The 574,582-nt window shown below is 49.3% G+C and overlaps 4 protein-coding genes, 2 long non-coding RNA genes and 1 other non-coding gene across 24 annotated transcripts in view; 4 read left to right on the top strand and 3 right to left on the bottom strand.

Moving 5' to 3' along the window:
• The window catches only part of ALDH1L2 (aldehyde dehydrogenase 1 family member L2), a 62,893-nt gene extending 14,301 nt beyond the window's left edge, over nucleotides 1-48,592 (top strand). Inside the window, exons 2-23 of the mRNA XM_002711446.6 lie at nucleotides 1,053-1,197; nucleotides 4,260-4,494; nucleotides 6,530-6,695; nucleotides 9,056-9,157; nucleotides 9,337-9,426; nucleotides 11,777-11,911; nucleotides 13,021-13,146; nucleotides 13,683-13,774; nucleotides 16,714-16,861; nucleotides 20,730-20,849; nucleotides 22,127-22,254; nucleotides 24,193-24,343; nucleotides 27,014-27,084; nucleotides 27,165-27,270; nucleotides 31,469-31,556; nucleotides 32,057-32,150; nucleotides 33,296-33,395; nucleotides 36,002-36,100; nucleotides 37,128-37,293; nucleotides 39,082-39,187; nucleotides 42,643-42,842; nucleotides 45,313-48,592. Coding sequence (XP_002711492.3) covers nucleotides 1,053-1,197; nucleotides 4,260-4,494; nucleotides 6,530-6,695; nucleotides 9,056-9,157; nucleotides 9,337-9,426; nucleotides 11,777-11,911; nucleotides 13,021-13,146; nucleotides 13,683-13,774; nucleotides 16,714-16,861; nucleotides 20,730-20,849; nucleotides 22,127-22,254; nucleotides 24,193-24,343; nucleotides 27,014-27,084; nucleotides 27,165-27,270; nucleotides 31,469-31,556; nucleotides 32,057-32,150; nucleotides 33,296-33,395; nucleotides 36,002-36,100; nucleotides 37,128-37,293; nucleotides 39,082-39,187; nucleotides 42,643-42,842; nucleotides 45,313-45,368 — 2,724 coding nt within the window. The 3' untranslated portion in view covers nucleotides 45,369-48,592. The remainder of the gene's footprint in view (nucleotides 1-1,052; nucleotides 1,198-4,259; nucleotides 4,495-6,529; nucleotides 6,696-9,055; nucleotides 9,158-9,336; nucleotides 9,427-11,776; nucleotides 11,912-13,020; nucleotides 13,147-13,682; nucleotides 13,775-16,713; nucleotides 16,862-20,729; nucleotides 20,850-22,126; nucleotides 22,255-24,192; nucleotides 24,344-27,013; nucleotides 27,085-27,164; nucleotides 27,271-31,468; nucleotides 31,557-32,056; nucleotides 32,151-33,295; nucleotides 33,396-36,001; nucleotides 36,101-37,127; nucleotides 37,294-39,081; nucleotides 39,188-42,642; nucleotides 42,843-45,312) is intronic.
• A 2,913-nt stretch (nucleotides 48,593-51,505) lies between these two features.
• NOPCHAP1 (NOP protein chaperone 1) lies at nucleotides 51,506-70,581 on the bottom strand. The gene is made up of 4 exons (XM_002711430.6): nucleotides 70,373-70,581; nucleotides 68,496-68,582; nucleotides 59,059-59,195; nucleotides 51,506-55,082 (listed from the first exon to the last, which is right to left on the bottom strand). The coding sequence occupies exons 1-4, from the start codon at nucleotides 70,485-70,487 to the stop codon at nucleotides 54,864-54,866; spliced, it is 558 nt and encodes a 185-aa protein (XP_002711476.2). The 5' UTR covers nucleotides 70,488-70,581; the 3' UTR covers nucleotides 51,506-54,863.
• LOC127491217 (small nucleolar RNA SNORA68) lies at nucleotides 65,885-66,015 on the bottom strand. Its single transcript, XR_007919807.1, has one exon. It is a non-coding gene; the product is annotated as a small nucleolar RNA SNORA68 (small nucleolar RNA).
• A 21,111-nt stretch (nucleotides 70,582-91,692) lies between the features above and the next one.
• SLC41A2 (solute carrier family 41 member 2) lies at nucleotides 91,693-239,056 on the top strand. Of its 13 annotated transcripts, none has more exons than XM_089308908.1 (12): nucleotides 91,693-91,709; nucleotides 128,603-128,669; nucleotides 132,044-132,765; nucleotides 138,823-138,930; nucleotides 147,399-147,470; nucleotides 151,193-151,337; nucleotides 155,167-155,313; nucleotides 176,713-176,860; nucleotides 182,357-182,436; nucleotides 205,934-206,065; nucleotides 208,618-208,766; nucleotides 235,890-239,056. In XM_089308908.1, exons 3-12 carry the CDS (start codon nucleotides 132,136-132,138, stop codon nucleotides 236,073-236,075), a joined length of 1,797 nt encoding a protein of 598 aa, XP_089165034.1. In that variant the 5' UTR covers nucleotides 91,693-91,709; nucleotides 128,603-128,669; nucleotides 132,044-132,135; the 3' UTR covers nucleotides 236,076-239,056. The 13 variants fall into 13 exon arrangements, with proteins under 13 accessions (XP_089165034.1, XP_089165036.1, XP_089165035.1 ...); XM_089308910.1 differs by lacking the exons at nucleotides 91,693-91,709; nucleotides 128,603-128,669 and adding exons at nucleotides 97,741-97,959; nucleotides 221,143-221,231; XM_089308909.1 differs by lacking the exons at nucleotides 91,693-91,709; nucleotides 128,603-128,669 and adding exons at nucleotides 97,741-97,959; nucleotides 221,139-221,231.
• Nucleotides 239,057-247,167: 8,111 nt separating this feature from the next.
• On the top strand, nucleotides 247,168-273,605 carry LOC149123603 (uncharacterized). 3 transcript variants are annotated; one of them, XR_016216996.1, is made up of 3 exons: nucleotides 247,168-247,499; nucleotides 254,172-254,265; nucleotides 273,337-273,605. It is a non-coding gene; the product is annotated as an uncharacterized LOC149123603 (long non-coding RNA). The 3 variants fall into 3 exon arrangements; XR_016216997.1 differs by having other exon boundaries at nucleotides 247,168-247,538; XR_016216995.1 differs by lacking the exon at nucleotides 273,337-273,605 and adding an exon at nucleotides 269,592-269,906.
• Nucleotides 273,606-289,389: 15,784 nt separating this feature from the next.
• Nucleotides 289,390-573,542, bottom strand: CHST11 (carbohydrate sulfotransferase 11). 4 transcript variants are annotated; one of them, XM_089308905.1, is made up of 3 exons: nucleotides 573,353-573,542; nucleotides 408,745-408,830; nucleotides 289,390-291,884 (listed from the first exon to the last, which is right to left on the bottom strand). In XM_089308905.1, the coding sequence occupies exons 1-3, from the start codon at nucleotides 573,399-573,401 to the stop codon at nucleotides 291,030-291,032; spliced, it is 990 nt and encodes a 329-aa protein (XP_089165031.1). In that variant the 5' UTR covers nucleotides 573,402-573,542; the 3' UTR covers nucleotides 289,390-291,029. The 4 variants fall into 4 exon arrangements, with proteins under 4 accessions (XP_089165031.1, XP_008255225.2, XP_069908895.1 ...); XM_008257003.5 differs by lacking the exon at nucleotides 573,353-573,542 and adding an exon at nucleotides 531,232-531,996; XM_070052794.2 differs by lacking the exon at nucleotides 573,353-573,542 and adding an exon at nucleotides 531,217-531,932.
• Nucleotides 503,448-510,077, top strand: LOC103348363 (uncharacterized). The gene is made up of 4 exons (XR_011380243.2): nucleotides 503,448-506,763; nucleotides 506,878-507,002; nucleotides 509,324-509,364; nucleotides 509,848-510,077. It is a non-coding gene; the product is annotated as an uncharacterized LOC103348363 (long non-coding RNA).
• Nucleotides 573,543-574,582: the final 1,040 nt, after the last annotated feature.

The following is a 574,582-nucleotide window of genomic DNA, read 5'->3' as shown; positions in this document are numbered from 1 at the left end:
CAGGACAGGCTAGTATATACAAGACTTTAACAACATTATGAAGTAGACATACTTACTCTGTAACCCAAACCCTGCACTGAACTCTTTGCATAGTAAGTCATTTATTTCAAACAAGACTGTATGAGGTTGATATTATTATTCCCATTTTACCAGTGAGGGAGAAAAGGCAAATAAAATTTGGTTACTTGCTTAAGGTCACATAACTAAGTGGTGCTGCTAGGTTTTTGGCCTGAGCTGATTTCTAGGGTCTGTTGTGTTCTCTGCCTCTATGTTTTAGTGAATGTTAGATCTTATTCTCTTTGGGTCCAATCCTTATGTCTATGGTGCAAATTCTGTTTCTATGTTGAAGTGATCTCATTCAGTGTTAAGATTCTATGACTTAACACTTTTTGCTTTATATCTGGCCTCATTTCACCCAAGGAATTGGTTGAGGAGTTTGTAAAATATATGCAATCTGGGGCTGGTGCTGTGGCGTGGCAGGTAAGGCTGCCACTTGCAGTGCCAGCATCCCATATGGGTGCCGGTTCAAGTCCCAGCTGCTCCACTTCCGATCCAACTCTGTGCTATGGCCTGGGAAAGCAGCAGGGATGCCTAAGTCCTTGGGGCCCTGCATCCACGTGAGAGATCTGGAAGAAGCTCCTGGCTCCTGGCTCCTGGCTTTGGATCGGCCCAGCTCCGGCTATTGCGGCTATCTGGGGAGTGAACCAGTGGATGGAAGATTTCTCTCTCTGCCTCTGCTTCTCTGTAACTCTGCCTTTCAAATAAATAAATAGATCTTTAAATACATATATATATATATGCAATCTCAATGATTTAAAATGAATAATCAAGGTAATTAAAGAAAAGGGAAAAGAAGCAATACTTAGGTGTGAAATTATTTTTACAAATATCTATAGGTAATGCAGTCTGGGTTCAGTAAATATCAATACAAATTCTATTTCATAGATATTTGAGTCTTCTGTAATCCTCATCTTGTATGATTGAAAAAATAATTTTCATTACCCATGTCTTCTATCCATGCTTACATCAGTCATCATCGAATTGTTTTGCAGATTTCTTTCAAAAACAAGCTGAAGTTGGCACTGATTGGCCAGAGCCTATTTGGACAGGAAGTCTACAACCATCTGCGCAAAGAAGGCCACCGAGTTGTGGGGGTGTTCACGGTTCCAGACAAGGATGGAAAAGCTGATCCACTGGGTGAGTGCCTCGTGGCTCAGCTGGCTCCGTCACTGCCAAGTCTGGGCTGGTCACCGGAGCAGGCACGGCCACTCTGCACACTCTGCACGCTCCTGCCATTTGCTGCTTTGGTGTTACAGATACTGGGCTTGCATGTCATAGTCCAAGGGAACTGCCCCAGTCTCTGCTATCAAAGCTGCATTCCAGCAAGCAGGAAGGGACAGATAGGAAGGGAGGGCAAGCGCTGTCTCAGGGGGCATGGTCCAGAAGTGTCATCTGTGAGCATTGCCTCTACTGCCATCCCCTTGTCAGAACATAGACACAGGCCAAATCTATTTTCCAGAGAGATTGAGAGATACAGATTTTACTTGGGGTGGTTTTGTGTTCAGCTAACCCAGGGAGCTAAACCATCCATGCTAAAAGATACAGAGGGTCAACTAGGAGTCTCTGCCTTGTTCATGGACTTGAGAAGAGTTGCAAGTATATGACTTTTACCCTTCATTTCAGAAAGAATCCTGGGAAACAAACTTCTCTACCGCCTGGGCCCAGGATCAGAACCCCCTTTCTGTTGGTCATGGCCATTTAGACTCATGATATAACTCCAGCAAAGGAAAAAGCCCTGATTAACAGAATAAGATAGGAGGTGGCCCAGTGCATGCTTAACATTGTACATTCGGAGTCACAGAATTAATTCTAACTCTGCCACTTACTAGCTGTGTGACCTTGAGCAATGCAGTTAATCTTGGTAAATTTCAAGTCTGTGGTACCTATATCACATGGCTGCTGCTGCGAGGATTAAATGAGATAATGTATACCAAGTGCTTAGCACTATGCCTGGTTCATAATAACCAGGTGGGAGTGACAGGAACTGATTATTCTTGTGGTCAGAGTCACCAACTAGGGCAACCAACAATAGCACTGGGACAGCCGCAGATCAAAACAGGAGACCAGTGCCCAGATCTTCAAATACCCAGTGTCTCAGTGGAGTAGGAGTTTTACAAGGAAGGCTTTGATGTCTCCCCGACTCCACCTCTCTCCTAAAACCTCCCATGGTTTTCTCCCACTGTGCCATTTATTGACCACCGTTTATCTTGCCATCTAACACATGGGTTCAGTTTTGGGGGCTTCGTGTGAACATTCACGTATGTGACCATCGTTGAGCTCATCCCTCCGCTTCTTCCAGAAGGACCTAACCTTGACAGCCAGAGTCCTTCAGGACTTGCTTAGCCTTCAGCATTTAGATTTTGTGCCAGCGGCATCATCTCCTCCTGAGTCAATGAATTTTGATGTTTGGATGTGGAGAAAAATGCCAGTAAATATCCTTAGTCAAGGCATCTGGAGATTGCCTAAAATTAATATGTGCAAGGAATCTCCAAAAAGTTCATGGAAAATGTGTATTATGCAAAAATTACATGGATCTCACTTTTTTGCATGAAAATAAACTTTTAATTCCATTGTTTATGAGCTTTTTGAGATACCCTCATATACTGTTATATATTAAGTTTAGATGCTATTATTAATATATAATACTGCATATTAACCTATAATACAGGGAGCATGCGTTTAGTCTAGCAGTTAGGACGCCTGTATCCCATACTGGAGCCCCAGGGTTTGATTCCAGGCTCCAGCTCCTGGCTCCAGTTTCCTGCTAATGCAGATGGTGATAGGCAGAGGTGATGGTTCAGTTAATTGGGTTTCTGCCTTCCAAGTAGGAGACCAGTATTGAATTCCCGACACCTGGCTGTGGCCTCCACTCAGCCGTGGCCATCGCAAGCATTTGGGGATAGGAGGCTAGGAGCTCCAACTTTCCATCTCTTCTTCTCTTCCCTCTCTCAAATAAATCAATAATTTTAAAACTATGCTATTTTAATACATGATTTATACACAAAATATATACTGTTAAACAATATATATACTTAAGATATAAGGTGCACAGTACAAATGATATTTTATTACAGAAAACATGGGCCTGTGCTGTTTCTCCTTTGGAAGCCCCTTCCATTTTCACGTGGGCTTAGAATGGAGCCTTTGAGCCGGCACTGCGGCTCACTAGGCTAATCCTCCGCCTTGCAGCGCCGGCACACCAGGTTCTAGTCCCGGTCGGGGCGCCGGATTCTGTCCCGGTTGCTCCTCTTCCAGGCCAGCTCTCTGCTGTGGCCCGGGAGTGCAGTGGAGGATGGCCCAAGTGCTTGGGCCCTGCACCCCATGGGAGACCAGGAGAAGCACCTGGCTCCTGCCATCGGATCAGCGCGGTGCGCTGGCCATAGTGGCCATTGGGAGGTGAACCAACGGCAAAGGAAGGCCTTTCTCTCTGTCTCTCTCTCACTGTCCACTCTGCCTGTCAAAAAATAAAATAAATAAATAAAAATAAAAAAAATTAAAAAAAAGAATGGAGTTTTTTGTTTGGGGAGGAGCAAAAACACCATACCCAGGCAGCAGAACTGGATCTGCTCCAGTCTGACGATTCCTTCCAGGGGAGCTGGAGGTGGATGCCCCATTTTTGATCTCTGACCTCCACTAACTTACTTGTTTGGTGAATTTAAAAGATTTCAGCTCAGCCTTTGCCTTTAGGGACCTGCCTGTAGGGTAGGGAGAATTTGTTCTGGTCCACAGTTTGCCCTGTGCAGGGAAGGGGGAGACTCAATAGCACTGGTTGTACACTCCAGTTGTACCAGAGGTGGAATATTTTTAATTTGGGGACAAAGTCCTGGCACTTGGCTCCAGATCTAAAAGAATGTTCTTTAAAGGGTTGTGTCAGCAATAAAGTCATCAGAAATGATATGAAAGTATTAAAGGATCTACAAAAAGAAAAGGAAAAGCTGCTGTTACAATCTCAAGCTGAATTCTAGCCACAAACCTTTCAGTTCAAATACATTTACACCTTAAATATACAGGTAAGCATCACATTAGAAAGATGGCCAGAGCACGACGCAATCACAACACATCAAATTCTGGCCTCAATCTAAACTGTTCCTTACCATGTTGTATTTATAAATGTTTCATAAAATATAAAATTATAATGCACAATATAACATTATAGCTAACTCTTTAAAAATGAAAATAATCTTCTTTTTGGTGCTTAGCTTTGGCTGCAGAGAAAGATGGGACCCCTGTGTTCAAGTTCCCTAGATGGAGAGTCAAGGGCAAGACCATCAAGGAGGTGGCAGAAGCCTACAGATCCGTGGGAGCTGAGCTAAACGTGCTTCCCTTCTGCACACAGTTCATCCCCATGGATGTAATTGATGGTCCAAAGCATGGCTCCATCATTTATCACCCGTCCATCCTGCCCAGGCACAGAGGAGCCTCTGCTATCAACTGGTGAGCTATTCTAATAACAGAGGGGGAGAGTCTTTTCCATCGCCCAAGTCTTTCTGGGTTGGTTGGTTTTGTTTCCACCTGAAGTATCGGGAGAGCAGGTGTGACTGGGTAGTTGTGAGTTCTGATTGATTGTTAGGAGTGCACACACTCCCCTGGGATTTGCACACACTGCATGAATCAGGACAGCATTTTCCAAGAATCATCTGTGGAGCACATTTCCATTGCTTCTGATCCGGTTGAGCAAGCCAGGGTGTTCTGGTCAGATAAGCTTGGAGTATGCTGGATTTCTGTAACACGGGACTTCTTTGAACTTCCATCAGGTGCTTTACCGTGAACTTCACAAGCTCTAAGAGGTAATATGAGCATACAGCATCCCCAAATTTACTTAACCACAGCGTGCTTTTTGCATAGAGCATCTCAGGGACATTTCAGGAAATGCTGAATTGCCTGAAATTCTCTTCCGCTTTGTCTGTCTTCCCCTATTCAACTGTAGGCTTCTGGAGGAAAGAGACTTTGTCTACCATTCTTATTGCTGTTTCAAGAGCAGTGCCTGGTACATCCCAGGTACCAGACACCAGCTTCTCTATGCTGTGGGGTGAGACGGCCATTTTCCACCCTTTCCACCTTCCTTCCTTTACCTGCACATCTTCCTTAGTGTGAAGCTACTGAATAGGTAGAAAGTCTACACTTGGTTGAAATGTGATGAAAAACTTTTCACTGGATGTAACATTTTGATTACATGAATTCATTTCTATTTTGCGCTTGTAAATTATACTGTGCTGGCTATCCTGGCTCTTAAACTTGCAATTTTTCTTATTTCACGTTATTTCTATATGCAGAATCATTGGGTCAATATGTATGAATATTTTCAAGGCTCTAGAGAATATAATACCAATTAATTCCTCTAGATTTTTCAAAAGAATCATTAATTGATCTAGATCTTGCTTGATTAGTAACTCAGAAAAGTAAAAGTGATTTAGATTGTGGTCATTGATGACTTTGTACTCTCTCTGTGTTTGTCTCCTCTCTGATATGTATTTATATGCATGTGTCCATATATTCAGCTTAATGTTTGTGTTTTAACCTCCTGTAGAACCTGGCTAAGCTTTTCTCCTCTGCTAAGCTGTACAGACCACAAAACACAAATGCTTGAATTAGTCAACCATCTTTTACTACAATTTCTATAGACAACCTTGAGCTAATTCTAAGTCTATATGAAGCTTAGACCTCATTATATAACCTAAATAAACAGTCTGCTTTCCACATTGCACTGAGCAGCATCTGTTTTACTTTTGATTTTTATTCTGCCTAATTCAAGGTCAAGTATGATGTAGGGTGGCAAATTATTGTACTTGATTCTGAAATAGAAAAGTTGACACCTAGGAGTTAATGAGTGGTAGTAAAGATGGATCCCATCCCTTTAAGATTCTCTACTGTCAACTTAAATAACAACGAGAAAAAGGTCCTCCAAAGAGCAAAGATATTTATTTGGGAATAGCAGAGTATTGCAATGAGAACATACATGCCATAGTAAAGTATGAGCACAGTCAAGGAGGCGAGGCAAGAGGAAGTATTCAAAGGCAAAGCAAGGAGGATTATTTTGCAAGAACAGTCCTTGGTAAGGATCAATGACAGGGGTGGCACTGGTTCACGCTGTGGGTAGACACATCCCTGTGGAGTGTTTTCATGAAGCTTGCCAAGGCCTTAGTGCAGGCTGTGGTCCTGCCAGTCTTCTGTGACGAGTTCCTGTCATCAGGCATGCATGCGTGACACCCTGCCTTCGCGTCCTCCGGACTTTATTTTGCTAGTTATGGCTTGACAAAAGCGACTGTATCTTGAGTCTGACAAGTTTCGTACTACAAGAAAGACCACAGGTCTGAGGATGTATCAACAGCAGTGCCACTGGGTGACTGCTCTGTATGAGCTCTGACCCGGGCCAGCTCAGTTGTTCATTTCTCAAAGTCACTTCATTCACCACCTACTTTTCCATGGTAAACACCACCCGCATTTGAAATTGAGTCGCTTCTTTTCGCAGGACTCTCATTATGGGAGATAAGAAGGCTGGGCTCTCTGTTTTCTGGGCTGATGACGGCTTAGACACAGGACCCATCCTCCTTCAGAGGTCGTGTGAAGTTCAGCCCAACGACACAGTGGACACACTTTATAATCGATTTCTTTTTCCTGAGGGAATCAAGGCCATGGTCAGTATGTTTATGCTATCAAGAAGAATCTAATGAGCCTTTAAGATTTTGGGAATATTTATCTTTTATGGAGAATTTGTCCATAAGAGTTTTCACTAAAAATACAGTATATTTAGAGTGGAAATCCAAACTTGAAAATTTCTTAGTATGTGAAGCTGACTTGCTCTTCTGAAAGCAGTGGTCGAATGGATGAAGTATCAGTTAAATCGCTCCATTGCTTTTGTCAACATTTGAATTGTCAATCTTGTTTATAATAACTAATTGTAAAGAAGAGCACAGATTCTTAAGAACTTTTGCTATGTAATTTGGACTTCGTATAAAAGTATTTTAAATTTATCCATGTAGCAGCATCAAAGTTGCTGTCGCTTTATTTATTCAGATGTACTTTGGGTGACAAACCCAAAGCATGTAACAAAATATCAACCTGTAAAAATATTGTCTAATTCAGCAGATAATTTTGATGTCACTTATGTTCTTTCCCAAGTTTGGTGTGGTAAAAGCAGCAAGATTATATAAAGGAGTAGCCAATTCATATTGGATGGAGGAGAGCAATGCTTCCTTTGTATCCTTTCATGACTAACAGTGTGGGGCTTTGGGGTCAGAGAGACTTAGGTTCAAGTTCATATTCTATCACTTATTTGTTGGATGACAGTAGACAAGTCACTTAGCCTCTTTAGCCTTGGTTCCCTCCTCTATAAAATGTAAATAATATTGATGGACTTGCAGTTGTGAAAACTAAATGACTTTATCTGTATAAAGCTTCTTGCACACAGTAGGTGCTCAGAGATGATCAGTTCAGCACTGTGTGTTCAGTGGCACTTGCACAAGCCCAGATTCTGTGCTTGACGGTATCTTAGAGCGAGGTCATAGAATGAACTGTAGATCTGGCTTTGTTCCCAGGTGGCTTCCTCCCTGTGTTCTTGGGTGGGTTGGTCAGCAGCTGTGAGTCCTCAGAGAGAAATCTGAGAGCTTGAGCTTCTGTAGGCCTCCCATGAAAGACAAGACAAACATAAATAGCAGGGAAGAGAACGCGGGACACATCCCAGACGTGATTGGGCTCATGGACAGATTTTTTTAAATTTTTTAAATTTTTTTATTTTTTAAATTATTTTTGACAGGCAGAGTGGACAGTGAGAGAGAGACAGAGAGAAAGGTCTTCCTTTGCCGTTGGTTCACCCTCCAATGGCCGCCGCGGCCGGCGCGCTGCGGCCGGTGCCCCGCGCTGATCCGATGGCAGGAGCCAGGAGCCAGGTGCTTTTCCTGGTCTTCCATGGGGTGCAGGGCCCAAGCACTTGGGCCATCCTCCACTGCACTCCCTGGCCACAGCAGAGAGCTGGCCTGGAAGAGGGGCAACCGGGACAGAATCCAGCGCCCCAACCGGGACTAGAACCCGGTGTGCCAGGGCCGCTAGGTGGAGGATTAGCCTAGTGAGCCGTGGCGCCGGCCGCATGGACAGATTTTAAGTTTTTCTTTTTTTTCTCTTTTTTATTTTTTGACAGGCAGAGTGGACAGTGAGAGAGAGACAGAGAGAAAGGTCTTCCTTTGCCATTGGTTCACCCTCCAATGGCCGCCGCGGCCAGCATGCTGCGGCCAGCACACCACGCTGATCCGATGGCAGGAGCCAGGAGCCAGGTGCTTTTCCTGGTCTCCCATGGGGTGCAGGGCCCAAGGACTTGGGCCATCCTCCACTGCACTCCCTGGCCACAGCAGAGAGCTGGCCTGGAAGAGGGGCAACCGGGACAGAATCCGGCGCCCCGACCGGGACTAGAACCCGGTGTGCCGGCGCTGCAAGGCGAAGGATTAGCCTAGTGAGCCGCGGCGCCAGCAGATTTTAAGTTTTTCTTCCAGCTATAGGATGCTAGAAAGCAAGTTGAATTAGTTAAGTACCATCATGCATACTTTTCATTATAATGAGGAAAATAATCCAACTATTTTATAACTGTATTTCCGAAGTGTCCATTGACTCAACAAGGGGAGGATAAAGTTTATTTAAACAAAGGAATCATTTTTAAAAGTGCCGGCTTGATACTGATAGGGAATAGACACAATGGGAATGGACACAAATCCTCTACCACTGTTTCTGTGACCTTGCTACTTGCTTAACTTTCCTCAGTCACAAGTCTCTCATCTACAAAATGGTAACAATAATATCCACATTACAGAACTCGTGGGATGTCTGTCGGCAAGAGGTATTTTAGCACACATTCTGCGCCTGCCATTTAAACAGACCTGAAGCAATGGTAGTTCTTCGATAGCCTCACGTGCATTAATACTGTTATGCGCAGCTTCAGACAGACTGTACCATTGTTAATTACTGGGCTGTGATGCAGGGGACTTTTTTTTTTTTTTTTTGGCTTCAGGTAGAAGCTGTCCAACTCATAGCAGATGGAAAAGCTCCTCGAATTCCCCAGCCGGAAGAAGGGGCCACGTATGAAGGTATCCAGAAAAAGGAAACCGCCGAGGTACCTAAGTCAACTCAATGACACATCTCGAAGCTTTGAGTAGTTCCCAATGCACTCGTTCCTGGCCAAAAGGCAGACCTCCAGGCCAACCCTCCCCGCCTCTGCCCCTGAAAGAGAGGAACTTTTATTGCTCTGAAACTCGGCATCAGGAGCTCAGCCTGTGCTTTGTGCTTTCCTAGATTTCTTGGGATCAGTCTGCGGAAGTCTTACATAACTGGATCCGAGGTCATGATAAAGTCCCTGGAGCCTGGACAGAGATCAATGGGCAGGTATGTCCTAGGGACCACTTTCCCCCCTCATACCACCCGAGTAAAAGGCTCTATGTAGGGGCTGGTGCTATGGCATAGTGGCTAAGCTCTGGCCTGCAGCACTAGCATCCCATAAGGGCACCTGTTTGAGTCCCGGCTGCTCCACTTCCAAGCCAGCTCCCTGCTAATGCACCCGGAAAGTAGCAGAGTTGGCCAAACCTTTCTTTATTTTTTAAAGGCTCTACAAAGATGTCTTGGCTTCTCCCGGTTCATCTCTCACTTAAGAGAGGGGTTTATGATCCCCTTGCCTTGATTCTGCCAGAATTGAGCTTTACTGTGAAACATTCTTAGGAGCCTGCAGTTCGATGGGGAAAGCGGAGAAGCGAGTTGATATGCAGAATGCCCTAAGTGCTGCCATCGAGGCCCAGACTCGAGTGAGCCAGGCAAGGCTACCTGGAGAAGCGCACTGCTTTGCTCACACTTTGAAAAGTATTAACCAAGTGCAGAGCAAACAAACAGGAGAAGCCCTGAGGAGAAGACTCCGGTACCCAGGCAGGGACTCCAGAAAAAAGAGTTAATGAAGCCAGACCCTCAGCTGTGGGGAAGGGCACAGGAGAGAGGAGACAGGGGAGGCGGGCAGCACCAGGGGCCTTGGATCCTGGCTCTCAGGGTTCACCTCTTCTGGGAGTTTCCTGATCTAACAGACCCAGCCCGGCAGGGTTTGGTGTACCTCCCTCCTCCGTGTTCCAATGGCACTCTGCCAACCTCTGTAGGGGTGTCAGTGCCCCCACACACACAACACAAACTCTGCACTCCTTAGGGGCCAGGCTTCCTGTTGTTGTATTGATCATCTCAGCACCTCAGCAGGATTCCTGGTGCATACCAGGTGCTGTGGGATCACTGAATGAGCAAGGATGTTTGGTGTAGGTAGCAGCGGGCATCTGAAGGCAGAGCGTGTCTATTAGAATTCTGGCTCTGAGGTCAGTGTCTGGCCTAGTGGTTAAGACACTGGGTAGGATGCCTGTGTCCCATCTTGGAGTACCTCGGTTCAGTACCTGGCTTCAGCTCCTGGCTCCAGCTTCTTGCTAATGCAGATGCTAGGAGGCAACGGCGATGGCTCAAGTGATTAAGTTCCTGCCATGTACATGGGAGACCTGGGGTGGGTTCCCGGCTCCCATCTTCAGCCCAGCCCAGGTCCAGCTGTTGCAAGCATTTGAGAGGGTGAACAAGTGGACAGGAGCTAGTTCTCTTTCTGCCTCATAGATAGATAGATAGATAGATAGATAGACAGACAGACAGACAGACAGACACAAAAATCTGGCTCTGCCAACATTAGCTATGTAGCCTCCCTTGGGCAAATTACTTAACTACTGGGACCCTTAGCTTTCTCAGGACTAATACTACTGCCTCCTGTATGGGTCATGGGTTATTGTAAAGATTAAGGGAGTCAATACATGCTAATTCACATAAGTACTAAGTACATACTTAGATGATGAACTCAAGAAGTATTAACTATCTTAGTGCTCAGTAAGTGATAACTAACAGTCACTGAATGGGAACAAGACACCAATCAGTGTCAGTTTCTCTGCATGCCAGTCTGGATCTGGCCCCTCACTTCTCATCACACTGTATTGTAATTGTCTGTTTGCCGCTGTGAGTCTCCCCTCACGGACACCTACCCTCAACACCTCCACACACCCCCATCCTGCCTTCAGGCTGTCAACGCCCAGAGCCTTTGATCTCATTCACCTTTGTCTTGCCAAGGACACATGTGAATTTATACTCATGTTGCCTAGCTGTGGTCATTTTGAAACTTTTCAATCACCTATTCACACACCATCTCTTGCTTTGTGCCCATGCTTGATAAGGTCTCACACTGGTGTATATCAGTCTTATCACAGATCATAATTTGAACGTCATCTGTTTCTTTTTTTTTTAAAGATTTGTTTATTTTACTTGAAAGAGTTACAAAGAAGCAGAGGCAGAGGGAGAGGGAAAGAGAGAGAGAGAGAGAGAGAGAGAGAGAGATGTCTTCCATCCGCTGGCTTACTCCCTAACCGCCCGCGGTTGGAGCTGGTCTGATCTGAAGCCAGGAGCCAGGAGCTTCTTCCAGGTCTCCTACACAGGTGCAGGGGCCCAAGGACTTGGGCCATCTTCCACTGCTTTCCCAGGACATAGCAGAGAGCTGGATTGGATGTAGAGCAGCCGGGACTTGAACTGGTGCTCATATGGGATGCTGGCACTGCAGGTGGTGGCTTTACCTGCCATGCCACAGCGCCAGGCCCCTAGCTGTTTCTACAGGGAGTAATGCACACCCCTGTGGACAGCTTGGCTTCCCAATCTGACTGTCTGGGTTTGATGTCTTTGTTAGATGGTCACCTTCTATGGCTCGTCATTACTGAATAGCTCTGTGCCTCCTGGAGAACCACTGGAAATTAAAGGTGCCAAGAAGCCTGGTCTTGTTACCAAAAACGGACTTGTTCTTTATGGTAACGATGGCAAAGCAGTGAGTGTTGCTTTTGATCACCTCTGAAACAACTGTTTGGGTTCCTCCATAACCTAAGCTCTTCAGGCGATTGCTTGCACTTGCTTATGTGGCTTTGGCTGGGATGTGGGGAAGCGCAGGAGATCTGTGCCTCCATTCTTTTCAGGGACTGAGCTGCCTCCAGGTGCCCTACGTGGACAAGACCCCTCAGGATAAGCCCCACAGAGCCACACGTACTGGTGTGCACAGGGCAGGAAGAGCTAGGAATCTACTCAGGGGACCAGGATGTGCATCCCTTCTTAGCACTCACGGGTCATGGGCAGGATGGCTCTCCCTCTGAGTCCTACTTTACCTGCCCGTAAAACAGAGAGGGAACCCACCTGTCTCCCTTCCCACTGCCAGAGCCTGAGGGGTGTGGGGAGGGGGGGCTCAAGCGAGTGGATGTGGCCCTCTTCAGGTGCACCCTGCCATGGCCTCACCAGGCAGGTGGCACCCACACTGCCTGGACTCAGTAGTGCTGGCTCTGGTCTCAGAGTGCTCTTGGACAGCTTCCCCACAAGGAGTGCAGAAGGGGATTTGCAGCAGGATAAACCAGTTGCTAAGACTGTAGGCTCTGGAGTCCAGCGAATGCCGGGTACTAATCTCAGCTTTGTTACTGAGCAAATTACTCAACCACATTGAGTCTCTGTTTCTGCATCGGCAAAATGGGAGTAATGATGGCATCTGGCATCTGCCTCCGTGAGGATGTATGACGCTAGAGAAGGTAGCCCAACCCACGCACACGCACTTCACTGTAAGTGCTCAGGTAATGGTGACAGCAGAATGCTAAGTAGTATCTGCTGTCATAGTGGGTTTTAATCCAAATACCTGCACCCAAAGGTCAGTCTTTCCAAGGCTTGCTCCCCATTTGACATGTGCCCCTACGCTTGACTGTCTCCTTTCTGCTGTCGTGATTAAAATGCCACTTTAGTCCTTTCGCATAATAGTGCATGTTTTTAAATGATATTTTTGTAATTTCCAAGCAAGCTTGTCCTTAAATCCCCACAAATATGCTTCCTTCTCCCACCACTTTCTCTCCTCACCACTTTCAACCGGTCCTAATTAACCCTTGTTTTGATGCTATTTTGTAGCTGATGGTAAGAAATCTGCAGTTTGAAGATGGGAAAATGATTCCTGCCTCTCAGTACTTTTCAGCGGGTGAGACGTCCGTGGTAGAACTCACAGCTGAAGAGGTGAAGGTGGCTGAGACCATCAAGGTGAACATGTGATGTCTTTAATATCACCCCGATCTCTAACCACGGGAGCATATTCATAGCCGGTACTCTCAGCCCTCAGCGTAGTGAGGTTGCAACTGTATTTCCTCCTTATTGTATTAATTGTGATAGGAAATCAACCTCAATATATATATATATATGCTCAAACAAGAGTGTATCTAAATTTATTTCTAATATAAGCAACCAAGGCAGTTCTAGGTTGGCATGGGGGGTGCGGACAGGAGTGGAGTCACATGGGAAGCAGGAGTCTGCTATCATCAAGGTCATTTCCATTCTGGACAGCGGAAAGAGCACAGAGAATTGCATGCAGGAGGTTTTGCCTAGGCCAACACTGGGGTGGTGAAGGTCAAGTCCACTCACGTTCGTGAGCCGCATCTGCTTTGACGCGATGCTGAGGACTGGATGACAGGACCGTGTGTACAGGATGGAGAGGAGACAGGCGGGGCAGAGAGCGAGCCAGCCTCCTCCACGCTGTTCTGTGAGACACTGCCCTCATCCCAGTTTCGCTTTTTGCGTAGCTCATCTGGGCCGGAATTCTGAGCAACGTCCCTGTTATTGAAGACTCAACGGACTTCTTTAAATCCGGGGCTCGCTCCATGGATGTTGTCAGGTAGAACCGCCACTACAGTGACTCTCAGGCCTGCACTAGGGATTTGGGTTTGGACTGTCAAACCCAGGACCTTTGTTCTCCATCACACCTGTCTCCTTGTCTCCTGCTCGCTGCTTTACTTCCTCTCCTTTTGTTTCCATGGTGAAATCCAGATATCTGGGATACTAATCCTTCTAATTGTTCGTTTCTTTTTAAAACTCGTCCTCACATTTCTTAGCTGACTCTCCTCCAATATGGAGAAGCTCTGGGTAGTCTGATTCAGAAAGATTCTGACATCGATTATCACACTTCCTCTCAAATCTTTTTTTTTTTATTAAGATGTATTTATTTACTTAAGAGGCAGAGTTACAGAGAGAGAGAGAGAGAGAGAGAGAGAAAGTCTTCTATTGGCTGGTTCACTCCTCAAATGGCCACAACAGCCAGAGCTGCACCCATCTGAAGCCAGGAGCCAGGAGCTTCTTCCTGGTCTCCCAAATGGGTGCAGGGGCCCAAGCACTTGGGCCATCCTCCACTGCTTTCCCAGGCTGTCAGCAGGTAGCTGGATCAGAAGTGGAGCAGCGAGGACTCAAACAGGCACCCATATGGAATGCCAGCGCCGCAGGCAGAGGATTATCCTACTATGCCACAACGCCAGCCCCAGTCCTCAAATTTTTTTTCTCCCAGTGTCCAAAATCACCCAGTGAGATGGATCTAGAATGAAGGTTGGCAGGCTACTTGCAGACGTAGGTAATCACCCTATAGTTAGAATGTGTCTACAGTGAATTACAGCAAGCTGCAAGGCTGGGTCCGGGAGTCTCCCCTGTGGCAAGGAGAGTGAACCTGCAGAGATCCTTTATCTTTACTGGGGGTGACGGGACAACTGGGAACTACCCAGGGGCTGTGCAGTCCTTTGATGATACTGCCAAGAATAGAAGCCAAGGAGTTTTTGACCCCAGGTCACACTAAGGTCATTCACTAATTAAATGAGGTAAAGAATGTTCCTCCTGGGACTGGCATGTGGCGCAACATGTTAAGCTGCCACCTGTGACACTGGCATCCCACATTAGCACTGGTTCCAGTCCCAGCTGCGCCACTTCTGATCCAGCTCCCTACTAATGCACCTGGGATGGCAGCAGATGATGGCCCGAGGACTTGAATCCCTGCCACCCACATGGGAGACCCCAGAAGAAGGTCCTGGCTCCTGGCTTCAGCCTGGCCCAGCTCTGGCTATTGTGGCCATTTGGGGAATGAACCAGTGGATAGAAGATATCTCTGTCTCTCTCTTTAACTCTACCTTTCAAATAAATAAGTAAATCATAAATAAAACAAAACAAAGAGAATGTTCCTCCTCTTAATGTAATCCTTCCTATCAGCAGAGCAATATTACTGATATTTATTTTATTTATCTCTGTGTATCATGTATTCACTCATTGATTTGACCTGATTTATTGAACAATTACTACCTATTGGGAACAGTTTGGCACTGAGGATACAGTTATGAATGAGACAGCGTCCCTTTATTTATTTGTGGGGCATTTATTTCAGTCATTGAAAACTGTCGTTCCAAGAGCGTGTAGTATTATCCAAAGCTGAGAGTTTTGCTTCCTCAAATTACAGATTTTTCAGCTATGATTCATGAGTTCCCAGAAACTTCAAATGAGCTTAACTAAAGCTTTCAGCTGTGTTATTAATACAGTTATTTGCTAGCAAGACACTCCTGCAGGAATTGTTCATTCCTGTGTGTCCGACTTAGCATTATCATCTAGTAGCATCATCTCCATAATATTCTCTGATATTATCTCTAGAACTAAGAGACCTCATCTCTTTTGAAGAATAAATGACTGAACAACAATTGGAATGAGCGTTCTATACTGCACCTGGGATGCCACTGCCATTCAAGAAATGTCAGCAGCTGTAACTTGAAAAAATAACAGGAAGGCTGGCGCCGCGGCTCACTAGGCTAATCCTCCGCCTTGCGGCGCCGGCACACCGGGTTCTAGTCCCGGTCGGGGCGCTGGATTCTGTCCTGGTTGCCCCTCTTCCAGGCCAGCTCTCTGCTGTGGCCAGGGAGTGCAGTGGAGGATGGCCCAAGTGCTTGGGCCCTGCACCCCATGGGAGACCAGGAGAAGCACCTGGCTCCTGGCTTCGGATCAGCGCGGTGCGCCAGCCGCGGTGCGCTGGCCGCGGCGGCCATTGGAGGGTGAACCAATGGCAAAGGAAGACCTTTCTCTCTGTCCTTCTCTCTCTCACTGTCCACTCTGCCTGTCAAAAAAAAAAAAAAAAAAAAAAAAAAAAACAGGGAAAATCAAGGATTGGAAAGGACTTAAAACATTATATTGACCCACTGCCTGATTCTAGCTAGAGCTATGTGAAGCACATAATATAGGCAGCGTCTGCTTTTCTTGTGCACAGTCCACAGGAAACAGTCTGCAGTATGACGTTCATTTCTCATGATCTTTACAGCTAGGGAACCGCCTTTAGTTACTATTCCTCGAGTGTAAAGGGGTCTTCAAAAAGTTCATGGAAAATGCATATTATGAAAAAAAACTAGGCATGCATTTCAAAGTGTTTTGCACCAAAATAAACTTCTCTTTTACTCCATTGCCATGAACTTGGTTTTATTCTATGAACTTGTTGAAGAGCTCTTGTACTGGAAAGGAACGTTGCTGACTTATGTGCTCCTTACTATCTTGCTGGTGACTAATTAACATGTTTTCCTGTTGATTTCTTTCCTTGTTAGTCATGGATGACGTTAAAAACAACCATCCTTCAAGACAGATTTTTAAAATATTCTTGCCCCCAGTCTTATCAACCTCTCCACTTACTATCACCGAGAACTCATAGGCTATATGTGGGCAGTGACACAAGTCTTACTTTGCAACAACCTGATGAATGCTAACCGTGCAGCCCCCTAAATGCTATGAAAACTGTAAGTAACGTGAGTTGGTTCTTGCCTTCAGGCTGGTGGAAGAGATCAGACAGAAGTGTGGCGGGCTTCAGTTACAGAATGAAGACGTCTACTTGGCCACCAGGTTTGAAGACTTCATCCAAAAGGTCGTGAGGAAGCTGAGAGGAGAGGACCAGGAGGCAGAGCTGGTGGTGGACTATGTGAGCCTTCCCTCCATGTGTCCGTTCACAGCATTCGCATCCAGACACGCCTGCAAATGCTGGGCTTTTACACTTTCAGCTTCACTGAGACCTAAGCCAGATACACAAATTAAAAATGTGCATTTCAATGGGGTTTTAAAAAGATTTCTTAATTTGTTTGGTTTTTGAGTGGCAGAGGGAAAGGGAGAGAGAAAAAGAGATATCCTGTGTCTGCTAGTTCATTCCCCAGATGGCCACCCAGCTGGGTCTGGGCCAGGCCAAAGCCAGGATCCAGGAACTACATCCAGGTCTCTCCAGAACTTGGGCCATCATCCACTGCCTTCCCAGGCACATTAGTGGGAAGCTGAATTGGAAGTGGAGCAGCCGGGACTTGAACTGGACTCCAATACTGAATGCTGGCATTGCAAGTGGCAACCTAACCTGCTGTGCCACAGCACTCACCCACAGTGATTTTTAGTATGGCCACCGAGCTGTGCAACCATCACCACTCTAATTTGAGACAATTTTCATCCCCCAGACAGAATCCTGTACCCACTGGCAGTCATTCTCTACTCCCTCACCCCCACCTCCTACTCCAGCCCCTGGAAACCACCAATCTCCTTTCTGCCTCTATGGGTCTCTCTATTCTAGCTATTTCCTATAAGTGGAATCAGAACACATGACATTTTGTGTTGAGCTTCTTTCACTTAGCATAATAGGTTCCAGATTCATCTGGGTTGTAGTGGCTGTCACCTCTCCATTCCTTTTTCTGGCCAAATAATATTCCACAGTTTCTTCGTCCAGGCATCTGTTGATTTATGAGTTGACACACAATTAGGTTCTTTCTACCTTTGGACTAGTAATACTGCTATGAAAATTCATGTGCACGTTTTTGTGTGAACATATGTTTTCATTCCTTCTGGGTACATGGCTAGGAGCAGAACTGATGAGTTATATGGGGACTATGTTTCACTTTTAAGTAAAAGCCAAACTGCTTTCCAGGGCAGTCACACCATTTTATAATCCTCCCAGTAATGTATGAAGGTCTCACTTCTCCACATCTTTGCCAGCACTTGCTGTGATTTGTCTTTTCTGTTAGCTGTCCTAGTGTGTGTGAAATAGTGTCTTGCTGCGGTCCTGGTTTGCATTTCCCTAATGAATAATGACATTGAGCAGCTTTTCACGGCTTATCAGCTGTTTGCATGTCTTCTTTGGAGAAGTGTCTGTTCAAATCCTTCGCCCATTTTTAAATTGGTCTTCTGTTTGCCACTTTACGGTTGACTTGTAAGAGTCCCTTGTAATTTTGGATACCAGGCCCTTATCAGGTATGTAATTTGCAAATGTCCTCTCTTATTCTGTGGACTTGCAATTCACTCTCTTGATAATGTCCTTTGAAACACAATTTATCTATTTTCTTTTGCCATTTGTACTTTCTATATGTCACGTCTCCTCCTTTACTGCCTTCTTTGTGCTAGTTATTGTCTGGGATGCCATCTTAATCCCTTATTATTTCTTTTACTATATTTTTAGTTATTTTCTTAGTGATCAGCTTAGGGATTACAATGAATAGTTTTGCTTAAAACACTCCAGTTCAGATTAATACCAACTTAGTACAGCTAGCATAGAAAACCTTTGCTGCAATATGGCTCTGTTCTATACCCCCCAATTTATGTCACTATTATCTATAAATTACTTCTTTATATATTACAACCCCACTAGTACAGTTTTGTAATTATTGCCTTAGGCAGTTATCTTTTATTTATTCATTTATTTAGTTTTAAAGCTTTATTTCAAAGGCAGAGTTACAGAGAGAAGGAGGGAAAGACACAGAGAGAGGTCTTCCATTCACCAGTTCACTCCCCAAATGGCCACAATGGCTAGGGCTGGGCCAGATCAGAGCCAGGAGCCAGAAGCCAGGAGCCAGGAGCTTCTTCCTGGTCTCCCACATGGGTGCAGAGGCCTGAGTTCTTGGACCATTTTCCTTTCCCAAGTGCTTAGTAGGGAGCTAGATTGGAAGTAGAGCAGCCAGGACTCGAACTGGTACCCATGTGGGATGCAAGCATTTCAAAAAGCAGCTTTTCCCACTGTGTCACAAGGCCAGTCCTCATTTATCCATTTTTAAAACTGTATTTATGGGGCCAGTGCTGTGGTGTAGTGGGTAAAGCTGCCACCTGAAGCGCCAGCATCCCATATAGGCACCGGTTCGAGTCCCAGCTGCTCCTCTTCTGATCCAGCTCTCTGCTATGGCCTGGGAAAGCAGAAGATGGCACAAGTCCTTGGGCCCCTGTACCCATGAGAAGTACCTGTACAATGGAAGAAGCTTTGGCTCCTGGCTTCGGATTGGTGCAGCTCCAGCTGTTACGGCCAACTGGGAAGTGAACCAGCAGATGGAAGACCTCTCTCTCTCTCTCTGCCTCTCCCTGCCCTGCCACCGTATAACTCTTTCAAGTAAATAAATAAATAAATCCTTTTTTAAAAAAGTGTATTTATTTCAGAAGCAGAGAGACATAGATAGACAGAGCTTCCATTAGCTAGTTTACTCCCCCAAATACCCCCAACAGCAAGAACTGGGCCAGGCTAACCCATGGTGTGGGAACTCAATCCAGGTTGCCCACGTGAGTGCCTGGGACCAAATCTGCATGGGCAGGAAGCTGGAGTCATGAGCTGGATCCAGGCATCAAACCCAGGTACTTCAGTGCGGGATACAGATAGTCTAACCAGCATCTGACCCGCTAGGCTAAACAACCATAACAGTTGTATTTTAATTAGGATAGAGGAATGAAAGAGTTCAAAATAGGAGTCTATTTTTTTTTTTTTTTTTTGGACAGGCAGAGTGGACAGTGAGAGAGAGACAGAGAGAAAGGTCTTCCTTTTGTCATTGGTTCACCCTCCAATGGACACCACGGCTGGCACGCCATGCTGATCCGAAGGCAGGAGCCAGGTGCTTCTCCTGGTCTCCCATGGGGTGCAGGGCCCAAGCACTTGGGCCATCCTCCACTGCACTCCCTAGCCACAGCAGAGAGCTGGCCTGGAAGAGGAGCAACCGGGACAGAATCCGGTGCCCCGACCAGGACTAGAACCCGGTGTGCCGGCGCCGCTAGGTGGAGGATTAGCCTAGTGAGCCGCGGCGCCGGCCAATAGGAGTCTATTTCTACCAACTTCCACATTTATTTAAGCGGTTAACTCCACCAGTCCTCTCTGTTTCTTTTGTGTGGATTTAAGCCACTGGCGAGTGTTCTTCCATTTCAGCCTGAAGGACTCCTTTTAGTAGTTTTTGTAGCCCAGGTGTGCTAGCAATGAATTTTTAAATTTTTGTTCATTTGGGAATAAATTTCTCCTTCATTTTTGAGAGACATTTTTGCTGTATGAAACAGTTTTCATGATCTTTATTTTATTGCTAAAAATTGGGCTTCATAGCAATTGACTAATCTAAATTCACTTGCTAAACAACGGTGGAGAGTACAATTTAGGCAACATGTATGTAACAGAGAGAAAGCGAAAATTGGGAGGAAACACTTAAAATGGCACTAATGTAATAGGAAACCTATTGGCATTTTCAGATTTAAATGCAATCAATGGCTGTGCTCCATCAGTGCTGTCACTAGATGGCGGTGTGTCCATTAGCTACAGGTCTTGTGTGTTGGCTTCATCCTACAGACTCTGAGCTCTGTATTTATAAAGTCCAACCTGGGGTTCTGCACATCACAGTTACTAACTTCTTGCCTCAGGGCCCAAGCAGAGCATCTTGGGCCTAGATCTTACCTGTGCTTGTATCTTCCACTGACTTAACTTCTCTCTCTGCGTTAGTAAGCTCTTTATTGCTATTTAATATCAAATCAATAAACCCAGAAACCCACTGATTCTGTTAACAGAATTCTCTCTTTCATAGGTTTCAAAGGAGGTCAATGAAATGACAGTAAAAATGCCATACCAGTGTTTTATAAATGGAGAGTTCACGGACGCCGACGATGGAAAGACGTATGACACTATCAACCCAACGGATGGATCTGTGAGTGATGACACAGTGTGTGGGGACAACGGGTCATGCAGTTGCACTTTATACACAGGTATAAAACAGGCAGTCTTAAGGAGTCTTAAGGAGCTACCTATTGTCTGTCTGTCCCTCTCTCTCTCTGCCACCACGCATTTCATACAAATGTACCTCATATGTATCTTTCAACTTATCTATTCCCTTGTTGCTATTAACTATAGAAATCTAGTTACAGACTGGCTATTTATGATGACTTTAATCAAACAGCTGTACCTGTACCTGTCACAGGCACCCCTGTGCATAGAGCTGTGTGTGGAAAAATTTGTACATTCTTTGAATAATCATGGTAAGGAATTCAGCTTCCTTAAGGCACCAGAAGAAACAGTGTTTCCAAATGCACCCTTCCATAATGTAGGCTGGCATGAAACGTCCCAGTGCCAGATGGCTCATTTTCAAGCTAGGATTGTTCCTTTTTCTTTTTTCTCTTTCTAAAAGATTTACTGATTTATTTGAAAGTCAGAGCAACAGAGAGAGAGAAGAGAGATATGTTTCATCCTCTGGTTCATTCTCCAAATGGCTGCAACAGCCAGGGCTGGGCCAGGCTAAAGCCAAGATCCAAAACCTCCATCCGGTTCCTCCATGTGAGTGGCAGGGGCCCATGCACTTTGGGCCATCATCTGCTGCTTTCCAGGTGCATTGGCAGGGAGCTGGTTCGGAAGCCAGGTAGCCAGGACTTAAATGGTGCTTCAGTTTGGGATGCAGGCATTGCAGGTGGTGTCTTAAACTGCCACACCACAATGCTGGCCCCTCTTTTTTCTCCTCTCCTTTTTTTTTTTTTTTTTAAGATTTATTTATTTTATTTGAAAGGCAAAGTTACAGAGAGGCAGAGGCAGAGAGAGAGAGAGAGAGAGCCTTTTATATACTCATTCACTCCCCCAAATGGCCACGACAACCAGAGCTGTGCCGATCCAAAGCCAGGGGCCAGGAGCTTCTTCCAGGTCTCCGACACAGGTGCAGGGGCCCAAGGACTTGGGCCATCTTCCACTGCTTTCCCAGGCCGTAACAGAGAGCTGGATCGGAAGAGGAGCATCGGGACTTGAACTGATGCCCACATGGTGTTACGCCACAGCACCAGCCCCTTTTCTTTACTCTTTTAATGGACGCATTAATTTTCCATCATAACATCCTTTGGATTTTATTAGCAGTACTCTATTTCTCCTAGTAATGTAATATTAACGCCAAGGACCACATGTATGTGTGTTTTACATAATCTGTTTTTATTTACCTTGTAATAGACAATATGCAAAGTCTCCTATGCATCTCTGGTGGATGTCGATAAGGCAGTAGCAGCCGCGAAAGAGGCTTTTGAAAACGGAGAATGGGGAAGAATGAACGCGAGAGAAAGGGGACGACTGATGTACAGGTGAGCGTGTTTTTTAGCTGAAAGTCAGAGAGACTTCTCACCTGCTAGTTCACTCCCCAAATGCCTACAGCAGGCAGGGGTGGACCAAGCTAACGCGAGAAGCTAGGAACTCAGTCTGGGTCTCCCACACGGATGTCAGGGACTCTACCACCGCATCTCAGGGTGTGTGTGTCAGCACAAAGCTGGACATGGGAGCAGGGACAGAACTTGAGCCCAGGCACTCTGATATGATATATGACATCTTAACCAGTGTACAAAATCCGTGCATACTTTTTAGAAAAGCAAGTCTACAACCTTTGGATATTGTCTAATATTGCCAAGATTTTTAAAAATTTCTACAAAACATTTTAGTATGCACCTGTGATGGACTGTGCCCGCTGTTGTTGGATCATGTAACATCCTGTATACATGAGCTCCTGATGTTTGTGTTATGGTTGGTATCAGCTGGAGTCCCCGTAGGAAAGAGGTTTGGTAAAGGACAATTTACAGAGATGCGGGTGAGGTCTCGGCTATCCAACAGAGGATCCTGAGGCACCCCCAGGTGTGGCCAGCGGCAGGGGAAGCTGTTCCTCCCCCAGGGTCTCGGGCAAGGAGCCAGGAGCTGTTACTGGAATCTAGCAAGATCTGCAGCTGTAGACGACCATGTGACAGTGGCCGCTGGTGCAGGGACACAGCAGCTCCTGGCCCACGGCCTATCAGGGAGCTGAATCCCCTGACCACTTTTTCCTCCAGTTCCCCGGCCTCCTGCAGGTGCCTCCTGGGGTCTGTCATTGGCCAAGCCTGTGAGGGAGCAAGGAGCCAGGTGAGGTAGACTATAAAGGTCACCTGCCAAGGCCACACAGCAGGATAGAGAATGGATAGAGAGGTGCGAACGGAGAACACCCACCACCCTGCTTTCAGCCAAGCCTCAGTCTTCTCCCCACCCCTCCTCCATGTTCAAATACATTAATGAAAAGGAAAAACAAGATTTCTTAGAGCAAAATTTGGAAGAAACACTGAGGGAGGGGGATTTCAAGCCTGAATCTAGGACACCTCAGAAAACTGTTAAAGTTAAGAAGGAAAACAAATGGAGGAGGGAAATACAAAAGATGAATTTTGACCATGTTATAGACTTTATACTTGTACTTATCTTCCCATAGAAAATGAACACCAAACAGAAATCAACTGTGGGGTTTGTCAGTCATTCCACAGGTATTCTTTGGTTAGTGCTGTCAGCTCTCCATGTCTACAGATTCTCACATCCATGGATCCAGCCAATATTAGACAGAAAACATTTTTTAAAAATGCAACTGTATTGAACATATACAGACTTTGTTTCTTGTCATTATTCCCTAAACAATACTTGTATAGTCCAACATCTACATAGCATTAGGTAATATAATAGCATTATATTAGCAATAGGTAATGTAAGTAATTTAGAGATGATTCAAAGTATAGGGGGGAATTATGTAGGTTTTATGCAAATATTATGTCATCTTTTGTAAGGGTCTTGAGTATCTAAGGATTTTGGCATTGCAAAGGGTCGTGGAACCCATCCCCCATGAGTACCAATGGACGCTGTATTTCTGTACCAACCAGAAATCCTCAAGTGTTCATACATTCTCAAGGGGTGTGGGTTGCCCCATAATATCTCCCTTTGCATTCATGAACTGTGCACCTGCCCGGTGTTTTCCATCATCGATCACCTTGGACTACCACAGCGCAGTCACTGTTCTACTTGTTACACCTAGACTCACACGTGGCAAGAGATACACGCTTCCAACACCTTCCGCTTTTCCTTTGTCACTCTGGAAGCAAACTACTTATGAAGTTCTTTGTTGGCTCTGCAGTAAGGACTGGCTCCTGATTCACTCATCTTTACCTCTGAGTTGTCCGTCCTGTGATGCTGCCTTCCACGGCTTCAACATTTCATGAATGCCTCTCTTTCGCCAACCGCAGACTCGCAGACTTACTGGAAGAGCATCAGGAAGAGCTGGCAACCATTGAAGCCCTCGATTCAGGCGCCGTCTACACCCTGGCTCTGAAGACTCACATTGGAATGTCTGTGCAAACATTCAGATACTTTGCTGGCTGGTGTGACAAAATTCAGGTACCCACCAATGTTATTTGTTTGAAAGGGGGAAAGGACGAACATTTATTAGCTGATGCCAGGCACAGTGTCTGATCTTCGCTTTATACAGGTTTCCTCACTCACGTGGCCTGCCTGTCTTAGCCCTTTTTGAGCTGCTATAACAGAACACCTGAGATTGGATAATTTATAGAAACAAGACTTTATTCTCTCCCAGTTCTGGAGGCTGAGAAATCCACGATCAGGGAGCTAGCAGGTTTGGTCCCTGGCTCCAAGACAGTGACCTGTAGCTGCACCCTCCAGAGAGGAGAAATGTGTCCTTGGATGAGAGCAGAGAAGAGTGACCGCGCTCCTGCGAGCCCTCTTGTATACAGCGTGAATCCATTCGTAAGGGCACAGCCCCACCACCTCCCCTTAGGCCCCATCTCCCAGCACTGCTGGGTGCACGGAGGGATGCATTCAGACCATCGCAGTGGTCACAACATCCCTGGGAAGGAAATGGGTGGACCCGACCCCCTGATTACAGGGAAGGGGAGAGAGGCTTGGGGAAATGAACGCCTTTCCTGTCACCCATAGCAAGGAAACCAGAAGACCAGGTTTGAACTCAAGATTTTCTGTATCTGAAGTCTAACAGTAAGCTGTGCACTTTAACAGCTCCTGTCCAGGAAGCCTCTGGACTGACTGACAGGTTCCTGGGATCACAGAGGGGTTCCAAATTCACAAGTCCACAGAGGCCAGGGAGTTCATGTAAATCATAGAAGTAGACTGAGTATAAAAATTTTTTTATAAAGACATGGGTGCAATAAAAATTCCATTTTCCTTTTACTCGAAGATAAAGAATAGCACCTGCGTATTGATAAATGTCGCTCCCCCTCTTCGTGGAGGAACGACACAGGACCCTGCGCTGTTCTTTCGTCTGCTCGGCCCTCCCCGGGTTTGCTGCTGGTTCTTCCCGGGTTGGCTACTATCCCTTCCACCTCCGTGGAAGGGCAGTTCCCCCTGGCCACATTCCCCACTTCCGCAGGGGAGCGGCACACCGCCGGCCGGCTCTCTCGGGGGCTGCACGGGTGTTCCTTCAGCTAGATGTTCCCCTTAGATGTTCCCGGTGCATGCCGTCTCTCTCCTCCTTTATAGTCCTCCTCCGCCAATCCCAACTCGGCTGCCCACACGCCGAGTACGCTGCTCTCCAATCAGGAGCAAGTCCTACAGTTTATTAGTTGAACTGGAGGCAGCTGTGCGGAAGCTGTTTACTTCTCTCCCAGCGCCATATTGTGGGAGAGCAGATGCATAGAATAAGTCTTAATTCCAGTAACTCAGTCCAGTCCGGATTGCTCCCCACAATAAATGGCAAGAACACTTGGCCTGACCACTGGGGATACAAGGGAAGAGTAAGGACTATGGCACACAGCAGAGTGCATGCTGCTCCTACCTGCATGATAGCTGCTGCAGTTTCAGTTATCACAACCAAATTCCCAGCAGGAAGATGGAGGAAGCGGGAAATGGAGAGAAGGGCTACCGGGCTTTAAGAGGTACTCCCTCTCCTGGGGCTGTGTGCCTGTGTTTCCCACAGGCCCTGTCCATCTGCTAAGGAGACTGGGACACATGATTTCTATCAGGGTGCATTGCTGCCACTGATCTTAATACAAAGTCAAGTGCGTCCAAGTGCCAAGCACCAGCTGATATGCTATCTCTAAGCTTTACTCTCTTCATCTGTAAAATGGTCACAATAATACATACCTCGCAAGTTAAGGGGATTGAAAACAAGTGTTTATAAATTACCGAATTAGACAAGTCTGCAACATGATGGGCCTTGCATATAAATGAGGTTTGTTTGTTGTTTTTTTTTTTTTTTTTTTTTTTATTGCTCAGGCACAAAGTCATGCATATGTGGGTATTTAGTAACGGTGGTTCAGGTCCAACCCTGACCCTGATTCTGAAATCCGAATATCTCCGAAACCCCAAAATTGACTTGTTTGATTGGCTCAAACTCATCTGGTGCCAAACCCTGACCTTGAATGAAAATGAATCTATTGATGATCTTTATTTCTTCCTGTCACTTATTTACCTCACTTCCACGAGGTCCAAAGGCAGGCAGGCAGGCAGGCAGGGCTAGTGGATGAGACAGATGCCAAGCCATCCCTAGCACTCTGTGACCTGTTCACTAAAGGCTGTCTCTTGGCCTCCTGACAACACTGAAGTGCCAGCCATCCCAGCAACCTTCTGAGCAGAAAGAAGGAAGAAGCAATCGGCGAGAAAGGAGGGGAGGGTAAAAGAGCGCTTGTCTGAGGCGAGTCACCCACTTACTGAGCATTCCTCTTGCGATGCCCTCTGCTTTCACCTGTCATCGACCACCCCTATCTGTTATAGACACTGGGAGTCACATTTTATCTGGGCATCTTGCTTATTAAGGTAGGGATTCTGCTCACAAGGACAGAGGAGAGAGTGGACATTAAGCAGGCAATTAACATTCTCTGCCACACCAACAAGTTGGGAATGGGTGGTGACTAAATGAGTATTGTGTTTGTTCTGGGAAAGAAGTCTTTTTTTTTTGGTCATGGATATGTTTTTTTAATAAATCAAACACATCTTTTTCTTATCAGCTAAGAAAAAACAAGAGCAGAAAATGGACTTTGAGGTTAAATTTCCTAGTCTAAATGAATAAAATCAGAATCAACGTTTTTTATTCTTTAGGGTTCTACAATTCCAATCAACCAGGCCCGTCCAAATCGCAATCTGACCTTCACCAAGAAGGAGCCACTTGGGTAAGACAACAAGGGGCTTCTGAGCGACTCACAGATTGTTCACTCGAGACCACCAAGGATGTCGATTTGTCCCCCTGCAGGGTCTGTGCCATTATCATCCCCTGGAACTACCCGCTGATGATGCTGGCATGGAAAAGTGCTGCGTGCCTGGCAGCAGGCAACACCTTGGTGCTCAAGCCGGCACAGGTACGATGCCACAGGGCCAGGTTTACAGTCACCTGCTCTCCTAGACACTTAAAACAGAGCCATGCCTTTATACGCAGAATAGCTGTAAGCAAAAATGGGTTGCAGCTTATGAGAGCTTTTCATGTACCACAGACAACTTCTCACCTTAGTACATGCTCATCCTTAATAACTACCTAGTGCTGTTTACCCTAGCCATTAAAATGCCACTTGGGATACCCACATCCCAAATTGGAGTGGTTGGGTTCAGGTCTCGGCACCACTCCACAATCCGGCTTCTTGGTGATGTACACCCTGGGAGGCAGCAGGTGATGGCTCAAATACTTGGGTTCCTACAGCCTACATGGGAGATCCAAATGGAGTTAGAGGCTCCAGCCCTGGATGTTGTGGACATTTGGAGAGTATACCAGAGAATAGGAGATCTCTCTCTCTCCCTTCAAATAAATAAAAAAAATTAAAATATAAAAAGTTTTAAATAATTTCATTAAAATATGTATACATTCGAAAATTTTGAAATGCATATGTCTTAAGAGAAGTAAATAGGCAAAAGCTGTCATTACGCCCCAGCCAATCAGTTTAATTCCCTAGAGGCAGCCAATATGATTAATGGTTTATTTATTAGTATCTTAGGTCTTCCAGAGAAAATAATCTGCATCTACAGTCACGTACATATAAGTAAGGGGGCTTCAAAAAGTTTTCTGGAAAATGAAATTAAAAGATGATTCAAGGGATAAGTGTTTGGCCTAGCAGTTGAAATGCTAGTTCAGACACCCATGTCCCATCTGGGATAGCCTGGGTTGGATGCTTGCCCCTGGCTCCTGATTCCAGCTGCCAGCTACTGCAGACCCTGAGAGACAGGCAGCAAGTGCTGACTCGAGTACTTGGGTCCCTAACACCCATTTGAGACAACTGGATTGAGATTCTGGCTCCCAGCTTTGGCCTGGTCCAGCCCTGGTCATTTTGGGTATTTGGAGAGAACCAGTAGATGGGAGCTCACTCGCGCTCTCTGCCTCTCAAATAAATAAATAAATGAAAATTTTCCATGACTATTTATAGTTATATATATTCATATTTAAACAAAAATCTACATATGAGTATATAGTTTTTAACCCATTAAAAACCCAGTGAGGAAGGAGAGGGAAACAACATGAATAAGTTCTAGAAATCTGCTGTACAAAGTTGTACCTATTATTAACAATATTATATTCTATGCTTAAAAATTTAAAAGAATAATATCATGATAAGTGTACTTACCACAATAAAATCAAATTTAAAAGCACACAGTAGAGTTCTATGCATACTTACCAAGGCAATTCTTATTTTAAAAATTTCCTTTTTATTTAACAGTATTCTATAGACAAACAATATCCTGTAATATTTCAGTTTCCAAGAACACATTTTATTTCATTAATCCATAATTAAGATCTGAATCTTCAGATTTTTCCACCTATTGTTAGTCTAAACTGCGCTGCAGTTCATAACCTTATAGACACGTCATCCTGCACATGTGCAAGCACATTTATGAGGTATGTTGCTAGTAGCAGGATCATTTAGCTAGAAGACACATGTGTTTGTGTCATAGACAGGGACAAGTCCTTCCAAGGAGTTGTGCTAACTCCCCAGCGCTGTCGAAGAGTGCTGGACAGCAGCCCCTCCGCAGCACCACCCATGAAATGGCAAGAGGCAGACCCAGAGGGGAGAGGAGGCAATTTCTAGCCAAGTGTCTTCAAACGAAAAGTCATGTTATCTGGGCTCTGTTGGTCAAGATTCTGTTTTGACTGACCCAGGCTGGAGCACAGTACTGGCACTGCTTCAAAATTTCACATTTGTTTCTGTGGTACAGCCAGGGTGAAGAGCCAGTAGCTGGTCCCCAGCAAGAGTGCTCAGCACTGAAGAATGTGAACAAGCCTAATGATGTCCAAATACCAGAAACTTTTACTGAGGGCACAGATCTGCGCCTGACACTGTGCAAATGAGGCTGGCTCTGTCTGTGACTGAAAAGTGATTGACAGCTTACTCATGGGTCATGCTAATTCTGAGAATTAGCAACCCAGAGTTGCCATCATTGTATTGGAATTATTGTTTTAATTTTATTGACAGTATTGTACAGTGATGGTATTTAATCATCCAGATGGGCATGAGGTATTCAAGCCGTGTGTGAACAGGACTGAATGTAGATGGTTCTTCCCCCCTTTTTAAAAAATATAATTAATTGAAAGAGAGACAGATAGACCTTTCACCCCCACAAAACCTACGATAGCCAGGGCAGGGCCAGACCAAAGTTGGAATCTGGGGACCTAATCCATGTCTCCCATGTGAGTATCAGGGACCCAACCATTTGAGCCATCATCTACTGCCTCCCAGGGTGAGCATTAGCAGGAAGCTGGTTTGAAAGCAGAGTCAGGACTTGAACTCAGGCACTCTGATATGGGATGTGGGTGTCTTAAGAGCTAGACCAAACACCCTGCCCTAGTGTGTGACATCTATGCAAATTCTTTGGTGGCCACTTATCCATTTTATGAAAGTTGGTTTGCTTAACTAACTATCTGAGGGTACTTCAAAAAGTTCATGGAAGGTAGAATAAAAAGATCAGGTTTTGTTTTTTTTTTTTTTGGTATTTTGATACAAAAAAAATTTTTAAACAAGAGTTCTTCCAAAAGTTCATGGAAAATGTGTGCTATGAAAAACTATGCATGAATTTCCAAATTTCTTTTCATCAACATAAACATTATTTAGTCCCATTTTTCCATGAACACTTCGCTCTCCCCTTACATTGAGTCTGTGACCCAATGTAACCACATTCCCTGGCAACGCTCTGAAAACAATTGAGCCTGTCAGGGCACCACTGCCACCCCCTAACCCCTGGGGAGCTCCAGTTCTGCGCTGGGACACGGCACAGACCCTGTGACCGAGCTTCAGACGGAGCGTGCCTTTGCCCACCACAGAACGGATGTGAGTTATGTACATACAATTTATTTCTAATCCAAAATGTCACTCAAAATACATAAATAGAAAGTCCACAATTCGCTCTTCACACCTCAGTGGACCTTGCACACTGCATTTATTTAGGGACCAAGCAGACTGACGAAGTACTAATTTAAGACTGAATTAGCATTGGTTTGTAGAGCATGAAAGTATGATTTCATTGTGCTTCTGAGACATGTGCTACTATAATAGACGTTCAAGTCAGCTCCACTGTATGCCCCTTTTTGTATAAGAAGGGGAAATAAGAAAATATGGTTTTGCTCGTTTGGACAAAATGAAATACCAAGAAGGGAAAAACCAGAGACTAATGAGGTTGATCATCTGTTATGGGAATGAGTATCTCAATTTTTATTCTAGGTTTTCACCCACAGAGATAAGAATTCTAAGCAGAGGCATTAGTAAGGTGCATACCTGAGGGCAGGATTTATGTAAGAGAGTGAGTGTGCACTCGTACAATAGTGGGCAACCCCACGTGGAGAGAGGCCAGAGACTTGCCTAGGAGAAGAGAGCATGGGAAGAGACCAGAGAAGGACCCATAAGCAAGGTCCAGAAACCAAAAATCAAAGGAGGCGTTCCCACATGTAACAGTCACCTCACTGCGGTGCCCTAGCTGAACATACAAGCGGATTGGAGTCTGGACGGGGGTTAGTGTGGGGGAGGTTTTCTGGGAGTTTCATGGCACCTCCACATGGCCATCACAGCGTCTCCACCTTCCTAGTCCTGGATGGACACAGGTGCATCATGGGAAAGTGGGCATACTGGATTGACAGGTAAGCGGTGGAGTTATAGTGCAAGGCTAGAGGCAGAAATGATTAGGAATATCTTCCAGCTCACCTATCTGTTTTACCTGCCTAGTCCCCCCATCACATCCACAGGACAATGGGGGACAGGTTGGAAAGAAAGGTGAGAGAATCATACTTGTGTATAGTCCTGAGTTTCCCATACTCAATGACCACAAAGAAATGTCCCTAACACCCATGTGTGTGTGTGGGGGGGGGGATGTTAACATCTGAGGAATTTGAAAGGATATAGAGAATTCTTTGTACTTTTTTTTTTTTTTTGCAAATTTGCTGTGAGTTTGAAATGAAAGTAAGTAAAATAAACATCGCTGAATACAATGTAAAATAAAAATGAGCTTTCCTACAGCCAACAAGAAAAGCGAGTGCAGGTCTAGGACAGAGTCTGAAGAAGGTAACTGCTGTCTGCTCCTGTTCAGGTCACGCCCTTGACCGCCTTGAAGTTCGCAGAGCTGTCCGTGAAAGCAGGCTTCCCGAAGGGGGTGATCAACATCATCCCGGGCTCAGGTATGCCCTCCACTGACCCACTTTGCTATACCCAGGAGCGGTCCAGGGGCCGCTGAGTGGCTGCTTTCCCAGGTGAGTGGGAATTCAGTGGAGTTGTGAATTACAACTACATTACAACTAAATACACACCACCAAACAGGATCAGTGTCCGTACCATGTGCTGACATCTACAGTTGGAACTGCCTGGCTGGGTGGGTGCACGGGGGGGAGGTCATGGGGAGGATGACACCAACATCGTCACACTGCCCTGAGGGGCTCCATCTCAATTTCCAAAAACTTTGAATGATAACAACCAAGCCTTACCCATTCCTGTGGGGGTGTGGGTGGCTAACACTGTATAGCGAACATTATTTTAGATTTTGATCAATTGGTAATTAATACAGAGAATGTCAAACTTAGATTTTAATGCAAGCTTAGGCATTGACTTCAGTGAGTTCAAACCCACGCTCCGCATGGGAACCTGAGTGATGCATAATCTGGGTTTTACTCCTGATTCCCAGGCGGTATAGCAGGACAGCGTCTTTCGGAGCATCCTGATATCCGTAAACTCGGCTTCACCGGCTCCACTCTGATTGGCAAGCAGATCATGAAGAGGTACTGATTTTGTTCTCTCAATCTGGGACCAATTCTGTTAAACCAGGCTTCTGTTTTCATTTAAATAAAGAACTTTTGGAGTGAGGGGGTGGGAGGGAGACACATCAAATTTAGACCAGAAACCTACTTAGTGCTGCCGTATTGAAATACTTGAATACAATAAAAGAGCCTCCAAAGGGCCGAAGCCCACAGGCAATAAAACCAGACTTAAGCTGAAATTCCCCATGCTACCAGCAGCTTTAACAGGTGAGCACCAAACAGTGTCTGCACTAAAGCCGTGTCCCCAAATTGTTGTGGAGCACCAGAACCTGAAAAGATAAATTGTCTTGTATATGACAAGTCTGGATTATTTATAAAATGATTCCCAAAAGGCAGAAATTTTAGTTTCTTTTTTAAAAATTGCCCACAGTCTGAATGTCCAAAAGAAGGCAACAGTTAAAGTATGCCAATAAATGGAGCACTGGTCGTGTTCATGGAGAATTTTTAATAAGAGTAAAAAATGTGCCGACAATGATACATGGAATGAAAAATAAGGTATAAAATTGTGCATATTGGATGACCCTGACTTTGTCAAACAAGGCGAGAGCAATGGTAGGATGTAGACCAGAAATAAGCCTATCAAAATGATAAGAACAATAGCCATTAAGCCAGAGAATAGAATTCTGTGATTTTTTTTTCTTAAGTCTACACTTTTGGGGGTTAACTTTTTAAAATGTTTTAAATAAGAATATTTAAGAAGAGGGAAATAAATAACGTATTTTTGAGAGTTTGTATTTTCCCCCAAATGTTCCAGCAGTCTGGTTAGAGGCTGAATTCCTTGCCAGGCCTTTGTGTCACCAAAATTCCTAAAGAATGTGAATGTAACTATGAGATGCTATCAGGATTTGACCACAGAAGTTTCCAGAATTTTATTACGGAAAATGCCCGATATGTACAAAACTCACAGAAAAGCGTAATGAGCTCCATGTGCTTGTCACCCAGCTGCAACAGTAAGCACCACTGTGCCCCGCATGCTTTGTCCTGGAGTGCGCTTCTTAAGGTTTCTGGGGCTCAGTGATGTTTTCCATGCCAAGCAGTTACTTTTGGTTAAAAAAGCAAGACAGACGGAGCCACTCAGTGCTCGTGTCCCATTTATTTTGCTCTAGCTGTGCTGTGAGCAACTTGAAGAAAGTGTCCCTTGAACTCGGCGGCAAATCTCCACTTATAATATTCAACGACTGTGAACTTGACAAGGCCGTGCGAATGGTGAGAGGGGGTCAGATCCAAGGGAATGGGCCAGGGGTCTCACGAAGACATCTGGCTCTGTGTAGTCTTAAGTGGAAAGCATCCTCTTGATGCTTACCTTTGGGCATACTCAGAGCACTAAATCTCTTAAAAATGACGCCTTTCTAAATTACCATATCAAAGTGTTTTTAAAACAGAATATAAGTCAGAGCCATATAGCTCAAGAGCTTTCTGGCGGGGTTTCGTGTCTCCCCCAACCTCTGCTCCCTAACACCTCACCCTGCCAGCTGGAACAGCTCTGCTTCTATCTGTTCCTACAAATCGCACTCTGGTGAGACTTTTAGACACGACACAGGGTTCCATATTAAAAGGTACTTGGCCCCATCAATCCCCTAGTTTTCACAACGTGGCTTTTGTAAGATATTACCATGGGGAAAGCTGAGTGGAAGGGACACAGGAACTCATTCCATTTTGGCAATACCTTGTGATTTTTAAACTACTTCAGAATATAAAAACGTATTTTGAAGTAAAAAAAATTTTTTTAAGATTTGTTTAATTTGAAAGGCAGAGTTACAGAGAGAGAAGAGCCACACACACACACACACACACATACACACACACACAGAGAGAGAGAGAGAGAGAGAGAGAGAGAGAGAGAGAGAGAGAGAGATCTTCTATCTGCTAGTTCACTCCCCAGATGGAGACCACGGCCATGGCTGGGCCAGACTGAAGCCAGGAGCCTGGAACTTCATCCAGGTCTCCCACATGGGTGGGAGGCCAACTACCTGGGTCATCCTCCACTGCTTCCCCTGGAGCATGAGTAGGGAGTTGGATGAGAAGTGGAGCAGCCAGGACTCAAGCAGTGTCCATATGTGTTGCCAGCATTGCAGGTGGAGCACTGCCAGCATTGCAGGTCCCCCTGCAGAGCAATGCTGGCCCTCTGAAGTAAGATTTAAATGGTAAAAAATAGCTACATTGGCCTTGTCTGCACTCTCCATTTCTGAGCCCTGGCTGTGTTAAGCTTTCTTGTGACAGTGGTGGATATTCAGATCGTTGTGGTTCTGTGCAGTCTTCAAGCCTGTGCTCAGAGCAGGATCTGTTCACCGGGCCACTTGCCTGAGACCCTAATGAATGCCCACAGGCAACCCCATTGTACAAGGACCCCAAAGAGAATGGAGTGGCCTGGGAGTGAAGCCATCCCAAGTACTCCCTTGGGAAGGGCTGGAGCACGGCCTATCTGGAGGTTTCAGTGACAGACAACAGCTGGGTGCACAGGAGCTGATATTAAGGGTCAAGACTCCTCTGGGTTTCTGAGAGAAATATTCCAGAACCTTCCAGAGAAAAGATTGAGGAAAAGAAAATAAAGGGAAGGAAGATTTTCTTATACTGTTGTGTAGTCTGTTGTATTCTTAAAAGCACCAACCTCAACGTTAGTCTTCACTAGTATCTCCCACTCATGACTACGTAACATGAATACAAAGGACTGGCTAAATATCACTAAGGGTGAAACACCTGTAAGCATGGAAAAAATCTCAGAGGACCATTCTATTCCCAAATGGCAAGTCTGGTATTAGCCACACCATCAGACTCTACAGGAGAGGATGGGAACACATTTCTGCAACTCATCATTTTAAGAACCTGAGTATAGGGGCTGGCATTGTGGCTAAGCGGGTAAAGCCAGCAACTGCAGTGCTGGCATCCCATGTGGGCACCGGTTTGAATCTTGGCTGCTGCACTTCCAATTCAGCTCCCTGCTGATGTGCCTGGGAAAGCAGCAGATGATGATCCAAGTGCTTGGGCCCCTGCACCCACGTGGGAGACCTGGAAGAAGCTCCTGGCTCCTGACTTTGGCCTGACCCAGTCCTTACCATTGTGGCCATTTGGGGAGTGAACCAGTGGATGCAAGAGCTCTCTGTTTCTCTCTGCCTCTCCTTCTCCATAAGTCTTTCAAATAAACACATCTTAAAAAAAAAAAAAAAAACCTGAATGTACAGTGTGTGTGTGTGTGTGTGTGTATTACCTAGTTAAGAGAAATTTCCTGGAAGTGAATTAGAAACTATTTAGAAAGGGAATACACACAAAACTATAAGTCTGAGTTTTCAAAACTTCTCATGTTTTGAGTGCTTTCATTTCAAAGATTTTTTTCAAAATTCTTCTTAAAAGATAGACTTCCCTCTTTAGGGGAGGCATGACAGGCTTTCTAAGCATTTGTAGATTATACAAACTGATGTAGAGGCCTTTTTTTTAAAAAAAAGCAAAAGTTAATATGCAAGTATTACATTTAAATGTATAGAATAATCAAGATTTTCTTACAACATAAAATTTGTTCTTGGTGGTAAATCCTTATTGTTACATGCATTTGTTAAAGTGCTCATGGACCAAAAGAGGAAAAGAGAAACAAACATCCCTAAAGATATGCTATGAGTATCTCCAACAAATAATAAAAGAAACAGAACTGATGATCTCCAAGTCTTTCTCATCACTAACAAGATCAAGGGCCTTGCCTATGCTTTCTTTATGTGGTCAGTTGCCTTCCAATAACACCTAATCCTCTGTGTATGTGCAATTCTGTGACAGCCTTGACTTCTCAGATAACCATAACCATCTTTTCTCCTCTGTTGCTGAAGGGCATGGGAGCAGTATTTTTCAACAAGGGCGAGAACTGTATTGCGGCTGGGCGGCTGTTTGTGGAAGAATCCATCCACGACGAATTTGTGACAAGAGTGGTGAGACATCTGCACACTCGCTCTAGGCGTTGACTAGAAATAGCTTCTGTTCTATTTTTTTAAAAGCTTCATTTATTTAAAAGGCAGGGGGAAGTGCCCCTATCCATTGATTTACTCCCCAAATATCTGTAAAAGCTTGCAGGAGCTAAGAACCCAAGCCAGGCTTTCCATTTGGGTGGCAGGAACCCAATTACTTGAGGCATCATCACAAAACCCCAGCATTAGCATTAGCAGGCAGCTGAAATGGGGGGGGACAAGGTAGACATCTAGCCCAAGTACACTGATGTGTGGCATGGGCATCCTAACCAGCATGTTAACTGCTAACCTATCCCATAAGCCTATTTTTAAATTATATTTCCCCCGTGAACTTTCTGAAGCACCCTCATATATGAAAACACCTGATAAAGTCCGCACCAGAGCAGTTAATTATCTAGGCATTGCAGTGAGTTTGTAGCATATGTGAGAGATACAGCTAGACTTATGCAAATCTCTAAATCGATTGAGAGACACAGCACTCGATCCTTACGAATCCCCGGTCTGCAGTTAACGTGACAGCACTATCACTTCCTCCACTAAAATAACTAAGAACCCCCCTAGCTTGACGACGGCTCTGTACATGTGAGAACGTTCACAGAGATTCTGTGACTAAAAGACACACTAGCATGCACCGCGTCATTAGGGAGGTAGTAGTACACACGAATGGTTACATTTGCAGAGCCAGCATCTAGCTCTTGTTCCTCCAGAGCCAATTTCTCACACTCCAGCCCACCGAAACAGCAAGGGTGGTCCTTCTTCCCGAGGGTAGATGCCAAGGAAATCAGACAAATAGGCATTTGAGTCACTTACCCTCTCCAGGCCTCAGTTTCTTCTTCTGTAACATGAAAATAATAGCTGCCTACCTGCAGTGTGCTGTGAAGTCTAGATGACAATACGTCTATAATCGCCTTAGCACGATACCCACCTAGTCCGGAGTATCCATTGTGATTATTAACAGTGAACTGTGTTTTGTGGACCGGGTAACACACAGGTGGAAGAAATTAAAAAGATGAAAATCGGTGATCCCCTGGACAGATCTACTGATCACGGGCCCCAGAATCATAAGGCCCACCTGGAAAAGCTGCTGCAGTATTGTGAGGCTGGAGTGAAAGAGGGGGCCACCCTGGTGTACGGAGGAAGACAAGTGCAAAGGCCAGGTAAGGTCACCTCCGTGGGGGCTGAGTTGGATGGGTGATCACACTTTTCACTGTGGCACCATCTGGCTGCAAAAGTCAACAGTGTCATTGATAACGTGTGCACGAGAATTAATTTCTGGGTCCTGCTTGGCTGCTTCTGCACTGGCACCGTGGTCCACCCCATGTTTGTGAGCCTTAGTTTCCGCCTATGTAAAATGAGATACCCTGTGTTCACCCTGCTTTACAAGGCTGTGGAAGTCAAAGCAGCAGCAGTGGTGACTGGCCCTGAACTGGCAGTGAACCAGTGTAATGAGTGTTATGCAGGTGGGTTCGATGCTTGGCACTTTGAGATTTAATCTTAGCCAGCCAGAGAGATGCCCTCCTGCTATCTAAAGCAGAATCTGTTACCAAAATGTGTGAACGGCCCCGTGTCATGACACTCGTGCAGAGAGCTCGTTTTTCAGAATGGGTATTTGCTGTAGCGGTTAGAAGGCTAGTTAACACATCCATGTCCCTGATCAGAGTGCCTGGCATTAACACCTGGTGCCAGCCCCTGACTCCAGCTTCCTGCTGATGCGGACCCTGGGAGGCAGCAGTGCTGACTCAGGTGACCGCATCCCTGTCACCCAGGTGGAAGACCTAGGTTGAGTTCCTGCCTCCCAGCTTCAGCCTGGCCAAGCACCGGGTTAATGTTATTAGGTGAAAGGTTGATAGGGACCTGGTGTTTGCAATGTACCAAAGTGTCACCCCTGAGGCTGTCCACTAGCCATGAACGGAAAACACAGCTTTGCAATGGAGGGGTCAGGCTGCCACTGCCTGAAACCTCTGGTCGAGTTGAGCATCTGTGACAGGGGGACAACTGGATACTGTGTGTCCCCTGATGGGATACACCATGGGATGTGCACTGTCACCTGGCAAGTGTTCTTGCCAACAAAGCCTAATCCAAATCTAATTGCACCTGTGAGCAGATGTTCCATGTATCAGAAATAGAGAGGGCAGAGAGGAAGGGAATGTTCTTATTCACTGGGCATGGAGTTTTGGTTTTACAAGCGGGAGAGTGTTCTGGAGATAGATCATGGCGAAGGTTGCACACATGCTTAATTATCCTGACTGTACATAAAAATGCTGAAGAGGGTAAATTTTGTATTTTCCCACAATTTAATATTCAGGTGGAGAGAGAGAGGAGAGAAACACATGATACCGAGAAACTCATATTATCCGAGGGAAGCAATGACAAATCTAAAATGTGGGATATTTCATGGGACCACTGGCCTGGTATCTTTAACAAGTCAATGGCATTAAAAATAGGGGGAAGACAAAAGGAGGAAATATCTTAGGTTAAAAGACACTCAAGAAATCTAACAGCCAAAGGCAACGTGCAGAATTTATTTGAATCCTAAATCAAACAAATCATCAGAAAAAAGGATTGTTCCAGATGAGAGAAACTGAAATATAAAGTATGAACAATGAGTGAGCATTAACTTTAGAGGTGTGATACTGCGTCGTAGTTATGTAAGAAAGTGTCCTTATTTTTTTAGACTTGTATTGAAATCCTTGAGAATGAAAATTACACCTGGATCTTACTTGATTAATGTTTATTTTACTATTTATTCTATTACCTATTTTAATGTATATTTGGAATCTTCATAAAAACATAAAAAATAAGAACTAACACCAAATAGAGAAATGAAGCTCTTTTTTGTTTTACTGAGACAGAGGGAAAGAAATTAGAAAGTAATTGAATTGAGATGTAATATGAATTGAAAATGGCCTAACCTATAGTAGAGATTCTTTTCTTCTTTCCAAAAGGCTTTTTTATGGAACCAACTGTGTTCACAGACGTGGAAGATCACATGTACCTTGCCAAAGAGGAGTCCTTTGGACCTATTATGGTCATTTCTAAATTCCAAAATGGGTACGTTCTTTGGATGCAATTTAACTTTATTTTTATTGGCTATATTTCCCCCCTCTGCCATTGTGCTACCTACAGAACATGAAATCAGTGAACGTTTAATTCTCTATCATAAAAACAATTAAGTAATTAGGAAAGTATGCTTTTCCTAACAACCATTGGAGATCATAAAGTACTTTGCCTGTAGCCTAAATTAACGGTGGATGTAATGGGATTTTATCTGATTAAATTTTAGTTTTCATAGAGTTGGCAGTGGAAATGTGTAGAACAAGGTAAATGACTGCAAAATAACAGAATGAGAGTTCACATTTACATCCCTGCTGATGGGAGCATCTGTGGAATTTTATGTCGCCCAAAACGATGCTGCTGTTATCAGGGACTGAGCCGGAGAAAGCCTGATCCTCAGCTTCTCATAGGAACGCTCGCCATCACCATAGAGTCAAAATGCTGGCTACTCTATGTTACACTTCCCACAGTGTGTGGCGTGTCAAGGAGAGCCACGCAGTAATGGAGCTCACAAAACAGCATGCAATACACGGCGTCTCTTGGTACAGACACAGTGATTCAGAATGACCTTAGGTTTGCTTCAGCCAATGAACAGTTGAAGAACAGAAACCAAATGCGGAGTTCTTTGACAGGCATACTCAGATTGTAAGAGACTTTGGGGGATGCTAGGTTGGAGTAGGAAGCCTTTGAAACACAGATCCAATTATACCTGCTGTCCCCTCTTGCCCACTATAAATTCCCCTGTATAGGATTGTCTTAGTGTGGAGCATGCAGACCTCGGAGGCTACATTTGGGGGACTTGAATGTGGCTAAGTCACAGTCCCTGCCCTCAAGAAGCTTACCTTCCAGTGGGGGAGACAGATATGGCGATGGGCAATTGGTCCACAGAGCACCAGAGGCTGGCAGGATGATGCAGGAGACGAGAATATGCCTTCTGCCCTCTCACCTGCGAGAGCAGCCTGGTTACTGAACCACTCTGTGCCTCAGTTTACTTTTAGAATCAGGTTAATAACAGTATAGTGTTTTAGGGGTCATTCTGAGAATAAAATAAGTCAAGTGTTTGCTTATCATAGTAAGCAAAAATATATATTATACACACACACACACACACACACTGCACTGAGAGGAATCTGTGCCCCCTGACTGTAGCTAATTTACACTGTTCCAGGCACTATTAGCTCAAGTGACCACTATGCTCACTGTCAATCCAGAAGTAGACCATGTACTACCAAGCTACAGCCTCTCAACAGTGTTCAGTGAGAAAGGGCGAGAAGCCACCTTTGTGCCACTAGTCCAGTCTATAAATAATCTGGGTCCACTCCAGATCAGAAAGGGTGAGCGTCTCAGCTCTCTCTGAGTTAGGTCCCAAATTGCATGGGCAAGTTTGAAATTGTGAATAGTCAAGATGACCTTTAAAAGACCCTTTGGGAGGCTCCATGTTGAAACCTGTGTGGTCTCTCGGTGAATTGAACAGAGCTGATTTTTGCCCTCCACTTTGGGAACATCCTGTTTCTTTGCTGGAGCAGCAGATGAAATAGCTGGCTTGCATTTCCCGGACATGTTGCATGCATTTTTTAAGCATGAAGAGCGGTTCAGAAAGGTGAGATACGCCATGACAGGCAGGTGGGCGCTGGACTCAAGAGAGAGAGGAACATGCTCATGTCTCTACTTGCTTGGCCATTTACACACTGTTGGCCCTACATATCCTCAGGTTCCACGTCTGTGGATCCAGCCAACTTCAGATGGAAAATATTGTTTTAATTGCATCTGTACTGAACACGTACAGATTGTCTTGTCATTATTCCCTAAACAATACAGTATGACTAATTTCACTTATAGCGTTTACATCATACTAGGCGTTGTAAGTAACCTGGAGATGATTTAAAGTGCATGGGAGTACTGTGTAGGTTACATACAAGTAGTGCACCATTTTCTTTAAGGGATTTGAGCATCCATGGACTTTGGTAACTGAAGGATGCTGGTCCCAGATCCAATCCCCTGAGGATACTGAGTGACAACTGTACACTGAGTCAAAAGGGAGGGAAGCTACCAGACTTATATAAGGGATCACTTTATTCTCCTTTGGTTGAATAAGCATATGTAACTGAAATCACTCTCATCGGATGATGTGACACTATAGGATAAAGTAATAGACATTATCCCTGTCCTGGGGGAGCTTCTGGCCTCCAGCTTAGGAAGGGTGAGCCATAACACACATGACACAGTGCCAAAGAGCCTACTCCACACACATGACACAGTGCCAAAGAGCCTACTACACACACATGACACAGGGCCAAAGAGCCTACTCTACACACATGACACAGTGCCAAAGAACCTACTCTACACACATGACACAAGGCCAAAGAGCCTACTCCACACACATGCCACAGTGCCAAAGAGCCTACTCCACACACAAGACACAGGGCCAAAGAGCCTACTCTATACACATGAAACAGTGCCAAAGAGCCTGCTCCACACACAAGACACAGGGCCAAAGAGCCTGCTCCACACACAAGACACAGGGCCAAAGAGCCTGCTCCACACACATGACACAGGGCCAAAGAGCCTACTCCACACACATGACACAGGGCCAAAGAGCCCAATCCACACACATGACACATGCCAAAGAGCCTACTCCATACACATGACACAGGGCCAAAGAGCCTGCTCCACACACATGACACAGTGCTAAAGAGCCTACTCCACACACAAGCCACAGTGCCAAAGAGCCTACTCTATACACATGACACAGTGCCAAAGAGCCTACTCCACACACATGACACAGGGCCAAAGAGCCTACTCCAGACACATGACACAGGGCCAAAGAGCCTGCTCCACAAAACCCTGCGCTGGGAGCGTTTCCTGGGTTCCAGGCTCTCTTAGCTCACTGCACCCTCACCACAAGCAGGCACTTCCCTTTATAATTATGTTCATGTTTCAATGGAAGAAACGAAGGCATGGAGAGATGAAGTCATGTGTCCCAGGTCACCCAGACAGCCTGCTGCAGAACCCTCTCCCTGGGCCCTACACTTGGGCAGTGTCCACTGCAGGACTGGCAGGTTCTGGAAAGCATTCAGGGGGCACTGAAGGAGCCTTGAACTGTGTATGCAAACGCTGGAGACGGCAGGAAACAGAGGATGTTTGAGAATCTAGAAGTGCAGCCCAAGGAGAGGGGTGAGGGTGGGAAGGCCATGAACAAGAACCCCTGGAGAAGATCAAAACGATGACTTGGGATCAGATTTCAAAAGGCGTTGCAATGTATATGACAAATATAATGCTAGAGTTGTCTGTTTATTGGGGCTTTCTTTCGAGGTGAGCCTGGGATATTTCATTTATAAAATTTTAAGCAGGTGGCAGTGATGTTTTCCTGTCTCTAGCACAGAGAGGATGAAAGGAGATTGGTTTCACTTTACATTGAGTGAAGTTTTATGTCTTCCAAAATCGCCTTGCAGGGACATCGACGGAGTGCTGCAGCGAGCCAACAACACCGAGTACGGCTTGGCCTCCGGGGTGTTCACAAGGGACATAAACAAAGCCATGTATGTGAGTGAGAAACTAGAAGCAGGAACTGTCTTTATCAACACGTACAACAAGACGGACGTGGCGGCCCCATTTGGGGGAGTTAAGCAATCTGGCTTTGGAAAAGACCTGGGTACGGCTCTGCTTTTTATCCTGCGCGGTCCTTTGTTGCCTGCCTCGTGTGTGGCATGCAGCATGTGTGTTCTGCTTGGAAGGGCGTTTCCTACATGGGAGTTACATCTGGAATGACAGGGCTATCGATTCTTTAAATGTGAAACGTTTTAATTGACTCCAACATAGAAAAGCAAATTGTGAGCAAATAAATGTGTTTCTCTGCAAAAACAAGATTCACGTAGAAAGGCAAAAGAGACGGATGATATATTTGAGCTAAAACCTGTTTGGGTTTTCACCAACATTCAGTGTGAACTGGGTTTAGTTTTTTTGAGAACCAAGAAAGAGAAATGAGTGGAGGGCAGTGACCATCACTTACATGAGTAAGCCCGTCTCTCACCTGCTGGTGGTCTTTTAGGATCGACCCTCCTGACTAACAACTCGGGATTTAGAGTTTGTGATGCCCCCAGGTGTAACTCACCATGAGCAGTGACCCTTACACCTCTAAGGCAGTAGCTGACTTTGAACACTAACTGCCACGGCGCTTCAAAAAGTTCACAGAAGGGGCTAGTGCTGTGGCACAGAAGGTAAAGCTGGCATCCTTTGTGGCCACCAGTTCGAGGCCTGGCTGTTCCACTTCCGATCCAGCTCCCTGCTAATGTGCCTGGGAAAGCAGTGGAAGACGGCCCAACTGCTTGGTCCCCTGCTACCCACATGGGAGACACGGAAGAAACTCCTGGCTCCTGACTTCAATCTGGCCCAGCCCTGGTGGTTGTGGCTGTTTGAGGAGTGAACCAGCAGATGGAAGATCTCTATCTCTCTTTCCTTCTCACTCTCTGTATCTCTACCTTTCAAATAAGTAAATAAATCTTTTAAAAAAAAAAGTTTGTGGAAAAAATGTGAGTAAAATATGTTTATTTTGGTACCAAAAATGTTTTAAAATGATGGATAGTTTTTTTGTAATATACTTTTCTGTGAACTTTAAAAAAGTTGTTTTTAAAAATGTTATTTGAAAGACAAAAGGAGGAAGAGAGACATCTTCCATCCACTGGTTCATTCCTCAAATGCCTACGACAGCCAAGGTTGGGCCAGGCCAAAGCCAGGAGACTGGAACTCAATCCGAGTCTCCCACAGTAGTGGCAGGGACCCAATGACTTACTGCTTCCTGGATACACATTAGCAGGAAGCTGGAATCAGGAGTGGAGCTGGGACTTGAACCCAGGGGCTCTGAAATGGAATGCAAGTGTCCCAAGGAACATCTTTGCCAGTGCACCAAATGTCCACCCCCACCATGAAATTTTTTTTAAGATTTATTTTATTTATTTGAAAGGCAGAGTGACAGGGAGAGAGATCTTGTATCCACTGTTTCACTTCCCAAATGACCCTAATGACCTGGGCTGGGCCAGGCTGAAGCCAGGAGCCATGGACTCTATCCAGGTCTCCCATGTGGGTGGCAGGGGCACAAGCACTTGGGCCATTTTCCACTGCCTTCCCAGGCACATTAGCAGAAAGCTGGATCAGAAGTGGAGTAGCTGGGATTGGTGTTGTAGCACAATAGATTAAGCTGCCACCTGCAATACCAGCATCCCATATGGGCACCAGTCTGTGTCCCAGCTGCTCCACTTCTGATTCAGCTCCCTGCTCTGCACCTGGGAAAGCAGCAGAGGATGGTTCAAGTCCTTGGGCCCCTGCATCCATGTGGGAGATCCAGATGAAGCTCATGGCTCTTAGCTTTGGCCTGGCCCAGCCCTGGCCATTGCTGCCATTTGAGGATTGAACCAGAGGATGGAAAATCTCTATCTCTCCCACTCTCTGTAACTCTGCCTTTCAAAAAAATAAACCTTAAAAAAAACAACAACACACACACACAAAAAAAAACAAGTGGAGTAGCTGGGACTCGAACCAGCACTCTGATATGGAATGCCAGAGTTGCAAGGCTGGGGGGGGGGGGGCTTCACCTGCTTACTGCTCCATAACATCAGCTCCCTTCTTATCTTTACAAGAAGATTAAACCATATGATCTCAAACTTTCTCTCTTATGCTCAATTCTGCTCCATTTAATATAATCTGAAGGATAGCATCTTGGTTACTTCTGTTCAAATGGACAAAGGATAAAGGTGGGGTTTTGTCATCAAGCAGAAAAGTAAAGGAGAAAGATTTTTGAAACTGACCAAAACATTCTCTGTTCTTTCAAAGAGCCAGTAGTTGGGCCAGACCCTTCTAGCTCAAAGGGTGGTCCTTGGACCACTGACATCAGCATTATTGGGGTATAATAGGAAGAAACACACACCTGAGGGCCATCCCCGGACACGCTGGAGCCAGAAGCTGCACTTTAACAAGGTGCTCAGGTGATGCATCTCGGCCCAAGAAGCGCTGGCCTAGGCCACCTTCCATTTACTCTGTGGCCTGTACCCCTACGCCTGTGCCCAGCAGTCTGGCGACGTCACATCCACCCGGGAACGCGGTTCCTCAACTGCTTTTCTCTGCCTTAGGTGAGGAAGCCCTAAATGAATACCTCAAAACCAAGACAGTGACACTGGAATATTAGAGCAATGCCACCCTCACCGGAGGACCCCCGGCAGACAGAACCACTTCTCCACAGTGCACTACAGTTCAGAAGACGCCTGGGTGTGCCGAGGAAGGAGGTGTCAACCACGAGCCACTACAGAGACACACGGGCCTTGACGTGGGTCAGGACCCATGTCCTGGCATTTACACGCAGGCCTGGGTATTTTCTAATATGCCTTTTATACCTTAAAATGACTTACAGTTGTTTGGATTTTCCCCATGTTGTACATCACACATATTTCTAACATACCAAGGTGCTTCCCCCCACCCCCATCTAATCTCTTTATGACTGTCCATCTTGAAATCATCAACACCACACAGTTGTAACACAAAAGCCATTTTGGAACCTTTGTATAAGGTGTACAGGTCTTAACCTCAGAACCATTCATACGGGCTATTCAGATTTCCTGTGATTTTACTTTGAAGGGACAGTGTGTCCTGTAAGGAATGTGAAGGTTTTTTTCTTTTTTTTTTTTTTCATATTTGGAAATAAGATACATCTCTGTGCCTTTGATGTTCTATTTTTGAAACCACTGTGATGGGTAAGGAACCCACAAACATTTCCTGAGAATCTACCAACTAGGTACGAGTTCTGAAGAGTACGCCAAATTTAAGGGCGTGATCTTTGGCTCCACGGTTTAAAGGGTAGTAAGTAACTCCTGAAGTGAACTGTACAGTGTGACAGTGTAGAGAGGCTGATCTTCTGGTTCATAGCGTAGCATCTCACCATCTGAGCGATGCTGGGTAACTCCCCTGTGTTCCTTAGACACAAACAGGGATAGCACCACCTCCCTCAGGATTCAACGCAGCAACGGAAGCAAAGCGTCTCAGGCTGTGCTTCGCAGTGTAAATAAATATTAAACTGTTTTCCTCCATCCCTCTTTTAAAAACGTATTGAGATAGGTTGGTAACCCAGCTGAGTTAACTGCTCACTGTCCTTTTCAGGGGTCATCAGTTACTACGCTGCTTCTCTCACCCGCCATCCTGACACGCTGCCTGACTCAGCAGTACTGAGAAATGCCGCGTAATGGCAGTGGCACAAGGTCAAGGCTGCTTTTCTCGCAGCAGCTTACTCGTCCCTGAAGGACACTGTTCCATTTTTATACCTCCTGGTTCTGCTGCTCACAGCTGGCTGATCTTGGGCAAGTGTATTATCTAGTGTCTCAGAGTCTAGGTGTGGTCTCTGTAAAACAGGGACAGGCATCCCTATCTCATTGGGTGTTGCAAGAATTTGATGAGATAAATATGCACACACAGGGTGTGGGGATCACAGTTGCGGCTAAGGAATAGGGACTGTTACAACCCATGCAGCACTCACATCATTTCCCTTTCAGACAGAGCAGGGAGGTGGGTAAATTATCACCATCCGAGGTGCCCAGAGAAAGGGGAGCTCCTGAATCATGGAGCAGTCAACCTATTTATTTCTCTTTCCAAGTAAATGTCAGTGCACATTCCTATTTCTCTGACTTTGAAGAAGGCCTTAGGGAAACTCCAAGGCCCAACAGGAGGGGATATAGGGAATCAATAAACAATGAGCAACAGCTGTAAATTCAGAGGCACGAGACCCTGCCAGAGGAGGAAACACCAGGTTTGGTCCCAGCATGGCCAGCAGAGCACAGTTTGCCGGGGTAAGCATTTTTCATCATGTATTTTTAAATTTACCATCAGAGCTTGGCACAGCTGAAATTCTAAACTGGAATAAATATTCACTGGACCAAAATGGCAGTTCACCTTTGAGCAAAATGACAAAGGCCTTATTCTAAGTGGTCACATTTAAATGAACCATTCAAATTGATTTCATTTGATTTAGAATATCACCTTGTCAGATTATTTTAGTGATAGAACGGCAGATAAAAACACACCTGCTCTTCTGGCCTGATTTTGTTTTACCCTCTAGGATTAATCTAAGTAGCCAGTGCTTTTAATCTTCTTTGGGCCATACACCTCTATCAGAACCTAAAAAGCTATGGACCCTCTCTAACTTCTACCCACAAATCCATGTGCAGGTACATAATTGTGCAAATATCCTCAAGGGAGCCACAGACCTCCCAAAGACTGTGCTTGACCTTCCTGTGTCCATAACAAGTTCTAGCAAGTTCTTACCAGCTGGAGTTTTTATATCTGACAGCTGATAAGAATCAAAGGTCCCATGAACTCATACAATCATCATGTGAATTTGAATGGGAATGCAATGATCCACAGCCTGCTGGGTTTAATCAACACACTGAGTAATTGTATCATTACTGTTCTTTCGGATCACTGATTGTTTTGCTAAGCTACAGGATAAAGCTGTGACTGATCATTGCCTGAACTAGGGGGAGTGTGGACGCTCTATACAGTTCTACTTTCCCTCTAGCTCACCACCTGCATGGCCTGTACTTGGTACTGAAATCAGCTGCCTTCCTAACTAGATACGAGCACCCCACCCTTAGGGCTAGCAATGTCAGTAATAATATTAACACAAGAGTAATCATTTATTGAGGGCCTCCTGAGTGCCCAGTGCCATGCTAAGCACTTTTAAAATGTGATCCTAATCGTCAAAATATGTGAAAAACCTGAGACATCGAGGCACCCTGCATCCAGCTCCCACCACTGCCAGGCCATCGTCATCATCTCTTACCCAGACTGTTGCAGACGCCCCCTGGGAAGGTCTTCCTCGTTCTTCCTCGGATTGTTCTGTCCGACTTGAAGGCACAGGGGGTTGTTCTGCCAAAAACCCTCGAAGCGCTCCTATTTCATCTAGAGTTGAGTCCATGTGTTCACTAGGGTTCCCCTTACCCGTCCTCCAAAAAATAAAGCTGTCGGTGGAAACCTGGGCCTAACGGAGATAAGGGATGGTGGGTAAGGCATGAGGCACGCTGGATGAGGGCAACTACTAGTATTATACAAATAATACCCAAGTGGATTTGTGAAATGATTAAATAATCACAAAAATTACAGAAAACATTATCTCTGCCCAGAAATAACTCAGATGATATGAGATTGTTCGACTTTTTCTATGAATATACTTTTTTTACAGAATTCTTGTAATATCATACATGATTTTGTTAACTGCTTTTTAAACTAACAATGGCATAAACTGTCTTATGTCTACAAACATACCTCTGCTCATTTTAGTGGCTTTAATTCAACTTGTTCTCTATTGCTGGATATTTAGATCTGCTTTTTGCTGTTTTAAATGTCACAATAAATCTTTTATGCAAACTTGTGACCAAAGCCATACTTATTTAATTAGGATAAATTCAAAGAGATAGAATTCCTGAGTCAAAGGCAACTCCACTAGGTTCCCCCCGTGTTTGCCACCATTGTGTACTATTCTTACACCATCGGCACATCTCATATGTGCTGCAAGCATATGATAGTCTTAACTCATTCATCTCTCACCAAAACCCTCTTAGGAGATAGTTATCCCCATCTTACAGATAGAGAAAAGAAACCGTGGTAAGTGCATGGGCTAGGATGTGATAGACCGTTTCAGAGCCCATGGCATAGTGACCTGGGGACCCACGATGGCCCCAGTGTGCTGACCAGCCTTGGAGCTCGCTGCTCCATTAGCCTTACATGGTAAGCCTCAGGAATTTGCTTACTATCTCTTTGCAGTCTTCCTGTCTGTGAAGCGGAGATAAACACAGTATCTCACAAGGCCAAGGTCTTTCCTAACAAGGAAATGCATTCTGCCTGAAAACAAGACCCCCAGCAACAGTACAGTATACAGGGTCATTGGATGCAGTGACTCAGTGATGTTCTCTGCTTCTCTCTGATGTGGGCAATGACTTTAACAACTTTGTAATCCAGGTTCTTGTCTTGCGCAGAGATGGAAATAAGTGGACACTGCTATTGTGTGCAAATAGGAACAGTTTATTTGGCAGTGAACGAATCAACGTACATTCACATGAGTGTTGGCCAAACTGCCCATAAACGAGAAAGAAAAAACTGGAAAGTGGCACCATAATCGGGAAGGTCCGTCCGAGTTGTGGGGAAGAGAGCACACAAATGGTTTGTTCAGTGCACTCAAGGGGGAAAGAACAGAAAACATAGCAGCACTAAGTGGACTCCATGGCGGAGAGCTCCCAAGAGCGGTGGTCTAAGCAGGGTCCATGGCAGAGAGGGAACTCTCCTGCCTTCTACTTTTCTGTAAGCAAGGGAGTGGTACTCCAATTAGATATGCAAATGGGGTGGGGACTTAGTGTACCCTGGTCCTGGATGAGACAGGTGTATCCTGGGAAGGCAGACATATCAAATCAACAGTTAAAGAAACAGCATCATTTTGCAGTTACCCAAGAGTTGCAGCTTGGGAGGTGCTGTGACACCAGCAACCCACATGGGTGCCAGTGAGTCCTGGCTGCTCTACTTCTGATCCAGCTCTCTGCTATGGCCTGGGAAAGCAGCAGAAGATGGCCCAAGTGCCCCTGCACCCATATGGGAGACCCAGAAGCAGCTCCTGGGTCCTGGCTTTGGTCTGACCCCTATCTGGCTATTGAGGCCATTTGAGGAGTGAACCAGTGGGGGGAAGATAGCTCTCTCTCTATAATTCTGCCTACTAATTAGTAAATCTTGCCTAAAGGTTAACTAGTTATAACTAGTTATGCCACCGTATCATCTCTGCACCCCTTGGTGAGCTGACTACCCTCAAACCTAACTCCATTTGTGGCCATGAGACAGGGGCTCAAGGAATCATATCCCATCATAAGATATTTTGTCCTTTCTTCCAAAAGCAAGGAATCTTCTTAAGAACTTTATAAGATTTTCTTTATTGATTTGAAAGGCAGAGGTACAGGGAGAGAGATCTTACACCTACTGGTTCACTCCCCAATGGCTACAACAGCCAAGTGAAGTGAGGAGCAAGAAACCCATCAGGGTCTCCCACATGATTGGCAGCGGTCAGGCACATTAGCAGGGAGCTGGATGGCAGCAGAGCAGCTGGGACTTGACCTGTACTCGGATATGGGATGCCTCCACAAGCGGTGGTTTAACCTGCTGCCCCACAGTGCTGGCCCCAAGGAATCACCTCTTCATTTTCCGGAATGACAGATACTTTTTTTAAAAAGATTATTTATTTGAAAGTCAGAGTTACAGAGAGAGGGGAGAGGCAGAGAGAGAGAGAGAGAGAGAGAGAGGTCTTCTACCCGATGGTTCACTCTCCAATTGGCTGCAATGGTTGGAGCTGCGCCAATCCCCAATCTGAAGCCAGGAGCCAGGCGCTTCTTCCGGTCTCCCACGTGGGTGCAGGGATCCCAAGGACTTGGGCCATCTTCCACTGCTTTCCCAGGCCATAGCAGAGAGCTGGATCGGAAGAGGAGCAGCCGGGATTAGAACCGTTATCCAATATGGGATGCCAATGCTTCAGGCCAGGGCGTTAACCTGCTGCGCCACAGCGCCGGCCCCCGACACTTTCCTTCCCCGAAGTCTTACAGCCTCCCCTCACACCTCACTGGGACGTTCACATCCCCGGCCCACTCCCAACCGTTAACTGGTAAGAGTCTTCCCTACCACATGGGAAATATCTACCAATCATCCATGAGGGTACTTCTGAAGTTTATGGAAGATGTGCATATTAAAAAAAAGAAACACGGGGCCGGCACTGTGGTAGTGGGTAAAATCTCTGGTGGCAGTGTCAGTATCCCATATGGGAACCAGTTTGATTCCTGGCTGCTCCACTTGCGATCCAGCTCCCTGTTAACACACCTGGGAAAGCAGTGGAAGATGGCCCAAGTCCTCGGGCGCCTGCACCAAAGTGGGAGACCCAGAAGAAGCTCCTGGCTCCTGGCTCCAGATTGGCCCAGCTCTGGCCATTGTGGCAATCTGAGGAGTGAACCGGCAGATGGAAGACCTCTCTCTCTGCCTCTATGTTCGGCAGATGGAAGACCTCTCTCTCTGCCTCTATGTAACTCTTTCAAATGAATAAATAAATCTTTAAAAAAAAGAAAAAGAAAAAGAAAAAAGCAGGGATTTCAAAAAAATTTTTTTGTACCAAAACACATTTAATTCCATTTTTCTGGGAACTTTTTGAAGTCTTCTTATATATCATGTCTTTTTTCTTCAGGATTCTGAAACAGAACTGTGTACTGATATTTAAGTTGAATGATTTTATTGACATAAAGAGAAGAAATAAAGCAATCAAATTCATGACCATTTATTGAATATTGCAACAGAAAGACACTACGCTAGGCACGGAGGGAAATACAATGAAAGTGGGACTTAGCCACTTCTCTTGCCTTCCCTACACAGCAGTGGGTACAGGCACAATGACACAAATATTCTGCAAGGTAGTTTCAAAGTAGGTACCACATTTGATGTGTAATGAAAATATTATGGAAGTAGATGGAGATTCATTCGGGATGAAATTTTTGCTTTGAAGACCATGACACCTAATTTCCCCCTCTACAGCTGTCACCAGTCATAGAAAGACGGCGCTCCATGTTAGAACAGGTTTCAAACGGCTGCCGCCAGCTCATCCCTAAGCATCAGTCTGCACGAGCCAGAAGACCGCCGAAATCAGTGGGGTTTACTTTCCAGACTGCAGGGCCAACTGCTGCCAAACTAGATAGCTTTGTACAAAAAATACAAAACTCGTCAAAAGTTTGTGTGAGTGGTGGTAACTGATCAACGTGAAACACTTAGAACTGTGACTAACACACACAGAGAGGACTCTGAAGGACTAGCTCTTGTCTCATCGATTATCAGTTCGGTAGGTAAAGGATTCAACCTTGATTTCACCTGCATTTCACTGATAAAAGGAGCTGAACTTTATTTTTTTTGTGAATTACTGTTCCATGTCCTATCACTTTTCACTACTGAATCAGGAATCATTTTTAATAATTTGTAAGTCCATTATATATTAATGATACTCATCCATATTTCAAATAATTTTCCCCTTTCCTTTTAAATTTCTTTCCACTCACTAGTTTTTAATATTTTTGTGAATATTCTTTTTTCCTTAGTGATTTTGAGCTTTCATGTTATGAATTAAAAAAAAAATTTCCCAACTATATTATTAAATATGAACCCATATTTTAGTACAGAATCTTCATAATTTAATTTTTTACATTTCAATCATTCATGATGTGTAGCTTTTCTTGACACATGGTGTGAAACTAGAATTCAATCTTGTCTGAAATAGTTAGCCAATTCTAACATAATGAGTAATTCACTCATTTTACGCTAGAAATAATCTTATATTACATTTTTATCATTTTTTCTCCCATATCTCTTAGAGCCTGAATTTAGTTGACCCCCTTAATTGGATGGGAAGTCTAATTGTGTTAAAATAGCCATAGCAAAAGAGAGTTGGGGCCGGCGCTGTGGCTCACTTGGTTAATCCTCCGCCTGCAGCACCAGCATCCCATATGGGCTCCAGATTCTAGTCCCAGTTGCCCCTCTTCCAGTCCAGCTCTCTGTTGTGGCCCGGGAGGGCAGTGGAGGATGGCCCAGGTGCTTGGGCCCTGCACCCGCATGGGAGACCTGGAGGAAGCACTTGGCTCCTGGCTTTAGATTGGCGTAGTTCCGGCCATAGCGGCCATTTGCGGGGTGAACCAACAGAGGGAAGACCTTTCTCTCTGTCTCTCTCTCTCATTAACTCTGTCAAATAAAAAAAAGAAAAAAAGAAAAAGAAATCCAAATCTTAAAAAAAAATTAGAGTTGGACATAAAAGTACCTATTTTTTGGTGGACTAGTCTCTTTCACTGATCAGTCACTCTCTTTCTACTGGGTATTTCAGTGGGAACTGTGAAGTTCCCACCTTCATATTCCCCTACTTGGAGCAGTATTCCATGGCCTAAAATGTTCTGCATACCCTCAAATACCCATTCATTCATTGCCATTATACAGTACATAGTGTGCCCCAGGAACCACGCTAAGTAATGAAACAGACAATCAACTCTTCACACAGTGTAGTGTAATATCCAGCACAGAACAGTCTTGGAATGTCGGTACACCACCAACTCATCCCAAGTGTGTTTGGCACTATAAAGTGTAGCACGCCCTCCCAGCTGAGAAGTCCTGTTTCCAGACCACCTGTTTCTTCAGACTTGTAGCGAGGCACTGAGGCACGGTCCAGAAAGCCGGCTCCAATTTCCAAAGAGAAAGATCGTGAAGGGCCTTGAGAGTTCGCTTCAGAGTTTTCACAACACACAGCGGCTAATGTGAGGAGTGGGAAAGAACAGGATTCCAAGGACACCAAAAACAGTGGGAGACAAAGTTCCTCCAGCTCTGCGGAATCAGAGACCGGCTGGAAATTCTCAGGTCTCTTTCCTGGGTAGAAGTCAGGCCCACAGCAGCTGAGATCTCAACTTTAATAAGATCAGTCGGGAGGAAGACAGACCGTGCTGGCCCAGGACCACTGTGACTGCTGGGGGGGGAAGCAGCAGCTGCCTTTCCCTGTACTGTGCCTTCTGCCCTCCCTGTGGGGTCTCTATTTTCTCTATCAAGAGCTGCCACACTGTGGGCAACTGGGTGGAACCGTTTTAATAGCTGAGCCAAAAAGCTTTATTTTATGGAAAGCAAACACAGAAAGCTACTTTTCCCCACCAGTAAACTCTCCGAGCATTGTGTCGCCCGCTGTGATGACACCACAGAGAGTCAGTTTTCCTGCTCAAACAAGAAAGGAATGTTTTTTTGAAAGGAAGATAGATATGTCTGAGGATGGCTAAATATAAGTCATTCTTTTATTTGTGAAAACATTTTTCCTCTTAAAAAAACTTCTCATTAAACTCATTTTGATAGTGACAAATAAATTAGACTTTATAATAACCTTAAAAAAACTAGGTTCTTTTATCCAAAAGGATAATTTCAAACAAAAACAAACTGGTGATTTGTTTTTTTACCTTAAAATAACTTTGGTATTTCTGAACTCCATGCTGAAGAACAAAGAGGCCAACAGATGCACTTGTCAGCACACACAGTTAAGCTTTCTAAACACAGTGTCTCTTTAGCACAGGATCAACAATCAGCTTACCACTGGAAGAAACCCAAATGCTATTATATTTCAACTCTTGCAGAGTCAGCTTTGAGTTCTCTGAGAAGCAAAATATACTTGGTATTACGTGTGTGACATCAAATACGCAGCAGGCCATCAGCCTGAGGCCGCCCCGTTCTTTGAGACCCTATGTGACACACCACAACTACTTCAGCACCTACACCTACTTCAGAACTACATTCTTCTAAGAGCTGGGTTTCAGACAAACAGCTGAGCTCTGGCCAATCACAGGCAGCCAACTGATGACATCATAACCAAATAAGGCAAGAACCTTGGGCTAACCAATCACGTTACGCCTGCACTTCACTTCCCTGGGCCGCGGGCCACGCTGCAGAAAGGAGTTCTCTGCCCATGAACTGTTCTTGGCGCAAACTCTGTCCACATGAATAAAACGCACAAGCACTGTAGATACCTGGAATCCAAACCAGCCGGCGACCCACGTTCTCGTTCACAGATGTTGCAGGCTTCTATCACCTGTGTCTTTTCCCATCATTTATTTCATTATTTCTTTTTTTTACTTGCTGGACTGTCCAAAACTTCAATCTTGCCTTTTCCACCTTCCGAATTAGGAAGCTTAATGTTATCTTCAGTGACTTCACGAGGCCCGCTGTCACCCTCGTCCTCGGAGGAGGAACTCTCCCCGGAACTGTCTCCCGAACTCGCTTCTGAACGGTCCTCTTCCTTTGCATCCAACGGATTCATCTCAAACAAGGCCACATCCTGCAAAAAGTGCCAGGAGAGAAGCCGTGTCAGGGAAGTTCCCTAAAAAGCTGTCACAAAACAACACTGGGAGAATCAACATTCAGCATAAATATTAATGTGTGAGGAGCAAGATGCTTTTTTTTTCCTAGCATTTGTTTATTTATTTGAAAGTCAAGGTTAGAGAAAGAAGGAGAAACAGACAAAGATCTTCCATCCGCTGCTTTATTCCCCAGATGGCCACAACGAACAGGGCTGGGCCAGGCCCAAGTCAGGAGCTTCACCCAGGTCTCCTACATGGATGGTGGAAGCCCAAACATGTAGGCTGTTTTCTGCTACTTTTCCCTGGCCATTAGCAAGGAGCTGGATTGGAAATGGAGCAGCCAGGACACAAACTAGTGCCCATACAGGATGCCAATGTCCGAGGGAAGGCTTAACCTGCCATGCCACAATGCTGGCCCCAAGACACTATTTTTAGAAATTTAATTGAAAGGCAAAGTGACAGAGGGAGATAGACCTTCCATCTGCTGATTCACTCCCGAAATGGCCTCAACAGCTGCGGCTGAGTCAGGCTGAAGCTGGGAGCCAGACACTCCATCTGGGTGTCCAGTGTGAGCGGCGGGGACTCAAATACCTGGGCCATCACTGGGTGCTTCCCAGGAGCAGACGTAGGGAGTGGGGCCAGAAGTGGCACCCTGATATGGGATGCCGGCGTCAGAGCGGCTGCGGAACCCACTGCGCCACAATGCTGGCTCCAGGGCCAGGAAGGTTTTTAATTCAACACCTTGATTCCGTGCTTTTCCTGCCAGGGTCTGTGACAACTAGCACTCACTGCAAGTCTAAAAACCAGTCTCCCACAGCATGACTTGATATCTCCTGAACACATTCAAATATTCAACAACATTCATCCAACCAATGCGAATGGGAGTCAGGCACCACGCTAAGTGCTCAGGACTCAACAACAAAATTAAAACAGGTCCCTTCCTGTCGTGAAATATGTTTCTGGACAAGGACCAGCAAATTCCAACCTGCAGGCCAAATTCCGCCCCCTGCCTGCTTTTGTTCAGGTCCTAAGCTAACAATGGCTTTTATTTTTAAGTGGGGGAGAGGGGGATAGGAATACTATTTTGTGAAACATGAAAGCTCATCAAATTCAAATTTCAAACTCCCCAAGCTGTGCGTATTCACTCATGTAGCATGGACGGCTGCACGCACGTCTCAGCAGCAGGGATGAGTAGCCACAACAGAGACAGCCCACACCCGACCTTGCACACCAAACGTCTGCTGGCCCCTGATCTGCAGGAGAGAGACAGACAAGGAGCAAATACATCCATGAGGGTACTTCAAAAGTTTGTGGAAAATAGAATTAAAAGAGAAGTTTATTTTGGTGCAAAAAAATGAAATCCATGCATAGTTTTTATTTTATTTTTTTTTATTTTTTATTTATTTATTTATTTATTTTTATTTATTTATTTTTTTTGACAGGCAGAGTGGACAGTGAGAGAGAGAGACAGAGAGAAAGGTCTTCCTTTGCCGTTGGTTCACCCTCCAATGGCCGCCCCGGCCGGCGCACTGAGGCCGGCGCACCGCGCTGATCCGATGGCAGGAGCCAGGAGCCAGGAGCCAGGTGCTTTTCCTGGTCTCCCATGGAGTGCAGGGCCCAAGCACCTGGGCCATCCTCCACTGCACTCCCTGGCCACAGCAGAGAGCTGGCCTGGAAGAGGGGCAACCGGGACAGAATCCAGCGCCCCGACCGGGACTAGAACCCGGTGTGCCGGCGCCGCTAGGCGGAGGATTAGCCTAGTGAGCCGCGGCGCCGGCCATAGTTTTTTTTATAATATGCATTTTCCATTAACTTTTTGAAGACCCTGTGTACGTATGGATTTCAAAAAAGTTTACACCCAAATAGGGGCAGGGGTTGTGACACAGGAGGTTAAGCTGCTGCTTTTAACATTGCATCCGTATCAGAGCACTGGTTCAAGTCCCAGTTCCTCTGTTTTCAATCCAGTTTCCTGCTAATGCACCTGGGAAGGCAGTGGATGATGGCCCAAGTACTTGGGTCCCTGCCATCCACCTAGAACAAGACAGAGCTCTGGGCTCCTGGCTTCGGGCTGGCCCAGCCCTGGCTGTTGCAGATGGAAGATCTTTCTCTGTCTCTCCTTCTCCTTGTCACTCCGCCTTTCAAATAAATCAACCAATCAAAGACAAAAAATTTTTTACACCAAAGTAAACTCGTCTTCTAATTCTGCTTTTCCACAAACTGAAATATCCCTGTAAAGCACAGTGTAGTGTGAGAAGTACAGAGAAAACAGAGCAGGGGAAGACCCTGGCAGGGCCAGGAGGGAAGGCCTCTTGATGAGGCCAAGGGAACAGAGAGTCTCGATCAGCAGCGAGGGCGAACGCGTTCAGCAACACCAGAAAGCAGGAGGGAAAACGGCCGCAGTCGGCGGGGACACTGGGAAGGAGGCAAGGCCAGGGCGAGCACGGAAAGCAGCATCGTGAGAGCCCTCGGAAGGGGTGATGAGTTCCAACTCATCATCATGTGACGGGAAGCCCCAGGCTGTGCACACAGGCTGTGAGAACAGGCGCCAGGGAGGAAGCGGACAACGCAGGAAGCCCCGTCAGGAAACTGTTGGAACAGTCCAAAGGAGAGACTGTAATCACTCGGGCCAAGGGACCCGGCCATGGAGCCTGTGCGCAGTGGTCGGATTTGGGACTTATTCTGCAGATAGAGCTGATGAATGAGCTTACTGACAATGATGTCGGCTCTGTCCATCCAGACACAAGTGTTAGAAAGGGATGCCCCGGGGCCAGCGCTGTGGCTCACGAGGCTAAGCCTCTGAGTGCGGTGCCGGCATCCCATATGGGCTCCAGTTCATGTCCTGCCTGCTCCTCTTCCGACCCAGCTCTCTGTTTATGGCCTAGGAAAGCAGTGGAGGATGGCCCAAGTCCTTGGGCCCCTGCACCCACATGGGAGCCCAGGGAGACACACCTGGCTCCTGGCTTTGGCCTGGCTCAACTCCTGCCATTTGGGGAGTGAACCAGCAGGCGGAAGACCTTTCTCTCTGTCTCTCCCTCTCTCTTTCTGTAACTCTGCCTCTCAAATAAATAAAATCTTAAAAAAAAAAAAAAAAAAAGGAATTCCAGTATAAAAAGAAGATATCAGTAGAAACTGAGTGACAATTTTAACCATGGTTTATTGTTCCCTTAGACACATTGTTTTTGCACAATGAATCAGACTATGATCATCTCTTTTCGTTAAAAAAAAAAATAACTAAATTCAGTTAGGACATTTAGTAAATCAGTGCTTCATGATAAGAAATATAGAGTGAGCACTTGGCCTCACCAGTGTCTGAGATGCCTGCATTCCATTTCAGGGTACCTGGGTTTGGATCCTGGCTCCAGTCCACCACCCCAGTTTTCTGCTAATACAAACCCTGGGAAGCAGCAGGTGATAACTTAAGTAGTTGGGTCTCTGCCACTCAAATGGGAGACCTGGAATGAGTTCCTGGCTCCAGCATGGTGCAGTCCTGGATGTTGTGGGTATTCAGGGAATGAACTAGCAGATGGAAGTCCTCTGTCCTGTCCCCCTTATCCCTCCTCACCCCTCTGCCCCTGAAGTTAAAATAATAACAACATGGGGCCAGCACTGTGGTGCAGAATGTTAGGCCTACAACATCAGCATCCCATAGGGGTGCTGGTTCCAGTCCCAGCTGCTCCACTTCCGATCCAGCTCCCTATTAATGCACCTGGGAAAGCAGCAGACGATGGCTCAAGTGCTTGGGCCCCTCCACCGAAGTGGGAGACCTGACCAGAGTTTCAGGTTCCCCGAGCCTGCATGGCCCAGCCCCAGACACTGTGGCCATTTGGGGAGTGAACTAGCAGATGGAGGATTTCAGACTCTAACAAAAAGAAAAACCAACACTTGGAAATAAAATGGAAAATCTCTCCCTTGTTTTTAGGAGACCTGTATGAGATGAAAATGACACATAATTACCATTTGTATAACTTTTCCCAGAGTCCCATCAATATTTTCAATGTTGAAACGACCAGGTGGTGCAGCTGCCATTTCTTTTCTTAGCTTTTCATTTGCCTGGGCCATCTGCGGGAGAAAGCTCTGGACTTGCTCCAACACTATGGGAAGAAAATACAATATAGCAATGCTTATGTTATTAAAATTTTTTTTTTTTTTTTTTGGACAGGCAGAGTTAGACAGAGAGAGAGAGAGACAGAGAGAAAGGTCTTCCTTCCGTTGGTTCACCCCCCAAATGGCCACTACGGCCAGTGCTGCGCCGATCTGAAGCCAGGAGCCAGATGCTTCCTCCTGGTCTCCCATGCAGGTGCAGGGCCCAAGCACTTGGGCCATCCTCCACTGCCCTCCCGGGCCACAGCAGAGAGCTAGACTGGAAGAGGAGCAACCGGGACAGAATCCGGCACCTCAACTGGGACTAGAACCTGGAGTGCTGGTGCTGCAGGTGGAGGATTAGCCAAGTGAGCCACGGCGCCGGCCATATGTTATTAAATTCTAAAATCCAGGATTCTCTGGAAAAGTTTTCAATTGAATAGTTAATAAAAATAATCAATCTTTCAAGTTTCTTCCATTTTGAAAATCTCCATCTTTGGGAGCAGCATTGTGGCAGGCACAATGAACCAGCAGATGGAAGACCTCCCTCCCTCCTTGTCTCTCTCTCCTTTCAAAGCAATAGGACTATAAAATTGTGTAATTATTTCCCCACTGTTCTTTTGTTTCTCATAAACTGCACACTCCTAGAAGGCTGGCAATCATGAAATATGTACAGAATCAGGAGGAAGCATGACTTAACAGATAAGTACACCAGCTCTGGGGCCTTCTGGTGAGAATGGAGCACTAACAAAATCCCAATTCCATTTTCCTACCGTTGAGTGACCACTGCTCAGTTAATGAAGTAGTGGCTGTTTCTGCCTGGCCCCATCTCTCCCCTTCTTCTGATAACATAACATGACTTCTCATTTTTTTAATTAAAAATAGAGATTTATTTATTTATTTGAAAGGCAGAGTTACAGAGAGAGAGAGACATCTTTCTATCTGCTAGTGCACTCCCCAGATGGCCGCAGCAGCCCAGGTCTGGGCCAGGAACTCCATCCGAGTCTCCCATGTGGAGTACTTGGGCCATCTCCCAGCACCTTCCCAGGTGCATCGACAGGAAGCTGCATTGGAAGCAGAGTGGCCTGAACTCTGCCAGGACTTGCACCGGCACCCAGATACAGGATGTAGGTATCATCACTATCAGCAGCTTAACCTGCCGCACAACACCGTGGGCCCCAGCAGCTGTTCTTTCTGATCAGTGACCGGGCACAGTCCTGGAGCTGCTGATAACCAGCCCACCTGCCAACCAGGAAAATCTTGATCTGCTCTAGATAAGCCAACACTGAGGAAAGCAGAGCTAGCAGGTCCAAGGCAGCAAACCTCTGAGGACATCTGAGCACCCGGATCCAGATCCTGAAATCACTGTCCCTGTGGGTTTTTCCCCAAATAAAATGCGATGACATAATTTGTTTCTGTATCATGCGATCCAAGCTGAATTTCAGTCATTTGCAGCTAAGAGAATCCCTACTATGACCCTTAATTTTACAACTGTATACCTCAGTTTATTCTTTTATAAAGAGGGCTGAGAACTGCCAAGCACTCTGCTAAGGACAAAGAAGTCAACAAACAAGTAATATTTAATTTCTCTCATAAAAGAGGCCCAGCACATAACTATGCCCACACTGGGCTCTTGCAACGTGTTGGGCCAGCATTGTGGCATAGCAGGTAAAGCTGCTGCCTGCAACACTGGCATCCTGTTTGCCAGTTTTATGTCCTGGCTGCTGCACTTCTAATCCAAGTCCCTGATAATGGCCTGGGAAAGGCAGCAGAATATGGCCCAAGTGCTTGGGCCCCTGCACCCACATATGGAGACCCAGAAGAAGCTCCTGGCTCTTGCTTCAACCTAGTCCAGCCCAGGCCGTTGTAGCCATCTGGGGAGTGAACCAGCAGATGGAAGATCTCTCTCTCTCTCTCTCTCTCTCCCTCTCACTGTAACTGATCTGCAAATAAATAAATAAATCTTAAAAAGAAGAATGTGAAGTCACTGCTATGGCCATGGAACAAATGACCAAATGTGCAGAGCCCTGGAGAAGAACAGGAAGTGATGGTCAAGGCCAACTAAACAGTCTTTGCTTGAAACAGAGCTGCTGGGAGGGAGGGCGCTGTGAGATCACGCACACAGGAACGCTCCACACCACGCCTGGGACACAATAGCGAGTAAATAAAAGTCAGCACTCATTGCCCTTAGGGTCCACGAGAAACTACTGTACATTTAAAACTATTACCACTGAGAGAGGATCTTGTGCGGTTTTTGTTTTTTTAAAATACCTTTCCCCCTGAGTGTTTTATTTGTACTTAATTATTTGAAAGGGTGTGGTTTATTCCCCAAGTGCCTGAAACAGCTGGCTCTGTGTCAGGCTGAAGCTGAGAGCTGAGATTCAATCCGGTCTCCTATGTAGATGGCAAGGACACGAGTACTGGCACTGTCACCTGCTGCCTCCCAGGAGGCGCATTAGCAGGAAGCTGGAACCAGGGGCAGAGTCGGGACATGAACCCAGACACTCGGCTACAGGTTAGGATGCAGGCGGCCTAAGGGGTTTCTTAACTGCTGCGCCCAACACCCTCCTCTGCTTTTTGGTTCTTAGCTAATGAATCAAGTGGAGAAAAACAAGTATCAATGTGTATGATTTGAAACATGATTCTCAGAAGGCAAATTTTTGTGTTATTCTAGAATATACACTATACCCTGAGGATAAGTTAGCTGTAGTTCTAAATCAAGTGAGAATCCAGCATAAAACAACAAAATTCAAAATGTTGGGGGTGGCATTGTGGCACAGCGGGAAAAGCCACCACCTAACACTCTGGCTGGACCCCAATATGGGTGCCAGGTCACATAATACGGGCGCTGGTTCATGTCCTGGCTACTCCACTTCCGATCCAGCTCCCTGCTAAGGGCCTGGGAAAGCAGCAGAAGACAGTTCAAGTTCATAGACTCCTGCCACCCATGTGAAAGATCCCGGTGGAGCTCTCAGCTTCAGCCTGGCCCAGACCTGGCTGTTGCAGACACCTGGGGAGTCAAACAGTGGTCGGAAGATCTGTCTCTCTCTCTGATTTTCAAATCATCCTTTAAAACCGTGCCGGCATCCCATACAGGTGACGGTTCAAGTCCTGGCTGCTCTACTTCTGATCAAGCTTGCCTCTAATGCACCTGGGAAGCAGCGGAAAATAGTCCAAGTCCTTGGGCCCCTGCACGCATGTGGGAGACCCAAAAGAAGCTCCTGGCTCCTGGCTTCAGATCGGCCCAGCTCCAGCTGTTGCAGCCATTTGGGGAGTGAACCAGCAGATGGAAGATCTCAATCTCTCTCTCTGTCTGTCAGTCTGCCTTTCAAATAAATAAATATTGAAAAAAAAAAAAAAATCCCAGAGGCCGGCACTATGGCATAGTGGGTACAGCTGCCGCTGCAGTTCTGGCATCCCATATGGGCACCGGTTTCAGCCCTGGCTGCTCCACTTCTGAACCAACTCTGCTATGTCCTGGGAAAGCAGTAGAAGATGGTCCAAGTCCTTGGGCCCCTGCACCCACGCGGGAGACCCGGAAGGAGCTCCTGGCTTCAGACTGGCACTGCTCTGGCCATTGCAGCCATCTGGGGAGTGAACCAGAGGATGGAAGACCTCTCTCTCTGCATCTGCCTTTGCCTCTCTGTAACTCTGTCTTTCAAATAAATGAATAAATATTTAAGAAAAATAAAAATCCCAAAGTCCAGTGTCCAATAAAAAATTACCAAACACACAAATAAACAGGAAAATATAATCCATAAGGAGTAGGAAAAAAATAGAAAAAGACCCAGAAATGACAAGATGACAGAATCAGCAATAAGAGTGTTAAAACATCTATTAAAAACAAGACTCGGCCAGCGCCACGGCTCAATAGGCTAATCCTCCGCCTGCGGCGCCAGCACACCGGTTCTAGTCCCAATCGGGGCACCGGATTCTGTCCTGGTTGCCCCTCTTCCAGGCCAGCTCTCTGCTGTGGCCCGGGAAGGCAGTGGAGGATGGCCCACGTGCTTGGGCCCTGCACCCACATGGGAGACCAGGAGAAGCACCTGGCTCCTGGCTTTGGATCAGCGTGGTGCGCCGGCCGTAGCGTGCCAGCAGCAGCAGCCATTGGAGGGTGAACCAACGGTAAAGGAAGACCTTTCTCTCTGTCTCTCTCTCACTGTCCACTCTGCCTGTCAAAAAAAAAAAAAAAAAAAAAAAAAAAGACTCGAGGGCAGCTTACAGTGTCAGCATCCCATATGGGCACCGCTTCGAATCCCGGCTGCTCCACTTCTGATCCAACTCTCTGCTGTGGCCTGGAAAAGCAGAAGATGGCCCAAGTCCTTGGGCTCCTACACCCGCATGGGAGACTTGGAAGAAGCTCCAGGCTCCTGGCTTCAGATCGGCACAGCTCTGGCTGTTGCAGCCATTTGTGGGGTGAACCAGGGGATGGAAGACCTCTCTCTCTCTCTCTGCCTGTCTCATTGTAGCTCTTCCTTTCAAATAAATAAATAAATCTCTTTTAAAAAAAGAAGACTCAAAAAAAAAAACACCACCAAAATTACCAGGGAACTGAAGGACATCATCACCTGGCAAAGATCAGGTTATCATCTAGAATCCCTACATGAAAGGTCAGAGGAGGGACAGAAAAAAATACCTGAAGAAAAAATGATTGACCATTTCCCAAATCTGATAAAAACCATAAACTCATGGATCCAGTTAATTCAACCAACACAAAGCTCAAGAATCACAAAGAAAAGTACAGGGAATATCACTGATGAGAACCAGTGATTAGGAAAAAATCTTAAAAGGAGCCAGAGAAGACAGTATTATATTTATAACACAGAATGACAACATACTTCTCATCAGAAACAATGCAAGGGGTAGGCACTTAGCCCAGCATTTGAGATGATGGGTATGGGGGGCCGGCACTGTGGCGTAGCAGGTTAAGCCTCCACCTGCAATGCCAACATCTCATATGGGTGCCAGTTGGAGACCTGACGGCTCCACTTCCAATCCAGCTCTCTGTTATGGCCTGGAAAAGCAGGAGAAGATGGCCCAAGTGCTCGGGCCCCTGCACCCACATGAGAGACTCGGAAAAAGGTTTGAGCTCCTTGCTTCAGCCTGGCCCAGCCCTGGCCACTGCAGCCATCTGGGGAGTGAACCAGCGGAGGGAAGATCTCTCTCTCTGTTTCCCCTTTCTTCCTAACTGCTTTTCAAATGAAATGTAACTCTAAAAAAAGAGAGAGAGAGAGAGAGAGAGAGAGAGAGAGAGAGAGATACGACAGAACATCATCCCATGTTGGAATACCTGGGTTCCATACTGGGCTCCAGCTCCTGTCTCCAGCTTCCTGCCAATGTAAACTCTGGGAAGCAGCACTGATGCTCTAGTAGTTGGGTTCCTGTCACCCCGTGGGAGACCTGGACTGAGTTCTTGGCTCCCGACTTAGTCCCAGTCCAGTCCCAGTTCTGGGCATTTGAGGAGCAAATCAGATGGGAATTCTCTGTGACTGCCTCTCCCTCTCTCTTTTTCTGATTCTCAAATAACTTTTTAAAAATGCAAGGGAAAGTACATCAATATCTTTAAAGTACTGAAAACGGGGCCAGCGTTGTGGTGTAGCAGGTGAAGTCACTGCCTGCAATGTTGGCGTCCCGTGTGGGTGCTGCTAAGTGTCCCAGCTCCTCCACTTCCACTCCAGCTCCCTGCTATGGCCTGGGAAAAGCAGTGGAAGATGGCCCAAGTGTTTGGGCCCCTGCCACCCACATGGGAGACCTGGAAGAAGCTCCTGACTTCACCCTGGCCCAGCCCTGTTGTTGTCATTTGGAAAGTGAATCAGCAGATGGAAGATTTCTCTTTCTCTATAACTCTTTCAAATGAATAAATAAATCCTTAAAAAATAATAAAGTATAGAAGAGGAGCAGATGTTTAGCTTGGTGGTTAAGACGCTGTTTAGGATACCCACATCCAACATCTGAATACCCGGATTCAGGCTTCAGCTCGGCTCCTGATTACATGCATCCTGGGAGGCAGCAGGTGATGGATCAAGTACTTGGGTCCCTGCCACCCACTTGGGGAACCCACATTGTGTACCAGGTTTCTGGCTCTGTCCTGGCCCAGCCCCAGCTGTCATGGGCATTTGGAGGATGAACCAGCGGATGGGAGATCTTTGTATTTCTGCCTTTCAATAAACAAATTTTAAAATTAAAAACAAAACCTAATATGGAAAACAATTTACTAAAATGTCAACCTAGACCTCAACGTTGAACAAAAAGCATCTTTCAAAACTGAAAGCAGGGGCCGGCGCTGTGGCGTAGCAGGTAAACCACCTCCTGCAGCGCTGGCATCCCACATGGGTGGCGGGTCAAGTCCCAGCTGCTCCACGTCTGATCCAACTCCCTGCTAATGCGTCTGGGAAAGCAGTAGAAGATGGCCACGTCCTTGGGCCCCTGTATCCATGTGGGAGACCCAGAGGAAGCTCTTAGCTCTTGACTTTGGATTGGCCCAACTCTGGCCACTGTGGCCATTTGGGGAGTGAACCAGTGGATGGAAGGCCTCTCTTTCACTCCACCTCTGCCTCTCTATAACTGCCTTTCAAACAAATGAATAAACCTAAAAAAAAAAAACCCTGAAAGCAAAATTCTTTCTCAGGCACACAAAGTCTGGTGAATTCATCATCACCAGCAGCATATTTGCAAGGGTCTTGCACCTCCACCCGCCATGGAGTATAGGACCTCCAGATTCACTTCCAGGGGCACAGCCACAGCCCCCAAAGGCGACGAGATCCGCTTGCTATGCGCACCTGTGTTTAAACCGCTGCTACAGCAACAGCGATTCTTGGGTTTAGGTGCGGGTGCACTGGTCTTTGATGCCTTACTAATATCAATAGATAACCTGGGGGCCAGTGTTGTGGAGTAGCAAGTTAAGCCACCACCTGTGACATCAGTAGCCCATATGGGTGCTAGTTTCTGTCCTGGCTGCTCCACTTCTAGTCCAGCTCCCTGCTAATGCACCTGGCAAAGCAGTGGAAAGCAGCCCAAGTGCTTGGGTCCCTGCCATCCATGTAGGAGATCTGGATGGAGTTCCAGGCTCCTGGCTTTGGCCTGGCTCAGCCCTAGCCATTGGGAAGTCAACCACGGGATGGAAGGTCTCTCTGTAACTCTGTCTTTCAAATAATAAACAAATCTCTTTTAAAAATAGCATATATACTTTGGAGAAGTTTGGCAATTTTTCCTTTATTAAAAAAATGACTTACAACTTACATATACCCAATAATTCCATTCCCAAAATAAAATCCCCATCTATACAACCTTATATCTGAATGGAGAGTCACTATGCATCATTTCAGCCATTGTAGACTTAGTGCACACTACGGTCAAGTTCTCATTTCAGAGTACCTGTGATTTCTTAGTTTATAGATGTGATCACCTCATTAAATTCTTGTCTATTCTTTTTGTAACATGAATAGTGAATTATGGCTGGTAATGACGGGTAAAGTTGACGCCTGCAGTGCTGGCATACCATACAGGCACCAGTTCAAGACCCGGCTGTTCCACTTCTGATCCAGCTCTCTGCTATGGCCTAGGAAAGCAGTAGAAGATGGCCCACGTCCTTGGACCCCTGCACCCACGTGGAAGACCCTGAAGCTCTTGGCTCCTGGCTTTGGATCAACCCAGCTCCATCCATTGTGGCCACCTGGGGAGTGAACCAGCAGATGGGAAACTCTCTCTCTCTCTGCCTCTGCTTCTCTGTAACTCTGCCTTCCAAATACATAAAACAAATAAATATTTAAAAAAAAAAGAGTAAATTATACAGGAATGCAGTACTACACGAATGTCATAAGAACAAAGTCTGAATGTGGAATACAGATTTGAGCATTCAGGACAATAATAATACAAATTAATGAAAAGAAATGTCTCTATTACATCACGTTACAAGTAACATTGATCATTTAAGTAATCGTGAACAATTCAATGGGATGTGGTATTTTTCCACATATGTATATTAAGTTTGAGTTATAGTAACTTATAAAAACTCTTGAGATTAACAATTATTATTTTTGATACAAAAATTCATCCGACAAGCAGTTTTTCATGAAAAAGCTACCATTTAAGAAAAAAAGATTTACTTATTTGTTTGAAAGGCAGATTTACAGAGAGGAGAGAGGGAGAGAGATCTTCTATTTGCTGGTTCACTCCCCAAATACCTGCAATGGCAAACGCTGGGCCAGGCTGAAGCCAGGAGCTTCACCCAGGTCTCCCATGTGGGTGATGGGAGCCCAAGTACTTGGGCCATCTTCTGCTGCTTTCCCAGGTGCATGAGCAGGGATTTGTATCAGAAATGGAGCAGCTGGGACTTGAACTGACATTCATATGGGATGCCAGCACTGAAAGCAAAGGTTTAACCTGCTGAGCCCAGCACTGGCCCCAAAATTAACACTAAATGCAGGAGAACAGTTAGAAATTCTATATTTGCTCACATCTTCGGTTTGCCCCTTCCAAAACTCATGCTGAAATTTAACCTCCTTTATGAGATGTTAAAAGGAAGGACTAGGTGGGACCTTGAAGAGGTGATCAGGGCCCTGTCCTCATGAATGGATTAATCTACTCACTGGATTAATGGACTAAAGAATTTAATCTGTATGAGAATCCCTGGCAAAGTCTCATTGTATTAAGGCCCAGAAGACCCTCACCAAATGCCAAGAGAATGCCAGCACCATACTCTTAGACTTCTAGAACTTGAGATAAAAAACCTCTTTTCTTTTTTTCCTTTTTTTTTTTTTTAAGATTTATTTATTTATTTGTGAGTCAGAGTTACAGAGAGAGAGAGGAGAGGCAGAGAGTCTTCCATCTGCTAGTTCACTCCCCAGTTGGCTGCAACAGCTGTAGCTGTGCCGATCCGAAGCCAAGAGCTTCTTCCGGGTCTCCCATACGGGTGTAGGGGCCCAAAGACTTGGGCCATCTTCCACTGCTTTCCCAGGCCGTAGCAGAGAGCTGGATCGGAAGGGGAGCAGCCAGGACTTTAACTGGTGCCCATATGGGATACCAACACTATAGGCGGTGGCTTTACCTACTGCGCCATAGCACCGGCCCCAAAAACCCTCTTTTCTTTATAACAAACCCAGTCTGTGGTAGTGTGCTAGTAGCAACAAAGAAATAGACTTAGACATGTACTGTAGACATGCACTAACTCTACAATGAAAACCCCAGTAATGCTCTCTCTGCTGGGCTCCCTGCGCTTTGATTCCCTGACACAAAGGCAGAGATTGCTGCATCAAGTAACAACCTAATTAAACAAAAATTAGATGCGAGTCTGAGAGGAAAGTGATACTTACAGGGACTCCTCTCTATCCGAACTGTCTGAAGAGTGGACGTCTTTCTGGAATTAGGCTTGGAGTTGATGAGCAATCTATCCCATATACCTGAAAAGACATATGATTAATTTATTCAGCATTTAAAAAAAAAGAAAAATTGGGAAGCCAGTGCTGTGGCATAGCGGGTAAAGCTGCCGCATCCCATATCGGCACCGGTTTGAGTCCTGGCTGCTCCACTTCCTATCCAGCTCCCTGCTAAAGCACCTGGGAAAGCACTGGAAGATGGCCCAAGTGCTTGCACCCCTGCACCCATGCGGGAGACCTGGATGAAGCTCCTGGCTCCTGATCGGCCCAGCTCTGGCCATTGCGGCTATTTGGGGAGTGAACCAGAGGATGGAAGACTTCTCTCTCTCTCTCTCTGCCTTTCCCTCTCTGTAACTCCGCTTTCAAATAAATAAATCTTTCAAATAAATAAATCTTTAAAAAAAAAAATGGGGGTCCGTGAGCAAGCCTTCCATGACCTGTCTTAACTCTTGACAGTTTACAAGATGCTAGTGTAGTTCTTCATGGACATTCACCTCCCCTTTCTTCAGCCTGCCTCATTCACTCTATACCACTGGTGCTGAGTAATAATCATGCTAAACTCCACGTTTTTGCACCAGAAACTTATCAGTAGACCAGTGCGGGACTGCAATGACAAAATGAGGAAGCAGCACTCGGAGTGTAATGGCTAAATAAAGCCAGAAATGGTAACTAGCTGGGTAACGTTGGGCAAACTACCTAACCTCTTTCAGTATTTGTTTCATTTGTAAAACATGTGTTGCCTATTACTTCCACTTTGGGAAGGATGTCCAACCTACCAAAGCAGCCCTTTGGGCAAATTCTGTCTCCCACTCTACCATTTCAGCACCTTCCTGGTTATTCTTCAAATCAGCCCGTCTCCAGGCCCGTTCCAGTGCCAAGAACAGGACTCTGAAAATTCAAGCTTGGTACACAATCCTGTTTATCTTCAAAGCACAGGTGGACAAACACCCTAGGATGCTAACTCCTTAAGGCCTAGCACTTGCATTAGCAGTAAGAGACTGCTCAGGTTCAGATCTCGGCCCGGCTGCTTTCTAGGCACCGGATCTCGGAAAAGCCGCTTCCGGGCAGGATATCTATCCTATGTTGCAGCTTTCTCATCTATAAAGCAGATAACAGAGCCACGCCTTCTACACAGGCTGTTGTGGGATTAAATGTGTTACTTCCTGGTGCACAGGCAGCACTACCTAAGCTTTGGCGGCCATTATTAATATAACTCGGTCACATGCTGAGGTCTGAGAAGCTCCTTCAAGCTAATACTTACTCAGAATACTCCCAGCATTCTCTTCTTCTTCCTCACAGTAATTCCCTAAGAGCTCCCACCTCTAGTTTCCAAATGTGAAAACCGAGGCTTGGAGAACTGCAGTAACGCTCCGGGAGCCCCTATCTGGAGTTGTGACCCAAACCCATGCTTTTTAATTCTGTATCTTGGTGCCAAAATCCTGTGCGGACTTCCCAGACTGCACCAGGGGGTGGTCTACGTGCGTGAGGAGGAGCAGCAGGAGGGCAGCGAACAGCTCCGACCCCGACGGCTGCCCCCAAGGGCCACTCTCGCCCTGAGCTGCCAGGCCAGGGCAGGTGCCCGGCTGCGGCGCGTGGCACAGACGGCGCGCACCACCTCGTGGAACATAAGAGCCTCGCGCTGGAGGAGCCCAGCCCCAGCCTCCGGTCCCTGGCTGCCTGCAGCCGTCTTCAGGGCTCCCCGAGAGGGTACCCGGGGTGCAGGGCCTGACAGGGAACCCCAGGTCCCCGGGCGGCGCGCCCTGGTCCCCGAGCGGCGCGCCCTCCGCCCCACGTGCGCGCCCCACGTCTGTCACCTCCGCGGCCGTCGCTCCCTGCGGTCAGCAGCTCCTTGGACACGGAGACTCCTGAGCAGTCCCGGGTGGACGACGAACAGCTCGGGTTGGCGGGGGACTCGCCTTGGACCTCCATGCCTGCGGCAAGCCTTGCACGGGGGCACTGCGAATCCCGGATGCAGGAAAGAGGCTCGGGTCAAGGGGCGGGGCCGGGACGGCTATTGGAGGAGACGGGGAGGTGGGCGGGGCGGGAGGCGGGGCGGGCGAGGGCGACGCCCGGCGCGCAGAGGCGGCGAGGAGTGTCCGCCCATCCTTTTCCGGTTCTTGGAGCCCAGTCCCTGGGAAAAGGAGAGGCCAGATTAAGCCAGTAATTCTGATGTGCACGACCCTGCCTCCTGCTTCATCCTTTCTTACGTTTGTTATTTAAGGTATGGCAGGAAAAAAAGTAACAAAAATCCCAGCATAACCGTCGTAAGTGTTCAGGTCACTGTATTCGTATCTTTGTGCAGGAGATCTCTAGAACATTTTTATCTTGCAAAACTGAAACTCTGCACCGATTGAAGGACGCCCCATTTATCCCTCCCCGGTCCCTGGTAACTACCATTCTCCTTTGTGTTTATATGAATTAAAAAAGAAAAATTTTTTTTGACAGAGTGGACCGTGAGAGAGAGAGACAGAGAGAAAAGTCTTCCTTTGCCGTTGGTTCACCCCTCAATGGCCTCTGGGGCCGGCGCACCGCGCTGATCCGAAGCCAGGAACCAGGTGCTTCTCCTGGTCTTCCATGCGGGTGCAGGGCCCAAGCACGTGGGCCATCCTCCACTGCACTCCCTGGCCACAGCAGAGAGCTGGCCTGGAAGAGGAGCAACCGGGACAGAATCTGGTGCCCCGACCGGGACTAGAACCCGGTGTGCCGGCGCCATAGGCAGAGGATAAGCCTGGTGAGCCGCGGCGCCGGCCTAAAAAATTTTTTTTTCATTAATTAATGAGAGAGACACAGCGGTCCCATCTGCTGGCTCAGGCCCCAGGTGCCTGCAGTCTCCCTCAGGTAGATCAAGTGCTGAAGCCAGGAGTGGAAGCAGCCCAATCACTTGGGCCATCCCTGATGCCTGCCTTCCAGTGCCCACATTAGCAAGAAGCTGGAATCAGAGGCATAGCCAGCTACTGATCCCAGGGACCGAGTACAGGGCCTGGGCCTCTTACCTGCATTTTATTTTTAAATGATTTATTATATTCATTTAAAAGGCAGAGTGGCAAAGAGAGAGAGAAGGGAAAAGACAGAAACAGATTTTCCATTCCCTGGTTCACTCCCCAGATGGCTGACACAGGAAAGACCCAGGAGCCTGGAACTCCATCTGGGTCTCCCACGTGGGTGGCAGGGACACCAGCCCTTGGGCCTTTCTCTGCTGCTTTTCCTGGGCCCGTTAGCAGGCAGGTGAGTTGGAAGAGGAGCAGCCAGCACTGGAGCCAGTGCTGTGGTGTGGGATGCTGAAGTCACAGGCAGCCACTTAGCCTGCATCTTTACCCCGAGCCAGACATCCATCCCTGGGTCTATGAATTTGACTGTTCAGCTACGTCATGTAAGTGGAATCATACAGCACTTCTCTTTCTGCGGTGGTTTATTACACTAGTGTCCTCTAGGTATTTGCGTGTTGTAGCGTGTGTCAGGATTCTCTTCTTTTTAAATGCTGAGTAATTTTCCGTTGTATGTATATACAATGTTTTCTTTATCCATTCATTCCTCAGTAAAGACTAGGGTCGCTTCCACTACTTCGTAGCTATTGTGAACACTGCCATGAATATAGATATATACATCTCTTTTAAGACCCTGTTTTTAATTATTTTGGTTATATAAGTATACCCAGAAGTGAAATTACTATATTACCATAGCTCTACCTTTGAACTTGGTGAAGAACCTCCATACTGTTTTCCATAGTGGTTACACCATTTTCCACTCACAACACTGTACTAGGGTTCCTATTCCTCTCTGTCCTTCCCAATGTACACTACCTTCCTTCCTTCCTTCTTTCTTTCTTTCTTCTTTCTTTCTTTCTTTCAGATTTATTTATTTATTTATTTGAAAGGCAGAATTACAGAAAGGCAGAGGCAGAGAGAGAGAGAGGTCTTCTTCCATCTGCTGCTTCACTCCCCACATGGCCACAAGAGCTGGGGCTGTGCCAGTCTAAGCCAGGAGATTCTTCCAGGTCTCCCACATGGGTACAGGGGCCCAAGGACTTGGGCCATCTTCTACTGCTTTCCCAGGCCATAGCAGAGAGTTGGGTTGGAAGTGGAGCAGCCGGGACTCGAACCAGCACCCATATGAGATGCCAGCACTGTAGGCGGCAGCTTTACCCACTACACCACAGCACTGGCCCCTGTTGTTTTTTTTTTTTTTTTTAAACAAAATATTTTTTTCTGTGGCACTGGCACCCTGGGTTCTAGTCCCGGTTGGGGCACCGGATTCTGTCCCGGTTACTCCTCTTCCAGTCCAGCTCTCTGCTGTGGCCCAGGAAGGCAGTGGAGGATGGCCCACGTGCTTGGGCCCTGCACCCACATGGGAGACCGGGAGGAGGCACCTGGCTCCTAGCTGGCTGCAACACGCTGGCCATAGCAGCCACTTGGGGGGTGAACCAACAGAAAAAGGAAGACCTTTCTCTCTGTCTCTCTCTCGCTGTCTAACTCTGCCTGTCCAAAAACAAACAAACAAAAACAAAAACAAACAAAAAAACCAAAAAAATTTTTTTAAAGATTTATTTTATTTATTTGAAATACAGAGTTACAGAGAGAGGTGGAGACAGAGAGTTCTTCCATCCGCTGGTTCACTCCCCAGATGGCCACAAAGGTAGGGGGCTGAGCCAATCTGAAGCCAGGAGCCAGGAGCTTCTTCCTGGTCTCCCACGTGGGTGCAGGGGCCCAAGGACTTGGGCCATCTTTTACTGCTTTCCCAGGTCATAGCAGAGAGCTGGATCAGAAGAGGAGCAGCCGGGACTAGAACCAGCGCCTGTATGGGATGCTGGTGATTCAGGCCAGGGCTTTAACCCATTGTACCACAGCACCAGCCCCAATACTTATTTGAAAGGCAGAGCTACAGAGGGAAAGATGAGAGACAGAGAATAAGATCTTGCATCGGCTTCTTTGCTTCCCAAATGGTTGCAATGGCCAGCACTGGGCCAGGACGAAACCACAGTCCAGGAGCTTCATCCGGGTCTCCCACATAATTGACATGGGGTAAGTATGTGGGCCATCCTCCACTGCTTACCCCATTGCATCAGCCCAGAGCTGGAACGCAAATTGGGTATCTGGGACTTGAACCTGCACTCTGATTGGATGCTGGCATTACAAGTTGCTTAACCTGCTGTCCCACGATGCCAGCCCCCCTCTTTGTTCTTTTAACAGCCTTTACTGACCAACACATTATGCCCAGACCCCTGTGCTTTGGGAAAAATGTAAGAAGCAGAAATCTTTTATTTTTATTTTTTTGACAGGCAGAGTGGACAGTGAGAGAGAGAGAGAGAGAGACACAGAGAAAGGTCTTCCTTTTGCCGTTGGTTCACTCTCCAATGGCCACTGCGGCTGGCATGCTGCGGCCGGCGCACCGCGCTGATCCGATGGCAGGAGCCAGGTGCTTCTCCTGGTCTCCCATGGGGTGCAGGGCCCAAGGACTTGGGCCATCCTCCACTGCACTCCCAGGCCACAGCAGAGAGCTGGCCTGGAAGAGGGGCAACTGGGACAGAATCCGGTGCCCCGACCAGGACTAGAACCCGGTGTGCCGGCGCCGCAGGCAGAGGATTAGCCTAGTGAGCCGCGGCGCCGGCCAGAAGCAGAAATCTTACACCACACTTTTCTGCTCGTTTCTGACAGAGCAGCACTCTGGGGTGAGCCAGGCGTGGATGACATCAAGTCTCTGACCACTCATGTAACTGCTGTGACTCGGGCAGAGCACTGTCTGAACCTGTTTCCTGCTCTGTGAAATCAGATCATAATAATTCAGAGTATTGTCCTAAAGACAAAAGAGGAAAAGTTGTAAAAGTATGTAATGATACTGGCAGTTGCATTGTTGTTATGAAAATAATTGCTTAACAATATTTTACAACCAACTTATAAAATTTAAGTCACATGGAATTTTGTGGGGAGGATGGGGGCTGGTGCTGAGGCTTAGTGGGTAAAGCACCACCTGCAGTGCCAGTGTCCCATGTGGGTGCGAGTTCAAGTCTGAGTGCAGCTCTGACAGTTGCAGTCATTTGGGGAGTGAATCAGCAGATGGAAGACCTCCCTCTCTCTCTCTCTCTCTTTCTCTCTCTCTCTGCCTCTCAGCTCTGTTGCGGCCATTTTGGAAGTGAACCAGTGGATGGAAGACTTCTCTCTCTTCCTCTGCCTCTCTGTAACTCTGCCTTTCAAATGAATAAATCTTGAAACAATCAAGAATTATGGGGGAAATGACTGTAAGTACTGAGGAGGAAAACAATGATCGAGGGGTTTCAAGAGCTGATTTCACTCTGTCCCTCCCTCCTAGTTAATGCAGCTCTGCTTGGAGACGGTTTAGGAGAGGAATAGTGCCTTTTTTAGTTTGTTCCAACACTGATCTTGGAGTAGGCACATAGCTAACGCTCAATCCATATTTGATTAGTGAATGAACAAAGTAAGAGAAGTTGAACAATTGCATAATTGTTAATTAACTGCTTCATTTGTTGGTCAGCCACTTCGGTAGACCTGCATGTCTACTTGTTCTAGTCCCTGGAAATGTCCTCAAGTTACTTTTGTGAATTGTTGATTGATTTATGAAGCACCACACAGACCCGCCCCAACCCAGTTTCTAAGAATAGCTTAAAAATTAAGATAGTCAAATCTTGCCAAGGTAGAGAAGAAGATGGCCAACAGAGGCTGGCATTATGGTGCAGCTGGTTGAGCTGCTGACTTTAATGCCCACCAGCATCTCATATAGGCACCTCTTCAAGTTCTAACTGCTCCATTTCTGATCCAGCTACCTGCTAATGTGCCTGGGAAAGCAGCAGAAGATGGCCCAAGTATCTGGGCCCCTGTCACCCATGTGGGAGCCCTGGATGGAATGCCAGGCTCCTGGCTTCAGCCTGGCCCAGCTCCAGCTGTTGCAGCCAGCTGGGGGAGTGAACCAGTGGATGGAAGATCTGTCGGTCTCTCTCTATATATATAATTCTGCCTTAGAAAGAGAGAGGAGAGAGAGAGAGAGAGAAAGTATTTACCAAGGAAGAAAGGAAGGAAGCAAGGAAAGTTTTTACCAAGATGCGCAGCAGTATTTAGTCTCCCTCCTAGCTGATGACGTTAATCAGAAAAAGTTTTGTGAAATACGAGAGTGCTATTAGTTTGGATGTTTAATGGTCCCCTATAAGCCCATGTGTTAAAAGTCCAGTGCCCAGGCCGGCGCCATGGTTCAATAGGCTAATCCTCCGCCTGCGGCGCCGGCACCCCAGGTTCTAGTCCTGGTCGGGGCACCGGATTCTGTCCTGGTTGCTCCTCTTCCAGTCCAGCTGGAAGCTGCACCTGCATGGGAGACCAGGAGAAGCACCTGGCTCCTGGCTCCAGATAAGCACAGGGCACCAGCTGCAGTGGCCATTGGAGGGTGAACCAATGGAATAAAGGAAGACATTTCTCGCTCTCTCTCGCTCTCTCTCTCTCTCACTGTCCACTCTGCCTGTCAAAAAAAAAAAAAAAAGCTGGCACCGCGGCTCACTAGGCTAATCCTCCGCCTTGTGGCGCCGGCATACCGGGTTCTAGTCCCGGTTGGGGCGCCGGATTCTGTCCCGGTTGCCCCTCTTCCAGGCCAGCTCTCTGCTGTGGCCTGGGAGTGCAGTGGAGGATGGCCCAAGTCCTTGGGCCCTGCACCCCATGGGAGACCAGGAGAAGCACCTGGAGCCTTCGGATTAGCGTGGTGCGCCAGCCGCAGTGCGCCAGCTGCGGCGGCCATTGGAGAGTGAACCAACGGCAAAGGAAGACCTTTCTCTCTGTCTCTCTCTCACTGTCCACTCTGCCTGTCAAAAAAAAAAAAAAAAAAAAAAAAAAAAAAAAAAAAAAAAAAAAAGTCCAGTGCCCAGAGTCTTCTGTAATGATACTCAGTGGGTGGAAACAATCCATTTCTGGGTTTTGAAGGTGAGGTCTTTGGGAAGTGATTGGATTGTGTTGTTAGAGGGGAGTCCCATGGTTAAATCCTGGTGCCCTGGTGAGAAAACACCTGGACATAAGACAGACATTAACACTTCTTGCCATATGATGCTCTGGGCTGCCTCACGTCTGTACCAACAAGAACACCATCTCAGGTGCAAACCATTGGCAGCCTGCTTGAACTTGGACTGTGAATCTCCAGAACCATGGGCCATTTGGACCATCATAAACCTCTTTACTGTTTAGAGGTATTTGACTCATGTATTACATTGTAGTAATAAAAGGTGACTAATTCAGAGGATAAATAGAAAGCATAATTTTCTCACTTTTAATCTTTTAAAAAGATAGTTGAATGTTTAAAGCAAAAAATATACATGGAATTTATAATACATGTAGAAAATTTAGAACAAAAATACCAAAACAGATGGAAGTAATAAATGAAAGTATTCTGTTTTAAGGGTCTTGTTGATAGACAGGAAACAGATGAGATCTGAGGTAGATAGCCAGGGACCAAGAGCTCAAGTGTCCCAAGTCTAATGGGCAGAAGGAAACTCAGCCTGAAGTCCAGAGGAGAACTCAAGCCTGGTGTACAGAAGGACATGCCTGGACAAAATGCCTCCACTACTCAAGAACAAGACAGAGAAACTATAAGCAAAATAGGATGTGGTTACAGCTAGGCCTGTCCAGCTCCAGATGGCAACTCTCCAGCAGCAAGGTCATTGGTGACTGGCAAGTTTGCCAAACCCTGTACAAACTTGCTCACAGCCCAGGAGACATAAACCCCGAGGCAACTTACCCATACAGGTCATCTCTTCTGCCGAGAGCGTTTGCTTTTTACTTCATAAGCCATTTTTCTTGCTCACCTTCCATTGTCGACACTCCTTATTCTTCTTAGTCATGGAACACTAACCTGAACAGCTAGAAGCACAGGCTCCAGTGTTTTCACAGGGTTTGAATGTAGATGGTGGTAAGTTAAAAATGTATATTGTAAGGGCAGGCATTGTGGGACAGCAGATTAAGCCACTGCTTGAGATGTCTACCTCCCACATTGGAGTGCCTGGTTCAAGTCCTGGCTACTCCATGACTGCTATCCAGCTTCCTACTAATATACCTGGGAGGCAGAGGATGATGGCTCAAGTACTTCAGTTCCTGCTACCCACATAAGAGACCTGGATGGAGTTCAGGGTTCCCGGCTTTGGCTTGGCCTAGCTGAGGCTATTGCAGACATATGGGGAGTGAACCAGCACATGGAAGATTCTCGCTCTCTCTCTGTCCCTCCATTTTACTACACATTTTTAAAATGCATATTGTAAATACTGAAGCAACTATTAAAAATTTAAAAGATGGATATCTGATCACCAATGATGAAGATAAAATGGAGTCATAAAATAAATTAATCCCAAAAGAAACATGATAAATGTTAAAGAGGGACAATGAATAGGTGATACAAACAGAAAAAAATAATAGCGTAGTAGATGTGAGCTATACCCATATCAGTAATTACATTAGATGTAAATTGGTGTCCTACTCCATTCAAGCTACTATAACAAAATGCCATATGCTAAGTAGCTAAAAAAAAGAGTAGAAATGTAGGGGCTGTCATTGTTATACAGTGGGCTAATCTCACTATATACTAGGATGGCTAAAATTTAAGACTAGAAATACCATGTTGGTGAGAATGGGAAGTATGAATGGTGTTCTCAACTGTGAGTGATTTTGCCCCCAAAAAACATTTGACAATACCTGGAGACATTTTTGATCATCACCACTAGAAGAGAGCTAATAAAATCTAATGGGATGCTACTAAGCCTTCTACAAAGACAAGACAGCCCTCAGAAGGAAGCATTAGCCGGGCTAACGTGTCACTAGTACTGAGGCTGAGATATCTTGGAAGAACTGGAACACTCCGTTTCTGGTGGGAAACCACCAGAATAGTATAGCAATTTAAGTAAAGAGATGAGCACTTTCTTATAAGCATACACTTACCCTGTGACGCAGCAACTTGAGGACAGCCTCCAGCCAGCCCCACCTCCGGTACCTATATCTTTTTGTAATCCCTTCCTCTTGAGTGTGGCTGAACCTGAACCTGTTGAATTGCTTATAATGAATAGACTATGGAAAAAGGAATGGGATGTTAACTTGTAATGTTAAGCTGCAAAGAGAATGTGAATTCTTCTTGCTCTGAAAGAGGCTAGCTGGTGCCTTGTGGTTACCCTATGGGGGAATTCTACATGGTAGGAACTGAGGTTAGCCTCCTCCCAATACCCAGGCAGGAGCTGGGGCTCTTGGTTCAATGCCCAAAGTAACTGAATCTCGCCAGTTCCTTGTTTGAGTTGCTAGCATGAGAGGGCTTGATAAAACCACAGCACCTACCAACAGTTTGACTGCAGCCTTTTGAGAGACTTGGAGCCAGAGGCATCAAATTAAGCCACGCCAGATTTCTGACCTAAGGAACTGTGAGGTAAGTATTGTTTTTAAGCCCAAAATTTTGAAGTTATTTGTTACAGTGTAGTAGAGAACTAAAACAATTCCAAAGAAATAGAAATAGATTTCTACACAAAGTGTTGTAGGTGAAAATGTTCATAGCAAGTTTATTTATAATAGCTAAGGGAAATAAGATAATTGTTTATCAGTTGGTAAATGAATAAACAAATTTTGGTGTTTCTGTATAGTGGAATACTATTTGGCAAATGAAAAATCCAAACTATTGATACCTGCAACAACAAAGATGAATTTATTTAAAAAATTTATTTATGTATATGAAAGGCAGAGTTACAGACAGAGTCTAGAGAGAGACAGAGAGAGATCATCCATCTGCAGATTCATTCCCTAAGTGGCCACAAGGGTCAGGGTTGGGCCAATCCCAAGCCAGGAGCCAACAGCTTCATCTAGATCTCCCACTTGGGATATCCTCTGCTGATTTTCTGGATCCATAGCAGGAATCCAGATAGGAAGTGGAGTAGCTGAGACTCAAACTGGCACCCACATGGAATGCAGGTATTGCCGGCCTCTGCTCCACAATGCCAGACCCAATCATATTAATTTTTGATGGTAGTAATAATATGGTTTTTGTAAAAACTACTATGTGAATATACAAGAGCAAGTAAATAATTCGGTATGGAAATCTCAGATTTTTTTATGTGAGGAAAAAAAATAAGTTCTCTGCTCTGCCCCCATAATCTTAAACTTGAACTGGTAATATGTGTGTAAGTCTCTTATTCCCTTTTTTTCTTTTTAATGGGGCAGATGTTTGGCAAAGCAGTTAAGACCCCACTTGGGATGCCCACATGCCATAACAGAGTGCCTGGTTCAAGTGCAGCTTCCTCTGCTGCTGATTGAGCTTCATGCTAAGTGCACCCTGGAAGGCAGCAGATGATGGCTCAAGTAGTCGGGTCCCTGCCATCCATGTAGAAGACCAGAGTTGAGTTCCAGATTTTTTTGGGTTGGCCCAGCCTGGCTATTTCAGGCATTTGGGGAGTAAACAAGAAGATAGAATATGATTTTTCTCTCTCCCTTTGAAATAAAAAATAAACATTTAAAATTACATATGTCATAGTTGCTTCCATTGGAAAGTCTAGGAGCCATGACATCCCTGCAGAACAAGTGTCTCTGACCCCTGACTAGGACCTCTAAATACCATTCCACTAAATGAAATGAGATTTTTAAATGAGTGGCTGATTGCAGATCTGCATTAAGAAACACAAACTTAAGATCCTTTGGGATGTCAGAAATCAAGGAAGCTCTCAAATATTATTGGGGTCAAGTGAAAAGGAATGCAGAGCTAACTCCAAGGGACTGCCACTAGCCAAAATTGGGACAACCAGAACGTCAAGAAAAAAAGTTTGTAATTGAGTAGACCAAATGAAACAAACACACAACTCCTTGATAATAATGAAAAAAAATGAAAAGAGCCTGAAATTTAAAAAAACTCTCATAAGTCACCTCTGCCAATTTTTAGAACCAAAACTTCCTGCTCTGAAAATTAATAAATGTCAAAACATGCATTTGCTCTGCTTTTATTGTAAAGAACTGTATCAAATAGCTGATGTTGGAAGTTCTTACAGAATTATTCTAAGTAACTGATTCTGACTGGACCACAGGGTGAGTGAATCATTTTGTAAGAAGGAAATAGTGAATCAAGGGAACCAACATCACTGGATGTTAAAATGACCACGGGAAATGTCGACTGGGAGTTGCACAATGAATAGACCAAGCTGATGTGATATTTCCAAAATTGCTTAAAGCTGGGATTGTGCCCCTGTTGTAAAGTTTAGGTAGTACACAGTGCCACCTACCAGTTTTCTTGCCAAGAGAAACACATGACAACCTTTAGTTCTGACCACCATTTTACAGGAACTATGAGGAATAGAGGGACAAGTGAAACTGATCCAGGTAGCAATCAGACAACTCTACAATGTGGGAAATCATGTAAGAAAAATGCTTTATTCTACTGGGAAATAATATAAAAAGGAAAATGAACTATTACAAATTTTAAGATACTTCCAAGGCATATCCATGTAAGAAACTTGTTAATTATATTATGGGGAAGCCCTCATCATAAGAGAACTGAAACTGCACTTGATAGCTGATGGGCTGTTTTTTGTTTTGTTTTTGTTTTTGACAGGCAGAGTTAGACAGCGAGAGAGAGACAGAGAGAAAGGTGTGGGGAGCAACTCGGACTAGACTAAGTTACTGGAATTAAGACTTATTCTATGCATCTGCTCTCCCACAATATGGCGCTGGGAGAGAAGAAAACAGCTTCTACACAGCTGCCTCCAGTTCAGCCAATAAACTGTAGGACTTGCTCCTGATTGGAGAAGAGCAGCGTACTCGGCGTGTGGGCAGCCGAGTTAGGATTGGCGGAGGAGGACTATAAAGGAGGTGAGAGACGGCATGCACCAGGAACATCTAAGAGGAACATCTAAGGGGAACATCTGAGGGAACACCTGTGCAGCCCCCGAGAAGAGCCGGCCGGCGGTGTGCCGCTCCCCTGCGGAAGTGGGGAATGTGGCAGGGGGAACCGCCCTTCCACGGAGGTGGAAGGGACAGTAGCCAACCCGGGAAGAACCAGCAGCAAACCCGGGGAGGGCCGAGCAGACAGAAGAACAACGCAGGGTTTAGTGTCATTCCTCCATGAAGAGGGGGAGCGACAAAAGGTCTTCCTTTTTCTGTTGGTTCACCCCCCAAGTGGGCGCTACGGATGGTGTGTTGTGGCCAGCCAGGAGCCAGGTGCTTCCTCCTGGTCTCCCATGCGGGTGTAGGGCCCAAGGACCTGGGCCATCCACCACTGCACTCCCGGGCCACAGCAGAGAGCTGGATTGGAAGAGGAGCAAATGGGGCAGAATCCGGCGCCCCAACTGGGACTAGAACCCGGGGTGCCAGCGCCGCAGGCGGAGGATTAGCCTAGTGAGCTGTGGCGCCAGCCTGATTGGCTATTTCTTGGAACTTTTTTCAGAAATTGGAAAAGGGGTGGGTGTTGTGGTGCAGCGGGTTAAGAAACCACTTGGGACCTGGGGAAGCTGGCATCCCATGATGGAGTTCCTGGGATGGAGTTCTGCCTCGGATTCCTGTCCAGCTTCCAGCTAATCCACCTGTCAGGCAGCAGATGACTGCTCAAGTACTTGAGTCCCTGCTGTTAATGAGGGGGACCTGGATGATGGAGTTCCAGGCTCCTGGCTTTGGCCTGTCCCAGCCCTGGCTGTTGGCAGCTATTTGGGGAGTCAACCAGCAGGTGGAAGATCTCTCTCTCTCTTTCTGCCTTTTAAATAAAAATGAATAACTTTTTTAACATTTATTTATTTTATTTGGAAGGCAGAGTTAGAGAGAAAGGGAGAGATAGAAAGAGATCTTCCATCCACTTGTTCACTCCCTAAATGGCTGAGACCAGGCGCCTGGAACTCCATCCAAGTTTTCCATGTGGGTACAGGGGCCCAAGCACTTGAGCCATCTTTTGATGCTTTCCCAGGTGCATTAGCAGGGAGCTGGATATGAAATGGAGCAGCTGGGACTTGAACCAGTGCTCATATGGGATGCTGGCATTCCAGGTAGCGGCTTTATCTGCTGTGTCGCAACGCTGCCTCCTAAATCAGTATTTTTTCTAAAAGAAATTGGCAATGAAGGAGATAGGTTTGGCATCTGAAAGTTGAAATGTAAAACAAACCAACTTGAGTCATAGGCTCAAGCTGAGATAAGGGGAATAGAATGATTCTAATTTTTTTTAACTCAACCAGGCCCCACCCCTGTAGCTGCAGGAGGGTGGGATTAATCCTCCCAGAAGGCACAGCTGTATGTTAGAGGGAAGGTGCAGAGGGAATGGGAGGCACCCACAATGTCTACCACAGTCAATAATATTTGTCATTTATAAGTGGAGATTTTTCTAAAAGCTTCATTCTTTGTCTTCAGGGAACTAACCAAGCTGATTATTTATGCTGGTAAATTTTCAGATTGCTATTACCTGCTCCCAGGCCCTTAGGAACAATTATCTACTTAATTTAATTACCTAATTTTGCAAATCAAAACTATTTTATCTCTAGAGACATGCATACTTATGATGAAAATTATAGTTTAATTATATTACCAAGTATTTATTTTGGTTAACTCATAATCCATTTTGATCCTGTGGATAAAAATCAAACATTTGTGTCAAAGAAATGCTTTGTTTTCTAGCAAAATAGAAATCTGGTTGGTGTTGGGGACAGGATATTATTTCTGGTAGACTTCAGTGGTCTCTAGAGCAGTCATCTCAAACCAGAGAAACTTTGTTTCTCTGCTTCCTTTGCTGGAATTTAAAATTATTGTTTTTCTAAGTGTTGAATTTTGTACTTAGTGCAAACATCATTTCATCTTCATTGTTATGCCTGTGGCATAGCACAAATAAAATCTGTGTTAAATTTTGCTTATATCAATGAATCAGAAATGATGACATAGTAATTTTTTTTGACAGGCAGAGTGGACAGTGAGATAGAGAGAAAGAGAGAAAGGTCTTCCTTTTCCATTGGTTCACCCCTCATTGGCCACTGGGGCTGGCGCGCTGTGGCCAGCGCACCGCGCTGATCTGAAGCCAGGAGGAGCCAGGTGCCTCCTCCTGGTCTCCCATGCGGGTGCAGGGCTCAAGGACTTGGGCCATCCTCCACTGCCTTCCCGGGCCACAGCAGAGAGCTGGACTGGAAAAGGAGCAACTGGGACAGAATCTGGCGCCCCAACAGGGACTAGAACCTGCTGTGCCGGTGCCGCAGGCAGAGGATTAGCCTATTGAGCCGCGGCGCCGGCCTACATAGTATTTTAATAAGGGGTAAAAATGTGCATACACGTGAGAGACATCTGGTCTGCGCTGCTCTGGAAAAATACCTTAAATGGGATAATTTATACACAAAACAAGTTTATTGCTCAGAGTTTTGAAGTCTGAGGTATCTACAACAAGACTTCACCAGATCTGGTGTCCGTGGAGTGCTCTCTCTCTGCTTCAAATATGGTGCCTTCTTGTTGAGTTTCTCCCAAGGCAGAAGGTGTGATTAAGATCCCTGAAGTCTCTTTTAAAATGAAGCCCTCTGGCTCTGTGGCACAGTGGGTTAATGCCCTGGCCTGAAGCGCCGTCATCCCATATGGGCACAGGTTCTAGTCCCAGCTGCTTCTCTTCGGATCCAGTTCTCTGCTATAGCTTGGGAAAGCAGTAGAAGATGGCCCAAGTCCTTGGGCCCCTGCACCTGCGTGGGAGACCTGGAAGAAGCTCTTGGCTCCTGGCTTCAGATCGCCGCAGCTCTGGCATTGCAGTCAGTTGGAGAGTGAACCATCAGATGGAAGACTTCTCTCCCTATCTCTACCTCTCTCTGTAACTCTGCCTGTCAAATAAATAAAATAAATCTTAAAAAAAAGGAGCCCTCATGACCTACTCACATTCCTAAGACCCTGTCTCTTAATACTATCACTGTGGGGCTAGGCTGCCACATGAGAATTTTCAGGACAGACATTCAGACTGTAGCAGGGGAAGCCATTTTCTTTGTGTAGTTCATTGATTTTTGATCAAAAGTATTTTTTGCATTTTATTTGAGTTTACTGATTTTCATTCCCTTTAAATTCTTCTATTGGGTCAACTTTCCAGGCTCTTACTGTACAAAATAGGTTATCTAGGACTGTGCTGTCAGTATCAAAAAATATTTAGGAGATATGAGTATAATTAGGCCAATGTCTGTGCATTCTGATGATACTGTTTTATGCAGTGGTTGGCATACAATCTGATACAAAGAATCAGACTTCATACAGGGTTCGATCATGGGAGAGGACTGGGAGGAAACACTAGTTTTTTGTTTTTTGGCTTTTTTATTTTTACATTAGCAAATGGTGTACAGTTTGTTCTGTTTCCTATTTCTCATCCCACGTGGCCTCTTTTTCTTCTGTCTCATGTTAAGAATCTTTTGCAAGTTTACCCTGATTACATCCTGTTGCAGGGTCTCCCACTTGTTGTCCAGGACAAAGAGAACTCAATTATTTTAAAACAAATACATTCATGCGGTCACAATAACTGTGTTCACTTTGAAGCTGCCCCAAACAGACCACCTACATACTGGCTACAGGTCCCTGTTTCCTTTAGCCAAGGATACACAGGGTGTCAGAAGGAGGGGATACAGAGAACTGGAGTACAAAGAGTACCACTTTGGATGTCTTCCTCTCTGGGTTGGTGAGAGTCTGCCCAAGGAGCTCACAATGTCTTTATTGCTCCATCTTGATTTTTGGTAACTTTTTAACTTTTATAAAATTTTGAATTTACAGCCAAATAGCAAATTGTACAAGGCACTACAAAAAGTTGGTGGAAAACAGAATTAAAAGATAAAATGTGGGGTTTTTTTGGCATGAAAAATTTTGAAATTCATACATTTGAGGAATCTTGGAAAAAGTTTATGGCAAATGATATTATAAAAAAAACTGCATAGATTTGAAAATTTGTCTAATGTTGCTCAGTTTAGGTCTGTCTGCCATTTTCTCATGATTTGATTCAGATTATACATTTTGAGCCAGTGTGATGTTAGGTCCTTGTAATGCAGTGCATCAGTAGACACATAAGGTGGATTTGTCTCACTGTGGATTTGTGATGTTAACTTTGCTCTGTTAAGGTGATATCCATGGGTTTCTGCACTGTGAAATTACTGCTGTGCTCTTTGTAATTAAGATGTATTTGCGGCTAGATACACAAACATACGCTCCTTTATTAAGCTTTCACTTTCTAACTTTTGTATCTAATGATTAATGATTTTCTCTTTCATTTACTCTTTATTTCTTGGTCTTTTACTGTGAAGTAGAACTTCCTCTTCTCCTATTTACTTATACATTGACTTATTTATATCTATTTTTTAAATTGTTTATTTACTTTCTTTGAAAGACAGGTACAGAGATAGAGAGAGCTCTCCCACCTGCTGGTTCACTCCCCAAATGCCTGAAACAGCCAAGGCTGGGCCAGGCCGAAGCTGGGAGCCAGGAACTCAACCTGGGTTGCCCAGATGTACAGCAGGGACTTGAGCTATCACCTGCCGCCTCCTACAGTACACATTAGCAGGAGGCTGGAATGGAGATCACAGCTGGGACCTAAACCCAGGCACTCTTATAGGGGATGCAGGTGTCCTGAATGGCATTTTTGTCACTGGGCAAAATGCCTGTCCCTAATTTCAATTTTGACTCATGAATTTTTATTGTATCTGTTTTAATCCATTACCATTATGATTTATTTTGACACTACAATTGCTCCAGTGCTCTCTTTCAACCTACAAATGTCCCCGTCATTCTTTGAGCATTACTTCATTTCTGGTGCAACAAGCTATTTCGGGTCCATTTTCTACTTTTCCTACCCCAGCCCCGGAATCAGTGTTTGCTTCAAGGTGCACCGGTTCCTTTTGGGGTGGAGAATGGTATTGAGAAAGTAAGATCTGCAAGCTTTGTGTGCACCTGCTACCAATGTGTCCTCCTCTCACAGTAGAAGGCAAGGACACACACATTTCTGCATGTACCGTCATTTATTTCTCTATCTACTTACTTCTCTATATTTTAAAACTTCAACACTGAGAAACCTGAAGTAGCATGCCAGCTTACATAGGTCATACAGCCAGTTACTAAATTATTTGTATTTTTGTGAGCTGGCTATAGCTTGAAATCAACAATAGAATATTTATACCAAGCAACTGGCACATATTACAAACCAAGATTTATTTCTCCCTATGTCGCTCCCCCTCTTCGTGGAGGAGCAACACTGAACCCTGCGCTGTTCTCTCGTCTGCTCGGCCCTCCCCGGGTTTGCTGCTGGTTCTTCCTGGGTTGGCTACTATCCCTTCCACCTCCGTGGAAGGGCAGTTCCCCCTGGCCACATTCCCCACTTCCGCAGGGGAGCGGCACACCGCCGGCCGGGTCTCTCGGGGGCTGCACGGGTTCCCTTAGATGTTCCCCATAGATGTTCCTGGTGCATGCCGTCTCTCTCCTCCTTTATAGTCCTCCTCCGCCAATCCTAACTCGGCTGCCCACACGCCGAGTACGCTGCTCTCCAATCAGGAGCAGGTCCTACAGTTTATTGGTTGAACTGGAGGCAGCTGTGCGGAAGCTGTTTACTTCTCTCCCAGCGCCATATTGTGGGAGAGCAGATGCATAGAATAAGTCTTAATTCCAGTAACAGTCTAGTCCGAGCTGCTCCCCACAGAGGAGAGCAGATGCATAGAATAAGTCTTAATTCCAGTAACTTAGTCTAGTCCGAGCTGCTCCCCACAGATCCCCCTTTCTTTTTATTTTTTTGGCGTTGATACGCGCCTGTCTTCGGTGTCCCGCAGCACACACTCTGCTCTACTTGCTAGAGTTGCCACAGGCTCTTACAAGTCCTATCCATCAGGCAAACCGAATCCGGGTCCTCTCTTCGCCATGTTGTGAGGAGGTTTTTAGGCGCTGATGCGTGCCTGTGTTCGGTGCCCTGCAGCGCATGCTTTGCTCTGCCTGCAGGGGCTTACAAGCTCTATCAGGCAAACCGAATCCAAGCCTTCTCATTGCCTTATTGTGGGGGAGACTTATTAGTGTTGGTTCGTGCCTATCTTCGGTGACCTGCAGCTCATACTCTGGTCGAGCTGCTTGCTGGCGCTTACCGCCTTAAATCAGGCAGACCGAATCCAAGCTTAATATTGTTGTATTGTGGGGAAGCCTTACTGATGTTAATTCGTGCCTGTCTTCGGTGACCTGCGGCGCATAAGCTGCTAGCTGCCCGCAGGTGCTCATCGCCTCACTTGATTAGGCAGACCGAATCCAAGCTCTCACATTGCAGTGTTGTAGGGAGGCCTTTTTATTTCTCTATTTCTCTGTCTCCGGGCATTCCTATTTCTCCCATTTTACTTCTATCTTCCAGCATTCCTATTTTTCTCACTTTACTTCTAAACTTCTGTTTCTCTTATCCCTGCGGCTTTCCGGCACCTCGCCCCGCCGGCGGGTTCCCGGCTCTGCGCCGCTTCAGCCCGCGCGCCTCTCTCATCTGGGCAGCTTCACGGCTCTGCGCGGCTTCCCGGCTTTGCGCGGCTCGGCTTCGCGCGCTCCGCGGTCTCCACGCTTAACCCTTTCGCGTCTGAACCACAGCCTCGCGCCAGCGCCCCGTGCTCTCTCTGCACGCGGCGGCTTCCGCGAATGTTTCCGCCACCACCGGCATTCAGTCCAAGTTCCCCGGACTAACCTGGCGAATTCTGGCGGCCCACGTCTCTGCCTCTGGTTCCAGATCTTCGCCTCTTGCTCCCCGGGGTGACTTGAAGAATTCCAAGATGGCTTGGCCTGCACTCGCGGCTTCATCCTCCCTAACATTTTTCTCTACCCGGTATGTTTCCCTAAGTTTTCTTCCAACAATATTCCTCCCTCATTTCTCCTGGCCTCTCCCCACAGTCCGTATCCAAGTCTAAGTTTCTTATAGGTTTCATTTTCACTTTCAACCTGCAGTCCGTATCTGAGTCTAAGTTTCTTCTTGCTTTCACTTTAAATCCTAACTTCTTTCCCACAGTCCGTATCCGAGTCCAAGCCTCCTCCAGGTTTCACTTTCGCTTTCAATCTCCTAGCTTCCCCGCCATAGTCCGCATCCGAGTCTATGAAAGCTTTCACTTTCGCTTTCAATCCTAACTTCTTTCCCACAGTCCATATCCGAGTCTATGCCTAGGCTTTCAATAGCTTCTTCCGGCACCTAGGCTCTTTGCTAGTCTCTCTCTCCGGTATTTTCCTACTTCTTCCCGTTTCTTCCCTCCTAAGTTTGCTATCCGTCCTAGGTTTCCTATCCGAGCTAGGTTTCCTATCCGAGTCACGGCACCATTATGTCGCTCCCCCTCTTCGTGGAGGAACGACACAGGATCCTGCCTAGGCTTCCTATCCGAGTCACGGCACCATTATGTCGCTCCCCGTCTTCGTGGAGGAACGACACAGGACCCTGCGCTGTTCTTTCGTCTGCTCGGCCCTCCCCGGGTTTACTGCTGGTTCTTCCCGGGTTGGCTACTATCCCTTCCACCTCCGTGGAAGGGCAGTTCCCCCTGGCCGCATTCCCCACTTCCGCAGGGGAGCGGCACACCGCCGGCCGGCTCTTCTCGGGGGCTGCACGGGTTCCCTTAGATGTTCCCCATAGATGTTCCTGGTGCATGCCGTCTCTCTCCTCCTTTATAGTCCTCCTCCGCCAATCCTAACTCGGCTGCCCACACGCCGAGTACGCTGCTCTCCAATCAGGAGCAGGTCCTACAGTTTATTGGTTGAACTGGAGGCAGCTGTGCGGAAGCTGTTTACTTCTCTCCCAGCGCCATATTGTGGGAGAGCAGATGCATAGAATAAGTCTTAATTCCAGTAACAGTCTAGTCCGAGCTGCTCCCCACAGAGGAGAGCAGATGCATAGAATAAGTCTTAATTCCAGTAACTTAGTCTAGTCCGAGCTGCTCCCCACACCCTAGAGAACAAGTTTAGCAGAATACCACTGGAAATACGCTCCCCATAGCCTCACTTTATTTATTCAGAATACTCAAAAATTGGTTTCAGAATTGGTCATGCATAACACTGTGAAAAGAAAATCTAGAGGTCAGTATTCATTAATAGTTTTTTTTTTTTTAATTGAAGCAGAGAGAGGAGAAAAAGAGAGAGTGAGAGAGAGCGATAGAGATCTCCCATTCACTGGCTGATTCCCCAAATGCTGGCCATGGTTGGGGCTGGGCCAGTGGCTGAGCATTCAATCCAGGTCTCCTACACTGTGAAAGGACCTTAATTACTTGAGACATCTGCACTGCCTCCCAGGCAGGAAGCTGGAGTCAGGAGCCAGAGTCAGGAATCTAACCCAGGCATCTGACATGAAACAGGCTGTCTCAACTGGTAGGCTAAAGGCTTGCTCCCCACAATTTTTTTCTTTACAATTTTTCTGCAGGTAAAATTTACTACAGGGAATTACACAGATCTTACACATACAGTTTGAAGAGTTTTGCATTTAAACCACATGCCTATTAAGATACAGAATATTTCCAATGCTTCAGAAAGAGTTCCCTCATGCTTCTTTCTAGTCGATCTCCCCCTACCTAAAAGCCATTACTTGTTCTTTCTTCTCTTCTTAGTCTTTTTCTTCCTCTTCTTCCCCAACCCCTATTTTGCTGTAATTTTTTTATTTGTTTGTTTGTTTGTTTTTGTTGCATCGTAGGTAAATGTTGCCTTTGCTAGAACTTCATCTGAATAGGATGACACAGCTGGTAAACATGATAATGCCCACCTCTACCGAGAGCTCGGTGTCCTAATCCCTGAAACTCAGGGTCTGTGAGTGTACGTGGCAAAGGAAATTAAGGTTGCAAGTGGAATGAGTGCTAATCAGGTGACGTCCTCCAGGCTGGGTCCTCCAGGCTGGGTGGGCCCAGCGTAATCACTAGGATCCTTCGAAGTAGAGGAGGGAGACAGGAGAGGGAGGGAAGAGCTGTGAGGACGGAAGCTGACTCAGAGGTGCTACATTCTTGTCTCTGAAGGTGGAGGAAGCGGCCGCTGGCCGAGGGCTAGGCTGCCTCCAGGAGCGCACCCTGCTGTCACTTTGATTTTTGTCCAGAGACTCTTGTGGAAAACTGCAAAATAACAAATTTATGTGATTCTACGTCACGAGAGTTATGGTAATTTGTTACAGAAAAAACTAGTATCTTTAGTTTTTTCCTGTCAGGACTCAGCATAACGTTGGTGATATTCGTCATTTTGTTGAGTGTATCCACAATCAGCTTCACTTCAGTGCTGAGTTCTGTCCTATTTGATGAAGCCACCCGTGTTAGTTTTTCCATTCCCCTGTAGAGCTGTCAGTTTCTTCCCAGTTTTGGACTACGATGATAGCATTATGGACAGTCTTCTACTAGTCTTTTTGTGGATAGATGCATATCCATTTAAACAAATGGTTGGGGCCAGCGCTATGGTGCAGCGGGTTAACACCCTGGCCTGAAGCGCCAGCATCCCATATGGGTGCTGGTTCAAGACCCAGCTGCTCCACTTCTGATTCAGCTCCCTCTTATGGCCTGGGAAAGCAACAGAAGATGGCCCAAGTCCTTGGGCCCCTGCACCCACGTGGGAGACCTGGAGGAAGCTCCTGGCTCCTACCTTCAGATGAGTACAGCTCTGGCCATTGCAGCCAATTGGGGAGTGAACCAGCGGATGGAAGACATCTCTCTCTCTCTCCCTCTCTTCTGTGTAACTCTGACTTTCAAATAAATAAACAAATCTTTTTTAAAAAAGAAAGCTGTTTATAGAAAAAAAATCCAACCAATCAGGCTAAGGAATCCAGAATAATGGAACATACTAAACACTAAAAATTAACTAATAATACTGCTAGCAGCACAATCAGAATGGAAAACCAAAATGCCAGTAGCGGCACCTCTAATCCTAAGGGAAGGTGAGTGTATACACATCCATTCATTCAATTCTGGAGGGAAATGATTGAGTATTCACTTTGGGCTACAGCAACAATTGTGCTAGTCTGAAACATAAAGAACCTGTTGGCAAACTAGCAGTAGATGCACAGATAAGTGAACCTTTATGATCAAGCACTTTAAAGTGCTGTGATCATGTTATTCAATGCCTGTTGTGAAAACTAGGAGCAGAGACCTGTAGGTGCACCTCGTGGGTGTGCACCTGGGAAGGTTTCTGGAAGGATGGAGTGTCCTATTTAAAGAGAACAGCAGGTTCAAAGCCTGGAGGCAGGAACTCGTGGGCACAGTTGAAGAATGACAAGGACGCATAAGAGGTAAGGACCATGACTTCAGCTTTCTCCGAGGTACATTCTAAAGCTATCAGGGTAGGGAACCCTTGCAGCAATACCATACAAATGTACGGAAAAGCAACCAATAGATGTCAGTCAGCAGTGCTCCAAAAGGATGCAAACGTCACACTGAAGCTCTTTCAATTACTCAAAAATTGCCCCCCCCCCCCATGTAATTCCTCTGTCTAGTCTTTCCTATCCCTCTTCCTAAAATTTCTCTTGGCATAACTATTCCTTTATTTTTTTAAAAGATTTATTTATTTATTTGAAAGGTAGAGTTACAGAGAGGCAGAGGCAGATGCAAAGAGGGAGAGAGGTCTTCCGTTCTCTGGTTTACTCCCTAGATGGCCACAATAGCTGGAGCTGTGCTGATCCAAAGCCAGGAGCCTGGAGCTTCTTCCAGGTCTCCCACACGGGTGCAGGGGCCCAAGGACTAGGTCCATCTTCTACTGCTTTCCCAGGCCATAAGAGAGAGCTGGATCAGAAGTGGAGCTGCTGGACTCAAACCAGTACCCATTTGGGGTGATGGCACTGCCGGCAGCAGCTTTACTCACTAGGTCACAGCGCCGGCCCCTGACTATTTCTTTAAATCTCCTCCTAGAGCTCTTCCCTGCCCCTTCCCTGCCTTGCTCCCTTACTCTGGAAAATGCTTCTGCTCTGTACAACTACAGCGCCTCCAGCATTCCCGGCTTTGCTTCAGCTCCTGCTGAACGGCTTGTCTGTCTCTCCTCCCTGATAGACAATGCAGTGGTAAAGCTAAGTTTATTATCTTACAGATGTAGAATCTGAAGCACATTGTTGGCTAAAGCCCCACTTCCTCATCTATAAAGTAGGTCTGTACCTGTCTCAGAGAGTAGTTTGAGGATTGAATGAATTCATGTAAACAAGGCACTTAGAAAAGTAAGGCCTTGGTGCAGGTGTTGTGGCACAACACGTTAAGCTTCTGTTTACAATGCTGGCATTGCATATGGGTGCCAGTTTGTATCTTGGCTGCCTCACTTCTGTCCAGCTCTCTGCTAATGCACCTGGAAAAGCAGAAAAAGATGGCTCAAGTGCTTGGGCCCCTGCCACATACATGGGAGACCGTGGCTCCTGGCTTCAGTCTGGTCCAGCCCTGGTCATTGCAGCCATCTGGGGAGTGACCCAGCTGATGAACAATCCCTCTATCTCTCCTTCTCTTTCTCTAACTCTATCTTTCAAATAAATAAATACATCTGAAAAAAAAAAAAAGAAAGAAAAGTTAGGCCCTACTAGGCACACCTGTCTCATGACTTTATTCTCATAGTGTTTTCCGTGACAGCCATGGCAACTCCAATCTCCTAGCTGTTGGAGCCAAAAATCTTGAAGGCATCCTGAACTCTCTCTCTCACATCCCACATTTACTCTGTTAGGAAAAGAGTTGCAGATCAGTGTCTCCTCACACAGGGCACCAAAATGTTAGGAAAAGAGGCAGTACGTGAATTTGTAGCCAAACCGAATTTATTCAGAGAAAATAAATCCGTAGAGGTGGGTGACCCAATTGCCCACATGCACATTGATGGAACACGTGGCAGAAGGCCCTGACCCCAAGGGGCTGGGCCTTTTTATATTTTAGGAGGGCTGGGGATGGGGGTGGGGTAGGGGGCAGCAGGCAGAGGGGAATTTCTGAACTGGTCTTTCAAGTGTTCAGAGCAACTGGTCTTTCAGGTGGCTGTGAGGGGTGGGGTATGAAGGCAATAGGGTGTGAGACCCAATTGAGTTTCAAGGGCAAGGAATACATTCCAGTGTTTATCTCTTTTGGACAATGAGGGAGAATGGCTGAGTCTTACGTCCTTGTTCCATCATACTCTACTCTCAAAGGTGTGATCCAGAGTCCAGCCCCTTTCTCACTGCTTCCTTGGGGATGAGCCTGGCCTTGGCCTCCATCCCTCTCACCTGCTTCTGCCCTTGTGTTGGGTAGTCAGTTCTCCAAGTGAGCTCACCCAAAACTACATCGGAGTGTGCTGCTTCTGCTCAGATCCTTTCAGTGGCTCCCATCTCGCTCAGAGTCAAAGCCACAGCCCTTAACAGGGGTCTGTTAGCCTCCTGCCCTGTCCCCAGCCACTTCTCTGACTGCATCTGCTACCATTCTCCCCTGATTTGCTTTGTTGCAGACACAACAGCAATTCTTAACTGTCCTTTCAATGCAACATACACACTTATGTCTCAGGACCTTTGTGCTTGCTGCATGTTCCCAGATATCAAAACTGCTCCCACTCCTTTCTGCTCAGCCCACCCAGGTCTCTCTGGATTACTGTACTGAACAGACCTTACTCTTCTCCAAACCTTTCCTACCCTTGCTCTGAACCTCATCATCTCTTTAATTCTGTTTTCTTTTCTGAGTAGTTATTGCCAGATGGCTCACATGGGCTGCACACTTTTGAATGATAGATTTTCTCTAATCCTTTTTCTTTGTGGACATTTTATATGATTGGTGGAGCCACTTTTTAGATAGTCCACACGATGGTTCTTGAACTTCATTGATTGTCAGAACTATCCACCAAGATTTTTAAAAATTATTTTTGTATTTTTGAGGAAAACAAAGACAGATATATAGAGAGAACTCCCCGTACCCCTGCTGGTTCACTCTCTAAATGCCTGCAATGCTAGAGCTGGAACAGGTAGAAGCTGGGAGCAAAGAACCTAATTTGGGTTTCCTATGTGGGTGACAGAAACTCAACTTCTTGAGCTATCACTTGCTGCTTCCCAGGGTCCACAATAGCAAGAAGAATCAGGAGCAGAACCAGGACTGGAACCCAGGTGTTCTAATATGGGGCATGCACATCCTAAACAGTGTTTTGTTGTTTTTTGGTTGTTTTTGTTTGTTTTTAAACTTATTTGAGAGGCAGAGTTACAGAGAGACAAATAGCCACAACGGCCGGAGCTGGGCTGATCTGGAGCCAGGAGCCAGGAGCTGCTTCTGGGTCTCCCACATGAATACAGGGGACCAAGCACTTGGGCCATCCTCCACTGCTTTCCAGGCCATAAGCAGAGAGTTGGATTGGAAGAGGAGCAGCCAGACAGGAACCAGCGCCCACATGGGATGCCGGCACTGTAGGCAGAGGCTTAATCGACTACACCACAGCGCTGGCTTCCCCCTAAGCAGTGTCTTAACTGCTGCACCCCACTGCCTCTCTTAAAATTTAGTTTTATTTTTATCTCAATCCAAGTCTCTACTTTGAGTTCCAGATTTATTTTCCAAATAAATTTGCAGAACTCATCTTGGATGATTATAGAAACATCAAACTCAAGATACCTAAAGTAACTCAAACTTGACCTCTTCCAACCTCCTCCTCCACCATCTCCATTTCTGGGAACAGCATAAACTCAGGCTAGCAAGGTAGGCGTTGTTTTGGACATTCTCGTCTCCTTCCATATGCAGTTGCTCAAGTCCTTACAGTTCTAACCTGATCTATTTCTTGTATCACAATTTTACTCCTCATCTTCGTTGCCTGCAAACTGGGCTTCTCATTCCGTCACTCCCTTCTCATTCATTCTCCACATTGCAGCAGGAATAATCTTTTACAAATACAGCTCTGATCATATCTGGATGGATTCCCTCCAACTCTTCAGCAGCTTCCTTTTGTCTTTAGGATAGAGTCCAAAGTCCTCAGCGTGGTCTTCAAGGGTCTGGAGCCCCAGTTTCAGAATGGCCACCTCGCTCAAACCACAGTGGCCTTCTTCGGAGGCCGTCACTGGCAAAGCTGCTTCCTGTCAAGGGCTTTCAACCCCAGGATTCTCACAGCTACATGCACTCCCCTCTCCACCTTCTTCTCTCTCTCTCTCTTTTTTTTTTTTTTTGTCTGACCTCCTCCTCCTTTTTCTTCAAGGCTCAGATTAAATGTCACTTCCTCAAGGAGATCTTGCTTACCCTCAGAGCAGACAAGTCCCTTTGTTCCAGACACTTTGATAGTTCCCAGGCTTTTCTCTACCAATCATCACAACAGAGATTACTCCACAGCCTCAATACCAAGCCACCTGCTTCATATTTTAAGGTGCCAGCTGTCAGGCAGACAGCAGTAATGTGATTGCTGTTTCCTGTACACACGAGGACCTAACTTTTCTTCACTCAGCTCCAGCTGGAGATATTTCCAGTGCTGAATTTTAATTGAGATTTGGAGTGTAACATATCTCAAAAATAGACTACAATGTGGTACAGAGAATGCAAATGTAAGAAGGTTGTTTGCCACATGCCGATCAATAAAACCAATGGACAGTCAAAACCATCAACTCAGAAAAAGCAAGGGCAGAGTTTTCTGCACCAGGAAAGGTTGGCCTCTCCTTGTACATGCTTGGGTTTAGAATTTTTTTTTTTTTAAGATTTATTTATTTATTTGAAAAAGCTACACACAGAGAGAGAGAGGGAGAACTTTCATCCACTGGTTTTCTCCCCAAAATGGCTGCAACTGCTGGGGCTGGGCCAGGAGCCAGGAGCCAGGAGCCAGGAGCCTCCTTGGGGCCTCCTGGATGGGTGGCAGGGGCCCAAGCACTTGGACCATCTTCTGCTGGATGGGAAATGAACTGAGGTCTCTGGTGCCAATATGGAATGTGGGCTTTACCTGCTATGCCACAACACCAGCCCCGGGTGCAGAAATCTTGAAAGACTGCATGACCCAGGGGAGAAACATCTATTGGAACTTCTGGCACTTTCAAGAGTAGTTAATTACTTTCTGGTGATGTGTGGTTTGAAAAAAACAACAGGAACAAAAACCAGCTGGAAATGCAGTTAAAGCAATGCTTTCTCATATCATAGGACAAAATTACAATGTAGATTAATGATCTTAATTAGCTTTATTTCTTTTCTAGAACCAGGCAATGCTTCATTCCATAAAATAGAATCCGTATTCCAATGAGCTGAGCACAGAAGGGTGGTTTTCTAAACAGAAAAAGGCTGAAGAAAACAGAGACAAAGAGTGGGGCTGGGTCATTTCAAAGTTAATTTTCTTGTAAGGCTGGGACAGGGAGACAAGACCTAGAAACATAACGAATTGGTTAACATCAGGTTACTCCAGGTTGCCTGTTTTGTGTAAGGTTTAAGGCAAGTTATCATGCCAATAGAAACTAGCAGGCTTAGGAAATTTGGCTGTTGTCTTCTGTAATCCTGGTTCCTCCAAAGGTCAGATAAACAGCTTAGTGTCAGTCTGGTGATGGAAAACTTTAGCATGATCGACTCCATTTCAGTTTTTAGCCTTGTATAGGAACTTAATGGAAATCGGCCTCTTTTAACTTATTTAACCTTCATGCTCCTTACATTTATATTTCTATAGGCATCAAAGACATCAGAATAGGTTGTTAAAAAAAACATTACTGCAGGTGTAGGCTGTTGGCCTAGCAGCGATGAGGCTGGTTAGGACACCCACGTCCCATATTTGACTTCATGGGTTCGGATCCTGGCTCTGCTTCTGATCAACTTCCTGCTAATGAGCCCCTTATAGGCACCACGTGATGACTCAAGTTCTGAGCTCCTGATTTCAGCCTGAATTAGCCCTGGCTGTTCTTGGCATTCGGAGAGTGAACCAGTGGATGGAAGATCTGTCTCCCCGCCTTTCAAATTAAAACACAGCCAAACAATAACCCCCCCAAACAAACAAAATCATATATTATATTATTATTTTAAAAGCATTATTGGCTAAGAATGATAGACACATCCTTCACCCGGAAGTAAAGGTTAAAGAGTAAAGTTATATTGCAAAGCAGAAGGAAAAAAAAGTGGGTTAGTGTATGCTGGTGTCCTTTAGCGCCTGAAAAACTGCTAGGCAACTCCCGGCGCGACTTGGAAGCTCTGAGGGAAAGTGTCACCGGCTATGCCAGTTTTCAAAAAATAACAGTCTCCCCTCAGAATAAGTGACTGAAGTCTGACAGGTCCGTTTTGCTCCCTGCAGTATCCCCGAGCGCATCCCATTACTTGAATCATGTACAATAGGTGCTCATTAAATAGCTGTTAAATAGAGGCGCTCTCACGGGCTCAGCTTTAACCCCAGGCTGCTCCGCCCGCCCCGGCCTGCGAGGGGCGGCGGCCGGCCGTGAACCTCACCGCCTACCGCTCCATCCCCTGCGCGCTCGGCGCGGCTCGCCGGAAACGCCTGTCCGGAGTCCCAGAGCCAGTCAGAGAAAAAGAAGCACAAACGCAGCCAAAGGCGGCCCCGAGTCTGAGAACAGAAACCAAGGGTCGTGGATCTCGGGGGGTTCATTCCTTGGAGCCGCCGCGGCTGTGGATGTGCGTGGGCTGCTGGGGGCGGGGGAAGGGTGGCAGCGGAAGGCGACGGCCCTTCTCTCCCGGGCGAGCTCCCCCTGAAAACCGGCCCTCCCTGTTGTCCAGACCGTCCCCGGCCGGCGTCCGTCAGGGCGAGGCCAAGGGTCTGGGAGGGGCGGCCGAGACCGCCCGGGTCGCCGCCCTGAGGGCCACATCAGCAGCCGTGCGCTTCCCCCTCGGGCGGCGGCGCGGCTGCGCCTGCGCGGGGCGACCGCACGGGGGCGGGGCGGCGGGGAGCTGGCGAGGTGGCGGGCGGCGGTCGCGGACGCCGGGGCTGGCTGTCAGCTCGGGGGTACCGCGGCGCGAGGAGGCGCTCGAAGGGGAAGGAGCAGCGGGCCGGGAGTCGTCGCTGGAGCCCGGGGATTAGGTGAATGCCGCTCCCCTCCCCGCCCCGGGCGCCTTGGTTTGGTCTGGGGAGACGGCGTCCGCTCCCCTCACACCGCCCGCCTCTGCTCCGGGGCAGGTGATGGTGGTGGTGGTGGTGGGGGAGGTGTCGGCTGTGGTCGCGGCGCGGGGCTCCGGCGCATCCCGGGTACTGGTGGGAGGAGGGACCGAGAGCCTGGCGCGGGAGGGTGGGGGCGGCCCGAGCCTCAGCCCCCGCCGGCGGGCAGTGCCCGAGCCCGGCCCGCGCCTCTGCCGCCGCACCTCGGGCAGGGCGCGGAGAGAGGCGTCGGCCCCGGAGCCAGGCCCGAGGGCGGGCTGCGGCCGAGGGGTGCGCTGGGAGGCGGGCCCCGATGGGGATGCTTCGAGGAGGCGCGGCCCTCCCCAGCGCCCCAGATCGCCTCGGCGCCGCATCTGTTGGTTTTCTCCGTGCCGGTGAGGCTTATCTCAATTAAATGGCTCCGGGGGCAGGATTCTAGATCGCATGTGCAATCTGTAGGAATCCGCACATAGACACATATGCGTGTGCATCACATACCTCTGTCTAGTGCATAGATGCCCATCGCTGTTGGCAAATGATCCGTTTTTTTTAAAAAATTTGAGATACCCATCACATACCGTAAAATTCGTGTGACTTTCAGGCTATTCACAAAAAGTTTCGCAGCTGTCAGCGCTATCCAGGACACTTAAAGACCTCCCAAAGAAACTTCATCCATCCGTAGTTACTCCGCGTTCCCCTTGGGCTCCACCCCCTGGCCACCCCAGACCTGCTTTGTTTCTGCGAGTTTGCCTGTGGAATTTTGCAGTGTCGTCACCTTGTGATTTTCTGTTGGTTATCGTTAATTATAGCCATCCTCGTGGGTGTGAAGTATCTCTGTGGTTTTGATTTGCATTTCCCTACTGACTAGGAGTGTTGAGTGTCTTTTCCTGTGCTCACTGGCCATTTGGATCTTCTTTTCTGGAGAAGTGTCTGGTTACATCCTTTGCCTCTATTTTAATTGGGTTATTGGACTTTTTTTGTTGTCAAATTGTCCATTTATAGAAAAAAAAATCTAGGTTTTGGAGACTGATATTGACTAAAAAATTCAACTGACCTGGTACCAAAGAATTTTGTGTTTCTACAGGTACTTGAGTAAAGGTTGAATTAATGGCACTTAAGTTTTAGAACATCCTACCTGTTAATTCCTGGGCATCTTACTGCCTCTTTCCATTTTCTGGTATCTTGTAAAAAATGTATTTGAGAGGGAGAGAGGGAGGAAAAGAGAGAAGAAAAAGAGAGAAACAGAGAAATCCCCTTTCTTTTGGCTCATTCCCTAAATGCCCACAACAGCTGGGATTGTGCTGAGCTTGGGCTGGCCTGACGCTGGGAGCCTCCCAAGATGCACAGTAGCAGGAAGCTGGAGTCAGGAACCCAGGGCTTTCCAGTACCATCTCAGTTAAGCTGGATGCGTTCCCCGTTTTCTGATATGTTCAGGGAAGCCACAGAAGCTACTTTCCTGACTAGAGTCAGGTGAGACCAGCCATGTTGGCATTTTCATGTACTCTATGCTTAGTTTGAAAAGTTCCAATTATCACTTTAATAGCAAATAATTTATTTAGTGGTTAGCTAGTCAAACTAATGATACATGGCAAGCACAACTTATGCAATTAAAATTTCATATGCTTCTTAGCAAGGTGGACTTATTTTCTGAATTTTGTATAGTTTTTATTAAAGTTGTCATGTGGGTGGTAGAAAATATTCCTGATGGTGCTGAAGAGCCACTTACAGCTGAATGAATGCTCCCTTGCTTGTTTCATGGTTAATTTCTGAGTGCACACAAATTTGCCACGAATACTTTCTAACAGGGCTGGCACTGTGGCATAGCATGTAAAGCTACCACCTGCAGTGCCAGCATCCTGTATGGGCGCTGGTTTGAGCCCTGGCTATTCCACTTTCCCAGGCTCTCTATTATGGCCTGGGAAAGCAGCAGAAGATGGTCTAAGTGTTTGGGTCCCTGCACCCACAAGGGAGACCCAGTAGAAGCTCCTGGCTCCTAGCTTTGGATAGGCTCAGCTCTGACCATTGCGGCCATTTGGGGAGTGAACCAGCAGGTGGAAGACCTTTCTCTCTGCTTCTCTATAAATCTGGCTTTCAAATTTAAAAAAAAAAAAAACCTTAAAAAAAAGACTTTCATAGCAAAAACCACTTAAAAGGACATGGCACTTCCTTCTGGAATCCAATCTCATTTCCCCACTGATCTAATTATGTTTAATTATGACTCGTTTAAAGAAGAAGATGCGATGGTGATGGAGCTTGTTGTAGCGTGTTAAGGATGACCTTACTCAGGAACATCACAGCAGGTATGGGGACCACGACAATGGATTTTTGCTGTGGAGGAGCGAGACCAGGCTTACCTCAGAATACAGCATGAGAAAATGGGAATTAATAGCCACAAGAGACAAATCAGGGATAAGGGGGTTGCAGTTCAACCAACCAAACAGGATTCCTGCTGAAAGATAGGCCAGAGTGATTAGACATCACCCCAGGGGTTGGTAAAGGATGAACCTGAATAGAGAAGGTGGAAGGTTCTAACTAAACTGACCTAGTGGGGTTCTTTGCTAAGGTGGATTTTACAAAGAAATACACTGATGGGTCTAGAAGGTTCAGAACACTGACTGGAGTTTGATCAAGCAAAGAATCTTTGTCACTTTCAAAAAGTATGCTTCCAAACTATATACAAACTTTATACAGAAGATACAATTAAAGATTTCCAAATGGAAATAATGGATGAGCAAGTGATTAAGAGCTTTATGAACTGCCTAATGCTTATAAAAGATGATGCAACTGTGGACATATTATTTAACTGTTTTATGCCTCACTGCCTTTATTAAAACAATGAGGCTGATGATTTCAGTATATAACCTAAATGTGTTTTTGCTTTGCTTTAGCTAATGAAATTATCAAACATTGAAAATAGACTATCCAACCCTAATATTGATTGCTAAATGACTTAATGCATATACAAATACCTGAGAGCTACAGATGATTTCTCAAGTTGGCTGCTTCTGCTCCCTGGAGTTTTTAGTACCACTTTTTGAGAAGGACTAAAAATTGGAGGCAGTGAAAATTGGGAATGATCCCTGGGAAATGATGACTTGTTTCCTTTATGGTACCTAACTTACTTAATTTATGGTAGACTTGTAGGGATCCCTTCATCTCTTTGAAACTACTGTTATTAGATTTAATTAGCTTAAAATATATATGCAAGTAAAATATGCAAATGTATACATGGGAAGGGCTAGAACTTTCAATCACTCTGTTTTACTTTTTTTAAAATTTATATTATTTGAAAGGTGGAGTTAGGTAGAAATAGAGAGAGAGAGAGAGAGAGAGAGAGAGATATCTTCATCTATTGGTTCATTCCCCAAATGGCCACAACGGCTGGAGCTGGGCCAATTTGAAGCCAGGATCTGGGAGCTTCTTCTGGGTCTCCCAATGTAGATGCAGGGGCCCAAGCAGTTGGGCCACCTTCTATGCTTTCTCAGGCTATAGCAGGGAGCTAGATAGGAAGTGGAGCAGCTGGGACTCGAACAGGCACCCATATAGGATGCCAGTGCTGCAGGAGGTGGCTTTACTTGCTAAGCCACTGCGCCGGCCCCAATCACGGTGTATGTTAATGTGAATGGATTTAATCAGATTGCTTCCTCTCTGATTAGCTGCATGAAGGAAATGAGAGTTTTGACTTGAGGGGTAGGACGAAATGTCTACGTAGGAAAAGTGAAAGGAAGCATCCTCTTTCAGTTCCTCTTCCCTTTTGCTCCACCATGTTACTCCATGCTGACTTCTCCTAGGACCCAGAAATGAGGTGATTGAAGCTTTTTAGAATGCTAATTATACCTCTTATCTCCACATTTCTAGTCAAAGTCAAATTTAAGAAGTCAGAGGATGATTAAAACACCCTTAAGGGGCCAGCGTTGTGTGGTGGGTTAAGCCTGCACTGGCGCTGCTGGCATCTCATGTTAAAGGGCCAGTGGCAGTTCTAGCTACTCTGCTTCCTATCCAGCCTCCTGCTGATGAGCCTGGGAAGGTGGTGGAAGATGGCCAAGTACTTGGGCCCCTGTTAACCCATCCAGAAGGAGTTCTAAATTGCTGGCTTTTTCTTGGTCCAAACCTGGCTGTTGTGGTCATTTGAGGGGTGAACTAATGGATGGAAGATGTCTGTGCCTCTTCACCTGCCATTTCCCGTCCCATTGCACTGCCTTTCAAATCTTAAAAAAAATTTTATTTATAAAAACAAGCTTCATATGTTTCATATATACAGTTTTTTTTTTTTTTTTTTTTTGACAGGCAGAGTGGACAGTGAGAGAGAAAGGTCTTCCTTTGCCATTGGTTCATCCTCCAATGGCCACTGCGGCGGGTGCACCGCGCTGATCCAGAGCCAGGAGCCAGGTACTTCTCCTGGTCTCCCATGCGGGTGCAGGGCCCAAGGACTTGGGCCATCCTCCACTGCACTCCCGGGCCACAGCAGAGAGCTGGCCTGGAAGAGGGGCAGGCAGGACAGAATCCGGTGCCCTGACCGGGACTAGAACCCAGTGTGCCGGCGCCACAAGGCGGAGGATTAGCCTATTGAGCGCGGCGCCGGCCCATATATACTGTTTTAAGAGCTTAATATTTCCTGTCGTACCCTCACTCCTTTTAATTTTTATAATGACATACTTTCAGTTTTCTTTATCATCACAAGCTTAACCCACCACTAAATGCAGAATTTTACAGGTAGTAAGTAGAATAACCACGGTTCCTCAAGAGTATGGACAAGGGCTATAACAATAATCAAATCTCAAAATGTCAGTTTTGCTCATATATATTACATTTTTAAAAAAAGATTTATTTATTCATTTGAAAGGCAGAGTTACAGAGATAGAGAGGGAGATCTTCCATCTACCACTTCACTCCCCAAATGGCTGCAATGGCTAGAGCTGGAGCAGTCCAAAGTCAGGAGCTTGTTCCAGGTCTTCCACAAGAGTGCAGGGGCCCAAGGACTTGGGCTATTTTCCACTGCTTTCCCAGGCCATTAGCAGAGAGCTGGATTGGAAGTGGAGCAGCTGGGGCTCGAACTGACACCCATATGGAATGCCAGTGTCATAGGTGGAAGCTTAACCTATGCCACAGCTCTGGCTCCCAGAAATAAAATTTTAAAATAAGAACCAAGTATGAGAAGGAAGAGACAAAGAGGAGAGAGAACAAACATTGTCATTATCAAGAATAATTGCTAAATATGGGTCGAATGTAAGCTTCACGTTTAAGAAAAACGTGGAGTAACTGGGACTTGAGCTGGCACCCACATGGGATGCCAGCAGCACACACAGTGGCTTTACCTGCCACGCTACAACGCAAACCCCATTACATTTTTTTTTTTTTGTACTCTGTATATTAGTTATCACAAATCAGGACAAACATACGATTTTTGTTTTTTTGGGACCTGCTTATTAAAAATTATTAAAGTAATAGTTGACTTTTATTTCTCGTGAAGCTAGATTGAACAATTCAGCTTAGACCCAGGCTTCTTCCGTTCCTGCTTATGCACCTGTGTGAATAAGACTGAAGCATCTAAAACACTGCGGTTCTTGGCAGGGAGGAGAGACCTGCCTGCCAGCAGGAGCTTCGCTCACAGGAGCTGTAAAAGACGACTTTCTCTTCTTGAGGGCTTGCAAGTCCATGAGTGATAGTGAGAGCTCAAGGGGTGAAACCAGTCTGGAATGTTGTTTTTTGGGAGTGGAGAGAAAAAAGTGTCTCTTTAATCCTGCTTTCTCCTGTTGAGAGCATTAAAGTTCTGTTGTCACTTCAGGGAGGAAAATAAACAGCCATCTTCTCGTCGGTTAAGTGTGTTGTGGATAACAGTGTTTCATAGGCTAGCCGAGGCACTTGAATCACCATTTATAACATGAACTGCCGCTTCTTGAAATTTTTCAGAGGGTGATTATTTCATTGTGTGACTAAGAATACAGATTTTGTGCATCTGTTTCCTGACTGGTTTTACTCTTCAAATATTTATTGAGTGTCTAATAAGTAACAAACACTGGGCTAGCTCTGGGGATTCAGTGGTGAACAAGAATGAGTTCTTGCTCTTACGGAGTTTATAACCTAGAAAGACAATTAGTACAAATGTAATATCTAAAATGTGTTAAGTATTGGAAGGTGTAGCAAGCTTTGGAGGAGGAAAAACTTTAAGAGGGCCAGGAAAGTAATGTTTAAGAGCTGAGATCATATGTAAAATAGAAAGAATGAGGGGAAGAAAGAATATTTGGGCAAAAAGAACATGTGGAAAGGCCAAGAAGTCAGAGTGTGTATTCCACAAAAGTAGTGTTTTACTAACTGCAGGAACCTACTATGGATTGTGAAATCAGTTTAGTAGGTTGTGACTAATATGTTTAAAAAAAGAAATAGAAAAGAATCTGTCATTAAGAAAAAGTCTGTCATGTAAGACTTACTAGATTGTGTGCGCAAGTGGGGGTGTTTATGCAGGATTTAGGTAACCTTATTAAAGAATTCGGATTTATCTAAGGAAATAAGAAGCTATTGAAAAATTTTACTCAGGGGGCTGGCGCTGTGGCTCACTTGGTTAATCCTCTGTCTGCCCTGCTGGCATCCCATATGGGTGCCAGGTTCTAGTCCGGGTTGCTCCTCTTCCAGTCCAGCTCTCTACTGTGGCCCGGGAGTGCAGTGGAAGATGGCCCAAGTGCTTGGGCCCCTGCACCCTCGTGGGAGACCAGGAGGAAGCACCTGGCTCCTGGCTTCAAATCGGCGCAGTGCCAGCCGTAGTGGCCATTTGCAAGGTGAACCAACGGAAGGAAGACCTTTCTCTTTGTCTTTCTCTCTCACTGTCTAACTCTGTCAAATAAAAATTTAATCAGAACATGATTAGATTCATGTTTTCTAATGAGCCAAGTCTTCCTCAACTCAAATGTAAACTTCAAATTCCTTGGCCTAGTGTCATTGGTTTTCTAAAATTTGGTTTCAGTGTGTTTCTTCTAAAGAATCTTCCACCATTTTGTTATCAGAACCTCCCATTTCATGAAGATTTCTTGTTTGCCTAAGTGCTTTTTGCATTAAGACCAAAAGGTCTGTGAGAACAGACATCACTTTTGTCTTTCCATATTGGATCTCTGGCGTCCAGCATAGTATACCTGGTACACAGTAGGGACTAAACATCTTGGTTGAGAGAGTCTAAGTACTTTTTTTGTCCTTTTTTTTTTTTTTTTTAAAGATTTATTTATTTTACTTGAAAGAGTTAACACAGAGAGAGAGAGGTCTTCCATCCGCTGATTTACTCCTCAGTTGGCCGCAGTGGCTGGAGCTGCACTGAAGCCAGGAGCCAGGAGCTTCTTCCAGGTCTCCCACGTGGGTGCAGGGGCCCAAAGACTTGGGCCATCTTCTGCTTTCCCAGGCTACAGCAGAGAGCTGGATTGAAAGTGGAGCAGCCGGGTCTCAAACTGGCACCCATTTGGGATGCCGGCACTGTAGGCAGTGGCCTTACCTGCTATGCCACAGTGCCGGCCCCAGAGTCTAAGCATGTTTAATGTTATAAGTGTTCCACAGTAGGATTTTAAGTCACTAAGTGGTGGCAATATATCAGGTATTTATTGATTGGGAAAGATCGGCTTTTTCTGGTTCTGTCTCATGCATTGGTTTTAGCTTGGAGTTTAGGGTCTTTGTTTACAATAGCTACATTTGTACTTTAACAAGAGATCCTGAAATTTTACCTATGGTGATGCATCAGACCTGTATGTAAAGGATTTGTGTCATGTGGATGTAAGGCTGTGCTCCCCCAGTAGTCACCAGCTGATTGGTCTGTCCAGTAGGTACCATGTTTTGGAGACCTTTCTCTATCCCTCTGTTTGTTCCATGACTGAGTACTCTGGCCAGAACTACTTGGTTTGATCCCTTTCACACCACCCTTTTTTAGCCAATCAGTTTTGTCCTAAGGTTTTATTTTGCAAATAGAAACTAAGATTGAGAGATTGTTTGTTTGCTAAGTCTGCTTAATGCCTTTTGTTTTGTTTTGGCAGAGCATGTATTTCACAGGCCAGTTTGTTTTCCTGAGCAACTCTAATTTCTTTGCATAAGAAGTGTGTTTGCTGACTTGGTGTTGTGTTTGGTAAAATAGTTACGCTTGTCCAGTATAGCTTATTTTTGGAGAAAAAGAGAAATATTACAAATGGAAGTGGCTTTGTTGTTTCTAGTACTACTTGGTTTTGGACAAAGAATGAGTACTAGAATTTTTTTTCTCAGTTGAAATTATATCAGTGACAGAACCACATTAATCTATTGAAAAGGTAATTGAACAGAAAGTACTATTATCTTACAGTAAAGTGGTATAGAGATAAGAAAAAACAGAGCTCTTAAGATTCCTCAGACAACATTTTGTAACTGCTGCTGTTGCTTTATATGTATGCCATAAAAAGACGTTTATAAAATAAATAAAGGGAATGTTGCACAGTTTAAGAAAAAAGAAAAAAACAGTACATTACTGGTTTTGGTGTTTCTTTGCTCAAGAAGTACTGGGCAATGACACAAATTGTTCACAGGTAAGGGCAATCCAGACATCATTTATATTTTGTTTGAACTTACTAAATAGGCATTCTCTGCGTACTCTCCAAGAGGCAGTTTTAGAAAGACAGTGGGGACAAAGGGAATAAATCAGGTTAAAGTCTATCAATCATATTAGCTTAATGAAGAGTCAACAGGAAATAGATTTTGCTCTTAAGTAAAAAACAGAATATCCAAATACCCCCAAAGAACTTACAATTAAGAACTTAATGATGTCAGTTTGTTGCCAAAAAATTATTCTGTCATAGTTCTATGACTTCACAGAATTAAATTGTGAAACCCAATCATGAAAGAAAGATTCTTTCAGTGTATGGTTCTGATAAGTGGCAAGAGAAGTTATGAAAGATTCATGAAAGGTAGAGAGATTTCAGTTCTGATTTAAATCTATCTTAGTATGTTTTTGAAATGTGGAACTTCTGCTAATTTGTTTTTTTTTAAAGTTAGATGTTATATCTTAAGCTAGAATGCCACAGTCAAATTTTGATGATACAGGATGGTTTTGTAAACATATTCACTGAATTTTATGTTTTTGTGTTCTATAGCCCAATTTTAAGGAGTGCATCATATAATTAAATTGAAAATGTTAATATATAAAAATTTATACAAATAAATCTAAATATGAGGAAATATTATGCACAGTTCATTTTTTTTAACGATTTATTTAGGGGGCCCATGCTGTGCTCCACTCCTCTTTCTGTTGCTCTACCTTTCAAATAAATCTGGGGCCAGCGCTGTGGCATAGCAGGTAGAGCTGCCACATGCAGTGCCAGCATCCCATATAGGCACCGGTTCAAGTCCTGGCTGCTCCATTTCCAATCCAGCTCTCTGCTATGTCCTGGGAAAGCAGTCGAAGATGGCCCAAGTGCTTGGGCCCCTGTACCAGGTGGGAGACCTGGAAGAAGCTCCTGGCTTTGGATTGGTCCATCTCCAGCCGTTGCAGCCATTTGGGGAGTGAACCAGTGAATGGATGACTTCTCTCTCTCCTCTCTCCCCCCACCCCTCACCCCTGTTTGCAACTCTGCCTTGAGTCCAATTTACTGAGTTCCAATTCGAGACATGAGAGGAGCTGGGAGGGGACACTGAAGAGTCTTGGTTCTGTAGTCCTTGTGCACATGGCTACAAGGATCCTAACAGAATGCCTGCAGGGCATCCTTATCATTAACTGACTAGTCAAAGTCATGAATTCAAGTTTTGGTTCTTTACCTTATTTACTTTGGATGCTTAACTTCCTTGAGACTTAGTTTGCTAAAATATAAAGAATACCTATCTCCTAGGTTTTTAAAAAATATTAAATAAGTACATACAAATACAGGCTATTTTCTTTCTTTCTTTCTTTTTTTTTTTTTGACAGAGTGGACAGTGAGAGAGAGAGACAGAGAGAAAGGTCTTCCTTTGCCGTTGGTTCACCCTCCAATGGCCGCCGCGGCTGGCGCACCGCGCTGATCCGATGGCAGGAGCCAGGTACTTCTCCTGGTCTCCCATGGGGTGCAGGGCCCAAGCACTTGGGCCATCCTCCAATGCACTCCCGGGCCATAGCAGAGAGCTGGCCTGGAAGAGGGGCAACCGGGACAGAACCTGGCGCTTCGACCGGGACTAGAACCCGGTGTGCCAGCACCTCAAGGTGGAGGATTAGCCTAGTGAGCTGCGGCGCCGGCTTTTTTTTTTTTTTTTTTTTTTAAACATATTGATTTGCGCCGGCGCCGTGACCTGCACCCTCATGGGAGAGCAGGATAAGTACCTGGCTCCTGGCTTCGATTGCACGATGTGTCGGCTGCAGCGTGCCGGCCGCTGCGGTCATTGGAGGGTGAACCAACGGCAAAAGGAAGACCTTTCTCTGTCTCTCTCTCTCTCTCTCTCTCACTGTCCACTCTACCTGTCAAAACAAACAAAAAAACATTGATTTGCAAGAGTGGCAGAGAGGGAGAAAGAAGGAGAGGGAAAGAAAGACGGACGGAAACAGAGTGAGATCTTTTGTTCTCTGATTCACTCTCAGAATGACTGCGAGAGCCAGGGCTGGGACAAGCCAAAGCCAGGAGTCAAGAACTCCATTCAGGTCTCCCACGTGGGTGACAGGGACCCAGCCATTTAGGCCATCGTCTGATGCCCTCCCAGGCACATTAGCAGGAAGCTGGATCAGAAGTGGAGTAGCCATGACTCCAATTGGCACTCCAGTATGGGATGCAGCATTGCAAGCTGTGATTTAACCTGCTTTGCCACAATGCCTGCCTCTGTTCTGTTGTGTGTGTGTGTGTGTTTTTTTTTTTTTTTTTTTTTTTTTTTTTTTTTTTTTTTTTGCTGTAAGTGGCATTGCAGATAAATTAAATGAGTGACCTTTCCTTTGGATTTAAGTTTTTAAATGTGTTGGAGGACTTACTATTTTTTAGACTGCAGTTCTTTGGAGCAGTGTTTTATTCAGTCTGAGAGTAGACTTCTGATAAGCTATCCTATTCCTGGTAAGGTGAGTATAAAAATGTAGGAAACTAATAGTATCACAGGAATATTCAGGTGAGAAATAAATCTTTAGCTGTAATTTTCCAATGCGTTATTTTGGGAATTAGTGAAAGATTATTACATCTATAATAATGAAAGGAAAGTTAATAGACAGTCTACAGTTCAAAGCCCATGTGCTATTTTTCATTATCTATAACTTTCCTCCATCTTTAAGAAAAAGTTAATTTTTATAGTAATTGTTTTAATTGTTTCAAAAAAATAGGAAACTATGTAGGCTTGAGTGCCTCTGAGCTCAGGAGGTTACCCAGTCTTGTGAATGGAACTTAGTGTTTAAAAGAGGGGTCTTTAGGAAGTGATTAGATTGGATCGTGATGGCGATGTGAGAGACCTCCCAGGCATAGATAAGTGCATTCTCTGTGTCTTGCCTTGTAATGGCATATGTCATCTAATGACTCTACCTGCAAGAACCCCCTCAGCAGAGCTGGATCAGTGGGGCCTGCCTGATCTTGGACTCTGAACTTCCAGAATTGTGAGCGAAAGTAAACCCCTTAAAAACATTTATTTGAAAGGCAGAGAGACAGAGAAATCTTCTTACCCACTAATTGACTCCCCAAATGCCAGAAACTTCTGGGACTAGGATGGACCTAGAGCCAGGAATGCAATCCAGGTCTCCCATGTAGTGGCAGGAACCCAATTATTTGAGCCCTCATCACTGCCTGTTAGTTCCTGCGTTGGCAGGAGTCTGGAGTCAGGAATTGAAACCAGGCAATCCAATTTTGGACTCAGATGTCTTAACTATTGGGTTAAACACTTGTTCCATAAACTTCTTTATAAACTTATCTCAGCTTGGATTCCATCTTTGTTGTTGTTGTTGTTGTTAAAGATTTATTTATTTATTTATTTGAAAGTCAGAGTTAAACACAAATAGGAGAGGCAGAGAGAGAGAAAGGGAGATATCTTCCATCCGATGGTTCACACCCCAATTGGCCTCAATGGCTAGAGCTTCACCAGTCCAAAGCCAGGAGCCAGGAGCTTTTTCTAGGTTTCCCATGTGGGTACAGGGGCCTAAGGACTTGGGCTATCTTCTGCTGCTTTCCCAGGCCATAGCAGAGAGCTGGATTGGAAGTGGAGCAGCCAGAACTCGAACTCATGCCCATATGGGATGCTGGCACTGCAGGTGGCGGCTTTACCCACTACGCCACAGCGCCAGCTACAGATTCCATCTTTTTAATGTTTCTTGAGTTCTGGTAGAATAGAGTTAGTTTTCTAGTGCAGAGTACCCTTAGAATATGATTTAAAATAGTTTAATTTGTAAATTGTAAAAAATGTTAATATGTCTTTCTAAAATTAAAAGGTATATGAAATCAAGATGTTTTAACTTAAAAATAATATTAGGGCTACTTCCTATCCTAACTTCTATTTTCTTTTGTCCTTTTAAAGCATTGTGATTCCCTGAAGACTCACACTGTGTGTGTGTGTACTATTTAGTGTGTGTGTATACACATACACACACACACACATATATATATATACAAACACACACACACTGGTTGGTATGCTGGACATTTAATGAAAAACAGGATTAGGTAAATTGTATGAAATATAAACATGAAATTCCTGTTGATTTTTTTTTAAATAGGAAATTAGAATAAAACAGGTCATCTGAAAATTATAAACCAGGGGATCTAATACAGCACAAATGTGAAATGTTTGGCCCATGAACCATATAAGGCCCATGAAATCATTTGGTCTGGTCCTGCCAAGGCAATCTCAGGTGGGAATTGAAATTCAGTAAATCTATAGCAATATAATTTTTATATTGATAATTTTGTATGGCCCACAGTGATATAAATATACAAATGGCCCTGGGCAGAAAAAAGGTTCCTCGCCTCTGCAATATAGCAGTTGTTTTTGTGATTGTATGATATAGTATATTCATTGGTAAGAGGAGAAACAGATGGAAAGTTAGGTTTTGAATCCTTCAAAAAATTTAATACTGATTAAATAATAAATATTAGCATATTTTTGAGTCTTAGTTCAGTGTTCTAAGTACTTTGTGTGTTTAAAGTCATTTAATCCTAACAATAGCGCAGGGAAGAATGTGCTTTTCATGAGTAAACTGAAATACAGAGGCATAGGTCTCACAGTTAGGGAAAGCCATAGTATTTACCCTAGCAGTTTGACTTTGGAGCCCAGGCTTATAACTATCATTATCATTATCATTAGTGTGTTGATGCTTCTTGATATTAAATTTTTGGAAGCAATTAGTTGAAGTGTGAAATTTGATGAATAAGTCACTTGAAATCTCACATAAAATGATTCAATGAAAATCATGTTACCGGCCTAGTTACCTTATGAAAACATAGCAAAATAGCTCAGTAAACTTTGTAAAATTTCTATGAATAGAATAGGCCTTTGCCGTAAAGATTTCACATGAATAAAACAAGTTTGAATAAGTAGCAAATATTCTTCTTTTAAAAATATGCCTTGAGAGATTCCAAGATGGTGGAATAGGGAGGGAGCTTACTGCTCAAGTCTAGGGGAAGATAGCTAAAAAAAAGTGTAGAGAGTGCAATTTTAGGAAAGAGTTAAGGGAGAAAACTGCAGAGGAAACCTCATGCAAATTAGAGGGAAACTAGATCACATGGAGGGTGTGGACACACACAACTTAGGACCCCAGCAGCTGAGAGCCTCAGCACCAGCTTTGGAGAGTGAGGTGAGACCAGATTACAACAGCCCAAGCCCCTGGCGATAAAGGTGTGGGAAGAGCCTGGCATGAGTCTGGCTTGGAGCCCTGTGGGAGACAGTGTACCTACCAACCTAGAGGGAAAAAAGGAGGACATGAGTCTCTCTCCCTGACCACCTGGCACTAGCTTCCTGTAACAGGTGGAAAGAGGGCAGGTGCCATTTTGGACATACGTAATAGCTGCGCCAGCTTGTGTCCATGTGCTCAGCAACCAGCCAAGAGGAGATGCCTGAATCTGGCAGGGAGAATTGACAGGGGGTTGGATACTCCTGACTGTGGGAGCGTTGTGTGCTGGGACTGTGAAAACACTGTGGCTGCTGTATGGGAGGGCACAGGGTATGTCTGGGTCTTTCGGCAGTCACTATGGGTGGCTCCATGTGCTCGGGACTCCCTTATTCCCTAATTGTCGCTCCCCCATTCGCGGAGGAACGAAACAGGACCCTGCGCTGCTCTTTTGTCTGCTTGGCCCTTCCCGGGTTTGCTGCTGGTCCTTCCCGGGTTGGCTGCCGACCCCTCCACCTCCGTGGAGGGGGCGGCACCCCCTGCCACTTTCCCCGCTTCCGCGGAGGAGCGGCACACCGCCGGCTGGCTCTCTCGGGGGCTGCTCAGGTGTTCCTTCAGATGTTCCTGGTGCATGTTGTCTCTCTCCTCCTTTATAGTCCTCTTCCACCAATCCCAACTCTGCTACCCACACGCCAAGCACGCTGCTCTCTTCCAATCAGGAGCAGGATCAGCTCCTGCAGCTCATCAGTCAAATTGGCGAGAGGTAGCTGCGTAGAAGTTTACTCCTCCCCAGCGCCATATTGTGGGAGAGCAGATGCATAGAATAAGTCTTAATTCCAGTAACTTAGTCTAGTCTCAGTTGCTCCCCACACCTAATGAGGGTCATTGCTGCAGGATTCATGCTTACACTGAGGACCACATGGGTCCTTTGTATGGTTCTTGTGGCAGCATGGATGAATATTGTACCCTCTGGTGCTAGTGCCCAGGCATTGGTCTCCTTGGAGGAGAGGGGGTGAACGTGAGGCTACACCAAAAGAGCTGATCAAACCTCCCCTTTGATTAAAAAAAAAAAAAAAATTTACCATGCCCAGATTGGGTGTCACCTTGGATACTCCCTTCACCCTGGAGTACTGAACAGAGCTCCCTGGCCACACTCAGCACATGTCTCTGGGTATTTACTGAAAGAGCAGACACTCCACTAAGCTACAGAGGGATAGTCCAAAGATAAAAGCCATCACAGGGAGAAAAAAAAATATCTCCACAAATGCTAAAAATAAACACAGCAATTCAAGAAACAAGAAGAAGACAACATGACACCCTCAAAAGAACACAACACTTTAGTACTAGAATGTGAAGATGAAGAGTTGATGAAATATCCAGAAATGGAATTCAAACAATTAATCGTAGGATTACTCAGAAGTAATTAGAAGCAAAGCTATGAATTAAGTCCATATATGCGGCCGGCGCCGCGGCTCAATAGGCTAATCCTCTGCCTGCAGCGCCGGCACACTGAATTCTAGTCCTGGTCGGGATGCCGGATTCTGTCCTGGTTGCCCCTCTTCCAGGCCAGCTCTCTGCTGTGGCCAGGGAGTGCAGAGGAGGATGGCCCAAGTGCTTGGGCCCTGCGCCTGCATGGGAGACCAGGAGAAGTACCTGGCTCCTGCCTTCGGATCAGCACGATGCACTGGCCGCAGCGTGCCAGCCGTGGCAGCCATTGGAGGGTTTACCAACGGCAAAAGGAAGACCTTTCTCTCTCTCTCACTGTCCACTCTGCCTGTCAAAAAAAAAAAAGTGGAGTAGCCAGATCTTGAAATGGTGCCCATATGGGATGCTGGCACTGCAGGCAGCGACTTTACCTGCTACACCACAGCACTGGCCCTGGTGGAAAGCCCTAACAACAGACTAGAAATGAGGCAGAATAGAGAATATCCAAGTTAGAAGACAAACCTCTGGAAATTTTACATTCAGACCAAAAGAAAAAAAAAGAAATTAGAAAACTAAACGCTGATGAAGATTTATAGGATACTATCAAACAACCCAATGTGTGGCTCTTAGGAGTTTCTGAAGGCATGGAAAGGAAGAATGGGTTATAAGGCCTTTTTACTGAAATAATTACAAAAAAGTCTCTAATTTGGAGAAAGGAACATGCAAGTAGAGGAAGCACATAGAACTCCTAATAGACATGATCAGAAAAGATCTTCACCATGACACATTGTAGTCAAACTCTCCACAATAAAACAAAAGATTCTAAAATATGGACAAGAGAAATGCCAAATTACTTTCAGAGGATCTCCAGTTAGACTCACAGTGCACTTCTGATCAGAAACCCTGCAGGATAGGAGGTATATTCCAAGTCTTAGAAGAAAATTGTCAGGGGCGGTGCTTTGGTGCAGTGGGTTAAAACCCTGGCCTGCAGCGCTGCCATCCCATATGGGTGCCAGTTCCAGTTCTGGCTGCTCTACTTGCAATCCAGCTCCCTGCTAATGTGCCTGTGAAAGCAGCGGAAGATGGCCCAACTCCTTGATCCCCTGCCCCGAAGTGGGAGATCCAGAAGAAGCTCCTGGCTCCTGACTTTGGATCAGCTCAGCTCCTGCTGTTGTGGCTACTTGAGGAGTGAACCAGCAGATGGAAGACATCTCTATGTAACTCTGTCTTTCAAATAAATAACATAAATCTTTGAAGAAAAAAAACTCTCAACCCAGAATACCATACCCTGCAAAGCTCTCATTTATGAATGAAGGTGAAATAAAGACCTTCCATAACAAACAGAAATCGAAATACTTTGTCACCACCCATCAAGCCTTACAAAAGATGCTTAAGGATATGCTACACACAGAAACATGGTTATGACTATGAAAGAAGTTGAAGGCAGAAAATCTCCCATTAAAATACAAAGGAAATCTAAAGTAAGCAATAGGGAAATTTATGGAAAAATTAGTCACCTTGAATGTAAATGGCCTCAACTCTCCAGTTAAAAGATACAGATTAAAAAACCCCATCTATTTGCTGCCTGCCAGCAGCACACTTCATCAATAAAGGTGCACACAGACTGAAAATGAAAGGATGGAAAAAGATATTCCATGCCAACAGAAACCAAAAAACAACTGGTGTAGCCATCCTGATATCAGACAAAATAGGCTTTAACACAACTGGTAAAAGAGACATAGAAAGGCACTATGTAATGATCAAGGGATCAATTCAACAGGAAGATATGACTGTTCTAAATGTATATGTACCTATGTATATGTATAATTACAGATCACCTGGCTATTTAATAGAAACGTTAATTGGTCTAAAGGGAGACATAGACTCCAATACAATAGTAATGGGGGACTTCAATACTCCACTTTCAGCAATGGACAGATCAACCAGACAGATAATCAGCAAGTACACAACAGAGCTAATTGACATTTTAGACCAAATGGACTTAAAAGATATTTACAGAACTTTTCATTCTACAGATGCAGAATACATTTTATTCACACCAGGGCATGGAAATTTCTCTAGGATAGACCACATACTAGGCAATAAAGCAATTCTCAGCAAATTCAAAAAAATTGAAATCACACTGTACATCTTCTCTGACCACAATGGAATGAAGCTAGAAATCAACAAGTCAAGAATCTCTAGAACATATGTAAAACTGAAAAACATACTTAGTGAAATAAGCCAATCCCAAAAGCACAAATACCATATGTTCTCTCTGATCTGTGGTAACTATTAGAGCACCTAAAAGGTAATCTTTAGAAGTGAAATTGACACTTTGAGTTGCAGTGACTTTGAACAGCTCTTTCTCAACTGTTGAGTTAGTTTTTTGTTCATACTATTTGTTGAACTCTTTACTTAGTATAGAGTTAATCATGTGTATAAAATTAATTGAAAATATATCTTTGTAAAAAATAATGGGAATAGGAGAGTGAGGAGGAAGAAGGGTGGGAGGGTGGGTACCTTGGAAAGAATCGCTATGTTCCTAAAGTTGTATTGATGAAATGCATGAAATTTCTATTCCTTAAATAAAAGGTTTCTGGGGAAAAACTAAATAAAAAGAGTAAGCTAGATTGGAAAAAAAAAAATGTGCCTGGCTGAGGCCAACATCATGGAACAGAGGGATAAGCCACTGATTGGGATGTTGGCATCTCATATTGAAGTGCTGGTTGTATTCCTAGCTGCTCTGCTTCTGACCCAGCTTCCTGCTAATGTGCCTGGGAGGGCAGAGTAATATAGTACAGGTACTTGGGCCTCTGCTGTCCATATGAGAGACCAAGATGGAATTCCTGACTCCTGGCCTTTACTTGACTGAGACCTGATAGTCGTGGCCATTTGAGATGTGAACCAGAGGATGAAGGAACTCTTTCTCTCTGATTCTGCCATTCAAATGAATGAATAAGTGAATACATAAATGCCTGACTGAAGTCTAAATTCAAGCATGATATTTTTTTTAAAAGATTTTATTTATTTGAGAAGTAGAGTAACAGACAGTGAGAGGGAGAAAACAGAAAGGTTTTCCGTCTGTTGGTTCACTCCCCAAATGGCCACAATGGCTGGAGCTGCGCCGATCTGAAGCCAGGAGCCAGGCGCTTCTTCCCAGTCTCCCATGTGGGTTCAGGGGCCAAAGCACTTGGGCCATCTTATACTACTTTCCCAGGCCACAGCAGAGAGCTGGATTGGAAGTGGAGCAGCCGGGACTAGAACCCCTATGGGATGCTGGCACCGCAGACCGAGGATTAACCTGCACCACAGTGCCGGCCCCAAGCATGAAATTTTGATTATGTATAAATTTATAACCTAAGGTTAAACTCATATTACTCCTTAGAACAAAAACCTGTTTCTCAGTCCCTGGGAACAGTGCTTAATGGGCAGTCTAGTCATTTATTGGAACATTAGTAAGAGAACTATGTAATATTTTTAATTTTCAAAAAAGTGAAATAATATTCATGGGATAATATCATACCTCATTGTGACTCTTGCACTTCATTTTGTTTGAGGTTACTTTTATTTTGAATTACACCTGATGAGTTATGGGAGAACCATACTCTGGATTTGGTTAGTAATCTGGTCCTGTCGTGGAGTTTAGTGGGTCAGATGTAGTTATTTATTGAAAAATTGGAAAAGAAGGGCGATTAGGGGTAGATGTGTGATGCACCAGATTCAGACACCTCTTGGGATGCTGACTTCCCATATCCTCCTTGCCTGGGTTTGAGTCTTGAGTCTGTTCTTTCTACTAATGCACGTTCCGGGAGGCGGCAGATGATGGCTCAACAGATGAGGGTAGTTGGGCTCCTGCCATGTGGAAGACCTCTAATAGAGTTCCTGCCTCTTGGTTTTCACCTGGCCCATACCTGGCTGTTCTGGGTGTGTGGGGAGTGAACCCGTGGATGGAAGATCTCTCTTTCTGCCTTTCAAATAAAAAGAAAAAAAATAGTTAAAAAGAGGGGTAGTTAGGACATTTTTATTAGCAGAGACTCCTGTATGGCAGCTAGCTGGGTATTTGGGTAGCTTTGAGTTGTGCTGATAGTGAGTGTGTGTGTGTTTGAATAAAAAAGTGCTCAGTTCTAACCAGTTAGATCATTGGTCCAGTTAGATGCCAAGCTAATTGAGTAACAAGATATGTGTACTTGTGATTTACCTCATCTGCATATGATCTCTTCTAGTGAGTTTGTGCATTTGAAGTGACTTATCGAAAGTATGGTTTGAGGAAGCTGGAAGATCTGGCTTCACCCTCCTGATGGTGGTCTCAATGTGAAGATGTCCCGGTGAGGGAGGGAGATGTTAGGTCTTTGCCTCAGGAAGACCTTGGTGTGAGAACAGCTCTATTGTATCACCCTATGGAAGGTCATGTACTTCATGGGACCAGCTCAGGAGGAGGAGTCAGCGTGTCCCTTCATTGTGGCCACAGGGGAAACAGAAGGCTGGATGAGTTGAAGTGTGCTGAGTAACACTTGAAATACGAGACCTATGAAGATTTTGGAACATTCTTGGTCTTAAAATGTGGAAGAAAAATGATAACTTTGCATGTGGCAGGAAATTTTTTCTTTGTATAAAAGCAGAAGTTTTGTTTTTCTTTGAAACTTTGGCACTTTTATCCCTTTTCTTTTTCTTTCTCACTCTGTCTTTATTTCTGCTGCTGCTTTTTTTTTTTTTTTTAATATCCATTTATTTGAGAGGCAGTGTTACAGAGAGGGAAAGAGAGAGAGAGGTCCCCCATCAACTAGATCACTCCCCAAATGGCTGCAAAGGCCGGAGCTGGCCTGATCTGAAGCCAGGAGCTAGGAGCTTCTTCTGGGTCTGCCACATGGATGTAGGGGCCCAAACATTTGGGTCATCTTCCACTGTGCTGCCAGGCCATTAGAGGGAGGTGGGTGGGAAGTGGAGCTACTGGAACTCGAACTGGTGCCCATATGGGATGCTGGTGCCCCAGGATACTATGCCAGTTTTCCGGCTCCTCATTTTTGTTTTCATAAAAATAATTTTTTTCCTTGAAACTTTGACTCAGTGATATTTACATTCTAAAGTCCTGGAAGCTTTTATGTAAAATTTTCAGTTTAATTATACAAAGAGTCAGTTGTATAAGTTGGTCTCAGAAATGGGTTTGTAGTTTTAGAATTGATTTTTTTTTAAGATTTTATTTATTTAGGGGCCGGTGCCATGGCTCATTTGGTTAATCTTAACTCTGCCTGTGGCGCTGGCATCCCATATGGGCACCGAGTTCTAGTCCTGGTTGCTCCTGCTCCTGCTCTCTGCTGTGGCCCGGGAAGGCAGTGGAGGATGGCCCAAGTGCTTGGGTCCTGCACCCCATGGGAGACCAGGAGGAAGCACCTGGCTCCTGGCTTTGGATTGGCGCAGTGCCAGTCATGGCAGCCATTTGGGGGTGAACCAATGGAAGGAAGACCTTTCTCTCTGTCTCTCTCTCTGTCTATAGCTCTACCTGTCCAAAAAAAATTATTTATTTATTTATTTAATTTGAAAGATGAGTTAGAGAGACAGAGAGCAAGCTTCCATTCACTGTGCTGATTCACTCCCCAAATGGCCACAACAGCTGGGGGAGGCTCCAGGCCAATGACAGGAGCCTGGAGCTTCTGCAGTGTCCCAGGCACTTGGACTATCTTCTGCTGTCTTTCCCGTATGCATTAGCAGGGAGCTGGATCAGAAGTGGAACAGCCAGGACTTGAATTGGAGCCCATATTTGATTGCAGGCAGCAGTTTATCCCACTGTACTGCAGCATTGGCCCCCAGAATTAATTTTTATAAGATTTATTTGAAAGACAGTGGTACAGTGAGAGAGAGAGAGAGAGAGAGAGAGAGAGAGAGGGAGGGAGGGGAGAAGGGAGAGGGGAGAGAGGAGAGATCAATTGATCTTATATCCTGGCTTACTCCCCAAATGGCTGCCATGGCTGAGGCTGGGCCAGGCGAAAAACAGGAACCAGCAGCTCCTTCCAGATCTCCCAAGTGGGTTCAGGGACCCAATCACTTGGGATGTCCTCTACAACTTTCCCAGGCACGTTAGCAGGGAGCTGGATTGGAAGTGAAGTAGACACAACTTGAACCAGTGCCATATGGGATGCCAGCACTGCAGGCACAGGCTTAATCTACCCTAAACGCTGGCCCGCAGAATTGAATTCTTAATATAAGGATGTGTTAAGCGTGAAGTATGAGTGTGTACTTTTTGTATGAGTTCTGAATAACAAAGTCTACTCATTGGAAATGCTGATGGCCGCAGTTACTTAGAGTCTAAATATACCTATTTCAGATTTATAAGCACCAGAGAAAAAGGTAAGGAAATGTGCTATTTCTGTCTTTTTTTTTTTTGGTACTCTATTTCATTACACAAAAGTTCCAAGGAAGCTTATAAAAGAACACCTACAAGAAGTATTGATTTCAAAAAATAGAAGAACAAAATTGGTACCCTAGAAAATAAAACTAGGAAGATAGCATTAGATAAATAAATGGATTATAAGGTTTGAATTTTAGATATAGCTATGCTTCTTCACTGCTAAAGTTAAAAAGTGGCTCCTTCTTTATTGAACAGAACCAAAAATACCAGTCTTCTGTAGCAAGGCTTTCTGTAGCTGTTCTTTCTAAAGAAATTTTCATGGACTTTGTATAGGGAAGGTGATGTTAAGTGATAAGGGGATGATGTTCCCTGAAGTTGTTTGCAGGAAATTGATCTTATATGTTATTTGCAAGAGAGTCATTAAGTTTTGGTAACTTTTTTGTTTTGTCTTTAAGGTACATACACAAAATGTTTAAGATAGAATAAGGTAAATATACGTTTTTTGTTATTTTCAAGTGACCTCTCACCTTCAGAAAGGTTCTCTGATTCAGCATGTTTGCTGTTCTACCATTCATTGATTTGTTTCTAACAGTAGTGCTGATATTTTTGTTCATTGTTTGCCTCCTATGTTATAGAAACTGTTGATGCATTGCTATCAGTTCAATCAGAATTCCCACTTAAATGAATGCATTATTTTCCACTTTTCATTTGGTTGTTTTCATAGGGGTTAGATAAAATCTATCTGGTGGTATTTGGTAGAATAAACTGTACTCTGTTTATGCAATCCACTCAGTTCTTTGGACACATACCATATTTATTCTGTCAGCATTTTCTCAGTAAGTAGTGTTGGTTTAAGTGGGTTATGTTTTAGTTGATCCATTGGCTTTTTTTTTTTTTTTTTAAGATTTATTTATTTATCTGAAAGGCAGTAACTGAGAAGTGGGGAGAGTGAGTTGGTTTCCAGGTCAGGCTAGGCCAAGGTCAGGAGCCTGAAACTCCATCTGGCTGTCCCAAGTGAGTGGCAGGGACACGAATTCTTGAGCCATCACTACTGCTTCCAGGGGGTACATTATCAGGAAGCTGACTTGAACCCAGTCTTTGGGACTCAGACTTGGCATTTTGATATGGGATGTGGGAGTCTCAAGTGGTGTGTGTTTTTTTTTTTTTTAATTTTAAAATAATCACAGATCATTAAAACTATAGTAGTATAACTTTTTTTTTTTTTGACAGGCGGAGTGGACAGTGAGAGAGAGAGACAGAGAGAAAGGTCTTCCTTTGCCCTTGGTTCACTCTCCAATGGCCGCCGCCGCTGGCGCGCTGTGGCCAGCGCACCGTGCTAATCCGATGGCAGGAGCCAGGTACTTATCCTGGTCTCCCATGGGGTGCAGGGCCCAAGGACTTGGGCCATCCTCCACTGCACTCCCTGGCCACAGCAGAGAGCTGGCCTGGAAGAGGGGCAACCAGGACAGAATCCAGCGCCCCGACCGGGACTAGAACCCGGTGTGCCAGCGCCGCAAGGTGGAGGATTAGCCTACTGAGCTGCAGTGCCGGCCACTTTTTTTTTTTTTTTTTTTTTTAAGATTTATTTATTTACATGGGAGGCAGAGTTAGAGAGAGGGAGAGGGAAAGAGTCTTGTATCTGCTGGTTTAGTCCCCAAATGGCTGCAACATCCTGAGCTGGGTCCACGTGAAGCCAGGAGCTTCTTCTGGGTCTCCCACGTGGGTTCAGGGGTCCAAGCACTTGGGCTATCTTCCGCTGTGTTACCAAGGCATTAGCAGAGAGCTGGATCGGAAGAGGAGCAGCCAGGACATGAACCAATTACACGAAATCAATTACTCTAGTTTAAAAAATTATTTGAAATAATAATTTGAAATACTTAAATTATAAATATACATGATTATAAATTATATATTATATAATAAATTATTATAAATTATAAATGTCAAATTATAAATTGAAGAATTATTTGATGTGGATTGAGGATTTATTATGCAGAAGATTTATTATCCTCTTATTCTTAGCATAGAAGAAATTGTTAGAAATGTTCAGCTGTCTTAGCAACGTATAGATACTTCAGGGTAAGAAAACTGGTGATGCTACTCTTATGTCAGGAGCAACCTTGGCAGTGAGTGAGTGTTCTGTAGAGCCAGCTTTTGTTTATTGGTAACTGAATCCTGTCCTTGTTGTCTCAAGCTCTTGTGTTTGTACAGAGGATTTTATAGTAATTCCATGTCTCAGACTTGCAGTTACTTGCCCTTTCCCTCTTCTTGTATTTTTCAAACTTGTCTAGAAAGTTTGATATCATTACTTATTACCTAAATAAATCTACTTGAGTTCATGAATTCAGTGTAAGTCAGTGGAGTCAAGATTTTTCTGAGGACTACCTCTGTATTTTAAGCCAAAAGAAGAAAGGGATACTTTCATTCTACTTTAGGGGTGAATCTTTTAGTCAGAGAGATCAGTCTGTGTGAGGTTGTGATAGGGTGTTTCAAAAACTTTATGAAAACCTTATGCATTTGCCATGAACTTTTTGAAGTACCCTGGCATTTGCTTTTTTAAGATTCATTTATTTATTTGAAAGGTAGGGTGAGAGAGAGTGAAAGAGACAGAGATATGTATACAGAGAGAGAGAGACATCTTCCATCTGCTGTTCACTCCTCAAATTCTGGGAGGTCAGGCTGAACCTCAGATCCAGGAACTCCATCCTGGTCTCCCTTGTGGGTTATTTGGACCATCATCTGCTACCTACCAGGAACATTAGCAGGAAGCTGAATCCCAAGCCCAGAGCAGCAACATCTAAAAAAAAAAAAAAAAAAAAAAGCGACATCTCTAATTAGGCATTCTGATATGGGATGTAGGAGTCCCAAGCAGTAACCTAACCTGCTGTATATGATGCCTGCCCTCTGGCATTTCTTAATATTTTAGTTCCCAAGGACTTCTGAACAATAAGATTACAGGATAAGGTATGTAAATTACTCTAATTCAGCTGTGATTTGTGCCAATTTGAGACTTATACTTTATGAAATTCATGGGGTGGTTGCTAGCTAAGCTCACCTTCATTCTGTAGTGTTGTTGCCATGAAATAGTTCCCTTCCCATGGTATGCTTCAGGAATCAAGCTAAATAGATCCATGTACTTTTTATTTATTCAAGTTTTGCATTCTTAACTGAATGATTTCCCAGCCAAACACTGATAGTACATGTGGAATTCTGGAAATTTCTTTTACATTGCCATATGGAGTTACAACTCCATACAACTCTTGTGGGCCAAATGATAAATATTAAATATCACAGGAAACATAAGATATCATCTCTGTTATGTGAGAATTGCCAGTGGAAGACTAAATGGATACTTTTAACCTTAAAAAGTTCTTTTTTTAAGTTGTAAGTGGTTGAAAAATTTCTGGGCTGGTGCAGCGGCTCAATAGGCTAATCCTCTGCCTGCAGCACCGGCACACTGGGTTCTAGTCCTGGTCGGGGCACCAGATTGTGTCCCAGTCGCTCCTCTTCCTGTCCAGCTCTCTGCTGTGGCCCAGGAGTGCAGTGGAGGATGGCCCAAGTGCTTAGGCCCTGCACCTGCATGGGAGACCAGGAGAAGCACCTGGCTCCTGGCTCTGGATCAGTGCGGTGCGCCGGCCTCAGTGGCCACTTGAGGAGTGAACCAATGGAAAAAGGAAGACCTTTCTGTCTCTCTCTCACTGTCCACTCTGCCTTTCAAAAAAAAAAAAAAAAAAATTCCTGATTGTGTTTGCATCATTTAGTTTTGACAGTTCTTTGCTCTCTGTATTCTTAATTCTAATAATTTTGGGTAGATTTCTTTGAAGTAGCATAATTTTACGATGGCCTTTTGAGTGAAGTGAAAAATTCCAGGGTATTAGAAATAGTGCATAGACAGTATAGAAGGGGGAAAGCTAAACAAAGGAGATTTGATTGGCATAAATGAAGTTCTGACTTTCTATTAAAATTAACAAGTCAGAACTTCATTTATGCCAATCAAATCTCCTTTGTTTAGCTTTCCCCCTTCTATACTGTCTATGCACTATTTCTAATACCCTGGAATTTTTCACTTCACTCAAAAGGCCATCGTAAAATTATGCTACTTCAAAGAAATCTACCCAAAATTATTAGAATTAAGAATACAGAGAGCAAAGAACTGTCAAAACTAAATGATGCAAACACAATCAGGAATTTTTAATCAGTGTGAATTAATATGGAACCCCAAATGAGCACTATAGGGGGAGCCTATATGAAATCAAAGGGGTAAAAATGATAAATGATTTTAGCAGTAGCTGGAAGATTAGTTCAAATGGAGAAAAGAGTTCTTCAGTATGATTCAGTAGTCAAGATCTGTGGGCCACATAAATGGGACAGTGGTGTTCCCTGGTGTTCTTTTTAAAATCTGTTTGACAGAGGCGTAGAGAGAAATTGGTCATATTTGCTAGTTCATTCCCCAAATGTCCACAACATACAGAACTGGGCGGGAGATGAATCTGGGAGCCGGTAACTCAGTCTAGGTCTCCTACATGGGTGGCAGGAACCCAAACGCTGTACCATCACTCCCCATCTGCCAGTGTCTGCGTTAGAGTGAGGGCCAGAACTGAGTATCAAACCCAGGTACTCTGATATGGTACATGGGCTTCTTTATTTTAGGCTTATTTATCGTATATTTATTTATTTGAAAGAGTGATGAGAGAAGAGATATATTCCATCCAGTGGTTCACTCTCTAAATGCCTGCAACAGCCAAGACTGTGCCAGGCTGAAGCCAGGAGACAGGAACTCCATCTGAGTCTTGCATGTGAGTGGCAGGGACCAAAGTACTTGGGACATCATCTTCTGTCTCACAGGGTGGGCGTTAATGGGAAGCTGGAATTAGAAGTGGAGGCGAGACATCATCCCAGGTACTCTGATATGGAAGATAGGCATCTTAAATGGTGACTTAACCCATTGTGCCACAGGACTTGGGCATCTTAATTGTTTTAATAGCTAAGCTGAATGCCTGTTCACTTCCCCTTTGTTCTGATGAATTTTCGTAGGGTTTGGCAATGGGATGATGACGGGATAGAAGAAATTGGTGTCAGAATGAACATGAGAAAACCAGAAAATTACTTTGGAATTGTGTGGGATATGAGCTGAGAAAGGTGGTCAGATGGTCAGTTCTTCAAGAAAAAGGATTTTTAGATAATAAATGGCAAAGCTAAGGAGGTCAGATGATGAAACTGATATATAAAAGGCTACTTACTGGGGCTTTTAAAAATATTTTTCCTTAAAATGGGAGGAGTTAGTTATTGAGGGAAATTGGTGAGGACTTTAGCTTATACAAGGTTGGGTCTTTAAATGAAAGTAGGGAAGAGAACTGAGCAGCCTTAGAGGCATCCTACTGTTTGGGTGCCGCAAAAAGCAAATTAAATAGGCATAATTCTTACATTTTTGAACCTGTTATGCAACTAAGCACTTATTGGGTATTCAAAGGAATGCACCAACATTTAAATAAAACAAAATAGTTTGTATAAAATCAGTCAAGTATAGTTTTATTTGATGTGATCTCTCTGATAGTACTGTGGTTTTTAGTGTATTTATATAAATATATAGTACTTAACCAGTTTTGAGATTTATGACTAAATGTAATAATTACTTATAATAGATTACATAACAACTTTTCTTGTTATGGGAAATGACCAAGTGTTAAACTCCCATTCAGTGTCTTTCTGAGTAGTTAGGCTTGACTTATGCTTGCTCACTTATAGCTCTGCTGGATTTTCCAAGTATTATTAATTTTCTTTAAAAAAAAAGATTTTATCTACTTATTAACTTGAAATACAGAGTGTCAGAGAGAGAGCGAGCGAGAGACAGCCAGAGATCTTTCATTTGCTGATTCATCCTCCAAATGACCACAGCAACCATATCTGGGCCAGGGCTAAGCCAGGAGTCAGGAACTCCATCCTGGTCTCCCATCTTCTGCTGCTTTCCCAGGTACATTAGCAGGAATCTGGATTGGACTCAAACAGCACTCTGAAATGGGAGGCAGGAGTCACAGGTGGCAGCTTAACCTGCCGCACCACAGCCCGGGCCCCTTCAGGCATTATTACTGAACCTTTGTGTTGGAATACAATGCCTCTCTGGTACTTTGAGCAGATTTTCTGTGAGGTTCTCATTTAGCAAACAAATATGCATATACTTCTTTTTCTTAAATTTTAAAAATAAGCATTTTTAGTATTAATGTTTTTTGTATCTAAAGTTGAATGCACAAAAAGTGTCCAGTATCAGTTTATTTTTTTGGTTAATAATTCCCTGACATGACTTTGTAGACCAGTGCTGAACTATGTGACAAAATTTTCACAGGGAATATGGAATTCTTCCATAAATCTAGATATGTACAATGGAAAGGCCGTCTTTTTTTTTTTTTTTTTTTTAAGATTTTTATTTATTTGAGAGGCAGAGTTACAGAGAGAGGGACAGAGAGGTCTTCTATCTGCTGGTTCACTCTCCAGATGGCTGCAATGGCTGGAGCTGAGCTGATCTCAAACCAGGAGCCAGGAGCTTCTTCCAGGTCTCCCATTTGGGTGCAGGGACTCAAGCACTTGGGCCGTCTTATACTGCTTTCCCAGGTCATAGCAGAGAGCTGGATTGGAAGAGAAGCAATCGACACTGGAACCAGTGCCCATGTGGGATGCTGGCACTGCAGGTGGAAGCTTAGCCCACTACACCACAGCACTGGTCCTGTCCTTTTTTGAAAGTATGAACCGATTTTTGTCCTTTCTTCATTTTTAGTTTTCAGATGTTTGATTATTTTGGAGGAAAGATAGTTTTTAACTTCATAAAATTTGGGAGAAAATTTTTTTGGTTTATGAGAGCCAAATATTTGGAAGTCACGCTTTTAAGATTTTTGGGGGCAGACATTTGGCTTTGCAGTTAAGACACTTGCCTTCCATGTTGGAGTTCCTGGGTTCAAGACCCCATTCCTCTCCTGATTCCAACTTTTTGCTAATACTCACCAGCCTGTGCAGCAGCAGATGGTGACTTAAGTGATTGAAACCTGGAACACTTGGATTGAGTTCCCAGTTCCCTGGTTCAGCCTGGCCCAGCTCTGCCAGTTGCAGGTAGTTGGGCAGTGAACCAGGGGATGGAAACTCTTCTGTCCTTCTGTCTATCCCTGTCTCTGTCTTAAGAAGATAAATAAAAATTTAGAAAAAGCCAAAATTTCTTCGACCATACACTGGAAGCTTTCAGGGCTGGGGAACTTTTTTTCTGCCAAGGGACATTGGCTATTTCCAAGATCATTCACAGGCCATACAAAATCATCAACTTAAAAATTAGCCTGCTATTGATTTATTGAATTTCTAGTTCTGCCTGCAGTTGCTTTAGTAGGGCCAGACCAAATGATTCTACCCTTGCTAAGTGCTTAATATATCAGAGAGACTCTCTTAAACTGAAATGGATAGGAATCTGTGATTCAATTTCCTTTTTAAAATATATACATTTTGGTTAGCTTTTGTTAGGTTATGGTGTGGTAATAAGCAGTTCCAATTTCCAATGGCTTTCATTGGTAAAGCTTTCTTATTTCTCATGCTTTATGCTGCAGTCCACAGGCAACTGTTGCAAAAAACACTAACAAAGAAGGAGGTACTTTCAATCTTCAAGCTTAAAAAGTATAACCAATCTTTTGAAGCCTCCATGTGCTTTTTCCACTTCCTCAAATGTGACCATGCCCTTGAAAATTTTTATTTATTTATTTATTTATTTATTTATTTATTTTGATAGGCAGAGTGGACAGTGAGAGACAGAGAGAAAGGTCTTCCTTTGCTGTTGGTTCACCCTCCAATGGCCGCCACAGCTGGCGCGCTGCGGCTGGCACACCGCGCTGATCCGATGGCAGGAGCCAGGTGCTTCTCCTGGTCTCCCATGGGGTGCAGGGCCCAAGCACTTGGGCCATCCTCCACTGCCTTCCCTGGCCACAGCAGAGAGCTGGCCTGGAAGAGGGGCAACCGGGACAGAATCCGGCACCCCGACCGGGACTAGAACCCTGTGTGCCAGTGCCGCAAGGCGGAGGATTAGCCTAGTGAGCCGCGGCGCCAGCCTAAAATTTTGATTTATCATAGTCTTTCTCATATATTGCATTGTTGAAAATGCCACAATTTATACTTTCTTATGGATTAATTTCAGTTTATTTTGTTAGTATGAAAAATGCTGTTAAGAACATTCCTTTTCTGGTATATAATGCAAGAGTTTCTTCCGGGTAGGTGCTTGGGGGGTGGAATTGCTGGCTCATGTCGGCTGTCTTCAACTTCAGTAGGACGTGCCAAATTATTTAACAAAGCCATTGACAGTTTACACTTGTACTTGTGGTGCTGTGTGTGTTAATGCTGCTTACATTCTTGTTTATGTTTGAAAGTCTAACTTGTCAAGTTTTTGGTCTGTTAGATGTAAATCAGATTTTCCTTTGAATATATTGGGAGATATTTCTTGCATGTTACTGAGTTCACAAATCATTTGGGATGACATTAAAGGTACAGATTTTGATTAAAAAAATCAGTGAGGACTGAGATCCTACATTTTTTAAAAAAGCTTTTAAATTTTTAAAATTTGTTTGAAAGGTAGAGTTAGGGAGGGAGGGAGAGAGAGAAAGAGACAGATTGATTGATGTTCTTATCCATTGATTTTCTCTCCAAGTGGCTGCAATAGCCAAGGTTCTGCCAGGCTGAAGCCAAGAACCTAGAGCTGCTTCTGGATCTCCCACGTGAGTACAGGGTCCCAAGCACTTGGGTCATCTCCCACTGCTTTCCCAGGACGTTAGCAGGGAGCTGGATTAGAAGTACAGCAGCTGGGACACAAACTGGTGCGCTTATGGGATGCTGGCTTCACAGATGGTGGCTTTACCCACTATACCACAATGCCAGCCCTTATCCTACATTTTTATTTGAAAGATTTATTTTATTTATTTGAAAGACAGAGTTACAGAGAGAGGTAGAGACAGAGAGAGAGGTCTTCCATTCACTGGTTCACTCTCCAGATGGTTGCAATGGCTGGAGCTGTGTTGATCCGAAGCCAGGAGCTAGGAGCTTCTTCCGGGTCTCCCACGTGGGTGCAAGGGCCCAAGGACTTGGGCCATCTTCTACTGCTTCCCCAGGCCATGGCAGAAAGCTGGATCAGAAGAGGAGCAGCTGAGACTAGAACCGGCACCCATATGGGATGCCGGTGCTTTAGGCCAGGGCTTTAACCTGCTGCGCCACAGCGCCAGCCCTTGATCCTACATTTTTAACAAGCTCTCAGATGATGCCAGTGCTATTGGACCAATACTTCACATAACAAGGATCTAAGGTACTAAGTCAGAATTGCCGTTGTGTTTGCCATGCTTATCATCTAAAGAGTCTTTGGAACAAAACTGTTAAATAATATTTAATGCAGCCAACTCAATCAATGTGTTTGAATCATGGCACATAAAGGTTTTTTATTTTTAAAGATTTATTTATTTGAGGGCCGGCGCCGTGGCTCACTAGGCTAATCCTCCACCTAGCGGCGCCGGCACACCGGGTTCTAGTCCCGGTTGGGGCACTGGATTCTGTCCCGGTTGCTCCTCTTCCAGGCCAGCTCTCTTCTGTGGCCCGGGAGTTCAGTGGAGGATGGCCCAAGTACTTGGGCCCTGCACCCCATGGGAGACCAGGAGAAGCACCTGGCTCCTGCCTTCGGATCAGCGCAGTGCGCCAGCTGCAGCGCGCCAGCCGTGGCAGCCATTGGAGGGTGAACCAATGACAAAGGAAGACCTTTCTCTCTGTCTCTCTCTCTCTCTCTGTCCACTCTGCCTGTCAAAAAAAAAATTATTTATTTGAAAGGCAGAGTTACAGCGGGAGAGGGAAAGAGAGAGCGAGAGAGAGAAGGGAAACAGAGAGAGAGAGAGAGAGAGAGAGAGGGAGAAGGAAAAGGAGAGACAGAGAGAGCTGCTCTCTGTTGGTTCACTTCTGAAATAGCTGGAAGGGCTGTGGCTGGGCCAGGCTGAAGCAGAAGCTTCTTCCAGGTCTCCCACATGAGTGGCAGGGATCCAAACACTTGGATCTTCCTCTGCTTGCTTTTCCTATGCCATTAACAGGGAGCTGGATCAGAAGTGGAGCAGCCAGGACATGAACCAGCACCTGTATGGGATTCTGGCATTGCAGGTGGTGGCTTGACCTGCTACACCACAACTCCGGGCCCCCAGTGCCAATTTCTTGATTTCCTGTACTCTTAGAAGTGTAAGACAGGCCTATACACTCCCGAGAAACACCTGAGGCCTCGAGACCCATTGTGATAGGTGGCTTTGAGAGTCTTTCCAGCTGTAGCAGCAGTAGTACAAATGGGCTCTGTATGTATACCTAGCATATGAGGATACTTCAGAAAGCACATGGGATCATGGAACTAAAGGATGAATTTATTTTGGTGCTCAAAATTTTTGATATCCATGCAGACTTTTGAATTTGTGTTTTCCATGAACTTCTTTTTCTTTTTCATTTTAGATTATTTATTTATTATTTGAGATTTATAGACAGAGGGAGAGACATTCTCTCCTGCCGGTTCACTCCCCAGATTGCTGCAACAGCTGGAGCTGGGCTGAACTGGAGCCAGGAACCAGGAGCTTCCTCTGGGCTTCCTATTCAGGTACAGGGGCCCAAGCACTTGAGCCACCTTCCACTGCTTTCCCAGGCCATAAGCAAAGAGCTAAATTGGAAGAGGAGCAGCCAGGACACGATCCAGTGCCCATGTGGGATACTGGCACTGCCTGGCTTGCTATGACACAGTGCTGGCCCCTTTCTGCTAACTTCTTGAGGATCCCCTGTGTTCATGGATTTCATTTTTTTCCACCAAAATAAGATTATTTAATTACATTTCCTGTGAATTTTTTGGAGTACTCTCATATGTCCTTTGCAGCTTCAGTGTCCATCACTGTCTGACTAGTTGCAGTGTGTCTGTGTCTCTTAGTTCCAAGTCTTTAGGGAAAATCTGTTTATGGGTCAGCCATTCAAGGTCCTTCCCTGGGGTTATGGCTCAGAGCAGATTTGAGAAGTGTGAATGGACAGAGTGCACTTTTAAATAAATGCAAGCTTTCTTTGGCTTGCGAAAGGCAGGACATGTATACATGTAATCTCTTTTCAGTTTGATGATTTCCTAAATAACAGAAGGAATTGTGTTCCTAAGTCTCTTATAATGGATTTCTGTGTGTGTGTGTGTGTGTGTGTGTGTCAGTGTCAGAGCTGCAAATACGAATATGACTTCAACCTAATTTTATACCTGAAATAAATGCCCCATACAGTATAAAGGACATCTGCAAGTTTGTTTTAACAAGTAAACAGCATCATTATCTCTTCATATTTTAATAGCAAAATATATCAAGTTGTAGATAAAGTGATAGGGCTTATTATTTAATGTTTTAAGTAAAACACTGTATACAAACGGGTGTTAAGGGTTGTAGCAATTTGATTCTGAGTCTTCTCTATAGGAGTGGAAACCATCACTTTTTGAAGTAAGTTTGTCCACTGCAGAACTTCAGAGGGAGTTGAAGACCTTGTGTAGATACTAGTTACATAAAGTATACAAAGATAAGAAATGCTTTTCATCAAAATGAGCCCACATAATAGCTTTGTAATCTATTTCTATACACAACAGCAATAGTATGGCACAAAGAAGCTATGTTTTAAGCCCATGAAGTACGGTATCAATACTGTAGGGTTGAAGAACTCATGTGTTTTCTACATCTAAATATGATAATCTAAACATTGAGATAGTTAATATTATTTATCTTAAAATTAAATTTTCATTTTTTATTTGAGAGGCAGAGAGGAAGAAAGAACCATAGAGAATTCTCATCTGCTAGTTCACTCCTCAGGTTCCCACAACAGCTAGGAATGAGCAAGGAGCTGGGAATTCCTTCCAGATCCCCCGCGTAGTGGCAGTGACCCAATCTCTTGAACCAGTCTCTGCTGTCTCTGGTAGTTTGTGTTGGTGGATGCTGGCATCACAAGCCAGAGCCAGAAATTGAACCCAGGTGCTCTGATATGGGACATGGTGTCTTAATTGGTATTTTAACCAATAAGTCAAATGCCTGTTTCAAATAATTTAATTTTTTAATTTTTTTCTTTCCAGATCCAGTCCCTTTGTGGAACTTCTGAACACCTTTTATTAGTGAAGGCATTTTCTACACAATGAAGCTAACAACTTAATTTAAACAAGTGTTTATGTGGTTCTGCTTCATCTGCTATGGTTCACGGCGCTTGAGATCTCAGGAGTACCGGATCTTTTGCAATGACAATATGACTAATAGTAAAGGAAGATCTCTTACTAATAAAACAAATGGTGGTTTAGGTAGTGGAGGAGGCTGTGTAGACTGGACTTTAAATTTAAACACAATTCAGTCTGATAAGTTTTTAAACTTACTGTTGAGTATGGTTCCAGTAATTTACCAGAAAAATCAAGAAGAGAGGCACAAAAAAGCAAATGGCATTTGGCAAGATGGACTATCAGTGGCAACACAGACTTTTAGCAATAGATCTGAGCAACACATGGAATACCACGGTTTCTCAGAACAGTCTTTTCACGGTAATAATGGACATATACCATCAGGTTGTAGCCAAAAGTATGATGACTATGCCAACTATAATTACTGTGATGGGAGAGAGACTTCAGAAACTACTGCCATGTTACAAGATGAGGATATATCTAGTGACGGGGATGAGGATGTCATTGTGGAAGCAAGCCCAAAATTACCGAGAGAGTCCAGTGGCATCATGGCATTGCAGATACTTGTGCCGTTTTTGCTGGCTGGCTTTGGAACAGTTTCAGCTGGCATGGTTTTGGATATAGTACAGGTGAGTTTTCTGCTTTCACTGGATTGTCTTTTTGTTACTGCATTTCTGTTTAAAATGTTGTATATAGGCTATTAATCCCAAATATTTATTTAGATTTTATTATTCCTTCATAAAGTGAGTGGCTGCTGACTCTGGTAGACAATCTTCTTTTTTTAGATGTGGTTCAAACTTGCCCCCCCCCCCCGAAGTTCTGATCATTCTGATCATAAAATAGTGCTTCTCTATAGATCCAAAAATAGGTCAGAGTATCATCCATTCTTCATCTATAAAACTCTCCTCTTCTCCAAACATTACTATCATTAAGAGGTTGTTATATATTGTAAACTTTCTTCTCTGCTTGTATATGAGTACATACATTAATGTGAATTATTTTCAAAAATGAAAATGAAATACTATTTTTGTGAAGCTAATTTTCATTGCTTGATAGTACATTCTGTACATCTTTCCAAATTGGTATATGAAGATTTTCTGTATTTTAAAATATTTCATCTTCCATTGTAGATGGAATTTTACTTATTCTTCATTGCAGATGTAAATTTATTTATTCTTCTATACTAGTGTGAAAATAATCCTTAGAAGTATATTTTTATACTAATATAAATATCTCCATAGGATAGATTTAAAAAGTGGTATCTTTGGGTATTAGACTATGTTTAAAATTTTATGGACACTTGTAAATTACCTTTCAAAAAGTTTGTAGTAATTTGTACCATACTACTGATATGTAAATACTGTTCTTTTTCTTTTTTTATTTAAATATTTACTTATTTATTTGAAAGGCAGAATTACAGAGAGGCAGAGGCAGAGATAGAGAGGTCTTCCATCTGCTGGTTCACGCCCCAAATGGCTGCAACGGCTGGAGCTGGGCCGATCTGAAGTCAGGAACCTGAAACTTCTTCTGGGTCTCCCGCGTGGGTGCAGAGAGAGGCCCAAGGACTTGGGCCATCTTCCGCTGCTTTCCCAGGTGTGTTAGAGAGCTGGATAGGAAGTGGAGCAGCCAGGACTCGAACTGGCGCCCATATGAGATGCTGGCACTGTAGGCAGCGGCTTTACCCACTACGACATAGCGTTGGGCCCAATGCTTTTATTTTTCTAAGATCCTAACAACATTTAGAAATTCTTTTTTTTTTTTTAAGTTTTATTTTCATTTATTTGAAAGGCAGAGTGATAGAAACGTGGAGACATAGACAGAGATCTTCCATCTGTTGCTTGACTCCTAAAATGGGCCACGATACCCGCAGCTGTGCCAGGCCAAAACCCGGAGCCTGGAATTATATCCAGATTTCCCATAAGGGTGGTAGTGGCCCTGGTACGTGAGCTATCTTCTGCTGCCTTCCCACCAGGGAGCTGTATTGGAAGTGTAGCAGCCAGGACTCAAACTGGTGTCTGTATGGGATGATGGCATCACAGGTGGTGCCCTGACCCACTGTGCTACAAGGCTGGCCCCCTAGAAATTCTTGACCTTTTTTATTTTTGCCAAATGACAACAAAATGTTATCATACTTTAATCAACGTTTTTCATTATTTTAAAAAATTTTATTTATGTTTATTTATTTGGAAGGCAGAGAGAGACAGAGAGAAATTGTCCGTCTGCTGGTTCACTCCCCAAATGCTTACAACAGCTAGGGCTGGACCAGATGAAAGCCAGCAGCCTAGAACTCAAGCTGAGACTCCCGTGTGGGTGGTAGGGACTACTATGTGAGCCATCTCCTGCTGCCTCCTAAGGTATGCATTAACCAGGAGCCAGAATCCGAAGCAGAGCTGGACTCAAATTCAAGCACTCTGATATGGGATGTGGGTGCCTCCAGTGGCATCCCAACTACTGCGCCAAACGTAAAATACTAAATGTTTAGTATCTTTTCTTATTTTTCCTGTGAATTCATCTGGTATCTTTTATCCATTTAAAAATTTATGTGCCACTTACTGATTTGTAGGAGTTCTGTATTATAGCCAGAGTACTACTCATTATATAATTATCTTTTTAAAGTAGTAAATTGCCAAAATGTAACATTCTGTTGTTGTCAGTTTTCATTTTTTAGTCAGAGAAAGGTTGGCTCTGGGAAAGTGCCAGATCCATCATCCTGTAATGTGCCTTTGTCTTGCATTGGTTGCTTCATGGAAGAATCTCAGATCGTTGTGACTGTAAGACACTATTCCACAGATAGCATGTTTTTCTAAATGGAAAATGTACATAAATTGAAACATTTTCCCACCATCAGTAGGAGAAATTATGTAAGTTATGTGGAATTTTAAAATAGATAACAATACCAGTACCAGTGGGGAATGAAACCTATCAACTTAAAATAATTATTGCAAGTCATCACAATGGTACCACAGCTGCTACAGCAAATAAGCTGATTATGGTTCATTTCTCTTTTTAAAAAATTATTTATTTATTTAATTTGAAAGGCAGAGAGGCATAGAGAGAAAGCAAAAGAGAGGGAGGGAGAGCAAGTCAGGGCAAGAGAGAGCTTTTATCCACTGGTTCACTCTCCAAATGTCCATAATAGGCAGCACTGGGCCAGGCCAAGGCCCTGGGCAAGGAACTTAATTCAGGTCTCCCATATAGATGGCAGGAACCCAATTACTTGAGACATCACCTGCTGCCTCCCAGCATCTTCCACTGCTTTCCCATGCCATAGCAGAGAGCTGGATTGGAAGTGGAGCAGCTGAAATTTGAACCAGCACCCATATGGGATGTCACCACTGCAGGCGGTGGCTTTACCTGATAAACCACAGCGCCGGTCCCTGATTATTTTATTTATAGATGTGTAGGAGTTATTGATATATTAATGTTACTTTTACCTAAGCATCTTTAAAAATTTCTTCATCATAACCAGATCTGTGAATATGGGCAATTTTATTTCATTTTCAATCTTTTTTTTAAAGATATATTTATTTATTTGAAAGAATTACAGAGAAAGGAGAGAGAGAGATCTTCATCTGCTGGTTCACTCCCCGAATGGCCACAATGGCCAGGGTTGGGGTAGGCCAAGGCCAGGGAGCTAGGAGCTTCATCTGGCTCTCCAGCGTGGCTGCAGGGCCCAAGTACTTTGCCAGGTGCAGTAGCAGGGAGCTGGCTTGGAAATGGAGCAGCCGGGTCACGAACCGGTGCCTATATGGGATGCCCCTTGTTGTTTTTCAATCTTACCTTTTTATCTATTTCAGAAAATGTAGTTTGTTTAACATTAAAATGTTAATATAATTAAGTATATGTATAGTAAAAAGGGAAAATAATACCAGTTTAATAAGACATTTGATAAAATTATATATAGATCTATGATTAAAAAATGAAAGTCTAGAACCAATGGCTAGAAAAGATATTCCCTAATCTGATAAATGGTCCTACCAAAAAATCTATAGCAAAGATCACACTAAGAAGTAAAATATAAAAATATTTCCTCCTGAAGTTGGGACTAAGACAAAGATATTCACTATCACCATATCTAATATTGTTCTAATAACTACAAGAGGCAAGAAAAAAATAAAATATGTAGACTTTGGCCGGCACCGCAGCTCAATAGGCTAATCTTCCGCCTGCGGCGCCAGCACACCAGGTTCTAGTCGTTGTCCGAGCGCCAGATTCTGTTCCAGTTGCCCCTCTTCCAGGCCAGCTCTCTGCTGTGGCCCAGGAGTACAGAGGAGGATGGCCCAAGTCTTTGGGCCCTGCACCCACATAGGAGACCAGGAGAAGCACCTGGCTCCTGGCTTCGGATCAGCGCGATGTGCTTGCCATTGGAGGGTGAATCAACAGCAAAGGAAGACCTTTCTCTCTGTCTCTCTCTCTCTCTCTCACTGTCCACTCTGCCTGTCAAAAAAAAAAAAATATATATATATATATATAGACTTTAAGCAGAAGGAAAAAATGTCATTATATGAAAATAAGATTTGTATATCTAGAAAATTCAAAATAACCTATAGGTAAATTATTTGGATTATATTATTTGAATTATATTTATTGGATTAATTTTTGGGTTATAGTGGTTTTTCCCCCCATAACCACCCTCCCACCCGCAAACCATCTCATCCCGTACTCCCTCTCCCATCCCATTCTTCATTAAGATTCATTTTTAATTATCTTCATATGCAGAAGATCAACTTAGTATATGTACTAAGTAAAGATTTCAACAGTTTGCACCCACATAGACACACAAAGTATTAAGTACTGTTTGAAGATTAGTTTTACCATTAATTCTCATAGAACAACACATTAAGGGCAGAGATCCTACTTGGGGAGCAAGTGCACAGTGACTCCTGCTGTTGATTTAACAGTTGGCACTCTTATTTATGACGTCAGTAATCACCCAAGGCTCACTGTCATGAGCTGCCAAGGCTATGGAAGCCTCTTGAGTCCACAAATTCCGACCTTATTTAGACAAGGCCATGGTCAAAGTGGAAGTTCTCTCCTCCCTTCAGAGAAGGGTACCTCCTTCTTTGATGGCCTGTTCTTTCCACTGGGATCTCACTCACAGAGATCTTTCATTTAGGTCATTTTTTGCCACAGTGTCTTGGCTTTCCATGCCTGAGAAACTCTCATGGGCTCTTCTGCCAGATCTGAATGCCTTAAGGGCTGATTCTGAGGCCAGAGTGCTGTTTAGGGCATTTGCCATTCTATGAGTCTGCTGTGTATCCCGTTTCCCATGTTGGATCATTCTCTCCTTTTTAATTCTATCAATTATTATTAGCAAACACTTGGTCTTATTTATGTGATCCCTTTGACACTTCATCCTATCTTTATGATCAGTTATGAACTTAAACTGATCACTTTAACTAGTTCAGATGGCATTGGTACCTGCCAACTTAATGGGATTTGGAGTCCCATGCACGTTTCTAGCTTTACCCTTAGGGGTAAGTCTGAGTGAGCATGTGCTGCACTGTACTTCTCCTCTGTCTCTTATTCCCACTCTTATTTTTAATAGGGATCAATTTTTAGTTGGATTTAAACTCCTAAGAATAATTGTGTTTTAATTAAAGAGTTAAACCAATGGTGTTAAGTAGAAAAAGAAAATACTAAGAAGAATAAATTAGTAAGCTGTTCCTTGACAGTCTGGTCAAGAGCTGATCAAGTCATTGTTTCTCATAGTGTCAGTTTCACTTCTGCAGGTTTCCTTTTAGGTTCTCAGTTAGTTGTCACAGATCCGGGAGAACACATGATATTTGTCCCTTTGGGACTGGCTTATTTTACTCAGCAGATTCCTCCATTTTGTTGCAAATGACTATATTTCATTTTTTTACCACTGTGTAGTATTCTATAGAGTACATATCCCATAATTTCTTTATCCAGTTTTTTGGCATAAAGTTAATATGCCTAGTCCATGAAGTCTTGCTGGGATAGTCACTTCTTAATAGCATTTGTAAAATTTCACTTAGTGTTATTAAATATTTGTAAGATCTTTACAATTTAGAAAGCATGTGAGTGTCTGTTTTCTTTTTTATGTTATTTCTCCAGAGGCTAGATAGGATGGATATAATCTTTATTTTAGGGATGAAGAAATTGAGATCACAGATGTGACTCATCGAGGATCACACAGGCAGTTAGTAACAAATCCAGGATTTGAATCACAAATCTTGTATCCAGTTGAGTGCTGTCCATTTTTTGACCTTGGGAAAAGTATTTAACCTCTCTGAATCTTTATTTTTATAATTTGTGAAATTAGATAATAGTGCTGTAATTATCCTGTGGAATTGTGTAATTGATGTTGGAACCAGGATTCAAATCCAGATGATCTACCCTTGAGTCTGTGTTTTTAACTGCTAGCTGTCCTATCTCTTGCCATTATAAAGGAATACAGTTTAAGAGCATAAGGATTGTGTAGCAAGCTAGATACAGAATTAGATGCAGTTACCTGTCAGGCATCACTGAGTCTTTTAAAGTAACTCAAAGCTTCAAAGCTCAGGAGGATGGGGTTAAGCTAAATGTTCTCTGATAAAATGACGTACATAGTCATTCAAAATGGAAATGCAAACTTGAAAAGATGGCTGGGATTATTAGTAATGTCTTTGCTTTAAAATATTTTTTTATTTAAAGTGTCAGAAAATTTTATCTTATTTTTACAGCACTGGGAGGTGTTCAAAAAAGTTACAGAAGTTTTCATTTTAGTTCCTGCGCTCCTTGGTCTCAAAGGGAACTTGGAAATGACATTGGCATCCAGATTATCCACTGCAGTAAGTTTTTTCCTACCTCACCGTGTGTATATGACCTGTACTGCTTCTCTCTTTTATGGAGAGCCTGTATCAGGAAAAGAGATTTTTCTTTGTCTATCAAGTAAAATTCTAGACCTCAGATCTGTGCTAAGTAGGTTATACCTGATATCATACCCTGGAAATTATTATGGATGTGTAATCTCAAGAAAAAGAAATTTGCCTCCTCTGATGCTAGGGTGTCCTAGCTATTATATTCTGTGCTTAAGACATGGAGTGAGTCAGTTACTGAGATTCTTTAAGGTTTGGTGGTTGGTCGATTGGTATTTCAATTTTTTATGATCATAGAAGTAATATATGCTTATTGTAAAAACTGAATTAAAGGGGAAAAAGTGTAAAGAGAAAAACTTACCACCACCCCTTGTCCTCTACCTAGATATAATCACTATTAATATTTTGGTATAGATCCTTCTATACCTGCGTATCCATGCTTACACTTGATTAGATATATCTCCCATATGGGTGGCAGGGACCCAATTTCATGTGCTCCCTCTCAGAGTACACATTAACAGGAAGCTAGAGTTGGAAGTAGAGCTGAGACTCAAACTTAGACACTCCATTGTGGGGCTGTGGCATCCCTAGTGGTATTTTTTTTTTTTTTTTTTTTTTTTTTTTTTTTGACAGGCAGAGTTAGAGAGAGAGAAAGGTCTTCCTTTTTCTGTTGGTTCACCCCCAAATGGCCGCTACTGCCAGCGCGCTGTGCCAATCCGAAGCCAGGAGCCAGGTGCTTCCTCTTGGTCTTCCATGCGGGTGCAGGGCCCAAGGACTTGGGCCATCCTCCACTGCACTCCCGGGCCACAGCAGACAGCTGGCCAGGAAGAGGAGCAACTGGGACAGAATCTGGCGCCCCAACTGGGACTAGAACCTGGTGTGCCGGTGCCACAGGCAGAGGATTAGCCTAGTGAGCCATGGCACTGGCTCCCTAGTGGTATCTTAATGACTGCACCAATTGACTACCCCTTTTTTACTTAAAACAAACTTGAAAGTTTGAAAGCTAACTTTTTCATTTATGTGCAGGACTTTTATAATTTCTTCTGATGCTTCTGTGTAGTATTTATTGTCAATTATAAAAGTAAGGGTAAAATATCATAGCTATAGAAGGCCATTCTGTGGTTACCTTAATCTTTTTGCTTTATTAAAGGGTCTTTTGTCATTTTTATGATTATTTGCAGGAGAATTAGTATAAATAAGATTATAGGATTTAAGGAAGGCCTTCAGAAAATATATAGAGAATGTTAAACATAAGGTATAGGAATTTAGCCTACTCAATCTGTTGAAGATCAGCTATCTTTAACGCTTGTTATTATATAAAAGTGGAGATTAAATGCTCATGGATAAAAAGATGTGTTGATAAAATAGTTTTCATATTTTAACAAGGAAATTAAATCATGATGAATCCAAATGACTTTATTTTGTCCTTTTGAGTCAAAACTTATCTCTAAACTGATTAGCTTGAAAAATTTCCCTTATCTTTTTTTTTTTTTTTTTTTTGACAGGCAGAGTGGATAGTGAGAGAGAGAGAGACAGAGAGAAAGGTCTTCCTTTTCCACTTGTTCACCCTCCAATGGCCACCACGGCTGGCGTGCTGCAGCCAGCGCACCACGCTGATCCGATGGCAGGAGCCAGGTGCTTCTCCTGGTCTCCCATGGGGTGCAGGGCCCAAGCACTTGGGCCATCCTCCACTGCCCTCCCGGGCCACAGCAGAGAGCTGGCCTGGAAGAGGGGCAACTGGGAAAGAATCCGGTGCCCCGACCGGGACCAGAACCTGATGTGCTGGCGCCGCTAGGTGGAGGATTAGCCTACTGAGCCGCGGCGCCGGCCTTTTTTTTTTTTTTTTCCCTTCTTATCTTTTTAATGATTTGGGAAAAAATTATAGTAAAAATATAGTAAAATCATTATAAAAATAAATTAACAGTAGTATATAATTAGAAAATAAGTACAGCGATTGTATAAATTGTTGAGTTAAAAGGTCTATGATCTAAGGTCTAAAATTTTTGAATGCTGATGTAAGAATAAAAACCGCTGTCCACAGTCCTAAAGATTTTATATCTATATATCAAATATTTATTTACTTATTTATTTGAAAGGCAGAATCACAGAGAGAGTGGAAGAGATAGAGATTTCCATCTGCTGGGTCACTCCCTAGATCACCACAGTGGCCAGGACTGGGCTAGGCTGGAGCTGCTGGGACTTGAACTGGTGCTCATATAGGATGCTGGCATCATAAGTTGCAACTTAACCTGCTGTGCCACAATGTCAACCCCAACATATATTTTTTGAAAAGCCTTTAATACTTTATTTGGAGTAACTGGCTTAGCACAATGTGAAGAGCACTTTTTATTTTTATTTAAAGATTTATTTTTTATTTATTTGCAAGGCAGAGTCACAGAGAGAGAACAAGAGACAGAGAGCTCTTCCATCTCCCAGTGGCTGCAGCGGCCGAGGCTGAGCAAGGTCAAAGCCAGGAATCTGGAGCTTCTTTGAGGTCTCCCACATGGGTGCAGGGGCCCAAGCACTTGGGCCATCTTCTGCTTCCCCAGGCACATTAGCAGGGAGCTGGGTCAGAAGTGGAGCATCTTGGTCTTGAACTGGTGCCTATATGGGATGCCGGTGTTGCAAGTGGAGGCTTAACTTGCTACACCACTACGCCAGTCTGATGAGTACTTTTCTACTTTAAACAGAACTAACTTCTGCTTCAAACTTTTCCAAGAACTTTTTTTTTTTTAAAGATTTTATTTATTTGAGAAGCCAGAGTTACAGACAGAAGAGAGAGAGAAAAGCCTTCCATTTGCTGGTTCACTCACCAGATGGCCACAGTGGCTGGAGCTGGGCCAATCTGAAGCCAGGAGCTTCTTCTGGGTCTCTCATGTGGGTGCAGCGGCCCAAACAGCTGGGCCATCTTTCACTGTTTTTCCCTAGGCACATTGGCAGGGAGCTGGATCAGAAGGGGGATTGCAGGGTCTCCAACAGGCACCCATATGGGATACTGGCACCACAGGACCTTCTGTGCCACAGTGCTGGCCCCTAAGGATCTTTCTTAAACTATAAATATCAATCTGTAGTCATAACTTTGTGGAATAGGACTATTTATATTTAATCCGAAACTGTTTCAGTCAAGTAAGTTTTAGCTTCCTACTGTTTTGCAGCTTTTTTGAGATGTAATTGAGTTACAGTAAACTACACACTTTTGAAGTTTATGGTTCAGTGAGTTTTAATATTTAATATATACCTGTAGATCTGTCATCACAGTCAAGACAGTGAATGTTCAGGAAGATATTAGTTTGTGTGTATTTTAGTATGCACATTTTATTATAAAGTCTTTGGATTATATAAAAGTAAATACCAGGATTTCTGATTCCAGTTAGTGCAGAATGAAGTATTTGGATGAACCTTCCTAAACATTCATAATTACAGTATTCAGAGGAGTTACTTGAAGGTGATGGAAAGTGAAAGGGAGAAAAAAAAAGAGTTTGCCCTAAAAAGACCATAACTACAATGGGTAAGAATTGAAGAGTTTGTGGTGATTTTGCCCATAGGAGTTCCCTAATCTCTGATCTCATGTGGCAGAGACCTTACAGTCTTGCCAGTCTGTGACAGAAGACATAGTTCAGAGCTGCCAGAACAGCTGGAAATTTAAGAATTTAGGGAAGAAATTCTAGAAGTAAAGAAGAGCTAAGACCTCCAATCTGAGTATAAGATTTGCTCAAACTAGGGACTTGGGCCATATTCTACTGCTTTCCCAGGCCACAGCAGAGAGCTGGATTGGAAGAGGAGCAGCTGGAACATGAACTGGTACCCATATGGGATACTGGCACTGCAGGCAGCAGTTTTACCCACTATACCATAGTGTCGGCCCCAAGAAGTTTTTAAGATACAGGAAGAAATGTGAAGTGGACCAACATTTAAAAAACTAATATATTGGCTAAGATTTGTATTTTGCTTGTTTTTTTTTTTTTTTCCTGAGTGTCTTGTATGACCTATTCATGGCTATAGTGTCATAAAGTAGTCTTCTTGGCTTCAGTTATCAGATGACAAGCTTGGACCTGACAAAGCAAGTGGAAATTTTGGGGGCTGTCCTTGAAGTAGAGTTCTGCAGAGAGAGTGAGCCCCCAAATCTGAGTATGAATGCTGCCAAATCTTTGGTTGGCTATGAAACTACAGAGATGTAGAAGAGTTCTCTAAAAGGCTAGACTAAATAAAGAGCAATCATTTGTAACCAAAAGAACCCAGCAGAGAGATGAGCTACTCTGTACTATGGGAGAGGAGAGACAAGAATCTATGCTTTGAGTCTAGGCAAGTCAGCTGCTGCCGATTAGAAGGAGAACCCACTACTCCTCACAAGAAGATAACAATATCCAGAGTCACTGTAATTGATTACACTGTTTTCTAGCCAAAAATTACTAGATATGAAAAGAAACTGAAAAATGTGATTCATATTCAAAAAAAGTATGATTCATACGCAGTCAATGAAAAACATATCCATGTGGGCTGATGTGAGACTTAACAGTCTTTCAAGGAAACTGGTATAATATATTCAAAGATCTAAAGCAGAGTATATTAGAATAATTAAATGTCTTAATGAGTGAACTAGTTGGTGTTTCTGTGAAATTATTGACCCATTTTTCTAGTACTTTAAGATATGTGTAGGGACCAATGCCATGGCATAGTAGGTTAAGTCCCCACCTGTGGCACTGACATCCCATATGGGCACTGATTTGTGTCCTGGCTGCTTCTCTTCCTATCCATCTCTCTGCTGATGGCCTGGGAAAGCAGCACAGGATGGCCCAAGTCCTTGGGCCCCTGTACTCGTGTACATGTACCAGAAGAAGCTCTTGGTACTTGGCTTCAGATTGGCCCAGCTCTGGCCGTTTGGGGAGTGAACCAGCAGATGAAAGATATATTCTCTCTCTCTCTCTCTCTCTCTCTCCCTCCCTCCCTCCCCCCACCCCTTCTCTCTGTCTGTAACTCTGCCTTTCAAATATATACATAAATCTTAAAAAAGATCTATAATTTAAAAAAATTTGGGGTACACAGAAGTCTTTATTAGATCATGGTCTATTGCATCACCTTCCATGTTCTTGATTTCTCTAGCTGAACACCATTACGTCAACTAATCAAATAAAGTAGGTCTAGCAAAGACCTTTAGACAGAACACTCAAACTTTCCCCTCTCCACCTCTGTGGGAAACAGGTGTTTCATGTTATCCCTAAACTAATAGATAACAGAATGGGTTAGTCCAATTCTTGGTACAATTTTTACAAGTTGGAAGCAATAAAATCAATTTTCCATGTTCTTACATACCACATTCATTCCCCAGTGCCTGCCTATAGCATAACTATTTTTCTTAACAGGTAGATTTGAGTCATTATTTATTTTTAGTTTACTTTTAATCTTTCTAAAATCTTTGCTTTATAAAGTTATTCATTAATATATTCTTTATTTTTTATATTACATATGGGTTTAGTTATTTTATACTAAAGTAATTGAAGATTCAGGAACTTCTAGATCTGTAAGGAACAGAGTATGATCTTTATCATTTTGTAACATGGAGTAATTGAATAAAGTTCTACTGTCAGTCTGGGATTGATCAGGGAAGCAGAACCATGGTGTATATTGTGGCAGTGAGTATTTAACAAAAGAAGTTGGACAAATTTGGGGGAGGTTGGAGAAGTGATCTGTGGTAGGAGAATCAGGGAGGTAGCCTGAAGCACTAGAGCAGGGGGAGAAAACCACATGTGTCCTGCAGCAAAGAGGTCTGCACTCCAGAACTAATGGCCTTTGCTTCATTTGGGCCTTCCAAATCTTAGGCAAGTTTCATTCACTGGCAGACTGTAGCCTAATGCTATAGCTAATGTTATATATGAGGAATTTACTTGCAGGCCTTAGAAAGTACTGCTGCTGATGGTATCAGGTGAATTTGTCACAGTTACATTGTGCCACTCCCACTTTTGTTGATCCTTTTCTACACCCTAATGTATAAATATTTACAGTGGCCATTATGCAGCCCTGGAGTCTTTATGTCTTATACTTTTTCATGTGATCATTTTAAATTGCTTCCTGTATGTATAGATACCTAAGAAGTCTTTTTATAAAATTTTTTAAGGTTTATTTATCTGAGAGAGAGAGAGAGAGAGAGAGAGAGAGAGAGAGAGAGAGAGAGAGACAAATCTTTCATTCACTGGTTCACTTCCCAAATGGTTCCAACAGCCAGGGCAGGGCCAGACCAAAGCTAGGAGCCTGGAACTCCATACGGGTCTCCCACGTGAGTGCAGGGGCCCAAACACTTGGGTAATTTTCCACTGCTTTCTCAGACACATTCACAGGGAGCTGGATTGAAAGTGGAGCAGACAGAATGCGAACTGAAGCCCATACGGGATGCGAGCATCATAGGCAGCAGCTAAACCCACTGAGCCATAACACCAGCCTTTTTTTTTTAAACACTATTTTATCTTATTTATTTCTTGAACTCCAAACCTGAGATTTATTTTTATTTAAGATTTATTTTACTTGTTTGAAAGGCAGAGTGACAGAAAGGGAGAGATAGAGATCTCCCATGCTCTGGTTCACTCCCCAAGTGGTCAAAATAACTGGGGTTGGGTCAGGCTGAAACCAGAAGCCTGGAACTCCATCTAGGTCACTCATGTAGGGGGCAGAGGCCCAAGCACTAGGGCCATTTTCTGCTGCTTTCCCAGGCTCATGAGTAGGGAGCTGAATCGGAAGCAGAACAGCCAGGACTCCAACAGATATTCCAGTATGGGATGCTGGTATCACAGGCTGTGGTTTAATCCACTGAGCCACGCTGCCAGCCACAAGGTTTATTCTTTAAACATTGCTTTTGTACCTTATAACTCACTTTAGCAAAGCCCCAGGTTGTCAGAGCTATAAACTTGAATTTCATAAATAATTTAGAGTCCAAGTCTTAGTAATATATAAATAAAGACTGCATGAATATCTATTCAGAGACACAGAGAAATCTCAGTATTGCATTTTCTGGATACTTTAAGTCTGAAGTCCAGAGTGAGATTAGAAAATAGTTTGTTTTCCAGATTGACAGGAAATGTTAGCACAGCACTTAATTTGTGAGGTTGAACCCAGTGAGAGTTTTCTGGTTTGTTAATGATTAAAATTAATGGTAATGAACAACTGTTATATGTATCTTCATCTGTTCACCTAGATTTTTTTTTTCTATTTGAAAATCTTCTATGACCAAGCATATGAATAGTTGAACCCAACTCAATATAGTATTTTTTAAGCCTATGATTAGTCATAGAAAAACTTGGCAGAGGAGCTGGCACTGTAGTATAGTTGGCTGAGCCTGCGCGTGCAGTGCCAACACCCCATATGGGCGCTGGTTAATGTCCCGGCTGCTCCACTTCTGATCCAGCTCTCTGCTATGGTCTGGGAAAGCAGTAGAAGATGGCCCAAGTGCTTGAACCCTGCACCTGCATGGGAGACTGGAAGAAACTCCTGGCTCCTGGCTTCAGATTGGCCCAGCTCTGGCCATTGCAGCCATTTGGGGAGTAAACCAGGGGATACAAGACCTCTTTCTCTGTCTCTCCCTCTCTCTGTCTGTAACTCTACCTCTCAAATAAATAAATCTTAAAAAGCTTGGCAGATTTTGATATACATTTTTTGAATCCTCAGTTGTTGAGAAATATGAGCATATATAACAATTGAGTATGTGAATGATATTTTAGAGATATTCTTCCATCTAGCAGACATATGTATAAATTTTAATACTCAAGTACATAATCAAAATTTATGAATTTATTTTTATTGGTAACCGTTTTAGTTATGACTCAAGTACAAATTATATGAATGATTTGTTTATATTTTTGAACAATGATTGTCCAAATTACACTGTTTTTACATGTGAGATTAACTGGGAAGCTTAAAATTATGTAATTATTTAGATTGGGCCTCAATACACAAAATTCAGCCTGTTAGGATGATACCTAATGATGTTAGTTATAAAACAGCATCTGTGAATAGGTGGATAATACTAACTGGTCTATTAATTCTTATAAGATGAATAACTGAGAAAATACACTTTTTCCAAAAGTCTCAGTCAAGCCAAATGTTAGATGCAAGGCCCTTAGTAAATTCAGAATTGATTTTCAAAGTTCCGTCTGAGTTCTTTCTCTGCCATGTGAAGACACAGTGAGAAGGTGGTTTATCTGTAAGCCAAGGAGAGGGCCCTTAGCAGACACCAAACCCTGCTGGAACTTAGTCTTGGACTTTTCAGCCTCTGGAACCATGACAAAATTTGTTTTTTAAGCCACACTTCCTCTCTTTCTCTCTCTCATACACACACACACACCAAAACTCAACACAAGGTCATCAGATTTATTAAAAAGTTAACTTGGGCTTTAAGACTTAAACAGAGCAGATGGCATTTATTCAGTAATATATGAAAATATCTACCCTAACAGGTAAATATTGGGAAGATGGATTCACCCATTGAAAAGTGGAATCTAATAATTGGCAACTTGGCTTTAAAGCAGGTAAGTAGTACACATATTTGTTTACAGATCTTGGGCTTATGGACCTTGGGTCCATAAGAATGATATAAATTGAGTACTCTGAAGTCTACCATTATTTCAGTATCTTGAAAAAGTGATGAAATGATACTCATGACCTCTGAAAGTTACTCTTTTTTTTTTTTTTTTGGACAGAGTTAGTGAGAGAGACAGACAGAGAGGTCTTCCTTTTTCCGTTGGTTCACTCCCCAAGTGGCCGCTGCGAGCTGGCATGTTGCGGACCGCACGCTGTGCCGATTGGAAGCCAGAAGCCAGGTGCTTCCTCCTGGTCTCCCATGCGGGTGCAGGGCCCAAGCACTTGGGCCATCCTCCACTGCCCTCCCGGGCCACAGCAGAGAGCTGGACTGGAAGAGGAGCAACCAGGACAGAATCCAGTGCCCCGAATGGGACTAGAACCCGATGTGCCGGCACCACAGGCGGAGGATTAGCCTAGTGAGCCGCGGCGCTGGCTGAAAGTTACTCTTAACTAGAAATTGATTGAGTTCTTCCAAATAGGAAAAATATAGAAAATATAAAAAAGCAAAACATTTTCTATCATAGATTTGTAATAAAGGCAGAATTTGTGTTAGTGTCTGTAAAAGTAAATATATGACACTTCATTGTTTGGGTGCTATTTTTCTCCTTTGATTTTTTTTATAAATATATCATCTGCCTAACTGAGCTTTTTCCTGTATATTTTGATCAGCCATTTGTCTGAGATTTCTTTAAATTTTTAATGTTATTAGTCTTAACATAAATGGATGCATTAAAGTACCCATTATGTATGTAGTAAGCCAGAGATTTTGTATAATCTATGGCTATTCCTAGTCTTAGGTGAGTATCTTTTCTTCCTTTCCCCCTACTCTTTCTGTCTTCAAGACAGAAGACTGCAGTTAACCTAGGCATTTTCTAGCTAGTATGAGATTAGGGGATGCACACTAATTTTAACGTTGAGCAGGATAAGAGTTGGAGGTGACTGGGGATTCACTGAATCTGGTTTTACCATATCTTTTTCTGCCTCATACCTTCAAGGATGTATGAAGAACAGGGAATCCAAGCCGCCCCTTGAGGACAGAACTGGTGCCAGCTAGTGAGGCAGCATTAGTTGGAGCCCAGTTAGTAGTAGAAAAAGGCAAGAAGAAAAGAAGGTAGAGGAGTATGGGTAAGGCTGAAGGAAGAGATTGTTCTCTCCCTGAGTCTTCCCTGCTGAAACTTGTGAGGCAGTAGATGAGTGTGGACAGGGGACAGAGCTAGGTTGACACAAGGCTTCTTTGCCGGGAGACTGGCTGTGAGGTTGGAGGTGGAGAGGGTGGAAAGGACAGAGGAGGCTCATGCTCTCACTTGCTGGAGGGGGTGTACTCTTTGGGGTATTAATTTGGGTCCCAAGCTGATTACCTGTCAAGGGTTTCTTCACTATTTTACAGAATAGCTGCTGGGGCCAGTGTATAATTTGTCAAATAAAGCAAAGTGCACAGTTCCATCTGAGGAACTGTTACCTTACCACAAGGGGTATGCCCTGCACCAGTATCTCCCATTAACCCCCCAGCCACTACTTGAACCCAGACTTTGCTTTCTCTTGGGTACCGTTATTTTTCAAGCAGTCATCTTTTTGTAGGTTTACAGAATAGGAGTTCCTCATCTCAGCTGTGTGCTTTTGTTTCCTTAGAAACACACACTCACACTGCGATACCTGCAGCAGTTCCCTAGCCTTGTGTTAGAGTGTCAAACCAGAAAAGACTTGGAATCACAGTATTAGAATTTATATTATTAATTTTACTACTTTAAGGTACTATTATTTTGTTATTTATTAACCAATATAAAAATGCTGAATTATTTTAACAACCACTACAGTTGCAGTGGTGCTTATAGCTTGAATCTGAGCTCTGAATCTGTGGGTGACATCAACAAGAGCTCTAATAAGTGGTTGAGAACTATGATTTAGCATATAGAACGAATGAATATGTGAATCTGGGTTATCTGGACTGTCTGTTTCTGTCTGTCCCTTTAATGTGCCATATGGCAAAGTCAAACTTATTCGGGAATTTTTCACTCAGAGCACTTGATTCCAGTTTGTGGATTGGCTTCTGTGAGTCTGTGAACACCAAGAAATTGTATTCAAAACATGAGTGCTTCTGTAGCCCTGGAGAACTGTATTCTGTAGAGTTTTCACCAGGTTGCCAAAGGGTCCACGTGGCGAACGCAGTGAAGAATCAGCAGAATAAATGATTCCCTTAGGGGTTCTTTTAGTTCTGACATTGTGTTCGTCTGATTCCTAGAGTTATTTGTAGTTTTTTGAGTGTTGCTTTGTGTTAGCACATGAGAAACGCTTTGAGATTTAAATTCATTACATAAATGTATAAAGCTTGTTAATATCACTGCCATCTTACAGATTAGAAACTGTAGGTTTTTTTCTTTCCTTTTTAAAAGTTTATTTATTTATTTTTTTATTTGAAAGAGAAAGAGAGAGAGATACAGAGGGAGGTCTTCTACCCACTGGTTCATTCCCCAAATGGCCCAGTGGTCGGGGCTGGGCCATACCAGGCCTAAGCTGGGAGCCAGGAGCTTCCTCCTCGTCTCCCATGTGGGTGCAGGGCCCAAGGACTTGAGACATCCTCTGCTGTTTTCACAGGCCGTTAGCAAGGAGTTGGATTGGAAGTGGAGCAGCCGGGACTGGAACTGGTGCCCATATAGAATGTGGGTGCTGCAGACAGTGGCTCAGCCTGCTATACCACAGTGCCTGTGTTGAAACTGAAAAATTTTTTAAAAAGATTTATTTATTTATTTGAAAGTCAGAGCTACACAGAGAAGGAGAGGCAGAGAGAGAGAGAGAGATATCTTCCATCTGATGGTTCACTCCCCAATTGGCTGAAGAGCTGGAGCTGCGCTGATCCGAAAGGCAGGAGCTAGGAGCTTCCTCCGGGTCTCCTATGCGGCTGCAGGGGCCCGCGCACTTGAGCCATCTTTTACTGCTTTCCCAGGCATAGTAGAGAGCTGGATCACAAGGTGAGCAGCTGGGTTTCGAACCGGCACCCATATAGGATGCTGGCGCTTCAGGCCAGGATGTTAACCTGCTGCACCACAGCACCAGCCCTGAAACTGAAAGTTTTTAAAACATTAATCACCATAGTGATTGCTTGTGAGGCTATTTTTGAAATATCTGTCTTTCCTGAGGACCAAGAACTCTATGAGAAGAGGGACTAAATCTGTTTCGATTGCTGTTGTAGTCCAATACTAAACATAACATCTTGTATGTGATAGAGTCTAAATAAGTGCTAGTTGAATGAATGGATCTAAATAACTTGCCATAGGATTAAGTGGTAGAACCTATCATTTGACTATAAAATCCAATCTCTTGTTCACACTGTTTTTGAATCAAATTGCAGATAAGTGGATTGGGTGCTTTTCAGGCTGAAGGTATTGTTTTCTTTGGTGTGGATCAGACCATTGAAACCATTTGGGGTGCTTATTAAAAACAGATTCCTTGATCCCATTTTATGCCTGTTGCCACCAGATCAGGTCAGTTGGAGAACCTACTGTCTTAGGAAATATTAAAAAAATATAGTAGCTTCTTTCAGAGGTAAAGCAGCTCACTTACCATATGCAGTATTTCTTCTGTGTTCTTGTATGCAATGTTTATATAAGCAAAAACCTTTCAAGTATGTTTTTTAAATTAATAATTCAGTTGGATTTTATAAAAAAAAATTTAGGTGCAGGCAACAGTCGTTGGTTTTCTAGCAGCTGTGGCCGCAATTATACTGGGCTGGATTCCAGAAGGAAAATACTACCTTGATCATTCCATACTTCTGTGCTCCAGCAGCGTGGCAACTGCCTTCATCGCATCTCTCCTGCAGGGTAAGTGGATTTGTAAATACCTATGGTCTTGTACTTTTAAGTGATTTGTTTCTTGAGATGATTTAAAAAAAAAATACTTATTCATTATGAAAAGAACAGAAAAAACTTACCCACAAACTTTAAAAATAACTGAATTATTTTGATGCTTTTAAAACTTATAAGCATTAGCATAGAACAGTCTTTCTGCAGTGGTCTCCTGACCTTAGGCTCTCTGGTATAGCTGCCAAATAAGATCAGGAAATAGCTTAGACATTCATTTCTGTGAGTTAAATTACTGGAAAAACTCCCTTTTGGAAATTACATAGGGGATTTCCTGGCTTGTCACTTGAGTTAACAACAAGTGTTCTAGGAATTCTGGGTTTTAAAGATAGTCCCTCAGTTAAAATTTGCTTAAGTCCAGATTTCAAAGAGATTCTTTACTTTTTCTGTAGCAATAAAAATACAATCTTAAGACAGCATATTGTTGGCTATAGAATTTTAAAGAGTCTAAATGTTTTAAAAATTAACTGCATTAGAGCTTTTCAGTTGGTGCTGCTTCTTCTTTATTTTAAAGATTTATTTATTTATTTGAAAGGCAGAGTTAGAGAGAAAGGGGAGATAAAGAGAGAGAAAGATATCTTCCATCCACTGGTTCACTCCCCAAATGGCTGCAATAGACAGAGCTGGACTGATCTGAAGCCAGGAGCCAGGAGCTTCTTCTACATCTCTTAGGTGGGTGCAGGGGCCCAAGCACTTGGGCCATTCTTGACTGCTTTCCCGGGCTATCAGCAGGGAGTTGGATCGGAAGTGGAGAGTGGAGCAGCCTAGACTTGAGCTGGTGCCCATATGGGATACTGATATTGCAGGCAGCGGCTCTACCTGCTATGCCACAGCTCCAGCCCTGGGTTATTCTTTATTGTATTTATTTATTAGTATGTGTTTTACAGTAGAGAATTAACTTAATATAGGATTGTACCGTAAAGGCTTGAAAGTCTAATGTTGGGTGATCATACACTGAAGCTGACTTTTTAAGATAGGTCCTGGGAATTCAGGGAGTCTTAATAAAATTAAGACTTCCAAAAATATTTTCAAGCATTTCATGTAAGTACTTAAATAGTATCAGGGGTAGTTTTTGTTTTTATATAAAATTATTAGATTTGAATGGCATTAACACTGCCTACACAAGAATGAAGTTAAGCTACTGAAAAATTATATTTCTGGTTAAAAAATAGTTTTAACATCAGCACTTTTTTCATTGGGTTCATTTGATTTTGTTTTCTTTCAGATTTTGTTTCATTTAGAAAATGTTAATATTTTACAGTTTAACAACTATTTGAAATGTCTAGTATTTTCAAAACTCAGAGTTTTAAAAAGCTCAGATTTAAAAACATTTATTTAAAGCTTCTTGCTTTAAATAATGCATATTCTAATTTTATGATAACTTGATACTATTATGCAAAGTAGATACTATCTGCCACATTTTGTAGGTTAGAATATTGACTAAGACAGGTAAGAGGATTGTCCAGTTTCAGCATCTTGTCAGCTTCAGAATGAGAATTAAAATCCAAGTTTCCCGACTCCCAGCTCCTTGTACTATACCATGATGTATGCAACACTTTTTTTTTCAAAGATTTATCTTATTTTTTGAACGGCATAATTAGAGGGAGAGATGGAAAGAGATCTTAAATCTGCTGGTTCATTCCCTAAATGGCTGCAACAGCCAGGGCTGGGCCAGACCAAAGCCAGAAACCTGAAACTCCATTTGAATCTCCCACGTGAATGCAGGGGCCTAAGGACTTGAGTCATCTTCCCCTGCCTTCCCAGGTGCATTAGCAGTGAGCTGGATCAGAAACAGAGCAGCTGGGACTTGAACAGGCACCCAGTATGGGATGCTAGTGTTGCAGGCAGTGGCTTAACCTGCTGTACCACAATGCCAACAGCCATCAAAACTTTTTTTTGTTTTTCTGTTGTAAAGATAGAGATGGCACTGTATCACAAGAGAACTTCCCATATAGATCTTCTTTTTTTTTTTTTTTTGGCAGGCAGAGTGGACAGTGAGAGAGAGAGACAGAGAGAAAGGTCTTCCTTTTGCCGTTGGTTCACCCTCCAATGGCCGCCGCGGAGTTGATCCGATGGCAGGAGCCAGGTGCTTCTCCTGGTCTCCCATAGGGTGCAGGGCCCAAGCACTTGGGCCATCCTCCACTGCCCTCCTGGGCCACAGCAGAGAGCTGTCCTGGAAGAGGGGCAACCGGGACAGAATCCGGCGCCCCGACCGGGACTAGAACCCGGTATGCCGGCGCCGCAAGGCAGAGGATTAGCCTAGTGAGCCGCGGTGCCGGCCATATAGATCTTTAAATGTGCTGATTTTGGAAAAAATATGCAGCAAATCACATCTTGTCTGATTGTTGAATAATACATTCCTAAAACTTTTCTGCTATTGCTATTTTTCCTTTTTACAATGATATATGTGAAAGTAAGTTCAGTGATTGAAAAAAACTGCAAAGTATAAGATATGAGGCATTGTTTGAGGACAAAAATTCTAGTTTTTAAAAATTTTTACTTGAGGTGGGCACTGTGAAATAGTGGGTAAAGCTGCCACTTGCAGTGCCAGTATACCACATGGGCACCAGTTCAAGTCCTAGCTGCTCTACTTCTGATCCGGCTCCCTGCTAATGTGCCCGGGAAAACAACAAAAGGTAGCCCAAGTACTTGGGTTCCTGCACCATGTGGGAGACCTGGAGGAAGCTCCTGGCTCCTGGCTTCGGCCTGGCCCAGTCCTGGCTGCTGCAGTCATTTAGGGAATGAACCAGTGGATGGAAGATATTTTCTCTCTATCTCACTCTGTGCCTCTGTGTCTGCCCCCTCCCCTGCCTCTGTTCTGCCTCTCTCAGTAACTCTGCCTTTCAAATAGATAAAGCTAAAAAAAAGAAAAGAAAAAAGTTTTGACTTCATGGGGCAGTATTAAAAGCACTGACTAGAGTCATACAAGCTATGCACTTACGCAAACATTTAAACCCTATCCCAGAACCTTGCTATCATTATCCATAAAATGAACATGCAGGAATAAAAAGTTATTTTTACTCTAAAAATTCCATACTGATATATAGTTAATACATAAATAAACTAAACATTTTAGATTTTCTCTGTCCTGCATTCCCTTAATGTGTTAGCATGGGAAAATCTATACAATTATGTTTTAATGTAAATGTTGATTTTTCTCCCATTTGTAGGATTCAATGGTAATTTAAGTGCAAGTACATAGTCACATTTTGCTCTGTTTTTGTCTGTTTATAGATAGAAGCTTTGGGTTAAAAGAGTATCTTCAACAAAGACTATTTCTTGTGTACTGGCTTTTAGTGTTCAAAATTTAATTACTTCCTGCTTCTTAGTATCTCAACACTTTAAATAATAAATGCAAGCATTTCTAGCTACCATATGTGAACAAATCTGTTTCTGTTGGTGATCTTCCTATACATGACTCAGCTTTCTTTAGTATTTTATACTTCATTTAGGTTTAAAGGTAAAATCTTTGGGTTTAATACACACAAATCTGATTAGATTTGAGACACCTATGTTACTAAATTTGAAATTTCAGATTTATTGTAACTTTTACAATACTTTTCAGATATCTAAAAACATCATTGAATTTTTCAAATCTCTTATGAGTCCTTTGGAATTTGGTGAAAACCATTTTGCCTGGGCATAAAATGTTTTGTTTGCTTTTGTCAACTCACTAAAACATTCTAACTAGAACTGATAGGCTGTTCGTCTGTCCTACATATTTTGGCATTTAGGGAATTGCTTTTCTTTAAATCATAGCACAAAAAGTAATGAACATTCTTTCTTCCAGGAATAATAATGGTTGGGGTTATCGTTGGTTCAAAGAAGACTGGTATCAATCCTGATAATGTTGCTACACCCATTGCAGCTAGTTTTGGTGACCTTATAACTCTGGCCATATTAGCTTGGATAAGTCAAGGCTTGTATTCCTGTCTTGGTAAGTTGACTTGAAACCAAATATAATGTCTTACTCAGAGTTTCTTTAAATAAATATTGTAGGGATGCCATGAATCATGGTGACCTTCATTTCATCTGTGTTAGCACTGTTGTTGAGCTGATTAGAATAACTGTTATTTGTTTTACACATACTATGTGTTATGGTTCTTAAATGTTTTTTCTCTTAGAGAATTTAAAACTATACAATCTCTAATTCTAATTGTATGCTACCCAAAATTACTTAACTAATTTGAGAGGATTGAATATAGATCTGTCTTATTCTAGGATTTCTGCCCTTGGTTCTAAAAGTGTAGCTAGCTGGAAGACCACCTATACTTTTCTGTTGTATATGTTGAACAGTTGTCCCAAAATGGAAGACTAGTGGTACTTGAGATTTACCAATGGGATGTTTTTCCTAACAGAAATCCACACCAGTAATTATCCTCCTGGCAATTAACAGAAAGAAAAAAAAACATGAAAATTAGTCTGAATGCTTTATGAAGTAGGAATCATCCTGTAAACATAATTCCTAATGAACAAGGCAGAGTATTTATAAAATCGGGTGAATTGTTTTAATGTGGACTTGCACCCAGGACTATTGTCCATGGTAAATTAATAAGATTTCTGAGCATTTGTTAAATGCTAAATATTGGTTGTGGTTTTTTTTTATTTTTTTAGATGCCAGAAAAAATTAGGAAATGAACAGAAAGCAACATTAATACAAGAAAAAAAATAGTTTATAAGGCAAGCCAGAGGCAAACATTTATTCACGTATCCTCATGTATTTTTCATGGGTTCTATACAGATTTGCTTCTTTAAACTAATTGGACTCTAGTTTTATTTTAAAATATACCACCAGATATATGTTCTCGAATGAAAGAAAGGGCTTTAACCTACCACAGGTGATGATTTTCTTTGACTTTTGGAGATATGAAAGGAAGCTTCATTTAATATATAAAATTACCTTAAATTATTTAATGAGTACGTAAAAATATTCAGTAAAACTTGAAGTAAATATTCAAGGAAAACGTTGTCATTTAGAAGACAAAGATGCATCCACTTGAAGTAATGTAAAGGCAATAGATGATCAGTGGCCTACACGTATGATCTTGTTCCCATAGGTGTTGACTTTTGTTGTGCAATATACAAGGAGGAATATATGTTCAGGTACACTCAGGGTGATGCTAAAGTCTCTTGTCTCCCACTCAAAAGATGCACGGAAAATGAGAATTATGCTATTAAAGGAATGACAAAATCTGCTCTGATTTATATTGTTGGGGTGACAAATTGGTCATTTTTTTTCTTCTCTGAATTATCGTACGATTTAGAAATAAATGCTGAAGTTGGGGGTTGAAATACTAACTTATGGCTGTTGTAAGAGAATGTGGCTTAATATTCTTTTCCTACTCTATGAGGGTATTAAACTTTCCCACCCACTCTTAGGCAGTTGGACAACTTGTAGTGTTCATCCCATGGGAAAGACCTGTATTGGAGAAGGGAGGCTGGTATCAGTAGATCTTTGGATCTTCAAAGAGAAAGCCAGTAAGGGCCTGAGTTAGGCATGCCCAATGCCCCTTTCTTTAGGCTTGCCAATTAGTTAAGTGTCTCCCACTTCAAAGAGGAGGTAAGAGGGGAGAAGAGTAGAAGAGGACGAAGGGTTTCTTTTCAAGATGACTAAGACAGAAATTCTATGGGACTACCCAGGAAAAGTTGAGAGTGAGAGTAAGGCTGGAGGATTGGCAGTAATTATGGGATGGTTTCCCCAATACTGCATACCTGAAAAAGAAAGGCATAGTGTTTGCAGGCTTGTATACTTAAAGTGCTACTAAGTAATTTATAACACATTTCTCAGCTATCAGGGTGTCTCATCCCTTGAAAAAAAAGTGGTGCAGCCGGGGCTGTGGTGTAGTGGGTGATAGTGGGTAAAGCCACCGTTTGTAGTGCTGGCATCCCATCTGGGCACCGGTTGGAGTCGATGCTCCACTTCAATCCAGCTCTTTGCTATGGCCTAGGAAAGCAGTGGAAGATGGCCCAAGTCTTTGGGCCCCTGCACCCATGTGGGAGACCCAGAGGCAGCTCCTGGCTCCTGGCTTCGGGTCTGCTCAGCTCTGGCTGTTGTGGCCATTTGGGGAGTGAGCTGGCGGATGGAAGATCTCTGTCTCTTTCTGCCTCTGCTTCTGCCTCTCTGTAGCTCTGCCTTTCAAATAAATAAATGAATCTTACAAAACAAAACAAAACAAAGTGGTGATAAAGATTCTTTTCTTGGCCAAACTTTAGTTAGACTGCTGAACTTTCTCCTAGGCTCATCTGTTCCCTTCCTTATAAAAACCAGTTTTAGCAAAGGAACCCTGCTGAGCCAGTTCAGTCCCAACAGCCCCTCCACCCCACCCCCACCTACCTGGTTACCTTTGATCTCTGATCAGCTTCTTCATCCTCTACCATCTCCTAGGTGATGTCTGATCACCTTGGCCTGTCTTGAGCAGGAATCCAAGCTGTTTTAATTACTGTTATGCTTTGAAATTAGGTATTGTGTTGCTTCCAGCTCTATTTTTCTTGCTTAGGATTGCTTTAGCTATTTTTTTTAATTCCCTATGAATTTTAGGATTGTTTTTCTAACCTTGTAAAGAATGCCATTGGTATTTTGATAGGGATTGCATTGAATCTGTAGATTGCTTTAGTTAGTATAGACATTTTGATGATATTGATTCTTCCAATCAGTGAGCAAAGAATATCTTTCCATTTTTTTCTGTCCTTGGTGATTTCTTTCATCAGTGTTTGATAATTTTCATTGTAGAGATTTTTCTTTAGTTAAACTTATTCCTAAATGTTTGCTTTTTTGTATGGCTATTGTGAATGGGCTTTCTGTCTTGATTTCTCTTTCTGTGAGTTCATCATTAGCATATCAAAAAGCTACTGTTTTTTTGTATGTTTATTTTATTACCTGTAACTTTATTGAATTGGTTTATCAATTCAACAGCTTTTTTGATGGACTGTTTAGGTTTTTCCATTTACTACATATATTATGTCATCTACAAACATGGATAATTTGATTTCCTCTTTTCCAATTTTGATATCCTTTATTTCTTTTGCCACCCTAATTGCTGTTGCTAAAACTTCCAGTACTTTATCAAGTGAATAAAGTGGTGAAAGTGGACATATTTGTCTTGTGCTAGATCTGAGGGGAAATGCTTTTGGTTTTTTTCTCCATTCAGTATGACACTGGCTGTTGGTTTATGATATATAGCCTTTATAATTTTGAGTAATGTTCCTTCCATACCTAATTTGTGGAGAGATTTTATCATGAAGGGGTGTTGAATTTTAGCAGATGCTTTCTCTGCATCTATTGAAATGACCATGTGGTTTTTCTTCTTCATTCCATTGATGTGATTTATGGTGTTTATAGATTTGTGAATGTTGAATCACTCTTGTATTTCTGGAGTAAATCGCACTTGATCGTGGTGAATGATCTTTTTGATGTGGTTTTGGATTTGACGTGCTACTGTTTTGTTGAGAATCTTTGCATCTGTGTTCATTAAGAATATAAGTCTGTAGTTTGTGTGTGTGTGTGTGTAATGTCTTTATCTGGTTTTGGTATCAAAGTAATGCTGGCCTCATAAAAACAGTTTGACAGAGTTCTATCCTATTCAATATTTTGGAATAGTTTGAAGAGTATTAGAGTTACTTCCTCTTTGAATGTTTTGTAGCATTCAATAGTAAAGCAACCAGGTTCTGAACTTTTCCTTGATGGAACACTTGTCATTACTGCTTCAATCTCATTGCTTGTTATGGGTATGTTTAGGTTGTCTATATCTTCTTGAACTGATCTTGGAAGGTTATATGAATCTAGGAATTTAACCATTTCTTTGAGGTTTTCCATTTTTTTGGCATATAGTTCTTCGTAGTAGTTTCTTATGATCCTTTGTATTTCAGTGGTATCAGTTGTAATGTTTCCTTTTTTCATCTCTAATTTTATTTGCTTGCATTTTTTCTTCTATTTTAATTTGTTAATTTGGCTAGAGGTTATGTATTTTGTTTATCTTCTCAAAAAACCAATACTTTGTTTTGTTGATGTTTTGTGTTACCTTTTAGTTTCAATTTCATTGATTTCTGCTCTAATCCTTATTATTTGTTGCCTCCTGCTGATTTCAGGTTTGATTTGTTCTTGTTTTTCTAAGTGTTCAAGATGCATCATTATATCTTTAAGACATTTCTCTTTTTTAAATATAAGCACTAAGCTATAAACTTCCCTCTTAATACTGCTTTTGGTGTATCACACAGGTTTTTTTTTTTTTTTAAAGATTCATTTATTTATTTTAAGAGCAGAGTTACAGAGAGGCAAAAGGAGGGAGGGAGAGAGGGAGAGTGAGAGAGAGGAAGAGAGAGGTCTTCCATCTGCAGGTTTGCTGCCCAGATGGCTGCAATGGCCAGAGAAACCAGGAGCCAGGAGCTTCCTCCTGGTCCCCTAAACAGGTACAGGGGTCCAAGGGCTCAGACCATCTTATACTGCTTTCCCAGGCCATAGCAGAGAGCTGGGTTGGAAGTGGAGAAGCTGGGACTCGAACCAGCGTTCATATGGAATACTGGCAGTGCAGGTGGCTGCTTTACCCCACAGGTTTTTATATGTTGTGTTTTCATTTTCATGTATTTCAAAAAAGTTTTTGATTTCCTTTTTAATTTCTTCAGTGGTCCTTTTTAATTTCTTCAGTGACATGCTGTTTAATTTCCAAGTATTGATGAATGTCCTATTCTTGTTGATTTTTCATTTTGTTCCTTTATCATCTGAGAAGATACATATTATGATTTCAGTCTTTTTAAATTTGTTGAGATTTGATTTGTGGGCTAATATGTGGTCTATCCTAGAAAACGATCCATGTGCTGGTGAGAGTAATGTGTATTCTGTAGCTCTTTGGTGAAATGGCCTATAACCGTTTGTTAGGTGCATTTGCTCTATAGTATGTTTCAGCTCTGATGCATCTGTATTGATTTTTTTGGTCTGGATAATCTGTTCATTGATGAGAGTGAGGTGTTCATGAAATAACACCTTGATAGCAGGGACTCCATTTTGGAGAACCTGAGACTCCATTCTGGTAAGATGCCCCCCCCCCCCCCCGAAATGCTGGTCTGAAACTATGATCTAAAACAGTTAGACAATAGCAGTCTACTACATTCACATTTGGCAGAGCATAGAAACCCCCTAGCATGATCGCTCAAGCTTGGAAGTGGATAGGTTGCACCTGGGTTAATGATAAAAATGTAATTTGTCTATGTCCTCCATATGATTAAAACTAATACCTGGATTAATGTCAGGATTATAATTAAGATTGTTAGGATTGTAACTGGTATTGTCAAGATTACGATTGATACCAGTTTCGCATAGGTTTTAGGTCAGCTTGACCCCGGTAACCATATATCCTGCCCCCCCCCCAATCCTAGCAACCATGTATTCCCCTCCCAATTTTGCGGTTTTTGCCTTTATAAACCCTGTTGCTTTGGGCTTCAGGGTCGAGAGTTCTTTAGGGCATGAGCCCACTCTCCACCGCCGGCAGTAAAGGAGCATCAGATTTTTTTTTTTTTTTTTTTTTTTTTTTTTTGACAGGCAGAGTGGACAGTGAGAGAGAGAGACAGAGAGAAAGGTCTTCCTTTGCCGTTGGTTCACCCTCCAATGGCCGCCGCGGCCGGCGCGCTGCGGCCGGCGCACCGCGCTGATCCGATGGCAGGAGCCAGGAGCCAGGTGCTTTTCCTGGTCTCCCATGGGGTGCAGGGCCCAAGCACCTGGGCCATCCTCCACTGCACTCCCTAGCCACAGCAGAGGGCTGGCCTGGAAGAGGGGCAACCGGGACAGAATCCGGCGCCCCGACCGGGACTAGAACCCGGTGTGCCGGCGCCGCTAGGCGGAGGATTAGCCTAGTGAGCCGCGGCGCCGGCCAAGGAGCATCAGATTTTTATCCATGTGTGGTGCTGCTTTGTTTATACTCGCTCAGGTAAAACATTCATGTCATGCACTGTTATTTTATTGGAGTCTGTCTCTCCCTTTAGGTCTAATAGTATTTTCTGTATGTATTTGGGTGGTCTTGTGTGCATATACATTTATGCTTGTTATGTCTTCTTGCTGAATGGAACCTTTTATGAAAATATAATGTCCTTCTTTATCTCTTTTTATAGTTTTTGATTTAAAGTCTGTTTTACCTGTTATCAAGATGGCTTTTGGTTTCCTTTTGCTTGGTATATCTTTTTCCAACCCTTCACTTTGAGTTTGTATGTATTTTTGTGAAGTGAGTTTCTTGTTGGTGGTATACAGGAGATCATGGTTTTTTATCCATTCAGCCAACCAAAGTCTTTTGGTAGGTGAATTTAATCCATTTACAGTCAAGGTTAGTATTGATAGGTAAGAACTAAGACCTGTCAGTTGATTGGGTACTGAGTCTACCTGCTCTGTTAATGAATTTGGTGATGTCATGTGTTTTCATGACGTTTACTTCTAGTGCAGACTGCGTTTCAGAATTTCTTGTAAGGCTGGTCTGGTGGTGGTGATTTCACTCTGTTTTTGCTTATCTGGAACAAATTTTATTTCTCCTTCAACTTTTAAGGATAGCTTTGTGGGATATGATATTCTTGGTTGGAATTTTTTTCTTTTAAGACTTTGAATATATCATCCCAGTCTCTTCTGGCTTATAGGGTTTCCGCTGAGAAGCCTTATGTTAATCTGATTGGTTTTCCCTTATATGTAACTTGACCCTTTTCACTTCGTATCTTTAGGATTCTCTGTTTGTCTTTAACTTTTTTTTTTTTTTTTATTTGACAGGTAGAGTTGTAGACAGTGAGAGAGAGAGACAAAGAGAAAGGTCTTCCTTCCGTTGGTTCACCCCCCTAAATGGCCGCTATGGCCGGCGCTGTGCCGATCCAAAGCCAGGAGCCAGGCGCTTCCTTCTGGTCTCCCACGCAGGTGCGGGGGCCCAAGCAATTGGGCCATCCTCCACTGCACTCCCGGGCCACAGCAGAGAGCTAGAGTGGAAGAGGAGCAACCGGGACTAGAACCCGGCGCCCATATGGGATGCTGGGGCCACAGGCGGAGGATTAATTAAGTGAGCCACGGCGCTGGCCCCTGCCTTTTACTTTTGACAACTTGATGATGCTATGCCTCAGAGAAGACTTTTCTTGGTTGAGTCTGCTTCAAGAAATTAGAGCTTCGTGTGTCTGGATGTCATATCTCTTTCAAGATCTGAGAAATTTTCAACTGTTATTTCATTTAGCAGGTTGTCAATGCCTTTTTCCTTCTCTTTTCTTTCAGGAATGCCTCTAATATGAATATTTGGTCGTTTAACCTATATTTTACATAGACTTTCTTCATTCTTTTTAATTATTTTCTCTTTATTTTTTGTCTGGGCTGTTTCAAAATTCTTGTCCTGGAGGTCAGAAATTCTTTCCTCCACTTGAACTATTCTGCTATTAAGGCTCTCAATTGTATTTTTTATTTCACTGATGGAAGATTTCATCTCCAAAATTTCTGTTTCTTATTGAATTCTCTCTCCTTAGTAATATTTTCATTCATGTCACTCATTGATTTCCTCATTTCTTTAATCTATTGGTATGTTCATTTTTTTAAAAAAAATTATTTATGTTTTTGAGAGGCAGAGTTACAGAGAGAGAGAGAGAGACAGAAAGAATGGTCTTCCATCCACTGGTTCACTCCCCAGATGGCTGCAACGGCTGGAGCTGGGCTGGTCATAAGCCATGAACTTCTTCTGGGTCTCCTGGGTGCAGGATCCCCAGCACTTGGGCCATCTTCCACTGCTTTCCCAGGCCATTAGCAGGGAATTGGATTGGAAGTGGAGCAGCTGGGACTGGAACCAGTGTCCATATGGAATGCCAGTGTCACAGGTGGAGGCTTAACTTATGCCACAGTATTCTCTTGCATCTCATTGAGTTTCCTTACAATCATTGTTCTGGTTTCAATATCTGTCATTTCATAGATTTTCTCTAGTTCAGGATTCAATTCTGGAGGAGTATTGTGTTCTCTTGGAGCCGTCATGCTACCTTGTTTCTTCATGTCTGCTGTGTCCCTGTGTTGACATCTGCCCATCTGGTATATTTGTCCCTTCTTCTTCACTTGATCTTCGCCAAAAGGCCGATAAGTGAAGTCCCTTCTTCTTTATGGAAGTAGGTTTTATTTGAACAGATTTATGGTTTAGCTGGAATACAAGGTATCACTTGGCTTGTTGCTTTGCCTTTGGTTCTGGGTGAGCTCAGCAGCATAGTCTTTGTGTGATTTCTTTCTTCTTTTTTTTGAATTTCTTTTGTCTTAATGTCTATAGGTGACACAGTGGCCTAGTCTGCTGCAGTTCATAGGGATAGAAGTGTGGCTTTGAGAGGAATAAGTGTTTCTTGGGTGTGTATCTTTGGCCCACAGGGAGTTCAGCGTCAGTCTCCCTGGTGAATGTGATAGCCAGGGCCTTGTCCTTGACACTGAGGGAGACAGGGGTGGCTGTCCCCTTGTCCTGCTGGCAAGCCTGAGTGATGCTGGGGCTGGTGGCCCCAACGGCTGTGGTTCTAGGACTGTGTGACGTTGAGGGACCCTTCCTCAGGTGGCCCCAATGGCAGTGGTTCTAGGACTGTGTGACGTTGAGGGACCCTTCCTCAGGTGGCCCCAATGGCAGTGGTTCTAGGACTGTGTGACATTGAGGGACCCTTCCTCAGGTCTTGCTAGGAGGGTCCAACTGGTGCTGTGGCTATGACATCAACTGCCCTATGCCTGGGACTAGGGGATATGAACTGGGCCTGTTCCAGTCCTGCAGGGTGACTACAAGGCATACAGGAGATTTTACTCTGGAGGGCACAAGTCCAGAGAGGTGGAATGCAGGTAGATTCTTCCTTATTTGCACCCCAGGTCTTCCAGTACCACTGAGAAATTTAAAATGAATTGTTACAGTCCTGGTGTTGCAGGGTTAGCGCAGTCATTATTCAGATATCCCAGGGTGGGGGTGGAAGTAGATTGTTTTTTTTTAAATGGGCTGCTTTTGGTGTTAGCTCCCAGAAGCTAAAGTGAGTCCCCTTGCTTACATAGAGATGTGAGCATAGGTCTGGTGCTGATTCCCCAGTTACAGGATGCAGGGGATCTGTCCTTTGCCCCACAAGTTGCCCTGACTGTGGTGCTGCGTGACTTTCTGCTGCAGAATATGGTGCTCTCTGGGCTTGGGGGAGAGGAAAGAAGCAAGTTGGCTTCCCTGCTCCAGCTCAGCAGTTGCTTAGACCCTAGTCAGGTCTCCCTCCAGGCTGAGGTAAAAGTAGGTGACTAGAATTTCCTCTCAGCTAAAACTCCAAGTGATGGAATGCATGGTGATTTAAGATGGAGGCTGACAACCAGCAACTAAACTGTCAGCATTTTGAGTGTGATATAGTGAATAGTTTAATTGGATCAATAAATAAAAAGGTAAAATGGAATGTTAGATCACTGACCATAATTTTGAAAAATAATATTGACTATTGCTTAGAATTTTTCTAGGTTTTTATATTATGAAAGTTGGCTCAAAGTAATTCAAAATGAATTCATTAAAATAGGATCTTTTATATTTGATCTGTATCATTTTTTCCTCTAAAGATATATTTAGTGACCAAGGGATATCACTACAGAATTATTCCATAATGCATGTAACAGTTATAGGTGAAGTGTCCTGTGTTTGGGTTGCTAAAGCATCTACCTTGTGAGCACTAGGGGGCCTCATAAGATCAGGAGAGAATGCCACATATTTTTCTTATGAATACAAAGATTAGGAATAGGCACATTTGAATTTCAAGACCCCATTCACCCTGCTGAGAAGCTTAGCTCTTGGAAACGAAGTTTAATTCCTGAACTATAGAAAATACTTAGTCTTTAGAGATAAAAAAGAAAAAAGATTTCATGGTACCTGTAAGGTTTGGTTCCAGAGGTCATGGCTCTCAAAAACCTAGGCATTAAGAAAAATCTGATGGGGGCTATTCATCAAGAGGATATAACAGTTGTAAATATGTCTGTACCCAATATCAGATCACCTAAAGCAATTATTAATAGATCTGAAAGGAGAAATAGATAACAATAGAATAGTAGTTGGGGACTAAAGTGCCTCACTTTCAATAACTGGTTGATCATCCAGACACAAAATCAATAAGAAAACATGGATGTTAAACTGCACTTTAGACTGAATGGCCTCACAGACATAAACAAACCTTCCTGTCCACAGCAGAATACACATTCTTCTCAAGATCACTTGTTGCGTTCTCCAGGAGAGTTCTTCTATTAAGCCACAAAACAAGTCTTTTTTTTTTTTTTTTTTTTTTTTTTTTTTTTTTTTTTTTTTTTGACAGGCAGAGTGGACAGTGAGAGAGAGAGACAGAGAGAGAAAGGTCTTCCTTTGCCGTTGGTTCACCCTCCAATGGCCGCCGCTGCAGCCGGCGCACCGCGCTGATCCGATGGCAGGAGCCAGGAGCCAGGTGCTTTTCCTGGTCTCCCATGGGGTGCAGGGCCCAAGCACCTGGGCCATCCTCCACTGCACTCCCTGGCCATAGCAGAGAGCTGGCCTGGAAGAGGGGCAACCGGGACAGAATCCGGCGCCCCAACCGGGACTAGAACCCGGTGTGCCGGCGCCGCAAGGTGGAGGATTAGCCTATTGAGCCACGGCGCCGGCTAAAACAAGTCTTAACAATGTAAGATTGAAATCATATCAAGTATCTTTTCTGACTGCATAGATGAAATTAGAAATCAATAACAGGGGGCCGGCGCTGTGGTGCAGTGGGTTAAAGCCCTGGCCTGAAGTGCTGGCATCCCATATGGGTGACAGTTCTAGGCGCGGTTGCTCCTCTTCAGGTCCAGCTCTCTGCTATGGCCTGGGAAAGCAGTCGAGGATGGCCCAAGTCCTTCGGTCCCTGCACCCACGTGGGAGACCCGGAAGAAGCTCCTGGCTCCTGGCTTCGGATCAGCGCAGCTGCAGCCGTTGCGGCCATTTGGGGAGTGAACCAATGGAAGGAAGACCTCTCTCTCTGTCTCTACCTCTCTCTGTAACTCTGTTTTTCAAATAATAAAAAAAAAAAATCTTTAAAAAAATGAAATCAATAACAGAAGAAAAAATGTAAAACTCACCAATATGTGGAAATTAAACAACTCAGTCCTGAACAACCAGTGGGTCAAAGAAGAAATCAAAAGGCAAACTAAATCTCAAGTTAGCAGGAGGAAGGAAGGAAATAATAAAGATCAGAGCAGAAGTAGAGAATAGAAAAACTACAGACTAAACCAACAAAGCTAAGAGGCTTCAAAATTTATGAATAAACAAATTTGACAGAACATTAGACTAGGAAAAAAGGGAGAATAGTCAAATATATAAAATGAGAAATGAAAGTAGATTACAATGGATGTCTCAGAAATAAAAAAGATCATAAGGGACTCTATGAAGTTATATGCCAACAAATTAGATAGCCTACAGGAAATGAATAAATTCCTAGAAATATGTTACTACCAAGATTGAATCAGGAAGAAATAGAAAATCTGAATAGGCCATTAATAGAGATTGATGTAGTAATTAAAATACCCAGTACCAGATGGATGAATTCTGCCAGTCAACAAATTAATACCAATACTTCTTAAACATTCCCCTCCCCCCCGAAAAAAAATAAAACTTGAGGGAATACTGCCTAAATCATTTTATGAGGCCAGAGTCACCCTGAGACCAAAGCCAGACAAATACATACAAGGAAATGAAGCTAGAATCTCTGATGAACGTAGCTGTAAGAGTCTTCAGTGAAATAATAGTAACTCATGTTTAACAATATATTAAAGATTATACTTTGAGACCAACTGGGATTTTTTTTTTTTTTTTTTTTTTTTTTTTTTTTTTTTTGACAGGCAGTGTGGACAGTGAGAGGGAGAGAGACAGAGAGAAAGGTCTTCCTTTGCCGTTGGTTCACCCTCCAATGGCCGCCGCAGCCGGCGCGCTTCGGCCGGCGCACCGCACTGATCCGATGGCAGGAGCCAGGTACTTATCCTGGTCTCCCATGGGGTGCAGGGCCCAAGCACTTGGGCCATCCTCCACTGAACTCCCGGGCCACAGCAGAGAGCTGGCCTGGAAGAGGGGCAACCAGGACAGAATCCGGCGCCCCGAACGGAACTAGAACCCTGTGTGCCTGTGCCGCAAGGCGGAGAATTAGCCTAGTGAACCGTGGCACCGGCCACCCTTGTGCTTTTTATTCCAGGAAAACTCACCAGTTTACCAATAGCAATATCTAGCTATGGATTCTTTGCTTTCTAATGTCATTGCCCTTCCCCCAGTCTAGCCTCTCCTTCCCATCAAGGCCAGTGAGAGGCCTTCTCATTTTTAAAAGCTGATTTTGTAGATTTTTCTAATCTTTTGTGATCTTTTCTCCTCTGAATTCCTATAGCATTTTTTAATGCTTCTCATATGATATTCTTTAATTTTGGCCAATCATTATAGCTTTTTGTGTAAATGTAGTACCAGAGTATAGCTCTCTTGAGGACAAAACTGTGGGGTGTTTTTTCCCCTTTATTTCTTTATTTTAAAAAATTTCTTTATAGCAATCTAGTACCATGGTGGGTGTTTAATAAATTACACTTTACCAAATGCTTTCTTCCTTCTGAAAGTGCTCTAATGAATGTCATGAGAAGTTATTCAGGAAGTGTTTTAGTATGCATAGAAAACCGAAGATAGGTAACCTTCTGAATGATTTTGACACAATGGTGATATAATAGATTATAATAACAAAAAAGTCCTTTTGATGAAGATGTAGTACTGAGAAAATAATTGCCTTGACAGAAGGTATCTAGAGATTCCATCACTACAGAAAAATTTAAAATGGCAACATACATCTAGAAAAGATCTATTTCAAATTGAAATAGAAGAGGAAATAAAAGGAGAGTGATGAAAGTTCTGGATTATGAGATTATGATTTGCTTTTGTGTGGCTTGCACAGAAAATACAAGGCGTTTATTCAGTCTTTTAGCAATCTTTAAGAAAAATCTTTAAATTACAATCCAGCATTGGGCCAGTAACTGAAATATCTGTATACAATGATTGTTGCCCGCCCTCCGTCCCTCCCTTTCTCTCTCCCTCCCTCCCTCCTTTCCTCCCTTCCTTCCTTTTTAAAGATTTATTTGAAAGGCAGAGTTACAGACAGTGAGAAGGAAAGACAGAGATAAAGGTCTTTGGCCCACTGGTTCACTCCAAGTGTCCACTATGGCTGGAGCTGAGCAGATCCGAAGCCAGAAACCAGGAGCTTCTTCCAGGTCTGCCATGCAGGTGCAGGGGCCCAAGCACTTGGGCCATCTTCTACTGCTTTCCCAGGCCACAGCAGAGAGCTGGTTTGGAAGTGGAGCAGCCAGGACTCGAACTGGCACCCATATGGGATGCTTGTGTTGCAGGCAGTGGCTTTGCCTTCTACACCACAGCGCCAGCTCCCATCCCTTTATTTCTTGTTTGCATAAATTTAAGAGGATTTTTTGTTTTAAAGATATTTGTTTACTTATTTGAAAGGTAGAGATACATAGAGGGAGAAACAGATCTTCCATATGCTGGTTCACCCTCCAAATAGCTCAACAGTCAGGGTTGGACCAAACTGAAGCCAGGAACCAGCACCTTCTCTGGGTCTCCCATGGGAGTGGGAGGGGCCCAAACACTTGGGCCATTTTTTACTGCTTTTCCCAGGCACATTGACAGGGGCCTGAACAAGAAGTGGAGCATCAGGGAATTGAACTGGCACCCATATGGGATGCCGATTTTGCAGGCTGCAGCTTAACCTGCTATGCCAGGGCACCAGCCCCTAAGAGGATTTTTAAAACCCCTTTTCAACTATTTATTACTAAAAGACTATTTAATTTTTGTATCTCTCTGATATTTATTGATTTGAAACAGTTATCTTTTTTTATGCAATGTTTGATAAGCAGAATGTTGATTGATTTCATATTCTTCAAGGTTAACTTTTTTTTTTTTTTTTTTTTTTTTTAACAGGCAGAGTGGACAGAGAGAGAGAGAAAGGTCTTCCTTTTGCCATTGGTTCACCCTCCAATGGCCGCTGTGGCCAGCGCACCACGCTGATTTGAATCCAGGAGCCAGGTGCTTCTCCTGGTTTCCCATGTGGGTGCAGGGCCCAAGCACTTGGGCCATCCTCCACTGCACTCCCGGGCCACAGCAGAGAGCTGGCTTGGAAGAGGGGCAACCGGGACAGAATCCGGCGCCCCGACCGGGACTAGAACCCAGTGTGCCAGCGCCACAGATGGAGGATTAGCCTGTTGAGCCGCAGCACCGGCCCAAGGTTAACTTTTAAAAGGTGAATTAGTTGAAGCTCTCAGAGCAGTAGGAATCAGCTTCAGGTTACTTCAGTCCTGTGGAGACCAACAGGATGCCACCTGGTTATTTACAGGGCATTCTAGAATATCACAGTCTTGACTGGTGATGTGTGTAGAATCTAAATTTGAGACATAGTTTAGAGTGATTTCTAGAATATTAGTTTCCTGAGAAGATTCTGATTGCTGTTAAAGGGCATTTAGAAAAGATTGTTTGTTGGGCTCACGCTGTGATGCAGTATGTTAATCCTCCGCCTGTGGCGCTGGCATGCCATATGGGCACCTGTTCTAGTCCCGGCTGCTCCTCTTCTGATCCAGCTCTCTGCTGTGGCCTGGGAAAGCAGTGGAAGATGGCCCAAAGTCTTGGGCCTCTGCACCCGCATGGGAGACCCATAGGAGGCTTCTGACTCCTGGCTTCAGATCGGCACAGCTCAGGCCTTTACAGCTATTTGGAGAGTGAACCAACGGACAGAAGACCTTTCTCTCTGACTCTCCCTCTCACTGTCTGTAACTCTCTCTCTCAAATAAATAAAAATCTTAAAAAAAAAAAAAGATGGTTTGCAACTTACTATGCCCATTGCTTTGTTGTTCACACAGAAACATCTAACATATAAAAATTGACACTCATAGCTGCTACATATTTCAGAAGAATTTGGAATGAGAATAATGAATGCTGTTAATAAAATGATATAGTAGTAGTTGGAAAATGCCACCAGGGATATAACAAAAGGTAAATGCTGTGTGAATTACAGGAGAGGGTAGTTTTGGGTGGCGGTTAAGTGGAACCAGAGCAATCTGAAACACTTTGGCTGTGTTCATCTTTTCTGTGGTTTGCCTGTGTCGTAGAATCAGTACTCATCTACATGGACATGTTTTAGGCTTAAAATTCCCAAAAGTGTTACACATACACACATACCTTCATCAGTTTTCTACTGCTGCTGCCATAAATTTCCACAAACCTTGTGTCTTAAAACAGAAGTTTATTTCCTTATAGTTCTGGAAGCCAGAGATCCAGCATGTTTTATGTAGGACTAACTTCAAGATCTGACAGGGGTGGTTCCTTCTGGTGCTTTCAGGGGATAGTCTGTCCCTTGCTTCTTCCATGTCCTAAGGTTGCCTGACCTGTAGCGGCATTCCTCTAGCATCTGTGTCTGTGGTCCTATTGCCTTCTGCTTTTCTGCAACCAAGGCTCCTCCCACCTCCCTCATACCTATCATTCTATTTAAGCCCAGCCAAGTTATCAAGGATAATAGGCCCATCTCTTAATCCTTGACTTAATCACAGCTGCAAAGCCCCTTTTGCCACATAAGGTAACATTTGTGGGTTCTAGGGTTTAAGATGGTGGATATCATTGTGAGCCATTATTCAGTCTACCATAATATGCAATATGTTATATCTAGATTTTAATCTAAAATACGATCTTGATCAGGAATTTAGTTATTTATTTTCATTTTATTTGAAAGGCAGAGAGAAACAGACAGGTCTTCTATTCCCTGGCTTACCCTCCAAATGCACACAACAGTTGAGGCTGCACCAGGCCAAAACCAGGAGCCCTGAACTCTTATCTGGGTCTCTCATGCAGGTGGCAGGGACTCAACTACTTGAGCCATCACCTGAAGCCTCCCAAGGTGCACATTGAGCAGGAAGCTGGAATCAGAAGCAGAGTAACCAGGCCTTGAACCAGGAATTCCTGTATGGGATGCAGGTGTCCCAAGTGGCTACTTAACCACTGTGTTACATGCCCACCCCTAACCAGGACCTTCTAAGTATTTAATATAGAAGAAAGACATTGTTTTATCTTTTAGCAGTAATGCAGAAATTCATGATTGTCTTTTTTTGTTGTTGCCTTTTAATTGACCATTTTCTGCTAATTTTGTCATTAATGGTTTTCTAAAAGTAATTCTTTAATTTTATAACATCTATAAAATACCGGTATATCCTAAAAAGAATATTTGTAACATCATTCATTTTTTCTGCATTTGTAATTTTCTTCTAGCCATCAGAATTGGATTATAAGCTAGCTAGGCACCGGGTGGGCAGGTCCTGTACAGTTATGCATATGGTCTATTTTAGTGGTAATTAGAATGTTTGATTTGGCAGAAAAATGAAATAGAATATATTAACAGTGAATTCTTTGGACATTTCAGTATCATCATGATTTTCTTGCCTTTTAATGTCTTAAAGATTTTTATTTGAAGGTGATGTTATACTTACAAAATTCTTGCAAAAATAAAAATAGTGGGGGCTGGTGCTGTGGCACAGCAGGTAAAGCTGCCACGTGTAGTACTGGCATCGCATATGGGCATCGGTTTGAGTTCTGGCTGCTCTACTTCCGATCCAACTCTCTGCTATGGCCTGGGAAAGCAGTAGAAGATGGCCCAAATCCTTGGGCCCTTGCACCTGTCTAGGAAACCTGAAGGAAGCTCTTGGCTCCTGGCTTCAGATCGGCCCAATTCTGGCCGCTGTGGCCATTTGGGGAGTGAACCAGTGGATGGAAGACACTCTATCTCTCCCTTTCTCCCTCTCCCCCTCTCTCTCTTTCCCTCTCTGTGTGTAACTCTGCTCTCAAATAAATACATCTTTAAAAAAAAGTTTTCCTTATAAAAAAGATAAAAATCGTGTAAAAAATACCAGCATCCCCTTTATCTACATTTACCTGTTAACATTTTACCCCATTTACTTTTTAAAAAAAAATTTTTTTTTTTTTTTGACAGAGTGGACAGTGAGAGAGAGAGACAGAGAGAAAGGTCTTCCTTTGCCGTTGGTTCACCCTCCAATGGCCGCCGCTGCAGCCGGCGCACGGCGCTGATCCGATGGCAGGAGCCAGGATCCAGGTGCTTTTCCTGGTCTCCCATGGGGTGCAGGGCCCAAGCACCTGGGCCATCCTCCACTGCACTCCCTGGCCACAGCAGAGAGCCGGCCTGGAAGAGGGGCAACCGGGACAGAATCCGGTGCCCCGACCGGGACTAGAACCCGGTGTGCCGGCGCCACAAGGCGGAGGATTAGCCTAGTGAGCCGTGGTGCCGGCCCCCATTTACTTTTTCTTTGTTCTCTTTTTATCTGTGCATGTCTGTCTGTTGTCTTTAGTGATGTGAACATTTTTGAAGTGTATAATCTGCCTCCTTTTTTTCCATTGTTAGAATTTTGCAAAATTCGCTATGTAATATACTGCATGGTTCATCTTTGTAAAGTGTCCAACTCAGTGGTTTTTGATATATTGATAAGATTATGCAACCATTACCATGCTCTGATTCCACAACATTTTTATCACCCTTCCAAAAAAACTTTGTACACTTTAGTAGTCTTTCATTCCACTTGTCTCAGCCCCTGGCAACCACGAACCTATTTTCTGTCTCTTTAGATTTGCCTATTCTGCATATCTCATATAAATAGAATTGTACAATATGCAACATTTTATGTCTGGCTTCTTTTACTCAGTATGATGCCTTCAAGATTCTTCCGGGCCGGCGCCGCGGCTCACTAGGCTAATCCTCCGCCTTGCGGCGCCGGCACTCCGGGTTCTAGTCCCGGTCGGGGCACCGGATTCTGTCCCGGTTGCCCCTCTTCCAGGACAGCTCTCTGCTGTGGCCAGGGAGTGCAGTGGAGGATGGCCCAAGTGCTTGGGCCCTGCACCCCATGGGAGACCAGGAGAAGCACCTGGCTTCTGGCTTCAGATCAGCAGGGTGCGCCGGCCACAGCGGCCATAGCGGCCATTAGGGGGTGAACCAATGGCAAAGGAAGACCTTTCTCTCTGTCTCTCTCTCACTGTCCACTCTGCCTGTCAAAAAAATTTTTTTTTCTGTTTGGTTGTGTAAAGAGATTGTCGACAACTTCCTTTGTTTTAGGAGGTAGGCATGCCTTATAACTGAGATATTATTTATCTAATGGTTTACGAGGAGAACAAAGAGAACTGGGAAGCTAGTCAAATGTTTCCCCATTTAAAAAAATCATGGAGAAAATGACAGTAAATGTAGCATTAGTCATATAACCTTAAGTGGAAGAAAATACAAAAATGGATTCTGTTAGCATAATTATTTTGAAGGTGTGATGGCAAATCCAGACAAAGCTGCAGGAATAAAATTTGTTTAGATAATATATTTATGTCTATCATAATTGTTTACTCCTACCTCATGGGGAAGAAATTAGAGTGTCTAGTTCAAATATCTTCAGTCATATGTAAGAATATTTTTTAAGTTTGTTTATTTATTTGGAAGGAAAAGCAAAGGAGAGAGAGAGAGTGAGAGAGATTGAGAGAGAGAGAAAAAGAAATCTTCCATCTGCTCGTTCACTACCCAAATGCCTGCTTGCAACAACCGGGGGTAGGCTAGGCCAACACTAGAAACCAAGAACTCTGTCCTGGTTTCCCAGGGTGTGCATCAGCAGAAAGATGTATCAGAAGCAGAGGCAGGGCTTGATCCCAGGCACTCTGATATGGGATGCAGACATTCCAAGCAGCAGCTTAATCTGTGCTACAACATCAACTCCCTTTAGCTGAAATATTAATAATAAAACTTCGATTAGCTAAAATATCACCAGAAATGTTTTAGGAGGATATAACTGTCTCAATAAGTGGTGTAAACTTATAATCACAAAAATTTAGAATTAAGTACAAAAATATTTAAGAATTAAACTTAGGAATTAATAGTTTTGGGTTTAAGAGTCAATTCATATTTATGTTACATACTTGGAATACAGCCCATTAGAGTAATATGTCAGTCTTCTAATCTCATTTAAAAATTTACAGTTAAGTAGTTGACTTATTCTTGTGATTATTAAATAGAAATTTATTTATTCTTGTATTGTTAAATAGAAACTTATTTATTCTTGTGATTGTTAAATATAAATCTTACTGAATTTATATACATTATATGAATGTTTATGCAAACTCATTAGTCACCATATTTATACATTTAACTTACTAAATTTCTAAAGACTACTTTAACTACTTGGAAACTTTTGTGAGATAAGTGAACTGTGTAAAGTAAACAGAATGTCTCAGGGTATTTAACTAAGTCTATAAAAGGGACCAAATAGTCCAGACTCTTAAAAATAATTTTTGGTTGGATGCTAGACGCTGTAAACGTGATGTTAAGTGCTTAATTGTTTTTTTCTTTACAGAATGTTGGATTTGTTCTTACAGGCAGTTTTTTGTAGATTAGCTTGGGTTTTATAAAACTGCTTTAAAGCTTCCTTGGGGCAGATCTAGTACAGACATTACTCTAGGGCTAGCCCTACTGCTACGATGTTCTCCGGTTTCTACTGAATGCTCTTACTGTTCAAAGAGGTTTCTCTGTAGGGGGTTAGATCTTGCTTGAATGACTTCCAGCCTTTTGTAAACTTGAGGGATTTTTCAGTTTACAATTCCTTGCTTTTTCTTGGCCTAGACTTGTGGAATTTACTCTCCGCATACACAGGTTAGCAGTCAGCTCTCAAGCTCTTTCTCTCATGGCTTCTTCTTTTCTAATATTCTGCCCTGTAAGTTCCTGCTGCTCCAGCCTGGAGAACTGCCAATTCTCCATCCCTGAGCAATGATCTCTGTGTGCCTTTTGTCAGAAACCTGGGGCTGCTCTAGCGCTTATCTCATTTATTTTTCTTTTCCCAGGAATCATGGTCTTGCAATCCCTGTTTTCTGATGTCTGAAAACAATCGAGATACATACACACATGCAAATCTTCTAGTTGTTTCTGAAAGCACATTTAAAATTTTGTTCCAGGACGATATACATAATTTCCACTAAGCAAGACAAATGGCAGAGACCAAAATCAATGAGGCATAGAAGTATACAAGTACTGTCTCTATAGGACAGCATAATGAAAATAGCAGTTTGGAACTGTAGTCAAGTTAGACAACCTGCCACAAAGAAGTTTAATAAAGTCCTGACAATCTGTTGTCCAGCTGTTTCCCAAATAGCAAGGCATTAATACTAATGGCAATGATGATGAAGACAGTGATAATTACAGCTATGTGCCAGGGTACTATTCTAGTTAACTTACATGTTTGCATATTAATTTTACATGAAATTTATACTATTATAAATATATTTCAAGAATAAAGAAATGGAAGCTTAATGAAGTAAAATTTCTTGTCCATGATAAGTTGTAACACTTATATAACACTAGGTAATGTATCCAAATTATAGTTGGTACAATGTTCTATATTCCATCTTTTTTTTTTTTTTTTTTTGACAGGCAGAGTTAGACAATGAGAGAGAGAGAAAGGTCTTCCTTCCATTGGTTCACTCCCCAGATGGCCGCTATGGCTGGTGTGCTGCGCCGATCTGAAGCCAGGAGCCAGGTGCTTCCTCCTGGTCTCCCATGCGTGTGCAGGGACCCAAGCACTTGGGCCATCCTCCACTGCCCTCCCAGGCCACAGCAGAGAGCTGGACTGGAAGAGGAGCAACCAGGACAGAATCCGGCACCCTGACCGGGACTAGAACCCGGTGTGCCGGCCTCTATATTCCATCTTAATGTATTAAAGATTCTAAGTAGTAGTTCCTTAGTGAAGAAATATGTGTAACTTTTTAAAGCCTAGTTTTTCACCTTTACTTTTGTGCTTGTACTTTATTATCAATCAGTGAGCCAATGTTCCAGGGAATGCCTGGACTGTAAGATCCATGTAACTTTATTGTTGATCCTGTTTGATTCTATTTGACTTTATAGTTCATGTTTTCTAACAACGCTGTCTCTTCCCTGTGTCCCAGTGTGTGTAAGCCTATTTTTTCTTAAAGTGAAAATGACAATATCTATTTTATGGATAATTAAGTCAGATGACAAATACAAAGCATTCAGCATAGTACTTCATAAAATAGTAGGAGACAAATCTTGTTATTTTACTGTTATTCGTGTTACTGCTATTCCAATGTAAGTCACCTTCTGTTTTAACAAATATTTGTTGAATTTATTAGTTTTTAGTCATCATATTTAATATTCTTACCTTATGTACTTCTCTAACCTTGTTTGAAATTTGCAGAAAAATATAGCATGTTTGCATATTTGATAGCATCATGTCTAAACTTTTATTCGTAATAATTTAGATTTGCTATATAGAGACAAAAATGTTGGTTTTTTTTTTTCATTTTAGAGAATTATTACTACATTTCTCCACTAGTTGGTGTGATTTTCTTAGCTCTAACTCCTCTATGGATTATAGTAGCTGCCAAACACCCAGCCACAAGGACAGTTCTGCACTCGGGCTGGGAGCCCGTCATAACTGCCATGGTTATAAGCAGGTTGGTATTAAAGTGTGTGTGTATTCTGTATGTATGTATGTGTATATTAAAAACAATGCAGTTGCCTGTTTTATTTCTCGGATTAGTCATTTTATATAGCCACTGTATTATTCACTGAGATAATAAGGGATGTAAGTGACCGGAGTTACTGAAATCACTGGAGGCAGAAACTTTTGAGATGCCCAGTCTCAAAGTCTTACCAGACTGATGAATAAAGTTTAGGTGTGCATGTGTGTGTTAACCTGACAACAAGGATATTTTGTATTTTTAATAAGTTGCTCAGATGAGCTTCAGAAAGCCTTATTAATGTATTGTATATCTACTCTCTGACTACTTCCATCTGTAGTACTCTCACAGATTTAAAGATGTATGCAAAAGATTTTGTGGCAAGCAACCTCTTCACAGTGGAGTTTTTAATAAAAAGAAGCATCTAAAGGTCTAGTGGTCAGGTATTGATAGAGTAAATCATGGTATAGTCACAAAATGGAATAATAGATATTAAAAATAACATTGTAGGAGCAGATGTTCGCCTAAGGGTTAAGATGCCCACCTCCTACATTGGAGTGCCTGGGTTCAGTGCATGGCTCTGGCTCCTGATTCCAGCTTCCTACCAGAGCAGACTCTAGGAGGCAGCAGGTAGGTGGCTCCAGTATTTGGGTTCTTGTCACCTATGTGAGAAGCCTACATTGCATTCTTGGCTCCTAGTTCTGGGCCTGACCAGCTCCAGCCATTGCAGTCATTTGGAAAGGGATGGGAGGATGGGAACCTCTCTGTCTCTCTATTCTGCTGCCTCTCAAGTAAATTTTTAAAAGTAATATTGTAGCATTTTTAGCTGTGGAAAGATGTTCATTATATATTTGATGAAAAGAGCAATCTAAAAAAGTGAATTTCTAGTGAAACATGGTAGATTCAGACACATTTACTTTTTTGCTCCCTGCAACTACTAAAATTATAGTACAATAATAAAATACTGTAAATCCACAAAGAGGAGGAGCAAAGAGGACAGCAGGTGAGGGATTTGGCAGAACCAGGGAGACAGGAATCATAAGGATTGTCATCAACTGAACCAATAGAATGAAAAAACTGATATCTAACCAAGCCAGCTGATCTGAGCCTCAGAAACCCAGAAGGGAAGAGGAATTAGAAGCAGTAAGTACTTCTGAAAGCTGAAGTTAAGAAGATTGGTTGAAAGTTTAGATACGGGGCAGTTCAATCCCAGAAGATCTTCTTCAGCTGGAGTGCCCTGGTGACTGCCCCCTCCCACTCAAGCAAAAGACAGCAATGGACTCTGAGGAGACCAAATTAGAGAGGTTCTAGAAGACTAAGTGAATGTCTACACTGCACACTGAACAGTGAGAATGCTGTCTCATTCCCTTTTCTCTGTTCATAGTGCATTCCTGCAGCAGTTGGGTTTATAACCCTAGGCAAAACAAACAACAAAAAACCCCCGATAATCGCTTTCTGGGGAAATTCATTGACACAACACAAAGAAACTGCTGATGCTAACCTGTGTGAGTCCTTTGGTGAAAGAACTGCAAGACCCCTTGATGGTTCTTCAATGAGGCCCACCTGCCACCAGACCCCGTGGCCACTTGTGTATGCTTTGCACCCTCTTAAAGAGGAGCAGACAAGAAAGGGTCTACAGATATCTCACATAAAGACACATTAAAAAATAGTGTTCAAAGAAAGGCAGACGACAAGAGACAAATGAGAAAGAGAAAATTATTGAAGAAAATAATCCAGAAAATCTCCCAAAACTAGATTGTCAGGAAGGGACTTGTAAAGGGACAGAAGTGGGGAGTGAAGTGTAAAAGCAACTAAATCCTCATCTGCCATCATAGCAAGTCATTAGATAAATGTCTACAATTAGAAATGAAGAAACGGCAGTGCAAAATGTTATTTAGCAATATAGAACTGAATGCCAAAAGAAGCTGCTGAAGTTGAAAAGAATTCCTAGTAAAGAGAAGGATCTAGGGTGGGGGTTAGTATTTTCACTTTTTCAGTAATGCCCATGTTTTATAAGAATAGCATTTAATAAAAGCAAAACTGCTGTTATGATTTTATCCAAATTTAATTTTTAAAATTTTTTTGTTTATTTGAGAAACGAACAGATAGACATATAGAGTCAGAGAAAGCTTTTGTCTGCCAGTCCTCTCTCTGTATGCCCACAACTGCTGGGCCTGGGCTAGGTGAAGCTGGGAGTCAAGAAGTCAATCCAGGTGTCCAGTGTGTATGTCAGGAGCCTGATTACTTGGACCATCGTCACTGGCTGCTGGTATCTGTATTAGCAGGAAGCTGGAACCAGAAGCCAGAGCCAAAGGTTGAACCCAGGTAGTCCTAACTAGTAAGCTAAGCGTCTGTCTCCCAGTTTTTTTGTTTGTTTGTTTGTTTTTTTTTTTTAAGATTTATTTTTATTTGAAAGGCAGAGTTATAGAGAGGCAGAGGCAGAGAGAGAGAGGTCTTACATCCGTTGGTTCACTGTCCAGGTGGCCACAGCAGCTGGAGCTGCGTTGATCCGCTGCCAGGAGCCAGAAGCCAGAAGCATGGTCTCCCATGCTGGTTCAGGGGCCCAAGGTCTTGGGCCATCTTCTACTGCTTTCCCAGGGCATAGTAGAGAGCTGGAGTGGAAGTGGAGCAGCTGGGACTCGAACCGGCGTGTATTTGGGATGCTGGCACTGCAGGCAGCAGCTTTACCTGCCATGTCACAGCACTGGCCTTTGTCCCCCAGTTTTTTTTTTTTTTTTAATGCACACATTAAAAATTATCTGAGGTGGGGCAAGGGAGATATTGGAAAAAGGATACAAAACTTCATTTAGGCAGGAGGAATAAGTTCTGGGGGTCTAGTGTACAACATCGTGGCTATGACTAATGTATTCTTGAAATTTCCTGAGAGAGTAGATTTTAACTGTTCTCACCACAAAAAAAAAAAAAAAAAAAAGGGAAGGGGTAAAGTATATCAGTAAAGTACATGATAAGTGACTCAATTTAGTTATTCCACAGTGTATACATATTTCAAAGCACCATGTTATTTGGGATACATATATACATTTTGGCCAATTTAAATTCATAAATAATATTTAAGAAAAGGATGTCAAGAGGCTATTTACCAGCAGTGTAACAGTGTAACTCTGAATAAGTAGGATTTATTTATTTTCTTTTTATTTGTATTTTCTAATTTTTTTCTGTAGTAAGTTTTACTACTTGGGTAACAAAAGTATTATAAAATATATGTTACATTCATAACATGACCTATACATTTTTACAGAGAGATTTATTCTTTGACTCCTAACTAGTTAGTTTTTTTTTAATTTTAATTTTTTATTTAGATAAGGTGAACAGATTTTGTATATTTCATATACAGTTTTTTTTAAAATTTATTTGAAAGGCAGAGTTACTGAGAGGCAGAGAGAGAGACTAGTTTGTTCTTTTTTTTTTTTTTGACAGGCAGAGTGGACAGTGAGAGAGAGACAGAGAGAATGGTCTTCCTTTGCCGTTGTTTCACACTCCAATGGCCGCTGTGGCCAGCGCGCTGTGGCCGGCACACCGCGCTGATCCAAAGCGAGGAGCCAGGTGCTTCTCCTGGTCTCCCATGCGGGTGCAGGGCCCAAGGACTTGGGCCATCCTCCACTGCACTCCCTGGCCACAGCAGAGAGCTGGACTGGAAGAGGGGCAGCCAGGACAGAATCCGGCACCCCTACTGGGACTAGAACCCGGTGTGCCGGCGCTGCAGGTGGAGGATTAGCCTATTGAGCCATGGCACCGGCCTACTTTGTTCTTGACATTTATATTTCTTCTTAAATTAGGGCTTAAACTATTAAAATATTGCTTTTTTAAAGATTTTTTTATTTAAAAGAGCAACAGAGAGACAAACATCTTCCTTCTGCTGGTTCACTCCCAAATGGCTGCAGAATGGCTACAACAGCCAGATCTGGGTTTCCCACATGGGTGACATGTGCTCAGTACTTGGGCCGTCATCTGCCTACCAACACACATCAGCAGGAAGCTGAATTCGAAGCAGAGCAGTCAGGACTTGAGCTGGCACTCTTATGTGACATGGTGAGCCACAACATTGGCCCCAAAGTATTAAAATATTTCTAAAGAGGACTAATTCTGTACTCTGTGTCGTTTAAATAGGAACTCTCACAGTTTAGGCATATTAAACTTTAATTCATTCATCTTACTGAAGAATTAAAATAATAAGTTTTAATAATGCCCTAATGTTAATTGTTAGGTAGTGATAAGATCATTTGATCTGATATTTTCACAATCAGCCCCATTCTGTGAAAGTATGCAGTTCATTTTGTTGTAGTGAACCGTTTTCTGGAAGATTTAGGCAACAGGATTCCATGGGCTGTTGGGCTGGCAAAGTTTGATAGTCCATAAACCAGGGGTAGGGTGCCTTTCTTCTGCCAAGGGCCATTTGGATATTTATAACATCATTTGCAGGCCATACAGAATTATCACCTTAAGAATTAGCCTACTATAGATGTATTGAATTTCAAGTCCCACCTATGGTTGACTTGGCAGGGTCAGTCCAAATGATATTGCAGACTTTATACGTTCCCCATTCCTGTACCCTGCAGCCAACAGACTGATGTTAACTAATGCATAATGGTCTTGGAAACATGAATGGGGGGGGACCTCCAAGTTTCATTGAGATGTTGAGAATGTATGGTTTGCCACTGCATGACTTTGTAATTTTTCTAGATTTCTGATTTTTTTTAGATTTATTTATTTATTTGAAAATCAGAGTTAGGAGAGACAGAGAGCTCTTCCATCTACTTGTTCACTCTCCAAAAGACTGCAATGGCCAGGACTGGGCCAGGCTAAAGCCAGGCGCCAGGAGCTTCCTCCAAGTTTCCCATGTGGGTGGCAGGGACCCTACGACTTGGGCCATCTTCCACTGCTTTCCCAGATGCATTAGCAGGGAGCTGGATTGGAAGTGGAGCAGCCAGGATAGGAACCAGTGCCCATATGGGATGCCAGCACTGCAGGCGGCAGCTTTACCCACTTTGCCACAGCACTGGCCCTGCTACAACTCACTTTAATTTGCTAGTGGTAAGACAAGACATATTGTAACTATATCTAGTTTTAGCTCAACAAAGTCGTCTCTTTAATACTTTTACTTCAAACATGAAAAGATACTCTTAAAATTTAGTTATCTTTTAAATTATGAGTGTTAGATGAAATGGTTTTTAAAATCCATAAACATAGAATGATATAAAATGACTGTCACTTCCTTGTCATTCTCAAACCTTAGAAATAGACGTGGTTGATAATTTATTATATGTCCTTCCAGACATTTTAATGGACTTAAATTGCACATTTATTTTCTTTTTATAAGGAGCATATATTTGAGATCAAAGTCCTGAAATTTGGGGCTATAGCTTATGCCATGTGTGATTTTCAATAAAGTCAGGATATCTATAAGTACAGAAAAACTTTAAGTACATTCTCTTTCCTTTTCTGTAAATTTTCTTATTTTATATCTTTCAGCATTGGAGGCCTTATTCTGGATACAACTGTATCTGACCCAAACTTGGTTGGCATTGTTGTTTACACGCCTGTCATTAATGGTAAGAATTAGGCATACTGTTTCATGATGGTAACAAATCTGTATATACTATGAGGAGCTACTAGAAGTCTCCAGGCTCAGATTTTCAGAGGTCTGTCTTTCCATCACATCCATTCTCCCTCCAGCCCTAAAATGTTGATCACAGTGGAAATTATACTCGGTGAGCTAAGTATGTAAAAAGAAAAAAAGGAATGGTTTCCTAATATTGTCATTAGATGTTAGTCTGAGAGTCAGGCATACCTGACTTTTAAGGTTGATGAGACAAAACAATGATGTTTTAGATCTGGAGTATCATTTATTTGAGGTTTATCTGCTACATTCTGTTGCTTTGTTTCTACTTTTATCACTATTCCTATTAAATTGTTAGATTTAAGCATTGCTTGAATCAGTTCAGTTCATTAAACTCTGCTATTCTGATCCCTTTAATTTTCTTATCTGTAAAATGAGAATTATAATACTTAAGTTCACAGGGGTATTTGTATGAATTACATTTAATAAGATAGTTTTAATCTACTCCTACTGATTTTGTGGTGGCTGTCATTAAACTGAGTTTAGAACAGCCTAGAACAATGTAATTTTAAAAAATACTTCTACCTGGGGAAAAGATGTCACAGGATATACTACACATTAATGTAAATTACTTTTTTGTGTTTATGTGAAAGAAAGTATGTTTTACAAAGGCAAGTTCTTTAAGATCTGATTTCATATCTGAAATTTCAACTGAAAAGTTTTGACTTTTGTATGCCTTTAGAATGTCTATGAACAAATTTTCCCAAAAAACCTCTCTCCCAATTTTCTTGGTCCTACCATTTTCCCATCACTCATCTTACAATCTTAGAACCATGTGATTCAACCTGACCCTTCATCCTCCCTGACTAGAAAATGAACAAATGTCTGTTTGTCCTTCTATGAAATTCACCTGTTTATTAATTATATAACAAGTCTCCCAATTGTAGTTAACAGACTAGTCTTTCTTAAACCATGTTTTTGTTTTTAAGATTTATTTATTTATTTGAAAGGCAGAGTTACAGACAGTGAGAGGGAGAGACAGAGAGAAAGGTCTTTTATCCGCTGGTTCACTCCCCAAATTGTTGTAACAGCCAGAGCTGCGCCAGACTAAAGCCAGGAGCCAGAAGCCAGGAGCTTCTTTCAGGTCTACCACATGGCTTGCAGGGGACCAGGGGACCAAGGATTTGGGCCATTTTCAGCTGCTTTCCCAGGCACATTAGCAGGGAGGTGGACCAGAAGTGGAGCAGCGGGGACTCAAACCAGCATTCATGTGGGATGCCAGCTTTGCAGGCAGCAGCTTTACCTGCTATGCTACAATGCCAGCCCCTTAAACCTTGTTTTTATTACATTGGTCCTAGGATGATGAGCTTAACAGTGGTTTCTTCCTGCCTATCAAATTACATTTGAATTCTTCTTCCCAACTTTCAAGGCCCTAGATGTGGTTGGATTAGGTGTTCTCTAAGGACCAGAATAACTTTCCATAATCTTTCTAAATGTATATATTTTGAAATATTTATTTATTTATTTATTTATTTGAAAGTCAGAAAGTCGGGGTTATACAGAGAGAGGCAGAGACAGAGAGATACCTTCCATCTGCTGGCTCACTCTCCAGATGGCCTCAATGGCAAGGGTTGGGCCAGGCCAAAGCCAGGAACCAAGAGCTTCATCCTTGTCTCTCTCAAGTCTTTTGTCCACCCCTACATGGGTGCAGTGGCCTAAGCACTTGGGCCATCCTCTGCTGCCTTTTTAGGCACATTAGCAGGGAGCTGGATCAGAAGTGGAACAATTGTGACTTGAGCTGGTGACCATATGGGATGTTGCTTCTGCATACAGCAGCTTAACCCACTGCGCAGGCTCTAAATATATTTTCATATTTTTAAACCAAGATTGTCTAATTTTCATTGTCTGAAATGATGTTACTTGTGCAAACTCTGTTCCATGAATAATGACAGATGAATTAATTAGCATAAGCATTATCCTATAATGACTGTTCTAACTGTATCAAATAACATTTTCATGAGAAACCTAACTGAAATCACAACCCTTATGTTAGCAAGACTTCGGTGAGTATTTTAGTTGTTGTACCTTCCATGTGAAGCAATTCTGGAATTTCACTGACGTGTTGTCTGGAGGTCTGTGCCATGGCATTGCATGATGGTAAAGACCTTTTTGTATCTCAATAAACCTTCTAGTTGGACATCACAAATTAAATTCCACTCTTTAAAATATGGTGAAGGAGTGGGTCTTTGACCTAGCAGTTAAGAAATCTGTGTCTCACAGCAGGGTACCTGGGTTCAACTCCTGACTGCTGCTCCAGCTCCTGAACCCAGCTTCCTGCTAGTGCATATCCTATGTCGGAGGCAGCAGTTATGACCTGAGTGATTCAGTTGCTCTTAACTTTGATGAGATTCCCATAGCTCCCAGCATTGGTCCAGACTGGGGCCCATTGTTGGCATTTGGGGAACAAACCAATGGATGAGAATGCTTGCTCTCTGTCTCTACCTCAAACTTAAAAAAAAAAAAAAAGGGATTATCTAATCAGTGCTTTTCAAATAAGCTAAAACTTTTGAGAATGGAATTTTATTTTAATTATACTGGGGAATATGCTATTTAAATGATGCTGGTTAATCACCATAATCATTTGCTATATAGTAAGTACCTATAATATGTTAGATAACTTGTAGGTCTTTTTTGTATATGTTACATATTTTATATATATATATATATAATATGTTATATAACATTTAATCCTCACACTAACATAAGTAATTTGCACAAGATCTTAAATCTAATAGATGATGAATCAGGATTTAAATCCAGATCTGCTTCATTTTTAAAAACTGTTTTTTTCCCCTCAAAATATGTGGCTACTAGTTTATCTTTTTTGTTAGATACATGTATACATAAACTGCTTAAAGTAAGGCATATCTGTAGTTTTTTGTAAAGGATTACTTTTAATTCTTACTAACATCTGTCGGACTAGTAACATTTTCAAAAATAACATTTTGTGGTAATGCTAGTTATTTGAACTCTTAATAAATATATAAGTTGAACACTGAGTTCAGTGGTCAGTTAAATGTGGCACCATGAGGTTAAATCAGTTTTCTCTCCATGGAATTTCTAAAGCCTGTGATGCTACCAGTTTGTGAATCCCTCCTTCTGGCGCTTCTGTTCCCTAGCTGCTGGGATTTCTGGATTTAAACCTTCTCTCAGACCCAAGTGTGTTTTTAAAGATTTATTTATTTATTTGAAAGGCAGAGTTAGAGAGGCAGAAACGCGGGGTTGGTGGGGGGGTGGGAGAGAGAGAGAGAGAGAATGAGAATATGAATGAATCTTCCGTCCGCTGGTTCACTCCCCAGATGGCCGCAACGGCCGGAGCTGAGCCGATCCGGAGCCGGGAGCCAGAAGCCTCCTCTGGCTTTCCCATGCACGTGCAGGGGCCCAAGCACCTGGGCTGCTTTCTACCACTTTTCTCAGGTCATGACAGAGAGCTAGATTGGAAGTAGAGCAGCTGGGACTCGAACCAGTGGGATTCTGGTACTGCAGGCGGTGGCTTTACACAAAGCCATAGTGCTGTCTCCATGGCTTATATATTTTTATCATGATCTTCTTTCAAACAGTTCTGTACTACAGCACACACAGGGTAAGAAACCCCCATTAGTCCTCTTAGATTACTACCCTTCTTTCTCATGTCTTTTTTCACACATTTTACTTTGCTATAGATCCTACAATGCATTATTGTTGTGCTTTAAACAGCCAGTCATTTTAAAAAGATGTTAAAAATGAGAAATTATATAAATCTACATTTCTAGTTCATTCTTCTTTCTTTTGTGTAGAGCCAGAGTTCCATCTGGTATTGTTTTTCTCTAAAGAAATTCTTTCCATGTTTCATGTAGGGCAGGCCTGCAATCAGAGTCTTTAGACGTGGTCTCGCCCACCGTGCTTCCCTTACCTTTCCCTACACCTTGATTCTTACCTCTCACAATACCTGTTTGTAACTTCTTTCACTCCTGGCACTAAAGACTGGCTGACTCTTGTCTAGTGTTGAGTATTCCCTGTGCCTGAGCTACTGTTCCACTGCAGTTCCTTATAATAGGATTCTTACTCCGGGAAGTCATTTTAACTTTCCCTGTGTCTGGTGTGTCTTCTTCTCGTTCATCTTTTCTCTTTTGCCTACACGTGTGCTCAAGTCTTTTGTCCAAAAGCACGTTTCCTGTGGTGGTTTGCCTTGTATTTCTCTTCTGCTCTTTACAACCCAGTCTTCCCAAGTGTAGTCTATACTTCTTCAATTCATTACAGTATCTTCCTTCCCTTTCACTCAACACAATTGCTTTTCGTAAAATCTCCAGGGATTTCCTTGTTACTTTGTACAATCTCTTGTTCTCAGTTTTCACTGCTTTCAGCTGTTTGATACTATGTAGTATGCACTTTGTACAGCTCTTCCAGTTTTCATCCATTCTCTGAAAATTCTTTTTCATTTTCATTCATTGATTCCTCCTTTTGCCTGCCTCGTAAGTGCCCGTATTGTTCATGACACTGTTCTTGATTATCTTCTACTATCAGTTTTGCCCTTCTTTTTGAGTGATGTTGTCTACTCCAAAGGTTTTCTTTTTTTTTTTTTTCTTTTTTTTTTTTTGACAGGCAGAGTGGACAGTGAGAGAGAGAGACAGAGAGAAAGGTCTTCCTTTGCCGTTGGTTCACCCTCCAATGGCTGCCGCGGCTGGCACACTGCACTGATCCAAAGGCAGGAGCCAGGTACTTATCCTGGTCTCCCATGGGGTGCAGGGCCCAAGCACTTGGGCCATCCTCCACTGCACTCCCTGGCCACAGCAGAGAGCTGGCCTGGAAGAGGGGCAACTGGGACAGAATCCGGCACCCCGACTGGGACTCGAACCCGGTGTGCCGGCGCCGCAAGGCGGAGGATTAGCCTAGTGTGCTGCGGCGCCGGCCTTTTTTTTTTTTTTTTTTTCCCAAAGGTTTTCAAAGTGTGGTCTCCAGACTAGAAATACCATCTGGGATCTTGTTAGAAGTGAAAATTCTTGGGCTTGGCGTTGTGGCATACTGAGTTAAGCCGCCCCCTGCAATGACAGCATCCCATATGAGCGCTGGTTCAAGTCCCAGCTGCTCCACTTCTGATCCAGGTCCCTGCTAATGTGCCTGAGAAAACAGCAGAAGATGGCCCAAGTGCTTGGGCCCCTGCACCCATGTGGTAGACCCGGAAAGAGTTCCTGGCTACTGGCTCCTGACTTCAGTGTGGCCCCTTCCCGGCTGTTGCAGCCATTTGAGCTATGAACCAACAGATGAAAGATTCTCTCACTCTCGCTCCCACTCTCTCTCTCTTTCAAATAAATAAGTCTTTAAAAAGGGAAGAAGAAGTGAAAATTCTTGAGCCTGAATTAGAGGCTCTGAGTTGGAACCCATCAGTTAGTTACATAATCCAGTTGTCCTAACGTATCTGTGAGATTGCTTCCAGGACCCTTTGTGGATACCGAAATCTGCACATGCCCAAGTCTCTTATTGAAAGTATAGTGTTTCTCTGTAACTTACATCTGTCCTTTATATACTTCAGATTAGCTGTAGATTATTTATAATGCCTCAGACAATATGAAGATTATGTAAACAGTTATTATGTATTGTTTAGAGAATAGTGACAAAAACTATAAAACTATCTGTTCAGTATAGGAGTACTTTTTTCCTTCCAGGTAGTTTTATTTTTATGAAAGATTTATTCATTTATTTGAAAGCTAGAGTTTTAAAGAGAGGGAGAGAGAGAGAGAGGGAGAGAGGGATCTTCCATCCACTTCCCAAATAGCTGCAACAGCAAGGCTGGGCCAGGCCAAATCCAGGAGCCTGGAACTCCATCTGGGTCTCCGAAGTGGGTGGCATGGCACCAAACAGTTTGGCTCTGTTCCACTGCTTTCCCAGGCACATTAGCAGGGACGTGGGTAAGTAGGATGAAGTATGCATTCAAAAGTTTGAGAACCACTTGTCTTTGCTGTATGGCTTTGGCTTTTTAAATCTCTGGTCTTGACACATGGAATTGAATATTTGCATGCTTGGAATTGAATATTTGCATGTCGAAGACCCAAAACTCCTATCTGAACCCATTTTCTTTCCCTAAATGTGCTCTTCCTCCTCTGTTTCCTGTGTCCATTAGTGGTATTATTTACCCAGAATCCTAAGCAAGACATCCCAAAGCCACATACTCCCTCTCCATTATAGTCTCTACTTTAACCTTCTCTTAAAATAACTTATGAATTAATCTCAACATTTTGCTCTATCATTCCTGTTTTTGTTCATTATCTACTCTGGGTAGATTTCTGTAAATTGCCTCCCTACCCCATTTTTTACCCTTTACCTCTTTGTCCTCCACATTGCATCAGTTATTTTCTGAACGAAGCTGTTATTTTCTGAACGATCCTGTCCTTTGCTAGCTTAAAGATCACAGTTAGCTTTTTGTTTCCTGATAGGTAAAGTGCAAATTATTAGGATCACAAACTCAGCCCAATCTGCTCTAAACTCTCCTTCTTCTAATCTCATTTCCCCATCAGTCCACTAATTTTGACGTTCTCATCTTGTTGAATTTTTCATGCTTTCTCAAATGCATCGTGCTGTTCTCTATCCCATGCATTTGCACCTACTGTTCGCTCTGCTGTCTTATTTCCTTTCTCTTACTTACAAAGCTTTGCTCATTTATCCAGACCCAATTAAAATGTCACCTCATCTGGAAAGTAGATACTTAGGCAGAATACTTTTAGCAATTTTATTATAATATGTATTGAGTTTTTATGATAATTTCCTTTTCTTTTGACTCTGAATAGTGCCTACCACATTTTAAGATTTCATAATCGTTGGATGAATAAATGCATGAGTTAAGGCACATACTTAGTTTAACTGCAAACTATATGTCATGGAGTCTGAGGAAATTATCTTGCTAAATAACATTACTTAGACCGTAAACAAAAATTTTCATATACTTTAGTGGGTACTGGTGAGATTCATTTAAGAAAGCAAAAATAGAAAATTGTTTTGTCCTGTTTGTATAAAAAATTGGCTATGATGCCAACATTTATTACTTTTTTTGATTTTGTGTAGCTAGAGAAATTAATATTAGTTACTCAGCATTTTCTCCTCTTTGGTGTGTCCTCATGGCCCTTTTGATAGGAGCAAATATTTATGTGGGAGCTCTTCAGATGTTAAAGGAGAAAGTTAGGGACAGGTGTTTGGCATAGACAGGTGTTTGGCATGAGATGCCACTGGGAGCACCCACATTGCCTGTCGGAGTACCTGGCTTCAGATCCAGGCTCCACCTCGGATTCCTGCTCTTGCTAATGCATACCTTGGGAGACTGCAGTAATGGCTCAAGTATTTGTATCCCTGACATCCATGTAAGAGAGCTGGATTAAATTCCAGGCTCCTGGTTTTAGTCCAGCCCCGCCCAGCCCCAGCTGTTGAGGGCATATGGGGAATAAAACAGTGAATGAAGGATAGATCTCTTTCTCTCTTCCTTTCAGATAAATAAAAGTAAATAATTATAATTTTTAAAGTACAATTGCAGCCGGCGCCGTGGCTCAATAGGCTAATCCTCCGCCTTGCGGTGCCGGCACACCGGGTTCTAGTCCATGTCGGGGTGCCGGATTCTGTCCCGATTGCCCCTCTTCCAGGCCAGCTCTCTGCTATGGCCTGGGAGTGCAGTGGAGGGTGGCCCAAGTGCTTGGGCCCTGCACCCCATGGGAGACCAGGATAAGTACCTGGCTTCTGGCTTCGGATCAGTGCGGTGCGCCGGCCGCAGCGCGCCGGCCGCGGCGGCCATTAGAGGGTGAACCAATGGCAAAGGAAGACCTTTCTCACTGTCTCTCTCTCTCACTGTCCACTCTGTCAAAAAAAATAAATAAATAAATAAAAATAAAGTACAATTGCTATGTGTCCATTAACATAATAATGTTTATAAAAAATGAGAGGGCTAAAGATCCAAGGAATAAATATTTTGTAAGCATAGGAAGGATAATTCAAGAGGGACCAATTATTCAGTGATTAGGAAATCATTTTATTGTTAACTTACTTGAGCAGCAGGCTAAATAAATGAGGATATAATCTTAGAATATTATTAATAATAAAATGAATGAATTACATAGGAGCAAGGATGAATCTTAGAAATTTAATGTATGGTAAATTATTCCATTTCAATAAAGTTCAAAAGCATATAAAATGAAATATTATTTAGGAATGCAAATATGAGATAATAACCCAGAGAAAAGTAAGGGAAAGGAAGAACACAATTAAGAAGGGGAAGGAATGATATGGGGTTGAGTAGGGGTACATAGGGTATTTCAGATGTCAAGGTAATATTGTATTCCTTTTCTTAAATAGAATAGTGGGTACATGAGTTTATTTTTGTGCAAAAAAAAAATGGAATCTATGCATACAAGGCTTCAAGATGTTTGTGGAAAATATGTTGTATAAAAAACCTGTGGGAGGCAGGTGTTGTGGTACATTGGGTTAAGGTGCTGCTCAGGATGCCCACATCCCATATTGGAGCATTGGTTCAAGTCCTTGCTGCTCTGCTTCCAGTCCAGCTCTCTGCTAATGTGCCTAGGAAGCAGCAGATGATGGCTCAAGCGCTTGAGACCCTGCCACCCATGTGAGAGACCCGAATGGAATTCCTAGGTCCTGGCTTCAGCCTGGTTCAGTCCTGACTGTTGGAGCCATTTGGGGAGTGAACTAGCAGATGGGAGATGTCACTTTCTGTCTCTTGCTCTGTTTGTCACTGTGCCTTTCAAATAATTTAGTTAAAAATGAAAAGAAATGCTTGAGTTCATAATATGTATTTTCCTATGAACTTTTTGAAAACACTTTATATACACGAATTTCAAAAATTTTTGCATCAAAATAAGCATATCTTTTTTAAGATTTATTTATTTATTTGAAAGAGTTACACAGAGAGAGAGGAGAGGCAGAGAGGCGGGGAGGGTCTTCAATCCGCTGGTTCACTCCACCAATTGGCCGCAACCGCTGGAGCTGCACCAATCTGAAGCCAGGGGCCAGGAGCTTCTTCCCGGTCTCCCACATGGGTGCAGGGCCCCAAGGACTTGGACCATCTTCTACTTCTTTCCCAGGCCATAGCAGAGAGCTGGATTGGAAGTGGCGCAGCCGGGTCCCGAACCGGTGCCCATATGGGATGCCGGTGCTTCAGGCCAGGATGTTAACCCACTGCGCCATGGTGCCGGCCCTGAAAATAAGCATATCTTTTAATTTTGCTTTTCCACCAACTTTTGGAAGTACCCTCATATTTTTGTATCTATTAAATACTTAGCAAAAGATAATTAAAATCGTTAAGGAGCACCTTTACATTTATTAAGTGATTGACAGTAGAAAAAAGAAAATTAGAAGTCCAGAGGACCCAGAGGTCCAAATGGGGAACCTTCTCCAGGAGAAGAGAGAGATGGGTGTGTGAATTGCAGGGGGCAGGAAGGACTGAGGGTGCAGAGACAGTGAGTAATGATGGAGCAGAGTGGCCTGGGGAAGAGAGGATGCCCATTACTTCACTGCCGTGACACACACAGCGACTCTCCAGGTGAAGAGGGGACCGCGCGCAGTGAGTAAAGACAAAGACGAGATTGTGGAAGAGCCGGGGGCCAGAGGTAGCCTGTCTCCGAGTGGAGAAGGGATGTTTCTTTGCCTCTCCGGGCATTCAGTTTTGGTGGACCAGCAAGTGTGTATCTGTTCACATCAGCAGTTTCCCCTATGTGGTGGTATGCATCAGGCTGTCGCTCATGGGGAGAAGCAGGAGCAGACCCTTGTCCCTTTGTTGAAACATAATGTCCAATGCCTCTGTGGTGTAAGCCTGCCCCAGGACCTGAGACACGAGGGGACTGTCCCCTGCCTCCTTGGCCTTCCGAGAAATGCAGACATGATGTTCTTATCTTTTTCCTCAAGAGAGAGATGAAGATGGCGCCCTGGTGGTCCCTGGCATTTCAGTGTAATAAGGAATCCTGAAGGAAGACAGGTGTAAATACAGGGATATGGGGTGGGGAGTAGAATCAAAATGATTGGCCATACAATTGACAGCCTCAGTTGTCCCAAGACAGTAGACAGATACATACCTCTAGGGCAGTGTTTCCCAATCTTCTTCATGTTGTGGTACGCACAAAAATGATACTGTTTGGGCCGGCGCCGTGGCTCACTAGGCTAATCCTCCGCCTAGCGGCGCCGGCACACCGGGTTCTAGTCCCGGTTGGGGCGCCGGATTCTGTCCCGGTTGCCCCTCTTCCAGGCCAGCTCTCTGCTATGGTCAGGGAGTGCAGTGGAGGATGGCCCAGGTGCTTGGGCCCTGCACCCCATGGGAGACCAGGAAAAGCACCTGGCTCCTGGCTCCTGCCATCGGATCAAGCGCGGTGCGCCGGCCGCAGCGCGCCGGCCGCGGCGGCCATTGGAGGGTGAACCAACGGCAAAGGAAGACCTTTCTCTCTGTCTCACTCTCTCACTGTCCACTCTGCCTGTCAAAAAAAAAAAAAAAAAGTAAAAAATGATAATGTTTGGATGACACACTAGAGACAAGAAGGCAGCTACTTGTCACCAAAGCCACCAGCCTGGTGCTGCAGCCATGCCAAGTGCTTAGATCAGTGTCTCGGCACTGCCGTAACCCATCTGAGCCTGACTGGCTGGGAAGTTCTGGTCCAGGTCAGTGTCTCTCAACCTTTTTCCTTTCTATTATCATCCACTGAAGGAGCCATTTTTTTCCTCTACCTTGCCCACCCATGAAACTGTGATACCACAAATATACTGCTTATGTATATAAATATGTGTTTTATATATAAAACAAGTATGATTTCCCTCCATAAAAACCAATTTTTGCCTCCATTAAGAATGTATGCTCCCAGGGTAAGAGAAGTAGAAAATTTGGAGACTGTCAGTCATTCACCAACTTAGCTACCATTGTATTTAGACGGAGTGGTGAAGGTGATGGGTCGGGGATTTGGGAGGTGAATGTGCCTGCCCTTCTTTAGAAGAAAGGGTCTTCGCTAGGAGAGCTTCCAGATTTCTCTGAAAAATATGGAAAAATAGAAGACAGGTCTGCCCTGTCCTTTTGTGCTTCTTGAGACTAAAAGAGTAATACTGCATATGAGTTCTGACAGGAGAATGGATGAAAATGAAGAGGTTTATGAAGGGGCTGAAATAGGTATGTAGTATTTATGGAACACCCCAGATCTGTTGTGCTATTGAGTATAAGGATTTACTTTTTTAAGAAAATGAGCTTTTATTTTGGGCTCCCTTGGGGATGTACAAAAGATAGAATTTGAAAGGCATTCTATGAATTGACTGCTAAATATTTACTGGAAACATGTATTTCTAAATTTAACAAAACACTTATTTAAATTTTAAATCACTCTGCAGATGAAGCTACTGTTAATTTCCTGTTATTATCAAACTTTGTATTATTGACTGAGTTATTCTAACTTGAGACACCTAAAATTAGGTCTTGTGGATACTGAGGAGTCTCACTCATTATTTAGTGTATTCACAAGCTCTTTTTTTACTCATGTTCTTAAGTTACGTGAGACTATCTTTAGATGTTCTTCACTTGCTTTAATGATACAATTAGTTTCTGAAGAATTTAAATAATTTAAAAGAAATGCTAATAGACCAGCTTTTGGTAGACACATCATGACAGCCAGAAAGGCTTTTTTGACATTAAAGAAAACTTTTCCAAGGTAAGAACTCTGTTATAGTTTAAAAACATAACTGCAGATGATGATGAGACCATGAGAGTTTCCAACTTTAATTAGTACCTTCACTAATTATGCTGTTTACTTTAAAATTGTATTCACCTTCTCTGGTGTCTTTTTAAAGTCTCAGTTCATTTTATTTTTAATTTGGAGCAATTGTAACGTCAGTTGTCTGTTTCCTGGATGGCAGTGTGAGGCAAATGGGGGTATATGGGAAAGAGGAAGGTGATCAGTTGATTATTTCTAAGAATTTATTTGTGTTATATATGTTAATCTGTTACATTGTAACAAATGATAAAAGTAACTTTATAAAATTCTGCCAACAAATTTGTTTTATGAAGTTTTTCTTAAAGATTTATTTTTATTTGTTTTGAAAGGCAGAGTTACTTAAAGATGGAGAGACAGAGATCTCCCATCTTCTGATTTACTCCCCAAATGGCTGCAAGAGCCAGGGTTGGGCCAGGCCAAAGCCAGGAGCCAGGAGCTTCTTCTGGGTCTCCCGAGTGGGTGCCAGGGCCCAAGCACTTGGGCCATCCTCTGCTGCTTTCCCAGGTGCATTAGCAGGGAGCTGGATTGGAAGTGGAGCAGCCATGTCTCCAACTGCTGCCCATAACAGACGCCGGCACTGTTATGGGTGAAACAACAGTGGAGATGATAGTATTACTTTGGTTCTTTGTCTCCAATGAAAGAAGAATTTTCAAGCAGACAAGTAGATTTAAAAGCAAGATTTATTAGAGTCAAAGACCTCCAGCTGGAGTGGCATGGAAGAGGGCTTCCAAGAGAGGAAAATACTCGAAGGGCCTCATGGCACTGGTGGTGTTAAACACAATTTTGAAGAAAAAAAGAAAAAAGAAAAAACTTGACAATCAGGCCAGACCTATCTGTCTCTTCACATGGGTTACCGGAAGAGACATCAATGATGAGGGAGGTGTGAACCTCCTTAGGGAAGGCACCCTGTAGATGTGCATTACCTAGCTGGCCTGGGAGGAGAGCTGGCCTGAAGAGAAGGTGGGTGGCATCTCCAAAAGGAAAACATTTTTAGTTAATTTACGGTTCTGCCTGCAACGTTGCTGACCCTACTTGGCCATCCCCTCAATAGCAGTGGTTATTTTGGAAGTTGGACTGAGTGAAGGGCTTTTCAGCTTAGAGCCAGTAAGACCTGCGGCTCTGACCTGGGAGTCCTTCAACAGTTCTGTTTCCAGTGACCTAACTCTTGGCTGCAGAGCTGTCAGGGCTCTTCATAAGTTGACTTCTGCTGAATTCCTGGCTTTCCACGTCGAAAATCAATGCAGTGAACTGGACTGTTAGGTCTCCTTAATTGTTTAAATAATTATTTAAAATATGGGTACCAAGTGATTTATTATCTTTCTTTTCTTTTTTTAAAGAAGAGAATATGTGAATTGAAGAGCAATACAGTTCCTGGACATTCTGTGACCTATAGTTAAGAAAAAATACCAAGTCAGAACCATTTGCATAAATGGTTTGTTATTAATAGTAATAATAGTTGACATTTGTTGAGCCTTTACTGTGTCCAGAAGCTGTGCTAAGTGTCCTTCATGTAGGCAGTATTTAATTTACTTCCCCCAGCATCCTTATGAGGTAGATGTGAAATGGTCCTCATTTTCAGATTAGGAGGGGTGAGAGCTTCAAGAGGTTAAGTATCACCGCAGGCTTCCTAAGTGGCTGCCAGTTTTCAAGTCCATGTGGTATGAGCCAGTCAGAATTCTGCTAAGAACAGAGCTCAGCCTTCATGTGCCTTAATTATTCCACCTCATCAATATAACTTTTAAGCACATTTTTAAAGACATTTATTTTCTTTTATAAAATTTTTCAGAACTCCATGCGATGTGCTTTTATGATGAACTGACTTTAAATTCAGCATTTGCTGTTAATGAATTTTTTACTTAGTAAATGATATGTGACGAGAAAATTGTGAAGCTACCTTTAAGATCAAGTCATTATAATTTTAGTTTTAAAAATATATTTAATTTGTTTTGCTTTTGGTGCATTGGCACAAAAATAGATAAATCTTTCTAACAGTGTGTGAGGGAGGGCAAGAACTCATGTTTCCTTGTTTCTCTACTTAAAATTTTTTCTGTGATTAAAAAATATTAAATTTTTATTCCTATAACAAATTAGCATTATCAGGATGAAGTAAATGCCAAAACTTTATTAGGTATCAGGTAATATATAAATCATGTAGACTGACAAAATCTCTTAACTTATGTTTCTGAGTGTGATACTTACTATACTTCAGATTAACTTACAGATGTGGCCAGTAGGGCTGGGTTTCTCCATATTAAGTTAGTTATTGCTGGTTTATAAAAATCAGATCCTAAGTTGTTAAGCGAAAAAGTCACCATCTAGCAACAATTAGATAAAGCCAAGGCAATCTCTGTTGTGGTGGAGGGAAAATCCGTTAGCTTCCAGGTGACTTGGATCAACAGTTGGGGGATGGTTGTGGGCAGAGGTTTGCTGCCTTCTGATTCTGTCTGATGCCGTTCAAGGTTTTGAGTTTGAGCACCTGGTTCAGACAGCCTGTTGGAATTTCTCTTTTCTTTAGTACAAAAATGTCCCTTTCTGCCAGAATAGTCACAGTAATTCAAATGGAATCCTGCGTTAAGTTTAAGATTTCCAGATCTTTTGATTGCATGCCTCTTTGAAAACTCATTCATCCAACTGGTGCATACAAACAGGCATTTCTCTGAATGTTTATCTGAGAGTGGAATTGCTAGATTATAGCTTATGCACATCAGCAATTTCATTACACAGTGCCGGTTTTCCAAAGGGATTATAACAGTTTATACTCTTGCTAGCTTTGTGATCGAATTCTCATTGCTCACCCTTATTATTGCCAGTTGAGGTTTTCATTCTAAACATGTTTGTCACCCTGATCAATATGAAATGATACTTACTGTGCTTTCATTCTCATTTCTGATACCAGTGAGGTTGAGAACCTCTTCCTATGTTTCCTAACAATTTGGATTCACCTCTTTTGTGAACTGAGTCTTTTGTCCTGTTTCCTGTTGATAGGAATTCCTTATATATTCTGGATGGTTGTCCTTTGACAGTTATCAAAAACACTGTGGAAAATGGAATTAAAAGATAAGCTTATTTTGGTGCAAAAAAAAATTTGAAATCCATGCATTTTTTTTTAATTTTTTTTTTTTTTTTTTTGACAGGCAGAGTGGACAGTGAGAGAGAGAGACAGAGAAAGGTCTTCCTTTGCCGTTGGTTCACCCTCCAATGGCTGCCACGGCCAGCACACTGCGGCCAGCGCACCGCGCTGATCCAAAGCCAGGAGCCAGGTGCTTTTCCTGGTCTCCCATGCAGGTGCAGGGCCCAAGCACTTGGGCCATCCTCCACTGTACTCCCTGGCCACAGCAGAGAGCTAGCCTGGAAGAGGGGCAACCGGGACAGAATCTGGCGCCCTGACCGGGACTAGAACCCGGTGTGCTGGCACCGCAAGGCAGAGGATTAGCCTAGTGAGCCACGGCGCCGGCTGAAATCCATGCATTTTAAAAATAATATGCATTGGCCAGCGCTGCAGCTCACTAGGCTAATCCTCTACCTGTGGCGCTGGCACCCTGGGTTCTAGTCCCGATTGGGGCACCAGTTCTGTCCCGGTTGCTCCTCTTCCAGTCCAGCTCTCTGCTGTGGCCCGGTAGTGCAGTGGAGGATGGCCCAAGTGCTTGGGCCCTGCACCCGCATGTGAGACCAGCAGGAAGCACCTGGCTCCTGGCTTCAGATCGGCACAGCGCGCCGGCCATAGCGGCCATTTGGGGGGTGAACCAACAGAAAGAAGGCCTTTCTCTCTCTCTTTCTCCAACTCTGCCTGTCAAATAATAATAATAATAATAATAATAATATGCATTTTCCATGACCTTTTTGAAGAACCCATATATATAATTTCAAAAATTTTTTTCTTTTTATTATCAGTATTTGTCACAGTTTGTAAACCACACCTAACTCTCCCATTTGTTTTTAATACAAATTACATTTTTTGGTTTTTATTTTTTAAAGATTTAGTTATTTGAAAGTCAGAGTTACACAGAGGAGAGGCAGAGAGAGAGATCTTCCATACGCTGGTTCACTCTCCAATTGGCCGAACCATTCAGAGTTGTGCCCATCTGAAGCCAAGAGCTTCTTCCAGGTCTCCCATGCAGGTGCAGGGGCCTAAGTACTTGGGCCATCTTCTGCTGCTTTCCCAGGTCATAGCAGAGAGCTGGATTGGAAGTAGAGCCGCCAGGACTTGAACAGGCGCGCCTACATGGGATGCTGGCACTGCAGGTGGCGGCTTTACCCGCTACACTGCAGCACCGATCCCTTTAATCCAAATTATGAATGGAAGTTTTAAATCTTACTGTAGTCAAATTTATCAACATTTTCCTTCTAGTTTGCAGTTTTTCTGTTTCATTAAAAAAAAAAATCCTTCCCTTCCCTACATCAGTTAGGATTCTCCAGAGAGACCAACTGATAGGAGGGAGGGAATGAGATAGATAGATGGATAGATATATATAGGTTATTAGCGAAATTGACTCATTATTATGGAGGCTAATAAGTCCCTTAATTGGCCACCTGAAACCTTCAGAACCAGGGAGGAAGTCAAATGGCTTTTCTGAATTCTTCTTAACCAAGGAACCCTATATGTGATCCTCATCTAAGGCTGAAGATTTTAGAATTCAGGAGGATCTCTGGGACAAGTCCCAGAGTTCAAAGATAGAAAAACCTGGAGTTCTGATATCCAAGGGCAGAGGAGTAGGCTCTCCTGGCTCCTAGAGAGAGAATTCACCTTTCCTCTGCCTTTTTATTCTGTCCAGATCCCTTGCCAACATACACCCATCTGCAGAAACAATCTCAGACACACCCAGAAACAATGCTTTACCACTTACCCAGGTATCCTTAATCCTGTTGAATTGATGATGAAGTCATCACATCATCCCTTTTCTGTTATCTGCTATCTAAAGCTTAATAATTCTGCCTTTATCATGGTATCTTTAATTCATCTGGAATTGATTTTTGTATTTGGTACAAGAGTAAGGATCAAATCTCATAATTGTGTCATATCAATAACTATCTTAAAACTGCATATTAAGAAGTCTAATGGTGGGCATTTGGTACAGCAGTTAAAACACCACTTGGGACACCTGCATCCCAAGTTTTGAGTCTGCTTCCGATCCAGCTTCTGCAAATGCTCACCCTGGCAGCTAGCAGAGGTGGCTCGGGATGTTGAGTACCTACCACCTCCATGGGAGAACCAGATTGAGTTCGGGACCCCTGACTTTGGCCTAGCCCAGCCCAGGCTCTTGTGGGCATTTGGGGAGTGAACCAGTGGATGGACAGTCTCTGTCCTGTTTCTCTCTGCCTTTCAAATAGATAATAATTTAATAGTTTGTAATACTATTTATTGATCTGCAGTGCCTCCTTTGTTGTATCTTAGGTTTTGTGTGTGGGAGGGGGTTGTGATTTTCAAATTAAAGAAATTCCTAGTTTGCCAAGAATTTATAATCATAGATGTTGAATTTTATCAATCTTTGTACACTTATTTATATAATTTTTTCCATTCATGTGTTAATGTGCTGAATTGCATATACTTATTTCCAAATATTAAATCAGCCTTGTATTCCTAAAATAAATCCAATTTTGTTGTAATGTATTACATATTTTATAGGTTGCTGGATTTCACTAGCTAATGGTTTGATTAGTATTTCTTAAAGTTGTTTATGAGATTTCTTTTTTCTGAAAAAGATTTATTTATTTATTTGAAAGGGAAAGGCAGAGAGAGAGAGAGAGAGAGAGGTCTTTCATCCACTGGTTCACCCCCCAGATGGCTGCAACAGCCAGAGCTGGGCCAATTTGAAGCCAGGATCCAGGAGCTTTTCCAGGTTTCCCACGCGGATGTGGGGGCCCAAGGATTTGGGCAATCTTCCATTGCATTCCCAGGCCATAGAAGAGAGCTGCTTCAGAAGTGGAGCAGCCGGGACTTGAACCAGCACCCATATGGGATGCCAACACTGCAGGTGGTGGCTTTACCTGCTACGCCATAGTGCTGGCCCCCATGATATTTCTACATTATCATTTAGAAAAAAGATTTAATTTATTTGGAAGTCAGAGCTACAGAGAGAGAGAGGGAGGGGAGGAGGAGAGGAGAGGAAAGAGAAAGAAGAGAGAGAGAGAGAGAGAGAGAGAGAGAGAGAGAGAGAGAATTTTGTATTGTTGATTCACTCTTGATGGCCACAACAGCCAGGTCTGAGCCAGGCCAAAGCCAAGAGCCAGAAGGTTCAACTGAATCTCCCATGTGGGTGGCTTGGGCCATCTTCTGCTGCTTTTGCTGATCTTTAGCAGGGAGTTGGATCAGAAGAAGTGGAGCAGCCAGGACACAAACTGGTGCCCATATGGGATGCTGGTGTCGAAGGCAGCAGCTTTACCCACTATACCACAACACTGACCCCTACATTATCCTTTTGAAGTCTGCATATTCTGTAATGATTTCTCTTTCATTCTTGACATTGGAATTACTGTCTTCTTGCTTTCTTGTTGATTTGTTCAGTGAACTAGTTTTTAGCTTATTTTCTGTTTTGTTTTGTTTTGTTTTCTATTTCACTGATTTGTACTTTTGTGCTTATTACTCATTTTTTGCTTTTTTTCATTTAATTTTTTTCTAGGTACCTAAGATGCAAACTTTAGATAATTAATATGAGACTTTTCTTCTTTTTCTTTTTTATTAAAGGTTTGCTTATTTTAAAGACAGAATAACAGAGGGGGCGGGAGAAGACAGAAAAAGAGACTTTTCATCCACTGGTTCACTCCCCCAAATAGCTACAAGGGACCCATCAGTGTCTCCCATGTGGGTGGCAGGGGCGCAAGTAACTGGGCCACTCCCACTGCTTTCCTAGGTGCATTAGCAGGGAGCTGGATGGGAAGCATAGCAACCAGGACTCGAACCAGCACTCCTATAGGGGATGCTGGCAGTCACAAGTGTGGCTTAGCCTGTGGCATCACAATGCCAGCCATTTTTCTTCTCTTTAATATGAGTATTTAATGCTGTGAATTTGTAAGTGCTGATTTATGTGCCTGCTACATATTTCAGTATTTTTTGTTTGCATTTTCACTAAGTTGAAAATATTTCCCAAATTCCCTTATGATTTTGCCTTTGACTTCTGAATTATTTAGAAATATATTGTCTATGTTCTATATATCTGGGGAAATTCCCAGATACCCACACATTTCTTTTCTGTTGTGGCCAGAAAGCATGCTTTGCATGTTTCAATCATTTCAAATTTATTGAGACTTGTTTATAGTCCATAAATGGTCTGTTTTTATGGATATTCCATGTGTACACTTCTGAAGTATATTCTATTTTTGGATGATGTGTTCTATAAATGTCACTTAAATTAATATTACTAATGTCTGTGTAATTATTGATATTTAAAGTCTATCAATTAATAACAGAGGTAAAGTCTGTAAGTTGTAAACACAGGCTTTTCTATTTTTCCTTGTTCAAGTTTTGCTTTATGTGGCTTGGAGATCCATTTTTAGGTATATCTACACTAAGTTTTAAATCTCTTTCTCATAAACTGACCTTCTTAAGCATTATTCAATGTTCATCTCTATCCCTGTGGATAATTTATTTATTTATTTGAAAGTCAGAGTTATGCAGCGAGAGGAGAGGCAGAGAGAGAGAGAGAGGTCTAGAGGCAGAGAGAGAGAGAGAGAGAGAGAGGTCTTCCATCCGATGGTTCACTCCCCAATTAGCCACAATGGCCGGAGCTGCGCCGATCTGAAGCCAGGAGCCGGGTCTTGAACCAGCGCCCATTTGCAATACCGGCGCTTCAGGCCAGGGTGTTAACCCACTGCACCACAGCGCCGGCCCCCCTGTGGATAGTTTTAATGCTTTGTTTCCTCTGATCCTGATAAGTGACTCTAACTTTCCTTTCATTAGCAATTTTTCCATATTTTCACTTTTAACTTATTTATGTTTCTGTCTTTTAATACATGCTGTACCCTTTTTGTATTAGATAGTTTTTACACATTAATCATAGTAATTTTGAAGTCCTTGTCAAATAGTTTCAGTGTTGGATCATCTGTGGGTCTGGTGCCATTGAGTTCTTAACTCCTCTGGTAGTCTATTTTCTTTATTCCTTTTACTGTCTTGAAAGTTCTTATCAAATGCTAGACATTGTATTTATAAAAAAAATTAGAGATTAAGATAAATCTTATTTACATCTAGAAATGGATAGTCCTTTTCTTCTACTAGGTCATTAGTGTGGAGAATTGATTCTGTCTAGTCAGTAGCTGAGCTAGTTTGTTTTCCTGATTGCCTTCAGTATACCACTGACTTCAAATTTCTTACTGATGGGCTTCTACCCTGTGCTAGTGTGAAGCCTTGAGTGCTGTATTCCTGCAGCGTGGGAAGCTTAGTTATCTGTGTTCTACTCTTCTTCCAGTAAGTTAGTTACTGATGCTTCTTACTCAGTGCAAGGCACAGGTTGACGTTTGGGATTCTCTTGCTTCATTCTTAGTCTTATATGGTCCCTTTGCACTTGTTCCTCAGGGATAGGGCTTTCTCAATGTTTCTATCCCTCTACCTATTGGCACCCAAACTAGTCAGATTGATGTTAAGCAGGAAATTTTTTTCAAAGATTTATTTATTATTTGAAAGGCAGAGTTACGCAGAGGCAGAGAGAGAGAGAGAGAGAGAGAAAGAGGTCTCGCATCCACTGGTTCATTCCCTAAATGGCTGCAATGACCAGTGCTGAGCTGATCTGAAGCCAAGAGTTTCTTCCTGGTTTCCCACGCTGGTGCAATGGTCCAAGAACTTGGGCCATCTTCTACTGCTTTCCCAGACCATAGAAAATAGCTGGATTGGAAGTAGAGCAACCGGGACAAGAATCGGCACCCATATGGGATGCTGGCACTGCAGGCAGCAGCTTTACCCACTACACCACAGTGCAGGCTCCAAGCAGGAAGGTTTTGATTCCACTCCTCCAGGAGCAGGCAGCTCTTGCTTCTCTTCTGCCTCTAGTTGTTGTCAGAGATGGCTGTTCACAGGTTCTTGTCTTTGTGCAGAAAAAGAATCCAATGTGAGACAGAGAGTAGTGGTAAACATGCTAGCCAAGTTTAATGAAGAGAAGTACACCTGATGGATCAGGTGGGCATCTCAGAGAATGAGAGCCCAGTCTGCATTCAGATGAGTATTTATGGGCATGATGTGGATCCCCCATTTCTTCACCCCTCCTCCCTCTTCTGGGAAATTGTGGGTGGGAGATTTCTGTATGTGGAATCCCTGAAAATCCTCCCAGGATCTTATCAGCCCCATGTTTATTGGACCTAACAGCCTCCTTGGTGCAGGGCAGGGGGATTCTTCTGAGATACCCCAAGGGAGAGGGCTGAAACCCCTCTACCAGGGTTCCTGTACAAGAGCAGTTACTTCAGGTGTAATTTCAGCTCTGTATTCCGGGCTTGTTTCCTCGTTCCGTTGCACATAAATTTATTTTCTTTAAAAATTCTGAGTTTCTTTGGTCCCTCTCACACACATAGGCTAATATCTACCTAACTACCTTAACCCAGTGTCAATAGATCTTGTCTGGGGCCAGCTTGCTCGAATGTTTCCTCTACCTCCCCAAGCAGCTTTTGTTTTGTATAGGGAGGGGTTATATAATATATGCCCATATTTGAAAATGGATGAAGTTACTTACCAGTGCCCCTGTGGTTGGCTGTCTCAAGGCTCCTGCCCTACTTCAGTCTATCTGATAAGCACCTAGTGGAAGCTAGTAGGCAGGTGACTGTGAACGCCACCTGTGTCTGGAACACCTAACTATTTCTAAATGTTTATGCTAGCTCACACTCAGCATTTTAGAATTTTAAGTTTTCAGTTGATTTTGTCCTACTTGATCTTATGCCTACTATTTGTTCCTTCCATACTCTGTGAATGGAGAAACACTTTTCAAGTGTTCTGTTTCACCTTGGAGGGGCTTGTTACCCTTTGGAATTCATTTCCTGTCTTGGCATCAACCCTCCACCTCAGTATATGGAAAGATAATCCAGGTTATAAAGGTGATATTTTTGAGTAATTTTTTTCAGTGCCTTATGCCGTGTTTTTAATAAGCTAAGAAGAAAAGCATTAGGTCTTGCCTATTTAAATAAATCTTATTTTCTCTCTCATTAAGATGATAAATATGAAACATTTTGTTACCTAGTTTTTAGATCTTAGTTGTGATAAATGATTTTTTAAACACTTTTTTTATTTGACAGACAGAATGAAACAGTGAGAGAGAGAGACAGAGAGAAAGGTCTTTCTTCCGTTGGTTCACTCCCCAAATGGTCACTACGGCTGGCGCTGCGCCGATCTGAAGCCAGGAGCCAGGTGCTTCTCCTGGTCTCCCATGTGGGTGCAGAGCCCAAGCACTTGGGCCATCCTCCACTGCCTTCCCGGGCCACAGCAGAGAGCTGGCCTGGAAGAGGAGCAGCCGGGACTAGAACCCAGCACCCATATGGGATGCCGGCACCACAGGCGGAGGATTAGCCAAGTGAGCCATGGCGCCAACCTCGTGATAAATGATTTTTATAAATGCTCTTTTAAAAAGCTTTATTTTGTTTATTTGTAAGTCAGAATTATGGGAGGGGGAGAGAGAGTGAGAGTGAGAGAGAGACAGAGACAGAGACAGAGAGAGAGAGGGATTCTTTCATAGATCTTCCATCTGTTAGTTTGCTCCCCAAATGAAGCCAGGAGTTTCTTCCAGGTCTCTCACGTGGATGCTAGGGCCCAAGCACTTCAGCCATTCTCTGCTGCTTTCCCAGGCCATTAGCAGGGAGCTGGATCAGAAATAGAGCAGCTGGGAACCAGTGCCCATATGGGATGCTGGCACTGTGGATGGTGGCTTAACCCCCTGCACCACAGCACCAGCCTGGCTGGTTTGCTTTCATATCAGACATTCATATTTGAAAAAATAATCTTTCATAGCAATGATTTTATATTTTTGGAATGCCTAACTTGTCGTGGGAACCAACCAAGTGAGGGTGGTGTCACAGGTGGTGAAACAATTTACAGAACAATCAGAGTGAGCAGAGTTAGATTTGTGAACTTTGCTGCAGGAGAGCTGAAGGCAGGCTGGACAGCCAGAGGCAGACTGCTGCAACACAGACTATAATCTGAGGGGTTTACTTGTAAGGACAGTCTCTTCTTAGGGTGAATTTTCTTGTGGTCCAAAGTGTTTTTCTGGGGAGGTCACTTACCTTTCTGAGTGGTGCTGGGGAGTTTGCCCTGCCCTTAGCTAGGGACTTTCCCAGTCCATCAAGTCCAGGATGACCCTCCACACACCTCAACTTTAAATAACTCAGCATTTCACAAGAACTTTGTTTGAATTTATGCAAGTTTGGGGCCGGCACCATGGAGCACTAGGCTAATCCTTCGCCTGCGGCACTAGCATCCCATATGGGCGCTGGTTCTAGTCCTGGTTGCTCCTCTTCCAGTCCAGCTCTCTGCTGTGGCCTGAGAAAGCAGTGGAGAATGGCCCGGGTGCTTGGGCCCCTGCACCCGCATGGGAGACCAGGAAGAAGCACCTGGCTCCTGGCTTCGGATCGGCACAGCTCCAGCCATTGCGACCATCTGGGAAGTGAACCAACGGAAGGAAGACCTTTCTCTCTGTCTCTCTCACTGTCTGCAATTCTACCTGTCAAATAAATAAATAAAAATATGAAAAAAAGAATTTATAGAAGTTTAAAACATGGGGATAACTGCTTTGATCTCTCCTTTCCTTTTAGGTATTGGTGGCAATTTGGTGGCCATTCAAGCTAGCAGGATTTCAACCTACCTCCATTTACATAGCATCCCAGGAGAACTGCCTGATGAACCCAAAGGCTGTTACTACCCATTTAGAACATTTTTTGGTCCAGGTATGTGCTTGTAGATTTTTGCATAGTTTTTTCAGAAATTATTACTCTCTCGAATTACAGGCAGGTGACTTTGCTGAATGCAAATTTTTTGTGTGTGAAAGTTGCACAACTTTCCTGTGTCTGAGAGCTGACTTCAGTGGACGGAAATTCTGAAGTTGGTCTTTGTCTATTTTTTTTTTATTCCTTTCCGTGGAATATCTTCTTTGTTTGTCAGGAAAACACACCAAAAAAAAACATTGCTAGGTGATTTATGGAGATTGATATGCTCTGTTTTCTGACAGTCTTTTTGGCTTTTCTAAATTTAAGCATTTGGTCTCAAACAGGATGAAAAAGGATAACCTTAGTTGCAGGAAACAGTATATTGTTGATGTGAGTCAGGCACTAGAAACTGAGACAACAATATAAAACCTCACAGTTCTTTTTTCCCTCGATGAAAATAAATGTGATTATTGACATTTGAATGAAGATCAGAAATGCCCAGCCTAACCAGTTAAGATACTACTTCAGATACCCCCATACCATATCAAAGGCACAGGAGCAGTCCCAGCTCCACTTCTGATTCCAGCTTCCTACTAATACGTACCCTAGGGGCAGCAGTGACGGCTCAAGTACTTGGGTCTCTGCCATCCCTGTGTGTCACCCAGAATGAGTTCCAGGCTCTTGGCTTCAGTCTGGTCCAGTCCTTGCTGTTAGAAGCATTTCAAGATTGAACCAGCAGATGGAAAAACTCTGTCTGTCTCTGTTTCTCCACCTTTCAAGTAAAATGAAAATTAAAAAAAAAAAAAATAAGGGTCCAGCATTATTGCAGAACACAGCAGCTGGGGTTGGGTCATGCTGAAGCCAGTAGCTTCCTCCAGGTCTCCTAGGTGGCTGCATGGGCCCAAGCACTTGGGCCATCTTCTGCTGCTTTTCCAGGCATATTAGCAGGGAGCTGGATTAGAAGTAGAACAGCTGGACTTGAACCAGCGCCCATATGGGATGCCAGTGTTGTAGGCAGCAGCTTAACCCACTAGGCCACAGCACCAGCCCCAACAAAAGACTTCTTAAATCTAGTAATTAGAACCTTGTAGGGTAATGTGCATAGTTCCCTCAATTCAGTGAATTCCTTTTGATAAAGGACAGGCAGGGTCACTTTGGCTAAGGGAGAGACTGAGTCCTGTCTTTACATTATGGGAGTTCAGTCTCAGTGTTGTACAGTGGATTAAGCCTGCGATTGTGATGTTGGCATCCCATAACAGAGTGCCAGTTCAAATTCTGGCTTTGTTTCCAGTCCAACTTCCTTCTGATGCACCTGGGAAGGCAGCAGATAATGACCCCTGCCACCCATGTGGGACACCAAGATGAAATTATTACTCCTAGCTTCAGCCTGGCCCAGCCCTTTGGGGAGTGAGCCAACAATGGAAGATATTCTCTCTCTCTCTCCCCCCCCTTCCCCTCTCCCTCCACCCCCCCCCACCGTCTCAACATACACACCCCTTCTGCTTCTATCTCTCCCTCTGCCTCGCTTCCTTTCTCCCACCCTCTGTATCTCTGTTGCTCTGCATTTCAAATAAATAAATAAATAAATCTTTTTTTTTAAATTTTTTTTTATTTGACAGGTAGAGTTATACACAGTGAGAGAGAGAGATACAGAGAAAGGTCTTCCTTCTGTTGATTCACTCCCCAAATGGCCACAACGAATGGAGCTGTGCCGATCTGAAGCCAGGAGCTTCCTCCAGGTCTCCCACACAGGTGCAGGGCCCAAGGACTTGGGCCGTCTTTCGCTGCTTTCTCAGGCCATGGCAGAGAGCTGGATCAGAGGTGGAGTAGCCGGGTCTCAAACTGGAGCCCAAATAGGATGCCAGCACTGCAGGTGGCAGCTTTACCCGCTGTGCCACAGTGCCTGCCCCAATAAATAAGTCTTTAAAATATTTTTAAAAAGAAACATCCCATGTGGGCGCTGGTTCTAGTCCCGGCTGCTCCTCTTCTGATCCAGCTCTGCTGTGGCCTTGGAGGGTGGTGGAGGATGGCCAGGGTGTTTGGGCCCCTGCACCTGCATGGGAGACCGGGAAGAAGCACCTGGCTCCTGGCTTCGGATCAGCGCAGCTCTGGCCGTTGCGGCCATTTGGGGAGTGAACCAGCAGAGGGAGGACCTTTCTCTCTGTCTTTCCCTCTGTCTATAGCTCTACCTCTCAAATAAGTAAATAAAATCTTAAAAAAAAAAAAAAAGAAAGAAATGTCCAGCCTAATAATATCAATGTTAAAACTTTAAAGGAATAAAGTTACAACATTTCAGAACTTTAAAACTTTGTATTTTCTCTTTTGTCTTACCTCTATTTTTATTAAAGATGTTAAACTTTGACCAGTATTCTTCATGGCCAGTTTTTTAAAACCAGCTATAATTAACAAATAATGGGAATTTCAAAGAATTAAGTGCATTGCAAGTAGTTGAAATTTTAACAAATGAATTTTGTGTGATTCTATATAGTAATTAGAAAATAATCCTCAAATTTCAATAACTGTGACTTATTACTAGCCAAAATATGATTTTGTTTTTACATTTTATATTACAGGAGTAAATAATAAGTCTGCCCAAGTTCTGCTGCTTTTAGTGATTCCTGGACATTTAATATTCCTCTACACTATTCATTTGATGAAAAGTGGTCATACGTCTTTAACTGTAATCTTCATAGTTGTATACTTATTTGCTGCTGTTTTACAGGTAAGAGTTAAAACCTCTTGAAATGTCTTTTATGATTAGACTGTTGTAAAAATATAATTATTTGTAAATCTAAATGCATATGACCTATTTTACTATTTCAAAAATCAACTGAATGCCTTTGTATTGATTTGACTTTGTTTCAAGATTTATTTATTAATTTGAAAGGCAGAGTTACAGAGAGAGGGAGAGACAGAGAGAGAGCTTCCATTTGCTGGCTCACTCCCCATATGACCACAGTGGCTAATGCTGGGACAGGCTGAAGCCAGGAGCCAGGAACTTCATCTGGGTCTACCATATGGGTGTAGGGACCCAAGGACTTGGGCCATCTTCCGCTGCTTTCCCAGGCAAATTAGCAGGGAGCTGGGTTAGAAGTAAAACAGCTGGGACTTGAACTGATGTGCATGTAGGATGCCAGTGCCGCAGGCAGCAGCTTAACCTGCTGTACCACACTACTGGCCCCTGTTTTGACTTTCTTAAAACAGAAAAGTTCAGGATAAAATTTTTTGTTTTGTTTTTGTTTTTAATATGAGAGGTAGAGAGAGAAGCCGAAGCTGGGCTGGACCAAAACTAGGAATTCAATCCAGGTCTCTCACATTGATGGCAGGAACCCAATTCCTTGAACTATCACCACTGCCTTCTAGGATCCGCGTTAGCTGTAGCCTGGAATCGGAAGCCAGAGCCAGGAGTTGAAATCAGATACCCTGATAAGGGATTGTGAAAGTTTTAACTGTGCCTTAACTGCTGGGCTAACCATCTACTCCAGGACTTTTCTTTTTCCCTTTTTTTAAAGATTTATTTATTTGAAAGGTAGAGTTGCAGAGAGAGAGAGAGGGAGGGAGAGACAGATCTTCCATCTACTAGTTCGCTCCCCAAACGCTCACAAGACAAGGGATGGCTCAGACCAGAGCCAGGAGCCAGGAGCTTCTTCTGGATTTCCCACATGACTGCAGGGGCTCAGCCCTTCGGGCCGTTTTCCATTGCTTTCCTAGGCACATTAGCAGGCAGCTGGATCAGATGTAGAGCAGCCGGGACTCAAACCATCACCCATATGAGATGCCAGCATTGCAGGCAGCAGCTTAGCCTCTACACCACAGTGCTGGCCCTAGAGGACTTTTTAAATACAGAACATTTGGATTTCCTAGTTCCTTGATTCCATATCTTCCCTTTTTTTATTTTCTTGTTTATATGAACATGCCTTCCAGTAGATTCCTGAGAAAGTTAGATTGTCTCAAACATTTCATGCTCTTATACTAGCAGACACAAACATACACAACATGTGCAAATGCACACACATTCACACACACACCCCTCTTTGAGGTTTAGTTAAAAGATCTTGACTTTTTCTGCTTGCTTGAATCAATCCAAAGATGGACAAAATAAAGAAATTTTTAAAGACAGAGTCCTTGACTATTAAGGCTATTAAGACTATTATTTACTTGATTTACTTTTTAAAGATTTATTTATTTATTTGAAAGAGTTATAAATAAATAAGTAGACCTTCCATCTGCTGGTTCACCCCTCAAGATGACCGCAACAGAGGAGCCAGGAGCTTCTTGCCAGTCTCTCTTGTGGGTGACAGAGGCCCAAGTACTTGAGCCATTATCCTCTGCTTTCCCAAGCAAGACCTCTCTCTGTCTCTCCCCCTCTTTGCACCAGTTTTCTTTGTTAAAGTCAGAGTTACAGGGAGAGGGAGGCAGAGAGAAAGGGAGAGAAAGAGAGAGATCTTCTATCTGCTGGTTCATTCCTCAGATGGCTGCAATGGTCAGGACTGGGCCAGGCTGAAGCCAGGAGCCAGGAGCTTCTTCCAGGTCTCCCACATGGGTATCAGGGACCTAAACACTTGGGCTCTGTTTCTTCTGCTGTTCTTCTCTGGCTTTTAGCAGGAAGCTGGATTAAAAGTGGAACAGTCAGGAATCGAACTGGTACTCCTATGGAATGCCAGCATTTCAAGCAGCAACTCTACCTACAATGCAGCCCTATTTGTCTTTCTAATAAATAAATAAATCTTAAAAAATACCCATTCATCAAAAAATGTATGGGCATCGGTTCAAGTCCCGGCTGCTCCTCTTCTGACTGAGCTCTCTGTTATGGCCTGGGAAAGCAGTAGAGGATGGCCCAAGTGCCTGGGCCCCTGCACCCGCATGGGAGACCCAGAAGAAGCTCCTGGCTCCTGGCTTTGAATCGGTGTAGCTCTGGCTGTTACAGCCATTTGTGGAGTAAACCAGCGGATTAGAAGATATTCTCCCATTCTCTTATTCTTTCCTTCTCCCTCTCCCTCCCTCCCTCTCCCTCTCCCTCTCCCTCCCTCTCCCTCTCCTTCCCTCCCTCCCTCCCTCCCTTTTAAATAAATAAATAAATCTTAAAAATAAAAAAACCTTGGTTTTAGTCCTAGCTGTTACTCAAATATTTCAGTCCATACCACTCTTCTCATTCCTAGTCTCTGTATTTTGATTAGCCATTGTAAAGTAAGATTTTCCACTGCATGTTTAATTTCAGCTAACTGTGGTATAGCAGAGGTTCTAATTAGTGTTCAATTTTCCCTGATGCAGTTTCCTGCGTCCTTGAAGATAGAGACCGTGCTCCTTTCTCTTTAGTGTTCCTCACAGGACAGGCTGTAGAGGCTGGTTTTTGAATTCTTGGTGTTTTACTCTCTTCCCAGGCTACTCTTCATTGAAAATTCTCCCCAATTCCCTGACCACCGAAATGAAGGAAATCTGTTGGAAAGGAACGTGATACTAGATTTATTGTAATGACGTATTAGCAGCCATTTACAGTATTTCTGCCTTTGCTCCGACGTCATCTCTTACTGGAAGCCTTTCTTGAATATCTAATTTGGTCTCAGTGGCCTTATTCTCTATTTCCCATCTTACTTTATGTATACTATTATCCTAGCCTTTTCCATATTAAATTGACTTAGTCTGATATGTGTCTGTTTCACCCATTCCAGAGAAAGGGTCTTTGTTTTACTTTTTTCATTTTTTAAAAAATTTATTTATTTATTTAAAAGAGTTACAGAGAGAAAGGGAGAGACAGAGAGATCTTCTTTCCTCTGGCTCACTCCCCAGATGGCTGCACTGGCCAAGGCTGAGCCAAGCCAAAGCCAAGAGCCAGGAGCTTCTTCTAGGTCTTCCTCATGGGCAGCGAAGCCCAAGCACTTGGGCCACTTTCCACTGCTTTTCCAAGGCCATTAGTAGGGAACTGGATCAGAAGTGGAACAGCTGGGACACGAACCAGTGCCCATATGGGATTCTGACGTCACAGGCAGCAGCTTTACTTGCTGTGCCACAATTCCAGTCCCTTTTTACTCATTTTTATATATCCAGCACATAGCCCCATCTCTAGTGGTCAGTTAATGTTTGTTAAACTAAATGACTACTGTCTTACCAGCTCTATCTTCTCCATCAGTGGTACCAGAAATTATTTAGGTACCAGAAGTTCCAGAATCCAGAACAGCTAAAAAAAATCTAAATGTTCTTCTCTTTGCTTTCAATAATCACCAATTTCTCTTTCACCAACTAGGTAATTTAAAATAAAATACAATGAAAAACAAAACAAAAACCTCACAAAATATAACAATGATCAGTTAAAATTCTAAGGTTTTACTTTAGAAATGACATGCCTTGATATCTGAAAGAGAATGGTCAGGGTAAAATTGATCATGAGTTGGTAATAGGTGAAGCTGCGTTATAGTACATGAAAATACATGGAGTTAATTAATGCCCTGTGCTTTTGAGTTTTTCTGTATACTTTTGAATTTTCCCATAATAATGAATCTTTGAAATTAAGATTTTAAATTCCAAATGTTGGGACCAGTGGTAACATTGTGTTAACAGCAGGTTAAGCTGCCGCCTCCAACAAAAACATCCAATGTGGGGTCCAGCATGCAGTTTTTTCATAATTTGCATTTTTCTTTTTTTTTTCTTTCTTTCAAACTTTTATTTAATGAATATAAATTTCCAAAGTACAGCTTATGGATTACAATGGCTTCCCCCCCATAACGTCCCTCCCACCCAGAACCCTCCCCTTTCCCACTCCCTCTCCCCTTCCATTTACATCAAGATTCATTTTCAACACACAGCAGACCCATAGAATGGCAGATGTCCTAAACAGCACTCTGGCCTCAGAATCAGCCCTTAAGGCATGCGGATCCGGCTGAAAAGCCCATGAGACTATTTCAGGCATGGAAAGCCAAGACACTCTGTGGGGGGGGGGGGGAGGGGAACCTAAATGAAAGATCTCTGCGAGTGAGATCCCAGTGGAAAGAATGGGTCATCAAAGAAGGAGGTACCTTTCTCTGAAGGGAGGAGAGAACTTCCACTTTGACCATCGCCTTGTCTAAATATGATCAGAGTCAGTGAACTCAGGGGGCTTCCATAGCCTTGGCAGCTCATGACAAGAGCCTAGGGTGATTACTGAGGCCATAAACAAGAGTGTCAATTTGTTAAGTCAGCAACAGGAGTCACTGTGCACTTACTCCTCATGTAGGATCTTTGTCCTTAGTGTGCTGTACATTGAGATTTAATGCTATAACTAGTACTCAAACAGTATTTTTCACTTTATGTTTCTGTGTGGGAGCAAACTGTTGAAATCTTTACTTAATGTATGCTAAACTGATCTTCTGTATATAAAGAGAATAATTTGCATTTTTTCAAGAGCTCTTTCAAGACCCTTCAGACTTTCTTCTACAAACTGAGAGAAGGTTGGGTTCTTTGTCTCTGAACAGTGATTTTCCTGCTTTCATGTGCTACTTATTCAGATGCTCCATTGACTACCCCAACGCCTATTAATTTATGAAGCAAAAAATTGGGCTATGGAATTTCAAGTTGTGATGGACCTTGCTGGCCTTCCTTGAGATTTAAAAAAGAAAGTCTTGCCATCTTCTTCACGGTTTTCTGTCTATTTGTTTGATTAACTCCCTGCAGTCTTTTTCAAAGAGGTAGTACCTTGACAGCATACTAAACCAAGCAGATACAAAAATAATAACTATCAGTCAGATAAACAACTCGGGAGGGTGTTGCGGAACAGGGCATTACGTTGCTGTTTGGGATACTTCACATTCCATATTGGAGTGCCAAGTTTAGTCTCAGCTGTTTGGCCTCTGATCCAGCTTCTTGCTGATGCATCTAGGGAGGCAGCAAGTGATGGCTCAAGTGTTTGGGTCCCTGTCACCATTTGGGAGACCTGGACAGAGTTCTGGGTCCCTAGTTTCAGCCTGACTCAGCCCTGGCTGTTGCAGGCATTTGAGGAGTGAATCAGCCAATAGGAAATCTCCCTCCCTCCCTCACTCCCTCCCTCCCTCCCTCCCTCCCTCCCTCCGTCCCTCCGCCTTTCCAGTAGATGAGAACAAAAATTTTTTAAAAATTTCTTGAGCAAAGAAATAACACTAGTACATCTTATTTCTCCCTTGTGTTACAAATACTAAATATGATTTATTTGAAAAGACAAAATTATAAGTTTGGATGACCTACATCCTACATCCTACATGCAACAAGATTGCCTTTAAGGGGCAAGTCCTTGGCCTTTTTTTTTTTTTTTTTGACAGGCAGAGTGGACAGTGAGAGAGAGAGACAGAGAGAAAGGTCTTCCTTTGCTGTTGGTTCACCCTCCAATGGCCGCCGCAGCCGGTGCGCTGCAGCCAGCGCACCGCGCTGATATGAAGCCAGGAGCCAGGTACTTATCCTGATCTCCCATGGGGTGCAGGACCCAAATACTTGGGCCATCCTCCACTGCACTTCCCTGTTGGCCTAACTTTGAAGCCCTTGATTAGGATGCCCTTGTCTCAAAGTACCTAGGTTGTATGCCACACTGGCTCCCAAATCCCAGCCTCCTCCTGATGCAGACCCTGGGGGGCACAGGTGGTATCTTAAGTAGTTGAGTCCTTGCCATTCACCTGAGAAACTTAGAGTAAATTCTAGTCTCACAGCTTGGCTCATTTCCGACTGTTGTCGTCATTTGGGGAGTGAACCAATGGATGGAGGTCTCTGTCTCTGTCACACATTTCTTCCTCTTGAAGGAAAAAAAAAGATTGCCCTTAAACAAACTGAAAGAGGAAAAGTAAATAAATAAAACTAATTAGATGGGTGATCTCAAACATGAATAAATCTGTTACCACTGAAGTCTCATTTCTATAATCCATTATTTCACTCATTTGATTAAAAAGAAAACTGCTTTTTGTTTTACTATTATAATTTTCCTTTTTATTCTGTGAAATATCTTTGTGGGAAAAGAAAAAATGAAACATCTTCTAGCTTTTATGCCTATTGAAGTCCAACAAAGTGTTTGTTAATATAATTGGTAAGCAATTAAAACTATTTCTAAATGAAATTTTAATTCCTTATTTTAGGCACTGATTGTTTAATACAGAAAATTAGATTATTAAGAACCCCACTAGGATTTTAAACCACACCAAATCCCTTGAGAAATTCATTGTGTAAGTTTGGTTTTAGAAAACATTTACCCCTGGCTATTATCTGTTTTTACAAGGGAGAGACAAAAATGTTACTTTTAAACAGTTCATCTGCCTATCACCTAAGTTTTTCCTTCTGAGGAGTTCCAGCTTCAGCATTTCCCTTCTTGAGGTTGAGTGATTTGAGTCACTTTTCCAATCGATAATCGAGTTTCACAAATAATATTAGGGGTGGGCATTTGGTACAACAGTTGAGACTCCACTTGGGACACTCACATCTCATATGAAGTGCCACTTCAAATTCCAGCCCCTCGTTAAGGCACACTCTGGGAGCAGCAGGTGACAACTCAAGTTCTGGTGTCACTGCCACCCACACAGGAGACCCAGATTGAGTTCCTGGCTCCTAACTTTTACCTAGCCTGGCCCTGGTCATTGCAGGCATTTGGGGAGTAAACAGGTAGATTGAAACACTCCCCCCCCCCTTTTAAATAAATATAAATAAATACTTTAATTTTTATGAATATAAAGAACAGATTCCATGTATTTCAGAGATACAGTTCTAAGAAGATAGCTATCCTTCCCTCCCTCTATCCCCTCTCTCTCTTTTTTTCCTTTAATTTTTTTGTTTGTTTTTGAAAGTAAAGTAGGATGGGCCGGCGCCGCGGCTCAATAGGCTAATCCTCTGCCTGCGGCACCGGCACCTGGGGTTCTAGTCCCGGTCAGGGCGCCGGATTCTGTCCCGGTTGCCCCTCTTCCAGTCCAGCTCTCTGCTGTGGCCTGGGAGTGCAGTGGTGGATGGCCCAAGTCCTTGGGCCCTGCACCTGCATGGGAGACCAGGAGAAGCACCTGGCTCCTGGCTTCAGATCAGTGCAGTGCGCCGGCCGCAGTGGCCATTGGAGGGTGAACCAACAGTAAAGGAAGACCTTTCTCTCTGTCTCTCTCACTGTCCACTCTGCCTGTCAAAATACATACATACATACATACATACATACATAAATAAAACCAAAAAAAGAATGAAAGTGATGTTATTAAGTTCTTTAAAAAAAAAAAAAAAAAGAAAGTAAAGTAGGATTTAGGTTGGAAACCTCCTACCACAGTGGCAAAGAGGGGGATTCTAAGAGAGGAAGACCCACAAGGCTGGTGATAATGAAGTTTTTAAGTACAATCTTGGGGACCAGACTGTAAATCAATGAGGACGTGGTAACAAACTCAACAAAAGAGCTGATTTACAATTCTCCACCCTGTCTGGCTTGTTTATGATTAAAAAAAAAAAAAAATCCCAAAGTCAGGGAAGGGGAGTAATCACCACTTTCTTGCTGTTTTCATGGTAAATTTTATTTTTTTAAAGATTTATTTATTTATTTATTTGAAAGAGTTACACAGAGAGGAGAGGCGGGGTGGGGTGGGGGGCTTCCATCTGATGGTTCACTCCCCAGTTGGCTGCAACGGCCGGAGCTGCACTGAGCCAGAGCCAGGAGCCAGGAGCTTGGGCCATTTTCTACTGCTTTCCCAGGCCATAGCAGAGAGCTAGCTGGGAAGTGGAGCAGCTGGGTCTCGAACCGGTGCCCAGGTGGGATGCCGGCACTTCAGGCCAGGGCATTAACCCGCTGTGCAACAGCGCTGGCCCCTCGTGGTAAATTTTAAATTTGGAGATTCCCAAGAGCAGGACACTTGATCTGCTAAAGATAAACCCTTTTCGGGGGAGCAGGCACATCGAAATTCCAAATTTCTACCAGGGGACCACCCTGACTCTCTATTACTCATTTAACTCACACTCCCACCTCCAGAAGATTGGAACCCCAACTTCTGTTAGGGGGAACTGGGCGATGACCGTTCTGGCTGCTTCATGCTGAAGAGGGGTGTCATTGGGGGAACAGAAGCAGGGTATTCTTCTGGAGGTCGATCTAAGGGTCCCCAGTAGAATGTGGGCTTCTTCAGAGGCGTTGTCTGAAGTACCGCATGGAGTCTGATGGCTTCTAGTCGCTTAGGCCTGAGTAACAAAAAGCATGCTGGACAGTTTAGTATACATGGTCTCAGCAGGAGCCAGAAAGAGGATAAATATTGGTCCTAGGAAGGGCAGTAACCAAGGTAGCCACTTCCAGTTTTCAAAGAAATTTCTCCAATTTCCAAAGAAACTTTCAGTCGACATATGTATTTTATTTACTTCCTCATGCAGCCTGTCAATCTCCCTTTGAACCAGGTTTATCAGCTGGATTAAAACAGCATATTCCTGGCAATTGCTCACATCTGATTTGGTTTTTTAGCAATAAATAATCAATGGCCACACAATTTTGTAAAACACTTTCTTAAACCTGACTCAGTCCATCATTAAGATATGTTAAGGCAGTAGCTGTGGCATTAGCTGTCTTTTCTAATATACGAGCCAGCTCATTGATCTCTTTATGTGCCCATGCAGCTAGTCCAGGAGTTGGTATAATGAAAATAGCTGCTCTCAGTGCCGCAGTTAAAGTGAACAGTGTTAAGGCGTCATCACAGTCTGAGGGTGATGATCGACTGGCACGTATAGAATGTACAGAGGCTCTCAGGAGAGATGAGAAGGGGTACTACTCGACCCACTGAGCAAAGGCAGGAATATGACTTAGGAATTGTGAACAGAGAAGTGTTACTACAGAGAAGACCCCAGCGCATTGGTGTAGTCACATCATTTGAATAGTCTACATGAGTTATAGAAGAGCAGTTACGCTTTCGAGTTAGATCACCAGAGATGCAGACACAGTCGTTATATATAGTAAATAGTAAGGCTTGTAGTTCGGTGGTGAGTCCTTAGCTCTAGGCAAAGAAGATAAGTTTTGCTTAGTTATCTTTGAAAAGTATTTAAGGGAGGTGCCTAGACCTAACAAATTCTGTTGTAATATATCCATAGTTGAGGCTCCTTGGTGCATACAAAAGGTTGTTTGGTTTAACAAGTTAGAAGCAAGATGAGCCCACAAGTTTCCAGTAGGTGTGAAAGAACCTGTTTTGATAAGGACAGTTTTAGGCTTGCCTGTCGTTAACTCACTGCCTTGGAAACTGGGGTGTTTTGGATGACTGTTCTGCTGTCATTAACCCTCCGGGTTGAGCGTGGGGTCCTTAATCATGACAGTGTCAGAGCTGGTTGGTGGGACAGTCAGGAAAAGGGGTGACTGTAGAGGAGTTTTCCTGAGTGGCATAGTGGAGACAGTTATGGAACGCAAGTAGTCAGCAGGAGCTGAGTTGAGTTGAATTGTAGTAACTAAGAAGTTACTTATCTTTAGGTGGGGTTTTCTTAAACTGCAGCCTGAGTCCTTGAGTGACTTCACAGGAAGAATTGTCTTCTTTGTCGGTGTTAAGCCCGAAGTCGTCTTCAGCTGTTGAGTCTGCTGGGCCTTCCAAAGTCCAGACTTTTACTTTGGTGTGATGGATCCAGGCCTCATGTCCGGAGACCTTACTGCAGAGGGAGTGGACAGAATAACAGTAAAAGGACCCTCCCAGGGAGAATGGCTGGGGAGGGCATTTATTAACACTAAGTTTCCAGGATTGAATTTAGGAATTCCTGTAGTCCTAGGCCTTTTTTCAGGTAATTGCTGAAGCGCCTGTTGGAATTTAGCCAGCTCAGTTACTAACTTAGTAAGGTTAATAGTTTCTTGGTCCATCACTAGGTCATTAGGAGAAAGGGTCTCCCATATAATTTCTCAAAAAGACTTATCTGAAGGAGTATTTCTAATGCACAATAAAGCTATAGGTAACAGATTTACCCAAGAGAGATGAGTCTCCTGAGATAACTTCCTCAGGTGTCTCTCCCACCTTTCCTAAGGACTGGGGTCTCCATGCACAATGGAGATGACGCTGGATGGCTAGAGCCTTGGAAACTCCTTGTGTGACTGCTGCCTTAAACGAAGGGCCATCGTCACTTTGTAAACTCTTTGGAAGTCCAGATCTTGGAATAATTTCTGGAAGGAGAATTTTAGTTACCTCTGTGGCCTTCTCAGTTCTGCAGGGAAATGCCTCAACCCAGCCAGTAAAAGTATCTACCCAAACTAGGAGGTATTGGGCATTCCCGGCCTTAGGCATATGAGTGAAGTCCAGTTGCCAATCCTCTCCTGGATAGGTTCTCTTCCTCTGTATTCCAGGAAGCGGGAGTTTTTCCTTTAATTTTTACAATGGCATACTTTCAATTTACTTTATAATCACAGGCTTAATGCACCACTAACCATAGTGTTCACCAAGTAAAATGTAGAAAGACCCTATCACCTTCGTCTGTGGACTACTGGGACAGCTAGTTTCTTAGGGAAGAAACCAGAACCATGGAATCTGGCATTCGTTCTCTACTATGAGTCTGATACCCAGCTCCATCTGTTGGAGTCATCTTCTAAATAAGAAAGTGTAGCCATATGGTGGCAACATGAACGTGATTAGAATCCCTGGAGATCCACCCAGTTGTTGAGCGAGTAATTAGCTTATCCTTAAGCAAGTTCTTACTGTCCTTGCATGTAAAATGAGGCCAGCGCTGCTTTCTCTTTGTATGGTAATAATATTTAAGTACTGGCACATAGTAGGCCCTTATTAAATGTGTTATATGTGGTTATGTCTTTTATTATTACTGTTATTATGCTAACTCAAATCCTGTTCCCAGATGACTTAGGAAAGGTAAGGAGCTAAGCTAGAGCTAGGGGTGTTTAACAGGTAGCCTGATCTCATCCACATTCTCTTCTTGTTCCTCTGAATTTTAATTACCAGATTATAGCTGGCAAGTGAAGATCACTTTATTCTGTGTGACAGTTCTGCCTCTGTCTTGTACGTTTCTGTCAGTTTGGGTTGACAGAGAAGTAGGAAGAAAATGATGAAGGAGATTTGAGAAGATGTGCTGTTCCTAGAGGAGGTTTTTTCTGTTGTAAAAATATCTACTTCAATTTTGGAAGTTAATTAGCATGGTTATCTTAAGGTAGGAAGTTGGAAAAGGTTAATTTTTGAGATGTCTTGTGATTATGTTTTTGTTAGACAATAGTATGGTTATGCTATTATTGCTTAGTTTATAGAGTCTTAATGTCAAGAAACTTTCCTAATCCTAAAATGTTCTATTTTAGATAGTTTTACAAGGGCTCTGTGCCAGTATTGCCAGAAGATGAAGTGATTGCTTTGTTGGAGGCATAGTGTGCCGGATCCCTGAGTAACAAGGCACTGGGAGAGCGAGCTCTCTGCAGTCTTGTCAGGTCTGGTGAAGGTGAAGCTAGAACCAGAGAAGCTGAATGCCTTTTCTCAAATGTCCTGCTTAGGGTGATACTGAGTGTGCTCTGGACCTTGCTGAGATTGCAGACCCGAGCTGGAGACATATTCACATCATCTGGACAAAAATCTTACACCATAGCTAGGTGAAGGTACCTAACTGAAAAGCATGGAAACCATTATTAAGGAAATTTGCCAGAAGAATGTGTTGGTTGATTGTGACCTCAGAACATTCCCTCCAAACAAATCCTCCAAAATGCTGACCCAAACAATTCTATAATTTAAATTTTTTTTGCAATTTTTAGAAATAAATATTTAGCATTGTGCCACTTTTTAATTTTAAAGCTAAGTGCTCATATTTGTTTTGCATAGCAAAGGTCATCTTAATTTTTTTTTATCATGTAGGGAACTGTATTAAGGCAAAAAGTTCCTAAAGATTTATACATTTATTAAAAGGGAAACTTAGAGGTGTTCATTTGGTCTAGTGGTCAAGACATCAGTTAAGCACCAGCATCTCCGACAGTGCTTACATTTCATACCCAGCTCCAGCTCCTCACTCCAGCTTCCAGCTAACTCAGACCCTGAGAGGCAGCAGTGGTGGCTCCAGTGATTGGGTTCCTGCCACACACACAGGAGATCTGGATTAGATTCCCCTCTCCAGGCCTCAGCCCCAGCCCAGCCTCAGCCATTGCAGACATTTGGGAGGTGAGCCAGTGGATAAGAGCTCTCTCTTTCTTCTGTCCTTGTCTCTCTGCCTCGGGAAGGAAGGGAGGAAGGGAAGAGGGAAGGAGGAAAACACCATTGAGAAGATCACCACTCAATATCTGAAACAAAAAAGTGGGCACTTGACCTAACAGGTAAGATGCCAGTTAAGACATCTGTATCCCCTATTAGAGGGCCTGGCTTTAAGTCCTAGTTCTGGCTCCCAATTCTAACTTCTGCTAATGCAGATCCTAGGAGACACCAGATGATGTCTCAAGTGGTTGGGCCCTTGCCACCCATGTGAGAGACCTGCATTGAGTTTCTAGCTCCAGCTTCAGCCTTGCCCAGCCCCAACTGTTGGGGGTACTTAGGGAATGAACTAAAGAAAGGGAGAGGTGTGTGTGTGTGTGTGTGTGTGTGTGTGAGAGAGAGAGAGAGAGAGAGAGTGTGTGTGAGGGGCAGGCATGTGTCTCTCAAATGACTACAGAGTTCAATTGACAGAGTTCAGTTTTTACTTAATATTATGAGAGAGCTCTACTGGGATGAGGTACTGAGTGAACTATTGATCTTACGTAGGACTTCAGAAAAGTGTGAGTTCAAGAATTGGCAGACATTCAAAAGCACTAGTGGATTGATATCATCTATAAAAGTATGGTTGCTTGGGTGTGACTGACCTTTAGGGGTGTGTTTATTGGGGATGGATTAGTTCTTAATTGACTACTTCAGAAACAAGGATTATCATTGATTGGTCAGCTTCTAAAACATGTGCAATGAGGCGGGTTGTTTACTGATTGAATGAATTTAAAATCAATCTGGTGGCTACTTGTTATTATGGACAAGGACAATTTGCCTTTTCCTACAAGTGAGAAGAATTTTTTATTATTATTCCCAATTCACCTTTGTTCTTCACTCAGCCACAGCTTCAGGAGAAATCATTAGGAATTGTTCAGACCTTTATCTGTGTTGTTGATTCTCCTTGAAGATGAGGTTTCATTCACAGAGATCCTCCTCCTCCTCCTCTTCCCTCCTCCTCCTTCTCCTCCTGCTCCTTCCTCCTCTTCCTCCTTCTCCTCCTCCTCCTTCCTCCTCTTCCTCCTTCTCCCCCCTCTTCCTCCTCCTCCTCCTTCCTCCTCTTCCTCCTTCCTCCTCCTCCTCCCTCCTCTCTCCTCTTCCTTCTCCCTCCTCTTCCTTCTCCCTCTTCCTCCTCCCTCCTCTTCCTCCTCCCTCCTCCTCCTCCCTCCTTCTTCCTCCTCTTCCTCCTTCTCCTCCTCCTTCTTCCTCCTCCCTCCTCCTCCTCCCTCCTCTTCCTTCTCCCTCTTCCTCCTCCCTCCTCTTCCTCCTCCCTCCTCTCTCCTCTTCCTCCTCCTCCCTCCTCCACCTCCTCCTCCCTCCTCCTCCTTCCTCCTCTTCCTCCTTCCTCCACCAGTTATTACTTCCCCAGAACTAATGAGATGTGTCCATCATGGGTATTGGGGAGTCATATCCTTCAGTTGACTCCAAAGAACAAGTAGCCTTGCATTGAAAAAACCGTAATTTCTGAAAATATAAAAGAGCTAGGACTTGCATAAAAGATATATCCAATAAAGACAGGAATTCCAAAGAGAATGTGACAGAGGACTTTGTTCTGATGGTCATAGGTGAAACTGTGCACTTTACATAGTCCTCTCTTTGTTCTGAGAATCCGGGTTAATAGTTGCTATGGATCATCTGCTTCCAGACAATCTCTGTAAACCCTCAGTTTAGGTTCTGTGATGAGTGTGAACTTTCAGCTAAGTCTCTCCCATTTTTCTAGAGGTTGATAGAGGATGTGACCAGTTCAGGCTTATCCATGGATTAAATTTCACTCTTATAGCTTTAGCACCTAGCCTCCTTCCTGGCACAGTAAATATTTTTAAAGTAAACATTCAGCTTTGTGTTACTCTTGGATTATTTTTGGTACTCATTATTAGTTATGTTTCTTCATTTGAATTCCGATCTCACTGAAAGCAGTGATTGTGTCTTACTCTTCTTTGAATGTGCCAGAAATCTTACTGGAGTTTTTCCTATGCTAGCTATAAATAAGTATTTGTTAAGTTAGATTCAAGCTGTTTGGAGTGTACTTTGGGTAATATGGCAAACACTTGATAAGGTTCCTAAAAGAAAGATCAATTGGAGAGATGGAAAGCAATTTGAAAATATTTATTTGAGAGGCAGACAGACATACAGATACAGAGAGGAATCTTCCATGTGCTGGTTAACTCACCAAATACCTGCAGTGACTGCACCTGGACCAGGCCAAAGCTGAGAGTCAGAAACTCAAATCCAGGTCTCCCTCCGTGGAGGCAGGGACCCAACTTCTCAAGCCATTGCCTGCCGCCTCCCCAGGTGTGTGCCAGTAGGAAGCTGGCATTGAGAGTACAATCAGCACTCAACACCAGGCTCCAGTGCGGGATGCAGGTGTCCCAGCTGGCATCTTAACCACTTGGGTCAGACACCCACCCTGAAACCACATCTTTACAAAGTAGAATTGCATGCTCAACAAGTATAAATAAAATAGTCTATAAATGGCTGTTTCTATACTATAACAATGTAGGTGTTTTAAGATCTTAGCCACTTAAATAGAATGCTAAGCTTAAAGTTATTTTGGAAAGTGAAGTTTCATGATGCAGTCATATACAGCAGGGTTAAAGAGTGATTTACAGTAGTTCCCAGCAACATATTCAGAGTGATACTGTGACTGTCACAGACATAATGCCAAGCAAAAGAAGTCAGATGTAAAAAGAGTACATTGTGTGTATTGTTACACACATTTAATGTTAAATTAAGTGCAGACATAGGCATGACAAGGTGTGGGGGAGATAAATGAAGTTTGGTAACTCACTTCTGGGATAACCTGAGATAAGGTAAAGAACAGTGGATAGGTTATGGCTGCTCATTTAAAAACTGGCTGGTAGCTGATCAGGCTCATTTATTTTTTCCCTATGTCATAAACCACTGCTCTTAAAAACTTTACTTAGGTATAGAATATAGCTAATATTTATAGTGGTTAATTACCAGACAATGTATATTTGTTTATATTATTTCATTAATCCCCTCATTAGGCCTCTGAAATGTATATCATCTGAGAAACTGAAAACCTAAAAATCTTGCCCAATGTCATACCAATGGTTAAGTGGTGAATAAAATTTGAACTTTGATTTGTATCATTCCAAAGCTTGTGTTCTATCTCATGATAGAATAAATAAAAGGATTGAGAACAGAACTTAACCTGATCAGTCCTATTATTTGTTAATGAAGGTGACATGAGGAAGTCCTACGTTAAGGTTGAGGTCTGCACACTTTCTCTGTATTAGGCTAGACAATAAACATTTTAGGTCTTGCAGTTCATATGATCTGTGTCACAAGTACTCACCTCTGCCACTACACTGCAAAAGTAGCCATATATGATATGTAAATAAGTGAGATTGAATCCCAACAAAAACTTTATGGAATTTACTTTCATGAAACTAAATTTTATATAATGCTCATATGTCATGAATAATATTCTTCATGTGACTTTTTTGTGACTTTTTTTTAATGTAAAAAAAAAAAAAAAAAGAAGAAGAAGAAAGTAAAACCATTCTTAGACTGTGACCATACAGGGCCAGATTCATTCATCAGGAAATCACTTGGTGACTCCTGGCTATAGGCTGTTACTGGGAAAGCTGAACACTGCTACCTGATGGACAAAGATGAAATCTTTAACTTGCAAAGACAATTTTAAAACTCATCATTAAGGGATAATATATATGCAGTAAAGTACACCCATGTCAAGAGTAGAGCTTGATGAGTTTTGACGTGTGTGTATACCCATATAGCAACGACCATAATCAACATACAGACCATTATCTTCACCTCCTAAGGATTCTCTCATGCTCCTCTGCAGGCAGTTCTCTTCCATCCCTGCCTCCAGGCAACCACTGGTCTGTTCTTTGTCACTATAAATTATCTTTTTTTTCTAGAATTTCATAAAAATGAATTAAGTATTATACTTTTTGTTGTCTCCCTCTTTTACTCAACATACTATCTTTAAAACTTTGTGACATTAACATGTTTAGCCATCTTCCACTGCTTTCCGAGGCACGTTAGCAGGGGCTGGGTCAGAAGTAAAGCAGCTAAGACACAAACTCGCGCTGGTATCGCAGATGGCAGCTTAAAAAGTTTTCATGAGATTCAGTTTATCAGTTTAAAAAAAAAGTGATCTGTGCTTTATGTATCCTATGTAATCTTTTTTTTTTTTTTTTTTTTTTTTTTTTTTTTTTTTTGACAGACAGAGTGGACAGTGAGAGAGAGAGACAGAGAGAAAGGTTTTCCTTTGCCATTGGTTTACCCTCCAATGGCTGCCACGGCCGGCACGCTGCGGCCAGCGCACTGTGCTGATCCGATGGCAGGAGCCAGGTACTTATCCTGGTCTCCCATGGGATGCAGGGCCCAAGCACCTGGGCCATCCTCCACTGCGCTCCCTGGCCACAGCAGAGAGCTGTCCTGGAAGAGGGGCAACCAGGACAGAATCCAGTGCCCCTACCGGGACTAGAACCCGGTGTGCCGGCGCTGCAAGGCGGAGGATTAGCCTAGTGAGCCGCGGCGCCAGCCTCCTATGAAATCTTTACTGTCCCTAGGCCATGAGAAGCTTCTCTTCTATTTTCCTTCAGAGATTTTCTATTTTATCTTTTATTTGGGTTGCTAACCATTTTGAGTAAATTTTTATGTGTAGCATGAGATAAGGATTGAGATTTATATTTCTCAGTTTAGATATCTAGTTGTTCCAGCACCATTTACTGGGAAGGTTGTCTTTTCCTCTCTTGAATTACCTTGGCATCTTTGTCAAAAATCAATTTACTATATATGTGTGGATCTATTTCTAGACTCTCTGCTGTTCCATTGATTTATATGTCTAAAACAACTGTTGTTTTGAGTTTTAACATGTTCTTGATTTTAGTTTCAACAAGAAATCATTTGTCATTCTTTTTAAATCACAAATTGCTCTTTTTTTTATGTGTTGGTTCACTTCTGAGTATTTTTATTTTTATAGGTGTAGATAGGTTGAATAACCAAATTGAATGTAGATGTTTTTGCCACTGCAATTCCTGAGAGATTAGGTTCTGTAATCTATTTTTTTTTTCCTTTTTTTTTTGCCACTCTCAACATCGAGTTCCTAGTGTGCTGGCATTTCAGCAGTAATTATGTCTACAGATCCCTGTGTGATGCTGAGTTGCAAACCTTCTGGAAGTCCAAGTTGATTATGTCTGGGCTTTCACACTTGTCAGTGCTCAAAGCTGCATTTTCCAAGATGTTAATTAGATTAATTAAGCATTTTTCTTGCTTTTGTAAGATTTTGAAAAAGATTATTTCTCAAATTTAATTAGTACTTTCGAAAGGCACCCAGTAAATACTTTTAAATGAATGAGAATTCTTTTTCCCCATGAAGTATTTTGCTGGGAATTTGCAGGGGGTTGGTATTAGAATCAGAGGTATCTTTGGGATCTGAGCAGAGAATAACAAAGAGCAACTAAGTTGTTCAGGGCCCAGCCTTTGCTCACTGCATCTTTCCCTAGTATTCTGTTGCTATAAGGCATGTTTCAGTAATTTTACTTAGCATGTAGTTGAAAATCAGCACACTAATTTTCTTGTAGCTGTGTGTGTGTGTGTGTGTGTGTATATATGGTTTATTCTTGTCATTTTAATTTTTTCTTGTGAGAAACTGAGACAACTTACTTAATTTGAGTATTTCCTTGATTTTTAGTTTGTCATTTCCTAATGTCATACGGTTCTCGGTATCACTGGTTCTTTGCATTATTCCATCAGAATGGCATGGCAGAGGTAGTGAATTCCCAGTTAAGAATGATTATATTGGGCCAGTGCCGTAGCTCAATAGGCTAATCCTCCGCCTGCGGCACTGGCACACCAGGTTCTAGTCCCGGTCGGGGCACCGGATTCTTTCCTGGTTGCCCCTCTTCCAGTCCAGCTCTCTGCTGTGGCCCGGGAGTGCAGTGGAGGATGGCCCAAGTGCTTGGGCCCTGCACCCCATGGGAGACCAGGAGAAGTACCTGGCTCCTGCCTTCAGATCAACACGGTATGCCAGCCACAGCAGCCATTGGAGGGTGAACCAACGGCAAAGGAAGACCTTTCTCTGTGTCTCTCTCTCTCACTGTCCACTCTGCCTGTCAAAAAATAAATAAATAAATAAATAAAGATTATATTGCTAAAGATTTTTAATTGTATATTAAATATCCACTAAATGATGATATAGAATATATATAGAATACTAATACAGTGAACCCCAGCACATGCATCCATCAGCATAAAATGTAACACTCCCCACTTTCTGCTTCCCATAGGGAATTTTTTAGCTTTTTAAGTTGTATTACCCTCATGTCTATGCTTTTCCTTATGATTTTACTGCATATATTTGGATGCCTGAATGTTTTCTTCTGACATATTTGACATGGAATTATATAGAATGTATGCTTAAAAGTGACTTTAGGGGCTGGCGTTGTGGCCTAGCAGTCAAGCTGCCGCCTGTGATGCCAGCAAACCATATGGACTCCGGCTCATGTTCTGGCTACTCTACTTCCAATCCAGCTCCCTGCTAATGGCCTGGGAAAAGCAGTGTACAAGTGTTTAGGCCCCTGCCACCCGTGTGGGAGAACCAGATGAAGTTCCTGACTCCTGGCTTCAGTTTGGCTCAGCCTTTGCTGTTGTGGCCATCTGGGGAGTGAACCAGAGAATGGAAGATCTCTGTCTGTCTGTCTGTGTCTCTCTCTCTCTCTCTGTAACCAACTTTCAAATAAATAAATAATTGTTAAAGTAGCTTTATTCTTTTGCTCAGCATTGTATTTAAGATTCATCCATATGTGTAACTGCTAGTCATCTATTTTATTGATGTATGTTATTCTGTTGTATGAATATTCTGCAATTCAGTTATCCATTCTTCTTTTAATAGACTTTAGGTTGTTTCTAGCTTTTTGTTATTAAAAATCAAGGCTATGAATATTATTCTATGTAGGCCTTCTGGAACACATTTAAAAATTTCTTCTTTAAAGATTTATTCATTTCAAAAGGCAGAGTTACAGAGACAGGAGGAGAAAGGGAGATATCTTCCATCCACTAGTTCACTCCCCAGATGGCCAAGCCTGGATCTCCTCAGCAGGAAGCTGGATTAGAAGTGGGGCAGCTAGGGGTCAGACTGGCGCTCTGCCACGGGATGCTGGCGTCGCAGGCAGCGGCTCACCCCGTTGTGCTGCAGCGCTGGCCAGTCCCAGTATAAGATCTTCTTTTGGACAGAAGGCCTTAAACTGTTTTTGTATGCCAGGCTACTTGGGGTTCCTCGTTGTTCATAGTTGATCTGTGTCTTCCCTTCTTTATCTTGAGGTGGCCAACATCTTACTTGCCTTTGCAGGGGAGCAGCTTTATTTTCAGTCACATTAACTTTGTATTTTATTATTATTTCCTTCTACCTTGGACTTAGAATTTTTCCTACCTTCTAAATGTGGATACATAGTTCATTTGTCTTCAGCCTTCTTTTCTACCATAAGGCTCTAAGTGCTACATTACCAACTTGCCACAATTTGGATATAAAAGATTTATTTATTGATAAGTTCTCAATATTTTATAATTTGCATTATGGTTTCTCTTTGACTTGTGACTTATTTAACTGTACTTTAAAATGTTCAGTTGTACAAGGGTTTTGTTTTACGGTGCCTGTCATTGATTTTGATTCATACTAGATTACAGAATGTGGGCTTTATAATATTAATCTTTTGAGATTTTATTAAGAATATCCTTAGGACCTAGTATATGCATATGTTTTAAAAATATTACCTTTTTATTTGGGAGAGAAATATGTTTTCCCATTGTTCACTTCTATATTCTCTCTCTCTCTATATATATACATATATATATTAGATTGTTAATTATGTATTCCAGATAATCTTTTTTTTTTCCTAATTTTATCCAGTTGATCTGTTTCTTCCTCAGAGAGACAGGTTAACATTCCCTGCTATGATCATTAATTTCTGCTTTCATGCTTCATCCTTCCTGTTATCTCTTCTCTCTTTCTAGACCCCCAGGTAGCTGTATTTGACCATTTCTTATGCCTTCCTCTGTTTCTGGCATGTTTTCTCTTTATAGCTTTGTGTCACTTTTTATTATTTCTCAAGATTAGTCTTTCATTTCCTTACTTTTGTCTTCAACTGTTAACTAATATGCTATTAATCTCTATTATTGAATTTTTAATTTCAGCAGTTAAAATTTTTATTTCTACAGATTTAAGTTGTTTCTATAACTCATTTTAATTGTTTTATATTTCTTCTGTTATTCATTACCCATCTTTTAATTCTTTAAAAGTATGACACAGACTTATTTTATAGGAGTATTCTATGCTGAATTTTTTCTGTGTCTGAAATACTTCTGGCTATAACTCTGCTATCTATTATAATTTTTCTTATTAATGTCTTATTTCCTGTATTATAAATATTGACTCTGAGCTCATATATTTTAAGAACATTGATACTTTTAATTTTTAAAATTTATTTATTTTGAAGTGACGTTTCACATATAACATGTTTTGATGTACATATACATTGTGAAATGACTAAAGCTAATTAGCATTTCTATTACTTCACAGTACTTATCTGTGTGTATGTGTGTGTGTTGAGAACATTTAAAATTTATTCTCTTGGGGCCGGCGCTGTGGTGCAGTGGGTTAATGCCCTGGCCTGTAGCGCCGGCATCCCATATGGGTGCCGGTTTGAGACCCGGCTGCTCCACTTCCTGTCCAGCGCTCTGCTATGGCCTGGGAAAGCAGTAGAAGATGGCCCAAGTCCTTGGGCCCCTGCATCCGTGTGGGAGACTGGGAGGAAGCTACTGGCTCCTGACTTCGGTTCGGTATAGCTCCGGCCATAGCAGCCATCTGGGGAGTGAACCATCAGATGGAAGACCTCTCTCTCTCTCTCTCTCTCTCTCTGTCTCTGTCTCTCTCTCTGCATCTCCTCTCTGTGTAACTCTGACTTTCAAATAAATAAATAAATCTTAAAAAAATGTATTCTCTTAACAGTTATCAAGTCTACAATACATTGTTATTCAGTTAGTCACCCTGTTCTGCGGATCTCCTGAACTTACTTCTGCCTTGAGTCCATTATCATTGTGGCCTTTATACATCCCACCTCCCACCACCAAACACCTCTGCTCCAGAGAGGATTTTTTATTTGCTTTTTCCAAGCACCCTGAGGCACTACCAGCCTGAGAACAATTTAAAATAAGTGCGCAGTTAGAGGTTGTTCAGACCACGTATGTGGTTTGATATTGGCCTGAGAGCTGTGTAGGGGCTTCTACCATGTAATACCACAGCCAGACACATTTCCCCCCTGACCCTTTGAGGTGCAGGTTTATTTCTTGTTCAGAGGTATACCTCTTTAACATATGTGAAGGAAAAAAAAAACCTTCTGGTGGACTCCCTGGAACAGCCTTGCTTTTGCCTCCTGTCTAGCACCTATGCCCTGCACTGCTGTCAGCACAGTGCGCCCTGGAGAAGGCAGAGGACACATAATGCCCAGTGGAGCTGCTGCCCAGACAACCTCTCACGCAGATGCACAGAGCTTGTAGATGCCTCTAGGGCCAAAGGCCGCCCTGCTGTTCTGCCTGCCCCAAGCAAGCCTGTTTGGCTTCTGGGGTTCTTCACTTTCTTGCCAGCTCAGTGATGCATTTAAAAAGATAATTTTTGTATTTTATTGAACATTTTAGGTTGTTTTAGGGGGTGGGTTCTTTGCAGTACTGCTAAAATTGGAAATTTGAGTGGGTTGTTTTGTTGTGCCTTTTTTTTTTCTTTTTCTTTTTGGTGGCCTGCTTGCTTGCTTGCTTGCTTGTTTGTTTGTGGTATCTACAAGTGGAAAACATTTTCTTCTCCTCTTTTGGTTGTTTTTTGTCTCTGCCCAGCAAGGGTAATATGATGCAGGGGGAAATAGCATGAGCTTTGGAGTTAAATCCACCTCAGTTTGACTGTGCCACTCAGTAGTTGTGTAGCTGGGCAAGTGGCTTACTCTTTCTGTGTCCAGTTTGCTTCTCTGAAAATCGAGATACCAATACCCAGTACCAAAGTACCCAGGAAGACAGAAGGACATCAGATGGTATTTTTCTTTTCTGCAGCCCATTCATTTTCCACTTTCCCCCACTGCCAACTTAAAGAAATAGTTCAGACCAAAGAAAAGATGCTTTTATCTGAACATCAGAAGTTGACTGATAATCCTAAATCATTCTTAAAAAACATTTAAATATTAGATTTTAACAAGTATGCTGCATTCCAGCCTGAAGACTAAACTAGGGAAGCATATTTTTATAGGGGATAAGAATGCAACCTTTGTAAAGGTAGGGGTTGGGAAGCACTAATTTGCTAATTTGGGGGTTTATTTGTATCCTGTTTCTAAGCATTCCTCTGCTAAAGAAATCATCTTTCTTCACTCAACACACAAGGCTGTTGTTGGCGATCAAGGCATCAAGGGGTGCTGATGCAGGGGAATGTTTACTCCTGCTCCAAGAAGCAGCTGGCCTTGGCAGTCAATGTCATCCAAATCAAATATAGATCCTTGTACTTTACATATTTATTTAAATTCCAAGAGGTACATTGAGAACATGCATAATTAGCCGGGGTTACAAAGTTGGCTTTTCAGAAGGCATATTTACCTAGAGAAGGTATGCATATTTCATAAAAAATAAACACCATGTGAAGAAACACTCTGCCTTTGGCTTGATTTTGATGTGTTTTCCCAGTGAAAAGCATGCATTCCTCCAGTGATCATTTAGTTTTAAAACAAAGCATGTTGCATTAATAACTATTTGATACTTATTAGTAAGTTATTACACACAGAGTTCTAAGGAAACACTGATATATTTTTTAATGTGCAAAAATAATTTTTAAGTAAATTGAAACTTGTTGGAACTTTGTCATCACAGTACCTCTAAAAAGAAATTGCACAAGAAGGGAACTTGATTCTCTGCTTACTGTATAAATAAATACAATGAAGATAAAAATGTGGGAGGGAGAGGGGCAGACACAAAGGGGAGCAATCCCTTTGTGCTTTGTGACGCCGAGCTAGAGTAATGTGAAGACAAATTCATTAATTCTGAAATGGAACCAAGGCCCAGAGAGGTGGAAAGTCATGTAGCTGTCTAGTGTTAGAAACCAGTGTTCACACCTCTATTCCAATAGCCTTTTTTAAAACAATTTTTAAAAATTTATTTATTTTATTTGAAAGGCAAAGTTTCAGAGAGGCAGAGTTAGAGATCTTCCATCCTCTGGTTCACTCCCCAAATGGCCTCAATGGCCAGAGCTGAGCCAATCTGAAGCCAAGAGCCAGGAGCTTCTTCTGGGTCTCCCACACAAGTACAGAGGCCCAAGTTTGGGCCATTTTCCACTGCTTTTCCAGGCCGTAGCAGGATCGAAAGTGGAGCAGCCAGAATTCAAACTGGTGCCCATATAGGATGCCAGCACTGCAGGTGGTGGCTTTACCCACTACACCACAGCACTGGCCCAAAGTCATAAATTCTGAGAAAGTGTAATAAATGATATATCAGTAATAATGGCTCTAGTATTTGTAGAATACTTACTGCAAAGTAGGCATTGGTTTAGCCCTTTATGTATGTTATTCCTTTTCATTTCTGTAACCAACCTGTGAAGTTCCTAGTAACTTATTTTTTACTTGTGGAGTTGAGGAAACTAGGACTTAGAAGCTTTCTCACTTACTGACAGTGACACGGTTACTCAGTGGTGGAGCCACTTCAGCAAAAAGCATGCTTCCAGTTTATCATGGGAAGTGTTTTCCTAGAAGCTAAGGGATCAGAGAGAGAGAAGACCTGGATCTCCCCTTCTGGGAATTTACATGTTAGATAGAAACTAACATTCAAGATGGACATGTTAGAAGAGTTCCTTTCAAATGTTTTTGACTACAATACTTAGTAAGAAATACATTTATACTGAAACATGTATACATGTATTTAAATATGTTAATTATAGATGAAACATGCTTTATTAAATCACTGCATAGTTTTCCATTGTATTTTTCTCCTGAGTTTTTGAAGACCCCTCATATGCATGGATTTTAAATTTCTTTGCACCAAAATAAACTTTTTTGATTCCATTTTCCATGACGCTTTTGGAAGTAATTATGTATATGCTGATACTTTCTATTCTAGATTGTTCTATTTTTATTTATATTTTAAGATTTATTTATTTATTGAAAGACAGAGAAAGGTCTTCCATCCTCTGGTTTACTCCCCAGATAGTTGGTGACAGGGAAGCACTCTTTTTTTTTTTTTTTTTTTTTTTTTTTTTTTTTTTTTTTTGACAGGCAGAGTGGACAGTGAGAGACAGAGAGAAAAGTCTTCCTTTGCCATTAGTTCACCCCCCAATGGCCGCTGTGGCTGGTGCACCGAGCTGATCCGAAGCCAGGAGCCAGGTGCTTCTCCTGGTCTCCCATGGGGTGCAGGGCCCAAGGACTTGAGCCATCCTCCACTGCACTCCCTGGCCACAGCAGAGAGATGGACAGGAAGAGGGGCAACCTGGACAGAATCCGGAGCCCCGACTGGGACTAGAACCCTGGTGCCAGCGCCACAGGTGGAGGATTAGCCTATTGAGCTGTGGCGCCGGCCAGAGAAGCACTCTTAACCACTATGCTGTACTTGTCAACTTGTCCGAAACTAATGAACATTAATGAATTCCATCTCAAATTCCTTTCATTGCTTCAGAGATTTAAATATTAGAGAATCCTCTTTTTATGATTTTAAAAAATTAATATAAAAATAGATTTCATGTATTTCATAGGTACAATTTTAAGAAGATAATCATACTTCCCTCCCTCCCTCAATCCTTTTTTCCTTTAATTTTTGCAATAACATGATTTCACTTTACCATGTAATCAGAGGCTTACTATAAATTTATCAAAGAAAAAAAGCATCTGTTCTAGAAATTGAAAGCCGCACAAGTTTTCATATTTTTGTTATTCTAAAAAATATTTATTTACACATAAAACCTTATTATTTGAAGAGCTTTAAAAATATTTTGACTCCTCCTGTGTGTCTGTGTCTGTATAGATCAGTCCCTTCTTTTTTTTATTTTTATTTTTTTATTTAGTAAATATAAATTTCCAAAGTATAGTTTATGGATTACAATGGCTCCCCCCCATAATTTCCCTCCCACTTGCACCCCTCCCATCTCCCTCTCCCTCTCCCATTCCATTCACATCAAGATTCAGTTTCAATTATCTTTATATACAGAAGATTGATTTAGTATATATTAAGTAAAAATTTCATCAGTTTGCACCCACACAGAAACCCAAAGTGTAAAATACTGTTTCAGTACTAGTTATAGCATTACTTCACATTGGACAACACATTAAGGACAGATCCCACATGAGAAGTAAGTACACAGTGACTCCTGTTGTTGACTTAACAATTTGACACCCTTGTTTATGGTGTCACTAATCTCCCTAGGCTCTAGTCATGAATTGCCAAGGCTATGGAAGCCTTTTGAGTTCGCTAACTTTGATCTTATTCCGACAGGGTCATAGTCAAAGTGGAAGTTCTCTCCTCCCTTCAGAGAAAGGTACCTCCTTCTTTGATGGTCCCGTTCTTTCCACTTGGATCTCACTTGCAGAGATCTTCCATTTAGGTCTCCTTTTTTTTTTTTTTTTTCCCCAGGGTGTCTTGGCTTTCCATGCCTAAAATACTCTCATGGGCTCTTCAGCCATATCTGAATGCCTTAAGGGCTGATTCTGAGGCCAGAGTGCTGTTTAGGACATCTGCCATTCTATGAGTCTGCTGTGTATCCCGCTTCCCATGATGGATCGTTCTCTCCCTTTTTGATTCCATCAGTTAGTATTAGCAGACACTAGTCTTGTTTGTGTGATCCCTTTGACTCTTAGACCTATCAGTGTGATCAATTGTGAACAATCAGTCCCTTCTAAATGCATTTACTGTCTGGTTACTGTCCTTACCATTGCTCTGAAACTATGCTCGACAAGCTACACTGGCCCTATGATCACTAAGTGAAGGATCAGTTCTCCATCTTTATTTCATCTGATAAACCTTCAGTGGGAGACTGTTAAATAATTCCTTAATTGTTATTCCTATCTTCATTTGTCATCTTCCTTCTTCACAGGTTTATCAAATAGAAAATAAACATAACATACAACAGTATGCTTGGAAACTGTGCAATGCTATTAAAACAGAAGGATTAGAAGATATATATGAAAAACTAAAGAAAAATTTTAAGAGTTACAAACATACGTGCTATTTTTTCTTGTGAAATGAAGATGTTCCTGTCAATTAGTATTCTTTTCAAGCATGGCTCTTGATTTAAACACATGCTGTTCCTTCCAGAAATCAATGGCTTAGGCTCATGGCCATGTTTTTAATATATCTTTTGAAGTTTTTATTATTTATTTGAGAGAGAGAGAGCACTCAAGGGCTCCCATCCACTAGTTCACTCCCCTAATGCCTGTATCACCTACACTGGACTGAGCCCAGTGCAGCAGCCAGGAGCTCAGTCCAAGTCTCCCACGTGGTGTGGCAGGAACCCAGCTCCTTGAGCCATCATCTGCTGCCTCCCAGGGTGTGCATTAGTAGGAAATTGGAATCAGGAGGAGAGCCAGTACTCAAATGCAGACACTTTGATAAGGGATGCAGGCATCCCAGGTGCATCGTAACTTTTAGGCCAGACGTCTGTGCTGCTCGCTGCTCGTGGCCGTGTTTAATGGACAAGGAATGTCCCTGTGACAGAAGTAATCTCTGGCATTCTCTTCTAGGTATTTACCTTGCTGTGGATTGCTGACTGGATGGTCCACCACTTCTGGAGGAAAGGAAAGGACCCGGATAGTTTCTCTATCCCTTACCTAACGGCGTTGGGTGATCTGCTTGGGACAGCTCTGTTGGCCTTAAGTTTTCATTTTCTTTGGCTCATTGGAGATCGAGATGGAGATGTTGGAGACTAATCAATCCTACAAACTGCTTCCAAATTACCAAGGAGGAAGACACAAGACAACCACTTCTGGCTCTCTTTCAAAACTCTTAAATCAGTAATTTGATTTTTGCCAGGGTAATCTTCAGTTGGCCCTGAGATTCAATTAAATGGCCTTAACTTTTTTTTTTTAAGGAATTTGTGTTGAAACCACAATGAATATTATTTGTGCTGCTTTTTGTAGAATAAATTATCATTTGACATAGACATAGATACATGTTCCAACTTTGAAATTAATTAAATATGAAAAAATTTGAATGTTTGACAATGAATAATTTTAAAACCACAGATACAGCAGAAATGTACTTTCTTATTGTCCAACTGGTAACGCAAGGTTAGAGGAAACTGTGCTCTAGCTCTTAGTGTAGCTGTTTCGTCTCACAGGTGTGTTACACTGTAAAGCAGACTGTCACATGAAAGGTGCCAGCCAAGGTTTTAGTATTTTTAAGTACGCTTACCTCTGTGCTCACCGAGGATAAATTCACCAACTACTTGTTCCTAAACTGACCAAAATAATTCTGCTGAGCACAAGGTAAACTCATTTTACCTGCGTCTAAAATTACCCTGTGCTAACGCTAACTCAATTTCAACTCTGCCAACTTCTTGGCAGGCTGCCCTTTAAACATAGAATGATCTTGAGAGATCATTAATGAAAGCAGTAAGCCATTTTAAATTATTGATTTGTTGAATAAAAAGTTGGTATTTTTCAAACAACCTGATAGTCAAAAGCAGAAGATACCCTAAGCTGCATTTGTAGAAATAAAATGATATGAGAAATTTTGTGTGTGTGAGAGAGAGGCCTTTGCTAAAAAATGAAATCTTGGATAGTAAAGATGGTAGCGCTGCTGGAACATCAGCATTATAGGGTGATTCTTAAACAGGTTTTATTTGTATGCTTTCATCATTTGGTCCAAAACTGTTGCTGCCAACCAGAATTTAGTATTTGTTACCTATGTTGTAATTAACAGTTCCTTCTTATTTACAAAAAACTGTTTAATCAAGTTTTAAGATTGAGAATGACTAAGTGATTTGTTTGTACTTTTAAGGAAGCCTGTCATTTACCCTTTTAAAAGAGAAGTTGGTGAGTTCCCTCGCTTATTGTTCATGGCTACACTTATCATCTGTTTGCATATGGGACACTAGCATATACACTGTTCCACTTCTCAGTTATTTTTCTAAAATTTGGCCCAATATGCTAAATAACCAACACTTTGGTTATTCAGTAGATAAGCATTTTCATATCACATATAGTTCATTTCTTAAAATGCGGTACAATCTCTAAAAACCATTAGATATTTAATAATTTAAAACTGAAAAGGGAAGAATAAAACATGCACATTAACTTTGATCATGGTTTCAGTTGTGTTAGTGTTATATAAACAGTAGGTTGTTCATAAATATATTGGAAGTATTCTTTCTAAGCTCTTCAAAGGGGCTGTAGTTTAGAGTTATATATTTTTGCTTATTTTTTAACTTTAATTATTCCATCATTCTGCCTGATAATTAAGCTTTAAGGCAGAGAACTGAACTAATTCTACAATTTCTCCTTTGGAGAGTTAAATGTCACATAGTGAACATTCTTATAAAAGAAAGAATGGTTACATTTAAGTTGATGAATACTTAGCTGCAAAGATTTTTTTAATTTTTTATGAAATCCATGAGTGAGGTCTTTGATTTTATTGTAAACCACTTATTTATATTTGGTCTGTGTGATTTACAATCATTTACATTTCCCAATGATTTCTGTTTTAACACCAAAAAAAAAAAAAGCAGAGCAAGTTACATCATTAAAGCATTAACCAATCAACAACTGGTAAAGTGCATATTCTGAAGCACATTCGGACACATTATGTCACTTAGTATTCCTGTCTATTTCACAGCGCAGAAAACTGAAACTCGGAGTCGTTACTTTTGTAATATGTATAGCTGCAAAGTGACTGTGTTGTGAAGTCCCTAAAGTCCAGTCTTCTGGGCCAGGCTTCTTGTTATATACATCTGTGATCCTCTAAGTACACAGAGAGAAACCAATTGGAGAAGCAGAGTTTTCTAAAAATCAAAGAGTATCACTATATCTTTCAGATTTCAGATTGAGAAACTTCTGTTAAATTTTTCTTCACAGTAAGGATAGCCAACCCTAAATTATTTGTACTCTAAGATCAAGGAAAACAAGAATATTTTATAAAATAGTTTCCATTTTTTACACATTAAATCTTTGGAATAAAGAATCATGCCTTGTTTCATAGAACATATCATTGTCACCGTTCTTTTCAGATCTTGCCATTTGCTATAAGTGATAACAAAACTAGTATTACAGTCCAAGTGTTGGCCTTTGTCTTTTGCTGTTCAACCTTGGTTAGAGCAACAAAAAGTCTGAAAGGTGTGTAAGGACAAAAGGGAAAATTAGTGACTGATTAGCTGAATTAACTATGAAAGCGATGTAGATTCCTTTTTAAAAAGTATTACCTTTTGAAAGCCTTCCCATATGCGTGTAACCAATAAGGTGACTTCTTTTTATTTGCCCACAAAAATAATTTATTATCAGTCTTATATGTAAATCTACAGTATTTATTTTTATACACCATAGAAACTCTTGTTTTCTGGACTTCTTCCTTTCACTAATTTATGAGACACTTCATTTACATATAGATAACCTTTTCAGGACATTTTTCACTGTTGCCCACCAGCCATTTTTTTTCTTTGGGAAATAAAGTTTCTTAGGGCCTGATAAAATGAAAAATTAAAGTAATGTAGCTTCTGGGAGACATCAAAAAGTTCCACACCATAGACTGTCAATGACATAGCCAAATAAATGAAATAGAGGTTTAAAAGTCTTTCAGTAATTGGGCTTTCTCGCCTTACCATGTATCTGTTGTATAGAACACCCATTTAAAGTGGGTGTCTACCACCTTTGAATTGTTGTAGACTCCAATAAGAATAAACTTTGAGAAATATTTACCCCAGCCTTGTCATGCTTGCTTCTTGATGAAACAGCCGGTGTCAAGCCTGTGTGGAATCTCCCAGCAGAGACGGGGCTGATCTATGATCTGTGTTTATGAAGTGGAATAAACTAGACTCCCATACCTGGACCTCCTCTCCATTGCTTTACTGCTCACTTCTCTCATTATCTGACTTAGAATCCTTCGTCCATCAGCACATCCATCTGCAACGGACTCCTTCATACGTGCCAGACAGAACACCAGCTCTGGCTGAGTACAGCACTCTGTCAATGCTGTGTCTACCTAACCGGCTAAATATGGCTCAGGGAGGCCAGCGCTGTGGTGTAGTTGGTAAAGCCACTGCCTGCAGTGCCAGCATCCCATATGGGTACTGGTTCGAGTCCCGGCTGCTCCACTTCTGATCCAGCTCTCTGCTATGACCTGGGGAAGCAGTAAAAGATGACCCAGGTTCTTGGGCCCCTGCACCTGCGTGGGAGACCTGGAGGAAGCTCCAGACTCCTGGCTTTGGATTGGCGCAGCTCCGGCCATTGCGGCCATTTGGGGGAGGTGAACCAACAGGTGGAAGGCCTCTCTGTCTCTGTAACTCTGCCTTTCATTCAAATAATCTTCTAAAAAATCATCTTTAAAAAGTATGGCTCGTGAAACAAACACAACTATGCTAGCAGAGCTTTAAATTACAACCTCACGACACAGTAGGATAACCTGTCGTTGAGATGCCCATATCTGACATCCAAGTGCCTGTTCCAGTCTCTGCTCTGATCCAGCTCCAGCTCCCTGCTAATGTGCCTGGGAAAGCAGCAGATGAGACAGCCCAAGCATGTTTGTCCCTGATACCCCCTTTTTTTTTTTTTTTTTTTGAAAGGCAGGGTGGACAGTGAGAGAGACAGAGAGAAAGGTCTTCCTTTGCCGTTGGTTCACCCTCTAATGGCTGCCGCGCTGATCCGAAGGCAGGAGCCAGGTGCTTATCCTGGTCTCCCATGGGGTGCAGGGCCCAAGGACTTGGGCCATCCTTCACTGCACTCCCGGGCCACAGCAGAGAGCTGGCCTGGAAGAGGGGCAAGAGGAACAGAATCCGGCACCCCGACCAGGACTAGAACCCGGTGTGCCTGCGCTGCAGGCGGAGGATTAGCCTAGTGAGCCGCGGCGCCGGTCCCCTGATACCCTTTTATGATACCTGGATAGAGTTCCGAGCTCCTAACTGCGGTCTGGCCCGCACCTGGCTGTTGCAGCCCTTTGCAGAGAAAACCAGCTGGTGGAAGATCTCTTGCTCTGTTTCTCCCTCTGTCTTCCGAGTAAATGCATCTTGGGGAGGGGGACATTTATAAATCAGGGGGTTTTTGAAAGATTTTATTTATTTGACAGAGTTACATACAGAGAGAGAGAAAGGTCTTCCTTCCATTGGTTCACTCCCCAAGTGGCCGCAACGGCTGGAGTTGTGCCGATCAGGAGCCAGGTGCCAGGTGCTTCTTCCTGGTTTCCCATGTGGGTGCAGGGGCCCAAGCACTTGGGCCATCTTCCACTACTTTCCCAGGCCACAGCGGAGTTGGATTAGAAGAGGAGCAGCCAAGGCTAGAACTGGTGTCCATATAGGATGCCAGCGCCAAAGGCAGAGGATTAACCTGTCCCACGGTGCTGTCCCCCTATAAATCACTTTTAAATTAAAGCCTCATAAAAGGACAGGGGCCCCACAAGGGAGATTTGTGTGGAGTCCCATATGTTATAAATAGGGGCTCCCTTGCATCCAACTTTTTGGATTTGCCCTGCAGATGCTCCTGAATGTATATGGGTACATCAGAAAGTTTGTGGGAAAATGAAATTAATAAGCTTATTTTGGTGCAAAAATTTGACATCCATGCATAGTTTTTTTTGTGATATAAATTTTCCATAAACTCTGGGATGACCCCTCATCATAATAAGGTTATAATAAAGGTCATTTATTACAGCTTGGCTTGTAATAGCAAAATATTAAAAAAAAAAAACAGGGTTCCTAGTGGAATTAGTTATAGTATATCCATGTGATGGAACACAGTGCAACTGGAAAACAGAACAAGATATCTTTACAAACTGACATGATGAGGTCTCTAAGATATATAGTAAGTGAAAAAAGTGAGGCATGAGTTAATGTACAAAATATTTCCTCCTTTTTGTACAAAGAATGAAAGAAGGATAAATACTTACAAGGAGTAGGCATTTGGACTAGCAGTTAAAATACTGGTTAGGATGCCCACGTCCTGTATCAGCATGCGTGGGTTCGATACCCATATATTTGGAGACTTCAGAAGTTTTATCTACAGATCATCATGATGACAGCTTCTCAAACTACCATCACACAGAGCCTCTATTTATCTCTAGTTCAGACACTAGATGAAGATAGCCTGTCTTTGAGATATATTTTCTGGCATTTCCAAAAGTGCTTTTGTGAATGCCATATTGGATGCCATGTCATTCCAAGTAAACCCTACACAGTTGTAAAAACCTTCTAGCCACTTTCCAACACATGGGGACTCCATTATATGCATCTGAATGATATCGGTACGTAATAGGACCCGGTACACAGACACCATCAGCCTGGTTCAGCAGAGAGCAGCATACTGATCACAAAAAGCACAGCTTTGAAACTGCACAGACCTGGCTTCTCGTCTCACATCTGCCCTTGCCCAGTGTGAAAACTGACTTTAAGAAAGTCAACTTGAGGATTGGTTCCTCCTCTATGAAAGAGTGGTGACTCTTACCTTATGGATCTCATGAAGATCAGGAATAAGATACACCTACATAAGGGCTAGATGGTAGTAATTTATTGGGAGAATATCTTTTCCAAAACATTTAAATGACATACCTGTATTAAATACTTTTCAGTATGGTGTATTCTAAAGACATGGGCAGGTGGAATGTACTTGACCGATAAGTACTCTTCTTCCCAAACCATTTATGTAAGATTCCAGTAATAGTCGTAAAACCAAGAATGACAGCATCTGAACTGTGAGAAAAGCAATTAGGTGGCCCCACAAGTAAGTTGGGCAGCCTGAGATGTCCATTGGCCTTCAAAGGGCCCCCTCTTCCAGGGCACAGGCATGACGTCCAGAGGCTAAGCACATTCTGTCCATGCTTCACTCCCATACGTGTGACTGAGATTATGTAGACAGTTAGCAGCACTGAGCCGAGAGGTGTGGTTTTAAATTGGGGAGATGTGTGCTGATGCAGCTGTACTCTGGGAAACTGAACTGCCAAATCTGTACGCACTGTTCTTGCAAGATGCATTTGTTTGATGGCAGGAAGGGAGGAAAATGCTATTAAGGAGAAAAGGAGGACTGGAGATGTGGCGTAGTGGATGAAGCCGTGCGGTGCCAGCATCCCATGTGGGTGCTAGCTGAAATCCTGGCTGCTCCACTTCCGATCCAGCTCCCTGCTGGTGTGCCTGGGAAGGCAGTGGAAGATGGCCCAAGTCCTTGGGCACCTGCCACCCATGTCAGGGACCCAGAGGAAGTTCCTGGCCTACAGGCACTCCAGACATTGTGAACCAGCGGATGGAGGCTTGCTCTCTCTGTAACTCTGCCTCACAAATAAATAAATCTTAAAAAAAAAGTTTCCCTCCATCCTACAGTGGCCCTATTGTGAACACAGGGCCTCTTGCGTCACTGCAGAAGGGAAAGAGGATAGGGAACTGTGCGTTTCTAGGGACCAAGTATGGAAATGGCCTCCATCACCTCTCCCTGTGGCCCAATTGAACTAACTGCAAGGGAAGCTGGGAAATGTGGTCTTCCCGTCTGCCCAAGAAGAGGAAAAGGAAGTGAAATAGGGTTGAACAGGAGCATTTGCTACCACGGAATTTATGACGCTGTATCTGGGTGTTCCAGGACCCAGAGGGCTGAAGGGCAGGAGACCGGCTATTTGGGAACATGAGAGAGAGAGAGAGAGAGACAGGCCCAGTCGCCCAGTCACCAATTCCAGCTCCTCAGGGCAGGAAACCTTGAGTCATCTTGGCTCTGTCATCTCTGTCTCCTCTTGAAAGGACAGTCTCTGAAAATGGGGCTCTGTTGCTGGACTATAAATAATAGATACAATACATTCACTGCAAAGTTTTTTTTTTTTTTTTAATTATTACTGTGTTTTGATTCTCCTGTACCTTAATGGCCCCTGCTAATAGCATTTCAGAAGTTGAATATTACAAAATGTGAGATGCCTGTTTATAGAGGGAATGGCTCGGGCTGGATGCTAATTGGATTTGGCATACTTTTATGATTTCCTATGGCTTCATTTCAAACAGACGGGTTTTACAGGGCCCTAATGCAAGTGGATCCGGGCCATCAGTGAAGTTAACAAGTTTTTTATTAAGGGCCATATGTGAGACTGCTCCTGCTCTCGACACGGAGGGGAGTTCAAAAGTGGAGAGCACACATTTTCAGCATTCACAAGATCAAAGATTTGTATATGAGAAAATTCCTATTAGTTACTGACAAGAGTACAAATTGCAAACAAAACTGGGTACGCATCTGGCCTGGCCTAGTGGTTAAGCTGGTTGGAATGCCATCTCTCTGGATTCCAGCTTCCTGCTAATGCACACCCTGGGAGGCAGCAGGCGATGGTTCAGGTGGGCGAGCCCCTGTCTTCCATGTGGGAGACCCAGACTGAGTTCTTTCCCGGCTTTGACCTGGCCCAGCGCCATCCACTGCAGGTATTTGAAGAACTGAACCAGCAGATAGGAGCTCTCTGTCTCTCAAACACATAAATACTTTTTAAAAAAAGCACAAAGCAATTAAATGTTCAACAATAGAGGAATGACTAAAAAAATTATGGTATATAATTTGCAAAATATCTGTAAAATTTATATCCTCACGTATAAACGTATATTTCCAAAAACATTTAATGACATGGCAGAAAGCCTCCGGATGGTAGATGAGTGAAAAAAAATCGGATATCCACAGTTGGCTCTCTCAGCGGGGGGCCCTCCACCATCTCCCGCCCAGAGATTAGAGACAAGCAAGGGAAATCACTCAGATTTATCAATTTTCCTGAGAAACCAACGCAATAAACCTGGGACCACAACTCGGGCACGCAAGAGTAACATCCCGGAAGGAAAGGAATCCTCGCCAAGGGCAGGTATGTACGTCCAGGTCTTATTCTGGGGGAAACAGCATCAGACCTCCGCTTTCTCCATCCCATTTTCATCTCACTCCCCCTAGGCCCGCCATTTCCTCTGCCTTCACCATCCCAGGGCCAGTGCCAGGCAGCCAAGCTGATGGTTGCCGCAGACAGGAAGTGAGACAGGGAGCTATAAGACTTCCCACAGTTCCTTGCTGTAGCCCCGTCCGCTAACTCCACCCCCTTACCCGCCAACCGGTACGCCCGCTTTCCCATGATGCACCCGAGTCTCCTCCCACGCCAGGGAGAGGAGGCCATAAGTACGGGGAACCCGAACTGCACGTGGAGGCTCCACGAGCGTCTGCCTCACGTGTACCAAGACCCGCTCACACCCCACCCTGCTGGTATAGCCACCTGGGGCGCCGCACCCCTGCCCCGTAAAGGGGGCCGTTGGCCAGGGGAGCGCGCTCCTCGTGGTTAGCTGCTTGTCCCCCTACCCGAGAGCGGCTCTCCGTGTGGGGCTGCCTGAACTCAGGCCTGAGTGGATACGTACTCTCCGTTTTAAATAAACCCTGCTCTCACGACTGCACTCTACTTAGGCCTCTGCTTTGCAGTCTTCCTGGGCAAACGCCTGAAATAAAAGCCGGAAACATTCCCGTGACATGGCAGCCATCCCCGCAGAGCAGGCCCACCGAGGGTATTCACTGTAGCCCCCTCTGCAGCTGGTGTCCAGGCCTGCCTGCCCAGGAAACCCCAGAGAGGTCTGGCCCACACGTTCCCCTTGCTCCTGCTTGCTGTGTCAGTCACCAGAGGCTCCCAAGGGGCTTCGCCTGCCCTGCCGGGTCCTGTGTCTAGGACCTATGGGTAAATGGGCAGCCTGCTGACCACGAGCAAGAATGGAAAACACATGTGTGGGTCATATGGAACTGTTTTCAAGATTGGAAGGAACTATAAAAATAATACTGATTTTACAAGGAGAGTTTAGATGATTTTCGTTTTATGCTTCTCTATTTCCCATTTTCTGTAATGATCAAGTATGATCATGTGGGTGGCAGGAGCCCAATTACTGGCACCGTCGTAGCTTCCCCAAGGGTCTACAGTAGCAGGAAACTGGGCACCGAGCCCAAGTTATCAGCTGTGGGGCATGGGTATTTTTTTTTAAGATTTATTTTATTTATTTGAAAGACAGTTACATAGAGAAGCAGAGAGAGCAAGGCCTTCCATCTGCTGGTTCACTCCCCAGATGGCCCCAACAGCCGGAGCTGCGCTGATCCGAAGCCAGGAGCTTCTTCTGGGTCTCCCATGTGGGTGCAGGGGGCCAAGGACCTAGGCCATCTTCTACTGCTTTCCCAGGCCACAGCAGAGAGCTGGATGGGAAGAGGAGCAGCCAGGACTAGAAGCGGCACCCATATGGGATGTGGGCGCTTCAGGTCTGGGCGTTAACCCGTTGTGCCACAGCACTGGCCTCAAGGCACATGGGTATCTTAGCTGCCAGTCTAAATGCCCACTTCATGGTCAACTGTTTAATGGGGAAAGACAAAGCGGGCTGACTTTGAGTGTGAATGCAAAGATTTTCTCAAGTATCTCGCATGAGGAAGAATTTTCGGCTTCTGGGTTGTTGATCTCCAGGCTGAATGTTAAGCCCCAACCGTGAACCTGGGCTAAGGAAAATGTGGCGAGAAGCCTGCAGGAATTTCAGACCGTTCTGTGTGGGTTAATGGATACAATTAACACCCAAATTAGACACCATCTGTCCGTAATTGAGAGCATTTAACATAGTTATTGACTAGCCAAGCCCTGGACTACGGGTTAGACAGCTTCACAATTCATCAGAGAATGTGATTAGCAAGGTTTTATGGGACTTCATTATTGGCCCCAGTTAGCAAGATTTCCGAGACGTGACCATCATGTTCGTGTTTGGAATGAAGTGGGTAAATGTGTGTTTTCAGATACAGATTTGGTTTACCGCATCCGACTCAACTTTCCTCCCTACTTCTCTCCAGCCTTCCCCGGCACATCCAATGGACTCCGCCCAAACAAGGTCCTTCTTGAAGCTCCCAAATCCCTCATTTCACCTGGACCCAAACCCCTGCTGGTGGCAGGAAGGCTGGTGGCATGGACTTGCAAGGTGTCCAGCACGTAACAAATCCGGAGCTCTGTTCCCTGGCCAGGGAAGTCGTGCATCAGAGGTTGGGAGGGCTTCTTTTATAGATACAGGGCGTGGGGGTTAAAGGTGGAGGCGGGTCTGATCCTCATTGGTTGACCTTTAGGCACCCCCGGGGACCTTGACAAGGACTCTCCATTCCCGGAAGTATAGGCCTTCCCTCCTTGTGGATCCCAAAGCTACCAAGACTGAGCCCATTTCTTCCTTACCTCCCACCTCCTTTTCAATTGACTCCTGTCAATCACTGGACAAAAAGTCATGTATTGGGAAAAGGGCATCAGAAGTAGGAAAGTCCATGGCAGGGAGATGGGTTGAGACAGAAGAGGTCTGGTTGTGTTGGAATATTTTCCAGCACTGGTTTTCAGCCCTAGCTGAGGAGAGAAGACCTGCCTCCTGGCTGCAACACCCAGAGATTCTGACTTTATTGCCTTTAGGTGGAAACCCCCTGCTTCCAAATGTTTTCAGAGCTCGCCAGGTGATTCTGCAGCTGGAGCAGGTTAAGAACAACTCGTTAGGAGCGGTGCTGCTGGAGCTTTGATGTGCATATGAGCCCCTGGGGCTTGGATTTCAAGGAGGATTCTACTTCATAGGCCTGGGGCAAGGCTTGAGATTTTGCATTTCTAGTAAATTCTCAGGCGGTAGGGTCACTGCTGGAGGGTGGATGCCACACGCTGTGTAGAAAGGCTAGCAAGGTGAATTTAGAAGAAGACAGACCAGAATCATCTTGGGTCTGAAAAGACTGAGATAAAGCCCAACTGCTGTTATCCTGGGCTTGCGTGTTGATGGTGAGGATGATGATGAGTCTACAGCCAGATAAATCTAATTCAAGCTTCCCCAGACAGCTGCAACCTGTGAGTACAGATCAGACCGCCTGTGTACCGCGTGTTCACAGTCATCACTCAGATGTCTCCTGCTTATTTCTCTGTTGCACATTTCACAGCAGCCCTAGCTGCTTCTCCTGAGGCCTGGCTCCAGAAAGAGCATTGTATGCCCTGGGGGTGGCCCCGGGGCTCGACCTCCCTCTGGGCTCCAGTCAAGTGGAGCTGGGGCAGGCAAAGAAGGAAAATCAAGTGCAGCTGTCTTGTGTCTCCAAATTGATAGCCTTGTGGAACCCATCCTTCTTGTTGGCTATTTAAGGCAGTGGACTTCGGGCTGGTGCGGCTCATGGAGTGATGGACAGCTGTCAGTCATCTCCATTGTAAGTGGAAGTCAGCGGCCCTCCCGTTTGGACTTCTGGGTATGAGTCCTTTCTCTGGGCCTCTGTGGTGTAACAATTATTTCTAGAAGTTTCTGTGCTGCTGCTGGGGGGTGGGGTCTCCTACTTCACTCCAGCAAGAAGCCTCTCAGGCCCTTCAGCTTGGAATCAGCTTTGTGCCTGCTCAGTCGGAGACACCACTTGGCAAGGGATGTTCTGCCCTGATGGCCACTCTCGGGCACTCTCTCGGGGCCCAGGACCTCAAGAGCAGGGCTGCGCTCCCGAGCCAAAGCCGTTTCCCGTCCTGCGTGGCCGGGAGAGATGGCAGCTCAGAGCCCTTTGCGCTGATGTGGCCCTGCCTGCTCCCTGCCCTGCCCTGCCCGAGTGGCCTCCAGGGGCGTCTGCGCCTGCTGGCACTCCCCTGCAGGCCCAGTGCCGGAGCTGGCGAAGAAGCCAATACTCGGTTTGTCTCGGAACAAGAGGAAGAATATAACCTGGCTTCAGCCTGAAAAATCTCCTGCAGTCGAGTTCCTTACCCAGAGAAGGCTAGAACTGGGGCCAAAGTGGCGAGTGCTTGTATAGTGTTACAGGGCAGTGGTCCCACATCTGACTTTGGGTGGGGAACTTGCCCCCCACCCTGCGCCTGTCTTTGATTATTCAAGATGTATCTAGAAATTTCAAAGAGTAAGGGGATGAAATCTTGCTCCCCGTTCCTATCCCGATTGCTCAGAGGTAACGCCTTTTGGTGCTCTCGGCCTCTAAAGTTTCATGGCTATCTCTCTCTCTCTCTCTCTTTTTTTTTTTTTTTACAGGCAGAGTGGATAGTAAGAGAGAGAGAGAGAGAGAGAGAGAAAGGTCTTCTTTTGCTGTTGGTTCACCCTCCAATGGCCACCACGGCCAGCGTGCTGCGGCTGGCACACCACGCTGATCCGAAGGCAGGAGCCAGGTACTTTTCCTGGTCTCCCATGGGGTGCAGGGCCCAAGCACTTGGGCCATCCTCCACTGCACTCCCTGGCCACAGCAGAGAGCTGGCCTGGAAGAGGGGCAACCGGGACTAGAACCCGGTGTGCCGGCGCCGCTAGGCGGAGGATTAGCCTACTGAGCCGCGGCGCCAGCCAATGGCTATCTCTTTAACTCCGAAGTTATCGTCTTAATGATACCTTCTCTCTAATATCTTCCAACTGTTTAACAACTGTTTAACATTGAGTTCACAAATACAGATCAAGTACATGAATGTAGACTTGGCCCATCTGACTGGCAGGTATCCTGGCATTATCTTATGTTCTGCTTTTTAATTAGCCCACTGTTCTGGTGTTCATGTCATTGTCATTGATTTATTTTTCCTTTTGCTGTGGTAGATTCTTAAGTTACTTTTTGGAAAAAGTATATACGAGTATTTGAGCCGGCGCCGCGGCTCACTAGGCTAATCCTCCGCCTTGCGGCGCCAGCACACCAGGTTCTAGTTCCCGTCGGGGCGCCAGATTCTGTCCTGGTTGCCCCTCCTCCGGGCCAGCTCTCTGCTGTGGCCCGGGAAGGCAGTGGAGGATGGCCCAGGACCAGGAGAAGCACCTGGCTCCTGGCTCCTGCCATCGGATCAGCGCGGTGTGCCGGCCGCAGCGCGCCGGCCGCGGTGGCCATTGGAGGGTGAACCAACGGCAAAGGAAGACCTTTCTCTCTGTCTCTCTCTCCCACTGTCCACTCTGTCTGTCAAAAAAAAAAAAGTATTTGAAAAAGTTGATGGAAGCATAGACTGAAGAGATAAGGTGATCTCGGTGCAAGTTTTGATAATCTACACCTGGTATGTTCATACTGAGCATTTCCATGGACTTCGTGAACATTCTGCATGTATGCAGGCTTTTGCAAGTCTGATTTTGCTTGTGTGAAAGTGTATTAGACTCTCCTCATAGGTGATCAATATTTTGGGGTAACTCTATATTCCTCCTTTCAGAATTTCAAAGGTTTTTGTAACTGCTTTGTAGAATTCAATGTCACTAGAAAAGTAAACAGTGGTTTGGGATTGCATCCTGCCACTCACTAGCTCTGTATCTGTGGGTAGGTTCCTCAGTGTTTCCATCTGACAAAATGGTTATCATGGTAGTAGGTAACCCATAGGACTACTTGGAGGTTTAAGTGAACCAATATATGCAAAGTGTTTGAAATGGCTACCTGCATAAAGGATTGGCTTTTTGTTACTGTTAGTATTCCTTTGAGAGAGAGACAGCTCCTATCTCCTGGTTTACTCCTCAGAGGTTCACCACAGTTGGGGCTGATCTGGTGCTGAAGCTGGGAGCCTGGAATTCATTCCTGGCCTCCCATATGGGTGCAGGGAGCCAATACCTGAGCCTTCACCACTATCTCCCAGGGTCTGCATCAGCAGGAAGCTGGAGTCTGGAAGTAGAGCTGGGAATCAAACTCGGGCATCTGGTGTAGGAAATGGACATCTTAACCTGCAGGCTAAATGCTCATCTCATATTAGCTATTTAACAAAAAATTGTAAGGTTTATTTGAAAAGCAGAGGTAGAGGTAGAAGGGGGTGGCGGGGTTGGAGGGAGATCATCTACCTGCTGGGTCACTCCCCAAATGCCTGCAACAGCTGGGGCTGGGCAAGGCCAAAGTCAGGAGCCTAGATCTCCATGTGAGTCTCTGCCGTTGGTGCCGGAAGCAGATCCCTTCACCCTCAGTGGGATTGGAAATGAGACCACAGCCCGAGACCCAGACCTCATGAAAGGTTTTAAGTCATAGACACTCACCTAAACTGGAGGATTGCAGACTACAGAAGCTCTGAGAAACAATGTTTGGGGTGTGTGTGTGTGTGTGTGTGTGTGTGTCTGCGTGTGCGCTTGCTGCTTTTTTTAATATTAAATAGTGCTGGCCCCTGTTCTGTGTGCGTGTGTGTTTATTAAATATTTGTTTGAAAGGCAGAGTTAGGCAGAGAGCGAGAGAGGTCTTCCATCCACTGGTTTGCTCCCATTTGCTCCCTAAATGGTTGCAATGGCCAGGGCAGGGCCAGGCTGAAGCCAGGAGCTTCCTCTGGGTCTCCCATGTGGGTACAGGGGCCCAAGGACCTGGGCTGTCTTCTGCTTTCCCAGGCCATAGCAGAGAGCTGGATCAGAAGAGGAGCAGCTGGGACTAGCACCTGCACCCATATGGGATGCTGTCACTGCAGGTGGCGGCTTAAACCACAACGCCATAGCACCGGCCCCTTTTTGGTATGTTTTGAAGCTACTGTTGTGTTACACAGAATAGATGGCAAATACATGTGTCAGAACTTTAACTTGTCTAGAACCAAACTCCAGATCTCCAGCACTGCCCCCAGTGTGCCCCTCTGGGAGTCTTCCCAGCTCAGTGAGCAACTACTCTGGCTGTCCACCTGCCAGGGCCAAAAACATGGAGCCACCTCTGACTTCTCTTATCACTGAGAGCTGAAGCACCCACACATCCTGTCGGCTCTATGGTCAAAATATTTCTGAAGTCTGACTGTGTCTCGCCACATTGCCACTGTCGCTCCCCGTCTTCGTGGAGGAACGACACAGGACCCTGCGCTGTTCTTTCGTCTGCTCGGCCCTCCCCGGGTTTGCTGCTGGTTCTTCCCGGGTTGGCTACTATCCCTTCCACCTCCGTGGAAGGGCAGTTCCCCCTGGCCACATTCCCCACTTCCGCAGGGGAGCGGCACACCGCCGGCCGGCTCTCTCGGGGGCTGCACAGGTGTTCCCCTTAGATGTTCCCCTTAGATGTTTCTGGTGCATGCCGTCTCTCTCCTCCTTTATAGTCCTCCTCTGCCAATCCCAACTCGGCTGCCCACACGCCGAGTACGCTGCTCTCCTCCAATCAGGAGCAAGTCCTACAGTTTATTGGTTGAACTGGAGGCAGCTGTGCAGAAGCTGTTTACTTCTCTCCCAGCGCCATATTGTGGGAGAGCAGATGCATAGAATAAGTCTTAATTCCAGTAACTCAGTCTAGTCCGGATTGCTCCCCACAGCCACCACCACCCTGAGCCAAACCACGCTCTCCTCTGGCGTGGGTCACTGCAATAGCCCGCTCGCCGTCCCCTGCCTCCCACTGTGGCCCCTCTCGAGTCTTTCCACATGCACCCAGAAGGATCTGCTGCAAGTCCGATCGTGTTGCTCCTTTGCCAAAAGTTCCCAGTGCCCTCCGGATTCCCTCGTGGCAGACTGTCCTTGTGATGACTGGGGAGGCCCTGCGGGACCTGGCTACATCGCCACCACCTCTTCCTTTGCTGTCTTCCCGAACTACGCCACACTCCTGCCCACTACCAACACCTGTGCCCGCCTCAGGGCCTATGCACTTGTTGTTCCACTGGAAGGCCTGGGCACGGTTGGCTATTGGGAGGGGGATTCACCCATTTCTCTCCTTGATGTACCCCTAACACCTTGAACGTCTTGAAGTAGGCATTGGATAAACACCATCAATGCTGGGAGACCGGCTTCTGCCCTCTGTAGCTAAAAGTCGAGACAGCCACAGAGGACTCGCTGTTGTCTCTGTTACTCTTTTTTTTTTTTTTCCATGTGCAGTAGCTGTTCCTTGGGTGCTATATGCTTTTGGGTTGGCCATTTCTATTTAGTTATGAAATACTGGGCTCATTCACTTAGGGAGCTGGCTTGAGTTTCTCTGTCGTCACTGACCTCTCCCTGAAGGAGAGGACTTAACTATAGTGTGGGTGGTGGTGGTGGTGGTGGTGGTGGTGGAGGTACATGTGGGGTTGGGGAGCTGCTGGGCATATCCCAGTGGCAGGCATCGCTAAAAGCTTCTGCTAAAATGTGTTGACGTTAAGACGAGGCGGCTGCAACAAGTGTCTCTTCCGAATGTGTTCATGGGCATGGAGTCCTCTTGTAAAAGACTGAGTTACCATTCGAGGAGCTGTGAATCCTTGATCAGTGTTTTAGAGGCCAGGGGCCAGCACTGTGGCACAGTAGGTTAAGCCGCTTCCAATATTGGAGGACTGGTTCGAGTCCCAGCTGTTCCACTGCCCATCCAGCTTCCTGTTTATGTGCCTAGGAAGAAAACCCAAGTGCTTGGTCCCCTTACCCCATGTGGGAGACCAAGACAGAATTCCTGGCTCCGGGCTTTGGCCCGGTCCAGTCCCAGGTGTCGCAGCCACTGGGGGAATGAACCAGGGGAAGGAAGATCTTTCTCCTGTCTCTTCCCCTCTGTCACCCTGCCTTTTAAATGAACAAATTCTCTCTCTCTCTCTCCCCCTCCCTCCCTCCCTCCCTCCCTCCTCCTCCTCCTCCCCTTTTTTTAAAAAAAAATTTGGAGGCCATTTCTCAGATTTCGGTGAAGGGACAAATCCCACCGTCACTGGTAGGAGGGAGGGAAGCTGATACTTGATGCTTTTCTAGGACGTCCATTGCCACCTGCTCTCTGTCCAGGCACCTGCTGCCTCAGCGGAGGGGAGGGGTCTGGAGAAGAGCCCCCTGTACACGGGCCGCAGGCTGGGCACCCCTCGTCCTCCTGAGACCCCCACCCCCTTCCATCCTGCTGGTATTCACAAGCACAGAGCGTGGAGTCTGCTCCCTTCCCTCTCCTCGGCAGTCCCACGACTGTCCTCGTTCCTTGCTCCGCCTCGCTTGGCTGGACCCGGCTAATAGACTCAATTCCTCAGTCTGTCATCTTTAACCCGAAGATGCCCTACTGTATTCTGGCTTTCATGACTTGCCTTCCCCATTATACGATAGTCTAGTTTTTCTACTTGCCTGCACTCTACTAGAGCTGTTGGTTCTTGGTATTTATGAAATTTGACAAGGATGAGCCTCTGGCACAGGTGTTTTTATTATGTGGATCACCCAGGAGTCCTCCCTTTATTTCTGAGAAAACTCCCCAGTATATTTATTTATTTATTATGTGATAATTTGTTGACTGGTTTATCTTCCTGGAATTCCTATAAGTTGAAAGTTTTCTCTCCTGGGAAGATCGACTCCTTTTGTTTTATGTCTCCGTTTTACAAATCCTCTCTGCGGTTTCTTCAAGTATATTCCCCATTCTGCAGTTGAATTCATTTTGATTGCACTGTGTGTAATTCCCAGTATCTCTCTAGTCTCCGTGTCTTCTTTGTTTGCGCCGCCTTGCTTTGTGTAACCGGTATCCTTTCTTGCCTTGTGCAAGATGCCAGCTCCACTTGTTTTTGTTTTCACCTCTATTTCCTCTGGATTGATTGACTTATTTTTCTCTGCTTTGTGCTCTTGGTGCTTTGGGATGGCTTTCCCAAATATTCGGAGATTGCTGGCTGTCTGCCCCCACTCCATAAGACCTAGCCACGGGCTCCCTTTGGTGATGAATGGGTTTCACTTTGGATATAAGTAGGGCAATTGGGTGTTTTTATGGTGGTCACTTCTCTGAGCAGCAACGATATGCAAATTGCAAGAGGCTTAGTCCCACACGAAGAGGCAAAGAGGATTCGTCTATCACGGGAGCGCAGGTGCGAGGCAGGAAGTAGCCCTGCTACTTCTAGGCAGGATTTCATCTTCGGTGTTGAGCTGTGCCCTCACCACGTACTAGGGCCTGAAGGGCACCTCTCAAACTCGCGCTGAAGCGTGTCGCTGGAGCAGTATTGCCTGTAAGAGGTAGTCCATGCCATTGGCCGTGACTCAGGCTATTAACGTGGGAGTGGTTCCTGATGTACAGAATGGGGTCATCCTGGCGTTTTCTCTCTCCCAGGCACTAGCTTGCCCTTCTGCCATGTTACGGGGCAGCGCGGAGACCTTCGCCGGACGCCAGCGCCGGGACCTGGGACTTGACGGTCTCCAGAACTGTAAGCCAAAGAAGCTTCCACGGTCTGTAAACTTCCTAGTCTGTGGTATTCTGGCGTGGCAGCAGAAAGTGGACTTGGATACCATATGCTGCTGTTTCTGTCTTTAAACTATGTGACCAACTTAAGGAAAAGAACAGTTGCTCATTAACTTGGGTATTGAATGTCTCAAATGCACGTGGTAGAAATGAATGGATAAGCAAAGCCTTAGGGGTTGCTTAGGGCCCTGCCTAGGACCCAATAATGTTGGCCAATCACCTGCTGACTGTGTGGCAGGCTCCTCCCAGAGCCTTAAGGGATCCTCTCCAGGTGAGGAAGCTTAGCACAAAGCAGGCTGAGGCCAAGGCCAAGTGCTTGCATGGAGGGGGCCAGTAGATGGGTCACGCGGGCTGGGTTGAGTGCTGCTCATTCTCAGTGAGGCTGAGCTCCTTGTTGGGTCCTCATTGCTGAAACTCGCCATGGAGATTAATGGCTCCCAGCTACACCACGGTCCCAAACCACCCTTGTCTTTTGTGCTACTTGTGCACCAGGTCTGTGTCGGCCCCGTCATGTTACTATTTCACTAACCTGAAGAGCCTTTTTTGGGGGAGGAAAAGGTGCCCTCTGAGATCAGTAGTGAACATGAGGCCCCTAGCCTTATTCTTTGCCTCTTTGAGTCAGTCTGCGTTGTATTTTCCCCACTGCCAAGATCATTCAATTGCAAATCGGCTTTCCTAATACTTTCTGGAAGTAAAAATAAGTGATGTCTTTCCCATGTGCGCATGTATTATTCACTGTCATCATAATAGCATTAACAATGGGTTAAAAAGTGTATTAGTCCTCCTTTCATTACATTAAAATACTTGAGAGGGGCCTCTTTAGGAGAGAGAAGGTCTATCCTGGCTTACTGTGGAGGTTTTGGGATCCGGCTGCCACACAGCCTGCTGTGAGGTGGAGGCGGGTTATGGAGGCTGCGGCAGCAGTGGTCACAACATGAGCCAGGAAGGGGAGAGAATGTAGGCTGAACTTGAACTGAAGTAGTCCAGTATCTCATGAGAACCACCCTCCAGGGCACTGGGTCAGTGCCCCAGTGACCGCCCCCAGCCCTGCCTCTCAGGTTAAGACTCCACCCCTTAATCAGCCATGACGACAGCGGAGCTCAAACAGCTGCAGGAGTTGTAGGGAGGTAAATCCTACTCTGTCCATAGCAAAGACAAAAACTGCTTTCAAAGTCTTAGAGTTTAGCAGAGGAAAAACAAATACTAGAAGTTGGGCAAATGCTCTGCTAGGATTATTGCCTAAAAAAAAATACTACTTAGAAGTGGAAAACAAACCAGTGGCTTCTGTGACCCTCGCAGGATCTGCCCAGAGCACCTAAATGACCTTCAGAATCAGAAATAGAACATAAAATCGCGAACACACCTCGTGCTTTGCTTTTATCACTTGCAATTCAGATTTGTAAATTCACAAATGGAAATGCAAAGTGACAGGCAGGTGTGAAAGGGAACTCAAAGGAACAGCTGCTTGCAGGAATAATATTGAAAACTTATGAAAGCTGTTAATAAATAAAAAGAAGTCCATATGTGTGTTTCGGAAACCCACAACACTTCTTTCCTGGCTGCTTCTCAGTCCCTGAGTGTAAATAGTGTATTTTTTAAAAAAATGAACCAAATCTGCCCAGATTGCTAGAGACCCTCAAGGAAGAACACGGGGTAAGATACGGGTTAGTGGAGAAGATCAAGTCGGAGATGGTGGCTGTTGAAAAGGAGACTAGAGCCCAGCGCTGAGGCTCACTAGGCTAATCCTCCACCTGCAGCGCCAGCACCCCGGGTTCTAGTCCCGGTCAGGGAGCCGGATTCTGTCCCGGTTGCCCCTCTTCCAGGCCAGCTCTCTGCTGTGGCCCGGGAGTGCAGTGGAGGATGGCCCAGGTGCTTGGGCCCTGCACCCCATGGGAGACCAGGAGGAAGCACTTTGGATTGGCTTTGGATCGGCGCAGCGTGCCAGCCATAGCGGCCACTTGGGGGGGTGAACCAATGGACGGAAGACCTTTCTCTCTCTCTCACCGTCTAACTGCCTATCCAAAAAAAAAAGGAGGCTAGAGCAAGCATGGAGGCTGGAACGAAGGCTCAGAGAGGATACTTGAAAACAGGCATGAAGAGTGCAATGAACAGAGAATCTGCATTTGTCCAGGAACTTGCTGAACACTTCACGCGTGAACCCAGGTAGAAAAGCAGGCCCAGTGCGAGAGCAGCTTGGGGAAGCCCTGGGAGTGTCCACGTTCTCTCCTGCAGACCAGGACAGGGAGGTTGAAGGCTCCAGGCTCCCTCTGTTTCCTTCTGCCACCACCACCATCACCAAGGACTTAAAGAAGCTCTGAGCATGTGGTCCGTGTGGTGTGTGTTTTTTTCCGACACACATATGCATGCAGAGCAACCCGCCATCCATTGGTCCACTCCCCCAAATGCCTGCATCAGCCAGCTCTGGGCCAATGCCAAGCCAGGAGCTAGGCGCTCAATCCAGGTGTCCCATGTAGTTGCAAGGAACCCACTCCTTGAGCCCTCGCCTAGTGTGTGGGCTCATCACATCTGTTTTTTTTGGTTGTGTTTTTTTGTTTTTATTTTTTGACAGGCAGAGTGGACAGAGAGACAGAGAAAGGTCTTCCTTTGCCATTGGTTCACCCTCCAATGGCTGCTGCGGCCGGCGCACCGCACTGATCCGAAGGCAGGAGCCAGGTGCTTCTCCTGGTCTCCCATGGGATGCAGGGCCCAAGCACTTGGGCCATCCTCCACTGCACTCCCGGGCCACAGCAGAGAGCTGGCCTGGAAGAGGGGCAACCGGGACAGAATCTGGCGCCCCGACCAGGACTAGAACCCAGTGTGCCGGCGCCGCAAGGCGGAAGATTAGCCTATTGAGCCATGGCGCCGGCCCACATCTCTGTTTTCTAGAGTGGATTATCTCTGTGGCCAAAATCTCAGCTGGTAGGGCAGCCTTTCGCTCAGCAGATGTAACCCTGTTCAGTGCGGCACAGAAAAAACGTCAATAAGCCGCAACCTACAATAACAACTACTGTAATAATGCATAGGGATGGAACTAAAATTTCACGAGTCCCCACAAGTAATAGACCAATTCCAGACCAGTCTCTGTGTAAAGGTGGTAGCCTCCAGGATAGACGCGCGGTGGCATTAAGCTTTAGGTTAAACTGAAGAGCACGTGAGAACTCCCCATCCCAAGGGCCCCTGATTCAGGCTGACAGGTTCACACTGCAGACAGAAACAGCTTGTAAGCAAGCATCACACTGGGGGCCCACGATGGGATGAGGGAGGCTGTGGCGACGGCTGCACCAGCTACCACAGTGACCAGTCCAAGGGACTTCTTAGTCCACTCCACCAGCTGCCTGACTACATCCTTGAAGGGTTGGTCCGAGGGTCTGGTCCTGTTACCGTGCATTCGAACAGGAAATCCAATCACCAGGGCTGCCCTCTTTAGGTGTCTTTATCGGCTGCTCGTTCTGGGAAAGACCTTGAGTTGGCTTGTCGGAGGGTCAGTTTTCGGAGACTGGGGTCCAGGGTTTGACATTTCGGGCCAGTATCCATATGGGCTGTGGAGTGATCTCTGGAAAGACACAAGCGAAACCTCTTCTCATTGTTATGTGGGAATCCGGCCCCTTCCATTGCTGGGTGGTAAGGTCCCTCCGTTGAATCAGGGGCAACTGGGTTGGGCCCATGAGGGGTCTCCAGTGTCTTACTGGGGCTGCTCTCCAGAGGATGAGACTTGTAAGAAATTTAAGGTGAAGAGAGCAAAGTTAATGTACTCATGGGGGGAATCACATGAACAGTGGCCCCTAGAATTGGGGGGCAGTGGGCCAAAAAGCGATGAGGAGTCAGAGCCCCATGGCAGGTACACAGAGGAAGTGGCCCTGGGTGGAAAGTGGCCCCAGGGAACTTGAGTGGCAGGGGGCAAGGGCATAGCAGCCATGCACGAGGAAGAGGAGGTGGTACTGCTGGCCAGGGCGGGGATTGTGGTTTGGGCTGGCCCAGCGGGATCTCAATTTGTTTATCCATGGGCAGGGAAGACAGGGGGATAAGGCTGGAGATAAGGGAGGGGACCATACACCAGAAGGAGGAGGCTCTCCCTGTTCCCAGGAGGAGGCACTGATCGCCAAGTTAATGGACTAAGGATGAGGGGGAGGGGAGGCCAAGATCGCCCCTCCCATTCGGTGCCCCATCAGGCCCGCAGCCTCTGAGTTCTTATCTTTGGTTTGGTGCGGAGGCTGCAAGTCAGAATCGTCGTTTGAATCAGGGGAGGGGGAGCCTGCCGATGAAACTCCGTAGATGTTTGTAGCATCTGAGGTCTGGCGGGTGGCATGGATGTCAGGAAAGTGGCAATAGGGGGAGCTAAGCATTGCAAGATGACAGTAACTAGGGTAAAACTGGAGGGGGACAGGTATGTTGGCGGGTGGCTTATAAAACCTTCTCTCAGACAAGTGGATCATAAATGTCTACTACCTCAAGCCATAACACATGCCTGCAGTGGGTTTTTCAGCTTCCTCCTGTTTGAGTTTAAGGCTACATGTTTCCAACAAAACCTATAAGAGCTGAGGCCTAGGGTCCTTACTCGAGGTCTGGCCTATAGTAAGGAGTGAAAGTAAGCAAGCAGCCAGGAAAGTGAAGGAAAAAGCTAGGAGGATAGAATCGCAGACAGACCAATTCGATGGGGGCAGTTGCAGGGGAGCAAAAGAAAATCCACATGGGAAGCCAGTGACCACGGTGGGGGCCCTTAAAGCAGGACGGAGATATTCTCTCACCTAGCAGAGGGAGGGATTAGGGGCCTGACCAGTGGGTGATACCTCCTCAACGAGCAGGGAGGGCCCCACCCTTGCCTAGCTTCGCGTTCAGGTCCGTTTGGGCACCAGCTGTGGGCTTGTCCTGTGATGCCCATACTGTTAGAATGGTGGGGCAATGGCATTCTTCAAGAAGCACCAGAGACAAATTTTGGTGAACATGTCCATTTATTTTAACAGTCAGGCACAAGCTTTTAAAGGGCTGGCAAAGAGGAGTAGCTAGTTCAGGATAACAACACTAATTCTATAGGGTAAAGCTGATATTGGCACCTCTACGCTTCTCTAATCAGCTTGAAGGTCATGTAGCCTAATAGCCTTCCAGGTGGTCTTTATGGGTCTGGGCCACACCAGGGAGCTGTTTACCTGGTTGACAATTACAAGGCCCTTCAACAGGAAATAGGGTGAGGGAAATGTGCCTGGGGCTCCTGCCACCTGCCAGCAGTCAGGTCAGGTCATGTGTGGCTCTTAGTGTGCCTGAGCCCTCAACCAAGGTCTTTCCTGGGAGGCGTGGTGTGCCATGCCCTCTTAACCTCGTGGGTGGGCTGGGCAGGCAGTTTCCTAGCCAGGCACAGGATCACCCATGCTGGTGGACTCCCAGAATGCACATTAGCAGAAAGCTGGATAGGAGAGCAGAGGCAGAACTGGAACCCACACTCTTTGATATGGGGTACAGACCTTTGAAGGGGTATCTTTTTGTAAGATTCATTTATTTCATTTGAAAGGCAGAGTTGAAGAGAGCAAGGGATCTTCCATCTACTGGTTCACTCCCCAAATGTCTACAATAGCCAGAGCTGGGCCAGACTGGAGCCAGGAGTTTTATCTGGGTGGATGCAGGGGTCTAAGTACTTGGGCTATCTTCTGCTATTTTCCCAGGCCATTATCAGAGCTGGATTGGAAGTGGAGCAGCTGGGCATCGAACCTGTGCCCGTGTAGGATGCTGGCATTGCAGGCAGAGGCTTAACCCACTATGCCACAGAGTCAGCCCTGAGCATGTGTCTTTTTCGGACTGGACTCCTGCATATGATTTTATTTGAACCCAGTGTTTGCTGGCTCAAGCAAAGTTTAAATGAAAGTTACTGAATTGGCACAAAGAGCCATTCAATAAGGTAGAAAGTGCACCTCTTCAGCAGCAAAAATTGAGAGCAAATCACGAAAGCAGGCGGTATGCTGCAAGAAAGATAGCTGTGCCCTGGGGGTCGTGGCAGGAAGTCGATGCAGTGAGTAGAACCAGCAGATCCCAGCTGTGTCTAGGGCTCCCGTGGGAAGGCCAGGGCTAGCAAACCACTGCAGATTAATTTCCTGACAAGAGCAGGAATCTCAGTTCTGTCACTGAGAGAATGACAGAAATACACAAGGAGCAGCACCTGAAGATGGCTTCAGCTCCATGTTTTAAACAGAATTAAAGGCAGACTCTCTTAAGGATTTAAGAAGGAACAGATACAAGAACAGAACAAAGTTGGAGTTAATTCCTGAAACTTCAGAGAATTTAAAAAGAAGACTTTGGAGAAAACTTATTACAAAGCTAAGAAAAGTGAGGTTGTCAGTATCCATCAAGCAGGGCTAACCAGGTTGACCTTTAACTTGACCTTTAGCCTAGGCTAGGCTGACCTTTGAACTACAATGTGGTGTGTCAGAAGTACTGAGATCATTTGTTAACTCTAAATCCCGTGGGTACAAGAACTTCCATGACAGGCAGTGCAGAGCTGAATTGCATGAAGGGTCTTGTGAAAGAGAAATTGTCAGTACATCCCCAGTGGGCATGGCTAACAAAGGAATATGAATGTCTATAAATCAGACTATAAAATATGAGCAGAGCTGGATACAAATGTGGTTCTTAAAGAGTTCAGATTTCTGAATTAATCATAACTTGGTCTCTATAGCTTTCATGGGATATTTATTTAACCCAGAAATGCTTTATTTAAGGTACAAAAACTTTTATGCATTTCATAAATGCAACTTTAGGAACATAGTGATTCTTCCCACTCACACTTTCACCCATCTTCCTCCTCCCTCTGTTATTCCCATTCCTATTTTTTACTAAGATATATTTTCAATTAACTTTTTACACATATGATTAACTCTGTCTTTAGTAAAGAGCTCAACAAATAGTGTGGGGGGAAAAACTGTTCTTCAACGGTTGAGACAAGGACTGTTCAAAGTCACTAATTCTCAAAGTGTCAATTTTGCTTCTACAGATTACCTTTTAGGTGCTCTGTTAATTATCACAAGTCAGGGAGAACATACAGCATTTGTCCTTTTGGGACTGGCTTATTTCACTAAGTATGATGTTTTCCAGCTTAATCCATTTTGTTGCAAATGACTGGATTTCATCTTTTTTTTAACCCCTGTGTAGTATTCCATGGTATACATAACCCATAACTTCTTTAGCCAGCCTTCAGTTAATGGGCATTTGGGTTGATTCCATGTCTTAGCTATTGTGAATTGAGCTATGATAAATATGGGGTGCAGATAACTTTTATTTACTGATTTCATTTCCCTTGGGTAAATGCCCAGGAGTGAGATGGCTGGGTCATATGGTAGGTCTATATTCAGATTCACCATACTGTTTTCCGAGGTGGCTTCACCAGTTTACATTCCCACCAACAGTGGATTAGGTTACCTTTTTCCTCACACCTTCACCAGCGTTTGTTTGTTGATTTCGGTCGCTCCCCCTCTTCGTGGAGGAACGACACTAAACCCTGCGTTGTTCTTTTGCCTGCTCGGCCCTTCCCGGGTTTGCTGCTGGTTCTTCCCGGGTTGGCTACCGACCCTTCCACCTCCGTGGAAGGGCGGTTCCCCCTAGCCACTTTCCCCACTTCCGCGGGGGAGCGGCACACCGCCGGCCGGCACTCTCGGGGACTGCACAGGTGTTCCTCTTAGATGTTCCTGGTGCATGTTGTCTCTCTCCTCCTTTATAGTCCTCTTCCACCAATCCCAACTCGGCTGCCCACACGCCGAGTACGCTGCTCTCCTCCAATCAGGAGCAGGTCCTACAGTTTATTGGTTGAACTGGAGGCAGCTGTGTAGAAGCTTACTCCTCCCCAGCGCCATATTGTGGGAGAGCAGATGCATAGAATAAGTCTTAATTCCAGTAACAGTCTAGTCCGAGTTGCTCCCCACAGATTTCTGTATGAGAGCAATTCTAACTGGCATAAGGTGAAACCTCATTAAGGTTTTGATTTGCATTTCCCTGATGGCTGGTGATCCTGAACATTTTTTTATGGGTTTGTTGGCCGTTTGGAGCCCCTCTTTTGAAAAATGTTGAAGTCCTTGGCGCATTTCTTCACTGGGTTCTTTTGTTGTTGTGGAGCTTCTTGATCTCTTTGTATATTCTGGTTATTAATCCTTTATCAGTTACATAGTTTGCAAATAATTTCTCCCAATTTGTTGGTTGCCTCTTTACTTTCCTGAGTGTTTCTTTTTCAGTACAAAAACTTCTCAATTTGATGTAATCCCAGTTGGTAATTTTGGCTTTGACTGCCTTTGCCTCTGAAGTCCTTCCCAAGAAGTCTTTGGCTGTGCCACCAATGTCTTACAGGGGTTCCCCAGTGTTCTCTAGTAATTTGATGGCGTTGGATCTTAGATTTAGATCTGTAATCCATGTAGAGTGGATTTTTGTGTAAGGTGAAAGGTAGGGATCTTGATTCATACTTCTGCATGTGGAAATCCAGTTTTCCCAGCACCAACTTTTTTTAAGAAAGCTTTTATTTAATGAACACAAATTTCATAGGTACAGCTTTAGGGATACAGTGGTTCTTCCCCCCATATCTGCCCTCTCACCCCAACTCCCATCCTACCTTCTATTCCCTCTCCCATCCCATTCTTCAGTAAGATTCATTTTTACTTAACTTTGTATACATAAGACCAAGTAACTAAGTAAAGATTTCAACAGTTTGCACCCACACAGACACACAAAATATAAACTACTGTTTGAACACAAGTTTTACAGTTAATTCTCATACTACAGCTCATTAAGGACATAGGTCCTACTTGGGGAGCAAGTGCACAAGGACTCCTATTGTTGATTTGACAACTGAGACTCTTATTTATGGCTTCAGTGATCACTTGAGGCTCTTATCATGAACTGCCAAGGCCCCAGCACCATTTGTTGAAGAGATTGACATTGCTCAGGGATTGGTTTTAGCTCCTTGGTCAAATATAAGTTGGTTGTAGATGTGTGGATTGATTTCTGGCATTTCTATTCTGTTCCATTAGTCTTTCCGTATATTTTTGTACCATGACTAGGCTGTTTGATTATAACTGCCCTGGAGTATGTCTTGAAATCTGGTATTGTGGTGCCTCCAGCTTTGTTTCTGCTGTACAAAATTGCTTGAGCTATTTGGGGTTTCATGTTTCCATATTAATTTCAGCATCATTTTTTCTAGATCTGAGAAGAATGTCCTTGGTATATTGATTGTATTGAATCTGTAAATTGCTTTTGGTAGTATAGAGATTTTGCTGATCTTTTTTCTTCCAATCCCTGAATATGGAACACTTTTTGATGTGTTTGTATCTTCTTCTATTTCTTTAATGCTTTGTAATTCTCATCATCGAGGTCTTTGACTTCCTTGGTTAAATTTATTCCAAGTTATTTGATTTTTTTTTTTTTTTGTAGCTATCATGCGTGGGATTGATCTTAGAAGTTCTTTCTCAGCCGTGGCATTGTCTGTGTATACAAATGCTGTTGATTTTGTGTATTGATTCTATATCCTGCCACTTTACCAAAATCTTCTATGAGTTCCAATAGTCTCTTAGTGGAGTCTTTTGGATCCCCTGTTTATAGAATAATAATATCTGCAAATAGGGATAGTTTGACTTCCTCCTTCCCTTTAATTTCTTTGTATCCTTTTGATTTCCTTTTCTTGCCTAATGGCTTTGGCTAAAACTTCCAGGACTATATTGAATAGCAATGATGAGAGTGGGCATCTTTGTCTGATTCCAGATCTCAGTGGGAATGCTTCCAGCTTTTTCCTATTCAGTACAACGCTGCCCTTGGGTTTGTCATAAATTGCCTTAATTGTATTGAGGAATGTTCCTTCTATACCCAATTTGCTTAGAGTTTTCCTCATGAAAGGGTGTTGTATTTTATCAAATTCTTTCTCTGCAACTATTGAGATAACCACATGGTTTTTGTTCTTTGCTTTGTTAATGTGATGTATCTCACTGATTTGCAAATGTTGAACCATCCGTGCATACCAGGGATAAATCCCACTTTGTCTAGGTGAATGATCTTTCTGATGCATTGTTGGATTTGATTGGATAGTATTTTGTTGATTTTTGCATCTGTGCTCATCAGGGAAGTTGGTCTGTAGTTCTTTCTCTGTTGTATCATTTTCAGGTTTAGGAATATAGGTGATGGTGGCTTTATAGAAAGAATTTTGGAGGATTCCCTCCCTTTAACTTGTTTTGAACTGCTTGAGAAGAATTGGAGTTAGTAGTTCTTTAAATTTCTGGAAGAATTCACCAGTAAAGCCATCCAGTCCTGGGTCTTTCTTGTTGGGAGGGTCTTTACTACTCATTCAATTTCTGTCTTGGTTATTGGTCTGTTTAGGTTTTCTATATGTTAATGGCTTAATTTAAGTAAATTGTATGTGTCCAGGAATCTAGCCCATTTCTTCTAGGTTTCCCAATTTGTTGGCATACAGCTCTTTGTAATAATTTCTGATGATCCTTTTTTATTTCTGTTGTTACATTTCCTTTTTTTTTTTTTTTTTTTACAGGCAGAGTGGTCTTCCTTTTGCCGTTGGTTCACCCTCCAATGGCTGCTGCCGGTGCGCTGCGGCTGGCGCACCACACTGATCCAAAGGCAGGAGCAGGGCCCAAGCACTTGGGCCATCCTCCACTGCACTCCCTGGCCACAGCAGAGAGCTGGCCTGGAAGAGGGGCAACCGGGACAGAATCCGGCTCCCTGACCGGGACTAGAATCCGGTGTGCCGGCGCCGCTAGGTGGAGGATTAGCCTATTGAGCCACAGCGCCGGCCACATTTCCTTTTTCATCTCTAATTTTATTGATTTGGGTCTTCTCTCTTTTTTGGTTAGCTGAGCCAAAGGTGTGTCAATTTTGTTTGTTTTTTCAAAAAGCCAGCTCTTCATTTTGTTGATCTTTTGTATAGTTTTTTTATTTCAATTTTATTTCTTCTTTAATTTTAATTTCTTTTATCCTACTAGTTTTGAGTTTTTTCTTTAAAGAAAGCTATGGGCTTTCCCAGCCCATAGCAGAGAGCTGGATCAGAAGTGGAGCAGCTGAGACTCAAACTGGTTCCCATATGGGATGCTGGCACTGCAGGCAGCAGCTTTACCTGCTATGCCACAGCACTAGCCCCTCCAATTTCTTGATGTAAGCACCAATTGCTATAAACTTTCCTCTTAACACTGCTTTTGTTGTACCCATAAGTTTTGATATGTTGTGTTGTCATTTTCATTTGTTTCCCAATTTTTTTTTTTTTTTTTTGACAGAGTTATAGACAGTGAGAGAGACAGAGAAAGGCCTTCCTTCCGTTGGTTCACCCTCCAAATTGCTGCTATGGCTGGCACTGCGCCAATCTGAAGCCAGCCAGGTGGTGCTTCTTGGTCTCCCATGCGGGTGCAGGGGCCCAAGCACCTAGGCCATCCTCCACTGCCCTCCCAGGCCACAGAAGAGAGCTGGACTGAAGAGGAGCCACCGGGACTATAACCTGGTACCCACATGGGATGCTGGCACTGCAGGAAGAGGATTTACCAAGTGAGCCGTGGCGCCAGCCCAAAATTTTTTGATTTCTCCAGTGACCCACTGCTCATTTAGGAGCATGTTGTTCAGTCTCCATGTGTTTGTGTATGTTCTAGAGATGCCTGAGTTGTCAATTTCCAGCTTCATTCCACTGTGGTCAGAGAAGATGCATGGTATGACTTCAGTTTTTTGGTATTTGCTGAGGCTTTCTTTATGGCCTAGCATGTGGTCAATTCTAGAGAAAGTTCCATGTACTGGTGTATTCTGTGACTGTAGGATAGAAAGTTCTGTAGATATGTGTTAGGTCCATTTGGTCTATAGCATTGATTAAATCTGGCTATTTCCTTGTTGATTTTCTGTCTGGTTGATCTGTCCATAGCTGAAATAGGAGTATTGAAGTCCTCCATTACTACTATATAGGAGTCTGTTTTCCCCCTTTAGATCCCTTAACATTTCTTTAAATAGCCAGGTGCCCTGTAATTAGGTGCATATATATTTATAATTGATCCATTAATCATTACATAGTGTCCTTCTTTGTTTCTTTTAACAGTTGTTGTGTTAAAGTCTATTTTGTCTGATTGTAGGATGGCTACACCAGTGCTTTTTTCATTTCTGCTAGGATGGAATATCTTTTCCTATCCTTTCACTTTCATTCTGCATGTGTCTTTGTTGGTGAGATGTGTTTCATGTAGGCAGCAAATAGATAGCTTTTGTTTTTTAATGCATTCAGCCTGTCTGTGTCTTCTAACTGGAGAATTGAGGCCATTTATATTCAAGGTGACTATTAATAAGTAATGATTTTGACTTGACATTTTTCCATAAATATTCCTGTTTACTTTGGATTTCCTTTGTACTTTTACTGGGAGATTTTCTACCTTTACCTTCTTTGATAATGATGAACGTGTTCCTGTGTATAGCACATTCTTAAGCATCTTTTGCAAGACTGGATGAGTGGTGACAAAATCTTTCCATTTCTCTTGGTTGTGGAAGGTCTTTAATTCACCTTCTCTCATAAATGAGCGCTTTGCAGGGTATAGTATTCTGGTTGACAGTTTTATTCTCTTAAGACTTGGAATATATCTCAGCATTTTCTCTTCGCCTGTAGAGTTTCTGATGAGAAGTCCACTGTAAGTCTAATTGGAGGTCCTCTCAAAGTAATCTGGCATTTCTCTCTTGCATATTTTAGAATCTGTTTTACTGTGGAAAGATTGACCTATGATGTTCTGTGGTGAAGATCTTTTCTGGTCATGTCTATTAGGAGTTCTATGTGCTTCCTGTACTTGGATGTCCCTTTCTTACTCCAAATTAGGGGAGTTTTTTGTAATTATTTCACTAAAAAGACCTTCTAACCCATTCTCTCTCTCTACAACTTCAGGACCTCCTACGACCTATATGTTGGGTCATTTGCTGGTATCTTGTGGATCTTCAACAATGTTTTTTAGTTTTCTAATTCTTGTTTTTGAGCTGACTGTAAAATTTCCAGAGAGTTGTCTTGTCTTGTAACTTGGATATTCTTTGTTTCACTGAGTCTGTTGTTAAGGCTTTCCACCACGTTCTTTATTCAATTGAATTCTTCATTTCCAAGATTTCATTTTGATTTCTCTTTAAGAGCTCAATTTCCTGGGAGAAATTCTTTCATGTCAGTACAGGTTTCATGGGTTTGTGGATTTACCTCTGATTACTTCTAAGAAATCCTATTATCAATTTTTTTGAATTCCATTTCTGATATTCCGTCAATCTCTTCATCTTGATATTCTAGTATTGAGGTGTTGTGTTCTTTTGGGAGTGTCATGTTGTCTTCCTTATTCTTATTTCTTGAATTGCTGTGTTTATTACTTGGCATATGTAGGGATACTTGTTGTTTGTTTTGTTTTGTTTTCCCCTGTGATGGCTTTTATCTTTGGACTATGCCTCTGTAGCTTAGTGGAGTCTCTGGTTTATCAGTGCATACCCAGAGGTGTGTGGTGGGTGTGGCCAGGGAGCTCTGTTCAGTGCTCCAGGGTGAAGGGAATGTCCAAGGTGACACCCAGGCTGGGCCTGGTAAAAATTTTTTTTTTTTTAAATCCGAGGGGAGGTTTTCTGCTGTGTTAGTCTCACAGTCACCTCTTCTCCTCCAAGGAGACTAATACCTAGACACCAGCCCCAGTGGGTTCAAGATTTTGCTGCCCCAAAAACCACACACAAGATCCATGCAGTCCTCAGTGGGAGCACAGATCCCACAACAGTGACCCTCACCAGGGAATAGGGGAGCCCCAAGTGTGTGGAGCTGCCTGCAGTGACTGCCCAAAGACCCAGCCACACCCTGCACCCTCTGTTACAGCCATAGTGTGTTCACAGTCCCAGCACACAAGCCTCCCACAGTCACCTGAGCTCCCAGCCTCCTGTCGGTTCTCCTTGCCAAACTCGGATGTCTCTGCTCTGCTGGTGGCTGGGCACGCAGACACGAGCTGCTACGGCTGTTACGTATGTCCAAAATGGAACCTGCCCTCTCCCAGCTTGTTACAGTACACCAGTGCAGGGTGGTCGGGAGAAATGGGCCCCCTTTTTTCATCCCCTACTTTGGCAGGTACACTGTCCCTCACAGGGTTCCAAGTCGGGCCCACACCAAGCTCTTCCCATAGTTTTATCGCCACTGGCTTGAGCTTGTTGCAGTCTGGTCTCGCCTCATTCTCCAAGGCTGGTGCTGAGGCTCTCAGCTGCTGGGGTCCTGCACTGTGCACGTCCACACCCTCCACATAGGTCCACAATGTCCCTCTAGTTTGTATAAAGTTTCCTCTGCTATTTACTCCGTAACTCTTCCTGGAGACTGCACTCTCTCCAATTTTTTTTTTTTTTTAAACTGTCTTCCCTTAGACCAGGGCAGTAAGCCCTCTCCCTATTCTGCCATCTTGGATCTCTCCTGATTTTATCTCAGATTTCCTCTTTGGAAAAAATTCCTGTTGAAGTCCTTTGCCCATTTCTCAACTGGCTTGTTTTGTGGTTATTGAATTTCTTGATCTCTTTGCCTGTTCTAGATATTAATCCTTCATCAGTTGTATAGTTTGCACATAACTCTTCACTTTGCTGAGTCTCGATTTTTAAAGGAGTCCGTCAACATGCCAGGCACTGTGCTAGACACCGGGAGTGTGCAACACGAGACGGACATGGGCTGGGCAACTGCAAGTCCAGGTAGACTGAGAGTGAGGATGAAGGCACATCAAGCTGTCAGAACTAAGTGGCTGTGCAAATCAGAAACCAAGCCACAGTAGCAATTGAAACTGCACTTAGAAGGAGGCAGAAAATACACATGTATCAAACATGAGTCAAAAAATGAAATTCTCTGGATAAAGAGCCAGAATTAAGTCCATATCAAATGGTCTGTTGCCTAAAGAGGCCTCCTTAAAATTGTGAAAGCCTATGCAGAACTAACACAGGGGATGAAGCTGTGTGAAGGCACACTGGGTAATGGCACAAGATGGAATGAGGGCCTATGATAAAGTAGCATGATTCGACTGTGACATCAAGGTTGATGAAAAGCTAGGCATTTAATTATCTAATGGGAAAATGTATGATTTTCCTAGAAATATAGGAAAATAATAAATTTGAGCCATCTTTTAGGTACCCATTACTCACAGTTTGAACTAACAAAAATAGTTATAAAGTCCAATGCTAGAAATCGGGAGAAATGTGTTCCTATTCCTAGTGGCACTGTTAGTGAGTTCTAGCTGCCTAGAGACAGTAAGGAAATATTGCAATGAGAACTGTAAAACTGTTCATATCCTGTGTTGTGGTGACTAAGTTCTTTTTTTTTTTTTTTTTTGACAGGCAGAGTGGACAGTGAGAGAGAGAGACAGAGAGAAAGGTCTTCCTTTGCCGTTGGTTCACCCTCCAATGGCCGCCGCGGCCGGCGCACTGGCTTATCTGATGGCAGGAGCCAGGAGCCAGGTGCTTTTCCTGGCCCATCCTCCACTGCACTCCCTGGCCACAGCAGAGGGCTGGCCTGGAAGAGGGGCAACCGGGACAGAATCCGGTGCCCCGACCGGGACTAGAACCCGGTGTGCCGGCGCTGCTAGGCGGAGGATTAGCCTAGTGAGCCGCGGCGCCGGCTGTGACTAAGTTCTAAGGAACTATCTTCTAAGAGAAAATAAAAACATTTTAAAAATAATACCCATGTTGGTGCTTTACATAATTTTTCTATAAGATAAATGATTAGAAAAAATTAAATTAGGTTAAAACACCACCAAATTCTTAGTGTCAAGGCTAATTAAGTCAAAGTATTGGTTTAACTATGGCTATTAAAATTGGAATATTTGTGCAAGATAGTTCAGAATAAATGTCCCATAATTAAAAAGAAAGGGAAAATGGACAAATAGAAGAAAGAATTATTTTTCAGACATTGGGAAACAGAAGATATCTGATTAAGAAGCAAAGTGGGGTGAGGAATACCACTGCCAAGACTTAATTTTTGGAGGGAATTCTCAGACTTCGACTCATGGACAGGAATTCTTTGCCATCTATCAGGTGAGACAGATGAGTTCTAGAAGACCAAGGTCGCTAAAGGGAGGTGCAGAATGGGGTACCTAAGAGAGTTACATTGGCAGGGTAGAATGGGGTGTCTGACTAGCTGGTACCAGCTGACAAGCTGGTAGATTTAAAGCCTACTACATCAGTAGTAAGAAAGAGCTTCAGAAATTTCCATAGAGGTCTTTGAGTCTTTGACTTCATAACAATGAGTGTACACATGGGATAAATTTCTCCACGACCAGACAAGAATAACATCTAAGGAAAGGACAATTACTGGGGTGCTATGGGGCCAGCATTGTGGTGCAGTGGGTTAAGCTGCCACTTGCAATGCCAGCATCCCATATCAGTGTGCCAGTTCAAGTCCCAACTGTTCCATTTCTGATCCGGCTCCCTGTTAAGGTGCCTGGGAAGGCAGTGGAAGATAGCCCATTTGGGCCCATGCCACCTTATGTGGAAGACCAGGATGGAGTCCCTGACTCCTGGCTCCAGCCTGACCCAGCTTTGATTATTAAGGCCATTTGGGTAGTGAACTAGTAGATGGAAAATATCTCTTTTTTTCTCTCTCTCATTGTATATGTCAAATATATCTTAAATAATTCCCAGAGATTACAAAATGCTTCTAGCTAATGGAAGACCTTACTGAACATCTGTAGCATGAATAGCATCCTCAGAAAAGTCACATCTTGCAAGTGGGGTCACATTAGCTCTAGAATTAAAGATGCTCTAGTCCTATATAAGTTTAAAAATGAACCTCATAAGGTCTAAGTCCAAATAACACAAATACCTGGCAGAAAGTGTCCAACTCCTAAAGCAATAAAATAAAATCCAACACTCAACTATGTAAAGTTAAATATCCAGAATAAAATTTAAAGTTGCTAGATGTTCAAAACAGCAAGAAAATGTACACTCAGGAGAAAACTCAGTTGATAAAAGCAGACCCTAAAATGACAGTGATGATAGATTAGTAGATAACATTAAAATCCATGCATGTTCTGTTAGAAAATATGATCGGATTTATTTATCTGAAAGGCAGAGTTACAGGGAGGGATAGACAGATCTTCTATCCACTCATTCACTCCCCAGATGGCTGCAACGGACAGCCAGTGCTGGGCCAGGCTGAAGCCAGGAACTTCATCCAGGTCTCCCTCATGGGTGTCAGGGACCCAAACACTTGGGCTATCTTCCACTGCTTGTCCCAGGCCATCAGCATGGAGCTATATCAGAAGTGGAGCAGCTGGGACAATCAGACATCTGTATGGGATGCCGGTGTTGCAGGCAGTGGCTTTATCTGCTTGGCCACAACACTGACCCCAATGGAATTCTTTTTTTTTTTTTTTAAAGAATTATTGTATTTATCTGAAAGAGTTACAGAGAGAGGTAAAGCCATAGAGAGAGAGAGAGAGAGGTCTTCCATTCCGGTGGTTCACTCCCCAAATGATTGCAATGGCCAGAGCTGAGCCGATCCGCAGTCAGGAGCTTCTTCTGGGTCTCCCATGCAGGTGCAGGGGCCCAAGGACTTGGGCCACCTTCCACTGCTTTCCCAGGCCATAGCAGAGAGCTGGATCAGAAGAGAAGCAGCCGGGACATGAACCGGCGCCACAGCACCAGCCCCAGCCAAACTAGATTTTAAAAGACCCAAAGTAGGCTGTGAATAAAGAAAACTAAACATAAAGACAGATATGTTAAATAATAGAAGACAAGAATCGTAATCCTAACACTGAGAAAAGAGCTGGAATAGCTATATTGGTATCATACAAGGTAAACATCAAAATAAGGTATATTGCTGGGGGAAAAGTGGAACATATTTATAGTGATAAAAGGGTTAATTAAGAAAGCATAACAAAGCTCAGCGTGTATGTACCTAAGGAAAAGTTTTTAAATGAAGCAAAGCTCAATATAACCTCAAGGAGAAATAAGTTAAATAGAAAATTTTGATGGATTTTGATGTTCTTAATTATATAACAAATAGAGAATAAATCAATAAAGACATTGAAGACTTGAATATTATCTGTCATCTTGACCCAATTGGCAGTTAAAGATCTGTCCACCCAGCAAGAGCAGAATATACACACTTTTAAAATGCGCAGGGAGGGGCCAGCATCGTGGAATATTGGGTTAAGCCGCTGCCTGTTATGCTGCTGTCCCATTTGGATGCTGGTTTGAGTCCCCGCTGCTCCACTTCTGAACCAGTTTCCTGCTAATGCACCTGGGAAGGCAGTGAAGATGGCCCAAGTCCTTGGGCCCCTGTAACCACATGGGAGACCCTGGTGAAGCTCCTAGCTTGGCCTGGCCCAACTCCTGCTATTGTGGCCATTTGGAGAGTGAACCAGTAGATGGATGATATGTCTCCCCCAGCCACCCCTCCCCCCACAGCCCATTTAACACTGCCTTTCAAATAGATATTTTTTTTAAAATGCACAGGGAATATACACCAACAAGTGCCTATAAATTCATGTTCTAAATTACAAAAGTAAACAGAGGTCCCATCATCTAGTCTACTCTCCAAATGCTTGTGATGGCTGGGGCTGGAAACTCGATCTAGGTCTTCCACATGGGAAGTGGGAAGCCAGTTATTTGAGCGATCACCTGCTGTGCCTTAGGTTCTGCATCGGCATGAAGCTGGAGTCGGGGGCTGGAGGTGGACATCGAACCCAGGCACCCTGATTTGGGATGCAGGTGACTCAACTGGCATTATAACTGCTAATCCAAATGCCAGCCCTGCTGTGGGCTGGGAAAGCAGTAAAAGATGGCCCAAGTCCTTGGGCCCCTGCACCCATGTGGGAGACCTGGAAGAAGCTCCTGGTTCTGGATCAGCCCAGCTCCAGCCATTGTGGCCATTTGAGGAGTGAACTAGCAAATGGAAGATATTCTCTCTCTCTCTCTCTCTCTCTCTCTCTCTCTCTCTCTCTCTCTCCTTCTCTCTCTCTCTCTCTCCCTCTCTCTCTCTCCCTCTCCTTCTCTCTTCCTCTCTCTGCTTCTCTCTGCCTCTCTGTAACTGTTTCAAATAAATAAATCTTTGAGTTTTTTTCTTTATTTTTTCTTTAAGAAAATCAAGATGGGGCTGGCATTGTGGCTGCAGTGCTGACATCCCATGTGGTCACTGGTTCGTGTCTCTGCTGCTCCACTTCCAATCCAGCTCCCTACTAATAACCGGGAAAAGTGGCAAGGATGGTCCAAGTGTTTGAGCCCCTACCACCCACATGGGGGACCTGGATGGAGCTCCTGGCTTCTGCCTGGCCCAGCGCTGGCCACCGTGGCCATTTGGGGAGTGAACCAGCAGATGGAAGGTCACTCTCCCTCTAACTCTCTCTTGCTCTGTAACTCTGACTTTTAAAATAAATGAATAAATATTTTAAAAAAAACATTAAAAAGAAAATCAGAAAGTACATTGAAATTAATGAGAATGGAAACACAACCAAAATGTCTGAGGTGCAGTTAAAGTAGTACTTAAAAGGAAAATTATAGATTTAAGTGCTTATCTCAGTAAACAAGGGATTCAAATGAATTATCTGAGGCTCCAGTGTAAACTAGGAAAAGAACAAATTAATCACAAGGCAAACAGAAGGAAGGAAGTAATAAAAATGAGAGCACGAATCAATGAAACTGAAGGCAGAAAACAGAGAAAATCAATGAAGCCAAAAGCTTATTTTTAGAAAGAATCAATAAAACTGATAAATCACCAGACAACAGAAGAAAAGAGGACACCAGAATCGGAAATGAAAAAGGGGTTAGAATTACATATCCAACCTGGATAAGAATTATGCCAAGAAGTTCAGCAACTTAGATGAAGTGGACATATATTCCTTAACAGATGCTGCCAATGTTCATTCGAGAAAACCTAGGTCACTTATGTAACCATAAGTTACATAAGTTTTTTTTTTTTTTAATTTATTTGACAGAACTAAATAGAGACAGAGAGAAAGGTCTCCCTTGCATTGGTTCACCCCCAAAATGGCCGCCACGGCCGGAGCTACACCAATACGAAGCCAGGAGCCAGGTGCTTCCTCCGGGTCTCCCATGCGGGTGCAGGGCCCAAGCACTTGTGCTATCCTCCACTGCCCTCCCAGGCCACAGCAGAGAGCTGGACTGGAAGAGGAGCAACCAGGACTAGAACCTGGCACCCACATGGGATGCTGGTGCTGCAGGCAGAGGATTAACCAAGTGAGCCACGGCACCGGCCCATTTAAGCACAATTTCACAGCGAAAATTCTGGGCTCGGATGGTGTCATAGAAGTTCTAGCAAGTATTTGAAGAAGAAATGGTATCGTGTCTGAACAAATGTTTGGAGGACATAGAGGAGGAAGGAGAACCTCCGAGGCGTGCTCTAGGCCAGCATTTCCCTGACACTGATGCCTTGTAACGCCTGAGACAAAGTCATTACAGGAAACCTCCTGGGTGGTATTCCCACGAACACAGGTGCAGAAATCCCTCCTCAAGCGTTAGGAAACCCGCCACCTCTGTCTGCTAAGGGCAGCTTCCAGGCACCTGCAGCTGGCCTCGGACCTTACAGTGAGACACTGCACGCTTTCCTCCTAACCCATGTCAGAGCTGGCATTGGAAGTCACGGCTGATGCAGTAAAGGACAAGTCACACCGGAGGAACCAGTACCTGATTTCAAAGCTTTAGAAAGGTGTTAGTAATGAGGACGGTGTGGGATTGGCATAACAATGGCCTGTAGACCAGTAGACTGGAAGCCTGGGACGATGCACACATGCATGACCACCTGTTTCCTGACAAAGGCACCAAGGTGAGAAAATGACAGCTGTGGGGCCAGCAGTGTGGCACAGTGGGTAAAACCGCAGGCAGCCCGTACAGTCATTGGTTCATGTCCCAGCTTCTCCACTTCCAATCCAGGTCCCTGCTAATAATGGCTTGGGAAAAACAGAGGAAGGTGGCCCAAGTGCTTGGGCCCCTGCACCCACATGGGAGACCCGGAGGAAGCTCCTAGCTTCGATGTGACTCAGTCCTGGCTGTTGCAGCCATCTGGGCAGTGGAACCAGTGGGTGGAAGATTTCTCTGTGCCTCTCCCTCGCTCTGCGACTCTTTCAAGTAAATAAATCTTTAAAAATGCAGCTCTTTGAATAACTGTTACTGGAATGACTGGATATCTACATGGTCTGACTCGCCCTGACTTTCTATCATATACAAAATGGACTGAAGGGTCAGAGATGCTTTTAAGAGTTCAGGTTGTACTTGACTCTCACTGGGATTAAACATGACAATAGGTCTGATCTGATTTCATCATCATTAAAAAAAAATCATCTATTATTTTTCACTTTATGTTTCTGTGTGGGAGCAAACTGTTGAAATCCTTACTTAAGGTATACTAAGCTGATCTTCTGTATATTAAGATAATCGAAAATGAATCTTGATGTGAATGGAAGGGGAGAGGGAGTGGGAAAGGGGAGGGTTGTGGGTGGGAGGGACGGTATGGGGGGGGAAGCCATTGTAACCCATGAGTCGTACTTTGGAAATTTATATTCGTTAAATAAAAGATAAAAAAAAGAAAAGAAAAAAAAAAAGAGTTCAGGTTGTAACGCTTGTATGAGAAAACACTGGGGAAGACCCTGGAGCCCTTAGATTGGGCAAAGATTTCTTACACAGGGCATGAAAACCCATTCATAGAATAGAAACCGATCAAATGGAGTCCATCAAAGTTAAAGCATTTGCTTTTTGAAAGACACTGTGTACACGAGAAAAAGACAAGTCACATAAACTGGGAGAAAATATTTGCAAAGCTCATTCCTGATAAGGGATTTTTACCTGGGATTTATAAAGATTTCTTATAGCCCAATAATAAAGTAAGCCAATTTTTAATATGGGCAAATGATTTTAAAAAATGCCTTTCTAAAGAAGATAAACCTCTCTAAACCTGTCTAATATTATCCCAAGTGATAAATACGTGGAAATGTGTATTTCATGTATACACAATAGAATTCACTGTTGTGTTTTTGTTTTTTTTTTTTTTTTAAATTTGAGAGGCAGTTATAGACATAGGGAAAGACAGGTCTTCTATCTGCTGATGTACTCCCCAAATGGCCACAATGGCCGAGGCTGGGCAGATTTGAAGCCAAGGATTTGGGCCATCTTCTCCTCTTTCCGAGGCACAACAGCAGGGATCTGGATCGGAAGTGGAGCAGCCAGGACACGAACCAGTGCCCATGTGGGATGCGGGTGCCGCAGGTGGAGGATTAACCTACTGTGTCACAGCACCGGCTCCGGGGATATTCTTAAATAAGGATTTTTTTCCTTACAGAGATAGTTTTAAGGAAAGCTTAAAGTCATGTCTGCTGGATACCATTGGTTCTGGTGGCAAGATTCCAAAATTTCTGACATTGGCCTTGGAGGGGAAGGATCCTGATGTCGGTACACATCCTGAATGTCACTTCAGAGTCAGACATTTCAGAGAGGGAGGGGCCTCGGCTCTCTGGCTGGGCAGTTGTAGCTCAGGCTGCTGCCTATAAGGAGAGTAAAGTCTCTTGTCGCACGGAACGGAGCAACGGGAGGACGCGCCGTTCTGTGAAGCACGCGTGCACATTTTCAAGGCGCGTGTGGCTTGGCCCGCTGAGGGTGCAGAGTTAACAATAGCACGGGGGAAGGGCACCTGCTGTCTGGCTCTGAGCCTCCACCTCTCCCTTGCGAAGCCAAGAGAATGTGCTCGCTTTTCACTCCCGCGACGTCGCTGGGGCTTTCTGCGTCTGCCGGGGAGGCTGGAGATGACGGACGCCTGCAGCGCAGGGTCCCTGGCTTCGGGCCAACTGCCGTCAGAACGCGCGGAGGCTTGTTTGGGAGAGTCCGCTCGCGCGTAGGCGTTGGCACGCGGTTGTGGGAGACCCACACAGAAGGCGGATGGCTGGCTTCCCTGCTCCCGTGCCCGCACAGTCCCTCCGTCTGAAAATCGGCATTGCCTGTGAAGGAGGGCCTGGCCTCTGTCGGAGCGCAGTAGAACTCCTGGAGCTTGGCTCAGGCCCGCAGAGCGCCGGGTCTGAACCTTGCTAGCTTCACCCTGACTTAACCTATCCGAGCCTGTTTCCCAAAATGTGAGACTGGGGTGATGCAAGTTCCCAAGTTTTATCTGAAACTCTTGGGTCAGATGTGTCTGAGAATTCAGAAGCTTGGGGGCTGGCATTGTGGCACAGCAGGTTAAGCCTCCCCTGAAATGCCGGCACCCCATATAGGCACCAGGGCTTCCAGCCCCAACTTCCACTTGTGATCCAGCTCCCTGCTAATGCACCAGGGAAAGCAGTGGAAGGTGGCCCAAGTGCTTGGGCTCCTGCACCCACGTGAAAGAGGAGTTCAGGCTTCTGGGGTCAGCTTGGCCCAGCCCTGGCCATTGTGATCATTTAGGGAGTAAACCCGCAGATGGAAGATCTGTCTCTTTTAGGCTCTCCCCACTCGCTCTCTTTTTTTAATTTGACGGATAGAGTTAGACAGAAAGGTCTTCCTTCTGCTGGTTCACCCCCAAATGGCCACCACGGCCGGCGCTGTGCCGATCCGAAGCCAGGAGCCAGGTGCTTCCTCCTGGTCTCCCATGGGGTGCAGGGCCCAAGCACTTGGGCCATCCTCCACTGCCTTCCCGGGCCACAACAGAGAGCTGGGCTGGAAGAAGAGCAACCAGGACTAAAACCCGGTGCCCACATGAGATGCCGGCACTGCAGGCAGAGGATTAACCAAGTGAGCCACGGCACTGGCCCTCCCCACTCTCTAACTCTGCCTTTAATAATCAAAGGAGTTCAGAATTTCGCATTGTGTAGTGTCCCAGTAGAGTATGGGCTGTTCTGTTAGAGACCACATGACCCTTTTCTGCAGGGGAATGCACCAGTTTCCACAGTAAGTGGGATAAATGAAGACTATAATTAGTCTCATGGTAGCCGAGGTCAGGTTTTGCTGCTGAGCTTGCTCGCTGCACATCTATGGAGGCAGGTTCTGGGTTTCTGGCTTCTCTGGACGTCAGAACCGCAGAACAAGGTGGGCTGTGGATCTACTCCATCCAGGCGTCTGCTGAGCCACGGAAGCAGTGGTGCAGACCCCCCGCCAGCCCTTCTGCAGTTTAAGAAGCTTCCCAGGCAATTTTCCAGCAAATTCACATTTGCGAGCACCGGTCCAGGGCACAGGAAACAGTTTTCTACAAATGAGAGCAATGATGAGCCTGTACCTCAGCAAATAGGGTAGAAAAAAGGCATCGCTTCCCTCGGGGTGGATGTCAGATGTCAGCCCCCATCTCGGCCCACATTTGTGTAGTGCACAACCTGTACCACCAGACCTGGTGGCCCTGGTCGTTGCACATCTCAGAGTTGCTGGAAGAATGAGCGATATGGCGAGACAACCTCCTCTCCCAAAACCGCGGCTTCGCCTCCGCCTCCTTCCCGTGCGCTGGACCGGTGCTCGCGAATGTGAATTTGCTGGAGAAACGCCTGGGCAGCCTCTTAAAATGCGGAGAGGCTGGCGCGGGGCCTGCAGCCCTGCTTACCTGGAGGTTACCTGTAGCCGCCATGCCGCTGGTGCATGGACCACGCTTGGAGTTGTGAGGTTCTAGGACCACGCACCCATCTCCCCAGGATGTCCCACCTGAGCCTTACCCCGTACCTCCCCCGGGAGCCCGACTCTGCTCCCGACTCCCTGTGCTCCACGCAGGGCCCCTGTCTCTTCCTTTTCCCAGCTGGGGAGGTGGCACTCATCCTCCCCGCCAGTCTCCCTCACCTGAGTATCCGTTCTATTGCTGGAAGCTGCAGCTTCTACCCTCTTAACGCTGCTCCAGTCCAGGGGCTGCCAGCCTTGGTCTTCGTGGCATTTGGAGCCAGGTGTGGGTCCTTGTCGTGGGCATCCGTCTGTCCTCTGGGGACAGTTTGGCCCTCCGCTCCCAACCACTGCAGCGGTCCCTCGCTTTCATTTCCCCAGCCTCTGACTCGGACCCCTGCTCTCCCAGGGGGCTTTGGGCGTTTTGTCTTTCTGTGTGCATCAGCTCTCCCATACCTCTCACCATCTCTGTGCTTGCCACTGAATTTTGAGTCCTAAGAGTTCCCACGTTCTTGGCATCACGCGTAGGGTCTGATGTAGGCTGGTGCTTAACCCGCGTGTGCATGGGTGGGTGGGTGAATGGATCTCCACAGCTGGTGTGGGGGGGGAGGGATGGGGGGCTCAGAGCTCTTGGCTTGCAGGAGATCCCCCCACCCCCATGCCCAGGTGAGGGGCCACCCAGCCCAGGGCTGCGAGCGGGGAGCCCTGGGCAGAGGGAGCACTGTAGACCCAGGCCGAGGGTCACCAAGGGGCTTGCTTTAGCCCTTCTCTCTTACCCTGGTGTTGTCTCTGCTGCTTGGAAAGGTCGCGCACCCCAGCTAAGTGGCCCCATCCCTCCTGCTGGCCCCAGGGCACACCGCGTGGCTCCACGGGGCTGCGGAGAAACTTGAAGGCTGGCCCAAGATTCGGGGATAGCCCGGCCATTTGGCGCTCTCACAGCCCCTCTGATAGCCTCGATGTGTACTTCGGAAAAAAAAAAAAAATTAGGCAGAGAGAGACAGACAGCAGACAGGGCTGGTTCACTCCCCAGATGTCTGCAATGGCTGGGGCTGGGCCAGGCTGAAGGCAGTCGGTGGGACGTCAGCCCAGGTCTCCGCCTTGCCCGAGCCATCACTGCTGCCTCCCAGGGACGCGTCAGCGGGAGGCTGCAGCCAGGATCAGAGCTGGGTGCTCTCCCATGGGCACCTATCCAGCACCCGAATCGCCCGGCTAAACACCTGCCCCAGACACCTCTGATTTGAGTTTCGCTTCTGCTGACTTTCACTGAAGCCCGGTCTTTGTAAACAGTTTGTCCAGGTTTGGTCGTCGTCGGTCCGGAGGTCTTTACAGGGATCCCCTGGTTTCCCGTGGCCATTTCAGCCTGAGCTTTTCCTGCGTCGCCTGCTGGTTCTGTTCTAGCTGCTCCTCCTGTCTTTCTGCTTTGCCCCTCTGGCTAAGATTTTGCCCTGTATGCACATCTCTTTGGGGCACCACCATGACCCAGGCTTGGACTTCTGATCCTCTCCTCTCTCGGGCTGCGGTGATGCCCAGCGGGCTGGAGAGCTGACTAGACGTGAGTGCAACTCCTGGCTCTGCCGCTAAGATGCGTAACTTGGGGCGAGTTCTGTTGTCAGACAGCCGGCCCGCCTAGGCGAGCCCGCGCTGCTACTGCTGTAGAAACATCGAGTTCGTCCTCCGAGAAAGAGAACGGTTACTGTGATTGCAGGCTTGCAGGGAGAAGGGGAACATACCATCGAGAGCCAAATCGATCTCCCCACTCAGAAAGGGGTTCAGGAATTTATAGTCGGGATAAACGGGGCGTAATTGGGCGATAGGTGATAGAAAGTGATGGATACGGCGGGGGTGGGGAGGCCTTTGGCAAACTGTATATTACATGTTCGGAGATGGTTGTGTAGGAGATTTGTCACTGAACTTGATAATGAACCATGAGCTAACTCTGGTCAGCCTCGTTGCATCTAGGCAGCCTGTAGTTATAAAGCTGGGTACAGCCCGTTCTGTCTGGTTTTATCAGGGACCCTAAAAAGACAACTCAGTTTGGCAGAGACACGTATTATGGGAGAACTGAGAAACCATGCAACATGCATGCCGATATGACTTTTCTGGACTGTTAGCATGTAAGGCAGCTACGGGAAGCTTGCTGGTAAGCAAAGGGTTGGCGGGTCCTTTGTTGCTCGGACTTTCGGTTTTTTTGTTTGATCAGCTGGATCATCTATAAAGTGGGTACAGGTATCTTCCTTGTTGTGATGAAGAGTAATCAAAACCATTTAACATACTGTGTGGCATATAATAAACCATATGATAATTTTTAAAGCTACTTTTTAAAGATTTCTTTAATTTGAAAGAGTTGGCTGGGGGAAGAGGTTGAGAGAGAGAGAGAGGTCTTCCATTTGCTGGTTCACTCCCTAAATGGCCACAACAGCCAGTGCTGGGCCAGGCTGAATTCAGAAGCTTCATCCGGGTCTCCCACATGGGTGGCAGGGGCCCACACACTTGAGCCAGCTCCCTCTGCTTTCCCCAGGCCATAATCAGGAAGCTGGATCCGAACAGCTGGGACATGAACCAGCACCCATATGGGATGCCAGTGTCAAGGGTGGCAGTGTTACCTGCTATACCACAATGCCAGTCTCAAAAGTTACTTTTTAACAAGTCTATTTGAGGCCGGCACCGCGGCTCACTAGGCTAATCCTCCGCCTTGCGGCGCCGGCACACTGGGTTCTAGTCCCGGACGGGGCGCCGGATTCTGTCCCGGTTGCCCCTCTTCCAGGCCAGCTCTCTGCTGTGGCCAGGGAGTGCAGTGGAGGATGGCCCAGGTGCTTGGGTCCTGCACCCCATGGGAGACCAGGATAAGTACCTGGTTCCTGCCATCAGATCAGCGCGGTGCGCTGGCCGCAGCACGCTGGCCGCGGCAGCCAATGGAGGGTGAACCAACGGCAAAGGAAGACCTTTCTCTCTGTCTCTCTCTCACTATCCACTCTGCTGTAAAAAAAAAAAAAAAAAAAAAAAAAAAAAGTCTATTTGAAAGGCAGAATGACACATAGAGATATAGAGAGAGCTTCTATCCTCTGGTTCATTCCTCATACGCCTACAAATAGTTAAAGTTGCGCCAGGCTGAGACAGGGAGCCAAGGACACCATCTGAGTCTCCCACGTGGGTGGCAGGAACCCAAGCCCTTGAGCAACCATTTGCTGCTTCCCAGAAGTGGAAGCAGGAGCTGATCCCAGGCCCTCCCGTGTTGGGTGTGGGCATCAGAAATGGTGGCTTAACCCACGGTACCCCAACATTTGCTACTTTAGTAGTCAACTTTCCTGGTGAAAATGCATGACTCGGAAAAGACCGTACTTAGAGCAAACTCTAAGCTTCCAAGCTGTTTCCATTGGGGTCCGTGCTCGGTGAGCGCAGAGGCTCCAGGGAAAGCCAGAGGCCCTTCCTCCCTCCTCTCTGAGCATTTGTGCTGGTTTGGTTCCGGCCTGAGCCTGTTGCTGGCTTGAGGGTCAGGTGGGGGCTCGAGGCTGGCCCCAGCCACAAAGTGCTCCCCTCCCTTAGTGGTGGACTTGTTGTCCAAACCAAGGTGAAGCCCAAAGCCCTTGCTCTTCCCCCTTCATGAGATTGTCTCTTTTTAAGATTTCATTTATTTGAGAGGTAGAGTTATAGAAGGAGAGACAGGTCTTCCAGCCGCTGGTTCACTCCCCAAGTGGCACAAGGGCCGAGCTGCGCCAATCCAAAGCCAGGAGCCAGGAGCTTCTTCCAAGTCTCCTGCTTGGGTGCAGGGACCCAAGCACTTGGGCAGCTTCTGCTTTTCCCAGCCATAGCAGAGAGCTGGATCAGAAAAGGAGCAGCCGGGACACAAACTGGCACCCACAGGGGATGCTGGCACCGCTGGTGGAGACACAGCCTACTACGCCTACCACAGCCTACTTAGCCTACTACAACACTGACCCCTCTCTGTTATTTTTAAAAACAGACATTGACCAAAAAATGCAGAAGAAAACAGACTGGTTTTCATGTGTCTCTTGCATATTGGATGTGTGGGTTTGTTAGGGAGCTGGAGTTTGTGTTCTGGTAAAAGTGTTGCAGGGGCCAGCGCTGTGACCCAGCAGGTTAAATCCCTGGTCTGTAGTGCCAGCATCCCATATGGGCGCTGGTTCTAGTCCCGGCTGCTCCAATTCCAATCCAGCTCTCTGATATGGCCTGGGAAGGCAGTAGAAGATGGCTCAAGTCTTTGGGCCCCTGCAGCTGTGTGGGAGACCCCGAGGGCGCTCCTGGCTCCTGGCTCCTGGCTTCAGATCAACTCGGCTCTGGCCATTGTGGCCGACTGGGGAGTGAACCAGTGGATGGAAGACCTCTCTCTCTCTCTCTCTCTCTCTCTCTCTCTCTGCCTTTCAAACAAATAAAATCTTAAAAAAAAAAAAAAAGTTGGAAAAGGGGAGCATACTCTGTTTTTGACCTTGAACCTGGCTGTGAGCCATTTCTTTGTTGTTGCTACTTCCACTTTCTAATGTTTCTTTCTCTGAAATTCTTCTCTCCCACCTTCATCTCATTCTGTCCTTCCACTCCCCTCCTGAGCAGGTGTACGTCTGTGGCGCTCTCTGCTTGGGTGACCCGCCTGTTCGCTATAAGGTGCCGGCAGCCCTGGGGGAGGATGCGGCTAGCTCACTGGACGCCGTCGAAGGCGTGAGTCGGGGTGGTGAGGCTGGGTGCTTGGCTCAGTGCTTGATGCTGCTTGGGGCGCCCCTTACCATGATCAGACTGCCTGGGTTCGAGTCCTGGCTTTGCTTCTGAATCCAGCTCCTTGCTAATGTGCACCCCAGGAGGCAGCAGATGATGATCATTCGAGTACTGGGGTCCCTGCCACCCATGGGGGAGACCTGGATTGTGTTCTGGGCTCCTGGCTTCCACCTGGCCCAGTCCCAGCCATGGCAGGTATTTGAGAAGTGAACGGGCGGATGAAAGATCTGTCTCTGCCTTGCAAATTAAAAAAAAAAAAAAAAAAAACAACCCTGGAAGGGCTCGGAGGTCACCTAATCTGGTGGTTCTCGAACTGTGTTCCTTTCAGGGCTGGGGGTCCCACGGAGGCCTGTGGAACTTCATGGGGAGAGGAGGGCCCGCTGGACGCACACCATTCGGTCCGGTCCCGGCGTTTCTGCCTCATCTGTCCGACATCCGAGCACTGAGCGCACAGAACATCTCTGAGGGCTCATTTCATAGCAAAACGGGAAACCGCAGGGGCCGAGGGGTGGAGCCCAGGGAGGAAGTGATTGGTCTTGGTTGCAGTCAGTGCCCCGGTGGACGGGCTGGGGCTGGGCCTCCCCACGGCCCTGAACTCAGCTCAGCGGCAGCAGCGGCGAACTCGGAGGCTCCCGTTTGCCCTGTTTCACAGAGGCAGAGAACAGAGGGGTGGGTTTGTAGGTTTTCGAGTTCTCGGAGGCTGTGTTGGGACTCGGCTGCCTGCTGCCTCTCCTGTAGCTGACCTCTCTACCTGTGGGTTGTCGTGATTTGGGGAAGAGGATTGTGACACGGGGACAAGGTGGCTTTTTGTCCCGTGCCAGTCTTGCTGGAATGTCCCTCTTTTGTATCATCCTGGCGCTGTCCGTCACCCGAGCCTCAGGATCTCTGATAAGCACTGTGGTGGACAAGGGCCAGGTCTGTAAGCCGTCCCAGGAGCCTGGGGCCGTGCCGGGGCCACAGTGTGGGTACCTGCTGTGGGACACTCAGCTCTGTGCTTCAGGGGGTGTCCCTGGAGCTCTGTCCACCACGTCCTGAGCTTCCCCGACTGGTGCCACAGCTGTACTCTCAGCCAATGACGTGGGTATCATGACTCTTCCAGAAAATATTTAAAATGACTTTAGGGGCCGACATAAAGTTGCCAACAGTTTAGATTTCCCAGTGTCAGGGACCATCCTTATAGTAAAAGAAACATTTTATTTATTTATTTATTTATTTGACAGAGTTAGAGACAGAGAGAAAGGTCTTCCTTCCATTGATTCACCCCCCAAATGGCTGCTATGGCCGGTGCTGCACTGATCTGAAGCCAGGAACCAGGTACTTCCTCCTGGTCTCCCATGTGGGTGCAGGGCCCAAGCACTTGGGCCATCCTCTACTGCTTTCCTGGGCCACAGCAGAGAGCTAGACTGGAAGAGGAGCAACCAGGACTAGAACCCGGCACCCATATGGGATGCTGGCACCGCAGGTGGAGGATTAACCAAGTGAGCCACGTGCCGGCCCCAAGAAACCTTTCCTAATACCAAAAACATAGGGAAGACACAACTTGAAGGCTGCTTTTCCCAAGATTGCCACTTGGGCATCTTACACAAGTGATTCGACCTGGTCGTGTTTTTGTTGACGTGGTGGTGGACTGGAAGTGGTCCCACCTTGACCTGGCCCTGGCGGTGCCCTGGGCCACAGGTGTGAAGGTTTCGTAGCATCCGAGGGCCCCTCTGAAGTCGTCAGAAGCGCCTGCTGCTTAGCTGGTCAGAAGAGTGCATTTCCGGCTCATCCCGAGGGAGCCGACGGAGAGCGGTCCTGCTCGGCCTCCCCTGACATTTACAAAGTGCCCAGTGAGCCAGCGCAGGGACGGGGCAGGGCTCCATCCACTCTCTGACGACAACGGCCGTGTGTTTTCTATTTGATGACTAAGCTCCCTGCTCTGGGCACTTCCCAGCCAGACGGGCCTGCAGCCAGGACAGTGATGACAGGAGTGGGTCAGAGCTTGGTTGCTGGGGGTGAAAATGGGCTGCTGAGTGGTCACACCAGAAACCAAACCAGGCCCAGCTGAGGAATGGGATCTGTTTCTCACCTGGATCATCAGGTGAGAACGTTGAATGAATCCACGGGAGAAGTTAGAATACAACGAAACCGGGGAGCGACTGTTTGATTGGCTCTTTGGAAAAGAACATCTTTTTTTTAAGGTTTTATTTATTTATCTGAGAGGTAGAGTTACAGTGAACTGGAGAAACAGAGAGAAAGGTCTTCCATCTGCTGGTTCACTCCCCAAATGGCTGCAACAGCTGGAGTTGGTGCTGATCTGAAGCCAGGAGCCAGGAACAACTTCTGGGTCTCCCACGCAGGCGCAGGGGCCCAGGGACTTAGGCCATCTTCTACTGCTTGCCCAGGCCATGGCGGAGAGCTGCATTGGAACTGGAGCAGCCGGGACTAGAACCGGCGCCCATATGGGATGCAGGCACTGCAGGTGGAGGATAAACCTACTGCGCACGGCACTGGCCCAAAAGCACCTCATCTTTGCCAACAGCTACAAGATGCCGGCTTTGCTTGGGGCATGGTTTGAGCTGTGGCTCCTCAAGGTCGCTGTGCTGGAGGCCTGGTCCCGATGTGGCCTGCTGGGAGGTGATGAGGTCACTAGGGCTGCTGTCCTTGCACAGGATGAATTTATTTCCCTCAGGAGTAGACAGGAAGAGCAAGCCAGGCCTGTATGTCTCGCTGCGCAAAGGGGGCCCTCAGCAGGACACTGGTGCCATGTCGTGTGGACCCTCCAGCAGTGGCTGTCAACCAGATAATCCTCCTTACTTACCAGCGTCTTGCCCCAGGCTTTCTGTTAGAGCAGCAGACGCAGCTAAGATAATGTCCTTCCATGGGGCTCAAAGTAGCTCAGTGGAGGCAACAGGAACGGATTTGGAATTGGAAGACTGGGGCTCCAGGGCAGGTCCATAATGTCCCAGCAGTAGGACTAGGGGCGGTCACTCAGAGCGCCATGTCATCGTTCCGTGCCCTAGACACGGGGTTCTGACAGCACGCTGGCCTGGGTTTGAACGCTGGCCCTGCCACCAAAGCCACTGAGCCTCTGGAAGTCTCCACTGCCTTACTTTCCCACGGGGGTCTGCCGAAGCGTTACTCCACAGAGTGTATAGAACAAATGGGGTGAAGAGAAGCCTCCATTCGTCCAGTGACAGGAAGCGTTTGGGTCTGTGGTGGCCTTTACCATGGCCGCGGGGGTCGGCAGGCTACCCGTCTCCGTCCTTTGATGCACATGAGCGGGGCCCCCCACATGCTAAGGAACACAGCCCCGCGACCCCTACAGTCTTCGGTCAATGAGCCACGAACAAAGCGTACACAGAAAGACACGTTCTTTTTTTCTTCAATTTAATTGAAGTTACTTAGAAAAATAATCAGGCTCGAATGGCTTCTCCTGGAAGGTTCACGCACATTTCACGCTTTTGTTGGCAACGTGGAATTCGGCTTTCTTTAACAGAACAGCAAGACACAGGGAGAGTTTCCACAACAGGCCCTCTAGTGCATACACATACATTAAAAAAAAAAAAAGTCACACCGCACAAAGATGTTAACCTGTAGGTGCATGTGCCGCACTGAGCATGCGCGTGAGAACCGTACGGACAGCTCTTTCTATACGTAACAGAGTAGCAGGCTGAGATTTGCCTGTTAATGGCCAAGGGTCAAGCTGCTTCTAGGAGGTTCTGTTATAGGGTCCGATTGGCTGTGGATGGGAAAAGGCTGGAGGAACTGCCTGTGGTGGGAACTTGGGGGATGTTGTGGTCAGTCCTGCTGACAGGTGGGAAAGGAGGGGACATGGTCACCAGGATTGCACAGGACGCGGCGGCTTGGACCGCGTGTGTGTAGGAGAGGGCTGGGCTGAGCAAGCAGAGGCGTGGCTGGGGGAGCGAGCGCAGGCCCTCTGCTTCTTGACAGATTAGCACAGACTTGTGCAATCGCTAGCTGGGCACAGGGCCTGACCCCACCAGTTAAGTGTGCTAGGCACTGGCCCACTTGGTTCTGGAGCTTTCTAGGAGCGTGGAGTCCATCTTTGTGGTGCCATGCTTTTGCTCCCCGGAGGACCGGTCTGACCGAAGTTTCTGACTCCCAGTGCGGTCCTGTGGCCCCCAGACCCTGAACGTGCAGGAGAGCGGGACTCACCTGGGGGCCTCCCAGAGTGCAGCCTAGCAGGCCGCCCTTTTCCCAGGCCGGCTGGGAGGGCGGGCACGGGGGGCGGGGTCTGGAGAAGCGGCAGGAATCGCACTCTGTGGCTAAGCATCTGAAATTTCCAACCAAAGGGACGGGGTAAGCAGGAATGTCCTTGTGTAACCCTCCCCTGAAGGTACCTGGTTTATAAAACGCAGCAAGCACCTTTGAAAAGTGGCTCGGAGGCGGGACACCTGCCTGCACTCCTCTCCAGCTAAGCACGCCCCAGAAAGCGTTTTTCAGACATTTTTCTTTGCACAAACACTGACTTTTGTCTCCCAGGCACGCTTTGCAAACAGACTTCTTTAGCCAAGGACACGGAAGCTTGTCTACATTCTGCAAAAGAAGTGAATCCGTTTTTTTTTCTTAAGTTTTATGCTATTAGAAATAAAGTGTGAACACAGAACAAAACACAAGGGGGAAGAGCCCCTCGTTTCAGAAGCACAGTGACGGGTTGTCCCCCGAGGGACCATCTTCCTCACTTGAGGGGGAAGTGGAATGAAAAGCCACTTGCAGACGAGGCGGAGAGCCCGCACAACAGATCAGAAACAAACTCGGGGCAGCGCCGGGAATTTCCATTTCACAGCCCAGAAAAGCACACGGTGCACAATTCCAGAGTCGGACTCTGTTCATGAGCTCACCTGTTCCCGCCGAGCAACCCCGAGGCTGGAGGAGTGGGGAGCCGCTCTGTGGCCACCTGCACACGCCCCGCCCTCCTGTGCCTGCGGCCCGGAGACTTCGTTCCACTTGGAGCGAGGGAGTGGGTGCCGTCTGTGGCGGTATTGAGGGTGAGAACGATTGCACTTAAGTAGGAGTTGAATTTGTTTCAGAAAGTACCTCTGCTGCTCTAAAGCAGATGGAGACTCTGGGACTGCTTTGTTGTGGGGATTTTTTTTTTTTTTTTTTTGAGGGGAGTAGGGGCAGTTTTTATCCTCCAACATGCTAAATCGACCTGCCCCAAGGGGGTTCTGGGCGACCTGAGCTCCGTGAGAAGCTCTGCCAGAGCGCTCCCGGCCGTGTGCGATCAGGAACCACGACCGACCCCGCGAGGCTCCGGGGAATCGGGTCACTAGTACAGCACACATTCAAGGCTCGGCAAATCCAGCAGGAAGGAAGCGGACTGTTCCGCAAAGGTATCTGGCCACAGGACCCTCGGGTTGCATCGCGCCTTCTCGGGACCTCCAGGAACCCGTGCGTGGAGATGCTGGGTAACTCTCTCCTTAGAAGCCCTGGCTCGGAGAACAGCGGCCCTGGCCGGAGTAAGGTCCCGATCTGCAATTCTAGGCACAGCCCAGGGCTGTCACTCGGCTTGGGGAGACACCTCGCACAGATCTCCATGAAGAGGATGGCTGCTGTACCCTTCGTGAAGGGGACAGGGCTTGGAAAAGGCGTCGCCCACCCTCTCTGCCCACATCTTGATCCCATTAAATAATTTCCTAGGTGAGACGCGACTGCTTTTGCTCCTTGAGCTTGCTGGGAGCTTTACGATACAATTTTAATAGCTTCTGTGAATAAATTATTCATTTCTTGTTTAGAATAGTCTCCCCCCTTCACTAGATACTGCATTAAAAACAAAACAGAAAGCAAAACGTACCCACACCCCACCCCACCCGCCCCTATTATTACAGCTATTATTATTATTATCTTATTATTATATACAGGATCTGCTACCAACTCTTTGACCAGCTGTAAGAGGGACATGGCTCAAACTTCACCCGAGAAACATCAGAGATGGCTAGACGCGAGAAGTGTGTGAAGAGGGTCATTAGCAAGGAGCAGGCACTGGGCGTTCCCAGCCTTCCAGAGGCAAGCGGGTGTAGGTTAGGATCGAGGTGTCCTTGCTGCTCGCGCCTGGCGGTCACCAAGGAGCCAATGGTCTCTTAGCCTCCGGAGGACGTGCGAGGTGTACAAATAATCCCCCTCGGACCTCCGTGAGGGATGGAAACCCTGGACCATTGCAATCCCCGTGTATGCATTTCACTTTTTTCCACACAAGCAGAAGACAAGCCTTCTACACGGGCTACGTGGATGCGGGTATGGGATCAGAGATGAGGCACTTGATCAGCATTTTCCTTCCCTCACCCAGGGCAGACAGAACGAATCAATCCCAGCACTCTGGCGTGCCGTGCCTGAAGAATCTGTTGTGGAGCTTAAAGGCAGCCACTCCCACTAAACCGGAGCAGGCATGTGATAGGAATGATTTTTGCCCTCTCTTGGGTTGGGCAGTGAGTTTGGATCACTCACCATGTTCAGTGCCCGACCCAAGTGTGTGGGTTTCAGATTGGGGCCATCAAAAAAAAAAAAAAAAAAAAAGAATTTGCAAGGGTCCTGGACTTGCTGGGGTTGCTCATGAGTAGTCCAAACCTCGCGGGAAGTGCATGACTCCCAGGGGTCTGCTCATTATTGAGCTGAAAGTTCTGTGTCCACAGAAAGTTTCTTGAGGCCAAGACTGCTGGGTGTGCGCTATGCTCTATCTGCACGGCCTGGGATATACTAGACACTCAATAAATATTTGTCAATTATAAAGCAACAGCCACTTCGCCTTCACCACAACTGGCCCTGCCAGTTAAAAGTTTTTGTTAAAAAAAAAAAAAAAACACCTATTTTATCAGATTGCTAATCTGAAAAAAAAATTGCTATACTCGCCTCTCTCCTTGGTTGTGGGTGTTGTTTTGTTTTTAGTGCAAGGGGCTTTAGGGCCAACTGCAGTTGGTTTGGACTGAGTCCCTGGCACAGATCACAGATGCCTCTATTTTTTTTTTTAAGTGCGACAGCAACCTGTTCATCTCAGGAAGCACGTCCAGCACAATGGCACCTGTGCACGGCACAGTGGCTGCTGGCGTGTGACTCCCGAGAGCGGTTAGTGAGACGTTCCCGCCCTCCACTGTGCTGTAGCGAGCAAAGCTTGCGATGGGCTGCTTCTGGAAAGATGTTAGGAGTCTGCTGCCACACAAAGAAATCTATACGGAGACCATGTTTAAATAACTATAAATAATATTAATTAGAACTTAGGGAATGCACAATTCACGGAATTCACCAGAACACAAGGCAACCTCTGCGACAGCGTTGCAGTGTTCACGTCTACAACAAGGGGGCGCTGTCCTGCTCCCCCTGCGGAGACCACTGTCCTCCCTACGAACGAGTTTAAATAATTCTCACTGTGCTGCTCGCAGCATCACCCCCCCCCAAAGAAATATTAATTTACAAAATAACCCAGGATCCATAGACTTCTTTTGACAAATAAAAATCTTAAATTAAAAAAACCCCGATGCTCTCCCCTCTCCCCGCCCCGGGTCACTCCAACTTCAGGTAGCTTGGCACTGAGTAATTGAACATTAAAAAGTCAAGTTTGTAGACCTCGTAGAGCTGCGTTTGGTGCTCTGAGCTGATGTTCTGGAAGAATTCTGTGGTCATCTCATCAGTAGTTCTCGTGGACTTGGCGTAGGTGGGGAACTTGAGGTAGCTGCCCACGCCCGCCAGCTGCAGCACGTAGTTGGAGTCCTCTTCCAGTGTCTCGTACTTGCCCACGAGGTCGTAGTGGATGTGGCAGGGGTGGCAGAGGGAGTAGACGGTCTGCCAGTGCTCGTTGAAGGGCTCCTCCCGCTGGGTGTGCGGGTCGATGAGATAGGCCACGAACTCCTCGAACTTGACGTCGTCGCCTTTGCGCAGGGCCTCCTGGGTGGCGTTCTTGCGTTGGCGCTTGATGATCTTGGTGCCGTACCGCTTGTGGAAGGAGGTGTTGTACTTCTGCGTGAACTTGTTGCGGTAGGCGGACACCAGCCTCTCGAAGGGCTCCCGCACAAACAGGAACTTCAGGTAGCTTTTCAAGCGGTGGTTGATCTCCGGGATGCTGTACTGGTTCAGCGTCTTGAGGTTGGCGGCCACGTGGGCCTCGCTGGCGGGGATCTCCATGGGGTCGCTGTACTTGCCCCGCCCGGTGAGCACCATCATGAGCCGCTTCCAGTTGGTGCACGCCACCTTGGGCACGTAGCAGTAGATGAGCTCGTGGTCTTCGTCCACCACCAGGTGCTTCAGGTCGTTGGGGGTCAGCACCCGCCGCTTGCGGCTCAGGGCGCGGTTGGCCCGGCACGTGTCTGTCACTTGGTCTCGCCTCATCTGATGCAGCATGGCGGTGTTGGAGAGCTCCAGCTGCAGAGAGGACACAAGAGGCATGAGAAGTCAACGCACGCCCAGGACGTGGCTGCTCACTGATCGTGACCCAGACCTCCCGCTGTGGCACCGTAGGGGGACCAGACCTAAGCTCCCAGCCCAGGAAGCGCCAGGCCAGAGGAGGGGCGGCCCCCAGAGAGGCGGAAGGGAAACGCTTGGATAAAAGCGTCTCCCTGCAGGCCACTCGCTCCTGGTCTGAGCCAGTGCCCCTGCCGCAGGCCACGTGACACCAGGGGACGTCCTACTGTTGGCCTACTGGCTGCTCCTCCTCCTTCCTGCTCTCCAGAGGGCAGAGTTTGTGTTCACCGCGGACAGTTATAAAGAAGCGGGGATGCAGGGCTACGGAATGGCGGCTCAGGGGCTACTGAGGCCGTGGCGTCTCGCTGGCCTCCCTGCCCTGAGACCGTAGTCCCCATTCACACACTTGGCTCTCGAGGTGCCCCGGGGCCCAGCCCCAGCCTTCTCCTTCCTCCTCGCCCCTTCCTGACTGAAGGCCCCTGCTGAGAAAACCAATGGCTGACGCGTGCCTCTTTGCCCCAAGCATTCCTTGGCCTGGGCCCATGTGGGGTTCTCACTCCTTCCCCTTTGCTGGGACAAGGCTGGCAACCCTTCAAGGCCCAAAGCGCGCTCGTGGCACCCGAATGGAGGAATCATTCCCTCCTCTGAGCACCCACAGCACATAGAATCCTTCCTGGCCTAACTCCCCAGTTCACCTCGCACTTTGTTTTCTCCAGGCCTGTGGCTGCTTGCTTCACAGGGACTCAATGCCATTGCCTTGTCCAGGATAGAGCATGCAGGGGAATCGGTGAGACCCCTGCTCCTCACCTCCCAGACAGCCAAGTCAGCAGAGCCCAGGGCTTGGAGGTGACCCAAGAAGCTGGCCTTGCACTCCCTACTCTGAACAGTCTACACAATTCACCCTAAGTCATGTGTGCACAGGGCAACGGGCATGCACCTTATGTCAGGAATGCCGATGAGTGTACTGGGGACCGGAGGATGTCTCGGTGGCATCACACCCTGCACTACGGCTCTGTGTCCGCCTCCTCTCGGGGTCCCTAGGATGACGATAATGGTGGTGGTGACCATGGCAACAGCCAACAGTGACTAAGGAGCTACTGTGTATGAAACAGCTTCAGGATGATTTAAATATGTTATGGGGGGGGCATTTGGTGGGGTAAGACCACCTTGGACCCCCACGTCCCATGTCGAAGTACCTGGGTTCTAAGTGCCGGCTCCACTTCTAATTCTGGCTTCTTGCTAATGCATACCCTGGGAGGCAGTAGCTTAAGTGCCTGGGTCCCTGCTATCTACGTGAGAGACCACAATTGGATTCCCAGATCCTGGCTTCAGGGTGGGCATTTGGGGAATGAACCGGCAGATAGAAGATCTCTCTCTTTCCTTTTTTTAAAGATTTATTTATTTATTTGAGAAAGTCAGAGTTACACAGAGAAAGGAGGAGAGACAGAGACAGAGAGGTCCTCCATCTGCTGGTTCACTCCACAATTGGCTGCAATGGCCAGAGCTATGCTGATCTGAAGCCAGGAGCCTCCTCTGGGTCTCCCACGTGGGTGCAGGGGCCCAAGGACTTGGGCCATCTTCCACTGCTTTCCCAGGCCACAGCAGAGAGCTGGATCAGAAGCGGAGCAGCCGGGACTTGAACCCGCGCCCATATAGGATGCCGATGCTTCAGGCCAGGGCGTTAACCTGCTGCGCCACGGCGCCAGCCCCTCTCTCTTTCAAATTAAGACCAGACACAGGATGTCTAGTGTGCCCAGCAGTACTCTGACCTGGATCCCATCACCACCAGAAAATTCTTCACATTCAAGGGAAGACGTGACCTGAGACAGAATGCTGAAACTTTGAAAGGTCTCAAACTGTTAAGTGTGTAGCAAGGTGACGCCTCTGCTACTGTGGCCTCAAAAACACTGGGTAGAAATCCGAGGAGTTGTTATGCACCACTGGAGTGCGCTGCCCTTGAACTTCGACACTGACAGTCTGCCCACAGAAGCAGGGTCCATTTCTCCAGCCCAGGGCTGGCTTTGATCCGCTCAGACGAGCAGAATGTGATGGGAATGATGCGTGAGTGCTGGATCCCGTACGAAGGGTAGGGCAGTCCTTGCGCCGCTCTCTTGGAAGGCTGTCCCGAGACAGTCACGCCACGAAAAAGCTCCGTCCAACCTCAGTGAGGATGAGGCGGCTGGGGGCATCCCGGCCAGCATCAACGGCCAGCTGTGCTGTGTGTAATCCCAGGTGCGAGACCAGCAGAGTGGCCCAACTGCCCACCCACAGAGCTGTGGAAACAACTCGCTGTTGCTGTTTTCAGCCGCTAGGTTTTGGGGTGGAGGCTGTTACCCAGCAATAAATAACAGAAGCAGGAGGGCTGGACAGGGCAGTAAGGACACTGCCCCGAGACTGTCGGCTGGAGGCGCAGAAGGGCGTCTACTTGGTCGGACTGAGCTGGCCCAGGAAACGTTCCCACACCGGGACTAGCTGGCCAATTCCTGCCCTCCAGCTACTCCCAGGCGCGTCACCACCATGAGTCAGCCTGTCCTCGCCCGTCCAGGACAGTGCACTAATCACGTCTGGGCAGAGAGGCCGGGCTGCTGAGCCCGGGGACCCAGCGTCTGCGCCACCTGCAGCCTTGGTCTCCGGGCCTCAATGGAGATCGCCGCTCCCAGGCATCAGGCTGGCGTGAGGATGACCACAAACGGCCTTCCCTTCCCCCTTGAAGCTTGCCCGTCTTGTCTGCAGCAGGAGGGATGTCGTTTTGCTGCTTGCTAGGGTCCTGGCTGCCTCCTAATTCTTTCTAGGGTGCCCATGCATTCTGTTCTGAGGCCCACGGAGAAGCTCCCAGAATGCTCTTCCTCACCGTCTCAGCCCTTGCGAAGCTCTAGCTACCAAGGCTCCGTGCCCAGTGGCCGTGGGCACTCCCTCAACCCCAGGCTCTAGCGAGGAATACGGCAAGCACCATGGAAGGCAAGCTGCAGAGTGTCCTATGTCCCCTCACACGTGTATCCAGCATACAATATCTAATGCTGCGTGAGCGCTCGCAGTGTGCTGGGTTCCGCTATAGGCGCCACCCATCGAGTGTGCAATCAACAACTCAAGGTATTGTTCTCATCCCCTTGTTAAGGCCAAGGATCTGCCAGTGGCATCAACACACGAATCACGACATTGAGAAGGATCTCGCTCATTCTCTCATGGAGCTCCTACCAGCATCTGTTCCCCTGGGCCGGCTCTCCCACCTTGTCGATGGAAATGGGCGGAGACTGACTGACTGCCAAAATCAAGTCTTCCCTCGCCCTGGATCTCCTGCTTCCACGCTGCCCTGGCGTCAGGTGTTCTTGTGGGTTACAAGCACCAGGAGAGGGCATCTCCAGTGCTTGCCAAGATGCCACACAGTCCACAGAAGTCTAGGAATACTCGTGGGATGAATGAATGAATCTATTTAGGGAAATCTATTTAGATTTAGGGTGCTATTTACCTAGGAAGGTCTGTGTAGCTCTAGAAACCTCTCAATTACTCACAGATATCAGACAGGTCTTTCATAGGGCTGTATCGGGGTGAACAGTGTCCCCCCTAAATTGGTGTCCACCAGAACTTCAGATGCACCTGCGGAAACACTGTTTCCCAGTGGGGTGACAATTAGTTATGGCGAGGTCATCCTGGGTTAGGATGGGCTCTGAATCCAGTGGCTCACGTCCTTACAAAAGAAAGCAAAGACAGGGAGAATGCCAGCCAAGGACAGTGTTGGGGGCTGGAATGTTGAGTCTACAAACCGAGGAATCCGGAGATGGCTGGTAACCACCAGAAGCTTTGAGGAGGCGACAAGGAAGGAGCCTTTCCTAGGGTCTTCAGCGAGAACACACGCTGATGCCAGAGTAGCTCCCAGAAAGGTGGGAGAACAAGTCTCTAGTTTTTAAAGTTTGCTCTAACAGCCACAGGCAACTAATGCAGGAGTCGAACATTCAGTCACGCGGAGCAAGTCAACATGAAATACAGCCGAGTAAGAAGACGGCGTTACATGGGAAAATGCGGAAAGGACACGAGGGCACTAGTAAATAAAGGTGAGGTTTGAAATTGGAAAGACCTGGCCTTGATCTTGAACGAAAGCCTTGATCTGCTGAGCTTCAGCGTGGGTGGAGAAAGTGCGGTTTGGCAGTGAGGAAGATCAGACCTAGCACAGGATTGGGAGCAGGCAAGGCACCCAGTGGGAGGTGCAAGTGCATGCATTCGTTCCTGAAAGAGAACAACGCGAATCCACAAAAGGCCGGGCCCTGCAGGACACACAAGTCACCAGTTCTGCAGTGGTATAGCAGGTCGGTCCTGGGCCATGGGATTCGCTGAGTATTTATTTCGAATAGGAAAACTCTGACCTTTGCAATCCCTGACTTCTTTGCAGATCTATTCATCATCTTAAGAGGCACATTCATGGGCCTCTTGGGCCATTGAGCAATGCCATTAGGAAAAACTGTCCTAAAGGGAAGGACTAGGAAGGCAGAGGACCTCTCATTTTGGCCACCAAGGACAATTTTGAAGGCCATAAATTGCTAAGGTGAGCAGAGAACAAAGGGCCCTCCTTCCCCCCACCACCCAGAGCTACCTTTAGTGGGAGACAATTTGGAGTCCCTGGGGAGGAGGCGTGTCAGTTAATATGTCATTCAGGGCCACAAGGCAGGAGATTGGAGACGCTACCATGTGTCGTTTCATGCAGGGCTTTGTGAGGTGGTATTTGAGATTCGCTTCCCCCTGCACAGCAGTTTGGGAAGCCTGTGGTGCACCTGCCACAGGGAGGCGCGGTTACCCTCAGGGGGACTTTGGGACACTGTGCCAGAGGACGCTGGCCAAATCTGAGCCGTGGCCAGGCCTTTCTCAGAGGAGAAAGCTCACTTGGGCCTCTCCCACTGCATTTTTAAAACCTGCATGGTGATTTTTATTTGTAAGGCAGAGAGACCGAAATCTCCACTGTGCTGGTTCACTCCCTAGGTGCCTGCAACAGCGGGGTTTAGTCCAGGCTGAAGCCAGGAGCTCCATCTGGGTCTGCCATGGGGGCAGCAGGAAACCAGGAGCCATGGCTGGCTGCCTCCCAGGGTGCGCTCTGGCAGGAACCTGGACCTGAGGGCAGCGCTGGGCCTCAAACCCAGGCATGGGTTCAGATAGCGGCTTAGCTGCTGCGCAATCGCCTGCCCTTTAATTTATCACCTTTAATTTTAAAATAACTTGATATTGGTGTAAAGGATTAAGAGCACAGCGCTACGGAAATGGGCTCAGGTATAAGCTGGGTGTACAACTGCAAGAGCTGAACGAACACAAATATTCCCGTGAACAATGCTTTCGTGAGCGTGCGCGAAGCCACTTTACAGGAAGGGAAGCCCCTGTCCCCCGGAACCCAGGCACTCCGCTACGGCACGTGGACACCCCGAGCGGGGTCGCGACCCTTGCTCTTTTCACTTCTCATTGGTACAAGGCAATAAGAATGGCTCAACATGGTAGCGGCGAGACCATCCACGGGCACCACGATTTCATGAGCGGGAGCAGTAACCCAGGCGTGATTTGGCTTGTGAAATCTGGATTAAGGGGAGCCCTGGAGAGGTCAGAGGGGAGAGGAGAATTCCTTGCCAAGATGGGGGAAAAATGCAGGGGCTGGGGGAGGGTACTGCTGGGGCTGTTCCAGAAATCTCCGTCAGGCCAACAGCACGTTAGAAACTGATCAGAACAGTGACTTCTAACTTAAAGCCACCTTGGTTTTGTCCCTTCTACACCCAGCCCAGGTCTATGACCAGGGCTCAGAGGAGCTGTGTAGCTGTCCCAACTCAAGCAACTAATGCATTTGCATTCTGATGGCTGTTTTTAAATTGCATTAACGTGTTCTTGGAGTTCACTCATTTAGGAGGAACACTTCTCTTCCATGGCACTGAAAGAGAAGATGGGTTTCCCCAGCCAAGTGATTTGATCTGAGCTGTGAGAGCCATCTCTTCCCTTTCCCTCCTTTCTCAAGGGAACTGGAGAGACCACCACAAAAAATCTAAAAGTGAAATAGGAAAGAAGTGGACTATGGGGGCTGGGATAAAGAATGCCAGTTGGTTGAGAGCTTCCTAGCAGCGAGGACAAAAGGGGAAAATGCGAATCCGTCTCCTGGATCGGAAGTGGAGCTGCGAGGCTCACTGGCACCTGCATAGGAGGTGGCTGACCCTCCTCCTGTTCTTAGCAGACATCCATCAGGCTGGGGTAGGACCTGCCCCGAAGTCCTCATGTGTCCCTTACCACCTCTTCAAAGACCCGATCTCTCAGCGGAGGCTCTGAGGGCTGGGGCGGGGCCCAGAGTTCAGCCCCGCCCCTGCTGGTCCAGGGACCACATTGGGAGAAGCAAGCACAGCTTTTTCCTGGGCGGAAAGGACTGTAATCTAGCATCTTTCACCGATTCACAGCTACTCCTAATTACAGAACACAGAACCCAGGTCCGCCATCTGCTGCCAGGAGCCTCCGCCTCCGCCCCCGCCGCCCTGCACCTCCCTTTGATCTCCCCAAAGTATAAATTAGGTCGGAGGAGAGGGCCGATTCTGGAAAACCGTGAGCCTGGCTCTGGGCTGGCCCCCCATTTGCATTGTGATGGCTATTTTTAATTTGGACATTTTAAAAAGGCAACTGTAATTAGCTTAAGTACCAAATTTAGGCACTGTTTGAAGAAGTCTGTAAGATTTTTACTACGTTTCATCTTAAAAGGAAGTTGAGTTGCTCTCCCTTAAAGGAAAAGGGCTTAATGTGTAGGGTTTTAACCTCCCGCGAGGGACAGCAGCCGCCCCCTCGTGGAAGCAATGCAGCGAGATGGAAACCCAGGGCACAAGGGGCGTCGGCACCTAGGAGCTGTCGGCTTGGGCCCAGCCTCAGTTTCCCCACTTGAAAATCCACCTGCCATCCTTCGTGCACTGTCGAAGAGGGCGGGGATGGGAATTCCTAAGCCCTCAGGGAAAAGGGCCAGGCACTAGGAGTAGCGGGAGAAGCCACCTCCAGCGAGAGCGGCTAGAGTGGTTAGACCAGCAACGATCACCGAGCCTGCACCGTGTGCCCACCGCCAACCCTCCCACTCCAGGAGGAAGCTGTGGTCAGGACGCCTGACTGCCAACCGAGGCAGCTGTAGCCCGGAGACAATACATAACTGGCTACAGACCAGGGAGCTGGGAGCTGGGCCGAGCTCCGAGACCCTGCCCTGGGCGGCCTCCTGGGGTCTGCAGGCCACCAGCTCCAGAACAACCCTGGCAGCTCCCTGGGACCGCAAGGGGGCTTTAAATACCCCTGAGGCCTGGGGCCACCCCAGGGACCGGCCGTCATTGCTCTGGGGTGGCCGGCTCACCTGGGAGTGAGCTACACTCAGAAACGGAAGCCTGCCCTTGGCAGTGACCTGTGTGCGCCCTTAGGCAGGTTCAATTTTCCTGCCCTCCAGGTTGACAGGGGACTACCCACGCGTTAGGGCCTGGCGTGCCTCTGACGGTTCTCAGGCCTCTCTGGGCGCACGCAGTCTTAGCGAACCGCACACGATGCTTAAACTTTCTTGTGTTTAGAGAAGCAAGGAGAACGGGCGGCCCTTCAAGCAACCGTCTGGTCTGATGGCTGCAAAACCGAAAGGCTTCGGGCAAGAAGGGAGTCTGTGTTGAACACTGCCGGTGAGACTGGTTTCCTGGGATTCTAGAGTCGTCACCTGGGAAGCACCTGCTGGGCTGCAAGGAGCAAGGTGCAAGCAGAACAGGTGCCCTGGATGGGAAGCGTTCTGAGCCTCTGTACACAGCCCCTGGGGCGAAGGCCACTGTGCGTGGGCAAGGAAAGCCCAGGGGCTGGCGCTGTGGCACAGCAGGTCCAGCCGCCGACATCCCCTATGGGCGCTGGCTGGAGTCCCGGCTGCTCTATTTCTGATCCAGCTCCCTGCTAATGCGCCTGGGAAAGCCGCAGAGGGTGGCTCAAATATTTAATCCCCCTGCCACCCACGTGGGAGACCTTGATGGAGTTTCAGGCGCCTGGTTTTGGCCCAGCCGTGGCTGAATACACGCGTGAATGAATGACGCCGGGATGGGCGGGGCTGTAGTGGTCCCAAGATGGCTGATGCAGCTGCAGGGGAGCCCCCGCCCCGGCCCCCTCCCCCGCTGCACATCCACCCAGAAGCGGGGGTCGAGAGATGAGCAGCTGGAGCCCATGGCCTCCGGGAGAAAACGGGCCCCGGGCGGCTGCAGCAGCCGTGGGTGAGGTGCGGACACTCTCACTTTCCTCCCGTCTGGTGAGGCCAGGAAACAGCAGCAGGAGAACCAAGTCACGCTTGGGACGCGGCTGCCAAGCGCTGCCTGGGAAGGGCCCCCTTTCAGCCGGGCCAGGTGCAGCGGGAAGAGCCTTATTTACATCTCAGGCCAGCTGCGTGGGCTTCCGGAAGCCCGGGCAGCGTGCAGGACGGGTGCGGGAGCAGCAGCAGGGCCGCTGCCCAGCTGGACCGGCTAGCCGTGAATGGTGGCCCGGAGAGGGGACAATGGGGAGGAAGGGACTCGGCTCCCACCCTGCTTGGGTGACTGGGAACCAGAAGTGAGAGGGGCAGGCAGACGTGCACCTGCCGGCCGATGCCTGGGCCCTCGGAAGCCGCTACTGGGAGGAGGGAGTGAGGGTAGCGTGTGCCTCTCTCCCGGCCAAGGCAGCTCGTGACCCCCGGCTCCTGGACGGGCCTCGCAGGGGTGCTGCTCTTGGAGATGGGCAGTTAAGACCCTGCAGCTTCTCCCCCTGGCCTCTCCCTCCTCAAGCCCATTGGCTTCACTGCTTCGGGTCTTAGTGTCCCGTTCTGTAAAATGGGGACAGTGGTGGCATCTGGCCCTTAGGGATTGAACATGGCTTCACAAGGGGAGCGCCCTGAGGCAGTCCTGATTGTCCTGATTGTCTCTGGCGTGGTCAAGGTCTTGGAGTAGCCTCGTGCTCCGCCCTCTGCTGCCTCCCAGCCCCTCTCAATCTTCAGTGGGGTGTGAGAGCACTTCACAGAGTTCCTGCAAGTTCATTTTGGTGCCAAAATTTTTTCTTTGAAATGTATATTATAAACTGTGCATGGCCATGACATTTTTGCAGCAAAATCAACCTCTTTCAATTCCACTTCACCCCTGTATAGGAATCACAGCGGGTGGTGGCCAGCTGTGGGTTCTCAGGTCACCACCTAAGAAATGAGGACTTGGTAGTGGGTCTGGTGGGCCCCGTGGTGGTCCCGCCAGGCCAGTTCTGAGACTGGTGGTCCCTGTTCACTTTGAGGGCCGACTGGGGGGGGGGGTGTCACCTTTGCATGAGCAGGCACTACAGTTAATGCCAGCCACGCACGTGATCCCCCCACCCACCCCGGGGCTCCCATCTCTGCGGGTTGTGTGATTGCTGGTGCAGGGACAGATGGGCTTCTACCAAGAGGATGGACCGAGCCAGCTCGGCAGACGGGGCTCCCCTACAGCTGTCACCAAGGAGCCATCCCCACCACCGTCACCCTGGCCCCCAGCTGTTCCATCCAGGTGATAGTTCTCTCCCCTTATTTCCCGCATCCGGGGCTGCTGGGACCCCCGTTGAGGGATCTTGCACTCCTTGATGCTAGCAACAGGTGACTAGCTTTGGGCAGGGACCTCACTGCCTTCCCAGTGCTGAGATTCTTTGCTGTCTGTCATGTCGCTCCCGCCTCCCGTATCTAGGATCGCCCTACGGCAGTCCTCACGAAAGTGGAACGGGAGGGAGGGCCACCATCAGCCCGACGGGGACAGCACATCCGAATTCCTCAACTGTTTCCTGAGAAGCTTAAGCCACAAGTGGGGTCACCCAGCCACACAGGAAGTCACACAGGTCCACACTTTGAGCAGCACACAGTAGCCTGGGGCCCAGGGATGCATAACGCCGTCAGTCAAGGTCAGGGCAGCAGCGGGGTGCCCATTTGGACAACTTCACTGCCGAGAGTCCTTGGGATACTGGGCTTCCGAGTTGAAGACCTTGGCCACCGTCCAGCACCACGCTCTGGTTTCCAGATGACCAGACGGAGGCCCAGAGAGGGGAATGCCCCCGCCCGTGCCCAGGAAGCCGCAGAGTGAAGCCCGGAACCCAGGTCCTCGGTCTTTCTTCGTGGCTGTCACTGCTCTGTACTGCGGCTAAAGGAAGGTTCTGGTCCCATCCCCCGTGGCCTCTCCGAGGGGCAGGGCTGGACGCTGGGACAGAGCGTGGGCTCCGCCAGCCCCAGGATGTGGCGCTCACCCAGCTGGTGGGGCGGGAGAAACGCCCCTGCCACTTCCACCAACCAAGGGGACTCGTGACCAGTGGGAATTCTGAAACCAAACAGCAAGTGGCCCCTCACTGTCCAGGGTAGGACCCCCAGGCTGGAACTCATGCACTGTCCCCCTCCCCCACCCGCCATGAAGCAGGAACTGGGCACAGTCTGGGCCCGACAGTGACCCCGCTTGGGTCAGTGGAAGAAATGAATCGGATTTCGGGGTAGAACTTTTAGAGAAAATTCGCATCTCTCTGGTCCCCCAGATGCAGCACAGAAACTGAGTCGTTGCTCCGAAGGCAGGGAGGCGGCCCTGCCCCAGGATGCCTGCGATCCTGCACCTGACACGCACGCACGTCTCACTGAGTCTGGGCGGTGCCCTTGACCGCCCGGTCATTGCCACCTTCCTCAGTTTTCTCAGCTGGAAGGCACGGCCCGTGCGCTGCTGTGAGGCTTAAAGGCACAGACACTGTCAGGAACCTGGTATGTCCCCTGGTCCACATCATGCAGGGGCTAACCCAGGCATTCATGGACTAATGGACGGAGCTGCTGGCGGTAAGGCCTGAGGCTTTCTCCTGAAGCCTCAATGGCCACTTCTGTAAAATGGGCCTAACAGGACAGGTGCCTCAATGGTAGCTGATTCAATGCCAGGAAGGGGTTATGCATGCCTCTGCGTGCAGTGCTCAGGAAACAGAGTTCATGGCAATGGGGTGGAGGAGGTGGGGAAGCAGGCAGCCTGGCAGTGCCGCGCCCTCGCTGAGAGTGTTAACACGATCACCAGTCCTGCTCAGCAGGTGTAGCTGCACACAGCGGAGGCCCGGGCCACCCTGGGAGGGTAGGGAGTGATTTCTCAGGACAGGAGCTGGCTAAAAAGGGGATGAATGCAGAGGTGGGGTTGGGGGGGGGTGCAGGCTGGGACGGGCTGGGTGTCTGTCCCCACACAGACACGGGGTCTGCAGAGACAGGAACGGGCCTGCCCACTGAGGCGGCCGGGTGAGCTCCCGGGCCGGGAGGCTGCGGCACACCCCCACCGGGCCTTCCAGGAAGGAAGCTCTGCAGACATAATTACACTGGCCCAGCCAGGAGAGGCGCGGGGCATCTTTTTATATCCTCTAAGTGGCATCCTCTGAGCCACAGCAGTGACGGAGATCCAGAAAAGTGAGTGGGGTCAGGGCCTGGGAGTCTGGGGTGGGGGGCAGGCGCAATCTACTTCCTGTGGTGACAGAAGCCTCTGGGGAGGCCACTCGGCTCCAGGGAACAAAGGCACCTGGGGACGGGCCACCGCAGCCCTCCCTGGGGAGACAGCCCCCCCCCCCCCCCCCCCAGTTCATCTTTCATTTCCCTCTGCCCAGCACAAGCTCCGGCCAGGTCCTCAGAACAAAACCACCTGGCGGGGAATTCCATTTCTGTCTTCTTTTGAGAAAACAATAAGTAGTCTCTCATATGTCTACTGGACTGCCTTGGGGAAGATACTGGGCAGAAGAGTCATTGTGAGGTCTGGAGTGAACTAGAATGATCTAGAAGATTCTAGATCAACTGGTGATTAACAAGTCTCAGGTGACCAGACATCAGAAACCAGAAAGTCACCTGTAGGCACCTGTGATGTGCTAGGCGTCCTGCTGGATAGCCCACATCTCAGTGAACCCTGAAGCATTCTCGCCATTTTACAGATTAGTAAACTGAGGCTCCGAGAACCTAACCACCACTGGGAACAGCTCGGAGCACACAGGCTGGTCCACAGCCCACATCTACCCTGCAGAGGTCAGCATGCCTTCACGGTGCATGCAAGACCCTGGACAATGACGAACAAACTCGGCTCTTAGGAGATCTCTCATTAACTTCCCATCCTGACATTGCCACGGAGCTGTAAAAACTCCCCACTCCCTTAGGACAGCCCATAAAGATAGAGCGTGGCTCCGCCTTCCCATCCCCTGAAGTTATGATTTGTTCCTCCCGGGGACTGCGGCAAGGACCCTGCCTGCCGCACAGCGAGGTGATCGCCCTGCTTCCAACAGGTGGGATCTGCAGGTGGCTCCCACACGACTTCTCACACACCTGCAGCACTGCGGGGGGACCCGAAGGGACCCAGAGACCCTCGTGTCTCCTGGGCACCTTCATGGAGCTGGGCATTGGAGCAGCGTCTCCCAGGGGCCCTGCTTGCCAGCTCCGGGCAAAGCCAAAGTGCCCAGGGCTGCTGAGATGCCCTGGATGTGAGCTCACCCCAGGGCTCCGCCACAGCTCGGTCAGCCTGGGCTGCTCCTCGAACCGGGCAGAATCCTGACAGCAGGGCTTTCCCTCTGAATTTTCTAGGACCGTCTAAGCAGAAACATCTGGAAACACACGGGGCTGATCTGGACATCGCAGGGGGCGTCTCCAGCTCAGCCTCGCCAGGCATTCGGTACCTGAGCTTCTGAGCCATTGGCCTCTGCCCTACAGGGCCCTCCCTTCACCCCTTCTTTCTGTCTCTCCTCCTCCTCCCCCTTCCCAGAGACTGAAATTAGCACTGGAAGCTCAGTGGAAGAAGGACCGCCAGACATTCAGGCAGGGTCAGACATTCAGAACTGGAGGGGCCGGCACTGTGGCACAGCAGGTTAAACCACTGCTTGCAATGCCGACACCCCATATCAGAGTGCCAATTGGAGTCCTGGCTGCTCCACTTCTAATCCAGCTTCCTGTCAGTGCACCTGGGAAAGCAGCAGAGGCAAGCCCACGTTCTTGGGACCCTGCGCCTATGTGGAAGACCTGGATAAAGCTCCTGCACCCTGGTTTTGGCTTGGCACAGCCCCAGCTGTTGTGACAATTGGGGTCATGAACCAGTGGATGGAAGATTCTCTATTTCTCCTTTTTCAATTAAATAACTTTTAAAAATAGCACAACTTAAATAAATTTTTAAAAAAAGTCAGAGTATTGCAACCCAGCCCATTTTCCATGACCATATTCAGAACCTGGTAGGGAGGAACGGTTGCTTGGGTTCAAATCCAGTCTGCTTGCTGCATGACCTTGGATAAATTGATCTCTGTGTGCCCCAGTTTCTGCACCCATAAAATAGGCCCAGGGTGAGATTTAAGTGACCCCAGCAGGGGCCTACACGGGGCCTGGCTTTGCTGGCGCTTCAGGAGGGACCTCCCTCCCGGCCAAAGCAGACGAGCCTCTTTCTGGTGACAGAGAGGCCAGGCTGTCCTTAAGCAGATCTCCAGCTACCTGGGGACACATTTTTAACAATCGAAATGCACAGGTGTGGAGTCCCCCTGCCCTGCCATCAGCTGGACCTGGCACCCCTTCCGGCCTGCTCAGAGTTGCTGGCACAGGCTGCAGAGCGAGCTGGTGGCGGAGGGGAGGGGGGCACGAGCCTGCGTTCTGGGGCAGCCCCTATGGCATCCATCACTCAGTGGCTTTGCAAACCCTCCTCCTCCTACCTTCCAGCCTCCAATGCAGAGTTCCCCTCCTTGGGGACAGCGCAAGGAAGCCTGGTGACAGCCAACCCATCTCCCTGGGTCTGCATTCCGTCATTGTCACTGCCATTCGCTTAGCTGTGTGACCCTGGGCAAGTTACTTTACCTCTACCTCTCTGTGCCTCACCTTCCTTGCAGAAGGACACCCAAAACACAGTGCGAGAGTTAGCTGCTGCGCCCACCCAGTAACCTTGGCTCAAGGGTCCAGTGCTGTTCACCAGGCAGGCTCAGGAGTGTGGGGCTGGACACAGGGGACCCTGCTGGACTTGAAAGTGCCCCAGAATCAGGCACGGTCCTTCCTTGACACCCACTGTTCCAAGGCCACCCCACTGCCCGCAGACTTAGCACCTTCCACTGGGGGTCTTAGATCTCACTGCCCATCTGGTCTCTGTGTACAAGTAGATTGTACAAGTGAAAAATCAAAGTCTAGCTTCACGCCCTCACAGGCTTTGCACAAGCTAATTCTCGTCCTGCACCGTTCTCTAGTGAAAGCGTGCGACACTGCGGAGGCAAGAGGCATGGGCGGATTCCCAGCTGTGACCGGGACTGGTCACTCAGCCCTCCATCCCCACCCCACCCCATCCCACCATCTCCCATGCCCACTACACAACAGGGCACAGACGACACCTGTCAAGTCCAGAGCCTACGGTGGCTGCCCGCCTCCTGAGGCCTGTAGCAGTAGATAACTGCTCAGGAAACAAACACACGGTTCTAGAAGAGAGGGAGGACTGAAGTCGCCACCTGCGAGGTGAGGAGGCGTCTAAGGTGTCACGAGAGGATGGTGACCACTTGGACACAGCAAACGTCCTGGTGCCGTGGGTGCTCAGGTTTCGGTCCGGCCACTCTGACAAGAGGGACTTCTGGACTGGTGCTCTCTGTGGCTAAACACCAAAGGGTGCTTCTTAGCTGGTGCTGTGTGTGGCTCCCTCCTGCCAGCCCCCCACCCCCGATGCCCGGAGAAGAGGTAAGACATGGAGGAGACTCCGAGATAGGTATGAAGGTCTGTTTCAAGGGTGATGACAAGTAATTAAAAATTTTTAAGTTATGGGGGCCAGCGCTGTGGCGTAACAGGTAAAGTTACTGCCTGCAATGCTGGCATCCCATATGGGCACCAGTTTCTGTCCCAGCTGTTCCACTTCCAATCCAGCTCCCTGCTGGTGGCCTGGGAAAAGCAGTGGAAGATGGCCCAAGTGTTTGGACTCCTGACACCCACACAAGAGACCAGAATGAAGCATCAGGCTTCGGCCTGGCCCAGCCCTGGTGATTGCGACCATCTGGGGAGTGAGAGAGCAAACAGAAGCATTCTCTTTCTCTCTCTCTCTCCCCACTCCTCTCTCTCCCTCCTCCTCTCTCTCTGTGACTCTTTCAAATAAGTAAATCTTTAAAATTATTTTTATTGATGTGAACGGCAAGGAGAGAGAGATGGAGGGGGAGGAGGAAGGGAAGGGAAGGGGGCAGTGGGTAGGGAGAGATCTCCTATCAGCTGGTTCACTCCCCAAATGCCCACAGCACCTGAGGCTGAGCCAGGATCAAACGAGGAGCGGGGAACTCAGTCTGGGTCTCCCACACTGGCAGCAGCAACCCAACTTCTTGGAGCCACCACCTGCTGCCTCCCAGGGTCCACAGTGGCAGGAAGCTGACGTTGGGAGCGAAGCTGGGACAGGAATCCAGCACTCGGATGTGGAACACAGGTGTCCCCAGGGGCATCTTAGCCCCTGCACCATGCGCCCTCCCCCTGCCTTCTTACAAGTAAGTGAAATTCCAAGAGTTTGCTTCCAGGCCACCTCCTACTATCCCTGGGGGCAGAACTGAAAATGGAGTCCTGCGGGGGGCCTGCCCCGCCGCCCTGGGGTGACATCATTGGGCGCGTGTGGGAGAAGCGCCGCTGGTGCACCGTGTACTGCACAGGAGCCAGAGAGACCAGCTCCGGGCACAGCCTGGTCCACACCAACAGAACGCACTGACCCCTGTGAGGCCCGGCCACCCCAGGCCACGGCCGTGACCCACCGCCCTGCTTCGGGAGGCTGGGTGCAGGAGGAGACACCCGGACAAAACTCAGTGCGCGCTCCTCTGGAGGCTCCATGGCGCTCACTGCCTGAAAACCCAGGCGGCTGCCAGTCTCCAGGGCCATCGGAGCCCAGGGCAGGCTCCATGGCTGCCTCCCAGGGCGGCTGCCTCGGCGCTCAGAAGAGGAGTGTATGCGTGCATTCGCTCAGTGGCACATCGTGGAACCCTTAGACACGAGTGGACAAGGGGAGGGAAACAGCGGTGAGGAAGCCTTTGGCTGGTGTCAGAACCCAGAACTCTCTCCACCCTGAGAGGTGAGAGGTGGACACGAACGTCCCCAAGGGACAGATGAGGCTCAGACAGGTGGAACCCTGGACCTCGAAGCTCAGGGCTGGCAAGGGTTGACCCACAGCCTGTCTGCTCTCTTGTCATAAAACGCGGCCTCGGAGCACACAGCTCGAGAACCCACTTCCAGGACAAGGGGCGGAGGCTCCGGTGTTTCCCCCTCCTCTCTCCCCTTCTGGTCTGTTTTCACCCCACTTGCAGGCCAAGTGGGGCTCCCTCCCTGCGGTCCCAGCAGCCGCACACGCTGTGGGTGGGCATCCGACCGCCTGGTTAAGACACTCGCATCCCGTGTCCCAGTACCTGGGATTGATACCCGGCTCCAGCTCCAGACTCCAGCTTCCTGCTCATGTAGACTCTGGGAGGCAGCCGTGATGGCTCAAGTAATTTGGTCCCTACCACCTATACTGAGTGACCTAGACTGAGGTCCTGGCTCCTGGCTTTGGCCTCGTCCAGTCTTGGCCTTTGTGGGCATTTGGGGAGTGTAGCAGCACATGGAAGTGAGCTGTCTGTCTGTCCGTCCGTGTGTCTCTGCCTCTCATATACGTGATGGGCAATCTTGGGCTTCAGTTTGCGTGTGCACTGGAGCTCTGTCTAGTTGCTGGGGGAGTGGCACTGTTTGGGAGGGGGGTACTTGTTTTCCTGGGTGGGGGCAGGTGCGTCTGGTGACAGATGGGCCCACCCAGCACCGCTCCCAGCCTGCAATGCAGGTCCCGGTCTGTTTGTACTCTTTGGCTTGGAATGCGGCTGGAGCTAGCCAATGTCACAGCACCCACATAAACAGGATGAAAAGAAGTGGGCCGCAGGGACGGCCTCAGGAAGACAGCTCGTAAGTGGGGAGCTCACGGCCACGGTCAGGATGCGAACAGCTGCTGCGGGCCAGTGTGGAAGATGCAGCTCCTGGCGCCGCCATTGACCTTGAGGCAGCTGCAGAGGGGCTGCTGAGCCATGAACTACCCCCCAGCTGGGAGCAGGGGCCTGGGGATCAGGCGCATCCGGCAGCTGCGACCCAGGGGCCGGGAGAGCTGTTCTGGGGGCAACTGCCGCATGTTCCCTCTGCTCCCCAGGGGCCTGGATTCAACTGTCAGCTTCCAGGGACGCGTGGAGGGCGAGGGCCCCCGGCCGCTCCCCTGCCCGTTGCTCTCCAAAGCGGAGGAAAAGTGAGGATGCTGCGTCTTGGACTTGGGACTTCATGGAACCTCATCCCTCTGCCTGGAATGTCTGCTGTTTCTTTCTGTTCCACACCCACGTGTCCCCTTCCCTGGGCCAGCTCCCCGCAGGTGCCTCCCGCATCCCGATGTCCTGCTCTTTTTCCACCATGACCCTGGGAAGCTGTTTCACACCTGTCCGGGCCCTACCCCAAACCGCTCCGCCGTGCCTAGGATGCCAAAGCACTCAGTAAGCGGTTGCTGAGTGAGTGACAGTCAGCAGCTAGGCTAGTAGCCCTGGAACCCTGGTACGTGCCGAGCCCTGCACGGAGGGCGGTGCGTGGCTTAGCTCAGGGACAAGCGCTATGACAGCCCTCTGCGGCAGACACCCCTCTTCTCCCCGGTGAACAGGAGAGGCCATGGGGACACGGAGGTTAAGGAACAGGTCTCGGACCACGCTGGCAGAGCATGGCAGACAGCCCAGCCGGCGGCTCCGGGCGAATGAGCGCACGAGGGAGCTGCAAGGGACGCGGAGAGCAGCTGCCAGTCGGAGGCTGGCTGGCTTGGCTGGCTGGCGCTGTCTGCTCTCCGAGGGCTGGGGCCCCTGTCTGGTGCAGCGGGGCAGGGGAGGGCGCCCACTTGCACAGTTGCTCTCAGGCTACTTAGAGCCCCCTGGCCTGGGGCCAGGTAGAGACCGGGGATCAGAGGCTACCAAAAAGATCCATCCCCTGGCCCCAAGCCCAGCAGCCAAAGGCCACGACCAGGGAGGGAGGCCACCAGGGGGCTGCCCCCATCCGGATGCCCAAAAGACTGGTCTTGCTGTGCAGATAGATCACTCTTCCCCTGTGCAGACAGGCCACGCAAACTGGCCCTGGAGCCCCTGTGGACCCCCATTCAGCCGCCTGCACGCCAGTTCCCTCTCATTTCTCATGCCTTCAGCAGGGTTCAAGGTGTGAGCAGACTGTAAGCAAGACCCCGTGCCACACTGGCCACTCACTGGACCCACGGCGACCTCCCACCCCGCGCTGGTATTAAACACTGGGTCACTAACTCTGACGAACACAACAAGGCACGCGCTTGTTCAAATCACAGCCTCCCGTTCCCAAGGACCCCACACACACCTGTGGCCTGGGAATCTACATTTTAACAAAGCCTTTGGTGAACTGTCTGTGACCCTCAGCGCCTCATTCTTGACAGCAGCGACTCTGACACGCGTGCTCGTCCACACACACTGCACACGGGGGCCCTGTGTGCCGCTCCCGGACCTTCACGGTGACTCACAAGGGCCTTCCACATCACAGAAGTGGAGGCTGCATGTCCTGGCTCCAGGCGGTGGGCACATGGGACAGGAGGCAGGTGCACACACCCCGGAGTACCAGTCAGTTGCCCTGTTGTTGGGTGCCCCACCGTCTGTGTCTGGTGTCTCAGCCCTTTTTTGGGTCTATTTCTTTTTTCTGGCTTGCTATCATTCTTAAAACACTTTCAGAGGCTAACCGTAATAATAAGAGGTAAACAAAATAAGAGGCAAATAAAAAATCCCCCAAACTCCCATTAGGCAGAGATCATTACGGTTCCAGTCGTGGTGTATTTCCCCAGCTGCTTTCTTGGGTTTTAATTGGTATTGGGCTGTTTTTGTGAGCTACATCTCCCCCACCCAGCCATTGGCCAGGAACATGGCTTCCGCTGGTCCCCTTCTGCCCTCTGCCAACTGTCAGAGCAGGTTGGAACCTGCAGGGAGGGAGGGAGGGAACGAGGGAACAAGTCCCCCACCCCCACCCCCACTGCGGGGCATGCAGGGGGGCTCAGCGCCAGCAGGGCACCGAGGTCAGGACTTCAGGGGAGCACACTGCTTTCCTGGGGTGACCACAGGGACCAGAGCACACGGGCACCGCGAGGAATCTGCCATCAGCATTGCTGGGGACTGGGAAACCCATCGCCACCTTGGCAGGGCGCGTGGCTCGGGTCCGAGGCTCTCTCCCCAGCTGCCGACTCTGGCTTCTTATTAAAATAATGGCTTAATTTGGGTGAAAGGCAGAGAGAGAGAGTGAGAGAGAGCAAGTGAACTAGATACCTCCCCCAAATGCACACAATGGCCAGGGGCTGGGCCAAGCCGAAGCCAAGAGCCAGGAACTCCCTCTGGGTCTAGTACTCCCATGGGTGACAGGGACCAACTACTTGAGCCTTCAGCTGCTGCGTCCCAGAGTGGACATCAGCAGGAAGCTGGAGTGGCCAGTGGAGCAGTGGAGGCAGGACTTCAACCCAGGCACTCCCATATGGGCTGTGGGAGTCCCAGCTTTGCCTTAACCACTGGGCCAGCCACCGCCTCTGCTCCCCTTCCCCGTGGAGGGGGAGCCTCTTAGGAGAATAAAGTCCCAGCCAGCCACGCAAACTGACCTCAGTACTTCTTTTTTTTTAAAGAGGAATTTGGAGTTGAAGGCAGTTTGGTCATTCCAGATGTTTCTGAGAGGGTCTGGGTGTGCTGAGGGCACGCTGACACGCACACGGCTGAGCTGAGCCACTCTGTCCTTTTGTCTGCAATCCATCAGGGTTCCTGGGGTGGGGGTTGTTTTTGTGCAGTTGCAGCTTTGGGGAAGTTTTAAGGCCAAGCCTGCAGACATTTGCAAATGGGTTCCTGTAGAGGATTCTGAATAGCCGCTGATTACACTGGCTAATTGCTTCCCCAGGAGCCACTAGCCTCACCCATCGCAGAGGAGTCGGGATGCTGTCTGGATCCCTATCTGCCTCTCTGGTGCCTGGCTGAGTCCTAACTCACCTGTCAAGCCCTGGCTACATGTCACTCCGGGGTGGGGTGGGCTGGGCTGGGCTGGGGGAACCCTCCCGAGCAGGTCAGGGTCCCTCTGGTCCACCTTCCCAGCACTCTGCGTGGCATTTCTTGTCCTTCTACCAGTCTGTCAGCACAGTCAGGGAACTTGGTGCTGTTCTCAGAGCTGTTCCCGGCCTGCAGAGCACTGCCTTACACAGAGCAGGTGCTCCCTGAAGATGCACTAAACGACGGAAAGAGAGTGGACAATGAGACGTTCCCCACTTGGAGATTCTGGTCTAAACTCGATTAACTCAGGGCTTCAACAACGCTGAGGACAGTCTTCAGTGTTGGGTGGTGGACTGCTCGGTCCACTCCATCACCACCCAAGGCATCACCCCCAGATGGGGTGGATCTGCCTTCGTCCCGAGCCGTGCTGTCTGCTCTTGGCTAGGTCAATGCATCCCATGCTCCTCCAAGCGCTGCATGGGATGAGCCAGGAGCAAGGGTTGACCTTGAAGGGTCTCTATGAAGGACGTCAACAGGTACACACAGCACACAGTTTGAATGAGTAAGACCTCAGGAACCCCCAGGGGCTGGGGAGGTCCTAATGTGATCTCTCATTGCCATGACCACACACCGTGGGTGGGTCGGGGTGGGCCAATCAATGCCTGTCTTCTTCCTCGAGAGCCACCTGTCCACAGTGACACTGGGGACCTCAGGCAGCTTGGGGACCAGAGAAAAGCGCCAAGTGGGCGCCATCATCCTCACTAATTCTAGCAGCCCTGTGACAGGTCTCAGACTTGTCCCTAGGAGACTGCCTACTCCACACACATCCCACTCTTTTGGGGCCCTGTTCTATGCCAGGCAGATACTGGGACTGTTCAGAACCCTGCTAACGGGTTTGTTAGCCTGTGTCTTCCAGGCACAGATGCCACCATAGCTAAGCCCAGGGGAGATGCTGGTGTCAAAGAGAATCTTCAGGAATTACACTCCCACGTCTCACCCTGCAGTAGGCTGACGTCACACTTGTGCCCCTCCTACCCCAGCACACCCCAGTCCAGCCCATTACGCCCGCAGGCCACGCTGGCCCTTTCCAGAAAGCCCCACAGTGGAGCAGGGTCGCTGATCCCCTTCGTGGATGGGGAGGGAGACGGGAAGGCGCTGCCTGCTGCCTGCTCTGTTTTCCAGCTCCCAGCGGCCACCCTCGCCGGGACTTTCCTCCCTGTTTTATGGAAAGGTCTATCTGTAGTGTGCGGCTCCAGGTACCAATTCCAGGCCTCTGGTTTATACAGCAACCTATTGATGCCAAGCCCTCTGGTGTTCCTTGGTTTTCCACCGGCACATGCACAGGGACAGAACGAGGGTCTGTTCCAAGCTTGGACCCTGCACCCGGTGGGAGGTGCCCAGCACGTTCTTCAGCGGCCAGCACAGCCCACCCAAACCCTGGCCCAGCAGAACACAAAAGAGGGTAAAAGCTACCTCTGAACTCTGAAGCTGGACCTCGGCGAAGGAGTGGCGCCTCTGATTTTTTTGGTAAGGATTCTAGAGGAGACGCTCAGAAGCCCTAACGCACGCAGTGCCTGGCCCGCCGGGCAGGAACAAGGCCCAGCTGCTGCCCATCCCACCCTCCGTTGCCAGCAGCCTTACTCAGAATGCCTCTGCCCCAGGCACTGCCCTGGCCAGTCCCAGCTCACTGGCTTTAGGGATGGACATTGCGCGATGGCTGACTTCAGGGCTCCCCGTACTCTGTCAGCAGTGATGAGATAATCACCGCACTGCTCCCGTTGTCCTTGGAAGCCATGCAGACCGCCCCGCCCCGCCCCACCGGCGTCTGGTGATGGGAGCCTGCCCCCAGATCATCCATCCAGGGAGACGCGAGACCCTGCCCTTCCCCTGCAACCTCGAGAATCAACCCCTGGGCTGCAGGGGAGGAGGAGGCCCAGGGCTGGAAGTTCTGCCCTGCCACCCACTAGCTGAGCAGGCGACTCCAGCGTTCCGAGTCCCGACAAGACGGGGAAGGGACTCCTTCTTGGGGTTGTGAGCACTGGGTGAGGACGCACACGGGCAAACGGTACACTTCTGTGTGTGAAAGGAGATTTACATCTATTCAATCCAATCAGCAGGTGCAGATACTGAAACCCAGAGAGGTGAATGGACTCAGTGCAGGTTCCGTAGCCGCTAAGTGAGGCTGAGATGAAGCGCGCTGGGAAGAGCTTGTCAAAGGCGCAGCGTGGCCTCCAGGGGCTTGAGCTGTGTGGGTGGCAGGTGTCACCCGAGCTCTGGAGGGAGCTTATCCACGTGGCGGCCTCAGCAAGGTCCTGGCTACCTCTGACAACACCGCACTGCCAAGGCCATTGAGCCAAGCTCCCCAGAGAGCCAAAGGATGCAGAGACGGCTGCTGGGGCGGGGCGGGGTGGGGCTTGCTAAGACTCCAGACACCAAGTTACAAGAGACCAGGGCACAGGAAGGCAGAGGCACCAGGCCGTATCCCCCAGGCCCTTCCTCATCCGTAGACAGAATCGATGATATATGGGAAATAAAACTCACACGGAGCCTGTGAGCACCCTGGGAAGGCACGAGACTTTCCCACTTAACACACTGCACGTGTGCTGTTTTATAAGCCAGGCCACTTCATTTGAGGACTGCCGTCAATGGCAAGCTGGGAACTATGAACAGTAAAGACCAAGGTTAGGACAACTATGAACAGTAACGACCAAGGTTAGGACAACTATGAACAGTAACGACCAAGGTTAGGACAACTATGAACAGTAACGACCAAGGTTAGGACAACTATGAACAGTAATGACCAAGGTTAGGACAACTATGAACAGTAACGACCAAAGGGCAGCACACTTAGCTTGAGCTTCCCGGGAGCCAAGACACAAAAGGAAACAGGATGGGCCACGAAATCTTCCCCTCTGATGAGGCTGAAAACGCGTGGGTTTTAGAGTTGAGCCCTGGAGGGGAGCTTGGGCTGTGTCACTCGCACACCCTGTGGCCCTGGGCAACACTGTAAACTTTCGTTTCCTTGTTAAGTAGTCTCAGTAATACCTCTGAATATGGCAGGAATCAAATGATGTGTATGTGGTGGTGCTCTGAAAATCACAAAATACCTTACCCAAATCTGACGTATTTGTAGAATCTCCAGCAGACCTTCAAGGGAAGAAAAGTTACTTTTCCTAAGCTAGTTGTGTTTTCTCTTTTTAAGTCTCAAGTTCTTTCTCATCCTCTCTCTCTCTCTGTAACTCTGCCTTTCAAATAAATAGCTCTTTTTAAAAAAGTTAAAAAGAGATCTTCCATCTGCTGGTTCACGTCCCAAATGCCTACAACAGCCAGGGCTGGGCCAAGCCAAAGTTAGGGGCCAGGAGCTCCCTCATGGGTGGCAGGGACCCAAGTACACGGGCCATCCTCTGCTGCCTCCCAGAGCGCGGGTTAGCAGGAAGCTGGCCTGAAAGCCGAGGAGCTGGCACTTCTCCGACAGGGTGGCTCCAGTGTGGGATGCTGGCAGCCCAGGTGGCACCTTAACCCGATCTGCCACAACGCCTGCCCTGGGTTGTGCTCTCTCTGATGTCGTCCTGCAAGCATTTATCAAGCAGTCCTCCGACAGGGGGCGCTGAGTAGCACCAGCACAGCCGTTCATGACCACCAATTATCTCTTGGGCCCAGAGCTGCACTTGTTTGAGTTCAAATGAGTTGAGCGACATGGTTGAACTCACTTCACCGCATGGGAGTTCTAGGCTGTGAGTGCTACTAGGATTCCTGTTTTACAGAAGGGGAAACTGAGGCACACAGGGACAAGCACCCATGATGGTCAGAGGGACAGGGTGAGCCAGCGGTGGACACTGGACAAGACAGGGAGCATGGGAGGTTGGGGGGGGGGAGATGGAGGGAAGCAGAGACCGAAGGGCCCAGAGCAGGGAGCCAGAGCCCCCCTCAGTCCCGGGTACCCCCTGGCAGGGGGCTGGAAGGAGCAGCCAGGCCCCAGCCTCCCGTCTGCCCTTCCAACAAGCCCCCTCTGGTGTAGCAGGACAGGTGCGTTTCTGCTCTGTGTGAGCAAACACCTTCCAAAGCCAGGAGCGGACAGATGATAAAACTCGGGAAGCCAGAGCAGCCAAGGACCCCTACCCCCCCACAGTTCTCCTGCCGCGACACCCACAGTTCTCCGTTTCCTGTTTGTGCACGCTCGTTTTGTCCTGTTCAAATTAGGTTTCTTCTCACTGAGTTCCTTCCAAGTCATTTCTTTCTCTTTGGAATGAATAGTAAATCACAAAGCGAGCCGGAGACCGCCCGGGCGTTCATTGCCCTCTAAGGCCAGGCGGCTGTGGACTTGGTCAAGGTCTTGGCTGTGGGCCTGGGGGCCCCCACGTGGCCTGAGATGAGTGGGAATGGGTGTGAGATGGCTCTGGTCCCAGGAGGCACCCCGGGGAGCCTCACCCAGCAAACCCGCACTCCTTCATGGGGACCCTGGTGCTGACCTGCGGGGGAGAAGGCTCCTGGGGACACAGCCAAGGGCAACACGCTTCCCAGAAATGCGGAAGCAATGTTTGGAGTCCTCCCCAAACGTGGCTGAAGAGCTTGTCCTTGTCCCAGCTTCTGACGTCCTGAGTCCTGGTGCCACTGGGCTGGGGACAAGCAGCCTCACCCTCCTTAGTCCCACTGCCTGCTCCTGAAGAAGAGGGAGTCTCCTTCCCACTGCCTGTGACTGCTGGTGGTAATGCCAGCTCACACGCGCTGGGCAGCCCAGGAGGGGAGCTAATCCCATACACATTGTTTTTATTTATTTGAGAGGCAGGGAGAGAGAGAGGGAGAGAGACAGAATTCCATTCACTCCCATTTACTCCCAAATGGCCTGCAAGGGCTGGGGCTGGAGCCAGAAGCCAAAAGCAGTCCTAGACTGCTCTGGCTTCCCGAGTTCTATCATCTGTCCACTTCTGGCTTTGGAAGGTGTTGGCTCACACAGAGCAGAAATGCACCTGTCCTGCTACACCAGAGGGGGCTTGTTGGAAGGGCAGATGGGAGGCTGGGGCCTGGCTGCTCTTCCCAGCCCCCTGCCACTGACTGCAGCCATCACCATTGCTTCCCAGGGGCTGTGTCAGCAGGAAGCTGGAGTCGGGAGCGGTGCTCTAACATGGGACGTGGTGTCTTTTTTTATTTTTATTTTTTATTTATTTGAGGCAGAGTTACAAAAAGAGGGGGAGAGAAGTCTTCCATCTGCTGGTTCACTTCCCAGATGGCCGCAACAGCCAGAGCTGGGCTGATCCTGAAGAACCTTAAAAATCAAACCAAGATGGAGTGACCTAAGCCAATACCATTAAAAACAAGAAGTTACCTTTGCCCCAAATAAAATTAAAGTTTAAAAATTATAGCCCTAAGCTCTTTCCCCCAAAGCTGAAATTAGGTGCAGCTATAAAAATAAGGGACCCTATGCTTAGCTAGCTGCGACACTTGTGCCTGGCTGTGCTAAGACCTAACCCAGTTTGTATGCCTCCTAATACTCAAATAACGGTGTGGGAAGCGGGACACCGCTCTCCCTCCAAGGGAACGAAGGGAGCTAGACGTCGTCCCCCTCAGGGTGAACAAGATGGCGCTGGCAGGGAAAGGAACTACTAAAGAAGTAAACAACAAAATGGCGACAAGGTGCATGCCTCCCATGTGACCCCGTAGCTGATGGGATAGAAGACGCATGCCCTTCACATGATCAGCTCACGGATTGGACTGCTGTGTGCATGGACTCTATAGTGCTTTTGATTGGTTGCTGCGGGTATATAAACCGTGCGGCTTTGTGCTGGGGGCGCTCTCTGGACTCCCGAGTTCAGGAGGCCCGTCTGCGCAGACGCTGAATAAATCCTCTTGCTTTTGCATCAGCTGGTCTGGACTCTGAGTCTTTGGGGTGTGCCTCTCGATGTGTTAGCATCCTCACTCCGAGGGTCTAACAGATGCGAAGCCAGGAGCTTCTTTTGGGTCTCCCACATGGGTGCAGGGGCCTAGGCACTTGGGCCATCCTCTGCTGCTTTCCCAGGCCATGTAGGGAGCTGGACTGGAAGTGGAGCAGCCGGGACTCGAACCAGTGCCTGTAGGGGAGGCTGATGTTGCAGGTGGAGGCTTAGCCTCCTGCGTCACAGCGCCGGCCCAGGACATGTTGTCCTAATCAGCATCTTTACTGCTGGGCCAGATGCCTGCCCTATCAAGTATTGTCTAAAGAACGAACGAGGACTTCAGAGGTTCCCAGCACAAGGTGATGACACGCGGGGAAGGAGACAGAAAGGGAATTCCCCTGGGTTGACCCTCACGCACTGTGGACAGGTACAGCGTCCTCACACCGAACCCCACAAACACGTGCAGTTAATACGGCCATCACAGCCCTTGTGAAGGTCAAAGGGCACACCGTGGGCCTTCCAGACCTGGGAGCGCGTGCCGCGCGCTGGGCCCCTGTCCTGCCCACCTGCCTCGGGAGGCCGGACGCTCCGTGCTTGTGGATCGGAAGAGCCCACCTACTCCATGTACAGAGAGCATCATGTTCACCAGACCCCGGAGTCCACCGCCCCACCTGGAGCTGAGCCTCAGGGGCAGTGGGGGTCTGAGGAAGGGACGCTTTCAGCACCGATGGCGGGGGGGGGGGACCAGCCCCTCAACCTTTTCCATTTCTCCCCCAGGCAACGAGCGCAAGGCAAAGGCAGCCAAGGGCTGGACTTGTGGAGAAGGCAGTTTGCACCCAGCGCTGCATGGAACTCTGGGAGGAAGTGGAGCCCAAACATCACCCATGGGTGCTGGGATATGGTCCCAGCAACTCCGCCCTGGGCACCCTCTGAAGCCAGCTCCGTTCTCTGTGCCACACCTCAGCCGTATCCACCTAAAATAACCAAGGTGTCCCAGCTCACAGGGGGTGTTTACAGCTCAGAAACTGCTGACGCGACCAGCAGGCATCAGCCCTGGAGTAGGGCTGAGCTAGAACAGCAGTTCTTAGAATTGAAAAAGAACGGTGGATACACTGCTAGGCTGTGTCTGCAGTCAGGGGCTCCGATTAACGGCAGGAAGTCTGGATTCCCGGGCTGCAGCCAGCGCTGTGTGTGTGCACGTGGGCATTGTGCGTGTGCGTGCATGAGAGCGAGCGAGCGAGTGAGCCGGGGAGAGTGGATGATGGATCTGACCACACAGAATGATGACTTCCGGGACTTGCGCTCTCAGGTGGTCCCCTGGGAGGCAGCTGACAGGAAGGGGCGGGGCTTCACGCTGCAAACCAGCATGCACTTCACCACTCAACCCTGTTACCCAGAAAGCTGATGTTACCACCAAGGGCTGGGGAGTCTGCAAGTCTCAGCCCCAGCCCAGCGAGTGTGGATTCAAGCTGGGGAGGTGGGAGCTGCAGGCCTGGAGGACAGCATGGGTGGCAGGGTCCAACATCCGGGCCTCCCTGGTCAGGAACCATGGCTGCTAAGTCTGAGTCCACACCCAGCGAGGGAGGGCAGGGAGGGGAAGCTGGGCTTATGGCTGTGCCTCCCTCTGCACCCTGGCCCCTGGATGCTGCTCGTCCAAGTCAGAACGCCCGGGGGGTTCAGGCACCTCCTGCAGCTGCTGTTGAAGCCTTCAGTGACTTCAGCTCTTTCTCGAGGGCCTGGCCTGTCTTGTTTAATGCAGACGTGACTGTAACGAGGGCTGTGTCTGTTCCACTCTCATCCACAGCATGGAAATTTTCCATTAAGGAGTTCCTGGGAGCCTGGCCGCGCTGTTTCCAGCATGGTGTCTGCCTGCTTGCTGCAATCTTCAGGCTGGCCGGCGAAATGGAAGTCCTGGTGGCAGCCGGAGACGGCGTCCAATTCTAGGGCTACAGCAGCAGTGACTGCTTTTCTCTACAGGGGATCAGGGGGCTGAGCACAGCCCCCACTCCTGAAGGCTGCAGAGGGGCTGGGGGTGTCATGAGAACAGTCAGTTCTAAGAAACTCATTCTTGGGGCTGGCACTGTGGTACAGCAGGTTAAGCCCCTGCCTGTGAAGCCAGTAGCCCATACAAGTGCCAGTCTGACTCCTGGCTGCTCCACTTCCAATTCAGTTCCCTGCTAACGCACCTGGAAAAGCAGCCGAAGCTGGCCCAAGTGCTTGGGCTCCTCCCACCCATATCAGAGACCCAGAAGGAGCTCCTGGCTCCTGGCTTCGGCCTGGCCCAGCCTTGGCTGTTGTGGCCTTTTGGGGAGTGAAAAGTAGATGGCAGATTTCTCCTGCTGAGTCCACGTGAGCCTGTGGCTCTGGCCGTGCACTCTTCCAGGCTCTGCTGGGAGACCCCACAGCCGGGCCCGAGCTGAGCTGGGCCTGCTCATGGCCGGCAGGCCTTCAGCGACTGCTCGTTCTCAGCGAGCACCGGGCTGTCCGTCCAGAGGCTGACCCACTAGTGCTGGGTGTGGGGTAAGCCCATTGAGAATTCCCAAGGCACTGCTCATTCAGGCAGAGGAGGCACAGAACACAGGAGCTCATTTATTCCAGCAGCAGCCTGCCAGCTCAGGGCCCATTCATCCCAGCAACCTTCCCCTGGGGTGGGCAGCGAGCGGCCAGGCTTCCTGTTAGCGGGAGGGAGGGGGGTGGTGCACACGGAGCTGGGAGGCAGCACTCCTTGGCCACAGGCGACCCCAGGCCCGGATCAGCCCCTCCCCGTGCACCTTGCTGGCTGAACTAGAGCGTACTCTTGGATCCTGCATACCCACATCTACACAGTGAGGTGTAACAACAGTGCCTGCCTGATGCAGCCTTGGGGGGATTATGGGAGACAACATAAAGTGTTCCGATGCGTGGCGGCACCTAAGAACCACGTGATGGTGTCACTCAGCATCTCAATCCCACACCGTGACTCTGAGAGCAGCGGCTACTAACTGGACTGCGGCTGCACTGTGACTCCTGGCAAGTCAGGAGTTCGCACCCGGGTCAGGCGTGGGCTCTCCCCGCAGCTCTACCTCGAGGGCAGCTGCCCGAGCCTGCAGGGGGTCTGGCCCTCCAAGGAGTACTCCACAAAGGAGGCGTGCCCATTTTACAGATGAAACCAAAGTACAAACAGTTCACATGATCTGCCCCAAGTCACAGAGCTGGGAGAATCAGATTTAACCCAAATAATCTTTATAACCGCTACGCTGTCTCTAAAACACACCCCATGCAAGGCTGCCTACTACACGAGGGTACTTCAAAAGGAATTAACAACGCAAGTTCATCTTGGTGCAAAAGCAGTGCTGAAATCCTTGCAGAGTTTCTTCAGAGTCTGCATTCTGGGGCACCCATTGTGGTACATGCTTTGAATTCTATCTGCATGAATTCTGGGAAGGGCCCTCACTGCCACAGCCCCTGTGGTGCTTCTCACTGCCACATGTTCACTGTGAACAGGAGCCTCCGCACGCCACGCCGGGGTCAACGTCAAGTCCAACGTCATCATCATCGTCACCACCACACACCCCGCTCCTCACGTTTATCAAACTCCTGGGATGTTTTAAAGCCCTTTCCCATCCACCAGCCCTTCCAACCTTCACCCCAGCCAAGACGGACAGCAAGGGAGGCAGGGAGAAGGAGCCCTTGTGGGCAGGCAGGTGGTGGAACTGCCCAAGACACCTGGGCTATCTGACAGGGGCGAGGCTGGCTTGGAGCTCGGAGTTGCAACTTCCCAGGCTGGGAACTTCCTCCAGTCTGCTGCCTCCTTCCTCGGCATGTGTGGGAGAGGCAGCACTCCCCCAGAAGGGGGTACCTCGTGATGGGAACTTGATGAGCCCCCTCCCCCAGCGCGTGTCTCCCCGGGGCTCCATCTTCATGTTCCTTGACCTTTAAAATACATATAAACACCCACGGGGCATGCGAAACCCACAACACTGGCCCAGGAAATGATCAAATTGCAGCGTTTTAAGCCGAGATTGTGTGGGCAGAGTGTGGAGCTGCCCACGAAGCAACGAAGTGGCACGTGGCAGGTGGGGGAGGCTGCCCACGCTGTTGCCAACTTGGAAGTAGTTCTCTGTGCCCACCTCCCTGCAAAGCACAGCACCCCAAGCTTGCGAAAGACAGGCTGGCAGAGAGGCAGGTAACCTGTCCCCGCTCCCTGGCTGGGCTCGTCAGGCAGCCTGTGCCCACCCTTGGGAGCTGGCCTCCAACAGAGCATCATGGGGGGGTCAGGAGAGGTGACTTCAAATCAGAAAATGAATATCCTGGTGCTATGCAGATCTCAGGAGTCAGCCACATGGTGGTGGTGGTGGGGGGGGGGGTGCCGTGGCCTCCTCCACCCCGGGTTCCCTTGGGAGGAGGTCCAGAGCCAGGTGTCAGCACCTGTCACACACCCTTCACCTGCCTTAGAAACCCTGCGAGAATGTGGGTGCAGATCTCTGCTGCAGAGCTGGGTTAACTACCCCTACGTGCATAAGCTGTTCCTCCTGGGCTCAGCAGTTATGCCTGAAATACTCAGAGACAAAGCCAGGTAAATAGGCCCATTCCTGTCTAACCCTGCCTGGGAGGGGTCCATCCACAAGCAGACTCATAGGAGGGCACTCCAAAGAGTTCATGGGAAACAGAATTAAAAGATAAATTCAGGGGCAGGTGTTTGGGAGAGGGATTAAGATACCACTTGGGATGTTCACATCCCATACTAAAGCGCCTGGGTTCAAATCCCAGCTCTGCACTCAAATCCAGCTTCCTGCTAGTGTGCACCCCGGGAGGCAGTAGGTAATGGCTCAAGTAGTTGGGTCCCAGGTACCCATATGGGAGAGCTGCATGGTTTCTAGGCTCCTGGCTTAGGCCAGGCCCAGTGCCAGTTATGGTGGGCTTTGGGGGAATAAACCAGCAGATGGGAGAATTCTCTCTCTCTCTCTCTCTCTCTCTCTCTCTGCCTGTCAAGTAAGTAAATAACAGATAAGCTTAGTTTGGTGCAAAAACATTTTGAGGGGCTGGCGTTGCGGCACAGTGGGCTAAGCTGCCACTTGTGGAACTAGCAGCTCCTATCAGAGCCCTGGTTGGCATCCCAGCTGCTCCATTTCCAGTCCAGCTCCCTACTAATGCACCTGGGAAAGCAGCAGAGGATGGCCCAGATGCTTGGGCCCCTGCCACCCACATGGGAGACTTGGAAGAAGCTCCTGGCTCCTGGCTCTGGCCTGGCCCAGAAACTAGTTAGTAACAGTCATTCATCCTGCTCAGAGTTCTCTCTCTCTCTCTATTGCTCGCTCTTTTCTTTTAAAGATTTATTTGTTTACTTTAAAGCAGAGTTACACAGAGAGAGAAGGAGAGGCAGAGAGAGAGAGAGAGAGAGAGAGAGAGAGGAAGGGAGACAGAGAGAGGACTTCCACCTGCTGGTTCACTCCCCAGTTGGCCGCAACAGCCAGAGCTGCACTGATCCGAAGCCAGGAGCCAGAAGCTTCTTCCAGGTCTCCCATGCAGGTGCAGGGGCCCAAGGAGCTGGGCCATCTTCTACTGCTATCCCAGGCCATAGCAGAGAGCTGGATGGGAAGTGGAGCAGCTGGGACTCAAACCAGCTCCCATATGTAGGATGCTGGCACTGCAGACAGTGGCTTTATCTGCTACGCCATAGCACTGGCCGCTCTATCACTCTTTCAAATAAAATAAATCCTTTTAAGTTTTGAGAGCCATGCACAGTACCCCCATTTTCCATGAATTTTTTGAAGACCTCACATACATCTGGATCTCAAAAATTTTGCTCCCAAAAGTTTTCTTTTAATTCATTCCTGTTTCCACGAACTTCTGGGTGCCTCGTAGGGTACCTTGCCTTCAACCCCCACCGTCTCCCCTTGGCTATGATGTGAGAGAATCAGGCCAGGTCGAATCCCTTGGGCAGAGAAGGTGCAGCTGGGTCCTCAGACACTTGCTGGGATTCCGAGGGGACTGGCGGGGGTGGGGTTGTTGGGGGGCAGGAAGCAAGCACAGCCCTGCCTGGGGGCTCCCAGGACCGGCTCACAAGGCACCATCTGTCCTCTGCTGCCACCGCAGCCCCTCAGGAGCACACGGCGTGCCCCCATCCTCCCCAGCTATTCATGGCGAGCCGCACGAGCCAGGGGCTGCCCCTGCGGTGGTCTCTTGAGTCATTTTGTTATTTTTCTTGGGGGGAGGGGTCCTGGCAGGGGGAGGTGGTGAGGGGGAAGGGTTCCCGGGCACAGAACAACAGGACACTGTCCCCTAAGAGAACAAGCCCCTTCCCCCAGGCACGGAAGGGAAGTTTTTAAGTGGCCAGGGTCAGGGCCAGGGAGGACGCCCAGCCGGAGTGACACCGGGAGACACGGCCTCCATTCACCCAGCCCCGGAGAAAAGGGTGCTTATGCCGGTGAGCCGAGAGGGGAAGTTGTGGAATGACGTCGCCGTAAGAATTTACACGTGGTGTCGGAGGGCCTGTGGCAGGCTGGACTGCTCCTGGCTGGTGGTTTTGGGGGTTCACAGCTGCTCAGTGCAGAGGAACCCAGCCTCTTCCCACTATACATAGGTGCTTGGCCTTTGGAACCAGACAGACCCAGACTTTGACCTTGGCTCCACTACCTTCTAGCTGTGTGACCTTGGGCAAGGCACTGCACCTCTCCAGCTGCTGCCCCTCATCTGTAAGGAGCAGCAGTGGGAAGCAGCGGGGCTGCCGTGAGGAGCTTTCTTCTAGGGCTCCAGGAAATGCACATGAAAATGAGCCACGGATTCCTCTGTCTGCAACCGCCGCATGGCAAGGGGGCGGGCGGACCCCGACTCCCATTTAGCCCTCTCTGCCGCCCCTGGCCCTGGGGCAGCTGTGCTGCTCAGGCTGCGGTCTCCTGGGGACTGTCACAGTGCCGGCCCAGGGGTTAAGACTCTGGCTGGGATGCCTGCATCTCCCACTGGGGTACTTGGGTTTGAGTCCCATCTCTGACTCCTGACTCCAGCTTCCCGCTAATGGAAGGCAGTGGCAATGGCTCAAAGAAGCTTAAGTCTCGGGGTGCTGTGGCGCAGTGGGTTAATGTCCTGGCCTGAAGTGCTGGCATCCCACGTGGGTGCCGGTTCTAGTCCCGGCTGCTCCACTTCCTATCCAGCTCTCTGCTATGGCCTGTGAAAGCAGTGAAGGATGGCCCAAGTCCTTGGGCCCCTGCACTCGTGCAGGAGACCTGGAAGAAGCTCCTGGCTCCTGGCTTCGGATCGGTGCAGCTCCAGCCATTGTGGCCATCTGGGGAGTGAACCAGCGGATGGAAGACCTCTCTCTCTGTCTCTCCCTCTTTCTGTAACTCTTTCAAATAAATAAAATAAATCATAAAAAAAAAGTAGCTTGAGTCTCTGCCACCTTCAGTGAGAGACCCGGATTGAGTTCCAGGTTTCTGGCTTCAGTCCTGCGCGGTCTCTGCCATTGTGGGTATCTGGGGAGTGAACCAGTGGATGGATGGGAGTGTACACATTCTCTCTCTCTAAAAAAATGAAAGAAAATTCACAAACAATACAAGTCACCCTCCCCACCTCATAGAAAACAAATGATGCTGTCTGTGTAAGATGTTCATCCGATGCCTTGTACATAGCAGGTGCCCAAGAAACGTGAGCCCTGGAGGTGAGCCTCCCACCCGGACACCCCACTTCTGACTCCTCCTGGGCCCACTTTACCTTGCCCTCACCCACTCAACACACTGCCGGCGACACTGGGCTTTTGCTAAGAAAACTCCTCTCCCACCTACCGCCGGTGCCCGTCACCCCACCCCTCCCACCGCGCTAATTCTCTGTGGTCACAGAAAGTACTGGGTGGACCAGGCCAGAGCTTCAGGGAAGCTTTTTCTGTCTGTGGTGGCCTCTGATTTTCCCTTGTTGAAACCAGACAGCACAAGCTTGTAAAATCTCCACGCCGGAGGGGGCGCCGAGAACCGAGTGATGCAACGTTCACCCAGGCCCTGTGTCTTATTTCCTTTCAAAAAGTCTTTTTTTTTTTTTTTAATTAAAGTTTCCCAACCACCCTTCAGCGTGACGGAGTTTAGCCGTACCCTCTGCCTGGCCCTCGGAGGTCCTTTTGGATTCACCCCTGCAGGCACAGCTTCAATAATGTCACTGCTTCCGGGACCAAGAGTCTAGAACAAAGCTTTCACGTCCCACTGCTGCCATCCCTCAATTTGGATTCAATTATGAATTGGCTGACATTGTGCTTGGGTCTCTCCCAAGATTAATTGGGAAATTAACATTAAGGGCATTTAAAAAAAAAAAAAAAACAGAAGAAGAAAAGTCTGGCTGTGGATTGGGGGCGGAGGGAAGGGAGAGCTGTTCTAGTGCGATTCCTTCCGTTTCCACGCGACATCTCTGCCAGGGCTTCGGGACAAATGTGCCAGGGACGACATGAAAGCCCCAGTGTAGTGTCCTGTCCTGTTCTTCCTACTTTTTCAGGGTGCGTGCTCTGTACGTGGATACAGATCACCTATTCAGAGGGCGTCTCAGGAGGCAGCAAAGGGCCGGGGCTGTCCAGGACAGCAGGTGCATCAGTAGGAAAGGTCATTGTGCGTCTAGGAGCAGGGGGCACTGTGGCAAGAGGGACATTTCAAAAGCACGTGTGGGGCCTCTCAGGAAGCATCCTCCATGGACAAGCTCACGATGGCCTGGAGACAGCTTCACTGACCAAGACGGGACGTGCCACGTCAGCCAGGGAGAAGGAGAATGCACGACCCCACCCAAACACCAAATGCTTGATGACTGCAACCAGATGTGAATGCGTAGGTCCCCAGCTGTGGGTGCCATGCGAAGGAGGTACCAGGCTTTACAAGGAGGTGCTGACAGCTGCGTTACCCAACTTTTTACTGGTACCGTGATCCCGCCCAACTCTGTCCACACCAGGCACAAAAGCATCAGGCTGCAGGAGAATGGGGAAGCGAATGCAGAGAAGTTTGCAGGAGAGAGCTGTTGAAGTGCCACCAGCCCTGACAGCCAGGGGAGAAGGCGGGGAGAGTCCCTTCTTCCCTTTGTATGAGTGCACAGGGGCTTTGCCACCACTGAAGAATTCAACAGGAGGGGACTTCAAAAAGGTGCGTGAAAGAGGGAATTCAAAGATGAGTTTGGTGCAAAGAGATTTTGAAATCAATGCATAGGTTTCTGAAAATGCATGGTTTCCACGAATGTTCTGAAGATCTCTCACACGCATGGCTCCCCTGGATTGCAGAGTGAGGGGGGTGGACGTGGGAGGAGAGGTCAAGGTCAAGGCAGAGGAAGAGAGAAGAAATGGACCTGGCCACTCCCCGACTGCAGCACCCAGCCAGCTGAGAGGGCCACAGGGGCTTAACCTGCCATGAGACTCTTGCTAACAGCTTTCTTAAGCCGCAGCCCACCTACCACACTCTGCCCCCATTTCAAGTAAACTATTCAACAGTGCTCCATTTGTAAGACTTCCAAAAGAAACCGGCACCCAGCACCCCCTCGGCTGTCACTCTTTGTCCACCTCCCCACCCCCGGCTCTAAGCAGCTGTCCATCTACTTCCCGCCTTTTGGCACTTGCCTGTTCTGCACACATCGCGGGAACGGAATCCTAACCACGTAGTCCTCGGTGACCGGCTTCTAAATGAGAGAAGACTTAGACCTGAGCTGGGCAACTTCCTGCCCATCAGTACTGCAGCAGGTCACAGGGAAGTGGCAAGGATTAAACAGATGAAGCCAATGAGCCAATCCCTTCATTACAGAAAGCTCCATCAAGGCCCCTGGCTCTGCCCAGAGCTGGCGCACGCTCTGCCGCGGTGGCCACTGTTACCTGGATAACGCCCGTGCCTCCACCTGCTTCATTTGCGCTCCTGTCCCCAAAGCCACCTGCCAGTGCCTGGCACAGTGCACAGCTCCAGTGAACATGAACTTGCTGGCTGCTGAGGAGAGGCAGAGGAGGAGAGAGGCCGGGAGCCTGTGGTGGGTATGGGGTGAGTCTGTAGGCAGAGCCATACAAGACCTTGCACCAGAGCCTCACGTGGCTGGGGAAGCTGACCCAACATAGCGGGAGCAGGAGGAGACCCCTCTGGGAATCTACAGGCACCGAGGCAAAGGGACAGTGCTAAATGGGCCTAGAGAGGCGGCCAGCCTGTGGTGCAGTGGGTAAGCCACCACCTATGACACCAGCATCCCAAACGCGTCCCAGCTGCTCCGCTTCTGATCCAGCTCCTTGCTAACGGCCTGGGAAAGCCGTGGAAGATGGGCTGCGTGCTTGGATGCCTGCACCCTACAGAGACCGGAAGAAGCTCCTGACTCCTGGCTTCAGTCTGGCCCAGCCCCTGCTGTTGCGGCCATTTGGGGAGTGACCCAGTAGATAGAAGACCCCTCTCCCTCCTCTCCCTCCTCTCCCTCCTCTCCCTCTCTCTAACTCAGCCTTTCATATAAATAAGTTGAAACAAGTATAAAATAAGGCCCTAGAGAGCGGTCTTTTGGGACGCATCCTCGCTGGGAGGGAGGCCTGGCCTGGTCACGGGTGGTCCTAGAGATGGCGAGGACAGCATGGGGTGGGCTGGAGGGGTCATGAGGGGAAGACGCAGCCGTGGGGGGCGGAGCAGGGACACCCACGGAGCACCGCCCAGGCTGCAGCCACCGTGCCTGCACTCCTCACGCACAGCCTCGGTTCCCCGACACAGGGGACGAGAGCGCCCATTTCAGGAGGTGTCCGGCCAGAAAGCTGCCCAGCAGCGCACCGTGAGGAGGCACAAGCAGCTCCCAGCTCGTCCCCGGGCGGCAGGCGTGACCTGGGCCAGCCCCACCTCTCAGGCGGGGAATCAGGCTCTGGGGCTGGCCATCCCCTGTGGACTTCCTCACCCTCAACACCCAGTGACTGGCGTGAGCTGACGGGCTGTGCTCTGCGTCTCCCACCAGTGCGCGCATCTGGACACAGCTGGGAGTCCAAGTGGGGATGGAGGCTGACGGTGCACGAACGGAATGTGGTTGTGCTTGTGTGCGTGTGTGTACACACACTTGTGAGCACGGATCACATGTGTGGACAGCGCATACCTGTGTGCGTGTGACTGAGTGTGTATCTGAGCGGGGGTGTGTGTGTGCGTGTCGGGGTGCAGGAGGGTCCGTGCACGCCTGCTTGAGCATGTATGCTGCGTGTGGGTGAGTGTGCAAATGGTCCACGCGTGGCAGTGCAGCCTTACAAGGTGGGGTCCTTGTCGAGCGGAGAGCTGCTTGTGTGTTGCATGAACAGAAAACAGAGGGATCTTTCCGCACGCCCTGCTTCTGGGCTGCGGGCCGCAGGCTTTCTGTGGCCGGGTTCACAGCTGCCGGGGAAGAACGCGCCCTTTTCAAGCTCGAGGCCACGGAAACAGAATTTATCATGAGTTTCCAGTGTTTTGACTAGTCCAGACTGAGAAACAAAGCATATCCTTGCACGCACATACGCATCTCTTAAAACAACACTTGGCGTCACCAGGCGTCATGTGCTCCGGCTCTTTTACACTATCACTTTTTTTGGGAATGCTAGCTATGAGTCATTCAACTGACGTCACAGTCCCCAAGTGGGACATCACCTGCGGGGTGAAAAACCTCAGCCAGGAGGACTTTGGCCCCAACTCTACCTGTCAGAATCTCACCCGTTCACTGAGCCAACCACTGCTCTGGGTTCCCAGGAAAAGAATTCCTGCCCCTGCAGAAACATGAACCACAAATCTAAACACTCTCATGTCACACAACTTGGGGGCGGCAATGGGCTGGTCAGGGAGGACTTCCTGGAGGAGGTGACAGCTGCACTGAGTCCTGAATGATGAGGAGGAGTTGGCCATGGCAAGAGGCCAGCTTCTAACTCAAAAAGGAGGCAATGGATTGATGCCCGCCTCCTTCCTCGCCTTCCTCTCCTCCCCACTTCCAACTCCGTTTTGGCCCAAGTTCCCCAGAGGAACACTGGGCAGCTCCGTGGCAGCACGCTGGGACACTGCACAGTGGCCTTGGGTCTGACTGATTCTGTTACCAAGGCAAACGCCTCGCAGACATGGCCCATCTAGAGGAGGGTCTCGGGGGCTCAGGCTCAGGCCGGGCAGACGCAGCAGGAGGAGAAGAAATCCCAAGTCAGGAGACCCAAGGCGACGAGGGGGCCTCGGCCTTGCAGGTGGGTGCATGGCTGGGCCCTGCCTCTCCAGGGCCGTGACGTGCGCGTTCCTGGAGCCTGGCTGGCTCCCTGGCATGGAGGGGTCAGGGCCAGCAGCAGAGCGAGCCTTCCCTGCCCACACACGTCACACTGCAGCCCCTCGTTCCTCGCTGGCTGCTGATTCAATGCACTCATTTTCATTTTATTGGAAAGGCAGAGAGAAAGAGGCGGACAGAGACCTTCCATCCACGGCTTCGCTCCTCAAGGCCCTTAACAGCCACGGCCGAGCCAGGCCACAGTCAGGAGCCCAGACTCACTCTGGGTCTCCCACGTGGGTGGCAGGGACCCAGCTCCTTGAGCCACGTCCTGCTGCCTACCAGGGTGGGCATCGGCGGAAGCTGGAATTAGGAGCAGAGCTGGGACTTGAACCACACTCTATGTGGGCCCCCAAGTGGCCTGTTCCCCACTGTGCCACACGCCCCCTTGCTGTATCTGTTGATTGTCTGGTTCCCCATCCAGGGTGCGAGGCCTCCAATAGGCAGGGATCTGTGTTTTGTTTCCCATCTAAATATACACTTGGTGCTCAATAAATGCCTGATGTTGGGTAACAGGTTCCATTCACAGAGCTCACAGCACGTGCTGAGCCCTGCACATATGGGACCCCGAGGTCTCCCCGCTCACCCTGCCGGGTGGTCATTATCATTGCCATCTTGGAGATAAGACAGAGGCACAAACAGGCGAAGTCCTCAGCGAGTCAGCGACACACGTGGAGCGGAAGTTGGGGTCTCCCTAACTCGGAAGCCCCCAGGCCACATGGCATCCACTCACAGAGCTGAAACTCTGTCCAGCCAGTGGACCCCTACTCAGGGCCTTCCAGAAGTCAGCTCCGTGGGCCCAGAGCCCAACTCTGGGGTGTGATAGCACAGCGGGCCAACCTCTCCCAGGGAAGGGCAGCTCCATGCTGGGGTCTCACCCCCCAGACATCTCCTCACTTCCTGTTTCTCAGCACACCAAGGCACACAGGACCCAGGGACATCTATGCCATGAAACACCCTAGGCTGAGTCCACCAAGGTGACACTGGGTGTGCACCTGCCACGTGTCGCAGGAGAAGTCCCTGGGCCGAGGGTCCAGTGATGTGGGACATGACAACTCACTCTTCTCTCCCTCCAGTCACACGGCAGAGGTCGAACTACCCAGGCATCGGGGACCTGGGATCCAGGATGCCAACAGAGGGTCTGGCTTGGGGACAGCAGCTGCTGCGAATTAGGGGACGCTCTCAGCTGAGAGCAGATTAACCAGGGTTTTCTGCCCTGGAAGGAGACCCATGACTTCGGTCACAGCCTCTGCCCTCAGACTCTCTGGCCCGGAGCCTCCAGGCGGGAGGCAGAGAGAGAGAGGACGGAGGCAGTGAGGGGCTGGCGGCTGGGTGCCGATCCTCGCCCTGGCCGGTGGCAATCCCCAGGATGCTTGCACAGAAGCCGCGAGTGCCCAGGGAGAGGGTGGGGGAGCCCGACGCCTGGAGGTTTCCCTGCAGCGGGTGCCGCCTCCACCCCACAGCACCCTCTTCCTCCCCCACCCTCAGCCCCTCACCTCCTCCAGGGGGCCTCAGCCTGGGCCATCCTGGATCTCGCTGTGCAGCCAGTAAGGGTTGGCCCAGCCGAGGGGTGGTCCCCAGGCCGGGGAGGTGCGGGGCTCTCATCTCCTCACTCTGTAAAGTGCTTCAGGCCCACGCCATGTGAGTGTGCGCTGGCTTGCTCCAACCGGCACCCAAGTTCCCACTGGTGTCAGGCACCAGCCCAGGCCCCGACAGGCATCCTGTTCCCCAAACCCGAGGAGCGGCTGCGGGCCACGCATTGCTTTCAATGCCGCTTGCGGGCGTCAGCTGAGCGCCAAGGTGGCGAGAACCAGGGACAGGCTCACCCCCCACACAGAGTCAGCCCTCAGTCTCCTGGGGCTCTGCATCCGCAGGCCTGGACACTGAATACTCGGGGTTGGGGGGAAGAATCCCACCTGGACCCAACATGCCCAGGTCTTTTCTTGACATTATTCCCTGAACAGCACGGCGTAACCGTGGCTTACGCAGCACTTGTAGCAGGTGCTGTGAGTAATCTAGAGGTGACTGAAAGTACACAGGGGGATGTGCGCGGGTTATGGGCAGACGCTGCACCATTTTATGTAAGGGGCAGGAGCATCTGGGACGTTGGAGCCCTCAGGATCCTGGAACGATCCCCCGTGGATACCGGGGGTCAACGGTCCGCTCCTGCGCGAGGCACTGTTCCTGCTGCAGGGGACACAGCAGGGGTCAAAGTCCTGGTCCTGCTCCGTGTACGTGAATGTGAGGGTAAGCTCACAAGCAGAGAGGCTTTTCTGGTCATCAGCCCCCCAGAGGGTGGGGCTGGGCTTCGGGCCAGCAGGTCTGGGGTGACCACCCACCTGCTGTCCCTCCAGGCTGCCTTCCTGGGAGCCCACGGCCTTCCCAGGAGGTGGCGTCCAGCCGCTGCTCACGTACTAGGAGCCTCAGACCGAGTCCATGCAGGGCACCAGGCGCGCATTAGAGCTGTGTGGTGCCCAACCTGCTGGAGTCCATTACCGACTCGCTGGCCCGCGAGCTGCCCTGGGCGTGCTGTGGAAGCCACAGCATCTGAGTCGGCACCCAGCAGGTGCCCAGCTAACATCTCCCAGGTGCTCAGGTGCTGACAAGCAAAGAGGCTTTTCTGGTCATTAGCCCCCCAGGTGCTGGGACCAGGGGGAGGGGCGGGAATCTGGGAAGGAGCCGAGGGAACAGGGCAGGGCAGGGGAGTCGTCCCACCAAGGGGACAAAGTGCTGCCTGTTCCCTCCTGGAGCTTCCAAGGGACCCTGAGGGCCATCAGGGCCGGTTCTCTGCCATCCATTGCACAGGCGTGTGGATCCCCGCTGAGACTCAGAGCACAGGCAAATCTCGACAGCTGGGGGCTGGCGCCACGGCCTAGCAGGTTCAAGCTGCAGCCTGCAGTGCTGGCATCCCAGACTGGCGCCCATTCAAGACCCAGCTGCCCTACTTCTGATCCAGCTCTCTGCTAACAAACCTGGGAAAGCAGCAGAGGATGGCCCAAGTGCTTGGGCCCCTGCTCCCATACGAGACCTGCAGGGAACTCCAGGCTCCTGGCTTTGGCCTGGCCCAGTCCAAGTCGTTGTGGTCATGTGGGTAGTGAACCAGTGGACGCAAGGTCTCTTGCTGTATAACTGCTTTTCAAATAAATAAATAAATACATCCTTTTTTTTTTAATCTTGATAGCTGTGTGATGACCTTGGGTTAAGTGACTTGCCCCTGCCTCAGTTTCCACATCTGCAAATCTGCCATGGAACCTTCTAGAACTGTTGAGAGGATCGAGTGAGACAGCAGCGTGCCCTGGTCACTATGCTAGCTCTAGGGACAGCGCCACTTCCCGCCCCTGCTGAGTGACACTGAGCGATGGACTCAGATCCCTTCCCCAGTCCACTCAGGCTATCAGGACAGAAGGCCACTGGTTTCTCCACTCACAGTACAGTTGTGAAACTGAGGCCCAGGAGACTGGAACAGCTTGTCCAAGTCCCTCAACAGGTGAGAGGAAGAAGCCGTGTGTTACTGATGACCTCACTCATCCATCTGCCCATTCAACAGACAGCCGAATGAGCATCAAGGATCTGAAAGGCACTGGGAGAGGGACACCACATTCTCAGTGGTTCAGCCAAGGCTGACACTGTCCCATATACGCAGGACATCTGTCCCAGGACCCCCGCAGGTACTGAAATCTGAGCAGCCCAGTCCCTTCTTAGCGTGGCGTAATATTTCCACAGATGCTACGCACAAGTACTCTTTAGATGACTGATACTGCCCACGACAACGTAAATGCCATGTAAATACTTGTATTGTACAAGGAATCACGACAAGACCGAACATGTTCACTACAGATGCAACTGTTTCCTGATTATTTTTGATCTGTAATTGGATGAATCCATGGATATGGAACCCACAGATGTGGAGCTCTGATTATTCTCTAAAATATTCTAATAGCCACAATCAAAAGCTAACAAAGGGGCAGGTGTCTCGCCAGGTGGTTAAGACATTGCAATATCACTTTGGAGGGCCTGGGTTTGATGCCTGGCTCCAGCTCCTGACTCCAGCTTCCTGCTTCCTGCTAACGCTGACCCTGAGAGGCAGAGTGCAGACTCAAGTAAGTGGGTTCCTACCACCTGTGTGGGAGAGCGGGATGCGGTTCCCGGCTCCTGGCTTTGGTCAGGCCTGGGTGTGGCCACTGCAGGCATTTGGGGAGCAAACCCGCAGATGGGAGTACTCACTGGTTCTGTCCTGTTTTTCTATCACTCTCTTTGTCTCTCTGCCTCTCAAATAAATAATTTCTGAAAATAAAAATAAATGGGCGGAATTAATTCCAATAATTTAAGTAACCAACTCAATATGTCCAATACGATCTGCAACATGTAATCAGTATTTAACAAATATTAATGGATCAGAGATTTGACAGTTGTACCAGGCCACTGATGAATATTTTATACTTACAGTGCATCTCAATCCAGCCTAGTGCACTTTGAGCACTTAATAATGGCATGTGACTCAGTGGCTACCACCCTGCACAGCAGAGAACCAGTAGCGAGGGTATGTATTCGAATCCTGAACCCGCATTTCCAGGCCTCACCCAGAGATTTGACTCATTAGCTCCAGGTGAGGCCTGGGAATCCGTATTTTAAGTGCGTGCTCACTGTGGAGCCACTGAGCTCAGAACACACCTCATTCACAGCCGGCAGACGGCGCGAGGGCACTCTTCCCTGCTTCCTCCTGACTAGGCAGGGCCAGATCCTGGTAAGCAAAGTCTGCACGAGTGACAGCAGTCCATCCCGCTCTGCTGAATGGCTCCTGAGTAAATGGCTTCTAAATATAACAGACCTCAGGAGTTGTTTTGGGGGCAAAAGAATGGTTTTAAATCCATGCATTTTCCAAAAACTTTTTGAAAGTAAACTCAAGAGTTTGCACGCACACAGCACTTGCTTCAGTGAACTGATAAGACTGATTAATCACAGGCAATGCTCACTTGCACATGCTATGCTAAGCCCTCGGAAAAGCCAATTTCTTAAGAGTAAACAACCGGGCCGGCGCCGTGGCTCAATAGGCTAATCCTCCACCTAGCGGCGCCGGCACACCGGGTTCTAGTCCTGGTCGGGGCGCCGGATTCTGTCCCGGTTGCTCCTCTTCCAGTCCAGCTCTCTGCTATGGCCCGGGAGTGCAGTGGGCACTGTTCCTGCTGCAGGGGACACAGCAGGGGTCAGACAAAGTCCTGGGTCCCTGCACTCCATGGGAGACCAGGAGAAGCACCTGGCTCCTGCCTTCAGATCAGCGCGGTGCGCCGGCCGCAGCACGCTGCCCGCGGCGGCCATTGGAGGGTGAACCAACGGCAAAAAGGAAGACCTTTCTCTCTGTCTCTCTCTCTCTCACTGTCCACTCTGACTGTAAAAAAAAAAAAAAAAAAAAAAAAGAGTAAACAACCCTCCCATCCCCAACCTGCTCCACAGGACTACCTAGACAGATGACAGACAGGTAGCACCGCCCGTGCTGAAGCGACATGTGTGCAGGAGTGAAGGAGCTTGGGGATGCTCTCCTGGAAGCTTTAATTAAACACCTTTTGTATGCCACACAAATCCTCAGCCCCAAGACGGCGGCGATGAGTAGAGCCCGGGGAGGGTTGGCATCACAGCTGGTGAGACAGGAACGGCGTGCGAAGCCCCACGGAAGCACAGAAAGGAAAAGTTGGCCCTGGCCAGCAGCCAGGGAAAACTCAGATCAAGACGGAGTTGAGCCTCGAGTGACAACCAAGTGCTTCCCAAGCAGGGACAGGAACGCCGGCCGAGGGTGCAGCAGCGCTGTCACCGGAGGCTTGGACGACTGTGGCCAAGGAGACCGATGTGCAGGGTGGAGAACGTGGAGAGGGGGCTGGGAGCACGGGGGGCCTGGCAGGCGTGGCCGGGGCATCTGGACTGCGTCCTGCAGGGAACCAGGGCCACCGCTGTCCCTTTGGGGAGCCTCAGTCAGGGACAGATGCATAAATGGCTGGAGCGGTGAATGCTTGAAACGAGTGGCTGTGTTCACTAAAGCCCATGGATTCCAGGGGGCCGGGAGCAGAGAGCACACAGGCAAGGGGCGGGCGACGAGGCCCGGATCCAGAGTTGACAGCAGGTGGGAGACAGGCGTGGGAGTTTCTAAAGGACCCTGAGTAGGAACATCAGATGCACCTGCTGTTGGGAGCGGCCCTTCACTTGGCTAAGGCTATGGCGGGTGAGGCGGGGAAGAGGCTCCCGCAGCCAGATTCCCCAAGAGCCCTGGGGAAGGAAGGTGTGCAGCTCCTGCATTTACAAAGACTTCCTGGCCATGGTGGGCAGGGGCATGCACCTCTGTGCCAGTTCCTCACTTGTACTTTTGTCAATGGAGAGGCTGTTCAGTTGGGAAGAAACACAAAACATAGGTGTGTTGGTCAGGGTTCTCCAGAGAAACAGAACCAAGAGGAGGGAGACAGAGATATGCAGATGTGTGTGGGGTTGGGGGAGAGGGAGACAGGCAGAGACGAGGGGAGAGCTATTAGGGACATTGGCTCACGCAGCGATGGGGGCTGGGCAATCCCATGGCTGAGGGCAAGTGAGAATAGGCAGGCCAGTGTCCCACTCAGGCCGGGTCCCACGTCCCAGGGCAGGAGGAGACGATGCCCCAGATGGAGCAGACAGGCTCTGCCCTTGCCCCTCCGCCATCTCTTGGTTCTATCTGGGCTTTCAAGGGAGGGGCGGCGCACCACATAGCTGGGGGTGGACCTCCCTCGTTCAATCCATGGACTCTAAGGCTCACCCTCCCAGACATGCCCAGAAAGAACATTTCACCAAACATCTGGGCAGCCTGTAGCCCAGTCAGGTTGTCACACAAAATGAGCCACCACGGGGCTGACTTTGTGGCACAGCAGGTTAAACTACCACCTGTGACACTGGCATCTCATATCAGCGTCCTGGTTTGAGCTGCCTGCTCCCCTTCCAATCTGGCCCCCTGCTAATGCACCTGGGGAGGTGTTGGGACATGGCCCAAGCACCTGGTTCCTGCCACACACACACGGGAGACCTGGATGGAGCTCCTGGCTCCTGGCTTCAGCAATGGCCCAGCCCTGGCTGTTGTGGCCATTTGGGGAGTGAGTCAGTAGATGGACGATCTCTCTCTCTCTCTCTCTCTCTCTCTCTCTCTCTCTCTCTCTCTGTATCTCTCCCTCTCTGTTTCTCTCCCTCTCTCTCTGTCACTCTGCATTTTGAATGAGAAAATAAATCAATCCTTAAAAAAAATCAACCATCCTCATACATCACTGGGGAGTGGCTGGGAGGCGCAGGGAACAGGAGCCCTCGTCACTTCTGGAGTCGCACACTGTGGGGAAACTTCTGTGCATTTACAAGGGCACATGTTCCAGAATGTTCCAATCAATGTTACTCCAGGAACTAGGAGCAGGCTCTGTGTCTGTCTCCGGGGAGAGGACACACGACGCACGGTACGGTCACAGGATAGAATTAACACCGACGACGGGGAGGGGGGGGGGAGTGAAGAGTGACACACTCCCTGTCACAGCACCTGTATGGACCTGCGCGACACGCGGAGCTGCAGCAAGTGCCCTGGGAAAAGGGAATTAAAAGCTGACGTGCGTTTATTTTGCACGCGTGTTTGGAAGCCCTTGCATATACTGTGCATGGTGACAGATACAGGAAGTAAAAGGCTCAGAGCAAGGCTGGCATGGACACCGCAATTCACTGTAGGGAGTGTGTGTGTGGGGGGGGTGAAGGGCACCGTGGCGGGGATTTCTTCCGGGTGAGGGTTTGTTTCTATGACACGTGCAGACCCATGAAGTATGACCCCACATAGCGGCACCCCTATAAACTGTTAGGCTTGCAAGTTTGGGGTGGTGAGCAAAAGAGTATGGGATCCTTTGCTGTGCTTTCCATTAGCTTCCAAAATCCCCCAGATAGAAATAAAAGAAAAACAGGGAGGTGGCGGCAGCCATCCCCCAAGGGCACCCGAGTGGCCGCAGGAGCCGGCAGATGGCTGCTGCCACACCTCCCGGCGGCCCTGGCTCCAAGGTGGCCCTGCCTCGGCTCCCAAGGGCTGCTGTTTCCTGCGCTTCCCTTTCCCAGCCCTGCCCCCGACCCCCCCACGGTGGGGGAGGGTCACACCGCTTCTTCTTACAGAGTCCTCTTTATACGGGCGCCTCCAATACCGCCATTCATCTGTTGGCCCCTCCTGGCCGCCCCACTGCTCGCGGCAGGCCAGGAGCGGGACTTCACTGCCAGCGTCAAGTCCAAGTTACCTCCGTCCACGGCCAGGCGAGCCCAGCACCAGAAGGGAGGCTTGTGTCAGGGGAGGCTGGGGCTGCTTCCGGGTAATGGCTGGCAAGGAGCCCCGCGGTGACCGAATAAAAACCCCATGGAATTGGGAGGTGGGAGGACCCGAGAGAGGGAGAGCCAGTAAGCCGGATCTCATCACCGGCTTGGAAGTAAGGTTATCATGTCTGTCTGTCTGTCCGTCTGTCTGTGGGCTCTCTTCTTGCAGCTGGGAGCTGGGCCTTAGGCGTTTGTGTGTCTCTGCGGCTCTGCACAGAGTAGGTGCTCAGGAAATGCTTGTTCAAGGCTACACGCACACTGAGAACTGTTTTCATTCTCCCAATGGGGCAGGGCGGCATGGTGGTTAAGGACCACAGACTCTGGAACCAAGCTGTCTCTGTTGGTGGAGCAGAAGCAAAACCTCTCTCTGCCTCAGCACCCTCAGTGCACAGGGTGTTGACGGGCCTGGGACGAGGCCCTGAGCACCACAGCTGGCCTGTAAGAAGCTCTTGCTGAACGTGGGCACTTCTGGACAGCCAATGACGGCATGTCCATTTTGCAGATGGGAAAGCTGAGGCTCAAAGAAGCTCTGTCACTTGTTCAAAGCCATGCATGCTCCTGTACATGATGTCAGGGTTGGAAGGCAGTGAACTAGCCTCAGGGAACTCCGCGATGTCCCTGGCCACTGCCATATCTCAAGAGCTGACTCAGGCACCCACTTCCTGGTTCTTCTCTGGCTGCTGTGTTTTCCACGCAGCACAGGGTCCAGTGGGAACCCCTCAGCCCTTGGAAGCTGCTGACTCCTGCTGCAGGGCCAAGGCCCAGAGCGTGACTCAGGCCCAGGCAACTCTAATCCCCACATCAAAGCCGAGGGCAACGAGCTGCTTTGGCTGAGTGCACAGAAAGTCCTGACGCCAGAAGAAGACAGAACAACCCCAGCAGGCTTTGATCATCCCCCTCGCGAGCGGCCCCCATGACAGCTCGGCCTTTTGTGCCAGGACTTGAAAGAGCTTCAGTCACGTCCTCACCAGCGCTCCCACACTTGACTGATCACTTCCTTTATCTATGATTTAGCTATTCGCTTTGTTTTTTTTTTTTTTTTAAGATTTACTTATTTATTTGAAAGAGTTGCAGAGAGAGAAGGAAGACAGACCCAGAGAGAAAGAGAGTGAGAGAGAGCTCTTCCAACTGCTGGTTCACTCCCCATATGGCAGCAATGGTCAAGGTTGGGCCAGAGTGGAGCCAGGAGCCAGGAGCTTCATCCAGGTCTCCCACATGGGTGCAGGGGCCCAAGGATTTGGGCCATCCTCCACTGCTTTCCCTGGCACATTAGCTGGGAGCTGGATCAGAAGTGGAGTAGCCGGGACTTGAACTGGCACCCATGTGGGATGCTGTCATCACAGGTGGTGGCTTTATCTGTTGTGTGTGACAACGCCAGCCTTATTTACTTTGTTTAAAAAAAATTACTTATTTGAGAGCCAGACAGATGTAGAGAGAGTTTTCAGCTGCCGGTTCACTCCCCAGATGCCGGCTGGGGCTGGGGCTGGGGCTGGGCCAGGCTGAAGTCAGGGGTGGGAATTCTGAGTCTCCCACATAAGTGGCAGAGACTCAGGTCCTTGAGCCACCACCTGCAGCCTCCCAGAGCGTCTTTGCTGAAAGATGGAATCAGGAGTGGAGGTGGGACGGCGGCGGTTAAGACACCACGAGGGATACCTATGTCCCTTTCTGAAGTGCCTGGGCTCTGTTCCCAATTCCAGCTTCCTGCCAACGCGCAGCCGCGGAGACATCTGGTAATGCCTCGGGTACCTGAGCCCTCCCTGGTGTGGGAGATGTAGATTGAGTTCCTAGCTCCTGGCTTCGGTCCGGCCCTGTCCCAGCTCTTGTGGGCTCAGCCAGTGGATGGAAGATCTCCTTCTCTGTCTCAGTGTCTCTCTTTCAAATAATAAACATGAAAATAAGTACATAAAAATCGAAAAGCCAAACCAATGACGGCACTTAAAAAAAATAGGATAGTTTTAGCAAAAGGCAAAGGGAAATAAAAACACAATGAATTCACGTTCAAGTTCAAACCCTCAAGGACTCTGCATGCCACAGATTCTCAAATGCAATTCTTCCCTCACCTCTTCTCTAACAGGAGCCTATTAACCGGATTCGCACCTTATTTATAGGTGCTGTGTTATTTTAATGAAAACGAAATCTCTTTCTTGCTCTTTCTTCTCAAGCCATTCTCCGCCCAATTGATTTCCTGTGGCTCCACGGGAATAATTTATTTTTAAATCTTCACCCTTGTCACAAGAGCTGCAGCACACCTGACGGGGAAATGGCAGTGGCTATTAGACAAATTAAAAATCCTCTGGAGAGAACGCCATTCCAACGCTCCCAGCTTTCCACGAGGACTTGACCCAGTTTTGACCTAAAGAATGATTTTTGCACAGTGCTCTTAAATAAAATATATGCGCTGGTGCCCTGTGGAAGACTGCGTCCAGAGGGCGGGGTGAGAGAGGGGGGAATGGGAGAGACAGCCGGGGAGAGGGCATGGGGGAAGAGCAGGTGGGAGCAGAGCTGGCGCTGGGTGGAGCAGGAACTCGGTTTCTCTCCAGAGCTCAGCAGGCGGAGTGTGTGTTGGGCTCCCTCCTTCTACAATGGTTTCCATGGTCTCCCAGCAGAGCCCTCACCTCTCCCTGTGCTAAAGGCTACGTGTCCTCCCCACCTGGTCTCTAACTATGGGTAAGGAGCCAGGATGCCTGCGGTGCCCCTGTGAGTCAGCCCCTCACGCAGGGGCTGGCACAGAGAAGCAGCAAAGAAGTTACTATTATGAATCACGTAGCCTAGGAAGTGCTCAGTAGAAGGCTGTTGAATGAATGCATGCAAGAGAGCCCCCAAACGGGGCTCGCTCGCCTTGCATTAGCGCCGCAGATGCTGGGCAGTAAGTCGTGCCCTGGCCTGCACAGGGCATCACGCACACAAACGAGAGCCTCGGGGCCAGCCTGACACAGGGAGCCCTGGTGGAGAAGGCTTCTACTGCAGCTGTATCAGATGGGAGCAGGTTCACCGTGGGCGGCAGCAGGTGCATGGCCCTGAGCCTGGGTACACAGGGATTTTGACTGAAGCCAAGATTTATTTTGGTGTTAAAATTTCTTTTTCTGATCCTTGTTCACTATAGAGAACTTGGGGGTAAAGGAGGAAAGTTACAAAATAATAAAGTTCCAACACAAAAGTCTCCAACACCGTGTGGTTAGTGCTATGGCATAGCAGGTAAAGCCAATGCCTGCGGCACTGGCATCCTATATGGGTGCTGGTTTGAGTCCTGGCTGCTCCACTTCTGATCCAGCTCCCTACTAATGCACCTGGGAGGGAAGTGGAGGATGGCCCAAGTGTTTGGGCCCCTGCACCCACATGGGAGACCCAGAAGCAGCTCCTGGCTCCTGGCTTCGGATCAGCCCAGCTCCAGCCGTTGAGGTTGTTTGGGGAGTGAACCAGAGGACAGAAGTCTTCTCTCTCTCTAACTCTGCCTTTCCCCAAAGGGAGAACTGATAACATGTATTTTCTTCTAGAAATATTCTTCTATGCATGTATGTACACACCAAGAACTGTGTCACACAACACTACACTAAAAGGCCTGCTATTTTTATTTAGCAATGGCTTGTTCACATTTTCTCATGTCTATAATTTTTACTCTACAGCATCATCTTAAGGGCTCTGTACATTTTTCTTATATGGCTGGGACCAAATATACATCACCAGGCCCCTATTTTTGGCTGTTGCACCATTTTTTTTTGTTGTTATTATAAACAACACTTGATTGAACATCCTCAAGAATCTTCAACATTCTGTTTTGGCGCATTCGTCTGAAGGTTATCTTCCGGATATTTTAAAAGCATTTGAACATATCTTGCAGGTTAAAGTTCAACATGAATGTATGCTTCTAGCCAAAAGCAAGCAGTGTCTATACAGACGGATTCCCGACAGGTTGCCGCTGTTCCTACAGCAGCCCGGTTCAGGACGCAGACGCCGGGGCTCAGCAGCTTTGGTGTCTGTGCCCACATCTCCCTTTGCTTTTATGGGTTCACAGACCAGTGGGGGAGCTCCCTCCCTTCTCCTGGCCTCAGTTTCCCATCTGTAAGTGGACACCTCCTAGGGTTGTTGTGAGGACTCTACTCACCAACAAGCAAAGCACTCGTGATCAAGCAGCTAGGAATGCATTCGCTCCCTCTTTTCTAAGAGCACACTAATCAGCCGCAGTCAAACCCACCAGCTTTCTCTGTCTGGAGGCTTTGCAGCTCACTGTGAAATGGGAAGACAGGGCCAGTGGCTTCCCCTGCTCTCCCTCTGCTGGCACAGCCAGGGTTCTTAGACCCCAGTGTGCAGTCACAGCAGCCAGGGCATCTGGGAGTTTTCTGAGACTGACAAGGCCCATCTGACACCACGCGGGGAAGGGACGCGCAGAAAACACGGCCACAGGGTAGCCGTGGTTGAGTGTGAACGCTCCCCCTGCACACAGGGACTGAGGGCGGGTGACACAGGGGTAGCCGCCCAGCTCCAGAACAGCACGGCACGCAGTCTGGTCCGGCCACCCACCAGCCACCCAGGCCACCCACCGGCCACCCACCATGGCTCATGCGGCAGAAGCTGCGTTTGAATGATCTCCCCAGGGAATGGTGCTGGCGTTACTGAAATCGGAAGTTGTGAAAGTAAACTTTTCTCTGAGGCTCTCTGGAATGTGCTCATTCCGGGCAGAAAGGGTCAGTTCCTTAAAGGGAGTCTTGAGACCACCTGACCTTGACACTGACCTTCTCCTGTCAGCCTGCAGCACCTGTGCACCTGCCGGAAGTTGTCTGATCACCATCCTAGGATCAGGTCTCTGCCCAACACTTCCCAGCTGTGAGTCTGGGTAAGTCCCTTAGCTCTCGGGTCTCTGTTTCTCCATCTGTCAGAGGGGGATTGTCCCCTGGGAAAGTGCAAGGAGAGAATCCAAGCCTGGCACTTGCGCAGTGTGGCACAAGACGCACTTGATATACGAGCCATGGTTATTAATCGCGACTGCTGCTAAGCTGGCTAGCGTTTATACATTTCCTCAGCGCCTCTGATGCGCAAGGTGCTTTTGAGAATTCAGTCAACAACCAAGGGCTTGACCTCTCACATGAGAAGGCCAGGTACAAAGCGCTTGGATGCCAGAAGAACAATAACAATAGGAAAGTGTCCCAGACGGGCTGGTGACCGCCCAGTGCAACTCCTGCATCCTAGGCTCTATGACAACCACACATAGTCTCAGGCAGTGCCAGAAGGGGGCACTGTGTTAACTGCGGCATCCACACAGTGGGAGGCTTAGAGAGTTGGGACCTATACAGTTCTCAAACCAACCCCTCCAGAGGGAGGGAAAGTGACTCAAAACCGCAAACCTGAAAACAAAACCAAGGCTTTCTTTGCATATGGCAGTACCTACAGTTGCAAGCCTTGTCCCAAAATCCCAACGTTTTAAATAAAGAGCCCTCTGGAGGAAATGACATCTACTAACTCTGCATGGACCTGGTAACAGAATCAAGATTCCCATTCTTTGTTACAGGCATCATCAAGCGACCACCTACTCAGTGGGATCTTCTGCACCTGAGTGAGTGGGGACCTGCAGACAGGCAGCCACACCCATCGGACAGAATGGGTGGACAGCTGTCTGTCTAACTTTTAGGAAAAGTCAGGTCAACCCAATGAATCTCTACAGAGAAAGGCTTTGGAATTTCTGGAACCATCAGAGAACACGAGAGCACTTGCCTGAGGAGCCCCCCCAGACAGCACAGGAGTAAAGGCATCAAACACTTCATGTCTCAGCAAGTAAACAGGCAAGGGCACAAGTTCAGCACCAGCAGTGCCCGGGGCTGTTATGCCGACCCAACTTGCTCCACACGGAAGTCCAGGCACACTCTCAGATCGCACACAAATTCTTCATCAGCTCAGCCATCACAACAGTGCTGCCTCGGAGCACTTACTCGGCGAGTGGTCCAAAACCCAGCCCACCGCCTGGCACGCACGCGTCCTGCCATTTAATCCTCACAGCACAGTAGTGCTGTGAGTGAGAGCTCACCTAGGTGCTGGACACAGAGCTCAGCCAAGCCAGCAGACTTGCCTGAGATCACACAGCTACCAAGACCTGGAATCCCGGGACACCAGCCCAAGCATTGTGTCTTAATGATGGATGGCTAAATACAGCGAAAAGGTGCTCAAAATCCATCACTGTATAACAAATCAAGACTTAATTTAAAGCAACTAAACAACCTGAGACAAGCATATGTATTAAAAGTCATAAAACAAGTTTGGGGTTGTTACATCAAGCAACGTGACTTGCTAATATATAAACGTCAAGGCATAGCAAAGTAGAATTTCAAGGCGAGTTGACTAAAAAGCGTGCAGGCACATCACAGCTCAGCCCTCTCTGGAGGCTATGTAGTAACATGTTTCTAGACCTTACCCCTAAAGCTTCTGCAGCAATAAGACAAATGAGGGTTTGCAGATTTATTTCAACATAAATTAATGCTAACCATCTGGATGGATAAGATAACCAAATAGCCATAAAATCTTGGCAGCCGCTGGCGGAAGAAAAATTGCTTGGGAGCCAAGAGGGGGAAAATCCACGCAGTTTGTTGGAGGAATTCCAAAGTGATCGCAGAGTTGAAGATTTTTGACTCACTCTCGCACTTTAATGCTAATATATTCGCAGCACGGGGGAAGACAGGCAGTCTTTGAGGGGAGGAGGTGACACAGACAATAACTCCTTATAATAGCAGAGCACCTTGACTCAATAAAGGCTTCTGGCTTTGGGGTTGAACTTTCCAATAGCCTTGCAGCTAGGGAGGAGCAGCGGAATGATTCCCTTGGTAGAGATGACAGAACTGGGATGGGAGAGGCTACCCAGCTCTGCCATGAGAGACCAGTGCTATTTTTACTACCACATGTAGATGTCTGTCGATCGATCAATTGATCGATCGATCCATCCATCCATCCACCCGCCCACCCACCACCACCTACCCACCCCCTTATCTATCCATCTACCACCCATCCACCATCTGTTCATCCACTCACTTGCTCATGTGTCTGTCCATCCGTCAGCATTTCATATCAATTCCTATTTACTCTGAAATAAAGGAAAGACAGGGCAGGCCTTTGGCTCAGTCGGTAAGTCACCCCTTACAACGTGCAGCTCCCGTGTTGGAGTGTCTGGTTCGACTCCTGCCTCCTCTCTCTCTGATCAGGTTCCTGCTAACGCCCACCCTGGGAGGCAGCAGATGATGGCTCACGTACTTGAGTCTCTGTCACCCATGTGGGAGATCCAGAATGTGCTCTGGGGCCCTGGGCTTCATCCAGGTCCAGCCCTGGCTGTTGCAGACATTTGGGAATTGAACCAGAGGACAGAAGATCTCTCTTCTTGTCTGTCTCTCTGCCTTTCAAATGGAATGAATGTAAATACAGTTTTTGAAAACCCTCATTAAAAAGAAGAAAGGGAGGAAAAGCAACCCTTTGAGAAGGAGCCACACCCATGGCATAGTACAGCCTGGCCCTCCTGCTGGCTCCTTGCTCATTTCCCCTCCTGGCCCCTCCTCTGCCCAGCACATGCGCACACAGTGGAGGGTTAGCCAGCATGGGGAGGTTCTTTCACCTCTCTGCCCTTCTCATCTGCCAGACTGGTGGGACTGACTCCAGTCTCTCCAGCTTGGCTTAGCTGGGTAACAAACACTGGGCCCCCAGAGGAATACCCAGTAGTGGCGGATTTTCCCACGGGTGTGAATGCACGCATTCATTCACTCATGTGCAGAGTCCTCTCCCCAGCAAAGAGCTCACAGGCATCCACTAACTGCCCGGCAGTGTGTCCAAGGAGTATAACAGCGAACAAGACTCCAACATCCAACAGTGGCTTTGCCCCTGGGGGTGGCAGCCTGGTGTGGGCAGGTCAAGGATGGGTCCCACTGCTGTTGGAAGGTCTGGGATGGCTGGGGTGGGGGGCTCACATTTCCCCATCTCCTGAGGAAGTCAGTCCATGCCACATCATTAGGGCTGGGCTGGTGCCAGAGCAGGAAGGAGCTGGGAACTCAATCCAGTCTCACACAAAGCAGGCAGGGACCCCATGACTTCAGCCATCACCACTGTCTCCCAGGGTCCGCGCTGGCAGGAAGCTGGGAGCTGAACCCAGGCACTCGGTATGGGATGCGGATGCCTTCACTGTTTGGCTGAGCACCTGCTCCACGTGATGTCTTTTAGTGACTGCCACCATTTAGGGGGCACCTGGCCCGGCCTGGCTCCCTCATGGGAGGCAACAGTGCATGCACAACAGACGGGTGAAAGACAGGGCAGAGGAAATGCTTCCAGGCTGAGTAAGCAGCCCCTCGCCCTCGGTATTAGACCTTCTCACCTCGATTCATCCTCACAGCCACCTCTGGAAGCAGCTGTTACTGTCCCTGTGCTCACCGAGGCTCAGAGACGTGATGGGACTCGCCTAAGCTCACACAGCCATCGAGTGGCGAGATGGAGATTCAAACACGCTTTCATCCACCCCGCGCATCTATGCCCTCTGCAGCTGAACGCTCCACTGCCAAGAGCAACAGAGCGCTGGGGCAGCTGGGGCCAGCTGGTCACGCACCTGCACCACGCAAAGACACGGCGTGCAGCTTGCCCTGAAGGCTGCGGAGACGCTGATGTCAGAGTCAGTGTGGGTGGGCACCAGCCAGAGAAAGGGGGTTTCTGAGAGCGACTGGCTTTATGGAATGGAGAGAAACCAAAAGACAGCTGTCGTTTGCTTCCCGCAAGCAGCAGGTGCAGGGACCGGGCCACGGGCCCTCTGATGGAGGCGCCATACTCCCACCCAGCAGTCAAAGGTCGTGGTGTTTCCTGGGAAAACACACTTATTTCTGTGGCCTAGCCAGCTCCACAGGTTGAGCCCTGCCCCTTTGGCCAGCTACGCTTCCCACCCTATCCCACCCATTGTCTGGGCCTCCTCAAGCCGGCAGGCCTTTGCACTCGCTCTGCTGCCCCATGGCCTTTGCACTCGCTCCTCCCGCTGCCTGAAGATGTCCCCCACCTGCCCCACAGCTGCTCCGCTCCTCTCATTGGCATCTCAGCACCTCGCTCAACTTCACGGCTCCGGGTTCCAGCCGCAGCGAGGCCTGTCCGGAGCAGCCGCCCGCTCCCCAGCGCTTGCTCTGCTTCCTCGCTGCATCCGCTTGCTACCTGGTATTGTCTCCTCTCTCTGCTTGGCACCGCCTGTCTTCCTCCAGCCAGAACGCATCCTCCTTGAGACGGGGGGACCAGATGGCCTCGTGTGCTGCTGTGTTCCCGGGCCTAGCATGACAGCTGGCACACAGCAGGAGCCCCACCCAGGCCTGGCGAGTGAAGGAACACGATGGAGGTTCAAGCCACTCAAAGGAAAGCAGGGCCAGAATTCCTGAAGGAATAAACAGGAGAATTCCAGAGGGAATAAACAGGCGTTCACGTAAGCGAGCCCTTGCAGCCTGCTGGATGGCGTGCTACAGACTTTACACACACTTAGCACTAGCGTCTCAGAGCAAGGCTTTGAGAGGGTGAATGTGATTGGGCCCATCCTGCGGGAGAGGAAACTGAGGCACAGCACACCAACTCGCCCACATGCATGGCTCAGGATGAGTGTGATCCCGGAGCCGGTGTTTCTTCCAACGCGGCACCGGCTGAGGTCCTCACGTGGCATCCGGCACCCAGCACAGCATTCAGCTCCTCACGGCGCTTCACTGTTACTCATTCATTCACTCATTCATTCATTCTCTATGTATTTATTACGGTCCTGCTTAATTCCTGGGATCCCGTGGGCTTCAAGAGTGTTCATGCGTCCTCCCTGTGCGATAGAGCTAAGACAAAGGAGAGCAGGAGATAAAGGAGGGGGAGTTGGGGCTGTGTAGTGTGTACAGCTCTGCCCGAGCCCCCTCCGCACTTCAGCGCTTCCCGCTCTCCCGCCAAGGGGATTCCAACAGAGGCGGCAGCACACCACGCCTGTGAGAGTCCCTTAATTAGATTCATTTCAGTGGTGAATTACAGCTTCCTAAATAATGATGACTATCGTCGTCTGTTTCTGGTTTAGCTCTACAGAGTTTCTTTATAGACTTTCATTTGGCCACGAAATCTCAATAGAAATAACTCAGAGTGATCACCGCCCAAGCACATGTGAGTGGCAGAGAGAGAGCTGTCCTAGGTTTATCTGAGTAGGCAACAGATGGCAGGGAACACTTGGCTACAGAGTTACCGCCTGCCTGTCTTCAGAAAGAGGCCGAGTGTTTCACATGCTACTTCTCAGGTTACTGTGTCTCCATGCGGGCTACAGGCCTGGGCTTGTCCAGTTGCACATGAATGGCTTCATTGTTACCGACCTCCCCCAAACCAAGGCTCAGAGAGGGTGCAGGACTTGCTCAGGCTACACAGAGCCTGGGTTTGAAATAACATCCTGTTTGTTGCACACACAGGTGAGATGTCCCAGGCATCATAACCCGGATACAGGATTGTAAAAACCAATGAGTGGGTTAAGCTGCCACCTGCAGTGCCAGCATCTCATATGGGCACTAGTTCAAGTCCCTGCTACTGTGCCTGGGAAGGCAGTGGAGGATGGCTCAAGTCCTCGGGCCCCTGCACTCACATGGGAGACTAGGAGGAAGCTCCTGGCTCCTGGTTTCCACTCAGCCTAGCCCTGGCTATTGTGGTTATTTGGGGAGTGAACCAGCAGATGGAAGATCTTTCTTTCTCTGTAGCTCTGCTTTTTAAATAAATAAATCTTGAAAAAAAGAAAAAGGAAACAATGAGAGAGAAGTCTGCGCTTATCTCAAGCCTGGGGCCCAACAGCAGGTTTCACTCTGTTGCAAGGCTCCCCAGGGCTCTGTTGGCAGGCAGTGCCACTCATCCTGCCACTCATCCTGCGCATTCTGTAAGACACGGATGGGAGCCTGGCTCCTAGAAACTGCTGCAGACTTCTTTTTGTGTTTGAAAGGCAGAATGAGAGAAAGAGAGAAATCTTCCATCCATTAGTTCACTCCCCAAATGGCTACAACGGCTGGGGCTGGGCCAGAGTGAAGCCAGGAGCTTCTTCCGGGTCTCCCACATGGTGCAGGGCCCAGGGACTGGGGCCATCTTCCACTGCTTTCTCAGGTCATAGCAGAGAGCTAGATTGGAAGTGGAGCAGATGGCAGCCACACTGGCCTTTGTGGCAGACATCTGAAGAGGGACAGCCCTGGGTGGTGGTTCTGAGCATGGCTGGACTCCGAAGTGCCAGTGTTCGAATCCCGGCTGCACCACTTGCAGAGCAGCTGGCACCATCAAGCAGTGGCTGAGACTTCAGCAATCCTGTTTATTATCCCTGAGCAGACCTCGCCAGGACCTGTCCCTTAGAATACAAGGACTCAACGTGGAGTTGCTGGCATGATCCATGACACAGGGGATGTGCTAGAGGGGTGGCTACTGTTACACAAAGATCAGCCATTGTAGGATTCACAACCTGCCCACTGCCAGTGGGGCAGGCCACAGTGGCACAGTGGGCTAGGCTGCTGCCTGCAATGCTGGCATTCCATATAAGAGCACCGGCTGGAGCCCTGGCTGCTCTACTTCTGATCCAGCTCCCTGCTAATGTGCCTGGGAAAGCAGCAGAAGATGGCCCAAGTAACTTGGGTCACTGTACCCACATGGGAGACCAGGATGGAGTTCCAGGCTCCTGGCTTTGATCTGGCCTAGTCTTGGCTGCTAGGCACATGAGCTCTCTCTCTCCCTCTCTCTCTGTAACACTGCCTTCCAAATATATAAATAAACAAACCTTTTTTTTTTTTTTTTTAAATGTATTTATTTTATTTAAAAGGCAGAGTTACAGAGAGAGGGTCTTCCATCTGCTGGTTCACTCCTCAGATGGCTGCAATGGCTGGAGCTGTGCTGATCCAAAGATAGGAGGAGCCAGGAGCTTCTTCCAGGTCTCCCATATGGGTGCAGGGGCCCAAGGACCTGGACATCTTCTACTGCTTTCCCAAGCCATAGCAGAGAGCTGGATCGGAAGTGGAGCAGCCAGGACTCAAACCAGTGCCCATATGGGATGCTGGTACTGCAGGTGGCGGCTTTACCCACTTTGCCACAGTGCTGGCCCCAATTGCCACCCTGACCTTTCAGCAGCCTTTTCAAGGGGTAGTTGTACAGACTCAGAGAGGTTAAGGAACTTGTCTGAGGTCACACAGCAGTAAATTCCAAGCTATTTGCACTAAACTGAGAAGTGAAGACATAAATGGCCTGCACACTGTGAGAATATACTGAGTGTTAGATGGATTATAAGGACAGTCTTATAGTCTGGGGTAGGTTCACATGTCAATTATGATGTCATGATGATAATCCCCCAAAGGACAGCCCACACTGAGGCTGGCACTGTGGCATAACAGGTAAAGCTCTGCCTGTGCCATCAGCATCCCATATGGGTGCTGGTTTGAGTCCCGGCTCCTCCACTTCCTATCCAGCTCCACTTCCTATCCAGCCTGGGAAAAGCAGCAGAAATGGTCCAAGTACTTGCGCCCATGCCACCCACGTGGGAGACCTGGATGAAGCGCCTGGCTCCAGCCTGGCCCAGTGCTGGCCACTGTGGCCATGCGGGGAGTAAACCAGCAGATGGAAGATTCTCTCTCTCTCTCTCTCTCTCTTTCTCTCTCTCCCCCTATATCTCTTTCAAAATAAATTTTGTTTAAAGGGATGGTCTCCATTTAGAGGGTGCCTGCCACATGCCAGACATCATGGGAAGTGCAGTACATGGAGGAGCCTGTATGATCCACATAACAAGCTTATGTGTAGGGACTGAGTTTTAGTGTTCCCACTTGACAGGTGAAGAAACTGACACCAAACAAAGCTGAGTTTGTTCAAGTCAATCAGCTAGAAGTAGCTGTAAACGTGCCAGGCCCACAGGAGAAAACCCCTTCAAGTTAGCGCTCATCCACAGAACTCAGCAGGCACGGACAGCTACGACAGGCTGCCTGCTGGCCCCTGCAAAGAACAGTCCATGCCCAGATTCTCAGATCTCCTATCTGGGAGAAGGGCTTTGCCGATGTGATTAAGGATCCCGGTGAGGAGACTGTGTGGGTCGCAGAGGCGGGCCCTAGGTCAGTGCCAAGGGTCCTGACAAGAGACAGGAAAGGAGAAGCAGCAGAAAGCATTGCAGCCCCACCCCAGAGAGCCAGCAGCCCCCAGCCGCTGGGAGAGGCTGAGACTCCCCCCCACCCCATTGCCAAGTGCCTGCAGAGGGAGTGTGCACAGCCCCGCCCATGCCTTAACCTTGGCCTTCCCATTTGTGGGAATTTGTTATGGCAGCCTCGGGAAAGTCACAGGATGGTGGAGACATGGCTGAGTGTGTGGATTTCAGGCCGGGAGGTCCGAGTGGCACTGCTGGAGGACATGGGGCTGTCACCCAGAGGAACATAAAAGCCAGGGGAGGTTTAGAGGGAGACTCACGGCCGGAAGAACAAGCCCATTTCTCAACCAGAACGGCTGTCCTGCAGAGCCCGCAAGCTGCCCGCCAAGGAGCCATATTCCTGCCGAGGTCTCCCTGAAGCGCCTGCAGCCAGCCCGGCTCACATGTGCCGCTGTGGCGGGAGCTCGCAGCAGCACCTGCTGGTGGAGCTCAGGGCTGGGGGTTCCCTTCATGGTTTCATTCCTGCCCGCATCCTGGCAGAGGGTGGCAGGGGGCAGAAAGCCATGGCCCTTGCAATTCTGGAGCCGCCAGCCCCCTCCTGCCCCCTCTCTGCATGGACGCCTGCAGCAAGACAGCGGCACAGCCGGGACCCTGAGTAGAGCCGAAAGTGTCACTCTCGCCAGCTGTTCCTCCGGGTGCCAGCCTTGGAGACTGTTCCACGGCCCCCGCCTCGTGCAGTGGGCCAGACAGGGCTCAGAAAGCCCAGCGACACCACACCTCCAGAAAAATGTATTTCTCCAGCATTTCAGTTGGGGGTGGAAAGCCAGCCGCTAAACTGCCTCAACACACCGGGTGTGAGAGCAGAAGTCCCAGCGCGCCCTCCTCCGGGGCTAACAGGTAGCCCTAATAGGTAGCCCACGGCCATGACCAGTGAAAAGACACGCTGGCCAGCACTGCCCCAGGCCTCCTGCCACATCCACCCCAGTTACAGAGGGCAAAGGGGTGGGTCCCTTCCCACGTGGCTGGCTTCAGTGTCCCACGGCCGCCTGCCTGCAAGGTGACACGGGGCGTGCCACTTGCCTGCTGAGAGAGACTCCTCAATTTAGGTAACACGGAGAAAGAAAAAGGGAAGTGGGTACCAGGAGGAAGAGAGGGGGAGAGAGAGGAAGAGGGGGTAGAAAAATTAAGTATGGGTGAAATCTCTGAAAACCAGGCCATCTGCTACGGGCTGTCTTTCTGTCCGGACAGGAATCCTGCACGAGCCCCGTGCCCTCCCCTATGTTACAGCTGCGCCCCAATACTGCAGATGACGCTGTCCTGGCTTGTTTGCCCTGTGGGGGGAGCTGCTGAGACACAACCTATGGATTGCAGCCCAGGGTACACGGGCTCTTTGGGATCAAAGAGTGGTGACCCGGATTAATGCTGACCATCCACGGCCAGGCATTTGATGCACTTGAACTGGCTCCCCTGATAGAATGTTCTTCTTCTTCTTTTAGATTTATTTATTTGAAAGGCAGAGTTGCAGAGAGAGGGAGACAGACACAGGGATAGGGAGAGAGAGATCTTCCAAACACTGGTTCACTCCCCAAATGCCTGCAGCAGCCAGGGCTAGGTCAAGTCAAAGTCGGAGCCAGCAGCCATACTTGGGTCTCCCACGTGGGTGGCAGGGGACCAAGTACTTGGGCCATCATGCAGCAAGGAACTGGATCGGAAGCAGAGTAGCCAGGACTCGAACAGGCGCTCATATGGGATAGCGGCATCACCAGCAGCGGCTTAATCCACTGTGGTGCAAGCCGGCCCCTCAATGAAACAGGAGTCACGCTGCTGACAGGAGAGTTCGGAACGGGCCATCCTGCACTGTTCTGCACCTTCCAACCTCGTGCCAACCTTCTCCACCCGCGGTCTTGGGGCCTTCTCCTTTTAACCATCATTCCCTGAAGCTGGGGCAAGGAAAGCAGTTTTGGCTTTCTGGGTAATCCACACATGGGAAATTAGTCAATGCAAAGGTGCAAGCAGGAACGGGAAGCTTGGGGCATTTGTGTGTATGCGTGTGTGTGAGTGTGTGTTTGTGTGTATGACTGTATTGTGTATGAGTATGTATGTGCATGTGAGTGTGTGTGTGTGTGTGTGTATGAATTCGTGTGTTATATGAAGGGTGCTGAGCAGGGGTGGGGTGGGGAGAGAAGGAAGCGGTTCACAGAGGGGCTTGAATGGAACAGAAGGATTGCTCTGCCTCCGGACCATGGCCATGTCTAGGCTGACGTTGCTCGTAGCATCCGAGAGGTGGGGAAGCCCTGTGGTCTGAAGCCTGGCTCTCATGCTGGCCCACAAAGTTCCCCTAGGATGGCAAGAAGGCAACAGAGCACAGGCTTTCTAGAAGGTTCCATCCAGAATGCACCTGGCTGGGGCAGGCTCTTCTTCCGACCCCAGTCCAGGAAGACCTGCAAGCTGCATGGAGAGCCAGATTCTTCCAGCCCTCTGGGCAAGCTTCTGCTGTGGCCAGCTTTAGGACTCGAGAGAGGGGAAGGGAATTGAGATTTATTAATTAGCAATTGTGGAGCGAGGACTTCCTCTGTGGCAGGCTCTAGCGTTTTATATGCATTCACCGGGACCCCTGGCTTGCCTTGGAGGGAGTCGTATCTTGCCCATCTTACAGGTGAGCTGATAAGGAAACAGACGCTCAGGCTGCAGAATGAGGAAGTGCGGAGTGGGACCGGCAGCGAGGTGGTCTGGCCGCCAGAGCAGGTGAGAGTGCCCCAGCTGCTATCACACCCACCTTACAGATGGGAAAAAAGTCCCAGAGGAGCTGCCATGCATTGTGCCCAGGGTCACACAGCTAACTGGCAAGGTGTGGCTAGACCTGCAGGCAGCCTGGCTCCAAAGCCCGGCGTAGCAACACAGCAAACACAGCCTGGGCCTGCAACGGGCAGGGGCGCCGCCTGAACCAAGAATGAGTGAATAAGCACCACCGGAAGAAGCCACCCAGGTCTGCAGGCTGACTTCACAGCCGGGCCTCGAGGGCAGTCGGGGGACCCAGAAGCATCCTTTTGGCGGGGCAAGGGGGTGTGGGGGGATCATTTGCACCATTTCTGAAAGCTGGAGGGAGAACGGATTCAAAACAAGCAAAGCTCTCCAAATAGCGATAAATACCTTAAATTACCCAGCCAGTTTCAAAGCCCGCAGGCTGCTCTTTTTCCCAGCGCCCAGACAGGCTCCTGATTGTGGCTGTTGAGAATGGAACATTCAGGAGGGTGTGCAGGGAGGGGAGCCAGGGATGGGGGGGGGGGGGGGGGAGCCAGGGGCTGCCCAGGCGCAGTAACCAGCTGGCCGGCAGGAGACACAGCGGACGATTGTGTGAGCCTCGCTGGCTGGCGGGGGGCGGCGAGGGCCCACTTGGGGTCCGGGGGCTGTGACCCCTGTCTGTGGCCATGGCTGACAGGGCTGCCCCCGGGGGACGCCTGCCTGCACTGCTGGGGCTCTGCGCACCTACGAAAAAACAGCTGCATGCTGGGGCTGCAGGAAGTTCATGGAACACGAAATTTAAATGTTTATTTCGGTGCAATAAATTTGGAAATCTGTGTATAGATTTTTCAACACACGCATTTTCTGCAAACTTGAAGACCTCTTATGTATGTGGATTTCAAAAACATTTTTTTGCACCAAAATAAACTTATCTTTTAACTCCATTTTCCATGAACTTTCTGAAAGTCTCCGTGTATTAACTCCAGAGTGTACTGAGCGAGAGCTAAGTCCCCAGTGTCTACTTCCCTCTGAAAAGCAAGGGTTAAGCGTTTCTCCCTAAGCACCTAAGCGGGCTGCCGCCATCAGACCAGCATGAATTAGTGCTGTCTACACCAGGGGACCGTCAATGAAGCAGGAGGCAAAAGGCAAGACAGCTGGGAATACCCAGAATGCCTCTGGCCTTCCACACAACACAGCTAAGCGAGCTCCGGCCCCAGAGGAGATGCCCACCACTAGCAGAGAACACGTCTGTTCCCCCACCCATGCGGCCAGGTCCAGGGTTGAAATACCTGTGGTCTCTGAGCAACTACATAAATGCGCCACCTACGTAAACTGCGGGGAATGCATTTTTCTACTACCTAAGGTTGTCAGGAAGATGCCACGGCTGGTCTCACGCATAAAGTGAGTCTCACTCCCTGGACTTCCTCTGTGCCAGGGATGGCAGGGGTACTTTAAAAAGTTTGCATAAACAGAATTAGAACTTGCCATACATTGCAATATTTGTTGCAAAAATTTTTGAAATCCATGCATAGCTTTTTCACAATATATATCTTCCATAAGATTTTTTAATAAAAAAAGATGTATTTATTTATTGAGATAGCACATGCATATGTGCAAGCTTCCATGGACTCTCCAATGGCTGCAACAGCCATGGCTGAGCCAACTTGAAGCCCGGAGCCGGGAACTCCATCAGCATCTCCCACTTGGGTGGCAGGAACCACGCACTTGGGCCATCTTCTGCTGCTTTTCCAGGTGCGTTAGCAGGGAGCTGGATTGGAAGTGGAGCAGCCAGGTCTCCAACTTGCACTTTGATATGGGATGCCAGCATTGCAGGTGGTGGCTTAACCCACGGAGCCAAACGCCTGCCCCTTCCATAGAAGCCCTCCCTTCATATGCATGGATTCCACGTTTTTGCAACAAAATAAACTGATCATTTGACCCTACTTTTCCAAGAACTTCCTGAAATGTCCTCAAATCCAAGACCTGAGGCGGATGATCTCATTTAATGCCTGTATGACACCATGAGGAGTGTTAGTAAATACTGTCCCCACTTTCTGGTCGAGGGAACTGGCCTCCAGGGAGGCTGAGTCGTCGGCTCGGGGTGCACAGCCAGGGCCCCCCGGCAGGGGCGGGGGTGCTGGGATTGGCTCCAGCCTCCATGGGCGGGCTCTCCTGGCTCCACTGCCCCCGAAGGCTCCAGGCATTCAGTCCTTCTGGAATGCCTAGCTGGGCATGCAGACCACCTCGGGGTGGGGGTTGGGGGTCCAACAACCAGGAGCCCTGAGCCCCCAGCTCCAGGTGCCGTGGACACACAGCGGCAATGACCAGCCTCACTGGAGCGCTCCGGCGTGGCTCAGCAGCCAACATACAGCTCCTCATTCCATCCCCACAACCCTCAGGGTAGGGCCGGCGACGGCCCGGCTTCACAGACAAGCACACAGAGACCCAGAGGCACTTGCGATGCTGAAGCTCCTCTGCCTCCAGCCCCTGCTTCTGCTGCAGACACGGATGAAGAGGTACTGGGGTCCTTTGTCCCAGACTGCCCTGTGTCCCTCCGGCCATTCCCGGTGCAGGGCACAACTCTGTCCCTGGCTGAGATGCAGGGAAGGGCTGGGATTGTCAAGAGCACGTGGTACTACTGCATGATGTCTCTCTGGGGCTAATCAGTGTCCCAGCAAACCTCGTGGCAGACACAGCCTTAGTGTACAACCTGCAAACTGGAGGAGCCGGGAGAGACGGGGCTCACGGTCAGCGGGCTGAGGCCGATGGCGCCCCCATCTTACTATAAAAACAGCAGCACGGAGGGGACTCCTGCGGGTCCCCTCGGCACCGAGACACTGTCAACTTCTTGGGCAAGAACCTGGAAGACTGAATATTTGCAGTCAGTAGCTGCAGCCAAACGACTGTTAAAAACATACACTCTGTTGGACCAACTCCCTCCAACTGAATTTTTTGTGGAAACGCTGGGGCCACGTACCTCTCAAAGTATACACCTGTCATTTAACATGAGTTCTGTAAACGAAAATGGCTAAAGTGTCTTCAAAAAGTTCATGGAAAACGTGCCCTAGGAAAAAGCTATGCTTGAGTTTCCAGAACCTTGTGAACCAAAATAAACAGATAATTCCTTTGTTTTCCAAGAATTGCTCCCATATGTTCACTGAGGAACTGTCAGAGCAACTAGAATGTTCCATTCAGTAAGCATCTTTAAGGCGCCTCCCATGTGCCAGCTCCCATGTCAGACTCTGGCAGGTGCGGGCTGAAAGGACACAGCACTGGCAGCTACGCTGGGCGCAGCTGTGGGGAACACAACAGGGCAGCAACCTGCGTGTTCTTGGCTCTGCAGAGAGAACCAGCACCCACGGCACTGGAGAGCTGTGCGCACTTCTGCACTCTGCTGACTGGGCCTGACCCCAACCTGCCGCCACCCGCTGGACTCTCACTGGACTGGGATCTCCCCTCTTCTCCCTTCCCTCCTTTTGTAATCAAGAAACATTTGTTGGCCATCTATTGTGTTCCGGAGCAAAATCTGTATTTCAGGCATGTTGAGCCTTGAATACTAAATTTGAATATCAATGTAGAAGGCCACCCAAATTATTTCATCCCGGTTCATTCTTCTAGAATTCAACAAGCAGACAGATGCAAATGAGTTGCAAAAAAATGCAGAGTCCCTAAACAACAGAAGGAAATTGGATTGTCTTATCTTAATAAAATCTTGTTTTGGCAAGGCAGAAGGTAAGGTGGAGGGGGTTGCAAAAATCTGTTCATGTTTCACCAAAAAAAAAAAAAAAAAAATCCCCCATCTTGGTTCCGCATTTTGGAAAACAAACAACTACAAGTCTTCTGTTATTAAATTTCTCTGTTCTTGCTTCTACCCAGAGTCTACCCAGAGTTGTTTTGGAAAGTTGGAGGGAAACCGCTCAGGTGATTTCCAGGAAGAGACAACCTCTACGTGCCACAGTCTCAGAATATTCAGCCTATGTTGAATGTTATTTTTGATGTGCTTGAGAAGCAGACAGACAAGGGGAGAAAGCTCCTGTCCCTCGGTTCACTCCCCGAATGCCCACCACGGCTGGCACGGGGTTGAAGCCAAGAGCCCAGAACTCTTCTCCCATGTGGCTGGCAGGGACCCCCTTGCTTGAGCCATCACTTGCTGCTCCCAGAAGCCGGAGTCCAGAATGAAGCGAGGCCCGGGATGTGGGCCACGGGCTTCTCAACTGCCAGGCTAACTGCCCACTCCCTGCAGCTTACTTCCCCCCTCTCCAAACTGAACTTGCCGTCAGCAGCAGTTTGGGTCTGCCTCGGGGTTGGGGGTGATTCAGTACATTTTGGTATCTTTGAAAAAGTACACACAGTCTAATTCCAGAAGTTGATGAATGGGCCCATGTTGGTGCCACAGAAATGTTCCCTGGAAATGGCTGCTGCAAGTTCACAACCAGCGCTGCTGAACCTTCAGGACGTCACTACGGCTCCTTGGAGAGGTTGTTTCCTCATAAACCCACGGCAGGCTCAAGGAGGCACAATGACGCCACACACAGCGACTGCCCGTCCCTGGGAACAGCACAGCGGGGGCTGTCCAAGGAGGAGAGGGCGCTTGCACCTGGAACGTTTCACAGGGACCGTGGCCGTGGCCGTGGCCAGCATCGTCCTACCCTCAGCCATTGCCCAGCTGTGCTCTGTGTTACAGGGACTTGCAAAAATAAATGTTACAAAGCCACACTTCTCTAGGACACACAGAGGGAGGGCAGGGCTGTTTAAACCCCAACAGAGACAGCCTTGCTATCTCTTTGAATAATAATAAAGGATGTTTTGTCACCATCCTTATATACCATATATATATAAGATCCAAAATTAATCGCTTTTTTGCTTTTATTTTTTAAAAGGATTTATTTATGCATATGAAAGGGGGAGAGAGAGAGAGAGAGTGAATATCTTCTATCTGCTGGTTTACTCCCCAAAAGATCATAACAGAGGGGAATGGATCAGACCAAAGCCAGGAGCTCCTTCTGGGTCACCCACATGGGAACAGGGGCCCAAGCACTTGGGCCATCTTCTGCTGCTTTCCCAGGCCATCAGCAGGAAGCTGGATGGGAAGTGGAGCCACCAGAACACGGACCGGTACTTACATGGGATGCCAGCGTTGCAGGTGGTGACTCAATTCTTTATGCCATGAGGCTGGCCCTGAGGAATAGCTTTTTCAAATGGAGGCTGTGACTTCATCCTCAACCCCAGTGTTCAGTTCACCTCGTGGTCTCACTGAACATTAGGTGAAGGCGACAGTCAGCATTTAGAGAGGTACAGGGGAGAGGTGATACGGAGCTCCTAACCTGGAGACGCCTCCAACTGTAAAGGGGGAGTTACTGCCAGGTCGCAGGCTGGGAGGGATCAGCGAGTTAGCAATAAGACGCAGGTAACCATCACACGTCCAGGGTCATTGGTAGCTGTGAGTGGAGACTGGCAAGCCTGGTGGGCAGGAACCTACAGCAGGTACCTCTGCCTCGTTATCACCAAAAGAACACCTGGAACAGCCCACTTAGTCCACATGCTGGGGGATGGAAGACAATGGATGGATGGAAGGACGGACTATGGGTAGACAGAAGATGGATGGATGGATGAAGGAAAGGAAGGGAACAAGAATAACACAGTTACCCTGAGGAACCTGTTAGGAACACTACCTGAAAGGGGAGGGCATCAATGGCTATTGTGTCAGTGCCCTTGAAATGACATTGAAGCAATCCCCTCCAGAAATGCACAGGTGTAGCCAATGACACCGACTGCAAAGGCAGGATGCACCTGGGCCAACCGCCCCCAGCGGCTCCGTCTGCACAAGCCCCGATCACCACTCCACGCAGGGCAGCGGAACGCGAGGGAGAGAGAGTGATCACAAACAACACGCGAATCACAGCTTAGCAAACAAAATACAGGCTACGTGCTCCGGATTGTTAAAACACCAAAATCTACATCTGAGAAAAGTCTGGAGGGATACTGATCAAAATGTCAACCATGATCATCTCTGGCTGCTGGGTTTGCTGGTGATTTCTAGTCTGTTTGTTTCACTTTTATGTGTCTCTTCTATGTTGGGTAATAAACAAGTATCTCTTTCATACTAGGAAAAAACATTATGCCAGAGGAGAGAAAGCACAGGCAGCCTTCTGAGTTCACATCTGTGGATTCCTCCAACGGTGGATCGGAAATAGATGGGGAAAAATTCCATCTGTACTGAAAATGTACGGACTCACTCGCTTCTCATTACCCCCTGCACAAGCGCCCAACAGCTACTCACCGGCATCTCAATAGTGCGAGGTATCAGAAGACCTCTAGAGAGGGTTGAAAGCATAGGAGAGGAGGTGTGGGGGTGACGGTGACGGTCAGAGTGGGACCTTTTACAGGAGGAACTGTGCGTCCTCGGGTGTGGGTACGGAGGGCACCTGGCACCAATGCCCCAGGCACACAGGGCGACGGCCGCGACAGAACAAACCACCGCAATCAGCCTTAGCAAACTCACAACCGCGACAGAGACGCCCAAGTGGAGCAAGCGCGATGCTGGGGAGCCCCACCCCCGCCCGCACAGGAGCGTACATGTGTTTGTTGAGGGGCCATGGCTGCCTCGTGACAACTTGTAGATAGAGGTTCCTCGGCCTCTCCGTGAACACAGACTCAGCCAAGAATGCAAGGCTGGGCCAGGAGTCGGAAAGAAGCCTCATCACACTGCCCTAACCTGGGTCAGCCCAGGAGACCGTAGCTGGCACCCTCCAGGGTCCTGGGCCAGTCCCGTGGGCACCCCCCGCCGTGCCTGCTTTTCCCCAGGCATTGGGCAGGAGCAGCTGAACCACTCCTGAGCCGGCTGCACGCACAATGCCCTGGCTTGTGCTCTCCCAGTGGAGTCCCCGATCAGCCCTTCCTCGGATGTTGTTAAATCTGCATCTGGGGACCCCTAAACATTCAAAGAAGCAGCTATAAAAATATTAGTAAACCAATTAAAAGCTCAACTGGCAATAAACTCAACTTGCATTACACCTAACACACAAACACAGACCCTCGTCCTCGGAAATTAAGTAAACATTCCATATGAGCCGCTTCTCAAAGGGCTTTTTCTTCTCCATAGAGCCCCCGGGCCGGCGCCCTGGAGAGCCGGGGGTCGCTCACACCCGGGATGGGAGAAATCTCAGTGGGTGAGCCGCAGAGCACGCGTGATTAACAGGCGGGAAATGGCCTTGGGAGGCACCGTGTCCCTGGAGAGAGTCTCCTTTGAATCATGACCGAGCATCGCCTGTTCACGGAGACCATGCAGCTCCGGTCACTCAACTGTAAGGACGGGGCCCCTGCACCCAAAGGCATGTGGCCGCGGACAAGCTGCTTGCATTTCATGATTCAAGCCCCAGGACGTGGGTGCGGCTGCGATGATTCGGCAGTTTTTAAGAGGAGGACCTGGGGCTCAGAGCGGCCTGCTCAAGGGCGCAAGGCTAAAGGGACGACAGACGGTGGACTCCACGCCCATTTCCTCAGCTCTCTGATCGGCTTCGGCCACGGCACCATGCACGAGGGACCGAGCCGCACTGCTGCACGCCTGGCATCTTGCTAGCAACGCGGAAGCTTGGCTGTCGTTCATTCTGCGCTCGGCGGAGTTTGCAGCCGCGGGAGAAACGACTTCCAGCCCTCCCGTGCCTCCCCCCATGCGGAGCTCGCTGAGTCACCCTGAACGCGAAGCGAGGCTCAGGAAGCTTAATTAAAAGGAACACCTCCTTTCTGCCAAGACTCCATGTTCTCATCCTGATACAAATAGAAGGAGCAGGTGGCTTCCGAACACGCAAGGAAGTACAAACACTCGTAATCTCCGATTCTCGATTAATTTATCCGACTTCCGTGCTGGCGGTGGAGGGAACTCTGCGCTGGTACTGTTCAACTTGGGGGCAAAAATCGCTTCTGTGCAGGAAACCCTGCCCCCTCGGTCTCGGGGTCTCGGGTGTCCTGGGCGAGGACAGGAGGCTGCCGGGTCCCAGGAGAGATGCGGAGGACACACTCAAGGCAGTAGGGCAGGGACACTCCAGCTTCCTATCCTAAAGGCTGACCGGCTCCCAGAGCCTGGGGCTGCTCAGTACGTATGGTCTTGTCGAGACCCGGCGCCATGCTGGACAGGACCTCCTCCGCCCATTTCACAGATGAGGAAGCTGAGTCAGTGCGCAGCACGCGTGACTTGAACAGAGCTAAGAATTGGCGTGGAGGGGAAACCAAGGCTCATAGAAACTCTGCCCCATCCCCCTGTGCCCAGAACGAATGGGCCATCTAGGAGTGGAGGTGAGGAGAGAGCGGGGTGGGCAGGAGGGGGCGTGGTCACCCTCAGGGGCTATCACCTGCACACCCCTGCACGCTGAGCCCTTAGGGTGTCGCAGAAGGATGAGAACCACCCCCCTGCAGTATAAATGCACCCGACTGGGCCAGAGACCACGCCCCCTCCCAGTGCCGGCACTGCCCATGGGAACCCGCCGCTGAGATGGTCCACCCAGCGCTGCCAAGTCTGGGGTAGATCAGGGCGGCAGGCGGAGCTGCACTCGGAGGAGGGTCGGCCGCACGCCCCCTAGGCGAGCTGGGGTTGGGGTTTTCTCCGGGCAGAAGGGGACGTGGAGCGGTGTCACACAGCTCCGTGCAGGTGGCCAGGGCCAGAGCGGCCTCGACCAGGGTGGAAATTTCCTCCCAGCCTCGCTCTCGGCTCTGTGTACCCAGGTCTCTTCCAGGCGCCTCCTGCGGCCTGTGAAATGAGCTGTCAGGGCCTGTGCACAAAGCTGGTTTCTCTCACACACTGGACAGAAAAGAGACTTCCACAGCCACGCTTTGCCTGGGGGTTAAGAGTGAGGCTACCCTCAAATGGGGCGGTGGCCCGGCCATGAAACCCCACCATTCAGCCCGAGCTCCACCTGTGCCAAGCCCACAGGTAATGGCAAAGCCACAGACAGGGACGCGGTGAGCGCCGACCCCAGGCGGCAGAGCTCACCCTGAGCCTTGGGGCCCGAGGACTCTGTTCCGGTGCCGGCTTGGCCCCGGCAGAGGGTTCCAGGGCTGAGAACAGAGCGTCTGTGTGGTCAGGGCGGCCTCCGCAGCCATTCCTTGAGCATTTACTGTAAGGCCGGGGCTGAGCTAGGAGCTGGGATACAGCAGTGGGCAAAACAGATGTGGTCTGTTGATGAATCACGCGAGCCACACGTGTCATCTCACGCTCTCAGGTGGAGACGTGGAAAAAGGCAAAAAGATGAAATGAGTTTTGATGACACATAATTGATTTAACCCGATCTATCTAAAACATGGTTGTGTCGACAGGCAATCAATATAAAATGATTCATGTGACCACTTACATTCTTTGTTGTTGTTGTTGTTGACTAAACCTTCAAAATCTGCTATGTACGGAACCCGTGCAATGCATCTCAATCCAGCCCAGCCATATTTCAAGGGCTCAGGGTTCCTGGGACGGCACAGCTCTGGGCTGTGAGGCCGGAGGTTGAGGAGATGGAAGGCTCTTCGAGGTTCTTAGAGGGGCACTGGGAAACAATGGTACCACCTATAATATTTAGTAAGTAGATCAGACACTCAGCAAGTCTCCCACAACAACCCTGAGAGACGGTCATTTCTGTATCGCAGATGAAGAAAATGCACAGAGAGGTCGCATCACCTGTCCAGAGGCACACAGCTTCTGAGCGGTGACACACAGGGGTGGAACCCAGAGCCTGTGCTCTCACCCACTGCAGCACCCCAAGTCCTGGGCAGGGGGCCAGTGAGACCCATTCCTCATCAGCACCGTCGGGATCCTTTGAATTTTTAAATTTATTCTAAATTTATTTATTTATTTATTTTAATTTGAAAGACACAGAGAGAGAGATGAAGAGATGGAGAGATGGAGAGATGGAGAGAGAGAGAGGGAGGGGGGAAGCAGCTGGGGCCCACACCTTGACCTTGGCCTCTGACCCCCAGCACTGCAAGAAAGCAAGTGCCTGTTGGTTAAGCCCCCTGGTCAGGGCAGGCCCAGTGGATAAGGAACCACCCAGACACGCATCCTTCCTTGTCTCTGCGGCCGATGGGGGCACAGTGGGCGGAGGGGACCTGAAAGCCACAGCCTGGCCCCCGTCCACAGAGCATGCCTGGAAAAATCCGTCTCCCAGGCCAGCTTGCTGTAGCGGGTCTGTCGCCGTGGAAAAGTACTCGGGAGGGTGGGCCGTGTCCCTGCACACTGCCCGCTCTGTTCCCCCGCCCCCACTACCTTCAAAATCCCCTCTGTCAATTGCAGGGAAATAAAGCGTGTCTTTATTTGGGCCCAGCCTCCCCTGGACACCTCACTGCAGCCCGAGCCAAGACCGGCACAGTTGCTTATTGAGCACGGCTTTCCACGTGGTCCCCACTCACTGCACCGGAGCCCGAGGGACCCTCCAAGTTCAAGCACGTTGGAGGCCTGAGGGTGAAAGTGGCGGGGCTGCTCAGGTAGCCTGCACCAATGTTACCTGCACGCGCGCGCGCACACACAAACACACGCATGTGCAGGTGCCCTGGGAACCACACAAGGAGCATCCGTCTCCAATCCCAGCAGCTGGAGACAAGCACTGCTCGTTTTCAAGCTGTGAGATGCATCGTGCACCATTTTCCACGTGGCCGCTCCCAGGAGGGACATGGGATGCAGGCGGGCCTGCAGAGGGTCCCCAGGGGTCCGTCCCCCCCCGCAGTGGAAGAAAGAAGGGCCCGTGCCTCCCAGGTCAGTTCCCCATTCCTGAAAGCTGCTGTGTGAGAGGCGGTGTCAGTGGCTCATCCACCGTGCCCCCCACCCCGGAGAGTCAGCTACGCCTGGCTGAACACGGTCGGCCCTCCCTCCCCCCAACAATGTTGCCTCAACCGTGGTCTGAAAGCATGAAATGAAGAATTCCAGAAATAAGCAACATGTACGTTTTGAAGTGTGCACCTGTCTTGCACGGTCTCGCCATGTCCTGCCTGGGGTGTGAGTGCCCCCGTTGTCCAGCGTGTTCAAGCTGTATGCGCTACTGGCCCGTTACTTAGTAGCCGTCTTGGGGATTGAATCGACCATTGGAGAATCGAAGCGCTCATGTCCCAGAAACCCTGGCCCTACTTAACAATGGCCTCAAGTTCAATCTTCTACTGTAATACATTGCTGTAGTTGTTCTCTTTGATTATTAGTTCATCTCTCGGTCATGTACAGGGACTCGGCTCCCGGAGCCATCACCCCCTGCGGCTTCCCAGGAAGCTGGGGTCAAGAACAGAGGCGGGGCGGGGCGGGGCGGGGGGTGAAGCCAGGTGCTCAGGTGGGGGCCCGTGCGTCCCAAGCGGCATCTTAACCACCCTGCCCACTGCTCGCTCCGTGCACTTTCTGAGGGTCCCTCACGCGGGGCCAGCACTACCTGACATTTCGGGCACCCACTGGGGGTCTTCGAACATGGATACGGGAGGACTACAGCTGAGACCACGGGTGGCAGCTACAGACGTGAATGCACGGTCACGCGGGGTCAAGGATGCAAAACCTTGAGCTGATTCTTTTCGCCTCTCTCCCAGCAATGAGGGAGACCTACACACAATGGACCCAAGCTGCTTTCTAACCAGGGAATGTGGCTCCCCCATACGCTTATGCAACTGGAAAACAAATTGTTATGACCACACGGGCCGTGCTGACAGCCCCGAGACCCGGAGCGGAGCCTGGGCTGTACTGCTTCCATGCGTTCTGTCAACAACTCGCTTTCCTTGGGCCACACCTGCTCTGTCCATTTAATAACAACGAATGGAGAGCAGCTTCGATTAGGCAGTGTCTCTCCCAGCTCAGTGTCCCTCCGCGAAGAACGTCACGGAGGAACATGGCAGGTCCCAGCTGGAGGCAGGGACTGGGGCTGGCACCTCTGACACCTTCAGCAGGTGGCAGGGATCCACGAACGCCTGCTGGACCAGGACAAAGACAAGAGAAACCACAAACCTGGTCCTTACTGGTTAAAGATGTATTTATTTATCTGAGAGGCAGAGTTAACAGAAAGAAGGGGAGAGAGAGGAGAGAGGAGGGGGGGGAGAGGGGGAGAGAGGGGGGGAGAGGGGGAGAGGAGGAGAGAGAGGGGGAGAGAGAGGGGGAGAGGGGGAGAGGGGGAGAGGGAGGGAGAGGGAGAGAGGGGGAGAGAGAGACAGAGAGGAGAGGGACAGAGAGGAGAGAGAGGAGAAAGATCTTCCATCTGCTGGTCCACTCCCCAGATGGCCACCTGGCCAGGGCTGGGCTGGGCTGGGCTGGGCTGAAGCCAGCATGGGAGCCGCTTGTACATTAGTTAGACCACCCAGATCATGCCTGAGACCGAGGGTGACTTAGGGTCCAGCTTCCACAGAGGCCAAGAAACAGTCACCACCACGTGCACCCTGACCTCCATGGCATCCACGGGGGCTGTGTGGCAGAGCATGCAAGGTGTGGACACAGATCCACACGGAGTCACGGTGGCTGCCTGAGCTGGTGCTGTGGCATGGGGCAGGGGCACTGCTTTAGTCTGAAGACAGATCCAGGACCTCAGGCCCAGGCCAGCACTCTGTCTTGAACAAGGGACAAGAGAGGAACAGGGAGAAAAGAGGGCTATTGGGTAGAGAATGAGAGCAGGGGCTGAACTTGCATTTAACTTCAGAGGAGGGCCATAAGAGGAGTGCTAATTACCTATCTGACATCTAACATCTCCTCTGTTCTTCACCAAAGAGAACCTCATTTGACTGAGGGGACACTAACTGTTTCAGTATCTCTACCGGTGGCCAACTGGCAGTTCAGTGCCAAGGGCTACAGTCAGAACACTTCTGTCATTTGCCCAGAACTATTTGCTTTCTAGGTCTATGTACTTTCCCTTTTGTCTGGCATTCCTTTCTCCTCTCCGTTGCCTGGAATTCAGGCGTGATGGCTGATGCAACAGCAGCAACTCTGCAACCACAAAGGGAAAACTAAGACACCCGCGGGTTTCAGCTCTGTCATTTTGGAGCTGCGGACACGAGAGCAACTCCAGGTCTGCACTTCCCCTGACGAGAGAGGAAAGAGCCTCTGAGTCACCCCCGCCACTGTGGAGCACGGAGGGACCTGCAGGGTCCTCACACTGAACGTGCCCTGCCTGACCACACAGGGGCAGCCTCTCCTTTGTCCTCTGGAGCTAAGCCAACCTATGTGTTTCTCAGGTTCAAAGTGATTCCGGGTCCACTCCTTGTATTGACGCATCCTTGGCCGCTACGTGGGACACTGTTCCTCCATGAAGCCAAGCTTCTGGCGCATTCTGTCTGAGCAACAGAGTGATGCAGGCAGCCTAGCCTTTGCTGGCAAACCCAGATCATGACAAGCAAGGAGGCGGCTGGCCCTGCCCCCACACCCACTCCCTGGCTCTGAAGCCTGTCCTGTGGCCCCCCCTCTGAGCCCCAGGCCTGGGACTAAGAGCAAATCCTGGGGGACCCCCGGGGCATGCGAGCAGAAGGATCTATCCCTAGCCAGCCTGTGGGGGCTGCCGGGGCTGGGCGGCCCCCACCCTGGCATCTCTTTCAATCAATCTGAGGAAGAAGGAAGAGAAACGCTGTGGAACGGAGACTCCCCGACCCTGGCCCGGGCTTGGGAGGTCAGGGGCTTCTGACCCTCCTCCCGGGGGGGGGGGGTGCAGCCAGAAGCTGCAGGGAGCCCGCCCCTACCAGCAGGTCCTGGAGCTCCAGGAAGGGTTAGAGGCAGGCAGACCTGACACCATGCTGAGCCGGCAGCCGGAGGAGGGGAGACAGGAGAGCGACTGCCTGTCCCTTCCCACTGGACACGGCGCCAAGCGCTCCACCCCTCCTACATTCAGCCCCGGGACATGGCTGCTCTGATCCCTCCATCTTGGGGGGTAGGGAAGGGACTGGGTGCAGCCCCCCAGCCGCCCCCCCCCCCGGCTGCTCCTCCGTCTGTCCCTCTGTGCAGCGCCCCGCCATCCTCACTGGACCAGCCTCACCTCACGGGGGGCGCGCACTCGGCTGCCTCCCAGAGTCCGTGGGCCCTGCAGTGGGAGCCGAGCAGCCCCTCTCACTCCCAGGCCTGCGCCTCGTCACAGAGCTCCACGGGGAGCAGTCTCTGGAGAGGGCGCTGGCTCCCCGGAGTGCCCGGATGAGCCCAGATGGCCCCGAACACTGGGTTGATTTGTCCAGGATTCCAGGGCCTGCGGGCGGCTGGGGAGGCCTCCCTCCTCCTGGACACCCCCACCCACGCCGGCCGCATCCTTAACCAGCTCTCTTCCCCGAAGGCAGCGCCCGGTCTGCCAGCTCCCCTGTGCGCTCCATGAATACCTCTGCGGTGATGGCCACCAGCCCGGCACCTCCTGCCTCACCCCCGCAAGGCAGTCGGCGGCACAGAGGGGTGCCCGGCACTGTGGGGAGGTGGGTTAAGCTGACACCTGCAGCGCTGGCCTCCCATAGGGGCGCCAGTTCCAGTCCCGGTCGCTCCACTTCCGATCCAGCTCCCTGCTAACGCGCCTGGGAAAGCAGCGGAAGATGGCCCAAGCGCTTGGGCCCCTGCACCCACTTGGCCTCTCTTTGGGTCTCCTTCTCTCTGTAACTCTGTCTTTCAAATAAATCCATCTTTACAAGACAAAGGCACGGAGGGCGCCCAGCACAGAGCCAGAGTCTGGCCCCTGCTGCACACTCCAGGGCCTCTGGCTCCTCCCTGGGGACAGTGACAGTGACAGCTCCTGCTTCCTAGGGTTGTCACCGTGACGGAGGGCAGGGCCGGGCGTGTGGCGGCAGGCGGCAGGGGCTGCTGGGGTAGCGACCCAGGGTTTGCTCCCCCTCAGTGTGGAAGGCTGTGATCTCTCCTCATAGGGACTGCGACCCCCACACGTTGTGGCACGGGGAGAGTGGGACGCCGACACAGTGTCTACCGCATCACGGTCCTCGGCAAAGACCAGCGGAAGAAGAGCAAAGGCACAGACGCAACCCAGATGTGTCTGCAGGTGCAAGAATCGACGGGGACAAGGACCCAGCCTCAGGAGGAAGGCGTCTCTGAGAGGCACAGCCACGTGGATGGTACGGGCGAAGTGGAATCTCGTCACCACTGTCCGATTGCCCGGACACATCACGATGTAGCTAAAGTCATCCCACCCAGAGAGAGAGAAAGTCGGGGGGTGGGGGTACCGGTGCTGGAGGGAGGGGCCGGGAGCTGAGGCTTGTGCGGCGCAGAGTTCAGGGTCGCAGGAAGCAGAAGTGCCGGGATGAGCCACCGAGCCGTGAGCTGAGAAGCGCGTAAGTGGTAGCCCTGCTAGTCGTGCTTGTGAGTTTTTATAAAGCAGCAGCGCGCTGAGAAGGAACGGGGGCCCTCAGGCCCACAGCAGTGTGGACTAAGAGGAAGAGAGGGCCCGATCCGCCGGCGGCCCCTCCTCCCTGGCCAGCCGGGGCTCGTCCTGAGCGGTCTCTGGCCCTGTGGGGTCTGCTTCTGCATGGCGAGCCCACACAGGACCAACCCCGAGAAGACACCTCTGTTAGCAGCTTCCTTTCCAGCGGGAGCTGCGCCAGCCCTGTCCCCGGCGTGGGGACACAGCAGCCCTTCCTGGCTGGTTCTGCCAGCACGCGCAGGTCCTGGCCTCAGGAGAGGGCGGTCACCCCCGCATGGCGAGGCGAGAGTCCCGCAACGTGTGCCGAACCACCCAGAGGGCGAGCTCTGCTGTGCGGAGGCTGTGCCGGGCCACGCACACACATCGGTGACCATTTGCTGGCCAACTGGAACTATCCCCCCTGGGGTGCCCAGTCCTCCTCTCGCACCTCCTGGGACTCCTGCAGCCCGGGCCGGCCGCTGCCTGCTGCTTTCCTCTGTGTAATTAGATCAATTATCCTGCGCCGACAATCACTGTCATTGCCCAGTGCCATTTTCAGTTTATTTGGCACTTCTTCATCTCGCCTAAATCAAACCACAACTTTGATTGCACTGCAAATGTAAATGACTGTTAAACAACACTAAAAAGCCCCTCCACGTTGTTCAGGAATTTCTGAGACATGGGCAGTGAAGGGGGAGGAGGGAGCGGACAGTGGACTGGGGGCCGTGTGGTACGTACGGTCCCAGGGGCTGCCTCCTTTACCTCCTACAAGTCTGCTCAGCAGGTGTCAGCCCATTCTACAGATAAAGAAACTGAGGCCCACAAAAAATCACTTCTTTGTCTAAGGGCATCCTCACAGCCAAATCCAGGACTCAGTGGCCTTGCCTGGCGGGGAGGGATATTAACTGGACAAGGTAAGGGCTCTGAGTAAAGGGTACCCCTCCCCAAACACCCTTACAAAGAAAGATTGTGGAAGCAACACCCACAAGGACAGGAAATGAGTCAGGTTAGCAAGAGCTGGGGTTGGGAGGAATCCAGGGGCAGCAGGAAAACAAGTGATCTCTTGAATTAGGAGCAAAGAGCGACAAAAACAAGAAAAGGAGAAATAAGGATGTCAGGCTGGGGGTCACAGGCTGCAGTTTTGTTTCCTTGGAACCTTCTAGAATGGCCTTAGGGCAGGGTCACTTTGGGGCAGTTGACTCTGGGAAAAAGGAAGAGGGTCCAGGGGTCAATGCTGCGAATCCCACCAGACCCTCCAAGGAAGGCAGAGGCTGGGTCGCAGGTCTCTGGGCTTCTCCCACCCCCCAGTCCGTTGTGGACTGGTTCTAGGTTCTAGGTACCAGTTTCAGGCGTTCGTCTTCTCAAACAACGTGGAGGGTGGGCTGGGGGAACTGCTGAGGGGCGTGAGTACGTGCTGGTGACATCATCCGCAACCCTGCAGCCTCTGTTCCAGCCCGAGCAGGTCAGGGGAAGCTATTTCAAGGAGAACCCTCGGGTGATTTTCATGCCAAATTGCCAATCAGGTCTCTTACACCTACACCGGCATTAGTTTTTAAATGCGGATAAGCAATCAGCAAGCTTTGGATGAATTTAGAAGTGAGTTGGATGGGGGTGTGTGTGTCTGACTTTGAACCAGGATGTGGTTCAGCAACTGGGCCTCCAGACAGGGGGGCCTGGAACATCCAGGATGTCAAAGGCCGGAGCGGTCACTTGAAAATGGAACTAAGCATCAGGCATGGTTTAAAAATGACTCAAAAGTAGGACCGCTAAGCTCTGGCTCCCTGATCTAAAATGCCTGGGGCCAGAATAGTTTGGGATTCCAGAATTTGGAGGATTTGCATAATGAGATATCCTTGGCGGGGGGGTGGGGGGTATGGGACCCAAGCCTAAACATGGCACCGATCTGTTTGGTAGACGCCCTCTACACAGAGTCTGAAGGTCGTACGTCTTTCTCCCGTGTCTATGTTTTGACTGTCGCACGAGGTCCACTGTGGAATTTTCCACTCAGGGAACCTCATGGGCACAGAGAAGGTTTCGGGTTTGGAGCATCTGTGACGCCTGGATTAGGGATGCTGAGCCGGTACGGCATTACATCGTTCCACGCCTGAAAGCAGGACAATGATTAACGTGACTTGGCTGCGATCGCAGGATCCAGGACGCAAGCCCTGACCGCCAGTCTCTTCAGGCCCCATCCTTAGCTACCTAAGGCTCCAGCGGGGCTCGCAGTGACAGAAGGGAGTGCCCTCTGCAGGCAGAGCTCACCGGGCCCCGCTGTGCTGCCCACACTTCAGGCTCAGGTGAAATGCCAGGGTGTGTGGGACTGCTCTTTGCAGGGGTGCCTGGTCCCCTCTTTTCTGCCCCAGACACTTCATGAACATGCGGTTGCCCCGCCCCCAGCAGTGCACCTGTGTCTGCAAAGTGACTCAGCAGTGTTTGGGTGACCTTTCTAGAAACTTCTCCCATGCACATCTCAGTGGGATGAATTTGGCAGGCACCTGCACGTGGCTGGGACCATCACAGCAGCCTGAGCTCTGAGCATAAATGGAGGAGGAGAAGAAATGCACAACCGACCCGCCCAGACCCTCCAGATTCTGGCTGCAGCTCAGGGCGAATATAGCGAGACCACATTGGGGCCAAGGTCTCCCCAGGACCCCGGGGATCTTGGCTGCTGCAGCCCCTCCTCCACCCCATGTGACTCCTTCCCCAGCATGAAGGCACCGAGGGCACTCTTCCACTGTGGGAAGAAGCCAAAGGGAGTGGACAGAAATCAGAGAACAGCCTCAACTTTCTACCCTGAGCCCAGCAGTGAAGACGGAGTGGGTCATCGTCGTCATTGTGAAATGCCGGGTGCAGAGTCACATCATCATGTCGCAACTCTCCCCCCACCTGCCCTCTGATACATCGTCACACTCAGCCATGCCCAGCACCCACTCTGTGGAGGGGGGAGAACTTTCTTTCAAAACCAAGCCACTGACGGGGTGCTCGGGGCTGCCAGGACACTGTCCACGGCGGCCTGTGCACAGCAGTGCACACGGGTCTGGGAGGTGACCTCTGTCCAGGGAGCCGGCCCAGCTCAGCGCCACCGCTCAGCCCTGCAGCCCGGCAGGGGCTCTTCCCTGCCTCCTCCCCTCCTCCCCTCCTTTGCATGCGTGCAGACAAAGCTCCTAATTTGCCAAACCCACTATAATCCAACTCCTGGGCAACTGCGCAGATGGATTGGCGAGTGAGAAATTTGATTCATTCTTTCTTTTCGTAAAAAAAACAAAAAAAAAACAAAAAAAAAACAAAAAAAAAAAACGCTCTGTTGCCGGAGGAGCCACGGAAGGCCTGTGTCAGAGACTCCAGCAGCGAGAGAGAAGCGGTGCACGTTCAGTCTAATCCTAGCTCTGCTCCTAACTTTGCAACCTCGGGCTAGACGCCGAGTCGTTCCCAGCTCATTTTCCCTTGCCTGTAAGACGCGTAACAACACGTGCCTAACAGATCGGCTATAGAAATTAGAAAGAGCCTGTGTCAAAAGCCCTGTAATGGAAGACGCTGCCCTGTACATGGAAAACACTTAACACGTGACAGCGACTGTTGCTGCTGTGATCAGTACGAATCCTGAAAGTCCCGGCCGCTGCAGCCGGACCTCCGCTCAAAAGCATTGCTCTGGGCCCCGCTGAGGTCGCAGACACGGCGGGGCTGAACGGCCACTGAGCCTCTGTCCTGCCGGTCTCCCCAGGAGGCTGGGTGGCAGGGACATCATCATCCAGGCTCTGTGCTGGCTGACTTGTCTCAGCCAGGGACTGGCAGGAAGGGACAGGAGGAGGGGGAGAGAGACTGATGGGGCCGGGGCCCATTTTTTCTGCTTTCCCTGCAGGTCAGGCAGCTCTGACACCTGGTGATGGTTCATCTCTGCTGCTGCTAGCCCTGGGGGAACTCGGATCTTGTAGGTTTTCCAGTCCCTGCTTGCATTTCTGAAAACTGGATCCTCCGTGCAGACCCTGGGCTGAATTCCGTCTCCTGCCTGATTCTGCTAAGCCGCTGAATTGGAGAGGGCCGTCTATGAAGGCGCGGCAGGCCCGGGGCTGGCCCGATGGGGTGGGGAGGGAAGGCCGGCACCGGGGCCTCCAGGAATGCTTGTTTCCTCTAACAGCAGGCCCAGCTGTGACTAGGGCATCGGGTAAGGGGCGACTGCCACAGATCCAGGATGGCACCCAAGCCCGCCTTCCAGGTGGCCCCAAACAATGTTCACCTCCTTGTATTCACACCCTGTGCAGTCCCCTCTGTGATGGACAGAGCGCTGCCCAGGTGACAGGGTGTGGCCTCTGTGCCTCTGGAGGCGAGGCCATGGAGAGGACCCAGGATCTACCAGGCTCCCTCAGACAGTTCTCACGGGGGGAAGCCGGCCACTATGCCAGCCGTCCAGTGGGAGAGTGTGACCTTGACCACTGTGGAAGTGGATGCTCGCGCTCCCAGCCAGACTCAGGGCTCCGGCCCAGTCACATCAGAGGCAGGAACTGTCCATCAAAGCCCTGTGAATTTCTGAGCCACAGAAACGCTGAGAGATGATGCTTAGGGTTGTTTTAAGCCACCAAGGTTAGGGCAGGATCTGCTGTATCGGTAACTAACACAGCAAGAGAGACATCACACTGTACGTAAACATCTTACATTTGCAGCAATATTTAGCAAAGTCAAAAATGCTCACAAAGGCCTGCGCCGTGGCTCACTAGGCTAATCCTCTGCCTTGCGGCGCCAGCACACCAGGTTCTAGTTCCAGTTGGGGCGCCGGATTCTGTCCTGGTTGCCCCTCTTCCAGGCCAGCTCTCTGCTGTGGCCCAGTAGTGCAGTGGAGGATGGCCCAAGTGCTTGGGCCCTGCACCCCATGGGAGACCAGGAGAAGTACCTGGCTCCTGCCATTGGATCGGCGTGGTGCGCCGGCCGCAGCGCGCTGGCCGCGGCGGCCACTGGAGGGTGAACCAACGGCAAAAGGAAGACCTTTCTCTCTGTCTCTCTCTCTGTCCACTCTGCCTGTCAAAAAAAAAAAAAAAATGCTCACAAGCTACTAAATGAACAAGGTACGAGATGGGATTGCGTTTCTAAAAGCATGCGCATTTTTTATATACGCATTCAAAAAAGACAGCAAGAAGACCAATTTTGATGTTTACAATAATTACCTTTGGGTAGAGGCATTAAAGACCGGCTAATTTTCTTTCAGTCTTTCAGTGTTTCGCAAAATGATTATCTTTTATCATGTGAAAACAGTGTACTTAAAACACAGCTTTCCTGGTATTTTTAATATGGAAATTTATTTTGGATACAGTGAAAACGGTCAGCTCCGGTGTTCAAGAGGAGCCTGGTGACTTCCCCGGGGAACACACCCAGGCAGCGACCACCTCTGCAGGCTGCTCCCCGGCTCCTGTCCGGACCGCATCCTGCTTCCTCCCCAATGGTCTAGCTGGCTTCACAGCTGGGAAACAGCTGTGTCTGGCTTCTTCCAGACTCAGGGAACCCTGGGGGTGGGGGGGGGACCTGCAGCATCCTGACGATGGGCTCTTTATCCAGGTTCTTCTGAATCCTCCCTGTGCTGACGAGCACACCTGCCCGTGCGGCAGCCAGCGCAGTGGCGGGCAGCCCTCATCGTTGGAAACCTCTCGGGGAGAACAACTGGGCCCCCTCCATTTCACAGACACAGCACGAGGGACTGATCTGCAAGGCCCTGCCAGCAGGCACTTGGCTTTGTTCACTGCTCTACCCTTAGCCCCCAGTAAGGGACCTAGCACACAGCGGGCATTCAAGAAACCGTCGTTGAATGAATGACCGACTAGATGGCTGGATGAGTGAGCAAACAGCAGTCACCAGGTGCTTCATGCCCTGGGGATTCGGCGTTGAGTCTGACACATCCAGTCCTGGCCTTCCCTGAGCCTGGGGCCTGAGCAGGCTGGGGCAAGGGCGTGGAAGAAATCACTGCTTCATCCCAGGACGATGGAGACAGACACCAAGGCACCCAGAACCCCGGCCAGGGAGGCTGGGCAGCCGCGGTTCAATGTGTCCTACAAAGCTTCACGCGTTGCAAACCCAATCCCCAGATAATGGCATCTGGACTGAGGCCTTTGGGAGGTGATTAAATTGGCAAGAGGCCGAGGCGGTGGGGTCTCCCAGTCCTGACGCAGCACAAGGCCCTCACCATACACCTGCCGAGTTCTTTTGGCTTCCCAACCTCCAGGATGGGGAGCCAAATAAACTATTCCTTGTGAGTTAGCTGGTCTCAGGGGTCTTGTAGAAGCAGCACACAGACTAAGACAGAGGGAAAGTCTCCTGGAGGACATGACATTTGAGACAAGGAGGAGGTGGCCAAGGAAAGAGAAGAGGAGGGGGGTGGGCAAGGCCCTGGGAGGTGCACAGGGTGGGCACAAGTGGAGAGAGGAGGGGGAATGAGGTGGACAGGGCAGATGCAGTGGGCACCCAGGGCCTTGGACAGTGTTGAGGCATGAGAACCAGAAATATGGTCATCCATGGTAGGGGATGACACACGCGGCATCACCTTGCACCAGTCGACAGGGGGCGGTTGGCTGCCCTGGCCACATCCTGCACCGGAGACACGGCTAGGGAGCAGGAGGCTGTGGTGGGGGCACAATGCTGGGGAGGATGGGGCCACCACCCAAGGACCATGCCTGCTGGAGCCACCGTGCCTGCCAGCCCAGCCACGGCGGGCAGGCCACCTGCTGGGAGCCACGCCCAACTGGGCTCTGTGAACTCAGCTGGTCGGTGCTGTTGGGTTTTCTCCTTTGGGTTTGTTTATCCTTTCATTTCCTAGTTTAATTTCCTTTTAATAAAGCTCTAATCTTGTCTTGGCTCACCTAATGGGAAAAGGGATTAGTCCCCGGCACAGCCAGGAGGCGGGTGGACGGAAGGGCTCCTGGCCCTGGAAGCCTGGGGCCTGGCCAGGTGGGGAGCACCCCCAGAACTCCGCAGACAGACAGCAAACTCAGGAGGGGCCAACATAAAGACAAGTGTGGTGCCCACCCACCCTGCGGCTCCAACACAAGCATCTTGGCCCCAGTAGGCATGGGGAGACTGAGCCCTTGTCCCGGCCAGGTCCTCTGGCTCCGTGTTGGGCAAGTTCTTTAACCTCAGCTTCCTTACCTGTGCAACGTGGATGAGAATCAAGATCCGCCTCAGGGGCTAGCACTGGCTCATCGGGTTAAGCCGTGGCCTGCAACGCCAGCATCCCGTGTTGTGCTGGTTCGAGCCCCGGCTGCTCCACTTCCCATCCAGCTCCCTGCTAATGCACCTGGGAAAGCAGCAGAAGATGGCCCGAGTGCTTGGGCCCCTGCCACTCACATGGGAGAACTAGATAAAGCTCCTGGCTCCTGGCTTTGGCCTGGCTCAGCCCTAGCTGATGTGGCCACTTGCCTTTCAAATAAATTAGTAAACCTTTAGAAAAAATTTTAAAATTAAAAAAAGGTTGGCTTCCAAGGATGACCACAAGGATCAGGCACACAGTGGGCATCCTTCAACCACAGTCACCGTTGTTATTCATCTAAAAGTGCGACCAGACAGCTCCCTGGGTCTCCCATGCAGATGAGCCCCAGGCCCACTCCAGCCCCCAGGCACAGCCTTAGCATCACCTCCTGCCAGCTCCACCCAGGCCCAGCTCTCCAACCATAGTGCCTGTTCAAGGGACAGACAGGAGACAAGTGTCCACATGCTCTTCCCCCACCGCCCCACCGCCACAAAGAACCAGCCCGGCGGGAGCCAAGGCCACAAGTCCTGGCTACACACAGCGGACCCTGGAGCCGGAGCCCAACCCGGGCCCTCCTCCACCCAAAGCAAATCCCCGGCACACCGGCGGGGCAGGGCACCCCGGCAGCACCAGCCAGCTGCCTAGGGTCCAGGTGTGCTTTTCTGGCAAGTACAAGTCCCACTGCCTGCCTTTCAAGGAGAGGCCCAGCTACATGTCGGACATGGTAGGCATGAAGCAGAGTCTGGCCTTGATGGAGGACGGAGCCAAGGAGGCAGTGCCGACCGCGGAGAGACCGTGGTGGGGACGTGGCAGCATGCCACTGTGAGGGGCAGAGTCAACAGGTGACAAGAGACAAATGCAGCAGGTGCATGAAATGTGTGTGTGTCCGTCCAAAGTGGGGGGAGTCTAGAAACTCTGATGGATGGATACTCAGAGGGTGTACTCTGGCCAGGTGGCAGGCAAGGTCACAGGACACATGTCCCAGCAGCCTCAGAGTGGCAGCAGGGGCTGTGACGGGCGAGCGCAAGCCCCTCTAAGAGGCAGGTCTCCGTTCCAGCAGGGATCCCAGGAAGGGGTCCCTTTCTCTGCAAAGAGAAAAATGTGACCACCTGTTTACGAGATGGCAATTGGGAACGTTTTTGCCTCGGCTTCCTTGGAGCTGGCAAACACCGCGGAGAGACCCAGAGCAGACCCTCAGGCACAATCCACGTCTGCACTCCTGACCTAGAACGAGCTCTTCCAGACACAGGAATGTCCCAGAGTCCTTGACAGCAGCAGCGGAAAAGTAGTGAAAGCTTTTCCTGCACGTGTGATTGCAAATTCCCCGGACACTGTTTCCCAAACTGAAGGTCCCGCAGCGTGTGGGTTCCTAACCCACACAGCTCTACCCTGCAACCGATCACCCCCCACGTGGCACACGTGGCCCTACAACGGCGTGAGAGGTGAGCTCCCAGCCTTGGGCCTGGGTAACACGAGGCATGACTCCATTCCACCGGTCAGGGCTCCTTCTGGACAAGGTGGATAGGAAGCACCAACATCTTAATTAAAAAGCAAAGTTCTGCTTTACTAACTTTTAAGGTGATCAGTGTTCACAGCAAAACACTCTAATCCCCACAGGTAAAAGGTCGTCAAGGTTCCAGCCACCGAGACTCAGGCGTGAGGCTCTCTTATATCTTCTCAGACACGCAGGTCTTCATTCTGCCTCCACGAGGACACGTAGACAGCTGGTCCTCGGTGGCCACGGAGGATTTGTTTGCAGACTCCGACACTACAATCTGCAGACGCCCAAATCCCTTAGACAAGAGTGCACACTGCTTGCACAGAACCCACACACGACCTCCAGTATGCTGAAAATCCTCTCCCCACTGCTTCTAACACCCAAGACAATGCAGGTGCTATGGAAATAGTCGTTACACCACGTTGTTTAGGAAATAATAACTAGAAAAATGTATGAACATGTTCAGTACAGGCATAGCTTACAAAATATTTTTGGGGGGGACTGGCTTTGTGGCGCAGTGAGCCAAGCTGCTGCCTGCGACACCGGCATCTCACGTCGGAGTGTTGGTGCGAGTCCCGGTGCTCTGCTTCCAATCCAGCTCCTTGCTAATGCACCCGAGAAGGCAGTAGAGGATGACCAAGTCCTCGGGCTCCTGCCACCCATGTGGGAGACCCAGTTGGAGCTCCAGGCTCCTGGCTTCTGCCTGGGCCAGCCCCAGCCGAACTAGAGTGGATGGAAGATCTCTTCCTGTCTCACCCTAACAATTTGCCTTTCAAGTAAATAAATAAATCTTTAAAAAAATTATTGACCCAAGGATACTGAATCTGTTGACATGGAGGGCTGGCGGTGTCCGGCGGGCTGCTCTGTAACCTGGTCTCATGACGCCCTGGGAGCACGTGTTCCTGTCAAAGACCAGCACTTCCACTGCTCTCCCAAGGCTGTGCAGGATTGCACGGAATGTATGTTATTTCATCTGTATACATGGCAGCTGGATCGGCCTCTATCCCCACCCCATGGACACCACTGAGCTGGACAGTTACGTTCCCAGGCGGGCTTCTTAGCAGCCACACGTGAGACAGTGGCACCAGTCAATCCCTCCAGGGCGGGAGACTGCCCTGGGCAGTGCAGGAGGTTTGGCCACATCCCTGGTCTACCTGCAGGACACCAGTAGCGGCTCTCCAACACTGACAACTGAAAGTCCCCACAAAATCCGCCTAGCTGAGCCCCACTGCTGTAGGACAAACTCTTGGAAAGGCAGCCGCAGGCCCTGGCCAGCCCCGGGGAGCGCCCAGCCTCCTCCTCCTCACTTCTGCTGTTACGGAGAGGAGTAGGGTCAGCACAGTTTTGTTTCTGATGAAAGTCATAGACTTCTTGTAGACATTTTAGGCTAACAGGAAAACTGAGCAGAAAGTATGGAAACTTGCTGGATACCCACACGCCCCTCGTTCCCAGTGTCCCCTGGCATTCACATCTGGCATTAACACGCGGGGTCATCACTGTGCCATTTTTAGCCATTCCAACAGATACAGAGTGGAACCCTGTCATTGTTTTAATTTGTGCCTCCCTAATGACACCCAACGTGAAGCACTCGTCCGTATGCTTATAGGCCACGTGTGCATCTCATGTGTCTGTTCCTACCTGCCCCCACTTTTAACTGGGTTCTCTTATTGATCTGGGTCCACTCTGTATAGTGTCATGTATCCACCATCACAAGACCCCACAGAACAGGTGTGCTGACCTAGAAGGCCCTCCCCCACACCCTGGAACCCTGGCAACCACAGTTCTGTTCACGGTCCCCATAGACAGTCACTGCCTTTTCTAGAATGTTCTAGCACTGGAAATCACATGTCCCTGTGATTGACTTGGCAATCTATGATGCCCTGGCAAACTGACTTCCTTCACTTAGCACATACCTGAAAGTTTTCTCCAGGGCCTTTGCGTGGCTCATCAGCTCATTTCTTTTTAATTGCAAGATAACATTCCACCGTATGGACGTGCCACGGCATCCGTTACCTATCTCTTCACCTAAAGGATACCTTGGTTACTTCCAAGTCTTGGCAGCGACACGAAAGTGCTACGTTCACATGCAGATTTTTGTGTGTACACATTCGTAGCTCATTTGTGTGAACCCTAAGGAGCACAACAGTGGGATTGTATGGTGAGAGTACAGTTAACTTTGTAAAACACTGCCAACCTGTCTTGCAAAACGGACACCCCATTCGGCATTCCCCACAGCCTCGTGCAGGAGCTCCTGCTGCTGCACACCCTGTGGTATGATCAAGAACCGGCCATGTGCGTGTCTCACTGGAACAGAGACTGCTCATATCGCTTACTGATTTTCACCGGGTTGTTTGCTAATTGTTGAATTTTCAGGGTCCTCTGTATATTCTGGATACCAGCCTTCCATTCAAAGCACATATTTTGCAAATATTTTCTCCGGGTCCGGGGCACATGTCTTTTAAGGAGTAGAAATGTTTAATCTAATAAGTCCAGATTATCCATTATTCCTTTCGTGGATCGTCTCCTCCGGGTTGAGTCGCCACAGTCACCACTGGCTCTTCTCCAGTGCTATCTTCTTGGGGGTTGGAGAGTTTGCATTTTACTTTTGGGTCCAGGATCGGTTCTGAGTCACTTGGTGTCAAAGATGTAAGGTTCGCGTGTCCACACTTGTCTTTGAACTTCCCCTTTAACAAAACGACCAACGGGCTGGGAACAACCACTCCCAAGTTGACATTTGCTGTGGCCTTGGCTCTGCTTTTCTAAACCATGTTGTTTGAGAGTCGGAAACTGATTTTTTTTTTTTTTTTTGCTATTTAAGCTTGTCTTTATCCATTTATTGAGGCATACTCCATATACAATACATTTCACCCATTTTAAGTATTTGCTTTGATGACTTTTAGTAATGTCAGGTAAACTGTGTTAATAACCATAGCCACTACATCCTAGTTCAAAATTTTTCACTTACTCAAAAGAAGAGTGACAGAGTCAGAGACGGAGAAAGATCTTCCATGCCTGCTTCACTTCCATCTGAATTCAGGATTTTTCTTCCATGCCATCCCCCTACCCCCCTACCCCTGCAAATCATTGCCCTGCTCAGAGCCAGGCAGGAAATGATCTGTTACCACTGACAGCTTTGCCTTTCCCAGAACTTCATAGAACACAATTATCTTGTTTGTAGTCAGTTGAGTCTGGCTTTCTTCACTTAACCTAATCATGTGAGATTTGCCCTTCTCCTCCCATGTAGCAATAGTTCGGCTTTTTTAATTGCTGAGAAGTAGTCTACAAGGGTATTCTCAACATTCATGGGAAAATGGGATCCAAAAAAAGTTTAGTTTGGTGCAAAAAATTCTTTAAATCCGTGCATAGTTCTTTATGATACACACTTTTCATGAACTTATTGAAGATACTTCATAGACATGGATTCCAACAATTTTTTTTTGCACCAAAATAAACTTAGCTTTGGATTCCATTTTCTGTGAGCATTCCAAAGTATACTCATACTGTATGGATATATCACCTTTTAGCCATCCACTTACAATTTTGTGGACATTTGGGGCCTTTATAAATAATGCTATAAACATTCATGTACAACCTGCGTGCTGTGATGAACTGTTTTAAAGCATTTTGCCCTGTTAACCATTAACATGCAATAGACACGCATGACCTGTTATTCTTCAAACCACGTGAATCACACCAAAAAATGCCAGCAGGGTAAGAAGCTCCGGACCTGTGTTTCAACGTGCACTGGTCAGAAGTTACACCACACGCTCTAGACTCCAGGGCAGCATCACATTCTAACAGAAGTCGCAGACAGACACACGCAACGCTGAGAACCCCAGGCCCCGGAAGCCTCCGAGGCACTGAGTGACAAGACCAGAAAATGCACTTCGCACTGACATTTCCAAGCTTCTCACTCCAAAGCGACATTTCCAGAAAAGACATTCTCGGCTCGTGCGCCGGAAGAAACGCCACGTGCACAGCGTTCTGGGTCTGTGCCTTCTGCTGGCATTTGGGATTTGTTACGCCCAAAGCCACTGCTCTCTGAAGACGGCCCGTGCCTTTGGGAAAACTTCAGCTGCGAGAGGAGCTGTGGGGCCCGGACCCCTCCAGATGAAGAAACTCTCGCCACGGATGCGGCTCCTGTGGTCACCAGAATTCCCACCAAGGCAGCTGAGGATGAGAACTTGACACAAACACCCCACGTCCTTTCCTCTGCCTAGAGACACAGCTCAGAGAGGGGATTAAGGGAAGAATGCAAGCCCGGTCTTTTTTGTAACCCTAACCCCAATCCCTGAACACCCCTGGCCCCGCCCACCTCCCCAAACCCCACATTTATCAAGAGAGTGGCAGGTGCAGGCCATCCAGCTGGGGGCTGACGGTGCTTCTGCAGTACACCTCCATCTGACAGGGGGCAGTAGTTACGGCTGGGGCCTGTGGCTGACCCTGGCTCCACACCTGCCCCCAGGAGCAGCACAAGGTGGTCTTCCCTCCCCCCACCCCCTTCAACAGCCAGTAGGAAAACATGGTGCAACCAGCCCTCGGCATCCACAGATCTTAGCAACCGTGGTGACAATATTTAGGAAGCAAACGGCATCTGTACTGACATGTGCTGACCCCCACCCCCCACCCCGTCATTATTCCTTAACCAATAGCATAACCACTATTTACACGGCGTGGGTACCGTCTCGGGAGTTAGAGGCAACACAGGTGATTCAACGCACCTGGGAGGATGTGGGTAGCTCATGTACAAGTCTTGGTATCCGTGGATACGGAGGGACAGCCACACAGGACAACTGTGCGCACAAGTTTCCAGCTCCTCTCCTCCTCCTTTTTCTCCTCCCCTCTCACCTTCCCCACCCCACACCCCAGGTTAGAACCCCCCAGAGTGATTTCACAGCCCACTAACAGGTCCCACCCCACAGCTGCCCGCAGGCACCTGCTGAGGGTGTGCCAGATGTCGTACGGAGGAGCCGGTGGCGGACTCTGCAAGGAATCCCTGTCCTTGTGCAGTTTCCTGTCTGGCAGGGCCCATGTCCAGATAAATGGTGAGAGCTTGGGATCGGCCCCCTGATTGGAGGGAGTGGCAGCTGGGAGGCCCTGACAGCTTGCTGAGCCCTGCTGACCGGGAGCCAGGCAGACCAAGTGCGCGCACAGGACTGCAAGAGCTGACGGCCACAAGGAACAGCAGGTGCTAAATCTCCAAAGTGAGAAATGCAAGTTAGAGGGCAAGGCAGCACGTGGGGGTGCGCTGGGGAGGGTGCTGCGCTCCGAGAGCCGAGCAGAGAGCAGGCAGACCTACGCAGGCCTGGTTAGAGAGATTTTGAATTTTATTCTACATGCAATGGAAAGGAAGCCATAGAAAGGTCTAACAGGGATTTTAATTGATATAGTTTGGGCATTTTGTAGGAAGGGGTTCTTATTTTTTTTTTTAAGATTTATTTATTTATTTGAAAATCAGAGTCACACAGAGAGAGAAGGAGAGGCAGGGGGGAGGGGGACTTCCCCCTGCTGGTTCACTCCCCAACAGGCCACAATGGCCGGAGCTGTGTCAATCCAAAGCCAGGAGCTGGGAGCTCCCCTGGGTCCCCCACACTGGTGCAGGGGCCCAAGGACTGGGGCCATCTTCTACTGCTCTCCCAGGCCATAGCAGAGAGCTGGACAGGAAGCGGAGCAGCTGGGTCTTGAACCGGTGCCCACACGGGATGCCGGCACTGCAGGCAGTGACTATACCCGCTATGCCACAGCACCGGCCCCAGGAAGGGGTTCTTTTAAAACCGAGACTTTGGAGAGTAAGTTTAGTCACCAAGTCCTTAGTCTTAGAGAAAATTCGAGTGCCTCTTATAAAAACAAGCCCCAAGGTCATTCATTCCAGGACAGCTGAGCAAAACTAATAGTTTAAAAAAAAAAAAGGAAAAATAAGAGGGTTACTAAGCATTGGAGTAATCCCTTCTATTATGAGCCTACTATGTACTGACCCCACTCTACACAGTCTGATTCTCACAACTCCAGGGTCTGGACACATTATGGTTCCATTTTACAGAGAAGGAGACTGAGGCACCAAGAGATTAAGTCACTGGCCAAAGACGACACAACTGGCAAGCAACAGAACCAAGATTCAAGGCCAGCTTCTTCAGGACCACAGAATGCCACCAGGCAAACAAACCACACAAGAACCAGGGGCCGGAGACGGACGGAGGAGGCTCCTTCTTGCCCACCAGCCCCAAACGGTGTCATAGGGATGGAGGGGGCCAGTGACTGGGGGGAGCACCTGGCTTGTAGAGGCTGGCAGAGCGTGGGGAGCAAACACAGAGACCCCACGGGGAACAGGCCAGGACGTCTCTCCAGCCCAGCCTTCTCTCCCCACCCTCTGCTGCCTCAGCTGGAAAGCAAAATGTGGCCCGTGATGCTTCACTGAGCCAGAGGGTGGCCCAGTCTGGCCAAAGTAGAACATGGTAGGGGTGGACAGAGATGGGGTAGGTCCCTAGGGAACACTGAGCAATGGAGGAAGAGGATGGGGAGGCCGAGGTGTCCCCACCCCCATGCATGAGCTACACACAAGCAGAGATGGGGGTGGGGTCATGGCAGGTGGTGGGTGGGGGGAACCCCGGGGGGTTCACATCTGGGGCTCAGGAAATTCCAGAGGGGCGTGGAGCTGGAAAGCTGTGCCCAGGGGAAACGGAGCCCTTGAGATGTGGCTGGGGTCTGCAGGGCTCAGATCATGCACGGCCAGCTTCCAGAACCCGCTAGAAGCCTGACCCAAAATCAAAACGCAAAGCAAGGCAAAGGGAAGGCGAGCGCTGTTCTCTCGTGGTCTCTGCCCCTTCCACCACTGCAACTGAATGAACACGCGTTGGGTCTACAGAGGTCGGGAAGAACAGGGGCTCCTTTTAATTGCTTAATGGGAGGCAGTGAAGAAATCCTGAGTTATTGTCCCAAATGCGATCCACGTCACGGGAGAGCTACGAGGCAGCGTCCTGTCGGCGCTCGGCTCGGCTCCACCGCCAGCGCCTCAGAAAGGAAGCAGGGCAGCCCCCCCTCCTGTTCCTGGCAAGGCCCGGTGGCTTTTGCGGCATCTATGACCTCATTCCCCCAGCCCACGAGCGCCTGCTGTGAGGAAGGAGGGATGGCCTCCACCTGGCCCAGCGGATGACACGGAGTCTCCGGGCCCCCAGCACCCCGGCCGTTTGGCCACCTCCTTCCCCGCACTGCCTCCAGGGAGGGGCACGGCCAGCCGCCCCCACTTCCCAGAGTTGAAGGATTGGTGCCAACCATTGCTTCAGTGTTCTGGGAAGCCAGGGGGGGTGTCTGCAGGCTCCCCCTGGGGAGCAGCAAGAAAGCCTGGGAGCCTCCCCCAGAGCCCGGTCCCCAGCCGAGGGAGTGTGGGACGCAGGATCGTCCGACATGACTCAGACGTGCTTGCAACAGGAGCTAACTTCATCTGCACCGAGCCACAGGCTGGACGCAGGGGCCCCGCCTGAGTGCACCAGGGCACCAATGACACGGAGGGGGGGCGGTTCCAAGCGGTTCCCCTCTTCCCCGAACATCAAGCCTGGCAGCTTGCCAACTGCTGAAATGCTACATTTAGAGACTCTTTGATGTGAAGCTCTAGGGCTCCTAACACCCAGTGGCAAATTCTTGAAAGATCAGATGCTGTTCTCATTTCATTATCTGACAGGCCGGGGTGGGGGGTGGGGCGGGAATGAGAATGAGAATGAGAGAGAATGAATCTTCCAACCATTGGTTCACTCTCCAAATGACCGCCATCTCCAAGGCTGGGCCAGGCCAAGTCCAGGAGCCAGGAACTTCATCCGGGTCTCCCATGTCAGTGGCAGGGGCATCCTTCCTGGGCTATCTTCCACTGCTTTCCAATGCATGTCAGCAGGGAAGTGGATTGGAAGCAGAGCAGCCAGAACTTGAACCAGTGCGCCTATGGGATGCCGGTGCTGGCCCCTGGGTTCCTTCTCTTTGACCTGGCACTTGCTGGACCCTCTTCAGCTCAGCACTTCTCATGCACACAATCCTACCTGAGCTGGCTGGAAGTGTCTTTGTGAACCAGGTGGGAGCACGGACTGGGTCACTTCACAGTCCAACCTTCTGCACTGGGCACACAGCAGGCACCTGCCAAGCAAAGTCCCTGCTTTGCTCCACGGCTCTGCTCAGGCGGGCCGTCGCTCTCTCATGCCTTCTCCTACCCCATCAACCCCAATGCCACCCGTCCATCACTAGGGGACAGGAGAGGGAACCCTGGCTCACAACCCAGGAGCCCACACTTGCCCGGCAGCATTGCCCTCGCGCCCTGCACACCGTGGGCGCCGCTGGGGGAGCCGCTCTGCTCCAGGGTCTGCTGTGGGATGTGACGATCCACGCTTTCATCCGTCTGTCTTGCTGAAGACGCAACACTGGTGCTTTATTCACTCTAGGATGCGTCCCCTTGGCGCTGCGCCTCGGCAGCTGTCTCAAGTCAGGCTCATCAGAGCAGCGTGCAAGGCAGGAATTCACATGCCAGGGACTTGGGAAGGAGAGCTCCCATGAAAGCCGGGTAGCAGGCGGGGCCAGCTCCGGAGCTGTGTGTGTGTGACCCACGTAGCTGCCCCTGGCCCCGCCAGCAGCAGGTTTTTGAGCAGGGTTTAGTGCGCTCTCATCCCTGTGTACAAATGCTTTATCCTTTTAAACAAGGGTCCCTGCAAGTGTTGCAGCCAGTCCTGGGAGAGACGGGCAGGTGAGGATGCCCAGCAAGGGTGGGACTGCAGGTTTCACATGCCAGTCTGAAACCGGATCCCACAGGGAGCGCGGCTTCCCTCCTCTGAATTTGCCCTGACAGGAGGCAAGGGGGCAGTGCTGAGGACCTCCAAGGGAGTGGCGAGTTCCAAAGCTCTCTCCACCTCTGAGCTTGGGAGGTGGCAATACCAGCAGCCCAATGGGCAGCCTCAGAAGCAAGTGGCAGGTGCACCCATTAGAAGCAGAGCATGTAGGTGGTGGGGGGTGGGAGCCCAGAGCCCCAGAAGGGACATGAAGGGGTCTGGGCCGGGTGCCAAGACAGTCCGCTACTGCTGTCAATAAAAGCACTTGAGTTGAATGATCAGATGCAAACTACGCGATCCAAGAAAGAATGAATGACTTGCTGAACAGAATGTCAATGAAGCAAGTGCCTTGTGAGACAGGCACCACGTCACGTCTGTCTCCCTGCCAGCTGCCATTCACGGGTGAGCCCCGTGCCCAGCTTCCCACGCGTGCTGAGCAGCGTCCCTGAGTGATCAATTCTCACCATTCCCCAGCCTGACGCGTGCACCACGCGGCGAATTCCCACCCACACGGGGCTCCTTCCAGACGCACGGAGCAGACTGGTTCGCGTTATTGTGGGGTGATCTCATGCTGGGGGTCAGGGAGAGAGCCTGTCCTCAGTCAGACGTAAACCAGGGGGCATAACTGGTGACACCAGATGCCCCAATAGCCAGTGCTGCTCATTGCTTCCCAGATGGGATGCGAACCCCGACTCAGATTCCTGATTCGAGGCCGTGGAGACAAGAACGTCGTTCTTTGCCTGGAGATGTTTTAATGAGGGACTGAAACAGGAGCAGGTGCACCTGCTGAAATGTAATTTGCGTCCACAGGGGGACAAGGCTTTCCGTGTGCTGTCCTGCTTCTCACCCAGTGGAGGGGAAGCTGTTGGTTTCCTTTCCAAAGGGCCCATTTCTGAAGCCCGCCGACACTTTCCGGTCTCTGCTCTCTGCATCAGCCAGGTTCTCAGACTGCATTTTCCAGCCAGTTTTGGGGCTAGATTTCTAAGTCTCAGTCCCCCCGGCCTGGCTGGGGGTTATCATCTGGATGGTTTACATGGCTAAGCTTTATGGAGTGCTCCTCACATGCCAGGAATTGTTTAAAGCACTTTCTATAAGCCAGTTCATTTAATCTTCATTACAAACCCTATGCTGTGGGTACGACTCTGACTCCTAGCCTGAAGATGAGGTATTAGGGGCACAGAGAGGTGAAGCAACTTCCCCCAGTTCACACCGCTAGTGTGCATGGCTGAATTCTCCCACGGTCCCTGTGACTCCCGCCCCTGGGAACACGAGGGGATGTCATGTCTGCAAGGACACTGTGATCCATGGCGAGGACAAAGGGACTTCACACACACACCCAAGATTCTCAGCTGACTGTGTGTCCACCAGAAGGCAGGTGTGTCGGCCAGACCTGAGCCACTCAAGTAACGAGCACCTCACAGCGCCTGGAAGATGGAGTTGCTGTGAGCTCTGCAAGGTAGAAGGAATGTGCTCCTAGCTCCAGGATTGCAGCCTGGTGAGACCCTGAGCACAGGAGCCCCTAAGCCACTCCCAGACTCCTGCTCAGGGAATTGGGGGATAAAAGAAGTGCATTGTTGGAGACGGCTAAGTCTGCATAATTTGTTACATAGCAAAAGCAGTGCACACACAGCAAGATAGAGCTCTTTATCCCTGTGCGATTTGCTTTTAGAAGATTTACTTATTCACTCATCCTCATTTGATTTGAAAGGTAGAGCAAAACAGACACGGATTTTCCACCCGCTGGTTCACTCCCCAGATACCTGCTAATGACCGGGGCTAGGCCAGGCTGAAGCCAGGAGCCCAGAACTCAATCCAGGTCTCCCATGTGGATGGCAGGGACCCAAATATTTCAGCCATCACCTGCTGGTGTGCATTAGCAGGAAGTTCGATAGGAAGTGGAGTAGCTGGGACTTGAACCAGGCACTCTGATACGGGATGTGGGAGTCCCAAGCAGCTGCTTAATCACTGCCTGCCCCTTAACCATTAAGAAGATGGGGGCAGGGCCAGCGCTGTGGCATAACAGGTAAAGCCGCCACCTGCAGTGCTGGCATCCCATATGGACACCGGTTCCAGTCCTGGCTGCTCCACTTCTTTTTTTTTTTTTTTTATAGACTTTTTTTTTTTTTTTTTTTTGACAGGCAGAGTGGACAGTGAGAGAGAGAGACAGAGAGAAAGGTCTTCCTTTGCTGTTGGTTAACCCTCCAATGGCTGCCGCGGCCGGCGCACCGCGCTGATCCGATGGCAGGAGCCAGGTACTTCTCCTGGTCTCCCATGGGGTGCAGGGCCCAAGTACTTGGGCCATCCTCCACTGCACTCCCTGGCCACAGCAGAGAGCTGGCCTGGAAGAGGGGCAACCGGGACAGAATCTGGCGCCCCGACCGAGACTAGAACCCGGGGTGCCGGTGCCGCAAGGCAGAGGATTAGCCTAGTGAGCCGTGGCACTGGCCTTGCTCCACTTCTGATCCAGCTCCCTGTTATGGCCTGGGAAAGCAGTGGAAGATGGCCCAATTCCTTGGGCCCTGCACCCACGCGGGAGACCTGGAGGAAGCTCCTGGCTTCTGGCTTCAGATTGACGAAGCTCTTGCCATTGCGGCCAACTGGAGAGTGAACCAGCGGATGGAAAATCCTCTCTCTTTCTCTGCCTCTCTTCCTCTCTCTGTGTAACTCTGACTTTCAAATAAATAAACAAATAAAAAACAAAGAAGATGGAGGAAACTGGTTGAAGATTCAGCTCCTAGGAACCTGTGATGCTTCGATCCTCAGCCCTCTTTATCCATCCATGCGGCTCCCCATTGTTTTAGGCACTGCGTTAGTCACGAGGCAGGCAGAGAGGCTGCTCGCATGGACCTTAACATCTAATGGGGACGACTGCACTGAACAAATGGCCAGGAGTCATACAATCCCTGTGACAAGCTAAGGACCACAAAGATGATACAGGGCCAGGGCCCAGTGCCGCAGTATAGTGGGTAAAGCTGCCACCTGCAATGCTGGTGTCCCACACAGCAACGGTTTAAGTCCTGGCTGCTCCATTCCCCATCCAGCTCCCTGATAATGGCCTGGGAAAAGTGGCAGATGATGGCCCATGGGGGAGACCTGGAGGAAGCTTCTGGCTCCTGGCTTCAGCCTGCCCAGGCCCAGCAGTTGTAGCCCTCTAGGGGCCCTCTCTTTCTCCCTCTCTTTCTCTCTCTCTTTCTGTAACTCTGACTTTCAAATAAATAAATAAATATTAAAGAAAAAAAAAAAAGAAATAAGGGCTTTAGAAGAACATGCAACAGGCCCTGAGGATCCTAGCCTGAGGCTGAGCATCAGCCAAGCTGAGTTGAGGCAGGAAGAACAGCACGTGCAAAGGCCCAGGGGCCGGATAACACAAGTACAGCAGAGAAGCAAGACCAAGACCCACGGGGCTGGAACAGAAACAGGGGCCCAAGAAGAGGCTGGGGTGGGGCAGGGTCCAGCCCTAATGGAACGATGCTGCCCGCTGCAGTAGAGCCTCTTGCATCAGAATTCAACGTCACATTACCCTGGACAACGGAAACACATTTCACTGAGCATCCGTGGCCCGAAGTCAAGATTCCTGCTTCCTGAGAAGGAAACTGGAAAAGCGTCCAACTTCAACAAGACTTGATAGGCTCATGTTGTGCCTGACAGCTGAAAATAGAAGTCTTTTGCCCTTTTTCTTTTCTGGAATGTAAAAGAAACCAAACCTTTAAAGAGACAGCGTGGGCATGTCTGGTCAGCGGGCCCACCCAACAGCATGCATTGAGCCCCAGCTAAATCCCCTAAAGGAAACACAGGAAGAACAGGAAGCAGGATGACCACTGTCTCCTGGCTTCAGGAATGCTGGGGCTCTGAGCTACCTCACTCGAGTGCCCATGGCTCTAAGAGCCCCAGCAGGTGGAGACCCAGAGCCCTGTGCCGGGCAGCAGGGAAGGGCATGAGAAGGCTGGAGGATACCTCTTGTGCTGTCATGTCACAGCTGTGTGACTGCTCTCTCTGACCCTTGGTGTCATCAGCCATCCAATGGAGTTCCTCCCTTACAGGGTGATGACTGGGTTGTGTGCTTGGCACTGGAATAGTGCCCGGCACAGAATTCTGTGTCCAGGAAATACTAACAATGATCACCACCAGTACTGCTGCTGCCACTGCCATCACCACCAGGAACGCCACCACTGACTGCTAGTGCCATCGTCACCATCGTCCCAAGCACTGAACTTTATTTACGTGGGGAAGGCACTTTGGGCATCAGCTCTGGTCTTCTGCAGCCCTGCCTGGAATTAATGATGCATTAAAAACCCAGAAAGAGAGAGAAGCAGCATCGCCTGCCCTCTAAATACTTGGACAGCCCCATTCTTGTTGGCCTTGGCTGTGGCCAAGGACAACCCTTCACGTTCCAAGGCTAGGGAGCACTTATGTTCTCCATCTCACTGGTGCTCGGCATCATAACCTCCCGACTGCAGTTTATGTCCCAATAGGTCTGACTCCAGAGAGAGGACACGCAGATCGGCTGGTGAGCGCATTCCAGTCCATGCGGCATCTTCTTTATTTAAAAAAATCAACATACATGTGGCCCAGCAGCAATCACACTCCTTGGTACTTCCCCAAAGGGGCTAAAAACTGTGTCCACACAGAAACCTGCACGCCAATGCCAACAGCAGCTCGATTCAGAGTGGCCTGAACTTGGACGCAACCAAGATGTCCAGCAGTAGATGAGTGGCTGTGGAAACTGTGGCCCACGCAGACAACAAATGTCACTAAGCTCCAGGAAGAAATAGGCTACCAAGCCATGAAAAGACGTGGAGAGAACAGCAATGCACATCACGCAGTAAGAGCAGCTGACATAGAAGGCTACACAGTGGATGATTCCAACTCTATGACCTCCTGGGAAAGGCACAACTCAACAGATCAGCAGTCACCATGGGTTAGAGGGGCAATGAGGGAGGAAGAGGTGGAGCATGGGGGTCCTTGGGGCAGGGAAACCACTCTGCATGTGATGCTATCGTCTTGGTGGATGTATGTCCCACAGGCTCCACAGCACTGAGAGCAAACCCAGTACAGACCATGGAGTCCAGGTGCCTAGGATGGGCTGATGTAGACTCGTCAGCTCTAACAAAGGGGCCACTCTGGTGAGGGATGCTGATGACAAGGGAGTCTGCACATGTGTGGAGCAGGGGAATGATGGGAAATCTCTGTACTTTCTGCTCCATTTTGCCAGAAATCTAAAACCACTCTCAAAAGTTAAAGTTGGGCCGGGTGCTTGATGTAGCAGTTAAGATGCTACATGGGATGCCCGTGTCCCATACTGGAGCGCCCACATTTGAGTCCCATCTCCAAATTCCAGTATCCTGCTCACGAGCACCTTGGGAGTTGGTAGAAGATGGCTCAAGCACTTGGGTTCCAGCCACCCCCACGGGACAGTCAGATGGAGTTTCTACCCCCTGACTGGCCCAGCCCTAGCTGTAGCAGCCATATGAGCAGTGAACCAGTGGATATGGGATCTTTCTTTGTCTCTGTGTTTCCCTGCCCTTTTAATTAAAAAAAAAATGAAATTTTTGTAATAAATAAAAGTCTATTAAACAACAAATCACATGGGGAAAAAACAGGTCATTCCCCCAGGACTCTCCAAGGAAGGACTTGCCTTTGCATCCACAGATATATTTAGATCACCCTCTGGGGCCACCCAAACCAAGATGGCAATTAAGAAAAGCATAAAGCATTGTATGTGCTTCCCGAACATACAGAAGTCCTTAACACACATTATTTCATTTGCACTGCCCCAATCCTATAAAGCATTACAGTTCTCCTTGCTCCGGGATTCGGTGAATGGTGCTTTTAAGGTTCACATGAATAGACAAAAGTTCTGGTCTTTTAAAAAGAAGTTGTTAGTGACATAATTGTAAGAGGGAGTGTTGGTTAGAATGAATTGTACAGAAGGTTTTATGAGGTTTTAAAAAAGCTTTTCTTATTAAATCACCATAAAACCTCACCAAAATAGCTCAAACTAACTTGGGGGAAGGCCAGTCATAATTAGCAGGAAACCTGAAATTTTTTTTTTAAATGTACTTTTAATACTTGGAGTCCACAGAGCTAAATGAATCCATGGCTTACAGAGAAGCCAAGTGTCTGACAAACCAACAAGCCTGGTGTATCAGGCTGGAGACCTGAGGGCGGTGAGGCAGCTCCACTGTGGGAGCTCGGAGGAGATCACGGGGAGGGGACAGGGTCACCCCCAGCCACCTCCCAGCTCAGCCAACCTCCGTGTTCCTAACAAGGAGCCCTCTCCTGGCTGGGCCCCAGAGTCCTCCTTCATGGTGAACCTGGAGGAGCTGTTACATAGTCTCAAAGACGGGGCCTCCCAGAGTCCTCCTTCACGGTGAACCTGGAGGAGCTGTTACATAGTCTCAAGGACCGGGTTCGGTGAATGAGATTTCACTGTCTTCCAGGCAGAGGTGGAGAGGAGGAGGCAGACAGGAAGACAAATGGGACTGAGCAGCTCTCATTCGGACACAGAGACGCAGGTTCACATGCTGGGGTCCAACTCCCAGAGCAGGGGCCCTGTGCAGCCCCCCGGCAGATGGTCCCGGTTTCTGCTTCTACTCAGGAGAAAGCACTCACGGGCTGCCTGGCTGTCTAACAGGGAAGAGAACAAGGATGGCCTCTGGGTCCTCACAGAGCAGAGTCGGGGGCGGGCATCTGGCCCCGCAGTTAGGATGCCGGTTAGGACACTCGTGTCCCGAGTCGGAGTGTCTGGGTTGGAGTCCCACTTCCGCCCCTGCTCCAGCTCCCTGCTAATGCAGACTCTGGGAGGCAGCTGTGATGGATCAAGTGACTGGGCTCCTGCCACCCACCTGGGAGACCCGGATGGAGAGTGTCCACCTCCTGGCTTCAGCTTGACCCAGTCCAGACTGTTGTGGGCATTTGGGGAGTGAACTGGCAATACCTCTGTTTCTCAAAAAAAAAAAAAAAAAAAAAAAGGAGCACAGAATCGGACGCTGACACATGGAAGGAAGCATGTTGCTGGAAGTCTCTTGTTTTCCAGGACGCCAGGACATGTCTCTCAGCCCTAGAAAAGGGTCAGGTCTAATCACTACAAAAGCGAAGTGGATTCTTTACATAGTGACAGGGACTGAGGTGTGACCCCCCAAATTCACCTGTTGAAGCCCTACTCTCTAATGTGTATTTGGAGAGGGGGCTTTTAAGGAGGGTAATTAAGGATTAAGGATAAAGGGGGTCATATGAGTGGGGTCCTAACCTGGTAAGATCGATGTCCTTAGAAGGGGTGGACGAGACACCAGGAGTGCACCTGCACCCTGGAGAGGCCAAGAGAAGACACAGCAAAATGATGGCTACCCACAGGCCAGGAGACGAGGCCTCAGCAGCAGCCAACCCTGCTGGGACCCTGGTCTTGGACTCACAGCCTCCAGAACCGGGAGTACATCAGCACCTGTTGTTGAAGCCACCTGGTGTGTGGTATCTCACGTGGCATTGGCAGTCCGAGTCCACGCTCCCAGGGAGATGCATCAGTGATCTTAGTCACCAGTGAGCGCCAGCGTCAGGCTCGGTGTGAACCGTTTCAAGCATCTTATTCTACTCGATTCTCAATGAGCCACACGAGATGGGTATGACTGGTAATCCTAACTTCATCCACCTGGCAAGCATTGCTCTTTCATCCCTTCGTTCAACAAACACATGCCAAGTACCACACTTAACCACTTCTCACAGAGCAAACCACCTTGATCCCAAGAAGGCCTAGTAAGGGTACCAAGTGCACCATCTGCATGGACTGTGCGACCATACCCACTCAGTCTACAGATTCAGGGCGTGTGTCCCCCCCCAGCCTAGTCTCCCATCCCGCACCGACCATCCAACACCTACTGTTTCAAACCACCTCTCTTCTCTTTCTTCTTCTGCCAATCATGTGCTGACCCCTTTTGAAACTGCCAGACTGAGGGCTGCGTGTAATTGCTCTGACCATTCCCCTGGTGTCCGGGGCCTGAGCGGATCGCAACTTAATGAGATGCATGATTGCTCTGCTCCACGCTGCCACCCACCAGCCCTGCTGTGACGCGCAGCTCGGCAACTCATTCCCCACCCGTCTTCCCTGGATGAAGGCTCCAGGTTTCACTGCTGTGGCCCGGGGACGCCGAGAACGGGCGCTGTGTTTGTCTGGGGTCCCATTCATCACAGTCACGCTGCGGCTTGGCCACTCTCAGAGTGGAGATCAGCGTGGACTAAACCTGGGGCACTGCCGCCTGGGAATATCCCGTGGCAGTGGGGGAAGCTTAGGGGAGGCTGGCGCGTTTCTCATGTCCCCAGATAACACGAAGGTAACTGAAACGCAATCACCCTTTCCTGATCTCGTAATATAAACGCAGCCAGCGGAGCGGGCCAGTCAGTGCCCCGTAGCTTGGCCTACACACACAGGCGTGCCAGCTTTATCTACGCCGGGTGGCCTGGCCCACAATGGTGCATCAGCCACGGAACACTTACACCCCGATGACGCACAGCAGTCCGCACCTAGCTCTCGGGGGCTCACGTCCCCTTGAGGGGAGGCATTGTTGTTCCACTTGAAAAGGCAAAGGACCTGACTCCCAGGAGCCCTCATGATTTGCCCAAGAGCACCAGGTGCGCTGGGACTTGAACTCAGGACTTCCGGCCCCGCACTGTCTGCAGAAGCGACCACCTGTGGACAACACCCAGCCACCCCCGTTCGCTGACCTGCTGTCCTTGGCTGCTTGCATTCCGCAAGAGCAGAGCTGAGCAGTTGGATGAGAAACCAAGAGACCCACTTTATAGAGAGCCGGCGCTGGCTCCCGTCTGGAGATGACTGCACTACACCTGGCGCAGCCCTGTAGAATGTTCCAGCAGGGTGAGTGGCTTTGGGGGTGCTCTGCCCCTCCGTGTGCGCAGCCATGGACTAGACACTGCACTAGGAGTCCTGTAACCCTTGGCGATGGTTGTGGCTCCTGCTGTGTGCCCAGCAGCGGGCAGGCCTTGTGCTGCTACTCCTCATTAAGTCCTTACGACAGATCCACGTGGCAGGCTCTGTGCTCACCCTTCACGTGGACAGGCGAGGAAACAGAGGCACAGAGAGGGTAAGGAACTTTCCCAGGGTCACCCAGCCAGTGACCGGCAGAGCTGCCTGCTCTGTGCCTCTCTGGCCTCACCTGTGGTTCATGGAGAGCTTGCCTTTGGGGGTCATCTAATCTTTGCGCTTCCTTCTCTTTGCATCTGTGAAACAAGGGGACCACAGCAACCCTGCAGACCCTCACCGAGCTGTGAGTTTTAGTGGAGCTGGCCTGCCTGGAGGAACTTGCAGTACACTGTATAATCATGAGAAAATCGTGACAAGTGGGGCACCAGGAACTCCAAATATTTACTCAGCCTTTTTTTTTTTTTTAATGTACCCACTGAATGCAAAGGTGTTTCGTCCCACCTCCCGCCCACAGGAACCCATCTACAAACTGTGAGCTCACGTAAATTTCAGGCAGCCAGCGTGGCTGTCAGCAATGTTGCAGATCTAAGGGCGCCGGCTCACTCCCGGAGCTGTGGGCCCAGGGTGAGCGAGTGGCCACCTGCACTGCTGTCATACATCAGCGGCCTTCTGGGACGGGGGGGGGGCCCGGTGTCAGGACCCCAGCAAGCAGCGAACTCGGCAGATACGCCCGTCTCTTAGATAAGATGGGCTGCGTGTCTGTAGTCAGGTCCTACTGCAGCTCTAACTAATCACCACCAACCCAGAGGCCGGAGACAACACACGTGTGTCCTCTCTTACAGTCCTGGAGCCATGGCGCCCACAGGGCCGTATTCCTTCCAGAGGCCCTCATGGAACCACGCTGGGCCTTTCCCGGCACCTAGTGGCCACTGGCCTCTCTTGGCTCAGGGCGCCTTCCTTACATCCCTCCAAGTCTTGCTTCCACCCTCAGGTCTCTTTGGCTCTGATCCAACTACCTCTTTCTTATCCCCTTTACTGCAGGTTAATTTCCCCTCTTCCAGCTCGTACATTCATCCCTGCGGCAGGCTGGCCCCAAGGGTAACACATCCAAGCTCCAGGGATCAGGTCACAGGCGTGGCTTTGGGAAGCCCACTGCAGCTTGGGAGGCCCAGAACTCAGGCCTGGAGTTCTGAGTGACCCTGGGGCAGGGGCAAGGGCAGGGGCAGGGGCTGGGGCAAGGGCGCCCCCGAGAGGGAGAAGGGATGTTTGCAGCCCGTTCCTCCAGCCGGGTCCAACAGCTGCACCACCCGCGTTCGCCTGTGAGGCTGGCTTGGCTGTTATTCCCCAGACGGACCTGTCCCTGGGCCTCCGAGAGGGTGCTGGCCACTGTGGGCCTTGGCACTCCCCAGGATCCCATTCTGCTTGGAAACCAGGCTGTCTTCCAAGATTTGCACGGGATTTGGCCCATGGCATTGAGCAAGTTAAATCCAACAAGGGGACTGATAAAGACAAGCTGACTTCTTAGGCTCAAGAAAGACTGCGCCCTGCATGCTAATCGGTTAACAAATAGCAGCAATTGGCCACGGGCTGTTTTTGCCAAGGCCTTATCTTAACAAGATACTTATCACCGCTTCCCTTCTGATTGAGTTACACCGCAATATCCCAGGAAGGAGACTCAATTATCAACCGCAATTGAGTCGCATTCTCCTGGCTCTTGGCTTTTATTTGAAGATGATCTAGGCCTGAATTCCACTATAAATATCATTTTTCTTCCAGGAAAAAGAAAATCATGATGTCACACCCTGGTCTCTGCCGAGACAAATAGTGAACAAATCAGTCAGCAAAACAATATCGCCGTGACACTTGCTCATGACAAAGACACTCACCTATGGGTAATATGGCTAAATAAATAAACAGGGAATTTCAGTTCGGCTCGATGTTCCTCATGGGGAAAACGATGAGAAGGTGCACGTTATTGTAGTGAGCACTCGGGATCTCCATTCTGAAGGCAGCAATACATCAGCCCACTTCCTGGTACCCCCCCCCCCCCCCGCCATGACCGTGCTTAATTGGACATCACCTGCTTCTGAACCTCCCAGCAGCTGCCAGTTCCTCAGAGCGGTCACACTTTTCTTCCCAGACACCGGCTCACTTAGAACGGAGGCCGGGAGCCCAAAGTGAGAGGAGAGAGACCCGCGTGTGGCAGGCCAGACACCCTCAGGGGAACGCATCACTGACACAGCCCTTCCAGCGCCTTCTTCCCAAGTGCCAGTCCGGCAGGCAGCTCCCCTGCTCCAGTGGCACCATCCACGGGGTGCAGGTGCTCAGCGAATGACAACTGCAGGGTCAGGAAGTGGTGGGATTTGTCTGCATGGATTAGCAGCTGGGTCTAGTTCACGGACTTTCAGGGTGCTCTTGACAGTGGAAAGCAGAAAGTTCCATGTGCAAAAACCACAGCTGACCGGCATGATTCTATTGCAGCCTTTACCCTTCCTGCTACAGGGGGTGGTGCTGGAGGGTGAGTTAACCCTTTCCCAGCTCCAGCTGGTGGTCTCCAGGAGGCCGTGGGACCAGGACTTAACCAAGAGAAGCCCATTGCGTCTCCTCCTCGGCATTCTGCGAATTGCCTTTCTTTCATTCGAATGCGAGCTGGGAGCCCTACTCTGAAAGATAAGGCCTCTCTTTAACAGGTGCAAGGGCATCAGGCTGGATGGCGCTCTGTCCCCCAAAGGATCTCAGTCTCCACTTGTTCATTCGCTTTGTACTCTGAGTAACAGTAGCAACAGTGAGACAGCCTCCCCCTGGGCCAGGCTCTGTCCTAAGCTCTTCATGCACCTGATTCTCTGTATCCTCACGAGCACCGAGGTAGGTGCCATTATCTTCATTGTGCAAGTGAGGAGACAGGAGCTAAGATGCTCGCCCAGGTCACACAGCTGGCAGGTGGTGGCCCTGGGATTCCAGCCCGCATGCCTGGTTCCAGGGCCAGCGCTCTGGACCACTTCCAGCCTGTGTGGTCCTCAGATAATCCTCTTTATCTTCAAACAAGGAGATGGGACAGGGGGCCAGGACTCAGGCAATCACCGAGCTCACCGAGTTCTCCCGAGCCAAGCTCCGCACTGGCAGGGAGTCTGTTACAGCCGTGTGTATCCTGTAAGGAATGGGCTGGAGACAGAATGTCCGGCCAGCCAGCTTTCGCCAGTACTTGGAATGCCCGCCAGAACAGCCCACTGGCTATGTAGTGGCATGAGGTCCCTGGGTTGAGACGAAGAGAAGGAAGCAGGGACCTGGAGTCTGCCTAGGTGCGACCCCGGTGGCACGCTGCATGGCCACCCCCCCTTCCAGGGCTGCCCAGCGCCCGCCAAGGCTGCGGCCAGCCCAGCCTGGGTCTCCCTGATGCTCAGGTGGACAATGAACAGCAGAAGATGGGCAGGCGCTACTGGCTGGTCTAGAAGGCAGGAGCCACAGAAGACCTAGGATCTCACGCGTGTTGCTCGCATGGATAGGGACGCTCACCACTCCCGGGAGGCACACACAGAGCCTCAGCGCCCAGCACTCACTGCTGCCTCCCCCGCCAGTTTCTCACTGGTTCCTCTGGGTGCCTCCTTGTCTGTGTCTTCGCTGAGTCAGGGTGACAAGGCTCTCCTCGAACACGCATGCACACACACACACACCCGTGTGCCCAGTCTGGGTTAACGGTCCGCCTCCACATTCTTCCAACACGGCCTGCTGAACTCTCGTAAGGTGCTATTTTACAACAGTCAAGTTTTACGCCCCAGCTGTGCTATCAGAATAGGAACGAACAGAAGGCCACGACGTTTCAGCTTTTCTTCTTGCCAGGGTGACCGAGTTCTCACGGACACACACGATGCGTGTTTACGGTGTGTGGCACGGTGTTTTGATGTATGTATACATTTTGGGGCGGAAGCCATCATCAAGCTAATACACAGATCCCTCTTGCCACTGCTTTCCCACGGTGACCGCTGGCGTGGTGGAGGGGAGAAGATTTACTCTACCTTGTTAGCAATCTTCGAGTACCCAGTACGTCTGTACCACGGTAGCGACCAGCTATACGTTAGCTGGGCAGAAAGCAGCCATTCATCTCCGAGCTGAAACCGTACCCTGTGGCCCGCGGCGCCCCTCCTCCCCCTCCCCCCTGGTAATCGCCTCTCTCCTGACTTTCTTTCGAATTCCACAAGTGAGAGCACGCACAGATGACTCTGCCTCTGACTTACCCCGCTTAGCCTAACGGTGTCACAGAGGGCAGGATGTCCCCCTGCTTATGGCAGGGTGATATTTGATGCTACACAGGCACAGCATCTAGCACCACCTCTCATTTTCCTTATCCATTTGTCTGTGGCTGGACCCTGACGCCGATCCCCTGGCCTGGCTGCAGTGACAACACGGCCACCTCTTTTCTGCAACATGGCTCTCGTTCCCGTTGGCTACCCTCACCTCTACCCAGAGGGGGCTTTGCTGCATCAAATGGTTGCTCTATTTTCAATTCTTCAAGGAAACTCCATAGAGTGTCCCTAACGGCTGGGCCATCGACAGCGTGCAAAGGCCCGCTTTTGCCACATTCTTCCATCATGTGTCATCTTTGTCATCCTTCCTCTGTTTAACCAGAGAGACTCCTTTGCCTTGGGAGCCCCAGCATCTAACGGGGTGCTGTGCACACAGCAGGGGTTATGGGTGGAACTGTGTTTCCCCTCAAAGCACATCCGTTCACAGGCCAGCCTGGCACAGTGCATGTCACCTTAAATCGAGGGTGGGGCACCTTTTTTTCTGTCAAGGGCCACTTGGATGTTTCCAGCATCATTCATGGGCCATACACAACGATGCACCTAGAAATCAGCCGGCCTGAGAGTCATGGCATTTCGAGTCCCACCTGCGGTTGCCTTGGCAAGGCTGGGCCGAATGATTTTGCCTTAGGGGGTCACTGCAGGTGTCCCTAAGATGTGCACCCCAATTCCAGCATGACCACTGTCCCCAGGGAAAGGGGAAGCTAGGGCACAGAGCAGGCCGCATGAGGATGAAGGCAGGGTCGGGCTGATGGCCCCGTGCCCAGGCACGTCAAGGACAAAAGCAAGCACCAGAGTCTTCCCCTGGCCTCCCAAGGCAGGGCCGTGCGGGCACCCCGACCTCGGGCTGCCAGGCGCCATTAGTGAGACGATGACTTCCACTGCTCAGCTGCGGCCCCGCGGGACTTGGCCCCGGCAGCCTCAGCAAACGTATGCAGTAGTTGTGTGACAAGCGAGGGGCTGCCGGGAGTCGGGGGCAGGGGGAACTCGGTGCTTTTGCTTGGTCAGTGTACTTCTTCCTTCTGAACTTGGCTGCCTCTGCATCCCTGGGGACCAAAGCCCTGGCTCCCTCCACACACTGGTCTCTTGAGGGGGACAGGAGGTTTACTCATTCCACTCATTCAAAGCCCATCACTTCCTGGTGGTCCAAGTCCTTGGGCCCCTGCCACCCACGTAGGAGACCTGGTTCCTGGGAGATGAAGCTCCTGGCTCTTGGCTTCAGACAGAGCTCCGGCCACTGTGGCCATTTGGGGAGTGAACCAGAGGATGGAAGACCCCTCCCTCTCCCTCTCCCTCTCTCTCTCCCTCTCTCTTCCTGAAACTCTGCCTTTCAAATCAGCATTGATGGAGCCGCTTACCATATTTTCCAATTTCATCCTTAATGGTGGAACTGCTGATATTTTATTCACGTTTTACAGACAAGGTCTCCAGCACAGGCAATGTCGCTGCCACTCGCCCGGGAGCTCACAATGGCCAGCGTGGAGCCGGCACAGAAACCCTGCCGTCCACCAGCCCCACAGACTCAGCCACCAGGGACTCCCGTCAGTGTCTTTCCCACATGGACTGGGACCAAACCAGGGCTCTGTCTCAGCCCCAGCCCTCTGACGAGGTTCCAATCCACTCAGCTGAGGAGCTGCTCGAAGTTGTGTAATTTACAGAAAAATCAAATTATGCCGAGACCGCTTGTAATTGAGGGTAATTCAGGAACTAACTTCGGGGGAAAACAGCAGCTTGTGCAGCTGTGTTGCCATTTGGAAACTGCCGAGGTCATTTTGTCACTCGGATGCCCTTCTGCAGCTGAAACGCGTCGGACGCTACACACACAGAGGCACAGAAGCACCCCGGCAGGGCAGGGCGCTCAGCAGCCACATTTCAGGGCATGGGATCACACTGGGCTCGTGCAACTGCCCACAAAGCAAGCGGGAGTTAAATGAAGGCCGGGGGAGAGATGGGTGGTGTCACCAGGCAGGGCTTACGTAAGAACCAGGACCGAGGCACTCACCTGGGTATCGGGTGTATACCAGACACAACCGCAGAAGATGCTGGAAACATACAGGCTGTCTCAGCCCATTGCTGGGACACACACATGCACCATTACTCACACACACACACACACACACACACACTCTCAAAGGCACTGGTGGTGGCCTTCTCCAATCAACGCACAGTCTGCCAGACTCAACGCCATCCATCAGAACTGGTCGGAAGCCCTGGTGCCGAGTGGCCAGTAGCTTCCGGGCAAGTGGAAATCCTCTGTCTTATTATTATTCAACAAATTTCCACGTGCACGTCTGCAGATTGTCTGAGCCTGCCGTGTAGGGGCCCTGCAAGGCCCAGGTGCCCTGAGAAAAGTCATAGGTTCCCTAACTCCGTCCAGACAGCCGACAGCTGCTAATTAACACCAGCTCTGAACTTGGCGTTGTCTTCAGTGCATTCTACATACACATGACGTCGAATCTCGCAAAAACCTGCACAAGCAGTATCATGTTGTCATTTTATAGGTAATAAACCCGAGGCTTAGGGAACGTACAGAGCCATCCTCGGTCACACAGAGCGGCTGGGATTACCGCCAATCCCCTTCCCTGAGTCAAGTCGCATAGGCTTTGAGTGGCCCTATCTGTCCTCCCAGGCTTGACTGCGAATCCGATCCAGGTAACTTCACTGGGTTGAGAATAATGGAGCCACTCCCCATGCCGAAAGAGGCAGCCCACTGCCCGTGGTTTTTGCAACAGGCCTTGCCAGTCTATTGTAATTTGCGATTAATAATGAAGCATTCGCCTAAGTGCCGTGTGGGAGATCAGGTTCATGCAATGTTTCATCCTGGCCAGCCAGCTGCTGGTCAGCCAGGTGGACAGTGAGGAATATCTTTGTGTAAGGAGTCGGTCTAAAACTAAATCCACCAAGCCCTCCGTGGCTGGTACACAGCTGTTGGGTCAAAGCAAGATAATGAGGTGGCCTTGTCATCGACCAGGTGGTTGGTAATGAAGGGATGAATTGCCTGGTGCGGGGAGGGTAGGAAGCCTGCTCTTCCTTGCCCTCCCCGGTGGCCATGACCATGAAGCAGGGCTTGTCCCCAGCAGCCACGGGAAAGGCAGAGAGCCCTGTCCCCCTGTCACCAGGGGGTGACAGCCCAGCAGCTGAGCCGCACCCAGGGCTGGCTCCTATGTGGCACACGACCTCCTGTGAGCAGGGCCACGCTCCTGCTGTTCCTCCCTTCTGCAGTGCTGTTCCGTCAGGTGAAGTCGTCTGTGTCTGCTAAGCCCTGAAGCAAATGCATCTCTTCTCAAAGGGTTAATGACTCACTCCTGATTCTCCCACAACTTGGCACAGAGCTTCGAAGTGTGGGGCCGGCACTGTGGCGTAGGAGGTAAAGCTGCTGCCTGCAGTGCCGGCATCCCATATGGGTGCCGGTTCTAGTCCCAGATGCTCCACTTCCGATCCAGCTCTCTGCTACAGCCTGGGAAAGCAGTAGAAGATGGCCCAAGTCCCTGCACCCGCATGGGAGACCCTGAAGTTCCTGGCTCCTGGCTTCGGATCAGCCCAGCTCTGGCCATTACAGCCATTTGGGGAGTGAACCAGCAGATGAAAGACCTCTCTCTCACTGCCTCTGCCGCTCTATAATTTTGCCTTTCAATTAAATGAATAAATCTTAAAAAAAAAAAAAGCTGCTAGGTGCTTCCCCCACACCTTTTTGCCCTGTTTATTTTGTAAATGTCTGTAGAACAAACAAACTTTTTGGAAGCTTTGCAGGAAAAGTTATTTAGATTGCACCTAGAAGAAGCTTCTGTCCCCCCGGACTACTACAAACCTTTATCAGGCTCAAATATTCGACTGACTCAATGACCACAACTTCCGGATTTCACCCAGAGGAGTTTTGGGGTGGTTCCTGCTTAGGCTGGCACCAGCCAGGAAATAAAGGCCTGAGCCACACACAAGAGTGCTTCAAAGAGTTCATGGAAAATGGAGTTAAAAAGTAAGTTCAGTTTGATGCAAAAAAAAAAAAAAAAGAAAGAAAGAAAGAAAAGAAATCCGTGCATACTCTATCAGGTTCGGTAAGCAAAACACAAAGCCGCAATTGGTTACTGGATTTCTACTGTGCTTTCCACATCGTCCCTTGAGCCTTGGCCTTGCCTTTGAATTTTACAACTGGTCCTTAGCCCACACCAGGCTTCAGCCGGAGCCACTGGGAAAGACAATCTGCAGGAAGCATTTTTCTCCCTGGGAACGATAAGGTGCTTGGCTCCTACTGTTTGGCCAGGTTGGAAAGGCCGACTCTACCATTTAGGAGCTGTGCGACCTCAGCCAACTGCTCAACACCCCTGAGCCTCAGTTAACTCATCTGAAAAATGGGTTTATCAGAAACCTTCCTCTTAGGGTTGCTGCGGAGTCCATGATAGATTTGGGAAGTGCTGAGAGGAGGCAGAGACGCGCGTTATACATTTAATGAACAATATTTTCTCTTCCTTCCTTTCTCTGTCCCTCCCTCTTTCTTTCCTGCCCCTTTCCCACCTCTCTCTCCTTGCTCCTGGAGCCCACCTGATGGAGAAATAAATTTAATGCAGCGCACTGAGGATCAGAACAACAAGGGACCATCAGACGACAGAGACGTCAGAGTGGCCTCAGAGATCTTGCTGCTACCAGGAGCCCAGAAGCCCCCCAGCCCCGACATTGGCTTTATTTACTTTCCCCGCTCAGTTCACCTAGAATACAACAGATCCCTGAAGACTACTAGTCCTCAGAGAGCCCTGGGCACCTGGATCGGTGGCACCCTGTGCAAACCGCCTAGGCTCAGCACTTCCAAATTCCCGGTCAGCCCTGGCCTGTGCGCCCCTGCCCTTCGACGGTAATCACAGAGCAAGTGCAAATGCTAAAGAAAGAAGCAGGCAGGGCAGGGCTGAGCCACACGAGCAATGCTAGGAAGATTTCGGGGAACCTACGAGAGGACCAGGAGGCGGGCGAGGCAAAAGGACAAGCTGTCTCGCCCGCGCTGGCATTCAGGGGCAATTATGCCCTATTAATGGCTGCCGGCGTAGCTCTGCCCCGTGCATCTGAACTGAGCCGGGGCGGCCCACAGATATGCAGTTGGCAACTCCTGAACTTTCTGTGACTTGACGCCAGCTGACGTGATGGGCAATTACGTTTTATTTTGGGGCCAGGGAGACAGCATAACATCAGGAAAATTATAAGACATCAGAGTGCAGTTTTTCTAAGAATATCAACCACACACATTTTTTTTTCTTTTTTTGAAGCCAATTGTTGTTTTAATGGTAAAGGGTTTGCAGGGCACTAAAATAAGGAAACTCGGACACTAAAATCGCATTGTAGCCAGTTTTCCCCAGAGAGCCTTAAGCTTTTGTCCAGTGAAAATCTGGGTTTTATTATTGTTTTTGGAGCAGGAATGGGGTTATTCTTGCCAAGTGAACTTTGCCGGTAACACAGAGTACAGCACGGAGGTAAAGAAACTTGGATTTGAACTTTGTCCCGGAGCCGAATCTTGACTGTTTCTTTTAGGTATGTGCACTTGGATAAGTTGTAGAGTGACTGGCCTCAGTTCTCCCATCTGTGAAGTGGGGATGTAATACCTAGCTCGGGGCTTACTACAAGGATTCCATGAGATGCTTGTGAACATCTGGACAGTATCTGGCCCACAGGACAACACACAGGAACGAGAATGGTGCTTTCTTGCCATAATGTGGGTTTGGCATCATCTGAAACAAACAGTTCCTGTTCTCCCAACCATGTATCACACTCAGATAGCCAGTCAGTATAGAAAACGGAAAACAGCACCTCCAGGGGCCGTTGGGTTTCTAGAGATTAGGGTTTGCGCCACCTGCCTCGGTGACAACATCGCTCCGGTCTCAGCGACACAGCCAGATGGACACACGAGACGCCGCAATGGACCCCAAGCAGGAGCCAACCCATGTCAACAGCAGCACCCACTCCCTGTGCCCCAGCCCAGCGCGGCCCAGCTCCCCAGGACGCCTTCTCGGAAAAGTGCCACTTACTGCACTCGCGTGGGAACGGAACATAATTGCAGCGTGTAAAGGAAACCAGCCTAAGAAAAGACATCCCGAGACAGCACCCCGGGAAGCGGGCTGATCTGCCTGTGGGGACGCTGCCCTGGTTGCTGGCTAGCAGGCCAGACAACGTGTCGGAGGCGTCCTTGGAGGACGGTGGTGACTCACCCCCCCACACATGTCCTCCGGGACGACTTCCAGAGCGGCCTCTCCAGCCCTAGCTTCCCCCCCTTTCTCCAAGTCCAAGGCTATTGCTAAATGAGCCTCTCACTAAGACAATATCCACACCACCAGAGGGAGAGGTGACCTCCACCCAGCAGGGAGTTACAAATGGACCCTGCCCTGTGGAACCGTGAGCTGACAGGCCTGCCTCCCCAGGAAGGCTAAACCCATCCCTCATCCCCTTCTGGGACCCAGGGGCAGCACTGAGCTGCATGCAGTAGGCACTCAGCCCAGCACACGAACTGAAGGAAGGAACGAGTGAACGAAGGAACGAACAGAACGGGGCACATTAGCTCGTGCAGCAGGGAGGTACTGCTCACAGGGCAGTGTCACGAGCGATGCCAGTCTCAGAGGGGTTAAGTGACATGCCTGGGGCCACACAGCTGGAAACAATGACACCAGGCTCTGAACCGAGGCCTCGGAGGTCAAGGCACCCGAAGCTGAACCATACATATGACAACTCCTACTTATCTACCCAACACATCAGCTCCCAGCACACCCAGGGGACTTCTAGTTGGCCAGACTAAGGCCAACAGAGGACTGATCAGCGTAGCCCAGGCTGCACACAGGTCAAGGCAACACAGAAACTTGAACCTGGGCTCTCCTTTCACTCAGTGGGCCAGCTCCTGCACTGGGTGCTGGGGACAAAACGGTGAAGAGAGCGACGTAGTCCACGGACTTTCTCTCTGGAGGGGTGGGTACATCAGAACTCGCTCTCCCACGATGCCCTGGGTTGCTCACAGAATGGCATCGGGGGAGAGCAGCAGCCCCCCAGTAGCTTCGTGTTGAAAGAGAAAGTAAGTCAGGAACAGGGGACGCCAACGAGCAGATGGGAAGGGCTGGCAACTGAGGAGCCTGCGTGGTTTTCAACATGGTTTCCCAGCCATCCCAGCCACGGCCACAGCCTGGTTCTGCTTCGTGCCGGGGCAGTACACGGGCTGGGAGACTTCACCCACCACGGTCAGACTGTTTGGGCTGCACAGGAAACCCAGATGCCACATGCCACAGAACCCAGGAAAGGCAGCCTCGGGCGACACTGAGTTTGCAATCAGCGGGCTCTGGCCTCGCCACACCGCCAGTTCCAGAGTCGGGTGAGTCCATCTGATCAGGCCACTGGGATGCTCAGACGCTGGAGACCCTGTGGCAACTGCCCCTTCAGAAGCGCAGGTTGCAGCAAGCTCAGGCTTTGAGGTCAAAGCATTACCCTGCTCCACCAAGCGCCTTGGTCTTCAGAAAAGCGACATTAAGAATCTGATGCAAAATAAAGCCCAGAGGCCACAGCCAGAGCAGGCCAGTACCCTCCCCAACCCCACTTTTCTTAGCAGCACCTGCAGGTCACTCGAAGCTGTCGCCGTTGGTTGGGTCACTCACCAGCACTCAGCTGCAAGTGCTAATCAACGCTGCTACAGAAGGACCAGCCCTGGGGTCTCCACATCAAGACCCACACACACTGAGGCCATTGCCATGGCAACCAGGCCTCCTACCTTGGTTCCATGGAGGGTGCTTCTCCTTGGTGGGAGCTTGCTTTTTTTTTTTTTTTTGCTTAAAGAGGAGCTCTTTTCATAACCAAGAGCACAGAGGTCACGCTTGCTGCCTTGTTAAACTAATGAGTCAGACTGACAGTGACAGTCACTTAGCCAAAAGTCCCCGCACACAGGGAGTTTTACCAAACTACTGCAGTGACGTGGCATGTCGCTGGGCTCTCATAACTGGATGGGGGTGCTGGGTGGTGACTTCACCCAGACAAGAGCCTTCGGTGCGGGTGGGGGTAGGTAGGTGGCACAGCCCAGCTGGCCCTGCAAGGTCAGAGTCCCATGGCTGGGACATGGGACTGCACACATAGGACTTGGGTCTGAACACTCGGTCCAACATGAAACCCAGGCATTTCTCTGATTCTAAACATCTCTTGCTAGAATTTCAGAGATGTTATACAGGTTGCATCCCCCTTATCCAAAGGGCTTGGGACCAGAAGTGCTTTGGATTTATTTACTTGTTTAAGATTCTGGAACATTTGCAGACCCATGAAGAGATGCCTCGGGGATGGGACCCAACTCCAATCACCAAATTCATTCACATTTCTCAAATCCATCAATGGACACCTGAAGGGTAACTCTGGCCAGTAGCTTCAGCACGTCTATGTTTTGACCGCAGCCTGTCACTCGGGAGCAGCCATGGAATGTTCCAGTTGTGGGGTCATGTCAGCGCTCAAACAGTCACGGATTCTGGGAGCATGTTGGAGTTGAGATTTATATTAGGGATGCTCCACCCACACAGAAGAAGGGAGGCAAAGAAAGCCAACACCGTAGTTTCCAAGCGCAAAGAACCGGACGGGGGCTTACCTGGCTCGGGTTGTAGAGTTCCTGCAGGGGACTGCGGGAGCCCTTCCGGCAGCAAATGTCCATGCCGAAGGCGTTCCGCCGCATGACTGAGGAAAGAAAGCGGAGGCTCATCAGACAGGAGTAACGGGCTCGTGGGTGCGACAAAGAATGGGCACTGAGCAGGCACGAGGAAGCAGGCAAGGACAGAAGACAGGAACCGCCAGGCCCACCGCTGCCCCTCGGTCAGGAGCATGGCCGCTGGGGACGGGCCTGGGGCGCCTAGCACATCCCTGGTCTCTGCTCTCCATCCCAGTTTCCTGCGAATGCACCCTGGGAGGCAGCAAGTACCAGGGTCCCTGCCACCCACACGGGAGACCTGGATGGCGTTCTCAGCTCCCCCCAGCTAGGGCCGTTTCGGGCACTTGGGGGAGTGAACCAGTAGATAAAAGATCTCTCTCTGTCTCTCTGTTTCTTGGCCTTGAGAGGCCATATAGCAGACTGTGGCATTTAGGCATCATCTAACCCAGGATAGAAACCATATTAAAACAGCTTCCCAGTAAGTCTTCAGAAAACAAGGCAGGCAGCTACAGCTTATCCAAACGAAAGCACTGACCCAAGACCCCGTGAACGCGGCTCCAGAAGCGCCGGTTGCAGCAAGCTCAGGCTCATGAGCTATTTTTCAGAGTCTGCAGGCTTCAGCTGCAACAGCCGGTGGCCTCTGACCCCCGGTCCCCATGTCCCCCATCTCCCGGGAGGAGTGCCTCCTCCAGCCTCTGGTAAGCTAGGCTACTTCAAACCGTCAGCTTGAGACGGGCAGAGTGGCCGTGGTGGGGGACAGAGAGGATGCAGGCACTGAAAGGGGGGTAACCAAGGGAACTCCTCGGGACCCTCCGGCTCCGAGCCGCCAAGAACTGGTTTTAATGCCCACGGGCTCTTTTCCCCTTCCTCTGATCCACAGAACACCCTCCAGGCATGCGCCCTGGCCCAGCGCCCCCTTACACGGTCACAGGCTGCCTACTCCCTGGTTAAAGTGGGGGAGGGGCAGCGCGGAGGGGAGGTTGGGGAAACAGGGACTTTCTTCTCCAACAGGAGGCAGCTTTCTCATAGAGGGACATAGAGAGAGGCAAGAGGGGGATGGGGGACGGAGCCTTTCCCAAGCACAAGGGTGGTCTCGCTCCCTGTCTCCCTCCCTCCTTCTCTCTCCACCCTATCGGAACGATTGAGTGACAGAGGGAGAGAAACAGAGAGGGGAAGACAGAGAAGGGAGGAGAAAGAAAGTTCTCCCATCCACGAGTTTGTTCCCTAAATGGCTGTGACAGCCAGGTCTGCACCGGGCTGAAACCAGAAGCTCCACCCTGGTCTCCCCGCTGGGTGCAAGTTGGCAGGAGGCTGGATAGGAAGTGGAGCAGCGGGGGTGCCGGCGCCAGGAGCCGCAGCAGGCACAGCAGGCAGGTCCCGGGGTGGGGGGCAGTTCCTCCCGGGGGAAGCTTGGCCGTGCCACAGTCTGTGTGACCTTGGGTACATGACCTAACCCCTGTGGGCCTCTGTGTCTCCACCTGTGAGCTGGGAACGGGAAGGGTGTCTAACTCTGCCGGGGTGGCCAAGAGGATCCGATGAGTTGCCCCTGTGTGCAGACTGCTGAAAACACGCCAAGCAAACAGCCAGGGTCTAAAAGCGCAGTTAGGAACTCATGCAGCAAACCGGATTTCCACACAGCCTGAGGACGAGAGCGGCTTGCCCTCCTCGCGGGAAGCTAGGAGCTTCTGTATCTAGGAGCTATCACAGGAGCGGAGAAGGAGTCTGCAGACGGCCCAAGGCCAGGCCCGCAGAGTGGCAAAGTCCAGGCGCTCCAGCAAAGGTCAGTTCAAGGTCAACAAAGTGAGGAGAGGCCCCTGGGTGAGCATCGATGATCCCTGGGAGGTCTCGGGTGCATCAGCTCCTGCCCAGGCACCTGCCACTCTGGGCCACCCCGAAACCCCATAAATCATCAGCCCTCGGGGAAACTCAAGGTCATGGCTTCTCTCTCCTTTTCCTTGACCTTCCAGGCAAAACTTTCCGTAACAGGCTCGGTGTTGCCGTGGTGGGAAGGTGGCCACAGGCAGCACAGCCATGGCTGACTGCCAAGAAAACTTCATTTAAGGCCGGGGAAGTTGGAACGTCATAAAATTTTCACGTGTCGGGAAACAGTCTTCTGATTTTTTTCCCCCAACTGCTTAACAAAAATAGGCCATGGGCTGGATCCAGCCCCTAGGCTGGTGTTTGCCAACCCCCTGGCCTAGAGAAATGCCCTAAGCCTTCTGGGGTCAGCGACACACAAGCTCCTTGCATGCCGCCCATGGCCGGCAGCCTGCCCTTGGCGGAGGCACCTGTGGGGGACGCCAGCGCTCAGGAGCCATGAGCCCCAATGAGGCTGCACACAGCAACAGTGGCTCTTTGTTCCTCCTCCCTCTGCCCCGAGAAGAGGGGGAAAAACAAAATCATGTTGTGTTTTTCTTTAATTTATTACTTCATTTTTCATTTCCACCAAGGAGAAGGTAGACCATCCAAACGCACGCGGGTTGCCCTTGGTGCACAGCGACATAGCAGTGCTCCGGAGGAGAAAAGACAGCCAGAAAACCTGTGAAATTATGTGCACACCGTGCAAGATTGAATTCGCCCCGGCGGCAGCCAGGCTCACCAGGGCCTCCGGCTGCGGCACCGCCCTGGCCAAAACCGACCGAGGAATCCACTATAAGTCTGCTTTTATGGGGAGGGGGCAGTATTATTTAATTGGTTTATTTTTCTAATACAGGCCTTGAAATGACTCTGACCATGTGGGGTCTGCAACGTGGGTCCTCCGTCGGCAGCTGCCAGCCCCCAGCGCTTCGTCCAGCCCTGCCCGTGACTTCACAGGGCACTGCTGTGTGAACCAGCGTTGTCCCCAACCCCCAACCGGGCCACACAAAAGCCAAAGGGACTTTGTGTGCTCCTTATGGCAATGACTACAACCCCTCCCCCACCCCTGGTTGTATGTGGGCTGCTCGCTGGGTGTGTGGTGGGGGCAGGCCGGGGGGGGGGGGTGGTAATCGTTCCCAGTGGGAAGCAATGACCTGCATTGGGCGGACAACCTTGCCGAGCCTCCCTTAGCTTGAGTCCCTCAATTAAGGTCAAGGCCAAGGCTCAAACCTGGCAGGCACTGCCCAATCCGTGGGCTGAGGGCCCCACCTCCCCTCTCAGAGGCAGACAGGGAACCCCGAGCCACAGCAGAGCTGGGCACCTCGCTCAGGTCTCAGGACCGGTAGGAGGTGGCGGCAGGATGCTGACCTGGCAGCCCATGGTGTGGGGCAGCATGCTGGACCCACGATCTGAGCATCATGGACACCTGACCCAGACCTGCTGCTGGCCCACTTCTAGGACAGGTGGTCCCAGACATAGTCCTGTGTTACAAGTTTCATCAAAGTGATGTCATGGTCAAATTTTTATCACCCACCAACGAAGGCCAGTGCATTGCCAGACACTGGAAGTAGGGGAGCCAAGACCCTCTCCATCTTTCTTTCTTTCATTCATTCATTCATTTATTTATTTTTGACAGGCAGAGTTAGACAGTGAGAGAGAGAGACAGAGAGAAAGGTCTTCCTTCTGTTGGTTTACCCCCACAAATGGCCGCTACAGCGGCGCTGCGCCGATCCGAAGCCAGGAGCCAGATACTTCCTCCTGGTCTCTCATGAGGGTGCAGGGCCCAAGTACTTGGGCCATCCTCCACTGCCTTCCTGGGCCACAGCCACTGGAAGAGGAGCAACCGGGACAGAACTGGTGCCCCAACGGGGACTAGAACCTGGGGTACCGGCGCCGCAGGCGGAGGATTAGCCTACTGAGCCGTGGCGCCGGCAGAGACCCTCCCCATCATATCCAGGTCACTGTGGTGCTTGTCACACAGGAGGTGCTCTCCAAGGCCGATGAGTGACCTAGGATCTAACACTTGGCTCCAAGGGCAGGAGACAAGTGGTTTCTTGCTGTGAGTGTGTGCAGGAAACGCTGGTAGCACCAGGCAGGGTTTACTTTTTCGCTTTGAAAATGAAAGGGCTGATGATCAAAGGCACTCAGAACGGAACCCCTGAGGGCACTCACCACGGAGCTTTCCACTTCTCCAACCACCCCCGGATTTTCTACCACGGCTTTTATTTAGTTATGACACTTATTTTCTTCTTTCTAAAGGGAAATCAGTGGAACTAAAGACAGTTGTTTAAGAATCTAATTGGCTCAACTTACTGTGCAAGAGTACTTTCAAAAGCTCACGGAAAATGGAATTAAAAGATTAGGTGCAAAAAAAAAAAAAAACCATGTGTAGTTTTTTTTTCCCCAACACGCATTTTTCCATTAACTTTTTGAAGATCTCCACCTCCATATGCACAGATTTCCAAATTTTTTGGCACCAAAATAAACTCATCTTTTAATTCCATCTTTCCTGAAACTTCTGAGGGACTCTTGGACGTGGCAACAGTTCTGCAAATTCCAAGACACATCAAGGAAGCTGACCCGGAAGTGAAGCTCCTGGTGCTGGGTGCACCGCGGTGAACACGGGGTTTTTGGGTGGGTGTTCTGCTCGCAGCAGCAGCAGCGGGGAGCCGACAACAGGAGGGTGGCTCCCGAGGGAATCAAGCTCCTGTCAACCAAGGCTCCCTGAACCCCTGCCAGCACTGTGGGAACCATGGGAAGGGAGCTGCTGCATTGCTAATGCAGGTTGGCTGTTGAGAGTGAAACTGAAATGCTTTGGGGGCCTGCAGCAGGAACTGGCCTCTCGTGCATTCCATGAAACCAACTGCACTTGAAATTCTGAGCGATTACAGCCCAACCCCTCCATGGACAGGAGTACTCAGAGCGGACACCTCTGCCCCCAGTCCCCAGCGCATAGCTGGCAGCAGTTAGGGCTGGAAGTCAAGTCTTCAAAAAGACAGTTGCCGCGAATAACCGCCCGGAGAATTACCGCTCATAAAGAATTTACCCTGTGCCTGCTGCCAGGCTCCGGCTCGTGCTAAGCCCCTTTTCTCACACTGTTCTGTTTAGCCCTCATGAATCCCCTGTAAGTTAACATTCTGACAACAATACGCTCACTCCCACTTCACAGGGGTGACAACTGACGCCCAGAAAGGTTAAGTCACTTGCCCAAAACCACACAGCCAGCAAATGGCAGAGCAAGAAGCAAGTTCAAAGCCAAGTTTGTCTCTCAGAACCGGTGCTCTTCGCCCCTCTACCGTGCTGTCTCAGAAGGCGGAGGAAGATGCTGTGTGCGTCTACCTGCCACCACGCATGCATGGCCACTTCCTTCAGCAGCTGGGCAAAGCACTTCTGCACTAAGTCACCCACATCCCACTGCATGTCCGCCCCTCCCACTGCCACAGCAGCCCTTATGTCCATGTGACTGCGGGCCCCTCCCAAATCCCCCCATAGGCAAGCAGCCTGGATGCCAATCTTCGTCTACTCCGTGCCCTGAGGCTGCAGAGACCTTGTTCCCCAAAGGTACAGATTCAGGTCGGTGCCCTAGCGCCACGTGGCCCTGCCTACCTACCCAAACAGTGTGGTCTCTGATACGACCTTATCTTGGGAGAGAAGGGCGAGCGATGCCCGACTCGCTCAGAGAGGGGAGACATTCCTGCACCGATGGACGATGCCACTCTACAACAGTGGCCCCACGACGCTCTGCAAGGACACAGGTCACATCTCCCCTGGCAGTCCAGCCCCACGCCACTCTGCATACCCAGTGCCTAACTCAGTGCCTGGCACATAGTAGGTGTTCAATAAAATGGATGAAACTAAAACAACAGGTCACGTGATCTGGGGACTTAACCAAAGATATCTACACCATTAAAGGGTATAAAGTCAGGCTACATACTGATAGTGAAAGATGAAAGAGTAGAAACCAGTGTGTTTTTTCTTAACAAACTCTTCTCCAAGTGCTAATTCTTCCTCCAAATGGCTTAATTGGCCCTGAGAGTCAAAGTAGTGGAAACAAATGAAAACCTAAGAGAGAGATAGCACAGTATGCCCTTGGGGTCCCATGCCATGCTTTCTGTAATAAACATGGACTTTGCAACTGTCCTCTTCCTCATGACCACTCTGGGGGTGGGCATCTTGCCCATTTTAAAGACAAGGAGACTGAGGACCAGGGAGGCTGAAGAATGCACTTGATGACCACGCCCTGCCCATCTGCCCTTCCTCCTCCGAAACCAAACACGGTGCATCTCACGGAGATCTAGGACTGGACAGGGCTGAGGGAAAAGGCAATCCTGCATGCTGACCCCACTCACCGGGACCACCGGGTACCCCAAAATCACTCAGCACACGTGTATCAGCAGCTGACTTCCAGGAGCCCCCAAAACTACAAGGTACGAGTAGGGTGCAGCCCAAGCGCCAGCCAATGCCACCGTCAGACTCCAGTGCTCCCGCTCCTCCTCCTCCCTGTGCACAGCCCTCCAGAGCCATTTCCACCTCCAGCTCGCATTTTTAGAGATTCTGTGAGCAAATCCACCTAAGAAGAATAACGGATTTCAGGTTTTATTTGATTTGGGAATAAGCTGGACCCTTACGATGGCCAACTCCTACATCATTCTCCCCTACCACCGTGAGCTCCTCAGAGCAAGAGCGCTTTCCTGATGTCTAGCCCGCATGGGAGCCTGCACAGCTGATGTGAACTCAAGTTTTGGTAGCTGAAGGTCAAGGGTATAAATCTAAGCACGAGGTGAAAGTGCTTGGAGTGACCTGGGAGAAGAAAAGACTCCATTTTATCCAAGAGCTGCATGTTGTACCGACCCAGATGCCTTCCTGGGCCATGTGGGACCATGTGTGTGTGTGTAGGGGGGGAGGGGGGTTCTCCTACCCAGCATGCAAGAGAACAGCATGGCCATGGACACATGCACCTGCCAAGGTAAGACCTGGGCTCCCAGTGGGCTCACCAAACAGCCCCTGCCCAGGTGCCAGCCAGCAGTCAGCCTGACAGGTCAGTGCACAATGAGGCCTGACTCAGACACGAAGGGCCTCTAAGGGGTCACCTGGCCCAAGGCCTCCGATGCCAGCAAGGGGAACAGGTGTATATGGCTGGGGGAAAGTGTCCTTGGACCTGGTTCGAGATGACAGCTTTAGGGGTTGAGGACTCTGGGAGGGGACTCGGTCATAGGGGAGAGCCTTCACAAATGTGGCTGGTGGCCCGAAAGACCCCTCCCCACCCTGCCATGGGTGGGCATGGCAAGAAGGCACGGTCTGTGCACAGGCAGTGGGCCCTCGCCAGCCCTTCCCGGCCTGCTGACCTGCGAGAATAAAGTCCTGTGTTCAGAAGCTACTGAGGTCATGGTATCGGTTACAGCCACGTGAACAGGCTGGGATGCAAGACTCCAGCCCTATCTTCCTGGCTAGCGGGGTTCACTGTTCACACACTGAGGGAGCATGGACACAGGAGGTGGGGGTGCCAGCCCAGTGCGGCCCAGGACCACTCACAGGCGAGGAGATGCGGGGATCTGCGCCGCAGGTCACCCGGCCGGCTACCCGCAGGGCTACTGCTGGCACGAGGTCTCCCGGTGCTTCCTCCCTCCCTTTCCACCCTCCTTACTTCTAACTGTGCAGCAAAACCAATGCAAAGCTTCCCTAAGGCAGTTCTTAGCCTTACTATGTGTGCTGAATGAGATTTTCGGGTCTATCTTTTATATGTGGATTTATTTGCTTTCATCTACTTGAAAGGCAGAGAGAGAGAGAGAGAGACCGAGTCCATCCACTGGTTCACTCCCCAAACACCCGCAGCAGCCAGGGCTGGGCCAGGCTGAATCAGGAGCCAGGAGCTCCACCTGGGTCTCCCACCCGGATGACAGGGATACGAGGACTTGGGCCATCGTCTGCTGCCTTCCCAGGATGCACTAGCGAGAAGTTGGATCTGAAGTAGAGGCGCCAGACCTCGAAGCGACCTCTGATAGGGGATGCGGGCGTCCCAGCCCACAGCTGAGCCTACTCCACCACATCACCTCCCTCCTCTCTGGCTTTTAAAAAATCTGAGTCATGATTCATTAACCCATCTGACAGCACGCCAACAGGTCGTGACGCAGGGCTCGGGAGGCCTGGACTCAGCTGCCCTGCGCCCTGGCAGAGTTAAGGCAGCGGTGAGAGTGGCTGCTCCGGGCAAGTCAGGCTCTCTGCAAACCGAGCACCTTAAACGTGAACATGAAGAACGGCCGGGGGGGGGGGGGGGTGTCTTGGCTTCCGCTCCTAATATCTCCCTCCCACAACGCTCGCCGCGTAGTAGATGCCTCCACTCGGCCCCAGCTGTGTAGACCAAATACCCAGCAGTCACCTTGCTTGCTCCACCTCACCTTCTGCACACCCCCCCCCCCCCATCAGCACATCTCCTCCCTTCCCCACGATCACCTCCCTCCTGGGCCATGAGCAAAACCTCTTAACTGGTCTCCTGCAGCCACCTGGTTCCCCCACTCTCAATATCCTCTACCAGGGACTAAAGTAATCTACAAATGTGAGCCACATTACAGCACAGCCCCTGCCCCACAGGCTACCACCGTGCTAGAAACAGATCCAAAGTCCTCTGCAGGGCCTCCTGCCCGCTCTTCTCCCCTCTCAGCCGAAGTAGCCATTGCTGGTTCTCAGGAATATCAGGCATGTGTCTCAGTGCCTTTGCACCTGCTCTGTCCAGAGCTGTGACCGCCTCTCCTCTGCTGTGGTCTCTGACCACATTATGAGTTCTCCAGAGAGGGCATCCCTGATTCAATCACAGTGTGAGTGTGAGTGTGTGCACGTGCGCCTCTCTCCCTCTCTCTCTCTGTGTCCCTCCCTTGCTTTGACTTACTCTCCTGGGAGGCACTGAGCACCTGCTGACTGTGAACATGAAATGTCTTACTGGCCGCCGTCACCAGCGCCGTGAGACAGGAAGCTTCATGAGAAGAGGAACGAGGGTGCCTTGCCCACAGCACCTGAACGAGGGCCTGACCCCGGGCCTCCATGATGAACACATGAGTGAGTGAGTGAATTACAGCACCTTTCCCCAGGGACAGGAAACCAGACCACGTGTGCCACTCAGCTGCCCCAGGCCCAGGTCGTCTAAACTTCTGGATGGTAGGGGTCATTCTAAGCACGTATGGAAATGAAACACAGATTCCCAGCCCCTGTAAATCAGACCCTCCCGGGGAGGCACCCAGGGAGCTGCGAGCTTCGGGAGGGCCCCTGGGGGATCCTGTCTCAGGGACCAGCCAGGTGCGGGGAGCAGGGGGCACACAGGGAGCGAGGCCCCGGGAGGGAGGGGGGAGGGAGGGAGGCCAGGGTTGGCAGGGGCAGCAGGTGAGGCCATTTCCTTATTTGTACCCCGCCTCACCCACACAGGGCTCTGGGGCCAGACTGAGACAGCGTTCGTTGAAACGGAACCCTTGGACAAAACTTCAAGGCAGGGAGTAATGTGGCTGGGGTTTGCTTTGTTCTTTTTCCAATCGTGGTGAAATACGCATCGCGTAAAACTGCCACGTTCCGTTCCAGGCTCCCGACTTCGACCTGGCCCAGTCCCAGCTGTTGCAGGCATTTTCAGTGACCCAGCAGGTAAGAGCGCTCACTCTCTGCCTCTCCAATCAATCCATCAAAAGAAAAAAGGACCCTTCTAACCATCGTGGGGTTAAGGGACACTGACATGCTGCACAACCATCACCACCCAACTTTGTCCTCACCGCCCATGTGACCCACCCTTCCCTGCACCCGTGACAGCCACTCCTCTTACTTCCTCTGACCTGACTCAGGGGCCCTAAGACACCCCCGACCCCCACAATCCACTCCAAGTGGCAGCTCACGCTCTGTGCTTTGGGGACTGGACTCACTCAGCGTTCACACAGGCTGCAGGATGTCCGGGAGACTCACTCTTTCCTAAGGCGGCGTTGGAGCCCCTGTGGGTACACCACACTTTGCTCACGCACGTCCAGCCACGGACAGAGGGCTGCTTCCCGCTCCTGGCCACGCTCCGTGACTAACGCTGCCATGGACGCGGGTGAGCAGACAGCTGCCAGGTTTTACGGGGACGCAGAAGGCCATCCGGAGGTTGCCAGGTGAGAGACTTGTCTGGCAGTGGCCTGCAGCGCAGCTGTCACGCGCAGATCCTTGGAAGCGTGGCCTCAGGGTCCGACGCCACGGGGACAGAGACTCGGGCCGCTCTCCCTGCGTGGGGTCTGAAGAGCTGTGGGCCCGACAGACGGGGAGGAAGGAGCTGAATGAAGTGCGACTCGGGGTGGAGTCTGCCCTGCCAATCACGCAGGCAGGGACTTGGGGGTGGCCCGAGGGCTCAGCGGTGAGGCTGTCTTCAGGCCACTGTACCCCACAAAGCGGCCAGGACGCTGACGCTGCTCCCTCCGAAACCCAGAGTGCACAGGCACAGAAAACGTCCCAGACGGGCTAATCTACGGAGCCAGACCGCAGGACGGTGGCTGCGCGAGGCCAGAGGGCGGGAATGGGCATGCGCAGAAACAGACACGGGGCTTCTTTCAGGGGCGAGGAAAACGCTCCAGAACTAGGTGGTGGCCACGTGTGGGCAACTCCGCCAGCCCGCGAAAACTCACCGCCTGGCTGCGTCTTACACAGAAAATGATTTCTCTGCGAGCCTAGTAGTAGAAAATAAGTACAGAAATGTTTCAAGAATAAAACCCATGTTAATCTTACCAAGATTTTTAGCCTGAGTAGGGGATCTCTCTGGCAATACCAATATGAAGGCTTTAATGGAACAACTTACTGGATGTGAGATTTAAGATTGCGATTTGCTGTGTTTGCACAGAATATTAGAACACTTAAGAAACCTCAACGTGCGGCCGGCGCCGCGGTTCTCTAAGCTAATCCTCCGCCTTGCGGTGCCGGCACCCTGGGTTCGAGTCCCGGTCGGGGCGCCGGATTCTGTCCCGGTTGCCCCTCTTCCAGGCCAGCTCTCTGCTGTGGCCAGGGAGTGCAGTGGAGGATGGCCCAAATGCTTGGGCCCTGCACCCCATGGGAGACCAGGATAAGTACCTGGCTCCTGCCATCGGATCAGCGCGGTGCACCGGCCACGGCGGCCATTGGAGGGTGAACCAACGGCAAAGGAAGACCTTCCTCTCTGTCTCTCTCTCTCACTGTCCACTCTGCCTGTCAAAAAAAAAAAGAAAAAAAAAAACTCAACATGTACCATATTTCTATGTTGGAGATATTACATTTATATTATTCTAACTACTTGCTTGCTCATTAACTAGGCAATGTAAGTACTCAAAATGAACATGAAATATTAAATTTTAAGGGCAATTTTAAATTATAAAAAGACTAAAGAGCCAAATCATAATCAAAGGCCACCCTAAACATAACTGCTCTAATTTATTAGGTTTGGGGCCAGTGTTGTGGCACAGCTGGTCAGCTGCTACCTGCAACGCAGGCACCCCTCATTGGAGCACTGGGTTCAAGTCTCAGCCAGGGAGCCAGCCAGCTCCCTGCTAATGCACTCAGGAAAGCAGCAAATCATGGCCCCGTACCGGGTTCCTGCCCACTACATGGGAGACCTTGGGGGAGTTCAGACTCCTGGCTCTGGCCTGGTCCAGCCCTGGCTGTTAAAGCCATTTGTGGAGTGACCCAGTGGGGTGAATCTCTCTTGCTCTCACTCTTTCCCTCTCTCTGTTGCTCTGCCTTCCAAATAAAATAAATCTTTTTGGGGAAAAAAAAAAGAATTGGGTTTATGAATAGAAGAGTAAGACCCTTAACTTAAAGGGAGCTATGGATTTGCGCTTTTAATTTTTGCTTTTAGAAGCCTTTTCTGTATGTAATCGGCACCCTCAACAACCTGAAAAAAATTCACAGTAACAAAGAACAGGAACTGGCACCTTGGTGCTGGTCACAGCGGGAGGAATGCGAACTTCTGGGGTGAAGGAGGGCCAGGCCCATACCCCAAACCCCAGCATAAATTCTGTCTCTGAAAGCCCCCAGGGTGAGACCATTTTACTGCGGAGAAACTGAAGGACCTGCGGAAAACACACGGTCCGAGGCAGCGCAGCAGGCAGCTCACCTAGCAAGGGCAGCCCCTGATTCTAACTGGTGTCTTAGGTTCCTTGGGAGATGTCTTAGATTCCCTGGGAGACTAATTCTCCACCACACACACCTGAAGCCAGCGGCGGCAAGCAGTGCACAGCACAGAGCGCGCCCGCACTCGCCCCTCCGCGCCCGCTCCCCTGCCAGCGGCCTGGCGGAGCGCTGATAAACTCATTCTGCAGCGCTGCAGACAGTGCGCCAACAAACTTTCTTCCCTGTGTCTGGTGCTCCAAGCTTCACTTAATGACTTGGACACATGGACGTGGGCCCCTGGGGTTCCCCCACGCTGCAGAGAGGCTGAGAGCCAGACAGAGCACAGAGCCGGCCAGCTTTAGGAAAGCGACTCCTGCAGGGCGGGGCATTAACCCCCAACCTTCCCCCTCCCCAGGGTGCTGCGAGCTGCTCATCTCCACGCAGGCCTGGGTTGGTCTCTTGCCCTCTGTCAAGGTCAAAGGGACTGTGGTCCATCTTTGTCTCTCCCAAGGCCACGTGGGCAAAGCTGAGCCTGCTTTCTTTCCCTTTCCTGCACCCCCGACCTGGAAAGCAGCAAGGGGGTCTTGGCTGAGACCCAGGTGGGCTGGGTTGAATGGTGTCGCTACTTTCCCTGCACTGAGGTGTGGATGTGGCTTGTCCCCCAAAGGTGTACCCGCTGCAGGTGTGGTCCCTGGTGAGGTGGGACCTTTAAGAGGTGGGGCAAAGGGGAAGTTAGGAGGTCCCAGGGGTGTTGTCTCAGTGGAATAGGTCCAGTTTCATGGGACTGAATACGTTCCAAAAAGAGCTCTTGTGTTGTTACTGGTAAAAATTAATTAATTAATTAATTTGAAAGGCAAAGTGACAGAGAGCGAGAGAGCGATCTTCCATCCACTGGTTCACTCTCCAAATGGCCACAATGGCCTTGGTTGAGCCAACCTGAAGGCAGGAGACTCCATTTGCGTCTCCCTCGTGGGTACAGCGGCCCAAGCACTTGGGCCTTCCCCTGATGCTTTCCCAAGCACATTAGCAGGGAGCTGGATTGGAAGTGGAGCATGCAGGATGCTGGCATCGCAGGCAGAGCCTTAACCCACTACGCCACAGCACCAACCCCAGTTTTCAAAGCTTTTTAGACCTAAACTAAGCTTACTTAATAATAATTCCATCCTGCACAAACTACTCTTCCTATTTAAGAATGACCTCACAACGCTGGATCCAAATCAGCTCCAGGTCTTAAAGATGCCACTGAAATGCAAGGACTTTTTCAACGAAGAGTTGGAATCCCTCCCTCCGCTCCCTAAGAAACGCATTTCTGCAGCCCCACACATGGATATCTTCCTGAGGGACCTTCGGGAAAAAAAATCTTTGGAAAAAGCATGGGAGCCTGCTTCATGTCCATGGCCATCACGGGGGGGGCAGGAGGTAAAGGCAGGGCCTGGGGGAGATCCAGAAATCGGAGACAGGCAGAGGGCAGAGAACACAGACGCACCGTGGGCAGTGGCACAGGGCTCCCAGTGTCGCTTTCCTGGAAATGTGGTCGGAGGGACAAGGCCATTGCGACTGCCTTCCGTTCCACATGACCGCGCTCCCAGCCCCTCCCACCCCATTCCCTTCCTGGGAACCCAACAGGCAGTGCTGCACCCACTCTGTGTGGCCTCTCAAGGACCCACAGAGGGATGCAAAGGAGCCTAAAGAAATGTCAGCATCCTGAAACTTTTTCTCCCCTTTCAAATGAAACAAGAAAAAAGCATTGTGACACCACGGAGAGACCGAGCCCCATCTTTCTGCAGAAAGCAAGCAAATCCGTGCACAAGATTCCTGTTGCCGAGATGAGCAGAGAGGTAGGGCTCCCAGCATGCTCCGCACACGTCTGGGCTATGCTTAGTTATTCAGACTCTGTCAAAGCTGGCCGGGCAGGCACTGTTTGCCCAGGCAAATTAAAAAGCTGTGCAACAGTAGGGAGGTGTTTGCAAATGGCTGTGGCTACAAGAGGATGTGGGAGCCAGGCGCCTGTCTGTAGCCAGGGGAAGTAGGCAGGTGCGTCAGCAAGACTTGTGGCTCGGGCCAGAAGTGACTCAAGGTGGCCAGGGCCAGGTACAAGCTGCGCAGGCTGTGCGTTCTGACGGCCATGCCGAACGCTCGGCACGTTAGAAAACGTTACTGCATTTCGCTGTGACTTCCCCCCATTTCACCGTTGCACCCACCCTCCAGCCCCAGATGTGTCATCAGTCCCGTTTCATGGATGAGGAAGCAAGTCGAGAGGGGCTCTTGCCAGCACAGCCAGCCAACGGCCAATTGTCTGGCCTGATAGCACAGGGATGTGAGAACTGTGCCCCTTGGCACTGCCTACAGCGAAGAGGAGGCAGAGCGAGGGGCACGAAGCACCCGGAGGGCAGCACTCACAGCCCCAGGTGCAGCCCGGAGAGACAGTCATGATGCGACAGCAGGGATTTTGGGGCTCGGCGTCACCTGGCACAGGTAATGGGGGAGGGGCAGTGCAGCTGTCTGATGCTGCCGGGTCAAAATGTTGACACCAGAGTGTTCAAATGCACACACACACACGCACACACACACCCCAATAACAGCATTACCGGGGGGCACAGCAAGGCAGTTAGGGCTAAGTCCTATGGCGTCAGAACCCCTGCTTCAGAACTCTGTCAACAAGCGGAGTTACCCGCTGCTAGCTGCCTTTTGTTTTTACGATTTATTCATTTATTTGAAGAGGAGTTAGAGAGAGAGGGAGAGACTCAGAGAGAGATCATCCACCCACTGGTTCACTCCTCATATGGCTGCAATGGCCAGGGCTGGGCCAGGCAGAAGCCAAGAGCCAGGAGCTTCCTCTGGGTCTCCCACATGGGTGCAGGGGCCCAAGCACCTGGGACCATCTTCCACTGCTTCCCCAGGTGCATTAGCAGGGAGCTGTTGGAAGCGGAGCTGCTGGGACCTGACGTGGCACCCGTATGGGATGCTGGCGTTGCAGGTGAAGGCTTGACCTGCTACACCACAACACTGGCCACTTCTGCTAACTTCTTAACCCTTCTGTGTCCTAGCTTTGTCACCAACAAGATGGGAACCATGGGTGCTTGCCTCGTAAGGGTATGAAGAGGACGACAGGAGACAGAAGCACTGAAGTCGTGATGTATCTCACAACTGCCGCCTTACACTGATCGCGACTGTGAGCACCATCACCCCTGATGCCCCCGCAGATCCCTAGGCCTCCCCCACCCCTCACAGCCCGGATGAGCTGGGACACCGGCCTCCTTCCTTCCCCCTCTCCTTCAATTTGCTGCAAGTTTTCTAAGCCAAGACAAATATTCCCAAGTTCAAAAGGCAAAGTATCACAGCATCAAAATGCCCCAGTCCCTCTGAGAGGCACCCCAGAGACAGGGCTCACCCCAGTGCCGATGGGGAGGCACCCCAGAGGCAGGGCTCACCCCAGTGCCGATGGGGAGGCACCCCAGAGACAGGGCTCACCCCGTGCCGATGGGGAGGCACCCCAGAGGCAGGGCTCACCCCGGTGCCGATGGGGAGGCACCCCAGAGACAGGCTCACCCCGGTGCCGATGGGGAGGCACCCCAGAGACAGGGCTCACCCCGGTGCTGATGGGGAGGCACCCCAGAGACAGGGCTCACCCCGGTGCCGATGGGCAGGACACGGGCCTCTGAGATAGCCTACACCCAAGCCATCCACCACAAGGCCAAGGACCCTGCGTGGACGTTGGAATGGCGGGGGAGGGGCGGGCCAAGGCAGAGGTCTGTGCACTATCTAGAATGATCTCCAGCATGACACCCTCCTCCAAATAACTGTCCCTAATCAGCTGCTGAGGCCAGAAATCCCGGGCAGTGCTCCTTTAAATTTATACATATGTGTGTGTGTGTATGTGTGTGTGTATATATATATATATATATATATATAGTTATAGTTATAGTTATTTATATATTCATTTATTTGCAAGGCAGAATGGTAGAGAAACACAGAGAAAGACAGATCTTCCATCTTGGCTCACTCCCTAAATGCCTACAACAGACCAGGCTGGGCCAGGCTGAAGCCAAGAACTCCACCTAAGCCAGCCACGTGGGCGGCAGGGGCCCAGTGTCTGAGCTGCCTCCCAGGGTGTGCATCAGCAGGAAGCTGGATCAGCAGCAAAGGCAGAGGCAGGACTCGATCCCAGGCACCCTGACACTGCATGCTGGCATCCCAAGCGGCCACTTAACCTGCTGCACCACAACACGTGTGTAGTATTCCGACAGCATTTCTTTGAGTTGATGGTTTGTAGTAATGCCCCGATGTTTAACCACAAAATCAAATAACAACCTGCTATCTTAGAATCTGAAAAACCACATCAAGACACATGGAGATACCATTTTCTCTCTTATCAAGCTTTTCTCCCATAAAACGGTGTTAAACAGTTGACATTGTGCTGCTCAAATCACATGCAGACAACACGTGCCAGGCATAAAGAGTACTAAAATCCCAACAGATGGGCCGGCGCCGTGGCTCACTTGGTTAATCCTCCGCCTGCGGCGCGGGCATCCCATATGGGCACCAGGTTCTAGTCCCGGTTGCTCCTCTTCCAGTCCAGCTCTCTGCTGTGGCCTGGGAAGGCAGTGGAGTATGGCCTAAGTGCTTGGGCCCCTGCACCTGCATGGGAGACCAGGAAGAAGTGCCTGGCTCCTGGCTTTGGATCGGCGTAGCGCCGGCTGTAGCGGCCATTTGGGGAAGTGAACCAATGGAAGGAAGACCTTTCTCTCTGTCTCTCCCTCTGTCTGTAACTCTGCCTCTCAAATAAATAAATAAATAAAATCTTAAAAAAAATCCCAACAGATACTACTTCCTGTTTCTACAACTGAATACTGCAGCCTGGGCGGCATAGGGGTTTATTTAGCTCACGGTTCTGCAGCCTGGGAAGTTCAAGAGCGAGGTGCTAGCGTTGCTCAGCATCCGGTGAGGGCCGTCTTGCCACATCATCACATGGCCTGGGCGTCTCATGGGGAGACAGAGCAGTGCACTAGTTCAAGGCTAACTTGAGCTCCTTACAAAGCCACTGGTAGGAGCATAGGGCCCCACCCTCGTCATCTCATCTAATCCCGACTTCCTCCCAGAGGCCCCAAGTACCATTAACATAAAATTCGGGGCTTCAGTCTCAACACAACTACAGAAGCCCACCAGGAATGACCTCCAGTGGACCGGCCACCTGAGAAGCTGGAAGACAATGCTGCTGTAGAAGCTGAAGGAGCCAAGGAGCGAGGCGGCAGGGAGCACAGGACTTTAAGGGGCTCCACCCAGAAAATGCTAATGCGAGAAGTGGTTCCTGGATGTCCAAGATCAAGGGTGCAGAACAATCAGGATGGACCAGGCAGGCCACAGGAGAAGGTGGTAAAGGCACTTGAATCAGCGCCTTTCACTTCCTTCTATCTCAGTAAACATCAACATTCAGGACTTTGCTTGCTTTATGCAATTGGGGGCAGGGGAGAACCAAACATGAAGTTACTGGCTCTGCAAGTTAAATGAAGACAACAGTAAGAAGTGTGTTGTGGTGCAGAGGGTCACGCTACAGCCTGGATGCTGGCATCCCGTAGCGGAGCGCCATATAGAGTCCCAGCTATTCCCTTCTGATCCAGCTCCCTGCTAATGCACCTGCAAAAGCGGATGATGATGGCCCGAGCACTTGGCCCCCAGCCGCCCTTGTGAGAGACCTGACGGGAGTTCTGGGCTCCTGGCTTCAGCCCCGGTCAGCCCAGGTCATGGCAGCTATCAGGGGAGTGAAACGTGGATGGAAGATCGATCAATCTCTCTCTCTCTCTCTCTCTCTCTCTCTCTCTCTCTGCCTTAGGAAGGAAGGAAAGAAGAGAGGGAGAGAAGGGAGACTGAGAAGGGGGAACAGAACCTCTAAAAACAAGGGGAAAGTCCCCCCTTTCCATCTGAAGCAGAGCGCCTCAGAGGACTAAGGACATCCTAGGAACAAATTATAAGGAGCAGGGGAGAGAAGAACTAGGAAGCTCTGAGCCAGGGGCACAACTCTTGTCCAAGGTTGAAGGCTCTGCTTGCTAGTTTTCCACATTCTCTGTGTCTAATTAACCTAATTAAACCTCCTTTTTTTTTTTTTTTTTTAATGCCCCACATTTTATTACACCAGCCTGGGCATACCGTGAATATTTTTGGCCTTCCTGTGGCCAATGTTTGGTTTCAATTTCCTTTTATACTCTGGCTTAACAGGCCAGCATTGTGACGCAGTAGCTTAAGCCACTGCCTGCGAGCGCTCCCATATGAGCACTGGCTTGAGTCCCAGATGCTCCACTTCCGAGCAAGCTCCCCGCTAATGCACCTGGGAAAGCAACGGAAGACGCCAAAGTGCTTGAGCACCTGCCACCCACGTGGGAGACGGGGATGGAGTTCCAGGCTCCTAGCTCAGGCCTGGCCCAGCACCGGCTATTGTGGCCACCTGGGGAGCGAACCAGTGGATGGAAGATCTCTAACTCTCCCTTTAATTCTGCCTTTCACCTTTCAAATAAACAAACAAATCTTTAAACACATGCGTGCGCGCACACACACATACACACACGCACACGCACACAGAGGCTTCACCCTGGGCTATTCCTTCTTGTTAACAGAGAAGATGAAAGCTATTTTATGCCCCTGAATCGATGATGGAGGAGAAATAGGCACCAATGGCTCCTGGCTTCCGTCCTCTGATGGAATAACCGAAGGGGCTGGAAAGCAGAAAGCGGACGACTTTACTGACATCCCAGGCCCTTCTCCCTGAGTCCGTCAGAAGGAAAGGAGGCCCCTCCGGGCTGATGTGTCTTCAGGCAGACCCAAGGGCCCCGCGTACCCCTCATGATCAGAGCAGGGGGCAGCGGTGAGGGAGCCTGGTGGTGGGGCAGCAGCAGGTGACCAAGACATCACGCTTGCCGGCAGGACCCTCCAACAGCTCCCTTGTATCTGCAACGGTGGGCAGCCTCGGGTTAGTCACATGGCCTTGCCTGTCGGGGCACCGCCTGTGGGGGCGGGGAGCCAGGAAGCAGAGTAAGGGCTGGGAGTCTTGGGGTGTAGCTGAGGGCGGTGCATCCGCACGCTGGTGGCTGGGAGTGACTCATCCTGACTTGGTGAGACCACCCTCCCTCGCCACGGCAGGGTAAGAACCAGTGCCAGTTTAACTGTCTGTCTTCCACTCACCTTTTTTTTTTTTTTTAAGACTTATTTATTTATTAGAAGGGCAGAACCACAGAGAGAGGAGGAGAGACAGAAAGAGAGAGATCAATCCTCCATCTGCTGGTTCACTCCCCAAATGCCTGCAACTGCCAAGGATGGGCCAGGCCAAAGCCAGGAGCCAGGCGCTCCATCCAGGTCTCCCACGTGGTAGCAGGGGCCCAAGTACTTGGGCCATCTTCCAGTGCCTTCCCAGTGGAGCAGCTGATACTTGAACCACGTGGGCTGTTGGGTTGCAGGCAGCAGCTTAGCCTGCTTGCCCCAAGGCCATTTCCTTCCACTCTTACTTCATTGCCCCCGATTTCAGCCAGGAGCTTTGTCCAGGTCTCTCACATGAGTGCAGGGGCCTAAGCACCTGGGCCATCGTCTGCTGCCTTCCCAGGCGCATTAGTAGGGCTCTAGATCAGAAGTGGAACAGTCAGGACTCAAACTGGTACCCATGTGGGATGCAGATGTTGCAGGTGATGGCTTTACCCGCTCCGCCACAGCGCTGGCCCCCACTGCCTCTGATTTTACAGAGGAGAAACCCAAGGTCAGAGAGATGAAGTGATACACCCAAGGTCACAAGCTGGCATCATCAAGCTATGGATAGGAAAATGGGGGGCTTAGAAACGCCCAGTGACTCTGTGGCCAGGGCAAGAGCTAAGCGAGGGGGGCGGAGACAGAACGAGGCACACTGGACGCACATCTGGTTTTACTCCTCTAGAGCAGTGGCCTCGGGTGTGGAAGTTTGGAAACAGAGAGACTGCACCCTGACCAAAAGGTCCCCCGGGCATGCACGGGAACCTGGGATGAAGCAGGAGGCCGGCCCAGCTCCCGCCGGGCGTGGACAGTGGGCAGTGCCTCTATGCTCCCAGGATACCAAGGGGATGAGATTAAGCCCCTCAGTACCAGGGTAGCTCCAAAAGTTTATGGAAAATGGAATTCAAAGATAAGAGGTTTTTTTAGTGCAAAATACGTTGAAATCCACGCCGTTTTTTTTTTTTTAATATAACGTGCATTTCCCATGAACTTCTTGAGGACCCCTCACGGGTACCTGAATGCCACCTACCCACTGCCTCACATTTCTCTTTGTATCTCCTACTTTGAGGAGGGCTAGGCATAAAATAGGGCCCCCACGAACATCTAATACTTAATGAACCCAGTTCTGCAGTGTAGACAAGCGCACACTGCAGGTGGCTGAGGGGTTTACTCAGGGACGTGTGCATCTGGCTCTCCTGGGGGTGGGGGTGGGGGTGGGGGTGGGGAGAGGTTTCTCTGCAACAACCCCACCAGCTCCTCCTCACCACCTCCAGAATTCCTACCGCAGGCTGTTCCGCAGGACCTTCCCACAGCTCCCACGCCAGTGACTCCAGACCAGGAGCACAGTGACTAAATCCCATCAGGATTCGGGAAAAGGGGGAACCCCGCCAGCAGGCAGGTGACTCACTCTCCCCCTTCTCAGTGCCCACGCTGTCGTCCCGGACAGCGAGCCGACGTGCCCAGGGCTGTCGTCAGGACAGTAGCGGGGGGTCCACCGATGTGGCCAGGGGGGTGAAGATGGTGGGAAAGAGACTCAGAGCGAGCTGCTCAGACACAAGGACGGAGTCTACCCAGACCCAGGGAAGACGCAAAACACCCGAGTGAATCTGAAAAGAGCATTTGATTCAGGGGAACTTATCTCTGGGCTGATATATTCCAGGGCAGCAGACTGATGGGGCTCAGAGTTCAAGGACGAGGTAGGTCGGATGCCAGCAAAGTGAGGGTCAGGGACAGGGCGACCCCCTAGGGGTCTCCGTCCTCACCTGTGAGTGAGGCAGGCTGGCTTAGATGAGATGCTTTCCAGCTGCAAGTTCAGTGCTTCTGTAACTCTCAGTCCACCTGCAGACCTAATGTCCTCCCCTCCACCTCTGGGAGGCTCACCAAAATTCCACTGGCCACACACTCCACAACGGGCCAGGCCAGCGTCTGTGGGCTTCCCCCATGTGCGGTAGCCACAGAAATAAACCCAGCAGCACCGAGACCTGTCACGGGGACGGCTACGTGTGCGACGTCAGCAGTGTGAAACGTCTACGAGCATCACCACCGCTCTTGTTGACACGTGGTTAAAAAAAAATAACAGAGACGCCTGTTAACACAAAAAAGCCCACTTGTTCAGTTCTCGGGCAGGCGGTCCTGAGTCGGCCGTGTCTGAACCTCCAGCCGAGCTCACCACAGTGCGCTGCCCCAACCCAACACGCGTGGGCTTCCCACAGAGATCTCGGCTCTGCCCAGGGAGACCAGGGGAGCAGGGGACCCGCGCTCGCCATGGGCCACACAGTGAGCTCATCGTCCTCCTTTACTGAGAAGCAGAAATGCAGCCTGGCTCTGCAAAAGCTCAGGGGAGGGGCCGGCGCTGTGGCGCAGCGGGTTAATGCCCTGGTCTGAGGAACCGGCATCCCATATGGGCACTGATTCGTGTCCCGGCTGCTCCTCTTCTGATCCAGCTTGCTGCTGTGGCCTGGGAAAGCAGTGGAAGATGGCCGAAGCCCTTGGGCCCCTGCACCTGCATGAGAGACCCGGAGGAAGCTCCTGGCTCCTGGTTTCAGATTGGCGAAGCTCCGGCCATTGCGGCCAACTGGGGAGTGAACCAGCGGATGGAAGACCTCTCTCTGTCTCTCCCTCTCTCTGTGTAACTCTGACTTTCAAATAAATAAATAAATCTTAAAAAAAAAAAAAGTCAGGAGTGGCAGTGCTTGTGTAGTGTGTGACAACTCACCCTGTCACCCCAAAAACCCCACCCTTCCACTGTCATAGGAAAGCAGTTATTAAGTGCCTAATGTATGCACAGCCCTTCCTTCCTAGAATGTCCCAAAAGGAGCCCCCAAGATTGGGCTGTGCATTCAACAATGTAAATGCACTTAAAGCCAAGGAACTGTACAATGGTGACAGTGGTCAATTTTATGTTATGAATATTTTACTATGATTTGAATTTTTCTAAGATTTATTGATTTGAAATGCAAAGCAATAGAGAGTAACAGAGATCAATCTTCCATCTGCTGGTTCACTCGCCAAAGGGTCCCAACAGCTAGGGCTGTGCCAGGCCAAAGGAAGAAGCCTAAAACTGCACCAAGTCTCCCACGTGGGTGGCTGGGGCCCAGGCACTTGAGCCATCTTACGCTTCCCTCCCAGGTGCATTAGCAGGCAGCTGGATCAGAAGTGGAGCAGCCAGGACTTGAACTGGCACTTAGACCCGAGTTGTAAGTGGTGGATTAGCCCTCTGCACCACACCAGCCCAATTTTTTTAAATACAAAACAAACAAACAAAAACCAGACACATGCAGTCTGCAGCTTATTTCCAATCATTCCCCAGAGCCTGGGTGATGACAACAACCCGTCCTCCAACCATGCACTGAACCAGAGAGTGAATTCTCAGCCATTTCCACCTCTCCTGAGCTCTGAGCACAGAGGCCTCAGCCAGCCACTCTCCAACCTCGGCCGCCCCTCAGGGCAGCCCGCGTGAGATGGATGCAGATTCCCAGGCCACAGGAATCAAGACCCTAAGTCACCAGCCCCACCTCCAAACCCTGGCATCTTCCCCTTTGGAAAGTGTCCCAGGCTGGGGCAGGCGCTCGTACAACAGGTGAACACAGCACCTGGATGGCCCGCATCCCTCATCAGTGCCTCGATTCAAGTCCCAGCTCTGCTTCCAAACCCAGCTTCCTGCTCATGCACACCTGCAGAGGCAGCGGGCGAGGGCTCAAGTACTTGGGCACCTGCCACCCACACGGGAGACCTGGATGGAGTCCAGGATCCTGGATTTAGCCTGGCCCAGCCTTGGCTGTTGCAGCCCTGTGGGGAATGACCCAGTAGATGGAAGATTTGTCTGTCTGCCTTTCAAATAAACTTAAAAAAATTTAAAAGTGTCCCTGGTGATTTTTTGGGATTTGGGATGTATCAGAAGGCAGGAAGGTGGGGGAGAGGAGGTGCTGTGGTATAGCAGGTTAAGCTGCCACTTGTTACACCAGTATCCCACATGCGTACCGGTCATGTCCCAGCTGCTCCACTTCTGACCCAGCTCCCTGCTAATGCACCTGGGAAGGCAGTGGAAGATGGGCCAAGTACTTGGGCCCCTGCACCCACATGAGAGACCTGGAAGAAGCTCCTGGTTCCCAGCTTCAGCCTGGCTTAGCCCTGGCCGTTGCGGCCATCTGAGGAGTGAATCAGTGGATGGAAGCGCTCGCGCTCGTTCGCTGTGTGTGTGTGTCCTTTTTTCTCTGTAGCTCTTTCAAATAAATAATTTTTTTAAAAAAGGCCTGGGAACTGTGCACCAAACAGGAGTGGTGGACAAACTGGATGCGGTCCTGGGTGGGCCAAGGAGACCGAGCAGGAAGCCCGTGGCTCCTTCCCAATGCCAAGGAGGCCCTCGGCTGAGCCCTGGCACACAGAAGAGCAGGTGCTGACACGGGTGTGTGCGACTCCACGCCCGTTCCCACCCTCCTGACCACCAGCCGTCACCGGGACACACGGATGCTGGGCCCAGCTCTCCTCCACGTGCTTCTCCTCCCTGGCCTCACTCGTCCCCCTCGGCAGAATGGGCCTGATCACACCTCACCTGCTGTGCCAGAGTTTGCAGCCCTCACCCTCACAATCACGAGCCCTTCGCCGCCCCAGGCCTCAGTTTCCCCATCTTCAAAGTGGGAATAAAAACAGTACTTGGCATGCAGAGTTCTCCTGAGGCCCAGACGAGGTCAGGCAAGGACAGCTGTCAAGGTCAGCAGCCGTGCACAGTGAGCTGGAGAGCCGTGTGCTACCATCGAGTTCCGCGGGCACCACGTGGACAGAGTCAGCAGGATGCCAACGCGAAAGACGACAGCTGTCACGCCTCCGTCGTACAGACGCCGCCCCCTGCGCGCATGCTGTCCACCCCACGGCTCCCAGTATGGCCCTTGGGCTCTGAGGACAATGGTGAATTTTAAAGAAGCCAACCTTTTTATTTCTGATGTGTTTCTGCAGCCCCCAGCCAGGGGGCCGAGGGGTGCCCCAGCAACACGACTGGGCACTGCTGAAGGAGGGAAGGGCAGGACGGGCCCTCGGGGTCGAGGGGGAGGAGGGGTGTGGCCTCCCTCCGACGGGAGCCCACTGGGGTCAGTCATGTAGAGGGCAGGTGTTCAGGATGCACTCTGCCTGCCCCATACAACGCCCCCTTTGGACCGCACAGAATTCAGAACACACCCAGGAACGTCCTCCGTGGGTCTGAGAATAAATTTGGCACTGCTTGGACAAGAGGTGATTCAGCCAAGGGGTTGGTTAGGAGCTGGAAAGTTCTAGAAGCACAAGCTGTCCCTTCCTGCTGTGTGGTCCTCAGCAAGCTGTGACCCTCTCTGATCAAACCCTCCCCAGGGCATTGCGTGAGACTGAAAGCGCAAGTGTGAGAGCACTTGAAATGGAGCACGTGGCAGGTCCAGTAAATGTTGCCATTGACAAAAACAAGACCCCTGTGTCCACCCCTTGCGGCTCTGGATTCATGACTTCCCGGAAGGCAGGAGCCCCGCGGATTCACTGCTATGTCCCTACACTCAATGCCAGGCCCATCCGCCTTGCAGACAGGAGCTGGTTTCTCGTGGAAGCCGTCCCCTGCTCATAACCAGTGAGCATGATTCCCCGATCGAGAGAGTCCACAGGTGGGGCAGAGAGAAGGCGCGTGGCTCGGGGCTGGTGCCCAGGTGGGAAGAGCGTGCTGGGCACGCGGAGGGTTCACAGATGGGGAACCCCCAGCTGCCCACATCCTGCCCGTGGGAAGGGCAGCTGTGAAATGCTGAGAATGAGTCAGCTTTCTCTTGCACAACCAGCAGCACAAGGAAGACAGCGATGGAGAGAGGAATACACAGGGGTAGGTGCAGGGAAGGCACCTGCGCCCGGCTCTGGGGAACCCTCACCCTCTGTGAGCGGTCCCTGGCTTCATTCAGATCTTCCCAAGTGGGCTGGACCACGGCCTCGTTTCCAGAGGCTCACTTCACACGCCGGCATCCCTGGAGAGGTCACCACGCAGGCGTGTGGGGTCTACGGGCTGTGAGGACAGGCGGGACTCTGCGCAATCTGACTATAGCAGAACAGAATGAGGAGTGCGGCTGCTCCAATGGCCAAGGGCTGTGCCTGCAGCACGGGGACCTGCTTTCAGCCACGCCCTTCTCCTCCAGCTGTTCATGCAAGATCATGAACTGGGCGTAGACGCTGGGGGGAGCGGTGAGCACACCACTTGGGATGCCTGCATCCCACAGTGGAGTGTCGGGGTTCGAGTCCTGACTTCGCTTCTGATTCCAGCTTCCTGCTAATGTGCATGGTAGGAGTTAGCAGATGATAGCTCAAGTAGCTGGGGCCCTGCCACTCACATGGGAGATCCAGACCGAATTCCCAGCTTTGACCTGGCCCAGCCCCAGCCATTGTGGGCACTTGGGGAGTGAACCAGCAGGTGGAAGATCTGTTCTGTGAGTCTCTTTGACTGTCAAGTGAATAAATCTGTTATATATTATTTAAATTCAGATTATGAGGAAGAATCAAGAGGGCTGCCCTGAGAAAGCCAAGAGTCGGGGGCTCCCAACACCCCAATACCACCTGCACCAGTCACTTTCAAGGCCATGGCCTATCCTTCAAAAGGGTGGACAGGTGGAAGAGGTGCAACTTGGGAATGTGGGAGGCATCTCCAAGAATCTGATTCTGTAGAATCTGAATCCAAATCCGCAGCCTAGAACCCCCCTACCGCATAATGTCCCTATGCAGGTAAAACCACTCTGCTTGCAATCAATCCAGCGCGTCAGCTGGGACCAACAGCCTACAGCAGGCTCAGCCACAGAGCTCCACGCTAGGAAGATTACAAAAGGGAAGTGAACATCCTGTGTCTTCCTCGGTGTTTCAAGGTGACTGCTCAGAAGGGAAAGCTGCAAACACAGCAGACTCTGGTCTGGAACCAAACCCACGACAACTCCTGATGGTTGCTTCTTTCTTTTCTTTTCTTTTCTTTTCTTTTCTTTTCTTTTCTTTCTTTCTTTTTTTTTTTTTTTTTACAGGCAGAGTGGACAGTGAGAGAGAGACAGAGAGAAAGATCTGCCTTTACCGTTGGTTCACCCTCCAATGGCCACCGTGGCCGGCACATCGCACAGATCCGAAGCGAGGAGCCAGGTGCTTCTCCTGGTCTCCCATGGGGTGCAGAGCCCAAGCACTTGGGCCATCCTCCACTGCCCTCCTGGGCCACAGCAGAGAGCTGGCCTGGAAGAGGGGCAACCAGGACAGAATCCGGTGCCCTGATCGGGACTAGAACCCGGTGTGCCGGCGCCGCAAGGCAGAGGATTAGCCTAGTGAGCCGCGGCACTGGCCGATGGTTGCTCCTTTCAACCAATTCAGCAGGTATTTGCCACGTGCCTTGCTTTATTCAGAATGTAAGTTTCTGGAAAGCAACAGAATCTCATCAGTGGCGCTGTAGTCACCAATACGGCGACTCTCAGGGCCCGGTCTGCCTGGAACGTTTTCTGCCAGAATAACCAGATCGAGAAGTCTCTCGACTTCCGTCTCCTCAGCCAGGAGTTTTACTGACGTGCTCGTAACCTGGAGTCTGACTACTGGGTGACAGTCCCAGCTCTGCCACGTGCCGACTCCAGGACCCTGGATTGCAAACCTCCCCGGGCCTCACTTTCCCTGTCTGTCAAATGGGGATGATGATCGTAAGATTCACCTCTCTGGCTTGTCCTGGGATTAATGAGCTGTTCTACGAGTACGCTAAGAGCAGCAGCTGGCACACAGCAAGTCGCTCAGTAAGGCACTTCCTGCCCATCTGACGGAATCTGGAAGGGATTTTTTTTTTTTTTTTTTTTTTTTTTTTTTTTTTTTTTGTGAGAACCTGAAAGTGTCCCAGCTTCTCAGGCATCCTCAATCTCAGATTCATCCTGTCTGTTCCAGGTGCTGACCGAGGCAGCTCAATTTCCCAAAGGCCCTTGCAGCCTTAGCTTGGCGGGAGGAAGCGGTTGTGATATTTCATCAGTGTGAGCACTCAGGGTCATCAGTAGATTTTGCAAATTGGACCTGATGGATGGAGAGGCTCAGAGGTAAAAATGTGGGTGAAACAAGATCACACGCGTGAACTTCAAAGAGCCTCCTCCTGCCGTTAACTCCAACATCCCCCGACAGGCCAAAGTGCAAAACGCGCGGATGGGAATGTCACAGATGTGTGTGTGGGTACGTGTGTATGCGTGCATGTGCATGTACGTGTGTGCGGGTACATGGATTACATGTGCGCACGTACATGTCTGCATGTATGTGCACTGGGTGTGCATGCATGTGTGTACATACATGTGTGTATACATACATGTGTGTGCGTGTAGGTGTTGTGCTCATACGTGTGTATGTGTGAAGGTACTTCAAAAACCTCACTGGAAAATGGAATTAAGAGATAAGTTTATCTTGGTACAATAAAATTTAAAATCGACGGATAGAGGGGTCTTCAGAAAGTTCAAGGAAACACATATTAGGAAAAACCATGCATGGATTTTAAAATGTGTATATCTATTCACATGCAAATACAGATAAACCTGCCTAACAAGAAGATCTGCCTGCAGCTGGGTGCTTATGGCTCTGGGTCTCAACTTCTATAGCTATAAAGGCAAAAATATCTTCAGATTCAGGTACTACGGAGATAAGATTCTAAGGCTCTGTGCTGGTTCCTCACAAAGAAAGGTGCAGGGATCCATTAACAATGTCTGCTGTGGTAACAGCAAGGACACAGGAGAAATGAGTGTCTGCTGGTATCAGACTCAACTCAAAAACCCTCAGGATGGTTCTAAGACCCTGCGCAATCCTCTGAGTCCCCCGTAGCTGGTAATCTAGCATCTCTAAAGGCCGATTAGTTCAAATCTCTGAGCATTGCGTTACAAAGGAGTCAAAGGAATCCCTCTGCTGCCAATAGAGGGAAAACGCTGGAACCCACTCTCCCAGACTCCCTGCAGACACGTGCCTCGGGCCCACGGGGGGAGGCAGGGAGCCTCTCCTCCAGTACCTGCAGCAATTTCCCAGCGTGAGAAACCAGCATCTCAGTGCGGCTGTCAAGCCACAAGAACAACACCTGGGAGAGTCTAAAATTACTTCCGTTATGAGCAGCTTTCATTTTACAGGCAAACCCCTCCGCGCAACTTACGGAGAGAGAAAGAGAACAGAGAGTTTCACAGAAGTGACAGGAATGCCTCCTACAGTGCTGGAGACGGGGCTTAGGGGAGGGAACAGGCAAAGTAGCAGCTTATGGTGCCTCCGTGATGCCTCAAAACCTCTCTGGAGGAATAGTCCAGGTTCCCATTGCAGCAGGGACACTGAGGCTTTGGAATGGCTTCCGAGCTACTGTTTTATCCCTGCTGGACATCTGGCAGTGGGCTGGGCTGCGGCAGGGCCAGACTATCCAGAATGTCAACTGGCCTGCAGCAGGGATGCCCACTGCCCGCTCCCTCTGTGCCCAGAGCCCCTGCAGCCCTGGTCTGGGTGTTTCTACCCCAACTACTCACAAGCATCTCCCCTCCCCTCTGGCACGCACAGCCAAGTTCACGCTTCTGCGGCTGCTCAGCAAAGCTCGGCAGGCCATGTTCCTTCTTTCCTGAGACATCCAGAAACTCGTCCCGTCTCAAGGGACTGCTGGGAAGGACAAAACGTGCCGACTGCGAAGCGCTCTAGGCAGCCAGGGCTGCTCAGCACTGTGCTGGTGACGCAGGAGCCGGCCCACTCCGCCGGGGCTTCCAGTCCTCGTGCAAGCGCTCTGTCCCTCCAGCCCCACACGCTCCTCAAATACCCTTGACAAAGAGTCTTGCTGCTGAGCCACAGGCTAACACCCGAGAAGCTACTACCCAACGTGCACAAGCCTTGGGAAACATGCAGGCTACAGAAGAGGTCTCTGGGGTCCCTCGGGGAGGGAGTTTGGAAATGTCCACAGCTGTTTTTGCTACCTGGAAGCCCTAACATCCCCCACCACTGGAGTCACCCATGGGCCCAAAGGGCAAATACCTTAGTGGGAGAGGAGTAACACGTGGACAAATGATCACTGACTTTCATCTCGGACAATCCCATCCCTAGGCAGACACGGGAAGAAAATACAGATCTGATGGGTAGGAAACCAGGTCCCAAATCAGGGGCGACAGGGAACACATCCAGTGATGGCAATCAGACTTCCCGTGCAGCCACCGTACCCCGGGCACTGTGGGTATGCACTGTCTCACTTACATAAATGATAATATCATGATACTAAGAAGGCGAGGGGTGGAGAGGCCAGGTGACTCACTGAAGGCAAGCCACTGTGGATTCACTCCTTCAGTATGCATCTATCCTGTGCGGTGTGGGTAGGGGGGCACCAGCACTGTCCCAGCACAGGAGCATGGAGTGGCGGAGCTGGGACTGCACATGGGCCTGTGGACTGCAGGGTCTGGGTGGCAAACAGGAAGCGTTTGCTGAACTGCGAAGACTCAGAGGAGCCCCCCACAGGGACCCCCCTCAGCCTGTGGGGTCTATGGGCTGTGAGGACAGGCGGGACTCTGCGTAATCTGACTATAGCAGAACAAAATGAGGAGTGTGGCCACTCCAATGACCAAGGGCTGTGCCTGCAGCATGGGGACCTGCCTCAGCATGTCCCTAAGGCTTCAGGAAGGAGGGACCTGGAGGGCAGGGGCCCCATGGGCGTCCTGGAGGGCAGGGGCCGAGTCTACCTTCACGGGGACACCTCCTGAGGGTCTCCATAGAGCAGCCCCCAAACAACCTCCCCAAGATTCTAGCCACCCCCTAGCCATGCCAGGTCCTCCAAATCACTCACACACAGGGTGACCGGGAGTCACAACGGAATACCCTACGAGACACACTCAGCTCGTGACACAGTCCTGAGCCGGGCGAGGGGCTCCCAGGGTCACTGCTAACTCTCGGCCCAACACAAGCGCTGCAGAGCCCACCTCACATGTGCCGGAAACCCCAAGAGCAAATACACACAGCCACTTCCACCAAACCCAGAACCGAAACACCACTCCCCACCACGTCTTGCCAGGCAGAAAGTAACCCACTCCGTGGCTACAGCCAACCACAGGTAGACTCGGGGAAGCAGAGGCTGTTGCGATGCTTGGAGAACCCACACCAGGAGCAATGGGACAGTCCAGGGGAACAGGGAAGTCTCCAAGCTCGTGGTGCGGCCCCGAAACAGAAAGACGAGCACGCAAGCAAGGCCGCGCCCTCCCTAGGAGCACACAGCGCCACGGTGGGGGGGGGGGGGGGGACGCAAGCGGCGCAGCAGGCGAGGCCGCTGCTTGGATGCCTGGATCTCGTACCCGAGCACCTGGTTCAGGTCCCCGCTCTCTGCTTCTGACCCAGCTCCCTACTAACGCACCTGCGAGGGGACAGATGATGGTCTGAATGCCGGGCTCCCTGCCGCCCATGGGGGAACACGGGTGGGATTTCTGGCTCCTGGCTTCGGCCTGACCTAGCTCCGGCTGCTGCAGGTGTTCGGGGAGTGAACCAGCACAAAGAAGATCTCTTCCTCCCACCCCACTCTCTCTTTCTGTCTCGTTCTCCTTCTGTCACTCTGCCTTTCAAATAAATGAATAGTTTATTTTTTAAAAAGTATTTAAAATAGTTTTTAAAATATATTTAAAATAGATTAAAAATCTTTTAAGTATTGGGGCAGGCGCTGTGGCGTGGCAGGTGGAACTGCCGCCTGTAGTGCTGGCATCCCATGTGGGCCCTGGTTGGGGTCCGGGTTGCTCTACTTCTTATCTGGCCTCTGCTAAGGCCTGGGGTGGGTGGGGGCTGGCAGCAGTAGAGGATGGCCCAAGTCCTAGGGCCCTTGTACCCTTGAGGGAGACCCAGAGGAAGCTCCTGACACCTGGCTTCAGATCAGCCCAGCTCCACCCATTGTGGCCATTTGGGGAGTGAACCAGTGGAAGGAAGACCTCTCTCTCTCTCTCTGCCTCTGTCTCTAACTCTGCCTTACAAATAAATAAATAAATAAAAAATAAATAAATAAAATGCAGATAAATTTAAAAATTAAAGTAAATAAATAACCTTTAAAAAAAGAAAAGGACTAATTAGAAGAGACAGCAGCCATTCATTTGAGTGCATACTTGCTGCTGCACTTGGTCTGAGCACGGTCTATTGCTATCAACTCATTTAAACCTCACAACAACCTTCTACAAAGTGGGTGCCATTACAATCATGCCCATTTTACAGATGAGGAAACTGAGGCACTAAAATGTTAAGCAAATGTAATATTCAAAGATGCCTCTCTACCCATTCTAGGCTTCATGAAAGGTGCCAAGAGGCAGACAAATGTTCCGTTGCTGTGAGCTGTCACCAGCTGGAGGTGTGAGAGCTGACAAAGCAGTGTCCCTCGTCATGCTCAGATGGGACAGACAGTGACCCAGCCCTGATGCAGTCTGGCCACAGGACCTGGGCATGCCAGGGTCCTCTGGTCCTCCGTGAGATAAGGACTGAACTAAACCATGTGAAAGCCTGGAGCGACCCCAGGACACAGCTGCTTTCACTGGATGGCGACTGTGACATCACTGACAAGTCCGTGCTGAATCTGCACACATGAAGCCCGACCGATGTACCCAGCACAAGGACGGCGTGGTCACCGGGGCCTCCAGCTCAGGGCCGAGGAAGCCCCGGCAGGCCCAGCCGCACCTGGCCCTGCCTCCGTCCTATCAGAGAGACTCACGTGCAGGGGAAACAGAGCCGCAGGGGACCCCCGAGGGCTGTGGTGAGTCTAAACCCCATGGGGGCTGTCCTGGCCCTGCCCGCCCCACCTCCCTGGGTCCTGGGGGCCTCCCACACCAGCATGGGCAGCCCCCATCCCCAAGCCGGTTTCTGCTAACAGAGCCCATTCTGTGCAGGTGACAACACTGCTGGGGATAGTAAACACCCACCGGTGCACTGGCACGGAGCACAGGGGCCATCACGGAGCAAGCGTTCAAGTTCCACAGCCACAGCAGGAAAGCCCAGGACATGCGACCAATTAGACTCCAGCAGAGCAAAAACACGGAGTCCCGTTCAAGCCGCGCGCGAATCATCTTCCTCTTGAGGTGCTGCAATAGCTGTTATGTTGCTTGGGGCAGATTCTTCCTCTAGAACAGGGCCTTTCCTTCATTCATAGTCTAGGGGCCGAGTCGGGCACCTGTGCAGCGTTCATTTTCCCAGAGAGCCCCAAGCTTTGAAGGTGTTTCCCAAAACTCAGCGGTGGAAAACCTGAACCCCCAACTCATGTGTTAATGGTATTTGGAGGCGGGGTCTCTGGGAGGCGCTTAGGACTAGTGGAGGCCACAAGGGCGGGACTCCCAGGACAGCATAAGTGGCTTTGTAAGGAGAAGGTCTGCAGCCACGCCACCCTGAACGCGCCCCGTCCGTCTGATCTCGGAAGCAGGAGAGCCAGTGCACCTGCTCTGTCTCGCCCCGGGATGCCCTCGCCAATGCCACGCTCTTGTATTCCCAGCCTTCAGGACTGAGAGCTAGATGCACTTCTACCCTTCAGAAATTGCCCCATCTAGGGACTTCGTTATAGCAACAGAAAAGCAGACAAAAACAGAGAGAAAAGTAATATGAACCAAGACCATCCCACCTTCTACAAGTGACACAGTGGCATGCGGGGGGGGGGAACAAGGTCTCTCTGAGGAGGTGACAATGCTGCTGAGACAGGAGTCAAAAGGAGGAGGCAGCCAAGCAGTCAGAGGAAGCACACCGGGGTCGGGAGCGTGAGGCCCCGCAGCAGGACCCCGCTCACACCCAAGCGGCCTGGTGCTTGGGCCTGTGTCCCCGGATATGGTCCCTGGACCAGAAGCACGGGCATCAGCCAGGAGCTCGGCAGAAGCGCAGACCCTCAGCCCACCCCAGCCCCGCCAACTCAGGAGCTGCATCTCAGCCAGCCTGCTTGGGGGTCTCCATGCACAAGAAAGTTCGAGAAACTCAGGTCTACTCAAAACTGCTGGATGGATGGATGAATGAATGAATGCTCTGCACATCAGGTTTCCAAAGCGCCCAGACAGCCTCCCCTGGTCACAGCAGGGAAGGTGTCAGCCCGACAGCCCATAAAGCAGGCTGACTGACAGCTGTCAGCAGCACCGAAAAGGAGACCAGCAGCCACTTCAGGATCGCCTCTCCCCCCAGCTGCCCCCCAAGTCTTTCTCAACCCTTGCTGCCTCCCTCAGCCTCCCTTGAAGCATTAGGTTCAATTACCAGTCCCCAAGTGGCCATCAAACCCACACAGCTCAGCTAAAAACTCCCTTCACACTCGCTAGGTCTCCTCGCCTTTTAATCACTTCAAGGAATCTGACAGCTGTGATTGGCAAAATATGTAAATCTACAGAGGGTGCCCACTTAAGTCGCATTGGCACGGCACTAGCCAGAAAGAAGGCTGGCTATATCATTTCTTCTTGAGATCCAGAAGTGATGGAAATTGAGAGGTTCCAGCAACGTGAATGGGGCTTTCACAGCCTGAAGCAGCGCTACTTCTTTAAATCCATAACCAATACATGAATCCAAACCCAGGAAGACACAGGACACACATTGGAAACCAGCCCACCTGCCTGGGCTTCCGCTGTCAGCCCTTGGAGGCCTTAACCCCTGGCAGGTGGGCGTACCAGGCACCAGCCTGATGCCACATCTCTTCAGGGTGTTCGTGGGAAAACAGGGCCATGGAACGTGATATTGTGTGCTAATTTTTCCGGCTGCAAGTCTGCCAGGGAAATCACAACCCTCGTAAAATTGGAAACTGCTTGGCTGCCTTCATGGAGCCGTCTCCAGTCTGGGAGGACGTGCTGGTGAATCCCAGCCCACACGTCAAGATGGTGGAGTAGGTGGCCTTTGAAATAAGGCCAGAGCCGGAAAATTGCGATGAAATGAGCGGTACTGTGTCCCACGTGGGCCCATCAGCACTCACCTTACTCTTCCCTTCATCCAGGCTATTAGGAAAACGAAAGAAGTACCACAAGCAAGGCTTCAGCCAAGTCCAAGGGGCGACCTTGAACTTGAGCCAGCTAACACAAAAGACGCCGACAGCCCGGAGTGGGAAGTCCCAGGGCTGCATCATGCAGGCGCCATAGACTTCACAAAAAGTGAGTTTATTTGGTGCCAAACAATTGTGAGATCCACAGATAGTTTTATCACAGTGTAATTTCTACGAACGTTTGGAAGACGGCGCAAACATCCGATTGCTTCACCCTTCACCTAGGCCCTCACCACCAATGGGATAAGAGGAGTTTCAGTGTCTGCGTGTGTGTGCTCCCCGCCTGGACTCCAGGTGTGTAACAAACACACTCGCTTCTGCCCTGCTTTACGATCTACGTCGGCAAGCAGATGGTTTGTACTCGAAGGCCTCTCAGAGCCGAGGCTGGAACACGGTGGTGCCAGGCCCAGACCCTTCCCCCTTACCTGCTTCTGCAAATCGTTTTATGGGACAACAGGCACGCCCAGCTGTCTGCTTACTGTCTGTAGATGTATTCGCAACCACGCAGCTGAGAAACCGTGACAGAGACCAGGCCTAAGAAGTCCACCACGCTTATGACCCGGCCCTTAAAGTAAAATCTACCCACCCCGTCTTAGCAGAACAGGGCAATGTCCACAGCATTTTTTAAGCATTTTTCATTCTGCTTAAAGGAAACACAAGGGGCCCGCATCCACGGTGCAGCAGGGTAAGCCAGTGCCTGCCACGCCGGCATCCCACGTGGGTGTTGGCTCCAGTCCTGGCTGCAACACTTCCATATCCAGCTCCCTGCTAATACGCCTGGGAAAGCAGTGGGTGATGGGCCAAGTGCTTGGGTCTCTGTACCCACATGCGAGACCCAGATGGAGTTCCAGGCTCCTGGCTTTGGTCTGGCCCAGCCCTGGCTGCTGCAGCCACCTAGGGAGTGAACCAGCAGAAGGAAGATCTCTCGCATTTTCTGTCTCTCCTCTCTACAACTCTGCCTTTCAAATAAGTAAGTAAACCTTTTTTATTTTTTAAAGGATGACTGATTACCCAGCTCCGGATCACTAACTTGAAATAATCTGCTTTTATAACACAGCAGGTTAGACCCTGTGGGAAATGCCCACTGACCCAGAGAAAACACCATAAAACAACCAAGAACCAAAGAACCCCCAGTCCGTGGTCTGCAGGTTCTGGACGGGAAAGCCCATAACAGCTGTGCCCTCCAAGACACGTTCCCCAGGGCACCAACTTAGGGTGGCCGCCATGATGTCCCCCCATTTGGTTTCAAAAACAGTCCAGGGATCAGAAATGGACTGTGCCTCCCCATGTACACTTTGCAGGCTGCTCACTGTCCACGGAAGGAATAAAGGGCCTCTCTCAGCCTCAGAGGCTTCTGCTCCCCGCTAGCCGAAACGCACCCCCGTCTCACAGCGTGCTCCAGGGCCTTGTTCCTAGCTCCAACCACTGCCAAAGCTCAGCCTCATCCATCACGTGGGGGCCGCTGGCAGAATCATTCATCTCCCTCCCCTGCCTTTGTTTTCCCCTCTCCGGGCCTCTGATATGGTAGAGCCCATAAATCACGCACCATCTTTCTCTTTTTTAACAGCAACAGACACCAGGCCACAGCATCTGCAAACATTTTGAAACGGACGCTTGAGTTCGGTGCTTGCCCACTTCCCCTGCAACAACGGCCCCGATTCTGGCATCTTCTCCTCTTCTATACTTCCACCTCCCACAAAACAGCGATAACGCTGGGCTTTCCAGGACCTCTGACGTGAGCGACAGGCCCAGTGGGAGGCGGCTGGGAGGAGGCTGAGCTGTAAGCAAAGACTCGTGCACTGGGCATCCCGCGACCGCAGCCTCCCCCTCCTTCCTCGACCCTTGCAGGACTGCATGGCTCAACTTGATTGTGGTCCATCTGCGCATGGGGGGCTCTTGTCCTCACCCTAGGAGCTTTATCACAGCCCCAATTTGACAAATTGCCTGTACTTCCCTCCTTCTCCCGCATTGATCACTGTGGCTGGTGCCATGGTTTGGAGATTCCTCTGGGTGTCCCCCCAAAGTCCCACAGGTGAAAGGCTTGGTCCCCACCATCTGGTTAATGGTACCAGGAGGGTGGAAACTTGATCCAGGCATGAGGGGCCTTTGGGAAGTGATTGGATTGGACTAGGCTCTTGGGGTGGGGCCAGGATTGCATGACAGCGGCTTTATAAGGAGAGACACAGACAGACACTTGGCTCTTGCCATGGAACGTTCTTTGTTGTCTCAGCACTCTACCGATGTCGTCACCAGACATAGAACCAACGGTGCCGCCCAAACTTGGACTGTGAACCTCCAAAACCGTGAGCCGAAATAAATCCCCGAACTGCAGAAGCAGCTGGTCGTGGGTATTTCACTGTAGTAATGAAAGGCTGCCTAATTCAGCTGGTATCTGCTTGGTTTGGAAAACCAACCGTTCTACCTGAAGACCCACGTCTGCAGTGGTATTCACAGACATGAAAGAAGGTAGAGAGAAGCTGTAATTTTGATGATGATAGGGCTAACTGGCTTTGCTGAAAAGGCAGTTTTTAGTCTAAAAAAATGAATCCTTTCCACTCAGAAAGTCTTGCCTTTTTTGATTCTCTTCCTTGCCCTGGCAGCAGCCCATAGGTTTGGCTGCCCAATGCCCGTCTGTGTTCAGGCAGTCAAGGGACCCGGCTCTAAGGAGTGACCCATGAATGGTCTGAAGGAGCTACGGCCCCATCACTCCCCTTGTGCAAACTTTCCTGGCCTCTCTTGCAGCTCGGAGAGACCGTGTAACCCAGCTCTGGTCATGACGTGCAAGGAGACAACCGGGAAGCACTTGGATTCCATTCTGGAATTGAACCAGCCTGCAGTAAAGTTCAAGTATTACTGCTGTCATCCTTAGAACTATTGGGAACTTTAATGGAATGCTCTCTTCTCTTTTCTCCCTCTCCCTGTTTTCCTCTGGCCCACCAGTGGTGGGCTGGAGCTAGCTTAGACCAGTTCACAAGAGCTCTGTGGGCATCATCTTCTCAACACTGGGTTTAGTGACCTCACACTGGGAGCACAGAGTCAGCCGTGAAATATTTACACCGTATAAACCGGCAACTGCTGCAAATCAGAATTGTTCCCTACACAGCTAAATGTTGAGCACTGACCAGCACAGCACTTCAGGCTGCCTCCTGCCTTCCTTCCCCTCTTCCAACCACCTAGCTTCCCATCCTGAACCACTGAGTGTACCCACGGTGTGCACTGCACTGGGTTAGGATCTCCTTGACAGCCCAAGAGTGAGTAAGACACAGCTCTGCCTTCAATGAGTTTACAAGCGTACTTGTAAAAGGCTGTAGAAAATGGAATGAAAGGTAAGTTTCCTTTGGTGCAAAAGTAACAATGATTTAAATTCATGCATTCAAGGGCTATTCCGAAAGCTCGATAAATGGTCTGGGCATTTAGCTCTAGGGTTAAGACATCAGCTGGGACACTGGCATCCCACAGCAGAGAGTCTGGGTTCAGGTCCCAGTTCTGCTCCCAATCCCAGCTCCTGCTGATGTGTACCCCGGGAGGCAGCAGGTGTTGGCTCACATACTCGGGTCCCTGCCACTTGGGAGACCTGGATTGAGCTCTAGGCTTCTGGCTTCAGCCTGGCCCGGCCCCTAGTGCTGCAGGCATTTGGAGAGTGAGCCAGTGGACTGCGAGCTTGTTTGCTCACTCTCTTTTTTCTGCCTCTCAAATAAACAAATGTTTAAAAGTTCATGAAAAAAAAAGTGTGTTATAAAAAAAAAAAAACTATACAAGGATTTCAAAAATTTTTGCACCAAAATAAACTTATCTTTTAATTCCATTTTCTACGATCTTTTGGAAGTTCCCTAGTATAATCTAACAACAAATCTGTACCAATGAGCGTACTTTTTATTGTAAGTAACAGAAAACCCAACGGTCGGTGGTTCACGTAAGAAAGTCTTAGGAAAGAGGTTACCAAAGATCCCAGCAGCCCCACCCTTTACCCTGACAGTGTTCCTCCTCCATGATCTTTGCTCCTCTGCACAAGAGAGCTGCTGTAGCTCCAGGGATCGAGACCACACTCCCATGCAGGAAGCAGAGGCAAAGGTGTTTGGCTCAGGGAGAAAAACTGCTGAATCCTCCTAACAAACTCATGAGACAGACACTGTAACTATTCTCCTTTTATTGATACAGAAATTGAAGCCCCCAGAAGGGATTACATAAATGAGCTCAAGGCCCAGGCAGGGCTGGAGCAGCCAGATTATAAAGCCAGGCTTTGTGAGACCAGAGCCTGGGTTCCACGTCCAACACACCCTGACCCGTAGTCAGCCCTGGAAGCAAAGCCATGCAACTGACTGCCTGGTTGGAGCATCTCCCATCATCCTATAGCTTCGCACGCGTGCCCTTTGCAGTCTAAGATGATTTCTCGCTCCCTTGTTCATCTGCCTCGACTCTGCTCCCCCCACTCATAGCCACAGGCCTGATATTAGCTGCTGGTATTTCTTCACGGGGATGGGAATGACTGCCATGCACCCACTTCGGCTCTGAGACCGTCCAACCTGAACGGAAAATCTTACTGCTCCTGGCGCCGGCAGGCCTGCCTTTGGCTCCTTCCTGTTCTAATTACCCACTTGAAAACCTGAAGACTTGGGCTCCGATCCACCTGGCAATCAGACCATCTCCTTGGCCCATCTGCCTGTAACTGCACACCTCCCTGTCGGCAGCTGCATTCCTTCTACGAGGCCCACTGCTTGGGAAAATCTTACCATCTGTCCCCTTCCTGGTGACTCTGCCATTACAGAAAATCCCGACCTCACGGGCACCCCACCACAGCTAGTAGCCCCGCAAGGTCCAGCTAGAGAGGGGCAGCAGCATTTGTTAGAGTGGCCGGAACACCTGAGTGCACTATTATCAATGCTATCATTGATAATAATATCAAAGACATTTTTAAATAGACAGAGTGAGTTTTCTGCGTGGTTGGTCAGAATCGCAAAGCCTTCTCTGCAGAGGAAGTCATTTGATTTGGATATCCAAGCACCAGGAAACTAGTCCTTTGGAGAACTCCCTTCCAAAGCATACCCTGGGGCTGTATTCGTCAAGGCAAGCTTGGGCTCCCGCTCTGAGCAAGCGCCAGCCACCAAAGGGAACACGCACGGCAGGTCCTAGCATCACTTCTCTTTCAACTTCTGGTTTTGTTCAGGAGAGGAGGGAGGTGACTGGGCCAAAGCAGCTGTTGGGATCCCCCACTCAGCAGCACACACGCCGGAGCCGTCCCCACCCTGGAAGACAGGATCACCAGGTGCTGCCCACGCTCCATCCCGAGACGTTGGGTTTGTCTCTCTCTCCAGTTCCCTTTCCCATCTGTATTGAAGCAAACCCCAGAGCTTTCTAAGAGGACTCACAGCCGGGTTGCTCAGTGTATCCCTGTCACAGCAACGAAGAAAAACTTGGGTAGGAGAGTTCTACCTCCTACCAGCACCTGTCCGTCAGAAGCAGCAAGAAACAAACCTCGGCTAAGCTGCTTAAGCTGTGGCTCCTCCTCTGCTATGGGCCAGCTATTTTGATCTCCCCAAAATGCCTATGTTGAAATCTCCAATGGGAGGGCTTTAGGAGGTGGGGCCTATGGGAGGTCACGAAGGTGGCATCATCATAAACGCGATCAGTGCCCTTATAGAGAGACCCCAGAGCAGGCTAGAGCTGTGGTTAGCGAGTTAAGCTACCACCTGGAGCACTGGCAGCCCGCATGGGTGCCGGTTCAAGTCTCGGCTGCTCCATTTCCATGCAGCTCCCTGCTAATGTGCCTGGGAAAGCAGCAGAAAATGGCTCAAGTGCTTGGGCCCCTGCACCCACGTGGGAGACCCAGAAGAAGCTCCTGGCTCCTGGCTCCTGGCTTTGGTCTGGCCCAGCTCTGGCCATTGCAGTCACTTGGGGAGTGAACTAGCAGTAGAAGACCTCTCTCTCTCTCTCTCTGTAACTCCCTCTTTGAAATAAAATCTTTAAAAAGAGACAGACACACCCCAGAGAGCTTTCGAGCTCTCCACCATGTGAAGGTACAACAAAGCAGGCAGCCACTTGCAACCCGGAAGAGAGCCCTCACCAAAACCCAGTCCACGGCACCCTGACCGCAGACTTCCAGCCCCGGAACTGTGATTAATGAATTCCTACTGCTCATAAGCCGCCTTGCCTGGGGTTTTCATAACAGCAGCCTCAACTGGTGAAGACATCATCTCTATGAACCTGGTACAAAGGGTAAGGTCACACGTCTCAATGTCCATTTGTCCTGTTTAAGCCCATTCATTCACCTGGACAGGCTCCACAAAGGAATGCTGCACGGGTCGATGAAGGCCCAGGGCACCGCCCAGCTCACCACTGACAGCTCAGAGCTCCGACTTCTGCAACAGCAAAGTTTCTCCCGCCGCCCCTCCCACGGGGCACAGCCCTGCAAACACCCTGAACTTGGGCTCACTGCTTTCCGAGAAACTACCACGGACAAGCGAGTCTGCCACTCCCCCCTCTGCAACCACAAGGTTCCCTCCAGAATTCCTATTGGTAGGCATTAATCAGCTCCCCACAGACACATCCTCGCTGGAGTGCAGAGGAAGCGACAGGAAGAAGAGCAGGGATGATCAGAGCTTGCACGCGATGCGCCAGTTCCTGGGGCAGCTGGGAGGGAGGGAGGGAGACGCAGGAGGGGCAAGGCAGCACTGTGCGACTTCCGTCACTGTCACCGTGCGTCACGACGACATACAGAGTTCATCGGGCAGGACCCAACCAAGTGTGTTAACCTCCTTGCACGGAGTCAATTTCAAGGGCAGGGAAGAAAGGATGGAGGGACTATTACATCCTTCATTAGAAAAAATACACATATATGGATTCACTTGATTTGAAAGGCAGAGAGAAAGAGAAAGAGCTCCCGTCTACTGATTCACTCTCCCTGTGATGGCCTGCGATAGCCTGGGCCAGGCCACGCCGAAACCACAAGTGGGGAAGCCACCCTGGGTCTTCCACACCAGCAGCGGGGACCTTCCTACCTGAGCCGAAACCTGCGGCCTCCCAGAGGGCACAGCGGCAGGACGCTGGAATCCGCAGCAGAGGCAGAACTCAAACTCAAACCCCGGCAGTTGAAACTGGATGGGCAGCCCAACCGACATCTTGACCATGACCATGACCCATACACCAAACGCTTACCCCCAGGGCATTTTACTTAAATGAAAAAGGCTAAGAAGATAGGACCTGTGCCCTCCCCAGCCAGAAACAAACGGAAACCCAACACACAGCCAAAAAATGCCAATCCTGCTGTATAAAACCTAGAAATGTGGGCACACCACGTGTCACCCCCTTGACCCATGAGGGCCGCTGATTCAAGATCACTCAGGGTGGAGGAAGGCAGGCCTCAGGCTGCCGTTCCCTGTTCCTGTCTCTCATCGTGCACGTCCCTCTGCCACTCTTTGCAAGAATCACCACAGCTAGTGCAAGACGTGAAGGCTGTTAGGAAAATGGTGCAGTTTTATCTATGGCGCGATCTACACCCTGATTTACATCCTAGGCTCTAGCCCCCCACCCCCAACCACCAGTGTCAAGATCCACCCCCATCCTAATGGGATTCACTGCTCCTGCTTCCCTGCCTGCCCTCCAGCAAAGTTTTAAAAGGACCTGTTCCTGAACACGTGGCTCTCTTGGCTTCTCTCTTCTCTCTCTAGCCTCCTCTTCTCCTCTCTCACTCCCCTCTCTCCTCTCCTCTTTCTCTCTTATTCTCCCTCTTTGCCCCTTCCCTCTGGTCTGCTGGGTTTTCCCCAATAAACCCTTTCCCTTACTCTGGTGTTTGGTGTGTTTTGTGATGGCCTAACAAAAGCAAAATGTAAAAGTCTGGAAATTGGGGCCAGCGCTGTGGCGTAGCAGGTAAAGCTGCTGCCTGCAGTGCCAGCATCCCATATAGACACCAGTTCGAGACTCGGCTGCTCCATTTCCCATCCAGCTCTCTGCTCTGGCCTGGGAAAGCAGTGGAACATGGCCCAAAAGTCCTTGGGCTCCTGAACCCACGTGGGAGACCCAGAAGAAGCTCCTGGCTCCTGGCATCGGATCGGCGCAGCTCCAGCCATTGCAGCCAACTGGGGAGTGAAGCAGCGGATGGAAGCTCGCGTGCTCGCGCTCTCTGCCTCTCCTCTCTCCGTGTGTAACTCTTTCAAATAAATAAAATAAATCTTTTTAAAAAAAAGTCTGGAAATTGATCATTCTTAGCTAAAAAGAGAGACTCTCCCTAAATCCAAGGTGCTACCTCTATTCTCTTTTGGCCTCTTAAGAAAAAAAAAAAATTAACACACAGGCCACCTGGACAGCAGGCTTTACTGAAGAATTTCATTTATGAGTCTGAGTCCCATCTTTAGATAACTGCTACAGCCTACGAGGCACCTGAAGTCTTCTGTCCAGGTTCTCGCGCATCACCCCGTCGTGGCTGACAACTCAGTGTGAGACACAGCCCCCCTGAGCACCAACACCTACCCTGTCCTGGCTCTCTAGTCCTTTCCACATTGTAGCACCTCCATCTTTGTTTCTTATTTAAGATTTTATTCCTTTATTTGGAAGGCAGAGTTACGGGGTGGGGGGAGGGAGGGAGAGAGAGATCTTCCATCCATGGGTTCATTCCCCAAATGGCTACAACAGCCAGGGCTGGGCCAGGCTGAAGCCAGGAGCCTGGAGCTTCTTCTGGGTCTCCCACGTGGGTGCAGGGGCCCAAGCACTTGGCACGCCCTCTGCTGCTTTCCCAGGAGCATTAGCAGGAATGCTGCATTGGACGTGGCTATGGGATGCCAGCATTGCAGGCAGTGGCTTAACCTGCTATGCCACAGTGCTGGACCCCTCTATCTTTTTTTTTTTTTTCTGAACATCTTATATCCCCACAGCACAGACATTCCTCTTTCAGGAGATAATTCCCATTTTACACATTTTTAGTCCCCAAACATTCACCATCTTTCACCCAAGTGCCCCTACTTTTATGTCAGGAAATGCAGCAGCTGATCTGCAATGTACGCCCAAAAGGCCTGGTACATTACAATGCATTATCTTATCAAAGCCTCCCCCAGAGGCATTGATATTATTATTACCACTCTTATTTTACAGACACAGAGACAGAGAAGTCAGGTCACTTGGCCAAGGTCACGCAGCAGGCGGGCGCCAGAGCCAGGAATAAATGCAGGGTTATCGCGCTCCAAAGCGGGGCCTCTGTGCTGTTACAACACAAAGTGATAGTGGGGAGTTATCAACGACTTGTGGGGAGCAGGGAAGAACCGTTAGTGAAGATACAGATAACTCCGGTTGCTTTCAAAATTCTTCTGCCCAGCTGTGCAATGTGCTAGCCGTGCAACCTTGGGCAGCTCGTCCCAAGGGCAACAACAGCGGCCGAGTGATAGGGTTGCTGCCTGGACCAAATGAGCCCGAGTGCGTTAGGCACAGGCGCCATGTCCAACGTGCGAGAAGCACTAGGTCAAGGGGAGCTTTCGTTTCATACTGCTTGAACTTCCTGGGCCTCCACAGCACAAAAATCAACACTTCTCAGTACGGATGCTAAATGTGCCCCAGCGATGAATGGCCTACTCCTGGATTGGGAGGGCAGGCACCGGCAGTGGGGGGAGCGGACCCCAGTGGCCAATTGCCCTACACTGTTGACACAGCTCTCCATGGTTCTTCCCAGCAGATTTTAATCTGATGCAAGACACATACTGAGCTGGACACAGGTATGGGCAAAGTGCGAAGAAGAGAAAGTTCTCGTGTGCATTCCCAGCAGTGCAGGCTGTGTGTCATGTCCTCCTCCCAAAGAATACAGGCTGGGGAAGGGGAGAGCAAGAAGCTCAAAGCATGTGACAGGAGCCGAGGGATTAAGCTGACCCAACAGTGCCACATCAGGTTGCGAGCAGGTACCCTCCCTACGATGCGCAAGGATGGCCCCTGACCGCTCTCGCCTTCCTCCCCCGGTTCCCAAACCGCAGGGAATTCATGCAAAAGATGAGAGACAACTCCATCCACACATATCCGACAAGATCCATGACAACAACGCTTCTTGAAGTAGTCATGATCACCACAAACAAGGGATGTCTGAGACACCCCCACAGCCTCCGGCCTCAGGGGACGGACGTGACAACTGAGTGTAACGAATGCAATCCTGGAAGAGGAAGAGAACAGCAGGCAGGAACAGGAAATCCAAATGAAAGATGCACTTTAAATATTAGTAAGGTACTGTTTCGACAGGCACCCCATACTAACGTGATGTGTAACGACAGGGGAAACTGGGGGTGTACTACCTTTAAAACCTCTCTCTAAATCTAAGCCTATTCTAAAGATTAAAGCTCACATAAAAGGCAAAAATGAATTCCACTGAAAGCCAACTCCAAGTCCGAGGGCGCAGGCGGGGCACACATTCCCCGCGCTTTCTTGTGAGCGGCGCGGGCTATGAGACTAAGTAGCCTGCAAATTGCTGCAGGAAGAAGGCAGAGCCAAGGCTCCAACCCAGCCCGATGGCCTCAGCGTGCACCCTACCACCCACTGAGCCTCCAGGCCCCTGATGAGACGCAAAGGCACGTCTGGGTGTCTCACGACCACGGCTGACTCTGTGGGCGCCCACCGAGCTGCTGAGCTGACGTAAAGCCCAGCCCATCACCTTGGCCTTGGCTGTTCTAGCTTTCCTGTCTCTTATGGCCACATCCCCATCCCAGATGAAAGCTTCCCAAGTGGATGGACAACTGAGCCTTTTCCCTGAGTTCTTTTTCCGTCCCAAAGTGACCTGAGGATGGAAACTGGGCTGGAATTTTCCCAACGACTCTCCCTTTTCATTCCACACATCTACGTGCAAGGGGATGTGGAACCAAAGAGTTGCCATGCACTATCCTGAAACTCACAGTGAAGGCATCATCGCCTAAAAGGTTTCTAGACGGTTCCCCCAGGGCTAACATTGATAGGACTTCTGCCTCTGTCGTGAACTGAACTCTCCAGAGATCAAGGATTTTAAGCTACAGATACCAGTACTACACAACAACCCCATCAGCCATCAAACCACTGCAGGCACAGAGAAGGGGACACGGTGGAACCTACACGAACCAGACAGAAAAGCTCTTGCAAAGAAATGTTCAATCGGCTGGGGAGATGGGCCAGATGCATCACCATAACAACCACCATTTCCTATCTGCCCGCCTCCAGGAGGGGTGTTTAAGAATGTTCTCTTAAAACCCCTTGAGGTTGCTGTTGGTATCTCCATTTTAAAGATGAGGAAGGCAAAGCAGAGAGGTGAAATGACTTATAAGTAGCAGAGTCCAGGTGAGTGTGGTTCTGTCGTGATCCCAAAACTGGGCTCTTCTCCACCCTCTAAAGGGAAAAGGGAGACACAGGGTCTCGGGCTAACACGGTGAAGCGAGGGAGCACATGGTTCATACAAAAACACCACCTGGGCAGGGGACCTGGGATCCTGCACTTCTAGAATCTACCACCATGGGCTGATGTTGCTTGTTCTCAGCCCATACATAGAGTAGAAAGCCCTGAGTGAGGTCATGGACAGCTCCATAGGAAAGAGAGGTGGACCTCCTCAGACGTCAGTCCGCGTGGACGCACATTAACACCAGACTTCAAGTAGACGAAGTGGTTATGCTCTGCCCCAACAGGGGGTGGGAAAATGCTCGTTCTCACGAGCTCAGCCTCTCCGGACCCAGCTGCCCTACGATGCATCCCGGTCCTTCTGCATGACCCTGTTGAGAAGACGTGTCCAGCTTTACCGTCCGCATTTTGTATGGGAAAACAAATCAAATTGATAGCCTTTATCAAACTGGAGTCTTTCTCCCATTTCATATGCCTATCCTCTCTATACGCTGCCGATCTGCCTTTGAAAGGAGCTGAACTAAGAGACGTCATGAAGTTCATGTTCAAGCATCGTCCTTCACAGTCGAACTGTGGATGGCATCCGGGTGAATCTGCTTATCGTTACCAGCGAATCTGCAGCTGCAATCTCTTTCGCATGTCCCTGCCTAAACACAGCTGAGCATTAGATTTTCTAAGCATCACAAATGAATACCTGACGCAGTTCAGGAAAGAGTGTCCTGGCTTACCACGCCGAGGTTGCTGCTGGTTAAAACATAAAGCAATGCACTTCTCCCCTCTGTGCAAAGCACCCAGACGGATTTCATTTTCATAGACAGAAATGCCAACTATGTTGGGTCTTTACCATAATGAGCTGCTATTAAAAAGATGTATAATTCACATTTAAATTGCCTAAATAAGAGCCGGTGGTACAGCCCATCAGAAACTTGGCTACTGTTAATGAGGAACAATTGAGCTCTTGAATAAAATACAAAGATTCTAGCCCTCCTGTGCAGGTGCCTGATAAATCAATATGCAAATGAAGATCAAAGTCAACCTACACATCCACCGCGTTCTTGGACTTGGCAGACTGAAGATGAGCAGAGCTGTGCATTCATTCACATGAGAAAGCCCGCAGAGCCAGTTGGGGATTACACATGGGATCCAGAGCTTCGGGACCAACATTGGCTTCCCCCACCCTCTCAGGAGAATCAGCTGAGACCGTGAGTACGGCCACCTGTGGGGGTGTGCGCATGATTCAAAAGACTCGACCCTACGCAAAAAGTCCAGCTGACGTAGAAACCACGCGTGCCAAGTAGCGAACCACAACTTGGAAAGTTCTAGTTGGATCACTGTTCTGGTTCTATTTGCCTGGCTCGAAGAGGGAAAGAGGAGGCTAAGGCAGGAGAATTGCTACTGCTTCAGGGCCGGGGTCCTCCTTCACGGCTCATCTCAGGCTGCCAAAGACAAGGGCAGCGACACGGGACGGCCTCTGGGGTCCTTTTGTCTCTCACTCTCCTTCCTGAACAAAAGCAATTTTCTTTAGGCCGGCGCCGCGGCTCACTAGGCTAATCCTCCGCCTAGCGGCGCCGGCACACCGGGTTCTAGTCCCGGTCGGGGCGCCGGATTCTGTCCCGGTTGCCCCTCTTCCAGGCCAGCCCTCTGCTGTGGCCAGGGAGTGCAGTGGAGGATGGCCCAGGTGCTTGGGCCCTGCACCCCATGGGAGACCAGGAAAAGCACCTGGCTCCTGGCTCCTGCCATCGGATCAGTGCGGTGCGCCGACCGCAGTGCACCGGCCGCGGCGGCCATTGGAGGGTGAACCAACGGCAAAGGAAGACCTTTCTCTCTGTCTCTCTCTCTCACTGTCCACTCTGCCTGTCAAAAAAAAAAAAAAAAAGGCAATTTTCTAAACAAAGAAACGAATTCATGGCAGAAATTTTCAATAAATTGGTTGACTAAACAAATCCCTTTATCCTTACAGACTTTACATCGTTACGACGGTAACAGGAAAGCAAAGCCCAGCCCCTCAGAAAGAACTTCACTAAACGTTGAGAAAAATCACATTTGCTGTTTTCTCTTAAAAAAAAAAAATGCATCTCCACTAACTCAGGACTTTCCTTCCACTCTGGTTTAACCCTGATTCCCCTGGAAGGATCTGGGGGCGGGGCCCGTTTTAGTTTTATCTGCAAGAAATGCCTGCTATCGGCCAACCTGGGTCCACGCCACAGGAGACTCCCGAAAGCAGGACCTGAGCAGCCACCACAAAGCAACCGATTCCAGAAAACTGCCTGGGACTCAGGTCGCCAAGGCCAACCCGGAGGGCTTTCTGTCTGTGGCTTACGGATTGGCGCCTGTATTTCCATTCTCCCCAGCAAACGTGAATGATGCACACCCCGCCACTGAAATGTCTCAGGAGAACACAGCCTGGAAGAAAATGTGTTGAGAAGAATCCTCGCCATGCCAATAGTCCTCCCCCTCACCCATCTACTTACTCATTCTCCAGTTGTCAGTTCCAAGCTGAGTGGGGGATGGCAGAAAACACACAACCAGCCAAGGACGACTTGAAAAGGGTTTTGCACGTTAGCAACCTTCCCTCTCTAATACATCGCACCTGGTCATGTTTGCAGCCTCAGAGCAAATGAAACGTACGAATCCTTCCCCAGGTGCGCCACAAAATGTCAACACTTCTATCCCTGAAGGCAGAGTCAGTAAGAGGCGGCGAGACCGAGTGCAAAACAACAAATGAACCTGCAACCCAGGGAAAGCTCAAGTTCATGAGTTCGCTGAACGCCCTGCAATTCTCCTGAACCCGGGGCTTCTTCCGTTCTTGGTCTGTGGTCCACGGCGATGAAGGTCAAGTCCACCACCATCTGGGGCAGGATGGAATGAGTCCAGTGATGGAGACAGGTTCAAAACACAATGGAAACTAGTAAAAGGGAGTGACCAGATCTGGGGAGGGAGGGTGTGGGCGCTCGAGGGACGGGCGACTGATAAAAAGACAGGACGGAAACATACTACCTGCTCAATGGGCAGTGAGCAGACAGGAAGTCTCTCACAGAGAGGCTGATGGTGGGTGTGGGACCCCACCCGGAAGAGAAGGAGAGCAAGGGGGCTCCAGAGGAGAGGGCATTTGGAGGGCGTGAAGTAGCTGGGCAGCAGCGTAGGATCTCCAGGTGAGTGGACAGTCCTGGGTTTTGTTTGTTTCTTGTTTTTGAAAGGCAAAGAGACAGCACTCCCCCATCCTCTGGTTCACTCCCCAAATGCCTGCCACAGCCGGCGCAGGGCCAGGCTGAAGCCAGGAGTCAGGAGCTTCATCTAACTCTCCCACAGGGTGGGAGGAGCCTGGCTGCCTGAGCCATCACAGCTGCCTCCTAGCTTCCCCATTAGCAGGAAGCTGGAGTCAGGAGTCGGAGCCAGGACTTAAATCTGGGCTCCCCGATACAGATGCAGATGTCTTAATTGCTAGCTAACTGCCCACCTCCAATCTCGGGATCTTATAATCGGAAGGCTCTGTCTTATCAAAGGTCGGTAGATGGCAGATATACTTGCATGGGGTATGTAAAGTAGGAAGAACCTAAATGGCTAAAAATCTGCTTGCCTGGGCTATTTCCAACATAACTGGTGTGTAAGAATTGGAGTTTGGCACTCTGCAGGTTGTTAAGGTCCAGGAGGTCCAGTGTGCTTTTGAAGAAATCAACAGCCTCAGGGCCAACGCTCTGGCTTGCTTTGGCTCAGGAGGTAGAGAGGGGAGCGCTTCATAGAAGGGGCTCTGATCTAGAACCTCTGCCAGTCAGCAGGAGAGGGAACGACCCCGTGACGTGGGCAACTTCACGTGGTGCTGCGAAGGAACAAGCCGGGCACAGAAGCCAATCGGTGTGGCTGGCGCTGAGATGCGAGGACAAGAGGTGGCCAGAGAGGAGAGACAGGGCCGAGAGCAGCACGGGAAGCAGAGGCTGACAGCACAGATGCTGAAGCCTCGCTGCTCCCAGTGCAGTCCCGGTGTCTCTACCCCCCGCAGGAGCCGGGGGCAAGTTATTTCACTCTTTACCTTCTGTTCCACAGCTGTAGGAGGGTTATAAATAACGCCTGTCGCACCTCTGGCTACTCTGTTATATATATTTTTAAGATTTATTTATTTGAAAGGCAGAGTTACAGAAAGGCAGAGGCAAAGGGGGTGGGGGGGGAGGGAAGAGAGAGAGAGAGAGGTCTTTCATCCACTGGTTCACTCCCCAAATGGCTGCTATGGCCAGAGCTGGGCCGATCCAAAGCCAGGAGCTTCCTCAGAATCTCCCACATGGGTGCAGGGGCCCAAGGACTTGGGCCATCTTCCACTGCTTTCCCAGGCCACAGCAGAGAGCTGGATTGGAAAAGTGGAGCAGCCACGACTTGAACCGGCACCCATATGGGATGCCAGCACTGCAGGCGGCAGTTTTACTGCCACGCCACAGTGCCAGCCACTACTCTGTTATTATTGTTAGCAAACAACCACAGCAACCATCTGGCCTTGGACCCCACACCAGGAAGGCAGACTCGGTGCCACTGACTGCCGTGGGAAGAATGAAGTATCTGTGGCCAGGCTCAAGGTGGGCTGGGAGAACAAGCCTACAGTGGAGCGGAGGCGGGAGGCAGGGAACGGAGCAGACGACTGCACCAGTCCTAGCCAGGGCACGGTGAGCCTGGACTGGAAGAGTAAAGCGGCAGAAGGTGAAGGGGAGGATCCCCAAGACATCTCCTGGGGAGAATCCACAAGGGAGATCGACAGCGACTTCAGTGTTCCTCCTGGGGTCCCCCAGTCGTTCATCTCCGTGTCGTCTCACCTTTAGAGGTGAGCACGGTGACAGAAAGAAGGCCAGCACCTTTGAGTAAGTCTTCTAGGAGAAAAGCTCACTCTGGGACACAGTCCTTGAAAAAGGAGAACGGAGGAGAGACACGGTGGAGGCGAACTGTGGCAACACGTAGGGCGGCGGAGCTCCGTGGCATCTGCCTCCCGGGGACTTACACCAAGAGCGTGCCCCCCCCCCCTTCCCCAGCACCCAAAGGAGCCCTAAATCCACGTAAAATGGGAATGAACCATCTTGACCCTAACAAACACTCCCAGGGCACGCGACCCTTGGAGCCAGCGTCATGGCAACAGCGTCCTCAAGTGCTTCAAGCGCCGCCCTCCGCCTCATGGGGCCAAGGACTCTGAAACTAGGCTGTGATGGGAACCCCAACGGTGAGTCGGGAGGCCGGAAACGCGGACTAAAAGCTCCACACGGAAGTCCACGAGATTCACGACATCTTCCACGCAAACACGTGCAAAGGATAAAGCAAAAGCCAACAAATCCGTAACGGACACAGGCGGATACTAGACGTTTTTCTCCCTTTCGTCAGCTTTTCCTGCAGTATTTTACTAAGGCTGCCACGTGGATTACTAAGGCTTCATGCTGTCATCACCTCGCTCCTGAACTGTCACTGTCTTGCCCGATTTGAGATGCGCTTTCAGGAGCAGGCGTTCAATGCAGCAGTTGGGATGCGTGCATCTTGTACGGGAGTGCTCGACTGGGAGTCCTGGCTCCCCTCACCCGCTCCCAACCCAGCTAACTGCTAATGCACACCCTGAGAGGTGGCAGGGGGTGGCTCAAGTCCCTGGGTCCCTGCCACCCACATGGAGACCAGGATTGAGTTCTGAGCTCCTGGCTTCAACCTGACCCAGCCTTGCCTGCTGGACATCTGGGGAGTGTCTCCCTGTCTCTACCTTGCAAATAAAATGAAAATATATAAATGAACAAACCATTTCTTAAAAGGCCCATTTTCATCACATAGGCATAGTACATAGATACATAGTATCTATCTTTGATACATAGTATCTTTGTGATGTACATAGTACATCATAGTACATCACAAAGTACATAGATATGTACTTTGAGTGCCATTCTAGGTATAAAATGGTACCAGAAGATTAAGATTGTGGAACAAATCACACAATGGAACAAACCACAAGCTAAATGGACTAAAATGGAAAATGGAAGGCAGATCAGGAACCAAGGACACATATCAATTTACAGGCTAAGACCAGAATTGATGATGGTGATGATGGTGATGATGGTGATGGTGATGGTGGTGATGGTGGTGATGGTGGTGATGGCTGGTGGTGGTGGTGGTGGTGGTGGTAGTGGTGGTGGTGACGGTGATGATGGTGGTGGTGGTGGTGATGGTGGTAGTAACTAGTAATGATTGAACACTTCACTCTCAGATCAATACTGCCAGTTATCCTACAATAATTGAACTGTGTTTTTAACTGAACACCCAGCTAAAACCTAAAATTTTTCTCAGCCTCACTTGTGAATGTCATGATCACATGACTAAGCTGTAGCCAACAAGATGAGACAGGGACATTGGCAACTTTCTGGCCACACTATTGAGGGGAACGGACACATCCTTCTACTACATCCCCTTAACAGGCTGGGATGTAGAAATGATGACAGGAACTGAAGCAGCCGTAACGGACAAGGAGACTGAAGACACACTGAGGATGGCAAGGCAGCAGGGAGTAGAGGCCAGGTCCCTAATCTTCATAGAGTCTTCGTATCTATCCTAGGCTGCCTACCCTAGCCAAACATCAGAGCAAAATCAACTTTCATCTTTTTTAAACTGCTGTGATTTGGGGCCTCTCTGTTAAAACCGTGTGCCAAGTACTATGTTACACACGCTAATGCTTGATTTCATTTAATCCACACACCACCCATAAAGTAGCCCAGAGTGGAAGGCCACTGTCTAAGCTCTCCAATTAAACAGCAGGGCCTGGGCTGAACAAAGCAGCCAGATTCCAGAAGTTACAATAGGCTGCACCCATGCCGTGCAACCAGCTGACCTGGACCAAGACAAGAATCTAAGCAACTCCCTAAAACGACGGCCAGCCTTAACCACCTCTCCAGCCAAGGCTTGGCAGGTGTAATTTCTCAGGGCTCTCAGCTGCTGGGGTTGCCCTCCACCTGCCCTTGTCTCTTTCCCAAGACTTCAGGGAGCTCACCATTTACATTTCATTTCCTGTGCACGGATGTGCCACAAGAACCCTGCTGAAGCCCCCAGGAGCCACGCCTTGACATTGGCTCACTCTCCCTACACCACACTGAGGGCCTACGGGTGCTCACTGACTTCCTACACTTCTCTGTTCTTCTCGCTTCCCTGCCAACGGGCAAGTGCCCCCCTCAGCGGATTTGGTGGGATGTCACACTCCAGAAATGACAGGGGACAGAACAGGGAAAACACGGTCCAGTGTGGTGGGTGGAAAATGGCCAGGATATTGCTCTTCTCTCCTGGGCGTTCACAGTCAAGAATAATTAAAAAGTCCCAACAGCACCTGGAGCTCCTACAACAACAGGTGCACTTCAAATCCTATCTGGACCCCAAAGGAAAAGGAGCACCAGAAGCTGGTCCACTCTCTGATGACCTGACCCAGTCTGGGAAGCCTCCTGGAGTCTCATTCCCCACACCCGAAAGCAGCAGGTGGAAGAGGAGCCACAGGCTACCCAGCTCCCAGGCTGAGAGGGCCCCGTGACTCTGTGACGGTGCCAGCAATCAGAGCGGTCCTTGACAGCAAGGTCGGATGAAGGGCGAGGTAAGGGAAGTCCCAAGCTCTCGCCAGTTTCACTGAACTTGGACTACACCATTGGGCATCATAAGAAAAACCCACCAGGGAGGCCAAGGAGGCCAAGGCCTGCCAGAAAGGAACTGGAGACAGAGAAGGCTTTCACTGTTGGATCCTCCTGCTCACAGCGAGGGCTACCCATTGCCAGGAAGGCTGGCTCAAGTTCACGGGCCCACATGTTTACCTGCAGGAACGTGGTGACGATGCTGTGCGAGTCATATAGAGTGGACTCAGTAAATACTAGCTGGGATGCAGGTGGGTGTTGTGTGGCACAGAGGGTTAAGACAGCCCTAGAATACCTGCGAGAGAGGCTTGTGGCTGCCTCCCAGCCAGCTTCCTGAAAACGAGCCTAGGAGGCAGCAGATGATGGCTCAAGTGCTTGGGGACCTGTCACCCATGCTGAAGATCCAGATGGACTTCCAGGCTGCTCGCTGTGGCCTGGCCCAGCCCCAGCAGTGTCAGGCACTTGGGGAATGAATCAGGAGACAGAAGGCCTCTGTCTCTAACTGCCTAGCACATAAATAAATGTCTAGTACGGGACTTAACTGTGTGGCACAACTAACACCCCGTGGCAGGCCCACGTCGTCATCTCTTCTAACACAGTGTTGAAGGCTAAGTGCTCGGCGATTCCATAAACATGCACGAACCACCAGGCTCAGAGCCAGGTGCCCGGGAGCGAAGTCAAACCAGGTTCTCAGAGGTATCCAGAGCAAGATGCAATCGGCAGCGAGGCCAGGCGGGGGCAGCCGCGGGGGCCTCCCAGAGCAAGTGGGCCTTGGACTTGGTGGAGAAAGACACGGAGCCCATCAGGCCCGGGAGCAGATTTCCGCCCAAGGTCAGAAAGGCGACAGCAGCCAGAGACAAAGGCCCCTGTGCCATTCCACCCCATTGGTCAAGGGTGGCCACGCATCCTGGGCTGGAAATCTACCCCATGGGCCAAGGGTAGCCATGCATATCAGGTTGCACTGCTGGCCATAACGAAACACACAGCCTGGACACAGCCTAGTGATGGAAGGCGCCAACAGCCTGAGCATCAGGATTAGGGCTTTGGCAGAGGCCTGGAGGTGGGGCGGACATCAGGTGGCCTTGTAGCACTAAGAAAAGCATGGGGGCCGGTGCCGTGGCTCACTAGGCTAATCCTCCGCCTTGCGGCGCCGGCACACCAGGTTCTAGTCCCAGTCGGGGTGCCCCTCTTCCAGGCCACCAGGGAGTGCAGTGGAGGATGGCCCAAGTGCTTGGGCCCCGCACCCCATGGGAGACCAGGATAAGTACCTGGCTCCTGCCATCGAATCAGCGCAGTGTGCCGGCTGCAGCGCGCCGGCCATTGGAGGGTGAATCAACGGCAAAAGGAAGACCTTTCTCTCTCTCTCTCTCACTGTCCACTCTGCCTGTCCAAAAAAAAAAAAGGCGTGGAAGGAGGTGATGGATGTGAACAGGTTTTCGTTCCAGAATGGAGGCCTCGGTGAGCCGGGAGGGCGGGAGAGGGGCGGGCCGTGTGCAGCTGGAGTTTCAGACCCAAGCTCCCCTTATCCACTGACAGCCCCACTATCTCCTGGTCTCTGTGTCTCTCAGAGCTGCCCTCTCCCAGGGGGGTCCCTGGCTGGCCCTGAGCATCCACCACTCATGCCACCACCGAAGCCCCCGGCGTCCTGGAGGTGGCCGGGGGAACAGGAACACAAACACAGCTGCGGTGGACTCAAACACGGGGAGCAGCTGGGACTCGGGCGGTGGCTCAGGGAGGAAGGACCAGGGCTCTAGTGGGCCCAGGCAGCCCCGGGAACAAGCACCCTCCCCCCAATAAAGCCCCGGCAGGAAGCCCATTAACACCTCCCTGGGCCACACCTGGGGCCCCAGAGGAGCAACTTCAAAAGTGGTCCCAGCAGCACCAAGGGCCAGAAAGCCATCCATCAAGTAGAGCAGCCCAGGAAGGAGGGGTCGGGCCATAAATCACACGTCCCTCGCACGTCCCTCGGCCCTCATTGGGCTCTCGATTTATTGCCTTTGAGGCCAACTGGGCTCCTGAAGTTTAAAAAGGATCAGGGACTCTATAAACAGTGTATAGAGCTCCCTTCCATGGGAAAACAACATGGATACACTCCCCCTGGTGTTTTCCTAAGAACGGGATCCATTTGTGAAAATAATCCCACAACACCCAAGTCTCGGCCTAGAGTGTTATGGAAAACCCGACAACTCACAGGTCAGCCCTTTGAAAAACAGTAGCAATTGTGGCAGACACAATCACTGTGGTGCCTCTTTGTTAGAGTAAATTTCATAATTAATTTCAGAATCGCATATTCTCCTGGGTTGGCGGCTTGATGAAAAGACACGGTAAGGCTTGTCCACGCACAATCTGTCACACTGCTTACAGTTCTCCCACCCACCCACGAATAAACGCCTCCTCCCCCCCAGGTTGACACAGGCATTTGGCCTCCTGGCGAAGAGGCTGCTTGGGACACAGCATCCCACACAGCAGTGCCTGCGGTCCAGGCCCGGGCTCTGCTCCCAGGTCCATCTCCTGCTAGTCAATGCACACCCTGGAAGGCAGCCAATGAGGACTCGACGTGGGACACCTGGATTGAATTCCCAGCTCTCCACTTCATCCTGGCCCAGCCCTGGCCATTGCAAGCATTTGGGGAACGAACCCCAGAAGCTCTCTGTCTCTCCGCCTGGCAAATAAACAAATATTTTTTGGAAAAAAAAAAGAATTCCAGGAATACCTTACTACGTTTCACAGTCCTAAGATTTGATTGTCTCCTTTTTCTGAGCAATAACATAAACACTTACCCTGTGCTTAGAACTATGCAAAGGATGAAACCCAACTTCAGAACCTGGGCTTATAAAAACAAGGAAAAATGTCACAATGGTTCCATGTCTTGCTTTGTTCAAAAAAGATGAGAACCAAAACAAAATAAAAAGACTTACTGGATAAGAATTTGACTTAAAATTTAGGAAAACAGCTTGCACCCAACCCTGGAGGTTCCCTGAGGACAGAGACCTTATCTTATGTGATGTTTTTATGCCCAGAGCCTAACATGGAACTGGCACGTAGGTTTCAATACCTGTTTGCCAACATGGAGGATACATGCATGAATATGTGGACACGAGGACGCATGGACAGCTGGACAGACAGGTGGACAGGTGGGTGAAGCAAGGGTAACTAGATGAATCAGTGGATAGAAAGATGCTATCCCCATGTGTTTTTTTAAAACTTATTTTTACTTATTTGAGAGGCAGAATGACAGGGAGACAGGAAGGGGGAGAGACAGAGAGAAAGAGCTATCTTCCATTAGCTTGTTCACTCCCCAGATAGCCACAACATCCAGGCTGGGCCAGGCCAAAGCCAAGGAGCCGGGAACTCCATCCAGGTGTCCCACATGGGTGGCAGGGGCCCAAATACTTGGGCCTTCTTCTGTTGCCTTCCCAGGCACACTAGCAGAGAACCAGATTGGAAGTGGTGCAGCCAGGACTCAAACCAGTGCTCTGATACGAGACACCAGCATCACAGGTAGCAGCTTAACCCACTGCGTCACAACGCCAGCCCCATACCCATGTTTTAACACCGAAGTCACCTATCAGGAACTAATTCTCTGCACCAGGCCATGTCTCACCTTGTTTTCTGTTATGTATTTTGAAACAGTCCACCGCACATTCAGCTGAATGGAGGAAGAAGCCACAGAGACATTTAGCTTGTGTTGATGTGGTCAAGTGTGGCTGCCATTGACCTGTGACCTTCCCCAAAGACCAGCACACAGCAGCAAGTGCACACGGCACAGCTGCCCACGCAGGAAACACACGGAAGACAAGTCACCCTTCTGGGAGGCAGCCCTCCGTGTTGGCACTCAGACATATCTGTCACCTGCTCCGTGTTCTTTCCCATTCTCCACTCCCGGCGGTGGGAAGCACCATTTATTTGCAAGAAAGACACTTTGGATCAGCACTTACTCCAGGAAACAAGCCTTGCAACAGCGCCAGATCGAGGAGCAAAGAAAAAGAAAAAGCGCTTTCAGGAACATCATAGCATGGAGACTGCTGGGAGAACAAACCGTGGCCAAGAGACCAACCTCTCAGCACAGACCAGGCAGGTGGGGCAAAGAGGAACCCACTCGAGATTCCCAAAAACCATTCTTCAAAGTGTCTTGGCACTGTGGGCCTCCCACAGTGAAAAGCAAATCAGAAACACTGAAATATAAAGGATTTGCCATGTGGAACGAAAACACTGCACAATCGCAGGTGTTCTAACAAGCAGCAAAACAGTGCTACTGCAGGCAGGGTGACACACCTGTGTGGTCTCACTCAACGTTTTTACATAAGACGCTATTTGAAAGAGCTCAGGGAGGAAATGCAAACACCCTGTTCCACCGGGAAGGCCCCTGGGGTTTACCCTCCAAGGTGCACCGACTGCTGTCGGGGCATAGAACCAGGAAGTGAAGGTGGGCACCGGAGGCAGGGATCTGCTACATCCTGCTCCCCTATCTTCCTCTCTCCCCAGTGGGAACACGTCAGGCCCCACGCTGAGCGCCAGGAAGAACCCAGGCAGATTCCAAGCTGGGAACAGATCCACCTCCGAGAAATTTCCATCCAGTGAAGGGTTGGAGCCAGAACTGAAGCGTCTCTGATTCCAAAGCCATGGGTTCTCTGGGAAGGGGAGAGGCGCCCAGCACCCAGTCAGCCAGATGGGGAGGGCAGAACAGAGGGAGACTGACAGGAAACTCCACCCACACACCTGAACACAGATTTGAAACAAGTCGACTTTCACTGCTCCACCTAAAGCTACCCCAGGTTAGACTTCTGGACCTGGGAAGTGAACAGACCCAACAGTGGCCTAACAGAACTAAGTCCTGGTCTTTGTGCTGTTTTCGAAAATGTGCCAGTTTTGGTGGCAAATTACTCCTTGCTAATCAGTTCAGCATCACAGCTTCTCTTATTAGACAATCATTTTTCTATCTGTCCCCTTTCCACCCCACTGTCTCAACAAACAGAAATGACTAATTGTGAAACCCGAGCTTACAGCAAGCTGGAAAAAACTGGCAAAAATGTTTAAACTGTCAAATCATTTATACTTGTACCACACCACACCATTCCACCACCTTCCTTAAGGATGATGGGAAAAAATAAAACCCACGTGGCAGAGTTTCCAGCCGAGCCTATGGATCCAGCATGGCCCCGTAACACCTTTTAAAATGATGCAGTGTGGCACCTGCCTCTGGGGCTTTGGGTGAGCAGGTGGCTAGGAAGGCCCAAGCCACGGGTGCTGGTGGCAATGACATTTTAAAGCACCCCAGAGGGCCAGGCATGAGCCCAGGGGTTAAGCTGCTGCCCCTCGGTTCAAGTGCTGGCTCCACTCTTGATTCCAGCTTCCTGCTACTGTCCACTCCGGGAGGCAGCAGGTGATGGCTCAAGTACTTGGGTCCCCGACATCCACATGGGAGACCTGGATTGAGCTCCTGAATTCTGGCTTTGGCAGGCCCAGCTCTGACTGGAGAGTGAACCAGTGGATGGAAGATCTGTCTGTCTCTCAGATAAATTTTTTTAAGAACCCTCGCAACGCACCCATACCGATGGCACTAGGACGAGGCTAACTTGAGAGTGCCGAGCTCCCTGTATAGGCCTGCCAGGTGCCAAACCCAGGTGTATTATATAAATACAGGTGTATTCCACACCCCATACCACCTCCTGTCATCTTTAGGACACCTTCAAGGTCGGGACACTGAAGTCCATTAACAGGGAAGAAAGGGCTCTGGAAGTACACCTGAATGGCCCATGGTCACACGGCTCCTAGGCTCACCCAGGACAGCTGGACCTGTGCTGCCGAACCGCACAGAAAAATCTCCTTCTGGGGAAAAGCCCCAGAGGGAATCCTCTCTCACGCACGCACGCGCTGGAGAAGCTCGTACGAGGACTGACTTGATTTAATTTCGTAGCATTGATGAACAGAACCGGGCAGAGATGCTGCCGGAAGCAGTCGTGCCAGTTCTGCGAGCTTCCCCTGCACGCGGGAGGCTGAGAGCCCGTGGGGGGATCTCCACGGCACGCGGGAACGAGGCCAGGCCAGTTCATCAGCCTGCACTCAGCAGGCCCTGGCCCAGGGCCCCGTTTGACAGCAGAAAACGGCCCCTGGCATGCAGCTCGCCAGGCATGGGGGCGGGCGAGGCCCTTCTCAACCAGACCCAACTCCATTCTCCCACCACGTCCAGGGCATCAAAGCATCGTGGAGGGGGGGGGGGTCCTCAGGGGACCAAGAGGGGGTCCTTGCCTCCACCCAGCCCTCCTCGGAGCAGAGGGTATCCTCTCTGCCCAGGAAGCTCCGGAACAGAGACCGCAGCCACTTTTCTGCAATTAGCTCACAGCTAGGATTCAAGAGACACAAATTTCTATCTGGCCACACTGTCAACTCAGTGTATTTTTTTTAATTTCTTAAAAAACTATTTATTTTATTTGTTTGAAAGGCAAAGAGACAAGAGAGAAATGAATCTCCCATTTACTGTTTCACTTCCAAAATTCCTGCAATAGCCAGGGCTGGGTCAGGCCAAAATCAGGAGCCAGGAACTCAATCCGGGTCTCCCACGTGGACCAGGACCAAGTACTACAGCCATCACCACCTGCTGCCTTCCAGAACAGTCGCAGCAGGAAGCTGGAATTGTGAGTGCAGCCAGGACTCAACCCCAGGCCCTCCAATATGGAATGTGGGGGTCCCAACCAGCATCTCATCCACTACACCGAATGCCCACCCCAAACCAGTGTAGTCTTGGACAGGTCATTTACTTTGCCCTGAGTTTATAAAACGAAGAGGTGAAGCGAGAGCATCTTCGAGTTCCCTGTGAGCTCCACCAACCTGTGAACGCAGTTTCACGGCAGCAGCCAGGCTCGCAGGACAAGGTCTGCCTGGGGATTTATTGCAAGATGCTGACCACAGAGAAGCTGTAACAGGGAGGACAGCACCCAGCCAGCAGGACTGGCATTCGCCCAGGCTCACCCAGCAAGGAAAGGCATGAAATGCATGCAGACAAGACGACAGTAGTTTTATGGGAAATTAAGAGACACAGAGAAAACGGATGTTTGCTAACAGGTGCCCGCAGAGGCGAGGGGAACGAATGGTCCATCTGCACCTCTGCCTCTGCAGATCTCCCAGTCATTCATCCACTCCCCGAACAAACATGCACTGAGCAACTATACAGGGGCCCAGGAGCACTGAGGCCAGCCATTATCCTATGGTCAGTACTATTAGTACTTAATTAAAATAGGTGGGGAACAAAGACGTGCTCAATTAAGTGATGATGCGATTTCCCTAATAATAGGAAAAAAATCCACTACCTGTCAAGATTCAGACTATTTTGATTCTGTCCCCTCTCAACTCACAGATGCCCAAAGAATATCAGACAGTTGACCTCAAAGCCAAAGCATCACAAGCCTCCAAGGCCACAGAGCCGAAGGGCAGGTGCACACACTGCTTGTCCCAGACAGTCTGACTTCCCCAAGCAGATACACGCCAAGGCCAAGGGCTCTCAAGGGAATTCAAAAGCCTGCCCCCGCCAGTGCTGTGAGTACGGAACAGACTTAGCTCCACCCACAGAACGCTTGGGTGCACCAGCCGCCCACGGGTCCTGGGTGCAGCCAGGGTCCGTCTGAGGAAGGAGATCCCTCCCATTGCTGAGCAAAATTAGCCCATCCTGAGACTCGCCCTGAGCTCTGGGATGCCAGGCAATGGAGCCATCTGCCCTAAAGAAAACTCAGAGGTTTGTTGCTTTATTTAGAAAAACAGAAGAGTACAGGGCTGGACGTTTGGTGCAGCACTTGGGATGCTCAGGGTCTGGGGCTGAGTTCTAGCCCCACTCGGGACTCCAGCTTCCTGCTAATGCACACCCTTGGGAGGCAGCAGTAGTTGGCTCCCTGCCACCCACGTGGAAACACCCTGATTGAGTTTCTGGCTCCTGGCCCAGTCGCAGCCACTGCGGGCATTTGGGGAGTGAATGGCGATCTCTCCCCTTTTGTCTCTGCCTTTCAAATAAGTAAATTATGCCGTGGCTACTCTAAGAAGCAAGAGCAGTGCTACCCTCCTGAGTGCACCCTGCACGGACAGGCCCTTTCTTACTACGCTAACGACTGCTATTCCTTCTCAGGGACTAATCACCACCCACCGGGCTCTCCTGCCTCTCAACGAAACACCGCACCTGTTCCTGCAGTTTCTAAAGCATTCACTTCTCAGTTCCCTGACAAGAGGAGAAGAGCATGGGAGAGAAGCAGCGCAGGCCTGAGTGGACCCACTGGACAGGTGGGAAAACTGAGTCCCCTGACCTCCCAGTTCCTAAGCAGCACGACTTTGATTTGCCTGCAGCATGCTGTGTAGAGGGGGCAGCCACCTGATGACAGCCCTTCAGGCCTGTTCAGCTCTGATGCCAGCGGCCACGTGCGACAGGCATTGGGAACGCAGTGCCACAATTTCCCGTTCCCGGCTGCAGTCCCAGTGCCTACTACAGCTGGGCTTCCTGAATTAATCTCTCTCTGTCTCTCTCTCTCTCTCTCACACACACACACACACACACACAGCTACGAGTAGTTTCCAAGCAAAACCAGACTACGGTCTGTAGGAAGCAGCCTGCACCTGCAGGAACCATCACTCAACCACACGTCCATGCCACAGCCCTGGGATGGACGGAACTATCCATTCAACCCAAGCACATCCAGCAGGCTGGTCTGCAAGAGGCTCAGAGCCAGGCACAAACCCACCAAGCCAGGGCCATCACAATGGGCGTCCCGGGGCCCCGTGCTGGAAGGCGGGGAGGTGGGTGCGAAGCGGGAGGTGGCACTGGACAAGCACAGGCTGGCCTTCAGAGAGAGCCTGCCCACCCGCCAAGACCAAAGCCGCCCCGAGCTGCCCGAAGGCACAGATGGTCATTAACAGGCTGGGGCAGATGGGCAGCTTATTACCCTCTGCCCTCTGCTACTCCCGGAGGAAGCCAGCTTTGGACCGCGGCCTGAAAGGTGCTTCCTTTCAAAACGGCTGTTAATCAAACTGGAAAAGAAGTTCATCTGTGTCCTTCCGGGGCAGGGTTTCCGGGAAATTCCTTAAAGGAAATCTCCAATTGATGGTGCGGCCGAACGGTGGGCATTCGGCACGGAAACGCGAGCCAAGCACCGCGAGGGGGGGCTCGGGTCCCCTGGCAGACACAGAGCTTGTGCTCAGCAGGACCCAGATGCTGCTCTGTTTAGGGCCGGGACTGTTAGGAAGGGACACAGCCCCTCAAGATTTCAGCGCTGGGCCTCAAAGCTCATCACAACATTAGCTCTAACTCTGTTCCCCAATAGAGGAAAGAGTTTTAAAAATATATATATATATATATATAAAGAGAACCATCATTACTATTAAAATGCATCACATCATCTTTCCAAAGACCCAGGGATTTAGTGGAAACCCCATAAACCTCAGAATTACGGAATCAGTTGCTTCCTTTGTTTAAGGCCAATTAATATCGGATCACAGATAAAAAGTGACCCCCCCCCCCAGCCCCCAGAGCCTGGTGGGTGCTACGTGCTCACGCAGCTTGGCTGGGAGACCGCGCGGGGACTGTTCTGCCGGGGAGGCACGCGGGCTGGCTGGCATCACCCTCCCACTCAAATCGTGTCTCGGCTTTTCCTACACAGTGATACACAGATGATTTCCAGTCTCCACTGGAAGGGAACGCCACTCAGGGAGAAAAGGCACCAGCACACAGTAGGTGCTCAAATGTCAGCCACTCCGCCAGGAGCAGAAAGGGCCCATCCCAGCTCAGCGGTCACCAGCACCACGGGCGTGTCACCCAGCTCCCGTCACACGGGTGCCAGGCCCCGCTTGACAACAGAGCTCCTCCCAGACCTGCTGGCCGAGTCTCTGCCAAGGGAAAATCCTCTTCCAAGGATTCGGTCTGGCATCTGAGGCGGGGAGAAGGCAAAGGCCCAAGAGCCTGCGCCTCCCGTGGCCAGCAGGCCAGCTCCGTCTGGGGCTGGTTACAGAGGCAGCCGCAGGCCAAGGCCAGGCCCTGGAATCACCATCTGAGTCTTACCCAATCTCCAAGGAGTTCCACACACACCCAAGAGACATGTTCTGCTCTACAGAGTGTGAGCGTCACGGAAGGTTCCGGAAGCCCCTCCACCACACCTGGCTCTCCAAAGGTTAAAATCAACAAGTTCTGAAGGAAGGGAACACTGAGGGCGACAGAACCCCGAGCATAACCCCTGGGAAGGGTGGCAGTCCTCACGTGGCTCCATCCTCCAGACAGACCTCGATGAAACTGGGTTCAAGTGCATCGTCCAAGAGCAGATGGATGCAGCCAGGAGTCCCCAAGTGCCAGGCTTCAGGGGGCTTCACTGGGGAATGCTTGGCTCCTCTTGGGTCATATCCAAGATTTTGGGAAAGAAAAAGGCTAGAAGGGGGAGGGGGTTGTGGCACAGCAGGTGAGGCCGCCCCTCAAGACACCTGCACCCAGTACTGGAGGACATGGGTTTGAGTCACCTCTGCTCCTGGTTCCCCACTCCCTGCGAGGCAGCAGTGGACGGCCCAAGTACTCGGGTCCCTGCCAGCCACATGGGAGATCAGGATGGAGTTCCTGGCTCCTGGCTCCAGCCTGGTGCAGACCTGGCCGTTACAGCCATTTAAGGAATGAACCAGTTGGGGTGTGTGTGTGTGTGTCTGTGTCTGTGTCTCTCCCCAAGGAAGGAAGGAAGGGAGAGAGGAGGAGAAGGAAAAGGCTGGGTTGCGGGGATGAAATTCCAGCTCCCCTGACTTATTCCACCGCCCCCCTGGGAGAGCTGCTAAGCCTCTTGGGCCTCCCTTCCACAGCAGGAACAGCTAACGCGTGCAGAGTGCTCAGAGCGCATAGTAGGTGCTCAGGAAACACGAGTGTGAGCTTCCTCACTGTTCTCACCTCTAGAAGGAACAGCCCAGGGAACACTGGCTCCACAGCCAGCCTGGGCACAGGACGGGGAGAAGGAGAGGAAAAGCCTTTCTCCGGGCTCTGCCAACCTGCTCCTCTGCCTGGTGCCCGGAGCGGCCCGGGAGAGAGCAATGCCAGGCTGGCTGCTGCTTCCCTTTCACGCAGGGGCTCCTCAAGCAAGAAACCAATTTTGTCTGCATGGAGGAAGAAGGTTATAAAAGCATCCCTCCTTTGAAATTTTACTTGTTATTATTTATTTAAGAGGCAGAGAGACAGAGAGCTCCCGCCCACTGGTTCACTCCCCCAGTGCTTGCAATGGCTCTGAGCTGGGCGAAGCCGGAAGCCAAGAACTCAATCCAGGTCTCCCTCACAGTGCCAGGGACTCAGTCACCTGAGCCACAACCTGCTGCCTCCCAGGTACGCATCTGCAGTAATGGGGCCAGGAACTGGAATCCGGGCACTCAGATACGGGATGTGGGCAACCCAAGAGGCGTCTCAGCCACTGCACCAAATGCTCCCGGCCTTGGCTGCTCAGTCCCCTCCTCAGGTCTCAGATGGGCGACAGGTGGAGGACTCGGGCCCCTCATGCTATGCCTAGAAGTAGAAGAATCAATGTCCACGCGTTGCTTCACAGATCAGTTTGGGGGTTGTCAAACGGCAGGCACACACGCGGGTGATGATGGCTAAGAGGGAAAACCACGCCCGGCAGAAATGCAAAGGTGGCCACGTTGGGAGTTTATTATAACCCAAGGATCGGGCCAACGACATCAATCAGATGAACACACTTCTCACCAAGACACAAACGACCACGGTGCCACGTGCTGCGCAGGAGATGACTGGAAGGAACACGAGAGCCAGGTCTCTGCTCCCCCAGCACACACGTGCCAGGGTCCTGGGGCGCCCCAGGCACCTGCTGAGTGCCAGCTGGTGTTACCCCACTTCCTCCTCCCAGGACTCCAGGTGGCAGTATCATGGAGGCCCAGAGCAGTTAAGTCACAAACCCAATGTCACAGAGCGGGGAGGCAGCCTGCCCCCAGCGCAGTGGTTCTCCATGGGGGAGATCTGGGCAGGCATTTCCGGAGACATGTGCAAACATGTTTTGGTAGTCATGACAACGGGGTTGTTACTGATATCTAGTGAGCAGAGGCCCAAATGCTACCACAGGAGACTGCAACAAAGAGCTTTTCAGCCTGCGGGCCTCGAGCTTCCCCTCTTATCTACCTGGAATTCCTCCTCTTGCCCTCTACGCCACATTGTTTCCTTCTTCCTTTTGAAGAGGACAAGAAACTCTCTGAGCATGACCATGGCAGCTCTGCGGCCAGTGCTGGGAATCAGAACACAGAAGCTCCCTGGCGCACCTTGTCTCTCTCCAATGCCCCCACCCCAGGCTGTGAACTTGCTTTCTGGTTTTTTGTTTGGCCTTAAACTCATGTTTTAATTCTATTTTCCAGAAACTTCTTGAAGTATCTTTGGACGTCCAGGGCTCACACCTCACCCCCCCCCCCCCCGCGTCAGTTATCACTGTCTCCACGCGGCTATCCTGACCACCCCCAACCCCACCACAGCATTCCTCACCCTCTGGCATGCCAGGTATTTTTATTACTAAAAATTATTAACTTGGGACCAGTGTTGTGGCACAGCAGGTTAAGCTGCTTCCTGCAGTACCGGCATCCCATATCTGAGCACTGGTTTGAGTCCCAGCTGCTCCACTTCTGATCCAGCTCCCTGCTAATGCACTGGGGAAGGCAGCAGATGACGGCTAAGGTACCTGAGCTCCCACCACCCACATGGGAGATGGGATGGAGCTCTGGGCTCCTGGCTTCAGCCTGGCCCAGCCCCAGCCGTTGTAGCCATTTGGGGAGTGAATCAGCAGATGGAACATCTCCCCCCTCCCTTTTCTCTGTCACTCTTTCAAATAAATAAAAATTAAATGTTTTTTTTTTAAATCTTGTGTATTATTTTGTATTATTTTACTCCTCCCCCGGACTATAAGCTCCAGGAGGGCAGAGATTTTTCTCCCATATCACTCATCGCCCCAACAGTGTCTAGAATACAGCAGGAACTCAATATACACTTGGTGAAACAGTGAATGAATGAATGAGCCTAGAGTCCTTTCTTGAGAATCTGAGAGCTTTAACTTTCCCCACATCGTACCCTCCTCAGAGGATGAGACTGCAGGGTAGAACTCCACCAGAGCTCTGCTCCACTAACCCCTGCTCTAGAACACGGACTGGCACATCTGTTCACCGTAACAGCCAGATAAATATTTTCGGCTTTGCAGGCCATTCAGTCTCTGAAGCAGCTTTTCAGCTCTGCCCTGAATGCGTAAGAGGAGCACAGAAAAGATGCAGGTGGGTGAGCCAGGCTGGGTGCCAGTGAAACTCTATGACAGGACGCTGATGTGCGCACTGCACAGACTTTTCACGTGTCGGGAAATATTCTCCTCTGGGGCACCCTGGACAGTATCGAAGGGTACACGTGCTTCTTGGCATGTGCCCAGACTTAGGAGCTGGGCTGGATTTGGCCCAGTGGCCGAAGCTTTCTCACGCCTAACCTAGATATTCACAGGTGTATGAGATTTAGTGAATAATGCTGCACAATGCTTGGGACAGCCCAGAGTCCGTTCATGGCCATCACCTCACTCAGCTGCACCACCACCGTGGGACCTTCCTCAGTTTATTTCCAAGGAATCTGATGCCCAAGGCATTTAACCGAAGTCACCAAGGGTCAGCCTTCTCACTCCACTCCTAGAATTCTCTCGGCACGTAACAGACTATCACAAAACCTTGTCAATAATGGATGCAAAGATCTCAATGAATCCACAGAGATTCAGGGAACTGACAGATTATGCAAGTGAACTTGGCATCAGAACCTGCAATGATTCTTGTGTGAATATACAACTACCAAACAACAAGAGGGCAACTCTGTACTAACCTTCTCACAGCACAGGATGTGGATACCAACACCCTCCTGCCCTTTGGTGTTACAGGAAAAAGAAGTTAATGACACAGGAAATTGCATTTGGTGCCCAGAATTGCAAACTGGAAACCTAAAGATGAAGGCGTCCTAGAAAACACACAGGGGTTACATTTTCTTACTTGAGCCAGGATTGCCTCTTTTTCCACCTTAATTTCACTGAATGATAATGAAGACACTCAACCCAAAAGCAAACACCCAGGGAAAAAAAAGTTCACATCCCACATCCAGGGAGTCTGAACTGCATTATTCACTTAGCAAAAACCTCTGGACATATAAATGTCACCTTTTGACTGCTCCCAGATCTACTGAGACCAGCGCTCGCTCAGGGTAGATGAGACATGGCACAGAGAAGCAAAGGAAGGTCTCCGTCAAGAGAGGGGTCACTACATTGGCTCACCTCCCCCAGGAAGCAGGTATTCTGCAGCACTGGCAAAAAATATAAAAAGTAGCCCTGAACTCTATCTCTCAAGATCTGTGTACCCAGAGGAAATAGCCATAAAAACCAATTGCTTAGTGCCGCATTGCATCCGGCTTGCAAACAATAAACCCTCCCTTTGCACTATATTCCCCCAAATGCTTTTGCTGGGGAAGTGTCAAGGCCAGCGTTGAAGCCTAACAGTTAAGGTCTCAATGAAAGCCTCTGTGTCTGCTGATGGGTGAAACCTAAACGAAAACCCACACACGCGAGGCCAGCTCTTCACGCTCTGGTATTCAAGATGGCGACTCCGGCTGGGGCTGCCCACTACCTTGGTAGTGTTTGACTGATTCTATCTGCGAAACACCTGCCCCTCTGCCGCGGCCTCTCTGCTCCCACAGCTCACCATCTAGCCCAGGTTCAACACCAGGAAGAATGGCTTCCCCGCTCTTCTCTGTGCAGAGACCTTCAACGGTCCCAGGCTAACCAAAGTCCCCCTGTCTCAACAACAGCCCATACTGGTGACCCTATCCATGATTTTCCAAACCAGGACGCTTCTGAAAACAAAAGAGAGTGCTATTGACAATAATTATTTCTACACAGCAAAGGTACACCAGGACTGTCCAGGGCAAACCAGGACATAAAGTCGCATCAACGCCAAGGCCTTGGAGGGAGAGCACCCTGTTTGATTCTGTTAACCCTGTCTTACTTTTGTTTTGGTCCTACTTTTTTAACCAAACACTTCCTAGTAGTACCTGGGACACAACAGGCACTTGTGGAATTGAATCTAAATGACAGTAAATGAAGTGATACTGCAAGTATCGGCTACAGTGAATTTGCCTCCACACAGGAACCTACTGGTCACTATAAATTAAGACTGAAAATCACTGCTTCGGGTATCTACCTGTTTCATTTATTTCCACCCCAAACATCTGTAAATCCCTCTCCAGGGGTGATTTTGTTCATGGTAATAGTAATTAGTAGTAATCATTCACTGAGTCCTACACATAGTGGTCTAGTTGAGGAACCTGAGATTCATCCTTCTAGAAACCCCGAGATGGAAAGCCAACGGAGGCTCGACAAGAGCACAGAACTCCCTTACGGCCACAGACTCGACCGTCGACCAGAAAACTTACCAACCAAACCTTTCGGGTTCCAAAGCATTATTTCTCAAAACCATTTCATGAGCTAGACCAGGCTGCACACACTAACATTCAGCAAACTCTACAAAGCCATGGACTTGGCCATGTGTGGTCCCACTGTACCACTGACTGTCAACTGCTATGACCTGATGTGGATTCAAGCTCGAGGAAAGATCAGGTGAGAGCCAGCAAGACCCTAGGCTGACCCACAGCTCCACCCTGCCTGGAGCGAAAGCAGGAGGCAGGAATTGGCATCTTGATATCCAAGTTCCTAGTGACTCTGGTTGACCTGCCCTACATGGGGAACCCACAGACAGAACTTCTGAGCAATGGAAAGAAGTAAAGCCATATTCCTGGAGGAAGGTGAGGGGAATTCTGGGAAGAGAAAGAAGAGATTCTGTTATAAAACTAGACAGAGGAAAATTCCTTTTAGAGTGGGAAAGGAATTTAGACTATAAACTCCCTAAGAGTGAAGACTGATTCAACTAAGAGTTGTCTCAAACTCCTTGGGCATTTTGTCTAGCTTCTTTTTCTCTGTAAAATTCCACACACAGAGTTTAGAAAATTCATCTCCCATAATGCTTTGGTTTAGGGGAATCTCAAACAGGTTTCTGGTTTGTATTTTTTTTTTTAAGTGAGATGTACGTGTTTACGGCCCCCCAACCTCCACCCTACTCAGTTTAGAGAACGTACGAATTTCCCAAATCTATAAAACTACGACTCTCACGAGTGCATTCTTCAAATTACAAGCTACTAAAATACTTTACAGTCGCACACTGGGCTGTTGACTTCTGTTTAAAATAAATCAAGAACCTCACATCCACTTGGAAGAATGCCTAACCAACCGGTCCCTGGAAGTTAACTGAGCATGTCAAAGGCAACAGAGGGCGGGCTCTGTCTGCTCATCAGCGTCTCCCTTGTAGTGATCATGGCAGATGCATCATTCACACGACTCGGAGAGAGGAGCCGAGCCTTGCTGCCATCACCACACTCATCCGGCACCAACGCCCTGCAGATCAAACTCCACTCCTGCAAGCACAGCTGGCCATGATCAATCTCTCAAAGGCTCTAACCCAAGCAAGATGGGCACCGTGCTTCTTGCTGCCACCCACCAGCAACTCCATCTAAATGCTGCACCTAATGATGAACTGGGTTCTAAGAACAGCACAGAGAAACATTCTTGTCTTTAGCACGCATAAATTGTAAATGCAGCTCATGAAGATCCCCAGGGAGTCACCCAGCTGGGGACAAGGCTCCCAGGTGGTGCGCAGTGGCTGTAGGCTTTGGCTAAGGTTGACTTACCATTGGAAAACTAGACAGAGGTGCACAAAGCAATGTTCTTCCATATGACGTCTTACTAAAAAGAAAGTAAACACACACCTGACTACATTTCTCAGCCCCTGAGAAAGACGAAGCTCTAGCCATTGGAAAGGGAGTAAGAGTGATGGGGACTTCTTCAGGGCCTGGATTGCTAAGCTCAATGTCTTTACTCCCTCTGGCTGGCTGTCCAAAAAGCAGGTGACCTTCAAGGTGACCTTGGGAGCCCAAGTTAAGGACGGTAGAGCCACAGCAAACGGAGGAGCACTGCCCAGCCAGAAACACTTACTCGAGTCTGCTACCAAGTAAGAAAGGAATTTTCCTCGTGTTCATTCATCAGGATTTTGGGACTCAAGTCACAGGCAGGATTCAAGTCCATTTATAGGGGCAAGACGTTGCATCCCACATCAGAATGCCTGGGATCAAGTCCTGGCTCTGTTTTCCACTTCCAGCTTCCTGCTGATGTGCACCCTGGGAGGCAGCAGGCCATGGCTCCAGTGCACCCAGGCGGGAGACCCAGATGGAGCTTTGGGCTCCTGGCTTCAGCCTGGCCCAGCCCCAGGTGTTGCTGGGATTGAGCCAGCAGATGGAAGACTTCTCTATGTCCCTTTCAAATAAAATAAAAATAAACTTTAAAAAATTTAAAGGAAGTCCATTGTTAAGTGTCTCAATTAGCGGCGCCACTGATTCCAGGGCTTGCCGAGATGTGCCAATGTCCTGTGGCCCTCATGACATCTCCCCTTTTACTCACCTCTGCAACCATGGAAGAGGGCTGCCCCCAAACCTTTGATTTTAGGACAAGGACATCAGAAGGATGAGATGACATCCCTCTGTCTGTGAGTCAGCAGGCATTCATTGGGTATCAACTACATGCCAGGAGCTCCACACACACACTCTGTCCTGCAGGTGCAGTGCGATTTCATAGAAGCAGGGACCAGATACCAGGAGAGTCGCCACAGACACGGAGACCTGGCACGGATCTAAGGCAGGAGAGCAAGGGCTCTGGTTGTGCTGGAGCTGGTGGCGCTGGCAGACACAGGAGCAACAGTGGCGGCGGCGGCAGCAGCAGCATGTGCGAGGAAGACCAAGGCAGTTAGAAAAGAAGAGGTTCGGGGGCAGCTCTCAGACACACACGGTTTGGGCTTTCAGCCTAGGAGTTTAGGTGCCCACTGAGACATGTACATGGGTTCCACATCTGGCTCCATCTCCTAATTCCAGCTTGCTCTAATGCCCTGGGAGGCAGCAGCGACAGCTAAGTAATTGGGTTTCCCCCCACAGAGGAGACCTGGATTGAGTTCCTGGCTCCTGGATTCATTACCAGCCCAGCCCTGGCCACTGCAGGCATTTGGGGAGTGAGCCAGTAGATGGAGAATCTCATTTGTTCAATCTCATGCATGCATTCTCTCTCTCAGTCTCTCCCTCTGTCTCTCTCCCTCCCTCCCTCTCTCTGCCCCCATCTCTCCATCCCTCCCTCTCAAATAACAATTTTAACAAAAAAGGCTGGCAAGTATTCCTAAAACGATTACTGTATCCATAAAACCCATCAGCACAGCCTTTCATCTGATTCGTGTTGATAGCCCCTGCCTATTCTCCACCTGAACCACACGGTCTTCTTATTTGTTGAGCTCTGTATCTAGTAGAGCCTTTAATGTAAATTTAAGAGATGTTATCTAATAAGGGAAGAAAACAGAAAGCTGGGAAGAGCCCAATCACTTCCTCATGTCAGGACTGGAAATGAAGCTGTTTATGGGACGGCTCACGGAAAATGGTCACGATTTCACCCGTTCAGAGGGACCGGAAACCCTGTTGTTTCTGGAATATCGCAAAGTAAAAACGTTCGCTGTCTTGTTTTTCCTAATCACAGGCTGTGCCGCACACACTCCCTACAATGGCAGCAGGGCCAAGCGTCAATCCCGCTTTAAAAAGCAAATTCTGGTAAGCATTTACCGTTTGCAGCTGTGTGCCACACACCAACTCCAGGAGGCGCGGAGGGGGATCTGACATTTATTTTACAGCTCAGCAACTGAAGCCTAGACAGGGTGACACACTCGCCAGGGTCACGAAGCTTTAAGTAAGCGGCACAGTGGCTTCAAACCCAAGCAACCTGGCCAACTCCCGGGGCAACAAAACCAGGGGCCGGCATTCAGGATGGCAGGAGGGCATGATGAGATCCAAATGACAGAACTCTCAGGAGTCAACGGAAAAAGAGTCCTTGGCTGAGGTCTGGCTCTGGGACTAGGGGGCCGGGGAGGACCCCAGGTCCTAGGGTGGCAACAGGACGAGTGTCCAGATTGCTAAGGTGCTCCCAACCCCTCCCTGATGCACTGCACTGGCCATTTGCAGCAGTGCCATCCGGGCAAGGGGGCGCTGCCGGGGGCCTTGGCAGTGGGCTCAGCCACGTGGCTTGCTGTGGCCAATGGGATGTTTGCACACGAGACACGGGGCAGGGGACTTGAAAGCACTTGGGTGGGTGGCTCTTGGGCTTTTGCCCCTTTGCCACATCCAGGAGAACTTGACTGTGCTACCCCATGAGAGGGGAGGGATGGGAGACACAGGACGGAGACAAATCACCCAGGACCCCAATCACGGCCATCAAAGGTCAGTGACCCTCTGACCCATGAGCATGGCCGGCCAAGGTCAGCAGAGCCTTGAGAACACCCCCAGGGGCGTGAATAATAAACACCACTGCTACCGACACTTAGTGGCTCTATGCTGGGAGGCATCAGTGTGGCAAAAACAGAGACAGTACTAGCACCATCATGCCCATTTCACAGCCAGAGAAACCAAGACACAGAGGGGCAAAGTAATGTGAGCGAGACTGCACAGCTGGCACAAGCCGGTGATCTGAAAGCAGGCAGTGGCTCCACATCTTTAGCCTTAGCCATTTTCATGCGTCTTCACTTCTCCCAGTAAAGCAGCAAGAGCCAAGACTATTGCGGCAGGAGGCAGAGCACACCGTCCGTGTGCGCTCCCGGGGGGCCCGCACGCTGGGAGCAGGGGTTCTGGGTGCAGCATTGCCCTCCTCTGGGCACTGATGCCGGCTGGCACCGTACCTCCCTGCTCTCCCCGGGAGCTCCGCGCATGCAGACGGAGCCTGGCCGCTCTGTGCGCTCCCTGCACGGTCACAGCTCAGACCCTTTGCTCCCACGATGCCCCCGGGCTCACCCCTGGCCCTCCTGCCTTCCCAGCTGCTCGCCTCCCTCCACGCCGCCCTGCCTGGCAGCCCCTCCCTTCACATTCCCAGGCCATCCGCAGCAGCGCCTCCTGCACCTGCACTGCTCCCGCCTCGCCTCACATCCGTTCTTCCTCCAGCCTGGCTCTGGGGTTACCCCATCTGGATGTCAACTGCTCCCACAGCGCACCTGCTGCCCTCCCCAGGACCCCTCCTCCACCCAAGAGAGGAGGAGAGTTGGCAAAGCAAGCAAAAGCCCCTGCCAGGAGAGAAGGCTGCCGGAACAGCTCTCAGCGACCACCTCGCTGCCCCCGTGCGAGGTGCGCTCCTGTGCAGGTTCCACCTGTCCTGACACCACGGTCCCAACGGCAACCGCTCCACGCTCAGCACCAGCACCAGTTCCTCCAGGGGCCCCGCCAGTGCCAGAACCCGCCGGCGTGCTGGGGCTGCTACCCCACTGTGTCCTAACGAATGAGGACATCAGAGGGAGGCCCGAGATGCTGTGCTAGATTGAGCTCCCTGCGGGACTCTCATACGCATGCGCACCTGAACACAGTCTCCCTACCGTCTCCCTACCGTGCAGGGCAAGAACCCCACTGGGCAACAGCTGTGGAGGAACTGACACATGTCATTCCATGGCGGCCTCGCTTCTACCCTGGAGGTCGGTGCGGGGGTTCCCTCGTATCCACAGCAATGAGTTGGCATTGCTCAACTCATTGAGCAATGAGGGGCCCAATGGAAGCCCGAGACCCCAGACAGCACCGATCCCTATACACAGATAGGCACAATATTTTTTCCCACACATACACACCTACGAGAAAATCAAGAACATTCCCCTTGTCGCCTGAAGACAGCACGGTAAGGCTTCTCTCTGGCAGCTTGGAACTGCCAGCATCGCTACTCTTATTATGCTTTGGGGACAGTAATAAGAGGTACTGCAACACCAGGACAGTTGGTCTGCTAATGAAGACAGCTGCTGCAGCAACTAACGGGAGGGTAGCGCACACAGTGTGGACACTCTGCACAAAGGCATGGCGCTGGGGTTCATCGTGCCACTCAGAACAGAGCACCCTGGGAAACTCAGCCACGGCTGAAGTTTTGAAATTTTCCATTTGTTTCTTTCAGGCTGAGGTTGACTATAGGTAACTGAAGCCACAAATAACAAGGACACTATTGTACTATTTTCTACCCTGTTACAGGTGAGGACGCTGAGCCTTTGGGATACTGGACAAGGCCCGGTCACACGGCTAACATGGGGCAATGCTGGGCTCTGGGCATCGGTCCGCCCCGTGCTGCAAACCACTCTGAAACGCTCCCACACCAGATGACTTCAGGGCAGAAAGCCGAAAGAAATGAATACCTAGGTTCGCTCAGCATTCTTCTCTTTTGATCATACAACCTTTAGGAATGAAAGCCCAGAAATCAGACGCCTGATTTTTAGGAAATTCTCCCCGCATTCCCTTTTGGTGAGGATGTGCACCCTGCTGCGTGCTGCCTCTGGTCCTCGTTGCCTTGAAAGGCGGTTTTTATTTTACTTCTATTTATGTGAGAGAGGCAGAGAGAGTGCGCCTATCTACTGGGCTCATTACCCAAATGCCCACGACAGCCAGGGCTGGGCCAGGGCCGAAGCTGGAAGACAGGAACTCAAGCCGGGTTCCCCACGTGGGCGGCAGGAACCCACTTACTTGGGTCATCACTGCTGCCTCCCAGGGCCACCATTAGCAGGAAGCTGGAACCAGGAGTCATCGAGGAACCGAACCCCAGGGACTCCAATGGGGCACACGGGAGTCTTCGCCCCTAGGCTAACCACTTGTCCTGTGAGAAGTGGCTTTAAGTCCTATCCCAGTCGTGATTCCACCTGGTACCTGACGGCAGAGTGACTTCTGAGCAAAACGGCACCAGTTCTCCTTAGTTCTCGGCATCACAGAAACACAGCCATGGTGCCACCTCCCACTGCATCTTGTTTAGCAAAGCGTTAGACACAGAGTAGATAAACAGCAAAGAGAAAGGAAAGTTGAATCCACATGCAAATCCTAACAGTGGCAGTGAGAACCAGGGCTACAGCGACTGAACGACTGCCGAGCCCCCAAACCACCGCCAACTTGTTACAGATATTATCTCATTTAAACCATGTGATGAAACCCACTCTACAGACAAAGAGACTCGGCATCAGAGAGGGTACGGTGGCTCGTCCAAGGCCACACAGGGGCAAGAGCTGCGATTCCAACCCACCCCAGATCACTCCAAAGCTGGTCTGAAAATACCAGCTATGGAGAGTGTGGGCCCAGATGGCCAGAACCACCACCGCCCCAGAGATGGCCAGAAAGCAGTCTCAGGGCCCACCCAGACCTCCTAAACCAGGACCTAGGGAGCACACGGCCAAGTCTGAGGACACTGGTCCAGACGAGGGCTTCTCAGCCTCAGCACGAGGGACGCTCGTGCTGGGTGACGCTCATGGCTTTGGGGGCCTGTCTTGGCTAACGTAGGAGTTTGAGTCACATCCCTGCCTTCTACACACCTCATGCCAATAGCAACTCCTGCTCCCCTAGTCGCCAGCATTGCCAAACATCCCCTAGGTGCAAACAGCCCCCAAGCACAACAGAACCCCCCATGTGGACCAGGCTGCACTTCTGCCGTGGCTCGGAGGATTCTACACAAAACGTCAGGGTCCAGGGCTGGTACTGGGGCATAGTGTGTTAAGCCATCACCTATGACGCCAGCATCTCATACAGGTGCCAGTTTAAGTCCTGGCTGCTCCACTTCTGGTCCAGTTCCCTGCTAACATTCCTGAGAAAGCAGCAGGGGATGCTTCAAGTCCTTGGGACATGGCACCCATGTGGGACACTGATGGAGTTCCTGGCTCCTGGCCTCAGCCTGGCCCAGCCCTGGCCATTGCGGCCATTTGGGGAGTGGGCCAGTGGATACAAGATCCCGTGTGTGTGTGTGTCTCCTTCTGCCTTCTAAATAAATAAATAAATCTTTTTAAAAATGACAGGGGCTACCCTGTTGGAGTCAAGTACCTCTGAGAGGCCAGGACTGGCTTCCCCAGACCCATCACTGACAAAGCCCTGGGAAAGCTGGGGGCAACAGAACCACAGTTGCAACATCATACCTCTGCACCCCACACAGAAAAGGCCTGGCCGAAGCAGGCGGTCCCTGAACCCCACTGCCTGCGAGAACCACCTGGGAGCTGTTCTGAGAATCCAGAAACGGCGTGCCCTACCCCAGCCGCTCAGGTCGACTAGCTCCGCGCCTCCAAGTCGAGCCTTGGATTCTGCTTTGTAAAGGAGCTCCTCGGGAGGCCCTCCGGCTCCCCAGCCAGGATCTGGCTTTTGAAAAGCACTAGACCAGAACATTCCAAGGGGCCCGACATTCTAGGATTTTTATGCCTTTGCCTCCAGCAGCCTCCCCACCCAGATGTACAACTACAGCTGGATTGGAAGAAACCACGCCACGTGGGGAGTCCCCAGGCAGCCCGGCGGTGCTTCCACGGGGAGGGGCTCCTGACGGCAGGACTCAGTGTCTGATTCTCCGAGGCACACGTGCCCCTGGCCGCCAGCCGCCCTGGCGACAGCAGGTGTGCTAATTACGTTAATGCAGCAGGTGAGGCTGGGCTGCAGCCGGGAGCAGGTGATGGGAAACGAGACTTTTCCTTCTGCAGCTGCACAAGTGCAGAGGGCACGAAGCGAACCCAGAGCGGCCCCTTCCTTCCCAGCCACCGGTGCCCCCTGCAGCAAGATGCTAATTTCATAGATGCTGACCTGGGGGTGTGGGACACCTCCGGAAGCCAGAACCAGCTCCCCGACAGCCGCAGCGTCGGTCCGAGGCTCTGCGCAGAGCCAGAAAGAGAAGTCAGCGTTCACTGCAGGTGTCCAACAAGCGACATACTTAGCGTCTCGTGTTACCAGTTTTCTGTGCACCCCAAAACATGTCACAGTGTTCAAACCAAGAATCCACCCAGTGATCTTCTCCTCTCTGCTCATGGGGATCTACTCTGTCCTGCTGTAAACCTTAACCCGTTCACTCACTCCATGTCCACAAGGACGGGGTGCAGCTGTAACCACGGCTGGTGCGGATGTCCGCGGTCACCGGCGGGGGCCAGCACGCAGAGGAAGGCTCAAGGCAGCACTGCCACACACCACGTGGTGGAGGACAGGCCCCCAGCCCTGGGTCCCCACAGGTTCAAGTCCAACCACCTCGAGGAGCTCCCAGGCAGAAAGACAGAAACGGGCTGCTCGAGCTGCAGGAACTGCCGGAACTGCCAGAAGCAGTCACACGCATTTGCTCTTTTACCCCAAACACACGCTTTTGAGGTGCAGGTTCATGGCCGTTCCCCATTAACCAGCCAGCAGGGAGGTTGTGAGAAGGTAACGACTTGCCCAAGGTCATGCCGACACGGTGCAGTGCACGCTCGTCATTGTGACACCACCCGGGTGGGCATCTGTGTCCCACCTGCAACAGCCCCTCTCTCGTGCATCAAACACCTGCAGCCGTGTTCTCTACAGCCGTGAGTTAGTAGCTCACCTACCTAGGATCCAAGGCAGAGCAGCAGCAGCAGGGCCTGGGAGAAGGGCAGAAGCCCAGCCCAGACAGGACCAGACCGTCTGAACCTGGGCCTGCACTTGAGCCACAGCTCCAGGCACATCCATGTTGAGAAGCGTGGGCCGGGTGCTTTCTGAATACTGCTCTCCCGCGCTGTGCGCCTCGGGAGCAAAGATGAACTCACTGCCTTTGTCACGCTTCCTGCACGGCTTCCCCGAAGCCCCACGTTGGTCTCTGTCTCCCCTGGGGGTCTGCGTTGCACAGTGAACCCCCAGGAATGCCTGCCAGCTTCCTCACTTAGCCCCCTCCCCCCATCCTGTTTCCCAGCCAGTGCACATATGATTTCACGCTCCCAGAGGGGTGGGGTGAAAAGGTTCCATGACTAATTGCACAGGGGGCGGCAATAAATTACCACTTACCAAATTATCTCCATCCAAATTGCTAGTGGCCTGGGGAGTGACTTTTGTTTGTTTGTTTGCAGGTCCCAGAGCACCCAACAGGTGCTCCAACAAGTATACAACTCCTTTAACTGAACACTGCGGCCGGCCGTGAGCGTGGTTCTCCCAGACTGTTCTCAAAACCGAGGGCTGGGACAGGCGCTGGCATGTGCTAGGTTAAGCCACCACGTGGGAGGCCTGCATCCCAAACAGTCTGAGCCCCGGCTGTGCTGCTTCTAATCCAATACCCAGCCCGTGCACATGCTGGGAAGGCAGCAGAGGGTGACTCAAGTGCACATTGGGCCCCTGCTACCTTCAGGGGAGGCCCAGTTGTTGCCAGCATTTGGGGGTGGGGAGTGAATCAGCAAATGGAAGGTGTGCATGTGTGTGTGTGTTGCTATGCTCTACCGTTCAAGTAGATGAAAATAAACATTTCTGCCAGCGCCGCAGCTCACTAGGCTAATCCTCCGCCTGCGGCGCCGGCACACCGGGTTCTAGTCCCACTTGGGGCGCTGGATTCTGTCCCTGTTGCCCCTCTTCCAGGCCAGCTCTCTGCTGTGGCCAGGGAGTGCAGTGGAGAATGGCCCAAGTACTTGGGCCCTGCACCCCATGGGAGACCAGGATAAGTACCTGGCTCCTGGCTTCAGTGCACTGGCGGCGGTGGCGACTGGAGGGTGAACCAACGGCAAAGGAAGACCTTTCTCTCTCTCTCTCACTGTCCACTCTGCCTGTCCAAAAATAAATAAATAAATAAATAAACATTTCTTAAAAATCAAAACCAAGTGCTTGGAGGGAGTAAGGGAAGGGCAGCGGCAATCAGGGATGTGCCTGGGAGGAAACAGGTCGGGGGCCAGAGGTTTGCTCCCAGCCATGCAGGCCAGGGTCTGACTCACAATGGCCACCGTGGCCCACACCAGGGCTGACTGAAAGGCAAATCCGAGTTGCCAGCCGCTGCAGGTGCCTTCACCCAGCACTGGGGAGGGTGGGGGCCCCCGAGCGGCTCTGCGCTTGCAAAGACGATGCACGCAGATGGGAACTCACTTCCTCCAGCCTCGGCCTGAGCACCTCCCCCACTGCACCTGAGCAATAGCCATGATAGCCAGGAGGGCGCTCGACGGGCCAAACTGAGCCCATTTTGCAGGTCAGCTGGATACCGGCTTCAGGTACTTGCCCCAGTTCCAAAAATCCAGGATCTTTATTTATTAAAAACGTATAACAGGGATCTCCCATCTGCCGGTCTACTCCCCAAATGCCTGCAATAGCCAGGCCCGGGCCAGGCCAAAGCCAGGTGCCCAGCCCTGAATCGGGGCCTCCTACGGGAGCAGCAGAAGCCCAAGTACTTCAGCCATCACCTGCAGCCCCCCATGGCGTGCATGTGCAGGAAGCTGGAATGGAATGCAACCACCGTGCCAGGCACCAGTCCCAGCCCAGGACTTGTCTGCCCACCACACAGCAGGGCGCGTGCCCCAGGAGGGAGCAAAGCCCGTGGAGTCCAACACCTTGTGCTCGCCCCCTCCCCACGACTCCCCACCAGGGTCAGGCTGCCTGTGGGGACTCTCAAGTGCCCTCTCGCTCCCTGGCGACTCCGCCTCGGAAACCCGTCGGAAACCCGTCCCTCCTGGGAACTCCACGGCCAACGGACTTTCAGTTGAGAATGAAACACAGACCGGGGCTCACAGCCCAACGGCGGGCACAAGGAGCGGAGGCTTTTTCTAGATCTTCTGGGCACTCCCCAGACTCACTCTGGCCACTTACCCCTCGTGCCCCTCACCTCTAAGGCGGAAAATCATAGAGACCTCCCGATCCCCGAGTTCTCGGAGCAGGTAGCGAAGCACTCCCCTCCCCCATCCACAGCTCTGGCTGCTCTAACACCTTCGGGGGTGGAACCGAAGGGCTCAATCCAGCACCTGGGCCAGGGCCACTATCCTCCCTGCCTTCCCACCCACCACCAGGGGGGTTGGGGGCTGAGCAACTTCCTCCCAGTCCCAGGCCACCTACCCACCCGCTCCAACACTCCCTATTCCCTATTCCTTTCAGAGGATCAGATGCTTGAAAGCCAAAAAAAAAAAAAAAAAAAAAGCAGATGAGCCCCACACCACCCTGGGACAACAAGGGACAGCTTTGTCACCCAACTGGGGCCGTGTCGCGGGGGCCGGACATCTCACTCCCACAGCAGGTTTGGGGGCAAGAAGGAAGAGCATGTGGATGGAAGAACCCTTGTCTGCTGCTGTCTCAGTTCCCGGGATCCTCTGTACCCATTTCGCAGAGAAACCCAAACTAAAAGCAAACCAATCTCATGTGGGTAAAAGGCCAAAGGACACAGGTCAAAGTTCACAGGCCCTCCTTTCTCCTTGTTTCCAGGACCCTTTGTTCATTGTGCCCCTGCTGAATCACAGTGCCTTTGAAACTCCACCGCTGCTCATCAGTGAGCCGGGAGCCCAGGAGTCGATAAATCTACCTCCCAGCAGCCCGCAAAACCCTTAGCCAGCACGGAGCTTTCCAAAGGTGCAGGCGAGGCTGCTCTACGCTAAGAAAATAAAACGTGAGCTCCCATAGAAGCTGCCAGGTATTAATGCAAAGCAATAAAACAGGAAAAGGCCCAAGCAGGACCTTCTTCCAAGGCAGGCAGGGGTGGGGGTGGGGGGGTGAGGGGGTGGGCAGAGCTGAGCTTCTAATCTAATAAATCAAAGGGGAAAAACAAACCATTAACAAGGCCCAGCAAATGTATCTCAGAAGACAGCTACAGGGAAAAAGAGAAAGAGCTTAAGGGTCACCTGGGGTGGCGGATTAAAAGCCCACAATCAAACGCTGCAAAGCCCTAGGAATCTTATTTAGCGCCATCACTAGGTATTTATGGAGTGCTTCCCCGCCGGGGCCCTGGGCGGCTGCAGAAGCTGCAGAGGGGTTCAGAGAAAAACCCCAGACTCTGGTGGGGCCCTGTGGCCACAGGGGGCAGATGGAGGGAAGCAGGGAGGGGGCAAAGGGAGGGAAGGTGGAGCTGATGGCTGAGGACCGGTCACTTCCCTTCCTACCTTAACTTTTTTTTTTTTTTTTGGGGGGGGGGGTGTTGAACTCTTGCAGTTTGGAGCTACTGGCTGTCCAGCCTTCAATGCCCATTTGATTTTTTTTAAAGATTTTATTTATTTGAGAGGTAGAGCTACAGACAGTGAGAGGGAGAGACAGAGAGAAAGGTCTTCCATCTGCTGGTTCACTCCCCAAATGGCCACAATGGCCGGAGCTGCGCCGATCCGAAGCCAGGAGCCAGGAGCTTCTTCTGGTCTCCCACACGGGTGCAGGGGCCCAAGCACTTGGGCCATCTTCTACTGCTTTCCCAGGCCATGGCAGAGAGCTGGATTGGAAGAGGAGCAGCCAGGACTAGAACCGGTGCCCATATGGGATGCAGGTGCTGCAGGCAGAGGATTAACCTACTGAGCCACAGCACCAGCCCCGCCCATTTGATTTACATAGTAAATACTCGCCTGCCCACCAGGATGGATTCAGATCCACTTGTCAGGGCCATTTTCCCCATGCCTCCCCCTGCCACGTTTCCTTGTTGAAGTCAGGGTTAAAGAATGCACAGTCTGGCTCAGGCGACATAAAGTTAATGGCCCTAAAACCAACTGCTGCTCCAGGTTAGGGGTGGGCTGGAGAACAGCCCAATTCCTGGACCTGGGTTCCCTAATGCATCCCCTTCTGTCCCATCCAGCAGGGGTCGTGGGAAAGGTCACAGGCAGCTGTTGGGGTCCTCCTGGCTAGTGACAGGCCTCAGCCCACCCAACACTGACCCACACCCAAAGACACTGGCCTCTACGGAAAGCCTAGGTATGGAGGAATAAATCAAAACTAACAGCCTGCTTCCCAGACAGCCTAAAGCAAAGGATGAAGGGGTGGGAGTTTGGCCGAGCGTCTAAGGCACCCACAGTCCATGTCGGAGTAGCTGGGTTCAACACCCACCTCTGGCTCCTGACCCCCACTTCCTGCCAAAGCAGACCCTGGCTGGCAGCGGTGATGACCCAAGAGGTCTCAGCTCTCAACTTTGACCTCAGCCCAGCAGGCATTTAGGGAATGAACCGCAGAATGGAATCAATCAATCAATCTCTCTCTCTTCTCTGCTTCTCAAATAAAAACATTATAATTTCAAGTTTTTATTATTATTATTATTATTTTATTTTTACTTTTGACAGGCAGAGTGGACAGTGAGAGAGAGAGACAGAGAGAAAGGTCTTTCTTTTGCCGTTGGTTCACCCTCCAAAGGCCGCCGTGGCCGGCGCACTGCGGCCGGCGCACCGCGCTGATCTGATGACAGGAGCCAGGTACTTATCCTGGTCTCCCATGGGGTGCAGGGCCCAAGCACTTGGGCCATCCTCCACTGCACTCCCTGGCCACAGCAGAGAGCTGGCCTGGAAGAGGGGCAACCGGGACAGAATCCAGAGCCCCGACCGGGACTAGAACCCGGCGTGCTGGCGCCGCAAGGCAGAGGATTAGCCTAGTGAACCGCGGCGCTGGCCTTATAATTTCAAGTTTTAAAAAATTGATGAAAAAACCTAATAATCTCTCTCCCCCCCTCCTCACCCCCCACAAAAAAACCACCAAGAAATATTTGCCACGGGCTCCTTCTATTCTTTGGGGATCTACGGGAACTGAAAAACAAGAGCTATGGGCCTTGCCCACACAGAAAGCAAACTCCAGGTGGGGAAGACCTAAACTAAACCAACCCTGGGGGCAAAGGCACCAAAGACTGCAACAGTGTGCTCCTGAAGGCTGCGCATTGTGAGAACAGGGCCCTGGTCAAAAGGGGGTTAAAAGGATCAAGAGAAAAGGCAGGTTTTGGCAGAGCAGTAAGGACTCCTCTTGGGGTGCCTGCATCTCACATCCGAAGCCCTGGGTCCGAGTTCTGGCTCAGCTCCCAATTCCAGCTGCCTGCTATGAGCACCGTGAGAGGCAGCAGCTGATGGCTCAAGCACCTGGGTCCCTGTCACCCACATGAGAGACCCACGCTGAGTGCCTGGCTCCCGCCTTTGGCCCAGCCCTAGCCATTGCAGGCAACTGGGGGAGTGATCCGGTAGATCAAAGATCATCTCTCTTCCTGTCTCTCTCCCTCTCTCTTTCTCTCTCTCTCTGGCTTTCAAATAATTAACTAAGTCAATAACTTTGTAAAGGATCCAGAAAAGATCAGAAGAAATTCACAACTGATTCACCTCTCTCTCCCACGGCTTGGAAAGAATCACAGAACAAGGCTCCTCCCCCAACCACGCAAACTGTATTCTACCAGAAGGTTCCGGGGAGAAACGCTGACAATGTTATCAGCTGTAAAAGACTATTAAAATCAAGGCCAGCACAAGTGCCACAGCTCTTTGAACCTCCCCACATCCGCCTAAGTGGGCTCTCATGGAAATCATTAAGAGCTGCACAAACAACCAAGACCCCTTCCCAACAAGTCAGATAACCCAGACGTGCAATCTGGTGAAAACTTCGGGAAACACAGCCTTCCAGGGACAGGGCCAATCAAAGCGTCTTTGAACACTTGGCCCTCCTGTGAACCACACAGTCCATTACTCTGGTCTTGAGGCCTTAACACCACCACCCCCCATCCTCCAGGGGTGCCTCCCTGGGTCTCCCAGGTGTTTGCTGGTTTGGGGAGCGAAGCCCACGCTGGCAGTTGTAGATTCCCTGACCATCTACTCACTGCTCGTTTCGCAGTAATGGCTGCAATGAAGTCTTTAGAGTAAAGTGCAATGGAGCCGCTTACAGCCCAGGAGGTAAATGTTAGGAAACTGGCCCAGTTTTATCTATGGCGCGATCTACACCCTGATTTACATCCTAGGCTCTAGCCTCCCCCGCCCCCCCCCCCCAGCCATTGCTGGAAGCCAGGTGGCCAAATGGCCCAACCATGTGTCAAGCTCCACCCCCATCCTAATGGGATTCACTGCTCCTGCTTCCCTGCCCACCCTCCGGCAAAGTTTTAAAAGGACCTGTTCCTGCTCACCCTCTCTAGCCTCCTCTCCTCTCTCCTCTTTCTCTCTTACTCTCCTTCTCCCTCTTTGCCCCTTCCCTCCCCTCCGCTGGGTTTTCCCCATGAACTCTTTCCCTTACTCCGGTGTTCAGTGTGCTTTGTGACGGCTAACAGTAAAGGAATGCACAAGACGGGGACCATTACTAAGAGGAAAGATGGAACCCAGCAGCCCTGGAGGGGTGGGACAGGATGAGGGAGGCTTCAGGACCAGGGGCCGGAAGATCTCAGCGGCAGGTCACAGGGGACACCGTGGGGCCCTGGCAGGTGCAGGATGTGCCCGTGTTTGCATGTCAAGGGCAGCTGGCTTATCACGCTTGTGACCACATGGCCTCCATCTGTCCCCTTCCATCCCAGCCACCATGGAGGGTGGCAGAATGAAGACAGGAACAGGGGCAGGTGCTTGGTGCCCTATCAGAGTGCCTCAGTCCACACCCCGACTCCGCCTCCGATCCAGCTTCCTGCTGACACATACCCTGGGAGGCAGCAGCCCACGGCCCAAGTACTCAGGGCCCTGCCACCCATGAAAGACCTGGACTGGGTTCTGGGCTCCTGGCTGCTACCCGGTCCAGCCCAGCTGTTGTGGGCACTTGGGGAGTGAACCAGAGGATGGAAGATTTCTCTTTCTCTCTCTGTTGTTCTGCCTTTCAAGTCAAGTGGAAACAAATAAATAAAAGTTTGAAGCAAAACCAACCAGCTCTTTATTTTCTCACCACTCTGGGGGCTGGAAGTGCAGCAGCAGAGAGTCAGCAGGGCTGGTTTCCCCGGGGGTGGGATGGGGCCTCTCGTGTTGGCCTACACATGGCCGCCTGCCTGTGAAATCCACACATGGCCTTTCCTCTGTGGGTGTGTGTGCCTGGGGTCTCTCTGTGCACCCCAACTTCTTCCACTTACAAGGGCGCAGGTCAGGATAGACGGGGCCACCCAGTTGGCCTCACTGTGACTCAGTCTTCTCTGCCAAGACCCTGTCTCCAAATACGGTCCCATTCCAGGCACCGGGGGTAAGGTGCCCACATAGGACTCAGCAGGGGTGTACAATTCTGGTGGTCACAAATGATCACAGCAGTATCTGTGCCTGAAGCCACACTGCCTGGGACGTGACAGCCGTCTCATGCTGCGCACTTGCTACCATGATTCTCACCCGAGGCACAGGTAAGGTCCGAGGGTCACAGGGTGACGAGTGGCTACACTGCCCTCCACCACAGCCACAGAGGTGGAGCCGCGCCCAGGAGGGAGTCGGCAGGCTTCCCCCACTTCCAGGGCAAAGACTTTTCTGGGAGGTGAATCCTCGCATTGCCCTCAGCCCCGTAATCCTCGGAACACCCTCCACACTCCAGGGTTTGCGGACAGGAAACACCACATCCTGTTTTCTTTGTCTGGCTTCAAACACTTTGGCGATTATTCTCTGTGAGTTAAGCTCTTCATGGAGACTTCACCTTACAGGGCAAAAGTAAGCAAAAAACATTGATGGAACATATCCAAGAGTGAGCGGTGGCCCCGCAGCCCCCACCGGCCCTGTCAGAGTGGACCAGCGCCATCACTTCCCGAGAGGATTGCCAGGTGTGAGTGGGGAACGGCTCCCCGCCTGACATGACGTAAGGGAATCCTCCTAAAGTCACTCACACAACAACCCCACCCAAGCCTCGGCACCGACCTGGGGGGCTGCAGCCTGCAGCTGCTTCAGTGGTGCCAAAAGGAGGCTGGCCTACTCCTGAGCCCGATCGAGACACAAAGTCAAACACGATCAAGACCAGCAAAAGCTAAAGCAAGGCATTCACGTTAACCTGCTTATTTGCTAGGCATTTCAGCAGGTGCAGGGCTTCCCGGAACCCTTGGGGGCTCCAAGCATGCACGGTGCAGGGGCCGGAGACGTGCAGCAGCAGGACGCCCGGCCCGAACGAGCACCGACTCGAGTCCCAGCTGCTCCACCTCCTACTGAAGACCTGGAAAAAGCAGCAGAGGGCGCTTGGGCCCCTGCGCCCCCAGGGAGACCCAGAGGAATCTGGGGAGTGAACCAGCGGATGGAAGAGTCTCTCCCCTCTGTCTCCCCTCCACCTCTGTAACTCTTTCAAATAAATCTTTTTTAAAAAGAATGCTCTCATGCAAAAAGTCATTAATTTAACACACTACCCCCTCACCACCCTCCCCCCCACTGATTCAGAAGCCAAAGAGGAGTTGAATTGCATTGAACAAAATTTCAAATTATGTCTCTCCCTTCACATATTCTATTATTTACTTGAGAATTAGAAGACTCTACCCAGCCAAGGGGACAGAGAGACTTGACCAGTACCTGCAGAGCACCCTGGGCTGTGACCTGAGGCCCACCGAGGGCCTGCGCTCTGCAGGGAGGCCTCATTATCCACTCTGAGTCTGTCGCTGTGGGTTAGCCAAGGATGTGGGTTTTCAGCATGATCATCAGAGGTGGAGAATTCCCTGGGAATCACAGCACTGGGCTCAAAGCCAGGCCTGGCCTTTTCTAGCTGTGTGGCCTTGGGTTAAGTCATGAAATGCTCCAAGCTTCCATGTCCTCTTCTGTAAAATGGGATAACAATGGAATACTCCTCATGGAGCTGCAGTGAGAATTAATTCACACAAGGGACTTAGCATACTTAATAAGCACTCAATGAACATGGCTCTTGGTTTTTATTAGCATTATGTAATAGTACATGAAGTATAAAGTCATCAAACTACATTGTTTAACCACCGTGCACCCACTAGGACTGCAACCATCAAATAGGAATCAGAAAATACCAAGGTTGGCAAGAAGGTGGAAACACTGGAACTCTTATGCTCTGCTAATATGGATGCAAAACTTCTGCATCCACTATGGAATGGTAGTCCCTCATCAATTAAAAACAGGGGCCAGCACTGTGGCACAGCAGGCTATGGTATGCCTGGGAAAGCACCAGTTCAAGACCTGGCTGTTCCACTTCCTGTCCAGCTCCCTGCTAATGTGCCTGGGAAACCAGCAGCAGATGGCCCACATGCTAGGGCACCTGCCACCCACAGGGGAGATCCAGATGGAGCTCCTGGCTCCTGGCTTCAGTGGCCATTTGGGGAGTGAACCAGCGGAAGGGAGAGCTCTTTGTGTCTCTGTTGTGATGCCGTTTGAATAAATGTTTTTTAAAAAATTAAGAATAGAATTACCATACAGTCTAGCCATCTACTTCTGGGGACATATCCAAAAGAACTGAAAGTGGAAGGTTGAAGAGATACTTACCTATGTTCATAGCAGTATTTTTTTTAAGATGTATTTATTTTACTTATTTGAAAGGCAGAGTTACACAGAGAGAGGAAGAGACAGAGAGAGAGATCTTTTATCCATTGGTTCACTCCCCAAAGGCTGCAATGGCCAGGACTGTGCTGGTCTGAAGCCAGGAGCTTCACCTACGTCTCCCTCTTGGGCAGAGGCCCAAGCACTGGGGCCATTCTCCATGGCTTTCCCAGGCGCACCAGCAGGGAGCTGCATCAGAAGTGGAGCAGCCAGGACTCGAACTAGCACCCACATGGGATGCCGATGCTGCAGATGGCAGCTTTACCTACTATTGCATTTTTCATAACACTCACGATACAGAAGCAAGCCCAATGTCCAGTGACCAACAGATGGGTAAAGTGTGGTGTATGTAGACATACAACAGATTGTTCAGCCTCACAAAGTAAGGAATCCTTCACATGACCCAACATGAGTCAAGTTTGGGACATTAGGCTAAGTGAACCAAGCTCATCACCAAAAGACAAATACTGCACGGCTCCACTCACAGGGAGTACCCATCACCACCAGACTCCTAGAAGGAGAATGGAGGGCGTTGTTGTCCGAGCCTGGAGGGAGCAGGTGGACTGGGGGGCTAGGGTTCAATGGGCAGAGACTTTCAGTTTTGCGAAAAGAGGAAGATCTGGTGACCAGCTGCCCATGTGAGATACTTAACCCTATGAACAGGACACTCGAAGACATTTAAAATGCTAAAGTTCATGTTCTGCTTTTCTACTCTGGTTTTTAAAAAATAAAGAGCCTGTGGGGTTGGGGGAGAAACCTATCTTGTGCAAATAGGTTTTGTTAAATATATTCTTTATTTATTTGAGAGGCAGGGAGAGAGAGAGAGAGAAACAGATAGTGAGAAAGGCCGCTCCCACCAGCTGGCTCAATCCCCAAATGCCTGCAACAGCTGGGGCTGGGCCAGGCCAAGACTGCGAGCCGCTGGGAACTCAATCCGGGTCTCCCGTGGGAGTGGCAGTGATGCAGTCACTTGAGCTGCTGCCTCCCAGTATCTTTTTTTTTTTTTTTTTGGACAGGCAGAGTGGACAGTGAGAGACAGAGAAAGGTCTTCCTTTGCCGTTGGTTCACCCTCCAATGGCCACAGTGGCCAGCTCATGGCGCTGATCTGAAGCCAGGAGCCAGGTGTTTCTCCTGGTCTCCCATGGGGTACAGGGCCCAAGCACTTGGGCCATCCTCCACTGCACTCCCGGACCACAGCAGAGAGCTGGCCTGGAAGAGGAGCAACTGGGACAGAATCTAGCGCCCCGACTGGGACTAGAACCCGGTGTGCTGGCACCAAAGGCGGAGGATTAGCCTATTGAGCCGCAGCGCCGGCCGTAAGTATCTTCTAAAACGGACTTCTAGATCCCTCTAAGTTGACCCCTGAGCCCTGCCCCCACCCCTGCTATCGCTGAGCCCACGCGACCTCCAGAACTGATGCACCCATGCCAACCAGAGCGCTCCGAGAGGTGACAGAGCTCACCCCGGGGAGCTGGCTGCCAACGGGGGCGTCAGAACCAGAGGAGTTTTGCACAGTTCACTGGCAAAGTACTATTCCTGACTTACAGATGCTATTTTAATGCTTTCAGACAAAATCCCTCCCTGGGGGGAAACTACCTCCAACTCACCTGTCACATCTCCGGAGCCAAGACCTTGTTTTTCATACCTGTGACGCTACCACAGAGCCACTCAATAGGGTCAGCAGTGAGATGGAAGCAGGGGCTTCATCCATGAGCCCCAGGCTCCGGGCCCCGGCTCTGCAGTGCAGGCTCTGTCTCTCCTCCCCACCGCCTCACTTCAGAGGGGACCCCCTTGGAGATCCGGGGAAACCAGCGCAATGCTGTCAGTCTGTCCTCCCAGGTCCCAGTGCCGGTGGAGGGGCAGGGAACCAGTCTTCGGGCAAAACAGCTCAGTACCGCACGCGCTATACTGCCAGGAAGGGCAGCCAATGGATACAGCACTCCGGAAGCCACTTGCTGTGGTCTGAATGTCCCCCCACCCTCAACAAAAGCACCTGCTGGAAACCTGAACCCTAGCGTGGCACTGTTGTGAGACAGGGCCTGATGGGAGAGGCTGCGGTCCCATGGGCTGCACCCGGCCCGAGGTTGCGAGCCCCAGCTCCTGCCTCTCACTCTCAGTGCACTTCGCCACGGGACAAAGCACTAAGAAGGCCCTCACCAGACGCAGCCCTTGACCTTGGGCTGCCCAGCGTTCAGAACCGGGAGACAAATAACCGTGCGTCCCTGACAATCTCCCCAGTGCCGGGTTAGAGCAGCACGAGGCGACCTTACCACTGGCCCGGCTGCACCGAGCCATGAGGCACACGGAGCCTCAGCCCCAGTCTGTGACAGGCGAGGACGGGGACAGGAGGTGAGTGGACAGAGGGGAGGCCTTCAAACACCCTTCCCATCACCATCCTTCCCTGCACATCCCCCACGGAATCAAAACACACCTTTGCCATTTCAGAGGCATTTGATGCGTATCTGCTTATATGATGTCTACCCCCTCTGAGCCACCAGATAATACTGCTTACTCCCCCGGGTACCGCAGCCCCCAGCCCCGCAGGTGCTGACCATAAACACCTGAAGGGCTGGCAGGTGTACTACAAGCAAGAGACAGCAACGCCTATCTATCACGTGCTGAGAAGGCCACGGAGCCCTGGTCACATCCTAGAGACACCAGCTCCCGGGGGGGCCCCGCGGGTCAGGGGCTCCCAGCACGGGACCGGTGGGGGCTGCAGAGGCAGCTTGCCAGCCACAGAGCCTTGCGCAGCACGTCCTGTCCATCGTTCTTGTTGCACTTCCAGATCTTTTCCTGGTCTAGGGAGTCGGCCTCGGCTGAGAGCGCAGACAGCTACAGGTGAGCGCATCTGGGACTTCAACTCCAAACGCTCCTCAGAGCACGGCGTCTCGCTACCGAACCCGGAAGCAGCTCGGCTGACGTCACGTCCCACGGTGACCTCCGGAGGTGTCACACCAGTAGCCCACCGTGTAATTTTACAAAGCGAATCCCATTCTTTACGTGCAACTCCCAGGGGTGTCGAATGGGATTTACTCAGGAGTAGCACTGAGTTCTTTCTTTGGAGTAGACATCGGGGTACAACCCAGAGATAGGGTACTTCATAGGGTCCATTGGAAACGGAATTAAAAGATGAGCTTATTTTGGTGAAAAAAAAAAAAAGTAAGATCTATGCATATGGGGGTCTTCAAAAATTCACAGAAATGCAGATTATGAAAAAACTATGAATTCTATTATTTCCCATGAGCTTTTTAAAATACCTTCATGCACAGGAAGAGAGAAACCAAAGGCTCTGGCCTCAGAGAGCCTTTATCCTGGGTAGAGAAGATAAGTAGTCCCGTGGAGAAAGCAGTGAATTTCAGAGAGTGATCTATCCTTCCAGTGAAATAAATCAGGGAGACGTGGTAAGAGAGATTCTTTAGACTGGCTGGCGAGGGAAGGTGTCTCCGAGGAGGTGACACATGAGCCAAGCCTGAGTGATGAAAATCAGGCAGCCTCTGGGAAGAAAAGCCTTCTGGAGAGAGGGCATGGCACGTGCAAAGGCCCTGAGGCAAGTCTGCAGGCAGAAAGAGGACCCACATGGGCGAAGCACAGCAGGTGAGGCCGCAGGTGGCAGGAGGAAGGACATCAAGGTGAGTAAGGGTGTGATTTTGTCCCAAGTGCAAGGGGAAACTCTGGCAGATCTCGCCCGGACTGCTGCGTAAAGAACAGATCGCTGGTGGGGAGGCAAAGTCTCTACAGCGTGGGACTTAGTGACAAGCTCCTGCCGGATTGTCCTGTCCTTCCCATCCCAGGACGCTGCCAGCCAACTCCACAGCGGATGAGGCGGGGGGCCAGGCTGGCAATGACAGGACACTCTCTGCTGCACAGGCACGGCGGGGAGACACCCGGGCAGCTCCAGCAGGAGGCTCACTGCACACGCTCCGGGAGAGAGCGCAGAGCCTGCCTGAACACGACAGGCCCCCATACGTGAGGAAATATGATCGGATACGCGGCTCGCAGACTCCACGCCGGGACGCAGTCAGAGCTCTCCCGACATCCCGCACAGCACCCGCAGCACCGCACAGCAGTCAGCGCCTTAGAGGAACACGTGGCAGGCGAGCCAGGGGCCAGGCTGTGACCAAGAGCACCCTGGCTGCTTCTCCTTGGATGAGTCCTGTGTTTGCCACAGTGGATTTCACAGAGCTGAGATGCAGAACCAGCCTAGGTGTCCATCGACTGATGACTGGATAAAGAAAACGTGGCACACACCTGTGATGGAGAATTACTCAGCCATCAAAAAGAACAAAGCCCTGGCGTGTGCAACAAAAGGGATGCAAATGGAGATCATTATACTAAGTGCATAAATATGCCAGCCCCCAAAAGAGAGCTACGTTTTCTCTTATTTGTGGTAGTTAGTATACAGAGTGTAAAAATTGTGTGGATGTCAGATCCTTTGGTATTTAGTTATAAATATCACTTCACTGACTCATACCATGGAAAGCCAATATACCCTACTTCTCCACAGTAAAAAACAAAAAGAAATGGAGAAGGGAGGAACAGCCAGACTCCTGGGGCTCCAGTAACGTTGCGTTCTTAACTTGGGCGCTGCTCCCGAGTGTGATCAGAGCCCAGAGCTCCTTCACCTGAACCCCTGCACGCATTTCCCAGCATGTAGAACGTATTTCAATAAGACGAGCGCCTTTATAAAGCCATGGAAGCGCGCACTGCTGGGACCAGCGCTGTCTCTGCAGGAGCAGCGCACGCACGCAGACGCGCCACGCTGACTTCTCTTAAACGTCCGAGCTTACGAACAACCCTTGCTCTCTCCCCAGAGGGTAGGAAAAGCTCACTGTCCACTCCTCCAATTCCCCAACCCACGCTCACATAAACTGGCTCAAGACAACACAGAATAAGAAGGCACCATCAACTCCCATCAGTCAGTCAGTCAATCTCTCTCTCCCTCTCTCCCTCTCCCCCTCTCCCCCTCTCCCTCTCTCGTGGAACTTTCCAGGAAAGCAACTCTCTGCACTTGTGATCCGATCCCAGGTGCAGGGCAAAACACTGATTTGCAGGTGTTTTCTTGTGAACCCTAACCTTTTTCTTTTTTCTTTTTTTCTTTCTTTCTTTCTTGACAGGCAGAGTAGACAGTGAGAGAGACAGAGAAAAAGGTCTTCCTTCTGCCGTTGGTTCACCCTCCAATGGTCGCAGCAGCCGGCATGCTGCGGCTGGCGCACCGTGCTGATCCGAAGGCAGGAGCCAGGTGCTTTTCCTGGTCTCCCATGGGGTGCAGGGCCCAAGCACTTGGGCCACCCTCCACTGCACTCCCTGGCCACAGCAGAGAGCTGGCCTGGAAGAGGAACAACCGGGACAGAATCCGGCGCCCCGACCGGGACTAGAACCCAGTGTGCCGGCGCTGCAGGTGGAGGATTAGCCTAGTGAGCCGCGGCGCCGGCCTTGTGAACCCTAACCTTAAAGCACTTCAGCAGCAACACGGCCTCACAGGGACACAGTGACACCATGCACGTGCATTTTTTTTTTAAGGATTTATCTTTTTATTTGAAAAGCAGAGTCACAGAGAGGCAGAGGCATAGAGAGAGGTCTTCTGTTCACTGGCTCACTCCCCAGATGGCCGCAACGGCCAGAGCTGGGCCAATCCAAAATCAAGAGCCAGGAGCTTCTTCCTGGTCTCCCACTTGGGTGCAAGGAGCCCAAGCACTTGGGCCATCTTCTACTGCTTTCCCACAGCAGAGAGCAGGATCGGAAGAGGAGCAGCCAGGTCTTGAACCTGCACCCAAGTGGGATGCTGGCACTGCAGGCGGCGACTTCACCACTTCACCACAGCACCGGCCCCGTGCATGTGCGTTTTAACCTCAGTGTGGTCCCTGCCAGGGATGGCGAGCACACTCACACATTGCTTAAGGCCTGGGACGTGGAAGCAACAGATCACTGGGCCATTTTTGTCCTGGGGTGAGTGCAAACCCAGACGGTGCAGGACGACCACTCCATGTGACACAGGACACACGAGATGCCGGAGGCTGCCGCCAGCCTAACACAGCATCCTGCTTTACAGCCGAGCACACTCTGAAACTACCATAAAAGTTGCAGTGAACACACAGCCAGGAACATGGCCGAGTAGTAAGCGCCGCAGAGGTCTGTCGGAACACGAGCAAACAGATCCATGCGTTGCTTTTTCATACCATCTCTCACTCTCCCCTTCAAATAAAACAAATAAACCTTTAACAACATGAAAAGTCCACTGTATCGAAGGTTTCCCCAAAAACCAAGGCAGGACTTTCAAATCCCTCACCCCAGAAAAGTGCTTTGCTTTACGTATTCTGAACTCTAGGCAGGTGCATCTCCCTCTAAAATCTCGCTCTACCGGGTGATGAAATCGGATGACATTTTATTTGTACAGCAAAGGGGGAAAGCGAGCAAGCCCTGCCCAGCGCCTCTAACCTTGCTCCTCCATCATAAATCACTTTCAGCTGCGATGGGGGTGCGCTGGGGGCACTCCCAGGAGAGCTAGCTTCCCCTCCCGCTGGCCCAGGGGCTTGGCCCAGCTCTGACGCCAGGACTCCAGGACCCTGTCGGACCCAGGGAGCAGCCCAGGCGAGGCAGCCTTTGATGTGCAGTCACTGAACACTCAGCCTGCCTGGAAGCTTCCAGAACACGCCCTGCAGACAAGCTCACCATGTAGGCCAGCCAAAAACGCAGCCTGCAGCTGGCAACCTCCCACCTGCCGGGCTAGGAGGCCCAGGACCAGCTCCGCCTAGCGAACTTCATCGCCCAGCCAGGCTGCACGGCCATGGGGCAAAACGTTGTACCCTTAAGAAGCTGCAGGCGCCCTCTCAGAGCTGGCCCAGCCCCGGAACCCCGTGCCAACAGCTATGAGCAGCACCCTGGCCCTCTCCTCGGAGAGTCCCTTCTCCATTAGGATTCTTATGAACCACCACGCTGTCGTGAAAGCAGTTTCTGCCGTGGATGATGTGGGCAGACTGCCCGCGACGGGTGTGCATCTGCTCGGGAGCACAGACGGCTGATCAGATTTTCCCGAAAGAGAGAAACTTAAAGGTCAAGCAAGAATGAGTGGCAGCGTCATGGAAGCAGCCCAGCCCAGAGCAGCTCAGAGCACAGGGAGGGAAGGCGGGGAGAAGGCGTGGGTGCTTGTGTGTGTGTGCATGTACGTGTGTATGCATGTATGTGCGTGCATGCGTGTGTGTGTGTGTGTGTGTGATCTGTGCTCCAGTTTCAGAGCAGGTCAGGCTGTGCAGACCTCCTCACCTTGGCCCCCCCCCGTCACCCCCCCCCCCCCTGTCACCGCAGCCTCAGTAATTACAGCCCTAGGTGCACCCCGGAGGCGGGGGTGGGGATTGGGGGGGGCAGGCTGGCAGGAAGTCTGTGGTCGGAGGCCTTTCAGCTCCCCTCTGTTCGTACTGGCACCTCAAGCACTTACCTAAGACCCACTGCCCAGGGTGGGTGTTGAGCCGTGGCGGGGCCACGCCCTGGGGTGCCACATTCCATGTCGGAGTCCTGGCTCCTCTACTTCTGATCCAGCTTCCTGCTGACGGATCCTCTAGCAGGTGACGGCTCCAGGGCTTGGCCCTCTGCCACCCATGTGAGAGGCCCAGAAGGATTTCCTGGCTCCTGGTTTCAGCCTGGCCCAGCCCTGGCTGTTGTGGGCATTTGGGGGAGGGAACCAGGGGTGGACGAGATCTCTCTCTCTCTCTCTCTCTCTCTCTCTCTCTCTAGTTCTATCTTTCAAGTAGGCAAAAAATAAAAAATATTTAAGACAAAGATCTACTGATCATAAAGGCACGGTGGACACTGAACATGGAAGATGCTTTGGGGTTTGAATTCACACCTCATGAGCCACCTCCTAAGCCCAACGTTGATGGGAACAGGAATAGGTACCCGGGTCAGTCTTCCTTCCTCAAGGGAAGTCTAAACCCAACAGTTTGACTGCTGGCAGGACTTCATAGACACCCAACATCCGTGAAGTTGGGGCTGGGCGTCAGATGTGCAGTGCGCACCTTCTGAGGCGAGCCGAAGGCCAGGACCGGTGGAGTATTCTCGACGACCTCGAGCCGTCCCTGTGACCCATAACCTAACCTAACCCAGCCCAGCCCAGCCCAGCCTCAGCTCACTGCAGTTGCCACATCTCTGCGTCACGTGTTGCCCCTCTGATCCACCTGGAAGACAACTTCCCAAGATCCAGCAGAACCGATCCGCCATGACAGCCGTTCACCACGCAGAGTCACAGTCTGAGGTCAGGGGACCCCTGCGGCAGACCCACTCAGGTTCAACGGAGAGTCTTAGGTCCCACTTCCAGCCTACCCAGTCCAGCTCTCTAGAGGGGAGGCACCCAAACCCGTCTTTTGCGTGAGCTCTCCGGGTGGTTGACAAGCTCACTGCTAAAGGAAAATCCCCAGCGTGGTTCCCCCTTCCCAGGGAGAGGTTTAAAAGAAGCATTGGTTTCTAGACCCCTCAGCCTACCAGAGGCCACCCCGTCCCCCGAATTCTGCAATGGGTGGTCCAGGAATGAGCTCCATGGACAGCACCCATGTCTGCCGACTGCTGGTGTCCAGGCCGTGTCTCCCAGAGGGGTAGTCCCTTCTTGTCCTCTTCCCGCACCCCACCCACGTCTGAGTGCCACACAACTTCTTTAGGAGGCAGCTCCTGGCCCCTGTGACCACCGCCTCCCTCACCCCAACACTGGCTGGGCTCTCCTCGCTCCACGGACTCGCGACACTCTGTCCTTGCCCTTTGCATAATTTACAGCTGTTACTGCGTATGTACCTGCTTAACCGCTTCAAGCCAGATCCTTCACTCAGCTGTAGTAACCACAGACACGTATCACTGACAACCTGGACTGAGCCTGGATCTTTATCTGCATCTGCAGGGGAGGTACCACTGTGACACCCGTTTTGCAGATGAGGACAACAGAGGCTTCTCAGGTCCACCCTGTCACCGCTACACCTCCAGTATAAACAGCACCTGCACAGGGCAGGTGCTTGGTGACGATGCTCAATCAATGAATGAAGCAGTACCTGCTCCCCAAAACTGGCTCTATGGTGGTGTGAGTTTGAAAACTACTGGGTTAATCGCAGTTAAACAGGTTTCTTGACTACAGGACTTCTCAGAGCACTTAATACGTTCATATGACCATCAACAAGGGCTGTCCCTTTGTCATCCCAAGCCAGGGACCATGACTGCTTCCAGGCACTTGCATGCAGCTCTCCCCTCCTTGGCGACGACAACTAGAAAGATAACTTGCCCTTGGCATCCCTCTCCAACCACCAACCAGGAGAGCAACCACCTGGAACGGGTCCCTCAGACCACGACACCATCTACTATCCTCCCCCCTTACCCATTCCCAACAGTGACAAGGACAAAAGGAATCTAGACACAAGAGACTGTAGCAGAGGGGAGAGCAGACTCTGGCAGTCAACAGAGGGGGAAAAACAGGCTGCAGAGTGCGGCAGGCCCAGGGTCAAATCCTCTGTGGTCTCAGCAGTGGGCGCTACACTGCAGAAGAACCTGCAGAGCCCCATCCCCCACCTGGGTCGTTGGCTCTCCCCCTCATCACTCACTCACTGGTCTATTCCTTTGAGTCACTCAGTAAGCACTTCCTGAGCGCCTGCGGTAAGGGGATGCACCGTGGAATGGACACAGCGGAGCTCGTGGTGCAGAATACTGGACAGAGACGTGGAATGACTCGGGTATTCCCTCCTATCCAAACACAGGGACCAGAGAGATTCTGGTACATTCGGAGACCTCACATCTGAACTCGCTTCTCTTATTATCCAAAATCTGGGAGACCGAACGCTTTGGACCCTGTGAGGATTCACCGCATGGCCACGTGAAGTGGAAGGAAGAAAAGCTGAAGTGGGAAAGGAATTCTAACTGCGGAACCTGGCTTCAGGCACGGGGAAGGCCACTGTGGGAAATGGGAACTGTCGCATGCGGGGCGGAAGAGGGGCAGGAAAAGGATTCTAAGCAGAGGGAGCACCAAGCCCAACACTCCTGATGTGGACAAGAACTTGGTGTTCATGAGGAACTGAGAGAAGACAGCACGGGGGCTGGCGCTGTGGCTCAGCGGGTTAAAGCCCCGGCCTGCTGTGCCAGCATCCCATATGGGCGCCAGTTTGAGTCCCAGCTGCTCCTCTTCCAATCCAGCTCCCTGTTACTGCTCCTGGAAAAGATGGCCCAGGTCCTTGGGCCCCTCCACCGACGTGGGAGACCCGGAAGAAGCTCCTGGCTCCTGGCTCCTGGCTTCTGATCGGCTCAGCTGCGGCCATTGGGGCCGGGGAGTGAACCTGTGGATGCAAGATCTCTCAGTCTCTACCTCTCTCTGTAACTCTTTCAAATAAATAAAATCTAAAAAAAGACGACGACAGCAGGGAGGGAGCCCGATCAGCAAGGGGAACAATGAAGTCTGATGAGGCAGGACCGAGTCACGCGGGCCCGGAGGTCAAGTTAAGGAGAGGGTTTCTATTTTAGATGCAACAGGAAGTCGTGAACGGGTGGTGAGGAGGCTCGTGTGTTTGTACACAGAGGCGAAGGGAAGGCGAATATGAAAGCAGGAGTCCAGTTTTGCCAGAATCCCAGGGAGAGGGCCCGGTTGGTGGCTTGGGCCGGTTTGGAGAGCTGGAGACCTGTGGGTGAATCGGAGAATCTGGAGGCACTGCACCAGGTGCTGCGTATCCGAGGAATGCAGAGAAGCATGGCCACGCGGTGCTCCAGTTAGCTAAGGTCAGGAACCATGCCCCCTGGATCCATGGTGACCCCAAGCCACACGGCCTTGGACGGGGTGACTCTCCTCAGTCCTGACACTGTGCCCAGCCCAAAGCAGGTTTTCTTTTCCAGAAAGCACCCAGGGGCTTCCGAAAAGAAGAGACGTGAGCAGTGGAGACGTTTGGGAGACCTGGGAAATTAACGATGGGGGGTAACTGCGGAGCTCCATGACCACAGGCTGAAATCTGCGCCCCGGGGTGAGTGGAGTAATTTCCGGGTCTGCTGTCTTGCAGTCAGAACATGTCCCTTACAAAGTCACGGTGCGACTCTGCGGCAACACCCGCGAAGCACGCAGCACACACCGTGGGCTCCAGCCCGGCAGCTTCTGCCCTGCTCAGAAGACCAGAACCGTGTCTGGCTGTGCCAAGCAAGGGAAACCGCCCTGGCGTCCTGGGAACCTTTGCTCTTGGCAAAGGGCAAAACGAGATGAGGTGGGGGAGGGTGGCGTGCGGAAGGCAGTCGGTGGCCGCGTGGCGTGGCGTGGGAAAGAGGGGGCCCAGCTGCCTCAGGGCGAGGAACCTCACCAGGGGAATCCTCCTGTTTACCAGGGGCTCCTTCCACTCCCTTGGGCCCATCTGATGTGGCTCTGGGACAGCTAATGTACCTGGTGCTTCGGACAGGCCTCGCCCAGCCCACCCGACAGCCTCCCCTGGACCCCAAATGCCCAGAGCTGCCAAAGGTGACACCCAGACTGCAGCAGAGAGGAGGCACACGGAAGGGGAACAGCAGGAAAGGAACCACACGGTTTTCACGGCAGGACACCCAGGAGACAATCCCAGTTATGACAGCAACCTAGGGAAGCCAAACCACAGAGAAGGGGACACAGGAAGTTCACAGAAAGTGGAATTAAAAGATGCTTATTTTGGTGCAAAAAAAAAAAAAAAAAAAAAAAAAGGAAATCCATGCATAGTTTTCTCATGATACGCATTTTCCACGAACTTTTTGAAGATCCCTTCATAGGCATGGATTTCAATTTTTCTGCACCAAAATAAAGGGCTCTTTCGATTCCATTTCCCACGAACTTTTTAAAGTTCCCTTCTGTATCAAAAACCCCCAAAACTCTTTCCAAAAATGCTGCCCCTTTCATGGCTCGTCTTTGCCATGTCTGAGCATGCTACCCCATCTACACCCGATAGAAACCATGTCCACTCCCTCCAGAAGGAAGCAAGAGCCCGAGCCACAGCCCAGGGGAACCATCGGCCAGCAGCACCTTTTGAAACCATTTCTTCCTGTGACTTCAAAAATCTGGGCCAGGGACCAGCGTTGTGGCACAGCGGGCTAAGCCACCACCTAGAACAACAGCATCCCATATGGATGCCGGTTCGAGTCCCGGCTGCTCCACTTCCAATAACGTTCTCTGCTAATGTGCCTGGAAAAGAAGCGGTAGGTGACCCAAGTGTTTGAGCCCCTGCACCCATGTGGAAGACCCAGAAGAAGCTCCTGGCTCCTGGCTTTGGATCCTCCCAGCCCTGGCAATCACAGCCATCTGGGGAGTGAACCAGCAGGTGGAAGATCTCTCTTCCCCACCCTACCCCACCCACTCCCTCTCTAACTCTGCCTTTCAAATAAATATATAAGTCTTTTAAGGATTTATGCATTTGAGAGGCAGAGTTAGAGAGAGAAGGGACAGAGAGAGGTCTTCAATCCGCTGGTTCACTCCCCAAATGACTGCAATGGCTAGAGCTGAGTTGATCCAAAGCCAGGAGCTTCATCCAGGTCTCCCATGCAGGTGCAGGGGCCCAAGCACCTGGGCCATCTTCTACTGCTTTTCCAGGCCCTAAGCAGAGAGCTGGATCGGAAGAAGAGCAACCAGGACACGAAGTGGTGGCCATATGGGATGCCGGTGGTGCCACCGCAGGTGGAGGCTTAACCCACTGTGCCACAGCACCAGCCCCATAAATGAATCTTAAAGAAAAAAACCTAGGACAAATTTTAAAAGTTTTAGAGATTTATGGTAGATTACTTAAAAAAAAAAAAAGATACCTTATTCTCGTGCAAACTGGAATTTGACGAAAGGCTCACCTTATTCCAAGGTGACCTCATTCTAACTGATGACATTTGCAATGGCCCTATTTGCAAACAAGGACACATTCTGAGGTTCTAGGACAGATAGGAATCTGGGGGGCCCGGAGGAGGACACATGGAACCCAGGACACTGAGCAGAGGTTTATGAACTGTACACCTGGGATCAAAAGGTCTGTGTCACCACTTTCAGGCCAAACAGGGTTTTCCAGGAGGCAAAACAAAGTTCCAAATAGCACAACCTACTACCAAGACTACCAGCTATCCGTTTTATCCAAGTATAGATTTCACACCTCTTGTTTCTCTTGCTTCAGTTACTCATTTTTTTAAAAAAAGTCATTAAAAAAAAAATGTCTTTCAGCAGCCCATGGTGACCCTGTGCCACGCACAGCCAGGATGCTGCGTGCATTCCATCTCTCTCGAGTCATGCTTATCTGGGTATGTGTGGCCCCAGCTTACACACTGGGATGAGCACAAATGTACTTTCATTTTTCAGGAGTTTCAACAAGCAGTTCTGAGTCTTAGCCTGGTTGCAAGGTAAGTCTTGGAAGCCCTTACCTGAGCTCTTCAATTAAGAAGTTGTGAGGCTGGGGCTGGCCTTGTGGCTCAGTGGGCTAAGCCACCACCTGCAATGCCAGTATACCATACTGGAGCGCCAGCTCCAGTACAGGCTGCTCCGCTTCCAGTCCAGCTCCCTCCTAATGCACCTGGGAAGGCAGCAGAGGATGGCTCAAGAACTTGGGTCCCTGCCACCCACATGGGAGGCCCAGATGGAGTATCTGCCTCCTGGCTTTGGCCTGGCCCAGCCTGGCCCATTGCAGCCTTTTGGGGAGTGAACTAGTGGACAGACGGTCTCTCTCTCTCTCTGCTTTTCAAATACATAAATTTTTGGGAAAAAATATTAGGGTAGAGGATTATGAACTTCAAGGATTCCACATGGGGCCAGCGCTATGCTGTAGCAGGTAACGCCACCACCTACGGAGCTGGCATCCCCTTCTGGCTGCTCCACTTCCAATCCAGCTCTCTGCTGTGGCCTGGGAAAGCAGTAGAAGATGGCCCAAGTCCTTGGACCCCTGCAACTGCGTGGGGACCTAGAGGAAGCTCCTGGCTCCTGGCTTTGGATCAGCACAGCTCCGGCCATTGCAGCCATCTGGGAAGTGAACCAGTGGATGGAAGACCTCTCTCTATCTCTATCTGCCTCTGCCTCTCTGTAACTCTGCCTTTCAAATAAATAAATCAATATTTTTTTTTATCTTTTATTTAATGAATATAAATTTCCAAAGTATGACTCATGGGTTACAATGGCTTCCCCCCCCCATACCGTCCCTCCCACCCACAACCCTCCCCTTTCCCACTCCCTCTCCCCTTCCGTTCACATCAAGATTCATTTTCGATTATCTTAATATACAGAAGATCAGCTTAGTATACCTTAAGTAAGGATTTCAACAGTTTGCTCCCACACAGAAACATAAAGTGAAAAATAATAGATAAATCAATATTTTTAAAAAACAGCCACTTTAACTGAAAATGGTCCGTCCTTCGACATTCTTCCCTTCCAAGCACTCTCTTACTTATCTGGGTTTTGTGTTTTATTTATTTAGAGAGAAAAACAGAAGAGTCCCCATCTGCTGGTTCACTCCCCAAATGCCTGCAGTGTCCAGTGCCCGTGGACTGGGAGCTGGGAAACTGGGAACACGACCCAGGGCTCCCTCCTGAGTGGCAGGAACCCAACTACTTGAGCCACCACCACTGCCCCCCTGGGTCTGCATCAGCAGGGAGCCAGGATCTGAGCCAGGGTCGGGGTCCACCCCCAGGCACTGTTTGGAGGGCTCCTTCCATGATAAACACCTCCCTTCCAGTGACCTTCTCCAATGCAGAAACAGGTTCACCGCCTCTCTCGCTTCACCTTACAAACCAAACCTGTCCTCACAGCCCCGAAACAGCCAGGCACCACGTGCCTGTAGCCACCTCCCGAAGCTCTAATGGCACAGGTAATCTCTCCTTGATTTCCCAGAGGGCCAGACCCACCTGGCTCTTTCTCCACGTGGTTCTACTGCAGCCAACAAGCAGCCCCATGCCTGGGGGCACCACTCATACTCAACTGTTGGGCGCAGCATCGGAGCCAGACTCAGACAACCGGAGCTAACTGGCCACATCCTATTTAACAGGAAATCTGAGAGCCAGCTTATTTTAGACCCATTCTCACTTCCCCTCGTCCGTGCCTTATCACAGTGCCACGCTGCAGGAAGTCAGGGTGGGCACACAGGAGCACAGGGGGAGCAGGGGGCGCGCCTGCAGAATCTACATCCAGAATTCGGATGTCACTAGGACCCGGGGAGCCGACCGGGTAGAAGAGAAGGCCGAGCACTGCTTTTGTGTAGCAAACACCATGCTCTTACTCAGAGAGTTTTTGGATTTGACCTGTATGGGCTGGTGGATATTGGGAGGGGCTGAAGCTCCCCCCAAGCCACCAGCCCTAGGTGCTGCCACTGGGGTAGTTTCCATCTAGTCTCACTCCAATATCAAGAATAAATTATTTCACATATTATTTCCAAGAAATAATATGCAAAGATGCATGTATAAAAATATTGATCATAGCATTAAAAAAATTCAAGAAAATGGAATCATTAAGTTAAAATACATGCAGCCCCCACCCTGCCCCGCCCCAAGGCACAGGCCACACAGATGTGACACGGGAGGCCTAGCTGCTCCGTGCGTGTGTGTGTGTGTGTATGTGAGAGAGATACTACCAGTAATGGCACTGGCTTTTGCAAAAGGGAAGTTGCACTATGAATTATGAGTTACGGGTTTTGTCTTGTATGCCTTTCCCCGTCTCCCACCCCACTCCCATCCTTGGGGCCCCGCAAGGCACCTCCCTTCTCAGAGGGGCACAACACACGGCCTGGAATTCCTGGAGGACCTGTGCGTGCTAAGGCATCCTGGAGCTGAGGCTGCATCTATCAACTAGAGAGCCCGTGTCCAGTTTCCTTCCTGCCTGGGATCCTTCCTTGTCTTTGTCTTTGGGCTGCTGTCGCAAAACACCTCCCACTGGGTGGCTTACAGAGGACAGAAGCTGACAGCTCAGAGCACCGGAGGCTGCAAAGTCCAAGACCCCGGTGCCAGCAGACCTGGATGGAGACCTACTGCCCAGCAGGGCCCCGTTTGCTGGTTCTGCGTCCTCACGCGGTCTTTGGGGCTAGGGTCTGACCCGGGTCTCCTTCCCGTGCACGAGAGCTCCACCCCCACAACCTCACCACCTCCCAGTGCCAGCATGCTGGGGCCTCGGTTTGCCAGCGAGAACGTGGGGGATTCGCAGGGGCTCAGACCACAGCGTCCTCTGTACATCTGCCCTCCTAGGGCACAGAGAGATGTTCTTCTCAGGGACACTGCGCCACACTTTGAGCTCCTGGCATCCTCTCAGAGGATCCCGCTTACGGGCTGTGTTACCTTAATTGCAAAACCTCTGAGCCCACCCAAAAACAAGGATGAAGATGGTCCCACCTCACCAGGCTGTGGAGAAGACGAAATGACACAGCACTATAGGGGTGCGGCTGAGACATATTTGCCCACTGAATTTCAATCCTGAGGACGAGCGACAGGGCTCTCGCTCATGCACTGCCCTTTATCTATCTAGGTGGCTGCGGGACAGCTCAGCTCCCGTTTGCCTGGAAGTCCGCTGATAAGGGACTGTTTTTTTTTTTTTTTTTTTTTTTTATTTATTTTTTTTTTTTTTGACAGGCAGAGTGGACAGTGAGAGAGAGAGACAGAGAGAAAGGTCTTCCTTTGCTGTTGGTTCACCCTCCAATGGCCGCCGCGGCTGGCGCGCTGCGGCCGGCGCACCGCGCTGATCCGATGGCAGGAGCCAGGAGCCAGGTGCTTTTCCTGGTCTCCCATGGGGTGCAGGGCCCAAGCACCTGGGCCATCCTCCACTGCACTCCCTGGCCACAGCAGAGGGCTGGCCTGGAAGAGGGGCAACCGGGACAGAATCCGGCGCCCCGACCGGGACTAGAACCCGGTGTGCCGGCGCCGCAAGGCGGAGGATTAGCCTACTGAGCCACGGCGCCGGCCCTAAGGGACTGTTGACAGCGAAGAAAGTTCAATTCTAGTCCCAGCTGTCCTCCCTCCGCGGCTCACTCATTCAGACGCACCAAACATGCATGCAACAAACGTGTAGCTTACTATGAATTTGTGCCCTCTAGAAGTCTGCAATCTGGTGAGGACCAACAACTGCACCCCAGCACCCACACCATGACACAGGTGGCTTCCTCGTGCTGGCTGGGTGACAGGAAGACCGATGTGCACACCTGCTACTGCTGGGAGCACCAGTGGACACAGCCTGCTAGAAAACAATTTGGTTACACCCACCGGGAGCCTGGGAAAGTTCACAACCTGTGCATCCTCCTTCTGAGAATGAACTTGAAAGAAACACCCAGAGACTCGAAGATGTCTATACAAACACCACCAAGGTACAGACATCGTTTTCCAAATCGTTCAACGAGAGACAGCGAAGGAACTAAAACACATCCGTCTGATGAGATGTGCTGATGTTCCCGAAAACAACCAAATCAAACGAGGAAATGGTCGCGATTCAGTGCTTCGTGGCAAAGGCGAGACGCCCGATGACATATGCACGGCCATGTCCTCCTTGTAAACATACACTACCCGCGTGGAAAACAGACTCGGAGGCAGCTCAGCAAGGAGCTGAGAGACTTCCTGGATGGCAGGTTCTGGCATCCAGGTCCCTGTTCTCCAGATTCTCTGTAACACATTTCAATTAATGTCACAATCAGAGATACATCTGAATGACATACTGTTTTAAGATTTATTTTTGATGTATTTGAAAGGCAGAGTTGGAGAGAAAGAGAGACAGATCTTCCACCTGCTGGTTCACTCTCCAAAGGACCTCAATGCCCAGGACTGGGCCAGGCAGAAGCCTCTGGAGCCCAGAGCCTCTTCCAGGTCTCCCACATGGGTGCAGGGGCTCAAGCACTTGGGTCACCTTCTACTGCTTTCCCAGGCCATAGCAGAGAGCTGGACCGGAAGTGGAGCAGCCAGGTCTTGAACCAGCACCCACACGGGCTGCCAGCACTTCAGGTAGAGGTTTAACCCATCACACCACACGGCTGGCCCCAAAAGATTCTTTCATTTTGAGACACTGTGGAGGATGGAGGGGCCGGTGGGGAAGGAGCCAGTGGTGCTGTCAACTCTGCCGCTTGATCAGTTTCCTGCCAAGGACACCAGCTCCATTAAGACGGAGTCGGCCATGTGAGCTGCTCCCGGCAGCCCTTGGGATGGTCCCGGCCTGTGCGGAGGGCAGTCAGTGAGTGCTCGCTGGGTAACTGAACGACCGAGGTCCGGCCCAAAGCTCCTTCCGCTGTGAAGTTCACTGCCCGCCCTGACACTAATTACTCCTTTCTTTCTAGCTGCCCATAGCTGTTATTATGAAGCACTGCAGCCAACAATTATGGGGCTGTCACCACTTGCTAAATTGCAAGTTATTTGCATGCAGGAACCAAGTCTTATTTAGGTGTGTGTCTTCACTGACAGATAAACGGGTGCCCCACAAGCGTCCATGTGACTGATGGCGGCCTGTTCCTACTGCATTAACAGCAATTAGTCACTTTAATTACGACTCAACCCTCAGGAAAATGCGTATCAACGTTAAGAACCACTAATGCATCCGCCATGAGAAGCGACCTTAGAAATAATCTGAGCAGTAAACTCTACAATTGTTATTGCTTTTAGCCTTGAAACGCTTTCTTCTATCAAAATTATACTCAGAACCCCAGAATAGGAAACAGACATGCAGGAGCCACTCTGCCGGGGCCACCAGAACCGTCCAAGGACTTCCCCGGAGACCCCACGTGATCTGCCCCAGAGCCCTGGGCCTTGAGGCAGTGTAGACACTGCCCAGGCTTTGTTAGGAACCCACTGGGGGACACCCCAGAAGGGGGCAGAGGATCAGGACTAGAACCCACGTTCCCACCAACACCCTAGGACACCCCCTTCCCCTGGGGCAGGTCTGTCACGGTGACGACAGCAAAGGCTGCAGCGCAGAACCCCCGCCCCCCTGTGCGATCCACATCCTAGAATACAGACGGAATCCCGCAGCAACCCTCACCACCCCCCCCATCCCACACGGGAAGGCACTGACTATCAGACCTGTGCTTATTTTTAAAGTCTCAATTTGCTTTTCCAGGCCCAGGAAGCCAAGTCTGTAGGAGGCTCTGAAGATTTCTCCGTGAGCCCCAGGAGAAAGGGGCCTGGACAGCATGGATCATCCTAAAATTCACACGCGCGTGTACACACAAACACACACACACACACACACGGTCCCAGCTCACATTTTCAGGCGTTTAACTGTCCCGCGGACGGCAGCTCACCCTCTCCCAGCAAAATGCTCCTTAGCTGCGCAACGCACGCACAGGTCACCTGCTCGGTTTCTGATCCCAGACCTGCTACTCCCATGTTCGAGAAGTAAAATCACACAAGGAGCCTCACAGACAGAAAACCTTGGCTCTTAAAGGATTTCACGATCTAATTCTTCCATTTCTAAAATAGTCTCCGTGCCAATACTTTCCCATAGGCTTCGGATAATAAGCAGTACCTTAATTAGACCTTCCAATCCCTAATCCCTAAATCCCTACAAGTTCGCAAGTCTGAATCCAGAAACCTCTCCAGCTCGCCTGTCTGCATGCTCCCTTCAAAACACCCAGCGCATCCGTGATGACAGTCTGTGCCTTTTGAAAGAAAGCTACGACTCTGGGAGACCCAAGGCGGTGAGACCCCACTCTGAGGAAATCAGCTCCAGACAAAATCAAGGGAGCCCTGGCCCTGCGCTCTGCACCATGCCCCCAGGAATGACTCTGAAAAGCCAGCCCGACAATGAACCCGGCCCGGAGAGGGAACAGAGAGAAGCGACCTTCTGACAGGAAGAGGACAGAAGGGACAGCGAGATCCGAGCCTTCCCCTTCTCCATGCCCAGAGCTGCAACCCAACCCCAGGTACACCCGGGGCTCCCCGGGGCCGCTTCCCCGATGCCCGTTCTGCCTGCTTTCAGGCCCCTGTGAGAGGGAACCCAGGGCACCATTAGCAAGGGAGAATGAAACCCAACCTCCGTGGCCTCTAGCTCTGGCCCGAGCAGCGCCAACAGTGCAGTCTCAAATCCGCCGCAGAGGGCTTTTAAGCTCTTTCTTACTGTGCACTTTAGACATTCATGAGTAATCTTCTTACCTCCCATTAAACAATGATAACAGAAACGACTTCAAAATGGCCCCGAGTTCATTGTGAGAAAGAGAGTGTAAGCTAAGCTTAGATCGCATCACGTGACAAACAGGAGCCTTAAACCTTCTATGGCTCCCTGGTCCCAAGGATAAAATTCAAACTTGAGAGCAGTGAGAGCCCCACCGGGTCCACTGCCAAGGCACCTGTCCACCCTTGGGCCCCTGTGCTCCCAGCCACCTGTCTCCTGCCGGCCTTGGCTCCTGCTCAGGCAGGTGCCCTCCGCTGGAAAGTTCTTCCACCCCACCCACAGCACTCATCACCTCCCCCCACAGGCAAGCACCCTCCTCTCCTACTTAGCAGTTGGTCTCTCGTTGTAACCCCAATCTCCTCTGACCCCATAAGATAATCAATCACACATGTTTCTGTGCACGCAATAGCAGGAATGTTCTTTGCGCCAGTCTTTGCATGCACACAAACCGAATTCAAGCCCTTCCCCGAGTCCCTTTGCATCCCCAAGACCTCATCTGTAGAATGGAGCAGCCAAGCGTCTGTCCCTACATTGCAGCGTTTAAGCCCCCACAGGAGAGTCGAGCTTCCAAATGAGACGGATTAGCTAGAAGACTCTGAAGGTAGTTTAGCGGCATGGAACGACTTGAGCTACGCAAAACATGTGCGACGCCGCGGCCGACAGCTGCTACTTAACACAGAGTCCTGGGACACTCAATGTCCTTCCCAAAGGGTGCAGGGCAACCCCAGGAAACACAGCATTCTTCTAACATGGCGGGGGGGGGGGGTGCTTGTCCAATGCATAAAACGTCCTCTGGCATCTTCCACCTCCACTAAACAATACGGCAGGCACGTGAGGCTACTGTGTATTTGCAATGATCCACGGGGCCTGTCAGTGCCAAATACACACGGGGTTCTGAAGACTGAGTACCTCCCCCCACAAAAAATAAGGGAAGCATTGGGATAGGTTTTAATACGGCCTCCCTGTGGAGATAGGTTCTGCTATGGACTACCTGTGGAGATACTTTAGGTATCTATTGCACCTGGGGCTTCCTACTTTTCTGCAGCTGGCAGTAGACAGCTACTGGGTGGGGTCTGGGTTCCACCCCCCCCGCCCCAGTGCACACTGAATCAGCCCGTCCCCCCCGCCCCGGGGTCTCAGCACCACTAGCCCACAACTTGCACAGCTGCTCCCTCCGTGACTACGTCTGCATCCAGCGCCGGGGTTAGAGGGGTCGTCCCTGGCTCTCGTAAATGACAGATCACTGTGCGATCCAACTGGAGGTGACATCGGCCCTGAAAACCCCACCCCGTTCCCTGCAAGGGGGATCTTCTTCGGAGTCACCAATTTCCACCACTGTGTCCGTCCGCGGCACAGACATTTAACGAGCGACTGCTGTATACCAGGCACTGTTCTAGAAGCTGGGATATGGCTGTAGACACAACACAGGCCCTGCCCTGAACAAGTCAGACACCAGAGAGCATAATACAATAGAGGCGTTCAAATACACAGTCCCCCAGGATGCAGAGGAAGCCATCCAGCCCCTCATTCTGGCCAAGAGGGGATGGACAAAGGTCTCCCACAGGAGGTAACGTATGACCTAGACTTGACCTCAGGACACATGCGCAGTCGGAGCACAGATGACAGCACTGGCCTCGGGAGAGGATGAGCTTACCAGGGATAGGGTGTTGGGTAAGAAGAGAAGGGGCGATCACTCAGTGTCCCACTAACGGAGCCTCCAGCTGAGCCCAGGGCCCTTCTAAAATAATTACTTCTTGACCTAATTAGCTGAAACCCAGAACGAGCAGGCAGTGTATTGTGGCGAGGTGAAGGGTGCAGTCAGACCTGAGCTGGGATCCTGCTCCCATTCCCCAGTGAGGCGAGCTCCCTAAGCGCTCGGAGCCTCAGTCTCCCCATCTGTATAATGGGGTTGGTAGGTGCCCACCGTGCAGAGTTGTGATAGAGATTGAACGTGACCCTCCAGGCACAGCAGCTGACACACAGATACACACCAAGTAGTCAGCAAGTGACCCTTCTGTTGGTGTCATGTTTAGTAAGCACCAGAAAAACACTGAAGTTGGACAGTTTTCCCAACTACAGATATTTTGCACCAGATGGTTTTCTGTTGTAGAAGAAGCAGGACATCGAGCGGCAAACCCGGCCCCTACCCACTGGATGCCGGGAGCACTCCCTGTCCCCTGGGAGGAGAGGGGGAAAGGCACAAAACGGGCCCCCACTGAAAACAACGACTGAAATCAATGATTAGGTGAGGTGGGAAGGGGACCGCGTCCCTGAATCGAGAGACTCTGTTCCCTCGTAAAGAAATAGGGGCACTGACAGGCACTGCCCCAACCTCCACTACCCCGAGGCCAACAGGCACCTAACACCCCAGCTCCAGCACAGCGCCCGGTCCACATCTGGGCTACACCAGGCTTCCTCACCTGGCCCAGCGCTGAGGAGCAGGAATGATGGCCCCAGCTGGGACTGCATTCCACGCAGCAACACTTGCAGTTAAGGAGTGGGAGAAGCAGCCGCCAAGTCCTCCTCGGCACACAGCAGGTCAGCTCTGCCCTGGGCACCCAGCTGCATGGATGCACCCAACACCCACTCCCGCAGGAGCCGCCATGACACCACTGCCCCCGATAAGAAGGAACCACTTCCCATGGGCCACCTCGCGGCTCAGCCCCAGAAACGGCACCGGCTGGAGCCCCGCGCTGTTGTAGTCTCCAGGGGTCACTTTTTGAAGTTACTGGGGAGCTGAGGGGGTCAGGACGTGCAGAACTGGGGAAGAGAAGCTATGGTCTTTGCGTGCAGCCTGAAGCCACAAAGCTGGCCTCTCAGCAAACAAATGAAACTCTGCTTGCACGAATGCTACACGGGCAGGCTCTTGGCCTTGATAAGGATGGGTGCCAGTGAGAACAGCAGACAGGGGGTCAGAGCAGGGAGAAAGACGACAGCTTCTTAGGAATCTGCAAGTCAGGGCCAGCACTGTGGCGCAGCAGGTAAAGCCGTCGCCTGCACAACACAGTAATCCCATACGGGCACCAGTTCGGGTCCCGGCTGCTCCACTTCCAATCCAGCTCTCTAGTATGGCCTGGGAAAGCAGAAGATGGCTCAAGTCCTTGGGCCCCTGCACCTGCGTGGGAGACCCAGAAGAAGCTCCTGGCTTCAGATTGGCACAGCTGCAGCTGTTGCAGCCAACCAGGGAGTGAACCAGCAGATGGAAGACCTCTCTCTCTCTCTGCCTCTGCCTCTCTTTCTCACTGTGTAACTCTGACTTTCAGATATATAAATAAATCTTAAAAAAAAAAAAAAAAAAAGGAATCTGCAAGTCAGACCCTTTGAGTAGATCTTACAAGGCAGGAGGCACAGGTGAAATGGACAGAAATGTGACAGAATGAAATTTGACAGCATGGTTGTAGAGGAGATCAAAATCTCAGAAGGTGGCACCCTGGTGCAGTTATTTTAACAACAGTATCTACTTTCCCACCGAATTCCCACCACACCATACCTACGAGAGATAAGATTACTCCTTGGGGAAGGGAGGGGATCAAATCTCTCAATCTGTGACTTTCCCTCAGTCACTTATTCAATCAATTATTAAGCTCCTACAATGCGCTGGGCTCTTGCCCAAGTCATGGGGTGCAGCCAGGTGTTGTGGCAAAGGCCACAGAAGTGTGGCGTCTTGTGGTCTTTCTCAAGGAGGCGCACAATTGGCATTCGGGCGGGATGACTACTTGATGGGCAAACATCACTCTCATCAGTGTTGGGGGCCAGCGAGAAGAGTAGCCTTCATGTTAGAGCCCCTATCTCACGTTCTGAGTGATGGCTCTGTAGTTAGACAGCCCCGGTCAAGTTCTAATACCGTCGGTTCCTCTCCTTGCGACCTTACACAGTGATACCCTCTGTGCCTCAGTTTACAATGGTGATAATAATACAATGGTAATAATAATAGCATGGATCTTCCAAGAGTCCTGGGAGGAATAATGTCTATTAAATGCCTGACCCACGTAGGCATTAGTAAGTGATGCCCAGTAAATCTCTTCATTGTTTTCATCAGTTCATCCACTGTGTATCTTCATCTCCTCCCATCCTGAAAGCCCCCTCCCTCAGAGACACCCTCGCGGCCACTCTGCCTATAAAGGCAATCCCACCACCGCCACGCCACGCCCTCCCTCCTTGCCTTATTTTCCATCCACAGCACTCGTCGCCATCAAACATACTCTAATTTAAACTGGACTGCACGTCCCATGAGGACTGGGATCCCCGCCCACACCCCCGCCCTAGCACTGGGGCTCTAGCTCTTAGGGAGCCTTCAACGAGAACACATTGAATGATGTCCAAGGGACCCAGGCAGGCCTGACAGCTGGTCTCCGGACTCCAAGCTCCGTGCTCTTCCCCCTGGAGCGAGTGATACGGGAAATTAACAGTGAGATACGCCGCCTGTTAAGGTGGGCAAGGGAGGTGTGAGGTCCCAAAACTTCCTTAGAGCCCCCTTGTGTCTCCCCTCTTCTGGAGGTCTTCAAGGTGAGCACCTTGGAACAGAAGCCCAGCGGGGAGCCCACTGCACTTGAGCTGCCTTTGTGGGTGCCCCCCACTCCCCCAACCTCCACCCCCCACCCACAACCAAGGATTTTTTTGTTTGTTTGTTTTTAAAGTAATCACTTAAGCCAGGGAATGCTAAGGACTTCAACACTTCATCACTGGGTTTCTTTATCTGTCTCTACCTGAGCAATCTTGGTAATGTCAGTCCAGGGTTTTGCTGCTTAGCACAAAACTCAGGAATCCAGGACAAGCAGCTAGTCGCTAAGGTAACAGAGTCCCACAGCTGGGAGCCGACCAGGGCAGGTCTGACAAATGACTGACTACATCCAGGACAAGCCTAAAGCCTGCTGGCTTCTGTAGTTCAGAGGGGTCGGGGAAGGAATTCTCCCACCTTCCAAAGAATACAGACACAAGTCACACACCGGCCGCCAATGACACTCGGTGTCCCGAGCTGTGATGCGGACAACCACAAAGCAGACTGCAGCGGCGACCTCCACAGCCACTGCTCTCGGCAGATTTCAACCGTTCCCCATTGCGGCTGGATCTTGCGTAGATCCACAGATTATCTGCTGTCAACGGTCTTCGTCCTCACAGAACGGAACAGAGCCTTACAGAGAGCTCAGCCGAGAAACCAGAGCTCGGAGCTCATTCTCACGAGGCGAGCACACGAGAAAACGGTATTCCTGGGACCCAAGTCTGGCACCGACGGTCCTGGGTTCAAGTTCCAGCTCCGCTCCTGATTCCAGCTTCCTGCTGACGCACACACTGGGAGGCAGCAGGGGACACCCCACAGACGTTACTCCCTGCCACCTCCAGGGGGACCCGGGTTGAGTTCCTGCCTCCTGGCTTTGACCTGGCCCAGCCCTGGCTGTCGTGGGTATTTGGGGAGTGAACCAGTGATCTCTATGTGCCTGTCTGTTTCTTTTTCTGCTTCTTAAATAAAAATTTCAATAAAAAAAGACAAGACAATGGCATTCCTTCTCTAGAGTACCAGCTCTCCACCAGGTGTTCGTGAGCCACATTACAAGGTCAAAAGAACAATGACGTCAGAGTTGACAAAGAGTCTACCGACAGAATTATCCAGAAATTAACCAACATGTGGATTTGCAGTCTCTATTCCTTGTGAGTATAGGCACTAGACATTTAGATAACAGTAGTCAAGTGTACAAATTAGACAAAGTAAATGGGGAATGGCTGCTCACACTTTTTTTAAAGATTGATTCACTTATTTGAAAGGCTGAGTTACAGAGAGGCAGAGGCAGAGAGAGAAAGGTCTTATATCTGCTGTGTCACTCCCCAAATGGCTGCAATGGGTGGAGCTGGGCTGGTCCAAAGTTAGGAGCTTCTACAGGGTCTCACGTGCAGATGCGGGGGCCCAAGGACTTCAGCCATCTTCTGCTGCTTTCCCAGGCACATTAGCTGGGAGCTGGATAGGAAGTGGAGCAGCTGGGACTTGAACCAGTGCCCATGTGGGATGCCGGAGGTACAGGCAGTGGCTTTACCCACTACGCCACAGCGCTGGCCCCACTCACACGTGTTCTGCCAACAGAGTATGGCGAGCACTGTGGGGCTCAGCTCAGCATCCACTCTACCCCTCTTCGAGTAAGCCTTCTATCCTCCGTGATGTCTTGTGTTGCAGCTACTGAGGACAGCACTGCCCCGGCTTCTTTGAAGCTAAAGTTCTAGGTGTGAATTGGTTCCTGCAAACGGAAGCACTCATTCGAAATGCAGAAAGCGGGGACTGCCTTCCTGCCTCGGGGCCCATGCTTGCTGTGGGTAAACATGGCGATGGGGACAGGACAGAGTTTTTCTTGCAACAGCACCACAAGGTGGGTCCCCTCTCTGCCTCTGCCATCAGCTGCTTCTGGAACTCAGTTATGCCGGGCACAGCCTCAGAGGGAGCAATGATGGTGAACCCGGCTTGGAGAGCTGCCATGCCAACAGACCGTGGCTTATAAACCATGACCTGTACTACTCCCGTGAGCCGGACTCATCGCTAGAGCCCTGAGCGTCCAACTCCATCAGCTTTCTAGGCACCGAATTTCCTCCCGTAAAACCTTTGTGCTGAAGATACCTGAACCACTCTGCTTCCTGCCCCAAGTCATGGCAGGCCGGGAGTGAGCAAGAGGTGTGCAGACAAATGGACCAGACCACACCCAGGGCAGCTCTGCCCTCTGGGTTCCAAGAGGCAGGGATGCAGTGGGAGGGTCACCTCTGAGAATCCCATATCTACCCTGGGGAGGCTTCCCAGAAGCACCTCCGGGCCAGGCTCAGCAGCTGTAAAGAGGAGCCTGCTGGACTCCACGCCCCACCAAATCAAAAGAGGAAGACCCCCAAGGAAACAGCAAGCACGGTGCATGTCTACAAAGCTGGAGAAGAGAGGCGGCACCGGCCAGGAGAGCCCAGCGGCGCTGATGATACTTTGCCTTGCATGTTTTTCTGCTTCTATGGGAACTTCCGGGTTCAACCCCCACTCCACCCATTTGCAACTTAACCAACCTCACCATTGCTCACAGATAGATACTGACTATAAGCCCTGAGCTCTGGAACAGAGTGGGGAAGACCACGGCAGCCCCCATGCCAGTGAGACATTACGATGCAGGGAATCGAGACTAACGGAGCCTCGTGAGCCCTGGCTCTGAGCCGGTGCCTGGCGGGAGAGCTTTGCTCTCTCCTCACTGGGGCGGTGCGTGTGCCGCCTGGCTCTGGGGGGTGCACTGCTAAGGCACGCTGCTATTTTCAGGGATCATGAAGATAAAGGATGCTCGCTGAAGGGCAACACTGCACCGACGCCTTCCGTCACAACACAAACGATAAGGACCACAACGTGGGAAAACATGCGTCCCAGAATCAATGAAATACAACAGCTGATGGAGTTAGTAAGTGGGGGACCCCGACCAGGACCCGGGGCTTCCATGGCCAAAGTAGTGAGCCACGTGATCTCTATATCTTCACCGGGTGCCGCCATCAGTGCGATGCCACCCGTGGGTGTTTTTATCCACAAATGCCATGAACTGCCCTTGGAAGACATTAAGAATTTCCCTAAATCAGCTCAGCTAGAACTGTTCTCGACTCTGATGTGTACATCATGGCTTCGAATGTGGAACACAGGGATGGGGTTGGTCTAGTTTGATGGGGGAACAGGGCAGAGGGACCAGGGATCCCTGTGTTGACCCCTTTTCCAAGGCGCACGACTGGCTGTGCAAAGACCCACACCAAAGCACAGGAAAAAGCCTTCACTTCCGGCCCCGCTCATCGCCTCTGCCCTTGTCCCTGGCCTGCCCTTCCCAACGGTGGGTCCTCTGCTGCAAACCCTCCAGGGCTTCCCTCCCCTCCTATCCAGGCTCAGGGCTGCAGACACAGTCATCTCTCTCCCACCTGTCAGCTCCAGCTGCCTCCCTCCCTCCCTCTGCTCGGATCTCCTCGCCTTGCACGTTACCGTCAGGGACCAGCCTGGAACATGGCCCGCTTTCTGCTGGAACATGCATCACCGCCGGCTGCTCACTTCCTGCAGGTCTCCGCACTACAACACCATCTATCAATGGCATTCCCCAATTACCTCCATGTTCAATCGCAACCCGTCTCTCCCATTCCTCAACCACCCTCCCTGCTTGGTTTTTCTCTTAACACTAACCAATACGCCATATACGTATTTCATTTCTGCATCGGCTTAAAATCCATCTACCCACCAGAGGGCAGGCATTTGGTGCAGCAGTTAAGACAACACTTGGGGGGCTGCTGCTGTGGCGTAAGGGGTAAAGCCGCCACCTGCAGTGCCGGCATCCCATACGGGTGCAGGTTCTAGTCCCAGCCGCTCCACTTCCCATCCAGTTCTCAGCTATGGCCTGGGAAAGCAGTAGAAGATGGACCAAGTCCTTAGGCCCCTGCTCCTGTGTGGGAGACTTGGAAGAAGCTCCTGGATCCTGGCTTCAAATCGGCACAACCAGGTGGCCAAGCAGGGAGTGAACCAGCGGATGGAAGACGTCTCTCTCTCTCCCTCTGCCTCTCCTTCTCTCTGTGTAACTCTGACTTTCAAATGAATAAATCTTTAAAAAAAAAAAAAAAAGACATCACTTGGGACATCCTTATCCTCTATCGGGATCCCCTGGGCTTGAGCTCTGGCTCTGCTTAGGATCCCATTTCCTGCTAATGTGCATCCCAGGAAGCAGATGACGGCTTAAGTGCTTGGGTCTCCATCACCCACATGGGAGACCCAGATTGAGTTCCAAGCTCTTGGCTTTGGTCTGGCCCCAACTGTCACAGGCATTTGGGGAGCAAACCAGCAGAAGAGATCACTCTCTCTGCTTTTAAAACAAATTGAATAAATAATTCTTTGGAATCTGTCTACCCCACCAGAATGTAAGTTCCATGAGGGCAGGGACAGCTGTTTTGTATCCGCAGTACCTAGGACAGTACCCGGCACAGAGCAGGAGGAATCAGAGGGACAGCGCGAGAGGAAACACCTGTGCCGGTGAGCTGGCATCAACCTGCAGGTTCCAGGACAGTGCAGCCGCCAGCTCGCACTGATCAATGCCATCGCAGGAACCACCGCCTCCCCCAGTAATGGTCATAAAGGCAGAAATGAAAAACTCTTAAAAATGAGTCGGCAGGGGCCAGTGGTGTGGCGCAGCGGGTTGACCCACTGCCTGTGATGCCAGCATCCCATATGGGTACCCATTTGCATTCCAGCTGCTCTGTTTCCCATCCAGCTCCCTGCTAATAATGTGCCTGGAAAAGCAGTGGGAGATGGCCCCAGTCTCAGGTTCCTGCACCCACGTGGGAGACCCGGATGGAGTTCCAGGCTCCTGGCTTCAGCCTGGCCCAACCCTGGCTGCTGTGGGCATTTGGAGAGTGAACCCCGACATGGGGGGAGGGCTGCCCTTTCCTGGGCTTGCAAGGGGAAAGGGTGGCTCCCGTGCTCCTCAGCTTTGATTTCCTGTTTTTCAATGGCTGTACTATAAAGCCAGTCATAAGCAACATAAGTTCTCATCCAAATACCAACAGCAGCGGCCTCTGCTGGGGGGGGTGGGCCCCCTCCCCCAACTCTCACCAAGGGAAACCCCCCAACCACCCATCCTACTTCAGAGGGCAATGAAATAAAGACCTCTGTTGGAGCTGACAGCGGCATCAAGGGTCAAAGCAAACAGCCCAGGGGAATCTCTCACAGCTGCAGCCTAGCAGAGCGCCCCATTCCCCCAGTCGGGCACCAGGGCTGAAATCGCCAGGGGAGGCCCCTCTGAGACTGCCTCCCCCTTAGTTATGGAATGCTGTCCTCGGGACTCCTAAGGGGCCTCCTATTTGAGATGCTCCTATCATCTTCTCAAAGAAAGTTGCAGATAGACTACCTAAGGACAGCCCCTACAAACTGGTCTGACTGCAAACTCACTCCGCATAGAAGCAAAAAGATTCTTTTCTGTTCAATTAAATTTGTGTGACAGCCAGAAGAATGACACCAGACTGACAACCTGCAGAGCCAGTAGGATAGGGTAGGGTGGAGACAAACGCAGGTCCATCAATTTAAAAGGCTGTGGGTAAACTTAATAAGCAGTCACCATAATGATGCATCTGACTAAAATACTTCAAAAAGCCCATGGATAAATGAAATTTAAAATTTTACTTTGGTACCAAAAAAAAAATCTGAAAACTATGCATTTGAGAGGCCTTCAAAAGGTTCTAGAAAATACATATGAGAAAACTAAAAACTGTGCAACAAAATAAACATCTTTTAATCCTATTTTCCATGAACTTTTTAAGGCACCCTAAATTATATTATTGAACATGGTACAAGACGCATGATGTGACACAGACCATTGTGTTTAGTGAAATAAGCCAGACCCAAAAAGCCAAGAATCCTATGTTTTCTCTGATTGGTTGTAGGTAATATAAAGGGTACAAAAGCAAACAACGTGCATCAAGCTACACTGACATCTTATGATTTGGTTATTGTCCATAATGCTTGTCTACACCCCTGCAGGACACTGGTCTAGGGAAGCCGGAGCCTGTGATTAGCAAGGAAATGTCATTATCAGAAAATTCAAAGGGAAGACAGCGAGGAGGAGGGAGGGAAGAAAAGTACTGCTGCATTCTTGGCATCTTATCTATGAAAGTGATGAAATCTGTTCTCTACATATTAATAAATTAAAAAGTAACAATAAAAAATTTTAAATGAAACTTAAAAATAAATCCTATAATATATAAGGGGAAAGTGCCAGTTTGCTTTAGAGGATGGAATAATGGATAACTGTTTCTCTTTTATATATCCCAAACTATCTAAAAGAAGCACATAGTGAGTTTATAATTAAATTAAAATTATAATACAAAACACATTTCATGTTCACTCTGATAAGAGGAAACTGCAAGATGGGGACTCAAGGAGTCTTAAAAGAAAGAGTGTAGGGGCGGCGCTACGGCATAGCATGTTAAAGCCACAGCTGGCATCCCACACGGGTGCTGGCTCGATTCCTGGCTGCTCCACTTCCGATCCAGCTCTCTGCTAATGCACCTGGGAAAGCTGCGGAGGATGGCCCAGGTACTTGGACCCCTGCACCAACGTGGGAGACCCAGAGAAAGCTCCTAGCTCTTGGCTTTGGATTAGTTCAGCTCTGGCAGTTACTGTCATTGGGGGAGTGAACCAGCAGATGGGAGACCTTTGTCTGCCCATCTGTCTGTCTCTCTCTCTCTAACTCTACCTCTCAAATAAATAAATAAAATCTTAAGAAAAAAAAAGGTCCTACTTGGACGCCCCCATCCTCTACAGGAGGGCCTAGTTCCAAGTGCCAAGTCCCACCAGGATTCCAACTTCTTGCTACCTGGGAGGCCAAGTATTTGGTCCCTGGCTCCACGTGGAGGACCTAGACTGAGCTCCTAGCTCCTGGCTCCTGGCCCAGGCCTGGCTGTTGTGGGCATTTGGGGAGTGAATCAGCAGATGGGAGACCTCCATCTTTCCCGTGTCTCACTTTCAAATAAGTTTTTAAAAATTGTAAGAAAAAAAAAAAAAAACACGAAAGGGCACGCATCCCTTTAAAAAAGAGAGAGGAGAAACGGCTTTCTCCTCTGCCAGCTTCTCTTTTACAAATGGTAGCTTTCAAACAAAGACCACAGTGGCAGGGAGTGACCCCGAAGCCAGGTGCAGGCGAGCTGCGTTCACACACTCAGCCTACAAAGGTAGCCTGCGGGCCTCTGGGCTCTGCCTGGCCCCGTGCGGCTCCAGCGCAGCCCGGGCAGGCGGTGAGCCCTTCTACTGTGTGGAGAGGCTGCATTCACTGGAGGACTCGGCCACAGGGTGCAGTTCCATTCTCACTCATCAGAAGTTCTCGCCCAAAGGCGCTGTCTGTCCTGGGGATGGACGGACGTCTCCAGCTCACTGGTACAGCAGCCAAAGCCTCCCTGTGCTCAGGACGCCGAGCAGTGACCCGGGTGCCTGCCACCTCCAGGGCCACGATGAAAGCTCCTATCTGGTGCCTGACAAGCTCCTGCTGGGGTCCATGTCTCGGGGGAACTAAAAGTCTGGGAGGGCAGGGAAGGGAGCCCACAGAGCCAGAGCTATCCCCCAGGCATTCCGGGCAAGGCTTGAAGACCAGAAAGGGTTGCCTGGAGTCTGATCATCTCATGTTTTTTCACCCAGCAAATATTCTATTGAGGACCTACTGTGTGTCAGGTACTGTGCAAGTGAGATGAGTATGGAGCCTGTTCTAAGGTCAGACTTCAAACAGAAACGGTCTTACTGAGAAGGTCCACTTCTCTGAGCCCTCCTGCAACTGACGACCAATTACTCAAGTGACAAATTACTCAAGCTCTTGAATTACAAACGCCGACAAAGACAAGGGCCCCCAGATTACGGGAGAGCCAGCCAGCCCCCTGCCAGCTGTCTCCTTTCAGTTTCTTCCTCCCTTGCTCACTCCCTCCAGCCGCCTGTGAAGCCAGGAACCCATTTATTTTGCAATACTACTTTTTCTAGTTCATTTATAGGTATCTGGAACTCCCGCCAGAGGGCTCCGAATTTTTAGTAACACAATCTGTGCCATGCTGTGGTCCCTTCTGCCTCTCCCAGGGTGACCTGGAGAGACTGAAACTACAGAGCCAGACTAAAGGATCAGCTGTCCTTACCCCAAAAGGCTTCTGAGCAGCAAAGACGGTATAACTTTTAAAATCCCAAGTAGGAAGAAAAAGAAGTATCAGCCATCGTCAACAGTATACTTCAATGAAATGGACAATAACAATAAAATATCTAATATGGGTGCCAGAACATACTTTATACCCTATCTAATTATAAATTGCTGACATAAAAGTTGTGGAATTATATAAAATTTGAAATACAGAGGAGTGTTCCATCTATCTACAGTTTTGCAGTCAAGAAAATGATTCGAAAGCAGTATTTCTATAGATCGGAAATTAAGTATCGAAAGAGCATCTTCCCAGAGAGGTGAAAAATAAGCAGGCGCGGATTCTGAGGGGGATGCGGGACTAGCAGGGAAGCTGGGGCAGGGCAAGACCAAGGGCGCAGGACCCCGTTCAGCACACAGTGGAGGAGGTTCTGTCCCCGGCCGGGAAAGAGCCACAGCTGCTTTCAAGCACTTCATGAGAGCTGGGAATTTCAGCAAAGTGCCAATTACAGGTTCAAAGTTGCTTCCTAGTTGCTGCCGTTTGAAAGCTACTTCCTAACCAGTGCACAGGACCCAAGGAAATGCTCAGTGGCACAGAGGCGCATTCCTGTGTTCCGGGCATTTCTGCAGAGCCCCAGGGAAGCTCTAATGGGCCTACACACATCTCCAGCGTCCAGACCCCAGCACGCAGCCCTTTCTTAGCAAACTGTTGGAACTCCCACATATGTGCACAGCACCTAGTCCCCTAGGCCTCTGGGGGCGAGTCTGGCCTGGTCTGGGTTGGCCCCGGGGCCTGGCTCTCCCAGATGGCCCGTCTGTCTGGCCCTGCCCGCTGCAGCCACCGCCTGGCTGCCCAGAACGTCAGCCAGCTCCATTTTTAAATTCCCTTGGAAGAAGTTTTCACAACCACAGGTTTGGGTGAGGAGACAGACACCCGCTGGAGTTCGCTGACATTAAACTAAAAATAAACACCCAGCTGCAAACAAAAGCCATCTTTTGTACAGGGCTGGCTGGGATGTCCTGAGGTTACACGTAGTGCTGGCAGACCCTATCCTTGGCAGTGCCCGGGGCCTGAACGACTGCTCGGGGGGCCCCACGGGGCACAGGGGCCATGTGTGGCCACTGTCAAGGAATCCCTCCGAGACTGGGCCTTGGCCCTGCACCCGGCCGCTGGCTGAGTGCGAAAGCGTTAGGCGTTAGCGACAGGAGAGGGCGGAACGCAAGGCGAACACCACCAACCCCGTTTTCCTGGAAGGAAACATTTCCACCGCCCTCCTCTTTGCCATTAGAAAAGCAAATTTTCGCCGTGACTATGCTGAGAAAGGCAACTCGGAGGCGTAAAAAATGGATTTGGGAGCTCAACGTGGCCCAGCGGGGGGCTGCAGAAGAGCAAGAAACGCGGAGGGGGCGGGCCCAGGCTTGCCGAGGAGAGCTGCGCCACCCGCCACCCGCCACCCGCCACCCGGAGGGGAAGCCTCTACCTGTTGGGCTTGCGAACCCCCGGCCGCAGCGCTCGAGGGCGCCCCTCTCTCCCCGGGTCCCAAACTTTCCAGTGCGCCCCTCGGGGGGACGCCGCGAGCCTCATCTCTCCCAGGCTGGATGTCAGCTGGAGACCTTTGCCTAAGCCACGCAGGGCTGGGGGAAGGGGTTGATTCCCACGGCCCAGGGATCCTGGGTATGGAGAATGCAGGAGTGTACGTGTTGGGCGGTGGGAGGGTGCAACCTGCAACCTAATGGTCTGCCCAGGGTCTGGTCAAAGTTTCCTCCACACTGCCGTGCCCAAGGCGGGACCCGGGAGTTCTGTGTCCCCAGCCCAGGGTCCCAGGGATGAACTGGGATGGGTATAGATCCGGCCCCAGGGTCCCAGCCCCAAGGTCACTGCAGGGCTGGACCCCGGGGTGTTCTGCAAACGGCCAGCAGAGGGGCAGCGCCTCCCTCCCCACACCTGCTCAGACACGTGGGAGCCTCGCCCCGGGCTCCCCAGCCTGCCTGGGGATTCCCAACCACCCGGTGGGTGGGCACTGTTCACCCCTGACCCCCCATCAGGGAGAAGGTGGCGCGCACCCCAGTAAAGAGATGCCGGCTCCAGACTCCCCTTTCATCCTCAGACCACGGCAGGCGTGGGGAGGAGGTTTCCTCTTCTCTGAACCAAGCCCTCCATCTCCCCTCCAGCTTCCCCGACCTCTACCTTTCTCCCTGATACCACGCAGACAGGGACACAAAGAAAAAAAAATGGAAAAAAAAAAAAAAAAAGAAAGAAAAAGAAAACAAGTGCTGTCCCTCCCGGCCCCATCCTCCAACCTGGAGCTGGCAGAGGAGGGCGCGCACCTTCCCTCCTCCTCCCCATGCAGACCCCGGAGGCCCGGGCAGAACCGGGGACGAGAAGCTCCAAAGAGGCCGAGAGGGAAGAGGTAAGGTTGGAAGAGGCAGAAACCAGGCGGAGCGAGCGAGCGAGCGAGGGAGGGAGAGGGAGGGAAATATCCAACAAAACCACGCTAATGCGCCCCCTACCTGGGTGCAACATACTTTGGAAATAGAAGATGACCAGGATAAAGGATCCCAAGCAAGTGGCCAGCACCATCCGGCAAATTCGGTTCATCCTCATCACTTCCAGCAGCGCCGGCTTCATGGCTTTGTCCTGGCTGCGGGCACCGGGGTGTCCCGGAGGCGCGCCCGGGGCGCAGGAGCAGAGACCCCGCCGCTGCCGCCGCCGCCGCACGGACCAAGCCCGAGAGGCGCAGGGTAGGGCTGGGCACGGCTCAGCGGGGAGACTCGGCCGGGCTGGTTAGGCTTCCCGGAGGCTCTCTCGGAGCCCCCAGCCCGGGGCAGGGGTGTGGAAGACGCCCGGAGTTGGTCGGGAAGTGCCGAGATGCGTGTGCACTCGCCGGCAGCGCGCCTCTGCTCCTCCTCCTCCTCGGCTCCCCTGCTCGTCGCGGGCCAGGCGGCCGGGGTTCGAGCGGTGATGGTGGTGGTGGTGGTGGTGCCGCCGCTGCCGCTGCCGCTGCCGCTGCCGCGCCGGCCGCTGTGGCTTTCGGACGGGCCCGGCTCCCTGCTCCCCGAGGGCTACTTCATTGCGCTCCAAGGAGCTATATATTCCGGGGCTGGATTTTACCAAACGCAACTCGCAGCCCCCGGCACGGGGAGGGCGCCTGCGGAGAGCGGGGCGGAGGCAGCGAGCCGAGCGCCGGGGCGGAGCGCCGCGCTCCCCCCGCCCCTGCCCGGGATATGGTCGCGTCCAGCTGTTTCCCGGGGAGTGCGGAGCGCGCAGCGATGCTCCCGCAGGGTCCCAAAAGCCCTCAGTACCCGGGCCAGCCGGGCTGCGTGGCCGTCTGCAGGGACTGTCAGCGTTTCCATGACAAAACTGGAGGGGGAAAAAAATACGAATAAAATCACCGTGGTGCTGCCACCCAGCCCGGTTTAGTTTGCGGAGGAACGTGGCGGGAAGTGGGCTGGCGGGGGGAGCGGGCTAGGGCACTTTGGGGGGCGCACGAGGGTGGAATACCCCTGAGCCGAGAAGTTGCAGCGAAGCCCCAGGGAGCCAGCGCATAGGACTGGGCAGTTTCGATTTTCTTTCCAACCACAGCCGGCCCCAAGCGCGGTTTGGGGAAGGGGTTCCAGGGGGCTGTCCGAGGTGAAGGTTAGAGAAGCGGCGTGGCCTCCCCGGGGGTCTGCCTGCTGCTGAGCTGTCCCACGTGTATGCACGCTCAGGGCACAGGGAGCCACAGACACCCACCTTCACCCCCCACCGCGCAAAGCCAAAGGGCTTGGTGGATTTTAAAAGCCCTGCGCCCCCAAAAGGTAGAGCTCTCTCCAGATTATCCAGCGTGCCCCAGAGCCTCAGCCTGATGGGTGTGAGAACGCGTTCCTGGGAAGCCACCGCCATCCAAAGGCAACAAACGGCTGGAAAAACCCAGCTAGCCTCAGCGTCGCCGTCGCCTTCCTGTGCTGTGTAAAGTCGCTGAGGGCGTCCAGGTCCGGGCGTTTAGGTTGCTTAGCGATCAATAAAGTGGACGCAGGCATCCTGCATCCCAGGAAAAAATGTTACTGTAAACACTGGCTAACTTCTGTGCCTTGTTATCAAGTCGTCGTGACAGTACTGTTAATTAACAACAAAATAACGTCTCTCCGTGCCGCTCACAAAATAGCCATCTGATAAATGCTTATTGACGCGCAGTGTAACAGGGCTTATCCTCCCCTGAATTTGACAAAGCTCACAGATACAGGCAGCGAGCACCCCTCCACCACCTTGCTTCCCTCCCCCCCACCCGAGTTTTCCTGCAGCAGGTACAGGGTAGGGAAAGCTACGAGGTCAGCAGCCTTGCCTTGGGTTACAGAAGGCAACCCATTCCAGCCCAGTATTAATGCAGCCGTTTGTGATGTACGAATGTGTGCTCGCTGGTGAAGCAGTTGCTGGCTGAAGGCAGCCGAGCTCCACAAACCCCAGGAAAGTCTTAGTCCAGGGGTGCCCCCTCCCCCCGCCACCTCCCAAGACTGGAGATGGGAGCTCACACCTACCACCACCTCCACGAAGCCAGCGATTCCTTGTAGGAAACTTGGCCAGCCGAGCACTGGCAGGGAGCGTTTTCCTAGAATGGCAGGACCCGTGCTTAAATCCTGGTTCCACAGAAAGAGCCATCCCCCAGGCAGAAGACCCCAATTCTATGTACACAAAAGCCTAGACAAGCCCAAGGCAATTTGGGAAGTCACTGGGCCCACCGAGAGGTCTGGAGTCAATTCCTGGGAGGCTCTGGAGGCCTGAGTGGGCCTACATGGTAAGGGAGGATGGTGAGCCAAAGCCAGCTCCGTTCCCACATCTTCACCATCAGGAACTGGCCCACAGATACAGTGAGGGGCGAGGCTCCATCAGGTGAGCTACCACCTCTTCCGAGAAGTCTTCCCTGATTTCTCACCTGAAGTTGCTCTTTGCTGTGTTGTGAGTACCAGGGTCAAATCCTCCTTGGGCCACTCCAAGTGCTGGGCTAAGCTCCTTCTGGAGGACAGCTTTCCTCATCTCTCTCTCTCTCTAGTGACTGGCACATGGGAGGTAGCAATTAGAGATGGAAAGGTGATGCCTGCTTAGACTAGTAGGTGAAGGTAGATCCCCGTGAACGTCCATGGCAATGGTCAGAGGGCGCATGTAGTCTGTAATTCTGCTGCTCTCTGCGCTGTGGGAGTGAGGGACCAGGTTCTAGTTCTTGTCCCCATCCTTACATTGCAACCAGAGCGACCACCTGTAGCGTGGTCAGTTTCATTGTATACCTGGGCCAACAAAACTGCTATACCTTTTACTCATACCACATCGAGAGCCGTCTCCGCTGAGAAGACAGGAGATTTTCTATTGTGAATGCTGCAGAGAGGTGAAGAGAAGATGATCTCAAACTCAGATTTCTTGCCTTTTTGTTTTCCAAGTAAAGTTGTGCTGCAGATGCGAGAAGCCCTGAGCTCAGGGGCTGAACACCACCACGCTTACGTCTGCCTGGACTCCACTGCGTCCGCTGGTGCTCAGCAAAGACACTGCGGGGTTGGAGCCTGCACCGTGGCCGCTACCTGTGGTGCCAGCGTCCCATATGGGCGCCAGTTTGAGAGCCGGCTGCTCCACTTCCGATCCAGCTCTCTGCTGTGGCCTGAGAAGGCAATAGAAGATGGCCCAAGTGCTTGGGCCCCTGCACCCGTGTGGGAGACCCGGAAGCTGCTCCTGGCTCCTGGCTTTGGATCAGCCCTGCTCTGGCCATTGTGGCCAACTGAGGAGTGAACCAGTGAAGGGAAGACCTCTCTCTCTCTCTCTGCCTCTCCTCCTCTCTGTGTGTAGCTCTGACTTTCAAATAAATAAATAAATAAATCTGAGAGAGAGAGGAAGAGGGAGAGAGAAAGACAGACAAACATGAGCTAAGTTTAAAATAAAAAAAGAGAGACTGCCTGGTCGGGGCATTTTTCAGTGGTGAGATGAAGCAGCCCCACGTAGAACAAAGCTGCTTGCAACAGCAGAGGAAAGGAGGGGGCGGCAGGTCTCGCCCACGCGTGCGGGAAGTCATCCAGCCCACAGGGCACGTGCGGCTGCCGTTCATCTTCATCAGCCAGAACCTGTCACCAGGCTGCCCCGCATCCCACCCGGGCCAGGAGAGGCCATCGTGTCACGAGCGTGAGACACAGCTGCTCCCCCCATCACTCTTCAAATCCTACTGCCCTCATTTCTCCACATCCCCTCTTGCCCCAAGGGCTTCTGCAGATGGTGCCAGGCTCCTGGATCGATTTGCTCTCCCAGTGCAGCAACATGCAGATGAAACGGGGTCTGCCTATTTGAGAGCTTGGCGTGGCTCTGAAAACCGTGTGGAAGGAAAAGCCCTAGTGATGCTGATGGCCTTGTAAACTTTATAGGAGGCGAGGAAATAGATGCACCAGCCCAGTTTAGGCTTGTGTGTGCGCTGTCAAGACCCCACGGCGACCCCGCAAACACTTACACTCTCCTACCCACACGGGCTGAGGTCACTTCATTGCTGCAGCCTATGCCTACAATGCACGGTCTTGTTAAGATCGGGCAAAGCTGGCAGCAATGCCCCGTTTCTGCACTGTGCCGGGGAGGGCTGAGGGCCCAGGGTGCAGGTAGACAGAGAGCTCTTTAGCATCCTTTGGTAGGGAAGGGTGGGGGGGTCAACATCATTCCAGCCAGCATCAGCCAGGGGCCCCCGGCTGGCTCCTCCGAAGACTGCCTCTGTCCATTTGCTTCTCTCTGGAACTTCCCGCACAAAGGACACTCGGTAACCAGAGCACAGTCAATATTTGTGGAGTCGAATTAAATACCTTGTGCCTACAGCCCGCGGAGGTGGGAGGGTATGAGTTTTCTACAGGTAGGTAAACCGCACATACACAAGTGGGTTACTCAGGACCCGACTCGGAGAGCAGGCGCTCTTGGCAGGACGAGAAGGGAGAGAGAGAGAAAGGGACAGGCAAAGGGAGGGAGGGAAAGAGGGAGGAGGGGAGGGAGGAGAGGAGGAGAAAAGGAGGGAGAAGAGGAAAAGGAGAGAGGGAGGGAAGACAAGACTATGAGATGGGGCAAAAAAGAAGAGAAGCCAGGAGGGGATGAGGAGGGGGAGGAGGTGAGAAGCAAGCGCCATCCCCCGCTCCCCCTTTTGGTGCTGTGTTTGCTCTGCACGCAGCCAAGACAAGATCTGCCATACCAGCCCCGCCCTGCACTAAGCCCTCTCCTGCTGCCCTCCTCCCCCGGCCAGAAATCAATTCCCCAAGCTGCTCATCCACTCGAAGGTAGTTTTTTTATAAACTTTTTTAACTTGCAAGACCGCGTGATGGAGATGACAGAGACCTTGATCCCCTGGATCACTCCCCGAATGCCCACCACAGCCAGGTTTGGGTCAGGCTAAAAGCCAGGAGCCAGGAACTCCATCCTGGTCTCCCCCACTGTGTGACAGGGACCCAAGTGCTTGAGTTGTCATCCACAGCTTCTCCAGGTGCATCAGCAAGGAGCTAGATTGGACGCAGAACAGCCAGCACTCGCACCATGGCTTCAACATGGGATGCTGGCATCGCAGGGGCAGTTTCCATGGCAGCCCCTGGATACGCAGTATTGAAGCAGGCACTCGGCCCAGCAGTTAAGATGCCCACATCCCACATCTGGAGGGCCTGGGTTTGCATCCCAGCTCCTGCTCCTGACTCCAGCTTCCTGCTAATGCAGATGGAGGCCGTGGGGAGCGCTCAAGTGGCTGGGTGCCTGCCACCCACAGGGTGACCCGGATTGAGTTTCCTGCTCCCTGCTCTGGCCCCAAATTGCAGGCATCTGGGGAGTGAACCAGTGGATGGGGCTCTCTCACTCTCTCCCTCTCCCACCAGTAAACTTTGAAAATAAATAGAATATTTCTTTTCCAGTGGCCTCCGGTCAGCACCTAACTCCATCAGAGACACAGAGCTCTTCAGCCCCCCACAGCCAACCTTGCCCCTGCTCCCCCAGTGTCCCCACAACCACAGCAGGGGGTACCACCCACTGAGCTCTCCCAGGCCCCTCACCACAGACCCCCAGCGGGGACCATTACTACCCTTTTACAGAGAAGGAAGCAGAGGCAGAGGGAGGTGACCGCACATCTCCGGGGTCACACAGCTGGTGCTGGCAGAGGCAGGTGGCAGCAGCCGTGGCTCCGAGGTCCCGGAGCCCCTGCCTCTGGCCGCCGCTCCATTTGGCGGTGGGGGCATTCCATGAGCACACTTGGACATTCGTGGCATGGTAACTTCTGAAATATTCATCTGCATTTGTTCCTCTCATACTTTTCACTTTCCTGCTTCCTATTTCTAGCTGGCCACATGGTACCTGGCCTGAGGGATTTGACAAAGGTTTTCATGGAGAAACGTTTGAAACCATGCAAGCGACAATGGCAGGGAGAGAGAGCTTGGGGGCTGGGAGGAGGGGCATTTGTGGAGGGAGCCAGGGGCATGCTCCCCCCACTCTTTGCCCTGGGAGGCAGAGGCGGCTGGGACCCAGCACAGTGGTTCCAGGGGCACTTGAATGACACAGAGGCTGCAGAAGCGCTGACCTGTGGACAGTGCTGAGCAGATGCTGGGGTGGGGGGTGGCCAATGGGACCAATGCAGGACCAAGAGGCCCCCGAGGCTTCGGGGTCACGGCCAGCCGAAGATGCTGAGGAACTCCGAGCCCTGCACACCTCTGCTGGGTCACTCCTGTGGGTCACTGAGACCGGAGACAGCGCCGGAGCAGCCAGTACGGGTTATGCGAGCCAGCAGAGGCCAGAGTCTCCTCCGATGCTTTCTTTAAGTATACTACACACACACCAGGTCTCTCCCTTCTAAGGGGGCAGTCTGCTGAGTGTTGATGACGGCCTGCCAACACCCGCACCATGTGGGGCATTTCTGTCACCCTGAGAGTCCTGCCTTGTCCCTTCGCGGGTGTTCCCTAGCCCAGGATGCAGTCCCAGGCAGTTACTGATCCTCTTGTTTTCACTCTAGTTTTGCCTTTTCTAGCATTTCCAGGCCATGAGATCACACTGATGCAGCCCACCACGTCCGCTTTCACCGCACAGTGTCGCTCTGATATGCGTTCATCTTGCTGCATTGCTGATGCATAATTCCCTTATATCGCTCAGTGGGACTCCACGGGGCGGATTTACCATAATTTTTCATCTGTCCACTGGATGATGCACTTGTGCCCTGTTTCCAGTTTTTAGCTGCGTGGTACACGATGCTTGTAAGTACGAGCATTGCTAGTCTTTGCATGAAGAAATATTTGAATTTCCCTTGGGTAAATACCTAGGATGACCTACCGCTTGACTCTTCTCCCACGTGCCTGCCCCGTTTTGCATTCCAAGCTGTGAAGCTGAAGAATCCCACATCCTCACCAACACCTAGGGTTGTCCGTCCTTCTAATTTTGTCCATTCCACTGAGTGGTGTCATGTGGTAGTTTTAATTACATTTTCCTGGTGCCTGGTATGATTTTGTGAAAGGGCTGTTCAAGTTATTTGTCCATTTTAAAATTATGTGTTGTAGTATTATTAAATTTACATACATACATATATATTCTAGAGGCAACCCCTCTTTCAGATATATGTTTTTTTCTATTTTCTCTCGGTCTGGAGCATGCCTTGTTTTCTTAACTGTGCCTTTGGAAGAAGATTTCCAAAACTCTGCAAACCCATGGTGGATCCACGGAAACTCATGATTCACTTGATGATTCATCTTTTTCAGTGGTTGTTTAAAGAAATCTTGGCCTAACGCAATTGCACAAAGACTTTCTTTTTCTTTTCTTGCAGACCTGTCATAGCTTTAGCCCTTATGGTTAACTCTTTGGTCCCCTTTGACTGAATGTGGGTGTATGGTGTGAGGTGGGCATGGAAGTTCACTTTTGTCCTCAGACAGATGTCAGATTGTTCCAGCACTATTTTACATGATCATTGCTGTATCCCATGATATGCAATTCAAGTACTCCTCCTTCACAGCAAATAATCCTCACAGGCAATGTGAGGTCTTCACGATATTAACAGACTCCAAGCACATGTGAGAACAAGGCCAGGAAAGCACAATCCAGCTCAGCCTGTCCCCCTAGAAACTCCCTTGGCATATTCTTTTTCTCAACATTTATTTGATTATTTGAAAGGCAGAGTGGCAAAGAGATCTTTCATCCACTGGTTCACTCCCCAGCCAGAGCTGGGCCAGGCCAAAGCCAGGAGCTTCCTCTGGGTCTCCCATGTGGGTGGCAGGGGTCCAAGTCCTTGGGCCACTTTCCGCTGCTTTCCCAAGGCACCTTAGCAGTGAGCTAGATCAGAATGGGATGCCATTGTCACTGGTGGTGGCTTAGCCTGCTTCACCACAGCACCAGCCTCAACAGAATAGTTTTTAAAAATAATTAAAAGTATATAAGTAATATTCTTTTAGCCTAGTAGTGTGGCAAAGAAAACAGCTCTAAAATCAACAGTCTCGGGGCTTGCGTGGTGGCACACTAGGTTAATCCTCTGCCTGCGGTGCCGGCATCCCATATGGGCACCGGGTTCTAGTCCAGGTTGCTCCTCTTCCAGTCCAGCTCTCTGCTGTGGCCCGGGAAAGCAGTGGAGGATGGCCCAAGTGCTTGGGCCCTGCACCCCATGGGAGACCAGGAGGAAGCACCTGGCTCCTGGCTTCAGATCGGTGCAACGCTGGCCATAACAGCCATTTGGGGAGTGAACCAATGGAAGGAAGACCTTTCTCTCTGTCTCTCTCTCTCTGTCTGTAACTCTACCTGTCAAATAAATAAATAAATAAAATCTTTTTTAAAAAAATCAACAGTCTCTCCTCTGTGGTTTTGCTTCCCAGAGTTTTCAGTTACCAGAGATCCAAAAACGATCCATGAGAAATCCCAGAACTAAGCCATTCCTGGGTTTTAAATCGCAAGCTGCTCTGAGTACCGTAATGAGCTCTCATGTGGAGGACGGGACTCGAGGTTTTGTCCAGCGTCTCCACGCTGCACCGCTACCCACCCATTAGACACCCAGTAGCCATGTGAATCTCAGATCAGACTGGTGCACCTGTCACAATATTGCACACAGTGGTTACATTCAAGCTGCACTCAGATATCCCAGACACAAGCCCTAAAGTGCTGCCTGGAAGTGAAAATGCGAAAGCTCTCAGCTTAATAAGGAAAGAAATTGTATGCTGAGGTCGCTGAGAGCTACAGCAAGTTAACAATGTTAATAGTTTGCCCGAGTTATAAATTAAGCACTGTCCTAGATACACACACGGAGGAAAAACCACAGTGTGTACAGGGTGTGCTGCTATCTGCAGCTTCAGGCGTCCGCATGGGGTCTCGGAGCGTGTGACCCACGGACAAGGGAGGCCTTCCATGTTGACTATCCAGTGCTGGAAGAGCAGGGGGGAAAGACCCTTATAGACAGATAGTGGAAGTAAGGATATGAGCAAACTGATAGAACTTTTACAACATTTCTAGCAATAACGTGACCAAAATCAGTACGCTACTGATAAGTAGAACTGGAGCATATGTACATAGCTGTGCTGAAATAACCTAAATATCCAACAGTAAGGACCTGGGTAGTCGTGTCTGTAAAACCTGCCCACGATGGACTACCACATGCCCCCATAAAGGACAACAACCAGGTCAGCTCCCTGGGAAGATGCTACAGCATGATGTTTGCATGTGCTCGTGCTTTTTGCATAAATAAGCAAATATAATTATATAAAAACAATTATACATTTGATACAACAAAGTGTTACTAGTAGGTATCCCTGGGTAGTGAAATCTTTAAATTGATCTACTGTATTGTCTAAATATTTTTTAAACAGCATGCATTACCTTTTAAAAGGGAAAACATATTGCTATTTTTGCTTTCTGAGAGAAAAGCATTCCATGTAATATAAAAAAAGTGTTTCTTAAATTGTTAAAACCCGATTCAAAGCTGCACTTCTTGCATGAAGCTCTCTGTAACGACTTCAAGCTGCAGACCTGTCCTCCCGCTGGTAAGCACTAAACCACTGTCTATGACCCAGCACCTCACTGCTGTCACATACAATTGCAGAGTTTTTTCTTTCCTTTCTAAAGACCTACTCATTCACCTGAAAGGCAGAGTTACAGACAGTGAGGGAGGGAGGGACAGAAAGAGACCTCTTCCATCTCCTGGCTACTCCCCAAATGGCCACAATGGCTAGAGCTGTGCCAATCTAAAGCTAGGAGCCAGGAGCTTCTTCCAGGTATCTCAAGGTGGTGCAGGGGCCCAAGCAGCCTCTACCGCCCTCCCAGGCACACCAGCAGGGAGGTGGACCAGAGCAGCCAGCACCCGAGCCAGCACCCACACAGCAAACGGCGACCCCACCCGCCACCCCTCGGCACCAGCCCCGCAGTCATTTTGTGAGCCACGTCCCATCTCCTTGGCCATGCCGCAGAAGCTCATGAGGGCTGACTGTGGGAACCTACTCTCGCCAAACTTGGCAGGATGCTGGCCACCCAGCCGATGACCCACAGCAACTCGCCAAGGAATTTTGCCAAACATGACGGTGGCCTCCTATTGCATACACACTGTGTGGCACCCTTTGTAAGTCACCTACACCACCACTGAAGCTCACCCCAGCCACACAAGGACAGCGTGGGTGTCCTCTTACAGTGACAGCACTGAGCCACTGAAGACTGAGGGACTCACGTTTACACAGCTGTTGAGCACCAGATGGGGGGTTTGGACCTAGATCCACAGCTCACAGTGTACATTGACCCCATTTGTAGGTTCTCCAGACAGCCCGTGAGCCACATCCTAGACCTTACCAGGATCATGCCTTCCAAGATCAACCCTTAAAGGAGCTTGAAAAATTAATTAATTTAATTTTTTAAAGAGGGGTGGGCATTGTGGCACACTACCTGGTTAGAGACTAAGCTCTGCCCAGCCTCCTAACACACACCTTAGGAAGCAGCAGGTGGTGGCTGTTACCCACCCACATGGAGTTCCCAGCTCCTGACTTCAGCCTGGCCCGGTCCTGGCTGTTGTGCAGACATCTGGGAAGTAGACCTGCAGATGGACAATCTCTGTCTGCCTCTGCCACTCTGCCTTTCAGATAAATGAAAATAAATTAAGCTCAAGTCTGAAAAAGAGTTTGAGGGCAGAGGTCAGAGAAGCGGGGAAGGAGGGAGTTGGTGGGGCAAGCGGTCCGAGCAGATTCTGCCCCCAGTCCTGAGCTGTCAAATCTCGGGCTTTGTAGCCCTGGCGCCCCCTGACGCACGCGCCCTGCCCCCCTTCCCCGGCACACACACGGCTGTTCAGCTGCGAGGATAAGAGGAGTCTGTGTAAATGACTGGAGCACCTTTGTCTTGTTCTGCCGCAGGGTGTAGTGAGAGCCCACCAGGACCTGGCGCTTGTTTATGATGGCCTTTCCACATGAAAGGGCTTTCTACAAACCCGCTGAGCCCAAAGCACTGTGAAGTGGCGGGAGTCAGAGCGCAGCAGCTACTGGAGCATTCCCTGCAGGAGATGTGTTCCCCAGAATACAATTCCTTGTGTTGTGTGGGCAACCTGAAAAATACTTGTAAAATATCTCTTCCTGAAATGCCAAATTTCTGGATACCCAAAGAAAAGGAGCCAAGTTAAACAGCAAATTAGAACTAGGGGAAAGGGCTGGCATTGCGGCACAGGAGGTTGAGCTGCCCGATGCCTGTGTTCCCACACCAGGCTGCTCTGTTTCTGAGCCAGCTCCCTGCTAATGCGCCTGGGAAGGCAGCAGCAGATGCCCCACGAGCCTGGGTCCCTGCCCCTATGTGGGATTTCGGATGAAGCTCCTGGCCACGCCCTGGCTGTTGCGGCCATTTAGGGAGTGAACCAGCAGATGGAAGATCTCTCTTTCTGTGTATCACTCTTACCTTTCAAGTAATAAATCATCTTTTTTAAATTATCTTTTTATTCTTTGAAGAACCAAAGAAAGGAAAAGGTTTCATGTCTTCGCTATATACAAGGATTACTTTGTGGAAAATGGAATTGAAAGATAGTTATTTTGGTACGAAAATTGTTATTTTAAATCTATGCATATTAAGGGTCTTCCAAAAGTTCAAGGAAAATGTGTATGGTGAAAAATCACTCATGGATTTAAAAAAGGTTTCTGCACAAAAATCAATCCATCATCTTCTATTTTCCCATCAACTTTTGGAAGTTCTCTTGTAGAAAAGGCTCAGAGAGATGATTAGGATGACACCCCCACCACCACCGCCCCAGAAACTGATACACATGGAATAAAGGGATTCTTCACACATACGCAAAGGGAATATAACTGGATCATCGCGTACAGGGAAACAGTCAAGCCCAAGAGAAAGCAGTCTGTCAAGTCAGCAGAGGTTTTGTTAAGCGATACACCTGCCAACAGTGGGAGGCATGGAGTGAGATGCAAACAGACGCCCTATGGCACTGGTAGAAGCACCTGGAACCACCCCCTTGGAAGCACACTTAGGATGTCCTTTATCCCCGCAGTGGGGCTGTGGCACCACGATGGGGTTACACTGGGAGAGTAGGCTTTGGAGGCGGGCAGTCCCGAATTTGCCTTTGGTGAGTCACCGTGTGACATCTGTCACCCTGTCTCCTCATCTGTAAACTGGGACAAATGACACATAACTTCAGAATTGCCCTGAGGACACAAAGCTAAGTCCCACCCACCAGGGGCGCCTGCTGCCGATGCTGCCTCAGGAGGGACTGTGGCGAGGCAACACAGACAGCACAGAATTCACGTGGTGGCCCAGGGGCCACCACGGCCGGAGGGGCATTGCAGGACTGGTTGTGTGCTGTGTTCTTGCTTGCTGCTGGCCTCCCTTCTCCGTGCTGACCTTTGAACTATTTCCCAGCTTTCCTCGCGTGTCTCTGATGCGATCAACAACTCTGGAATGCTTGGGAGACAACCAGTACCCAAACCACAGCACGGCCCAAGCACACTCCTACTGTGGCTTTGGGTGAATCCTGGTATAGACGATGCTGACAGTGTTCTGGACTCCCCAGTACCTCTAGCAGCCTGCATTCCAAGTCCCTCCCACTCAAGGTAGGAACCACAACTTGCTCTCCCAGCATCCCTTGCAGCTAGGTTGCTGCATGCAAACTAAACTCTGCCCAGCAGACATCCAGGCTGTGTAGCAAGGGTGGTGGCAGGGGAAGCTGGCTCTCGGAGTGGCTGGGTTCACAGGAACCTTTCCTGGGATGACCCATGTGAGCTATGGAGTCTGTTCTCAGGTGGCGGGTGTGTCCACTTCCTGTGGCTGCTGAAATAAATTATCACAAACTTGGTGGCTTCAAACAACAAAGAGGCACTGTCACAGCCCTGGTGTCCAGAAGCCCGAAATCCAGAGCACTGGCAGGGCCGTGTGTCTTCCAACACTCTGGGAGATGATCTCCCTGGCCACCCACAGCATGTGCAGGCTCCAGGCATTCCTTGGCTTGCAGCCGCAGCACTCCAGGGCCTGTCTTGTGCCTGCGTGGTCTCCTTTTCTCTCGCTTGTAAGGACACGTGGTGTTGGATCTGGGGCCCTGCCAGGCAATTCAGGATGACCTCATGCCAAGATCCTGAAATGTATCCACAAAGCCTCTTTGTCTGTCGCTCCCCCTCTTCATGGAGGAACGACACAAGACCCTGCGCTGTTCTTTTGTCTGCTCGGCCCTCCCCGGGTTTGCTGCTGGTTCTTCCTGGGTTGGCTACCGACCCTTCCACCTCCGTGGAAGGGCGGTTCCCCCTGGCCACTTTCCCCACTTCCGCGGGGGAGCGGCACACCGCCGGCCGGCTCGCTTCGGGGGCTGCACAGGTGTTCCTTCAGATAGATGTTCCCCTTAGATGTTCCTGGTGCATGCCGTCTCTCTCCTCCTTTATAGTTCTCTTCCACCAATCCCAACTCTGCTACCCACACGCCGAGTACGCTGCTCTCCTCCAATCAGGAGTAAGTCCTACAGTTTATTGGTTGAACTGGAGGCAGCTGTGTAGAAGCTGTTTCTCCCTTCTCAGCGCCATATTGTGGGAGAGCAGATGCATAGAGTAAGTCTTAATTCCAGTAACTTAGTCTAGTCCGAGTTGCTCCTAGTTGCTCCCCACATTGTCCACATCCACAGGTCCCCAGGCTTAGCACGTGGACCCATTTTTTGGGTGGCCACCATTCAGCCCGCTACAGACAGCAAGAGCAAGGTTGCCCCTGGAGCAGCCTCTGCAGCTCGTATCCAGGGAGTGGGCACAGTAATCTGCCTCCCGGGAATCCTGTTGGGAATTCTGAGTCATCTCCCATCCTTTACGATATTCCTATCATTGCCTTTAACCCCGAACCCTGACATATACTTGACCTTCCAATGGGAAAAACGCAAGCACTGGGCTAAGTACGCGTTCACATGCCCTCCTGGTCTGACTCTGTGACTCTGGACCTGTCACCTGAACGTGCCTGGTAGAGATGTGACAGATCAATGCCACCGAGGTTAGGAACTCACAGGGTCTACGACCTCCACAGGGGTGGGTGAAGAGACCATTCTTGACCCACAAAATGATGCTTTTCAAAGAGAGCAGTTTGGGGCGGGCACTGTGGCACAGCAGGTTAAGCAACCACCTCCGATCCAGCATCTCACACCAGAGTGCCAGTTTGGGTAACTGCTGCTCTGCTTCTGATCCAGGTTTCTGATAATGTGCCTAGAAAGACAGTGAAAGATGGCTCAAGTACTTGGGCCCAAGCCACCTATGTCAGAGATCCGGATGGAGTTCCTGGCTCCTGGCTTTGGCCTGGCCAAGCCCTTGTTGTCGGAGGTATTTGGGAAGTAAACCAGTAGGTGGAAGATCTCTTGGTATCTTGTCAGTCTGCCTTTCAAATAAAGAAATCAATTTTTTTTTAAATTTTTATTTATTTCAGAGGTAGAGTTACAGACAGTGAGAGGGAGAGACAGAAAGGTCTTCCTTCTGTTGGTTCACTCCCTAAATGGCCACCACGGCCAGCGCTGCGCCAATCTGAAGCCAGGAGCCAGGTGCCTCTTCCAGGTCTCCCATGTGGGTATAGGGGCCCAAGGACTTGGGCCATCTTCTACTGTTCTCCCAGGCCACAGCAGAGAGCTATATCAGAAGAGGAGCAGCTAGGACTAGAACCAGTGCCAATATGGGATGCCGACGCCACAGGCGGAGGATTAACCTACTGCGCCATGGCACCAGCCCAAAGAAATCAATCTTTAAAAAGAAGAGGAGCAGGTGGATGATGGGTGCTGATAAACACAATAACCTGGGAAGGCAACTCCTGTTCTGTGGAGTTGAACTCTTAGTATTCAAGATGTTAAACAATCTCCTTATGGTAATGATCAAGCTAGAGCCGGGGGGAATGAACTTGAGGTTGATGATGAGCCAGGGGTGAGCAGCAAGGATTAATTGCACACAGCAGGGCGTGACTGCCCAGAGCCCCAGCCCTGGCTGTGATCCCGCTCTGACAAGAGCTTGGGGCAACACAAGTGTGGGGCACTGAGAGTCAGCGCTGATCCCCACTTGGCCACCGGCCAACCATGCGCCTCCAGGCAAGCCACTCTGCTCGCCTGGGTCTCGGCGCCACCTGGGCTAAAGCCTGAGAAAGCAAGGAACTGGTCCAGGAGGGTTAGCGGTGATCTTTTAAGTACGAGGAACAGAAGCAGGAACTCTCCCAGGATCATTCTGGGGACAGAAAGGACGGCGAGTTTCTCCCTGGTTTTAATGACGAGGCCGATGCCATTTGGGTGAGAACATACCCTCTCGAGTGGGAGCCCATGACTCCCAATCGTGGTGACCTGCAGCCAAAGCATCAGATCCTCCCATGGAGGTGGCTCCTGACCCAGCAGCTGTATTGGGTTCACAAATACAGCTCTGACCACCGTGAACAACGAGACTTTATTGGCCCCTGTATTTGGGGTCTTCAAGGGGCAACGCTGGCTTTGGGCACAACTGGGGCCCAGTTTCCAGCGGTGTGGCAAGGACCCAGGCCTCTTCCTGGCTCCCCCTTCCCCGACTTCCTTCTTCTCCCGCGGTGGCCCCCTGCTCCAGGCGGCCGTTCCCCTACTCAGCACCCACTGTAGGGAGCCCGTGCCCTTTTCCTGGCAGCTGCATCCTGGTCATCCCAGCTGTGGTCACCTGCTCGCCCCTCACCGCCACTCACCGCGATCCCAAAGCGTGGCCGCTCCCTCGGCCAGAACTGGATAACAACGTCCATCCTGGAGCCAGAAATGAGGTCAAACCCACTGCCATCCCGGGGACTGAGAGTAGGGCTGGTTCAGCCCTGAGTGAGATGGGCTCCGCGCTGGAGTTTTACTGCAGATACGATGCTACGGTGCTGAGACATGGGGAGAAGCCACTTGCTCATTCCAATGCCAGGGATCTTGGACCCCGTTTCCTTCCCAACCCCACTTTGGGACCAAAGCGTAACGGATGGTTATGCCTAAGGGGCATTTAGGACAGGAGGTGGCAGGAGGGTCGAGCCAAACCTCCCCATGTGTAACTAGCATGGGTGGGAAGGAGTGTGAAGACCCCTACGAGTGGTCACACCCAGCCCAGGGTGGTCCCACAGGTGGGCAGATGCATCAGGCTGGCTGGGTGGCTGCCCCACCACGCCCACGGGCTCCAGCTGAACCTAGAACCTATTGTGACCCAGTAGCCACCTGTCCAGGACCGGGAAGGCACATATGGCTGTGAGGCCCCATGCAAAATAGTTCTTGTTGTTGGCTTGAGACTCCTTGCAAGGTGGGCCCTGGACTAGCACATAGGATTTGGACTTAGGGAGGGTTCTCCCCATGGCTAGAAATAACAAGGCAGCTGGCGGTGCCTGAACTCTTTCCGCCTTCCCCCTGGGTGTCAGAATGTTGGTACACACTAGGCTGACCCTGTAAAATCCCTGGACTAACACATAGGCCCACTGCTCATTCCACCCCAGCAGACGGCATATACGTACGTTATCACAACCCACTGCGAGAAGAATGCAGCGCACCCTGTGCGACTCCATGGGGAGAAGGCTCCTGGGACCTCACCCTTGCCATCCTCCCGCCTTCCCCCTCCTCGCCCAGCGTCTTTCCCATCACTGTCACTGATCTTGTCCTGTGCCTGTTCACGGTAATAAACCCCAGCCATGAATACAACTCCATGCTGGGGTCCCACAAGTTCTCTGAGCAAAACTGACACTGGGGGCGGCCTGGGGGACCCAGCCCTGGGCTCTTCCTTCCCCCGCCTCCTGCACCACGCAGCTGACATCTCACGGAGAGCAGGTGTGGGGTGTAACCTGGAACACTGGGAATGAACCTGAGACAGTCCTCACTTCGAGTGGGTATCTAAATTATCCTTCAGACTAAATTCTGATTTCTCCTCTTCTTAGCACAAAAACATTCTCCCAGTACCTCTTGGGCTGACAGGAACAAATCCACGAGCATGGGTCCCTGTTACTGTCAACGGTCCCCTTCTCACCATCCCGTTTGCCCTGCCCACTCTCTCAGTGACACGGCAATCAGTTCACCTGAAAGTCTGCCTCTCGCTCACCAGGCCAGTTCCTGGGACCCCCCTAGCGCCAAGTCCATGCCATCTGAACACTGGCCCTATCTCACATACACACACGTGAACACACAGGCACACACACACAGAGCAGTTCCTCTTGTCTGCGGGGTGGTGTGGGCATATGTTTCAAGACACCCCCCCCAAAACGGCACATAGTAACCAGCCTTCTATGTATCATGTATACCCCAGTTTTCCCTGTACCCACATCCCTATGATAAAGACGACTTTCTAAATTAGGCACAGCAAGGTTAATACCACCAAATCATAAAACGGAACCATCATAACAACACACTGCAACAGAAACCATGTAAACTGCGGATTGTTTCCTTCTGGAATTTTCGACGCAATATTTTCAGGCCAGAGTTGACCTCCAATTTGTGTAACTGTACTGATGTTCACACTATGACAAAACCACCTACAGACACATTGTTAAGTGACACACGACTGTATGTGTGTTTTGTATGTGTGTGTGTGTTTCCCTGCAAATGAGACTTGGCTTCACAAAATACCAGGATTCTTGACCATTGCTTATTAGAATGGCCTAGTTATGCGTGAGTGCATGTGTGTGTCTCAGCAAATAATGTGCCGAGTGTATACCATATTCCTCGGTAGACCTAGGAACTTTTTATTGAGCTTTCCTTTTTTTATTCATTATCCTTAATAAAACTCACAAATCCTCATAAAGAAATCATGGTGTTTATATATAGATTCATAAAACATTCACAGTTCTGCCTTTGACCGTGGAGAATAAGGTCTGTGTGTGTTCATTTGTGTCTAGGTGGCTCAACAGCAAACAACTTCAGCATTAAAAGTTTTTGCCAGTGGAAAAAAACTCCCCGAAACCCAGGTCCGTTCCATGAACCGCTGCTGGGAGACGTGGGCCTGGGAGATTCCGGGAGCCCCGGCCAGCCCTAATACCTGGGATTTTCCTATGTTATTCCCTCGCTGCAGGTGTCTCCTCTCCAGGGTGATAACCTCTCCGTTCTCAGATGGTGTGGGGCCCTCTGTAAGACTCTTATTTTTAGGAAAGGAAATGCAGGAATCAATGCTTGAGAAAAGCCCCAAAATACCAAAATTCAGACAAACTAAACAGTTAAAAGGAAGAAAAATGATAGAAAGGAACTTAGCCTTTTGGAAGTGAGTCCCAGAAGAATTTTTTGAAATAGTGAAGTTTGCGCAGTGCATGTTTGCCACTACATCCAAAAGTCTGTAGAAGACGGAACAAAGGCCCAGTGCTGTGGCACAGCGGGTTCAATGCCGGCACCCCATACCAGAGTGTCGGTTCCAGTCCCAGCTACTCCACTTCCTATCTAGCTCCCCTGCTGGGCCTACAGTGGGAGATCTGGGCCCCTGCCACCCACACGGGAGACACAGATGGAGCTCTGGGCTCCTGGCTTCAGTGTGGATCAGCCTTGGCCGTTGTGGCCATTTGAGGATAGAAGATTCCTTGTTTTCCCTTTTTTTCTGTAATTCTGCTTTTTAGATAAATGAATCTTTTTACAGATGGAAATAAAAGATAAGTTTGCTTTGGTGCAAAATATCCTGATCCATGCATACAATGGGAAAGACACAAAGCGCACACACGGGCTGCCTTCCCAGGAAGCTAACTTTGCTAGCACCTCATTGGCAGAACCTGGTCACATGGCCACATCACCTCCCTGCAGGAGAGGCTGGGAGACAGCATCCGGGTGCTTAGCTGAAAGCTGTATCCCCACAGAAGAGGCAGAGACTGGATCCTGGGATGGAAGGGGGCGCCCGCACTTCCTGCCACGAGCCCCATCATAGCCCATTTTCTGTTGCTGTGACCCCCCAGACATTGGTGATTTACACAGAGAAGAGGTTCATGTTGGCTCACGGCCCTGGAGGCTGGGAAGCCCGAGATCACGCTCTGGCATCTGCTGGGATTCCATTGAGGGCCTTGAGCTGCCTCAACCCATGGGATAAAGTGGACAGGCAAGCAGGTGCGTGTGCAGGAGACAACGTTAGAGCAGCCTCACTTTAGAACAGCCAGCAAGAACCGGGACTCACCCCAAAAAGCCGTGATCCATTCACCCCAACACCCTCTACCAGGCCCCACCTCCAACACCCCCAATCTCCAGGAACAGAGCTTCCAACATGTGCGCTCTGCAGGGAGCCGCCCAAACCTCAAGGCCTGGCTTACGTAGCCCCACGTTCTGACCCCATCTGGGGTGAATCTTTGAAGTTGCCTCATATAAGGAATTTGATTCACCAAAATTCAACTTGTGTCTGGGAGTCCGTGGGAGGGAGGCTTCCTGTCTTTGACCTTGCTCGACACCGCAGCAGCTACTTGGGCCTCCCTGACATCCTTCGGCCTCTACAGCCCATGGCTGACTTCTCACGATTCCAGCCTCAGCTCGCATGGCGGGGCCTCAGGGGGGCTTCCCTGCCCACCCCTTGGGCGCCAATGTCACCCCCCCCCCAGCCCTGAGCCAGCCTCCCTCACACCCCGCACCTCTACTTCTTCATAGCACTTGCCACTCTTGGCTAACGACTCCCCGTCACTTGCGTGCCTGCGTCTCCGCCAGGGCAGAGGCTCGCCCGTCTTGTTCAGAGTGACTTCTCTGCCTGGGCACAGAGGACTCAATATGTATTTGTTAAATACGTGAAGCAATGAACTTGTCCATTCATTTGTGAGTCGGAAAACTTGAAATTGAATTTACCGATTTGTCATCAGTATTTGCCACACTTCCCACGCAGACTAGCCGCTGTCTTTGTACCATTGTTTCTTCGCTGGCGAGATAAGGAAATAATTTAGTTCTCCCTGAGGCCCCTTTGGGAGAGACAGGAGGACACGATTTGGGCTTCGGAGGAAGCTGTGTTAGGTCTGACTTTAGCGCTGGAAGTGGGAGGTGACCCTCCATGGACATGAGGAGAGAGACCAGCCTGGCCTCTGTGGCCAGCGCTGACCCACGTGAAACCCCTGACCTGTCCTGCTCAGGTCGTGGTCACAATGTCCTTCCCAGCTCGGCTACACCTTGGCCATGGCCTTGTCGCCACAGCCACGTTCCTTCCGCCCTCTGCACCCCGGTTTCCTCCTCTGTAAATGCACGACAATGGTGGTGCCCCCTGGCCAGGCGCTGTGATGACTGAATTAGCTGCGAGCTTTCTCGGCCACCTCGTTAGCAAGCGTCCAAGGCAGCCACGGTCACCAGATGTCAGGATCTTCCCAGAAACGTTCTTTTAGCCTCCCAAGTAGCCCTATAAAAGCAGCCATTTGTTCGTCCAATTAAACAGATGAGAAAACAGAGGCTTGGAGAAGGCAGGTCTCTGGGCCAGACAGCTCCAGCGCCCGTTACACCACCCCACCCCCGAATGCAGCTGAACCCCTGGCAAATGGTCCAGAGTCGGTTCAGCAAGACCAGACAGGAGGAGAGATGGAGCTACCCCATTTTCTGCTCGGTGGTAAAACAAGGTTAGCACAGACTAGAAGAGAAACGACGTCTCACCCTGGGTGTTCCCGAAGAGGCTTCCACACTGGACTGCCCATTATCTATTGCTGGGTGATAAACCAAGCTGCGATTCAATGACCAAAAGGACAATCATTGTATTACAGCTCATAAGCCTGTGGGTCGACCAGCTGGCCTGTTCCTCCTGGTCTGTCTTGACGTCTAACATGTGGCTTCTGTGAGACGGCAGCTGGGCTGGGGCACTCAGATGGCCTCACTCACATGCCTGGCGCTGCACAGCGTGTGAGATGGCTGCATGGCTGACCTTGCTCTGTGTCTTCCGTCCACAGAGCTAGCCCAGGCTTCAGTGCCTGAGAGCTGGGTCACATAAGCAAGTGTTCCGAGAGAGAGCAGATCTTTACCCCAGAGGAACAGAACTCCATGATTACATTGCATTACCTTCTAGAAAGCGCACACTGGGGCTCGTGCCCGGTGCCATGTTTAAGATGGCACGTGGGACGCCTGCATCCCCTATCGGAGTGCCCGGTGTGAGTCCCACCTCTGCTTCTGATCCAGCTTCTTGCTAACGTGCACCCCGAGAGGCAGCAGGTGGCAACGCAAGCATGTGGGCCCATGTCACCCACACGGAGACACCTGATGGAGTTCTAGGCTCCTGGCTTTGACCTAGCCCAGCCTCGGCTGAAGTAGGCATTTGGAGAGTGAACCAGAGGATGGAAGATCTTTCTCCGTGTGTCTCTGCCTTTCAAATAAAATGAAAAGAAACTTTTAAAAGTTAAAATAAAAAGCACAAACCAATCTCCAGCGACAGAAAGCTGACCAATGACTGCCTGGTCATGGAGCGGGCAGAGGAGGGAAAGGGAATGTGTCAGGGCAGGAGGAGACTCCTGGGGGTGGGGTTTGTGTTCTCCGTCTCCATCACGATGCACCAATGCATCCACGCTCACCAAGTCACACAGCTCATCACACATCAACTACACCTTGATAAAGCTAGGATGAAAAATAGCATGATGCCAAGAAGAGAACATATATGTTGGCCTTTGTTGGGGGCAACTGAGTGCAGAACACGAGTCGTTAAACTTCTCCAAGTCTTAGAGACGCTACTCCATGGCACACTTCGGGGAGACGCTGACACTCGACCTGGACGGAGGAGCTCCTGGCTTTCCAGGTCCTGCACGGCATCGTGTGACATGTCATCCATCAATCGACTCAATGCCCTAACAGGAAAGCCTTCTCCATTCCTTCTCCTGTAGCTCGTGCTGGCGTTTGACTCACTAACATTTTACTGGTATTATTAGGTTCTCACCCTTCATGTGGTCTTTCCTGGCAACAGTTTTTAGTAGTAGATAACAGAGAGAAAGAGCTGCCTCACCCACTGGGTCGCTCCCCCAGAGGCCCGTAACAAGCAGGCCTGGGCCAGCCTCAAAGCAGGATGCTAAGAATTCAATCCAGGTCTCCACGTGGGTGGCAGGGACCAGTCACTGGAGCCATCATCACCACTGCCTCCCAGGGCCCAGGTCAGCGGGAAGCTGCAGCCATGAGCATAGCGCAGTATTGAGCCCCAGTACTCTGCCTGATGTCGGAGGTGGGTGTCCCAACTGCCAAGCCAGCTGTCTAGACCCGGAGCAGGACGTCTTCACTAGAGTTTGACCGTCCTTGTTTGAGATGCCAGCAGTCACTGAAAAGATCCTCTTGTGGCTGAGTGGCTCTGTGTCTCTACTGAACTTGTGAGGTGCTTGCCAGAGAGACTTACAGCCTGGGACTACGACGGGGGACACGAGCTGGCAGTGGCGCCCTGCCAAGTGGCGTTCAGCCCCAGAACAGCTTCCCTGGGCTGCTTGCTTGGGAGATGGCTCAGGAGAAGACTATCTGAGCTCGGCTGCTGGAAGCGAAGCCCGTAGCCTGGGTGGCCTCAGCAGCATTTGTTTTTCACAGTCCTGGAGGCTGGAAGTCCAAAGTCAGGGTGCAGGTGTCCACGTGGGTCTTGGTGAGAGCCACTTCCTGGTTTGCAGTCGCCCCCTTGCTGTGTCCTCGAGTAGTGCAGGGATGGCTAATCTCTCACAAGGAGCTCAGCCCAGTCATGAGGGCTCCACCCACGTGATCCAATCACCTCCCAACAGCATCACGTAGGGGGCCAGGGCGGCCACATGCCATCTTCACGGGCATTTAGTCCACGGCAATTGTCACCCACCACTGACTTCTGGTTGCAGTCCTCGTGTGAGTCCTCAGCAGCAGCCTGCCAGGACTTGGCCGCAGCCCTCGATCTAGAACCTTCCCCTTTCCCTGTAAGCCTCCTCTTTAAGTGTGGCCACCTGGCCCTGCAGGGAGTTGGTAGCACACATGTGAATGAAAAATAGAAGGCCATGCCACATAACCAAGAAAATGGAACAAATGCAAAACTTCACAACACAATTCCCTTCTAATCCACGCAGTCTACACGTTGCGGTATTGACAAATGACAGCAAAGAGGCGGGTGTGAGCAGCTGAGTCATAGCGGGTAGAAATTCCATCCTCACTCGCAACATTTCTTTCTGGTTTCGTGTTACACCAGCAGAGCGTGGCAGCTCCTGCAAGCCCAAGTTAGCAGCCAGTAAGGGAAGGTGGGGCCGGGCCGTTTGGGCGGAAGGGGCTTGCTCTCATCCACCTGCTGTCCTCCCAGCTGGGGAACTCAGAAGTTGCTAGTTATCAACAGTCTCCCATACTCCATCCCTGCCATCTAGAGTCAGTGGACTCCATAGAAAATGGACTCAACCAATGAATGAATGAATGAACACAGCCGGGCTGCACATGGCCATAGGGGCCGGTGGCCTACATGTCAGCATGGCCAGGTTTCACTCCCCAGTTGTCCCGTCAAACACCAACCCAGTTGCTGCTCTGAAGGCATTGTGTGGATGGGATTCAAGTGTACGGGTGGAAGACAACCAGATCGTGTGGATGGGCCCGATTCCATCAGCTGCCAGGCCATCAGAGCAGACGTGGACAGTAGCCCCAGGTCCTGCACCCTCGTTCCTGCGGTACGGGTCTCAGAGGCGGCTGCGCAGTCCCCATGGCCGCTGAAGCCAGTGTCTCGCAGTCAATCCCTTACTCCGGAAGAGCATAACCCACTGGTTCCGTCCCTCTGCGGAGACCCGCAGGAGGCAGGGGCGGAAAAGCCTTGAGCGAAACCGCAGGCAGAGTTGCTCCGAGTCCTTCATTGCAAAACAAGTGTCACACAGCGCACGGGCCGTCAAGGAAGCTGCGGGCTCCTCCATCAGACTTTCGCAGGTCTGCCTTCTGCCAAAGCCGAGTTTAGAAACTCCGGCTCTGCGTGTAGGGCTGAGCCGCTCCCTGGGACCCCCTCTCCGTTCAGATCCAGTGTTCCTCCTGGCTTGTATTACTCAGCTCCCCAGCTAGGCCATGCTTTGCAGACTGTCTTGAACCCTCAACCTTCCCAGGTCTTGCTTGGCCAAGGGCCCTCCTCCCGCACTGTCCTGGTGCCGCCACCCTCGAAAGCTAACTCCCAGGAAGCCATCCTGCACCCAGACGGAAAATCAGGCTCTCTCCTCCCCAGCTGAATAAAGATGATGTTGATGCTTTCTTTTGCCAACCGGTCTCACAAGACTGACACAGACCTAGCGTGGTAAGGGATTACTTTGAAAACCTAGGGATCACGACAGACGGATGCTTCTGTCTGTAACTATCGTCATTGTTATGATTACCGGACTCAACCCACCAAGCGGTTTCTTCCTGCCCACACCCCTTTGCTAACAGAACTCGCCTTCATGCACAAACCAGGGTAGCGTGGAGAAGACAGATGGCTGAACACTGGACTCCTTTGATTACTGGCAACACTTCAGCACTCAGAATCTTTGGAGAAGTTACTTTATCTTAGCTAGGGTTCTTGGGCTGAGTATTTCAGAAAACCTAGCCACATGGACTTAGGAAAAATAACTTCCCAGGGCTGGCATTGAGGAGCAGTAGGTTAAGCTGCTGCCCGTCACAGCTGCAGCCCTATGGGGGGCCAATTCGAGCCAGCTCCCTGCTAAATGTGCCTGGGAAAGCAGAAGAAGATGGCCCCCTGCCACCCACATGGGACACCTGGATGGAGTGCCAGGCTCCTGGCTTCAGCTGGCCCAGCCCTGGCCATTGTAGCCATTTGGGCAGTGAACCAGCAGATGGAAGCTCTCAATCACTCTCCCTCTCTCCTTGTTTCTCCTTCTCCCTCTATCCTTCTCCCTCTCCCTCCTTCCCTTTGTAACTCTGCCTTTCAAATAAATACTTTAAAAAACAAAAAGAACTTATAGCTGACTCTCAACACCAATGACTACAGGGAAGTACAGGCCATTGCCAATGGCATGGGGGCTGGGAAGGGAGAGAATGTAGAAACTGGGTGGGAAGAGAGAGAACTGTCACCATGTACCTCGAAAACCTGGCAAGATAAGCAGACAAGTTATTAGAATTTTAAGCAACACTGCCAGATACAAGATTAGCCCATTGAAATCAATAGCATTTCTTGATATCAATAACAAATCAACAGAATGTGTGAGATACACATTTTTTTCACATTTTCATGTTGCTAAAATTGGCATGCATCATACATGGATGTGTTTCAAGAGTTGAATAAATACAGGATAAATAGTCATGGGCATTTTAAAGTGTCTTAGAAATAGCAAAGAGCACGCAGTCCCTCTACAGAGAAAGCTACTTTTTTTTCCCCCAAAAAACATTTGTATTCTTCTCTGCTGCTCAAATAGAAAGACAAACAGAAAAAAACAAAAAAAAAACAAAAAAACAAAACAAAAAAAAAAAAAAACATAGGAAGAGAGCTCCCATCCACTGGCTCATTCCCCAAATGCCAGCGATGGCCCAGGGTCAAAGCCAGGAGCTCAATCCAGGTCTCCCATGGCCGCCTGAGCCATCACTGCTGCCTCGGTAGCGGGAACCTAGAATCAGGAGCTGGAGGCAGGACTCCAAGCCAGGCACTCTGATACAGGAGGTAGGCATTTTAACTCTTAGGCTAAACACCTGCCTCAAAGAAAACTTTAAAACCATTATAAAAGGAACAAGATCATCATAGTGATTCCAACGACTGTCAGTGTACTTGCTGGTGGGGCTGGCGTTGTGGTGCAGCAGGTCAAATCAGTGCTTGGGGTGCCTACTTCCTATAGCAGAGCTCAGGTCAAGTCCTGGCCACTCCACTTCTGATCCAGCTCCCTGCTAACGCTGTGGATGACCTTCAAGTGCATTAGTAGGACACGCGATCGGAAGTTGAACAGTTGGGACTTGAACCAGGGCTCCTCTGGGATTGCAGGTGGCAGCTTAAACTGCTGTGCCACAAAGCAAGCCTGTCCTAGGAGCTTTTAGAAGACATCCTATTCCTAATTACAGCAATCCTCAACTGAGGGAATTTTAGTACCACAGCTATACCGATTTTCTATTCATATGCTGTATGAAGATCTACACTTTACACACACAAAGAGTGAAAATAGGGTCTGGCACTATGGCGTAGTGGGCTAAGCCTCCGCCTGGTGCACTGGCATCCCATATGGGTGCCGTTTCTAGACCCAGCTGTTCCACTTCTGATCCAGCTCCCTGCTATTAACCCGGGAAAGCAGCCAAAGATGACTCAAGTGCTTGGGCCCCTGCACCCTGTGGGAGACCCAGAAGAAGCTACTGGCTCCTGGCTTTAGAGCAGCCCAGCTCCAGCCATTGTGGCCATTTGAGGAGTGAACCAGCAGATGGAAGACCTCTTTCTCTGTCTCTTATTCTGTCTATAACTCTACTTCTCAAATAAATTTTTTAAAAAATAATTAAAATATTTTTTTCACTTCCCGAGAACCAATTTTCACCCTCACCACCCTATAGGATAAGAAGGTGTGCACGTGTCTGGGTGAGGGAACATGGACAATGACAATCCAAACGCACACACCAAGAAATATTAATAATATTAATAAAGGAAATTTCTGGATGAGATTTCCTGATGACCAGAAGGGAATCTGCAGGCCATAGTCCCACAGGTCAGAAGCCCCTGGGCCAGCGGTGTTCTCACCAGGCTAACATCAAGAGGTCGTCTGCAAAGTCCCTCCTCCACGGTACTGCTGTGTTTTTGATTAGATGATCAGGTATCAGGAATTTGGGGGCAACAGTTTCAGAATTCTGCTAACCAGAATTACACGAAAACTGCATCTTTCTGATCTACAAAGGATGCTGTGGATAAAGCTAAGGACGGCTGAAAGAAAAGGGGAAAGGTTTTCCAGGAGTAAACCAACAAGGGGTTAATGCTTCCAGCGCACGAGGAACTCTTGCAAACCAACAGGAAGAAAGCAGCCACGGCAGGGAAATGGGAGAAGATCATGAACAGGGGGTTTACAGAAGGGGAAACCCCCACACCGCGCGCAGGTGTAGCAAGCGATGTGCAGGATCATTAGTAACCAGAGGAATGTTGATTTTTAAAACACAAGATTTTACTTTATCCTTCTGTAACTAGTGAAATGGAAAGCTAGCTAATGCTAAGTGCTGCTGGGACAGAGACACAGGAGCCCCTGGGCACTGCTGCTGGGAGTGTTGACTGTGACATCCACTACCCAGAGAAATCGGCCATTACTTACTTCACCTCAGCGTCCCCTGTCAGGACCTAGCAATTCCACTCCCAGTGTTAAAACCCAAAGCAAGGAGCCTGCATCGTCGTGCAGAGGGTTGAGCTGCCATTGGCAACTGCAGTGCCAGCATCCCCTATCGTAGCACTGGTTCAAGCCCCAGCCACTCTGCTTCTGACCCAGCTTCCTGCTGATGCGCCTGGGAAAGCAGTGGAAGATGGCCCAAGTGCCTGGGCACCTGTCATTCATATGGGAGACTTGGATGGAGTTCCTGGCTCCTGGCTTCAGCCTGGCCCAGTCTCAGTTACTATAGCCATTCAGAGAGTGAAACAGCGAATAGAAAATCTCTCTCTTCCCCACCCCACTCTCTGTAACTCTGCCTTTAAAACCAATAAATAAGTCTTTAAAAAAAAAAAAAAAGTTGAAGGACTGCCATTGTGGCCTAACAGGTTAGGCTGCCACCTCTGGTGCTGGCATCCCATGTAGGTGCCAGTTCGAGTCCCGGCTGCTCCACTTTGAATCCAGGTCTCTGCTAATGTGCCTAGGAAAGCACCCAAGTGCCTGGGTTCCTGCACCCATGTGTGAGACCCAGAAGAAGCTCCCAGCTTAGGCCTGGCCCAGCCCCAGCTGTTGTGGCCATTTGGGGAGTGAACCATTGGATAGATCTCTCAGTATCTCCCTCTCTAACTTTAATTCTGCCTTTCAAATAAAATAAATCTTTAAAAAAAAAAAAAAAGTTGAAGTTACAGAGGGAGGGAGAGACAGCCATCTTCCATCTGATGGTTCACTCCCCACAAAAAGACCCAAGGAAAGTCCTACAGAGCTCCATGAGGGGACACACGGAGCAAGACCACTGCAGTGTGTTTTCTGGTGGGGAGGAATGGGTTGTGCAATATGGGGGTGTGCACTATGCGACAGACGCAATGACAAGATGCCACAGAGAAGGCGGCGGCCATAGTACCACACGCAGACCTCAAAGACACGGTGCTCAGGGGAAGAAGTCAAAGTAAGGGCGAGAAGTGACAAAAATCATTTGTTCAGACTGGAACTACATAAAACGACCACATAGACACACAGAGCTTTGCATGAAACCCGTGAGGGTGACTGCCCAGAGGGAGGGGAGGGAGAACAAGCTGCAGGAGCGGCTTTGCAGGAAGCATGTGATCTGAACACCGCACTCCTCCCAGCCGTCTCCGTCAAGACAGGGTAGGCAGGGATGGCTCCAGGCACAGCTTCATCCAGGCCCAGGCAGTGTCCTCTGGGGCAGGCTGCACCCTCGGTCTGCCTCAGACAGAAGTGACACTCGACTAACCATAATTTTCACAGCTGGGCATGCGTTCTGCTCGACTGAGTGTCCCTATTTACGAAGCCAGAGCCAGACTTGTGGTTGGAAACAGCATTTGTTGGTGGCCTCAGTAATTTTAGCGCCGAGAATCTATTTGAATGTGGCTGGCACAGCTGCGATCACTCTTCTCCGATCTCAGACTGCCTGCTAACCTGCAGCTAAAAACCTCCAGGCCGACAAGGACTCCCCTGCACACGGCCCTGTTTTCAGTGAGGACTTGGGGTGGGGGGGAGTGCAAGCTCACCACCCTGGACCCCAGCTTCGTCCAACTCAAGCTTTGCTCCGCTGGTGAGATCCTGATTGAGGACGCCGTGCTGGGGCAGACACTTCTCACTGGAACGAGCCCCAGTCACAGCCCCACTTCTGACGCACACAGGTAGGTACCTGGACAGGGATTTATCAGGGCGGGCTTTGGCACGGTTAAGATGCTTCCGTCTCATGTGCGCCCCGGGAGGCAACAGGTGATGCCTCAGGTACTTGGTCCCTGCCACCCACATGGGGGACCTGGGTGGAGCTCCTGGCTCCTGGCCGCGTCCTGCCCCAGCACAGCTCTTGCAGGCATCTGGGGAGTAAACCCGTGGATGAAGATCCATCTCTGTCTCCTCCTGCCCCCTCTTCCCCTCCTCAAGCCCCCATTTAAAACGAGGGGGTGGGATTTATCTTCCTGGTAAGCTGGGAGCAGCCCGCGGCATCCCTGGCTCTGCCCCTCACTCGGTAGCCGCCTCCCACACCTGCCCTTGACAGCTGTGTAGGCCTCCCGGTGCGGCCGAAACGACGACTGTAAACCGCAGGGCTTAACACCACAAATTATATTTTCTCGCAGTTCTGGAGGCTAGACGTCCAAAGTCAGAGCTGTTCGCTGAGCCGGTTCCTCCTGGAGACCCCGAGGGAGAACCCGCCCCATGCCCCGCCCAGCTTCCACTGGCTCCGGCAAGCCTGCAATTTCCTTGGCTTGCAGGCACGTCACTCAAAATCCGACTGTCACCACCTGCCATTCTCTGCGTCCAAGTTCCCCTCTTCTTCCGGGGTCACCTGTCCCTGGAGGCCACCCGGATTCAGAACCACCTCAGCTATACCCAAGAGCACCTGATTTCCAAATAAAGCCACATTCGAAGATCCTGGGTGGACACGAATCCGGGGCCACGCTACAACGCACAAACAAGGGTGTTCAAAAAGTTGAAGGGAAAACGTACACATCCTTTGTCAAAGTTAACTTTGATGTGAGAAGCCGACAGAGGCAGCTCCCAGATACAAGTTCACTCCTGGGGCTTGGTCAGGCCAAAGCTGGAATCTGGAATCTGGGTCTCCCATGAGGGTGGCAGAGACTCGACGGCTTGAGCCATCACCACTGCCTCTCAGGGTGTGCCTGGGCAGGAAGCCAACGTGGACAGGAGCCTCTCAACCTCCGGGCCAACGCCCGCCCCTTGCACGGAAGGACCCTCCCACGCGCGTGGCCAAACGTGGGCCTGCAGCCACAGTCACCTCCTGCCTACGGGAGGTCAGGTAGGAGTCTGGGGGCAGGTTGCTTCCAGGCCCTTCCACGCCCTGAGGTGGTCCAGGTGCCTCCTCTGCGTCTGAGAGCGAGAAACCCTCTCCGGGTGAATGAGGGGCTCTGTCACTTCATCATGCAGCCGAGAACCCCGACTTCGCAACCGACAGGCGTATCCCAGGAGACTGGCAGGTAGCGGAGAACCCCCTGAACCAGGAGCTTGGGCTTCTTCCTCTGCATCGGCCTCCACGCGCTCCTCCCACGCATCTGTCAGCGGGACGCGGCGGCACCCGAATGGCGTCACCCTGTTTGATTCTGGAACTCGGTGACAATCAACCCTGCTAGCCTGAGAGCCCGCTGCCGCCCCCTGCTTGGGAATCGGGACAGACCCACGCTGCCGCGGAGCGATCGGTGTGACCCTCATCCTGGTGGCTTGACCAAGGCCGTGTGCGTCACTCCAGCCGGTCCTGCACCCAGAGGGAAGCAGCTGTCCCCGGATTCTCTCCTCTGGGCGTGGCTGTGACAGCATCACGCAGCCTTGGCCGAGGCATTCCTCAGGTGCGCAGGGGCCGACTCTCACCGCTCTCTCTCTAAAGTGATCCACAGGCTCTCGGGAACCCTTTAAACGGGAAGGGCGTTTGGCGTGGTCAAGCACGGCCTCGCTGGACCCCACCCCAGACCACAGTGCATGGGTCTGAGTCCCGACTCACTCCCAGCTCCAGCTTCCTGCTAGCTACCCTGGGCGGCAACCATGATGGCTCAAGTACTTGGGTCCCTGCTTCCCACGTAAGAGAACTGGATTGAGTTCTTGGTTCCTGGCTTTGGCTGCTGTAGGCATTTGGGGAGTGACCCAGGAAATAGGAGATGTCCCCTATCTTTCAAATAAATATAAATATTAAAAAATGTTCTTGAGATCCTTTAAATGGAAGATCATTTCCCCTAAGTCCTTAGCCAATCCCTGACTTATTTTCTGAGTACCTGGTTAACCTGTAGCTACATAACTAGCGACCCCAAACTCACTGGCTGACACAGTGACGATTGTTTCATTTGTCCACAAATCCTGGACCGGAGCTGGGTTGGGCTGCGCCATTGTCGCCGCTCCACTCCCGTGTCTGCCGAGGCAGCGGGGCCGGGAGTCTCATCCCTGCCGGGGTCTCAGAGGATCGCAATTCTCCAAAGGGAAACCAAGGTGCGGGCATCAGGAGGAAGAGGGGTGAGTGGCAGGTGTCTGTTACCCTACTGGCCTGCCTCACAAGGTCAAGGTTGACACACGAGGTCGTGGGAATGACCTCCATGTCATCACATGTGGCAGGCACACCCTGGCCCCCTTACCACCATTCCTTATGAACAGAATCTGGAACCATGGCCTTGCTCCAGTAGCAGGTGCAGAGCCGTTTCACTCAAGCACAGAGGACCCTCACCCCAAACCCTGGCAAGTAAACTGCCGTGCGTGTAAACCGATCACGGCAACCCCACTGCACTCTGCCAGCTCCCACTCTCCACATCCTCCTCTGCCACGAGAGGTGGCCATGACCCAGTTCTGGCTGATCGGACTCCAGGAGAAGCACGGAGGGATGGGAGGGAGATGGCTTCTGGGAAAAATGCTGCTTGCTGATAAAATTCATGAGCGTTCCTCCTCGTCATCCCTTCCCCACACTTCCTGCCTTGAGCATGGATGAGGACGTGATGGGTGGAGCTGCAACAACCATCCTGTAACCATGCAGCAACAAGCCTGAGACACAACGCAACGTGCTGAGGATGACAGAGGGGCGAGACAGAAGGCGCTGGCGAGCCACTGCACCAATCTGGAACCGCCTCCCGCCCTTCATCTCGCTAGCACAGATAATCACCTGTCTATTGTTTCAGCATCATTAGGTGTTCTGTACCAGGCAGCCCAGCACATCCTGACACACCCCTGGACTGTCTTTAAGGAGCACAGGAGACTTCTGGGAGTGCTCCCCAGCACCACGAGCCCAGAGGCAGGCCGGGAAACGGCAGGCAACTCTCGTCCAGAGCTGTTAGCACAGCAGAGACTGCCCTACGATGTCAGTTCCCGTTCCCTCTGGAACACGTGCAGGAGCAAGGGAGAGCTCAGTTCTTCTGGGTAATAAACAGAAAACCGTAAGGGATACTTTTCAGGTTTTCAGCATAGTCTTTTTTCTAACAGTCATGAAAAGCAAATAAATAAATAAGCATTGTTTTTAAAGATGACAAAGTCAGGGTGGGTGCTGTGGCTTGGGGGGTTAGGCCACCGCCTGGGATACCTGCGGCTCTGTATCAGAGTGCCTGGAATGGGCCCCACCTTTGCTCCCAACCCAACTTCCTGCTAACACCCTCAGGAGGCAGCAATGATGGCTCAAGTACTTGAGTCCCTGCCACCCAGGAGACCTGGATGGAGTTCCTGGCTCCCGGCTTCAGCCTGGCCCAGCCCCAGCCATTGGAATTTGGGGAGTGAGCGAGCAGATGGGAGCGCTAGCTCTCTATCCTGTGTCATTCTGCCTTTCAATAAATAGAAATGAATGTTTAAAAAGAATCTGTTATCTTTTTAATATATAAACGTTTAAAAACGCATGAAAGTCTGGCTGGCACCGCAGCTCACTAGGCTAATCCTCTGCATGTGGCGCTGGCACACCGGGTTCTAGTCCCGGTCGGGGTGCCAGATTCTGTCCCGGTTGCCCCTCTTCCAGGCCAGCTCTCTGCTGTGGCCAGGGAGTGCAGTGGAGGATGGCCCAAGTGCTTGGGCCCTGCACCCCATGGGAGACCAGGATAAGTACCTGGCTCCTGCCTTCGGATCAGCGCAGTGCACCGGCCGCGGCGGCCATTGGAGGGTGAACCAATGGAAAAGGAAGACCTTTCTCTCTGTCTCTCTCACTGTCCACTCTGCCTGTCCCAAAAAAAAAAAAAAAAAAAAAAAAAAAAAACCATGAAAGTCCAACAAATACTCTCGAAGCAATTATGGGATTGTCTTTTGCTAAATGAAAATGGCTGAGACCCTGTGCACGGCCCACCTGCCTGGCAATCTGTGGACATCTGGATTTACTAGGAGACTGGGGGCAATATTTTCTGCTTGTGTGGGGCGTAGGTCACTAAGTAACCATCAAGTATTTGCAAACTCTAACAAGCAGAGCTATACTCACTTACTGAGGGCATTCCGATTAATATTTTCAGTGCATCAACTTACTTAGCATTCACATGCACCCTAACACATAAGCAGTATTTTTACCCCCATTTTGCAGGTGAGGGAATAAGCTTGAAAATATTAAGTAGCTCGGTGAGGTGAGGCATTTCCAGTGGGAGTGTCTACTGCTCGACTCTCGGGAATTCTGCGAGTCCCGCACAAAACACCAGCTGCCGGGAAGTCGCACGGTGGGAATACCAGCACCAGAGAAATCGGCGACTGCTATGCCCACGAGCGCAGCTAAGACCGGGGATGACTGCACAGTTCATACTGCACCAGCAACAGTGACGCAATCCTGTCAATGGGGGCAGTAGCCCAGGCACGGTGCCCGTGGACTGGGAGACGGGCGAGGTCAGGGGAAATCCCAGGAGTCACAGCGCCCGCCGGATCCAGGCCGTGTGGTGCCGGTGTGGGAGAGATGCACTTCACGGATGCTGGCCGAATCGCCTGCGCTTCCTTACGTCTCCAGGTAGAAAAGGTCAGCTCTCAGAGCCTAGAGGGAGAGGCTGACAGCAAACGGATGCAAGGGAATGGGGGGGGGGGGGGGTGATGGAAGAGTTTTATACTTTAGTTGGGGAGGTGGGTACATGAGCGTATACATTTGTCAACACTCATGGAACTGTACACCTACAATGGGTGCACTTGGTTGCATGTACAGGACACATTAATAAATAGATTTTCATAAAAGCTTAAAAGCATTGTGTTTAAAAACAACAGATTCTGGGCTCCACTTCTAAAGACTGTCAATCAGGGGACCCAGGGTGAGATCCAAGAGCCTTTGTTTCTTTTTATTATTTTAAAGATTTATTTACTTATTTGAAAGGCAGAGTCACAGAGAGGCAGAGAGGCAGAGAGGCAGAGAGGCAGAGAGGCAGAGAGGCAGAGAGAGAGAGAGAGAGAGAGAGAGAGAGAGAGAGGTCTTCCATCCACTGGTTCACTCCCCAACTGGCCGTAATGGCCGAAACTGCTCTGATCCGAAGCCAGGACTTCTTCCAGGTCTTCCACCTGGGTGCAGGGGCCCAAGGACTCGGATCATCCTCTACTGCTTTCTTAGGCCACAGCAGAGAGCTGGATCGAACGTGGAGCAGCTGGGACTCGAACCAGTGCCCTTATGGAATGCCGGCACTGCAGGCAACGGCTTTACCCACTAACCACAGTGCCAGCCCCCAAGTTATTATTTTAGTATTAAGAACTTACACATAAGGCCGGCGCCGCAGCTCACTAGGCTAATCCTCCACCTTGCGGCGCCGGCACACCGGGTTCTAGTCCCGGTCGGGGTGCCAGATTCTGTCCCGGTTGCCCCTCTTCCAGGCCAGCTCTCTGCTGTGCCCAGGGAGTGCAGTGGAGGATGGCCCAGGTGCTTGGGCCCTGCACCCCATGGGAGACCAGGAGAAGCACCTGGGGCTCCTGGCTTCAGATCAGCTCGGTGCACCGGCCACAGCACGCCGGCCGCAGCGGCCATTGGAGGGTGAACCAACGGCAAAGGAAGACCTTTCTCTCTGTCTCTCTCTCTCTCACTGTCCACTCTGCCTGTCAAAAAAAAAAAAAACTTACACATAAACAACTTGAAAATTCTTATAAGTATATAGATGCGGCTGGTGCTGTGGCATAGCAGGTAAAGCTGCCGCCTGCAGCGCCAGCATCCTCTCTGGGCAGTAGTTCAAGTCCTGGCTGCTCCACTTCCGATCCAGCTCTCTGCTATGGCCTGGGAAAGCAGTAGAAGATGGCCCAAGTGTTTGGGCCCCTGCACTCACATGGAAGACCTGGAAGAAGCTCCTGGCTTTGGATCAGTGCAGCTCTGGCCATTACGGCCAATTGGGGAGTAAACCTGCAGATGCAAGACCTCTCTTTCTCTCTCTCTCTCTCTGCCTCTCCTTCTCTATGTAACTCTTTCAGATAAATACATCTTTTTTTAAAAAAAGTAAATAGGTTAACAACTTTCTAATTTCAGGGTAGGAAAATATTTTGCTTAAACAATGGGAAGGTTAGTCATTTTGATTACATTATAATTAATAGCTTTGCAGAGGTACAGAGAGAGAGAGATCTTCCATTCGTTGGTTCACTCCCCAAATGGCCGCAACAGCCATAGCTGGGCCAGGGCAAAACCAGGAGCTTTTTCTGGGTCTCCCATGTGGTGCAGGGGCCCAAGCACTTGGGCCATCTTCTGCTTCTTTCCCAGGCACATTAGCAGGGAGCTGGATCGGAAGTGGAGCAGCCAGGACTCCAACCAGTGCCCATATGGGATGCCAGTGCCACAGTGCTGGCCCTGAGGACATCTTAATGTAGAAACACAACCTACAAACCAGAAGCAGAAGTATGTCTCACGCTTTTCTGATAGAGGGTATTAAGAATACACAGAAGAGTAAGTGTTGGGCGCAGCTGTTAAGATGCTGCTTGGGAGGCCTGCATCCTATACTGGACTGCCTGGGTTTGAATCCCCGCTCCACTTCCAATTCCAGCTCCCTGCTAGTGCACACCATTGGAGGCAGTGTGTGATGGCTCAAGCCTTCCACATGGGTGACTCAAACTGAACTCCAGGCTCCTGGTTTTAGCCTTGTCCAACCCTACCTGTTGTGGACATTTGGGGAGTGAACTAGAAGATCAAAGATCTCACTTTCCCTTGCTCTTGCTCTCACTCTTACTTTCTTTCAAATAAAAATAAAATTTTTACAAGGATGTACTGTGGCATAGCAGGTTAAGTCACTGCCTGCAAAGCTGGCATCCCATATGGGAGCCAGTTTGTGTCCTGGCTGCTCCACGTCCATTCCAGCTCCCTGCTGGTGCACCTAGGAAGGCAGTGGAGGATGGCCCAATTATCTGGGCCCTGCACCCATGTGGGAGACCCAGATGGAACTCCTGCCTCCTAGCTTTGGCCTGGCGCAGCCCTGGTCATTGGGGCCGTTTGGAGAGTGAACCAGCAGGTGCAATCTCTCCCTCCCTCCCTCCCACCTTTTCAAATAAATAAATAAACCTTTTTAAAAGCTAAGTAAAAGAATGCATAAAGAACTCATATTTATGGAGAAGGTCCAATGGCCTACTGACATCTTTATTTGACATCTTAAAATTTTAAAACCAAGTTCTTAATACAAACACACACCAATACCTGTTCCTCCAGCCTCTTCTCTCATCAGTTCATGCTAATTCAATCACTTTAGGGGGACAGGCAAAAAGCTTTGACCTCTCCCTTGAGTCTTCCTTGCTCTCACAGCCCAACCTAGCTCACCAGGGAATCCTGTTGGCTCTGTCTTCTCCCTACCTCCATGGATACCCCCTGCTCCATCCAGCCATCACCCCTCCTCACATTATGGCAACAGATGCTCTGTGGGCCTCGCACATCTGCCCTGGTCTCCTACAGCCAGCCAAAGCAAACCTGTTAAACTGAGTCAGAGCATAGCGCCTCTCTGCACTAAACACTCTACCCCTTGCTAACTCAGGCAAATCCAAAGCCTTGCCACTGTCCTCGACGTCCACTCGCCTCGTGGCCTTCACAGCCACTGTTCACTGTTCTCCCTGCGCCACGTCCACGTGCCTTCTCGCTGTCCTGAACATGGCAGGCATGTTCTTACCTCAGGGCCTTTGCACTTGCTGCTGTCGCTCCCCCTCTTCACGGAGGAGCAACACTAAGCCCTGCCTAGGCTTCATATCCGAGTCACGGCACCATTATGTCGCTCCCCTTCTTCGTGGAGGAGCGACACAGGACCCTGCGCTGTTCTTTTGTCTGCTCGGCCCTCCCCGGGTTTGCTGCTGGTTCTTCCCGGGTTGGCTACTGTCCCTTCCACCTCCGTGGAAGGGCAGTTCCCCCTGCCACCTTCCCCACTTCCGCGGGGGAGCGGCACACCGCCGGCCGGCTCTCTCGGGGGCTGCACAGGTGTTCCTTCGGATGTTCCCCTTAGATGTTCCTGGTGCATGTTGTCTCTCTCCTCCTTTATAGTCCTCTTCCGCCAATCCCAACTCTGCTACCCACACGCCGAGCACGCTGCTCTCCTCCAATCAGGAGCAGGTCCTGCAGTTTCTTGGTTGAACTGGAGGCAGCTGCGTAGAAGCTGTTACTCCCTTCTCAGCGCCATATTGTGGGAAAGCAGATGCATAGAATAAGTCTTAATTCCAGTAACTTAGTCTAGTCCGAGTTGCTCCCAGTTGCTCCCCACAGCTGCTCTTGGCTAGAAGGCTTTTCCTTCAAGAATCTGCAAGCCTCTCTCCTTTCTCCGGGTCTTTGCCCCCAGGCCCCCTTCCTGGCGAGTCTTCCCTGACGGTTCCAATACCACGTGACCAGCTCCCCAAGCTCATTGATCTCTACCGAGCTGAGCTGCTATTTGAAATACGTGCAGCATGCTCTGTAAAATACACACATATATTGACTCTCTTCTCCCAACAGCCATAAATCTACTGGGGCCGCAGCAAATTTTCCTGCATTCCCAGTGCCAGCTCTATCCGCTCTTTGTTACTACGATGAAATCCCTGAGAGAAGCTAGCTACCCCTGCAAAGAGCCAAGGTGGACCTGGGCTCACGGTTCTGGAGGTGCACAGTCCAAGAGCAGCTAGCATCTGAAGGCTTGTTGCCAGCAGAGTGGCCGGGTGACCCAGGGACCATGCGGCGAGCCCAGGTCCGTCTCTGTCTCTCCTTAGAAAGCCACCAGCATTCAACCAGGGCGGCTGCACCCCAGCAACCTGACCCAGCCATTCCCAAAGCCCCTCCTTTTGACGTCATCACTGGACTAAGTTTCAACCCTCTCGGTATCATTAACATAAGACTTTGGGGACCAAGTTATTAAGACACAGGCTTTTGGAAGGTGTTTAACAACCAAACGATAGCCCAAAGCACAAGTTCTCAAATTTTGTTGAAAAAGATGAATTAACCAAGTAATAAACTGCTATAACCTACCTCTGTCTCTGCTCATCGCTTGCTATTTCCTGTACTACACCCTATACTCCAAACACCCAATTGCACACCTGGCCCCCGCCTTCTCCTTTCTTTTGGTTTAACAAGCTCCTATGTGAACTTTAAAACCCAAATCAAATATCCCCGACCTCCCGTGGTTGATAGCTCTGTCTTGCTCTTCTTCACCCAGTATCGTCATGGTCTCTTTCACTTGATGGTAAGGCTCAAAGACGGGGGCTGTGTCTAATCCTGATCTGCATTCGCCACATAATCCCTGCCCTGACACCCCCAACCCAATCACTCTGCCTTCTGTCTGCTTCTTGAACTTGGCCAGGCCACAGCCCACCTTCAGGCTTCTCCGTGAGCTCCGCACAGCATGCTCTTGCAGCGTGTAGCCTCAGCACCCAGCAGTGAGCGGCACCCAGTAGGTCGGCAAAGACCAAGCAGTGAGTGGGCAGGCGTGCGGATGCGTGGGTGAGCAGTCTCCCCGACCGACTCCCGTCTCGGGGTGGACCAAGTGTGAGCGTGTGGATGCGTGGGTGAGCAGTCTCCCCGCTCCCGTCTCGGGGTGAAGAGCCACTCCCCTCCATCCCAGATGAAGTAACCTTTGTCCTACTTAGTGAGTTAATTCTTAGAAGTAACCTTTGCCCCACTTAGAGTGCTAGTTCCTAGAAAGAGCCCTAGGCACCAGCTGTCACTGGAGATGTGGTTCGCAGCAGGAGCCCCGCCTCAGGCTTTGTGATAACTCCTAGTTGCAGGGCACCTTCTGGCCAGCAGCAGATATCCCACCCTAAAGTGTTAAAGTGACTCCTGCGATAGCCAGAAAAATTTTCCCGCCACTAACCCCCTCATTTAAATCCTCCAATCAGTGTGTGAATCATGTGTGTATCATTTACACCCTCCAGTTAGCGTGTAAATTGTGTGTATTAAGTAAATTGTGTGGTTTTTCCCTTTAAAAATGCTCGTTAACATCGTTCGGGGCTTCTTCGTTAGATGGCTTTGTGCTGTCGAGAGGCCCGTCTGCGCAGACGTTGAATAAATCCTCTTGCGTGTTGCATCTACTGGTTTGGAATCTGAGTCTTTGGGGTGCGCATCTCGACGTGTCGGGGTCCTGGTTCAGGAACCCAACAGGGGTGGACGAAGTGCGAGCGTGCGGATGCATGGGTGAGCAGTCTCCCCGACTCCTGTCTCAGGGTAGACCGTGCTCCTGCTCCTGTCTCCTCCCCCTTGTCCACAGCTTCCTGGGTGCCTCCGTGGTATCGTTTTCTCCCACCCCATGCTGGGATTGCTACTTGATTTTACATAAAGGGGTCACTACCAACAAAGGAGGATTCGCTGGGACTCTGCCCCGTTCCCGACAAGGCCCGGCGCCGTCTCCAGGTCAGTGACCAGGCCTTTCTTCATCTCCCACGCAGCAGCGCAATCCTGTGGCACTCAGCTCTGCCTGCCCCTCCCTCCTCAGACCTGATCCCCCCAGGAACGTTTGGGGAGTCCTCTCAGTTGTCTGTTGAGGCTGGGATCATCCCAACAATGCAAGAATTGCCTGCCTTAGCCAGAGGGAGAGGCAGCCAAGTCAAACAGAGCCCCTGGCCTGGGGCTCTGACCCCTCCAGCCTCATCATTCAGCAGGTAATTAGCCGGGAAAGCCCCGCCCATGCTTTCTGAGGCCTTTGACCTAAGTCTTCTTCCTCTGTCCCTTAACTTTAAAAAATATATATTATTTGAAAGTCAGAGTTAGAGAGAGGGAGAGGAGGCAGGAGAGGAAGAGATCTTCCGCCCACTGGTTCACTCCCCAGGTGGCTGCCACGGCCAGCACTGGGCAAGGCTGAAACCGGGACCTTCTTCCAGGTCTCCCATGTGGCTGCAGGGGCCCATCTTCTACTGGGGCCATCTTCTGCTGCTGTCCCTGGCCCACCAGCAGGAAACTGGGTCGGAAGAGGAGCAGCCAGGACTCGAACTACTGCCCATAGGGGATGCCAGCGTCAGAGGCCACAGTTGTGGCTTTACCCACTGCGCCACAACGCTGGCCCCTGTGCCGTAGCTTTTCTAAAGCACAGGTGACAGTACGGGTAATTTCAGATCCACAGAACTGTGTTGAGAAGATTTTAACCATCACTGTTGCCAACCGACCTAAGCCAGTACAGTCCTGCACAATCTCTTGGGATCTTTTCGATAGACGAAAGCATTTTCCAGAATGTGTGATGGGGACCAGTGGTAGCTATCCTCTATAACCTCACCATTAGTTACGTGGAGGGCACGCACACACCGGCTTCTACCCCATCTCGCTTCTCATGACACAGCGGCGCCAACCTGGAAGCATCCCTGGTCTCCACATTTTTAGGTGACCTGCCCGCATGCTACAGGGAATGTTTTCTTGAGGATTTAAACACACACATACACACACACACCTTTTCAGAGGCAGGATCCTGTTATGCGAGGGTGGCTGGACACAGGCTAGACGGGTACAGCCAGGAACGAAGCCCCAAACAGCGCCCCCTGGAGGACACTGGGCCTTGCTGGATTCTTACACCCCAGGCTTGCCATATTTCAGCGAGTCCACTCATCTTGAACAGCACTGACGTTCTGAACAAGAGCCCCTCTCTGGCCCCCATTGGATTCTAGCCACAAGCATCACCAATAAAAGCTCACTCCTACCAGGCTGCTTGCTAGTTAGTAAGACACCTGCTCGGGCCAGCTGGCCGACAGAGGAACTCGCCGCAGGTGTCTCGAGTGCCACGCTTCTGAGCCGGTGCTCGTCGGTCAGCCGGGTGCGTGGATCCCTCGCTGGCTGAGGCGGTGCCGGCTGCTGGCACAGATGACCGTACGCCGAGTGACGCCGGCAAGCATTCAGGTCTCATAGCTCCAAGGTCAAAGTGCAGGCACAGCCGACCTCCGGCGAGGGCCCGCTCTGTGGCCGGCACGTGGCCATCTGCTCAGCGCGGCTTCCTGTGGCTGAGAGTCGACAGCCAGGGCCTCTCTGGCCTCCTCCGAAAGGGCACGAATCCCTCCTAACCTAATCACCTCCCAAACCCCCACCTCCTCATGTCACCACCCTGGAGCTGAGGCTGGTGGGGCAGGTGGGCTTCGTGGGACCAGGACTGAGGCTTCCCCCTCCCCATGGAGAACCGAGTGTCTTGGGGACTGCACACCTTGTAACTCCAAGGCTTGCTTCAGCCTGAGGTCCACACACCCCACAGAACCCCTGCAGGCAACTCAAGGGGTCAACGCCTTGCGGGGACCAAGAATTCCACCCCATTTTCACTCCCCACACGTGTGCCTTGGTCACCAGCAGAAGTCAGATATTACTCCCACGACGCCTGCCAGACCCACGTGCGGGGTTTTCCACGTTCTTCTGCACTGATCTGCACCATTCTCCATCATCTTTCTGAAGCCCCCTCATACACATCTCGAAACGGCGTAACTTCACTGCGTCCATGTCTTATTAACCACATTCTAGAACCGCAGGAACTTCTGCACTACGACACATTAAGGCCATGCTCTGTTTTCTAATAGCTGGCACCTGCTGCAACAGAATTAGTTTCCTTTGCAATTCTACCTGTTATCTTGGGCAACTTCTAAGCATTCATCTAAGAAAAAGCACACGAGCAAGCGTTTCAGAGACGCCTGAGGAGCTGCTGAGGCCCGGGCTAGGCCTCCGAGCCCCTGTTTTCCTTCTCAGAATTCTCGGTACGTTGTCTCAGAGCCTGGCTAACCAGAACACCTGATGGCCTCCGCCCTGGGTGAGACCTCACACGCGCCGAGGTGGAGCTGAGCACCCGGCAAGATTACTGGGGACCAAAGCTTGTCTGGGGGGGGGGGGCCGAGGACGCAGGAGGGGGCGGAGGGAACAGCTGGGCTGCGGGGCAGTCACCACGCAGGCCTCAGTCCTTGGGATGTGGCTGCCCCCCCCCCGCCCCGGGGAGGAGGCAGGGAGCCCCGCAGGGCCGCAGCCGGCAGCTACCAGCCTGCCCGACTCCGGGGTCGGCAGATTCGTGGGTCCCCGTGCGGTCTGGATGGCGCGGCGCTGCACCTGCCACAGCTCCTCCGCGCCACGTCCCGCCACCAGTCCCTCAGCCACAGCAGCTCTCTCTACACCTCGTCTGGAGGCAGGGAGGGGAGGCACCGGCCAAGCAGAGCCGGGAGGGGCCCGCCTGAGGGTCCCGGGCCCTTCCCCAGCCCTGCAGGCGACAGGGCCACTGGCCTGAGACTCCAGGCCACGGCACCCGGCCACTCCCCCACGTCAGAACCAGCGGACCAAGTAGTTCCTCCACGTTCACTCACGTTTCTCCTGGAACCTGCTGCTCCCGCGGGGTCGGACGGCTCGCTCCATGCGCCCACCCTCCGGCTCCCCTGCACTCGCTCAGTCACCAAATCCCGCGTCTCCCATCGTCCTCCTCGCAGGCGCCCCCAGCGGCCTGCACACCTGCTCCACTCTGCACGACCACGCCCCCTCCCTCTCAGAGGCACCTCCCACCCCAGGCCGCCCCGCCCTCTGGCGAGCAGGAGTACAGGTTCTGTCCCCGCCCCCGCCTCACAAAAGGCAGCGAGCCAATCAGGCAACGCGGGCGCTGCTGGGCGGGTTTCCTGGCTGTCAGGGAGAAAGCTGTAAAATGGGCTCACGCAGCTCAGCTGAATGTGCTGCTCGCGGGCGACGTGCGAGATCCGGAGCACCTGGCGTTGCCACCACCACCGGCGCCTCGCCGTTCAGCCAGGGAGCCCAGCGTGTATGTCTGCCTGTACTGGGTGTGGAAAAGAATACAGACAATAAGAGGGAGGTAAGCACCAAGGGGCTGTCAGTGGCCTGTTCAACATGAGAGCTGAGATCAGACAGAAGCCCTAATGTGAGGGGGGCCGGGAAGAACAACTCAGGTATAGAGCTCAGCAGGTGCAAAGGCCCTGGGGCAGCTGAAAGCAGAGGGGTCCTGGGGGACGCAAAGGAAGCAGGGAGGCAGAGCTGAGGGGCCAGGGAAAGGTGTGGGTGAGAGGAGGCCTGTGGATGGGCAAGGACCAGCCCCTTCCTGTGCACTGCAGCCTGTGGACAGCAGCACCCACCAGAAACAGAATCTGAGCCCCTCCAAGTCTGCGTTTTAACAATACCCCCAGGCTTTTCACTTGCACATGAAATCCGCAGCTCAGGGCGGCCACACAGCCCCCCCACCCAGGGGCACTCCGTGCTTGTTTGGCCGGAAGCTGGTCCTCACCTACAGCCCACTGGCTTTGCATCCTTGCAGATGACCAAGACACGCTCGGCCCTGACCACTGGATCATAGACCCCTCGACGCCAGGGAGCGGGTCTTGGCCATCCGAGCTGTCTCCAAATCCCTGTGCAGCATCCTGCCCTTAGCGGGTGAATTAGTCAAAAGTAAAACAGTCGGGGGCAGGGTTTTGGCACAGAGGTTAAGTTGCCACTGGAGACACCCACACCCCACATCCAGTATCGAGTCCTGGCTCCTCCACTTCCACTCCAGCTCCCTGTGGAGGTGCGCCCTGGGAGGCAGCAGGCAATGTTGC

Source organism: Oryctolagus cuniculus, chromosome 11, assembly GCF_051225735.1.
Source record: "Oryctolagus cuniculus isolate XC-2025 breed Fujian yellow rabbit chromosome 11, ASM5122573v1, whole genome shotgun sequence".
NCBI classification, from domain to species: domain Eukaryota; kingdom Metazoa; phylum Chordata; class Mammalia; order Lagomorpha; family Leporidae; genus Oryctolagus; species Oryctolagus cuniculus.
Note: the sequence above shows the minus strand (reverse complement) of the source record. Positions and strands in the feature narration are given on the sequence as shown.

Excerpts from the sequence above, each read along its gene's own strand:
- CHST11 (XM_070052794.2), bottom strand. The coding sequence starts at position 531,334 with ATGAAGCCGGCGCTGCTGGAAGTGATGAGGATGAACCGAATTTGCCGG. Across the intron at positions 408,831-531,216 it reads CCAAAGTATGTTGCACCCAG|TCATGCGGCGGAACGCCTTC; the intron begins GTAGGGGGCGCA and ends TTCTTTCCTCAG. Across the intron at positions 291,885-408,744 it reads AACTCTACAACCCGAGCCAG|CTGGAGCTCTCCAACACCGC; the intron begins GTAAGCCCCCGT and ends TCCTCTCTGCAG.
- NOPCHAP1 (XM_002711430.6), bottom strand. The coding sequence starts at position 70,487 with ATGGAGGTCCAAGGCGAGTCCCCCGCCAACCCGAGCTGTTCGTCGTCC. Across the intron at positions 68,583-70,372 it reads AGGGAGCGACGGCCGCGGAG|GTATATGGGATAGATTGCTC; the intron begins GTGACAGACGTG and ends ATGTCTTTTCAG. Across the intron at positions 59,196-68,495 it reads TCGGATAGAGAGGAGTCCCT|TGTTGGAGCAAGTCCAGAGC; the intron begins GTAAGTATCACT and ends TTCTTCCCATAG.
- SLC41A2 (XM_089308908.1), top strand. The coding sequence starts at position 132,136 with ATGTGGTTCTGCTTCATCTGCTATGGTTCACGGCGCTTGAGATCTCAG. Across the intron at positions 176,861-182,356 it reads ACTGCCATGGTTATAAGCAG|CATTGGAGGCCTTATTCTGG; the intron begins GTTGGTATTAAA and ends TATATCTTTCAG. Across the intron at positions 208,767-235,889 it reads TATTTGCTGCTGTTTTACAG|GTATTTACCTTGCTGTGGAT; the intron begins GTAAGAGTTAAA and ends ATTCTCTTCTAG.